This window comes from Amblyomma maculatum, chromosome 2, assembly GCF_055883805.1.
Source record: "Amblyomma maculatum isolate TAMU_Amacu chromosome 2, ASM5588380v1, whole genome shotgun sequence".
Classification (NCBI taxonomy): domain Eukaryota; kingdom Metazoa; phylum Arthropoda; class Arachnida; order Ixodida; family Ixodidae; genus Amblyomma; species Amblyomma maculatum.
This window is the reverse complement of record NC_139345.1, coordinates 85,622,722-86,199,437: the sequence shown is the minus strand read 5'-3', so window position 1 is coordinate 86,199,437 and position 576,716 is coordinate 85,622,722. Positions and strand designations below refer to the sequence as shown.

Genomic DNA, 576,716 nt, shown 5'->3' with positions numbered 1-576,716 from the left:
AGTTAAAATAGGCAATAGGTTTAACTAAATAGGCAAAAAACTAAAATTCGCGCACAGAACCACGGACCAAAGAACAGGACACAATATGACCGTTCATGCTGCGTCCTGTCCTACTGTCTGGTTCTATGCGCGAATTTCGTTTAAGCTGAAAAATAACCACCTAGCCCAACTTCATGTCTTGATCGCGTGCAAGTACATCACAAACCTGCTGCTTATGGACATATGTACAATATTATTAATGGAAGGCCAGGTGGCACAAATATGTTCTCGATAAGCCTTCTTCCTATGCAGCCGTTTCTTTAAAAGCAGAAAGCTGACCTAGGGCCTGACATCTAATTCGATGGTATCAAAGACGCTTCCCCTTCTCCATTCATTTCGCTGTCATCTTAGGCAACCTATAACGAACCCGCTTGTACACAGATATTCCAAGTGAGTGGTGTCTTACTGTGTATCTCCAACAGGCAGAGCATGATTAGGGAGTTGCAACGCGTGGGTACTAATGCGAATAATACTCTTATGTTTACTCGAATTTTATTCCGTTCTTGTTTTGTGCTTACACACTTTGACCCTGCAGGTTTCGCGGTAAAAGCTCAGTGATCGAACTCGTCCGGTACAATGCCAAAAAATTGCAACTCTTCGGTCGCACAGAAAGAAAAACACATCGCAACCGCGTACGGTGCCTTCCGCAGTCAGCGACCTATATGAAGTGCATTACGAAACACGTTTCTGCGTTTCATGATTGAATCTTACCAGAGCCAAGGGCCGCGCAGCTGCTATCTCCTGAAACCACCCGTGGCTTACGATTAAGGAATACGTCGACCCCTCGCAATGAGCGGTGCTTGAGCGGCATTTCGCTCCGGCCGGACAGTGACGCAAACCGCTGCTGTTCAGCGCACTTCGTATCCGAGTCAAGGCCTGGCCTCCTCTGATGACGACAGTGGGGCACGGGAGAGCGCGCCTTGCTTGGGCGTACACGTATACCTACGCTGTTTCGCGATCGCTAACGCATTGTTTGCGCTCGCTACCTGATGAAGATAATGACTGCCCGCGCTCAACTATGTGGCTATGCTTTGCATGCAGATGAGCAAGTGAAGTTTGGGAAGTCAGATAAATATTATTCCCTCATTGGCAATTATGCCAACTGTAGCAGCTGTTGGAGCAGTCGTTGTAGCCCTACCGTTTGTTTATTTCAACACCCGACAGGACCAAGGCTGCAGAAGGAGGAAACGAAATATGCGCTGCATAAAGCGGTGGTGGTGGTGGTGGTGAAAACGTTTATTTCATATTTGAGTTTGACGCAGAGCCTTAAGGGCTTCGGCCTTACAATACTGGGTGGAGACCCTAGTCAGGGACCCCATTGGCGGTTGCCGCCGCCCGCGCACGCTGCGTTAAGGCCCTTTGGGCCTGTAGGTCGCAGCGGCCGATCAGGGTCGCCTCCCAGTCCTCCCGGGAAGGGTTAGGGATGGGGGGAAGGGATGGGTTTTGTTGGCAGGCCCATACCATGTGGTAGGTGTCAGCCACCTCCCCACAGTACTGGCAGTGGCCAGTGAATTGCGTGTCAAAATGTTTAAGTACTGCCGGGCACAGCATCGTGTTAATGAAGAGGCGCAGGAGCAGCCTCTCGTTTGCTTTTCCTAACCCTTTGCAGGGGTTAGGATATTTGCGATGCAAGTTTTGATAAAAAATTACAATATCTTTGAATGTGTAGGCCGAATTGGAGTCTATGTCCTCAGCCGATTCGAGTCCCGAGAAAACTGCCCGGAGAGAAAGCGCGCGGGCGGCTGCGTCAGCTGCCTCGTTCCCTGCAAGACCCTGGTGGCTAGGAGCCCAGACTAGATATCGGCACGCAGGGTCCGTGTCCCGACAGCAATTTTAAAATATTCTATAGGCTAAGGGGGTGGTCCACCCTTGGGCGACGTTCTGACAAGCCCCTCGTGAGTCGGTGATGATATATTTAGAAGTGTGGTCTGAGGCGGCGAGTGCAATGGCTACCTCTTCAGCGTGTGTTATAGATTTGGCCTTGAATGTAAGGCCATCGACTGTGTTCCCGTTGTGAACGACTGCGGCCGTATACCAGCCCCCCCCCCCCCCCCCCCCCCCCGGATGGGGGCCCGAGGCATCCACGTAGAACACACCTGATTTGTTGCTATAATGGCGGGCCAAGGCTTCCGCCCGTGCCAGGCGCCGCCCATTATGGTCTTCTCGTGACATGTTGGCAGGGAGAGGCCGCACTCTGAGGGCGCGTCTCCAGAGTTCTGGGATGCGGAGCCTCTGCTCTGTGAACTGTTTATGTTGAATGTTCAGCCGGGCAAGAAGGCGGCGACCCGACACTGTCTGTGTGACGGGTATATTGGTTCATCAAATGTGCTTCCCGAAGCTCCCTGAAAGTGTTCACCACCCCTAGGGCCATGAGCCGACTGTTACAGGTGGAGATTGGAAGGTCGAGGGCACGTTTCATGATTTTTCGGAGGATAACCTTGAAGGTATCCTCCTCGTGCTTCCGCAAGTGGAGGTAAGGAGTCGAATACAGGATTCGACTGGTCACGAAGGCGTTTGCCAGCCGTAAGGCATCCTTACTTCGACACCCCCCGCGTTTGTTAGACACCCGGCGGACCATACGGCCCACCTGGTCCCCCACCTGGCGGAGCTTGGCTAGTGTTGTGTCAGGGCGTCTTTGGTGATGGATGAAGAGACCAAGTACTCTGATCTCTTTTGATTCATGAATTGGACCGCTCGCAAGCGAGAGCGAGATTTGTGTACTGCATCTGAGAAAGGGGCGGAGATGCACAAACTGTGATTTTGGGGGGGGAACATTGAAGACCACAGCGCCGGGCATAGCGGTCCACTATGCTCGCCGCTGTTTGCAGGCAGGTTTCAATGTCGCCCACACTGCCCTGCGTTGCCCATAGGGTGATCTCGTCGGCGTAGAGCGCGTGCTGCATGCCTTCGACCTCAGCCAGCTGGGCCGGCAGACGCATCATGGCAATGTTAAAAAGCAGCGGGGAGAGAACTGCGCCCTGAGGTGTGCCCCGCGTGCCGAGCATGAATGGTCCATGCTCCTTGTCTTGTATTTTGATGTACGATTGTCGGTCTGTAATGCATTGTCTTATATAATTGAACGTATTGCTGCCCCAGCTTAGATGGGTCAGTATGACTTCGTGTGTGACGTTGTCGAAAGCGCCTTTTAAGTCTAGGTCGAGTACAACCCGGTCATTGTGGGGGCGTTCGAATGGGTTGAGAATTTCTCTGTTAAGTTGGAGAAGGACATCCTGTGCGGATTTGTGTGGGCGAAATCCGAACATGGTGTCCGCGAAAGTGTGCCTGTGTTCAAGATACTCGGATAGCCGATCGCGCACCACAGTCTCCATTAGTTTGCTCACACAGGAGGTGAGTATAAAGCGGCCGCATCATACTGTCATCGCAGAGTAATATGATATAACATGAGCAATAGAAAAATCGAACGTTACATTTACTCGCTGCTATAGTTAGAATCGGCAATAGACTAATCTTTACTATAACAGACGATATTTTCTTTGCAAGCTGCGGCATTAGCTAAAGCCATGAAAAAGGCAAAGTGCCGCTGATTTGCGCCTACTACCTCAAGTAGAGTGCCTTGTTTAAAAAGTATTTCACTCTGTCTGGAACATTATATATTTATGTAACGAACTCCATTAATTCACAGGCAATGAGAAAGAACGCCTTAGCAAGCGAGTGTTGATGGAATAAAATAGGGTTTTTAAGATGAGTCCATTACAAATTATAGTGTTGCCGGAACGATGTAAGTGGTGCGAAAGTACTCGCAACTGTACAAATTAGTGTCTTTCACAAATTATGACAGTTACAATACTCATAAATAGTACAGAAGAAGCTCTATGAGGCGAAGTACATTATTCTGGCAATTAGTGCTGTTATCTCCCCATAATGATTTCGTGGGCTCTGTAGCGATTGGTGATGTCACAGAGAGGTGTTGAGGCAGAACGCGTGCTTATTCGCTCGATATACTGCAGAACCATAAAGCGCTAGTAAATATTGGACGCCTCCTAATGCAAGCCAGTACTCTTGAGCACATAAAACGCAGATATATTGTTACGCCTCGATCAAAAATCTGCGGACAGCCGCTGTATCTTTTCGCAGAACGCACCAGCCGCGGCAGACTGATAACCGAAAACGTAAGGAAAGTTCGTTATTTGAGGGTGACGCTAGATTCACTAACAAAAAGACAAAGAGAAATTGCAATACAGATTACGCAAATACAGGCCACGTGACAAGGAAGTCCCTCGCGCCTATCATATACAGCTTTTTTCCAAAAAGTACGCAGGTAGAAGAAAAAATATTTTGTTTCACGACCTCTCTACACCGTCGTGCTGTGGTCCATGCATACTGACACACTTGACCTCGAATGTAGAAATTTTAACACATTTGCGAGAATAAAATATATTGGCACGTGCTACGCGGTGACTGAGTTGAGAGAAGAGGGAGCTACTGTGTAAATAGAAGAAGCTAAGGAAGCGCGAAAGACGTTGGCCTGTCTGCTTGCTCCGCTTCTTCCCTCCTTCACCAGTGAATAAACGGATTCCACCCGTAACAAGGCCACGTAGCGAGAAGAGGGGATAACCGATGGTCGCTTAGGGTAACAAACTGGATTACAAAGGAAGAAAAGCGTAGCAGGGGGCGGCAGGAAGTTAGGTGGGCGGATGAGGTTAAGAGGTTCGCAGGGGGATGCAGCTAGCACAGGAGCAGGTTAATAGGAGGAATACGGGAGAGGTCTTCGCCCTGCACTGGGTACAGTCGTTATGATGATGGTAACGACGACCCGTAACAATGTCTCCTGATTTTCAAAACAGCCTTTTGGAGGAATTGTCGCTGCGAAATTTTGTGATGTAGCTGCGCTGAGAATATACGCCGTGACAGTATAGGAAGAACACTAAAAACACGAAAACGGCACAAGGGCAGATTAAAATCTGATTTATATGGGAAAAGTGTGATGTGGTTTACTAGGGGGAAAAAAAGCATATTATGTGAAACGACCAATTATCTAGGAGGAAAGTGCTTGAAACGTTCTTCTCTGCCGCCGAGTACCTGCTGCGGGCCAGTCGGTACGCTTTAGTTATTTCACGAGTTGTTGAGCGTACCCTTGTGGGCACTCTCGATATTCTTCCCTGCCTTTGCACGGTATACCCTGATATACTGGCGCTGTTATGGGCACAAGTGTTGCCGGGAAGTAGGGAGTGACCCATATGAGGGTAACCAAATGAGAATTTCGGCTTTTCTATGGGATTCGCAGCACGGGGGTAGTCATTTAGTATTTTATTCGCGCCCTATAGTTTGTCTGTCCCACATGTACCTGGTCGCATGAAAACGATTCGCTATAAACGGCGCGATGCAAGCGAGAAATTATTTTTGTGGTTGACTCATCACGTTCTTCCCCCTTCTGTGTTCGTTTTGTTTCCGGGGTTTCTGCTGTTTGACTTCGGGAAAATTCTGTTTAGCTTTATGGATGCGGATATCTGGACCTTTCTTTACGTCCTTGCTGCTGGCATTCTTCTTGAGGTGGGATATGCCACTAATGCAAGGTGCGACCACAACCGGCTGCAGCTCATATTCGCCTGCACGCAACCAAGCGCAACTAAAACTGCCGCCAAACCCATCAAAGCTCTCGCCCGCCGTTGGAAGCATGTTTTATGGAGATATATCAGAGATTTAATGCTGCCGCACTGGGGTCCAAGTGAGCAGAAAGCCGGGACGTTTCAGTAAATTTATTTATTAGTCGAGAAGTTGATGACGTAACTAGGTTACGTGGTATATGGCCGAGTGCTGATTAGTTGCGGCTTGAGTGACGTCCCGAAGTCACATGGCACTCCTGAAGTGACAAGTACTCCAACAGTTGGCAGGCGGCACGGCCGAGTTTACAAGGGCGCTGGCAGTTGGCAGATGCGCTGGTCACTTCATACGGCCGCGAGCTGTGACGGCCTCGGCGGTAGTTGGCAAATCCCTTCTGCCAGCGCCCCTACCGCTTGACATAGTCTTTGGATACTGTCCGTGCTCTTTAAAACGCGTTTCATGGATTGTAGTCCTAATGTTTTAGTGCAGCGAGCTGAGAGCCTTGATATTTTAAAGCGATATAGCACTGCAATACAGATTCCGCAAAGAAGCCGGCGCCGTCGTGTGACACAAAAATATCTGGATGGGCGAAAGAGGTCACGTGATCTCTTGCGGTCAGACATCCCGCTGACCAATCAGAGCTCAGCCAGATTTGGTGACCTTGTGATGCCATCAACCTTTTGACCAATCAAGGAATTTCGTAACCGAGTTGGTGGGTAACAGTTGACGCGGCCGGACGCTGACTGGTCGACGTGTAGTATGACATCACAAATCCCCGCCACATGACCGCGGCGGCAGATGCTCTGGCAGGTGGTTCTCCACCGCTGTGGCGTCACCACATTGGGTAGCAACGTCATCCAAACACTATTACAAACTGCTTCTGAAGGAGGAAAAGCACATTCGTCGAAAACAAAAAAGGTGATAATCTGGAATCAAAACGCTGCCCTTTGGGTCGGGTGCCAGTTGCACTATTTCTGCACCACTGAGGAGCATTCGTTCAATGCGATGGTTTCGAGGCATTATGCAACAGCCCCTTTGCGTAGACCAGACAGCAGCCAAATATTAATTACTAGCCTCCTAACACAATCCAATCAGCAATCCTAGGGAGCGCAACTACTTGACTCTACTAATGAGCACTACTTATTACCCGCTAAATACGATTATTAGCAACAAAGCAGAACGTCCACACAGCAGTTCTACTGCATCAGATCTTAACGACACTGAAGCTTCCTTAAATTCCCTTTTTTTTTTTATTTCTTTGCCTATTTGTGTGCGCGTGTTGGAAGCTTCATATGCGTCTTCAACCTTGAGACGAGGGTAAGAAACATCGTTCCCTGGTATACCCGCGCTTACATCTGGAAAGGCTACTTTTATTTAGCGTATACCCCCCAAGCAGCACTGGAGTACTACATTGTCAATGAGCAGTGTCAATGAGCAGGGTGTTTTTATTGTCGCTCATACAGTACCTTCAACGGCACCAACGCATTTGTACCTTTGTTTGGTTTCTCGGATGTTGAGACCTTCCTCGTTTGGAAAAAAGGCGCCACCTTAACGAACCTTTGTGGCACTCTAGGTTCATACATCACCCGGTCGCAATTAGAAATTCCAAGTATTATCCTCAAAGGAAATGTGTTAGATCTTTTACTCTGTGCATGCGCCAAAAAAAGAAGAAATGGGCATGGGCAGGGCATGTAGTGCGAAGAGAGGATAGCCGATGGTCGCTTAGGGTAACAAACTGGATTTCAAGGGAAGGAAAGCGTAGCAGGGGGCGGCAAAAGGTTAGGTGGGTGGATGAGGTTAAGAAGTTCGCAGGGGTCAAGTGGATGCAGCTAGCACAGAACCGGGTTAATTGGAGAAATATGGGAGAAGCCTTCGCCCTGCAGTGCGTATAGTCAGCATGATGATGATGATGATGATGCGCCAAAATAACAAAGGGTAGAGATGTCAGAATATCTGATCCAGACCCTAGCAAGGCCTGAAATTTTAAGCATTTAGCCTCAATTTTCGGGAAATTGCAGTGATTATTGTCAGGAAAGCATGGAGAACCTGGAAGGCGAACATGGAGACGAAGAAAAGGCCGAGCATGCGGTCGCACGTTTTCGAAACTATGTATGTTGCGTTGTGTTGCATTTTTTTTTTTTTTTTGCGTTTAAGCAACTCAGGCTATCATGTTTTCAAAACTATACGTCGGAATAATATAGCGTGGAAAAAAACATACGAACAGAGCGATGTTCAAACCATAGACAACAGCTCCTGGGCACATCCGTTTCCCAACGTCCACTCGGCCGTCGCAGCCACCTGTTGAATGGCGTGTACTTGTGTGAGGGACTCGAAACGGCACGGTAGTGGGCATGTCAACAAAGTTGAGTAAAGCAATTCATTCAACCGGCAAAGGAAGTCCATTCACCACGTTTCTCCTAGATTTCATACCAAAAAAGAGAAGTGTTCTCTTTTGTTGACCTACACCAAGCCCATTCAATAACGCATTGATCAACGGGCCTACCGGCACAGCTTCCGCAACTGCTGGCGAAGTGACCTTAAGTGTTAGAGTGTATTCGACTTTTTCATCCAAATAACTTCAGTGTTTACCATTTAGTGCACATTGCCTGGGGCTGTCGGCCGCTCGGGGAAGTGAGAGCGATACGTGGAAAAAGCGCCCCAGAACCAGGTCGGGCGTGTCCCCTTCCTGGTACGCTCGGAAACGTTGCACCGCTTGGGCCGATGACTCATCGCTCATCCGGGGGGCTATCTTTGTCTAGGTTGGCCCAAAAGAGTGCGGCTCATCTCGCCATTCGTAGCGACAAGGAAAGGTGAAACAGTGAACAGATGAGAACAGGAAAGGTCAGCCCCACTTACGCACTCTTTATGGCCGAGAAAACGTCGGCTATTGTGTATGCGTCTTTCTTGTTTGCTACGATGTGGTTGCTTTCTTGATACCTATACCTGACAACCTGAAGATCTTCAACTTGATAAATGTGTGGCGTAAGATACCAGCGAGCACTGCTTCTTTTTCAAACATTTTTAACTGACGTATTTTAGCGACAAGCTTCCTCCCGCCTTCACAACCTTATGTACCAGCTAGGCTTGGCTAGTTGTTTGTGGCTTGCACACATCTCTGCTGTATTTGCGAAGCGATGTAGAAGTCACTGCTATCATTGTCAACATGAAAATTCTCCCATTGCAGGCAACACGTGGTACGAAAGCAGGTCATGAACCTTTTGTTAGACGACACGAAGAACAGAAAGGTTGATGTGTACCACTTCAAAACACCTCACTCAAAGTATTGCCGAGGCTTCAAGCAAGTCATTGCACCGCGAAGCCGCTACAGCTAGAAAACACAGGAGTCACCTGGCGACGGACACACAGAAGAAAGAAATATATATATAATACCATTACGGAAAGACGAAAGTGCAATTGCCTACTAAAGGTAACAAGCAGAGATTAATACTAACACGGCGACAAGTCTTCGAAATCCGCGATCTAATTTTGGAAATCCGTCGTGCTCCCGCGGGCACACAACGGAAGCCATAAAGAAGTTACGTACAGACGCTGAGAATGATTCTACAGATGGTTAATATAACACCTTTAAAACAAGGTACGATCAAACGACGTGGTCTAAATAGAATGCAAACTTTCTACCTCCTCGTCTGGAAGAGTTCTCGCGCAGTCTGTTCTACGTGGGAAGAAAGAGGAAGTTATTTCGTGCGAGTTCAGGTTAATATGGAGGATGATGCAATATTTCGTAGCCTAAGGTGGCCTCGTGTGTCACCGTCACCTGTGCTGAGTAAACCAGTGCATTGTCATGGAGCAGGCAAAAGATTTTTGCAAGCACGCAGCAAGCTTCGTCATGTGCAGGTTGTTGTGAAAAAAAGGTAGGCACTCAGTCTCAACTCACAGTAACGTATTCGGCTATTTATTCGGCAGTTCTCCACTGGCCATCGAGCGTTCTCGTCGCAGTTTCTGGTACACCAGCGAGAGACGGTCAACAACTTCGTTTTTAATTGTTCAGCTTGTTTAACTGATCTGAAATCTTCTGTATTATTTGACCACATTCCCATAGGCTTAATCATTATTTCTATACACCGCCATAAGCTCGGCCTAAATCTTTTTTGAATGGCAGCCCTTCAAATACAGAAGCAGATAACTGGTAGTGTTTCCGATTCCCCAAAGCATGCTCCCAATTTAGGCTTGATTCTTTAGCAGTATTCTGTGGTGCTCTATAAAACAGTTTTTATATTCAGACAAAGGATGAAAGTGGATGAAAGATGTACGTTCATTTTGATGTCTCTCATGTGTGTGCCTTTTTTAAATTTAGGGTGCTGATAAAACCAACTTTATGAACAGCGTCTCTCACAGCCTGAGTCGCTTTAAGACGTCAAACCCCCTAAAACCGAAAACCGAAACTTTATGAACACGCCTCATAAAATTATATTTTCGTAAAACTTCGGGCAAGGTTTCTAACCTCGTAGGGCGGTCCTAAATTGGTATATTTTACGGAAAACTCTCAGGAGTTCGCAGGTATGTTGATTCTTCCTCTTTTCCCACAGCTAGCTGCAAGCTCTCTCTTATTTTTACTCCATCCATGCCTTCAAAAGCATCAGCTGTGTGAAAGCCTTCCTGTGATCTAAACGGCCGTTAAGTTAGCGTCCTATTCCACCTGAAGAAACATCAAGCATTCACTTGATGTTCATGTGGGCAAGAAATCTAGACTCTAAACACGAGAAAGATGTTTGGTGATGGGATTTGTGCGAACTTCACGTCAGGGGCCTTGTAATAGGCATTATTGTCACGGGTTGGAGGATATTCGAGAAGAAAGCGACAATTCAGCTTTAGATTTAACCAAATGACAATGTGTATTTTCCACATGCAGTTCAGATGGCTGAAGACGCGTGCCGTAATGAATAAATGGGGTGGAAGAGTAAAGAAAAGAAACGCCAATCAGGACACTGCTCTTCTCGATCAAATTCAGCCGTACCTTTCGACTGTGAATGGTGCAACAGGTGGGTAGTTACCAGAAAGAGGTAGTCCACCCATACAGGTACAATTTGGTACTGTCCTAAGCTCCTTACTTTGAGCGTATACGGTGTCCATAACCAAAATGTTAAAGAATGCTGTTCGCTCCGAGAAACTCGGGAAGGAAAAGTGAAGAAAGACTAGGGATACGAAAACGTTGTGACGGTTGAAGAGCAGGAGAGAACGAAATGTTATGCTAGGATTCGCAAGGGCATGTCCAACGTTACAAATGCTTGTCAGAACTCGCTACCCAGAAAATATCTGCCAAGGACCGAATGATTGCACAAGTTCATCGACAGCCTCATGACAAGAACCCAGGGGCGGCCGACTCACACTGAAATAGTTTGAAGTCCACAGACGGGGGCTTCTCCTGCACCATACTGCATCTCGGGCAGAGAAAGATGTGCGGATTTTAAATATAAACAAAAAGGTCAATCCGGACAATATGTTTTCTGAATAGAAATTATTAAAATAAAGTGGGGAGTTCCACTACAGCGACCCACAGCCGGGGAGAGAGACCGAAGACACTCTCCTAATCTCCCTTGGGAAGTAGTGGATGGGAAGGAGGACAAAGGAAAAGGGATTGGGTTGAAAGGAATGGTTTATGGGAGTTAGGAGGGAATGGAGACAGCGTGGAATTTGTCAAATGATCCTTCTGAATAAGTCGAGCTCTCTTTCGGGCCTCCTTAGAGCGAGAGAGCATTCGCTTTAGCCGAATATGCAGCCCTTGGCCTCCAAGCGCATTCCACCACCGTAAGGCGCTTGAGGGTCTCCGACCTCTGAGACAGGTCCCCTGACGTGAGGCCGCTTCTGGAGTCCCCGTCCCCCAAGCCAGATTCCCCCACCACTCGAGATACTAGAGGGGTTGATTTAGCCGTCGTGAGAAGTTTTCATTCCTACTCCATAGTACTATAGGTAAGTGGTCAGGTGTTGGACTCTCACGCACACCGATGGATACTCTTCCCTGGTTTTCGCCCGACATAGTATACGGGATGGTATATCGTCCAGGGTGAACAATCCTGAAGTCCCATCCTTGCTATGCCGTTATGTCCGCTGTTCGTGATTAAGCTGACATCCTAAAGAGGATGTACCCCCCTCCTGGGTATGCTACACATGGCGAGTTGTTCGTCGGGCTACTAACCGCTTCCAGGGTCGGTGCTTACGCGCCGCGTTCCCGCACTTCTACTTGTGCCGGTCGCGTTCGGAGCCGTACCAGGTGCCTTACCGCTCCTCCTAGCTCCTACTACCTCCCGGCACCCTTTCGGAGTGGTACTCAATGCTTCAGCACATTTCCGTAATGGGTGCTTCCACACCTGTATGCCAACAGTCTGTTCCCAAGTTTCGGTTTTACTAACTTCTCACTTGGCTACTTTGCAACCGACTTTTTATCTCTTTCAAGCATAAAGGCGAGCTCCCCAGAACCCAGGCTTGTTTCACCCCAGCCGACAGGCCTCCGCCAGGACCTGTTTCCTTCGGCGACGAAAACCAACGCGTTTGCGGCTGGGTAATTCTTCTTTGACACGAGGGGAACTTTAGATGCAGCATCCAGAACCGGAGAGCTGCGGTTCCTCTCGTACTACGCAGCAGTGCCGCCATTCCCTTGGCAGCGGGCAGTGCTTTCCCTCGTCCTCCACTACCGACTCAGACACCGGCTTGACATTTCTTTTTACCGCATTCGAAGCGCTCCGCCCAGACCCACTCTGGACCTGCCGCCGCGCCGGCAGGGGACTAACGTGGGCATGGCATGCTCACAGTGCCAAGAGAGCATGCTGACAACTCCTCGGGGATTTGCCACCCCTCAGTAGGGGTCCCGGCTGCACCTGTACTGACCGCTGACTGTAGCGATTGAGCGAACCCTTGCAACCGTAACCACCTTGTCCTACTCAACCGGCGGGGGGACTACGTGCAAGTCACAAGAACTTCTTGGCGTGACCGTGAGCCACAGCGTGCGTTTCTGTGAGCAGACCGGTAGCTCCCGACAGAACTGCAGCTCTCGCATATAATTTGGACCATGACTTGAACGGGCCGTTTGAAAATTTTAACAGTAAGGTCTGGCGAAATGTTTCCGAGACGTGCGTGTCGTTCGAAATATAATTTACGTTCCATTAACCACTTTCCGATCGAGAATGACGCAATTCTTACGAAATGTGTGTACAAGTCATGGAAGCTGATGAGGGCTGCTCGCTTAGTGATTATCTTAAAGATGTGAAACCTTGCTACCTTATGGGACTGCCTGCACTCGGTCCTAGACTGAAAATGTCGGTCGCCAATGTGGCATTTGATACGAAATTTAAAGGTATGTTCCAATTTGCACATGCATGTGAGAGGAGAAGCGACGTACTTTAACAAATCGTCATTCTAACTGCTTCTGAACGTACTAGGAGGCACAAAAGGGAATATCTATCCTGTTTTAGTAAAAAATAAAAAAAATAATAAAACGAGGAGAGTAGGCCCATGCGGACTTTTGGCCTACACTGGCAGCCTTTTATATACTTTCGTTTTTCTCTTTTCCGAAACGTGACAAGGACGATTCTTGTGACCGTGCTCGTCACGATTGGCCAAGGCTCAATTTGTCTTTCGCAAGCATACAAGAGTCTTGTCGAGCGTGACTCCCGTGACACTCCGTAACAGATGCCAGCTCGTTTATCCGATTGTCACGGAGTCGGCCTGGTCTCCGGGGGTTCCCGTCGCTCTGTCCTCACGTAGGTTGCCCTCTGTGCTACTCTTGAGAATGAGGACACCTTGCATGAGGGCGTAGATACAACCTTAGCAAGCATGACCCTCTCGATACGCTTTGCGCGAGACTGAGGAACACATGTGCAATGGGAACATCAGTTGTTTTACGTACTAGTGTAGACCATACAACAAATTATATGCACAATACCGGTAAATTCAACACCCGCACTGTAATGTTTAGTTGCGGTATACCACGGAGCCGTACAATTTTCGCGGTGTGCGACAGGGCATCCTCAGACACCTTCAGTGAAACATCCTAAACTGACTTCTTGGTGCTATGACCTCCATATTCCTCCGCGTCTGATCCTCTTCCTTACCAATTCTTTGCACGATCTATTGCACCCTGGCTCCTTATTCTTCTCGTCTTCTTTTTTTATCATAGGATAGTACAAGTCCTAATCACTCGGAGAAGGAGCTGCCACACCTGTAGAAGTGGCTCGCAACGACGACGGAGGCTTGCTCTGCGTATGGTACTGAAGCGAGGCAAATACGGTACTTGAAACAATTCTAGTTCTTCCTGGCCTACTAACAGAAACAACGGCGGACCTTGTTAGTTGCGTAACTACGCATGCAATAGCTTTGAGTGCAAGCTCGCTCTTACCCATTAGATGCAGAACAGCAAAGAAAGAAATGTTGATCTGTGCGGGAAGTACAACGTAATTCACTGTAGCATAAAATCTTCTAGCGCGATCATATTCACCGCCGCCCCCTTAATCTTTCCCTGCGTTTGCCTTTTCCTTGAGCCATCACGCAAGTTTTCTCCAGCCTATCCAGTTCTGTTCCCGCCTAGTGTCAGCCCCTCACCTCTTTGACGTACTTTGCATACGTCCAATGTGCTGCCTCGCTTCTAAAAGTCTAAATAGGCAGAGCACGCGTCAGCCAACTTCCGCTGGCGCATCTCATTCTTTACAAGCGTAATCCTATCAGCACCTTTCTCTACCTGCGTGGTCTCTGAACGTTACCGCTGACGTTGCGTTCTCCGGGTCATCAGTGTCGAACCTCTTCCGACCTAAGCAGCCGCACTATCGAGCACTTCTCCAGCAGTGCACCAAAAACCCACTGCACGTGACCAAGCGCTCGGCAAGGATATCGTGGCGCCTCAGCCGAACGTACCCGTAATGATGACGTCAGGAAAGGGCGCCGTGGCGCGAGCCGGTAGGCAGACAGCGAAAGGGAAAGGGTCACCGTTGGCGACGAGGGTGAAGAGAGGCGTGCCGGTGAGCGCTGCCGGTGGCGGAGGTGGTGGGGGAGATTCTGATCTGGGTCAACGAGGAGAGTGATTTTTCGGCCGCCTTTTTTCCGGGACACGCAGTGCACAACCTTTCCAGTCGGGCCCGGATCGGAAGATCGTCGTCGCCCGCGTCCCCTTCAGCACGCGCCGCCGTAGCCGCCGCTCTCGGCGGAAGTTCCGACGTCTAGCTGCCCGCCCGCCCACCTCTCCGCTCCACGCTCCTCATCACGTGGATCGCGCCGCGGCGGTCTTCGCCTCCCGCTTCCGTAGTTCTGCGCGCGAGCGCTCTATCATCAGACGACGGTCAAGAGCACACGGCGCTCGCTGCTTGCCAGCCAGCGTACCTGTTCGTGCCGACAGTTTTAAACATTTCCCCATTTTCGCCCCAGCCAGTCACGTATAAAAGATAGTCCACAAGTCTTGTATTCTTAAACTACGAAATCAGAGCCGGTGAAGTAGTCTTTGGTGAGAACCAAACGTAGTAATCGCCATAGTGCAATCAATACACTTTCGAGCGGAAACACGGGTCGGATCGCCACGCGTCAGTTTGGGAAGCAAGTGTCTCAAGGGTGCCATCGTCGTCTTGCATCTGCGTGCAAACAGTGACGACTTCTGGATTTTCGTTTTCACCTGTCCACACCCACTGGAAAACAGACGCTCCCCCTTGGCAACCCGGCCCATCTTTGAAAGAATCGAAGGTAAGTGAAACTGCGCTTTCACTCTTGATGTTGAGTCTGAAATACGAATCTAGGTTCGACAATTCTAATGATCAACTTGGAGCAAACAACAGTCTAAAGGCTTTCGGCAGGCGTAAAATAAAAAGTAATCCGTTAGGAACGTTCCGCCTCAGTGCGTATATTCTTCCTTGGTTAACAGTTTTCGTCACGTATCTACTAGCTATACGTAATAGTTACATCCCTATTACCACAGTGACATCTCCATGTAGAGGCCCTCAAAGCTAAAGTTCCATCTTAGCGATCAATTCTGCCTCCTGCCTGAACTGAAAGAGTAGCAAAGCCTGAACAAAAAAATTCTGGTTTGCGGAATAACTGTCGGAATTTGTACTAATCTGCTTTATTATGACAACAAAAGCTCATACAGCCATGAGGTTACAAGCGTAGCTAAAGATTCTAGTTTCTTTCTGTGTGATCATTTTTATCTGTGCTCAAACCTGATGTCAATATGATAGTCAAAATTATAATTTCATTGCTTAAGTGCCAACAGTTATGAACGGCGGGACTTTTTTCATCACACCTCGGCCATTAGCCATAGCGACGCCTTTGAGCGTGTGTTCAGAACAACTAGCGCGGAACGCACATAATTATAGCATCGGTTTTCACGCGTGGAGAATGCCGAGTTCTTTTCTGCACCGTTCCATTCCTCATTTCTCACAGCAGAGTAATGCTTTTTAGGAATCTATGAAGCAAATGCTGTGCCGACAGTGTGCAAATTGCAAGCCTTGTTAGCTCATTTATGTAATTACCTACATGCTAGTGAAATAGCGATAGCTTAAACCAGTAATCGTACCATTTAAAATGCTTTTGTGGCATACAGTTAAGAAAAATTTCGGGCCTGTGCAAACAGCCTTGCTGTGTCGCCTCATGCTACAAATTCGATTCTTGGTGTTGGCAACGACAATCCCTGAAAGAAGAAAAAAACAGTTCCAGGAACATGAGGTGAGCTGAAAGCAATTCAAATGTGTATTTCAATTGTATTGTGGGGACATGCGTTCGTACCACACTAACAGTATCAAATAAGAATTCAGTTCAGTTCAGTTCAGTCGTTCAGTCGTGTCCGACTCTTCGTGACCCTATTGACCATGTCACGCCACGCTTTCCGGTCTCTCACTATCTTCCTAACATCACATAACTTCATCTGCAGTGCCTCGAGGATGCCATCTAACCATCGCGTTCGCTGCCTACCCCTTCTCCGGCAACCCTCAACCTTTCCCAACATCAAATCTTTCTCCAGCGACTCCTCTCTTCTCATCAGATGACCAAAGTAGCTGAGCTTTAACTTTAGAATTTGACCCTCCAATGAGCAGTCAGGGTTTATGGTCGACAATATTGACTGATTTGATCTTCTGGCAGTCCAAGGAACTCTCAAGAGTCTTCGCCAGCACCACAATTCAAACGCGTCAATTCTTCGGCGGTCAGCCTTTTTCACAGTCCAACTCTCGCATCCATACATCACAACTGGAAAGACCATAGCACGAGTTATACGGATCTTGGTTGGCAGACTAATGTCTCTGCTCTTTACTAGGCGGTCAAGGCTAACCATTGCTCTCTTTCCCAGAAGCAGGCGTCTCCTAATTTCATGGCTGCAGTCTCCTTCCGAGGTAATCTTGGAGCCCAAGAAGAGAAAATCTGTCACTGCTTCCACTTCTTGTCCCTTGATGCTCCAGGACTTGATAGGGCAAGACGCCATGATCTTTGTCTTTTTAATGTTCAGTTTAAGCCCAAACTTCTCACTCTCTTCTTGTACGCGCATCAGAAGTCTCTTGAGTTCCGCTTCACTTTCTGCAATTAAAGTGGTATCATCCGCATATCTAAGGTTGTTGATACGTTTTCCAGCAATCTTCACTCCAGCTGAAGACTCGTCCAGACCGGCCTTCCTCATGATGCACTCTGCATATAGGTTAAATAGGCAGGGCGACAGTATGCAGCCTTGCCTCACTCCTTTCTCAATCGGAAACCAATCAGTAAGACCATGCCCAGTTCTGACTGTGGCCTCTTGCCCTTCATACAGGTTCCTGAGGAGACAGATGAGGTGAATTGGAACTCCCATCTCTTGGAGAGCTTGCCACAATCTGCTGTGATCTACGCAGTCAAACGCTTTCGCATAATCAATAAAGCAGAAGTAGATGGGTTTCTGGAACTCTCTTGCTTTTTCCATGATCCAGCGAAGGTTGGCAACTTGGTCTCTAGTTCCTCTGCCCTTGCGAAACCCAGCTTGCACGTCCGGAAGCTCCCGATCCACATACTGCTGCAGCCTACCTTGGAGGATTTTCAACATCACCTTGCTAGCATGCGAAATAAGCGCGATCGTGCGGTAGTTGGAACAATCCTTGGCACTGCCTTTCTTTGGAATGGGGATGTAAACTGACCTCCTCCAATCCTGTGGCCACTGCAGGGTTGTCCAAATCTTCTGACATAATGTATGCAGAATGTTAACAGCGTCATGGTTGAGGTTTTGAAGCAACTCAGCTGGAATGCTATCAATTCCGCTAGCTTTGTTCTTAGCAAGGCTGGCTAAGGCCCATTCAACTTCACTCTTCAGGATGCCCGGCTCAAGATCAGTTATCACAACCGTCTTATGTTGGGTTTGCACATTCGAGTCCTTCTTGTACAGTTCTTCTGTGTATTCCTGCCACCTCTTCTTTATCTCTGCGGCTTCAGTGAGGTCCTTGCCTCGTTTGTCCTTTATCACGCCCATCTTAGCACAGAAGTTTCCTTTGATATCTTTGATTGTCTTATACAGAGCTCTTGTGTTCCTTAATTGGCTGTTGTCCTCAACTGCTTGGCACTGTATGTTCAAGAAGGCATTCTTATCTCTCCTTGCTATTTTCTGAAAATCCGCATTGAGAACCTTGTATCTTTCTTTTTCCCCCATAACTTTTGCCATCCTCCTTTCCTCAGCTATTTGCAAAGCCTCTTCAGATAACCAGTTTGCTTTCTTGCATTTCTTTTGCTTTGGAACTACCTTAGTAGCAACTTCTTGTATTATATCACGAACATCAGACCACATCTCTTCGGGCTCTTTGTCTTCTAGATCTAATTCTTGAAATCGATTCCTCACTTCCACAGCATATTCTAATGGAACTTGATCCAGATTATACCTGAAAGGCCTTCTAGTTTCCTGCGTTTTCCTCAATCGAAGCTTAATCTTGGCAACAAGAAGCTGATGATCGGTGCCACAATCGGCCCCAGGCCTTGTTTTTACTGCTTGTATAGCGCTTCTCCATCTCTGCCGGCAAATAATATAATCGATCTGATTCCTGTACAGACCGTCCGGTGAAGTCCATGTGTACAGGCGCCTCTTGTGCTGTTGAAAATGAGTATTCGCTATGGTCAGGTTGTTTTCTTGACAAAACTCTACTAGCCTCTGCCCAGCTTCATTTGGCTCACCAAGACCGAACTTGCCTGTAATTCCGGATATTTCTTCACTCCCTACCTTGGCATTCCAATCTCCTATGAGAAAAACGACGTCTGATGATGGGGTGCGGTCTAAAAGGCATTGTAGGTCCGCATAAAATCTCTCAACGTCAGCTTCTTCAGCAGTAGTGGTCGGTGCATAGACTTGGATAACTGTTATGTTGAAAGGGTGACCTTGGATCCGAAGTGAAATCATTCGGTCGTTTTTGGGGTTGTACCCTAGCACTGCTTTGCCCATTCTTCTGTTTACTATGAGAGCGACCCCATTCCTTCTCTTGGATTCGTGCCCACAATAAAAGACATAATGGTCGCCGGAGTTAAATTCTCCCATTCCGGTCCACTTGAGCTCGCTGATACCCAAGATATCAATGTTCAATCTGTCCATTTCTCGCTTGACGATATCCAGTTTACCTTGCGTCATAGATCTTACATTCCATGTTGCTATGTGATACATCTCCTTGCAACATCGGACTTTCCGGTCGCTTCCCGACACATCCACAACTGAGCGTCCTTTTGGCTTTAGCCCAGCCGCTTCATTCGTCCTGGAGCTACTAGGAATCGCCCTTTGTTCATCCCCAGTAACATGTGGGACGCCTTCCAACCTGGGGGGCTCATCTTCCGGCGCCATATCATTAATGGTATTGTGACTGGCCATAGGGTTTTCTTGGCAGGAAATACTGGAGTGGGTTGCCATTACCTTCTCCAGTGAATCACATTTTGTCAGAACTCTCTGCCGTGACCTGTCTATCTTGGGTGGCCCTACACAGCAGAGCTCACGACTTCATCGAGTTTCGCAAGCCCCTCCGCCACGACAAGGCAGTGATCCATGAAGGGGATCAAATAAGAATAGCTGCCTGCCAATTCAATGAGTGGCCTATACGCAATGTCACGGGGCACATAAATGGGTTATGCAAATGCCCCCAGCGGCTGGGCTATGTACAATAACGTCGAGTTTCAAGATAGTGTGAGAGATATTGCAAGTGACCCTGATTAATTGTCAAGACAGGTAAAACCTGTGACACCACGCTCAAACTCATTTACGCTATGTGACGCAAGCACCAGGCGTGTATAAACATCTAATACGCAAGCCATCAGAAGGTAGCTGTGTAGATTCGTTTCTCTTGGCCAGTAAAAGAGAAAGAGGGGGTTAACCTCATGATTGAACAACTATAGATCACAGTGCCTTAAGTAAGGTCCACGAAGGCCTGGGGGGGTTCCTTCTTCTGGCTACATAAAATCGAATTATATCAGCTGGAGAGCCTATTAAGTGGCGCGGCAAGTAACACATACATAACTTCCCCGTTTATGTTAAATCTACTGTTGACGTGCCATCTCCCACGTGTCACTTTGTTTAAAGGAAAATTATGAATGACAAATGCTTAGAAGTGATCTATATTATCCGGCTGGCATGTCCATGCGAAAAATTTGTGTCTATTACGCGGTTGATAGGGCAAACGAAGTTAATAGGCATAGAGAGGACTCAGCCAACGTTGCGGTTGAAATTGCAACGCAGCTACGAAGATGAACTGCATATATTTGTGACGTGGGTAGAAACAACCTTCATTTTAGTTTCGTTTTATTCGAGTCACTACTGAAGCTCAACTTTCAGGGCAGCGAGAGATTGCTGCCCCGAAGCTTTTGGATACGAGACATCTCTACGGAAAATGCAAGTGGGAGGAACTTGGTAACACGTATAGAAAATAATGCAAGAGGGCATTGGACAAGCATTTTCTGAGATGAAGTGAAATTGCGATGTAATTATTTCTTCTACTAATTATTTCAAATAGTATAAGTGCTGCAAGAAAGAGCACAAGGGAAGTGCAGAATAAGGCCGAAAGCAAAAGAAAACTGCGACAGTTATCAGGGTTCACGGTTCTTATTACCTACTTTCGATCGAGCATTTCAGTTAATATGTCACACGTCCTAGTTGCGAACCACTTATGTTTTGTTTTGTTCTCCTTTTTTATTTTTTTTTCGTGGGGGGGGGGGGGGGGGATGGGAGTTAAAAAAAGGAGGACCGCGCTGTCTCTCATAACATTACATACCACGATTAAATGATACAGTCTTTGTATCCGTGCCCATTCTAACTTGCACTCAAATAGATGCAGATGAAGTGCCGACGAGTAGCATCGCGTACTACCCTCCCCTCCCTCTCCCTCCCCCTCCCCCCTTCCGTACCCCTCCTTCTTTTTCCTATTTGACAGATAGTGCAATGTATTTAAAGGCGGATGCGGCAGAAATTGCGGGTATTACGACTGAAAATGACCATCGTCACAGCATGGCGACGAACTAGAGACACACAAACAAAGAAACGAAAAACGGGAAGAAACGACAATCGAGAGAAGTAATCCGTGAACGCGTATATTAAAAGCAAGTACTATCAAGCAAGTAATAACGACTATAACTGCCAGAAATAAGCGACCAGCTGGAAAGCGGCACTAAAGGCAAGTCTATGCTGAGCACTCGTTGGCTCCCTGTGCTTCAAAAACTCCGCTAAGTGTAGAGTTTTGTACTGCCTACTTCGTATATTCGGTGTCCGACTTTCCGGTAATTTTAGTTGAGACGTTTCAAACTCTGTGAAGCAACTAGGCTCCAATAGCGCACGACAAAAGCATTGTCGTAGACAGAAAGGAGTGCGTGGGGGTTTCCCAGCACGCTGATGGCGAACGCCGTCTCACTCCTACTGCGAAGTTCGTCTTTTTCTCTCATTTTTTTTTTTTCGTTTGCTTTTCGGCAAGGGCCTCGCCACTACAAGCTATTTATAGTGACCCGACGATGGTGAACGCTGGTAATCGACCTCACAGGCCGGAATGGAGCCCAGGAAACGCACAAAAAGCTTCCCAACGACCAGGAAAAAGGCTACGCCTTTTTTTTTTTTTTATTTCCCGTTTCTTCGCGCTACAGAGAAAAGAAACGCGGTCGTAATGCATCTTCTCCCTTGCGCGCGTACACTTCTTGACGCCTACTACGCGAAAACATTTGCGCGTTTTCTCTTCCCGCGTCCACTCTTGTCCAAATGATCTAGCCTACTTCTGAGGCTCTCGTTCTCTACCTGTCCTGACGCGTTGCACCTGGCAACAGTATTTCAAGAAACCAGTATTTATAAGCGTGGTGGTCCAATTCTCGTTCCATATGGGCAATATATATGTACCTGATGTAATGCGGTGACCCAAAGGCTTAAGTGAGAATGACTGCGAGTTACGAGAATGTGACTGCAGCAACTATTTACAGGTGGCTTAACAAAGTAGAAGGACGTCGTACTTTCTACTAGTACTCTTTAACTAGTTTAAATTTTAAACACAATTCTGAGTAAAAATGTACATCGCAGGGGCAATATGAATTAAAACTGCAAGGAAACTACAATGTGTATTCTGGGCAGCTATAGGTGCTTATCTCCACACGTGTTTGCTTCGATTCAATTTAATCGACCCCCTTGTGTGTCAAGTACGACGGTCTATGCAACACACTATAGTGGAACGCAGTGGATTAGCTTAGACTGCGTAGGGCTTCCAACGTCTACCAAAATTGGTCAACGTGTGGCGGCTGAATCCTGGTCTGCAACATCGCGCAAAGTGGCAGAATGTCACACTAAGCAGTGCGACGGGTACGTGTTATGGGGCTTCTTTTTAAACGGACACTTTTTGTGTGTTTCTACTGATTCAAATATTTTACGGATTGCTTTTCTTTGATAACTATTGGCATATACCAAATGCTTGCTATGTTTTCTGTCGACGAAGACGATCAATATTACATTTCTTTAGCTTCATTGTTGCGAAGCGTAGAACTTCTCTTTAATTCTTCAGAAACTAATTTGTTCGCGCCGCTTGCAAGTAACCAAGGGAGTCAAAGAGAGAATTCAAAACTTGTCTCAAATAATGACCCAAGTAAAAAATTGCGACACAGCTCGGTCCACAAAGGTTCAACGGAAACATCTGAAAAATAACTAAAACATTCAGATGAAAAAGTGAAAGGATGGCAAGCACATTCAACATTGTTTGGTGCTAAACTCCGACGTTATTGTTACACTACAGCACTCATTTCTTTTCTGATCCCAACCAATGCTTTCTGCCAGAATCGTGTTGTCATAGCAGATGAATTAGGAATGGCTCTTGGAGGGGAAAAAAATGACGCGTTCAGGAAATGTTGGTGGGGCGGTCATATTTTCGCAATGAAATCTGTGGAGTTGCTTGGTCAAAATTTTTATGGTTTTCCGTATAAAATTTATCCCAGCAAACGAACCGTCAACACTATCCTCTCCTTGCCCCCTATTCAAATCTGCCCCAGCATTTTCATGCCTCGCTGACGGAAGAAGACAAACTACAATTATTCCCGCCCTCCAATTCTCAGCGAGCAGGTCCCATCGCATTGGCCCTCAATTAACGCCCGCCGATTCACCGCCTCTGAAAGCTTCAAGTAAGGCTGGCTGCCCAGAAAAGGTCAGAGTCTGAAATCCGATTAGCTTGCAAGCGAAAGAGCAGTAATCTGTGCTTGTCGTGGTCGATGCTGTGCGGGCTATCACACACGCAATCACCGCCAACGTGAGCGTCACCGCTTCTTGTCCTCTTTCGCCAGAACAGAATCTTAGCATTCGCAGTATTCTCACTCGTTCTCCAAAAATAGGAGCTCACTCGATCCCGCGTCACTGCTAGTTACAAATACAAGGCAACGTACAGTGTAGAACAGAGGAGCATCGCCACCAGGTGGAAAAAAATTGAACTTTCTGCAGCCGCCAAGGCCTACGTCGTGGTGATTGCAGCTACTTTTGCGGCCGCAAGAAGTAGCTGCAATCATCACGACGTAGGCCTTGGAACGAGCACCCCTTCCGAAAAGAGCAACCACTTCGCCGATGACGTATCGCTACTCCTACTGTCACAGACACACAAAAAGAGCTTCAAACCGAAGAAAAGGGCGCCTCGCTCGAAGAACAAAAGAAGATAACGAAGAATGGCCAGAGAAGAAGGACGAAAGAGCGAAAAGGGCTACGAGGAGGATCAACGGGGGGGATCTGCGCGCTCTAGCAGACAGGATCCGTTTCTCCCTCGTCCGTGTTGACCTGCGAGCCAAACTCTCTACACCGCCGCCTTTCGACATCTACAGCAGGGGCGGCCTCCGAACCCCCCTTGGAGAAGTGTGACCCACTTGCTGCGAAAGGCGAGGTGGCCAAGGAGGAGTCGCACCGCGAGAGAGGCACTCAGCGGCGAAAACGAGACGGGTGACTGCTGTGGGCGACGCGCCGTCATTATTGAACGCTGTAAAGACGAAAGACCGCAGCCTTAGGACACCACTCCCGTTGCCCTTTCCCCATTGTGGCTGCCGCTAGGAAGAGAAGACAATGCAAACAAAAATGACAGGAATGAACTTGAGTGGGAGTAAAAAGAAGAGAAGGAGTATAGAGGTGGAGAGACGTCGTTGCGGTGGACAGATATAGATCCCCGCCGTAAGGAGGCCTCAACGTGCACACCCGCACGGCCAGCGTGTGTTTTTCTCATCTGAGCAGCGCGCATATGCAGAGGACTCTAAGACCAGACAACCCTCTCCCTCCGTCCGTAATTTCCTGAAATAAAGCAACGTGTGCCCACACATTAGCGCCACCTGCGCGAAAGTTAAATATAGTGACAGCTCGTGGGCAGACTTGAAGGTATGTAACCACTCGTTAGTGTCTGACGTTGCTACGCACGCACGATCCCTGGACGGAGAATGCGGACACGAAAGCGTCGCAGCAGTGCTCATCAGTCGGCTACCCTAGACCGTGCAGTGCACCACACAACCGAAGCACACGTGGCGCCTCCCTCATTAGAAACCCGGCTGCATTACGCGCACAAGTACAAAATAAGAAACGGATTGAGCCGAGTTCTTTGCAAACGCTAGAAGTAAAAAGAAGGGATGTTACATTTGCTGGGACATTCCCTTGACATGTGAAGACAGTTCACCCTGAATTCCCATTTTAAAGCATGTAATTTACAGCTCAAGCAAAAATGAAACTGTCACACAATCGAAGACAATGACTGATGTTTCATTGTGTTAAACATGATCTGTTGCTATAAACGAGGCGTTCCGGCCGAGCGGAGAAAGGCGCCCCGCAGAGCGCGAACCAAAACACTTCCAACGATGATCCTGTTTTGTTTTTCTTCACTTTTAAATGCTACTTCTCTACCAGAAGTCGCTTTGTGCGGCGCACCTCTTCACGTTGCCGGTAGGCAAACATAGACGAAGTTATAGATAGGCGTGCAGGCGACTCGCGTGCGGTTATTTTTATCGGCGACTCCTTCCAGATCACTGGCTTCCTGTCGAAGAACGGTGTCTCGACCACTGTGGAATTGCTAGTTGGAACAAAGACCCTTCCGCCAAGTCAGCCCGATCCTTATTGAAACGGTTACGTAAAGAAAAGACACAACCACCTCTATGCCAGGCCGCGGAAAGGCTTCGGCGCACGAGTGGGCGTGGACGACCAAAAATAGTAACAGCACCGGCGGAGTATTACGCATACGTGTCCAGCGGACGCTGTAGTAAGGCTACCTGCTGCTCACGCTTGCTGGAAGTGAGCCAGAGACGCAATGTTGCTGAAAATCCACGGACAAACGCTGTGTACATACCGGTATTTCCTACTATTCGGTGGATTCTTTTTTGTTTTAATGTATCAAATGTCATAACAGCTGAATATCACTACGTTTGGTCGGTTTTTCAGGAAAGTGAATTTCTTAGTCGTAACTACTGTAATATTAACTGTTCAACAATGTAACGTGTTCTATATTATGTCGCTCCTTTAGACCAAACCTGCATCGCTCGGAAACGAAGCGGGCCTCATAATGACCACAACACAAGCGCGTTATGCATGGACGTCCCACGAACCATTCGTCAACTTAGACCCCTCCACTTTCCTTCCTGCTTCGATGTCCTTAAAGTGGCACTGGTGACCACTCAAATGCAATTTTAGGTTAACAAAATTTGATAATATGGGGATTCATAATTTTGTTGCCGCTTTTCCAGCACCATTCAGTTCAGTTCAGTCGTTCAGTCGTGTCCGACTCTTCCTGACCCTATGGACCATGTCACGTCACGCTTTCCGGTCTCTCACTATCTTCCTAACATCACATAACTTCATCTGCAGTGCCTCGAGGATGCCATCTAACCATCGCGTTCGCTGCCTACCCCTTCTCCGGCGACCCTCAACCTTTACCAACATCAAATCTTTCTCCAGCGACTCCTCTCTTCTCATCAGATGACCAAAGTAGCTGAGCTTTAACTTTAGAATTTGACCCTCCAATGAGCAGTCAGGATCTATGGTCGACAATATCGCCTGATTTGATCTTCTGGCAGTCCAAGGAACTCTCACGAGTCTTCGCCAGCCATAAAACACTGTAATTCATTCAGCTTTGCCCTATGATGCCATAGGGGGGAAATGACAAAAAACCATGGCGTAAACACGGACCCTGTGATTGAAACCGAGACATACTGAAACGAATCTGGCCGCCTGTGGCACCGCTAAGCGCAGGTAGTTTTTTTTTTTTTTTTCCTTCCAACATCTAGACTGCGCGATAAAAGTGCGCAAGCAGTTGCGAAGCATAACTTACTTCAGAATTTAAACACGTAACCATATAGTGCACATTTGCCGGCCTCAGATATCCCTCGCCGGTCATAATACTTGCATTCGCGAGAATGGGTTGTGGCGGTAATACCTTTATTCCTGTTTTGGCTCTTTTCTACCTCATAAGAAATTTATTTTCAAAGTTGTAATTGTGCGATTATAGGACCTACAGATATCGTAACGATAAAAGCCAACTTCATTTTATCTGCAGTGCCGCTCTAATTTTCCACAAATGTTGCATGGTCGATGTCTACCTCTAGAGTAAAATTATTAATTGCAGTAAAAGCATCACCCCAGTCATCGAGAGCAAATCCAACTGCTTTTATCGAATTTTCGCATTATATCATCCCGTAATTTTAACTCGACAGCCCTTGTCCTCCGGAAAATCCAGCGTCGGCGACGAGCATGGCTGTGGCAGGCGGCAGGTGACATGCACTGACTGGGTCGTCGGATTGTGTGACGCCATAAGAGCACACGACATGGCCGAATTGGCACCCGCTGCCAATACTCGGGCTTCACAGGCGTACGATAGACTTGAGCTACGAGTCAGTGCTTGTTTTGTCTCGTTTTGATGTCCGTACCTTTCGCCCTGGTAGATTCACTATGAGAATCGGAATTCAGCCTTCCAAGCGCTTGGATCCCGAGTTCAACAAGCCGCCCCTAGTCCCTCGTACGGCTCGGCTAATGCGGGGATTTATATCTGTGTCGTGTGATATTTCACTTAATGGGGTATCTTATGACTGTATGTTAAAATGTGCAGCAGAGGCACGAAATAAAAAATTGGTGATTAGGCGAGTAGCAACGAGCGTACACAAGAAGCACCGGCAAACGGGAACAATTAACGCTATCACGTCATACCTTTAAAGGCGGAGCTTAAGTGTTCCCATCTCATGTCTTCATCGATATTTTCTTTTCTTTTTTTTTAATTTTATACTTTACGCCATTCACAAAGCACCGAATGCGGTTGTTATATCTTCCCTGCGATAAAGTACTTCCTTTCCTTAAATCCTCTTTTGCTTCTTCTTCTTCTTCTATTCTCGGTTACGTAATCCGTCAATAATAAATGAGGCGATAAGGGGACGGAGGGAGTAGAAATCGGGAAAGGACAAGAACTCAAGGCACGCGCTCAGGAAGCAAGAGGAGAGATGAAGTAACACGCGCCGCAGGGATGGCAACAAAAGGAGAAGGAGAGTGTTGAGAGAGACAGCGAATGCCGAGAGCGACGGCGTAATAGGAAGCGGTCAGCGATAATTTCCACTCACGCTGCCGTGCTTTCCCAGGAAGCGGGCACAGTGGTGGCGAGTACGCACGCGCTCTGCTGCGCACCGCGCGCTTGTCTTTCCTGGTTCCTCTTGCGAGGCTCCCCGAACACGCGGAAAGCCGCAGCGGCGTTTCTCTGCGAACGTGGACTAAGTGTTTCAGTGTTTCTTTCGGCTTTAGCTCTAGCTATATGAGGATAACGCAGTGAAATAATATGCACGTCGAAGCTCGTTCCTTCGTGGTCAGAGTTCGAACCTGACTCTGCTTCCGGAACGTTAATAAGCTTTCAACACGCTGGCTTCCCCTGCACTGTCGATGTCCGGGGAATCCTTATATTGTCTGCCCAAACAGGTCACTTGAATTCTTCTCCCGTGTACGCTGCTGTGGAGGAATCTGGAGCCACGGTGAACAACCCTCCATTTGATCAAAATACCTAGAATAACGGACAATTGGCGTATTTTGATTCCGTTCTTATCGAAATAGATGCAGCCAAGGTGGCTTCTATATCGCTAACGAAGCCGCAACCTTCTGCTCTTCAACAGGACGCCACCGCTCCAATGCCACAGAAGAGGGTGAAAGGCTCCGTCCGAGTAAACAACGGATGCTGTATCATACGTTACGTTTTACTTGTATTCTACCAAGGTCTGCAATGCTAAACCGCAGCCTTGGCGCTACGATAAGGAAAAGGACTTCAGCCACAAATGCATTGGCATTTGGGTAACATGCTGCGTCATCCGGCAGCACACTCGAATAAATACAACCCCGCTGTTCCATCCCTAAGCCATTTGACCGATCATATCTGGAACATTACAGAAAACGCCGCCAAGCCTCACAACGTGCACTTATCACAATAATCTTCGGCAGCATTGCGCTCCTCAAGACAGCGCGCCGGACCATGACGCGCAATAGGTGTCAATAGTCAATACTACGTCACAACACGAGGACAGCGACAGAACAATACAGACAAGACGCCATTATATAAGCACGGCGAGAGTCGCAGAAGAACGATCGTTTTTTGGCGCTGCAGCCTTTATAAAACCTCAACAATGGTCGGCCGCAAACAAAAAGCACCCGGTGAGAGCGAACGACAAAAGGACGAAGAAAATAGAAAGATCATCATTCTCTTCGGAAGAGAGTACGAAAGAAGAGAAAAGGGTCAGCGTATAAGCAGGAAACGGGCGCCATCGTTATATAAAAGCGGTTGGGCTCGAATCCAATGTCGCTCGCGGAAGTCGGAAGCCCGCCATTTCCGGACACGGCGGGGATTTCTCTAGCGCGCTGAGAGAATGCCGGGCGAAAGCAAGCGTTCACGCTCGCGGACCCACTACAGCCTCGGCACGTACACAGGATAGACCCGTTCCGGGGGGAAAGGCGCATTTGGCGGGTAGCCCCGAGCCTGTTGCTGCTGCGAATACACGGTCGCTTCCTGCTACAGGATCGGGAGGAAAGAAATAGCTATACAGCTGGTGGAGAGCACATTCATGGCAATGGCTTCAGCGGTGGTGGCGATAAGATCCGATGTGTGCGGCACGTATACGAGCAACACATTTTTCCTTTCCTTCCTTCTAAACGAAACGCATATTATGTATTTGGTGTGCGTGGTCGAAAAGCCGGCGAGAGGCTGCCGGTATTGCGAAATATTGCGCAATGAAGGGGGAAATGCGGCAGAAGCTAAACAGGAAGGTCGCCCCATTGCGCAACTAGAACTGAAGCCACGTCTCTTTTGCAGTGCGGAGGATACACCCACTATCATGAATTCCGCACTGCCTTGCAAGCTGCGCGGATACCATACTGCAGTCCTGTAGGGGAAGCTTTTTGGTTCGATAAGGGTATACACTTAAAGGCGCATTGCCTGTGTCTTGTTCAAACGGCACTGAGGTGACAACGAGATTCTTAATAGCAGCAAAGGCGGTGGTTAGTAGCTGTCGTCATTAACCATTTGTGTTCGTAATGATAAGTAAACAGAAACAACTTTCAAGTGGATGTTTTCGCCTTCGATGCAACCTGGGACGGCGCGTGCAGCGTCCAAGAAGGCGGCACCTATATCGAGCGTGCGTGGTTTTCGTTTCCTTTAGTTCTAAACGGAAATTCGCTAAGTACTACTCTCTCCTTCTGGAACTCTGCAAAGCAATACCATTCATTTTGCACAGCAGCGATATTATTCAAGAAAAGCTGCGATGTGGGCTGGTTGTTCCATGCCTCAAACTAAAAAATAAAGCACTTCGATTAGGGACGTCGAGCGAAGAGGACTGCACCCTTTTTATTATCGCTGCGCAACACGCTTGCGCCGTTTTTCATTGCTGCTCTTCTTCATAGATTGGCGAAAAGCATGACTATAGATTTTCCACACTATAAGAAGTAATCAGTCCTTCAGAATTCTCGGAACGTTATAGTCTCAGCAGTCATTCGTCTTCAGTGAGCATGTGCCGCCTTGCCTGCGTTAGGTCGGTTTGTTGGTATGGTTCTCATTTACTTATTCATTTACGGAATTATTAATCATAGGAGCCCTCTCACAACTCTCACTCGAGTTCTGGGGTTCTAACTAAATATCCAACATGTCATATATGTTATGTCATATATGTACTCGTAGAAATAATAAGAATTGATTGATTGATTAATTGATTGAATGATTGATTAATTGATTGATTGATTGATTGATTGATCGATTGATTGATTGATTGATTGATTGATTGATTGATTGATTGATTGATTGATTGATTGATTGATTGATTGATTGATTGATTGATTGATTATTTGATATGGTTAAAACTGCAATAATAGGCCTCCAAAACAGAAATATTTCGCCCAGTTTTAACCGCTTTTTGACGCCACAAATTGAAGGGCATAATGTAAGGTTGTTTCGTTAGACATCGTCATAGCAGCCCTGTGAATTCGTCTCCAGGGTGCCGAGGGACTTTGGTCAGACTCATAAGGAAGCCACAAGGTTGACCTTTGTGAATGTCACATGACTGGGCGGCCCTGTTCCAAGCGCACTTTCAGTTATGGAAGTTTCCTGGCGAGGAAGGACGATAGAGGTAAAGCTAGCGTGGCTGGTCGACACGTGTTTAGGATATCAGGTCCCTAGACGGCAGTCGTCCGTATACCAGAAGGAAATATTTCGCCCAGTTTTAACCGCTTTTTGACGCCACAAATTGAAGGGCGTAATGTAAGGTTGTTTCGTTAGACATCGTCATAGCAGCCCTGTGAATTCGTCTCCAGGGTGCCGAGGGACTTTGGTCAGACTCATAAGGAAGCCACAAGGTTGACCTTTGTGAATGTCACATGACTGGGCGGCCCTGTTCCAAGCGCACTTTCAGTTATGGAAGTTTCCTGGCGAGGAAGGACGATAGAGGTAAAGCTAGCGTGGCTGGTCGACACGTGTTTAGGATATCAGGTCCCTAGACGGCAGTCGTCCGTATACCAGAAGGAAGCTGCACCTCCTGAGGTAGAGAGCGATCGTGGCTAGGAAACAAAACAAGGAAGCGAGTTGCCGCGAAACAAACGCTGCTCGTGAGTGTTAAATAGGCCGAATACCCTCTAAACAACGGGCTCCTGGAGAAGCGTGCACTGAATCAGGCATACGGCAAGGCAGCATACAGGCGCAGATACGTCAGCTGTACTTCGGACAAAATGATCCAGTTGTAATTTGCAAGTGGTTCTGCGGTGCAATGCGTAGGTTAGCGCTTGCTACCTGCAAAAAAATAAAAAATAAGAAAAAAAAGGAGAAGTCGCTCGGGAGGACGAGGAGCCAATAGAATTTGGTGAGGCCGCGCAATGTATAATTATGATTTATAACAGTGGAAGCAACCCGTCCGCTTGCAGTGCGCCCGTCACACACACTTCCAATACAACGCCAGCAGAAATGACTACAACATGTCAAAAACATCACTCGACAACATTTCACCCGCGGGACTAAAACGTTTTCGCGTTCATACACATAAGCAGTCTTAAGTGTCTCTGCCAAATATTTTTGCTTATGTTATCGAGCGTCCACGCACAAGGGGCACTCCGTGATTTGTGAGCCCTGCAGTCACCACTTCTTGCTTGTCTCACCTTTTTTTTTTCTCGTGAAATGGAGGCGGGCGGCTAGGGGATCAGTAAAGCTGGCGCTTTTATGCTCCGTTTTGCAAGCTGCTTGCAGCAAATGAAAAGGCCAACCTGGGCCATTGAGAGTCGAGTATGCTATACTGACTGTGCTCATATTTTACCGTTCCGCCATCAATGATAGGTGCATATAGGAACAAAAGCATGTAGAGTGCGCTACGGTGATTGGCCCAGATCATCCTTACTTTTCACATGCTGCAAACAGCTTGTGAAACGGAGTGTAGTTATTTGCCCTTGCCCGGAACGAAAGCGAAACAGTGAAGTTTATTGCACTGCTTCGTTCCCTGTCAGCGGCATGCGGACCAATGTGCCAAGTGCCGACGGCTGGGACGCGATGTGTAGCACAGAAACAAGCATCCGTGTCACGCGAAAAACCTCTTTTTGCTGCTACGTGACACCACGTATTTGGGAGGCACGCGGGACACCAGAATGCAGGGAGAGCGAGGGTAGCGCGGTGTAGAAAGACGAATACGCATCTTGTGGCATGTCTACGGCCGGGCCAGGCGGCAGTGGTTAAAAAAGCTGCAAAGATTCCGAGGCGCTGCAGAGCGAGTGTTCCCTCGGGCGAAGACGTGCACACTGGTGAGCGCGGTGCATTAACTGCTTCGTTTTGCGTGCCGACGTAGACGGAGTTGTGTTTCAGATGTGTGACGGATTTCGCGCTACTGATGTCAACCTGTGAGTCGCGGCTCTGTGCACTGTGTTGCTGTTCTATCATCCGAGGAGAGTGCGCTGTCTGTGGCTCCTTGGTTCAGTGCGTCTCGCTCCACACCGAAGGGTTGTATCGCAACGCGCTCAACCAAAAACGAGGATGGATTACTCTCAAACTACGAGCACTCCCTTCCTACTGAACTCCTGCTTGGATTCTCAGGGGTAAGACTCTCAGATGACACAAAAAATTTCAGCATTTGAGCATGATGGAACCGGAGACACTGAAATGTTCATCGGACTTACCAATATATTATGTGCGTTATTTAGTTCTCTATAGGACAGTCAACGTATAAAGATGCCTGTAACTTTTTTTGCAACGCTGCACTCCGCTTTGAGCATAACACCAACCTCAAAAACGTTCTTAATACAGTTTTTCTGTCACTGCTGGTCCTCATGTGTATCCCGTGCCACGAAAGAGCATTCGTGTTGCAAATGGCGACAGCAAAATTAGACGCCTCTACAACGCCGCCCACAGTGTAACTTGAGACAAGCGGTACAGCCCTTACGTGGAGCGTGTTAGCAGGCATATTAAGAACGGATTCTTCCATTAGCGATGTGCACGCAGCGCCCATTCGTTCGTGTCACGGCCACGTATCTTCTTTGCGCTCCGTCGGGTCATTAAGTACGCCTGTACTTAATGACCCAAGGTGAATGTAGCGAGACAAGATAAGAAATTGTCGCGACAACTCCCTCCGAGTTCTTCGACAATAGGGCAAGGTCGACGAATACGGAGAAGTCATCGTCCGTGGCGCGTTACATAACCTGCAGAGTCGAGGTAATCGCATCTTTCAGCACACTTGTATGCCAAGGTGTAAACACGCTACCACCGGCTACTTAGCGTTTTTGTTTTGGGCTGGAGGTGAAGTGGAAGTGCATTCTGTTTGTATTTAGCGCTAATAGCAATTGTCGGTGCGTAAGCGCATTCAGTTCAAGGCGACCGTAAAGCGCAGACGGGGCTTAATGAAGCGGCACGCCGCACAGACATCTTTCTTACGGCACGGCTCCGCCCACACTGACGACCCTACCGTATACGTAGCTAAAACATTTTGAAACAAATGAATGCCTTTGCTCTCCCGTTATCTGCGCCACTGCGTCTCTCAAGGTTTCTTTCTTACGGTTATGCCTGACGAAATCCCTAGAGCTAAGTTATATAACGGATTACAAACGTCCAGAGTCTAATAACCCCAGCAGCGTTAATTTATGCTAATTCATTGATGCTGTCGGTGTACTATCATTGTAACCTCTCCTTTCTGTCATAGTAATAGCTGCATCTGAGACTTTCTGTGCATTAAACACTGTCGTTGTCGATGTCGTGACCTAATATAATAGGAGTACAGCGCCCACCCCACCGAGAGCTTATTAAAAAATCACATTCTTGGCCTCAACCTCGCATTTTTCGCGATTGTGTCTGGAACACCTGAGCTCGCCCATTGGTTCGTTACTGTTAGGATGCCTCCATACAAGCCCGTCTAGTGTCAGCTGGGGTGATGCAATTGCAGTCTCCAGAAACAGTTTCATGAAGCCGTAGTCTTGCAGCAGGTGGCAGCAGTTTTGGACATGTACTTCGGGAGCAAAAGAACCAGGCCACCCCTCTTCCCCTCCACTTCAGGTCTGAACCGTGCCGCTCTCGCCGCTCCTCATGCGGGCGCCATCTGGCGATGCACTCCTGCAGGTGTCGTGACAGGCGCACTGCGCAGATGTCGACTAGGCTGCTAGGCGAGGAAGTATAGTCGACGTCACCCTTGTGTAGGGCGCTCGGCAGACACACGTCCCTGTAAATAAGGCCAGATATCGCCGCAGCTGGTAGGTTCTTGCGGCAACGCTCGAGTGAAAGTGGTGTCACAGATAGCCGCAACCAAGGTGGACATCAGCACCTAGCCCAGAAGTCTGGAGCTGGAGTCTATTTTCGGCTTTTGTAGCCCGATAAGTCTTGCTCGAGCGCTCTACACAAGGGTGACGTCGACTGTACTTGTTAAGAGAAAGATTTAGAAACTCCGTGTCCCCATCTGCAGTGTGGGGCTCCGGCGCGCCGGGCACGCGTCCCCACGGTAACGTGGCACCCTGTGGAAAGCAGCGATTGCCTCGGACGTCGTTCGTGCAACTTTCGTTGAAATCGGGTGCGACGCACAGTTCCACGCACGGGTGCTTCGAAATGCACCTTGGATGCTCTGTGCGCGTCTGTGTGTCTGCGTGCGTGCGAGCGGAGGGGGTTGGATGGAGGTTTGATGGAAGGATAGTAAAAAAAAAAAAAAAAAAAAAAAAAAAAAAAAAAAAAAAAAAAAAAAAAAGCGTTTAGTAAGTGTAGTTGGGCAGAGATTAAAAACGAAAGACGGTCACTCTTGTTTCACAAAATACCATCGCACTGGGGTCAGTGGCTTCAGCTCAGCGATTGACGGTCGTCTTTTTCCTTCACTCCTGTTGATAGTTTTTCATTGCTTTTTATAAATGACGCGAGAAAACATAACAAGCTGCAATCGCATACGTTTGTGTCCGCAGCGCCACATATGGAAGGTCACATATGTTTACCATGTCTCAACGCGTAAGATCTTCGACCAGATTCAGTTTTAAGGTGAATTACAAAATTCAAGACAAGGATTAAGAATGCCAGAGTTGATACCTGTCATAATTACTGTCGCTACTCCATCTTCTGCTTTTTAAGGCATACTTCATTAGCGAAACCGACATTTTCGCACTGCGAAGCCGGAAAACAGACTGGAACGCATGCTCGATATGAAGGAAAAAACAGCGCAAAGACGCGGGCATAAAAGAGAGAGACACGCCACAACGCTCTTTCTGTCGTGTCTTCTTCTTTTCGCACTGATTTTACGATTTATTTCAGCTGGAATTCGCAAGAAGTATAGTGCTTGCAGGTTAACCAGTCAGGAAAGTACGCTCTCTTTATTCGCCTGCAGTTGGATGGCAACGACCGAAAAACGCTGAAAGCTGCTCTGCGCGTTGAGGCGCCCACGCAGAAAGCTCTTCTCCCTATCGACCCCGATCGAGCTGGCGCGGGGGCGTTCGGCAAACGCTGCCGGCAACCTGTTCGTGCCGAAGGAGTATATGCGAATCGACTACGTATACTTCTTTACGCCTTCGTGGCAGGCAGTGTTTACTCCTACCGCTATAGAGGTGCTTTTGATATTTTTACTTTATTCCCTTCAGCACTTCTTTATTCTTTCATCAATACACCAGCTGCGGCAAGGCGCATTTCATATACAGCGACACTCAGGCACTCAGGAACCGCAGTTTATTTCAGAAGCACTGGGCTCTGACTGCGCGCTAATGAACATCCGCGATCAAGCGTGCCGTTGCACCGAAGGAGGGGTTACGGTTAAGTTTCACGCGGTGGCTGCCACATGACGCCGCATGTACATCAGAAACTGCAGCGCATCAGCTCCATAGCCACAGAAAACCACGTACTTCCACCGTTTCGAGGAAAACAATTGTAAGCTTACGTGATGTCATCATAAGAAGATAATGAATAGCCGGTCCATCGAGCTTACGTCTTGTGGAAACGTTAATCAGGGGAGTAAAAACAGCAATTACACCGAGTTTAAACAAGCAAGACGAAAAATTAAAAAAGAAAGCCCGCGCTTCCGCTCAATAATTGGTTTAACAGAGATAACACGTACCTGCCAATTTTTGACCAGCTGGGGCTCTTTAATGTACACTGATGTAGATTCTGCATGTATAACCGCTCTGAAGCAGGAAGTTAGAGTAATTTTATTATAAAAATATATTACTCCTCGTTAATTACTATCTGCGGCCTTTTTCGCCAGGTTCTCAATTTTAGTTGAGAACCTGGCGAAAATAGCGGTGGCGTAATGTGGAGGCGACCCATCCACCACGTCGCCTCCACATTACGCCACCGCTATTAGGAAACCAATGGCTCCTTGGTATGAGGCAAGAGTTATTTAATAACTTTGTCATTTTGTTATATTATAGGGCCACATGACCGATTTCTGCAACTTCTCCTTTTGTGTAGTCATTCTCACCAGTCGCACGGATATTTCGCTATGATATCACCACTTTGCAGAGTTCATATGTCTCAAGTGCGTATTAAAGCGCGGCTATAGAACTGTAACCTGTCAGTACAAAGACGCGCACGACTGCGCACACCCATTTATCAGCATGTGTACATTCCCTCGCCAATTCGTGTGTGAGCCGAGCACGACCCCACGTATTTCATGTTTAGCTCCACGCGTACAGCATACACTGTTGCGTGCTGCGTAACAAACAAGGAAAACAGGACCGGTTTCTCCTCGTGCTCAAAGCGCCCGACGGCCGGGCGTGTATCATGGTATCATTCCGAGCATGCCTCTACGATAGTATAAACACAAAAATAAAATGGCAGGGCACACCGGAAGTATGCCCAAGTATTGCAGCACTGAGATCGCGCTAAGTGCTCCCATGGCAGCAAAAGCGCTAGGCAAAATAATTGGCTGTGATAGGTGGGAGCTGCCCAGCGCCGTTCAATTCCCCCGCCCTATATTGCGTGATCATGGTGCAAGCGCCCGTTGAACTGGATGGCTTCTAAATATGCCTGTACGCGCCTCAAATTCTACCTGAATGTTGAGGTGGAGGGAGAATTTAGTACGGACCATGATAAGAATAAAACAAAATTGTGGGTGCATACAGGCTATTTGTAAGAACTAACCACTGAGGAAATAGCAGGCAGGATCAGGCAAAGCATACAAAAAAAAAAAAAAAAAGCCGTAGTTATTTCAGTACAAGACTATACAGGGTGTCCAAGCTAACTTTAGTTAAGGGTTAAAAAAATAGAACATTTGAGGTAGGCCAGAGAAACCACTCGTATACAGCTTCCAGCCATTTGGCGCGCCACAGGCAATTTCTTATTTTGCAATTAAATAATTAGTAATTAGGTTAGTTTTTGTAATTCACTAAGTTTTGCCTTTGGACGATAAATGTGATTTGCAAAGTTGGAGAGCACCTTCTGAAACCCCCATTCCATTTATTTCGGATAAAAAAACATCACGTGTATCTTTTTTTCCAAGCTCTGAACAAAGGCCGCGAAATACAAAAAAAAATATCACCTGACTAACGCATTCGCGGGCCACGATTGTGGTGCTCTCGATCGCCGTTTGAGACACGCAGCTTAGATCTTAAACAGGCTACAGAGATGACGCAGTCGTCCAAGGCAGTGGCGCAGCGAAGCTGATCTCCTTGAATCGATCTGGGTTCGAAACCCACTTGCGACGAGTTTTAACGCGACAGCTTTAACGGACCACAATACAGTGTAGAATGTTGAGCTAGATGGTCTGCGCACGCGATGATAAACGCAGCTGAACAGGCGACAATGCACACACACACATACACACACGCGCGCGCGCGCGTATAGACAAGGACGATGCAGCAGTGTCGCCCTTGTCTATGTGTGTGTCTCTCTCTCTTCTGTGCATTGTCACCTGTTCAGCTGCTTTTTTCATCCTGTGAGCTTTAACGGCCCCGCTGTCCGGACAATGCGGCGTTGGCGTTGCGGGCGAAAAAATCACGGGCATGATCTGACATGTCGCGTATGGCAGATGAATCGCCACTGAGTGAATCGGCGTGAACTGATGATCTGGTTGAGTGTCATCACGATACTACACGGCATGGCCGAGATGGCAGGAACTGCCAGCTCGGGCTTCGCCTTTGTGGCAGGGTGAGATCGTAAGTCAGCCCTCTGGGACCTTCGGATCCCGAGTCAGACACGAGGCCAAGCAGGCAACTTAGCGCGGCCATAGTCCTTCTGGTGCGGCTTATCTAAAGCGGGGTATTGTATGTCGGGTGATCTTTCATATAATGTGGTATCTTAGACTGTATGCTAACTAGTAAGTGTGCGATAATGGAGGCACGACCTAAAAGGTTACTGAACAGGCGAGTAGCAAAGTACGCGGACGCGAACAAGCATCAGCAAGAGCAGCCGGACAAGGCATTAAAGCTGGAGCAATTAACTTTCTAACACCTCACCTTTAAATGTGGAGCTTATGTCCTTAAGTGCCCCCCTCTCCCATCCCATTTTCAGAGCATTAGCTCCCCTGCGCTCGTTTCCGAGTTCATCGCTGTTCCTGGACCGTATTCGTTCCACCGGATGGCGCCACGTATTCGTGCGCCGCATGTTGTCTTATCTAACGCTGAGCAGTAAACATCGTCACCTTCATCACGTTCCATCGGCAACACGTTCTCGCGCTGCGCAGTGAACATCATCGTCTTCAGGACGTTCCATCTGTTCCGCTCAATCATTTAACCTAGTTAAATACCCCATACAAATATACCATCTCGCTGAAGACAGAGACCGCAGCTATGCGTGACAGGCTGCGGAAACCATCGAATGGAGAGAAGCCAAACTAGCCCGTCGCCAAGAAACTTACCAAGAGCGGAAGCGAGCCAAGATCGAAGCAGCAGCAGCAGCGAAGTCTGCGGTTGCGGCCGATAGCTAACGCTCATGAAACTTGGTCCAGGTATAGTTGAACCGCTACATAGCGAAAATGCATGTGCACCGCGTGACTTCGGATATACCTAACACGCAACCTCGGTTATAACGAAGATGGATGTATGCCACGTCACTTCGGATATAACGAACACGTAACCTCGGTTATAACGAAAATACATGCATATTCGTCATAACCGAGGTCAACTAACGATGAGCAGTTCGACGCTGGCGAACATGGATATCGAGCGTTAGTTGACCTCGATGATAACGAAGATGCGTGCACCTTCGTCATAACCGAGGTCGACTAACGCTAGATATCCAGGTTCGCTAGCGTCGAACTGCTCTTTTTTTCAAGCGGTTGCTTTGAAGAAGGCTTCCCGGACACCACGGCGAAATCCATGAATGCAGGTAGCAATGCTTATGTATAAAAACAAAAATTGCACAGGTTCGTTTCCGGTGTCCTCTTAAAAAGGCACTAAGCAACCACCGTGCCACGGTGGGCGTGACCAGGCTAAACATAGCGCGGTGCTGAAGGAAGGCAAGAACAATCAAGCGAGAACTGACCGCTTCCTGCGCTTTTACGCTCCCCTCGGTAAGCTCGTCTCCTCGCCTTTCGGCAAACATGTGAGCTTCGTGTCTAGATGTCCGTGAAAAGGTGACGCGCCGCGGCGGCGTTATCGGCCGTGCACGTAAGACGTGCCGTAACTCCGGCCGTCCGTGGCCGCGCGTCTGTACCCCTTGTTTTTCCTGACACCGATGAGAATGGGAGCGTGAGCGTTTTTTTCGAGCGGGCTTCTCGTCGCGAGCGCTTTCCTCCGGCGTGGATGCCTTGCTGGGCGCTTCCCTTTTTTTGTTTGCTTCTCTACCTATTGTTTACGCGCAGGAAATGCTCGCACTTATATACCATCATTACTGGACAACCGACTTTCTCGTTGGCGATGCAACGCAGCTAATTAGGAAAGGGTTCTCTCATCTGTGACGCCTGGTGGATGGCAGCGTATGGTAATGCAATGCGAGGGCGGTGAGGGTTATGCATCGGATATGCAGAGATGCCGCTCCTATGCGTTAGAGCCATCACGGCCCACACTGTGGTAATGCTGTGCTCCTGGATCATGGCACCTTGCCCGCTTGATAACAGTAATCAGTGCGGCAGTAGCTGCAAAGCACTTCCTTCGCTGTTCAGATCGACTTATAGCTGACCGTACTGCAGAGTTTCTGTTCCTTTAGCCTTGTTTGCGTATTGCGAGACCTAAAGTTGGGTTAAGCTTTCTTGTTTCCCTATATAGCTGAGTGTTGTCGATGTTTTTCTTTTTTGTTTTTACGTGTGCAGCGATTTGGAAGTAATCCGCGGCGATAAGTGGCAAGCTTGTGGATTGGTTGCAGCTGCAGCCTTTCCTGCGGCTACGTAATATAGACCCCGTGCAATGATCTTTCAAATTTTCCATTCACAGCGTTTCTAAGCTATTGTATGTCCTATTTGACCACAATGTAGCAATTCGACGGGGAAGAAATGCAAAAACACTCGGACATTGAAATTAGGCGGTGCTTAATTCCTTTCTTGTTTGTATACCCTCCTTCACCTTCCTTGCCGAATGGTATCCAGCCTTTACTCGCCTTTGGTTAACGTAGTTCGCATGCTCCCCACCTTACCTGTGGTAGCGCTGCTTACCTGTACTCGTAACCTTAAGCATTTTTGCTCTTCACCTTTACATTTGCCTCTGACTACCAAAACACCAAGAGTGGCTTCACTCATCATCTTCCGATAACTTTGCGCCTGGAGAAATGCGTATTTCAGGGAGTGAATGCTTGTGATGTGGCTGATCGGGCTAGTTGATGATTCATATTGCTTTTAAAAACAAAAACAAAACATAGCGCTGCGCCGTCTCGTCTTCCTTCGCCCTTGTGTGTTTGTTGGGCCATCTTTTGTATCGAATGCTTGCAGTCATGCACCGGAGCATTACTTTGCTCATTTTCGTGTGAAATAGATGCATGAAGTTATGGCAGTTAATTTACTCGGGGGGCCTTACCATTACATACACAGGGCGCAAAACGATACGGCAGTGGAAAGAGAGAGGGAAAGGGGATGGTATGGACGTTCACACGCGTAACAAAATCAATGAGTTGCGTTAACAGTCACTCGCTACTCCTTGCAAAAGATCTAAAAGACTCGCTCGTCCCTAAGCCAGCAACAACTATACTCGCGATTTTTGAAAGCATTTGGTGCATTAACTCGCATGCTATAATGAAAAGCGAGACCATTCTCATAATTTCGAAAGACTGCGCTACAGACCGACAAAAATCTATGCGACGCCACAAAATTCCTGTGGAACTCAACAAGCTTCACGATTACCAATGCACCGCGAAATACGGTTTGCTGCAGTCATGCACGGGTCGTCTAAAAGAACATTGTTTTATCGGCCGCTGTTTTCCACCGTAGTGAATGCAATCAGCGTACCTCGACAAAAATGGGAAGGGACAGACATTAGACAGCGCAATGGTGTAAAAGAGAACTCATGCGGAAACGAGAAGACCATACTTCCCATTGAACAGAGTCGATTAATTACTTCTCAATGACGCTAGCGGTCACAAGCATCGCATAGAAAACGTTTGCAGTGCTCATGGCGACGAGCGCATGCAAATCAGTCGGTGTCTATAGCAGTCCTGTCACATTTCTATGGGCAGGAAGAACTAAAGTCAAATTTCGCTCTGCCTCAAGGGCCTCACGCAAATGTAGCCTACCGGTATCCTATTCCATGTATCCTAGCATGTATCCTATTCCGTCGTGAAGGGCATTAGACCTCGTGAACTGCGACGTCTGGCAGTTGCGATGCCTACGGCTTACAGGTTTTCGGACACCACATATGATAAGGCAGAGAACACGAGAATACAGACGGCTCAAAAATCAGGTTGCACCCGCGCAATGCGGTGCACATGTCAAGGGGCGATAAGCGTGAATGCGGACCTCAGACTACGGGCACTGCTCTAAGGCTGCTAATTGTTAGAAACTTTTTTTTTTTAATTTTTCTTTTCTTTTATTTTTTTTTATTTTTTTTTTATTTATTTATCGATTTATTTATTTTTCCTTTTTTTTTTTTCTTTGGCTGCAAGCAAAGGCCATGCTCTTCCTTTGAGAGCGGTCAAAAGGCCGTCTGGCTCAACTTGGTTTAGGGATATACCGTCTTCAGCTCGGCGCGCAGATGAGGACTTTTATCCTCCTCCTATTCACTGTGATAAACATGCCTAACCGTGTTTAACGTCTTCCTTGGTTTCTCCTTTAGTGCAAAATTTATGCAGCGCCTGAAATTTACTCCAGTGTTAAACAATCAACCAAGTCGAACACAAACTATGCCTAATGCAGGGACTATGCAGAAATCTTTTCTAGGCTGCAAAGCTTGACTCTGAACACGAAGGGGTGCCACTTCTTAATGACTGCTGTAAACAAAGTTGGAGCTTGGGTGGGTTTGTTCAGCATTATTCTCACAGCGCAAAGACGAGGAAGAGCACAGAGACAGGAACACAGAGAGCCCCCTGTGCCTTTCCCGACAGTGCGAGGTGTGCCTGACAAATTTCAGGTGTAGGATTCCTCCCCTCAACTTTTATCTTCATATAGATTGGGTTGTTCTCCAATGAACCTGAGACAATGGAGCATTTTTCCCTGGCCTGTCGCCGTTTCGCCTCTCTTCGAAAACTCTTCCTTGAAATTCCTTGCATTTTTTGCAAAAATATATCTATATCCTTGACTATTCCAAAATGACTTTCGTTTGGCGCTACTCAGCTGGGCTTCAGCAGCGGGACAGTTCGCTCAGCGGTACACAAATTCGTTAACGCCTCTGGTCGGATTCCTTGCTAGGTGTGCCGATTCCGCTGCTTCTCCCATTCGGGTTTTTATTGAGTTGAAATCATTCCTCTGTTTTCTGGTCAGTAGGGCCTTCTTTTGTCGTATTGCGTATTTGAATGTATTAGTTTTTTTTTTTTTTCATATCTAACTCCATAATTCCCTTACTACTGGTTTCACGTGTGGCCAATCCCCCATTATCTGAGTGCACAACAACTCAACAGCCCCTGTATGTGTCCCTCAAGTTCCTCCTCCTCGTCTTTCCGCTGACAAACTAATGGTTGCTGTAAATGTTAGCCTGGTATTGTACCTCGCAGGGTGTTTCATATGGGACGCATGCATGATGAGAATGAAGTGCACACACTCACGCAAAGTGAGGCGCGTCCCCACACACAAACAAGATTTTCCCAGGATGCATATAATTTCTACGCGTCCCTAAGGAATCTCAAAAGTGTTCGAGCTAAGACCGCTCAACACAAAGATCAAAAAACATTTTTCGGGTTGGGACCCTGTGTCCCCGTAAAATCTTTTTTCTATCTGATGTTTTCCGCTAGAGTACTAAGGGATATGTTCGTCACATTCACTGAGACCTCGTGTCCAGCCATGAACAGGGTCTGAAGCGTCAATTAATTGCGGAAAAACAGGCAGCGAGTCTAAAATAACAGGGCCCAGAACTTCTTTTTTTTTTTTTTTAAGCCTGGTAGTTTTGGGGATCGATTTGCAGAGCGTCTCTCATGGCTCGCGCTTTGGCAGGAAGGGTTCGTTGTCGCATCCAGAGTAAAACCCGCTGGTGACCGGTGAGCCCCTGGAGAGTAGAGTACACGCCGTTCTGAGTTGGTGACCCGTTCTGCGTTGGAATTTCGTTGCATTAGACCCGAGCCTCCTTCGGAACTGGCTACGCAAATCGCTATTGAAATTTTGTCGAGATCTCGACGGTCGAAATGTCAAACTACTCGAGATTCTTAAGTTTACACTTTTTATACCGGCAGCTGGCTGGTCCTTGTTCTTCCCCCTTCCTCTCAAGTCTCGCGAGGTTTGTGGTTAGCTCAACTTTCTTCCCTATCTCGTCGGCGCGACGAGGCCATATAAGGTGATGATCGACTGGTTCTTCCTCGACCACGGGATGTCTTAGCGCTTGACCACATGACGTACCATCGGTTTCGCTCGCTCTCTCACCGGTCACGCGCCTGATCTGGCATGACGAAATAGGGGATACCGGAGGCATCCTGTGATCTCGTAAAGTTGAGACAGCGAGGATTGAGGTGGTGAATCCGCCGTGAAGGCTAGCGCCTGAGGAAGTAATGTGGACGTCACGTATGCGAGGGTGACAGTTCTCAATTGAACGACAGACGTTGCAGTTCTTTGGGAGGATACAAACTATCCGAGCCACAGGGCTGATGCTTCTTACGCCATCCTCATTCCTCAAACTAAACTGACTCCTCCATCGACCATCATCGGCGCATAGCAACGGACCGCGACCGCGCTAGCGCGTCACCCTCGTCAGCAGCCACCCCGCGCCGCATGGTCTCTTGACTCCAGCGCCAAGGAATCCGAAACATTTCGCCGGCGCACCTTTCCACCACTTCCGCATTATTATCATTAGGGTGAGCGCGCGGGTTGCAGCAGTGCGCGGTCAAGCGCATGCGTGCTGCCGCCGACAACGCCGCCTCGAGGGAAGCTCACTTCCCGGTCGTCGCCGTCGTCTACGCTGCCTCCGTACCCCCCGTTTCCTTCCTTCCTCATCACTTCCTTCGGAAGCAGCCGCGCCAGCCTGCGCCCCTTTCCTTCCGAGCGAGCACCGCTGGCCTGTCGAAAGTAAGGCAGAGACAAAAGAAGCGGCCCCCAAAAACAAGTGGATCGGCCGGCCAAACGACAGCAGTCTAACCCCTCCCCCAGTTCCTCTTCCACCGCTCTCAGCAAGACGCGCGCTCTATGTATTGTGCGGCCGGTAGTGGTACGAACGTACGTTCTGGGCAGCACGCGGAGCGGACAGAGGAATGGAGTCAGCGGATGAAAATAGCCGAACGGCCAAACACGCTAGCGTTTTCCTACCGACTTTTCTTCTACTTATTTTTTGCCATATCCGCAAAACTTGGCTGCTTTTTTCGCGAGAAAGAAAAAGCCCTCAAAGGGTAAAAAAAAAAAAAAAAAAAAAAAATGAACAAATCAGAAACTGAGAAACAAAAGCAGTGAGAGAGGCAGGCAGCGAGAGTATACAGAGAGCGAGCGAGGGGTGCGTGAAATGCGCCCATTTAGGTAACGAACACAAGTCTTGGTGTAAAGACCGTGGAAACGCGTGCGCATTTATTTATAGAAGCGGAGTCATCGCGAGAAAATGAATGGGTACGTAGCTCGTTCGTGCCCCTACAGCTGTTGCAGAGACAACTATAATAATTGCATGCGGTCGAGCAGGGGAAGCGCTTCAGCGACCAACGAAAATCGCCGTGGACTCGCGGAGTGCCCCTTTTTGATGAGGTTCTGCATCCGCTGGGCACGGACAGCCTATATGTGGCAGAGAGTGACGATAATTGCGGGTTCTGCTTCTGCGCATGAGCTTATCGGGGATACGTGAGTGACGGAAACGGTACAGCGCGCTTTTCCATATTCGCGCGCGCTCCCAGCGATCACCCGTTTGTGTATACGTTTAGCGCGCGTCGGTTACACTTAGCCACCCCTGTAAGCAGCAGCGGGGTCATGTACACGAGCGGGGCAGGAACGGTGTACGAATCAAGGAAAACAGCCTACTCCAGGCTTCCCGCATGCACACAGACATCTCTCGATTGCTATAAGTACACGCTCCCGCATACGTAAACGGCATGTATCGCAGTTTGATAGCCTGAATTTAGCTATGATGAAGCGTAGCATGCTGGGCCACCTTGATGTATATTTGCTTCAGAAAAAAAAAAAAAAAGGAGAACAGGAACGCGTACGCAAGGAATACACTGCTACTCTTTGTGTCGTCCTGTTCTTGTTCATGCGCTCCTTTTCTTTTCCTGTAATGTGTATGGCTTTCTGAATCGTGAAAGATAACGAATGATTGATACCAAAGTTCACTGCGATAACTATACTGCCTTGAACCGTTCAGGGCAACCTTAAAAGCCCACATACTCCTTGGTGTCCATCAGCATTGTTCAGACAAGTGTTTAAGGCACTGTAATTATTATCATGCACGACAGCAGGACAAACTGACCTCTCCCGCATGTCTCTAATTAACTCAATAGTGCGCTAACTATACGCCACCTTATCCCGACAACTTCCTATTATCATCTTCCCACCACTTGCAATGTTTAGCTCCCTGTTGTAAATTTGTTCCCTGCTAAGACAGTTCAATTTGGAGAACTATGCGAGTTGCTTATTCCAAGGCATCTGGTGCAACAACAAAGAGAGTAAATATGACGACAGTGTCAAGAAATTGCGTCGAAAAGCCAAATCAAGAAAATCCCAAAGTAGATAGACCATTTCAGATTTCATAGGAATGTTCAAATATACTGAGCTTCGATGCAAATGATATGGCAAGCCGTTATGAAGGGCGGCAACTTTGCTGGCACGAGCTTCTCTGCACTGACTTTCCATGCCTCCTCAGTACTGGCAGTGATCAGGATTCTTTGCTTGCTAAGGCTGTCGGTTAGCGCAATGAAATGCCATTCCTCTTTCACGATGTCAAGGGAGCGATAAAGCGAGAGAAGGCGTTCTAACCGGCATGAACAAATAATCATAGTTATCTCATAAACCAAATCTGCACATAACAAAGTCGAGAGAATTCGTAGAAAGCCAAACGCTTCGTCTTAAATCAGCGGAAGCAACGAGGCGCAAGTCCAGTCAACCACTGTACCTCAAGCCACGAACAAACGACGCGTCCGTCCATTGATGAGGTGCAAAAGATAGTTCTGCTGGCCGAACTACACACTGCGCGGCTACTCTCCAGGAGCGGCTGCAGTGAATAATTATGACATTTTCCTGAAGTACATATTATTACAGCGTGATTTATCTACATAGCACGAACAGAAACTTAGAGATATGAATTTATTAAACCACCTCGAAACCATGAGTACTGACCCCAGCCAACGCATGTGCTGTACGTAAGAAGTATATAAGCTGAATATTTTGTAACTTCGAAAGGTTAACATTTAAACCATAGAACTTAAGGAAAAGTGTTCAAAATAAGAGCCTTTATAATAAAGCACGAAGCGAATAACAAAATATTATTAAAAGACAGTGCCAAATATATATATATATATATATATTGTGAGGCAGAAGAACGCACCAGCAAATTCACCTTTTTACTTCAGGTAGGCCGAAGCAGCAGCTACCGACTAGCCACAGCTTAGCAACACTTCGTCTTCTTCGCACGACCCGATGACCGATGATGATTACGCTGAGATGAAGATGAAGGTCACTCACAGTGCTTACAACATTCCCCCTCCCGAACGAAAGCGACCATCCTGGTCGCAAATTAAATCTTAAGGTCGGCGGTTAAAGGGTTTCAAGCGCGACACGTGCACAATCTCGGTGCCGCGACACCGACGATCGCGAACAGGCGATGCAGGTGTGATGAGATAGTTTACAGGGGAAGTTTGTTCCAGAACCGTGTACGGGCCAATAAAACGGCTCAGAAACTTTTCACACAGGCCGGGGATGCGAGTAGGTGTCCAGAGTAGCACTTCGTCTCCAGGGCGGAAAGACACTGAGCGATGAGTCGCATCATACGTGCTTTTCCTGGAAGCTTGAGTGGCTTCAGTTTGAAGGCGGGCACGATCACGGCAGTGGGCGATACGAGACACGAACTGTTCGTGGGAAGGCGCGGCAGAAGGAGTAGAAGCTGTGAAGAAAGATGCTTCGAGGGAGAAGGTAGGATGGCGGGCATAAACAAGAAAAAACGGAGAGTAGGTGGTGGTGCGTTGAACGGCAGTGTTGTAGGCGAAGGTTACAAAGGGGAGTAAAGAGTCCCAGTTGTTGTGCTGAGGGTGAATGTAGGTGGATAGCATATCAGAAAGGGTGCGATGAAAGCGTTCTGTGAGGCCATTGGTCTGAGGGTGGTAAGGAGATGTAGTTTTATGCACCGTGCCTGAAGCATTAAGCACTGCGGCGAGGACGGTGGAGAGGAACGACTTGCCACGATCGCTAAGGAGGAGGCGAGGGGCGCCGTGGCGAAGAAGTATGGTGTGGAGGAAGAAGTTGGCGATTTCGGAAGCGGAGCCGGAAGGAAGTGCTGCGGTTTCAGCGTATCGGGTGAGGTGGTCAACGGCAGTAACGACCCAGCGGTTGCCAGCTGGAGTCAAGGGCAGGGGTCCATACAAGTCGATTCCGACGACTTCGAAAGGTGTGGAAGGACATGGGAGAGGTTGCAAGAGACCGGCAGGAGGCGACGTAGACCGCTTGCGTCGTTGACAAGGGATGCAAGACGCTACGTATTTTAATACTGAGGTTGAAAGGCCAGGCCAGAAGAAACGACGTTTGATGCGGTCGTAGGTTTTGTGGTACCCAAGGTGACCTGCGGTGGGGTCGTCGTGAAAGGCTTGTAGAACTTGAGGACGCAGGGAAGAAGGAATTACGGGAACCCATGTGTCGCCCAGTGGGCTGTAGTTGTGCCAAAATAATGTGCCATCCTGTAACTTGAAATTTTTGAGCCGACGACGGAGACGGGCATTTGGAGGTCTAATAACACCGCTGAGACTATCAATCAGCTTTTGACAGTAAGGGTCAGCACTCTGGTGGTGAGCAAGATTGCAGTGTATATCTGGCATGGGAGCAATAGAGGCGGCGCTCAAAGACTGCATAACTGTAGGGTTTAAATGGCTTGACTCCGTTGGGACAGGAGAGGAATGCGAGGACATGGGTTGCGACGGCAAAGCAATAGGGCAACGAGAGAGAGCGTCGGCGTCCTTGTGCTTCTTGCCCGATTTGTAAGTGACAGTAAAGTCGTACTCTTGAAGGCGGAGGATCCACCGCCCGAGACGACCGGACAGATTTTTCAAAGTGGATAACCAGCATAGGGCGTGGTGGTCAGTGACGACTGTGAAGTGACGGCCGTACAGGTAAGGACGAAACTTCTGAACAGCCCAGACGACGGCGAGACATTCTTGTTCGGTAATAGTGTAGTTTTGTTCCGCAGAAGTCAGAGTTCGGCTCGCATAGGCAACAACATTTTCTGTAGAGGTGTTTTGGCGTTGCAGAAGGACAGCGCCAATGCCATGGCTACTGGCGTCGGTGTGCAAAATTGTCGGTGCTTTATCATCAAAATGGCAGAGGACGGGACCCGAAGTCAGAGCACGCTTCAGAGTTTCAAATGCTTCTTCGCAAGCAGGAGACCAGATGAAAGGCGTGTCGTTGTGAAGAAGCGCATGTAAAGGTGAGGCAATAGAGGCGAAATTGCGGATGAATCTGCGGAAGTATGATGCCAAGCCGAGGAAACTGCGGAGATCTTTGACCCGAGTTGGACGGGGAAAGTGCAGCGCAGCAGCGATTTTTTCAGGGTCAGGCTTAATTCCTTCGCTGCTTACGAGATGGCCAAGAACTTTAATGGATTTTGATGCAAAACGGCATTTCTTCGTGTTTAGCTGTAGGCCAGCGCTGGAAAGTGCTGTCAAAACTTCATCGAGACGAGTAAGGTGATCAGGAAATGACGAAGAAAAAATGACGATGTCATCTAAGTAACAGAGACATGTTTTCCATTTGAGGCCGCGGAGAACTGTGTCAATCATACGCTCGAATGTAGCAGGAGCGTTGCAGAGTCCAAAAGGCATTACATTGAATTCGTATAAACCGTCCGGTGTTGCAAAGGCGGTCTTCTCTTTATCATCTTCATTCATGGGGATCTGCCAGTAGCCTGATCTTAAGTCAAGGCTGGAGAAAAATTGGGCACCTTGCAAACAATCGAGGGCGTCGTCAATTCGAGGGAGGGGATACACATCCTTACGAGTTATTCTGTTTAGAGCACGGTAATCTACACAAAAACGAACCGAACCGTCTTTTTTTTGCACTAGCACAACAGGCGATGACCAGGAACTAGACGATGGGCGTATGATGTTGCGTGCAAGCATGTCAGCAACATTTTCCTGAATAACTTTGCGCTCGGTTGGAGAAACACGATAAGGCCGGCGTCTAACTATGCTTGATCCGTCGGTGAGTATGCGATGCGTTGCTGCAGCGGTTTGACCCAGTGTGCCGGAATTGACGTCGAACGAGTCTGCGTGCTTGTTCAATACAGCGAGCAATGCGTCTGTCTGGTCTGTTGTCAGGTCGGTGCTGATCGTGTGGCGAAGTGCTGCACTGAGCGAGGCAGGGGATGAATCAGAGCGATCGGAGGTGGAAATGGGAAGAAGTGTGACAGGCTGGGCGGAAGCAATTGATGCAACAGTAGAGTCGCGTCGCAGAAGAATGGGCTCTGATGTGGTGTTGAATGCGGCGAGAAGAGAAGAACCGCTGGAGAAGCGAAGAAGGGATACGATGATGATAATACCTCTTGACAGGAGACGAGGGCTGGGTGTAACCAGGACGTCGCCATCGGTGACGGCGTCAGAAGTCACAGATAGAATATCTTCGTTGCCCGGATAGAGGACGTGATCGGCAAGCATAACTACACGGGAAGAAAGTGGTTCTCTATCGGCAAGAATGTTGCATTCAGTGACTTCAATAGTGGGAGGGGAACACGTAATGACTGCTGAAGCGTTTTGGAGGAAATCCCAGCCGAAGATGAGTTGATGGACACAGGAGGATAGGACAGCAAACTCAATGAAGTGCAAGATGCCATCAATGGTGACTCGGGCTGTACACGCTCCACAAGGGTTAATATTCTGTCCATTTGCAGCACGTAAAGGAGGACCGGTATAAGGTGTGCGCACTTTTCGCAGTTTTAAACACAAGTCAAGTTTCATAATAGAAATAGCGGCGCCGGTATCAATTAAAGCTTCCAGTTCATGTCCCTCAAGGAATACAGTCAACATGTTTGATGGGAGCAGAGGAGGAATTGGAGCGACGACAGGCGGTGCAGTTTTACCTCCGGAAACTGCACAGGTTAGTTTTCCGTTTGGCGGGCAGAAGCTGAAGATGGAGGGCGAAGGGGCGACGAAGTCCGGCGAAAGGGTGACGGGGAGCGACGACGCGATGGCCGTGCTGTCCTAGACCGGTCAGGAGAAGTCGACGGGGAGGAAGAGGGACGGAGGTCATTATCGGTGTAGTACTGGCGAGGAGGAAGCTGGTAGGCGTCGTCACGTCGAACGTACCCATAGCTCGCACGCTCATCTCGCAGTCGTCGGCGACAAACGCGTGTTACATGGCCGCGGATTCCGCAGTAGAAACATACTGGACGAGGTGGGAGAGGCCGCCAATTACCATACACCGGTGGTCGCGGGGACAGGGCGGCGAGGCTGGGTGGGACAGGCGCGTGATGGACAGGAGGACAAGGAGGAGGAGCCGCAGTGACTTCAGCATACGTCGGAACGTAGGGAGGGGCTGGTGGTTCTGTAGCCATGGGACGATTGAGTGAAGTAAGCTCCTCCTTGATAATGCCACGCAACCCAGTAGATTGAGCAGGTGGGCGTGAGAAGGCAGGAACCGACGAAATATCATTGTGGAGCTCTTCCCGTATTATAGATCGTATGATGGTGCGCAGATCAGTTTCGGGAATTTGGCTCGGATCCCAGGTGTTGTTGAGGCGGCGCGACTGTAGATAGTCAAGTCGCTGGCAAGTGGCACGAATGTCTGCCACCGTGACGGGATTTTGGGCAGCTAGAGCTGCGTAGGCAAAAGAGCCAATTCCTTTTAAAATATGTCCGACACGTTCAGCCTCGACCATGCCATTGTTAACTCGCCGGCAAAGGGCGAGTACGTCCTCAATGTAGGATGTGTATGTCTCTCCTGGAAGCTGCACACGGGTCTCTAGCTTCTTTTGAAAAGAGGCCGGACCAGCACCAACAGTTCCAAATATCTGGCGGATCTGTGTCGTGAATTGAGGCCAGTCAGGAATGGCGTCCTCATGGTTGAGGAACCACGTCTTTGCCACGTCACTCAGGTAGAATGAGACGTTGAGTAGCTTCATAGAAGCGTCCCAACCGTTAAAAGCGCTCACCCGATCGTACTGTTGTAGCCAGTCTTCGACGTCGTCACCGCGGAGACCGGCGAAAACCGGAGGGTCGCGCTGACGTGAGGTAACTGACCAAGTTGGGTGGGTCAAATGGTGCTGAGCAAGTGCACCTTGGGACGTCAGTGGTGCAGAGGTGGCATGGGCAGCCGTGGGATGCCCATCGGTAGCTACAGGCGCCGGAACGGTGAGAGCAGTGGGATGTGACTGCGCCATGGCGGTTGATGTGCCGCCAAGAACACGACCGGAACGGAGCTCCAGGGGGTGCCGCGTTGAGGACGCTGGGATCAGGAGGCACCTCCACCACTTGTGAGGCAGAAGAACGCACCAGCAAATTCACCTTTTTACTTCAGGTAGGCCGAAGCAGCAGCTACCGACTAGCCACAGCTTAGCAACACTTCGTCTTCTTCGCACGACCCGATGACCGATGATGATTACGCTGAGATGAAGATGAAGGTCACTCACAGTGCTTACAATATATATATATATATATATACATATATATATATATATATATATATATATATATATATATATATATATATATATATATATATATATATATATATATTTTTTTTTTGTCCACGGGTTGAGTCAGGTGTGAGATATTACATAAAAGCCCGGTATTGCGGCTAGAGCACTGCACGGGCCTAAACCTGAGACACAAGTTCGGCCCAAGCCCCAGGCACAAAGCCAGAAACCGGCTCACGCCGGGCCCTTCAGGCCCGGACACAGCTTCGGCCAGGGCCTACTAAATTATCGCTCTACTGAGATGAGTTGACCCGGCCCACAAAGCAATCCCAGCCGAGCCCGGGCTAGGCACCCCGTTCGCAAGCCCGTTGTCAGAGTAATGAAACAGGTTAATCACTCACTGTGAAGTATAGGCTCATAGTACGCAAATAAAGAACTGACCGACAAAGAAGCTTAAATCGCTGTAACGCTTGAATCCATTTGTCTGTTTTCTTTTTTTGTTTTATTTTCATTTTTCAGCACAAATCGAAATGACGAGGAGACATGTTCGCCTGGTCGGCTTTTTGAATAGTGATCTTCTAGGTTCGCCGAGAAAACATATGGGAACTCTTCATACAGTGTAACAAACTATTCTGTGTTTCCTCAAGTTCGTGTTAGTCACATTTTACGGCCCGTAGTGTCTAAAGCGTTATAGCAGCTAGTGGAATGACATTGTTTAGCGAACATGATTACACGGGCTGACTTTATGGCATAACTGGTCGCCGTTAAAAAGAGAGAGAAAGCAAGATTGCTTGCGTACGTCCTAAGGCAGTTCAGATATGAGGGAAGCCGCTGTAGAGGGTTGCGGATCATTTCAGTCACAGTATACGGGTGCCATGCTTTTCGTCTCCCTAGAAACGCGGCCGCCACGTCCAGGATAGAACTCTGCAACCCCGACACAGTAGTCGGGCGCCTTAATCACTCAGTCAGCGCAGCGGGGCACAAGTAAATAAATAAATAAATAAATAAGTCAATAGACAATATTATTCTTAGCGCTCGCCATGGCTTTATTACATCCGTGTCGCTGATATAACGCCCCGAGTGCACTTCACTCCAGAATAGTGAACCAAAAGCCGGACACCGACCGTCTCTGTACGGGCCCAAGCCCAGCCTTTGCTGCAACTTCAGGCCTGGGCCCGGCCCAGTCCTGGCGAAATAACTAATGCACAAGCCCGGCACATGGGCCGGGCAGGCTCCGGGCCGTCCCGAGCCTGTGCAATGCTTTGATTATAACCTCGACGGTTGCTATACGGCAAAGCGGTAGGCAGTAAATGTGCGCTGCCCGGTATATAATGCTCATATGAGACGCTACTCAGTTCAATTTCAATACACGCATTATTTTTAAAGTTATAATCAGTACGCTGCGATCAATACCTTTACGGGAGAAACGTTAGCGCAAAGCAGATGAACACAAGACAGGTAGACAGGACAACGCGCTGTCTTGTGTTCGCCTGTTTTGCGCTAACGTTTCTCCCGTGCAATCATGAACCAATTAGCCCGACAATAAGTTTTACTTCAGTATCAATAGGCTTGTTTAAAACAAAAAAGAGAGAGATTTTTTTTTTTTCGAGTTGCGTGAGATTACTTGCGTATCTTCGTTTGAAACAAGTTATAGTACATTTAATTTCCCCTTTATTATTTGCTAAGTTTTCAGTAAACCCAAAAGAGCACGACATGACCTCAACAAGGCATCTTCAGTATGAATTTTGAAGAATGGGTCACTTGTTTTTCCAAAATGCCATCTATCAGTAATATCGATGTCGCTGCCGCATATATATATATATATATATATATATATATATATATATATATATATATATATATATATATATATATATATATATATATATATACTTTTTTCTGCACGCACGTGGACAGGCGGGCAAGCAGCGAATACCCTGTTGGTTTCAAGCAATGGTATTAGTTAGGGAGACATTTTTGTGTGTTTGACACCTATCATCAAAAAAGCAGCAGAAAATGATGATTGTTCTAGATTCGATGGTGGTTGTGACGCTGTGTCGAAAACCATTTTCCATTTCGCTGACAACGCGGCAGGAGACGGGATTTTTTTAACCGCTTAAGACAGTTAACAATGTCACAAACCGAAATTTCCCGATTAGTCAATGCTGACCTTGACGACGGCATTTAATGCGATCCTTCGATGTAATTGGAGGCTTCCGAAAAAAAAAATGGATGCCAGCCTTTAAGCTGAATCCGGGTTCGCCATGATGGCTGTAAAGCAAGAATCGGCAGTCCTCCATGCTTCTCATACATCTCAAAAATACATGCAAATGTGTGCGTCTATCAGCGGTGCTGGATACAGTGACAGCCCCGAGCTATTCTCAGCTCAATCTGCGCACATTTTTCCGTCGTCATTAAGGATTCATCACACGCACAAGCACGCAAAAAAATAAAAGGAAAATGACGGTGGGAAAACGAAGAGTTAGGCGAAGCGTGGTTAGAAGTTCTGCTTGGATGTAACTGTCTTGGTAACGCGAGCGCCACAGGGGTATCATGAAGCCGCATTTATAGCCTCGTAGGCACCCGCCAGGAATGTCTGACGCGGTCTACGACGAAAAATTGCAGAAAAGTTGCAGAAAAAAATCCGTTTTACCGAAGCAAAACATTCATGGCACTTAGGAGTTCAACTCTACATTTAACGCTGCAGCCACGAAGTTTTAGTTCAGCCTCTATTTAACCGTATGTCTACTATAAATTGAGACGAGTGGTTTGTAAACAGTGGAAGAAAAACGTTAATGGGGAATGCCTTAGTGATCCCCGTTTCATTTATTGCTATGCTTTGCTATGTAACCCAGAGGTTGAATCGCAAAGCATATGAATAAATCGAATTTAATGTTGACTAGTCTCGGAAGGGCACAACAGTTTGCGCTAGGCAGTTAAGCATTAGAAGTTGTCTGGGAATACATCTACTTAGGGCCTCGCCGCGGTGACTCAGTGATTCGGGTGCTCGACTAAAGACGTGGAATCAAATCTCGATCGCGGCGGCCGCTTGTCTATATAGGTTAAAGCGAGCCACCCGTGTGCTGTGCGATTTCAGTACGCGTTAAAGAAAACCAAGTGGCCGAAATTCCCGGAGCCCTCCACTATACGGCTGCCCTCATATCCTGAGTATCTCTGGGACATTAAACCCTATAACAAAATTAAACCAACGACTGCTTGGGGCAGGCAGCAACCGCAGAACTGGACCACGCGAATGAAATAACTGGGCGAATAAGGATTAGCAGGTGTACAATAGATACAGACTCTCGGGTTATGAATACCACCTTACTAGTGGTCCATACATTAGGGGGACTCCTCCAAAGTGGAGACGGTTTCGAAAAATATTCATTAGCATCCGCCCAAGCGCAGCCATACGGCTACAAGCCGAGCTATACAATTTCCTCAAAACCTTTTTAGCAGGAAGGGAATTCGTCCTGCTTCAGTTTTCTATCCCGAAACAAGGATCATCACTACACTGGGGCAGCCGATCTACCAAATGTGGTAACAAGATGGCTTTCTAATGGTGATAAGGTAGAACACCGTTCCCACTTGGAGTTGTCGATCGATTCGCTTTCACCCAAGACAATCTTCTCTGCAAATACGGAGTCTGAAGAAGCTGCTCAGGTTTCCTTTTGAAAGAGTAGTCGTAATGGTTGTGCTTGGAACGTGGATACTAACAAGTAATTACTCTCTTGGCACCTTGCCCTCCATCACACAAAAAAGAAGTACACAACAGCGGTATCTTGCCAGTACTCGTGCGGTACTGGGGAGGCAGCAAGTCCAGCCTTCCTCGACATATGTTTGAACTGTAAACCAACACTGGAGATACTATTATGGAAATATTGAAGGAAATGTTCCGATTTCCAGACGCCCAGCACAATCTTACTTTTGAAATTTGTCTTTTGCTCGCATCGAATAATTATATTGTCACAAAAAAAAAAAAAAAAAAAAAAACGATGTGGAACGCTTTTGACCATAGCAAGAAGGTTAATAGCGTAGAGCTACCACACTCCCGAGAGGGATATATTGATTGTTACACTAGAATCTTACGATATGTAAAACATGGGTTCGTGAAATGGTGGGTTCCACAGTATTCTACTTGAAGTCAAGAAGAAATCGACTTGGGAAGGACATGCAATGCGAAGGCAATGAACAGATGGGGTTTTTGCTAAGAGGAGGAATTCCAAAAGACGAGAATCGTAGAAGAGGGCGGCAGAGAAGTACGTGGACTAATCTGATTAGATCAGGACGTTTGCAAAGATTACGCGCAGCTAGCTCGGGGCCGTGCTAATTTGGAGGTATATAGGAGAAGCTTTTACCTGCAGTGGCTGTAGCCTGGTTGGTGACGGCGATTTCTATAACATCGCATGAAACGATCCCCTGTTTTCACATTAAGTGAAAACGCGCAATTCTTTTTCGAGCAAATGTGTCTATGGTCTCCTACGAAAAGGGGCTCCTCGCTCTCCCCGTCTCGGCCCTACACTGAACCGGCCAGAAAGGGATGGTAAGAATGATTTGGTCATCTGTTGTGGAGCGAACCACCTCTCCCAAACACAGTAAGGTAACAGCGAACAATATGCAATGATGAAACGAGATATAGTGGGGACATACCGCGCAAGTTACGATTGAGCACTGGAAAATAAGGGCACGTCGACGCAAGGCTCCCGCAGTAATTGTCGACCCAATGAAACAACATGGACTGAGATTGAAGCAGCTAAGGATAATTTCAAGCACTCTCCATAGCCTTGACACTCGCTGCATCATCGTAACAAAAAGTTTTAAATTCCGTCGGCTGTAGCCAGGAAATGGCCCTGCAGTCGTAAATTGTGGAGTTCAAATTCCCTGGCGTGACGCATGGATTTTTATGCACTAATCACACGCATTATCAACGCGATATCTTTTAAAGTGCCATTTTGCAGAAAATCCGACGTTGCGAGCGAGACACCCCGGTCATGGCTCTGGCAGATGGTAACTGGCAGCTGAAAATACCGAGAACTGGTTTGTCGATGGGTCGTGTGACGTAACGCCACATGCTGCGCAAAATTGAGAGGAGCTGCGAAGTTGGCCTGCTCATGTGAGGATTGGTTTGGTGTATGGCATTTAATATCTCAAGTCGACTCAGGCTATGAGGTAGCAGGGGTGAATACGAATCAAACTTACAGGGCTCTAAAATGTCGAATCACGCACGCTAAATGCCCCCCATAATATTACATTTTGCCAGCGTCATATTACGGCCATTTTGAACAGGCTCGAGCCCATGATTTGGGATAAGAAGCCAGACGTCAAAGCCACAGAGCCATCGCGGCGGGTAGGCTCTTTCATTTTTAATAAAGTTTTGAAATAAGCATTATTATCAAAGCATAACAGCTGAACAACTCATCAAATAAATTGCGAAGGCGATAGCGGCATGATGTTCGCTCAGGACATAACACTTGTGGCCATCGTTCTGAAACTTATGGCGAATGTTTATCGCAATTTTTATCGCTAATCCGGAACGCTCCCAGAACTCGAAGCAAAATGTCTAGCGAATCTAGTAACCGCACCGTCGGGATTCAATTAGGACTCTGGATCTTAATCCAAATCGCCCATCGAAACAGTACTCAAGTTTCGAGAAGCTAGAAAATTTGCATTGGTATCCTCGATTGGAATTTGCCATTATTCACTGAAATTCCGCGAGCTCGCGAGCATAGCATCCGGGGCCACGGGGTGACACCAGCGGAATCACTGCAGCGAAACGCACTCCGAGGTCAGACACCGTTTCATCCGGCAAAGCACCTCACTTACCAAATCGCGCGCTGATATTATACAGCGCGCGCCGCCGTGCAGCACGCATGTATACATAACGGCGTTTCCTCAAAAGCGCCACGTACGCATCACTTGTACGTGCGTGAAAACCGACGTGCTTCACTCACGCAAATACGATGCAACCGTTTGGCAGGAGGGGGAAAAGATAAGGAAAAACTAAACTAAAAAAGTGCGGAAGGGGGAGGGGGGAATGTACTCGGGCGATGCGCAACGCTTCCTGGAAGAGGATGCACGCACAGACGATTTCCTAACGAGTATCTCTGCAAATAGTCGCGAGTGCCTGCGCAGAAATGAGAGGAAAGCGGGCCGCGGAAACGAGTGCCCGCGTGCACGAAAGCATGTCCACCGAAGGGGCCAAGAAAAAAAAAACAGTTCCGTAAAATGAAATGACAAAATCGTCATCATATACGCCAGCGACAGCGCAGGAAGCAAGTGCTTTTACCAATCCGCTCCGCCCGCGTGCTTCCTTGCCGCGAATCATTTCGCGTACTTGCAGGAAGAGAGTATATGTCGCTGAGCTGCGAGCCGTATATCCTTTCACTGCATGTCGTGGCTTTCGATGTGTTTGTCACGGTATACTCAAGGTGTTCGCAATGTTCGTAAAATATTCGATGGCACACGAGCGGGAGCAGCTAGCAATGTACGCACTACAGGACGCCGCGGGCATTAAGACAACACGCGGAAAGACTGCCATAGCCGGCCCGCCATCGCAGATGGACCACGGTAGAAGTTCCACAACCGGGAAAGACAAAAGCCGCGCGCTACTCCGTAACTAACGATTATGCACGGTATCTTTCACGTGTTCACGCACGACGGAAAAGCGCGCACGTGTACGAACCCTGTTTTTTTTTTCCTAGCGGAGGTAGCGGAGGAGTGCCCAAACTTGCCATATGTTCGCGTCTGGACTAGTTGCAGGTTAATGTATCTGCCGCATGGATAACAGAACACACTGTTGTTGGAAGCTGGATGTGGCCGAAGAATAAGCGAGTAAGGGTTCAGAGAGAAAGGTCACTTCATTTTCTTCTGAGCACCACCGCCAGTTATATGTCGACTAATTAGAGACATCGTATTTTCAAACAGCTTCGCAGTCGCATCTTGTTGATAGTCTGTCAGCTACTCGTTTTGGAAATATTGACTTCCTGTAAATAAATTAAGAAAAAAAAAATCTAGGGCTTACTTTGGATCACTGAATTGCTATGAGGCGAAAGCCTCCATCGCGCGGTGGTCCGAAGCCCTCCACTACGGCACCTCTTTCTCTCTGTTTCCACTCCCCACTTCGCGATGACGCGATAGCGTAAGCTACCAGCCAACATATAAAGTCCCGCTTTAACCAAGCCGTATGAACATGCCGGCATCGTGGCCTAGGGGTGATGCGAATGCTAGGGTCCTGGCAGGCTGATTCTGATATCAACCTCCCATATGAAAGAAGAGACCCGAGTTGCCAAACGTTATGTCAGGAAGCCCTACGTTCCAGTTAGTGCTCTGCCATGTAAGCTGCCAGCTACTGCCTCCCACGTAACGAAAGCGTTACGGACGGACGGACACGATCCACAAGCATGAGCCACTAAAGGCTATCGCCTTAAAAGGGTAGCAAAGAGCACTGGCTGCACAGTCTTATAAACTGTATAACAAGGAGCGAAGACGCCAAGAAACTCTTCGCCAAGGCAGACAAACTCTATGGCAAAACAAATCAAAACCCTGTGATACACTTCTAGGCGACTTTTTCGTGTGTAATCACCTCGACTCGTAAATGGCAGTCATTGCGGATATTGGTAAGAAGGCCAAATATCCTGCTGGCTCGTGCACCTCACTTCCCGCTGGAGAAGCGAGTGGACGTTCGGGTTCCGTGTGTAACTAACCGTATGTTCCGCGACTCTCCAAACAGAGAGGTCACTGCAGTTTTTTGTGGCTCACTTAAAGAACCGAGTTACGTGTCTGATATCAGTCGCCCTTATGAAGTCCAGTTTGTCATGCACACGTCATCTGCAATGAGAACACATTGCCATCAATGTTCCCCTTCACTTTTAAGCCCTCTGCGCTACGCGCATCCGTGAACTGACCGACGTCACGCAGGGGACATGGTGTGACAGGCCGTGAAGAAACGCAAATTCACCGAGAGCGACCCGCATTGGCGGCGAGTGTGACGAAAAAGTGAAAGGCACTCCTGCGGTCGCCAGTGGAAAGATGCTAAGCTCAAAAGGCGAAAGAAAAGGAGAAGAGAGAAACACACACACACACATACACACGCAAGAACTCGCTAGCGAAAAAGCAGGTCGTAGCGCACATGCAAGCGGTACCTCCGCGTGCGTCATCTCCGCGTGCTCCAGAGGCCGAAGCGCGGATCGCTCGCTCGCTTCCTGGAGCCGGTGCAAGAACGCGTGCGCGCATAGTGGGTGCACCGTGGCCGCCCGCGTCATCAGGGTCGAACAAAGCGAAAACTGACCAGGCCAAGCAGATGGCGAGATTCACGACCGCGTGACCGATGGAACACTGGCCCTGAGGCCGTCGCGGATGCAGGAGGCACTGCGCGCATCGGCGAACAGCGGTGAATGAGCGTTGGGGAGAGAGAGGAAGACACGTGAGTCTGAATAACGATGTTCTATACGCCGCGAGATCGACCTAGAGGTGGCGCCACCATCACACCGGTAGTGTGGATCGGCAGCCGGCGACGCTCGCAGAAACGCACGCCGCGTAGGTCTGCTTCCGAGTTTACGGCGGGTTTGTTGGCGATGAAAACGTGTCTTCTGCAGTATTTCTGCAATATTGCAGAAAAAATCCAAGGATTTCGCCAATGCAGCAGAAGAAGAGCGGACTTAGGAAAACAAAGCACGCAACCACGTCTTCTAGATTTACTTTGCACGTTTCTTGCGCTGTACCGCGCTCACACGCCTAATGTTTGAGCCTGCCTAATGACAGCTTTGTTTTTCTTATCGACTTTTAAACAGTTTACGCGTGTCTCATGCGAGTGAGACCGGAGAATTTAGTGGCAAGCCGCAGATACAAGGTTCGTTCTCTGACCTGCAGTACTTTAGATTGAATCGAGAAAGCCTGGCTCATTAATCGTACTTGACTCGAGGATTAAGCAGGTTTAAATGTAGCATTGGCAGCGCACTGCATGGCGAGTTGCTTTAGTCTGAGTGCGCATCAACTCTGGCCCAGACAACCACGCACAAGTATTCCCCAAAAATGAGATCACGCCGACACTATATAGGAAACGTCGGTGCGCAGGAAAGCTGATTGTTCACGTGTACAGCGCTGAGTGGTGTCGTGACGCTGGGGCTATGGCGACCCGGCCTTCACTTGGTAGCGTGCAGAGACTCGGGGTTGAAGAAGGACTGAATCTTCGAAGTTGGCGAAATATGTACAAGCAGGTTTACTGGCACTTTGAGAAAACGTATTTACAAGAATATTTACATGAAAAAGAAGGGTACATCAGCAAAATGACAAGCGTTAAGAGTTCATAGCGAGAAGCGACTGGATGAGCCGTTTACCCAGGGCCCAGAGCGACATTTCGTGCTCTGCAGCGTCCTTAAAACCCCCTATGTCCAGCCCCTCTCTGAAGATGCTGACCAACCAAATCCAGGGCACGCCCCTCAGGTATCGGCATCCAATCGAACACATCACTGCACTGATGGTCTGAAGCACTGACTGGTCCGGCATTCATTCGTTGGGCGTGATCACTTGTTGGCGGGAAAAGCTTGGGAACGGCGAGGAGAGGAGGTACATTTCTATTCTTCAGCAAAGAAACCACAGGCTGGTTCTGACAAGGGGTTTTACTTCTCAGAAACCCGAGTGCACGTGGCGCCGCGTAGGGCTCCCAACATGGTCCCTTTTCGACAATTGCAAATCTTTCCTGCATTCCCGGGAAATCACTTAATGGCCGTATGAGTCATGCTCCTTTCTTGTCCTGCACGTCAGCGGACATGTCACTCTGTCGTCTCCTTTGGATAGGAGGCATTCATCACTGGAGGATAGCACTTCTCGACTGGAAGGGTGAACAAAAGAAAGAAAGCACTTCCTGCTATTTCCCGCAGGGGGACGTTTCTTTGTGTTTTTCCAGACGTTCTCTTGACAGGGCCAATTTGGCATTTGCAGGTTGTCCACAAAGCAAAACATGCTTACAAAACAGGATTCCTGGAAACAGGCTCACTTAGAGCCATTGGACCATCACCACATTTCCAAAGCACTTATTCATGCCCACAGGCGAACAATAGAGCGCGCAAATGCGGATGCTTGGTCGTAACAGCCTCCTCCCCCGCCAGAAGAGACTCGGAGGGCAGCAGTCCCAGCTGCTGCATGAAGAGACGACTTAATGGCCTGCACGTGAACGCTTGAAGCTCGCTGTTGCTTGTCGCGTTGTCTTGATTGTTGTAGGCCAAATTGCTCGAGCTGTCTGAAACTCAACCACATGTCGAAGCAAGCACTCGGCTCCCGTCTGAAGAGACCAGGTTAAAAGAAAACTGCCATTGTTGTTCGAGAAAAGCCCACTCTCAAGACGTTCAGGACCCACGTATTCCTAGAAAACCAAACGTGCAGCTTTACATAGCCACACATATACAAGCGCACGAAAAAAAAAAAAAAAAAAACCTGATTATCAATTTGGATACATGGTGAGGAACATCTCGGACCGCTTAGAAAGAGCGGCTAAGCGCGTCCGCATTCCCATTTAACTTCCCCTTTTTGTATCTTATTTCAAAATTGTACTGCTGTAAAATCAAGCTCCACCTAAGAAGGCGACTGTTCTTCGATGTCGCAGTTTGCAGCCAAGCCAGGGGACAATGGTCCGTCTCTACGGTGAATTTGGCCCCTCCAAGATAGCACTGCAATTTTTGAATGGCCCATACAATGCAAGCGCACTCTTTCTCTGACGCGCAATAAGCCCTCTCTCTAGAACTCAGCTTTCTGCTCAAGTAGAGCACGGGGTGCTCATTACCGTCGTCATCTCTCTGGCAGAGAACAGCACCTAACCCTCGATCACTGGCATCACACTGGACCGTGAATTCTCGGCCATAGTCTGGAGCTCGCAATACCGGACGGCTAATCAGCACAGCCTTCAGGTTTACGAAGGAGGCTTCCTTTTGTTCGTCCCAGACTACATTTGTCGGTTCTGTCTTGCGGAGAGCGTCGGTCAGAGGGCTAGCCAAAGCTGAATAGTTAGGGATGTAGTGATTGTAGTACCCAGTCAGACCTAGGAATGCTCGAATTTCCGTCTTCGTGCTCGGCCGCGGATAGTCTGCTACCGCAGAAATCTTAATCTCGCTGGGTTTCCTGAAACCCTGACCTACATTGTGACCCAAGTAGTCCACGGTCGCCCTTGCCAGGCAACATTTCTCGGCCTTTACGGTTAGTCCAGCTTGACGCAAAAGGCTCAGTACAGCTCTTAGATGTACCATATGGTCCGCCCATGAGTCGGAAAAAACCGCAATGTCATCTAAATAAGGCACCGCGAATGTTTCACACCCCTTTAAAACCCTATCCATAAGTCGGGAAAAACAAAATGGAGCATTTTTGAGCCCGAAACTCATCATTGTTGGCTGGTAGCTGCCCGTCGGAGTGACGAAAGCCGCGTATCTGCTGGCGCGTTCAGTGAGCGGTACTTGCCAGTATCCTCGAGTAAGGTCCAGCGTAGTCACATATGCCGCTCTACTGACCTGTTCTACTCTCTCCTCAATATTCGGAATAGGATACACTTGATCCCTGGTGAGAGAATTTAGCTTTCGGTAGTCTACAACAGGCCTAGGGTCTTTACCTGGAGCTTCTACTAAGATCATAGGCGAAGCATAATCGCTTTCCGAGGGTTTTATTACTCCCAATTCCAGCATGCGAGTTACTTCCCTATCCAGAATTTCTCTTTGCCTTGGAGAGAATCGGTAGCACCTTGATCGCACTGGCACGTCTGAAGTCAGCTCATTATCGTACTCAGTCAAATCAGTCCTGCCTGGCCTGTCCACGAAACAGGCCTCAAACTCTGTTATTATTTCGCCCAGATCGGACAGCTGGGATTTCTTTAGTTCTCCTCTCTGCTCCGTCTTTCTGAGAAGCTCCTGAGCGTTGCTCCTTTTTCCGCTGAGGCAAATCAAGTTGTCCCCCATCTCCTCGGGAAGGTTTAACGTTAGATTTACCACTGCTTGCTCCATAGCTAGGTCCCCTCGGGTTCCACTTAAAAGTCTCGTGAGATTACTAGACACTGGCGGCAAGAGGTTACTCCCAAGGACGTCCTCATTCCGCGTCTCATCAAGCTCACTTTCAAGTTGACTTATTTGAGATGCCTTGCTCTCAAAGTTTTCTGACCCACTGTCTTCCGCATCGACCACTGTTTTAGCTGTCGTTTCCTCCGCGGTGGATTTTTCTGGAATTAGCAGTGTAGCTAGTTCTCGCGCCTTTGAACGTGTTAAGGCTGGCACAACTCTGTCTCCGAAAAGGATGCCCCTCTTTCGCAGTAGCATATCCGATTTGTTGGAGAACAAATACGGATAGCACTTAGGAAGCTTTCCTGAAACGGCAGCCTCGGTTGTCAACTTGCCGAAAGGGCCCTCGATGACCACGTTCGCGATTGGCAAGCACACACTCTGTTCCTCCACTACCTGGCGGATCCACGCACACTGTCCTGTATAGTCGGAAGGCGACACATACACCGGATGGACAACATCCATCGTTGCGGCCGAATCGCGCAGTACCTTGCAAGGCTTCCCGTTGACTACTAGGTCATGCATGTAAGGTTCCAAAAGCTGCATATTTTCATCGCAGTCACTGACATACGAGAAAACAAACTTTTCTTTCCGGCAGTTGACGGCAATGTGACCCTGCTCATTACACCTAAAGCATGTGAGCGGCTTCCTAGCCCCAAGCTTGTTCTTTGTGTTCTGCGCGTTGGTCACTTCCCCACTTTTCTCACTGCCGTCCTTTCTAGGGCGTTTGCCTGAAGAAGCCTTCCTTTCTTCGTTTGCAAATCTAGCAAAGTGCCTTTTCTGACGGTTATTTACACTCAACTTGGGATTGCGGAGCCTATCCACTGCTGGGTTGCTGAATTGTCGGCGCGAAGCGTACTCCTCAATGACTTCGGCAGCTTCAGTTGCCGACTTAATGTCGCCTCGGTCCTGTAACCAATTTCTTTCTTTTTCTGGGAGGCAGCTATAAAACTGCTCCAAAAGAATTCGCTCGACTACAGCGTCCCTATCACTGTAGGAATCTGTGCTCTTTAGCCACTCGCCCAAATTTACTCTTAAATTGTACAGGAATTCAGGGTAACTCTCGTCCCTGGACTTAGTAGCGTTCCGAAAACGTTGTCTGAACGCCTCGGCGCTAAGCCTATACTTTCTCAGAAGGCAAGTTTTGACCTTCTCGTAGTTGTCCGCGTCCTCCTTGCTCAGCCGCGCGACAACCTCCGCTGCCTCGCAGGGCAGAACCGTCAATAATCTCTGAGACCAAGTGTCTCGCTGGAAGGACAGTTTTTCGCAGGTTCGCTCAAAGTTAACCAGATACAGACCGATATCCCCTGATATCACATATGGCTGCATGTACTTTGACATCTTGAAACCTGCCTCCTTGTTGAGAAGAGGTACCGCTAGCTGGGGACAATTGCCCGACCTCTTGCTCAACTCTAGTTCTAATTTCCGGAGCTCAATTTCTTGGTCCAGCTTTTTTGCTTCTCTTTCACGCTTCTTTTCCTCTTTTTCCCACTCAAGTTCACGCGCCTTTTCCTCTTTTTCCCGCTCTTTCTGCTGTCTGAGCTGCTCCTCCTTTTTTTGGGCGATGAGGTTCCATGCTTCACTGAGCTCCTCATCATCGGCTCCCAAATCTGTGATTGCCTTTATAATCAAAGGTTTTCGTGCCAAACCTCTTGTATCAATTCCCAATTCCTCACATAATTGCAACAGTTCCGGTTTCTGCAGCTTTTGTAGGTCCATGATCGCTCCGAGTGTCGGCTACTTCCAAAACAACAGTGCAAACTACCAAACCTAAAGGCGTTTCAACACTTTTTACCAGTTCTAAAATCTAACCCTGTTCTAGAACCTGGTCCACATCAGAAGAAAAGCCAAGCACTCACCCACACATGCGATCGATGTTCCGAGCTGCTTTCTTGTTGGCCGATTGTTGCTCCTGCTTGTTGCTTGAGATGCCACCTCCGATCACTAGATGTTGTGGCTTGTAGCTTCAGATCCACCTCCAATCACCAGATGTTGTGGCTTGTAGATTCAGATCCCACCTCCAGTCATCAGATGTTGTGGCTTGTAGATTCAGATCCCAACGCTGGTCACCAGTCGTTGTGCTTGTAGATTCAGATCCCACCGCTGCCACCAGTTGTCGTGACGCTGGGGCTATGGCGACCCGGCCTTCACTTGGTAGCGTGCAGAGACTCGGGGTTGAAGAAGGACTGAATCTTCGAAGTTGGCGAAATATGTACAAGCAGGTTTACTGGCACTTTGAGAAAACGTATTTACAAGAATATTTACATGAAAAAGAAGGGTACATCAGCAAAATGACAAGCGTTAAGAGTTCATAGCGAGAAGCGACTGGATGAGCCGTTTACCCAGGGCCCAGAGCGACATTTCGTGCTCTGCAGCGTCCTTAAAACCCCCTATGTCCAGCCCCTCTCTGAAGATGCTGACCAACCAAATCCAGGGCACGCCCCTCAGGTATCGGCATCCAATCGAACACATCACTGCACTGATGGTCTGAAGCACTGACTGGTCCGGCATTCATTCGTTGGGCGTGATCACTTGTTGGCGGGAAAAGCTTGGGAACGGCGAGGAGAGGAGGTACATTTCTATTCTTCAGCAAAGAAACCACAGGCTGGTTCTGACAAGGGGTTTTACTTCTCAGAAACCCGAGTGCACGTGGCGCCGCGTAGGGCTCCCAACATGGTCCCTTTTCGACAATTGCAAATCTTTCCTGCATTCCCGGGAAATCACTTAATGGCCGTATGAGTCATGCTCCTTTCTTGTCCTGCACGTCAGCGGACATGTCACTCTGTCGTCTCCTTTGGATAGGAGGCATTCATCACTGGAGGATAGCACTTCTCGACTGGAAGGGTGAACAAAAGAAAGAAAGCACTTCCTGCTATTTCCCGCAGGGGGACGTTTCTTTGTGTTTTTCCAGACGTTCTCTTGACAGGGCCAATTTGGCATTTGCAGGTTGTCCACAAAGCAAAACATGCTTACAAAACAGGATTCCTGGAAACAGGCTCACTTAGAGCCATTGGACCATCACCACATTTCCAAAGCACTTATTCATGCCCACAGGCGAACAATAGAGCGCGCAAATGCGGATGCTTGGTCGTAACAGTGGATTGAATTTGCCGAGATGCTTTTTGCGGTCACTGTCATAGAATGTGATAGTGTATTACTGCATGCGCCACTAACTGTAAACGATTTCCTGGAACCGAGAAAAGTATAAGGGATTTATCATGTGTGTGATGTTAATATATAACGGTAAATTAGTAGTGTAATTATTTTGTTTTGCAATGCGAATAAGTTTCACCGTGTGAGAGAACTTTTACACACTTGACAGAATTTACAATAATCAGCGATTAATTTTCAGTAACGTTAAAGTGCAAGCTACGAATTACTCGCTGCGAAGACATCGTTATAAACTGCGCATGGGCACTGTCATGTTCTGGGAAGCAATTTTACAGGCTGAAAATTTTTTATCACTAACTATTTAGCAGCGACTAAATCTTATGCGAAGTAAAATATTAGGGTTGCTTCCAAAACAGATGCCGGATATAAAACTATTCCGAAAGAAATGGAGGTCATCTTATCATGCGACTATAAAAATGTATTTATTCTCGAACTAAACACTGATATTTAAGCCCGCATGAAGCTGTTTTGCTCCCCTTGTCAGAAATGACGAGTTTGCTCGGAAGACAGCACTTGGACGAAAAGGGATTATAATGATTATAACAGGCTACCAGTAAAGTACATTGATCTAGGTGTATTATATAATACATAGGGTAACAATTAGGTGCAGGGAATATGTTTCCCAAACATTCGAGCATTTCTCTAAAGCAAAATGTGCTCACTAAAACTTTTACGGGTGCACAGAAGCCTTCAACAACAAAAAATAAAAAGAAAAGAAATGCAGATTGGCCCGGGTTTAACACATGAGAGTGGCATCGGCTATGACGGATGATTACAGAGGCTGGTTTTGGTGTCGTTTTTTTTTTTTTTTTTTCATTATTAACAACACATTTACCGCGTGGGATTGTTGTGCAGTCAAATACCACAGCAGAGGAACGCCTTTCGAAACGGTTGTGATTGAATCCCCCGTTCTCGAAATCAGCAGTCGAGCGTCCTTACCCTTTGAGACACCGCGACAGAGGTTTAAAAGCAAAAAAAAAAAAAAAAAAAAAAAATTACTCACACAACTCTATCGCGCATACAGACGGCATAGTAGGCATAGAGTGGTCTGTTCGAACTGCATTCTGCTATATGAAGCAGTCTGCGGTGGTATATCTTTTAGTAGCTGCGGTATTCCAAACAGAAACGGGAATATGCGATTTCTGAGCGTTTGCATTAACTTTTATTGACGGCAGCGACCTGTTTTGCTTTGACACGGCGGTAACGACAGTACCACTTCGTTTGAGACATTGCATGTCAGAGGATCTCAAGCGCCGAAGAACGCGATGGACGATGTCCTTATCCAAGTATGACATGCTCGATACGGACAAGTATATAATTTTTTTAATGAAACGTGGGGTTTATAGACTGTTCATATTCATTTTGCAAGAGGCATATAGGTAAGCAAAAGCTCGCAGGAACCGCGAAACAAATAAAAACACTCCTGTACACGCCGCATGCGCGCGCGTAAATCACTGCGGGCTAGCACGCGACGCGAAAACGCATCCACACTGAGTAGGTTTCGCCGCTGAGTCGCAAGGTGGCGACTCTGCTCGATCTCGAGGCCAATACGCCACTCACTCAGTGTCTCGCCTCATACTGTGTTCCTCTGGGCTCCACTGCAGTGTTGTGCAGTGCGCCCCGAGTACAGCCTGTTGGGGTATGTAGTTAAGAGAGAGGGGGGGGGGGGGGGGGGGGGGCGTTGCTACTGAAGCAGCCCAGCACCCCAATATGGCAGCGCCCTTCACCCTTCCGTAAAATCGTCTATAGGCTTTGGGGTGCCACTGAAAGCCATCTATCGGCGGCGGTAGTGAGCGCGAACGGGGCAAATTCTGGCTGAACACTGCTGCAGCAAGCATGGCAGAAGTTCGCACAAGTACTCTGTCGTTTTTGCGGGTGCGTGGCGATTATTTCTACGGTGACAGCGTCCGAAAGGGAAGAGAACTGGTCGAAATTGCACATGCATTTAATGTCACAGCTGTGTGGTATACAGCCCAATCCGCATTCGTGCGAAGTGCTTGCCGCAGACAAGTGTCACCAAGCCCAGCTACGCCGTGCAGCTTACCATCAGCGTACATATTCCCTCTTCTTGTGCTTTGAAAACGATGCCTACATTTACGCAATTTGTTTGAAGAAGACCTCACAAGTCCAGTTTGTTTTCCTGGAGTGCAACAGCTTCGCGCGCCCGATCAAGCTCTATTGAGAGTGGCGCTCGTGACAGATGCTTTGGCGACACGCTTGTAAGCAGAAAAATGCGCTGAGCTCTGGTCGGCAATAATTTGCACCATCTTATTTAAATTCGATAAGGTCGCAAGCCGTCGCTGAAGTAGTGAGAGAGCATCGTTTGTAGCTACAGGCAGGACTCTGAAGTAGACCTAATTTTTTGTTGCAGCCCCTCCCGAGCGCCCTTCCGAACGCAGTATGAGAGACGCTGTAGTGGAGAGTTTCGCAGAAGTGGCCCGCCAGCGCGGAAGGCGAAAATAGCACGCGGCGTAATGGTTGTGGGAATATCCGCACAACTTTTGAATGTAAATTTATGAAGATGGTGCAATAACCAGTTGTCTGCGTAAGAGGTAGCTACTTGCGTTGTCATGAACGCTGTTCACTCTGCTTTTTCACGAGACTCACTAGTTTATTACTTACATATCGCTAGCAGCACTTGGTAAGACTAAGTGCTTGGTAAGACCGAGAACTTCAAGGCACCCGGACATTGTTATTGACCTGCTCAACTTGCTTGTTAAATTTTACACTTCGCAGTTTTATTTTGTGTAAAAGGCTGTCATCACAGCATTTTTTTTTCCTCATCTTTCAACGGTCCAGAATACTTCTTTCAAACCTTTGTGCCAGGAAATTACCTGACTTACATTTTCCAGGCTGAAATGAAACGCAGGAACTCAAAAAAAAAAAAAAATACTTTGATGCTTCTCAGAAGTTGTGACGTGCCGGAAGTAGTGGGACATAATATGAGTAGGTATGCTGGGCACCTCTCGTCCTTTGATTTCCCGCCATTAACAATGTGACGGGTACAGAGTCTGCTGTTTGTATATTTGTTTGTTTGTTTTTTGTTATTTTCCAAAGACAGCCACTTTGTAAGATAGCAATGCAAGCGTGTGTCAGCAAAACATTAGGCTGCATGAATTTAGTTACGAAATGAGTCTAGGTGAATTTAACATTAGAACTTTAAAATAACTTTCTAACCAGGTGCTTGTCAATTACGTACACGGTAAGGTGACCTTAATTAATAGAAGCAGTCGGGAGAGATGTTCCACGTTAGCACCAAACCATCGCAAAGCTGTTGCACGGGTATCCCTACTCCAACTTCATGGTTGCTAGAAACTATATTATTTTCAAGAATAAGGGAGCTACGGCATGCCCATTTAACAAATACACACAACGAATAATATTCAGCAATTGACTCAAAACTGGAGACCAAGCTGTGTGAAATCTAGAACTAGTAGCACACACTAGCAACTCTTCACGACTCGCTCATCGCCTATGTAAACACACGGGTGCACAAATAGTTCACAAGCTGTCCAAAGACATGCGTGAAACATGATACCATTCATGTCCGACAAATTAGCACTTCGCAAAAGAAGCCCATATCTTACCTGTGATGAGTAAAATAATTATCCAACTTTCCTTCGCATACAACGATGAAATCAATACCCACAATGCATTGATTATACACATGACGGGTGCATAAACCGTGGCTATTAATTATTATTACACAGCACCACCGCAAAGTGATGCAATAAACATTACGAAATTAGGTAGACGCGTGTAGCTTACGCTTTTTTTTCTCCGAATGAAGGCACTGTTCTCGTCATTCGCGTTCGCAAAAGCGGACAGGAGAGTTGTAGAAACAGGTTCCGGAGGAGCTTTTATAGCTGTTCGAATGCCTCACTACGCAACAGTTGTTTCTGCTTTTTTTTTTTTTTTTCTGTCCCAAGCCTTACGTAACGAAAAAAATTAGCAATGGTTTAACCCCGCTAAACCTAAGTAACCAAAACGAAAGCCTGAAAGTTAAGCCTGGTAAAGCTTGACTAGACTTGGTTGTTGCTTGAAGGTAAACGTTGGTAATCACTGACGTTTCTGTGCGCTGACCTTCCGCACTCAAGCTCATATCTGTGCGACAGCCTCTCAGCGAGGTACGTCCACTGAATGACCGGATTCGGAAGCGCCCAACCCCGGCTTTGGTGCTAATGGGTCATATAATAATATTTTCACATTAAAAATAAGTAGAAAAGGGGCCCCCAGTCGAAAAAAAACTACAGAACCATGTCAAAAATACAACAGGATATTCTGTAGTTCTGTTGTAAATGTAAGATTTCCTGTGGTTCTGCAGTAGTTTTTTTGTAGTTTTGTAGTTGTTTTCTGTTGTCAGTAGTTCGGTGGTATTCTTCTGTTGTAACTACAGAAAACTCTGATGTTACTACAGAAAGTTCTGTTGTCCCAACAGGTTTTCTGTCAAAAGCAGCACAGAAATTCTGTCGTAACGACAGAAATCTTTCTGTAGTTTTTTCCGACTGGGGGACAAATTATGAACTTGTGTAAAATACAGTGTTGTACCATGGTGAAAGTTAATTTATTCAGTTCAAGCATCACGACGAACTGCTGTATAGAAATGTTTAAGGGGCGGAAAATAGACTAATTTAGCCTCCGTCTGTGCACGCAATCTGCAACAAATATATTATGCAGCCCAATTTTAAAGTGCGAATTTTACACCCATATCATGAAACTTCAAACAATGCGTACTGGATGCGAAGGAATATAAAATAGTTTTGCCACTGGCGCAATCCGTCAAATTCGGAGGGGAGGTGTATCTAGGCCCACATTAGCTAACAAGTTTTTTCAGCAAGAATTGGACCACATTTTACCACTGCCCGTCCTTAAAACAGAGCGTACGCTGCGCGAAGATTGTGCGTGTTCGAGGAACCCAGGAACGCTCGAGGAACCCGGTACAGAAACTGCAAAGGAAGAGTTCAGCTCTCGAGAGCAGCCTATAAGAGCTTTCAAGAGCGATCATGAAAGATCAGTCCTGGCCGGTCATGCATTGTTCTGGAGATTAATCGTGGGCAGGTTATTTTAATCCACAGAGCACCTCCGCCTCAACCCTTTAGCCTCAAGGGTGACCTAGGTAGCAGCCCTATAGCCGCCGCAGATTGGGCTACACTGCACGAAAATAACGCATTGTCCACTTGCGTGCCCCAAACCGGCATGAAGACCTTCTTGGCAGAAAAGAAGCCAGCCAGGTTCGGAAAACATTTGGGACCACCGCTGGCTTTTCACCGGGCAAAGGTTCACGCAGGAAAGGTCTGGGGCGTGGTGGTCGCTCGTGTACAGCCCGGATTGCAGGTTCCGCGTGAGTCCCCCATATCTCGGCGAGCGACTATTTCTGTCGGCCACAGCACGCCAGGGGGCGCCTGCGGAGGCTGCTGGCCCCGAGAAAAGCGGGGGGAAACGGAGCAAGCGGAAGGCTGGCCGTTTTATGCGGCGGCATCAAAGAGGGGGTGATAACGGCTGACAATACAGTAATGGCGGGCGCTGCCTCCGCACTCTTCCTTATTATAATGGCTTTCTCACCATTGTTCTTTCCGTTTCCAGCACCGTCCACGCATATAGGGAGCGTTTCTTACTGTTTTGTTTACTTTGTAGAATTCATCATAGACCGGAGCTGAAGGCGAGCAATTTTTTCTTTTATTCACGAGGCCTTAATTAAGAAATGAACTCCATAAGTGCAGCGTCGCCCAACAGGCGGCTGTGAGCCTATTTAGTACAAGACAAATCCAGCTGGCATAGTCACGCTCGCTATTTTCGGCTCGCTGATCAGGCCAGAGTGCGCATATCTCGTAGTGTCGCGTCCTTTCCGCGCATGCTCTAGTGGGCCGAGCGAAGAAAACTAACATTAGCTGCAAAATGTATTATCATTTTTATAACGATTCTTGTTTAAAAACAACACGAAAAAAATTGCCATTTAGAACAACTTATGGACAGCTCGATCAGATGTTGCCGCAAGTGGCTGGCAACTTTGTGAGTAGCGTATACTTCGATAAATATAAGGACTTCCTTGATATGAATGCGCAGAAACCTTCAACATTCCTCTCGAGCGGAGTTTCACCGCATGATGCATAATGAGTATGCCATTGTAGGCGTCTGATGAAAGCTTTCGAAGTGTCCGTACACTCTACACACATGCCGAACCCTCTCCGAATTTGAAATGTAAAGTCAGAGAAAGAAGTGCATGCTTGTAAGGCTAACATAACTGCTTACAAAGGCTTCTTACAGCACTCCTCATCATACCCAACGTACCAGCAGGTAACAATAGCACACGCTTGTAATAGCATCAGTGTGTATTTTTTTAATGTGGTTTAATTCATGGCCCAGTGTTATACACCCTGACATGTAGTGGAAGGCTCCGCAATGACTTTGCGCATTGATTCCTTTCGCAGGGGCGGCGCCGTTGGCCGAGGCACCACCAGCATGCAAAACAATGTGAGCCCAACAGAGTCGGCGGAGGAGGCCCGCCGTCGGGCCAAGAAGGACAAGCAGCTCATCAAGAAGTTCGAGAAGGAGAAGGAGCGCATGCGCAAGCAGCTGGCCCTGGAGGACGAGTACGCGGACCCCATCAAGGAATTCCTGCAGCCCGAGGAGGAGGAGAACGATGATCTCCGCATGAAGGCCATCCAGGCACTGAGGGAGTGGGTGGAGCAGCAACCACACTTCGTCAACTGCAGGACAGGTATACGCAAATGGGCTCCGGCCTGCGTCACAACTCCGAGCTCACGGGCGCACGCGCACATCATCAACAATCTGCTGGAGGCGAACGCGAGAATTGTGATGCCTTCGGTGGACATATATGTCAGGCATTTCGCGTACCAGCGGGTACCAATTGTGAACAATAATGGCGATTCTATAACAGCAAGGCTTAATTATTATGAAGAGAAGTAAGGCGAATGCTAGTTAGGACACCGTGACGCTATGTGTCCAGCCGAGGGCACTAACCTCCCCGGACCCATACACGCGAAGCCCAGTATTTGCATAGGCCCACTGGGTTTATGTGACGTTACTTAGACAATGCCCGAATTTGTAGCCTAAAGCGACTAAACAATACGACCTTGTCTCATAGCATCCCAGGCAAGGGCAGGCATTTGTCCCAGCCCATAAGCGACAATGTCCTCATCGGCTCCGTCAGCGGCTCCAATGTATCTCAGAGGGGTAGATGTAGATTAATGGGACGAAATAAATTTTACATGAGTAACTCTTTTTGAAATCAGGAAAAGGGAAAGGCGGACTGGAAGAGTCAGCTCGAAACGCAACAGAACAATGCAGAATGCAACGACTTTTTTCTTGAGTTGGCCTACATTTTTGTCTACAGCCTTCCTGGATGGCGCAGTCGTCTTCCTGCGTAAGAGGGAGGCACACGTTCTAACTGCATTTCGCCGGCCTTGTGGTAGCGCTTACCAAATAACACAAACGCCAAATTGACAACATGCGCTCTAACATCTTCCCGCAGCGCCGTTGTTGTTGTTCCCTCAGATAATGGCACATACCCACGAGGGGGATTGGCCACACATGAATCCAGTACAAAGGAAGTTATGCTGTTAGATATGAGATTCAAAAAAAAAAAAAAAAAAAACTAATACATAAATGTGCAATACGATAGAAAAAGATCCTACTAATCAGAAAACAAAAAGGAATAATTTCAGCTCAATACGAACCTGAAGAAGAGAAGCAGCGGGATCGGCACACCTAGCAAGGAATCCGACCAGAGACGTTTACAAATTTGTCAGATGCCGCATCCCCTTCGTCTGCTTCAGTTTCCTCCGGCGGCGAAAAAATTCGTTCAGCGTGTCGTTAACGGAAATGTTTGAATGTGTACCGTGCTACATCTATACTTTTTGTTGTTGTTGTTGTTATTGTTAACGCTGACGACTAAAGTTTACTGCGCAGATTCGCGTATGTCAGACTATATATACTTTAGGATCCAAGTAGAACGAGGGGAAGATGGGTACACGGTATCAAAAAGAGCACTGAACAAGGGTAGAGGGGAGAAGCCTCAGTTCGCAGTTCGAGCCAACGTTTCAAAACGGGGACTAGTCTTCATCTGAAGGCGAAGACAAATCTTCAGTGCTCTTTGATATATACTATATACTTGATTATTTGACCATTTTTAAGCATGCGCACCTAATATATTAATTAATGGCCTCAAGAAACTTGGAATCAGCGGCCACTTAGCGCCTGCACACTAACGTTAAGTCGCCAGTTCCTGCACTAAGACACTCAAAGCAGATTGCTAGCTCTGGGCTAGCACAACAAGCGTTACCTAAGAGATGTTTGGTCACATCAGGGGAACCTTTCCGCGCGCACGTTTACGTGCATCCCCTGCGACATCCGGATTGTGACGACCTGCCTTTTCCGTGGCGGTAATTTTTATCCGCAGCTGTGAATAGCCTCAGCTACGATTTCCTGGTAAATACGAGCTTCTTGTATTCAGTAGAAGGAAATGCCATAAACCAGCCTTTCTTCTTCTTGTTTACAAGATTGCTGTCTTCCGTTGGACATCACCTTCCCGAACAGACGAGCTCAAAACGCGTTCCCACTGCTTAATGAACGGCCATCACCTTTCTGCTTTCGCTTGCTTTCTAGCAAGCGAATCAAAGAAGTTCAATTCCTTTGTTCTGAACACCTGTATCAGGTCCACTGCACCCTTTAGAAAGACACAGCGCCTCTACCGCTTAGAATCTCCGGAGGTTGATCAGAGCCAACTTCTTCACTGCTGTGGAGATCTCAGCTTTCAGGAATATACGTAGTGATACAGTTCAGCAGCGAACGCGTCAAGTCACCCATGTTAGGCAGAAGCAATACTTCTCGACCACGTCTTCCAAGAGGACGCGAGAGGATTATCACTGCACAAAGCACGTATCGCCTGCCAACCCTCGGTGAAAGGATCTGCCTGCTTCCTTGCCGTGCTCTTGTTCTGTTTCGTTCAAAGGGGTATGAAACGGGCCACGAGGAATATGAGAGAGGTGTCCCCAAGGCGACAGCACTCTTTCTCAAACAGGGGAACTTCTATAATGTTCTGAAAGTCTACTTCCTCGTCGCTCAAGCTAGAAGTGCTGGAGAAAGAGCAGTCTTGAGTCGGAACAATATTGTTACGCGATGCGCGCACGGCACACGCATTGACGCCGCGCGCGCTTGCAGGCTAAGATCATCCACTTCTTCGCGATTATACGCCGGTTCGACATGCTAGCACCATCTTCCCAGCGGAGGTCATTGCCCCGATTTCCCCAGCTGCTATAGCACGCCTTTGCTTTCAAGCAGAACAAATTTTGATCTGTTTCTTTGTTGCTCGAACCGGAAGAGAGAGCGCACGTATGAATGGCCATTTAAGTAATACATCCACGCAGGATATTTTCCTTCCAACTAGAAAATTCGAATAATTCCATGTAGCATAAGCGGCATAAGTGCGGGATAATAGTTGTTCTTTCTTCTTATTTCCAGTCTTTAACTTCCTTTCCTTTCTTCTTTATTTCTCTCACGTGTATAGTGTCTTTTTTTTCTGACTCATGTTTGGCTGTATATATATTTTTTTTTTTATGTGCACACTTCCTTTCCGACCGGATGTTGTCTACGAAATAATCATGGCGCGCAGCTATGCGGCACCATTTCCTGTAGTCTTCGGCGGCTTTATGCATCCTTGCGTTCCAGTTTAAAACGAAGCGCCTTCAAGTCTGACCCCATTCGTCCGTTTTGTCTCGCTCGTTAACCCTTCAGACGCAGTATCTCAGGTTACACAACTGCAACACATCGTGCACGCCGTTGCTGCAATACGCAAGCAAGACTCGCTTTCGCAACTGTCCCTCCTCTACGACGTGACCGTTATAAGCCCGATAAACAAGCGGTATACTCGTTTTTCGCCCCTCGGGGACTCGCTCAGCCCCTTCGGAAAGAGGCTACACAGGCGCGGAAGATTCCGCCGTACTTCCGGCAGTGACGTGGCGCCAGAAATGGTTTTGTTTTCGTTTGTCCCGCAAGATCTTTGATCTCGAAGCGGGAACGCTCAATGCATTCGCAAGGCGTATGGGCCGAGACCCACATTCGGTGACGGGCTGCTTGTCATACCAAGTGAACGACGTGCTGAGAGGTGGACGAATCTTGGTGTCAGTGGAGTTGTGTATAGTTGGAGCGTAAACCACTCCGAGTTAGGAAATGGTCACGGTCATCGAGGTAAATAGGCAGCTTTGGTAGCCCTTTCTCGCTGACAGAACTCTAAAATACTTTACTTAGTCCTCAAAAACCTTTTCTTTCGGTAGTTCCTCCGCCGCACGACTAATTTAAACTGCCTCCCCTCACCACGCTTTTACTTTTTTGTGGCCTACAATTCAACACGGTGCTCACGTTGCACCCAGCTACTTGACAGTAATTTATTGACAGTCGTGCAACGCACTAGTTTATTCCTCGATCAATATACAAGTCTCCAGCTTGTAAACTGGTGTCCATGATCCGCTTGCCACATGTCGTTACATAACAGCTAAAACTGGCCGCACAGTTACTCGTACGTAGAAAGTAAAAGTGAACAGCAAACTAGACCAGCTATTATAAACAGCAAAAGTAATCAATACTTCTTTCCAAATGTTTCCTTCATCATATTCTAGGCACTATGGCTCGCGTTTTTTGCCTCCTTTCAATGCCAAACTTCCCGTCGCATACGCAGTCCCACAATGAAGACATACGCACGCACAAAGAGAGAGAATAGAGCATAAGTTTCTATGTTTGGCCGTGCAGACTTCTCCGAGCCTTAGACGTTACGTACAGACTTGTCGACAATGCCAGCGGAAAAAAAAATCCCACGCTCAAGCCATCCGGTATGTTACAATCTATTGAACCACCCCTCACAACTTTCGAGCAAGTGGGCATAGACCTTTTAGGCCCATTTCCTTTATCCTCGAACGGACACAAGTGGATCGTAGTCGCCACAGACTACTTAACACGCTACGCTGAAACGAAGGCCCTTGCCCGAGGTACTGCCGGCGAAGTTGCTCGATTCTTTATGAACGACATTGTGCTCAGACACGAATACTTCGGAAAGCAGTCAAGCTCTGTTCCGCTTTCAAGGCCTCTATTCAGATAGTACATAATCATGGCACACATAAAAAAACCTTCTTAGAAAAAAAATATCAGAAAAATGATCCATACAGCTAAAATTCTTTGGAAAGCAGTTTGTGCGCACTCGCAAGCTCTGTTCCCGGTCGCAACAAAACGGTCCCGGTGGCGGCGCGAAAACGCGGAGCTGATAAATAAACATCGCTATTACTATTTCGGTATTCCTTCGCGTTCGAGGTACGTGGGCGCGTGCGCAGAAAGCAAAATGGCGTCGTTACTTTTTCCCCGAGTTTCACGGTCTCGCATTTGCTGAAGCCGCGCCCCATCCCAGCAAACGAGCTCAGAGGCGCCCGGCGGATTCGCATAATTACGCGGCTTCAGAGTGCTGGCCATATACAAGAACTTTTACAGCGGCCGTGCCCTTTTGCCAAGTCTGCCGCTTTTGGTGCTGGCGTCTGCTAATCGTGCTGGACCGTAAGCTGCACTCGTGCATACTTGCTTCTAGGGCAGCTATTCAGTTGTAGTGACCATCAGGGTCAAGTGTACACCGGCGTGAAATGTGAGGGTCACGGTGGAGGAAGCCTCTTTACTGGGCTGCTCATTGTCCACCGAAACCGCGACTCGGATATAGAAATCACGACGAGCCATATGTGTCGTTGGGCCCGCCCTGGCGGTAACCTCGTGTAGGAAGCCTTCCTCATTGTGCGGGAAGGTTCAGTTTGTTTGTTTTCTTTTCTTTCTTTTCACTTACTCAAAGCAAGGAAGGCGACGCATCCTTTCCTGCAGAATAGTTATGTGCGCGCAAAAGACCCACGCGCATGTGCCACGTCAAACACATTGCTCGCTATAGTTAAGTTTAGTATCCTTGAAATAGGACACATTATTAGGGGCTAGCCCTGCGACTTTTTTCAGTGTAGTGGACATTGTGGGAAACTGAAGCCATCGAGTGTTCTCGGGAAGCATTATCCAAGCTGGTGCTGTAAAAGAGAACAGAACCTTCCACATGAGCAGAAGTCATGCGCATACCGTGAAAATGGAGGTGAAGTTTTACCCACTAACGCATTTTCGCTTTTTTACAATGAAATATAACAAACGGTAAAAACATTGATTCACATTTCCTTTATCGCACATGAATTGCATGACACTATCAGTTCTTCTACACTGTAAACTTTGTCAGTGTGCCTTCGGCTGTACTAAATTGACGATGCTGTCCTCGCAACCTCTGATCACCTGAATGCATGAGATAGAGAAAAGTAGCGTCATATAATGGACGATGGGGCAATAACATGCAGTAAGAAGGGTACATGTCGCAAGTAGTGCAATCTTTTTTTTCTTGGCGATTTCTTTTGCCATATATGTAATTCATGCTCACATACCACTCCTTTGCGGAAAACACTTAACTACATGTTTTAACCAGTGGCGAAAAAAATTACATGATTCATATCTACGACAGAACAAAAAAAAAACACCTCTGCTCCTAACAATTTTTTGTTTTGGAAATGTGTCCTTTCATAGAAAAAGAAATTCGTTTTGCGTACACAGGGCGTTTTGTGAAACAAAAATTTTGTAGCATAGAGCGTGCGTTTGACATGAATAAAGTGTCATAATCTCTAACTGACATTTTAAGGAACCTCCATGTATGCTCTCGAAAGCAAATTATTTCAGGGCAATCAAAAATGTTTTTGTTCGAGCAGTCCAACTTTTAGTTATAAGAAACGAAAATTTAAGAAAAAAGGCTGCTGAAACGTAATCATGATTTGCAGACGTTGCACAGACTCCATGTCATGATGACAGAGCAGTTAAATGGCTGCATCAAGTTTCGCACACATATCTAATGAATTATGCACGAACCACTTCAACACAAGTTCACCCAGGTTCAAAGCTTCACGACCCTGAAGCTGCGTCCATTGAACAAAAGGTACAGGATCACAAAACACTTGAAAATACATGTAGAAATTCACCCGCGTGAGCACCTGCACTTTTTTTTTCTTTCAAGTAAATGTGTCGCTAGCTGTCGGCCTACAATATTTTTAAAATGTGCTTAAAGTTTTGCCGTCTATTTCTTGCATAGCGACTCTAATTTCATAATAAGCTGTTTAAGAAACGAAAAGGCTGCCGAAACTATTCTGTCTTTGTCCTCAAGTGTACCGCATGTGGCAACAAGAAATGAGTTGACTGATTGTGTTTTCCTCTTTCTTGTTTGTGTGAAAGTTTGAAGAGAGCACTTTATCTGCGCTCAAGGAAAAAAAAAAAAAAACGAAACAAAATGTTTTTTAATTATACTTACATTTCTATACGGTGGCATATATGACCGCACAAATCACTCTGACGGCGCTGTGCAAGTTATTGTTTCTTCATATTGAGAAGCATCTGATTTATAACAATGAGCCCCACACAGTTTAATATTGGGTCAGTTCGGTGCATGGTGCAAGAGGTGTCTGAGTGTTTCAGCGGTCAATAAGTTATTCGTCAAAGCCCATTGTTTTCAGATAACAACTACAAGGAATAGAATTAAAATACAAGAGTAATTACTCATAATTAGCTATAAACAAAGGACCGCCCCACTGCTCCCTTTTTATGAGAGCTGTATAGAATTCCTTTGAGTTTTGTGGCTGTGCTTTAGCAGGTGCTTATGGCTAATTACTTCCTTGTTACAAGTTGTGTCTGAAACCAAGCGCGCGGCTACTCCGTTTCGTAAAAGAAAAAACGAAAATTTTCCGACGCAGGGATTTCCATGCGCGAACAAGCAAAAGCCCGCGAAAAGCAAAAAAAAAAAAAAAAACTGCTTTCTAGACTACGGAAGGTATAGCCGAAGACATGTAGCGTATTGCAATGGTTGTGGATGTCCTAGCTTCAGTAACAATGCTGGTACACAAAGCGGCACTGTACTTTCAGACACTGAAATTTAGCAATCCCACGCCTTTCCAGAATGTCTCTGCTCTCGACATATATTTTGTGGCATCTGCTTACTGAGAAGTCCATAGTTCCGCGTGCCCAAATCTAATAGTCAAGTCTGCTCAGGTGCGGGTCACCGGCAGCTTTATTGCGTCACACACTTGAAGAGTTCTTGAACAATGCATTTGTACTACACCACTGTATGAAGTCTCTGTCCGTCACAAACAAGCTCCTCTGAATTACAGAGATTGTGTTCGCACTTACGGCACCTATCTGGTGAAATATAATTATCTGTTCACTTCGCTGTACCGTTTTGGCCGATCGTTTGCGCCTGCTATCAGCCAACCAAATCGTTTCGCTTCTTGTTCTCCTTCTTTCTATTGCAGATGACAAATTCCTGCTCAGGTTCTTGCGCGCTCGCAAGTACTGCATGAGCTCTGCTCAAGAGACTCTGGACAAGTACCTGACCGTCAGAACGTCGTACCCCATCTTCTTCAAATGCCCGGACATCTACGACGAGTCGCTGCGTGATCTTTTGGCTAAGGGGTGAGCCCTCTAGCAGCAAGCAGTACCCTTCAGAGACTGGTGCTGACAAGTACTTTGGATTCGCGTGTTATAAGCATCCGACATTTCATCACTAGGCGAATAAACCCCACACGTCCGCAGTCCGATGTTTATGGAGCGCAATATTTGCAAAAAAAAAAAAAAAAAAAAAAAAACTAATTTCATCTTTGTCTTCGGACGCAGGCTGCTATGGGTATACCCCCATCTAAATGCAATGAAGCTTTTGAAAAGACGCTGTGTACTAGCCCTTTATTCTGTCTCTAAGGGAAAAAAAACTAGGCGCACGCCAAAACAAACAACAAAAATAAAATTTCGGTAGCGCAACGATCGACGTCGTTCTTTTAAGCACCGGGCTGTGAACGTGCGGCGCTTTGGTGAATTTAGCGAGCACCATAAAATCACTAGGTCTCGAAGTTCGTGAACTGACATGCAACTAAAAGGATTCACTATCTTTAAACTCGTGTACAGCCGAATGAACGTGCGATAGAAGTTACGTCGGGTACATCATGAATGTTCTCATGTTTGTTTGACCACTTAGCACTCGACATCGCCATCTTGTTAAGCACTTTTGCTAGCTTTTGATTTGGAAAGAGCGCATTCTTAACATTCTCAGCTGCGTGATCATTTTAGGTTTTAGTGAAAGAAATAAAACGATGTATTTTTCTACAGCGCGGAATTAACACTTCGCCATTTGTTCTTTCAGGTACTTCTTCCCGCTATTTGAGAAAGACAGCCAGGGACGCACAGTCGTGTTTGGATTAGCAGGTGCGTCTGCTCTGTACAAGTGAAAAAAAAACAACAAAAGCAAGAAGCGTTACCGCGTCTTTGCATCGCTGTTTTAGGAGAAAGAAGCTAATATCGTTTGATTTCTTGTTGTACAGGTGTGCAGCTGCGCATGAAAGTTTACTAAGCCCTTTGCTACGATCTAACCGTACTTACTCGCAACTCGCAACACTGGCTGGCTCAACGTGCTCATGTGCAAGCGTTGCAATATTACGCTCGCGCATGCGCAAAACAGCTCTCTCAAGCTGCCCAAAGTCACGTGCCAGGCCAAATAACTATTATAACGTTTTTTTGTTGTTTTTTCACGTCCTATTTAGACTACACGTTGCAGTTTTCAAAATACTACGTTTGCGTTCGTCAGTACGCCTAATATGAAAACCGTAAATGGCAGAGAAAGAGCAGGGAGGCGGGTTTCTCGACAACACAAAGCAAGACGTAGAAAAGTTGAAGGGGGACCTCGGTCCGCTAGCTAACTAAGGCAAGTCCTCTTATCGAACCGGTGGCTAAGAAACTAAACCCCCCACCCTTGTTCGTTTTGTTTCGTGTTATAAAAGCCGCATAGCGTGTTTGATGCGTATCTCATTCCTCCGTATCGACAAACACGGATCAATTCTAACACTTAATAAACCATTGCCCTAATGGAACCCCTCAAAAAGCGGCAGAAGCTTCAAATCGCATAAGCCTACGAGAAAACTGTCCTCAGCTGGAACAGTTTCTCAGTTGTCATCGTGATTATACAGGCGAATTGCATGTTCGTCGTTGTTACCCTCTGACAAGTGCGAACCGCGAGTGACACAGTAATGCCACATGATGCACCGAAAAAAAAACAAACTAGGAATTAATTCAGGGCTCACTTGGTGCAAATCCAATTACAGAGGGCACGTGATTTAAGCGCCGAGTGGCCAATAAATGGCCAGATTTTCCTTATTCCTGCGCAAACTCAATAAAAAAAGAAATCACTTCGCTCTGTAGTACATGCCATCAAAAACATTTCAGCTGAATAATTCGTAAGGCGTGAAATCAAATGTCTACCAGTGCACAAATCTATGATCCTGGTGCCGCGGTAGTTCCGCGGTTTCCGGGGAACAATTCTCGCTTAACGCATACGTGGCTACGTACTGCACTGTTTAGCCTAGCAGCGCAGACGAAATAACTAAGCATCTATCGTTGACCAAAGGGAGGTGCTGACGCAGGTGCCCTGGAGCCTCGCATCCACAAGACCATCGACATCTACCGAGCGTTCTCCATGAGCTTCGAGGCGCTGCTGGAAGACGAGGAGAACCAGAAGAACGGCGTCACTTACATACTCGACGAAAGCGGATTCAGGCTAAGTCACTTGGCGCACGTCAACCTTAGAGACGTCCAGCGAGTCATGATCAACGGAGAGGCAAGTGCTCCCCTCGTCTCTCGCTTCGCCACGAATTCGCAAACTTGGGTCCATATATGACTGTGCGAGAAAGCGCTATATATTCAGTGATGCAAGAAAGATTATAATAGACTATTGTTTTCACAAGGTGAGAACCAGACGTAATGCCGACAAGGCATCACCAAATGATAATATGCAGTGCACGCATGTAACGGCTGGACATAAAAAAACTTCTGATATAGCTTATGCTTCGTACAGCCTGGGGAATGTCCTCAGCTGCATGGACAATTCTACGCGATATCGAAGTAGATATTTGATCAGCGCACATCTGTTTTATCATATTGCATTGCATGGGCAGATGATCGTACAGCGCGAAAGTGAACTTTGTTTCGTAAGACGCGTGAATATTGTCATCAGAAAAAAAAAAAAAAGAAAAGAAAAACGTCTTTCATGCAGTCGTTTCTCACCAATCATTCCAGGTGACCTTCTGTAAGGCGCTTAGCTTTAATCGTCATATACCAGGAACCCTAACTGTGTTTCGTCCACTACGCGAGCTTTAAGGTTTCTTTTTTTATATATACGTTTAGTTCGGCACGATATCACACCGGTTCATCAGCTCAGGTTGGGTGCCGCGCGAACTAAAGCAGCACGTTTTCAGTACCACTCGCTCATTAAAAATCTGCACGTTTTGAATTAATTCCAATAAGACTGAATAATGCTGTAAGGAGAACGTGGACGATGAACTGTCCGTAAAGCTCAGGATTCGATTATCAAACTAAATCAATCATTAGATCTAACAAGAAACACGAAAGGGGCTGGAACACGAATGGCTGGGCTTTTAAAGGGACCCTAAAAAAATATTTATGGTCATATTTTAATGAAGCAAATCTGTATAGGTTGCCTAGGCGAGAATTCGGGTCAAATTTGAAACCTCTGCATGGGCAAATAATTAGTGAATAATTTTTAAAGATTTCTCCTCGCATCTGCTCGTAAATGAATAGAGTGACATTTTCCCGTGCATTCTCAGCCACTCTTGCCTGCCGACGTAAAGGAAGCCGTTTGGATGAGCACTCAAAGTCGCGGGCGGGATGGGGACCGATGTCGAACAGTTGCGACCTGTTAACTTTATTATTTTCTTTTTGCTTGTGCACCGGCGTGTGTTGGGTTGAAGCATCATTTTTGATAGCCGATATTTTCACTCTTAATGAATCTAGCTTAAAATAATTTGTGCTGTGGAGACGAGCATAGAATACGATCGTTTGAAAGCGTTCTCGAATCTCAGTATGACTTTTCATGGTCCCTTTAATAATTGCCCGTTTATTCAAGAAAGTTTCAGATTCAATCTTAAACACAACGCTCAATTTTATGTCATGCTCCTCGAGGACTCAAATTTTAATTTTCTTTGTCTTTATATGCGAAGTCTAGCGGAGCGAGAAAGCATGAACGTAGGGCTTTCTTACGTTCAAATTACCTCTATTCTCTACGCTAAATGTTATCTGTGCCCAACACAACATTTAATATCTTCTTAGAAACAATATTGTCCTACATGATTTCCACTTTTAATGTTCTATTGGCGCTGCTTGAAGACAGTAGCTTTAAAATAGCTGTACAATTTTAAGAAAGAAATGGAGGACTGTACAACCCTAAATCGGTTCTTCGGTGAAGTGGCCTTTCTTTGGCACGATATACTGTTCAAGAAATCGCAAATACTTATCATTCTTGACAAATTGCAAACGACAGCACAGTTGTTTTACACCTACCACTATACTGGCGCTCTGCATTAACAAACTCTGTGTCTTACGCACAGTACAGTATATTCAGTATTTGAGAACAATGTGCAATATTTAATTCATTCATAAAATGTCTAGAACACAATTAGACAACCTTCCATTAGGTCTCCTTCCAGCTCCCAAAAATTCATTGGTCACAGTTGTACTTCGCTGCAAAAGAATAAAAGAGGATGAGCATCTCGTAAATTATTCGCACACTTACGAAACAAACGTTCACCTCGCTGCATTCAATAATTGCTCATATTGAATATTAATTAAAGGAATCATTGACGAGAAATTTATAGATCTGTTGCACTTCCACAGAATAAATCACCTTTTACATAGCTTAGCATCAAAAGGCAACCCGAGACATCATTTCGTTGACGCTACCGTTAGTTTATACATGGGACTTAACCATTTCTCCTCAGCATTCATATAGCATGCTGGAATGTTTAGAAGCACGTCCGGTAAAGCACGTGGAAACCTCTCTATGCTTGGCTAACCATACGTCGTCATGTTTGTTTTTCTTCGTTTTGAAATTTACCAGCGCTGCAAGTGGAGCAAAGCACACAAGAATTACGCACGAAGAAAACGATACATACCTGTTGTTCTTTTCTTTGTGCCTTATCGCTATGTCCGTGTCTTTGTTCGCGCACTTTTGAATTCAAACAACGTACTATTTGCCCCTGAATCGGAGTGTCTCTTCAGTATTTACTAAATGTTTATTAATTAACTTCCGATGCCTCTCGTAAGGAAGGAAACGACTGAAAGTGAGATTTAATTTTTCAGAAGCAATAGAACGAAAAAAATGGTAAAACGTTGACAGCAAAGCACAGAGGAGAGGAACTCATCAATTACTTGGTTTTTCCTCAGTGCTGCTGTTTATTTTCACCACTCTTGTGCGTGCTCTAGCTATGAGCAATAAAACCTAACAAAAAAGGGCCCACAACTAACAAAATACTTCGATACAGAAGAGCATTGCACCAACATAATTTCTTCACTTTTTCACTCAGCCCCTTAGCGGCCTGTAATGTGTTTCAAATGCGTTCCAAATAGACGTTAAAAGTACAACTTTTTTTCACTTCTAAAGCCACCTCCCTTTCCGCTATCATATTCCTTCTTCTGACGCGAAACTTGAGGTTGGTGGTAAACAACGTTACCTTGGCAGGTCAACAGCATCGTATAAACCATTAATATACTCACATTAACACCCTGAAATGCTTAAACAACGTGACAACCCATGTGTCGGTGGCGGATAACATACAATACCTGTTTAGCATCAATTGTTGATGAGCCAGCGCTTTGATTAGGGCTGGTGGCAATGTTTGCGACAAGGGACACATACTTGAGATTTTTTGCAGAAGGGACATCTCTTTAAATACGGAGCTGAAGAATGGATGGATGAAAAGAAAAGGAGGTTGTAAGTACTACACACCGCTGAAGGACCGACACCCTGGGTACTCGCGCAACTCGAAACCCAAAAAGTAATCATTTCGTCCTCAAACGACCGCGGCTGCCGTAAGTGCTGGTGACGAGAGTGCAGGCAATTCATTTGGCAACAAGCTCGGGCTATTGAACTAGTCGGACATCACGTCACTCTAGGGCTAAATTTATTAATGTGAAGAACCAGAGTGCAGCTGCCTGCCACCCTGAAATATTTAAACAAAAAAAAAGTAAAACAAAAATCAGATACAATAGTTTGTAGCCAATTTTTCTAAACATTTACGCACCAAGAATACTGCGCCACTTAAAGACTTTCACCCAAATGATCCTAACGCTGTTGATTGTTTTCAACAATCAACAGCAGCCGTGGCCTAATTGCAACCTCGCCGCCACACTGCACGTAAGCGCTCCTGAAGACAAACAGAGCCTCCAAAATTGACGCTCAAGCTGTCTTGCACTGACCGCGGAAAGATGTTCGGGACGAAATAGTGATCACTGACTATCATGACTATTATGGCACGCTACAGGCCAATACATCGTGTAGCGATTCGCGCTGTACAACCATAGGTGATATGATGGTACAAATGCATAGAACTGTAGGTAGCTGCGCGCCATGTAACACATTAAACGACTAGACATGATATGGAACATTCATGCTTTGCTGTGTGGTGTCGTAGAAGCTGCTAGCAATACTGAAACAAGTAAATACCATCAAATATTCATACGATCCAGTTTAAAGTTGAAGGAACAGGCATAAAAAAAGCATGTGAGTTAAGTCCTCAGCGTGCAAAGATGTGCATTGCAACCAGTTCGTTACGCACTCTAACCAGAATGGCGTGTTTAACCAGAACAGCATAATATGAACGGTTAGCTGATAGTGCTTTTTGTGACAGGTTCCATTAAATCAAATATAAAACTGTATATGTTTGCTAGTGAGGACTGACGATATCTGCTGTGCTGCCTCCCAACATTTCTCCCCTACAGAAAGGATGGCCCATGCGCCACAAAAACATCCACTGGGTGAACGTGCCGAGGTACATCTCGGCCATCTACGAGCTGGCGCTAAGCATGTTCAGCCGGAAGCTGCAGAGCAGGGTATGAACTGCGCTCTGCGACACTCCCGTCCAACGCTGAGGCGTCCCCCGAGTTCCAACTCATCACCCGACTCTCTTTCAGATGTTCGTCCACTTCGAGGTGTCCAGCCTGCACGAGCACATAGCGCCTGAGATCCTGCCCCTGGAGTTTGGCGGGAGCATCCCCATCAAAGAGATGGCAGGTGTGAAACTCAGCATACTATCACAATTGCCGGCCGCTAATGTCTGTAGCAGAGAACAAATTAGTTTACGCACGCAGCTGCTTCGTAGGAAGTGGCGAGGAACGAAGAAAAAGACCCACAGCAGATATCTGCATTATATTGATCTGAGATGTTAGACTGATTAAAGATTGTCTTGTAACAGTTTATAGCTTGACTGAGACGTCTGCAAGATGTATACGAAGTATCATTTGGATTGCAAATTGTAACCTATAACCGATACATATGATGCCATATGGTCACTCTAGAAATTCACGAAACGTCCTCAGTGTCTGAATTGTTGCGCTCTATGAATAAGGCATATATTTACGGTTCGATGGCTGAAACCAAAAATGAACGGTCGTTTCCACTTCGCTGTGACATATCGGCCTCGTATCTATTCATTTTCCTCTCAGGAGTAATAATGTTGGCAGCAGTACACAGTATGTTGTCCCTGTTCTAGAACTGAACGTCTGCAGCACATGTCTGGACGAGTGAAACGACTTTTCATGAGACTAGTTGTTGGCTCGCACAGCGGTCTGTTTCTGTCAATAATACAGCACGTAAACTTATGTAAAGCGCAACAGACACCACAATCAGACAAGAGAGACAGGACAGGGCGCTGTGTTGCGCTTTACATAAGTTTACGAGCATGAACCAACTAGCCCCGCAACGCATTTTACTGGAATAATACGGCACTTTTAATTCTTGACGTAAGCTTGTGCCCCCGTAATTAATTTCGTGATTATTAAGCATCCCCGCAATAGCAATTATTTTAGGTTCCACGAATGCGCCAGCTATATATTCTGCACAACACTCCAAGCTCGCGGAGTCTACCACCTACCATTTTCCCCTTCCTGTGCTCTGAAACTTAAAGCATCGCATACTTAGAAGCACTTAGATGTAGAATGATGAAGCGTCGCATGTTTAGACATTACGTCTTTTATTATGCTTATGAACGGCCTTTTCCTGCAGTATACAGCAGAGTATACCATGCAGTTTGACTTGTCCATTCCCATTCCCAGCACATTTCAGTCAGAAGTCCACAAAGAGCTCGGAAGATTTAGGTTTTTTTTTTTTTTTTTGCATTCAGTGACGAGAGTGCAAGGTGTTTTTTTCTTTCAGCAGTTTGCAGTGCTTTCCAAACAGCTCAACTTTGCAGAAGATCACAAAACCAAAACAAAATGTCCCTCTTCAATAATGCGTACAATCTACTACACTGCAGTTATTCGACTGCACATACATATGCGTACACAGAAAATGTCCGATCATGGCAACACCGGAAATATAGGTCGGCCCTGAAGCGCGTAATGTTGGGAAAACAGGTTACTTGGTAAAGACTGCCGTCCTGACCAAGTAAGTGCAACCTTCTTTCCCCTCAAGTGCTCTATACTTGGGGACAGCTTTCTGTAGCTATGCAATCAAGACTAATGGGGGAGAAGCTTTCTTTAGAGTACTACTGCGCCAAGTATGTTCACACATATCCGGCCTCAGTGACGGTTTCAGTTCCGCCTTGACGTGAAAATGACAGACTTCGAGCAGACAAATTCAAATGCGCAAAAATGTATTCCTTTGCACAAGCGAAGGCATGTGCGAAAGTAAATTTCGCGACTAATCTATAGTCCGCACGACTTACGTTGACAAAACAAGCACTGTTGCAAAAGCACAGAGATACCGACTGGGAGACGGGGCATGGCGAGGCTTGGCGGGATGGCCGACAGGCGGCGCAGTTATCGACATGCGCACAGCGTGTTGTGCTCAAGCTGTGTGGGCTAGAACTGCAGCAAAATCATGATACAATAACAACGTTGGTAATATAGTATTCCCGAGGAAGGTCCGCGAAATTTCTGGAGGGACTATATATTGCTGCGGAGTGATTTGATGCGTTTCGGCTTTGTAACTCTCGCCTCATTGCCACAGAAAGTTGTGCCCGGGTATAAGCAAAGTGTGGATCCTAACGCTAACGCTGCCGCTCTCTGCTCCCAAGCCGCCTGGATCAAGACACTCGAGGAGAAGCGGGACCTGCTGATGTCTCACGACTTGATGGGCATCGACGAGAGCAAGCGGCCCAAGAAAGAAAAACGCCAGGGCTACGGGCTCATGAGGCTATGGAACAGCATCACGCGGTTAGAGGTCTACTGATCGCCAACCTTCCCCCCACCCCTGGACTGACTTGATGCCGACAACATGCGCCGCCACACCTGTGCTATAGAAACGTGGAGACCCGCGTCCATGCTGTTGTTTTTTCTCATGCACACCCTCTTTTTTCGCGTTTTTGTTATGCCTTAGCGATACTCTCGCGTCACTGCGGGACAGCCACTCAACCAACGCAAGAAAAAATATATACCTTGTTAATTATACAAATAATAAACGCACATATCTTTTTTTCACTCCGTACAACTTGGAGGATACCGCCTTTCGTCGGTCTGTAACGGGCTCTCTGAATCGGAAACGTGGTAAGTACTACGCGCAACGTAGAGGAGGCAGCAGACATCGACACAGGTACTGTGCTTACGAATGAGGACAAAACTAGAAGGTGAACGAAAAAGATTGAAATGAAATAAAGAAACTTGAAGCGAGCTTTCGAAAACGAGAAACATAGAGGGTTGCGTGGATTGAAAGGCAAGCGCGAGCTAATGGTATCCAAACTGAATTAAAGGTAAACAAATAAACTTCGCTAGGAGCTACAATTATGGAAGACAGATAACCTAAACAGAATCACGGCCTTTGCCTTGCAATGTACGCTGTAACGAAAACTACAGTATGGTTAATAGTTTAATTATTTACCTAACTCTATTAGGCTATTACGTTCTCGGTACGAATCATCACCCAGACCAACGCTGCGAGAGTTCTGCTTTAGAAGTGCGCGTACACTGACGTCATTTGTGTACCAACATAGCATCACGAGGTCAAGCAGAGAATACAAACCTCTACGCTCCCCACATCCAAATTGGGTACACTATTCACGTCTTAAATTGCACTTTTGAATGGTTCTCCTGCATGTACTAGCGGTGAGTCACCGGTCAGCGGAAAATTCCTTGTAGCAAAAAAGTTTGTGATCACAGACAGCATAGTTGATTCCGGTCAGACTACACGTTCACTTGCTCTGAAATATTCCACTACAGCTTCAATAGGCGTAATTTACAAGATTTATTCATTTATTTGTGCTTTACGGGCCTTGAAAGGATGTGAATGAGGGGGCAGAAAAAAAGAGAAATGTACAGAAATCAAAAGAACACACTGGCGGTACAACAGATGTGGTACAAAGCAAATGCGCAAAAAAACCACAAGATGAGCTAAAGGAGGAGTAAAAAACATTTAGAACCAGAACCTTAAAGTACGAACAAACATAAAAAAAATTAAAAAAAAAAAAACAAATGTGAAGATGCAAAAAGGGAGTAGTAAAAATGAAAGTTTTGCGATAGGAAAAAAAAATAAAATAAATAATACAGAAATGCGTTTGGAACACTTCACGGTAAGGAGAAAAGATTTCTGATTCATGAATACAATTCCAAATTAACTGCTTGATATGATATTTCGTGTTTTGTAACTAAAGGCTGGGATATGTTGGTGTTGCCAAAGAAATCGCAGCTGGTCTTGTATCAGACAACAAACGGTCCTGCAGACTATTACAATTATTTGTAGGTTGTAAACACCCCCACAGCATCGCGAGGCAGCGCTAGAGATATTATATCGGCTTTGCCTATATAGTAACTCTAACTGTTCTTGACAGGGATCGCCATCTATGCAGAAAAAATAGAAACTTAGGAGGGGAGTGAGGCGGGGTACCAATGCGCTTGTTCTTACGTAGGATAGAGGTCTGCGGAAGCAGATAGCCAGACTCAGTAAGGAGATTGAACAATACGCGCTGGAGCTTACGCGCCAGAATTGGCACAGTGTGTGCGATAATTTAGAGCGCAACATGGGGACTGCGCGAACCTGGCAGCTATTTAACCACTTGATAGACCCAGACAACAGCAAAGCGGCGGCAAAACAGCAGCTTTAGAAAGAAAGCGATACATAGCTACTCGATCGGGAACGACCAACTACTGGACGAGGTTCAGGCAAGGTATATTGACTCGACAGATGCGACCCAGCTCCCAGAATACCGTGGACGGGTAAACGAGACGCTATAGATGTGCCAATCCCTAGCTGAAGCCGGGGCGGAAATTAATAGGTTAAAAACGAAGTCGGAAACTGGCCCGGATCGGATCAGCAACAAAATGTTTCGAAATATAGATGATAGGTCGATAAGTAACCTAGCAGCGTACATATAGAACTGTTGGGGAAAAGGCACAATCCCACATGAATGGAAGTTAGCTAACGTAGTCTTTATACCCAAACCTGGGAAGAAATTGGGGTTAGCAAATTTAAAGCCCATTTCGCTCCCATCATGCGTGGGCAAGCTCATGGAGCACGTGGTGCAAACTAGGCTTAAAAGATTTCTAGAAGAGAACGATGATAGGATTTCGATCGAGACTCTCTGTAACCGCCGTCATGCAGCAGCTGAAATATCAGATAATAGAGACACAAACAAGAGACGAGAATAGTGGTAAGCCTCGATGTGGCGAAGACCTTTGATAACGTCCACCACGACACTATCCTAGACAACCTCAGTGCGCTAGGGGTAGGAAGCTGAACCTAAAGTTATATTACATATTTTCTAACGGACAGAGCAGTTGACGTCAACATTGGAAATTGTTGACGGAAAAGGGTTCGACTCGAAGACCGTAGGACCCCACAGGAATCGGTGCTCTCACCCATCCTTTTTAACATAGCTATGACGACTCACCAGGCAAGCTGGCAGAGATAAAGGGACTACATCATAGTATCTATGCAGACGACATCACGCTCTGGACCAACCACGGAAGCAGTGGCTTTATAGAGAAAGCTTTACAGACGGCGGTGCATTGATAGAATATTGGCAGTGCAAGGGACTTCGGTGTTCCGCTGGAAAATGAGAACTTACGATGACGGCACAAGCGCAGAAAAAGAAGGAAAAGCCGAGCATCACTTTCAGGGTAGATCGACCGACAATCCCACAGGTGGACTGCATGCGCATAATGGGGCTACACGTGCAGTCCATAAGATGTAACTCCCGTGCGTTGAAAAGAATCCAACGGAGCGCGCAGCACACTAGCAGGCTGATTTGACGTGTCGCCAGCAAGCAAGCAGGCTTAAAGGGAAACTGCACTGGTTGCAGATTTTGATGAGTGTCGAGGAATCGAATGATTACAGCTTCCAGGTTAAGCATGCGAGATATATTCGCGCTAGCATTTCAAACAATGGCGCAAATAGCGATTTAAACCGCTTCGGTTATCAGGCTTCTCAGCACCACACAGCGACGCGTGGGGGGCGGATGATGACGTCACTGACGGTACCGGTACGTTTCCCCGCATAGAACGGCTTGGTTGGACGAAGTAAAAACAAGGCTACCAAAATTGAAGGCCCAGAAACATTGTTCGGTGGCATCAGAAAAGGCACCGCAGGATGTGGGCGAAGGTAACGAAAAGAAGAAATAGTACCGTCCGTGACGTCATCATCGGGCTTCTACGCACTCCTTCGGTGCGGTGAGGAGAAGCTCGAATTTTAATCGTTGATTACTTCATCAGTTTTATTGATAACACAAAAACAGTTTGCAAGCATTACTGACAGCTTATGGACATTCAAATTCTTGAATATCGCAGAATTCTTGAAAAGTGATGCAGCTGTGCTTTAAAGGAGGCAAATCTGCTTAGGCTATACTACAAGCCTTTGTAATCAGGAGGATCGCGTTTGCTATTCCATATATCCGACCGTAAGCGCTTAGAGTTGATCATAAGAAAAAGTGTCAAGATAGCTCTGGGGCTACAGCAGTGGGCATCGACTAAAAAGCTTGTGGGTGGCCTTAGGAGTATCGAACCTCATAGAAGCAGCGCTCACTGCGCAGTTTAATCGATTAACGACCAAGAGGACGGGTAGATATATATATCTTTAACTTTGACATGCTTTATAACCACAGTTTGTAATCGACCAAAGTTGCGGCATTTTCGGTGCGACATATCCGCAAGCTGTTGCAATCTAACTGAGGAATGTCTTTAAGGAGTTCATAGCTGAGAAACCCACGTGTTCCTGTGCCACAGGGGCCTCGGAGGAATGGGAGGACGTTAGCGTCGTGTTCATTCATTTCATTCAAGCCATCAATTGGAGTGAGAGCAAAGGCTCCCCGCTCTTCATACGAGCCGCCGGTCGCCGCGATTTCTGTGACACGCTTGTTGCAGCTAACTGGTTGATAGGAATCAGCAGCGAAACAGATGTTCGAGCCTATACGGTATACGCTCTTTCCGAAAATAACATAAAGATATCTATGGCGAAGGGGCATCGCGCTCAGTTTTAAATAAACGTGATTTCGGTGAGATTCCGCCTTGCGCATGATAGTGCCTCTTAACAGCACATTGCACTGAGCTAGTACGATAATTTGCTCGCGACAAATGCTGGCAATTGCCATTCTCGGCGTCAATTTCATTTCACAAGTGCCTTGAGCTTGCGCTTTATGACAGAAACGTCGACTGTGGTCTGTCTGTACCAGGCCCGTATACGCGTCTCAAGAACGCGAGCGTGATGCGTGGTACTCCCAAAACGACGCGTGCCGCTTTCTCTTGTGTATACAGTGCATCCCGGTTATCGGATACCGGAAACTCGATCTCTATAGAGTTTTTGTTCTTGCAGGCAGTCTGCAAGAACCTCACCTGTAAACACGGTGTATTCGAAGAAGACTCGACTTTAAAGTTCGAGAACATACTTCCAACCCAATGCAAACCAGCAGATTTGAGCCAAAAGAAGCGCGAAGAAGCAAAAGCTAAAAGCAAACAGCTAAACACCAGCTAAACGATCCAGAAAGGTGGCTGGTTGCATGCACAGATATGTAGCGGTCCGTCGACATAACCCCGATATAAAACTGTGCACCGACCTCGTCAGGGCCAATCAGCCTATGCGCGAGGTGGTGGCTGCGGCATGCACTATGCTAAAAGTATCTATTTACAGTTATTTATTTTATGTTTTACCATTCGTTACGGCTCACGTAAGCAAAATGCTGACGCGTTCCAGGCGCTGAGAAGGAAGCAGACGTGGTGCCTCTCGACAAAGCTGCGGCTCCGGCTCCTGCCTGCAACGCTGAGAGCTGTCAGCGTGTCTTCGCCGCTCGCTCGGCGATGAGCCGCGCTGCGCTTGTTACCATTTTCGACTTCAGCATGCGGGCGACTTCCGTTGCTTTTAATGAGCAATAGCGACTCGTACAACCATGCTCTTTAGGTTCTAGCAAATAGAACAAAAGAACACTATCATGGCCTTCTCACCGATATGACAAAATGAGTCAATTTCTAATTATTAACATTCTTGTAGTGATTGCACCTTTATGAATACAGACGGGGGCGGCAGAAAGTTAGATGGGCGGATGAGGTTAAGTTCACAGGGGTCAAGTGGATGAAGCTAGTACATTACCGGGTAAATTGGAGGAATATTCAATTATACTCGATTCTTTTATTTCAATTTGAGAGGAGGAGACTGGACTAAAAGCTGTGAGAACGGCTTGATGCTCTCATGGGAGAGACTTTCGCCCTGTAATGGGTATAGTGCGGCTGATGATGATGATGATGATGATGATGATGATGATTACAGGAACTAATGCAGCCTACAATACCGGTCAATGATCTACTGTAAACTGAGCAACCAGGCTCAAGATTGCATTTTTGATATATAAATGTTAAAGTTAGTCATTAAAATTCACATAATTTGGGTAATACGCCGGGTGTTGAGAATCACACCGGCACGGAGGTACCAAGCAGGACAGTGTTTATTCATGGGTGGCCTGTATGCATGGCCGGATGAATCACGTGACAGGTGCCACTAATGAGTATGGTAATGAGATGGCGACTGTATCACTATCCCGTTCTAAACAAGAATAACTTAGAGGCCACTGCAAAAACTGCATTGGGGGAATGAGAAAGAAACAAGCGTTGGAGTGACGACGGTTGTCGATGCCTTCTACATCTGCTTAACCACATGGCATGAGGCATGACTCAACGCTTTTATTGGTTCATGACCCATAACTCGTGCCTTACGGCGCTCACATAACTCGACACTTTCATGTCATATGACTCGTTGATGATGCAGCACTTCGTTATACCATGACTTACAACTCTCATCTGGTCATTGACTGATCATGTCACGAGGGAACCAACTGCCGGCGGCACAGTTTGCGGACATTTCCATCACCAACATATACTTTCGCATTAATAACAGAAAATCACCTCGAACTACACGGAAGTATACTGTCCCGCACGAAATGTCCTATGTCCCCCTTTCACAAGTTCTCTCTTGACCGGTTTCGCAGTCCATTTGGAGTGGCGCAAAACCGTATTTGGAGCACTGTTGAAAAGGTGCACGCTGAAGGCTGGGAGAGAGGGGGGGGGGGGGGGGGGGGGGGGGGGGGGGCTGTTTTCGGCGGTCTACCGCTGAGACCTGTACGCTGACTGGAGGGGTCCGGGACTTCAATGTGGCTCCTCGTCTACGGGGCCTGGACCTGAGGAGACACTTCAAGAACAGTCTGAAGTAACGTGGCCCTACAACTATTGAAGTTTTGTCCGACGACGCATCTGATCGCGGTGGCGTCCCACGAGTCCTTACGGTGTGTCTATGGTATGGTGGCCATCATACGACACCCAGCTGCTTTTTGACAGCACCTGGAGACTACCGGGCTCCTTGGCCGATGCTCCGCACTCAAACGGGGTCTCCATCTAGGACTTAGTGTTGAGTAGGTGTTAAAACCAGCTGGCGATTGTGATCGACACCTATCGATGCTCACGTCCACGCGCAAACGAATCTGAATATGTTTCTGAATGTTTTCCCCGAATCTGAATGTTTCCCCCGCTTACAGGTATTTGCGACTGACTGTCCAAGTCGCCGACTCCCATACCGTGATCGCGCGCTCTGGCGAGCGCACGCCGACAGCTGCTCTTGGAAACAAAGGAGTAGCACGTGCTGACAACAAACTGGCATTTTAAGGGGAAAGCCTTTCTAGGCTATGGAACGAAATCCTATGCGCGAGAGTTGTGCGCGGGATTTGTGCGTCGGATCTGTGCGCTGATGTGTCACTTGTCAATCACCCTGATGACGTCATCAACCAAATAAAAATTCTGTCTCCACCGGGAATCGAACATCAATCCCTCGGATCCCTGTGGTACGCCCGCTCTTTTCTTTTTTTAGTTTTAATAAACCGCATTAGACAAAGGTAGGCTAGTGATTTTTTATGCCTGTATGTACTTTGTTGACTGGCAAGAAAGTGTCACGCCCGTGATCCTGAAACGCACATCATAGTTCTCCTTGTCTACAGTGGGGATGATAGCGATGACAATGATGCTGAAATTAGTGATAATGACAATGATGACAATAGCAATGGTAATGACAGTGCATTCAGATGATAATCATGCTGACAGCAAATGTGATGCACCGTGCGCAGCAGCAACGCTCCGGCTTTCACATTTATACAGTGTAGATTCCACAGTGCTCTCGCAATTTATTGCTGCAATAACAACAACGCCAGCTAGCAATAAAACACGCCAACAGCAAACTACGGCAAATGTTTGCCCACGTTAGGGCAGGGGACATCTCCGAGGCTAGATGGGACGGGCAAGCGGGCCTCGCCATTCCGGCAGGAGCGGGGCCCGCATGGATGCGTCCGCACGCGACCTGATCCCAATGTCGAAGACGTGGCTTCCTCACCCCCCCCCCCCTCCCCCCTCCCTGCCTGTGCAGTGAAGATGCCTTCGGTGGCTCTCGTGCTGCCTCGACGCTGGCGCAATCTCTCGGTAGTTCTATTTCTTTTGTCGAAATTTCCCGGTGCGCCCCAAAAGTTTGCCAGCTGTTAATTTAGAGCACGTACGACGAACTCAATAGCATGCTTCAGGTATCTGGCTTTTCAGCATACAGTCTTCCAAGCGTGCCGTTCTCTGAAATCAGCATATATATTCTCTATGGAATTGGAACGAACTGCGGCAGTTACAACAGACATATTTGTAAGGGCAGACGTAGAGCGAGGTCGAACTTCTGAACAATTTTCTTTTCTGGAAAGATTTTAATAATATAGGTATCACCTATTTTATTGAAATACCTATATTATTTATTAAAACTTGTCAGCTAGCAATTGGTTGGAGTGTCATATTTATAACACGTAGGATGGGCCTCTTCATTTGCCTTCCTAACTGGAATAAAATGCTTGCTCCCAATTCCCGACTGACGTTTGGGGAAGAAATTTAGATCGATGGTGCATGCAGCTGCATTTATAGCATACATCCTCCGGTAACCGACAAGAGCTGCATCGCTGCCTGAGGCAACGTTTGCCGCCAAACAACCGCAATCAAATGACTATAGCGTAAGCAATAAAACATGATTCACGGGGAAATATATATTTTCATGCCTGCGAAATCGACAACGCAACGTTTATGCTTAAAATCAGCTGCCTTTGCTAACTGAGAATGCAGCAGCATCCTCGTCGCAGTCGGAATGCAGCCGTTTCCTCACGCGCGGCGGCGAGCGTATCCTGCAGCAAGTACGCTCCTCGCCGCGAGAGGCGCTCCCGTCGGCGAGCTATCCCTCTAAATCTGAACAAGTGGAATAACGCCAAAACTGCGCACTGACCAAGGAGGTTATCTAGAACTTCGCACTGACAGCAGCCAACACCAAAAAGGAGCATGCCACAAACATTTTTATGAAAGCAATACAGATCATGGTCAAAACTTCAAGCTCATACAGCTGGTGAAAGCTCACAGATCCCATGCACAGATCCTGTGCACAACTTTTTGTTGCCTGAGCCTAGAAAGGCTTAGCCTTAAAAGTTTGGCTTTCAGAAATTGTCCATAACTCGGGGCGTCCATATTACCGGGTGTTATGTTAATGGGGCATGATTGTATGTCAACACAGTTTTTCTAATTTTCTTTTATTGTATAGTGGATTGGTATCGTTTCTTCACTTGAATGCACTATATTCTCATATGTGAAACCCACTCTTGTTAATGGATGTGTTCAGAAGGACATTAACTGAGGTGCCATGACCATTTCTTGTAATGAAATTTAAACAGTTAGCAAATGCGGCAACACAAAGGTATGAACCTTAGTTTTGCAAGATAACCTCTACTTTTCTAGGAAAAGAAAAATGAAGCGCCGCTTTTTGCCATGTTGTAGGTTTGCAGCAAGCTAATATTTACTCATTAAATCTGCGTAACTTGCATTCTTAGACACTAAAAAAAAATTTTAAAAATATTATGTGGCGTTCTCTGGAAAATATCACAAACTTTTCTCCGGAAGTTATGTGCTGAAAGAAGCCCTACCTTCTGGCAAGACGCATTGAGGTCTTGTCACCGAATCCCCGCCCCCCCCCCCCCCCTTTTTTTTAGTAGAACCCCGCTATACTAAACTTGGATATAGTAAAAAAATTTTAATGGCTTCACTACCAAGCTTAACAGCACTCAGAAGAAGCCAACTTTACGTAGGTCTTGGAGCTGTGAGGGAAAGCATACAGCGTGAGGCCAAGCCACGTTGCCTCAAGCTTATGAGACGTAAACAAAAAAAATCTTACAACTCAAAAATAAAATGGCACGAAGAGACGATAAGAGTTAAAAAATGTATTTTAGTTGTTTTTTTTTGTAAGGAACAAGTCATGTGCAAGTCATGTTCAGTCATGTTCACCCGTTGAATTACCAGACAGCATCTTCAGAACCATGAATCATCACCAACAACTGATATAGTAGTAAAGACCCGATACAATAAAGGTTTTTGCCGGTCCCAATGACTTTACTATAAAAGGATTCTACTGTATTCTGGAACTCATTGTCTTCTTACAGAAAGGGAGCAGAGCAGGCAACAAAACAGAAGAAGCACGCACAGACACAAGGACAATGCTGCCCTAACAATTATATTGACCTGAACCCGCACATCTTCTCCCTTCACTTTACCTCTGCTGCTAACTTCTTCCTTAACTTTAACATCCTGCTGGTAAGCGTAAAAAATCTATTCCCTTTTTCAACAGTACCTCCGAAGGCGTACTAACGCATTGGTCTCCCGCATTAGTCTTGCCTTTTTGCGAGATGTTCGACCTACTAGCTCAACGTTCCCCTCTATCATTGTCTTCATTTCAGGAAAAGTTGGGTAGTTTGCAATAAGCGAGTTCTTTCCCAACAAGACTTGAAAATCTGACCAGATTCAATAACGTCGAAAAATAGGCAACTTTGATTTGAACTTAAAGAAGCTATCTTCAACTTTTATTAGATCTCCCACAACAATAATCCTCAGTGCTTTATAACTATAAGGCATCAAAAAAAGTTAATTATATTGCTTAAAATTATAAAAATATATACACAACTCATTTTACGTTTGCATATTTTAGAATTGATTAGGGTTGCCTCTCAGAAGAAACTGTCAGAAGTGGTTGTGGTTAAATTTTAGATACTATTTAGAATTTTAGAAATATTTGCAATTTTTAAGCTCATTTTTTATAACCACATGATATTTAGAGCTCATATATACTCCCTTTGTGTACAAGTCTAACACCTATATCGCTCGCAACCAATTCCAGCAATCAAAATATCGACTATGTCTGTTATTCAATTCGTATTCGAAAATTACCGAGTGAGTTTCACCACACTATGTGCTTCAGTGCAATCTGGTTCACCATGTGCAGTGAAGCATCCCAAAAACGCGATGGGCCATTTTGTGAAGAAGGACTTTCCCTTCTGTGAAGAGGACCTTGCCGACAATGTGCGTAAAGCGAAGCACTTGAAGAACATGGGAAAAAATGTTCTCGGATGAATTTCATCTCAAATGCAGACAATCATCGTGCAAGCGTTCATCATACAAAACTACTATGATGCAAACATTTGTTGGCAGTTTACTCAGGCTCATTGAATAATTAAAGCTTTTGATTAATTCTGACATTTTTTCTGGTTCTTTGAAAACTTAAGAAGCTTACTGTATCCAACAGCACTATGGCAGATCCACTTGGTTTCATGCAGGTCCTCCCTGTGGGAAAAGCAGTGAAGTCAAAACTCAATTTAACGAAACCAGATTTAATGAAAGTCCCAATTTGACGAAGATATTCCAGTTCCCCCTCAGACACTCATATGGTCCAATGCTTTGAATAACTCGAAATAATGAAACTAATTTCGCTATCTGTCCCAATTTAACCAACCTTTTGCTGAAAAATGAAGGCGAAAAAGTCTATTTTCGGTCTATATTATACAAAACGCTAAAGGATGTATTGACTGCGAGCCAATGGTAACATCGTGAAGCAACTACGTCCCGCTTTTGCCAAACTGTGCAGTACGAAATGGGAGTTATATTGATGTTAATTCACGAGATTTCGCCAGCAGTACAAAGCCGGCCCATCGACTCGGTGTCGGCAGCGGTGCCGCATGCAAACACCGGGACAAATTATGGTTGCCCTTAATCTGCTGCGACAGTTTGCCGGAACACATGAGAAAAAATGCACAAAAAGTCCCAGCAAATGTTGCTTACAAACTGCAAGCAAGCAAAGATCAGCTATGTCTTTGCTGGGAAAGACATTTAGTCCCCTGGCACCCTTCTTGCCGAGGTAATATTTTCGTTGCTTCTTTTTTGGAAAATAAATAAAATGCAAAGTCTCATTTCACAAATTTATTTTGCAACTCAAAATTGAATGAAGAACTATATATTTCCATCAATACTCCACTATTGCAAAGCATTTTCAGGAAAGGATGATGATTTGTTGCTTGTAAGGGGCAAATTTGTAAAGGATGACATGGGGGCTTTATGGCAATATTTGCTGAAGTAGAAGCAAAATGATATCGTGATGCAACCAACACCCTCTTGTCCCCTATCCTCACAATTTTCTCAAGCAGACTGCCTGAATAGCAGTCGAGGTCTTCATTTGTGTTTAAAACAACACCATAGTGCATAGATTTTGCCATTTTGGTGTCCGATACATGCAGAGCAAGCAGCAACTGTTCGAATGGATGACACCCAAACATGGCTGGAATTTCTAATGGTATTGGCATTGACAAGAAAATTTACCAAGTTCTTGTGCCAGCAGTACAAAATCAGTAAAGGTGCCTCAAATATTGACGACAACCATACTTTGATTATATTAAAATGATGGCTTAATATGCTGTGCACTCTGGGAGGTATTTTCAGGAAGAACTGTTATTTGGGCTAGTTGGTGCATTCTTGAATAAAAAAAATATGATGCAACGTCCTTATCTGTCCATATTGAGCGAAATCCTTGTCGAAGTCCTTGCTGTTAGTCCTGTCATCTGCGTGTGCCTTCTACGTCCTTGTCTGTCGTGCCATATTATTATTGAATCTGAGAGCTTTTCAGGAGTGTGTAAGGTTAAGTACACCTTTGTATTGCTGTCGCCTTTCAGTGTTTCCTCTTTCGGCATAGAGACCCAGTAAAGGCTCTGAGCACACTCAATTGAGTCACAGACTATTTCCTTCATGTATTTCTGTGGCAACAAGGCAGCCTTGAGAGTCTGCTATGTTGGCCAAAATTTCTCTGCGCTGAAACATAATCCTTCAGTATATGAACAGGGAACATGGAATGTTTGCTTTGCAGCTTTTGAGTGGCTGCTGTGAAAGTGAAGATAATACTGTTTATCTGTAAGCTTTTTACATAGGGTAGTCAACAGGGAGTTGCGATCTACTGATATCTCCACATAGAGAAAATTAATCCTTGAGTCACAGATACTGTGGGTAAACATGATTGATGGATGCAGGGAATTAAAAGTCCAAAATGAAGTCTAACAGGCTTGCTATATCACAGTCCCATAAGTTAACGATTGTCTTAGTTCTTTCTTTGCTCCCACGTATGAAATCCTTTCCTATTCCAGTCCAGACATCTGCACTTTGGCATGGAGCATCAGCAAGAGTAGGTGGGCCAAAATAGGTTTTGCAGCAACTCTTGAAGCAGAAAAAGAAAAGCTTTTTGAAGCAAATTTATAGCAGGAAATATGCGTTCTGGAGTACTTTTGGCACAGAAATATATAACTATTCTAGAGCAGTATTATTAGCATTTGGAAGCAAATTACATGCACATATGAATGGCTAGGAGTAGCTAAGTGGCTGAAGTTCAGCCCCAGAGAACCTATTGAGGAACTGGCATAACAGGATGCTGAAGAAATGCTGGGCACATTTAATTTATTGCCAAATAAAGTGCTTGTGCCTCCTCTCTTAGCTGGATACAATATAATGCAGTTTTGCAAAGAAAATACAAGCTTCGACAAGAAAATGTTCATTACAGAATTGGGATGAAATAAAACATGAGCAAGGAAGCTGATGTCGCGCATTAGCGGCCACGTGAGTTTATTTGGAAAAAATGCATTATTTGCAGAAATGGGGAACATAACATACATTAATGTGAATTCATTATTAAGGAACAAATTGCATATCAAGGCTGAAGCGACACAGCAATCGAAATGCTACTGCTCTAGCTTTTTGCTTTCCTCCTTAGGAGTCAAGCTCATGAAGCAAGCAAAGTGCTTTATCCAGATTAGCGTTTGCTTTTACAAGTAGAGAGTGTACATGCAGTACTTTCTCCACGTCGGCAGTTTTGAAGCTCAAGTGACTTACTTCTTCCGCACCTTGAAGCAATACCTTGCAAGCTACCACTCTCCAGGATGGGGTTGCTTAGTATCGTTTTGAATTGATACCTTTCACTTTGCTTCTTCGGCACTCGTTCTTTCTTCATAATTTCTTCGTGACTGCTTGAAACTTTTGATGAAGGATATAGTTTGATCAACTTTGGTACAATTACCTCCATGACATTGCAGATGGCTCTTAATGCATTCCGTTAATGCTCAATATACTTAAAGAACTTGGTCCATCAAGCAGATTTTTACTTTCCCTGCACCCACGTTTGAAAATCTGCGCTACCATGGGGCAGTGACAAGAGTGCCTTAAACAGTCTATCTTTCTTTGCCATTTGCGGCCTTGAAGGAAAATATTTTTGCCCAACAGAGGTCAATCCTTCCGTCAAAGCCCACAGACCAGCTGCCCTCATCGCACTGTAGCAGATGGCACCCATTTATAAGTGATAACACCTGGTCATTGAGCAACACTTGAGGAAGTTACGCTGCAAGTTAATGCAAAGATCACAGTTCAACGATGCAATGCAATTTACCCTTGTTGGTGCCCTGGCAAAGGATGTACCCATCGTCATAGTCACAGATGAAGTGCAATCTGTGGATATGTTGGTCGGGAAGACATTTACTGAACAGACATGAACACACAGGTCTCGTTCGTTTGAAGCGAATGTTCATCTTAACTGGGGCCGCTACACGTGGGCTCGACCGTAGTAGATGCAACGCAGGTTTACACATTGACAGTGTTTTGCAAATGATGCACCGTAATAGTCTCAGACGAAGCAATCTGTGGATACGTTGGTTGGGAGGACGTTTCCTAAATTGCCTTACATGGCAGGTGAAGGAGTGGGAAGCTGTCTGCGATTTTGATATCAAAATGACTGTCATTTTGCTCACCTGGAGTAGTATGAAAACAACCAGAGTTCACTTGAATGCTAGAGAGGAGAGCATACTTTGAAGGGACACTGTGAACTGGATTAACTTAACTGCGGAGCAATGACTCACAACTACCATTGTACACAGACACAGCAGTCAGGGTTTTCTGCCTGACATGACACATGGTGACACATGCTGATGCTGCCATACAAAAGAGCCAGCCGCTTGGTCGAGAAACACCAGTAGATGTACTAGCAGTCACTGAGAAGCGAAAGAGAATGACAAAAAAGGTGCGAATAATAACTGACCAATAGCCAATATGGCACTCCGAAGTGACCAATTCACAATTCACAGCATTAATAGCTGGTGGGTGCTTCGAACAAATTTTGAGAGCGTTTCGTAATAACCACAGGAAAGCCTACTTTGGAGGGACACCGTGAACTGGATTAACTTAACTGCGGAGCAGTGACTCACAACTACCATTGTACACAGACACAGCAGCTTGGGCTGCACGACAGTATTAGAGATGGGCATCGTTGAAGTTCCGAGTAGCACCCGTTTCATTGCATTAACATAGAATGAACACTGAAGGGCAGGAAACCATTCAAAGAATTGTTAAGCAATGGAAGGACCTTGGTATGGTAACTGAGATGAATTCCAATTATGCCAGCTCTGTGCTCGCAACAGATGAGAAAAACAGCCCTGGTTGTCAACTGTCACAGGCTAAGATGCGCAAACTGTGAAGGAGAACTTCCAAACACTGACAACTGGTTTGAAGGTCTAGCAGGCACTACCTTCTACACAGTTCAGGATTTGGCTCACGGCTACTTGTAAGTGCCCCTAGTAGAAGAAGCAAAAAAGAAAACAGCATTCATCACTACGAATAACATTGGCAATTTCAAACGCATTATATATTTAGACCTACAAATGAATCCAGTTTTCCAGCAACTGAACACAGAGCATTCTCTTCCAAACACTGACAACTGGTTTGAAGGTCTAGCAGGCACTACCTTCTACACAGTTCAGGATTTGGCTCACGGCTACTTGTAAGTGCCCCTAGTAGAAGAAGCAAAAAAGAAAACAGCATTCATCACTACGAATAACATTGGCAATTTCAAACGCATTATATATTTAGACCTACAAATGAATCCAGTTTTCCAGCAACTGAACACAGAGCAGGAGCGCTAAGAGTAGATGCTGAACTTCAACTTGTACACATACAGTAAAAGAACAAAAAATTGTGCTCAAAGACGGCGAGCAAAGACAGTGTCCTCAAAGACACCAACATAGGCAGCGAGCAGTATGTGTCACACTGCAGGACACTGTTTTCTATTGCTTTACATTCATTCTCTGTTCACTCCTATGCTCTCACTATTCCCTTGTCCCCTCCTTTTGTTTAAGCCAACACCTTCTGTGAGAGCGTGGTCTGCTATAGGGTCCCTTGCCCGAATTCTCAGGCAGACTGTGGGAGCAGGGATCCTATCACCTCGCTCATTCTGCAAGATGATATTCATGAAATTGCATCACTGTAAAGGTGCCCTGGCAAAGATATCCTAATTATTGCCAAAACAACTAAATAAACTGTAAAAACTAACAGTTGCAATTGTGGTCACATTCCAGTTTCTTTAGTAAACTAGCCCTATAACTTCCTGTGTGTGCGTACACACACACACACACCAGGTGTTCTAACTTCAGCGAAATGCTAAAATATAAGGCATTGTAGGGAGAAAATTAGGTAAACTGTAAAGTTGGCTTCTCCAATATGGTGAGCCTAGAAGTGAAGCCAACATAAAGGGGCCCATGAATGGCTACTTGCAGTCAAATTCTAATGCAAAAAATCTACAGAGGTGGTCTTTCCAATTATTCTATTCAAACTTTAAAGCTTTGCGTGGAGCCTATAATTTACAAATAGCTTTTAAAATGTGCTCCTGGCCAACGTTTGCAGCTAATTTGGGCAACACATGCACGCGTGCAAAATCCGTGCTGTCTTAGATGCAGCTGGGCGCACTCGTTCAGGACACTGCCAAGTTACGCGGGTGGGTGCTGTCCCGACTTTTCTTTTTTTTCTTGCATGCTGGTGTGGGCCGAGTTGAGCGGGAGAGGAGGAGCATCATTTTCGATCACCCATATGTTCGGCACTGATGAAGGTAGCTTAAAAATAGCTTTTCACGAGCTCTGTAAACTGCATTTATTGTTTCTTGAATTCCTCCCCTTTCAACTTTTGCCGTGCGATTACGCCGGTCTGTTGCCAAGGGATGCCGTAGACTGTGTGTTTGCTGCCAAGCCATCATTCCATGGGAAGTATGTTCCAGGCCAGGTGCTCTTCACTATAAGGGGAAAATAAAATTTACAGTCTATGGAAGGTGAAAATTAACTGTAGTTTACTATACTATACCAAAAATGTTATTACTAAAAACAAGTTCACTATGACAAGTTTCTAAGGGCAAAATACAAGAGGCAAGTAAAACATTCAATCATTCATCATACCATCAGCGCTGATCAAGGGCAGTTTACAGGTTAGCACAAGACACAAAAAGCATCAAAAAACAAACTTTGAAACCAACACTAAATTTCATACAGATAGTGTTTTCCATTTTAACAAAAATGAAAAATGCCAAGATACTGTAACATGATGCACGCCACCTAGGAGTAGTAAAGAAAATTCAAAAGTGGCAAATGCCCCCTAGGAATTGTTGAAGAAAATAAAGGAACGCGCTTGCTGCTCAGCTCGACAGAGGGGGGCAAGGACAGTCGCCAGGGAAGGAGAAAGTATAGAAAAGATACGCAAGGAAGCAGCGTCCCTCGCGATATGGGGAGCACCCCTCCCCATGTCCTCGGTATTGAAGATCGGCGCCTGAGGCTTGAGAAGACGAAAAGGAAGAAGAAGCACGAGAGCATGAGGCTTGAGCAAGTGTGCTGGTGTGCCTTCCTTCTTTTACAATTTATGGTGCCGAAACCCGGGAGGCTATCATGAGCTCCACCATCGATCCTTCCCGGAGGTTACCAGGAACAACGCATCGACCCTCCGGGAAGGCTACTAGGAGCGCTTCCAGCGAACCTCTAAGAGATGAAGAGCACCCATCTGACACCAGCCGCCTTTCTGACTCCAGATGGAGCGAGTCAAAGCCAAGGGTACCGCCCAGCGTGTCTTATAACCCTTGTTACAAGGGAGTTTTCAATGGCAGTTCAGTTGGCAGTCAGTTGAACTGAATGGCAGTTAGCGATGTTACATGGCAGCGCCAACTGCAGTTGAAATCTCAACTGCACTTCAGTTCAACTGAGGTCGGCGGTCACAGTCGAACCAGTCAACTGACAACATGTCTGTCAGCGGACACGCTGCATCGGCCGAGTTGGCGGCATTTCCAACCACTGCGTGTTCTAAAATCACATGGAAGGTTGTTGCCCTAGCTAGCGCAATTCCCAGCCTGCAACTTTAACTACTCAAACAGGTGTAAAAACACAAGCGTGTGAAGCGGCATCAAAAATATTACCATCAAGCAGCAAAGCCAGATGTGCTTCAACTGGATTGACTTGGCTCTGTGTCGAGTTCAGTTGTCGCGTACTCGAAAGAGAAAATGTGCAGAAAATGCGCAATTAAAAAATATGCGTGCAAATGTTCTGCAAAGTAATTTATAATGAAAAATAAAACAATTTTTCAGTAAAAAATTGTTTGCACGTGGCGGGATCACGTGATTCTGAGGGACTACTGAGTTTTGTGATATGTTCCCTGGTACTGCAGTCGACTGCCGTTCAGTTCAACGTCAGTTGAAAAGCTAAACTGCAATTTAAATGAATGGCAGTTGAAACTGCCCGTGTAACATGGGTATTACATACCCGTCTGAGGAATGAAGTGGCTCAACTCATCGAATCGGGCACTCGCACTCTGCTCGCCTTCAGACAGTTTCAGGAGCGCCTCAGAGTATGCAACGAGGACCTGTGATCTCACAACGAACAGCTAGAGGCATATCTTTCGGACGAGGAGGTCGAAGAATTTTCATCAGTTTTACAGTATGAAGACTCAGCCGCAGACATTTTGGCTCTACTTCGTCACCATATCAAGGTTCGTAAGCGCCACCTTCTGCTGTGCATGCTCCTAGTCATACTAGCAATAAATTGCAGTAATACGGAAAGTTGAGCTAGTTGGTACATGATTGCAGTGTAGTCATACTACCGACAGTGCAAGTGAGATACCGACGGCCGACAGTGAACCAACTGCGATGGCTGCTGCTGAACGCTGCTGAACGACCAGACCTGGTTGGGTCTCGCTTGCCAAAGCTCGACTTGCCCCGCTTTGACGGCAACGTGTCCCACTGGCCAGCCTTTTGGGACATGTACAACATAACGTGGAAATTTATTGCCGAGAGAGCTCCTTGGTGGCGAGCGTTTTGGGAAAGATTGATAAGAAGCATAAAGATGTGCCTGTGGAAAACATTTGGGAAAGGATATTTTGACACGCAGCAGCTGGGCACAATAATATCTGAAACTGAGGCTGTTATTAATTCAAGACCGATTACATTCATTTACTCCAGTCCTAATGGGCCAGGTGTGTTAACTCCGTCACATTTCTTGCTGGGATGCCGTCATTTGTCTACACCAGGAAGTAGTGATGAATCTAAGCCAACAGATGTTCTAAATCTGTGGGTTCACAGGCAGCGAGTGATGATTCATCTCTGGAAACGGTGGCACCACGAATACCTTTTTGCTCTTCGCAGTATGCATGCTCGCCAATTGCACAACAATCACAACCTCAATGCTGATGTTATAATCGTTCATGAGGTCAATGCGCCAAAACTGTTTTGGGAGACTGGTGTTATTGTAGAATGTGTAATGGGCAAGGACGGTATAGTGCGTACATGCCAAAATCGATTACTGCAAGGGTTGGAACTAGTTAGGCCAGTTCAACGTCTGTATCCATTAGAGGCTGTAACCTCGGAGCCCGGAGTGTATTGAAAATCGGCGCCTGTGGCTTGAGAAAACGAAAAGGAAATAGAAGCGCGAGAGTGTGAGGCTCGAGCAAGTGAAGCGCCATGTTGGGACCTCAGTAAAGAACGGCTGTCATCGGCTGGTGTGCCTTTCTTCTACACTTGGCTGCTCTGCCCTGGAAGCAGGGAGAATAAGGACACGCCCAGCTCTCTGGTGTATTCGCACTCTGAAAGTTATTGTTAAAAAAATGGTTCGTTTTCTCAGTACTCTTCCAGCCTCAGCGCTCATCCCGCCTCAGCGCAGAAACGTAATCTCTGTCACGATTCTGAACATCTCGGCAAATTGTTCATTGATGCTTCGGGGCATTTGCTCTGAATCTTCATCACACCATTTTTGGTCGGATCTATGCATCCGTCGGTTTGTACATTAGCGCGCACGCGTTGAGCGCGATGTTTCTGCCTGGCAGATAGGCTGTCATCCATCAGTACATAGGTTCGGCTACCACACAACCTCCACCTTTTATCTCGAGTATGCGTACCCGTGGAGGTGTTTTCTATAGGGAGTCAAACAGAACTCCGTCTTGTTGTTTTAAAATAGAGCTAGAAGTCTGCTTTGCTAGGTTCAAGCAGTGTTCCGGCACGTCTGAGACTTCTGTAGCAGTTGCTGGCTTTGTTCAAGAATGCCTAACTCTAGGAGCTGCGTTTGATCCAGCTGTACCAGCTTAAGTTCTGAGAATGATTTGTAGTGCTTTCATCAATATTCAGGCTCTGTGAAATACTCCTTCTGGAGTCGGCTGCTGTCAGTACCTGTAAATGCATTTCCTTTGCACACAGTATGTTTTGGCGCTTTTCCACTGGTTCAGTTTTTCAACGTTTAATCTGTCATTGAAAAACTTTTTCATATTTTCCGTAAAGTGATATGCATTACATCTGCTAACATACTAGCAAATCCTAGGAAATGTTTACACACACACTTATACCTAACTTCTGTAGTATCAATCTTCATAACTGCCTGTGGAGCTTCGTTTAAAGTTAGAATGTCCAGGTTTAGCTGTCTGAAACTGAAATCAGTTGGTACGAAGTTCGACTTCAACCAATGCTGTGCAGTGGATCTAGTTGGTCATGGGATATCGTACATTTCTCATAACCTTTTAACAAACATTTCGTACCGCCTGCACACCTGTACCCTTACATATTCTTGCCAATGCTCACAAATGAACTTTGTCAGTGTTGCAAGTGTCAGTGTCATCTTTATTTTCTTTAAATTTAGCTAGACTGATTAAAAGGTCATTTCATGAGTAAAAATTAATTTTTGGAGTGACTCCCCATCCTACTGCTTGTATTTATTCCCTAAACTGTGCACACTACGTTTGTAGGCATGAACCCATATACTATTGTAGCTGCGGCAGTATTATAATAATATTCAGGAAGTGTTTTTGTCATCTCCCGGTGCTGTTTTTAAGTTCAACAGTTCTTTTTCGTATATATCAACATTTGGGGCAAGAACTAATTTTTTAGTTATGCTCCCTACACTACCGTTGTCCAAGGATTCCAAATTGTGCTGCAGAATTGTACTGTTGAAACACTTAAAGCATGCATACAAATATTACAGCAAGATTTTGCACTGAGGCAGAATTATAATAACTATGTTAATTTTCCTGAAACATCGCTTTCTTGCTTGACAACTGCATTTTATCTGTAGAATAGTACATAGGAATAATTTTAGTTTCAGTGGTCTTCAGCTAGTACATGAATGCATAACATATATGCCTGCCATGACTTGTTCCATCCTCACAAAGCACAGAGTGTAACACTTTGAGAGTCCACTCTTCCGTTCGCCCACTCGAGGCGGCAACAAACTGCCTCTCAAGAGTCTGCCATGGCTCACTGTGAACACTACCTCGCCAATCTCCTTCAATGTGACCAGAGAAAGAGGCCCCTGCGTCCACTAGTGGCATCCCTTTCCTTTTCCCCTCTTGCATTCGCTGGCCACATATGCAGTGCAAGCTGTCAGTCAGTTTGGAGAAATGCTGGTGCAAACAGAAGGAGCCATGCAAACAATGACTGTTTTCCATTTGTCTATGCTGTTTGACGCAAAATAAACATAGGAAAAGCCTTCACGCTCTCCTACAGGGCGTCAAGCATTTCAGCCATTACGGCCAGTGCTATTAATGTGTCATGCCTCAGTTGTTCCCCAGTTACACTCGAGTGTAGCGGGGCCTCTCGCACCTTTGTTATTGATCTGATAGGAATGGCGAAGCTATTACAAAGCCTGGGAGCAGGTGCAGTGGTGTGGTCGCCACGGCATGTTGAGCCACAGCACCTACATGTGTTAATGTTAACCGCCACGAGTGCTACAGAAACTCAGCTAGGATTTCAAGGTTTGATAGGGCCACCATCATCTCTGGCCGCAAGCCTCATAGCAGGCAGCGCACATTTTCCCAAGTCTGTCATGGTGGTACCGGCCCGAGTAGGGACCGCTTTTATTAGGGCAAGAGTTGACTGAACAGAGAAGTATGCAAATTCAGACCACTGTGGAGGTAGAAAACCAGTCCCTGCACTGTGTGGGAGCATACCATGACACATCGCTGCGGGCCTGTCTCGTCGTGTAGCAGCGGTGTAGGGCATTGGGAAGCCCCTCGATGACCTGGGAGAGGGGCAAACCATAGACAGCATTCTTTTTGTGCTACCTCTTGAATTACCGCCACCAAACACGCTCAATTCAAATTCAAAATTTTGAAGATTTGCACACTCCACACATGCACAAAAACACACCTACACATGCACGTGCACATACACACACCAAGGTAACCAATGTCAATGAAACGAAGGAAAGCTTTCCTTGCTTTTGCTGCCTGTTTCCTTGCTTGATATGTACGATGTAACGAGCCCCTCATTTCCCTACATTTGTCTGATATTCATCATGAAAGCCCTGAACAAGAAGTAGAAAATTACAATTGCAGCTGTCCGCTTTCAAAGTTAATTTTGCAGACAGTTTCGGGAATGGCTTTCCCTTTATCAGGTGGCGTTACAATTACGTAGTTAGTTGATCTGAGCTCAGAGAACAAGTGAGGAGGTATGATTCTCACCCAGGAACCCACTTGAGAGTGAGGGCAAGGAACCATATAGCCAATTGCACTCTAGTGGTGATGTCCACTGGTCACCCTATGTAAGTTGTGCATATTCCCCTGGTCATCTGAAGCAACTCTTTTCGCAGCGGAACACTCTGGCTTGGTCTGCTGACCAGGGTCCGATACTCGCCGAAACTCTAGTCAGTGATGTCACTTTCGGAGGTTGTGGAATCGTTTTGGTTCTTTTTAGCATTTTCAGAAATGTCGACCAAGGACTAGTGAATCATCGCCATTTTATTCACATGCAATATCAAAGTGGGCTTATCGATGTTGTCGGCACTAACAGTGTGCGAATTATATTACCTCTGGGGACACGGAAATGGCGAAAGTAGAGGCTCAAGAGAACAGATATGAAGAGTGACAAAAAAAAAGAAAAGGGGAGGGGGAACAAAATTAGCGTTGGGAGCAGCTCTTGGAGCACTCCCAAGAAGACTGCCGATACTGAGTGGGTGGCTCATATCAGGTGCTTGCGTGAAGCACGTATGAGCTACAACCAGCACACTTTTAGAAGCCGTGAATTTTTGCCCCATGCAACAATACCTGCAAAACTTTGCTGAATATACCTGCTGAAGCAAGCCAGAGCAAACGACAAGAAGGTAAAAAGGAGAGGAAAAAGGTAAAAGGGAAAAAAAGAACAGAAAAACTGAACTAATTTTACTACAGAAATCATGGCCCCAAACAAAATGAAGGTTCACAGTGTTTAGAGCAGGCTTGGCGCAGTACGCAATGTGTTTAGACCGGCATGGTGCAGTTAATGTTTGGTTTGATTTGTGGGGTTTAACGTCCCAAAGCGACTCAGGCTACGAGAGACGTCATAGTGGAGGACTCCGGAAATTTCAACCCCCTGGGGTTCTTTAACGTGAACTGACATCACACAGCACACGGGCGCCTTGCCTTTCATCACCAACAGAAAGCGGCCGCCAAGGCCGGGATTCGATCCCACAACCTTGGACACAGTAGCCGAGCGCCACAACTACTGCGCCACACAAGAATGCTGAATTGGGCGAGTTGGTGCATTCGCATTTTAGGAAACGTAGCGCAAAGAAGACAAGGACAAAAAAAGGAAGGATACACACACGAGCGCTCGTGTGTGCAAAAAGAATTAAATAGGTAACAATGCAGACTACAATATGAAAATCACAAAACGAAAAGTTTTATAAACACAGTGTTGCCAATTCAAAAATAGAAAACCCAAGAAAGAAAGAAAGAAAATTAGCTAAGAACCGCTGACTTCAATATTTACATCAAAAAGGTAACTTTCACACATGTTATTTTGTTATCTGGTCCGTCAAAATGCAACTGATATTTTAAATATATCAGAAAATATTTTTTTCTTTTTTGGCAAGAAACTTTGGACTACAAGTTCATTCTTGGGAATATGTGGCCTGCCTTTCGTAGGTTTATATAAAGGTTGCAAGAGAACCTCTTTCCAGACTACAAACTGCTGTTTGTAGGCACTTTTAGCTGCAAAAAGATGTGGTCTGCTTTATCTTGGTTTGCCGAGCACTCTACGCACTATGTCCGCTCATACCCCCGGCTCTAGGTGAAGACGTACACACTCATATTGTGCCAATCTCTCGGATTCAGTTCATAGTTTGACCAGCACTAGAACTTTGATTTGTCCAACAGAGTGACTATCCTGCACTTCAGGGGTTAGACCCCGAAGTCCGGTAGTTCTTGGACCCCGGTGGCATCTTCGACCAGTCGAACAGTTTCTCATTGGGCTCCCGGGTCTGAGATTCGCAGGAAGGTCTCCCAGGCATCTTATGTTTTTAGCCCTACCTGGTGACTTCGCACATTCCTATATTATGTGATCTAGTGATCCCCTTTCATTACATGAGTATTGGTCTTATCTTATTTCCAGCCATATATGGTTGACAGCAACTGGATTTGGGTATGCATTTGTCTGTAGCTTTCTCCACGCTACTGCTTCTTCTTGGTAGGGTCTGATGGTGGTTTTTGTGTGCCACCTCATCCTATTTGTGTGCCACCTCATCACCAGGCATGCCTGTGTGGACTGGCGTCCAAACAAGGGTGAAGTCTCTTTTAATTGCCTTATCGAGGATTGTACCTGCGGTCGTCACTATGACTCCAGTGGTGTAGTTCCTGATTGCATTTTGCTGTCACTGACTATGTATATTGCATCTGTCTGAGCAAGACTCATTACTATTGCAGCCTCTTCCACTGTCTGTGTCGATCTGGTTTTTATGGACCACTACTGCTGTCATCATTTCTCGCTTGCATTTACTCTGCCTTCGAAGTGCTGCTCAAGCACTTAAATTGAGACTAGTCATTTCTGTTCCCGTCAGATTCCTTGTTTACATGTGTTAATGTTTAGGTGACTGAATGTGCGTCCAACTTTTGGTTTCTACTAAAGCAGCATCAGCATGGAACAATCAAATTGGGCCAGAGTGAAAAAGGGACTTTTCTCAGAAGTATCCCTACACTAGTTCACTTCATCTCGGAATTCAGCTGTGCTCCAATGATTTCCATTAGGGGCACGACAACACTCTAACACGAATAGCATTCATTTGCATTTTAAACTTGCAGTACCTGGTCTCAAAACTTGGGATCCTGCAACCACCGACAGGTCCCAGTTCCCTGGACCGCACGCCCGCCAACAGTACACTTCTTGCCTGCATTAAAAATGCCGAATAAATCAATTTAGGCACATTGGGCATGTTTCAATATTCGCTACCGTGACATCTCAGCGACGTCATGCGTTATGCGATGTTCTCTTGCAGAAATGAATGCACAGTAAAACCTCGTTAATCCAGGTCTCAAAAGACCGGCAAAAATGTCCGAGTTAACCAAATTCCAGATTATCGAATTTACAATGAAAACATAAAAAATGTACTGGCCATATACATACCTTTATTTCGTGAAAACTGCATTATTTTTGTTAGTTTCTTCACCGGAATTTGCGCGATAACGATTTTCTTCAGTCCCATCAAGTGGTGGTGCGCACACTGACTGCCACGTGACCTGACGCGAAATTTCTCCAGTACAGCAAGGGCCTCAGCGGCCTCTTAGCGGCCTCTTGCCCAGTGCAACAGTGGCTGCTCATAAATTTCATTGTCGGAACAATTTCCGCCTTCACCAAGAACTTCCGAATAATATGTCGTCGTCGGTCAGCATGCCAGCAACAGCAATATCGTCGTCATGGAGCTGGACATCACTAGGGAGGAGAAATTCCATACATCTGACCTATTCATCCTCCATCTTTTCAACGGGCTACGGGTGTCTTCAAGAATGGCTTGGTGGGGTCGATCACAGCCGTAGGGGCAAAAGAGTCCACTGTAGCTGAAAAACTTCACTATCACGTCTGCCAGCATGTCACTCCAAACGTGTGATAAAATATGAATAGCGCTGAGGAGGTTGAGGTCATAACCTTGACCTACCTCCTTGCACAGCAGCATCCGCTGCAGCATATGCTTTCGGTATCTGCTTTTCACGTGCTGGATTATTCCTTGGCCCAGCAGTTGCAGAGCCGCTGCCGTGTTTGGAGGCAGAAATACTAGCTGTATGCATTCCAACCCCGTCACATGGTATGCATGATGCAGTTGTAAACTACAAGCAACTTTTTAGCAGAAAAAGCGATTAAACTACCGCAGCCAAGTTTGTAAGATATCGGAGGTCATCCAGGCTTTCTAATTAGCTCTGTACTTTACAGGCAACTGGTTAATGTTCCCTAAGACATCCTGGGTGGCTTTCCTCCCAATGACAAGGGATGGTAGGCTCACTGTGCCCAACATTTTTTATGCGAGCACGGTGATACGCCCCTTGCTCCCCTTGCTTCAAATACACGGGTCACTCTTAAATTTGACTGTTTTGTCTAGCAAGGCTTTGAAAAAAATATCAGTCTCATTCACACTGAACACGTCAGCCGGTTCATAGGCAAGACAACTTCGGCCAGGGGTCGCTTTGTCGCTCTGTGCGCCAGCGCCCTGTGGAGACTCCGACAAAATCTGCATGCAGCGAAGCTGCATCTGCTCCGTGCTGCATGCTAGTGCGTTTATTGTGCACACGCAGTTGTGGCTCTTCTCCTTTTGCCAAGTTCTGGCTGCCAGCACAGTCTAGAAAAATGAAAAATCTACAATGATTAAATTGTGGCACACTTTTTCGTACAACTTGTGTGATAAACGATACTGATGGGCGGTTGTCAGTGCTTTTGTAAAAGTGGCTTTATGGCCACTCTCCTCACCACAATATTGACGCGAACCATTAAAATTTTTATTTTTTATTTTTCGACAGCCATCAGCACACGGCCTTATCGGCGAGATTCCAGCGCACGAATCGATTCTGTACTCTTTGTTTGTTCATGCTCTTTGTCACGAGACTCAGCCTTATCATTTTCTTTGCGGCGCAAGAAGCGCCGAGATCTCGAAGATTCTAGCCACTCGCTTGTGTTTCTACAATGTTCTAGTTTACGCTAGTCACAGTTTGCAGCTTTATCTAGATGTTTCTTCACCGCCTTTAAATTTAGCGCTGAAGGGTGCGACGGCCTTCTCTGATCAACGACCAGCGAGCTTGTTTGTTATCACCACCACCAAACCGCTTAGTTCTTTTGCGAGCACAAGTCAGCCCAATAAAGAGTTGCACTGCCAGACTCATAATTTGTTGCCATCGGCTTTGTCAGCACCGTGTGACATCTGGTGGAGGTGCTCCTTCGTGCTCTGGTTTACCCCTTCAAGCCAAGACCACAGCCCTGTTTCTGTCACCCAGGGGGTTCAGCCAACAAGCCACCGAACCATCCACCGACTTCAAGAACTCTGACCTGAACACTGTCTGCTGCCACACTTTCGACCCCGGAAGGTGTCAACATTGACAATGGCCAACTCTACAGTACCGGTTGTCTTCGTGTAGCCCCGGGAGCTCCCCATCTTCCATGGTCTGCCTACTGAAGATACAGAAGACTGGATCGATCTCTTCGACAGCGTCACAGAATTCAATGACTGGAACGACAGTGCGAAAATCGGGCAAGTCCACTTTGCTCTTCAAGGACCTACCCAAATCTGGTTCGAAAATCTAGAGACTTTTTTGAAGGATTGGGAGACATTCAAAGCAGTTTTTGACGGCCTTTTCAAGTTCTGTACGAAAAGAAAAAGCCCCGGCCCTCATCCAATTAAGAATTCAGCTCCCAAGTAAGCCTGCCCTGGCTTACGTTGAGGTGAAGCATCTCTTCTGCAGCGCCGATCGCGGCATGGCAGAGGAGAGCAAGGTGAATCTGTTGATGCACGGTGTGAAAAATCAGCTATTTGTGGGTCTTCTTTGCCAGCCACCAAAGACTGTGGCGGAGTTCTGCCAGGAAGCTGCGAATATTGAAAGGACCTTAGAAGCATGGATGTGCCTCTACAACCGGCCTGTTCAAATGCTGTCTGCAAACCACTGCGACATCATAGCTACAAGTGGAGATAACTTCCGAGAGACCATCCGTGAAGTCGTACGAGAAAAATTGCGCCCACTCATGCCATCGCAAATGCAGCCTCAGGTTGCGTCGCTTGCAGATGTCAGTCGTGAGGAAGTCCAGCAGGCCTTGGACGCTCCTCAAGTGACGTCTCCGACTGCTGCAACGCAAGAACCCACAGCGATGAAGAATGCTGCTGCGTTACACTGTCCTGCGTATTGACAAACCACGCAAAGCTCACCTCATCATGAGCAAGCCGCTCCTGAACGATGCGCCTTGGCCACCGCCCGCCAAGCCTACGTACGACCGCCAAGCCTCAGGAAATGCGACGCCTGGAGGACATCAAACAACCGGTCAATCTGTTTCCACTGCGATGAGGCTGGAGACATCCTTCGCAACTACCCGAGTTTCGCAATTGACGCCCCACGACCCCACCACGGTCAACAACCACAACAAATCGAGAACTATCGGCCCAGTGGAGAGTTCGTGCCATTAAGCGGTCGGTCAGGTCTCCATGGACGTACAGGGCCTGCTTTGCATCGCCAGACCGCAACTATGATGACAATATGCGAGAAAGGTCCCCTCGGCCCCATAGGGAAAGAAAAAGGCAACAACGACGGCGGGGCCAAACGCCAAGCTGACACCACCGCCGATTCTTTACCTTTTTGGAGTTAAATTGGTGACCAACTACAAAAGGTGGGTCATCCCTATCACAAACAAAGATTGCAGTGTGCGAAGCTGTCATGTGGTCCATGTGATCTAGAGTAGATGCCTATTGGATGACAAGTGTCCAGCTTAGAAAGAACATGGACGGTGACCTGAGGATGGATGCAGGAAGCTATTAGAAAAAAAAATACAGCTATACAGGCGGCATCCATAAAACAGTTTCAGGGCGTGGCTGAAGCTGTTAATGACGGTACTCACATTTTTAGAGTCAATAGCAGATGAGATTCTCTAAGCTTCTTCCTTTAAGCAGAAGTTTCAAACTGTGAATGAAGCATAATTCCCTTTGTTCTCAGCAATAGGCAGGTTTCTAAAGAAAATTTTGGTTCGAGGGAGGGGGAAGGGAGGGAGGGCAGTGGCAGTATAAACCGAATAGCGACACATAGCAGATGCCTTAAAAAAAATATAGAACAGCACAGATGGCTGTGCAGCTCTTCTTATTGAATACAGCAAAATCTTGATCATTTGACCCTCGGGATTTAGAGGTATCAAACATCAGTTTCTACTGAAAGATGTACCTGGCAAGGACACATGGCCGGCCATATACTGAATCTAAAGGATCTATAGGATCTAAAACCCTACTTACATAGCTAGCTTAACCATGTTTACACCTGTCCGAGGTTACTGAACATAACCATGCTTAACCACCAATCGCACAACTGTGGTTAACTCTGCCCCGCACGCTTGTGCATGACACAAAATGCAAGCAGGTGCATTAGCGGCACATGCTAGCCGGAAGCTTGTGCACTGCCATCTCAGGCACAAGCTGAAAGTGGCACACTGGTTTACAACAATCACAGGATGGACCACATCGGCTTAGCAGTTGCCGGGACGAATGTGAGCCGCTCTCTCATCATGGCTTGAAAAATCTCTGAACAAGCATGTATACATGAGAAGGGGAGTGCGAACCAGCAAGAGGCACGTCGAGGTGTGTGCCCCTCCTTTTTCGATGCCTGGGGTGGCGTTGGACAGCCAAGTGCAGAGTGCATATGCCTTTCGGGGAGACCGCGAAATGCAGTATAGTATAAATGCTTTCAGTGAGTTTCTCACACTTGAATTCCAATAGAACTTTGCTGATACATTCCCGCTTCATATACTCAAACTTGCGGGCAGTAAAATTGTCCCACAGAATCCCACTGTAGGGACCCTGGTGTGGCAAGAAGCATTATCCACAAACAGAAGCACATCACAATTCTGGGCTTCCATCTTCTCATCAAATTTTAGCAGCCAGGAACTGAAAATGCTAGATGTCATCCATGCATTCTGGTTTGCTTCATAAGTGACAAGAACATGATGCAAGAGACTGAAACAACGGGGTCGTCTTGACTTCCCAATCACAAGGAGAGCTCCTTCTCAGTTCCTGACATATTGCAACAAAAAAGGACGCTGATGAGCTCCTTTGACCACTTCCAGCCATGGCATGCACCGGAACGACAGCGTCTTTCCTGGCCTCATTTTGTAGAACAAACTGCTCTCGCCCACATTGAACACATTGTCAGAACTGTAACCGTAAAGTAACTGAGGAAGTTGACGATCTTTCCATGGGGACACGCAGTTTGTGTCAACTGCACCACTTTCTCTAAAGATGCACTTGAATGAGATGCCGTTCCGCGCTTTAAAGCGATCTAACCACCCTTCACTGCACTCGAAGTCGGCACAATTGAGAAGCACTGCTAGCTCTTCAGCACGTTTGCGGAGCAACACACCATTCACTGGAATATTCTTTACAAGTGCGTCTCGCAACCACAACATTACAGCTTTTTCCATCTTTGTATAGTTCGCCCCACCTGAAGTCTAATTGGCTTTGCCGTAAGCCTGCTGTCCAGCTGTTGTTTAATGATTGCATCACAGTTTTTCATGATGGTGTTGACAGTCTTTCAGGAAAGCCCAAACTTGTCCGTAATTGTCATTTGCTTCTGTCCAGAGTCCCCATCACTGATGATTTGAAGCTTATCCAGAAGAAAGATCTGCTCTCGTTTCGTTGACATCGCTCGCCACATGCGCCTCAGGTCACATTCAAAGAATGTTGTCGCGAAATGGCAGCCGTACATACTACCCAGGTAGTACCCACCATACTCACGTACCCACGACATGGGGGTGGGGCACATGAGAAAAGATGCTGGCAATGCTAGCTTTTGCTTGTGTGGAGTTTTGGCGATGATGGTGATAGTTATGAGCAAATGCGGCACATGGAGGTTGCAGCACACATATTATTGATTGAGCTTTAGATCCGATATAAACGTAATAACTATTGCGGACGGTTTTTTTTTTGCCTTAACTAAATTTTTTGCTCACTGCAACGTGACTTCTAGACATTTTGAGTTTGTGTCTGATGCAAAACTACAGTGGATGAATCGTCAATAATTGTAAGCATGTCGGTAACTCCGGATTCCGATCCCTGCGACTACCGACGCACGAAGTGACCGGCACCGCGGAAGCTGGGACGGAAATCCAACCCAATGTAAATTGAGCCCAACAGACAGTGCAGGAGCACGGCTGCAATTATAGAAGCAGAATGGCTGAAATTTCGGTGCAGTGAGACGATAGTGGCAACCGTGCGAGGTATGACATCCAGCTGCGGATTGTAACGGAATGGAGCGAAAGGGATAAAAAGAGCAGCGCACACGATTTGGTACGACGCCAGTCGCGCTGCATGAACGTTTTGGATTGTCTCTCTTCGAAATAGTGAAGAATTCTCTCTAGGGACCTAAGAAGTTGTCCTTAGTGACCGAGTGTCTCTTGTAACCATATCTCTTGTATGCGATGTTGTTAACATGGTGAACATAGAAAAACCAACCAAACCATTTTCAAATAAATGTCTGTTATAACTGAGTGTCTCTTGTAACGAAATTTAACTTAAATGAAAAATTTCGGCAAAATGTGGTCATATAGCATGTTTAGCAAATAGCCGCGCATGTGCTATCGTACATACAAACAGACTGAGCCTGGGGGTGCACAATATGACTAACCGAGAAGCAGTGATGCTCACCCATAATGAAGGCTTCTCTGCAGTGCCTGAGAGCCAAGGGGCAAAGCATCAAATAACGACATGGTAACATAGGGACCGGACAGCTGGACGGTTGGCGCCGCCTCTCGGCGCTCCGCTCATTGCTAGAATGTGCCAGCTGGCGCCGGCGCATTGGAGTGCGCAGTCTGTCATTGGCTTGTTTATGATTACCTCGGTGCTTCTAATGTTTAGGTGACGTGCGTGAATATGTGCGGTGAAACGAAGTCTAGACAAACATGCCACGTTGTTGGCTGCACTGGCAGCTACGCAAACTCATCGGACGCTTTTAAGTCAATTCATTTCTACCAGTTTGCACACAAGCATGAGCGTCGGGAGTGACCTGGCCATGCTTCGTTTATAGACGGAAAACTGCACCTACTGATTTGGTTACTGCGTGGTCGAGGAAGGTGCGGAACATTTTTAAATCTTCTTCCAACCAAAAGCTTTGTGCCTTCTGCTCCCCTGAAGTGACGGCATGGGAGACTTGGAGCCGAAGCCGCACTCCAGCACCTATAGTCATTTGATCGGCAATTGGAAATCGGAAGAATCCAACAGCCTAAGTTACAACGCCAGAATTTTTCCGCCTGTGAACAAGAAAAGGCCGGCACGGAAAAGGAAAAGGCCACCCTTCAGTGATGGGAAGAAATAATGTTAGCACGCCTACTTTCGCAGGCAAAGTTATAGCGTATTTACTTTTAACTCTATAGAAATAGCAGACAGGAAACATGAACGACTGCTATTCTACAAACTTTCTGTCCTCTTTCGTCAACCAATGCCATTGTGCTGATAAGCAAGTCTGCGTTTGACTCTTCAAATTTGTTCAGATTTGTGGCACGCCCTTCTCACTCAATAAAAACACTCACGAGCTCATTCAATACCACATGGCCACAAAAGCTGCTATTGGCTTCGTAATGAAAACGAAATTTTAGTTGATGAATATACAAGCATAAACTTGTTCTTTTTTTGTTTTGTTTTTTCGAAGGCAGGAGATCAACGTTCAGAATGTTTATATGTCCTGCGTACATTTCTTCTCGAGTAGCAAATATTTCTCAGTTGTTTATTTGGCATTGGCGTTGCGCGTACTTGACATCGGTTTACATAATTTCTCAGCTGCGCCCATTTCCTGGCCCGCCTAAGCACGATGTTTCTGACTGGCCTTTTAGTGAACGCTAGATTTCCAGATTAGAACCTAGCAACACAAGGCCTTCTTACCTCGAAGAAATTACAAATATGACATGCTGTAAAACAGTTGACTGCACTCCAACAAGCCGCAGTTTGCATGGTACATGCAAATTCATGGAACACAGAGAAAGCAGAACACCTTAGCCAACGGCCCGTCACGGCGAGTAATTTAACAATAGAATGCCCTCTTAACTTTTGGTGGCTTATCCAACAACACATCACGCTCTCTGTTTTTATTCGATTATAGTTTACAGTTCTGGCAGTACTGGAATAGTGCCTTCAAATTCTCTAACAGGTGCCGTCAATCGCAATGAACTTCCTGCGCTGAAGAAAGCCAAGAATAACAAAAAAAAATAATTCCTAGGACCGCATCAATCACAGCAGGTATCTGAAAAGTATTGCCGCTCAGAGCAGTAAAATTACCTTTTCTTTTTTCAAACCTCCGCAGCATGTGGAGAGAAACGTATCCATATTATAGCATTTCCGAAGTTTGTTATCTGCAGCAACTCCGAAATGTTCAACCAGAGCATCGTTGTATCTGTAAAGATGATGCACCACTTCGTTTATATGATGATTAAGTTGGGTAGTCTCAAGGCCGGGTTTGAGTCATGGTAGCGCAACTGCGCAGGGAATCACTGAAGTTCGTTCCTTTGCTTTTCCTGCCAAAAAGGTAATCCTACTTATGCCTCGTTCATTCATTTTTCTATTTTTCCAGCTCTCGTTGCAAGGCTGAAGCTGCAAAATCACCGGCTATCGCTCTCTCCCGAATCATTTGAGCATATTTTCTTTTTCGTTTTTATTGGACTAGCTCCAGACCATTGCGACTACCACTGCTACTGTTTCATCACTTCACGGCCTGGTGGTACTTGATCTTCTGGTGGATTTCGTAAATAACAAAAAAAAAAAAAAGATTGCCACGCAGTGCGGGCGCAGGTTATGTCACCGAAGTCGGCTTCAAAGGAGTTTCTAGCGCATGGCAAAATCGCCCGTGCGTCATATCAGAGTGTATGAGAAAAATACCATGCGCAGTGTAGTTCCAATAATTTTAACTCCCAACCGAGGATTACCTCTCTTTTTGAAGAATATTCTGGTCGAAAAAACTCTGTGCGATTAATTAAGCTTTGAAAGCCACACCACAGAACAACGGGTACAGACATGCTCGTGTACACTTTGCCGAACAGAACCGGCTGCACCGCTCCGCTGCCTCGACATTCCGCTGGCCCGCGTCTTCCCGCAAGCAGCACTGTTCTGCCGAGGCAACGGTGGCGCCATACGACGGGCGCCCGGACCCTCTAGCAGGAGCCCGTTCCAGCGGAGACACACAGACACACAGGAGAAATGCAGCGGCTTTGCAGTGCTTGTGAGCATGGCGACACAGTATCTGTAAACTACAACTATCCAAGTGCTTACATACAAGCTACTGACCTCTGGGAAAAGTAGCATGAAAACCAAGAAAGCGGCAACGGTCAGCCATTGTAACGACTTCTCCAGAGTACACTAGTATAAGAGAGTGAAGCATCCGGAAACACTAGGGAAGCGAACCCAGCTCTCCTTTGCCATCCAACGAAATCAAAGACAATGCAAACACATTCGAACTGAATTCTGCGAGCACCAGAAAGGCAGGTGTTCCCATCTTACGCCATGAAATACTAATCAACATTTCCGCGATGTGAAAGTGTCAATAAATTTAGACATACAGACTTGTCTTAGAAGCCAAGTTTACGAACCCTGTGTAGTTTGCTGTGATGCCAGGCTTTAAGTCTTCTGCCACTGCCCTGCGTACTATTGTTCTGCATCTAAGAACATATACCAAAAAGACATACTTGTAATACTAAATCACTGTACAACAGAATATGCAAAGATGTACAATAGAGGAGGTAGATACCACTACTGACCAGTCATGCAATCACCCGCGCGGTAGAACTTACATGAAAGGACACTTATCCGAGGCTGTGCCCTGGAGGAAATATCTTGGGACCAAGACTGGACAAGCCAATGGCACTGACAAGTTGGAGCAGCAGGCTGCAGAGCTGACTGGACATTAACAGCAACTGGAAAGACAGGCCACCCGTAGACAGTGGTTGTCTGGCAGAGGCAGGTGGGCTGCTATCCTTCCTGCACGAAACAACCAATACTAGCATTGTTATTGAACTCTCAGCCATTGTCACACGAATGCGATAGTGAACAAAAATATATGAATAAAAACACAATTAGGTGACACCTCAGAGAAACAGACATATTCTCAGTCAAATGGTACCAATGTCAAAAAGTTCGAGCTATCGGTGACATCTATGCAACCATTTCTAGCAAACATATGTTGGCGACCTTTTAAAGCGAGTTTTGAAGTTGGCATTAAACCTTGTAATGTTCATTTATTTGTGCCCAATAAAGTATCGCTCAGTTTGTGACGCAGGGTGCAACCAGATTTATCTGGAATGATTGCAGCTGTGCGTAACTGGTTCAGCGTTATTACAGACTGCAGTAGCTGGCTTCTACGCCTCATCGCAACAGTTCTTTACCTGCTTCACAATGAGTGCCGCCAAGAGCGGGTAGGATTCTGCTATTCGACTATTGCCGAGCACACTTTGTGTTACCACCGCGGCCGAGTTCGATTTTTTGTGATTACAAATCAGGCCAATGTAGAGTTCATTGCTATGCCGTGTCAATCTACGGAGAGCGAAGGAATGTGCACCTGGATGGTGGTTGCAAGAGAAAGATCCATAAGGAGACTACAGTAGTGCAAGGAGGAGGTCACGGCGAGAGCAGAGAAATGCAGACCCGGAAGATGGACACTAAGGGATCAACTTGGAGAGTGGTTACCATGGAGGGAGGAGGTTTCAACAGTATGTCAAACAGAAGCACAGGTTGACTGTGACTGTTATAAGCAAATTTTCCAAAGAATTCATGGTAGAGTTTCACCGCAGTCCTAGGCAAGTCCGGATTCACCTTCGATCTGATTTTTCATGGAAAAAAAGAATGCGTCTTTGAAAAATGCTTTGCTGTCGTTAATGCTCGCACATTCACATTGTGCACACATATTTGTCCTGTGACTTTCCTTGCTCGAAAGGCACTGATGAGTGGAAAGGTACTTCCACGTTTGAACCGAACTATGTTGCTATATGCTCATAACTCCTACAAGTCTCAATTCATTATCCTCACAAAAGCAGCCTATAAGTGACAGCCCTATCACTTCGATAGCGCAGATTGGCAGGCAGTGGTGCTGCAGAAACATACACCAGGTAAAGTCGCCAGGTAAGGTCACCATGTAAGCCGCTAAGCGATAACTCAGAATTCACTTCTGCTCTAATTATTCCCAAGTATACAGCTGCCTCCCCATGCTCCTGGTTTCCTTAATCTAGTCATTTTCTCCTTTGTCTGAGTTTAACTTCACTCAGTGACCAACTAGCTAAATGTGTATGTTGAAGACCTTTTAGAGTTAAACCGAATTTTGAAAATGATTTCAGCATATATTTAAGCGTTTTATTCTTTTTTTTTTTGAGTCTGTGAGTGTGAAGTCCAAATGCAAGTCACGGCCCACATGAAGCATTGGCATACTGAACCCCACATAACGCAAAAACAAAAAAAAAAAGCTACAGCAGTGACTCACTAAATGTTAGAAAGCGTACAATAATTCACAGCTGTGCAGAATGCATGTCAGGGCATGACTTGGACATGTCACACATGCCCAAATCAGCAAGCAAGCTAAAATTGACAAGCACAGGACCCACGTGGCTGGTATTCCAGAATTATCACCTGGGAGAGATTGCATCAATGATCAAAAACAGTGTCAGCCTGCATAGCCAGAACTTGGAAGCATTGCTCAGAATCTGCAACTGGGAGTCTGCCACAAGTACTATAAACAAAACTTAACTTAACAGCTATACCTTCTTCAATAACATTAAACGTTCAAGAAACATAGCAAGAAATAAAGCATTACAATCTTCGAAAACCCCTATTATTTTCTGCTGCGTGGAAAAGCAAAGGCTCACTCTATGTGTGTCTGCTGCATCACAGCTACAGTTTAAGCCTTCCTGAGAGCCAGAAAGGTTTGCTTTATTTGCATCCCACGTACATCAAGACACCAAACACCTTCTCACAAACTCATGTATAAAAAAGCACTGGCTGACTTCAGTAACACTTAGTGAAAAATAATGTTACTGCAATGTACTACATCTGCTTAGCAGTATGCTATATTGTATATTTTTTATTCACAGCTTCTCAATTCAGACTATTGTTTGTACAAAGATGGGTCAAGATAATATACGTACGTATAACTAATGAACTTGTCCATTGAATAACCCTGCAAAGAAGAAATATCATACAGAGAGATAATGAATCTTCCCTTCGCTAGCTTGTATTACGTTACATGTTTATTTTACCATGACTACGCGTGACATCATTGAATATACATAGTGTCTGGGAGGAAACAAAATCGTTTCTAACTTTTTATGCCTGCCGACTTTCCTTACATTCGTTACTGGGTCACCAGTGACAGCAAAGCATAGTACCGCTAACATTTCATGGCAACCACCCACTGATTGATTCATTGATGCTCATAATATAGAAGAGGCTCGGTGCTTGCTTTGCATACACAATGTCAGCACTGTTTTGAGCCAGAACTCGCTGTTTGTCGAATCGTTGAAGCAGTCTAAAAAAAAAAAAAAAAAAAAAAAATGGGGAAGGAGGCGAAGGAACCATGCAATCAAAAAGGCTGTCTTGCCGAGAACGATAGCGAAATTGGTCCGTGGTTATAATGTGCAGGAAGAACTCCAAATACCTTTTAGCACAGCATGACAAGATGCCAATTCTTCCGCCAGTAAGCTGCCAACAGCAAAACAGACACCAAGGCTCCAAGCGAGTTCCCGCCACCAAAATGGAAACAAGTGAAACCACGTGATTGAAACCCTCTAGAGCGTCTAGGCTTGACTTCACTCTGGGCATTAGAACAGGCAACTGACACTGCGGTGTTGTCAGTTTTAAAAATAAAATAAAATGAAACAAAATAGTTTTTTTAATTAAGAAAGGAATTAAAAGTAAAATACATGCATATATGTTCCTACAGCCGATTAGGTCGTTAAAACCTTCTATATTTTAACTAGGAAAAAAACTTTTTGATATTAAACAGGCAAGTTTACCAAAACATCTTTCAAGAAATTTTATTAGTAAATCTGTGCTCTTAAAAGCTTCGGTGACTGAAAATTAAAAATGTTCCATCAGTGTCGTCTGCTACTGCAGATTGAAACCCATTTTCGTGCCACGGCCGCTCAGTGTGATGCACTCAATGGAAGCGCACTTGGTGCGGCTGTAGTGCGGCCGTGTTCGTGCCATGAGAAACTCGTTTGTGCATTACGAGTACCGTTATAGTGCTATAGCCGAGTTTCAACAAGTCCTGGTGCTGCGTGCATATATTTTGCCAAGAAAAGCCGTGATAATCCACTGATTCCAACTCTGTCCCAGAAGTTTCTTTTTTGTTTGTTTTGTTTTGTTTTGCTTTGCACAGTCCCAACTCTCTTGGTACAGTGGCCTTCTTGTTTTCTACCTTCCTGAGATATCACATTCAAGAGCTGAAGTAAGTTTACACAAAAAAAAAAAAAATGAGGACACTCAATCGGGGCCTACGATAAAATAAATGTTCATTCTCCTAAAATAAATGTTCATTCTCCTACCGCACCTCTCTTTCCACTTTCATTCCCACCTTCCTCCCTTCCCTTACGGCGCGGTTCGGGTGTCCACAGAGCAAGTGTGACAGTTACTGCGCCTTTCCCTTCCTGTGAACCAATTATTTTATTTATTTACCGCACCACGCAGACCTGCCTCCAATAAGAGCATAATTATAGCTTCAAACGTAGCTCAGCAAGCAGATACAAGAGGAACAACAACTACATGAAAAATAGAATTCTACTCACATTCAAACTAAAGCACCGGCTCAACTTATATATATGGCAGATCTGTGTATACCAGATCTGTCAGGGAGTAATAAATGAGCAAAACTTTCTCATCAAAATATCGGACTCTTAATGCAATTAATAGAAGAGAAACTCCGGCAGATTTAGCTTAGAGTGAGAGTAGAATAGAAAGGCAGGGAGGTTAACTACGCGATGCCCTGAGGTTAACCCTACACATGGAGAGGGGAACAAATTTGCGAGGAAAAGGAAAGAGCGGCGAGGAAAAGATCGTCTGTCACATGTCCAGAGATATACAGTGAAAGCGGGTAAAGAGCGCCTAGAACTCCACCCCGAGTCCTTTAAAAACAGCGCCTTCACAGCTTTCCGTTCGCGTATGCAGAACTACAAGGAGTTACTGCCACTGTGTCGGAGTAACCGGGTTCGAACCCGACCTCGGCGGCTGCGTTTAGATTATAGTGAACTAGAATACTATAGTTTCGATGGAGGTGGAACGAAGAGGCGTCCGTGTGCTGTGCGATGTCAGCGCACGTTAAAGATCCCCAGGTGGTCGAAATTACTCCGCAGCCCTCCACTACGGCTCCTCCTTCTCTCTTTCCACTTTCACTCCCACCTTCCTTCCTTCCCTTAAGGCGCGGTTGAGGTGTCCACAGAAAACAAGTGAGACAGTTACCGCGCCTTTCTATAATTTAATCAGTTTTAGACTGAGCCATCCGTATAGACGTGAGTGGTCCAGTAGTCACTGTGTAGCATGAACAGTGCCAGTTGCATGCTGAAGGGCTGGCGTTGATAAATTCGATTTCTTCGATATCCCCGGAATAGCAAGGTGCCCACAGTGCAGCCGTTGACACCACAGGGACCATAACACCACAGTGGCGACGGAAATCGTGCTGCCGGAGTGAACTGTTTTGGGATGGATGACTGGTGCGTTTCTAATATTAAGGCGAAAGCCTTTAATGCCTCATTTGTCTACAGAAGGTTGTTAGCAGAGGTGTCACGCTTTCGAGAGCGTAAACCTTTTCTCCACCGGCAATAGAACATCCATCCCAATTGGATCTCCGGCCCAGCGCTTTACCAACTGCGCCACGCCCAGCAACGTGAAACGCTCTTCATAACTCCCTTTGTCTACCGTGAGGATGATAGCGGTATTCCGCGAGTGATAGACACTGCACCTTTCTTTTCCTGTAAACGAATTATAGAACGCCAATGAACTTTAATGCCTTCAATGAAATACTGGTTGTATTCGACAAGGGGCGCGCGATATGTACCGTCACGACAGGTCATATGGCGTCACCAAGCGATTCATGCATATAGACGTAGCCCCCGCCGGGCGTCCGATCCAGGCGTCCATGCGGCGCCTTTCATTTGCCGCTTCCTCGAACGCCGCACCACACAGCAAACAGAAGCAGACCCAGATGTCTAGGAGGCGTTAATACAGCAGGCATCAACGGCGTTTAAAATTGATTTACAGAATAAAAAAATTGGTCTGACTTAGCTTATGGTTAAGCCTAGGATGCGAAGCATACTAGCCTAAAAAATTAAACATTACCTGGCTATACCATGGTTAGCCATTTCATAGACAAGAACAACTCATGTGTTACTCTGCTTCTTCCTTTATTTTTCTCAAACCAATAAATACACTATTATGATCAGTCTTCAGCACGCATTTTCCGTTTGGTAGCATTTCGCCGCTCAAACCGAGTAGTACTCGAAGCTTCATCCTTCACCTCGGCATCGGTTGTCGAACGCTGCCGTCTAGCTGCATACTGTGCACGTCGCTTGGCAAGCCGTACTGGCCGTACTTCTCGTTCTTCTCCCGTTTCCGTGGCTGTTTGCAACTTGCGCTTTGCGGTCTGGCGAGCCGCCCTCTCACTGGCCGACATCTCGCTGCTCAACTGACTCAACGAGTGCGTCGCATTTTATACAATTGCGTGACGTCAGTATCTCCTAGCGGTAGGAGCGGGAGTTAGGCCGCCGGCGGAGGCTGCGCGTCCGCAAGCGAGGGCACGAGTTGAGCCCCAGCTTTCACAGCTGTTGTGACGTCATATCACGTGGTGCGCCGATGTAGGTCAAGTGGTAGCTACGCGGCCGCGCGCGGCGCAGCAAGAAAGAGCTCGGTTGTGCGGCTAGTATGCTTCGCATAAAAGGCGCTGTATCTGTTACAATTATCCGCGGACACATATATGTACCAGGCCGTAAAGGAAGGGAGGTGCCGTAGTGGAAGGCTTCGGTCCACTGCGTTATATAATGGCTTTCGCCTCGTCACACTTCAGTGGTCCAAAGTGCCTTCTAGAATGTTTTTAGCTTAAAATGGATAAAAATTGAAGAACCTCATTTCCATGAAAACCATGCAAAAAAATTCTCCAAATTTACTGAAAAAGTTCTTAGCTGGAACCAGCAGGTCCCAGTTCAGAACCAGCAAGCCACTATGGGAGCAGATGCCTCTGCTGGAACCAGTTGGCCCAGCACAAAAGAAGCAAGTCCTGCTTCTGGGACCAGTTGGCCCAGCGGAAAACCAGCAAGATGTGTTGCTGGAACTGACTGACCCAGCAGCAAACCAGCAAAATTCCTGTTGGGACCAAGTGAGAGCAGCACAGACCAGTAATTCCCCAGATTAAAATTTTCACCTGGGGCAGTACTATCCGGGAAGTGTGGTGTACCATACTGCAGCTGCCAGCGGGGGTTGGTATAAAAATGCTGATCACTGATATTCAGATTAAATAAGTAATCTGCAGGGAGATTTATGAGGCGGTGCTTTTAAACTTCGCACGAAACCTTCCAACAGGGAACATTAGTAACTTTGTCATCTAAGGTATCCCAAGATGACATATCCTCGTCTCGCCCTACCCTGCTCGGCAATAACAGCATTGTTGCGATTTCGCAGAGTCCTCACTTAGCTTTGTATGCGCAAGCAACTCCTTTATTTTGCAAAAAGATAGACTAAACAGCTGTCAGCCTATGACCTGTTTTCGTTATTGCCGAAGAGATTGATTTCTGAGCTTATCTGAAGGTACTAGGAGTGGCTCTAAACGATTAGGTGCCACCAACAAGTGCAGCCGTGTGCGCAGTATACGTCTGCCAGCCTGTGATCGACAAGCTCAAAACATTGCGCGCGAGCTTTTCTTTCTGGTCGGATTATGTTTTCTATGAATGATTAATTACTAGATTCTTCATGCTAAGTTCAACTACCGTCTTCTTGCATAGTGATGCACATAACGTAATTTCTATCTTTCTATTCTTAAATTTTTTGACCGGATATGTAATCTTCTAAACTTTCTTAAGTCACTCAAAATTAGCCAAACATTGCATATATGTTCTCAGAAAAGCAGCGCAAAAAAGGCGCGGACAAGGACGAGACGACAGCGCCCGTCCTTGTCGTCTCGTCCTTGTCCGCGTCTTTTTTGAGCTGCATTTCTGAGAACTATGTACCAACAAAACACGTCCAACTTGCCACATTAACTAAATTGCATATCTGGTTTTCTTCGGAATTAGAATGTATTGTTTTGTTGTCGTTTATTTTTTTCATTTAAGAAAATAATTATATGCAGATGCTACACTTTTTTTTTTTTACATATGGGTGAGAAATATTTTTGTTGACCATCCTGAAATTTCCCATTTCTACACAGGGAGGGAAGAGCTTGACCAGAAAGCTACACCTGTTGGTACTCTTACGCTTGCGAGGAGGAGGAAGCGGAAAAATTGGCAGACGATTGCCATACTCGGTAACGCGAAATTTTGGAACATTCTTTACGTGTTTGGTAACGCGATATGATGAGAACTTGGTGGCTGCCATGAGAACAGTGTCACCAGCCGGCGCCGCCTGCATGCCTCGTCGACCTCGATCGTCTCGCCTGGTCAACGCAGGTTTTTCCTAGTGTGTGCGATCATTTAACTCGATCCCGTTAAGGAGCTTTTTGTTGCACTGAGTCACCGAATTGACGCGACAGGTTAAAGAACACTGCGTTACACTTGACACCAATCAATGGAACAAAATTTGTAACACCATTAACGGCACACTAAATCAAAAAAGAACCTGGCATTTACTCAGAGAACTACTCGGGCCTCAACCGGCGCCTGTTCCCACTCTCGAGAAGCACTATTCTCAACTAGGCGGCGGATGCCTTAACAGCCCAACTCCGCGATCTCTACATTCCTCCTCCCCTACCCAGCCTTTATACTCCGTACACTGGTGCTTCCAATGTAGAACTCGATCAGCCGTTTACCCTCTGGGATCTCGACTGGGCGCTAGAACAGCTAAAGCGGAAGTCAGTCCCAGGTGAAGACCAGATTACATACTCACTCATTCGAAATCTCTCTGACAAGGACAAAGAACATTTTCTGAGCGTTATAAACTTACATTGGGAAGAAAGCACACTCCCAGCATCTTGGAAACAATCACTTATAACCCTACTTCCAAAGCTGCAGGCAAAAAACCTGCGCTTCAAAACCTCCGCCCAGTTTCAACATCATGCCTGGGAAGAACCATGGAGCGTATGGTGCTCAATCGGCTCGAGACTCATCTTGAATCCATAGATTTCTTTCCCCTTCAACAAATTGGCTTCCGAAAAGGTGTGTCTACTCAGGACCTATTTTTTCTCCTCATGCACGAATTTGACCCTCCGCCCACTTCCCAGATCCAAGCCATAGTGGCCCTTGATGTGCGAAAAGCTTTTGATAACCTTGCCCACGATCCTCTATTAAACATCCTTGCCTCTACTGGCTGTGGTCCAAAGATGTATGGCTACCTCACAGCATTTCTCCGCGACCGTACGGCCAAGTTCCGTCTCCCCGATTCGATATCTGATCCTTTCCCCCTCACACGTGGTACTCTTCAGGGCGCTATTCTGTCACCCACCCTTTTTAACCTTGCAATGGCTCCCCTATCTCGTACTTTAGCGTCTATCACAAACCTAAAACACACATTCTATGCAGACGACCTTACTCTCTGGTGCACTTCTGGGTCTCCTGGAGCAGTAGAGGAGACCCTACAGCAAGGTATCGATGCAGTCGTTAGTTACCTTGATAAAGTAGGGCTATCTCCCGCACCTGAAAAATCCGAATTGCTGCTGATTGCAAAAACTCGCTATCAGCGCCAACATAACCAGCTGATCAATCTCACAATGGCAGGTCACCCCGTCCCTCGTGTATCATCCAGCCGGATCCTCGGACTTCATATCCATGAGTCAACCAATCAGGCCAATGTATCTACAACCGTTAAAGTTTGCAATCAGCTTACGCATCTAGTTCGCCGCATAGTCAATAAGCACGAAACACAAAAAGAGCTAATTGACATCTAGAATATGTCTAGGCCAAGAAATGGGCACTTCTAAAAGAAGACTCAATTGAGACGTTCTGTAGACCCAAGAGCTACAAGCCTTCCTATAGCTCCGATTTAGCTCTGCTAACGCTACGCCAGTAGAAGTCTTGAAAACTTCTCGCCTAGAAAATTTTTATACTTGTTCTAGACATTGCTTCTAGCTTAGTAGACATCTTTAAACCCTCTTGGTTAGAACGTTTCTATTCTTGTTCTAGATGTATAACGATTTGCAGTTTGTGCTCATTGTCCTCAATTCTGCATGTGAGGTCACAGTGCTCTGCTTTGAGAGCATTTTTTTTTCTAAATTTAATGAAATGACACAGTTAACTGGGGAGAAGGCGAATTGATGAAGGCTTGCACTTTGTACAACACAATAAGACACAGCTAGAGATGGCGCAAAATCAGTTGGGCTGAAGTGAATTAAATTTTTTTATAGAATTTTCAATTTTACTCCTTTACCACCCCACCGATTATGTGCCATCTCTAGCTGTTTCTTATAGTGCTGTAGAAAATGCAAGCCTTCAACAATTCACCCTCTCCCCATTTAACTGTAATTTAAAATTTAGAAAAAAAATGCTCTCAAAGCAGACTATTGTGTGATCTCACGTGCAGAATTGCGGACAATGAGCACAAACTACAAGTCGCTACACTCAATAGTGAATGCACATGCTGAAAGTATGAAGAACACATGCTTCTCCAGTCCGAATTTTTATTGCACTCCATCTACAAAAGTAAAAGCAATCAGCAAATAAACTTGTTGACAATATGGATTTGAGAAGCCTTTTTTGAAGGTTCTTCTGCAAAAGTAAATACCAAACAACCTGCACTGGCAAAAAACAGTTAAGTTACAGGCATGCATGCAGATGCACTGGTGTAAACTCACTGGAACCATCCGCCCAGAAGGTTCTGCATAAAAATATTTTTTTTATAACTTGCATAGATATATAAAATCGTAATGCACACTGAAGGCATTGGCTGATGAGCTAAATTCGATGGCTTATCGTAAGCTCCAGGTTCTGCCTTTTCCAGGGGTCTTTAAGACAGACAAGATTCCAGCAACCTGCAAAGACACAAAAAAAGCTCAAAATAATCAAACGAGCCAAAGGCAGTGGCAGTTGAGCTACGTGCCTGAGTTTTGAGGGGTTTTTAAGAGAAGAAAAATATGCACGGAGAAAGGAAACACCAAAATACGGTGATACCACTAGCATCTATTCAAAATGCCCGGACCTACCATGAACGCCATTGAAATCATTCACCTAGTAGGCCATGCATGAAAAAAAAAAAAAATCCCTTATAGCTCGCACCACAAACCGAGGTCGAGGCAGTGGCCTTATGCTTCGGGCATTGACCTACCGTGAACTTAAAGAACAATCTTTTCTAGTGTGTTTTAAGATAAGAAAGTTTTATTCACCCTGTACATACACAGAAAACATAGTGAGCTGAGGTTACTGATTTTGAAAACGCTACGGTGCAAAGATGACAACAAAAACGAATAGGACACCATATGCGTACAACTACCAACTATTTATTGGAAGAAAACACGAATATTCTACACCTGATGCAAGTGAAGTGCCGGAATGTTTTCAAACATACTCGTATAATTCCACATCTTCAACACGACCATTAGCAACAAAATAGCTCCTCAAGATATATTACTTCAGTTCTACATTTGCTACCGCACATACTTAGCACGCATCAGTGAAGTTGACAAAGCCAATACAATACAGCTAAGTTGCTTGTTGGGCGAGTTGGTTGGACAGTACGTTGAAACAGCGCTAGAAACATGGACAGATAAAAAGACAAACACGCATTGCTATCTACCCGTGTTTCTAGCGCGCTAGTCAGACGCATCTGCGGTTCAACTTCGGCGCGCTGCATTCACCATACAAGAGAAGTGGAAAGTTACTTACTGTTGAGAAATATGAGCTCCATATCACAGCACAGTAGTAGTTGTAAAATACAGCGCGGGAAAGCTGCAAAATCAGCGTAAATGTCCAAGCGCGGGAAACAGACAGCACACCGAACACACACCATCGAGAGCACGTTGAGCAACCGTTGAGCATGTCGAAAGACGAGAAAAGATGAGTTGAACGATCAGTGCGCGCGGGTAGCAAGCAGTCGCTAGCGACTGCAATGCCAAAATGCTAATAAAGCAATGACTGCCTACAAAACCATAGAGTTAATACAAAGACTTTGTATTAACTCTATGTACAAAACCCAACTATTACAAAAACAATTATGAGTTTATTTTATTTTGTTTTTCAATTTAACCTTCTTCTTTGCAAAGAAACAAGAAAAAAAACCTGAAATAATAAAGCAATGTTGACAAATCGTAAATTGCATCGGCATCGAGCAGATCACCACCACGCAGCAGGTTTCAGCGTGCGGAACGATATTTGAGCGTACGATCGGCTCTCCTGCTGACTGTTCTCTTGCGCAAGCAACAAACATTATTGATTGATTGAATGTCCTTTATTGAATGGGAAGGCTCATGGCCATGGATGGGGATAAAGGGGAGTAGACATAATCTTCATTGTTTATTTAGGTCGTCACTCGAATCACATTGCTCTAACCAGGCCACTAAGCGAGCCATACTTGGCAAATATCATCTGTGTGTTTGCATCAGTTTCTAGAAGGGAACGGTAGTTCAGGCGGTAGGGTTCGATCTCGGGGCGTCCAGTAGAAAAAGCAGGGCATTCCCAAAGTAAATGAGATATGCCGCCGCAGGTTAGAGTCGTACAGTGGGGGCACGTAATCATTTTCTCTTTATACTGACGCCAGCGGGCCATAATACGTGGCGTGTAAGCCGCATGGGCGATGAGCTTATTCAAAAAGACTTCTTGACTTCGGGTGAGGTGGGTTCTTCTCGTAAAAGGTGGGTCTGGTGTGGCCACCTGCATGCGATGCTGACTGAGGCTACGAAGACTGGTCCGAGTATAGTGCATAAGGGCAAGAGAAGGGGTGAGTTGCCCGCCCAAGGTCGAATAAGGATGAAGCAAGGGGGGTGGGGAAGTAAATGTGGACATCCCACCTGCCAAGGCAGCCGCGGCGTGTGCCGCCGCATTGCCCCCTGATTCGTCCGAGTGACCTGGGGTCCAGTGAATAGCGACAGTTCTGGTCGCGAGTTGGTGGCGTTTAAGGAGGCGCTGTATAGCCGTAGCTGTTGCATCTTGTGAACCCGGAGTAGCGATTTCCTTGTAAGCTTCAAAGGAATCAGTAAGAATACGTAGTGACCCAGTTCCGGTGCAAGGCACTCCTGACAAGGCTCCCCAAATCGCGAGGAGTTCAGCGTGAAGAGGGGTACCCTGAGGTAGATGGCAGGCATAAGCGCCTGAAAGGGAAGGGTTGTCATCGCATACCCAGGCCATAGATGCGAATTCGCTTGTAATGGATGCGTCGGTGTATATGTCAGTCGTATCGGGGATTCGCTCTTGTCGGTGATGGGCAGCTAGGAGCTCCCGGGGAATGACAAAATCGCGGTTTATAGGTCGGCGATGGACGCGTGTGACTACTGGCATCTCCCAAGGGGGAAGTGATGCATATAGGGCTGGTGTTTTGTCGTTACGCTGTTCATCCCAGGCCAGCAGGCGACGCCCCTGGACAGTGTTCTCTAGACGTATTCGATGACGCGTCTGTGACTCGGTAACGATGGTAGTGAGCGGTGGAAGAGCGGCCAAACGCTCCCGTATCAAGCTGCAACAGCCCCCAGAAATGGGTTCGTCAGTTACAACGCCTTTGGCCAGCACTGCTACATACTATTCGTCGCCTGTCCAACCGGCACGGCGGTGCGCGGCAGCAAACAAACATTATTTGCTGTGCATTTTCCGGCAGTGCGGTGGTTTTCTCGTGGTCCCAAGCAAGCCGGAGTAGAAGCATGTCATTCGCGTGCCTCCCGTCTTCTTTCAGGACCCGTATGCTACCCCAGTGCGGCCTTACGAGCGGCAATACGGTGGTTTTCTGGTGTTGGGCAAGCAAGCTGGAATGAAGAGGCATTTGTAGCATAAAAAAGTGTTGCCATTCGCGTGCCTCCCCTCGTCTTTCAGGACCGGTGTGCTACCCAGTGCAGCCTTACGAGCGGTAGGTTAGCTGGACCGTAAATGACGGGGCTTTGGTTCTCGCTAGAACGAACCGCAGTTTTAAAGTTCGAAGTTATTTTAAAGCGGTCTCTTACCTTCTGTTCCTGATTATCAAATAATCAAGTTGAGACATTGGAGTAATGCAAAGCTGTCTAACAATTTATGTGCCGTAATTATAGCTTAATTCCGTGGCTGCAATAAACCATGCGTAGAAAATGTTCGCTGTGATTCGTGAACATTCTTTGAATAGGGATTCAACATTCTGAACAGGGGAAACATGGAGTATTTTTTTGTGGACTTTTAGAAGTTAGTAAACCCATTCTACAATAGTATTTGTGAAACGTTTCTGAATAAACATCGCTGAGGGGTCTTTGGAAAAGTATCTAATTGATATCTCCAAAAAACATATCTGAGACGTCTTTGAAAAGGCATCTTAGTATAGACGTGCTAACGAAGTTTTCCAGGAAACTTCTTTCCGTTGACGTCTGTGAGAGGTTTTGTTCTAGAACAAGATGTTTGTAGCCTTCCAGAGCTGTTTAAAGACGTTTATTAGACGTTATGTGTTTCGTGGGACGCCGGGCTGCGAGAGGGTCAAGTCAGGCAGCTTGTCCACGCATTAGCACTTAGCAAAATTTTATATACGATTCCTTACCTTACACTAACTTGTCGCCAAAGACATCAGATTGAGGTTGCGCTTCACATATTGTACAAGGCCGCCCTTAACGTCCCTGTACATACGTCCACGGAGCGCCTATACTCTACGGGGCTGTTCTTGCCCCTGGGAGACCTCATACAACAACATCGCGACCGGCAAATGGCACGTCTTTCTAGCACCAAACAAGGACATTGGATACTACAGCAGGTTGCACTCAAACCTATAGACCTCTATAATTACCCTTCCTTCTTCGCTTCCGGATAACCTCAGAATAATCCCCATTCCAAAAAACGTTGCACCCGACACTAACACAGGCAGACGTTCCGCTCGCGTTTCCAACCATGTTCACCCGACAGATTCCACGATCATCTACACAGATGCATCACGAACTAACGTCGGAGCGGCTGTTTACTCAATTCAGAGCTGTAGCGATGTAGTGACGCATACCCTCGGTCCTTACATAGATCCTCCTCCTACAGCGACTCTCGAGACCCTACCAATAGTTACCAGTATTCAAGACCTCGCACAAGCACCCCCTAACCCTTCAGGATATACCATATACACTGATTCAATACAAGCTATACGCGCCATTCACACGGGTCGCATTCCTGAAGAACTACACGATGATCTACACAGAGCCCTTACCAAACTACGTCCCCACACTGTAACACTGAGGTGGATTCCATGGTCACGCTGGAATCCCAGGCAATGAGGTAGTGATCGCCCGCGAACTTCAACACCGGGCGCCTGGGATTCCCTGGCCTTATCCACCAACGTGGGACACTACTCTTCACTACAAAAAAGAAATCAACGTTCACTACGACAACATTAGAGAAACACTCCGTACACTTCCTCTTCCTGATAAATCTCTCACTACCACGCAAATCCGCATTCTTAGACGCATACAACTAAATATCAAATCAAATCAAATCAAATTTTATTTTCCTTTGCACAAAGTACAAGGATGGAGCAGCCGCAAAAAGCTACTGCTACCAGCAGCTTGACGAGGCGACTACCCCCACTCATGACAGCAGCAGAGGCATAATATGGAACAATCCACTATCAAAATAACAAAATCAGAGTTACAAATGTACTGTATTACGAGACAATATATACAGTGTCACAAAAAAAGGAAAAATAATAAGGAAAAAAATCTCACTATCAGAATAACGGAGCGTTACAAGTTACAAATATACTGTCATACAAGCTAACATAGTGTTTCATAGTGTTTCACAAGAAGGGAACATGGGAATGACGGATCAAGAGGAAAATCACGCTGAGTTCATATTTCACATTGTTGGATTATTATACCCCAAGAACAAATGTTTCAAACGTCTTTTATACATTGTAGTTATATCGATGGACTGATGAGCATAACTGTTGAGGAGAACTGGCAGAGTAAAGGTTAATGACTGTTGGGCATAGTTGTTTGGCGGGGTTGGTATATAGTACACATCTGGGTGACGTGTGTTGTATTTCTGAACAGTTGGCTTCAGTGTGGCGATGTTGTTGTAAAAAAGGTTATTCTTTTTTACAGCTGTGGTGTACGATACGGTAAGACGGTAGCTATAATATTCACAAACCTTAATAACTGCAAATCGCTTAAAAAGTTCTTCTGTGTGGGAATCATACTTTATGTCAGCTATAATTCTTATTACTTTCTTTTGTAACAACAATAATTTGTTTAAGTTCGTTTTGGTAGTCGTTCCCCATACCAAATGGGCATACGTCATTTGCGGCAGAATTAGAGAATTATAAAGCAACAGCTTAATCTTCTGAGGTAACACATGCCTACATTTGTTTATTGTACCAATAGCTCTGCAAACTTTCTTGTAGGTGCCATCAACATGTTGATCCCAAGTTAGGTTACTGGAAAAATGAACACCCAGAACCTTCATACTCTCTACAATTTCAATCGGAGTGTTATCAAGCGCTATTTTAGGTGTGGAAACACATTTGTTTTTGGGTCGGAATAGGACTGCCTTAGTTTTTTCTGTTTTACATACAGTGAATTATGCTTCGTCCATGCTGCAAACAGCCGTAGTGACTCATTACTGACTGTTTCTATGTCCTGGGTTGTTTTTCCGGTAATTAATAAACTTGTATCATCAGCATAACAGATCAAAGAAACCCGTGAGTTTGGAAACAAGCAATACAAATCATTGACATACAAGGAGAATAAAAGTGGCCCTAGAATACTTCCCGGAAGATCTCCTGTGTTTATGTATTTAATGTCTGAAACAAAATTGCCAATTGATACAAACTGCTTACGCTGACTTAATTAAGATGATAGTAACTGATGCGAAACACCACGAACACCGTATGATCTTAGCTTAAGAAGGAGGTTTTCATGTCGCAAGGAATCGAAAGCTTTAGAGAGGTCTATGTATATTCCAAGTGTTAAATTATTTTCCTAAAAGCTTTTTAATATTATTTCCTTTTGCTTCAGTAGCGCTGTCTCGGTAGAGCGATACTTGCGAAAACCGTGCTGGAAATCGTGAAGCACTGAATGTTTAGTGAAGTAGCTAGATAATCTTGAGTGTATAAGCTTCTCCAATGCCTTGGAAAAGATAGGCAAAATAGAGATAGGCCTGTAGTTTTTTATTATGTTTCTATCCCCACCTTTAAAGACCAGAGTCACTTTAGCAGTTTGCATTGCCTTAGGAAAAACACCGGTAGACAGGACTAAATTGAAAACATGCGTTAATGGAGCTTTTATAATTCCAACCACGTACTTAAAGGGCTTTACTTGTAAATTGTCAGCGTCGCACACGTTGCTGTTATTTAAATTCATCATTGTGGAAGCGACTTCGTCTTCATCTGTAGGACACAAAAACATGGTACTTTCGCTTGGCGAAATATCTGGTAGTGCAGGATCTGTTTCTGCTAAAGAAATACTTGAAGTTGAAAACTGGCTTATGAAGAAGTCATTAAAAAGGTTTACTCCTGCTTACTGCTTACTCCTGCCCGATCTTTTCTATACAGAATCATACATTCCCCTGCATGCCCAAATTGCCCAGAACACTATGCAAACTTGGAGCATTGCATCTGTTCATGCCCTGTCGCCCTCCAATCTCCTCACTTTCCACACCCTCCTCCCCCAACGTGGCGGGCTTGGTTAGCCTCTGACCAGCTGCAAGATCAGTTGGCCTTGGTGACCCTGGCCCAGGACATTCTTAACGCTTAATGCAATGCGTTTAATAAAGTTGTTTCCTCCTCCTCCTTGTTGCACTGAAAACCAGACGTGGTCGCTGGTGGCGTCCTTCGTAAATAATAAGTCGGAAAATGAAAATGGAAATAATTCATCGAAAAAAATTCTAGGGGGCACTTCGGACCATTAGTGCGATGAGGCAAAAGCTTCTTGTGCGGTGGTCCGAAGCCCCCCACTACGGCACCTCTTTTTTTACTTCCACCTTTTTCTTACGGTTCGATTAAGGTGTCCGCGGAGAATTGTGACAGTTACCGCGCCAATTCTCTTTCCCGTAAACCAATGGTACAGTGGTAAGACGCCCAACTACTGTGCCGGAGTTCTCGGTGGTGGTTGGTGGTGGTAGAAATATTTACTGCCAATATTAGAAAGGTGGGGGCGTAGCCCCCTACATGGCATTTGAAAGCCCCCTCCATGTACGGAGGGCCATTTTAAAAAGCAAATTAAGGAAAGCTCTTGGAGGGCTATCCGAGGGAGAGCGCCAGTAATGATGTTGCTGGTTTGGTTTGTGGGGCTTAACGTCCGAAAGCAACTCATGCTACGAGAGACGCCGTAGTGGAGGACTCCGGAAATTTCGACCACCTGGGGTTCTTTAACGTGCACTGACATCGCACAGCACACGGGCGCCTTGCTTTTCGCCTCCATCGAAAAGCTGCCGCCGAGGCCGGGATTCGATCCCGAGTCCTTGGGAACAGTGGTCGAGCGCCGTATCCACTGCGCCATGGCGGGGTAGTAATGATCTTGCGCTGGTCCTTATAGGAGGTACTGGTGAGTAGTCTCTCCTAGTAATCTAGGGCCACCTTTTGTGAAGGAGGATGAGGGAATGAGGGGCGGGTGAGTAAGTGTGTAGAAAGTCACCAGGTTTGCCACATATATAGCTTGCAGGAAGACGAAAACTGGTCAGGAAAGCGGGTGTGGAGAAGGATGGGGTATGGGGCTTGTTACGTTTGGGGCGTCGCGAGTGCCGGGGTAGCGTACCGCTGCGGCGCGCGGCCTCTCGGTAGCGTTGGCCTGGCGGCTCCGTGGACGGCGGACGGCATGAACGGTCCCAGCAAAGACGAGGCGTCTTTTAACGAAACAACCTTTACTGTAACATCAGGAAGAAACGGTCAGTGAAGCTGACCCGGAGAGATTACAGACACTCTCACACAGCTGGTGTCTAGCGTCGTGCCAACGGCGCGTCAAAGTAGTCTCTGTCTCAGCGGAGTCGGCCGCTGCTTTTTATAGTTTTTCCAGTTCACAGAGAAAGGGTAAACCCTCACAGGAAAGGGAGAGCCAAACATGTTGGTTCACGACGAATGACTCAATCGCAGGTGTTCCGACCTCATCTCCTCCACCTCCTGCAGACAGGCGAGGGCGGCGCCCTCTCTCACGAGCTCCAGGCTTGGCCGGCGTTTGCACACACACACGCACGCACACACATTTGGCGCGTGGCAGGAACACGTCGAGTCTTGCCCGCGGGAGGAAGCGTTGCGCGGCCGATGAACGGCGTCGAAATGGCCGATCCGCTCGCGGTTCTGCCTGTTGCTATGCGGTGGCCGCGTCAGCTGTCCCACTTCTCGGTGGAGAAACGTAACAGACTGCCCCGCCGGGGAAGGGAGATCCCGAAGGGCAGGGGACTGCATCCGCTGTCCGGAGGGATCGGGATGTTGCTGCTAGCCGGGTTCATCCGACTCTGTTTCTCTTTAGCCAGTCAGCCTGAAGAATTCCTTGGCAAGTCCGGGTTTCCAAGGCACTCTGCAACTTGTCTTCAGGAGAGATTTCTGACAACCTACAGCATCACAACCACGCTAAAAACTCAACCGGTCAGCCAGCAAGCACGGCACAAACTTCACTAAGTTTTGCCAGACTATTTCCCTCTTATGCCCCCATCTACATTAAAGGGCAGCTTAGCAGCACTTGGAACGCGTCCACAAATTTGAAAATCGCATTTTCAAAACAGCATTTCAAACAAAGATAATACAATACAAAGGTTCAAAATCCTATGCCAGGAAGAAAAACACCAAGAAGTGAAAACTGAGGCTTCTTCTCACGTTATGGGCTTCGACTTAAGCCATCGGCGTTACCATTGAGATCACCCTTTTCACTAAAGCTTCGGTTGTCCGTTTCACGGAACCGTACCTTCCTGTTTCTGTGCGAAGAAACACATGAGCAAGAATCACTCACATTTCGGAACAACCTATCCCTCTCCTTACGTGTTGCGCACCAGTCACGCATTTTCTGGGCACGGGCGCATTTGTGCCTTTGGGATAGTCGCTTTCTCTTTCGCGATAGCTTCAACTTTCTCGCTTCTTTCTCGCGCCTGCCTTTCCGTTTTTTTCTACGGCAGCACTGAAACACAGGCGTTTTGCTTTCTTTTCGCAATCGTTTGAGTGTCCTCTCCTTACGATGGCAGCATTCTTTATCGCGCCTGCCCTTTCGCGTTTTTCGTCGGCAGCACGGGAATACTAGCCTTCCGCTTTCTTTCTGCAATCGTTTGCTCTCCTTACGATGGCAGCATTCTTTCTCGCGTCTGCCTTTCCGCGTTTTTCGGTGGCAGCACTTGAATACTCTAGTTCCACTTTCTTTCGGCGCGAGCTCTGGCAAGCTAGCGGTAACCGGAGCTAGTAGGACACCGGTGTCGTCGAAGCGGTCAAAGTGCGGTGCAGCGTCTGCATCGCAGCCAGCAGCGCATGACTCACTTTCCGTCAAGTCCGAACGACAACTGCTCACGCCAGCCCTCAAGCTAGGCATTTCCTCTGGCGGCGCCGCGGCTGCATCGCATGACTCACTTTCAGTCAAATCCGAACAACCGCTTATGCCAGCCCTCAAGCTAGGCATTTCCTCTGGCTCGCCACTCACGTTACACGGGTCCTCCGATGAGCCGCATCGCTCAGCGCTAACCGGCGCACGATCAAGCTCATTCGACAGCTGGGGCGCTTCGGATAGCGTGAGGGTCATGTGTGCTACGTCCGCGTTCGCACTGGGGTTGCCTTCGCGAATACAACCTAGCGTGGTTTCGGAGCACGAACTATTTTGACTCTGCTCTGGTCGTTCGCTGTCGCCTTCGCAAGTCTCGCTCTCTACAGCGGACGCGCACTCCTCGTCGGTCTGCCCTGGCTGATCACAACTCGCGGGTTGTGCAGCTTCCCTGATTGGCAATTCGCTTTTCTGCGCGCCCTGCTCTACAACACAGTCGATTTCGGAGACTGAAAGTTTCTCCTCTCCTAGCTCGTTTCCAGCTCCGTCGCGCTCTACACAAGCTTCTGCTTTCGACTCGAGAGGCGGTTCAGTTATTGCCAGTTCCCCACTCTCATTTGATGGAACTGTATCTCCTGCAGCTACTTGGGTCGGCATGCACTTCACCTCGCTTAACGGCGTCACTTCGGACTTCTCGCCGATTAAGCATGTGCTAACAGTCTCAGCTAGTGGCTCGACCAAGGTAACAGGATACTCTTTTGTTCGAGGCTCGGTCGGCTCGCTACTGCGGTCACCTTGCTCGGCCGCTTCCCCAAGCTGTTTCTCACACTCCGGTGCAAGTTCGATTAGCTCCGGAACTTCCGCACTGTCTAGCCATTCACTTACAGCGTCTTGCAACTGATACGCCAAATCAAAGTACGACTTGTAACACTTTTTCTCGCTCTCATATCTTTTCCGAAGATCATGAGGCGTTATCTGATATCGTATCAGCAATGACTCTTTTAGTTCATCGTAATTTTGCAACCGGTCGCCAACTAATCGCTTCATTTCTTCCGACGCTTCAGCGGAGAGAAGAGCTACCAACATCTGCGCCCAACTATCTCGCTCGAAACGTTTACTTCTGCAGACACTTTCGAAGTCTGCCAAATACTTTGCCATATCCTCGGCGATGAGGAACGGTGGCGGACCGTCTCGCGGTATTGAACTGTTACAATGAATGGCATTAAAAGCTTTAATCTTTTCCACGCTCATTCCATGTGCTGAAATCTCCAGCTGTATCAGTTTGCTTACGCGGGCGTCCTCTTTCTCGTAACGTTCCCTACATTCACGATCCTCTTTCTCGCGACGTTCACGTTCCTCTTTCTCATGACGTTCACGTTCCTCTTTCTCATGACGTTCGTCAATGATCTCAAGGCATTCCAAAAGCTCGTCATCTTCAGCTTCCAACGCAAGAATAGCCTTTAATACTTCTGGTTTTCTGAGTTTGTCTGACAATTCCAGACCCAACTCCTCCGCAAGCTCCAGCAATTTCGGTTTGCGCAACGACTTCAAATCCAAACCCATGGCTGTTCCGAGTGCTGCCTTCTCTACTGCCCACTAATGTCTTGCTGCAATTAACCCAGCAACAACGACAACACAATTACCAGCTCTGTTCTCTACTTAACAAAAGCCTGGCAAAACTCAGTAGAAGAAAGTCCCGCACTCACCAAACCTCGCAGCCAAGAATCCAACGCAGTCGTTCCGCTGCAGGCAACCAGTCATCACACAGGGCTCGTTGCACTGCTCCCGCCTTTTCCGCTGAGCTGCTTTGATCACGAGTCATGCCTCGGACATCTCCGCTCTTCCCACCAGATGTTGCACCTCGGTCAGGCCTGGCTCGTTTCACCGACCACGGTCACTGCTTGGTCGTCCTCGTCTCTCCGCTGTTCACGTTGGACGACGGTATCGCCTGGCTCCTCCGACCACGGTTACGGCTTGGTCGTCGTCATCCCACCGCTGTTCACCAATTGTTACGTTTGGGGCGTCGCGAGTGCCGGGGTAGCGTACCGCTGCGGCGCGCGGCCTCTCGGTAGCGTTGGCCTGGCGGCTCCGTGGACGGCGGACGGCATGAACGGTCCCAGCAAAGACGAGGCGTCTTTTAACGAAACAACCTTTACTGTAACATCAGGAAGAAACGGTCAGTGAAGCTGACCCGGAGAGATTACAGACACTCTCACACAGCTGGTGTCTAGCGTCGTGCCAACGGCGCGTCAAAGTAGTCTCTGTCTCAGCGGAGTCGGCCGCTGCTTTTTATAGTTTTTCCAGTTCACAGAGAAAGGGTAAACCCTCACAGGAAAGGGAGAGCCAAACATGTTGGTTCACGACGAATGACTCAATCGCAGGTGTTCCGACCTCATCTCCTCCACCTCCTGCAGACAGGCGAGGGCGGCGCCCTCTCTCACGAGCTCCAGGCTTGGCCGGCGTTTGCACACACACACGCACGCACACACATTTGGCGCGTGGCAGGAACACGTCGAGTCTTGCCCGCGGGAGGAAGCGTTGCGCGGCCGATGAACGGCGTCGAAATGGCCGATCCGCTCGCGGTTCTGCCTGTTGCTATGCGGTGGCCGCGTCAGCTGTCCCACTTCTCGGTGGAGAAACGTAACAGGCTGTGCGCGTTTGTAGCTTATTGCGCCAATGGACAGCTTGTGTTATTGTCAGAATCGGGACAGTGGGTGCGTAATTCCTATTTTCGCGGTAGTAGGTTAAGGATGCCACGAAAGAACAGCAGGCACTCCTTGGCATCTGAGGAGGGCCGTTCCTCCCCAGCTTGGAAATTGAGACCTCGGGCCATGGAGTGAGCCTCCTCATTACCTTGGGAAGGCCCGCATGCGCGGGTGTCCAAATAAGGGTGACAGATAATTGTCGGGGTTGCCAAAAACGCAAAAGGCGGTGGATGTTGGGGACACTGAACCATTGGCAAAGTTAAGGATAGCCGTTTTAGAGTCCGAAATTATTTTCGTGGCGGGTGTGGATGTCATATGGCTAGCGCAATGGCTGCCTCCTTCGCCTCTGTTGTACAATCGGTGAGAATTGAGCAAGCAGAGAGTTTTTCATGATTGTTTATAACATGGTATACATTACGTAGGGTGCTTAAGTGGCTGCATCCTACATATTCTACCAACGTTACTAGATTATTGGGGTCTTCTCTGTGTAAGGCTTGCGCCCTGGCTGTTCTGCGTTTCCCGTCCCGTTCTGGTTCATGTTTTTAGGCAGGGAGGGGGGTTACCAAAGTTTTGGAGCAAATTGCAGGAGGTAATGGGGTGCCTCCAGATGGGAGTCCTATTGGGGGTACGTGTAGAGAAGAGAGCAGTGCGCGACCTGCTAGTGTACGCGAAAGGCTTTGGGTTCGATTCCAACCGCCGGCGGCTGCGTTTCGATGGAGGTGCGAAACGGAGAGGCGTCCGTGTGCTATGCGATATCAATGCACGTTAAAGATCCCCAGGTGGTCGAAATTTACTCTGAAGCACTCCACTACGGCTCCTCTTCCTCTATTTACACTTTCACACCCTCCCTTACTTTACAGCGCGGTTCAGGTGTACACAGCACAGGTGTGACAAATATTGCGCCTTTCCTTACCTATGAACCAATTATTATTAAACGCCGCTGATGTCAACTGTACTGCGACTGCTTCTGTGGCATTCGAGGAAGCGCCAAATGAAAGGCGCCGCACGGACTCCTGGATCCGAAGCCCGGCGGGGTCAGTTCGTATGCGTGAATCGCCTGGTGCCGTCATGACCGCATGTGGCGTCATCGTGACGTCGATCAGTTCCGGTTATTAGACATTGCCGGATTCTACGTCACATCCGGTCTTCACGTCACAGTCATCTCTGTCATCAATTACTGACTCATTAACTAATTACCAATAATTAACTACTTACTCTCCATGGCAACCACGCTGACATGACTCTAGACAAGGAGAACTGCCCGGCGTGGCTGTCAGTATATTGTGGGGCAGGTCAGGACACTGGACGCCGCATGAGCCGCAAGGCTCCTTGAAGTTGGAAAAGGTAACATCTGTTAAATCCATTATAGTGCAAAAGCACTGGTTTTGCACTTCGTATAAATGCTGTTTTTACGCGATACTTACTTGATACAAACTTTCTGTAGCTTTTTCTGTAGGGTTGTTAGTAATGGCAGGGACTGTGCGCTGGTTGTTTTCCCCTTCTTGCTCCCGTGAGGCAACCGTGCCGGCAAGTAGGCTGGTCGTGAACCACAGCCGCGTCGATGCCCCTGCGATCATCCGAATCCTGAAACTGACTGGCGAGAGCTGCTTTACTATCCATTTAGGAGTCAACCTACGGGCCAGTCCTGGAAAATTTACCTGCACACACTAATACACGGTCTCCCATCCTAAGTGGAGCCGCCATAGCCCTGGTGTCGTACTGCATTTTCCTCCTGTCGGCTGCTTCCCGTAATGCTTCCTTGATTTTTGTCAATCCCAAGAAGCCGATAGACATATCTATCGATATAGACATATTGTCCGACCATAGGAACCATAGAGGAAGGAAAAAAAATAGGAGGGAGCGTGACGTCACACGGCCAACATTCGCAAGCCAAGCGCCGAGAAAGCCGTTCCCTCCCCCGTTTTTTCGCTTTCCCAGTCTGTCCCTATGTTTTGATGTGCCCCGCCGGGGTGGTGCAGTGGTAAGACGCCCGACTACTGTGCCGGAGTACCAGGGCTCGAACCCGACCTCGGCGGCTGCGCTTCGATGGAGGCGAAGCGAAGAGCTGTGCTGTCCGTGTGCTGTGCGATGTCAGCGCACGTTAAAGATCCCCAGGTGGTCGAAATTACTCCGTAGCCCTCCAGTACGGCTCCTCTTTCTCTCTTTCCACTTTCACTCCCACCTTCCTTCCTTCCCTTACGGCGCGGTTAAGGTGTCCACGGAAAACAAGTGAGACAGTTACCGCGCTTTTCCCTTCCTATAAATCAATGTTTTTTTTTATGTTTTGATGTCGGTATGTTTTAATGCGCGCGTCTGGCCTTGGCGCGGGCGCGCGGCTGTCTGCTGTGGCGAGCATGTATTATCGCGCCGATTCCCCGGTGCTACGGTACCGGTACTGCGCGCGCGGAAAACCCCGGGCGGCGCAGATGCATGCGTGATGCGCAGTGGTAGTAGATATCACCGCATGCTATCACGTGGGGACCGACTCACTCCCTTTTAGTTTTAGAGCGCAGCTCGTTCCTGGGTTTCGCGTCGGCCTGCGCTCGTTCCTGAGTTTCGCGTCGGCGTCGGCCTCGTATTCACACGACGGACCGAATAGCGAAGCGATCGGTCACGTGACCTCTGATCCGAGGTCCGTCCGTCCGCGGCGAGCATTCACACGGTGGGAGAGAATAGCAGACGACAGAGCGGACTTACTCTTTCTCCCAGGCACTGCGCGAGAGGAGAGCCTTGTTCTGGCGCGCTGTTATCGAGGGTAGCCTACCATGGACGATGCATGGACGGTGGGTGAATGCGCGGGTTGCGGCGGCCTACAGCTACTGCTGCTGCGCCGTTTTGCCAAAGTATTGTGGTGACTGTTTCGCTCGATGTGGTATACTACGCAGGCAGTTCTCTGCAGTGCAAACGATCGCGCTTACTCTATGAGAGCTGCATGAAAATACTGCTTTCAACCCTTGGAAGACGACCATTCGGACTGCCCCTATGCTCCCGGTACGTGCCAAATGCCAAAACGCTTGAGGAAAGCGATGAATACATTCAAGCGACTGCTCTGTGCAGTCACAAAACTCACGCATTCGGTATCGCGCAGTGCAAGAGCCTGTCACTGTAAATTCTGTGAAAACCATGTACTGCGAATGAAGGCAAAAACAGGCTAGTTCGACTCCAAAATAGAAACGACTGCCGTCAGTCGTCAGAAGCCGCTTCTCGCTTTCCTACAGCGTTTTAGTGCAATGTATGTTATGTTGTCTATGCTTGGGCACCGGGAGCATAGCTGAAAAGCGTTCCGCGAGAGAAATAAATAAGTAAAAAAATGTCTTGTCCGTGAAGGATCCGAATTGTGAAAAGGACTCTCGACCTTGTCGCGAATTGCTGCTCGCGGACTGAAGCGAAGCAGCGGAAATCACTGACGTAGGGCCACGTCACAGCGAATCGTGAGAGCGATTCGCGATTTGGTCCGCCGTGTGAATCCACCTTAAACCTTAACCAGCGCCTCCCCACTTTCATCCCCCCAGTTCGAGCCGGCGCTTGGCAACCGAAGCCTCGCAGGAAGCGCGGAGCAGCCGGAGAACACAAGGAAAGGAAGGGGGTTTGGGGGGGGGGGGGGAGGGGTCGCCGGAGGAAGCGCTAGCAGCGACTGTCTGATGCCGCTGCCGCCGCTAGCGAGTCAAGACAACGTGACCGCGTAGATAATAATAATTGGTTCACAGGAAGGGAAAGGCGCAGTATCTGTCACACTAGTTTGTGGACACCTGAACCGCGCCGTAAGGGAAGGGAGGAAGGTGGGAGTTAAAGTGTAAAGAGAGAAAGAGGAGCCGTAGTGGAGGGCTACGGAGTAATTTCGACCACTTGGGGATCTTTAACGTGCGCTGACATCGCACAGCACACGGACGCCTCTTCGTTTCGCCTCCATCGAAACGCAGCCGCCGAGGTCGGGTTCGAACCCGGGTATTCCGGACAGTAGTCGGACGTCTTACCGCTGTACCACCCCGGCGGGGCATGACCGCGTAGAAAAACTGATTTATTTTTTATAGGAATAGAAAGGCGCGGTAACTGTCTCACTTGTTTTCTGTGGACACCGCAAGCAAGCCGTAAGGGAAGGGAGGAAGGCGAGAGTGAAAGTGGAAAGAGATAAAGAGGAGTCGTAGTGGAGGGCTACGGGTGGTGGTTAAAACATTTATAAATAATTAAATGGTTACAGAGGTGTTTGGGTTAGAGACGTATCGGTCTCCCCCTCACAATACTAGGTGGAGCCCCTATTCCGGGGCCCCATTGGCAACCAACGCCGCCCGCGTCTGTTGAACGAAGGCCTTTTGAGCCTTGAGGTCTTGACAGCCGAGCAGGACCGCCTCCCAGTCCTCTCTAGTTCTACTGGGGTTGGGGGGAATGGATGGGTTTGACTGGCACGCCCAGACCATGTGAAAGGTGTCAGCCACCTTCCCACAGTACTGGCACGCACCATCAAAGGACGGGTTGAAATGTTTAAGCACCGCCGGGCACAGTACTGTATTGGTAAAAATTTTGATGAGGAGGCGCTCGTCAGCGCGATCCAGTCCCTTACAAGGGGCCGGGTAGCGCCTGTGCTCCTCCTTGTAGTAATCGGTGATGTCTTTGAATGTAAGGGCCAGATTGTCTGATTGGGAGTAGGCTTCCAAGGACAAGGAGATAGCCCGGGGAGAGAGTGCGCGGGCGGCCTGATCGGCCTGTTCGTTTCCCCTGAGTCCCTGGTGACCGGGTGCCCAAATGAGATTATGCGGAGTTGGGTCTATGTATCGGCAGCTAGATTGCAATATACGCCGGGCAAGCGTGGGAGCCCATCCCAGCCTATAATTTCGACAGGCCCCTCGCGAGTCGGTGATGATGTGTTTCGAATTGGGAATACTGAGAGCCAGAGCGATAGCAATCTCCTCCGCGTGAGTTGTGCTGTAGGCTTTGAAAGTTAGCCCGTTAACCGTGTTTGTGTTGTGTACGACTGCAGCCGTATACCACCCCCTATGGTAAGGGCCGGCAACATCCACATAATACACGTGTTGCTGGTGACCATAGTATCGCCCCAACGCTTCCGCGCGCGCCTGGCGACGACCGTTATGGTCTTCTTTGGACATGTTGCGGGGAAGGGGCCGGACCTGGAGGCGCGTCTCCAGAGTTCTGGCACTCTCACCCTTTCCTCAATGTGGTAATCGTGTTTGATGTGTAGCCGGTCCAAGAGGCGGCGACCGGACGTGGTCTGTGTAAGACGCGTGTATTGGCTTAGTAAGTGGGCTTCTCGTAGCTCCCGGAACGTGTTCACCACGCCCAGAGCCAGAAGTCTCTGGTTGAACATGCTGACCGGAAGGTCGAGAGTCCGCTTGATGACTTTCCGGTGGATGGCCTCCAATTGATCTTCATCGTGTTTACGCAGGTACAAGTAGGGTGTCGAGTAGAGGATTCTGCTCGTTACAAAAGCATGGTCAAGCCGCAGTGCATCCTTGCTTCGTAATCCGCCCCGCTTGTTGGAGACCCGGCGGACCATACGGCCCACCTGGTCTCCCACCATGCGAAGTTTGGCCAGAGTGGTGTCAACTCTACGTTGATGGTGTATGAAGAGGCCAAGGACGCGGATCTCTTTGGCCTCCCGGATTGGTCCCGAGGGGAGACTGATGCGAAGCTGAGTTGTGTCTCGAGGGGATGGACGTACGTGCACAAATTCAGATTTAGCTGGGGCGCACTGGAGTCCGCAGTAGGTCGCGTAGTCGTCGACTACGGTCGCCGCTGCCTGCAGGCAGGACTCCATGTGGCCCAGGTTACCTTGCGTGGCCCAGATTGTGATATCATCCGCGTAAAGTGCGTGATGTATCCCGGGAAGAGAAGCCAATTTGGAGGGAAGATGAAGCATGGCGAAATTGAAGAGGAGGGGAGACAAGACAGCGCTTTGAGGTGTTCCCCTCGAGCCGATGGTGTATGGCCCGTGTTCCGCATCTTGTATGCGTATGTAGGCTTGGCGGTCTGTAAGGAATTGTTTTATGTAATTGAAAGTTTTGTTACTACAGTTGGTGTGACTGAGGTGATCGAGGATTACTTCGTGCTTCACATTGTCAAATGCGCCTTTAAGGTCCAAGGCCAGGACCACCTTGTCACTCCTTCAGCTCCACCACGACATATTCGTTCCTGTCGGAGGGCGTCGCATTAATTTCGACCACCTGGGGATCTTTAACGTGCGCTGACATTGCACAGCACACGGACGCCTCTTCGTATCCCGTTCCTCTCTCTCGTAACGCGTCCCACGGCTGTGACAACCTCGCGAGGCACTTGTATAGATCTCGTCTTTGAGAATCAAGCATTGGTGTACCAAGTCGAACATATATCAGTCTATTTCTCCGACCACAAAGCTTCCTTCATGACTGTCAAGAACTGTTAGTGGAGTCTTTGTTAAAGGAACACGTGTGAAAAATTAAAAAAAAAAATTCTGTGATAGCGCATACATGTGTTGCTCGATTTCTTTGCCTCAATCTATCGAAAATGTTAAACAGCTTATTTGCTGCGCTCAAATTTCGCATTAGGAAGTAATGTAATCATCGGTAACTTTTTGACTAGGCTTCAAGAGTACTGCCGCGCGCTCCCTCCTAGTTTTTCCTTCCTCCATATATGATAGGAACTCGGTGTTGAGCCAAAACCGCGCCCCCACATATCTCTGAGCGAGGTGGCACTGTTTCTCTTGTCTGAACACTAACTCCCGGGTTATTTGGCGAGTCTTCTGCGTGCTGCTCCGCATAGTCCACTCGTGCAATAACATATACTCAGCCTCTCGATTTTCCAATGGTATCAGACGCCCGCGGCAGGAAAGACACATCTGGCTTAGTATGAGATCGATGCCATGTTGCCGCAGCATGTCCTGACCCACGAGACCTGCTATCTCATCTGGTAGCGACACAGCTGCGTCGGAACAAATGCAGCTGGGATGGTCAAAGCTCTCGTTTCCGAAAAAAAGTACAGGCCTCCAGTGCACAGATCCGTTCCTGTGATCCCCACAAACCTTACATTAGAATATTGTCAGGCTTCATGCACCTGCCTATCTCCCTTCCTCGATCGTCAGCAGTTAGTTGCCAACGAAGGTGAAGGGGTCTCTGGCGGTAGGCACGCATTTGATATTAAGCAGCCAACAAGATTTTTCGCCTGCTGCAGCTTGCGGAGAACATCACACATTTCACTTCACCTATACCAAAGCAGATGGTATCCCCATGCATTCAATGGAAAAATGACCGTGGCAGGTCAATGAACAAGCTTGCGAACGGATTGAATGCAGCTTCGAGTGATGAGCTAGGACCATCATTTTAAGCCATTTTCTTGCACGTTTGCGCTTCAGTCAAATCTATGTTGTGGTCCAGTGCACTTGCAGACATTTGGCGTGAGTTTCCGTTAGCCCCATCACTTGTTGCTGCCGGTTTCTTGCTGGTTACAGTCAACTGACGAAGTACCTCGTTTTTTCGACTGCAACAAAGCTGTCTTTCTGCGGGCCACCTTCTTGCTTTTAGAGATTTTGACAGACAAGGCAGGAAGTCAGGAAACCTTGTTGGAATAGCATCGCTCGCCAGTGGTGCCTTTCGTGTAGCACTTACCAAGCCCACTGTATTACGCTGTCCAGATCTTCGACACAAGATAAGGCTCGGAAGTGTTTTTTGCAAACATAATCACTCACTCGAAGGACACCTTGGTATAGCTCTACGCCACAAGTTGAAGTGTTGTACCTCTTTTGGAGCAGAAGAGAGAGAGAGTTCCTTGATGCAGCTTTTGTAACACGTCGTGCAGTGTGGAACAAAACACTTCTTACCCACTGCACTCGCATATGCATGTCTGTCAAGAAAGCAATGTGCATACAACACACGGAAGAGAAGTGTCCGAAGGTGCTGCAGCAAGTGCCGGCAGCACTGGGTCCCACTTGCCGTCACATCATCTATGGACGAGCGGCCAAGGCACGAAAGAGTGGCGCGACATGGCCGCTCCACGTATAGCGGCCGCCGTTCCGAAACCTAGTTTATTCTTGCATGGTTATACAGGCCAAGGCGGCAAATTTTCTATAGAGGCAAAAAGCAAGGCGCTCGTGTACTGCGCAATGTGAGTGCATATTAAAGAAATCGAGGTGACTGAAATTTTCAAAGCCCTCCACTACGTCCATTTGACAGAAACTGATCTACGTATACTAAAAATAACCTAACAATTGGCATTTTATGCTAGAAAACTAAATGGCTTCCTTTAGGCATGGATATAGCGCTTATGCTAAGAAATGTTTGTTCTGGATCGAGACGATAATTAGCAACTCAAAGGGTTCAATCTTGATGGTAGAACTGGGCATGGAAAGAGTGCTAAAGGTGTTTTCCCAGTACAAAAACATTTTAATTTCTATACTGTTATGGGGTTGTTAGGGGCCGAGCCCGAAAGACGTCTTTGCCGGGTCACCAACGTGCCCTGAGAAGGGCGCGGGATGAGGCGCCCAGAAAGGAGACTGTACACATTGCTAGCGGGAGACAAACTGACCCTCCTCGCTGTACGCGGGGAGAGCGTTTATTCACTCTTTCCCTTCCCGCTTCTTCCCCCACGCAGACCGGTTCGGCTGCCGTAGAGGAGACGCTCTGGCGGGGACACATGGGAGGGATCGTCACACTCCTCCCTCTCTTATGAAGCCTGCAGCTCAGCACAAGCGCACAACAATGTCTTGTTTGTCTTCTAAAGTCCGTAGTAATCCACAGGCTTCCGAACCCGCGAAGACCGTCGAAGCTGGCGTTCCGAGGGGATGCCGCTTGACCGTTGAAAGCGCGCCGATGCTTTTGTCGGCGGCTCGGTACTCGAGCAGGGATACGGGGAAGACGGGGGCGGCGGATCGTTGACCGCTGTCGCGGCTGATGCCGGAAAATAATCCTCGTCGTCGTAGGTAATGGCAGGCGTCGTTTGCGGTCGCACATGGTCCGCGTGTCTATTCCACAGCGTTCCGTCTTCAAGCTCTACCTGAATAGACGAAGAACTTGTGGGACAATTGACGGTACCGGAAAACCAAGATGGGCCTGGTCGGAAGTTCCGAACAAAGACGCGCTCTCCTGCTGGAGGCAAAGTGCTTCTCCGTGCGTTTCTGTCGGAGCGCACCTTTTGCCCTAACTGCTTGAATTCCATGCGTGCTCTCATGTCGGGATGCACTCGTTGAATGGGAGTTTGCAGCTGCCTGCCCATAAGAAGCTGTGCAGGAGGGGATCCTGTAAACGCGTGTGGCGTGGTTCTGTATGAAAGTAGGATCCTGTCAATGTTGGTCTGGAAGTCTCCCGGAGCCGCTTTTTTCAATTTCCCCTTAATTGTTTGTACAACACGTTCCGCTGCACCGTTGGACGCTGGATGGTATGGTGGGATCAGGATACGTCGAATGCCGTTCTTGCTTAAGAAGTCAGCGTATTTCTCGCTGGTGAATGCGGTGCCGTTGTCAGAGACAATGATGTCTGGAAGTCCATGAGTTGCAAATATGTTTCTCAGGCATCGGATCGTGGCGTCCGCTGAAGGCGTACGAACAGGAACCACCTCTACCCATTTAGAGTAGGCGTCGACTAAGACGAAGAAGTAGTGGCCTTGAAATGGACCACCGAAGTCCACATGCAGTCTCGACCATGGTTTCTTCGGAAATGGCCAAGGATTCGACTGTGCTTTCCGTCCCATTCTCTGATGTTCTTGACAGGTTTTGCAGAGTTGCACCTTCTTTGTGATGCTGCTGTCGAGTCCATCCCACCAGACATGGCTTCTTGCAACTGCTTTCATTTTCTCCACGCCTGGGTGGGTTTCATGAAGTAGGTCGAGAACTTCTGCTTGTAGTTGCTTGGGAACGACGACGCGTGTTCCTCGTAGAATGCAGTTTTCGTGCACGCTAAACTCTGTGCGGTTCTTCTGAAATATCGCCCACTCACTTCCTTTTGGCAGCTCATCCCCAGTAAGTAGCGCACGACGTAAATTTGATAACACAGGATCACGATCTGTGGCTTTGGCAATGGCGGATGGCGAAAGAAGTCGTGGATACGCATTTTCAAGCATGAAAATCTCAGCAGGCTTGGGCACTGCGCCGGGCTCCGTAGGAAGCGGTAAACGGCTCAGCGCGTCGGCGTTGCTGATGCAGGTGCCAGGGCGGTACACAAGCTTGTACTTGTACGCTGACAGAGTAATTGCCCAGCGTATCATTCTGGGTGATGATCTATCAGGAATAGGCTTGTCTTGCCCAAGGAGTCCCAGAAGAGGCTTGTGATCCGTTATCACTTCGAAATCTTGACCCCATAAGTACTGATGGAATTTCATGACACCGAAAATCATGGCAAGGGCTTCTTTGTCCAGTTGACTATAATTCTTCTCTGCTGGAAGAAGGCTTCTCGATGCAAATGCAATGGGATGTTCCCCAGTTTCATCTCGATGTGCGAGGACTGCTCCAATTCCGTACGGTGAGGCGTCGCAACTGAGAACAATTTGTCTTGAGGAATCAAAGTGTTGTAGTACCTGCGCAGAGGTCAGTAGTTCTTTACTTTTTCTGAATGCTTGTTCCTCTACGCTTGTCCACTTCCATGCAGTTTCTTTTTTAAGCAGGAGGTTCAAAGGGTGAAGCACTGTCGAGAGGTTAGGCAGAAAACGCCTGTAAAAATTAATTAGTCCGAGGTAGCTTTGAAGTTGCTTGATGTCCTTCGGACTCGGAGCATTAACGACAGCTTCTACTTTCTTTGGTGTCGGCCTTAGACCATTTGCATTTATGACATGGCCAAGATACTCAACTTCTTGAGCTAAGAATGAACACTTTGCAAGCTTGAGTTTGAGACCTGCTTCTTGTAGGCGCTGTAGCACACTGGCAACGTTCTTTAAGTGATCTGCCTTGTCTAGACCCGTTACTAAGATATCGTCAAAGTACACAGTGACGTGCCGCATGCCCTGTAACAAATTTTCCATTTCTCTCTGGAAAATGGCTGGCGCTGAAGCTACTCCGAAAGGCAGTCTAGTGTATTGAAAAAGGCCTTGAGGTGTGTTGATTGTCACAAGCCTCTGTGAGTCGATATCAAGCTCTACCTGCTGGTAAGCATCTTTCAAATCTAGCCTTGTGAACTGTTGGCCTCCTGAAAGCTTCGCCCACAGGTCCTCGACTCTCGGCACAGGGTACTTTTCCAGCACTGTTGCAGAATTGATTGTTACTTTGAAATCGCCACATATGCGCACGCGGCCGTCTTGCTTGAGCACAGGAACAATAGGGGCTGCCCAATCTGACGTCCTGACGGGCGTAATGACTCCCTCTCGTTGCATTCTTTGCAACTCTTCTGCGACTTTATCTTGAAGCGCGAAAGGAATTGTTCGCGGCTTGAAAAACTTGGGGACTGCATCTGCCTTGACAACAATTTTCGCTTTCACGCCTTTCATTGTTCCAAGTCCCTCTGAAAATACCTCTTTGTATCGAGCGAGGAGCTTATCAATATTTGTAAGGGATTCCACAGCTCTGACGTCATTTAAGTCAAGTTGTAGCGCGCTGATCCAATTTCTCCCGAGAAGAGTCGGACAGTGATCAGGAGCTATAAACAATGGCAATGTAGCCTCTCTCCGTCCGAATTGGACTGGCACGATGACCTTGCCCCTAACGGGTGTAAGTCTTCCGCAGTAACTTTTTAGTATCACGTCTGAAGGCTCTACTGGGAGATCGGGAAATCGCTCTTGAAATGCAGTTTCACCCATTACGGAAACGCTGGCCCCTGTGTCCAGCTCCATCCGGAGAGACCTGCTTGCAACTTGTAAAACTGCAATGAAGGGTGGAATTGTTTGCTCGCCGTTCATTTGCCACGTCTCGTAGACCTGCGGCTTGGGGGCAGAAACATTCTCATTGCTTCCAAGACTATGCACGGGCTGCTTTTGTTGCCTTTGTTTGCCGTACTTATTCGACACGTTCTTCGGCGTCGTGTCTCTAGTCTTCGTAGAGCGGCATACTCTTGCTAAGTGCCCTATCTTGCTGCAAGCGTTGCACCTGGATTTGGCATGCTGGCATGCTGTCGCGTAATGTGGTTCTCCACAGCGATAGCAGCTTATTGTCTGCTTCATCTGAGCTCGCATTGCAGTGTGAACTGTTTGAGCTTCGGCCCTCTCCTGCGCTTGCATCAGCATGCTTGAGTCAGTTTTGGCAGTCTCCATTGCAACAAGGATTTGTACTGCTGACTCGAACGTCAGGTTTGGCTCTTCAAGCAGGCGCCGCTGCATTGGCGCATCGTTAATGCCGCAAACGAGTTTGTCCCGCAGCATGTCGGAAAGGAAGGTGCCGTACTCACAGTTCGCCGACAGCTTTTTTAGTGATGCCGTGTAGTCGTTGACGGACTCATCTGGCTGGCGTTGGCGACTGTTGAACTTGAAGCGGCACACCACCACTGAAGGCTTTGGAATGAAGTGGCTGGAGAGTACGCTGAATATCTCGTCGATGGAGACTTGGTCGGGCGTCTTGGGCGTCACTAGGCTCCGCAGCAAGGAGTATGTGTTGGGTCCGCAGCACGTCAGGAACACAGACCTTTGCTTTTCCCCGGGAACGCTGTTGGCGTCGAAAAACAGCTTCACACGCTCCAGGTACTCGGTCCAGGCTGCTCCTTCCCCATGAAACGGCTCCAAAACTCCGTAGGTAGGCATGGTTGCAGAAATTGTAATGCAATGCCTTAAGAACTTTTACCTCGTCGCCAGAATTGTTATGGGGTTGTTAGGGGCCGAGCCCGAAAGACGTCTTTGCCGGGTCACCAACGTGCCCTGAGAAGGGCGCGGGATGAGGCGCCCAGAAAGGAGACTGTACACATTGCTAGCGGGAGACAAACTGACCCTCCTCGCTGTACGCGGGGAGAGCGTTTATTCACTCTTTCCCTTCCCGCTTCTTCCCCCACGCAGACCGGTTCGGCTGCCGTAGAGGAGACGCTCTGGCGGGGACACATGGGAGGGATCGTCACATATACCAACAGTGCAAGATCAAACTGCATGCAGATCGCTTTTAACAAAATTAGGAGGCCACTTAAGCTCTGCTGTTAATGGTTGTGATGCAATAGCATTTAAGACACATTTTTTACCCTTTTATTTTCCCATTTTCACTTACAATTTTTTTTTCTACACCAATACTTGGCATCAGCAAACATCGACTTTCCATTCTCAGCATTTTGACACCGTTAAAACCCTCCCCTTGAATTTTTCAATCTCTAATTCATCAATTACAATTATTTCATTAACACGTCACCTATCACACATCAATCAATTATCAATCACTAGACCATAAATTACCAAGATTTTTTTTTTAATGCAGGCCACCAGATTATTTTCGACACACGGTGTTTACTACTATACGCCGACGGCTTTTCGATCAAATAAGCTGCATATCACTTAAAATGGCTCGTGGTGGCAAAGTGAAGCAGTAGATGCCATTGGAGTACTGCAGTCTTCAGCTAAGCCTGCAGACCAAAGCCAGAGCTCCAATCGCATCAAATATGCACTAAGTTAAACTATGCACATGAACGGCCTTGCTCAACACCGAGACAGCTTCATGCAGTTTCATGTTAAGCTGGATGGCATTGGTAGGGTGAAGTCAAGTATGAAGCCTTGCAGCAACAAAATGAAGGAGGGAAAAGGCATATTCTATGAAAACAGCTTGTGACATAAAATGAGACTGTTGGAGGACATTTGCAACGAATCTGTTGAGTGATAAATTCCAACACTCATATGGCATCATTTCAAGTAAGATAAAAAGAAAGCAATATTTAAACAGAAAGCAATATTTTATTCCTTTCTCCTTATTATAAATTCACAAAAAAATAAAACTTTGATAAAGGAAAACAGACTGCTTGTACAATTTGTTCAGACTGACTTAGTAGCATAAAAGCAGCCATCGACCTAGTCGAAGGCCCTGGCACTTGCAGAGCACAGGAAGTTGGTACATACCGCACAGCCCCAAGTGGCGCTTGGAGACAAAGTGGTTGGAATAAAAATATTTATTGGGTAATGGCTATAGGAAACCCAACTGCCATCAAGGTGCAACAAAAAACTGGAAAACAATAGGAAGAAAGCGTAACATTTCTTCCTTCCTTACTTCTGACTAGATATGTGACAGCTGCGAGCTGCAGCCTCTCCTTCCAACAGGGCTGGAGGCTACTGTGAAGCCTCCAGCCTGCATCATAAATGCAAGGGTCACAGTAGACTCTAGTCCTAAGCCGGGCTAGAGGCTATTCTGAACCCTGCATTCAACCACAATGGCAGTAGCAGTGGGTTGCTGCATAAAAAAAAGAAGCATAGGCAATAACAACATAGAAACTCGCCTTCTAGGCTAGCTGCGAACAAAGTGGCCCCCCCCCCCCCCCCCATGCTATCGCAAAAATAAAAGCCAGTATTCTGCAAAACACACAGACATTGCTCAGAGAGGAAAGGCACCCATGCCTCACTGCAACAGGATGCAAACATGGTTTGAAATCAGGCAGTTGTTCGTTTAGTAGTCTCTATTAGGAGCTTCATGATGGCAGCAACTCACAAAGGTGGCTACTCATTGAAGCACGGCAATTGTGGGCGCTCAGTCTCTATGGGCAAAGCGTCCCGTTTAAGTCCAATGAGCCGCTGCTTTTGCCGCACGAACTCAGCTTTGTCAAAATGCCGAAAGCAGATGCGTGGACTTCGGGGCCAGTTGCGCTCATAGTTGATCGGCAGCCGCTCATTCCACACAGACATGAGCTGCTCGTTCTCGGGCATGGCGAAGAGCCACAGGCCCTCCTTGTTGCTTGCGTTACCGGACAAGCAGCCCTCAACACAGCAGTAGTAGTTCTCTCTGCCGAGTGTCCGACTGAAAGAAATAGCAAGCACGTTTCAAAGCTCATTACAGACAATCCTCACTTCCAGAGTGACGAAAGGGCTGTAACACTTGTGAGATGCGTAGACAAAACCCGTTGCTCACATAGGCAGTTACTAGACATGCTGGTAAGAAGGATTTTCGCCAGAAAATTTAGAGAAGTGGACTTTAAAGAACCGGGGGAAGGGGGAAGCGGTGGTATAAGTGAATAACGAAAACACAGCAGATAGTATCTCAAAATGAGAGAGAAAAAAAGAAAAGTAGCACAAATTTCTGCGCAGGTTTTCCTTTCGGATCCATTTCCAGCATATGGCACTACTCCAAGTTGTTTGTTGGCTTTGTTTATGCGTCGATGCCTTGCTAGCGCTAGCGTTTGCTTCGTTTACGCTGGCCTTGCCTAGACGTTCAATAGCCCTAGGTCAGGTTGCAAATGGAACATTCTGAAAACGTAAATGTGCTGCATAAATATGCGCTGTGCTATTAGTAGTACTGCATGAAAAGGAAAATGCAGCTTTTCAGAAGCAAACAATAATGAAATAAAGGAAAAGAAGAAAGCGGTGACCCCATTGCAAAATGCAGCAGGTAGGAAAAAAAACAAGGAAAAAGAAAGTTTTTTCCCCTAAAAATATTGAAAAATTTGTCAATTATTTATGTTAATCAAGATGTACAGCTGCACTGAATCAGCAAACAGTCCTTTTTCCTAGCTGTTTCTATCTAGTGCATATGTTGCACCACATTTATATATTTGTAAAAGCACATACATAAATGACACCTTTCATGGTTCTAGACAGTTCCTGTTGAATCCTCCACTGCCACATGTCAGAGTTGGGCTCAAAGGGCACAGAGTAATGGAGCTCTTCTTCATCCATTCTTATCTTACAGCTTAAAGTTGCTAGTTTGATGAGCAGCGATGGAAATGACAGCAACAGAAATTTGCAGCTCTGGCTTTGTATATAAGCCCCCCCCCCCCCCCCCCCCCCCCTTTTTTTTCAACTCTTTTTCAACTCTTTTTCCAGGTGCGATTTGTTTTTTCTAGCAAAATGGTATGTGCAGTTGAAACTACCGTAATTTCCAGACTTCGCACCCACTGTATATTCCAGAAGGATGAATTTCAGTTGAATCAAGTTTTTTTTAGATTGTGAGCAAGCTGTATGCAAGCATTTCATTGTTAAGAAAAAAAAAAACTGCACATTTTATTATATCGCATTGATTTCAGTACTAGAAGTCATCAAAATTACTTTTCAGGGGGCTGAATGCTGCGGAGAAGGCTAGTCTTTTCAGAGCCGTTGCAACCATTCTGACTCTAGTGTTACATTTATATTTATGTGTCCCCGAATTTATTATTTATCGCTATTCATTGGGCGCATGTGCTCACAAGTACAAGCAGTGGAAAGCAGCCACTCTTCGCCAACTCGACAGCATTTGTTTGCATATCAGAGTTGATTCTATATCACGGGTGATTTTGCTATGTTATTTAGCATGGTAACGTGTCATATTATGGTTCCTAGAAAGACTTGCTTGTGTTCCGTTCCACTTTCCTCCCTATGGGGAGGGGTGTCCGCTCTCGTAATGCATGCGGCGATGGCACTGCAGCTGCATGCAGTCGGTCACCTCGTCGTTGTAGCGTTTCTCCGCGCCGGCAATGTAGCTGGTGGTCGACGTTGCCGCTGCTGTGTGCCTTTTACTTTTCGCAACGAGAATGCTTTAAACCATGCTTGCTATGCGTGTTTTCTCAAGCTGCGCTACCGCCGATAACAAAGTCAACGTTGAATGCATAGCCCTTCCCGCAGCCAGCCCCGCAGAATGCTTTCCGCAGAAAAAAAAGTTCTTTCACGTACAAACAGCGCAGCAGTGCGTCGTCAGCTCTGAATGGTAAACAGCTGCCTTGGAAAATTAAAACCACACCTTACGACATGAATGGCGAATGAATGAATGAATGAATGGAAAAAAAGATAACCGTCGGCACGTGTATTTGGTGCTGAAAGTTAACAAGAATGTTGAACAAGTGGGAGCTGGGGGACCGGGAAAGAAACCTGTCTCCAGGTAGAAAAGAAACTCTAAGAGAAGACAGGGGCTCAGAGCTGTGGGTTTAAAAAAAAAAAACTGCAGCAAAGTTGCACAAAAGGATTACAAGAATGGGAAAAATGAAATAAATAAAGCAAAAAAAAAAGGAAAGAGGGTCAAAGAAGCGCAGCTGAGAAAATTGTTTTTGAAAAGCACTAACGCAGAGGTATAAAGTGCATACCGAATTTAAAAAAAAAAAATGCAGCCAGTTAGGGGACAAATTGGAGTCACAAATTTTAGATATTTCGGTTTTGGAGAGGTCAATTTACAAATAGACCACCAACACAAGAGCTCGGTTTTCTACAGTTAGAAAGCTTCAAGGATATGGCCAGCCAAGCAGTTCTAGCAATCCTTAGTTAATATTCGGTATATACTCATTATTGAAACATGTATGCATGCACCTTGCATAAAACGTATTGTGGCGCTAGATTCCTCCGCAGTGGTGCCTAAAATTCAGGTTTCTTTTTTTTTTTTATGTGTGTGCTGATGCTTTCATTCGTACACACGCCAGTTCGAATATTAGTTATGCCATTTAGCCGTATTATTGTGGTGTTCAAACGGCACTGGTAATATTCAATCCCAGTGCTCTAAAAGAACTTGATTCGTTATTACAATTACCTTTACAAGGACTGCTATGACAATTTGAGCTGAAAAAGGCCTATAGCTCTTTGTACATATGCCTGTTTCGCAGGTTTCTGAGGTTATGAGACACAAGTATTCAATATTTTATTTCTACTCCCGACTCTTTCTTAATTCACTGTTTCTGCAAATATAAGAGGGACCTGTCTAATCAGTCCGCATGAAACTTTGAGCTTTCTTAGAGCTTGATGGTACCAGGCATTGATTCGGAATAATTCTCCAATTTCTTCAGATAACTTTGAAACGACTGTATCAGAAATGAACAAAATCCTTTCTTGAGGAAGGCGTGCACCTCCAGTAAATGCAGCGTGATCTTAAAGGGAAAGAACTACATCTTAAAAACAAAACACGAATGCTGCTTACTGGAATTTTTCAGCCGCCACGCTTGGAGGCAGAATGAAGAATGCAATTATTCCCACCCTTTCATTTAAGGTGGCTCTTTTTTTTTTTTCAGCTTGAATTGATCAGTCGTATACATGCCAGAACATGCCGCATGTACGCGTCATGCCCGAACACGCGTAATGAAAATAGTGTTCTGCAGTACGCGCTGCAATTTCATGTAGTGGCAGATTATAGGTAGACTAGATTATATGTTGCTGAGGCACGAGAAAATACAAATGACGATTTTTGGTATACTGCTTGCACAGATGTGAGGGGTTCGGGCAGAGTTAAGGACGTGAGAATGCTGATCAGTGAAATTGCACAGGTCAATGCTAATGTTCCTTAAACAGGTATTCACAGGAGACAAGACTTGTGCAAGAATGTATAAAAAAAAAAAGGTTTTGATTGTGCTTTCGCTAATATAAATAACCGCCTTCTATACATTTTTGTACATACAACAAGGTTGTGATTATGCTTCCGCTAATATAAATAACTGCCTTCTATACGTTTTTGTACATACAACAAGGTTGTGATTGTGCTTCCGCTAATATAAATAACTGCCTTCTATGTGTTTTTGTACATACTTGTATGTATTACTGTTGCAATCATTTTGCCTGGTGCCCATATGTTGCAGAAGTACTATTGTTGGAATAGTAGTAAGGGTGGCAGTTTAACAAATAAGAGAGGAAGCAAAATGTAGGTGCATGTCGTGATAGCTGCCATATATTCCTAGGATATCTGATCGGTAGCCGTAAGAAGTAAAAGGATATGAAAGCAAGATAGGAGGTATAATAAAAGACAGTGGAGAGAAATGTATTCGCAGATATAAGTTGTAATCACACGTGCACGGCATCTACATCACGATGATAATGCGAAAAGAACTGCTGGTGCACATATATCTTTCAGTATGCGAGAGCAAATAATTGCGCTGAAATGCTTTTAATATTAAGAACGCTTAGGCGGTGAATTTGTAGTGAACAGCAATGTCCAACTGCAACCTTTTCCGGTGATCTAAAACGCTATTCATGTGCAAAAATTATTGAGAAACACAGAGGCTGGCGAAAGCGCACAGTTGAAAGCGAGCCCAGCCGTACGCGGCTGGGGGCTCATCCGCATGCCACCGCTGCATGCATTACAAGAGTGACCCTTCAGCAGGTGCAAGATGGAAGACTAGCAAGTTTTTCCAGGGACCATAGTCATATGTGCCCACTCGAGGCATGTTTCTTTTTACAACGTGCCTAAATTGTTTTATTTTTGTTCACCCAGTCATGTGCAAATAAGGTCTGCCCACAGCTTTGTGTTTTCTTCTGCCTGGTTTGTTGTAGTCATTTTACATTTCCATTCAATTGTGCTTTTTTATATTCAAGTGTGTTCTCTTGTACTGTTTGAGGTTCACTCCATTTTTCCAAACATCAATGACATGACCAAATGTACAGTTTACATTTCCTGAGTTCCTATTGTGTTTTTATCCATTGTTATTCTTACTTGCGTCTTTTTTAAAGACATTTTAATGCGGAGCTCAAAGTTTACACATTTCCCTTCAAATCAAGCATGCAGAAATAAGTATTGGACATATTTCAGCATTCTTAAGCTATATTCTAGCCATTTGATGCTAATGGTTCCTTTTCATTACTTGGTGAAATCTTGGTAGTTCAAAGTGTATCACTTTTTCTCGAGTAAGCTGATGGAAAAAATGCAAGTACTTTTTCCGTATGTTTTCCTTCTTTCTTTGTTCTACTCAATATGTGTAAACTGTCAGTTATGTTCATCACATTTTTTTATTAAACCAAAGACATGGCTAGGAGTATTGGCAATGCCTCTATGTTCGTTTCCTCCTAGAATATTGTAGATGGTGAGTTTCAGTTCCTTTTTTATCCCATTCATTTTGTATGCATTCAAAATTTACATTGTTTCTTGACGGTGCTGGGACACCAAATTTCGAAACTATGGCAGGCATGTTACAGAATTCTTCTGTAGGTAAGGTCACCCATGGCCAAGTACTGCACACAACAAACTCTTGACACATATTTTAGATCAATTCCAAGCAGTCGTTAAATGCTCTTTCTCCCGATCAAGACCCATGCTGGCACCATAATTAATGCATATCAAGCTGGGAATATCAGGGAGTACTAGTGATGTCATGACACCGTAGCCACTGCATCAGCAGGCTGATCGCAGGCAGCACCGCTGATGCATTGTCAACGGCACCCGAACGAAACCTTGCCGATGAGACTACCAATACAAGACTTACACTTCATATGTTCACACTTCGACACTTGGGCTTTGGAAAACACTCAGTAGAAGAGAGAGAGAGAGAAAAAAGACAGCATTTTAGTACACTGGAATCTTTCCGTAGATTAAGTATTTATCACTAAGCTTCTCACCTAAGCCTAAATTGTGCAATCAAAAGCAAATAACAGCAAAATAATCTAGTGTTCTGCAATATTTTTAGTGTTCTATTTACAAGCAGCCATCTATCAATGTTAAGGAGAAGCACAAATTTTCAGGTTTCTTGGAGGCATCATAACATATACGGGTTTTCTGTTTGCCATGCCACACACACAAAAAAAGGAAAATTGTTTTTTTTTTTTTCTTTTCCAATTTACACCACATTAATCTTATTTGATGAACATCCAGAAAATGGCTGTCATTGAGACAAAAGCTAAGTGACAACGATTTTTCGTGGATTCATCAACTGCTTTGTTTTGCACGCACTGTCAAAGAATTGCCCCAAAACTGCAAGTTCCACCGCAGCCCTTTCGCAGTGCAACAAAGTAGCAGCTGTGCCTCGCTACAAACGGCCCCGTTGAGTTTTGAAGATTTTTCACCGCACGGCCTGTAAGCCATGTGGTGAAGCATCCTCAAACCGCAATGATTCCACTGAACTTTGCGTACTCAAAGACTAGAGGAAGGATATGGGATGCAAGAGAGAAAAATACAAGCAGGTGTTATTATGGCTTGACGACATCCCGAAATAAGATTAAAAAGGTCTGTGATGCATGCTGCAGTGTCTGAAACCACAACACTGGTCACATCGTAGCGACAGAAAGTTGTTGCCAAGTTTATCAAACTAGAAGCCTGAGAGGTGGGCAACGAAGCCGCTGCTGCCCATTGTGGGGAGAACGCTACTGGTAGATGAGAATCTGATTCCAGGCATGGCAAACAAACCTATGTGACCAAGGAACCCGTATGGGTTCCGAAACATATGTTTTCATGTTGACTTGGTCAGTGACCGTAATTCTTTTTACCAAACCTGTGTTTGTTCACAAGTTTTTGTTTTTTTTTCGCTTTCTTTTATTATTATTATTGAGCAGTTAATTTATGCTTCTTCTTGAGTATATGTACAGAGGTTGTATATTCTTTTCAAATGTTGTCTGTGTCAAAAGATTTTCTGTTTGTTTTTTCCACTGCTTGCAGTGCCTTAAAATATTTTGTAAAGCGGAGATCTGCGCTACAGTTTCGCATATATAAGTGACATATGTGTTGGACTGCCCTGTCCGCCTACAAGCATGCATACTTACGCGGACAGGCAATGAATGTGAAATGCTATTTGCTTATAAAAAAAAATGAAAAAAAAAAAAAAAAAAAACAGTCTGAACTCTACATTGCACGTCTGATGAAACTGGTCACAAAAATCTTCACCGTCAGATTCCCCAAGTCACTGTGAAAGCTATGCACAGAAAAAGTTTCCTTGGTTGCATCTTAGTGGTAAGGTTTGCATCTTAGCTTTGGGCTTCCCCTTCACAGTGAAGAGGAGGAAAACAAAAGCAGAAAAGCAAAAAGGGGGTATTGGAGAGGCCCTAAAGAGATGGTATTCTATGCTACCACAAGAAAAGACAGATAACGCCTTCTTAAGTTACACAGAAAGCAGACAGCAGAAGGGGCAGTTGCAGAGCACCCCCTGGAAAGGATGTTCACTTACACTGGCGGGATGACTTCAGTATCTCTGTCCCACACTGCATATCCATCCTGAACAGTCACCATTGGTGGAGTTAGTGATGGCACATTGTAAGGAACACACCATGGAGAAACCCTCTTAGGGTTGGCCCTCAGTCCTCTCGCTGCCCTGTCATTGGGACTTGAAGGCAGTGCAGGGGATGGCTCAGCTGCATTGCTTCCGGGTGTATTTCCAAGGGTCGTGGTCGTTGGCACATTGCGCAAAGGGTTGGCTTTTTCTCTTTCCACTGGCCTGTACTTCAGCAGTGATTCGGCAGTCGCTTTGCTTCCAGGCGCTGGAGTAGAAGGAGAGGTCAATGCGGGAACCTGAGAATGCTTGCTAGCAGGGATAATGGTCCCTGGCACGCTGCAAACCGGGTTTGCTCTTTCTTCTACCACTGGCGTGTACTTCGGCAGTGATTTGGCGGTCGCTTTGCTTTCAAGCGCTGGGGTTGCACGGGAGGTCGATGCGGGAGCCTGAGAACGCTTGCCAGCACACCTTATTGTCTTGGCCTCTTTACTCCCAGGAAACTTTCCCACTGCTTTCCTCCTTCTTGTCACCTTCTTCTGTGGCAGACATACATCTGGTTCATCAACTTCTTCAGACGATGGTGATGACACCAACAAGCCTTTCATGAACTTTTCACCGTCATAGTCTGGGTCATTATCTGAGCATTCTGTGTCGCTGTCACACATCTCCCTCATCATTTCTGCAGCCATACTTCCAGCTGCAAAAAAAAAAAAAAATTTAATGCAAAAACATTGAAAGTGGGCAAACAGTCACCGCCAGCTGTGAAACCACACCTAGGCACATCATAGACAGGGCAGAAAAGAGGGTTAATATTAACTGACTCCATTTAATTTTTGAATTTTGCACCCTTCTCCATTGGCTGAAAGGGAGCTACACGTCCTGGGCTTGAGCCAGTAACGACGAGCAAACAAAAGCATGGTGGCACTCCAGCCTAAGTGGGGTGCAATCGATTCCAGTTTCTATATTGCAACGACCGGAATGATTACAAAATCATGCACCACTAATAGGACACCAATTATTTGGAGAACATGGATGGCGGGGTTGAGGAACGAACATTTTTAGTTACCTAGCGCCTCGATATTATGCAATCTCTTCAATTAGCTAATATCAGAACAGCACTGCCCCAAGCAGATTTGGATCTAGTGCACTTGATGCACTGAAGAGATGTTAGCCTTATGCTAGAACTTGGCTTTGCAGCGAAAACTGCAATTTGTGAGACTGCTTTGCAGACAGTGTGGTACGCAAGTATGTTCTGTGAAAGAAGCCCTTCGCTCATTGAGAACACACACTCTTCATCGACAGACAGGAACTCATATCGCATTTCAGTCATTCATGGAAGACCATACTTCACTCAACCTCCTAGTAAAGCAGATAACAGGCATACGACACAATCACCAGGGGAGGCACCAGGTGCTCTACTTTTCAGAGAGAGTCCTGGTGGCTATATTATATTATTTAGTGCACTTGTACACTTATTCTTCACACGTTCTTGACAATATTATCACAGAGATATGAATAAATGAGCTCTGCTCCTGGCACCATTATTTCCCCAGATTTTATTGCGAAATTCTGAGTGCACATGTCGTAACAACTCCTCCAGGCAATGCATCCGCAAGTGTGCAAGCTACCTGAGCACACCTAAATCCTCAAATCCTCGCATACAAGGCATCACATCTATAAAGAAAGACAAACAACAGCCACAGTGAATATTATCGAGACTAATAGCTCCATATATTTCAATACCCTTAGAATGAAATAGAGGGACACTTAAGCTCTGCCATTGAGGGTTAGACGCGATGGCGTTTCACACACACCAAAATTGTTTTCTCCAGTTCTTTATTTTTTATATATTTTCTCTTATGGCCTGCTGAGCGATGACTTCAGCAGTAAGCTCGAACGCTGCTTCTTAAAACTTGATGCGTCCAAGTGCGCGTTCAGCAGAACATGCTTTTTGTATTCAATGCAAAGCCAGGGTGACTACACCGTTAAGTACGCAATAGTGTTTCACACACACGGAGGATGTTTTTATCTTTTTATTCTTTCGTTCACTGTGGATTTTCACGTTACAACGGTCAACGCCGACACCGTCTTTTCTGCGATACGGGCCCTTACGCTCTTGCATAAAATGTTATAATTTGCAAACAAGAGCATTTTGAAAGGCCTCGAATGAGCCGATGAGCGAATGAGCCCACTTGCAGATACTTCAAAACATTTACATACAACTGCTAGAGCTCTTCATGTTAGGAAAATCACATGCTTGATTTCCCAGTATTGATTCTTGCATTATATGGATGAAATGGAAGTACTAAAACAAATGATTTGTTTTTACGGCACCTCTTCAAACCTCCAGAAGCTTCATAACATGACGCCCTCGCAATTGCTTCCGATCAATGTAGAGAAAAGTTTGTAGCCATTTTGCTGTTGTGTATTTTATGCTCAGAGCCTGAGTTTTTATTTTATTTCAGCTTTACTGAAGAATGCATCTGTATGATATATGTTGCTTTGTTTGCACTGCTCGCTGTATATGTTCAGAGTGCATGTATACAATATGTTCCATCTTAGTAAATGGCTGAAAACCTCCCCTAATGCGTGTCGATGACCTGGAGCAACTAGCTATTCCTAGCCCCGGCGGGGAAGCGGGGGAGGGGCATAGCTAATACAGCAGCATGAGAGGCTTTATCCACTAGTCACGCCTTTGGTGCATACAAGAGAACGCCATTTGTAGACAAAAATAACCAAGCAGGTGGTGTGTGAGATACTTCAAACCATACACATACAACTGCTAGAGCTCTTCATGTAAGAAAAATGCTATGCTTGATTTCCCAGTATTGATTCTTGCATTATGTAGAAGAAAGTACTAAAGCAAATGATTTGTTTCTACGCCACCTCTTGAAACCCCCAGAAGCTTGATAACATAAAACCCTCGCAATTGCTTCTGATCAATGTAGAGAAAAGCCTGCAGCCATTTTGCTGTTGTGTATTTCGTGCTTGGAGCCTGGGTAAACAAGAACCAGCATAATACAGAAATGTGGAAAATGTATAACTTGTGCATTGCATGCAGTGTGTTCAAGGTAAAACAGTTACCTATGGGCAGCTAGGCAAAATATGAACTTGTCTTGTGGATCTTCCTAATTAAAACCTGAAATTAAAGGAAGGTACATTATAAAGCTTTCTGCACGGCTTTGCGACAGACGCCACTAGAGAAACAAGGTGAAAAAACAAAGTAACTTTTGACACAGGCACCTTCATTATACAACTGTGATAGAGGAAAGTTTCTCAGCTGTTAATTATAAATCCAACCCTTCTTGTAGTGTGGGCAATAACACCTGATATAACCTTTTCCTTGCAAAATTTTTGCAATATGTACATTTTCCACAGCACGTAATAAATTAGTTCAAAGCAGACATGTGAGGGGGAAATAGTAAACTGCTACAAAATGCATGGTACAGCATACAGAAATTAAAGAGCTTAAACAGACCTGCGACCAAGAAATACTAAACTGCGACAAAGGCAGTGTGTACAGAAATCCTGCTTCGGCTTTTGCAGCACACACAGCAGCTCGATCCAGGTTAGTTTCAGCATATGCTTGTAGCAAAATGTTGAACCATCTAGTAGCCCAGTTTTAATTTTGGCATTCAGCTTGAATACCCTTATGAACTTTGGTAATCTATTTCCGAGACATTTGTGGTTACAAAAAGTCTGGAATATATGTGAACACAGTGTTTTCCTAGGTTTTAAAGCTAGCAGTTTTATAGCATTACCAGCTACTACTGATCATCATGAGCCCGACGCTACACCAACCGCACGCCTATCTTGTGGCGTGTTGCAGTTCTGAAAAAATATCTAATCACTGTCTCAGTGATAATTTAGATCACAACATGTCTTTGGACCTTGTTACACTTATTTCTAAAACATGTTGCCTTGCTTGTGAAGGGACATGTGATGTATCTCAAACACAACACGTAGAAGGCAGGCCATGCTTACTGGCAATTGGTTTCCAGCCACTCTGAATCCCCTGCACAATACCTCTGACACAAGAAACAGTGACACACAAACCTAATGTATGCAATATTGTGAAAACATTGAGTGCAACACTATGCAATTAATCATTAATCATATGTAAGCTATATACATAGATGCAGACATTCACTTTTCCTGCGCATGTTCAGCTGCTCGGCTGCAGTTAATAAACACAGCTTTGCTACACAGCAATAATTTGTTTTTTTTTTTTACTATTTGTCTCATTTGTCACTTTTCCTATTTGCTGTACATTAAAAGATGAAAAAGTGCTGGACATGTTTTTGTTTTTTGTGTTATCTGGAGCCTTTTAGCCTGACTGATTCCGAGCATTAAAAATGCTGGTAAATAATTCTTATTCCTTCCCAATCTGATCACCTTGCCACTAATCCTCTCTCTTCGCACACAGGACATGAATAAACCTGCGGCTCCGCACAAACAGGAAACTTTATCGTAACATATATCCCTTTGTAATTTCTGAACACTTGCAGCGTGCTCAAACTGACTGCTATGGTAGTGAAACATTTTTTTTTTTCATTATTGGGTAAATAAATATTTCACATAACAATGTATAAACCTTGCAAGCGCTTATAAAACAAATTCGTTGACACCGCGGCCTGCAGTCACGCAACGAGATCTTCGATCGGCAGCTAATATGATAGCATCTCAAATAGACTTTGATTCGAGGAGCCCGCATATGTAGCACAAATGTCAGACGAAAATTTCTCTCACTGCTTATAACGCCTTATCACACTGTACTGATGGTCGAATACACCCGTGTATGTAGTACGCTTCCGCCGCTCCAGCGCGTAGACGTTCGATGTTGACCGAGCGACAACATTGTCTATCGAACGAAAGAAAACAACCTACTCTACCCAATTCGCTAGCCTTCACAAAAATGTAAAACACTTACCATTAATTAGGTAGAACGAAAGGTTGAAGATGGTTTGCACGGTATGAAGAAGAACTGAACAAGGGTAAATGGGGTACGCATCTGCGAACTGAGGCGTACCCCATTTACCCTTGTTCAGTTCTTCTTTCGAGGCAAAGCTCAGCCCGTGGACCTGGCCGTCGGCAGTCTGCAAGCGGATCGCAACGGCCGGCCTACTGTTTCTGCCGCTCTTTAATCGAGGGCATTCAGAACATCCTGTATCCCATACCAAAGGAGTTATTGCAGTTCGAGGCAGCGCACTACACCGTTTCTCCATCTATGTGAGCGCCGTTATTGACCAAATACAGGTTGAAAACGCACACCGGCAAGCAATGGCTGCCCAAACAAAACCACAGAAACGAACCGGAAGCTGGAATTCACGTGACAAAGCTTCGTCGTGACGCATGTCCGCCGCCGTTTGACCATTTGGCCACCACCTATTTCCCCCATATATTGGGCTATAATTGACACCGGAAAAGAATACCGCTTTATTAGTTCATATATATAGCATTAGTCACGGTATGCGCCGCGCCCTCAGCATAGCGATGCGGTGCTGTGTGCTGCTCCGTGCACATATAACGCATCCGGTATTTCTGCACAATTTTTGTGTCCTTATAGCTATAGTGCCTAGAACCGTGTAGGCACTATACCATAGCATTCATCTTATGGTAATCCCTAATAATAATAACTGGTCCACAGGAAGGGAAAGGCGCAGTATCTGTCACACTTGCTCTGTGGGCAATAGAACCGCGCCGTAAGGGAAGGGATGAGGGTGGGAGCGAAACTGGAAAGAGAGAAAGGGGAGCCGTAGTGGAGGGCTACGGAGTAATTTCGACCTCCTGGAGATCTTTAACGTGCGCTGACATCTCGTGTTCCCGTTACGTTGTTGGCGCTGTTAACCTACGTCGCACAGCACACAGACGCCACTTCGTTTCGCCTCCATCGAAACGCAGCCGATTTGGTCGGGTTCGAGCCCGGGAACTCCGGACGGTAGTCGGGCGTCTTACCGCTGCACCACCCCGGCGGGGCGATAATCCCTAATAAAATTTGGGAATTTGAGAGCACTCAAACAATGAGAAAGTGCCACTAGCAACCGACGCAGAGCTCATGCCCCCTTTTTTAAGGCTAGCTATAATTGACGCCGGGAAGGAATAGCGCTTTATTAGTCAAGGTGTGCGCCGCGCCCCCAGCCTACGCGATGCGGCGCTGTTTGCTGTTCCGTGCACATAGCGCATCCGGTATTTCTGCGCAATTTTTGCTTCCATACATATAGCATTCATCCTATGATAATCCCTAATAAAAATTTAAGAATATGAGAGCACTCAAACAATGAGAAATGCCACTAGCAAGCGACGCTGAGCTCGTGCCCCCTTTTTTAAGGCGAAAGCCTTTCTAGGCTCATGGAACGAAATCCCGTACGCGAGAGTTGTGCGCGAGATCTGTCATATTCCGTGAGATTTCGCGAGATGCGTTCTTGTCTAGCGTTCCTGCCATCTACAGGGTCTTGAATATTTGGGGGCTGTGATTTTAAAAATTTCTATGCAAAATCTACTACCCCATTCGAGCTGAAATAACGTTCACAAAGTAGCAAAATATCGTCTACGTTAACTGATAAGTGATTCAACATCGCTACATGCCTAGATTTTCTGAAATCGAGAAAAAACTGCTCTCGGCGGCGTGCACAATTTTCGCAGAAGAGAGTCGAAAAGCTATTTTGACATGATGCGTCATCTGTCGGGCAGCGAGGCAAGCGCGCCAACGGCCGGGATGAAGCTTTTCTCAATCCCACACTTGAACGCGCGCCAAGGAACGCCACACGACAGGAGCGATCGCTGGCGTCCGAACTCTCACTAGCCGGAGGAAGTTAACAGATACTGCGCCTTTCCTTTCCTGCAAACCAATTATAATTATAGGTAGCAACGAACGCCGGTAAGAGGCAAACGATAGGAACAGGGCTTTCACCATTCTCCTCTTAAGACATCTAAGAGACTAATTTTTTTTTTATTGTTTCTGTTTGCCTCGTAACACACACTCGCTCGGTTACATATCGCCAACGGCACACGGCTCAAACGCGGAACGGGCGCGTAAGCTGTACTCCAAAAACTGCTGTGTCAAACGATGCAACAGTGAAAAACTTCATTCCGGAACAAATGTGACAGCTGCGCAATTACGTTAAGTAAAGAGCTGCGCAAGGGGCATTTCCATCTTGTGTCTGGCGCTATATTGTTTCCTGTCTCGGGTAAACAGCGAGGTAAACCTGATAGTCGCAACAAGGTTCTACGAATTACATTTCTAACTATTCTATGACGCTGCTGACATGATGACATTATATGAGCACAGTCGAAGTCGATTCTCAGTTCGTCTTGCTGTTTCCTTTCATTGAAGTCCGTCATCTGTAGTTGCAAAATCAAGCCAAGCAATAATGACAAAAACATGAGCAAAGATGGAACTATCACACCCTCTGATGAACAAAACAAAAAGAAAGAACAACTAGTTAGTTTGCAATTTGCTGCCATACCTCGACGCCGGGGAGGCCTCGATGCCAACTTCTCGGGCGCCACTGTTGGCGATGGAAGGATCTCTGTCATTTTTTCTTCTTCCTTGTTCGCCTCTCGAGGAAAACAAAACGCAGCTCCTTCCATGTTCACCTCTTGGGGAAAACAAAACGCAGCTGACATCACAAATTTGCGCTCGCGGAAACAGCCAACGGTCACCACCAACGTTCACCAGCACCGCTGCACACGATGATGATGATGATGCTACTAGCAGTCACTTTGCATCGGGAGATCAATGGTGCGAGCCCGCTCATTGCCATTTAAAAAGAAGAAAAAACAACACGAAACAACTTGAGCTCTCAAACAGGATGTGCTAAGTGTGTCCGTCGCGTGTATTCGTTGTTTCGACTGCCGTCCACTGCGGTGGCTCGTCGAGTCGGCGGAAACCAAGTGCCATCGTTAGTACTAGTACTCCGATAGGTGCGCTATGGCGGTGTATGGCGGAGGCAGTGATTTGAATGTGCTTCCCCTCTAGGCCTAATGTCATCCTCATAAATAAAGGTTTTTGAATGAATGAATGAATTCGCGTCTTTTTCGTTTATGGCGACGTGATGTTTCGTGACTCCTAGATATTTCGGTGGTTTCTCTTTCTTTTTTCTTTAAGTGTCTAGCACTCGACGTGGGATTGATTTTTCTCCGACTGCAGCCGGTGCGGTGCACCGGCAGTGTTGGAATCCAAAAAAAAAAAAAAAAAAAAAAAAAAAAAGAACTGTTAACATGGGCAGGACGTAATCCAATACATCGAGAGCAAAAGACGAGGGTGCAGAAGATGAGGTAGGGGTAGAGTGTGCAGGATGCGGCGAGTGGGTTGACTTGTGCTATACCCCTTTCGCATCCGTGCAAAAGACCAGAGCGGCCGCAAGGTACGACCGCAAGCATTGCGTCAAGCTGAGTGTGGTACAGATCGAGGTATCAGATAGCAGACACCCGGGCTGGTAAACATAGTTTCCTTCCTTTTGGATATATAATAAAATAACCACACAACTCCAGGATTCCTGCCCATGCGCCTCGGAAAACCAGTCGCGCTGCTCGCGACGGCCGGCGACGCGACGAGGCGTAAATGAATGGCCATGAAAAATCAAACATTAATATCGTGTCACACATTAACAGTTACCGGAAAGCTTTCAAGTACGCAGGTTCAAAACCACTTAAACTTTACTTTAGTAAAGTGTAATTAGTGTAGCTTGAATTGTGGTGCTGGCGAAGACTCTTGAGAATTCCTTGGACTGCCAGAAGATCAAATCGGTCAATATTGTCGACCATAAACCCTGACTGCTCATTGGAGGGTCAAATTCTAAAGTTAAAGCTCAGTACTTTGGTCATCTGATGAGAAGAGAGGAGTCGCTGGAGAAAGATTTGATGTTGGGAAAGGTTGAGGGTCGCCGGAGAAGGGGTAGGCACCGAACGCGATGGTTAGATGGCATCCTTGAGGCACTGCAGATGAAGTTATGTGATGTTAGGAAGATAGTGAGAGACCGGAAAGCGTGGAGTGACATGGTCCATAGGGTCACGAAGAGTCGGACACGACTGAACGACTGAACTGAACTGAATTAGTGTAGCTTAAATATTCTGTATTCTCTGGGCAGCAAAATGATAAGATGGAGTCTATGCAAAACACCCTACCTGACCTTAGTTATCACTCAACGCTCCTCTAATTTACAGTATATCCGCAAGCTTTCGGAGTTTTTGGTTCCGTAATGTTCTAGCTTTAAGAAAATGTAAATTATTTTACATTTGAGCGGTGCAAAAAGTTTCCTGCGCTGTTTTTCTATTAAACATGTATTCTCTGCATCAGCAAGCAATGTGTAGTGCCCTCTCTCGATGTGTTTCACCAGGTGCAGTTCAGCGCATTGGTTGGTTCATTTGGAGAGGCTGAGTTGACTGTATGAAAACGCACTTCTATTAAAAGTGACCCCATGAGAGCGCGACTACAACCACGGGCTGCTACAAGAAAGCGCGCACCCATTATATGAGGTGTACAGAGGAGATTGTAAGGAGACTGTTCTTGAAGGGGACATTCAGTACTACACACGCTTACACGTAATGAGTGCATGGGCATGTGTGATAGGGGAATAGCGTGCAATGCACATTAGCCATCAGAGCAATCGAGGTTCCAGGTAGTAAGTAGGAAAATGCTAACCTCTCGAATGCTCATAAGCCATCACAACGATGCTTATGGTTGTTGCACAGTGCATTGTGGATAATGTCGTATATAATTCGTATATATATATATATATATATATATATATATATATATATATATATATATATATATATATATATATATATATATATATATATATAACAGCATTATAACGCGTATGTTATTAGCCTCAATATCAGTTAGCTCTGCAAATGTTTCGGCGATGTGAAAATGCACCACGGACACGTTGACGTGAATGCTGTGTTGCAGTATTGTAGGCGTCAAGTATAGTGCTGCCTTTTCTGCTCGGTGCACTAGATGAATGGGCGCAATAGTTAATGCCTCGAATGTAAAACTTCGTAATTCACGGCATTTCCCAGCCTGTTATTTGCCTCCGATAATCGTTCACCGCCAATAAGGGCAGTTTGCCTAATCACAGGTAATTTCGGCAATCATGTGCAAAATGTATAGAATAAGAAGCGATAAAGAAGACTTCATTGGACGGCATGTTTTGAACTGTTCTGACAGATTTGCCAAGTTTTCTGCAGAAAGCTACGCCTTTACCCAAAGTTGTATTGGAATACTGAGTTATATCAGGGTTAAATGGTGCCGATTACGTATGATTTCAGTTTATAAGAGAAATGAAGACCAAAAATTATGTTCTTGTAGGTAGTAACACGCTGAAAAATCTGGCTCAATTTCTTCAAGTTTGAGATTGGGCGCTCCACCTTGGCTGCTTGTGCGTGTGTCGCACTTGTGATATATTGACAACATGATGCTAAGTGCGCATGGTCTTGAATATACAGTCAACTTCCATGTATTATATGGGAAACCAGTTTCAGGTACTCGCGCGCGAATGGTGGAAACTTATTACATTTTGTATTTTTTAAATACTGTTCAAAGCTCACCTCGACTTTTAGCCCTCTCTTTTTCATTATGTTCTTTTTTCCATTTTGACATTTCGTTTTGTGTTTTTGTCAGCAAACCCCTGCAAATATTTTTTAAGGTGTGTCCGTATGTGGGGAATGTTTTTTTTTTGTTTGTTTGTTTGTTTTCGAAGACTTGCCATGTGGCATAGAATGGGGAGGCTTTTTTAAAACCACATATGGTTAACCGCCGGATCACGAAACACAAGCTGAGGGTGCAACAAGAGAGAGCGATCCCAAGGAAAGATTAACATTCAAACAGGAGCTTCCCACGCAGGCTTTGATCTGTCTTCAGCATAATGGTTCTGCCGAAGTCAGTCCTGTTGTCACACGCCTAGAACAGCTCGACCACCGCGCTTCCTTTTCTCATCTCGCCTTTTATTTTATTTTTACTTTTATTTATAATGATGGGTGTTTGGGTTGGTGAAAGTGTCCGAAAATGGTGGCTGACTTCTGTTTAGCTTGCATCGCTTCCTTTTCGAGAATACTGGCCAGCTTTTCACTGGAGTCTTTTGCATACAGGTTGTATTGTTAACAGCTACGGTACGGTGCTTAAGGGGAAGTGGAGAGAAAATGGCAGTAATGGAGGGGGGTGGAGTCATCCTCCTGTAAATTTGCCCGCTGCCTTTCTTCACTGCCCTTTTTCTTCTCCTTGAGGCGTAAAACACAGACAGTGGGTGCTTTTTAAGTAACTGCTGGATTCGGGAATCAGCTGCCCGGCTACATCTGTGCGTCATCTGTGGCATGACGTTTGCCAGCGACAAGCACGCAGCGTGGTGACGGACAAGTGGCCTCTCTATGCATCCCATGCACTCGCTCAAAAATTCTCTTCCCTTTTTTCAGCGTTCTGAATGACAGAAGAACAATGAATCTGGCGCTTCTGCCAGACTGGTCGGGAAAGCTCTCTTGTGTTACTTGTGTGAACGTCCTTGTCGCCAGTATCTCGAACTATTTTAACCTACCCTATTCTATAATCCTGTGGCTCACCTCCTTGATTTCCTTTACCGCTTCCTTACTATCCCTTTAATTCTGCTGCCCCATTTCAGGTGCTTCAGACATTAGAAATCAGATACCAGGGCTGGCAAACATCTTTTCCTTTCGTTTTTCTTTTATATCTAATAAATAACCACTTACCACTAGAACCGCGAATATGTCAGTCTTGGCGAAGGTATAACTATAGTGCACTAGCATAACTAATTAAATACACACAAAATAACCTCACAGCTTTTTAATGGGATCAGTTCTCTGACACTCTCGTTCCACAGGACTTCCACCAGCTTCGTGAAAAACACGCGCAGGGCAAGGCACAGGCAAAATAATGGCCCACAAAATTACAATGATTTAGCGTGGTAACGTCAAATGAGTATTGTAGTGTTGAGCAAAAAGATATAATATGTTTGTGTACCATTTAAAGTATTTTGAAAATAAACAACCAGTGTGCTACTTCTGAATGTGTATAGGTGCAGAATTGTCCCTTTCATCAGCCAAGACTTGGCCGGGACGGAGTTGCCACATTTCGGGTATTTTTTTTTTATGTTTTATTTTTGTCTTCTCATGGGTTGTTACCATCTAGCTTATTATTTGTCTCTTCTAAATTATTATTAACTTGTTTTCACTTTCAAATGATGTGGTTTGCGAGTACATAGATGACTGCACATTTTTATAAGCAGTGGGCTGACCGTAGAGACACAACGACTTTTCGAATGGTAATCCTCAGCGGCCACATCAGAGCAACGCCGTGGTTTTGCAAGGATGGGATAAAGTACCGGAGCAGGTTTAATCCTTCAGTCTGCATCGGGATCGTCCAGATCGACAAAGTTGTCCAAATAGACTTTGTTCCCTCAAGCTGAGAAAACTGTGGCTCTATGTCACAGGTATTCACGAAGGTATTTCCCTAGTATCAAAATCTACAGCGGTCCAGTGGACCGTGAAACGTTGTTTGTCAAGTGCTGAGCTGAACGACTGGTGCGAAGTTCAATGCCCGCACGCGTGTAAAAAAAAAAAAAAAGAAAATCGGGACGTCTGGTGTGGGAACGTTGCAAATGAAAACTAGGAATTTTATTGAAAAAATAGAGGCTATGACCGTATAGAAACAATAATCTGTTTTTTACTTTCATAAGGTTTCATTATAGTGTCGCAAATGTACTTCATGTGAACATCAACTTTCGAGCCTAAACCATGCACGGAGTGAACGTTGCGCCACGGGCCTTTTTTTATGTAATTGGTCTTCTTCGCCAAATCAAGGTATGCTGATCAAAAAAGCTTTTCAGAATGACCTTTGGAAAGATTATGGTTTTAGAGGCACGCATCTATCTGGCTTTGGATATGAGTTTAAATAGAATGACGACACGAAGCCCTCTTCCCCCCTTCTGAGAAATTGTTAGGAGAAGGGCAGAGTGGACCTCATGAGGTGCTCAAACTGACCTGCTCAGATTATTTGATTTGAAAATATTGGCATAGGCTGGGCGTGTCTTCCGAGAGACAGTGTAAAGCCAGCAGCGCTGGGTGGAATTAGGACGAAGCGCTAAACTATGGGCAAACATATAGTATAGGCACTCATTGACATCTTCAATGAGTGTCTACTCATTGTCAAGTAGTCATGAACGAAAAAGTCTTGATAGCGACGCATTGAGGACGCGGAGTTTTAGAATCGGGTTGCTTGCCTGACTTCGAAAGAACCATAGTGAATGGGGAACACGGCAATAAGCTGACACGTGCGATTATAGAAGCTGCCAGCATACTCCACTCGAATGATCAGTGTGTCAGCACGCCTTCAGTTTCTTTGACCCTAAGAATTGGCCTTTCAAACACGAGATTTTAATTTCAACAACACTGTTTAAGTTGCTTGTTGTTTTTCGCGTCAACGTTTTTAACGTCGTTTAGCAATTTGGCTTTCTTTTTCTTGCTGTGTAAGTTCGCCTTTCTATTGTTTGTACATTAATTTTACCTCCTTTTCTAGCTTTTCATGGTTTGCTGTTTTAGTTCTTAGCCGGTTCATTGTTCATCAGTTTTTTTTTTTTCTCGTAGCGCTTACTGTCCTGTTTTTAGCGATCTTTTATTTTCTCCTTCATGGCGGCTTTATGTTCGTTTTTAGTGTTTTGGTCTACCTTCTTGCCATATACCTTTAGGTCTCAATATTTTACCAGAGTTAGTTTTGGGACGTATGAAGATATTTTGCCATTTTGTGCCTGGTCCCGAATCTGTGTTTACTCTAACGTACTGAAACAGCGAAATACATAGCAACATAAGAATTAAGTACACGGGACAACGCTGTACTAACAACTGAGGTTTACTCGCACCAACTATATAATCCTAATGGTCACCATGCATGTGTTGACTCTCTTTAGACACGTGCGTTATTGCCCTCACTTCATCGTACCTGATGTTTGTCATATTCAGTTCGGTCCATGAAGATTCACATTTATGATTTCCGTGGTCACGCGGACTGATAGTTCACCTCTTATGAATAATGGTTCGACTCGATTTTGAAATAAAAGTTGTTTTTTCAGCGCTTCGATCGTCCTGTCGTCCATCTTGTTCTTGTGCTTAATCTTTGTGCGCTGCTGAGTCTTGCAAGCATGGAATCAAGCCAACTAGCCCAACAAGAAGTATCGCGCGTACGTGGCGTATGGCATAGCCTTTTTGTCCGCTGAAAAAAAAAAATGTTTGCTAAGACTATACGAAGGTATGAAATGCCGTAAATTATCCGTATGTACTGCTGCATGTATCCAGTCGCCACACGGCATCAGCAAGTGCTACATGTACACATATCACTGCAGACTCCTTGATCAAATAGAGAAAGAAGGAAAGTGTAAACAAATCCGCAATGCTAGGTTCGCACTATGCTTATAAGGCCGATAGTTGTGTCATCCACTACACGATGGGAGCATCTATTTTGTTAAACAGACGGCCCTTTCTCAATATCTTACGGTGTTCATGCCGTCTTTGGGCTTTACATCCATGACATGTTTTTGGTTAGCGACAATGGCCATAGCTGCTCCTAAAACTCTCTGACTCTGCAGACATTAATTGCCGATAGAAGTAATTTTGTGCCCCGCCGGGGTGGCGCAGTGGTTACGGCCGGCGCTCGACTACTGTTCCCAAAAACGCGGGATCGAATCCCGGCCTCGGCTGCCACTTTTCGATGGAGGCGAAAAGAAAGGCGCTCGTGTGCTGTGCGATGTCAGTGCACGTTAAAGAACCCCAGGTGGTCAAAATTTCCGGAGTCCTCCACTACGGCGTCTCTCATAGCCTGAGTCGCTTGGGGACGTTAAACCCAACCAACCAACCAACCAACCAACCCAACCAACCAACCAACCAACCAACCAACCAACCAACCAACCAACCAACCAACCAACCAACCAACCAACCAACCAACCAACCAACCAACCAACCAACCAACCAACCAGCCAACCAACCAACCGGCCAACCAACCAACCGGCCAACCAACCAACCAACTAGCCAGCCAGCCAGCCAGCCAACCAACCAACCAACCAACCAACCAACCAACCAACCAACCAACCAACCAACCAACCAACCAACCAACCGACCGACCGACCGACCAACCAACCAACCAACGAACCAACCAACCAACCAACCCAACCAACCAACCAACCAACCCAACCCAACCAACCAACCAACCCAACCAACCAACCAACCCAACCAACCAACCAACCCAACCAACCCAACCAACCAACCAACCAACCAACCCAACCAACCAACCAACCAACCCAACCAACCAAACAACCCACCAACCCAACCAACCAACCAACCAACCCAACCAACCAAACAACCCACCAACCCAACCAACCAACCAACCAACCAACCAACCAACCAACCAACCAACCAACCAACCAACCAACCAACCAACCAACCAACCAACCAACCAACCAACCAACCAACCGACCGACCGACCAACCAACCAACCAACCAACCAACCCAACCAACCAACCAACCAACCCAACCCAACCAACCAACCAACCCAACCAACCAACCAACCAACCCAACCAACCAACCAACCAACCAACCAACCAACCCAACCAACCAACCAACCCAACCAACCAACCAACCAACCAACCCAACCAACCAAACAACCCACCAACCCAACCAACCAACCAACCAACCAACCCAACCAACCAACCAACCAACCAGCCAACCAACCAACCAACCCAACCAACCCAACCAACCAACCAACCAACCAACCAACCAACCAACCAATCAACCAGCCAACCAGCCAACCAGCCAGCCAGCCAGCCAACCAACCAGCCAGCCAGCCAGCCAACCAACCAACCAACCAACCAACCAACCAATCAACCGACCAACCAACCAATCAACCGACCGACCGACCGACCGACCGACCGACCGACCGACCGACCGACCGACCGACCGACCGACCGACCGACCGACCGACCGACCGACCGACCGACCAACCAACCAACCAACCAACCAACCAACCAACCAACCCAACCCAACCCAACCCAACCCAAACCAAACCAAACCAACCAACCAACCAACCCAACCCAACCCAACCCAAACCAAACCAAACCAAACCAACCAACCAACCAACCAACCAACCAACCAACCAACCAACCCAACCCAACCCAACCCAAACCAAATCAAACCAAACCAAACCAAACCAACCAACCAACCAACCAACCAACCAACCAACCAACCAACCAACCAACCCAACCAACCAACCAACCAACCAGCCAACCAACCAACCAACCAACCAACCCAACCAACCAACCAACCAACCAACCAATCAACCAGCCAACCAGCCAACCAGCCAGCCAGCCAGCCAGCCAACCAACCAGCCAGCCAGCCAGCCAACCAACCAACCAACCAACCAACCAACCAACCAACCAACCAACCAACCAACCAACCAATCAACCGACCAACCAACCAATCAACCGACCGACCGACCGACCGACCGACCGACCGACCGACCGACCGACCGACCGACCGACCGACCGACCGACCGACCGACCGACCGACCGACCAACCAACCAACCAACCAACCAACCAACCCAACCCAACCCAACCCAACCCAACCCAAACCAAACCAAACCAACCAACCAACCAACCCAACCCAACCCAACCCAACCCAAACCAAACCAAACCAACCAACCAACCAACCAACCAACCAACCAACCAACCAACCAACCAACCAACCAACCAACCAACCAACCAACCAACCAACCAACCAACCAACCAACCAACCAACCAACCAACCAACCAACCAACCAACCAACCAGAAATTATTTTGTGGCTTGATTAACTTTTGTAAATAAAAAGATCGCTCCTGCTATGTACACGAGTACTAAGCGCAAAGAAATGGCCCTAATTATAAAGGGTTGTCACAAGCTGCCTCACCTATACAGCGGAAGTTGCGGGACTTTCTACTTCAGAGATAGAGCGAAACTCATGGGACCTCGCTGCTCCTCTGAGCAGGATTCGATAAGCCGATGGGGCAGCGACCGCGCGTCCTTTACGCGGGCGCTGCGTAGACAGCCGAAAGCATAAAAACGCATACAGCAACACGCCCGCGCCAGTGTGCTCTGGGAAGGTTCAGACTTCCGGGCCACTCCCGCGGCCGCTCCGGGAAAGCGTATTGTATTTCCTCGGACTCGCGATCGACGCATCGTTCTCCTCACCTGTACGGCCACCGCTACCGATCAACTCAGCCTTCGACGTCTCAACATACAAAAAAGCCGTGCGAATTCCTTTTGCCACAAACTGTTTAATCGAACATTATTTTCGCTTTTGTTACTTGGTAATATTTTCTGCTGTGTTTTCTATGTGATTTTTGCCCATACTTGCTATATCTGGGATACTTTCTTTATTATCCTTATAGTCTTCTTTCTATAGCAGCGTTTTGCTCGTTGTCGGGTTTTTCCTCTTCTCATTTAATTAGTCGTCTCTATATCAATATCTTGTCGTGGCGTTTTATTTTTTTTATTGTACTCTATTATTATGCAGTGGAATTTGGACTACTATTCATAAACATTCAGTTGTATCTAAAAGTAAGTAACCTATTTGAATTTGTTCCTCAATCACGGGTAACCGTAAAGGGGATCCCGCGCCTCTGTTGACCGTAAAGGCGGGGATTTGTGGCAAGGGTGTTTACGCTGTATTGGTTTTCTAAGACTCAAAGTAATGTACGTGTTTGGCGTGTATGTCAAATTTTTTAAAGGGGCCGTCCAATACTTCTCCGCTACGTTTTAGATTAATTATTTGTGTCACGCAGATACCGAATCAAAAAGAATTACAGGAACCAGTGCACTATAACGGGTGTTATTAAGAAATTAATGTTCAAAATAAAACCAAACTAGAAACTGCTTTCAACTCAATTTTCCCTGTCTTTTGCTTTGGCATTTCACTCGCCCAATGACTACACGCTACAGGACCAATTGAAACAACCTACATGAGCACGTCACTACAACGTCGCGGGAGATGGCTTCTCGTGGTTGTAGCTGTGACATGTTTTTGCTGAAGTTGACCTATCTTCCATCGCTAAGACCGCGTGGGTGCTTCTTAGAAATGGAATAAGGAACAAAGAGACCGAGAGCCGGCAGGGGAAGAAACATTCCTTTGTCACCATGCACCCACAGCTATGGCGCTTTTCTCGTGAGGTGTCTCCTTGACCGGTCATTTCTCCCTATCCACAGGCATCCTGCATTAGCGAGGTGCTACTGGCGAGGTCGTTCAATTATCCTGCCCAACTTTGGCTGCATAGCCACAGGTGTATAGCTCGGGAAAGTCTTTGATGCAGAGTAGTAATCAGCGCCTCTGTTGGTGCTCTTTGTGCCACTTGGTTTGCAGTGCCTTTGTGTAAAGCAAATATTGGATAACGCAAAATACAACATCTTAATATAAAATACAACGACGTGACACAACATATTTTTCCTAATGGACGCAATTCGTAGTGCATTTTCTATTTATTGAATCGTCCAACGCTCGCCAGCCATCTCATATCATGTGCAAATAACCACCACACTGTGCCACACTGTCAGTACCATGATTTTGGTTCTCGAGAAAATTAAAATAATACCGAATATGCGTGTTATGATAGGTGGTAAAGCATCACTGTTACTCAAAAATTTTTGCAAACAAGCACAACAATGGACTCAAATTATATTGCAGTACCCCTGTAAGCTCCATTTTTCTTTCGATATGTTCTCAGCTTAACAGCTGTACAGGCACTTGACTGTTTGTGATGCAGCTTCTCCAGTCCTGTGTATTGGCATTTTCGGCATTCTTCAGATTTCAAGGAAAAAATCGACTATTTTCTTAATGATAACAACTGCTAAGTATTAAGGTGGCCACTCTCTGGTTATCACAGCAACAAGGTTGTGTGCTGCACGACTTTTGGGATGTTCAGTATTTCCTTGAGCAGCATGCAGACTAGCAAAAAGATTTAGCAGGTCGCCGCAAAGTCCGGAGAAGACAGCGCGCGTACGTTGTGGGTCCGGCTTCTTTCCTTTTCTTATACCCCATCAAAAAACGGGTTGAGTAAGGGAGCACCAAGTAGGCTTGCCTCGGACACTGGGTAAAAAAAAAAGAACAAAAATTTCAAACGGGCCTCGAAAGGCTGGCGTGTTGCGAGAAAGCACAAAGCACGAAGATTGCAGGCGTTTCTCTTCCCAACCAAGGAGAAGGATTGCAAGAGGAGAAGGAGGAGCTCAAGTTCATGGGACACGTGGTGGTGGTTTTCTTTACTACTGGCATTTGGGCCAGAATCCTGGCCATGATGCTATTACTACTACAGGCCGAGATCTCCGCGCGCGCCCAGAAAGACAGGGAAGAGTGAGCATTGCAGGCCCAAACGTTATCGGCGAGATTGGCGAAAACGGAAGAAACCAGCAGGACAACGTTGGCAGCAGTTAAGTCTCAACTGCAACAAGAAGTCTAAAAGCGGGAGAGCCTTGAGGCGCAAGTGAGAGAGCTGCAAGCGCTGGTGGCCCGTTTGCACGGAGAGGCGAGTCAGAAATGCGTCTGCAGTCAGCAGGAAAAACAGCTCGGCATGGATGAGCGAAGGAAAACAGTGGAGAGGGCCGAGCAAGATGCTGGCGTAGACCAACTCGGAACGCGCGACATGGCAGCATACCCTCAACGGAATATCGGGTCGTACAACGAGGCGTTCAGGCAGGAAACCGCAAACCCGGCGCTGAGCCCCACACAAGACAGTGAAGCACAGGCCTGGCAGGAGGGTATCGCGGCTCTACCTACTTCGTTGTATGCGTCACCGGCCGCTTATAACAGCGGTGCGGAATCTAAACAGGATCTAAGAGGGCATTGAAGGCATAACCGAGCCAATGTAACATAAAGTTCCTCGATAATTATCAAGGGACTTTATTGTAACAGAGCCCCAAGCGACATTGACGAGAGCTCGATGCCGCCTAAACAAGACAGAAGAACATCACAAACCCAACGCCGCGTGCTGGTAATAGGTGCTGGCAATGCATAGAAGCTGAAGCCTAATATTCTCGCAATGGTCAACAGGGACAGTCGTGTGGAGTTTCAAACTAAACCACAGGCTACGCTACGGGAGTCAATGGACAGAGCCGATGCCATGCTCCAAATTTGCAGAAAAAAAGAGCACCTCATTGTGCTGCACGCTAACCAGGCCGACACGCACAGAAGTTCCGAACCCCAGATGGAAGCGGAGTACATGCGGAATAAGATCAGTCAATGAACCAATCTTTGTCCAAGGGCCGATGTAGTCGTTTAAGCAGCCGCAACATCTGCTGAAAATGAGGGAGCTAAGTATAAAGTCCAGCAGTGGGACGATGTTATGCCAAAATTTTTGCCAAGGCATTGCACCACAGGTAGAATTCCTACGGGTGGCACAGCACAGCGAAGCGTACTGCATGGATGGTCTTTATTCTGAAGGGATGGCACGGCGAATGGGAAGGAAGCCTGGCGGACGGGTACGTGCTTTTTAGGACTAATCCATCACAACCGCAGCCCGTCGAACCTACCCAGTTGATTTCAAAAGAAGCAGTCATGGGGCGAACAGAATATGATGGAGGCCCCGGGCAGGATGTTTTTGCGAATGAGCTCGCAAGGCGGGTTCCACCGCAGTAGAAGACACTAGAAGCGCCCTTGAGCAGCAGATCGCCGCTGCCTTTGTTGATGGCGGTACCGATACAAAAACAAAGAAGATTGGATGTGCAGGCAATCAGGGACAGAAGGAAGCATCACAGGGGGAATAAGCAGCAGGATAAGGTTACACTGGCTATTCTCAATATGCAAGGCGGAAGGCGAGATATGAAGTGGCTGGAACTGGCAAAGCAAATGCGTGACGACAGCATAGATATATTTGCAGTGACAGAGAACCACCTCAGAGATCAAGGGACCCCACCAAAACAGCCAGGCCGGATATGGGAAGTTTGTAACAGAGAGCAAAGAGCGCAAAGTAGATATGAAGGGATGAGGGTGGAAGAAAGGGATGTTAAACAGAAATGCCTCCGGTTGGCTACCCTACACTGGGTAAAAGGGAGAAAGGGATTGAAGACGGGAAGAGAAAGGGGATGCGGAGGGCAGTCAGTTTGTCATTCAAGCCGGTGGTGTTAGATAACTAAACAGTGCCCTGTATGCCTTGAAGGCAGTCGATTGCCGTGTCCGTGGATCAAGGATCTTATCCGCCGTTAAATGGCGAGGAATGAGGCGGTCCAGTGGACAACGCAGCTCATGTCTTTCTCTCACAAATGTAGGGCATTCACATAAGAGGTGTTCGATTGCCTCTTCACAGCCGCAATTTTTACAAGCAGGACTTGCGGCAATTCTAATCTTGAAAGCATACTTGTTGGTGGTGAACGCAACATCGAGCCATAAACGGCACAGCATCATTGCTTCTGGACGCGCTATCTTATGGGGAAGGTGGAGGTGCAGTTCAGGATCCAGTTCTCTGGGGCGGCGGTTGCAAAACTCCAATGTGTTCCACGTTCAAAGTGTGATCTCCAGGGCCAAAGGGCGAAGCGCACATGCGGTGTCAACCCTCGATATTAGGGTTTTGACTAGAACGCCGTCGCTGTGGGCAGAACGGGCAGCCTCATCCGCCTGGTGGTTTCCATTGATACCGCAGTGTTCTGGCAGCCACTGAAAAATAATATTGTGACCTTTCAATACTGCTTCATGGTACAGCGGGCGGATCTCTCCAACGAGTTGTTCATGTGACCGGCGGCTTAGTTCTTGCAGGCCTTTAAGGGCTGCTTTAGAATCTGTGAACACTGTCCAATAAGTGGACGTTCTTCGCAAATGAATTAAACTGCCGCATGTAGGGCAGCTAGGTCAGCGCCAGATGAAGAAGTCAGATATGACGTTTTAACGTTTATCAGGATTGATTTGGCCGGTCACAGCATAGATACCTTTGCAGTGACAGAGACCCTCCTCAGAGATCAAGGGACCCCACCAAATCAGCCAGGCCTGATATGGGAAGGTTGTAACAGAGAGCAAAGAGCGCAAAGAAGATTGATATGTAGGGATGAGGGTGGAAGGAAGGGATGTTAACCAGAAATGCCTCCGGTTGGCTGCACAACACTGGGGAAAAGGGGCAAGGGGATTAAAGGCGGTAAGAGAAAGGGGATGTGGAGCGCAGTCAGAGCTTGTCACTCAAGCCGGTGGCTGTTAGATAACTAAACAGTGCCCTGTATGCCTTGAAGGCGGTCGATTGCCGTGTCCATGGATCAAGGATCTTATCCGCCATTAAAGGGCGAGGATCGAGGCAGTCCAGTGGACAACGCAGCTCATGTCTTTCTCTCACAAATGTAGGGCATTTACATAAGAGGTGCTCGATTGCCTCTTCACAGCCGCAATTTTTACAAGCAGGACTTGCGGCCATTCTAATCTAGAAAGCATACTTGTAGGTGAACGCAACATCGAGCCATAAACGGCACAGCATCATTGCTTCTCGACGCGCTATCTTATGGGGAAGGCGGAGGCGCAGTTCAGGATCCAGTTCTCTGGGGCGGCGGTTGCAAAACTCCAATGTGTTCCACGTTCAAAGTGTGATCTCCAGGGCCAAAGGGCGAAGCGCACATGCGGTGTCAACCCTCGATATTAGGGTTTTGACTAGAACGCCGTCGCTGTGGGCAGAACGGGCAGCCTCATCCGCCTGGTGGTTTCCATTGATACCGCAGTGTTCTGGCAGCCACTGAAAAATAATATTGTGTCCTTTCAATATTGTGTCCTTTCAATACTGCGTCGTGGTACAGCGGGCGAATCTCTCCAACGAGTTGTTCATGGGACCGGCGGCTTAGTTCTTCTTGCAGGCCTTGAAGGGCTGCTTTAGAATCTGTGAACACTGTCAAATAAGTGGACGTTCTTCGCAAATGAATTCAACTGCCGCGTTTAGGGCAGCTAGTTCAGCACCAGATGAAGAATTCAGATATGACGTTTTAATGTTTAATGTTTAATGTTTATCAATTTTTGCTCAGAGGTAAAAGAACCATGATCTGAAGGGATCGAGTGAGTAATAGGCACAAGTCGCTAATTAAATCCCAGTGGACTCGAATTGCCTGTGTAATTCTAATAATGAATAAGCTTCTTCATGATCTGATGATGTAGAGCAATTTCCTTGTTTTTTTGTTACGTAATTATTTTGACTGTGGCGATTATTGCAGGTTATTCGAACATTTGCTCTCGTTGGCGTGTTGTATTTAGGTGGCTATATAGTTCTTCGTTTCCTGTTTATTTACTTCGGAATATCTCGCAAAAAATTTCACGTGTTAGCCGCTCAATGGTGCACAGCGATGCGAACGAGCCAGGCTAGCCATGCATAGCTAATAATATCAGGCTAAGTTCAAAGAGACCATTGTGTAACCACAATTGTAATGCTCTTTCTTATTGCGAAAGAAGTCACAGGCTCACAACCACAGACCAAGAACCTTGTCCAATATATCTTTTTGTGTGCCATTGCTCTAATTGGGCAGGCTGTTTGAGGAGCTCACAAATACGTGGCTACGTACGTGGGTAATTTAAACGCATTCCGGTATAGCTGAAATTTTTCTTCAGTAGATTTGGTCCAAAACCTGTCCAACATATTTCGCCTACGGCTACCAGGATGGTGATCTCCAGGGCCGCCTTATATTTTGCCCACCCACCGCCGAAATTTGGCCTCGACTGATTTGGGCAAAACTCTGTCCAATATAATATGACTAAGGCGAAGAAGATGGTGACCTCCAAATTTGACCACGCCCACCCTCAAATTTGGTCCCCTCACCCCAGTAGATTGACCTGAACCGATTTCGGACCAAAATGAAAGGACAACATAATTCGATTACGGCGAACACTATGGTGACCTCCAAATTTTAGTTTGGGTCACACACGGTTTACCAACCCTCGAAATTTGATGTTGGCGAATTTATATCAAAAGCGAGCAGTTCCTAATTGCATTGACCATCCTCGACACTGTGGTTACCTATAATTGGGCATGACCATTTCCAGAATTTGGCTCAGGCCGCCTTCGAAGTTTCACCTTTATAATTGGTACCCAACCATTATTGACTGTGCCCGACAAGACGGCAACCACCAAATCGGCCATAGCTATATCAAAAATTTGGTCCGTGCTATAGCTAAAAAGACCTAGCTTTCGTACTATAATCCGCTTAAAAGAGATCATCATCATCATCATCAGCCTGATTATACCCACTGCAGGGGGAAGGCCTCTCCCATATTTCTCCACTTAACCCGGTTCTGTGCTAGCTGCATCCACTTGACCCCAGCGAGCTTCTTAATCTCATCCGCCCACCTAACTTTCTGCCGCCCCCTGCTACGCTTTCCTTCCCTTGGAATCTAGTTTGTTACCCTCAGCGACCATCGGTTATCCTTTCTTCGCACTACATGTCCTGCCCACGTCCATTTCTTCTTCTTAATTTCTACTAGAATGTCGGTAACTTGAGTTATTTCTCTGACCCATTCTGCACGCTTTCTATCTCTTAAGAAACGCCAGAGTATGAAAGCTTCCAATCCAACAGACCAGATCCAATTGGCCGAGATATCAAAGCTAATCAATAAGCGCAAGGTGGCCGATATAAGGAAGTTTAACATGGAGAAAACTGAGCATGCTGTAAAGAACGGGGGAAGCCTTAAAGCGGTAAAGAAAAATTGGGCATAGGCAAAAACCAGATGTATGCGATAAGGGACAAGGCGGGCAACGTCATCACTAATATGGAAAAGATAGTCAAAGTAGCCGAGGAGTTCTATACAGATCTCTACAGTAGCCAAAGTAGTCACGACCGTAATGAGATTGGCGGTAGGGAAAAACAGTCAGACGTTCCACCAGTGACGAAGGACGAGGTCAAGAAAGCACTAGAAACTATGAAAAGGGGGAAATCAGCTGGAGAGGATCAGATAACTACAGATTTGCTGAAGGACGGGGGGGATATCGTGCTAGAAAAACTGGCCACTCTGTATACGCAGTGCCTGGCGTCATCGACGGTACCAGAACCATGGAAGAATGCAAACATTATCCTCATTCACAAGAAAGGGGACTCTAAGGACCTTACAAATTACAGACCAATCAGCTTACTGTCTGTTACGTATAAGGTATTTACTAAGGTAATCGCTAATAGAATCAGGACAACCTTAGACTGCAATCAAGCAAAGGATCAAGCAGGGTTCCGGAAACGGTACTCTACTATCGATCATATCCATACCATCAATCAGGTGATAGAAAAATGCTCGGAATATAACCAGCCCTTATACATAGCATTCATTGATTACGAAAAAGCATTTGACTCAGTTGAAACCTCGGCGGTGATGAAGGCATTGCGAAATCAGGGGGTAGACGAGCCGTACGTGAAAGTGCTGGAAGATATATATATAGTGGCTGCACAGCAATCATAGTTCTGCATAAAGAAAGTAACAAAATTCCCATAAAGAAAGGTGTTAGGCAAGGAGACACAATCTCCCCAGTACTATTCACAGCTTGTTTAGAGGAAGTATTCAAATGGGAGCAGTTAGGGATAAGGGTAGATGGAGAATACCTCAGTAATCTGCGATTTGCTGATGACATTGCCTTGCTAAGCAACTCGGGGGATGAACTGCAAATAATGATTGATGACCTAGACAGGAAAAGTAGAAAGGTAGGCTTGAAAATCAATATGCAGAAGACTAAGGTAATGTTCAACAGCCTCGGGAAGGAACAGCAGTTTACATTAGGTAGCGAAATACTGGAAGTAGTTGGCGAATATGCTTACTTAGGACAGGTAGTAACCGCAGATCCGGACCACGAAAAGGAAATAACAAGAAGAATACGATTGGGATGGAGCGCATTTGGCAAGCACTCGCAGATTATGACTAGCAGCTTACCGGTATCGCTCAAGAGGAAAGTATACAACAGTTGCATTTTGCCTGTACTCACCTATGGGGCTGAAACGTGGAGGCTAACCAAGAGAGTTATACTTAAGTTGAGGACAACCCAGAGGGCTATGGAACGAAAAATGGTAGGGGTAACATTAAGAGATTAAAAGAGATAATCCCTGCTATATTTTTTCTTTTCCTGTAACCTTTCAACTTATTTATAACTGAAGGAAACAGTCTAATCATGTAATGTTACACATGTTTTTCTATTTATTTCCCGTGTTTTTCTTTGCACTGCCTCGCGCCTACCTATACAAGCTTTAGGACCGTCCCTCAGTGCTTATCGAGAGTGGAAATGAGTGAGTCTATGATGAGTGAGTCCCGATGAGTCGAAATGAGTGAGCTTAAATGGGTCGTGAGTTGAAATGAGTGAGTCCAGATGAGTCTGAGCTCAAATGAATCGGAGTTCAGATGAGTCGTGACTCGAAGTGAGTGAGCGCAGATGAGTCGTGAGTCAAATATGAGTGAGTCGAGATGAGTGAGTCCATGATGAGTCTGAGTTCAGATGAGTCGTGAGTCGAAGTGAGTGAGTGCAGATGAGTCGCGAGTCAAAAATGAGTGAGTCGAGACGAGTGAGTGTGCCCAGTATAGTTATGAGTCTGAGTGAGCCCGAGTGAATCATCATGCGTGAGTTTGAGTTCATAAGTCTGAGTGAGCCTGAGTGAGTCGCCAGCTTGCGCGAGTTTGAGTACATGAGTGTCAGTGAGTCCATGCCTTGTGAGTCTGAGTGAGAGTGAGCCCGCAGATGGACCAAGCTTTTCTGAGTGAGCCTGAGTGAGCACACGTGATTTTGCCGACCTATGCCTCAGAGGCCAAAGGACCCCATCAAATCAGCCAGGCCTGATATGGGAAGTTTGTAACAGAGAGCAAATAGCGCAAAGAAGATAGATATGTAGGGATAAAGGTGGAAGGAAGGGATGTTAACCAGAAATGCCTCCGATTGGCTACCCTATACTGGGGGAAAGGTACAAGGGGATTAAAGACGGGAAGAGAAAGGGGATGTGGAGCGCAGTCAGAGTTTGTCACTCAAGCCGGTGGCTGTTAGATAACTAAACAGTGCCCTGTATGCGTTGAAGGCAGTCGATTGCCGTGTCCATGGATCAAGGACCTTATCCGCCGTTAAAGGGCGAGGATCGAGGCGGTCCAGTGGACAACACAGCTCATGTCTTTCTCTCACAAATGTAGGGCATTTACATAGGAGATGTTCAATTGCCTCTTCACAGCCGCAATTTTTACACGCAGGACTTGAGGAGACAGTTACGGCCTCTACCAAGCGTGACGGCGCCAGGGCCTGACTGCACCAACCGACCGTCAGCAGCAAAGGTTTGCGGCCATGTGCAGCAGTTTGAGACAGCGCAGTGGGCAGAGGCGGCCAGGCAAAAATTGACACTGGCGCTGTACATCGAGGCGAAGCAGTCCATAGATAAAATGAAATGTTTCGACAACTACAGGGGAAGCGGTCTATTGGCGGAAGCACGGTATGGGGCGCTCAGGACATGAGTGTGGCGGACGCGATTCACTGCGGATTTGCAGACGGAGTGTCCTCTGTGTGGTGTGGTGGAAGAGACGCTGCAACATGTAGTGTAGTGGTGCACCGGGTTCCAGCCTGATGCCATCACCGATTCCCTACCAGTGCACTTAGATTCGGGCAGACTTGTGATCGGAGGTCGCTGATCGAAACGACTAAACGCCACCTGAAACATTGGTAGCGCTCTAACTGCTCTAACGCGTCGAGGAAATAGCCAAAGTTAATTTTTTAAAAGTAAGCAACACCGCAGGTAGTTTTTTTCTTGGCTTGTTCGCGCGGTAGAATCCGCGATCTACGGGCTGCAAAGAATACAGCCAACGTCGACATCAACATACGAAGTCGCCGACGCCATCGCTGGCTCTGGTTGGGGGTTGTGGCGTTGTGGAGTGCGCGTCTTGGGACCGCAAGGTGTCAGTCCGTATGCAACTAGAACCGGAGGGTGTCAGTCAGGCGCACTCCATTACGATGTGTCTGATGGTCTCGTTGGCCACTCCTTAAAGTTGGCACGTTGTGTTCATTCCCTTCGTGAACTTCGCCCGGAGGAGACGAGTTCGGAGCACTCCGCTCCTATAGCTTCGCACAGTAGACCATTGCCCCTTTTCCTATGGCTATCTTTTCCTACGGCGATCGTGCCGCGACGGTACTCTTCCCGGGCTGGTTTCTCGCAAGCTTTTCGTCACCAGATCAGCTGTTCCGTGAGACGCACCTGATCCCGGATGTTTTGCTTCCCATTGGGCGGAGGTGACCAAGTGAGTGTGGCGGCTCTGACGCCGTACCTATCTGATAGGGACTTCTTTCGCTGACTCCACTTGGTGCTAACGCTCCTAAGATGCAAGTACTTGAGCACCTCATGCGCATATCGCCCCTCTGCATCTGACTGAGGCGGCGTTCATATGATAGCTTCGCTATAGCCTCCTGGCACTCAAAGGATAACCAGGCCATGTCCCCCTGTACTGCCTCGTTCGGGACACTGTGGTGGGGGCCGAGTGTGTGTGTGTGTGCGTGTGCGTGTGCGTGTGCGTGTGCGTGTGTGTGTGCGTGTGTGCGTGTGTGTGTGTGTGTGTGTGTGTGTGTGTGTGTGTGTGTGTGTGTGTGTGTGTGTGTGTGTGTGTGTGTGTGTGTGTGTGTGTGTGTGTGTGTGTGTGTGTGTGTGTGTGTGTGTGTGTGTGTGTGTGTGTGTGTGTGTGTGTGTGTGTGTGTGTGTGTGTGTGTGTGTGTGTGTGTGTGTGTGTGTGTGTGTGTGTGTGTGTGTGTGTGTGTGTGTGTGTGTGTGTGTGTGTGTGTGTGTGTGTGTGTGTGTGTGTGTGTGTGTGTGTGTGTGTGTGTGTGTGTGTGTGTGTGTGTGTGTGTGTGTGTGTGTGTGTGTGTGTGTGTGTGTGTGTGTGTGTGTGTGTGTGTGTGTGTGTGTGTGTGTGTGTGTGTGTGTGTGTGTGTGTGTGTGTGTGTGTGTGTGTGTGTGTGTGTGTGTGTGTGTGTGTGTGTGTGTGTGTGTGTGTGTGTGTGTGTGTGTGTGTGTGTGTGTGTGTGTGTGTGTGTGTGTGTGTGTGTGTGTGTGTGTGTGTGTGTGTGTGTGTGTGTGTGTGTGTGTGTGTGTGTGTGTGTGTGTGTGTGTGTGTGTGTGTGTGTGTGTGTGTGTGTGTGTGTGTGTGTGTGTGTGTGTGTGTGTGTGTGTGTGTGTGTGTGTGTGTGTGTGTGTGTGTGTGTGTGTGTGTGTGTGTGTGTGTGTGTGTGTGTGTGTGTGTGTGTGTGTGTGTGTGTGTGTGTGTGTGTGTGTGTGTGTGTGTGTGTGTGTGTGTGTGTGTGTGTGTGTGTGTGTGTGTGTGTGTGTGTGTGTGTGTGTGTGTGTGTGTGTGTGTGTGTGTGTGTGTGTGTGTGTGTGTGTGTGTGTGTGTGTGTGTGTGTGTGTGTGTGTGTGTGTGTGTGTGTGTGTGTGTGTGTGTGTGTGTGTGTGTGTGTGTGTGTGTGTGTGTGTGTGTGTGTGTGTGTGTGTGTGTGTGTGTGTGTGTGTGTGTGTGTGTGTGTGTGTGTGTGTGTGTGTGTGTGTGTGTGTGTGTGTGTGTGTGTGTGTGTGTGTGTGTGTGTGTGTGTGTGTGTGTGTGTGTGTGTGTGTGTGTGTGTGTGTGTGTGTGTGTGTGTGTGTGTGTGTGTGTGTGTGTGTGTGTGTGTGTGTGTGTGTGTGTGTGTGTGTGTGTGTGTGTGTGTGTGTGTGTGTGTGTGTGTGTGTGTGTGTGTGTGTGTGTGTGTGTGTGTGTGTGTGTGTGTGTGTGTGTGTGTGTGTGTGTGTGTGTGTGTGTGTGTGTGTGTGTGTGTGTGTGTGTGTGTGAATGAGTCCCAGAACCATATGCAAGTGCACTGAAGTTCGCTTAAAAGGTTTTGTTTGCGATGAGGCCACCCTCCTGAACCACAGACTAGATCCATCTAGCACTGTCATCTTGAAATACCTTCTATACACAAATGGAAAGACAGATCAGACCGTAAAGAGACTTCGCAGGAGTTTTCGGCTGAAACGCATAAAGAAACTGGCAGAAAACTGATCGTGCTTGAGCCGAGGGGGATCCTCAGGGGCCACTTATATTTTTAACCATTGTATTTCGCCCTTTGTCACACAACTTGGCACAAGCTATCACGAAATGAGATGGCGTCTTTTTTTTAAAAAAAAAAAAAAAAAAACCTCGACCAAAAGTAGGAAGGCGAAACATTGTATTCCCAGGTTTGACTGCCTTCAACGTTAAAAAAAAAATGATATTAATTCGAATGTAGAAAATACTTTGAGGCACATGCTACTCGAAGTTTTGGGGATCTATCCAAAAACGCAGAACACTACTTAGACCACAGATGTAGCTTGGACAAAGAAAAATGATTTAGTGTTAGCAAATTGTGTCTCATGCTGAACTTATAGTGCAACTGACACATGACGATTGGAACGCGTAGACAAGAAATAGACAGTGTTCTGTCTGTATTCTCCCTTCATCCTGTCTCAGTTGCATTAAACATTTCCCTGTCCAACATGTACTAACTAGCTCAACAAAGTATTTTTTTTTTTTGCACTCAGCACTGCAACAAGAAGTAGACTGAGGCTGACATTGTTGTTGGGCATTGGTAGTAGTGTTTCCCAGTGCTGTCAATGTAATACTGTAGAATACATAACGGCTCCTACGCTGAAAGGGTGAGGCACACTGAATTCGCCAAATTTGAAATTCACTCTGAGCTATGACAAGGATTTTAATGACTCATTAATCACTTCATGCTCTCAGCGTTTTTAAATTCTGTTGAGCTCGCAGCGACCCATGGCTCGTCGGCAGGCCGGCACCAAAACACTAGTATGCCCATGAACGCCGTAAGACTGAGGCTGAGGTTACAGCATGCTGATGTTTAACTGCCATCGGCCATTCGTACGCCCAATTATTCCAATTATGTTACGAATGGAGTGGCAGCAGCGACAATTATTTTTACCTCCTCGTGTTACGAAACTTACTTTTGCTAAAGCTACCGCGGCCAGCACATCAGTAAAGAAAGCTAATGGGGACTGTAAGATGACTGGGCTGCTTAATTTAAAGGTGTTTCCCTATGCGTGCGAACGTGCATTACACTGACGAACCACGAAAAAAAAAAACACGGTTCGTTGTCATGAACAACTTGTCAAAAGGGCCCCGTAGTCGTCCTGCCCCCTCGGCCTGACCTGAAAAGAATGAGGAACGGACATTGGCACTCTTACCTTCACCGCAGGTGCTAGTTGCAGACGCCCTGCAGCTTGTCTTCGTGAAATATATGAAGAACGTAGCGCCGTTTGTCGGGGTTGGGCACACGTCCTAGGCGGCGGAAACGCATTTCCATTTTTCTTCGCGCACACACTATCAGCGCGAAAAAGAAGGCTAAATGGCAGGTCTGAAACGAACTTCACGTGAGGCACCCGGTTTGTTCATAGGGTGGGCTGCAATCGATCACCAGAGCATAGCCGTGGCAGCCGTAGCGTGAGCCAAAGACACAGCGTTACTGGGTCATGCGAGCCAAGCACGAACACCTGGACTTTGCTTGTTTTCCTATTGACAAATAAACAATGAGGCAGGCAAGCAGTACGAGTGTAGGCGCCAAGAACTCGATGAAACATTTAAAATGTCCTTGGTTAGAAATTTGTGAGTCGCAACATCAGTTGTGTTTGGTGCAAGAACATGAACATCCGGTACGAACATGACAGGGGAAGATATAACTGAACGGTGCTGTTCCCAGGCATACATCTAGCGAAACTCCTTATCGCAGGCGTACGCTATCAGAACTAATTGTTTCTCCTCTTCGTGGAGCAAGTTCGAGTGGCCGAAGATGCCGCTGGGTCCAAGAACTACCGGCCTGCAACTAAGGCGACTGTTCCACCTTCCGGGCCTAACGCCCGAAGCGCGGGATAGTCACTCTGTTGGATAAATACAAGTTCTCTCTCTCTCTCTCTCTCTCTCTCTCTCTCTCTCTCTCTCTCTCTCTATATATATATATATATATATATATATATATATATATATATATATATATATATATATATATATATATATATATATATATATATATATATATATATAATGTATGCTGTACCAATCGTCAATACCTGCAGTGACTCCAACTGTGACTCCTTGTTTAGCACGATAAAAAACAACAACAAAGTTTCCACTAAACCTGAAGCACCGTACAGAACAAGTCAAATTGTTAATGTGCATGTGTTTTGTTATATCATTTACTCAGGAAAGTATAGTTGTAGACTGCAGGCTGGTTGGTAGCCCATAATAGAGGCGAAAATATCAAAATACATGGGATGCAGACAGTGGAAACGACAATGTTGTACTGACAGCAGAACTTTCACTGAAACAGCACAGTAACTTTTTCGAAGCAAGCGCATTAGCATTCCAAGGAACAATCACAAGGCGAGGGCGACAACGCTTAATGACCATTAAGAGTTTTTCATTCATTCATTCATTCATTCATTCATTCATTCATTCATTCATTCATTCATTCATTCATTCATTCATTCATTCATTCATTCATTCAAGCGGTAGGGAACACATAAGAGCATGTATACATTTATTTCACCAGGATTCAAGCTTTCATCCTCGCCATGATTGTTTTTTTGAAGCCCACGTGTGTTTGAGCTATAAAATCCCGTCTTGTTTTAATAAATCTTCGGTTGCTGGTAGCGCCTTGTGCTGCTGCCTGGCTCCGTCTCGAATCTTCTGTAGTTTTTCGTGCCCTTACTGTTTGCCATTTCAGCTTTATTGCAGCCGGGCTAGCCATGCGTCTACTGGGCTCGCCTTGCAATGTAAAGAGAGATAATGCTCTCGTGTTTCAAGCCTTATCGATTTCGCCGCAGTACAAACCGGCATTCCAGAGTCCGTGCATTCGAGAACGTAAGTTAAAAGCGTCTAAACATTCTGTGCGCTCACTGACCCGTGTAGCCTGCACTGCTATAGTGCGTCTTATCTTTCCAGGCATTTCCATCTTGCCTTGGCTTACTTTCTGTGCATGGTCGGGGTGTGGTGGCACCGTGCCGCGAGGGCGAGTTATCTGGCGCTCTTGCGGCAGTTTAGCACAGGCACAGAAAGAAAAGCGGTTAGACTGAGGAAAAACACAGGTACATTAGGTTTCACTTAGGGGGCTGCTTTGTTTGTGTAATGTGAGAGTTGTCATTAGTCTTGCTATCACTATCTCATTTCAAGCTCGGGGTCAAATGTGGATCACATATTAATCTAGTAAGGATATAAACAGGTCCATCTTAATATTATTTTATTAAAGTCAATGTGTCCGATCAAGTCGTGCAGAAATATAATAAGTACAACCTAATCTTTGCGAGAAAAAAAACATCATCTACTGTCATTTGTTCTTGTTTTCTTTCAGTTTTTACCAAACATCGAGAGTGAAGCTTTTTTTTTTTTTTCTTCAGCACTACACTCCGGCGTCTTTGTTTAGATTTATATGATGGCTTCCACCTGCTACAGCTTATTGCTTTTTTATTTTCGTTTCTCCTAATATCAGGTTTTGAGCTGCAACTTTCGTTGCCCCCCTTCCTTTTTTTAATCCAGCACTGTATGAATGCTTTAAGAGAAATTACTTCAGAATGGCTTTCAATTGCTAATATATGAAAACTATACTTCTCCAGAGCAAATTATTGAAAGCCATTCCGAAGTAATTTCTCTTAAAGCATTCATGCAGTGCTGGATTAAAAAAAGGAAGGGGGCCAACGGAAGTTGCAGCACAAAGCCTGATCTCCTATAGTGTGGGAAAAAGAGGCTGATTTATTCAAACATGCTTAATAACATTGAACAGCTGGAAACACTAGAACAGAGAGATGGGGCTCCACTTAAAGTAATTTTGTTTAGGGTGCGCAGAGCGAGAGAGGGGAGCGGGTTGCTTCTCCTGTGAGGCGATGCGCGCCTGCTTAAAGACAGGGGAAGAATTTTTCGTGGTTTTCCGTCAACCCGTCCGTTCAGGGGCATCGGGAACGAATTGCGTTGTCAAAGAAGACGTAAAGGTGGGTGGGTGGGAGGGCAACATGTTAAGAATATAATTGTGACATCATGTGAAAGTAATAAAATCTTCCTTTTTCGCCGCCACCACCACAGTCACCCTCCACCTACAAAATAATTTAATCACTGAATTCATCCCGCTTCTGGAGAGGGAAATAGCTACAAGGGACTTGCCCCAATTCCTCCCCAAAGAAGTTCCCCGTTATCTCCTTGTCTGAGCACTAATGGTTGCGTTTGCGTTCTGTGAAATTAAAGTCAATACATTACAATGCATTACAGTCTGGCCGGATTTCGTCCATTAATAAATTTAGTGCACTTAAGATGAAATTGGTGGCGTATTTCATTAGTGTAGTGCGTAGGTGGAACGGAAGCGAGAAGGGAAGTGAGGCGAGCGGACTACACCAATTTTAGCCTGCAGGGCGACCATTTTTCTTATTCCGGCCCTGCATTTATGGGAACAAAAGACACGCTCCGACAGTGTTTCCCTCGCCCCAAACAATTCAAAGCAAATTTGGACGACGAATGAGTTGGCTAACCAGCGTCTGTCTTTTTATAGGTGCCAGGCTTCGGACGTTTAGCGTACCAACACGCAGTGATGCGTGGTTGTCGGAAACCATGGCAAATGGAAACGTTATCTTTTACCACGGAACAACGACCGCACATACTAAACACATTAAACAACTTCTACACACCTGCACGTGCTGGTGGGTGTACCTGTCAAACTCTTCACTTGTCTCCATGGCGAAGGAAAAAAAATCAGGGAGAACGACTCCTCACCTCCGGTAAACAAGCTGCCGCATCACAGCGACCGTAATCACGAGGGCGGTAATTAAGTTCGGCTTGGAGGAAGTGCGCTTAGAGGGAGTCGCCTTGGAGGGTGGTTCTTGAGCTGGTGTTGTCGCCCGCTTGCTCTCAGACACCAGAGCATGCGCAAGTTTGACAGTCGCTCCGCTGGGTTGTCGGCCGGAGACGCCCATGCCTTCGTAGTCATCGACCTGGCCGTCTTCCGTAGCAGTGATGCTCGCATGGCCAGAGGCAGGTGCTGCTGCACTTTCCATTGAGGAGTCAATTTTGTTTGTCTCGCACACCCCACCGCCCTGCTCACAAACACCACTGATCTGGACAGGCTCCAGCAAAGGACTGCAATCACCTGGACGTCATTGATAATACCATTAGCAGCTACTTCTTCGGCATCCGCCGCGTCCACCATGTATTGTGCGATGTCCACGCCATTTGTCTGATCAGTGACGCTCGCATATGTTCTGGCACACTGATTGTCATCGTGCCCGTACCATCAGCAAAGCCCGCAGCGCAGCATGCGACCCTCGCGCCTGATGTGCCTTGTTCTCTGGATTCTTATAAGGACAGGAGACCATGTTGGGGAACTACTATATCCGCCTGCGACCCGCAACTGGTGCGGGATGACCTCGATGCTTACCCCAGTTTTTAGGAGCAGGCTAATTTTGCCTGCCAAAGAACCTGTGTGGGCAATCCCTTGGACGCGCCAGCGCTTCCTTGTCGCCTCCTTTGCCTTTCCGAACGGCGCATGAACGTCATCGTCCTGCACATTGTGCAGAAGCCAAAAACGTTTTTTCCGGACGTCTCGGTTTGCGGGGTCAATTACGAGGCGCCATGCTATCCTTGACGCGCACTTCGCTAAATTCGAGCATCTTCTTTACTACTTTGGCGTTGCTGAAAGCCACCGCCCATAAGTGATTAATCTGGAACGCCACCAGAACTAACACGTCAGGGAACTCCAGATCAACCAGGGCGCGATGAAAATTTTCATTGAAAGGCCTTAATTTGACGTCCCCGTGAAGAAATGCGGTGTTCAAAACAGACGAACCTGTTGACAGTCGGGACAGGATAACTTTGTATTCTTGGCTGTCTTCGGCAAAATGCCTGTCACAGCGGCCCTGTTGCGCCGCTGACACCTCTCCAACAGAGCGCTGTTCGCACGTCCTATTGCTACGACGTGCGAGAATGGAATCACTGGCGCAATCAGGACGGCTAGCAGATCTGATAGCATAGTATATTATAGATTCCCTAACATAGTATATCAGAGTACATTACAATGTATCACAGTACAGTGCACTATAGGAGCGTATACGATGCAGTAGAGGATCCTTAGAGTGTGTTGGGTGTGCGAGCTGCATGAGCATGGCTCAGGCCTGAGCACGTGCAGCCATTTGCGGCAGATGAGCTCTGTATTCCTTCTGTGCTGAAATATTCTTTACGTTGCGCCGAGTTGATAGTGGCGAAGCGTTGAACTCGACAGCATTATTTATTGTCCCCAAACTTGCACAGAACGGGCAGTGACGTGCTATTCACGGTACCAGAATAAGCCTGAAACGAGGCCGAACCAGCGTTTAAACGAAACTCGTAGTATCATTCAATGTTGCACGTTCGAAAAGGTGTTCGCAGGCCGTTATAGCCATTTGGCCGGGTACAGGTTTCGGGGGACACGAAAGTTATTTAAATATTTTGAAAGAGTATTCCGAGATAGCATCGTCTGTTTGTGGCACGGTTCCGTGCCCCAACTTTTTCAAGTCGCGCACTCGCAAAAATACTCCTGCTTTGTGACAATAAATTTATTGTGATTTTCTTGCATTGAAAAACATAGAGCATAAAGGGAAATAAAGCAGAAACAAGAACGCTAACAAAAACTTACAAGCAACAATAAAAGCACGAAGCAGAGCATAAAGTGGCAAGATACCGCCAGAAGTCAGGCACATCGTTCCGCATCCACGCCTTCTATAAATATGAATGATTTTCATAAACTAAAAACAGGGACGTGCAGTCTTAGAATAAGGCACATGTGAAGCAAAGGAGCTCAAAGAAATCGAATTGAGTTTTGGGAAATCAATGTGGAAAAAGCACTCAGAAACAAAGTACATATATATTTTAAAAGAAGGCTCGAATAACAGCTAGAACCGCAGATTTTATAGTTAGTAAAGGATAAAAAATATAACAAGTTTCACGCCTGACAAACATAAGAAAGAAGCAAATAAAATGTGAATGATTGCCATTAAGTAAACAACTTTAAATAACACTGAGACACAACAATTTTTCTTAGTCCCGTTCTTCAACGAACAAAGTGTAGTAGAATTCAACACGCTGCCTCATATTGCTGTCTCTTTATTTCAAATGGAAATTAGCTAAGAAATTAGACGCCAGATTTTTCTTTTTTTTTTTTTTTCACGGACGTGAGTGGTGCAGTTCGTTATACTGAAGAATGAACGCCTGCGCGCTGAATCCTGCTTGTTGCAAAGCTTCCAGACACAACTCAAACACACGGTAAAGGCGTTCGCCGTTCGCACTGTATAAAAGTTTGCCTTTGTACTGAGTAAACGTTTGGTCATCTTCAAAACATCTCCCGCTGACGACTCTAATCAAGATCTGCTTTAAGAACACACTAAGTTGTAACGCCAGCCAGCAACAGCGAGTCTTTTTTATGACCCTTATAACACACGGCACATACTTGTATATAGAATAGATATAGAACAGGAGTATAAAATTTGTGTCGCGTACTTTGTACATGTGTGCAGTAAGAGAGTTTAAAGATTGGTGATAAAGAACTACCTGAAGCACTGCTAATGATGTTCGTGATGCAGGGAAAAAAATGAAGCATTTGCACTGGACAAAAACATTCCAAAACCATCGCCGCTCATTTAGCAGGGTATGGTAGCCCGTGAAATAATCTTACCGTAAACCACAAACAGTTGTAATAAAACCGACGTCACAGCTACAGCAGCTCGGAAGCGTCTTTCCTTTGCGTAAGTTGGAAGGAAGTATAACCTAGAAATGAGGATGTCAAACACGCAAATTTTCCGCCAGCACAATAGTCGGGAACAGTACACAAAATTTTTGCTATAATGATGTAGATGCGAAATTCGAGCACCAAATAAACGTTCTTATCTATTTTGCATTTGTGCAGCAGTTGATTCAACCGCAGTTGTTCGGACTCTTCGCAAGTGAAACGAATTCAGCGTAAAACTATGTGCAGCGGCTTGATGCAGGCTTTTGTTTTGGTTGCAAACCCTTATAAGGAAACGTGGCTACATAAGCTGCCAGTCTTCTAGCCATGACACTGAGTTGCACATACCTGGTTGTTACAGCGCAAGAATTTCTCTTTTTTTTTCTTTTTCTTTTTTTTGCCGTTGCTGATGACGGAGTCGGACGTCATAGCTTTGACGCCACAAAAGAAAGCTCTTCTTCCATCAAACGCTCAGACAGAAATTTTGTTTCACCATTTCCATTCCGAAAAGGAAAAACTGCAGTGACAGACCCTCTTTATATATTCTCAGTGCCACTGAGTGGAACTGCGCGGCCTTACACTCTCCCAGAAGTGCGCAGTGAATGCGATTGTTTAAACAGGTACATTTGGCCTTCTTTAGATTCTCAGGAGAGTCTAGGCTATTACAGCAGCATAATGTTTTTTACTGCTGCGTCGAGCCTGAACAGTCTTACTAACCTCGCTGTAGCTGTGACCTCAGGGGAAGTATAGAATAGGCCTCTTTGTGACCTTCCATCCGTTTGTATCCATTTCAGTAAATCAAACTTACTGCAGCCGTTCATAGAACTTTCAATATTCTTTTTGGCATTGTGGCGCAATATAAATTATGCACTAAAGCCATTGAATACATATGGCGTAATCGAAAAACGCTAAACATTGTCCACTCCTTGCTGTGCCGTACATTGCTATTCACTCAACGCTACTAACATGCGCGTATTTGTGTTCGGCAGTTTTCGCACTTTACAGTAACAGGCCTTACCCAGCACGATACAGTAATCCCACTAGGTGAGGCGTCTGCTCTGCCCTGTCTCACATTTTGTTTGGTATGAAGTGGAGGCTATTCCGTAACTATCATCACGACTTGTGCAGTAGCGTGTGTGATTCAGTCACAGAAGATCGTTACGTGTGGTGCAGTTTGATAGTTCGATCCCCTACTCGCAACCAAAAGTTACCAGTTCGAACAAATTGCGAGACAGGGCGTAAATGATTGACAGAAGCCGCCATACCTGTACACTTCGAATGTGCTATGCGAAGTATGTACGAGAATCAAAACTATGCAACATTCAACACTGGCAGAAATACCTAGGAAGATGTTAAATACAGTTTGCCGCTCTGGAATGCAACGCACTTCCTCACACCAATCTTTCTTAAGACGTGTGGAGAAAGTGGGCATTGCGAACTACGTCAAGAGAACGGTCATGTCAAGTTTGCTAGGCTTGGTGCAAGTTCGTGTCGGCATATCTAAGCTGCTTAGAACCAGCGTAACGGTTCGTAAGCCTTGGTAATTTACTATGGAACTTGCTCATTTATGGACTTGGGTGCAGCGGCTACCACATTTAACAAGGAATTTCTGTGGCACTGAACATGATCCCGCAAACACGTAAGACCGTCTTCCCTAGAAGTATGGCAAGTTCTCGCTTAAGAAGGCAAGTTTAACCTTCTTGATTGAGTTTCTCTCACACTTTTAGCGCCCTGTCCATTGGTTCCTGAAACTCTCGGCAAATTCAAGCTTCTACACATCGACCTGCTCAACAGGTTAAAGAATTTAACAGCCCAGCTCGAGCTGTTCTCGTAAATCGAGCAGGTAGATGCTGAGTAGCCTCAACCTTATGCTAAAGGGTCAGCCAGCGCACGCAAGCTGGGGGACCGACATTCAATATCCTCACTGGCGACTTCTCGAGACGTACGGGGAAATAATTTAGAGGTGACGCGCTTAGTCCTTGTAGACGGGCACTTCGACGGTTCTCACGCCGCCATTCTTGGTGACTTGAACGACGCGGACCCGAGGGCCGGACGGCTTGGGGCGGGGCTTGTTGATGATGGACTTCTTGAAGAACTCAGCAGGCTTGCGACGGCGCACCTTCTTCACGGTGCGAGCTGAGCCACCGGCTGCTGCACCGCTGCCGCCGGCGCTGCCTGCGCTTCTGGCGATGGGGCCTCCGCCGCTTCCACTGGCGCGGGCACCTCCGTAGTCAATGCTGACTGGCGCTGTCCGCTGCGCTGCCACCACTGGAGTTACGATGGGCACGACTGCAGCTGCAGGCCTTGCAGCCTGGCGGCGGAATGAGGGCTTTCGGAGCACTGGGACCTGCGAATTTCAGTGATGTGCTGAGGGATTGCGCTAGCTTCATTGGTGGCCTCTCCAGAATAGGACAAAGGTCAAATTAGGATTTTGCTAGCCACCGCGCCACACGGACACATACATAATGCTGCTTCACTGCTATAATTGAACTCCATAAAATCAACTAACTATAACTGCGCAAGCTCTAATCTTGCGGCTACTACCCCGAAAAAGTTTTTGTCTTGCTTGTGGAGCAGTTGTGATTGTTCAACAGCTGCATGGTAACGCTGTGCAGCAGCATTATAGTGCTCTAGAATAGCAGCATTGAAACGCATTGTCGAGGCAATGGCAAGTACCGCAGAATGGCGCTGCAGTCGCATAGCCATAAGTAAACGCTCCTTAATTAGTGAAAAATGTACGTGTCATTCCAGCCAGCTACACAAAGCTTAGGCAACAGTAAAGCAACACCTGTTGAAAATCGCTTTCGCAGAATATAACTATTGCCAACATTCTCTGCATTTTTTACCTTTGATGGATTTAAAGCTGTCATGTTACGTCATCGAGCGTTATGTCGCAGGTGCTGGCAAAACTAAAAGACCCCCCCCCCCCCCAGAAACTTTGCTTGTGCTTAAAGAGCTTTTTGCTCGCTTGAAGACGTGAAAGTGACACAAAGGGACACTTATAACATTGCGTGCAGTTAAGTGAGCTGCGCTCAACTTAAGCGCCAATGGCGAGGATTAATCGAATTTAAGACGTGATGGCCCCTTTTCTGGATACATCTACTACACATAGTACCTTCTAAAGTTATAAACAGAAACAGCAATGTTATTTTTTTTTTTATTTAGATTGACATTCTGGCCGCTGTCTTTCGGACAGCGCATCAAAGTTTGAGAAGAATGCACGCAAAGCATCGAAAGCACGTTTCACCTTTTACCAACTGCTTCGAGAAGTAGTGGCTGTTTCTCTTTTGGATTGTGCGGCGTATATATTTCCGTACCTGCTGTGAGTAGGCTTGCTCGATGGGGCCGTGCCTTGCGGATATTCCTCCAATCGGGTAGAGCGAGTGGTGCACCGGCACCTTCCTCAACGGAGTGGCCACCAGTGCAGGCGTTGCCGCCACTGTGGCTAGGTGGTGCACCTGAGAAGGGACACAAGCTGCATTACTATACACCCGTTAAAAATATACAACACTTAAAGATCCGTTTCAATTTGAACGGCAGACATGTCAGCGTTCAACCGTAGCGTTCACATGGCAAAATATCTGTCATGTGAACGCCATACTATATGATTGTAATACTGGCTTGAATGCACTGCCCGTGTTTTGGGGGCACTACTCGTCATAGGTGAGAGAATGCACCCACCGGCTGTGGCTGCGGTGCCACCAGACGGTAGTGGTGCGGGGCGGCGGCAGCGGCGCTGGCGATTTGCGCGGCGTGTGGTTGCTGTGACTCGATGCGCGCCGAGGCGGGCGCCGAGTCTTGCGTGCCCGGTTCGTTGGTCTTGACCCAGGCGCGGAATCCCCGGTGGTCGGCCACGTACTGCACCTGCCGGAACAAGCCGTGCGCGTCCCGGAAGCCGTACATGCCAGTCTTGACCCCGTTGCCGGCGTCCTGCTCATGGCGGGATTGCCGGTTGCCGTACTCGTCCTGCGTCTCGTAGCCGAACTGGTACGGCTGCGGAGCGTACACCTGAGCAAGGGAAGCGACGAAAACACTGTAGTCGGAAACAACTCAAGTCTGCAGTAAACATTACGCGCAATTCTTCCGTGGCAGAAAGTAGTTCGCTGTTAAAGCGCTTCCGGTTGCCTATAACAAAAACCTGAGCATCAGACCGGATTACCAGCTCAAAAATTTCAATGGATCTGTCTTTATTGGTATAGTCAAATTTCAAAAACAATTATTTTTGTTTACTCTTTAGCGGAGTAATATACATGCCGTTTACCATAGCCCATAGTTAGCAACTGCTTCTTTTTGAGTTGGATATTACTATGTGCCTATGCAAGTATGCTGCACGTTCAATGCACGTCTGTCCCCTATATTCTTCATAGAGATGTCGCAGAACTCTCGCACTGTCGCGCCCAGAAAGTGCCGTCACAGCTCATAAGATGACAAAACAAATAGAATCCATAAGCCCCTGGTGCAGCCAAGAAATGGACCTTCACATTTTCTGCTACACTGAACTTTTTATCCTCGTCCATCATGGCGCTTCTCACTGGCGTTTTCTCAGCGGGGGGAACGTCGCTTTGGTGCGTATACAACAGACGCACCGGTCAACAGAGGATGCAATCCTAGCTGCTTGCAGGGCACGGGTTGCGATATGCAAATAAATTTTCATTCGATGCTTGTTCTTATGAGAGACAGTAAGTTCAAGGTCTTGCCTCGTTTTTAGCTTCAAAGTAGTGTCAGTTCTCTTTTCATGTTCAACAGGACGCGTCGCTGGGCGATTTTGTTGATATGAGTTTACATATATGCGCTAGCACTGCTTGAGTAAGTACATTTGCCTCCAACAAACCTCCATTGTAAGTATGCTCTAATACCGCCTTGCACCTTTTGTGTAGGCCTGTTTTGCGCAACCCATTTCCATGTGTCCTCGTTTTATGTATGAGACTAATATCAGCGGATCTGCTTAAGTCGTCGACAGAGTGAGCCACGTAGATCCGCAGGCAGGGAGAGGTTTCCTCTTCCTTGTTCTGGTAATTAGTCGATAGTAAGAGAAAAGTTGCAACGTGCGTGGAGTACTCAAGTAGGGCAGATAGTCTGTAACCAATGCGAGAACAAAGTCGACGAGTTTGACCCGGGGCAGACTAAATGTAACCTTATACGCTCCCCCCTAAGTCTAAGAAGGCGGAAAAAATGGTTGTAATGCGTTACAATTAGAAAAAATAAAGGCTGTGACCAAGTCCGTTACGCAAGCGACTAGCGAACATATTCATAGCCGAGGAAACAGACAGCATCCTTCGTAATAAAGCAAGCCAGTTCCGGACGTGGCTCGGTAATGACACACGTACATTAGGAGCAGAGACGAAGGCTACGATCAGGTGAATCAGCGAGCCTGCACAAATAACAGTCGCGAGAGTCTATATGCAGGACAAGACACATGCATCGTGACGTAAATACGACGCTAAACCCTAACTCGCGTTAAATACTAGTGTTGCCGTACCAGCAGTAGCTATAGCCTTAACGGCGCGTTCCGGTCAAGCCCATTGAGGTAACTATGGCGATAGGTAGGTCGCGCAGAAACTCCCCAGCGGCATTGTCTGCCGCCTGTGACTGCGCCGTCGGGTAAGTAGTGAAAGTTATATTTGCTCGCGACGAGCGTGTGCAAGTTATTTGCCCGCGATCTCAGCCTCGTTGAAAGCTGCGAGTGCTTTAAGTCAGCACAGAACAAACCGCCGTGCCATTAGAGAAGGAGGAGGTATTCCGGGAGCGGCCTCCAAATTACAGTACTTCGCGCAGATCACAACTTTTCGAGCAACGCGATTCACCTTGAAGCTCCGCCCGATCATATGTATGCATTCTGGCAACGCAGCGTGTTCGCTTGTTACGAAACTCTGCCGGCACCGCTTGCTTGCGCCGCAGTGACTGTACTACTCCCCATGCGCTGGCTGTCCCGATCGGAGCAGAGAGAGATTGTTATAAAGCGCTTGACCCAACTTTCATAGGAAAGGAAGGAGAAGAGGTTGCGCGCACGTCCAAGCCGACCGTCACGCAGGGCAGTGCAGCAGCCGCAGCGCGACCGCGCATGCCAAAGAAGGCCCACCAGTATACGTGTCCTCGCGTATACACGCAGCCCACGCCACGCGGGGCTCAGTACACGCAAACAACAAAGGGGCGGCGGCGTGCGGGCCTTGCATACGCAAATTCATGCGGAGCTACCGCTGACGGACCGACGTATAAGGCACACACAGTGCGCGCAACCAGACACGTCATGAGTGCGCCGCGGTCTCTTCGAAAACAATGGGAATTCACGAGACTCGCCCTGTGTATACTTTGCAGTGGCACGTATAGCCTTGCAGGTGTCACGTCGAGACGAGCATGTGAGTCGTCGCCACTCACGAACAGCGTGTACTATACGTCCTCTCAAAGAGTGCGTGAGTGTTGTCAATTCTTTTCCGTACAATACACGCGTGTGCGCGAGCACAAAGGCAGCCGCGATGAATCCGGGTAATTTAAAGTCCTCGAGTGGATTGATTTGCGGCATCGAATCGTTAAACCATGCACGCGTCTCGATGACTTGATATTTTCTCTGGCTTAGAAATGTGGTGGCGCGCGCTTGGCCAGTAATTTCTGGAACATAATCTCTGCCCGACTGCGCCGTCTCGCTCGTGGGGGTGACATTGGTATAAACGAGTTTTGCGCAATTAGATATGCACGCGGGGCGAGCACGCGTTGGGGACAATTCAGCGCCGGCCGTCGGAGCGGACACACGGAACTGACCCTGTTACGACGCCTATCGATGCCGATAAAGAACTATCTCTGCCAAAGGGCTGTGCACGCGCGCTCGTCGTCCGCTGGCTTTAAAGCGGGCTAATCACGGCAGACCAAGCCTTAGAATGAGAATCTGGCGCAAGATTTTCCTTGGATTTTATATCAAATAATATTTCCACTCGCTAAACTCAGCTGTTGTGATATTGCAGAAGGCCTGAAAAAAAGAAAAAAATATCTCGCTCTCACAACGATAGTGTCAAGCCCGCCTAGACGATATAAAAAGAAAAGCTGCTATCGAGTTTCGCGCAAATGCTCTACCAGTGCACTGCACACGTCTATACAGCCGATTGCTTTCGCACTACCTGCCCAACCGGATCTCTCTTCACACATGCTGAAACCTCTCGCCGAGTTCGAGGATCTGGCGGTCGTAAATTTGATAAAAAGCCGGCGTTGGGCTGAGCTGAGCGCTCCCTCCGCTATTGTGATTCAGGCGTTGATTCTACCCCCCGCGGTACTTGCCTCTCAAGCCCCGTAACATCGCGCCTGGTCGCGTTTCATCGTGTCTTGCCTTACGCTGAACGGCTTACTAAAGATAAGGAGATAACAACTAGTCGGAATGACAGTATAAAGGCTGACATCTGCGACTAACGCAGCAGATAGGAAGCGAGAATCCAGGTGAAGGCGTCTATTTCTTCTTCAGCGCCCCATCCACAATAAAGGCATTAAAGCCTCGCTCCTGATACGATTAGTCAAACACTAGCCACAACAACAGCGCTAGTAATTTTTGTTCTTGAGATGCGTGCGACTAAGAACAACGTGCCTGATGCATCTGTGCATAATGTACAAATGTAACGAAGATTGCGTTTACGTTCGCGTTAACGACCTCGGAGAGACGCCTGGTTCGCTGGAATAAAACAACCCTAAGTTACGGCGGCATCGTAAGTGCGCATACGTGCACTGCACAATTCCAGAAAAAAAGAACACTGCTGTCATTCCGCTTTCGTTTTGCTCTGGCCGTATCGCGCTCAAAGTAAAGCGACCTTATTTCATATTTCCATTTTTTTTTTTTTTTTTTTCCGTGGTGGACGGGTACGGTGCAAGGTGCACGACTACTGTGAGGTACTGACGGCAAATATTACCAATAAGAAAAAAAAAAGCATTCCTGAGCGCAATCCAGAGCCCCAAATATTTTGTCATTTCTTCTCCTTCGTCTTCCCCGTCCTTGACAGTTCAACTTCACAGCACGCGACGTCCCACTTCGCGCGAAGGCGCGATGTGGATTCGCGCCGCGTCGCCCGTGCGTGTGCGACTGTTCGGAGCATATTTTGTGCGCTTTTTCTTTACGCCGACGGCTGACAATCAAAGTTTATAGCGAGTTGAGCGCGCAAGCGCGCGCCCATTAGATTGTCAGCGCCGGCACGAAGGGTGGGAAATGGCATTCGTAATAATTACGCTCGGCCGCTCTCGGTCAGCAAAACGCTTGCCAGAATCCTCTCTCCCTCTCAGGCCCAACTCGATCGCGCGAATGCCGTGGGCTCGATACGGATACGAGAGGACCGAGCAGTGCGAGACCTTCGCGCCAGAACCTCATATATTAGCGCGTACGTATTTACGCTGACTGCGTCGAAGCCGCGCGCTTTCGGCTATATTTCATTTGTTCCCGCGGAACGGATGGGCGTGGTTCTCTGAACCTGCTAGCGAGTTTGTGGACCTGCCACGTAATGCACAGCTGCGAGGTTCACTTTTATTTTTCTTGCCTGGCCATTCCTATTTGGGAAAGGGCGAAGCAGCGAGAAAGCTCACATGAGCGCCGAGTTATTCGCGCAGTGAGTGGAGAAGGTGTGGTAAGGCAACAGTTGGATACAGCTTTAATCTGCCGTTTACACACAACTTCTCCGCGGCAGAAAGTAGTCCGAAGTTGTGTTTTTTTTTTTTTGAATAATTAAAAAAAAAAACGTTGAACATTAGAGTAAGTAGAAAGCTCAAAAATTTCGATCCATCCAGCTTTTTTTGGTATAGTAAAATATTAAAAAAAAAAGCTGGCTCTGTTTATTGTTAAGCTGAATATAGTGTACACGCAGCGTGCGGCTGCCCATACTCACCAATCGCTTTTTTGCTTTAAGTTTGTATCCTACTATAGTTAACGGGACGCACTATCACGCCTCCTTGTGGCATATTCTTCGTTTATTTTCTTGGTGCATTGGTGTACAAACTACACTGAGCAGCTGCGGCTGACCATTGGGATAGGAATTCTGTGAGAGACAAAGCGCGAGGCTGCGCTTTATACGTCAGAGCCTGCTCTTATGTTGCGCTGCCAAAGCGGGTCATTTGTAACGTGTGACAGTGTGTGAGAGCACAACATGAAAGACATTAACCAATTGTGTTTTCATTACCGTGCGCAATTTAACAGCGTAATCAAACGGGGATGTAGAAAAGAAAAGACAAAACAAGATGTATATCTCCTGTGCCAATTCTTTTCTTCTGAAGGTAAAGTATTCATATGGAGTCACTTGCAAACGGGCGCCTCTCTCTATGTTTATTTGCTTAAAAACGCTATATTCACGAATCCGCATCACCAAATAGTGCACCCAGAGCTTGGTATTTGATGCGCGATGTCGTTTGTCGTATCTGTCACAGGTTTTAGAGCTAATTGTGTACCGCCAACCAGACCATGCAGACTGGTATTCTACTGACTGTTTATGATGTCTGGAGGTCTAACGTCTGACTGAACACCGTCTTGTCAGGGCAAAGCGTTATTAAGAAAATGAAGATGCAGTCACTGACCAAGTCATAAACAGAAGTAACTTTGCTGGTTCCATAAAATACTTCCTGAAAGCAAAAGGTAAGCTCCCAAGGTAACTTCACCTAATAAAACCACTTAAAATATAAATAACCCTAAAAATGCTGTTTGGTTGGCAATGGCGGCAGCTTTTTCCACGAGTGATCGTGTATAGTATGCAAGCCTGAGTATCAGCCGGAAACGTAATGGGCGCGAATTTCATAACTCTTCAGTTACTACATGCTTCAAAGTGTGGTTGCACACATTTTATCACTTCTAGACGTGCAATATAAACCTGCCAACTTCTAAATTTGAATTGCGCTCAAACAATAATTTCCCCGATAAACCTGCCATGCTATTCCTGCATTGCACGAGCCGGAAACGAAGAAATGCGAACTTCGCACCCTTTAGACAATATTTTCATTGGTTGGCCACTACCGCAGGCTCCAGATCAACTCATGCATGACCCGCCATGCAAGCGTTGAAACTCGCAACCGACTCTCGTTCAATGCTGCATCAGTTTCGCTGCCACAGAGCAATCATGCAGTTGCCTGTGCCTACAGCTGGGTGCCGAAGTTGAGCTACAGAGCCATTTACGAGAGGCTCGCAGTGCGCAAGTAGGTTTGGTTTGGTTTGTGGGGTTCAACGTCCCAAAGCAACTCAGGCTATGAGAGACGCCGTAGTGGAGGACTCCGGAAATTTCGACCACCTGGGGTTCTTTAACGTGCGCTGCCATCGCACAGCGCACGGGCGCCTTGTTTTTCGCCCTCCATCGAAAAGCGGCCGCCGAGGCCGGAATTCGATCCCGCGTCCTTGGGAACAGTAGTCGAGCGCCTTAACCACTGCGCCACCCCAACGGGCCGTCGCACCCAAGTAGGAAAGAACACCGTCGGCCGCACCTCCAACGTTAGAAATACCACTCTTTTTTTCACAGGGATAAATCAGACCGATTTGGAAAGCGCGGAAGTAGGCTGCCGTGAACGGAAGTAAGAATGCGCGTAAATAAAAAATGCGCATGAATGTGCACACGTTTAAATGGGGCGGGCACTCAATTCTATACCAGGACTGCAGCAGTCAACCACACCTTTGGCACGGTTTTTCACCGAAACAGAAAAAAAAATCGGAAGACTCTTAATCTCCGCCTTTATAGGATGTGACGCGATAGCGTAAGTGCCTCCTTTCAGCTGCCTGGGCTCCACTCTGAATATTACTTCACAGACACGGGCATTGCCTTTTACTATTATTTTTGTATTAATTTTATTTACGGCAAGACTCACAAGGCTTACCTTGGATCGAGGCAAACGAACGTGCTTCTGTGAAGTAGGGTAGTTTGTCCGACTATAGCAGGTTCGATGTCCATCTCGGCCCAAATTTTTTTCAGTGCAATTAATTTACGTTATCTTTTTGCATGACACAGTGGCATTTGATTCATGCTGCGACCAGATTTTGTATGCTGTTTAATCAATTTCTATTCCGTGTGACGTCACGCCCTCTCAACCAATCCGAATTTTTCCGTCACGTCGGTGTCGCTGTGTTCACCGCCGAACAGGACATTCAACGAAGTTCGCACTGATAGACATTTTTAACATAGCGCTAACGCTTACCGCTATCGTCTACCGCCACCGCGCGTCGCCAGCGGCGCGCACGTTGATCAAGGCGATCTGCGCATGCGTACTGACGGCGGTAGCGGTAGATGGCAGCAGTAAGCGGTGTAGCACTATGCTAAAAGCCAGTAATATATGCGACCAAAAACGTCTAGGGACTGCGACCTGCAACCTTCTTTCAGCAAGTGTCCTGCTTGTTGTGCTTCCAAGGCACAGAATTGGGGAACGTAACACGAGACCATGGCTCCCGCGTGTCTTGTTGGGTTCTAACAAGGACTAGCAAAAAATGAAACATTTTGTATCTGTTCGGCCTACTTTGCGATGCTGATAGCGATCGGAACCTGCGAGCTTTCAGGCTCCTGCTCTAAACAGCATAGCGATGAATACAAACAAATGAACAGCAAAGGCGTTGCCTTTGCTGTCGCCTTCGCCGGTATGTTCACGGCAATGCACACAGACTCTCGCAAACAAAGCGAGGCAAAAGCAAAACAAAGGATCAAATCTTGGACACTGCCTGCAGCTATACGCCCCAATATACATGCACTGTTTCCGCGCACTGCCCTGATTAGGGCCGTGCCCAGCGGAAAAAAAAAAGTGCGGAAAAAATTGATCGCAGCAATCAGCAACTGAAACGGACTCTTAGCCAACTCGGTGCAGCGGGCGGGCGTGTTCGTGCATATGAGCAATGCGCATACGCACACACTCTTTTACTGGCCGCGATGACCCGGCCGATACGCTCGCGGCAAGGTCTTTCTGTGTTTCAAGAACGGGCCGACGGCGAGCGCTTTCCAAGCCCCTCGGGAAAAAGGGCACCGTGTGTGTGTGTGGGTTCTCTGCGGCGCGACCTAATAAGCGACAATTAAATCGCCAAAGTCGCCCATTGTCCGCGGATCTCGTTAGCCGGCTATGCGAGCCTGGCTGAGTGCTAGAAGGCGCCGCAGGGGGCGTGTGCACAGTGTGCACGCGCTTGTATATTTATGCATACACGCGCAAGTGAGACATCGTAGAGATCGGAAACCCCACCAGGCGTTAGACACACAACAAAGACAACAGGGGAGCGTGAACGACCCTGTGAACTGTTCACGCTCGGAACTAAGTGAAGCAGGAGACAAGGTCGGTGTTCTATAGCAAGCAAGATTAATGGTGGCGGCTAAGTGCGTCGCACAAGTCGCATTCGTCTACGCCTCTACGCCATTCTTTGCGCTAAATCGATTAAAGCGCCGGCTCTTGAGAGTTTACGCCTCGGTGCTTGAACTCCGTAAGCGTAAGCTTTTCATTGTATTTCAAGTGCCAAAATCCGAATGGGTGATAATAGGGCGTTACGTTTAGACAAAGCCCTATTTATCGCAGGTACAGGGTATGCTGAGCTGCTTGGTGGAGGTGGAATCCCAAATAAGGTAGGAACAAGACCGCATTAAAACGCCCCGACCAACGCACAGCTCGCTTGCCTATGATAGCTGCCTAGAGCCATATACAATGCGATTTTATTTTATTGCATAATTTGTTTCTTTTCGCAATGCCTGCATCACCGCCGAGGTTTCAACTAAGTCAAATGCCTTTTCGTAATCAATGAATGCTATGTATAAGGGCTGGTTATATTCCGAGAATTTTTCTATCACCTGATTGATGGTATGGATATGATCGATAGTAGAGTACCGTTTCCGAAACCCTGCTTGATCCTTTGCTTGATTGAAGTCTAAGGTTGCCCTGATTCTATTAGCAATTACCTTAGTAAATACCTTATACGTAACAGACAGTAAGCTGATTGGTCTGTAATTTTTAAGGTCCTTAGAGTCCCTTTTCTTATGAATGAGGATAATTGCGAAATCAGGGGGTAGACGAGCCGTACGTGAAAGTGCTGGAAGATATATATAGTGGCTGCACAGCAACCATAGTTCTGCATAAAGAAAGTAACAAAATTCCCATAAAGAAAGGTGTTAGACAAGGAGACACAATCTCCCCAGTACTATTCACGGCTTGCTTAGAGGAAGTATTCAGAGACGAATGGGAGCAGTTAGGGATAACGGTAGATGGAGAATACTTCAGTAATCTGCGATTTGCTGATGACATTGCCTTACTAAGCAACTCGGGGGATGAACTGCAAATAATGATTGATGACCTAGACAGGAAAATTAGAAAGGTAGGCTTGAAAATCAATATGCAGAAGATTAAGGTAATGTTCAACAGCCTCGGGAAGCAACAGCAGTTTACATTAGGTAGCGAAATACTGGAAGTAGTAGGCGAATATGTCTACTTAGGACAGGTAGTAAGCGCAGATCCGGACCGTGAAAAGGAAATAACAAGAAGAATAAGGTTGGGATGGAGCGCATTTGGCAAGCACTCGGAGATTATGACTAGCAGCTTACCGGTATCGCTCAAGAGGAAAGTATACAACAGTTGCATCTTGCCTGTACTCACCTATGGCGCTGAAACGTGGAGGCTAACCAAGAGAGTTCTACTTAAGTTGAGGACAACCCAGAGGGCTATGGAACGAAAAATGGTAGGGGTAACATTAAGAGATAGAAAGCGTGCAGAGTGGGTCAGAGAAATAACTCAAGTTACCGACATTCTAGTAGAAATTAAGAAGAAGAAATGGACATGGGCAGGACATGTAGTGCGAAGAGAGGATAACCGATGGTCGCTTAGGGTAATAAACTGGATTCCAAGGGAAGGGAAGCGTAGCAGGGGGCGGCAGAAAGTTAGGTGGGCGGATGACATTAAGAAGTTCGCAGGGGTCAAGTGGATGCATCTAGCACAGAACCGGGTTAAGTGGAGAAATATGGGAGAGGCTTTCGCCCTGCAGTGGGTGATGATGATGATGATGATGATGATGATGATGATGTTTCTTTTCCTACTGTCACTGAGATTGCTCTTTGGTCGATTAAAGCATTGGGAGACCACTGCGTAACCGCCATCGAGAAGCCGAAATGGAAAGGGATTGTGACCTGAGTCATTCGACAGCCACAGGCATACAATGCGCAACTGAAATTCACTGTGTTTTTAACGAAGGCTGTTCACAGGGTCGAGGATTATGCCAGAGAAAAGCGTGTCAGTACAAGTATTCGCTCACTGGGCAGCTTCTATGGGAGGTAAACAGCGATGTGCGAGGGAAAGGAAAGAGAACTGCGGAAAGACATAGCGCCAAAAAAGGTTCTCTGCCTGGATGGGTGAAATGAATTATGGAAGACACAGCACAGTTAAACTAAAAAGTACTGGCCGTTGTGAAAGTAGGCAGCGTGTACGAACCGAAGGAATACATGAATAAACATACAAGTGTGAATCTGTAAAACCTGATTGATGGCTTTCTACTCAAAAAAATAAATAAATAAATAAAATGAAAGATGGGCCGATCGCAAGCATTTTATTTAAGATATACTACTTATCTCGCATAATTTGCTTAGGGAATTACTGTGTCCTCTACCGCACAGTTACTAACGCATCTGATCAGAGCTCTTCAAAATGACTTAACCTGTGTACAAGATGGGTGCAGCCAATGGCTCATGGAACTAAATCCAGCTAAATGCTGCGCAACCCCGTTTTTTTTTTTTTCCTACTTAATCTCAGTCATCGAAGTAGAACTAACCAAATCTGCGTAACCCTCTGAAAAGATGTAACCTGTAATGAGCATGTCCCCAACATCTTATTGTCAGCTAACAGAACGCTTGGTTCCCTAAAACGGCATTTCCTCCACGCACCAGCAGATATAAAACGTCTTTCATATACAAATCACTGGTACGAACAAAACTAGAATATACACACCCTATCTGGAGCCCAAACAAAATCTGTTTGATAATAGCAGCGCAGCACCAACAGGTATGAGACGAGAAGGACGCAAACCCAAGCGCTCGTCCCTGTTACTGCTGCGCTGCAATTTCCAGAATGCAAAACCAACTAGCCAGTCACTATTTTCTGTCTAATAACTTTACTTAAATCCCTACAGAATCGAGCCGCTAGATTCATTCATTCCTACTATTCATACGATGCCAGTATTTTGTCTTTAAAAGAGAAATCCGGTCTAACAAATCTTGCTTGTCGTCGTCGAATCGCCAGCATGCGTTTGTTGTTTCTTTCCAGCTCACTTCGAATTCTGTCCTACATCAGCCGTCCGGCACGCATTTCGACTCCCATTGGTCGCCCCTGCAAATTGCCCGTTCATAATCTCATACTACAACATTTGCAGCATCATTCTTTCCGCTCTCAGCCGTAGACTGGAATAGCCTTCCACACGACATTGCCGCAATCGCCTGGCCATCCACTTTTTGTAATTTTATAACCGCCATATTTAACCAATAATATGTTTATTTCGTACATAGTACGTTTAGACCTGTACAGTCTTTGTCAAAAGTGTAGAGCCCAGGCAGTCTGCTTTTGACAGCTGCTTCGTGTGCCTTGTAATGCATTTCCAGTGCTCCAAACTACTCGATGGACATATAACATTTTGTATTCTTCCCTCTCCAATGGGAAAGACCTCCACTAATGCTAAATCAGTGCCACTGCATGGATCAGAAACAGACCCTTTGGGCTGTACACTTCTAACAAAGGCTGTACCTACCCTTTATGTAATACACCCTAACTGGAGCTCTTTAATGTAATAATGTGAAGTGAAGAGAATATGAATCACCATTGCATTGGGCGCAAATTTGTCCACTCATTTTTTTTTTTTTTTTGCGTCCCTTGCTTTTGGCGCGTTTGCCAATTCCATGCAAAATACGTCTTACTTCTGGTAAATATAAATGAATAATATTTATATACATTGTTATAGAAATGCTCACATCTAAAACTATCTTGAAAAAGAATGGCACCGCGTTAACACAAATTTAGGTGATCCAGCAGTTTGACAAACAAAGGTCACTGAAATCAATGAAAAGTACTGAAACCGAATGCGTTTCTAAGCATCTCCATTCAGCGACTGAGACCTAAGAAAAAAAAAAAAAAAAAAGCTGAGAAAATTCCCGTCGATGTGGTAATTCTCTTAGCAAGACTCGATCTTCACCCACATCGTAGATTGTATCCCGCCTGCATCTGTGGACTATATAGTACACACATTCTGCATTCTTCGTTGTTAAAGGTGGTCAACTTTCCTAAAAGGGCGCAGGTTCAATGCAGGAGCGCCGTTCTTAATGGCAAGGCGCCGAAAAGAAAACCGAAAAGGTTCTAACCATCACACGTACAAATAAACAATGACACTGAAATTACTGCACAGCTGAAAAAAGAAAAAAAAAAGTGGTCAGGTTGGAAGTCGGAAAATTGACTGTGGCAAACACACGCGTGCTGTGCCCTCGCAGCTGCCATAGCTCGAGCAGTGGCGAATATAAATGGAGGTGACGAAACAACCCGCACGGGGTCGCGTTGGTTTGAAAACTTCATCTCGGGAGACGTTCCTTCATGTCTGTGCACCCCGCGGCCGCCTGACACGTTAGTTAATTAGGTCCTGACGGGAGCGGTAGATGATGACTACAGCAGAACATTGTGTGAGGTTGCTTTATTACAGCTGTTGAGATGGAACCATCAGACTTAACGTGCTCCGTACTCGGAAGGTCCTCGAGTTGAGCACCTGTGTGCTCTACACACTGTCGGATACTAACCAGGAATGATAGGCGAGCTCCAACGCTTTTTTTTGTCATTACTAGCGTTACAATGTATCCGTATGTGACCAAGCGCGCAGCAGTGACGAAAAATAAACCCCATACGCAAGGCTCGAGCAGACCCGACATTGGCTGCTGCTACGGTAACATGTGCCTTGCACTGGGACACCTCCTCTGCACGTATACAAGGCTACAGTTATCATCGCCGCTGCTCAAGCTATTACTGCCGTGAGAGTGCACCACGTGTATCCATCGAGGTCAGTGTTCCTGCTCGCCCTTCAAAAGCTTTTACAGCACACGAGGCCGTTATTTCCGTATCAACTTTCATTTTCCCAATGGGCGAGAAATGTTTTTGTCACCCCATATAAGCAACCAGAAAACGTTACGGTGGTGACGCGCCTCAAAGAATATGCGGGATTACTCTGTTTTTTATAGAGGTATGCGCGCAGTCGATCAGGCCGTGTGAAAAGCGGTGTTATTACCTCTTGGTCCTCGAAGCCTGCTCTAGCTGATGCGACCAGCGCAGACGCCAGAAGAGCCACCTGCAAGGCAAGAGAACATGTATAAGTTTATTGCAAGAGACACGAACTCGATTTCTTTTTACCAAGTAAAACCAAGGTGCATTGCCACTGATTTTCAGTAAAAGCGAGATTAAATGAAATAAAATGTTAATGAAAAAGATGCTGTTCGATCCTTACTTTTTATTTAGCACTGCTACAATTTAGCTCTGTAAAATAAACATCTATTACCTAATCGTGGTTACCTAACCTCCAAGTGATTCGATGCTCTATGCTTGGCGAGGTGTTGCATTTAAGGGACATATATAATTTGACACATTAGTTGGTATCGTACCTGGAGAGAGAAGGCAGGGATATGAGAACCTCGCCAGCACCACACAAAACTAACGAGGATCGAGGAGAACCCTCATTCTACCAGCCAACGTTTCGACAAGAGCACTTGTCTTCGTCCCTTGATATATTAGGGCAGCATGAGCCTTAAATGGCTCATACTGTAGGCGGTCGTTCGCCCGGTCACACTATAACTGTCAATCATCCTAGCTTAGCCACGCCGGACACATGAGAAAGGTATCTTAGTTCTCTTTGTCGAGCGTCATGCCAGCGCGGTTGTCATGGAGACCGCTGTCGCTAGTTAGTGGCAGATAGTGACCGATAATGATAGTGAGTGGTCGTTAGTGACAGTGATGATGATGATGACAAAGATGACTGTGACAATGACGTCACCAGACGATTCACGCCTATACGAAGCTGACCCCGCCGGGCGTCCGATCCAGATGTCCGTGCAGCGCCTTTCGATTTGGCGCTTCCTCGAAAGCCGCACCACACAGCATACAGAACCAAACGCAGTACAGCAGGCATCAGCGACATTTGAAATTGGGTTTACAAGAAAGAAAAGGCGCTGTATCTGTCGCAGTTCGCCGCGAATACCTTAATCAAGCTGTAAGGAAAAGGAGGAAGCTTGTAGGAGGGAAAGGAGAAAGAGGTGCCTTAGTGGAGGGCTTAGGACCACCGCGGAATTAAGGCTTTCGCGTCATTGCACTTCAGTGGTCCGAAGTTCCCCTAGAATTTAATTGTTAGCATCCAAAACGAAAGTGACACATGGACTGCGAGGTAGCAAATCCTCCTTAGTCAAATAGTACTCAATAAGTTCAACGCTGTTTATTAAAATGAAAAAATCATGGCTTTATAGAAAATTCCCGGCTTAGAAAAGTGAAGAAAATTTGTCTTTAGAACCGCGCACTAGATAAAGTGTACTGGTCGAAAGGCAGGCACATCCAATCTCAGGCTCACGCAAACTGCGCCGGGAAAAAAAATGGCAGCAGTACAAAGCCCATAAGAAGAAGGAAAGAAACGAACGAAGTAATAATTAACCGATACTGCGGATGCCAGTCACGCTACTGAAAAGCTTCAGCCATGAGCTCACGTCCGCACGCACAACGCCCTTTTCCAATTCGATATACGAAGTGTCCTGGAACGGAAAAACTCTATTGTTCACGGGCGTGTCCATCGCCACCCCGCAGTGTGGAACGAGGCAACCGGGCAAAGTGGATTTGCTGCGCAGTAGGGCGCGTTCTCCAATATACTAAACAACAACACACGTGTGTGTGCACGGGTGAACGAGCCTTTCGATACTCGTTCGATGGCTGTCGGCCGTAGCCGTCAATTGCGAAAGATTGACGCTTGTCCGGCTCGACAGGTCACGAATTGCCGTGCATGGCTGCTGCATGTCAAATGATTTGCTCGTGACATTCATGACACACGTTACCTGGTGGAGTCGTACATTCACTTTCGTAGAATGTGTTTGTTTGTTTGTTCGTTCGTTCGTTTGTTAATTTGAAAAAAAGCTACTAGAGCAGCATGTCCGCTACGGGCAGGACACTCTTCCTCGTGGGGCGGTTACGTCTCTAATAATCAATAAACTCTACTTGATCACCGATGCGTGTGAATTATTCAAGGATTTTACGAGATTTGGCGCCTTTACGGCTTACACACGACGCGCTACTTTATGGACACCTGTACATGTCGGTAAAAAGTACCGCAATTCGAATTCGTTCTCTCTTTCCACTTTTACTCCCACCTTCCTCCCTTCCCTTACAGCACGGTTCAGGTGTCCACGGAGCAAGTGTGACAGACACTGCGCCTTTCCCTTCCTGTGAACCAATTATTATTATTACTATTATGCACAAACATTGCCCAGATCCTCCCAATCACTGCAAATCTATTTTCCTTCCCCGTCAGCGGCCAGGTGCGTTCGACACCCTGCATACATTAAGTTCGGAGGGTCCCTTAGATGGAGGTCACGTCCTGATGACACAAGGAGCGCGTGGCAGTGCCGTTCGTTTAAATGTACGTGTCGTACTCTTGGCCTTCGCGAGTTCGCACTTATATTCCAAGTCCAGAAAGGGCGGCTACCGACGCGGTCAGCAGACACCATACAACTCCCAGCACTACTGGGGATGTTATTGTCGCGCTGTCGAATCAGCGACCCTCCATTGCATATGACCTGTCACGGCTCGGTTAGTGCAGGTAGCAGCACCACGAAGCACGCGCGCCAGGTACGTGGGCCACTGTCACGCGCGCTGACATGGGCGCGCGTAGCAGCACGACGCGGTGGACACAACACGCGCGCACAATGTGTTCTGCAAGAAGGCCGCGCAGTCTATTTCGGCGTCCGGGGCGGTGAATGGCAGCTTCGACAGCTCAGCGTGACGGGAGCAGCAAGCGCAAACACGTGGTCGCGTTCGAGCAAACGCCCGCGATGCCATATTTAGAAGAGCTGCCTGGTGGTGAACAAAAAACATCCGTATTGGCCGGCGCGGTGGTGACAGTTGCCTTGGCATTTTCTTCTCAACTTAATTCGAACATTTACGGAGTCACGCCTGTTTCGCCTTCACCACTTTAGACCAATCAGTGTGTTTGAAGTTGTCGACACATGACTCTCCGAGCGCAGGCCTTTAACATATTTGTTTCTGCCGTGCGACCGTTAAGTGATTAAAACGGTCGAACTGTAATCCAGGAAAAAAAAAAAAAAAAAGAAGGCCTGTTAAACATTCCCACGCCTTCATTCTCATCAAAATTAATGTACGCCACCGTGGAAACATTTCGTGGACTATGCAGTGTATTCTTATGAAGCGAAATCAAAATGCAGCGCCTTCTATTCACAGTATTACCAAGCTGCTGTAGTTCAAATAATAAGCGAAAAGTAAGCAGTCGCAAAGAGAGTGATCGTTGCGAAAACAGCATATTCGCCTGCTTGTATTGTCTCAGTTTTAGTCCTCACAATTTCGTTACTTTTTATGACGTGTCATGCTACCTTAGCTACGCCGGCACTTCTTGTTAACAAAACTGCATACATTCAGTGGAATAAAATAAGTAACAATAAAGAAAAAAATGTTTTCCGCGTAATTTAGGTCGAATGCAAATGACTAGAGATTAAAAAAAAATGAAAGAAGTGAGGGTAAGATACCCTGTTGCACGTTGAGAAGTCACAAGGACGCGGTGCACAAATTAAATGCGCTACCTGCATACACGTACTCTGTCATTACAGCGCGATAGCACTGCCAGCGCCTTCTAATCTGCGCTTTAGCGATCCATCCGACGAAACTGCCGGATAGCGCGAGGTCCGTGCGTTGCGTCATAAAATTCAAGGCCGGAATGCAAGTTTGCTCCGCTGCTAACGGGCATTTACTACTCCTATTAAATACGTCCCACACTGCTGTTGGTTAAGGTGGGGGTGTACGAGCGGCGCGGCCATACGAGCATGCACACATTTGCTTGTTTGTAGCGGAAAGCAACCCCTTGTGCAACAGTTCAGGCTTCACCATCAAGGTTAGCCTCAAATTAGACTTGTGCTTTTATTTATGTTGCATCGTGTGGTTTACTGCCAAATATTAGTAAACAATATACTTCGAAAAGAAAATTCACTGGACTGTCTCACAGCAGGATAATGCAGAATCCGATAAAATGCTATATTATTTACGGACCCTATACTCTCTACGTTGTTGTGTACAAGCTTCCTCGGACTTATTGAGGCGTTTGGAAGGGGCTTTGCGGGAAAAAAACACAGTAAGTGGAATTTTCGCATACTTCGAAGCCAGCAGTTAGTTTGATAAGAAAGGAAATGAAGCTAAAATGCACGGCAAGACGGCTAGATACACGAAAAAAATAAAGAAACTGGAAATGTCTTGTCAGAAGTTTCGTGTCTGTGCTTGAATCACTATGAGCCCACCTAGCTGCGTTAAGAACATTTTAAGCATCACCTTCACGCGCAGTGCAGATGCCATGAGCCAACTCTGAAGTCCTATAACACTTTGGTTGGCCTGAGAAGTTTGCGTAGGTCAACCAAGGTATTGCTGCTAGGAAACATTACACGTTCAACACTTTATAGGGGTACAGACACCGAAGGAACTTTAACGCCGAAATGTGAACCCTGTAAGGATAGCAAGTTTAGGCACGAAGATTCAATAGGCAGGTTGATGTGATGCACCCAGCAACGCAGCGCAGGCGACGACACAAGAAGGTTAGTGCTTACGACCTCAACAAAGCAGCTCGGAAAAATATTCTCACCGAGCTTTGCATAAGAGCCAAAAATGCGTAAAGAGAAGCTTACACATATATTCAGGTGTATGCAGTGACAGTCACCTAATGTCCGTACTCATTCACTGCTGAGCCAGACACAGAGAAAAGCCGGTGATAAAACTACCGCCCTACTCAATCGGGACCGAAAAAAACAAAAAGAAAAGGAAAGTATAGCTTTAGGTCAGCCAGGCTACGGATGTATTGATGTAAAGGGTGCCCACAAGCCTCTCTTGGCGACAGAGTTAAGCTGTTGGTACTGTCTGTGATTAAACGGTATACCTTTAAATTATTTCGACTAACGAAGAGGCCCAGAAATCTGCTGTACCTCCAATCAGACGGTTCCCGTGCCAAATCGCTTCCTTTAAATATTATACTCATTGGCGATCCATGGAAAAAGTGCTGTGAATTAAGTAGATACAAACAAAATGTCCTGACTGGTATACGAATCTCCTTACCAAGATGGAAAATGACAAATGCGACCCAAAACTGCGTTGATTTAACGGCAGCTCTCCTCGGGCAAGCTGCTTAACAATAACTGAACTTGGGAAATATGGCATGTTTTTGACGGGGTTCAATCGGCTTCGACTGCACCTACTCCTTTGTAAACATCGGGATTCAGACATTCAGAAAAAAACAACAAAAAACGTTCTACAAAAAGAAATGCAGCCATGTGTTCTGTTTCTTTCTTCTCCTGCCCTCATAGAGTTTCTTACTCTTACCTAGAGGGAAAGCTGTGCTGCCGTCTATGGGAGTTTACATGGAGTTTCCAGACGGCCAGTTCAGCCACCATGGGCGCTCAAAGCATCATGTGCCGGAGAGCTACCGAGTGCAGAACTACAACTTTTGGCCGAAACTAATGCAAAGATAAACGTTGTTCTACCATAAATAATGTCCTAAGAGTGAATATTGTGACTATAAATTGCAAAAAGAGAGAGAAACAGAATGCCAGTGTGAGATTTATCCAATATAAGCGATGACTCTTTCTCCTATTGGCTTAGTTTTGAGCAGCACAAATACCAATATTTCGCACTTATAGGCAAACTTTGGAATAAAAAAAAAACGTTATGAGAATATTTATGGCTGTACAATCACTTAAGAAAGTTTTTAGTGGAATTTCGGGAAACAGAAACCATTTATTGACGACGTCTGCTTTAGCACCTTCGCTACTATGGCTTTCGCGGTCTATGTACGCATCTTCAGATGATGATGATGACAAGAAAGAAACATCGCAGTAACGCCACTCCACGTACCCGAGAAAAACCGACTGTCCCGCAACAAGTAGCACACCGGCCCATGATTCTTAGCGCGCCCATGGTGGCTGAAGTGCAGCGCCCTCAGCTTTCCCTCTAGGTAGTGTAAGGAACTCTATGCCTGCCCTAGTCTTTAATAGCTTGTGGATTGACTTGACTGTTCTGAAATTTTTGAAATTGTTTTTTTGCGATGCTCTTCAGAACTATTAATTTAATGAGACGTAACCTGCTCCGGGCGGGCAGTTTGCAACTTTCTACCACTATTCCTATCAATTCCCGGGTTTGCGCTTATTTGCCTCCTAATTTTTCACTTTTAGATTCTTTAAATCTAGGTACTGTAGAGGAGGAGCAGACGCTACAATGTAATATTCATGAACTACACCTCCTCCCACTCTGCTTAGAGCAACCTCAAAACTTGTTCTCATCCCCACGTAGACGCCTAGATTAATACAGTGCAACGATTTTTTCGTAATACACATCTCGTTTCCCTCATTCTAACCATAACGCCGACCGGTTATGTTATGAAAAGGGGCGCTCGCCGCACGATATAAGCGGCCGAAACGGCGTCGGCGGGAGCAGCCAAGCACGTAATGGATGTGCGTACTTTACCAGCGCGACACGACAGCGCCGTAGGGCACCGCTGGGTCCCTTCCGCGTCTGGAGAGAAATAACTCGCCCAGACTGCTGGTTGCAGCGGAAGGAGCACTCTATTAACCCAGTCGGGAGTAGTCGAGGAACGAGTTACTATTCCTGACAGCCGGCGGGCAGTTTCGCGATCGCCGTAATGGCAGCACTTGTGTGTGTGGCTGCGTTTGGTATGGTCTGGTCTGGATATAGAGCACCTCGGCGATTCTTAGAACGGGCGAGCCGATACCTCCCAATAGCTCAATGCCTACTTCACGGCTCGTTTGGCTTTCGGTCATGCAAACAGTACACTCGGTTTTACTTCCCCTGGCGAGAAAGGAGCACTTCCAGTGCAGCTTGTTCTTGTTCTCTCTCTCTCTCTCTTTCTTTTTTATCGAGAACGATCGTTCATGGACTTTTCTCTGATTTTGTTCAGCGCCTTTCTGGCTGTACGCAAAGAAGAACAAACACGGCTGTCGTAACACGCCTGCTTGGGATAGCAGGTTATGAGGGAGTGATTAGCAGCTGGTTGGCGCCTATAAGTAAATCCCTGCAGTATGCTGCTGAAGGCATGTCGTTGACATGATCGAGTGCATGACACCGTTGCGCACGCCCGACGATGAGTTCCAAGGACTCGCTGACAACAACGATGGGGCTGTCGCTCACTTGTGAGAGCGCCCGTTTTTAGAAGACTTCGCGGTAGATATATGCTACTATATATGAACATTAGTTTCAGGTAACCTCTTGAGTAACGTGCAGGCTTTTTCTCCACTTGTGGAATCGCTTCGTTACTGATAAATAGAACAGTTCAGCAAACGCTGCTAACAACTTTACCTGCTTAACTGGTTTCCTGGCAACTCGTACGGGTGTATATACAAGAAGAAAATGCGGAAAAAGATCGATGAAGATAAATTTACGAGGCTTCGCGATGGCAGAACGCTTTAATACCTTATTTACTCCTCTTTTATTTCAAATGTACCTGCTACATGCTCGGAACCGCCAAAGAAGGCTTTAGACATTGCACCAATGGCTAAAGCAGTTCGGGCACGTTCTCACTCCGAGCAAGCACCATATGGTTGCTGCTTGACTACAGTGACGAACTTGTTGCAGCGTTAAACCCCACAAATCAAACAAAACCATTTGGTCTTCCGCAGTTGCAAACAGAACTGCTCTTTGTGTTTATTCCCAATATACTATCAGACATATTAATGAGACAGAAGAAAATGTAATAATGCTCACTGAAACGCGAGTTTATAAGTACATTATCGGGATATTGGGCTTATGTTAGTAAGAGAGGTCGTTGCCTTGCTTTCGACGTAACGTGCCCGATGACATTTATGATGACCCGCCATGGTGGCTCAATGGTTAGAGCACCCGAGGGACGATCTCGAAGGCTCGGGCTCTAACCACGACGGAGGAGAAACGTGAGGCGACCGTGTACTATGCAATATCTGTGCGCGTTAAAAGCCTCCCCGGCTGTCGGAATTACCTGAAATCTATAGTAAGCGTTCCTCAAAGCCTGAGTCTCTTTGGGTCGTCAAACCCTATAAGCATAAACCTCAACCATGTTTACGATGGCAACGACAACAACGACCGTGTTCTCGAGCAAGCATTTCGAAGTCACGCTTTCAATGTCAATGCCGCATCATACTGGGTCAGCGAAGTCAGATTACAGGAAGGTGTTCCTATTTCGGCTTTTCCGCTACGAGCGTGTCTTCTTACCGACCGCGGCAAGAAAACAGCTTAAACTTTTTCAGTATGCTGAGAAATAACTGAAGTACGGTGCCCAAAGTATACGCAACCTGAATGCAAAAGTACAGCGCTGTAAACTGCAGCGAGCAGTCAAGCAAACTAAGTGGTTCCCTGCACTTCATCTGAACAAGGACCCCCAGGCGCTTGATGCGCGATACACGGCTTATGTAGCCATTATATACAATTGCTGCCACAATCTCTCTTACAACCTTGAGCCGACCATTTTGTCTCACAAGGGTAAACGCCTCGCCTGCTCTACTACTTTCTTATTTCTTTTAGTCCACTAAAATAAGACGAACAGTAGAAGTACACCGAAATTTTTTCTCTCGCCGGCGATTTAGCTGCCAATGAGTGTCTTTCTAATAAATAAACTAGTCAATAACGATGGATATGTTCGTTCATATCGCTTGTGCTTTGACGCACGAAATGTCTTGGGGTGGTACTTCCTCTAGACAATAAGCGTCACAACTCGTTGTTAGCGTCACGCACGGTGTTATATCGGGTCTTGAATATTTGGGGGCTGGGATTTAAAAAATTCCTATGCAAAATCTACTACCCCATTCGAGCTGAAATAACGTTCACAAAGTAGCAAAAGATAGTCTACGTTATCTGATAAGTGATTCAACATCGGTACTTGCCTAGATTTCTCGAAATCGAGAAAAAACTGCTCTCGGTGGCGTGCACAATTTTCGCAGAAGACAGTCGAAAAGCTATTTTAACATGATGCGCCATCTGTCGAGCAGTGAGACAAGCTCCATCCCGGCCGTTGGCGCGCTTGCCTCGCTGCCCGACAGATGACGCACCATGTTAAAATAGCTTTTCGACTCTCTTCTGCGAAAATTGTGCACGCCGCCGAGAGCAGTTTTTTCTCGATTTCGGAAAATCTAGGCAAGTACCGATGTTGAATCACTTATCAGATAACGTAGACGATATTTTGCTACTTTGTGAACGTTATTTCAGCTCGAATGGTGTAGTAGATTTTGCATAGGAATGTTTTAAATCCCAGCCCCCAAATATTCAAAACCCTGTAGACATCCTGATTTGAGGGATGCGAATGTTCGGCTTTATGAAGTTTTTTGCATACTATATGTTATCCATGGTAAGCTATATTTAGGATATGGCAAAGGTATGAACGTCATTTAATTGCTATTAAAAAAAAAGCTATACATTTAAGCTTGGGGTGCCTCGGGTAAGCTCTGGCGCATGCATTTTAGTGTCGGACTAGTTGCATTAATCAGTTAAATAGTGCCGGTCTAACTAGTGCCGAACGCGCTTATAGTGACGCACGGTCACGGTCAAGGCCACCTAGACTAATCTAGGTGGCGTGATCACGGCTCGCTACGCTTCTTACAGAGCATAATCGCTTTCCTCAATAGGTCAGTAATCACATGTGAGCGCGCAGACGACATAGACATGACTTCGGCGAACGTGTCATACCTAGAATTAGATGTAAACGGCCTTAATTCGGTATTTCTCTGTTTATCCCCTTATTTAATTTAAATCAACATAGAGATGCAGAAAAATGCAATAGTTAATGTTGTATAAGTATTTGCCATAGGCGCACTGCTCACCGCCGTCTTAGACCTCCTCGGAATTCCGTACAAAAAAAAAAAATAATAATAATTACGAGACTACTGTGCTGCCCGCGTAGAGGATGTTATCTAGGTATGTAACTGAAAGAGCTATAGTACCGGAAAAGAATGGATCGAAAGATGCTAGCCTTCATCACTGCAGCAGCTATTCACTTTCCCGGCTCGTTTTCTAGAAGGGGACTAAGGTAGATATATAGATAGACAGGCTTCATAGATTTAAAAGAACAAGCGGCGCACGCACGCACGCACGCACGCACGCACGCACACACACACACACACACACACACACACACACACACACACACACACACACACACACACACACACACACACACACACACACACACACACACACACACACACACACACACACACACACACACACACACACGCACGCACACACACACACACACACACACACACACACACACACACACACACACACACACACACACACACACACACACACACACACACACACACACACACACACACACACACACACACACACACACACACATGCACTTTCATTTGTAACTATCTCTCGGTCGTTACTATAGCACCCATTGGCCCAGCCATTCAGCCTAGATTTATTTTACAAAGCTCTGGAGCAAGCTACCACGAAAAGCGTTTTACGGCGTTTACCGGCTACCGTGACAGAGTAGACTCGGTACGCGGTGCCTGACATGTTTGCTTTGCGCGTACAGCGCACGGACGCAGCTTTTATCTCGTCAACCCAGATGTCCAGCGGAGACGCCACCTTGCCTTTGCTGCCCACTCGCTTCACGCGCGTCCTTGCGGTGGTACTGGTTGACCGCCGAAGCGTGCGCAACGCCGACCTTCCTATGCGGGTCCGAACAGCCTCAATAAAATATCAGTCGAGCATTTCATTGGAAAGATTGGCGAGGAGTGCGGGTATTTATAGCTCGCGAAATCGCTCAGCGACCGTCTCGCGTGGCGCGTGAACCAGCGGAGACTGCAAAAGATGGGATGCAGTATACGTCCGATAAAGAGCAGGAAGAAGTGGAAGATGCTCTGGACGTTTTAAACGGCCTAAAGTGTCCTGAAATATTGCGCAAAAAAAAGATATTGCGGAGTGAATTAGGAAGTACATAGTTAGCATGATAGCGGAAATAAGGGAAGTTATGTTAGCCTGCCATATAAGCAGCTTATCCCCTAAGAGAACTCTAGTATTGAGTCCCGAAACCGTCATATGCGGTCTACTTTGCATGGAGGCGAAACGCTCTTTTCAGTGGTTCTTACTGCTGCTGAGTTGCAAAAATATTATATACCAGATTAGTTCAGAGCCAATTAATATGCCAAAATGGAGGCGAAAATCAAGGCGCCCGTGTGCTGTGCGATGTCAGTGCACGTTAAGGAACCCCAGGTGGTCGAAATTTCCGGAGTCCTCCACTACGGCGTCTCTCATAGCCTGAGTTGCTTTGTGACGTTAAATACCACAAACCAAACCGAACCAAACCAAAATGTCCATGCACGGTGTCGGCAAAAAAATTTACGTGCAATAAGAAACGTAAGCGTAGGGGCGCCATCTAGTTAAAGGAATGCAAAGTAAAAAGTGGTAAACAGATACGTTCCTTTAGATGACATGCAATGCTGAAAATACTTTTGTAAATTAGCTTACCATATTTAATTTTTGAATACTCAAAACACGGTCACAAAGCTCCAAACCCAATTTTTACGTATAAGCAAGTAGCGCGCGGGCATCGATGTATAAATCCGCTGCGTTTTAGTCTTGCTTTCTGAGACCTCTTTGATGATTTATTCATCCTTCATCTCATAACCTACTGATGCCCTGAGGCAATAAATATCGACAAAAAAAAATAGAAAGAAAGTAGGAGAAGGCATAAAAACGCTCGCGGTATCTGAACATTCGAACAACGAATATAATCGCTTTGTCAGTGTAGTCCGGAGTTTAGCAATATTTATTTCTCCCGTTGATTCAGCCGACTTTACATTTCTCTGCATGGCACTAATGGGGAACTATATATTCTCGTTCGAAATAATTTTGTAGCTCGAACGTGGTCAGCGCGAAAAGGTCTATAGCCTTAGAATGCGAAATATCAGTCCCTTAAGTAACCTCGGGATTCTCGACATGTCAGCATGTGCAACGAACAGATGAAGGGCGACGTAAATTGTTGAGGACGGGATTTTTCTGTGTTCACGCATGTGTGTGCTATTTTCTTCCGTCCTACCTGTTAGCGCTGGTTAGCCGTTTCCATCGACATGCACCTGCGAGCCCAACTAAGCCATCTTGAATTTACTGCTTGTAGCATATCAGTGGAAACTAAGGCAACTTTTGAAGTTCGAACACATGTGGCGAGCTGAAGCACCTGCACTATTGCGCACTACAACTATGCCTCTCTTGCTATTCGCAGAATCAAACTTTTTTTTTCTTGAAGAATTCTAATGGATTGCTTTGAGGGCTGTGTGGTAGCGTTGATTGTTTGTATTGCTTTGAATTTAGGTGTTGAGTTTTGTGATTATTACTTCTTTTTTGACCTCAGTTTTGCTGTTGGTGTTTGACCCTGACTTGGTTTCATTCGTAGGAAATAGCTTTGGGTGACAGATTTTTATAGATTTCTTTTTATTTTGATTTACAAGTTTTTTGCAAGATGCTGATGTGCTTGCGTGTGAAGGAAGAAGTTTGGCTCCTTGTTCTCATATTGACAGTTGGTAGTGTGCGCTTGTGTCGTGTCTCTGTTTTTACACTGTCGTTGTTGCACCGTTGTTCCTGGGTATATAGTCCCTACTTTTTCTTTACACTTTTATTGGTTTGTAAGATGTAACGCCCCAAAGCGACGACGGTTATGAGGGACGCCACAGAGGAAGGCTCTGGAAATTTCTATCATTTGAAGTTTTTTTTTTTAATCCGCAGGGACATCGCACTGTACACGGGCGCATTAACGTTTCTCCTTTATCGAAAAACGGATGACGCGGCAGGGATCGAACCCGCGTCCTCGGGATTAGCAGTTGAGCGCCCTAAACAATGGCGATGAGCTACCGCGGCGGAGCGCTTTTTCTGTTACGTCACCTACCGGAACAACTCACGCATATCCGCCGCTACAAAGGCCCATATAGCATCATCATCATCCCCATCATCATCACCATCACCATCACCACCACCACCACCACCACCACTATGGAAGTACTACAACTCCTTCTTACGGGGACACTGTAAAATTAAAGCCACGGAAAAGACAGGACGGGGGCATGGAGACAACACAGGGCGGTGTCCCTCCCACCAGCTGGCCTACAGCTATGCTCTTTTTAACTTACAAAGACAAGCTTTAGGAGGTTCGGGCAGAGCCCGCGATACTTAGCTGCCACGTGAAACCTCGCACGAGAATACTGGCACCGTAATACACTAAAGCCGCCAAAATACGATGAATCTCATTTCGCTCAGCACCTGTTTAACCCGATGGCTGCCGCAACTCCACGTTACAGGCGTCTTCTGACATCGTTGTATCTTCTGATTAAAAATGTGCGAACCCATTCAGACGTGTACCAGGTATCGTATAACTCTGCGTGCAGTTCCTGCTAACGAATCGGTGAAAGTTATTTTACTAATATTCGTCCTTACGTTACGTAGCTTCGTATTTCTCACAAGCATTCGAATGCAATTGCACAGCTCACCAGGATATCTTGGATTAGCACCGCATTTATTTCACTGAAACATTACAGGCAAAGCATAAAGAAAAAAAAAAACGACATTTGTTCTCTTGGCCTTCGTGATCGCAGTCTTATGAGTTATCTCTGCGTCGACGTTGTCGTCTGGCGGATATTTGTTTTACTTGTTTGGTGTCGGTTTACTGGGCTCATTTGAACGTAAGAGCGAAAGCTATTACTTACTCAAGGAGGGCGACTAAAGAAACGTGAGGGTCTTTGTTTCAAGAAGTGGGCGTTGTTTTCAGCGAGTATACTGGACGGCGCCAAGAAACAAAAACGCTCTTGAGGCAGATTGGGGCGTCGTACGAAAGACAATTGTTCTCGCCTCCATTGCTCTTTGAGCCGAATAATATGCGTAGCAGCCTTCCACTCCATGCTTGTTATATTATCCCCACCCGAGACTCAGGGCACGTCGTAGACATTAACTGTAAGCGTTTAGTTTAAATCACAGCCTACACTAAACGGCGCTACTGCGCCATGGTGTAATAACGTTTACCCCTCTGGTCAGCGCAGCCACCTTTGAGAGCAGGTTTCGTCGTAAGGTCAAGTGCGGGGAAAATTCACTACTCACTTCTCCTTGACCATCTGACAGCAAAGCAAAAAGTGCAAGTCGCAGCCTTTATATGACCGAAGACCCAGACGCTCTTTTCGCAGTCAGTGTGTTTCCATCATTAGCTCCTTAAAGTTCACCATACTGTTAGTGACGCTCTGAAAGCTTACACAACACAATGCGTTGGCGAGAGGGTAATATATTCTAGTCTCGTTGCCGTCATTGACGTAACTGCCACTATAAGCTAACGTCCGCTTCATTACAGCAGTAGCACTTATGAAGTGATTATGTGCGTGTGAAAGTTAACTTTTCTTAAGGACACAGGGTTGATCAATACCCTTTAAAACTCATCTGTGTGTGATTATGTGCGTGTGAAAGTGTGCGACACCGATTCTCTTTTTTTCTCATTTATTTCCCCTTCCCCTCCCACACTCTGTCACCCTCATCCCTCAACCCTCATCAGGAGTAGCATGCTAGGCTTAACACCAAGCAGACATCTCCTGTTGCCATTAAAATATCTCTCTTTCTCTCTCTCTCTCTCTTATGAATCTACGTTGTGGCGAAATTAAACTGAACGCGATTGGCACTATGGGTCGACGATGACGCAATCAGATCAGTAGGATCACTAAAGACACGCGGCAAAGCTGCCCTAGTTCGCGCGTCAATTTCGTGTTTCGGTGTAACCGTAAAAGCAAGGGACAGGGTAATCAAACATTTTTGCCCGAGATCAAAAAAAAAAAGGGGGCCGGCCCACCATTTATATATCTCTGCACCCATTTTCCACTGTAAAGGCGTGCCTTCGACTCATTATCAGCGAAATGGACCGGTAGCGCAGAGTCCTGACACCTCTGACCTGCGCGGAACGTAGCACGTGCTCTCGTGCCCGGCTGTCGGCGGCGAATTTCACTGACACTTCGGGCGCGAAGCGCTGTCCGTTTCGTCGCTGTGTGTTAGGAAACGCCACCCATCCAATGAGGCAAGACCACGCGAAGCTGCAATTCACGAAATTACCAACGCTTGTGCGCGTTTTTGTATTGAAACATGCGTAAAGGCGCGAGCGACGTTGCCGCCAACGCTATAGAGACCGTGAGGAAAAGTAGAGAGCAAACAAGATGGCGCGGGCGATGGCAAGGCGCGGGCCATATAGCGTGGAGCACAAACGTCCGCGTTTGTCAATCACTCGGCGGTGGCGGCCCGCGAGCACCGCAGGCGAGCGGAGACGAGGAAGGTCGCGCTTCGCTTTCGTTCCAGGAATCTAGGCCGTCGCGAGGCTCCGAATACCGCCATAGCACGCCTTACAGCCTCAGGTATTACATCTTGACGGAGGCACTGCTTGCTCTGCCCGTCTGCGGTGCATTAGACCCGCCACGCCATGCATATAGCTGCGGCTGTCATCGGGCATTCATGTATGCTAACTGGAAATTTACTTCTTTCGCTCTCCTTCCAACGTTTACATAAACGAACGCGTGTAGCTCGCTTATGTGACGCTTTAATGGAGAAGCACGAGAGAGATCCCGCGCTTTGCGTTATAATTTGTTCCGCATGATCCTCGCGCTGAGTTGAAAGTCAGGGCATTGTCGAACGTCCGCGACTGGGATTGTGAGGTTTGTTTCTCATGTGTCGCACAAGATGCGTGCTTCACGAGCCATCAACGGATGAAATGCATTACACACGAGCTGTTGTTGGTCGAGCTGTGTTTCACTAATGTGTGACGCTCTGTTGTAGACCTATAGAATCGAAGATGAACGGTCGGAAGAGATGGCGGTATAATGTTAGCAGCGGTCCATCTTATTATTGCGAAAGCAATACTACTCTAGGTTTCAAGCCTTCAGCGTAGCGCAGCCGGTAGCCACGTCTTACCCACGTGACATGGTGACGTCACACCCCACGTGACATGGTGACGTCACACCCCACGTGACACTAGAGTGAGAGCTGGGCTGGGCTACCAACTCAAGCTGCAGCTTGAGACTGGCAGGAGCTGCCAACTTGAGTTTCTCGTTTCATATGGGAGGGTTATGTCAGAATCAGCCTGCTAGGACCCTGGAATTCACGTTACCCCTGTAGGCCACTAAGGTACGTTCATATGGGTTGGTTAAGGCGGGGCTTTATATGTGGGCCGAGGAAGAAGAAAAGAAGAAAAAGAACGCTCGGTCACCCGCAGCTGATGCTTTCGCTCATTATTTGGTTCAGCAGCGTTGAACCCTTGTAACTTTTTTACGTGACGGGATCGAAGGAAAAGTAGGCCAAGATTGCTGAAATGCGAACCACAACCGTGTTATCGTCACTTGTCGAGGTGGAGAAAAAAAAAAAAGAAAAGAATGAGGACGGAAGGACGAGGCTTTCGGAAAAACCGTTCGCCATTCGTTACCATCCCATGCGTGAAGCTTGCGTGTTACACAGTTGCAAGCGCCAGTGATGCGCAAGCGACCAAAGATGTTGTTTTCGTGCGTGTTTTTTTTTTCCCTTCGTTGTTTTAAAACTATTCGTGTCCGATTCCGGGAATGGTGCGATCGTGCGCGACTGCTCGGATGCGGCCGTCGATGCGGAAGCGCGCTTTCTCCATCTCCGCGGATCACGCTTCGCGATGCTGCTGCAAGCATGCGGGTCCACGAACGAGGAATTCGCGCCGGCGTTTCTTGACGAGCGGTCAGTCGTTCCCCGTGAAACCGCTCGGCTTCCGCTTGTCCAGTCGTTCAGGAAACGCAGTGCGCTGTCGCTTTTTTTACGGCTCTTTATATTCGTGCTTTTTTCTCTCTCTTGCGTCTGTAATGCAGCGAAAAAATCTCCGTTATACGCCGACAGCGCATTTATATCCTGACGGAGGAATCCTTAAGCTGTCACGAAGTAGGTTGAACTAATGTTCCGGTGTACAATATTGTGAAGTCCGCAATTTTTTTTTTTATTTTTCTTTTTTCGTGTGCGTGTGTTTGCGTCTGGAACATGCGGAAATCTGTGCGCTCGCTTTCCTTGCTTGCCTTGGTGTGAGTGGCGTAAAACACAGTACGAAGGACGTATACGGACGCGCTGACAACAAACCCGTTTAGCTTGCCTCACTTCCCGCAGAATAACTGGTTGAGTCGGATTAAGTACGATTAGTGGCTCTGGCTGGACTCGAGCGAGAGTAAAACAGAACTCCATCGAGCCCGTTCAAGGTCTCTCGCCTCAGCCTCGTCTATAGAAAAGGACAGTGCATTTGATAACAAAACGAGTGATACTTTATACACTGGCCATCTAATAACGAAATAAGACCATTTCAATAAACTCACGGAAGAAAAACGGCATTGGCTGCAACAAAGAAGTGATGCATTGTTGTTGTTGTGGCTGTAGGAAGAAGGAAAAGAAAATGCACGGGCCTGCTACTGGCTCTGTAGCTGAGCCACCTCCGCTGCCTCGTGAAGACAGAAGAGAAAACAGAGAAGAAAGAAAAGGAAGAGGGCGAGAAAGACGCGCGCCGCAACAACAGCCTTCGTCCACCACCGAAACGGTGGCGGGTGCAATGACGGCCTACAACAGATAAAAATTCTGTGGCAGACTAGCCCCCGCCGCAAGCGGCGGTGACCTACCTGTCCCAGCTCCATCAGGGGAGTACCAGGACCCTATTGAGGGAAATGATGCGTTGAGAACAACTTGTGTCTCTACGCATTGTCGTGACGCTGGGGCTACGTCGACCCGGCCTTCACTTGGTAGCGTGCAGAGACTCGGGGTTGAAGAAGGACTGAATCTTCGAAGTTGGTAAAATATGTACAAGCAGGTTTACTGGCACTTTGAGAAAACGTATTTACAAGAATATTTACATGAAAAAGAAGGGTACATCAGCAAAATGGCAAGCGTTAAGAGTTCATAGCGAGAAGCGACTGGATGAGCCGTTTACCCAGGGCCCAGAGCGACATTTCGTGCTCTGCAGCGTCCTTAAAAACCCCCTATGTCCAGCCCCTCTCTGAAGATGCTGACCAACCAAATCCAGGGCACGCCCCTCAGGTATCGGCATCCAACCGAACACATCACTGCACTGATGGTCTGAAGCACTGACTGGTCCGGCATTCATTCGTTGGGCGTAATAACTTGTTGGCGGGAAAAGCTTGGGAACGGCGAGGAGAGGAGGTACATTTCTATTCTTCAACAAAGAAACCACAGGCTGGTTCTGAAAAGGGGTTTTACTTCTCAGAAACCCGAGTGCACGTGGCGCCGCATAGGGCTCCCAACATTGTCCCTTTTCGACAATTGCAAATCTTTTCGACAATTGCAAATCTTTTCGACAATTGCAAATCTTTCCTGCATTCCCGGGAAATCACTTAATGGCCGTATGAGTCATGCTCCTTTCTTGTCCTGCACGTCAGCGGACATGTCACTCTGTCGTCTCCTTTGGATAGGAGGCATTCATCACTGGAGGATAGCCCTTCTCGACTGGAAGGGTGAACAAAAGAAAGCACTTCCTGCTATTTCCCGCAGGGGGACGTTTCTTTGTGTTTTTCCAGACGTTCTCTTGACAGGGTCAGTTTGGCATTTGCAGGTTGTCCACAAAGCAAAACATGCTTACAAAACAGGATTCCTGGAAACAGGCTCACTTAGAGCCAATGGACCATCACCACATATTCACAAAACTTTTCCATGCCCACAGGCGAACAATAGAGCGCGCAAATGCGGATGCTTGGTCGTAACAGCCTCCTCCCCCGCCAGAAGAGACTCGGAGGGCAGCAGCCGCAGCTGCTGCATGAAGAGACGACTTAATGGCCTGCACGTGAACGCTTGAAGCTCGCTGTTGCATGTCGCGTTGTCTTGATTGTTGTAGGCCAAATTGCTTGAGCTATCTGAAACTCAACCACATGTCGAAGCAAGCACTCGGCTCCCGTCTGAAGAGACCAGGTCAAAAGAAAACTGCCATTGTTGTTCGAGAAAAGCCCACTCTCAAGACGTTCAGGACCCACGTATGCCTCGAAAACCAAACGTGCTGCTTTACATAGTCATCTATATTCAAGCGCACGAAAAAAAAAAAAAAAAAAAACTTGATTATCAATTTCGATACATGGTGAGGAACATCTCGGACCGCTTAGAAAGAGCGGCTAAGCGCGTCCGCATTCCCATTTAACTTCCCCTTTTTGTATCTTATTTCAAAATTGTACTGCTGTAAAATCAAGCTCCACCTAAGAAGGCGACTGTTCTTCGATGTCGCAGTTTGCAGCCAAGCCAGGGGACAATGGTCCGTCTCTACGGTGAATTTGGCCCCTCCAAGATAGCACTGCAATTTTTGAATGGCCCATACAATGCAAGCGCACTCTTTCTCTGACGCGCAATAAGCCCTCTCTCTAGAACTCAGTTTTCTGCTCAAGTAGAGCACGGGGTGCTCATTACCGTCGTCATCTCTCTGGCAGAGAACAGCACCTAACCCTCGATCACTGGCATCACCCTGGACCGTGAATTCTCGGGCATAGTCTGGAGCTCGCAATACCGGACGGCTAATCAGCACAGCCTTCAGGTTTACGAAGGAGGCTTCCTTTTGTTCGTCCCAGACTACATTTGTCGGTTCTGTCTTGCGGAGAGCGTCGGTCAGAGGGCTAGCCAAAGCTGAATAGTTAGGGATGTAGTGATTGTAGTACCCAGTCAGACCCAGGAATGCTCGAATTTCCGCCTTCGTGCTCGGCCGCGGGTAGTCTGCTACCGCAGAGATCTTAATCTCGCTGGGTTTCCTGAAACCTTGACCTACATTGTGACCCAAGTAGTCCACGGTCGCCCTTGCCAGGCAACATTTCTCGGCCTTTACGGTTAGTCCAGCTTGACGCAAAAGGCTCAGTACAGCTCTTAGATGTACCATATGGTCCGCCCATGAGTCGGAAAAAACCGCAATGTCGTCTAAATAAGGCACCGCGAATGTTTCACACCCCTTTAAAACCCTATCCATGAGTCGGGAAAAACAAAATGGAGCATTTTTGAGCCCGAAACTCATCATTGTTGGCTGGTAGCTGCCCGTCGGAGTGACGAAAGCCGCGTATCTGCTGGCGCGTTCAGTGAGCGGTACTTGCCAGTATCCTCGAGTAAGGTCCAGCGTAGTCACATATGCCGCTCTACTGACCTGTTCTACTCTCTCCTCAATATTCGGAATAGGATACACTTGATCCCTGGTGAGAGAATTTAGCTTTCGGTAGTCTACCACAGGCCTAGGGTCTTTACCTGGAGCTTCTACTAAGATCATAGGCGAAGCATAATCGCTTTCCGAGGGTTTTATTACTCCCAATTCCAGCATGCGAGTTACTTCCCTATCCAGAATTTCTCTTTGCCTTGGAGAAAATCGGTAGCACCTTGATCGCACTGGCACGTCTGAAGTCAGCTCAATATCGTGCTCAGTCAAATCAGTTCTGCCTGGCCTGTCCACGAAGCAGGCCTCAAACTCTGTTATTATCTCGCCCAGATCGGACAGCTGGGATTTCTTTAGTTCTCCTCTCTGCTCCGTCTTTTTGAGAAGCTCCTGAGCGTTGCTTCCTTTTCCGCTGAGGCAAATCAAGTTGTCCCCCATCTCCTCGGGAAGGTTTAACGTTAGATTTACCACGGCTTCCCTCTGCACATAAGGCTTCATAAGATTGCAATGATAAATGCGCACTTCTTTACGCCTACCGGGAATTTTCACTGCGTAGTTAGTGTCAGAAAGCTTTGCAACGACTTCAGCAGGTCCTTCCCACTGTACTTCGAGCTTATTCTTGGGATCATTGGCTTGCTCCATAGCTAAGTCCTCTCGGGTTCCACTTAAAAGTCTCGTGAGATTACTAGACACTGGCGGCAAGAGGTTACTTTCAAGAACGTCCTCATTCCGTGTCTTATCAAGCTCACTTTTATGTTGACTTATCTGAGATGCCTCGCTCTCAAAGTTTTCTGGCCCGCTATTTTCCGCATTTACCACTGTTTTAACTGCCGTTTCCTCCGCTGTTGATTTTTCTGAAATGAGCAGTGTAGCTAGTTCTCGCGCCTTTGAACGTGTTAAGGCCTGCACATCTCTGTCTCCGAAAATCAGAAGGCAAGCTTTGACCTTCTCGTAGTTGTCCGCGTCCTCCTTGTTTAGCCGCGCGACAACCTCCGCTGCCTCGCAGGGCAGAACCGTCAATAATCTCTGAGACCACGTGTCTCGCTGGAAGGACAGTTCTTCGCAAGTTCGCTCAAAGTTACCCAGATACAGACCGATATCCCCTGATATCACATATGGCTGCATGTACTTTGACATCTTGAAATCTGCCTCCTTGTTGAGAAGAGGTACCGCTAGCTGGGGACAATTGCCCGACCTCTTGCTCAACTCTACTTCTAATTTCCGGAGCTCAATTTCTAGCTCCCGCTTTTTTGCTTCTCTCTCAAGCTTCTCACGTTCGTGCTCCCTTTCCTCTTTTTCCCTCTCAAGTTCACGCTCCCTTTCCTCTTTTTCCCTCTGACGTTCGCGCTCCCTTTCCTCTTTTTCCCTCGTACGTTCGCGCTCCCTTTCCTCTTTTTTTTGGGCGATGAGGTTCCATGCTTCACTGAGCTCCTCATCATCGGCTCCCAAATCTGTGATTGCCTTTATAATCAAAGGTTTTCGTGCCAAACCACTTGTATCAATTCCCAGTTCCTCACACAATTGCAACAGTTCCGGTTTCTGCAGCTTTTGTAGGTCCATGATCGCTTCGAGTGTCGGCTACTTCCAAAACAACAGTGCAAACTACCAAACCTAAAGGCGTTTCAACACTTTTTACCAGTTCTAAAATCTAACCCTGTTCTAGAACCTGGTCCACATCAGAAGAAAAGCCAAGCACTCACCCACACATGCGATCGATGTTCCGAGCTGCTTTCTTGTTGGCCGATTGTTGCGCCTGCTTGTTGCTTGAGATGCCACCTCCGATCACTAGATGTTGTGGCTTGCAGATTCTGATCCACCTCCAATCACCAGATGTTGTGGCTTGTAGATTCAGATCCCACCTCCAGTCATCAGATGTTGTGGCTTGTAGATTCAGATCCTACCGCTGATCACCAGTCGTTGTGCTTGCAGATTCAGACCCCACCGCTGCCACCAGTTGTCGTGACGCTGGGGCTACGTCGACCCGGCCTTCACTTGGTAGCGTGCAGAGACTCGGGGTTGAAGAAGGACTGAATCTTCGAAGTTGGTAAAATATGTACAAGCAGGTTTACTGGCACTTTGAGAAAACGTATTTACAAGAATATTTACATGAAAAAGAAGGGTACATCAGCAAAATGGCAAGCGTTAAGAGTTCATAGCGAGAAGCGACTGGATGAGCCGTTTACCCAGGGCCCAGAGCGACATTTCGTGCTCTGCAGCGTCCTTAAAAACCCCCTATGTCCAGCCCCTCTCTGAAGATGCTGACCAACCAAATCCAGGGCACGCCCCTCAGGTATCGGCATCCAACCGAACACATCACTGCACTGATGGTCTGAAGCACTGACTGGTCCGGCATTCATTCGTTGGGCGTAATAACTTGTTGGCGGGAAAAGCTTGGGAACGGCGAGGAGAGGAGGTACATTTCTATTCTTCAACAAAGAAACCACAGGCTGGTTCTGAAAAGGGGTTTTACTTCTCAGAAACCCGAGTGCACGTGGCGCCGCATAGGGCTCCCAACATTGTCCCTTTTCGACAATTGCAAATCTTTTCGACAATTGCAAATCTTTTCGACAATTGCAAATCTTTCCTGCATTCCCGGGAAATCACTTAATGGCCGTATGAGTCATGCTCCTTTCTTGTCCTGCACGTCAGCGGACATGTCACTCTGTCGTCTCCTTTGGATAGGAGGCATTCATCACTGGAGGATAGCCCTTCTCGACTGGAAGGGTGAACAAAAGAAAGCACTTCCTGCTATTTCCCGCAGGGGGACGTTTCTTTGTGTTTTTCCAGACGTTCTCTTGACAGGGTCAGTTTGGCATTTGCAGGTTGTCCACAAAGCAAAACATGCTTACAAAACAGGATTCCTGGAAACAGGCTCACTTAGAGCCAATGGACCATCACCACATATTCACAAAACTTTTCCATGCCCACAGGCGAACAATAGAGCGCGCAAATGCGGATGCTTGGTCGTAACAGCATTATCATCTCAGATTTTCTGCGTGAAAATATCACCTTACGGCTTAAGAAATTCTTACGTTCTATGTCACTTATCCATAATGTTCAGTCTTGGTCGTAAGTTATCACTACAAAGGGTTAATACACCCCAGCCGCACAATGCAAACTACCTTTTGCAGTCGGACTCCGACACCTCACCGCATTTGCGCAGGTCTCTGAAGGGGTCGCGGCATCTGCGTCTCACATATTCTCAAAGCGCATTACTGGCACAGAAAGCGCACGCAAGCGACAAAATGAGGAAATTTCTTTTCTATGGTCACGACCTAGTGACTCCAAGGAACATATTGCGCCCATGGCCTTGGCGATCGAAGCAGCAAAAATCTTAGAAGACTTCCCGCTTCCTTACCTGCAAGCTATTCGCTCTCTTACAATGCAAACCTCGCCTGTGAGCGCACTCGCAATGCGTTCACAATGCGGGCTTCGATTCTCCAAGTATGGTGTTTTCTTTTCGGATTTATGTTTGAGTTACTACGCGGGATAACGCTCTTTTCTCAGCGACGGCAAAGGCAACGGCGTTAGTAAGTCGTTGCCGAATACTTTACCGTTCCCCTGCTACCCTGTGGATGCCGAAGATCTTATAGTGTGCCGTAGCCTACTGTAACCAACTGAGAGCTGTTGAGAGTCGCAAATCATTATCCGCGGTATTTTTATTTCACAAACTTACATTAAATAGTAGATATTAATTAACAAACTTTTAATTAGTCTTGGACAGCAAAACTGTCAGCTATAAAGTTGTCGATCCTCTCGAAAAACGGTTTAGATACAGCATTCACATCAGTCTATGATTTACGTAGCTTTATTATTATTAATATTATTGGCTTAAAGTAATACTGTCACTGTCACGTGACGAGCGGCTAGCTTTATTCACTCGCCCAGTGCGCACACGAAGCTTCATTGGAGAGTGCGCTCCAGAGAAAAGCAGAGTTTGTTATCTGATGCGCGTTTCAGTATTTTCAAGTGGCGCGTCGCTGTCACGCGGAAGCTTTTATTGCGCAAGTTATCGCGTTTGCGGCCGGCAGAAAAAGTATACTTTGAGTAAACGAACATAGCGTGTTTTTCGAGACATTCTACAACTTTTGCATTGACAACACGTTCCTCGAGCCAATAATTAAAAAGTTAGCAAATCTACTAAATATTAAACTTCGACGAACGAAAAAAAAAAAAAAAACGCACTCTAGGGTTGGCTACTTTCAACAAATATTCAGTTAGTTTTACTGGACCTGGGCCACACCATATTTTTCAAACCTTAGTTATATTTAGCTAGGACGCTCTGTATATATTCTTAACTATATGGCGTCCAGTTTGGGCAGCAGGAAAACGCAGCTACGTTACAACGGTCTGCAGTATGGCGTACATCACTTCCCCTTACAGCTATGTATTCATTAGGGGAAGGGTAACCCAAAAGAAAAATAAAACAAACTACCCTGCCCTCGCAACTTATAGCACAGCGGGTTTTCACAGTTCTTCATTCAGTAGTTTAGGGCTGTCACGAAGAAAAAAAAATATCCCGCTGCCTGCAGTCTAAAACAATTTACAGCTTGAAGTTTTAAAGCCAGCCACTAAATACATTTCTCGCGTTGGGAAAATGAATGGCTTCTGCGTACAAAAGAAGCTCCCAGGCCTAAGCCGCTGAAAGGGTACGTGAGGCGTCTTCCCATCCGGCAGCAACGCGTTTAAATAGCACGCGCTCGCAAGCAAAGTGCTGGCAGTGCGCTCTCGCGTTCTCGATGCGCCTCGCGTACGCGCGCTTTCGACCGGTGGTGCGCGCGCGTGGGCGTTCTCGTGTACGTCCGTCGTTCCAGTTGCGTTGCTCCCCGTGAGCAGCAGTGGGTGGGACCGATCGCTCCATCTCGATCGCTCCGTTCGGCGTGAGGTCAAGCACACGTCCCCCGCACCACTACAGCCTCCACTAGTACTACGCAACTCAGTCTAGCCAGTTCTGTGCAGTGCTGCCAAAAGCTGAGCAGCCCCCTGTCAGCCAAAGCCCTACAAACGATATATTCCTCTGAGTTCGTCGATGAGTTTTGCGCACTGCACGAATCTCGCTCGTGTGAGAGCGAGTTAGAAATCGCCTTTTTAATGCAGCGCGAATACGAAGCTTGCGCACTGTCAAGCGATAGAGTTGGACCCTGCTGTTGGCGAGATAGCTTCCGACTATTGTACTGCACGGAACTGAGAGGACGACCGCGCATTGAAGGACGGCGAATGTGGGTCCCACGCGACAGTGTGCGAGGGTTCGTCCAGTCGACTCGACTGTGTGTACACGAAGGGGATTTAACAAAGACGCGAACGGGGCCCGAGTGCTGAAGGTGATGTTACATGGCCGACATTTAGGGACGACAGGGACACAAAAGACGTGAAGAGCCTCGCTCTCCGCTGACGGAGAAAAATAAACCCTGATAGGGATCTTACGTGTTCGCAACACTGGGAGTACAAAGCACGCAGTCAGTCTGCTATATAGATGCGTATCTACTTGAGTGTCCGGCTCTCTTGATTACTTTTTATGCCCTCTGGAAAACCCCGCTGGGAACTGCCGAGCCGCTAGTCCAAAAGTATGGCCTTTTGAAAGGGAGAGTAATGACTGCCTCAATCGAAAGCCATTCAGGAGACAGTGCTTTTTTTTTTCTTTGCATTGTTTTCAATTTCGTCGTAAATATCTGAACCAACACTTCGCTTCACTCAACAATACCTTTTGTCTTTTGAAGTGAAATTCAGAAGGGCGGTTTCACATGCGCGACCAGCAGGGGTTGAAAAAAAAAAAACGTTTTGTAGCCAAGGCTCCTATTGTTTTCATTGACAGGACCGAATTATTTGCAAAAGCAAAGATCACCGTGATGTGAGGCATGGAGAAGAAAGCAATATTAAAGGAGGATGATTAGTAGTAAGAAAAAAAAAATGAAACTTTTGTGTTCGTATACCACACAGCAGTGAGTTGGTCTGGAATCTTTCATAAATGAGAACGATGTGGGACTACGTTCAACTGGCATCACCGGTTAGGACTTGAAAGCTTCTGTGTACCAAAGCCCTGCCAGAAGTGATGCCGGTTCAGCAAAGAATGACGTACGACCTTCGATGGGAACATATAGTATACACTTAAACTACGTTCTGACTGTAAAAAGAAACATTAGGATGAAAAAGCGCAGCCATTTGCACTCAGTGCGGATGTGAGAGGGAAAAGGGGCTAAACCGCAGTGAAGTAATCGTACGCCGCCTACGCGTACGTGTAGAGAGGTACTTCTAAATTTTAGTCTGCGTAATGTGTACGCCTTACTCATATGCCAAATCTACGCGAGAGCTTGGCAGAAGCTGTCACGCTCAACATTTGCTTGAAGCCAGAGGAACAAACAACACACAAAATGGTATGTCCTGGTAATATAAATTGTATTGAACAAGCTTGCCTGTCCATCGCCTTCGCAGTGAGGTTCGTGGGTCCAGTGCATGAAAAGGCTTCTATGTCTTCACCTTGTCAGCACAGTGCACTCCTTGAACTGTCAGGTCCTATGAAACATTGGCGGCCCCTGACTAATAGCGTATATCCGCCCTACTCGTGTGCTGAGTCGGGAAAGATGTCGAGTTAAGCCGCTCGCCTTGGCGTCATGATGCAACATTTTTGCCTTTCTTTAGTAAGGGGAAAGTATATACAATACGATACAATACAAGCCAGGTAGTCATCTGCTGATGACTACCTGGCCCTAGGCCAGCGGAAGTCTCGATGTAACATAAAGCTCCCAGGCCTACCCATGATTAAGACATGATAGCATAATTACGTGCCTATAAGGTGTCGGTGAGTATGGAGTCAATCGGCAATTTACAGAACACATTCACGCAGTTTTTGTTTGCGTTGCACGAACGCACCTTGGATAGAATTCATTTCTTATTGTGTAGTATCGGCAGAGCCTGTGGTTACGTTTAGAAAGCCCTCGTTAGTTGCCTTTAGATCTCTAGCGATCGCCTGGTACGTTACTCAGTAAGCCTTCCCCCCCCCCCCCCCCCCTCCTGATCTCTTGGCGTTGTCAAAAAAAGGCTGCAGCTATTGACAGCTTCTCTTAAATGCACGAACGCAATTTTTTTTTCTAAAAAAAACATATACCGCGGATTGAGAGAGATCTTGCTTTTCGTATTTCTTCCTGTTGGAAAAATTCAGTTGATGCAAAGCCCCCCCCCCCCCCCCCCCTCCACAATGGAAACTCACTGGTCGCAACAAGAAACCAAATTGAAATGACGTAGAAATTTACGCTTGACGTGTTTTGCTGGCTGCAGCCGGCATCACAGTTATAGACTCCATGCGCAAGCAAGCATTGCCAAGATTACGAATTATGTCCATTAGCCTGTTGCTACAGAGATCGCCTGCGCGGAAGATCCGGACGGTTGAGTTCAGTCCAGCCGCGTATTACTCCAGGAGACCGCCGGAGATTATACTATCGACATGACTCAAGCAATGTGCCGGCTGCGCACAGAATACAATGACGCCGGCCACAAAATATCGCATCGATCGATCGATCAGAACGCCCCCCTCTCGGTGCGGGGCACAGGGCTTTTTGTTAAATGCGCGCGCAGTCAATCATGTCGTGTGTGCATCGCCGCTGCATCGCCGCGCGCTGTTCTTGCGTCCCGCGCCCTCGCTGAGTGCAGTAGGCTGCTCCGAGTCAGGCATGCAACAATAATCGGCGCAGCGAAGTTCACTCACTGGTCGTATACGCGGCCGTTACGGTGCGGTCGTAGCAGTGGCGGTGGCGCAATCACCACGGAAGGCAGGCGCGACCGACACCACCGACATTAAGAAGCCTACAAGTTGCGCCGCTAACCGACATCGACGAGGAGTGCCCCGTTAGAGCTTTGCTATGGTTGCTCATTACGGAGCACGCGCTTAAACGTCCGTGCACAAACAAGACGACAGAGTACAGCACGCGTTTAGGGCGGGCCGCTTTTATGAGGCGGTGGACTTTTCTTCGATGGCGGTCTCGAGATTCGCTTTCGATCAATTTTGTGCGTCATTGCTAGAGGCTATCGTATAGAAACACCGGTCTATATAGCCGCAATTACACGCTACACCATTTAATATCGCATCTGGACGACCTGAAAAAAGTATTTTCCCTACAAATCCGTCGGAAATTCACGCACCTGCCGAACTGGAATGCCGCGTTCCTGTGCAAAGTAGCGTGCACCGAATAGCGTCTACCGAAATACAATAATATTCCGCACACGGCTACCGCAGATCATGATGCAGTGTTTTGGGGTCCTATAATTTCGCAGCCCAGATTGGATCGGTCACGGTAGCGCCCCCGCCCTGATCCCCCTTCAGCCAATGCGCCGTTGTACAAAACTACATAGGAAGGAGGAGCATTGTGGATAGATCAAGCGGATAGATAAACGCGAGGTGTTGCTTGTCGACTGACGATCGCGCGCGACCGGCTTCCTACTTAGGCTGTATGAGCTGCCCATAAGCTGTGTGTATCGGAAGAGCTGGCAGGGGTTTCCTTTCTTTTTCATCATGAAGCGCGTTACAGTGGCCCTGTTTGGCTCGCAGCTCGGTGCGATTGGTATAAGGTGTACATAAACACACACTCACATCGAGGAGATCTCAAACAAAAGACTGCGGCGCCGCATGTGTGTTTCGCGGTCAACGCACAAAGGAGCGGCTTCATCTCGTTTTTTTCGCCGGGCCACCGTTGAGTCGAGCTGATTTGTTGAGTAGAATGTGTGCAGACTTTCTAGAGAGGAGTGAGAAGGCTGAGAGAGGGAAGTGAGGAAACTAAGAAGGGGTGGGGGAGGGGGCTATTCCGCGCTACTCTTCGAAGTTGAGATGAAAGAAACTTGCGTGTGCTGAAGCTGTTGCCCACAACCTACCACGCGCGCACGCACACAGCGAAACAAGGATTCCGGTGCAAACAACACCGCGCGCCCCGTGTGTACACGCGAGGAAAACTTTCACCCGGCGTCGCCTCGAGTGTCACGATAGAGGTCAGAGGCAACTCCGCCGGCGGGTCCTTGATAAGAGACGGGTACTGAGACAAGCGTGGCGAAAGATTGGGCTTCGTGGAATGATGCGTAACTGCTGTACTTGTTTGATTAGCTCACAGGCGAAGTATATAGCGTAGCCTCGCGTGTGTTCTAATTAAAAACGGCGAAGAAAAAAAAACAGAACAGGACCGCTGGCCCTTACGGGTTGTCTAAATAGGCTCCGCAGTAAATTGTTTGCTCTGAGTGGAGAAACGCGGTCACTAAGGTAAACAGCCGACAAGATAAATATATACTGCAATCACTCCGAGCTGTGGCGATTCCGTGTTTTCTCAACGGTTCACTACACAAGTTTTCGCATTGTCCACGGAATGTTTTCGTACGCTGGGCACCCTATATAACCGCCGCGAGTGCGGACATTAGTAAACAGAGCACGCTTTTCCGTTCAAATTGAAATCACGCTTTCTGCTCTGGAGATAAGAAAACAATATTTGTCGAAGTGAAAGGGCACTGACGTCTTCTACCGGTTCGCACATACCACGACTGCCACTTTCAATTATGCAACGCGTGAAAAATTTTAGAAGCAAATAGCGTGCTCCATTTACTTTTGTCCGTGGGGGTACATCCGCCGTGGAGCCGTGATTGAGAATACACATGTTCATGCCACACTCACCTGGTCTCTGCTCTAAATCTAAACTGAAACCATTCTATTTCATGAGTGAATTGTAACATTACATCGTCTACAGCTTCTCCGCACCTACCGCTATATTTTTTTCCCTGTCTCACCAGCTAGTATTTGCGTTCCGGAGGTTCACGAGACGAACAGAGTATGTATGATGCGGAATCATAATCAGCCTCTTTGGAGTCGAGGAAGTACACAGGCTCACTAGGCGATGTCGACACGAGACTCTTGTTTGACCGACTAAATAAATACTGTGGGGAAAGCAAAAGAAGCGGAAAACGAGGCAGATATAGCCAGTAGTACTCGAATGTAGCTTCGGAATGAGCCAGAGAAAAGTTATTATTTCGCTCAGAGAACACAACCAGCACGGAGAACAGAAAATGTACATCATGTCAAGAAGGGGAAAACACGGCATCAAGTAGAGCGTTGAAGCGTGGAGAATACTTTAGGAATGCTGCTGGCCCTCGTCTATGTGGCTGAAGACGCGCGGAGAGACTGTGGCGGAGGCGATGCTGAGAGCGCAGCTGGATACACCGTATAGGCTCGCGCGCAAAGCGTCACGCAACACGTGTAGTGCCTTTTGGTGTATGAGGGATGGGTACGCGAGGAAATACGGAGGCGCTTACGAGCCTGAAGCAGTAGCAATGTTCGAGTTCGCGTACGCGGGTGTGTGCTCACCTAAGCGAGGCGCAAATGGATCTGCAGCCACGCGTGGGCGTACGCGATACGCATGTAGTTGCTGTTCTGCTCCACTCTCCTCGGAGTTCGCGTCGTGCTTCAGTTCTTTGAAGCGATTGCGATGATCGCGCGCCCACCGTGAAGGAACGCGCTCCTCACAGCAGAAATAAGTAGCAGCTGAAAAAAAAAAAAAAAAAAGAAAGCGGCAGCGGCCTTTCATCTTACGTGAGCGATACATACATCTCCGCAATTTTACGGTCTTGAGCAAAGTGTGACAGGTTCTCCCTGTCACCTTGACCCTGGGTTAGTATATGTTTACTTCTTTTTTTTTTCCCCTCTCGGTCAAGCGAAGCGTGAAAAGAGCAGCAAGTTCGCTACCAACTCTCACTTGGCGAGGAACGGGGGCAGATCCCGCCTCGTTTAAACAACGACGCTTTTTGCTCGGGGTGCCTTCTCGCGATACTTATTCCAGCGTGAAACGCGTAAGCTGCAAAGGCGGCGAATTGGCAGAAATATGGGCTACATGGCGTCACAGGGGATTGCGTCGTGTGTTTACATATGGACGAAGTGCATCGGGATTTCCTCCGCGACCGATCCGAGGTGCTGACGCTGATCATATACGTAATAGAGGCGACGGAAGGTCACTGACCCAGCACTGACAGCTTCGATGGCGTCGACTGAAACGGTGTGCTTAAAGATGGAATCACCGCCCTCTACAGATATTGAAGCCTGCGTGAGGTACCTAGATTTTGAAAGAACACGTAATTTTCTTATAGAATGAATCACGCCATCTTTTAAATCACACGTTGAGCTTAATTCTCTGCCGAAGTTCTCTACCGAAAGGCTGCGCAAGTTATTTGACCAGCTATACTTTGTTGTTTCAGATCAAGAACATCCCGCCCTACCGTTATCTTAACACTGATATTTACGGTCGTGGTTTAATAAACTTACGCGAGCTTGTGATACAGATGACGCCGCCAGCTAAAAGTATATAGATGCGCCCATTTTCACGCGTGCCACAGGCCTTTACGTGATTATATCAGCGCTGTTCAAACAAAAAACAGCCGGTTATACAGATCAATAAACGTATTTCATATCTAATAAGCGACTTACTGATTTTCAGATACCGCCTATGTTATATGTTAATCATCATCGTCAATTTTGGTGCATCTTCGTTTGTATAGTTTAGTTTGATCGTATGTGGCCGGCGCCTAGCTCCGCCTAGTTTTCGTGGACTCTGGTGAAAAAAAAAAAAAAACAAACAAAAATCTTGCATTATTACGCAACGACCGTGACTCGTGCGTCATAATACAGAAAAAAAAATTGAGAGAAGCGTAATGTAAAAGTTACGTGGTAGGTTTCAAGAGCGGTTATGGTCAAGCCAAAGTACAGAGCGGTTGGATATGCGTGGAATAAACAGCAGTAGTTACGGTACACCTAACGTGCGCAGGAAGCGCAAAACATGAGCGAAGGCGCCGTGTCACGAAGTATACGACGTATGAAAAGCCGCCTCACACAACCTATTCAAATCCACACCGAGACGCCCTGCTAGAGCTGGAAACTCCGTGGCTGGTGGTCTGCCGGTTTCTGTAAGGTCCTCATTTTTGTTGCTTTGTTCTCGTCGACCCCTTTGAGAAAAAACAGGAAGGTGAACGGAGGCACGATTCCGAATGTAGGTGAGAAGTTGGTGCATTCCGTCTAAGAAGCAACCAGTTAGGCAACTCCGCTATGTGGCGGAGACGAGAGAGAATTTATTTCTGGAACACTGGGATCGAATGGGCAAGCTCTCCGTGTGAGGCCTCAGCCCAGCTAGCCGCACTCTCAAAACAGCGGCCGAAGAAACCTGCGTCATTTAGTAAAGCTCTCTCACATAATTACACGTGTGGAACTTCGCTGAAGGCGTGACAATATCGCTACACCTTTGGGCTGGCTGGACGTGTGCCTTATATAGGACAAGTTTCTACACCTTTGGCACGCCTCGTGCTCTAAGATAGAGGAGTTTCGGGGGTATGACGAAACATGCGCGTCATTTCAAAGCTGTTTTTTTTTTTTTTCTGTCACTCGTTTTAAAGTTTATGTGAGATAGTCTTTAAAATTTGCCTCGGATCGAAGAAATCAGTGAAATGCATGCCAAGTTGCCAACCTTGCACACATTAGCTATTCGGAGAAAAATCAAGGAGAATTCAACCCAGTAAAACCGTAACAAATTTGCGTCGTATTCTGATTAATGTCCTGCCGTATTGGGAGCGCAATCTCGCTTTCGTTAGCTGGCTAGCGGCAAATTAAGAAGCAGTTCGAAAGAATACCCTGGCGCCAAGAGGAAGTCAGCCAATCCAAGGGTATTGAACGCTTGCCAGAACGAAGAGCACCGGGCAGCTACTGTGAGTGCATGGGACGAAGGCGTCGATCATGAGAAGATAGGAAATGCGCGTTGTTAAACCGCCGGTAGCAGTAATAAGCAATGACTTGAAAATAAAACAAAGAGCCATCACGTTTATTTCAATGGTATCGATCTAACTATACCGTCAACAAGAACAGACACGCCTGGGGAAGCATTGTAGCGTCGTCATTTAATACCAAAGAAAGAGGGATAGTAAAAGCTAACTGAAAATGATCACGCCTTTATAGATGGAAAATAGTGAGAGCAGCAAAAGGAAATACAAGAATAAAGGAATAGGATTAACTGACAAAATACAACGCGGTGATGAGAAAATTAGGTCAAAAGGATACTACGCCTTTTCTTTCCTATAAACCGCTTTGCAATTACTTTCTTTTTTTTTTTTTTCAATCAGAGGAAGATTCTATTCGTTTAGTAGAGGTGACATAATGGTACGATTGGTCTCTGGTTACGAAATGGGATGGTTACTTTCCGAAAGGACGAAATAACTGTACCAGTTTTCAAACTTAGCAGCCCAGCCACCTTGGTTTCTTTAGTCTCATTCGCATGCTGTTCCGCTCATCCTTTACTTGCCCAGTTCAGTATAGCATACCGAAGGCATTTAGCGTAACTCGTTAAGCTATAGGCTACGTGTTGCGTATGACTACGCCCACTGGTGAGGCCTAAATATCAGCAATGAACAAAAACAAAATAACAAAACAACAGAAGACTCCATGAAAGGCGCTATTTAACGTGACGCCTCCCCAGATCCATCGATGCCACTCGCACAAAGGCACGCAGTTGACGTCTTTCTAGGTCGCGTCACAGCCGCGTCATCCGTCATAGCGCAACACCATTCCTGCTCGAGAAAACCCGCCGCCTTTTCATCCATGCAGTTCAGAAACCTTTTCCGCGTTGGCGAGTTACGGCGAAAGAGCGTCCCCGCTGAGCGCGGCAAATGCGGAAAACTGCCTCAGTCAGGGTCAACTGAATAAAGCACGGTGATTTGTTGTTTCGACTCAAACTGTGTGACCCTCTTTTATTTTTTTTTTTTTTCGCGGCTGCGACACTGAGTAGTTTAGTTGGAATCTCGGTGGGCTCGGAGCAGGTGGTGAGCCAATGGAATAGACTCAGTGCGTGCAGTGTATGCTGGCCAGGCTTCTCATCCACGCTTAGCGTATATAACCCGGACAAAAACGAGGGTAAACGACCACAAAATGTGTGTCACTTTGCAGGAATACTAACCGCATGCCCTGTTTACCGTTATCTCAATCTCTCTAAATACAGAGCAAAGAAGAAAAAAAAAATGAAAGAAAATTTATACGAGCAAGTTTTTCAGCAGAGACTGAAGATGCGGTGCTGTTTAAGGAGCCAACGAGTTTCGCCGCTTGAAGCGCATAGAACAGGATGCAGCACAGTGTATTTTCGCTGTGTTTCCGGTTAAGGAACTACTCGTAGAGCCCTCAGTAAAGATGCATGCAAAACAAGCTGTAAACTTCATTATTTGAGCTGGCCCATCTGCGTTATGCACACACTTTCTTCGCAATTCATATCATAAATGTGTAACAAAAGCATTTGGTCGCGATCCCAACTATTAAGTTGTGACGATAATTTGCATTATTAAGGACGTTTTTTCTAAATTTTACCAAACACGATTTCTGTCTGTGTAAGACACGCATATCCACATCGTTTTCTATTTATCTACCTTATCGGAAAATTCGTCTCCCATCGTCAGCGCTCGCACAGATGCACTTATTGGTCTGTTCTGTGGAACAATATTTAAATTAAGAAAAAAAAAAAAGACAGCGCAGATAAATATTCAGAGACGAAAGAAAAGGCGGATGCCCCTCTGTTGTAGCTCAGTAGTTATATGCTTGACTACTTATTCACGGGATCCGAGTTCGATCCCGATTGCGGCGGCTGCGCTCCGGTAAACGCAAGACCCCAGCTGGCTGCTAGTCGAAATTACCCGGGGCCCTACACTACGGAGTGCCTCACAGCCTCAATCGCTTTGGGATGTTAAGCCCCTCAGTCGATAAACTGTAAATAAAACCATAAAATACAGACGCTACCACAACTGTGGCCAGTGCTTGCCGTCTGCACCCCCCCCCCCCCCCCCCCCCTTTTCCAGAGTACATTGTTCGCTGTTGTGTATCAAGTTTCTTGAGCCTACTAACAATACATGTTCGACTGTGTTTATACTCTTATCCTTTGTGGTTCAGAACCTCCCGATTATCAGCATTTGATACCGACATAAAGGAGAGAAAATTTCGCTTTCTTAATTCTCTCTTCGCAGCGCGCGAAGTGGTACAAACATCGCCGCTTTCTTTTTTCTTTTTTTTTTATCTCTTTCATGCCTCCCTTCCAAATCCCCCTCGGTGTTAAATACCTTCCCTTTAAAAACCGAGTGGCCCGCACTTCCTTATCGACTCCCCGGTCTATCGGACGACGCGAGCGCCGTATGTCATTCTCGGACAAGTCGAAGCGGCAGGAGCTGAGATAAGGGAGCGACTGAAAAACAAACAACGGGCTCGCGGGAGGGGGTGCTGGCATGTCGGCTCCCACAAAGGCGTATACGTACTACGCGCGGGCACACTCGCACATTCTGGCCAAGATTTCGCGGCTCGATCGACCACCGACCAAGTGCGAGGACGTAAGAAAGGCGGGCACCACTCGCAACACGAGTCCCCACTCACTCTCCCACTCTTTTGCTCAAGCGCCGCCTCGACCTATTTCGGACGCTTCAATTTCCATCGACTTCTTCTCTTATCTTGTACTGAAGAAAGCCCCGCACTTCTCCGGCCTTTGGGATCCAAGAGCCGTATCCCGGTTACCTGCCCGCCGTGGACCTTCTGTTTCGGCGTGGCTAGCCTATTGCTGTTGTTCCCTATCCGATTTCACAACGTGACGCTCTTTGGACCGCGAAACAATTTTTGAATGATTACACAAGCGTGAAGCGCTGCGAGTGCCTGTGGGCCTGTTCCACGACGCCAGAGACAGACTGCGAGGACTGGTCACTATCCCGCATTCAAGCACGTGCCCCTACGTACGGCCTCCTCGGATCGCGGAGCCGCGAGTAGGTCAGATGTATGGCGAGTCCAAAATTATCATTCATTTTTATAGTCCTGGTCCTTTTAAAAACCTTAAGTTATGGATATAAAGGAATCGGCAGATTCCTATCTGCTGTCTAGCAGTAGGGAAGTGAATGTGCAATAAGTGAGCACCTTGCATACAATTACGGACAGAATGCTTGGACTACGCTTCGACATTCCAATTTTTCCCTCGCTTTGTGTGAGGGAAATAGAGCTGTTTCCTCTATGCCTACGAGTCAATCGAATTTACTTGCATAAATACTAAAGGTTTGGTATCTTTAAAGCATTTCAAGAGTTTTTATTGAACTGATGGAAACAAAGTTTTGATATATATATCTCTCTCTCTTCCTTTCTCTCTCTCTCTTCGCTGGGTGAGATGCAAGAAGAGTTTGAACCCCGAAGCGTGCTTCATGACACGACACGGCAGAGTTGACGGCTCCTGCCTGCCTGCTCCATATGCGGATCCTTGTTCGTGGACTTTGCTGCCCGCTTAGTTACTAGTCCCCTAATTTGCTCCCCTAATACACACATGCTCTTTAGCACGCAATCGTATGTGAGAGGCCACCCCATATAGATATAATAAACAAACGCGCTTGTCCAAGCCATATGAACGTCCTGGAAGGTTCCATTGCATTTGCCCTCCCATCTGAAAGTTGAGACCTGAGTTGGCAGCTCACGCCAAATGAGCCATATTATGGGGTCGCACGACCTACGGCAAGCCTTCGACGACCAACCATGCCAGCCACCAGCTTCCACCTCCAGAGCAATGCACGTGATTTTCAGCTCACCATGCCGATGCCGAATTTTCGGGAGAAGAGAGCCTTTAACGCCACCTCGATTGATGTATACGCCCACTCGCTGAGTTGTGTAGTGCATATCAAACAAGCATTTTAACTCCTGCCGACGGGATACAAGGAGCAAATGGGTCGCCCCTATGAAAGTCAGGGGCCATATTTCGAACTTTTGGTCATCGCTCATTGGTAAAAATCAGAGGCCGTATTCCAAACGTTTGGCCATCGCTCGTCGGTATCATATTCTACGGCATACGTGACCGAAAAGCCGCGACTAATGACATTGGGACGAAAACAAAAAAAGTTACAAAAAGACACTTCCAGGTATTCGGAATGCCAATGTCAGGGTCACGGCGCCCCAAGTGGCTGCGCTGGCCATTTTTTTTATTTCGCGGCGAAGGCACTACCTCGAGACGAAAGCTTCAATTCCCGAGTCGGGTGTGTGTCTCGTCAGCCCACCATATCACCAGCATAGCAACCGGGAAAAGAAAATAGAAACAAGAACATTGCATCGGATTCGAACTCAGGCATCCCTCGTGGGAAGCGAGTACGAACCACGTAGATACGTATCTTTTTTTTTTTTTTTTTTTTTTTTACATAGCGTTTGTTACAAAGATGCAATGTTCTATACATATGAACCTCGCGCAAACGCTGCATATTTTACTGACACACACTTGCTCTGTGCATTACATCTCGTCGTCTACTTTTATCCGTGCGTAACGAACCCAAACACACCGCTGTAGCATTCCTCTCTCAAGGTGCGGCATTAAAAGTGAGACGGGGTTTGACTAACATACTTGGTTTATCTCCGAAATTTGGGTGGACAACCTCCAAATATGACTTTGCAGGTTTCGAAAATTGAAATACCAATATTGAGTCGACACACGTTCAGAACCGACTTGGCCGGACACCTAAAAAGAGTTGGCCCACCCACGAAATTTGGGTGGCCCACCACCCAAAAAGCCTAGCCATGGTGGTGCAGTGGTTAGGGCGCTCGGCTACTGTGCCCAAGAATGCGGGATCAAATACCGGCCGCGGCGGCCGCTTTTCGATGGAGGCTAAAAGCAAGGCGTCCGTGTGCTGTGCGATGTCAGTGCACGTTAATGAACTCTAGGTGATCGAAATTTCCGAAGTCCTCCGCTACGGCGTCCATTGTAGCCTGAGTCGCTTTGAGACGTTAAAACTAAATCAACCGTCGTCCAAACTATAGGCCAGAAAGACTTAAAATGTGGATAGACAGTCGAGATTTGGACACTTTCCCACGACACTAAGTTGCTTGGCGGAGTCAAACTATCTGTCGCAGTTGTTTCTTTTCTTTTTTTTTTTTTTTTACACAAAGCAGTCGAACCTTTCTGCACAGGGAGCACAGTCAGGTTCGCACGTTGGGCGCATGCTGGTCGTAAATTTTTGCTCAAATTTGCCGGCCAGGTGGAACAATCGTAAGCAGAACAAATGTGCACTTCTCACTGATGCCATGCCGATGCATGTCTTGGCATTCTGTCATCACGTGTTAGTTGTTCGAATAAAAGGAATGCATCCTTCGGGACCATAGGCAATATCCTCGTGCAACTACCAAAAATGCACCTTTTTTCTCTGTGGCATCTGTAAACAATTTTAGCTATTAATCCCGTAGCTCGGTCATCGGTGACGGCCTCCAATCGGCACTTTCTAATGCCGCTAATGGCGTCTACATGATCGCAGGGCTGTTCACTTGTGCTTGTCTTTACCACCTATTCAAAGGTTGTTTTGATCGGCTGTTTGTATCACTTAGTATAAGGCTGTAACTAAGATCTTGGTTTAAGGTTAAATCGAATATATATGTCACCGTCACTGGTCGCAAGTCCGTTTAGGCCGATATGCGAAGGCCACGAGAAATCTACTCAGAGGCCTGACTGAAATATAGAATCACCAGTTTTATCCGCATCCCCGGCGCTTTTTCGAGCAACGGCCTTGTCGATCAGAAAATGTTCGCGCACGACATTAGCAAATCGTCGCCTGCGCTCACGATAAGAAGCGAATTAAGGTTAAGCCAATTAACGAGTTATCTATAAGCTGTGACACAGACGAGAGTGGAACAGGAAAGAGAACGAAATGTGTTCTTTTCCATTTTAACGATTCAGCCTCTCCCTCTCAGGGTGGTTTTTTTCCACGGTTCGCCCTTGCTTCGCTTTTGCTTCTTGAACGTTTCAGCGTTGTAGTGAGCACTCGCCAAATGAGAAGAAAATAGCACAAAGCCCAATCGGCCCGACGTCTTCGTGTATATATCGCGCCGGCCAGCCAAGGCTGCCTGGGCAACCGCGCCCGCCGTGGGCCACGCCAGCAGGCTGCGGCCTTGGCTGGCGTCGTGTCCGCTGAGTGAGATTCTGACCATGGCCTCAGGGGATGCACATTCCTATGAGGCCTGCTAGTACACCCTAGATTCGCAACAAGTGGTGCTTATTGGCGAAGTACAGAACCCGGATGTCGCAATGAACTTTTATTCTTTTCTTTTAATTTTCCAGGAAGTTGGTGATTGCGAAATGGCTCTATCTAAATTAGAACCAGGACATAAAAATGTTCGCTCCTCTATATTTAAATAAGATCACAGTTTTTAATACGAAATCACTTGAGGCTGTACGAAGGCTAAAAAAAAAAGAAAGAAATACCTGCGTCGAACCATCCTTTCAGCGTAATTTTAGGTACCCGCCGACAACTTAACACCAACAAAAAAGGACAAGTGCTTTTAAATGTATATACTAAAATGATTGGCTCAGCTTTTGCCGGCAGGCCTAATCTGTGCCACAATGGGGAAACATGAAGCTCAACCTGCACGCACATTTAAGACAATATTGTTCCAGCGAACCTGCGCCTGGAAACAAGTCGCGGTTAGATTCCGGGGCCGAAGCTGCCTCCCATAGAGAAAACGGCAGAAACTGTCTTTAAGCATCTTCATCACCCGCCGAGGCGGCTCAGGGATTGAGACCCTCGGCTACTGATCGGAAACCTGGGTTCAGACCCGACCCCGGCGGCCTTCATCGAAAGGCAAAAGGCAGTGCAAGTTAAAGATCTCCCGGTGCATGGTCAGTGCACGTTAATGCCCTCCACGACCGGCACCTCTTTCTCTCTCCTTTCACTCCTGCCTTACACCTTTCTCTTACGGTGTGGCTCATATGTTCGCCGAGAAGCGTTACATATACTCCGCCTTTTCTTTCCTCAAGAACCAACCAACCCATCAAACCTCATCCTTGAGTTATACTTTCCGTTTGCTCGGTGAATCGTCAACTGTATCGGAGAACTTAAACATGCATAAGCCAGAACAACGAAGTGTGCTCTATATCGAAGAGGTTTGTGCAGCGGAGTCAGAATTACGGGTAGCGAGGATCTAGTCAAAAGAATTGAGTCAACACACCAAGGCGCCCCCGAGAAACAATGCGACTGTTCACCTGACTATCCTCTCTTCTAAACCATGATCCATGCGCAGCGCTGTATGGGTTGCAGACTTACTCCTAGCCGACCAATATGAGAACAACAGCTGAGTTAGATATTCTGCATGGCCTCGTTGACTCGTAGTTGACTCGTAGTTGACTCGGAAATAGTCGATTATAAGTAGTATAGGATCGAAATTTAGCGCACACGTGCAACATGGGCAAGAAAGCGAACACGCAAAGGCGTTGAGGTGCCGGCTAGTTGGTGCCGGCTAGGCGCATGTGTGTGTCCCTTTCTTGCCCATGTCTATTGTGTGCGCAAAATTTACTATTATGAACAATCAACTCGTATAAAACACAAATATGCCCTAAGTACTAGTAGAGGGCTGCTTACGATAAGATTCAAAATACCCGCCTTACTCTCCCGACCGGATGTCGGCTCGCGCATTGCTGCGCGCATAAGGACCGCTTGCTTACTACAAGCGATAACCTTGAATTTTACGACGTACTCGATACAGCGACGCCCGTGCACATTACCTGCACGGCGATCCGCTTAACGCTGTACGACGAGCTAAAAAAGAAAAAAAGAAAAGAAAAACTATACGCACTGCACCCGAGAAAAAAAAGAAAAAGCAATATGTCCGCGAAGCAAGCGCAACTACAAGCATGTAAGCATGTATAAGCATATATTTCGAAGCACTTTTTTTTTAATTCCTCTGTACTGCACGTTGCTTCCGCAGTCTTTCGCAGAGCTGATGCCGAACAGCTTTTCATTTGCGCCATAGCAGAGTGAGGTACGTGCGTGGGAATGCGGTTACGACGGCGAATGAGGCTTCACATCATCCGTCATTTCTTAGGGTATTGACACTGTGTACAAGCCAAGCGCAATCAACCAAAGATACGCTTTATGATTGTTTTCAGGCCACAGAAATGGAAATGAACTGCGAAAAACCATTGCGTGTCACTGATTGAGTACTCATCCGAGAACCTCAAGGACGTCCGCCGAAAGGCCGACGCAAGCGTTTATAAATGCAGTGGGAAGAGGGGGAAGGGAGAGGAGACTCCATAACTCAGGGAATCGCGACCAAACAAAAAGAACAAAGCACATCCTGCAAATCCAGAGTGTCAACCCACATATCAGCCTGCCCAGCAACTCTCTTCCCTTCTTGTTCGATAACCGTTTGTTTTCGCGACATGCTGGAATTGAAGCCTTTCGCAACCTCACAGCACACGATTATTCAATGTCGTCACACTGCGTTGGTAATAAGTCTAATTTCGGTCGGTGCTGTCCAGATTTGTTCAGTTGCACCGATAGCGACCAAGTGACGCTTTTTCTTGCTGACGTGCGTATGCTCTGTGCTATGTCAGCGCACATTAAAGAAGACCCAGCGGTTGTAATCAACCCGTGCGCTTCCCTACGAGACCTTATTCTCTATTCATCCTCCCACTGCCTCCCTCATCATATCCCTCACTGCAGCCCTATTCAGGCATCCATTCAAAACTGAGACAACCTGCGACTCAGTGTACTAGATAAATGACACTGACACTAGAAAGAGCAGTGATGGCTGCGGAACAAATCAGATTTGGTTATATCTGATATCAAGAAGAGGACATTGATATGGGAAGGACATGTAATGCGAAGGGAACAATGGCAGAGTGGATCCCATGAGAAGGAAAGAGTGCAGGAAGCGCCTGAGAGTCAGGTGTGGCCGAGAAGATAAAAAGGTTTGTGAAGATATATTGGTCGAACTGGCGCAGAGACTGTTAATCTGCAACAAGTGGAAGAGCCCTCGCGTTGCGCTAAATGTAGATAGGCTGATGACGATAATAACGTCCTGGTACCGTTTGTTGTCGACTACGTCTTTCGTGCAAGTGTTGCCATCGCAGGTGTACCATGCACTCACACGCGCACGCACATGCAGGCACGCATGCATGAGCACTGTATTACACGAAAGCTTCGCCATTCCGGGACCTCTGGACACGAGCTTCGGGTCCCGAGTACAATAGCCTCGTTCAGGGGAGAGGAACGATCTTTCACGACTGGTCACGAAATGAACTTCCCTCCGTATGCCAGTCGTGCATGGCGCATATACTCAGTGCTGTCGTAACAAAGGGTCGCTGCCGTGATCAATAACGTGATTCGAAAACGTCTCACTTATAAAGCAGAAACGAGCTTGTTCGCCGTGACAGATTGGTCGTGAGGTTATCATCGCTAATTAGTGGACTGTGTATGCGCAAGGAGAAGGTAAGTAGAGAGCGGATGCATTACACCATGAGCGCCGTTTCGGTCGGTTGTTGATGTTGTAGAGGTTGCACAATATCAATATCCGCTTTCATAGCGCGCTGTTTCAGTGCTCCGCAGAGTGAGAGTATAGCCTGCGACTGCCGTAAGCGACTTGTTCACAAGCAGTGCCCAAAGAGTCCAGATGAAGGCCAGTTTTAGTGAAACTCATCACCAACTCTGCTATTCATTCCTTAGTAAAAATTTGTAAAGGCGCATTTCTCAGTGCCATCAAAAATGAAGGACTGCAACAAGTGCAACAAGTTCAAGTTGTGAACTTCGCGTCGCGAGCGTCCTCAGTACATTGCGTGGATAGTCAAATACTCTCCGTGGCCGCCGTTTTTGGTGGCACATAGTTTCTGTTCGTGTACTCGTCACCAACTCAGCGCCTAGCTCACTCCTCATTAATTCGTCTTCTGATGCCCATTATTTTGAGTTGAGTCATTGCATAATATTATGTTTCTTCTTTCTCGCGGGATTATATATCCCGAGCAATTTCGCGTACTGTCTGCGCAGGTCACGTGTGCTACCTTCATATTACTTTCGGTATTCCTGACTTCCAGAAATGCGCCTTCTCTTAGGAACGCGCCCTTTCTTTAGACCTCAATAAGCAGATCTTGCAGCTTCCTGTCTAACGCTGGAAGTCATAATACCCAACGTTATTGGCCACGCAAGTGGCGTAGTAGAATCGTCACTGACCCTTTTTCGCCTTCCCGGCTGTCAAGAATGAGACAGGTATTTTCCTCATTTCTTTTTTAATGACGTTGAAGATTACCATAACTGTTACCGCAAAGGTTATAAGCCTCTTCCTCTTCCTGCTCGTCCCGGTTTCCCCAGGGAGCGGCTGCGGCGTTCCTCGAATAGCGACAGTCCAGGCACGTCGTCCACACCGGCACTGTTGCCACGACAAAGCAACGAACCGAGGCGCACCGGCATGCAGCCTTCGGAGACAAAAGGCCGTCGCTTTCAATGTGTGCGTCCCCGTGCGAGCAGCACGCCTTCCGCTATACCAATTTGGCGTCCGCAGACAACACAGATCCGAGGCTCCGCTACCGCCCGCGAAGAATGCGCGGCTGGAGCCGTCCAGCCGTCGCGTTCACATATACGGCAAGAAGCGAACGCCACGTCGCAGCGACGAAAGTAAGGCAAGGTCCCCGAGTAAGCAGCCAGTCACTAATCAAATAGAACAAAAAAACAACGGAGTCAGCCGGCGCAGACAGTCCGTCCACGCATTCGGCCGACTACTTTACGGAACAGTGAGAAAAAAGAAAACCCTCATCGTCCCCAGCTTCCCACGCTCTGCATTCTTCCGCGCCGGCTCCGTTTTCTTACTCGCTCTATCTTTTCCTCTTTCTTCTTCCTTCGACAGTCGGCGCGCACTGCATTGACTGCCGCGCAGCGTGCACCGCAGCCACCTCACGTATACGCACTCCCGGCACATGCCGTGACGCGAAGCGCGGAGACAATTGTCCTTGCTGTCGACGAATTTGCGCAATCGGCGCTGTTCTGCCAGCGGCGCATTCCTCCGAATGCGTGGAAGGCTAACAAGCCGCTATCGCGCCTCATCTCAGATCGCGGGCGCGCGCACGCGCGCGCGCGTATATGGGATCCAAAGAGAGCGCGCATGAGCGAGCTGAAAGAACGCGCTCGCGCGTGCGCAAGCACGCCTGAGTATTGAGATAAGTGCAGCAGCGCAGTCAGATTGGTGCTCGAAAATCATCTGGGTCGGTCAGCACGCGCTATTTGCCACTCTATACCGCGCTAGCTGCGGTTTCGATGTCGCCGCCGGCCGCTTTCACCGTTTCTATATACACGCGGCGACGGAGAGAACCGGAGGAACGACGTACGGCTCATGGCTTGCCCCATTATGCATCAACCACGACTGCCTGCGGGTTGCGTGCAAAAGCGCGAGCAAGATTGTACAGGGGCGCTTTAGTTTGGAGCGAGCTACTTAGGCGTTGTCCGGTGGCTGCGCTAAAATACCGAAAATGAGAGAGAGAGAGAGAGAGAGAGAGAGAGAGAGAGAGAGAGAGAGAGAGAGAGAGAGAGAGAGAGAGAGAGAGAGAGCAGAAAAGTACAAGCCGAGAAACGTATCTGTTTCCACGCTGGAAAGTGGTTGGCTCCGCAGGCAAGTTTGCACACCTGATTACTGCGTTCCTACCACAGAAAGAAAAATAGATAATAAATCACTGGAAATATGCATTTTTACCCTTATTGTTTCTACGCTAGACGTTTCGCTTGTACTACCCTGCCTTACGCTGTATTGCGTGTATGCCGCGTTATGCCGTCCGAGTGCATGTGGGACGGGACTGCAGATGCGGAGCAAAAACTACAAATGCGGCGACATGTGAGCCGAACGAGAGAAATGCCGGCGATATTAGGCAAGGAATACGAAGGAAAGAAAGGATTCAGACAGGGAAGGAAGCCGATTTCTCATGTCGCCTATTGGAAAACTCGCTTAGTAATTGCTCTTGGTGGGCCGCATGCAGGAACCCGTAAGCGGAATCGCGCAATGACGCCGAGGACGGATAATTATGGCGGGTAATTGGGCTGCCCCGCAATCATTTCGCACCGCAGCCGATGTCGATAAGGTTTTTTGCAAGATGGAGGCCGCGCACTGGACGACAACGCCAACGAAGGAAAGGTGGAAAAATAAACCTGACACCTACCTTTCAGCACCTGCTGCTTATATCCTCAATATTGCTATATATGTGACGAATTACGTGCTCGGTAAGATGCTCACGACGTTAGGCGTGGCTTGTTTCGATCGATACCTCGAGCGGCGGGATGGGTCACTTCCGGGGCCACTCAAGTGATACCCGGAAGGTTCCGCAACGGGATCTTATTAACACGTTATATTTTTAACTTGTTTGTCTTGCCGTACATTTCCGACAAAGTGATTTAAAGTCATCTATCTGTACCCCTACACGTTTCCTGTTGCCTCGGTGCAGTGATCTGTTTCTAACACTGTGTTCATTGTTCAGGCCTCGAAAGAAAGGAGATAGGGATATCCATCTCATAATAATGCAGGACATGGTTAACCAAGGCCACGTTTTAGCTCGGGTTATTGCCGACATGTATAATCATTGCGAGTATGCATGGTGAAATGAAGTTTGCTCCACAGGCGTATACAAAAGACCGAGTATTTAACGCGGTTAGGTCAAATGAGAATTCCATAGGCTAGCGCTTCGGTTTCAGTTTCAAGGCCAAGCAGGCTTTAGACAAAGATCGGCTGAGTTTGTGAATAGGGATGTTAAGTGGTAATGCACTAAAATATGGCAAGACACATCGCGAGAGGGTGGCGGTTACCACGTGGAATTTTCGGCTGCCGCGATGGTGTACTCGTCTAGTGCAATGACCAGCGAAGCTGCTCTATCTATCTATTCTTTCTGCAGCGGGTTCGCAACCCACTGGAGGCCACATAATCTTCTGCTTTAGCTTCGTTTTTATTATTATTTTCATCTAGTGCTTACCAACTACCCCTCACCAGAGGCCGAGGCTCTCACAAACGTTGTCGCGAATGCGTATTGAAAGAAGGCGCAGACAGTCGCGCAGTCGTGAAACTTGCATGTCCCCGCTCTCTGACTACAAATGCATGTGAAAGACCAAACTCTACTCAACTGCGCAAGTAAAAGCATTCGAGGGGCTGGGAGGCTTTTCGGCGAGGTAGGAAGAATTGTTTTTTTTTTCTTTCTTTCTGCGGATTTTCTGCGAGTGTCCGTTCCCTGCAGGATATGATAGCACCATTAAACCCAAGCATTCTTTTTACTATATAAGCAATACTGGTGTCGTAGTGCGAAAATGGCCGGCGTCGGTCATCAGTCTGCAGCCTCGTCAGAGCTGCCCAGCAAAGCACCACCACCCTTGTTCCACCTGACCTCAACACCTCACCCCAACAACACTCCACCTTCCTCAAGGCATTTACCCAGGCACGCAGCAGAATGAAAAACCGATGGTGAAATGGAATGCAAAGATGCAGCGGGGAAAAAAACCTGCACTGCTGAAGCACCATTCGCCAACTCAACGTCACCCCCCTGCTTATAGGCAGCCCACCCAGCCAAAGCCCCAGTCTTCCTACCGCCACCGGCGCATCTGTCCAAAAGAGCCTCCCGCTATGCATCACTCATGCATCTATCAAACTTAATCCACCTTCACCCTCCAGAGAAATTGTTTGACTCGGCTTGGAGTAAAAACATTCATTGGAGTAAAAGAAATAAAAAAATACCGATAAGTCCAACTGCATTCGCCAAATTGTAGCATCAGATGTCTGATCATCCCGTAAATGCACTAGTGATGCTGCGTCGCCCGTCAGACTGCCTTTATCTCCAGGATGTCTTACAGCTACAGTGCGCGATTGATGAGAAACCTTGTAGTGCTTGTTCGTATATTTAAACCCTCTAGCAAGCTGCTTTAATTGCCGCTTTGTTGCGATGAATGCAAGATGAAACCAGAAACCAGCGAGTGGCTTCGAGACAAGCCATGCGCCGCGCGGAGCTCCAAGTGTTGCTGAGATCATATCTGACATTTTGACATCTTGTTTTATTTTCCCGTTTTTTTTTTATCAGCGCGCGTGAAAGTTGTGCACTCAGTATGCGCGCCTGAAATAGTGAACTTAGGTCCGGTTTTCATTTTCAACGACATACAATAGGGCAGCGCTCCTCACATATTAAATCCTACTTGAACACACAGTCCACTACAATGCACGCCAAATGTGACCGACTGCTATGTGCACGAAAAGATTCCTCGTCTCTTTTCCTATCGCCACCGGCACACGCTCTGAGTTGGAAGAAACAAATGATATATTTCTAGCTTAACCACTTGACATCTGCACCCGTCTCCGAGTCCTTCCTGCTTTCATACTGGATCACGCAAGATTCCAGTGTTTATGTTTCCGTGACTGACCTGGCGAGTCCGGAGCAACAAAGGTGTTTGCCGCTGAGTTCGAACACTGTCTCCTCGGCCTTCGAGACTGGGACGGAGCCTAGTCCTTTTCTGTTGCACTACACAATCATCTGTTCCCATCTCGGTCAAGACATGCGTCTCTTTACCTGTGCACGAACGCCCAAACGGCACCTGCTGCTGCGTCTGGGTATTCGGTCGCGTGCGCAGACCGTTAGTCCGCAGCCCATTGCTCTCGATAGCCACATTCGATGCGAGGCAGTCCTTGTCCCACTGATGCGACGATTCACGCTCGCCGCGCAACCTTCGTTAGCAAAATAGAAGTTTCGTGACCCGCTTAATAGAAAACGTGGAAGCCACCATGCGTCTGTATACACTCTCTCTCTCTAGCCCACGCCCTTTGAGGGCCGGCTTGCTCACAAACCGGAAACAAAGAGCGTCGTTTTTGCCAGCAGGAGTTCGTTATCTGTGCGACCGTGCGTTCTCAAAGTAAATTTTCGTTTTTAACCGGGAAAGCAAATCGTTTTTTCATATTACAGGAGGCTAGCGGGCCCTGACATACAAAAAAGAAATGCCCCAGAGCTGCATATAAAGAGTTCTTTAATAAAGGGCCCTTACCGACGAGAAGTTACACATTGTGAAGCAGGAGGGAGGGAGGGCAAAGCCAACGGTCCCGTTGCTGACTGCCACGATCGTTGGAAAAATTGCTCCAACAATATGCTGAAGAACACCATGGTGTTGTAACCCACTGAGACAAATGCAGCGTTGCTCTCCCAACGCCCCCCCCCCCCCCCTTCCCTTTTCCTCCTATCTCTATTGGTTTCCACTTGGCTTGTCTTTGTTCATCACCATCATCATCATCAGCCTGATTATACCCACTGCAGGGCGAAGGCCTCTCCCATATTTCTCCACTTAACCCGGTTCTGTGCTAGCTGCATCCACTTGACCCCTGCGAACTTCTTAATCTCATCCGCCCACCTAACTTTCTGCCGCCCCCTGCTACGCTTTCCTTCCCTTGGAATCCAGTTTGTTACCCTCAGCGACCATCGGTTATCCTCTCTTCGCCCTACATGTCCTGCCCATGTCCATTTCTTCTTCTTAATTTCCACTAGAATGTCGGTAACTTGAGTTATTTCTCTGACCCACTCTGCACGCTTTCTATCTCTTAATGTTACCCCTACCATTTTTCGTTCCATAGCCCTCTGGGTTGTCCTCAACTTAAGTAGAACTCTCTTGGTTAGCCTCCACGTTTCAGCCCCATAGGTGAGTACAGGCAAGATGCAACTGTTGTATACTTTCCTCTTGAGCGATACCGGTAAGCTGCTAGTCATAATCTGCGAGTGCTTGCCAAATGCGCACCATCCCAATCTTATTCTTCTTGTTATTTCCTTTTCATGGTCCAGATCTGCGGTTACTACCTGTCCTAAGTAGACATATTCGCCTACTACTTCCAGTATTTCGCTACCTAATGTAAACTGCTGTTCCTTCCCGAGGCTGTTGAACATTACCTTAGTCTTCTGCATATTGATTTTCAAGCCTACCTTTCTACCTTTCTTCTTGTCTTTGTTAGCTAAGGAAAAAAAAAAAAAAAAGGTTATTATAACGCCATTTTAGACGCTCCGAGTCAACTACTGACGAAGGTTGAAAAATGTTTTTTTTTTCTTTTTTTTTTCTTTTTGCAGTCAGGAACATCGTGAAGTCATTTAAAAAAAGAGTTCCAAGGACATCATAACCTCAAGGAAAAAAAATCCAAGTTCCTGAATTTTTTTATTGTCTTGTATGAAATCTCTCACTGCCTAGCGAATGCAACACAACTTAGCCTTTTCGGTTTGTTGCGACATCTTTGAATATTGTATTGATGGCCATATTGCATATTCCTCTCCCTTCCTAATCAACTGCGTTACCGATGCCTAGAGGTCCAGGAAAGCCGACTTGCGTCGCCTCGGTCAGCGACCTTGTCGTGAACTTCGTGGCAGCCTGCTTAGAAAAACGTGTGTCCTCCGCCCTTGCAACGGTGACGGTAAAATGAGCGTTGAACGGTAACTGTTGCCAGGCGAGTGTGTCGTGGCAGTTGATTCTCTCGGAGAAGGCTTTCAGTGACCCAGCTGCTTAGCGTAAGGAGGTGGAAGGTCACAGCGTGATGGGAGGAAGCTTGAAACAAATGGGCAGGAGACTCGCTCTGGGTGCTCAAGGTATCAAAGCGCTGCTGCATCTTGGAGTTGTTAACGAGCGCTGCGCTGCCGTATAGATTTCTCGTAAGCTCTGAATACGCTGGCGTGCCGAGCTCGAAGACATCTGCACCCACTATATATATATATATATATATATATATATATATATATATAGTGGGTTGAACGTGTGCACTAGACCATGCGTGATCCGCCTGTCTTTCCCCTCACCGTTTTTCTCCTCTCCATTCTGCCCCCACGGTAAGGTTCAACTGTGCGCCCAGAGTGAGCTGCTTGATGTGCTTTTCATTTCCTCATACCCTTACCAAGATTAAAGTTGTAATGAACACATAAAGGAGAGATAAATCCGATTAGCAGGGGGAGAGGGGTTGGAGAGGAGGAGGAGGCAGTGGGGAGAACGGCATGGTAATGAAAGACTGACTTCTAAAAAAGTTTCCACATTTTAATGTGGAGACTATAACTGCGTTATGCATGTGGCTCCCCGCCGGGGTGGTGCAGTAGTAAGACGACCGATTACTGTGCCGGAGCACCCTGGTTCGATCCCGACCGCGGCGGCTGCGTTTCGATGGAGCCGAAACGAAGAGGCCTCCGTGTGCTGTACGATGTCAGCGCACGCTAAAGATCCTCAGGTGGTCGAAATAACTCCCTCCACTACGGCTCCTCTTTCTCTCTATCCACTTTCACTCCCACCCTCCTCTCTTCCCTAGCGTAGTTTTTTGGGCTTGTTGGTACATGATTCCAATACACTATAGCGCAGCAAAAGACGAGGACACAAGAGCGCTCGTGGTGTTCGTCTCTCGCTCTTGTGTCCTCGTCTTTTGCTGCGCTATAGTGTATTGGACTCCCTTCCCTTACGGCGCGGTTCAGGTATCCACAGAAACAAGTGTGACAGATATTGCGCCTTTCCCTTCCTGTGAACCAATTATATTTAAAGTGGCTACGGCGCAGTACAAAATTTGCACGATTGTTCCCCTGACTGAAAAATGTAACCGGTCAGGGCAACACGAAAATCGACTCGTGCAGTTGCCAAACCAGCCGTCGAAATATCATGGCACCCCAGTTATTGTCGTGAAGGATAATTACGACATCGGCCAAGAAAATAACTGCCGAGGAAACCTAGAGCAGACAAATGACACGACCCAGCTTTTAACGTGTAACTAAGCTTTGGCATATATTACGAACCAGTCCAATTAATGCAGTCCGCGAAATAAGAAGCAACGTAAACCGGAAGGCCGGTGCTCGAAAAGTTGTTGCGAGCTAAAGTAAAACAAAAATTACCCCGTTACAAAGGGCCTATCACCGAGCACCTGCAGGGAGGTCTCCTCTTAACTCCTCCGAGCTCATTTGCGCTGTGGCTAATGAAATAACTCGCTGGAGCGATGAAGCCTCCTCCGCCCCACGGCCCACGGCCTCGTGATGCTAACTACACATGCTACGTCATCCGTCCTCTCCCCTTATATTTCTCTCTCCTCACGCAAAAGCTGTAGAAGCCTGCAGTGAGCACAAAAACACCCACTTCCCGAAGATAAAAGAATGACCACCCCTTGTGCGAAGAACTGCCGAAGCACGACGCGCTCCCGTAACGAAGCCTCACGCACGCTGACCACCAATTATCGGCGCCGACGCACTTCTCCCGTCCGCCTGTCAGGTTTAATGAAGATAAAGAGCAGCTAGCCGGCGTGGGCGAAGTTCTCGGGCTCCTCCTGTTTCCGGGTTACGGGGACAAAACACCACACGTGGTAGCACTACAACGCGCATACCTCCTGCCCCAGAATGTGCTCCACAGTATGCTAAAGCATTAAGCAATACCTTGAGCGTGTAGTATACCCATTGCAATAGCGCCGGCGAACAACAGCGCTTTGCCTGTTTCGCCCGTTTCTGTTAGTCGCTAGCGCGAAACGCTGCAAGGGCGGCTCTCCTTTTATCTGCCTGATTGAAGACTGTCCTTACGATTGCAATCAGGACACACACGAGCACATACGCTCCTGTCCGTTCTATTTCGCGTTCTTCTCGGCCGATTATATGCCACGCCCTTAAGCGAGGTTTCCTCGTTTCCGTGCCGAACCGTCTGGCCGCCATTACACGGCTAGGAAGACGTGAGAAAACTACGACCAGCAGAGAGAGAAAGAGAGAGTTTGTGACAGGCGTACTGTGCCTCGACGTTGTTCCTTCACGAACAACGAATGCCAAGCTAAAACCTTATTTACGCATGTTCGTGCGGGCCAAGCCTCTTTAAAACGCTACAAGTTGCGCGGGGTTCGCTGCAGACAGCACTGCGGACAATTCCTTGGCGTGAAGGCAATAATAAAAGTCATATCAATAGCGGACGAAGGCCACGACGTTGCGTGGAAGCGAAGCCAGCTTTTACCCTTAGTTGGGCTACGATCTCGTGCAATGCGGTGTAAGTGTAATGAATAAGAGCCAATATGAGCGGCGGCGCACTGCTTTTATCCTTGAAAGCGGATAATGGCGCGATTTCGCGGAGCCGGTGAAAAGCCTTCCGTGCATGCTTCATTCATCGAGGGTCGCGCCAACTTCCTATTTCGTCGGTCTAATGTTATACCGTGCTCCATTTGGAAAACCCTCTAACATCACACCTTTCCTCCCCTTACCCTCACCTCTTTTTGTCTCAGCTCCATTCGCGTCTTTGTCCCCAAGCACGCGGCCGCGCGAGCCGAAAAAAGATGTTTCCTTTTCGGGTTGCGCAAAGTATTCCGCCACGCAGGGTTAGACCGTGTTAAGAAGCAAAAGATTGGCGAGAAAGGGGGGGGGGGGGGGGGGGGGGGGGGGGATGAGGTGCCGAGCACCCCCGCCCCCGCATCAGACTATTCGCGAAGAGGGGTGTTGGTCGGCTTCAGCTTTCTGACATCGCTGGAGGTAGCGGACAATGGGCGCTCGGACCGATCATTGACGGGCGAAAGCGATCTCGTGGCGGCACTCCCTCGCGCGTGCCTACACCGCATACGCCTCACGGAGGTGGAGCGCTAGTGCCTGGTCGCCGCACAGAGAGTACGGAACTCTAGTTGCCTCTTTTGGCAGCCAGGCAAGTGCGCTCGCCTACCGCGTTTCCAGGACACAGCAACGGTGGTGGCTGTTGTGGCAGTGGTAGAGGCAGCAACCACGTGCTGCTTGTTATACACATATACGAGTCTGTGAGAGACCTTGGCGTTCGCCTCGGGTGTCTGCAGTCCACAGCCGCCGTCCTTCGGAGGTCGTCGATGGCGAGCCGTGATCAACTTCCGCGCAGCGCGATAGAGGAAAGGGGACCACTGCTTCTCCTGTTGCCGTTGCAGGCGTTGCCGCCGCTTCGGCTGCCCGCTGAGCAGCTGCTTTAATTGCTCGCCTCTTGCGTTCTGAGGCGCGCGCGGTCTCTGGAACGCGCCCCGTTGCTGCTGTTCTGGCGACGAGGGAGAGAGAGAGAGAACGCGAGGATAACGGGAAAACTCTTGTAGCGGTCGGCGCAAACAAGCGATCAGCGATGTTGAAAAGCTACATCGACATACAAAAGACACTCGATGTTAAAGCAAGAACAGGAGTAATTAGCGTTTATGGCAGATCACTTTCCTATGTGGTGGACACTTTTCCAGAATAAAGAAATCGAGCTACGTCTGGAATATTTCCTGCACAGTGGTAACATAGTCTCTCCAGCGTTAATATATATAACACGACCCTGGCTTGATTGCGCTAATCTTATTTCCTCTCAGCCGCGATGTTCGACAGGGTCGAACACTGTGCAAATTCAAGGACAGCAGGTACGGTGACGTCACTACCGCACTGCACAAGCAAAGCTGTGAACCTTTGTCCACACTTCCATCAGAGGCGTAACAACGTTGGCGAAAGGCATGCATTGGCAATGAAACAGCCGACATGACGGGTGTTGAATGCACATATCCTGCTCCGGCTCGTGATTAGTTACCATGCGATAAAGAACCTTGCGCAAGAATGCAAAGCGGCGATAAAAAGTAGCTTGACCGCACAGAGAGAGTGTTGTACTCCGTGCGTACTGCTTTTCAAGTGACTAAAGCAACTGCTGGCAACGGCACAGCTTCATCAAAAATTCAAACCCTATCGCGGCGTCGCACCTTATTCTGGCATCTGAAGAAAGCATGCAAATAACTTCACTGCGGGTTCCCGTTGTAAGAGGTGGATGCAATTAAGCTTGTTGTCGAGCGAGTGTTGTAGGCTTCCGGGGCGGGTTTGTTTGATAAAAGAAAAAAAAAAGTAGTAACGAAGCCCTAGTGTGGTTGATCTCTGCGCCGAGGGCTTAGCTGTCTGGCGTGGAAAGCTCAAAATGACTCAATAGTGTCATCCAGTGAGATATATAGTACAAATAAAGGCGCCAAAGAAGGAGGCCTTGGTAGACATGTTAAAACGGCTACGCAGTTATATCGTACGAGCATTTGTGACGGGTAGGTAGAAATCAACAGATAATGAAATGATGCAAAAGAAATAGCTATTTGACAGTACACATTTTCTTTGAAAACATGGTCTGCACATCGATCCAGTGCAGCATCTTCCTTGTCTTTGTGAGCGTGTCTTTCTTCTGCGTAACGTTGTCTATCCTGCAGCTGCGTTTATCATCATGTGTCACGTAAAGTTCCAGTCAAAAATTTTAGCTAGATGCAGCAGCACGAAAAAAAACAACAACAACAAAACAATTACGGTAGGGCGTTGCAAAACACGTCAGTAAAAATGTACCGAAGTCAAGCAAGGTTTTATGCATGAATGCTCGTCACTAGTGAGTGTTTTATGCTTAAATGGTTAAATAGTACGAAAAATATCCAAACACAAAGTCAAGTTGGACGCTATCCACCCTTCTTCTTTTTGCATCTTCTTTTTGCATCTTCTTTTTGCATGCATTCTTTTTGCATCGTTCTTCTGCCATGACTGTTTTTATAATGTTTAACGCCTTTTTCTACCATGAAGTAGTACACAGCCAACCAATACGAGCGTGAAGTTTGGTTAGGAGTTCCATGCTTAGAAATTCGTCGCAGGGTTTCGGTGGTTGGGGCGCTCGACTACTGAGCCAGGGCACCCGGGTTCGATCCCGGCAGCAGCAGGCGCGTTTAGATAGAGGAGAAATACAAAGCGACTGTGAGCTGTGAGATGTAAGAGCACGTTAAAGAACCCCAAGAAGTCATCGAAATTATCCGCGCGCAACCCACAATGGCAGCGTTCTTCACAGCCAGAGTAGCTTTGGGACGTTAAGCATCGTACGCCATAATGCCGTGCATAAAGAAGACTCGAGAAGAGATTCGATCAGGCAAAACGGAAGAGAAAATTGAGACGACAAGCCTTATCCTTAAGTGGTTAACTCAATTTCAAGAAATTGCGAAACGGCCCACTGATGGGCGCCAGGGCTGGTATGTGATACGTCTGCGCCCGCCCCGTGTAGCCTTTCAAGAGAAGAAATTCTCGAAAACAGCGCACGATCTCTCGGAGGTGTTAGCAAGTAGATTCCGCCTCACCTCCGAGCCTTTTCATTCCTTTCAGCTTCTCTTTCTTGGGCCGCGTATCTCACATACTAATAGGGTGGCCTGCTCTCGGAAACTTTTTACAAGGGCACAGAGATGACACGGTTTGGCCTGTGCGATCCTTATGTTGCCAGATCAACTGCCCCTGTTCCTTTAGCCCTCACCAACGAATGTATGTTCAGATTAGAGCAAACTGCGGGACCATTGTGTCGTGAACCGAATCATTGGACACGGCGTGATGCTCAAAAGTAAATCAATGTTCATGAACTCGCGGGGTCGCAAAGTGCTGCCCCCTGTCCTATTTCATCGTGTGACATAGATTAGAGCTAAAAACTGGAAAATCGAACTGATTTTTTTTTCCACACCGATTCTAGATATTTAGACGGAGATGCACGTATTGCCCCAGAATACCCTAAGCAAAGTTCCACCTAAAATGAAAAAAAAAAAAAGCATCCGCTTTTGATACAGACCTTTAGGATATGTGGGACAGTGTTCCAGATAAATATGCAGGGTCGTTTCAAATATTTCAAAGTATGACACACGTGAAACATGGCTCCTCAGACCTGTATCTGAAATACCGTTCTGCCTATACTCTGAAGGATGTCATGTGGAAGCGCGTCCCACATACATAATAATAAGATCTGGCAGTGTCGGCAAAGTAAAACCACACATACAATGCGGAGCAAAAGCGCACAAAGGAGACTTTAGCCTTCGAAAGAAACCAGAATAGCTGTGCAGGTACTTCACGCGGCAAGCAGACTAATTGGCCAGCTTGTAAGACACGCCATCTCTTTCCTCATCGATCCAATTTCACGAACACGTCGAATCCATTTCACTCTCCACTATACGATGCCTGTCTTTTTGATCGTCGCGAGATTCCGCCCTCTACGGAGCAATGCACTTGTATGCGTTTAGCTTACTCCCTGCCCCAGAAAAAGTCGACGACGTACTAAACGAGACACGCGAGCGCATCAAAGGCGTTCCAGATACCGCTCACGCGACGAGCCCGGCTTTTCCATGCATCTTGAAGGTAGGCACGCCGCCGCTTCCGTATAGTGAATGCGTAGACTGCCGCACTCTGTTTAACTATTATCCTCTCCTTTCTCTATCTCCACTGCGCTTGATTTTTTCTTTCTGCCGCAGGCCGGGCAGAGACGCAGGGACGCCCGATTTGAACGCCGCCGTCACACATGTCTGGCCGCGTCGGCTATCCGGATCACACGGGTGAAAGCTTATGCGTCGCGCTGTTTTCCATAATGGTTACCGCTTTTCTCTGTTCTTGCTTCAGGTAGTGCGTTTAGAAAGATTCAGGGCACTGCTTTGCGTATTCGAAGCGTCAAAATCTGGAGGAACGAAAGCGAAATTCGTTCCCACCAGCTCAGGTTTGGCCGATGGAAGGTGTTTACGCCGAAAAAGCACCAGCGAACAACAAGAATAATTCGCGCGTCCTAGCTGTCCTTACGTGGCCGACGCACTTGTCGCGAACTTCGCGAAAAACATGCTCTTTCTTTACTTTGCGTTGATTTCATTCTGTATGCGCACCAACGTTTCGCTTTTCAGCTACATTAAACGCGCCGTAATGAGCTGCCGAGGAGATTAGGACCGCCTGATACGACGTGTAAGAGAGAAAACGCGATGGGAGGAGGGAACAGGAGCACTCCCCAAGCAAGTTCGCGTAAATCGGAAAGCGCCAGGAGAAAGTGATCTCATTGCTTTTTGTTTTTTAATTATTCAAAGCACGAAAAGAGGGCAGGCAGGAAACACGCGACGTGAAGGAAGGTAGGAAATAAAAATCAAAGAGAATTCGGTCATTAAGGCTCGGAAGCTGAGTTTGTGGGCCACTTTTCGGAGCAGAAATCGTCTCGTGTCGTGTGAATGAAGGTGGGAGAACCCGGAGTGGTTTGAAAAGTGCGGCACACTTTAATCATTACCCCGCCCGCATGCCTTTCATCATTTCGAGAACATGACGTCATATTAGGAGCTGAGAGGCACGCGTTTCGAGTGAGATATTTAAACGACTCGATGCCACACGTATTGATCCGTACTCTGCCAAGTAGTTATCATCTCGTAGCCAACCACAGTCACGCAGCGGGGACTCAGTTGTTGGGGCGCTCGACTACTGAGCCGGGGGAGGTGGCCGCTGAGGCCGCAGTTAGGTGAAAACAAAAAAACTCAAGGCAACCATTTACTGTGTGATGTCAGTGCACATTAAAGAACTCCCTCATAGACTGAATTTGGGGCGTTAAACACGAGATAGATAGATGGGTTTATTGATAGGAAAGGCAGAAAGGCCGGAATGATTAAAATCTGGCGTGCTACTCTCCACTGGGGAAGGGGAGAAGAAAGAGGATCATGATGGGCGACGAGGTGGGAGAAGGCATATGAAAATATATACAGGCCCTGCAACTTGCGTTACAAGCGCGAGTGAAGTCCGGATCGCACAAGAACGGCAAAAATCTCGCATGCCTGGAAACCATTCTCCTTGTCCTGCCAATTGCACCCAGCAACAACTCCTCCGACAGAGGCATGTTGTTCAAACGCTCCAGGAAATGGCTAGCACTTTTAGTTCATGCTAACACCATAAAACCATAACACGATAAAACCATACAGTCAACAGCAATTTTTCTCCCTTTAAACTCATGTCTGCTTGGTAAAATTACTGGTAAATATAAATCAAATATAATATTAATGTTTCTGATATGCCAACACCATTAAATCTCCGATCGCATAATTTTTCATGGTTCTCTGTTGAAACTTGAAAGACGGCTGTACGCCTGTACAAGAAATGCAGTCCTCATCGCTAATGACGAAGACCGCATTTAGTAGCACAATGAACGCATTTTTCTCCAGAACAAACTAATAAATATTGTATGGGTGCGTCTATTATGTGAGGTAAAATATTCATTGAAATATTGAAATGGAATATGGGACAAAAGTTAGCCAGCGGTTTAGCACACCTAAGCGGGCAATACTGTAATGTGGCACCACTTTCCCTGGTTTTGCACTGCTTTGCTCTGCTGAGTGACGACCTTACGACCTGATGTGTCCCACTGTCGCCGTCGTCTTGCGCCCTGCTATTCTCGTCGTCTAGCCCAGTGATACTGTGAGTCAGACAATGCGGACGACCCCGGTTTCGAATACATAATAACTCGGGAAAACATACACAGCCTGTTCGCATAGGTATACCCGCTCTATGACACAAGTTGCTCCAAACAATCAATGAACCATGAAAATCAGGTGTACGCGGTATACCCGCTCTATGACGCAGGTTTTTCCAAACAAACTATCAATGGATCATGTAAATCAGGCGTTCGCAGAACAAACTAGTTCTTCAAACTCCAATGTCGTCCTCTCCGTGCGCCACCTGGAGTCCGGCCATGTGTCAAAATACAGCATCATATTCAAATGAGTACTACCGATTCTTGTCTTTAGTGCAACTTTGTCAGAGTAGATGAAGACGGCGAAGCCAAAGACATCCAAAGTGTAGCCCGAAAGATTGTCACCAAACCCTGAAAAATCCCCCGCTGTGGGTATGTGCCATATTTTGGGTGGCAAAAAAAGGGGTGGTAGTTTATCAGGCGAAAAAACTGGCTACCGGAATGACGCAGTATAGCTATCCCATCCTATATACATCTCTCTTTAAGAAAATTGCCGACAAAAGTTTTGACTGAGACGTTATTCCCTGTACCAAGCCTTCCAGTGAAGCGAGTATTAAATCGGTTGAAATAAACTGCGCAGGTCTATCATACCCGTCAACACGTGGTCTCGTGCTAAAAGGAGTTTTTGCTGTGGCCAGTGGACTGATGCTTGTGTCAGAAGCCATGGACTATATCTATCATTTCTTTGTGTCTTGCCGTGATATCTTATTTTTTTACCAGATATTCTTTCTTCCACTGGCTCTAAAATAACCATTGAGATCATGCCCTATTTTAAATTTGTGCTTATAGAATAGATTGTTCTAAGGCTTGATGTGATCCTTTTGGGCTCATGGCACAGCATAGTCTACTGAAGAGCCGCATGATACACCGCCACGCGGAGTCGCCACGTTCATCGAAATCTCTGTTCAGAGAGCAGTACGTATTGGTGCGGGAGTACATATATGCTGCACAAGATCGACCTCCTTTCTAGCTGCCTTTGCTCGATGCATGCATAACCGGAATTTTGATTTGCGGACAAAGTAATTGCAGAATTCTGGCGTATGCATGATGCGCTTTCGAAATGCGGCGCCTGGTATTTAATGTCATCAGGAGCAGACTGCGTGTCAAAAGGGAATGGAGCGTTCATTAAGCGAGTATAAACGATACAGCTTGCATTGTAGTCAAAGGCATTTGGTATCAGATGCTACGTGCAATAAATGCCAGTCTATACCGGGCGAGAAAAACTCCCTTTGACAAGCTCAAGTGTTAGGAGTAAGTTTGTGACGAAAAAAGAAAAAAAAAAAGAAAGAAACGTTCACATTCATAAGTGTATGTCACGGGCCGTGTGGTTTTACAACTAATTTACAACAAGTTTTACATGCAAGAACAATATAGACGTTCCACGCAACTTGGAAAAATTAAATTATTATTAATCATAAGCAATTGGTGAATTCCCCATTTACGAATATCGTGCTGATCTAAAGAGTTGTCTAGGCAGATAAGAAGCACTTGAATACATGGCGGAGTATTTCTAGGAGAGATTACTCTGAAATGCTCGTTTCCTGTGAGCGTCAGCTAAAGTGGACTAATTACGAAAAAAAAAACACGATTCTTTGCAGTTAAAAGCACAGGCAGCATTGTTCGATGCTTGAGTTAAAAAACATGCGGAGAGTACTTAAGACTGCTTGCGTGCCGCGAAGCCGAAAGCATGAATATGTCTCATCATCAGTTTATATGTCGTCGGTTGGAGCTAGTCTATAACTTGACTGACCTCTGTATGACATGTGCAACGAATAATCGAATGACAATACCGTAAAGCTGAACGACAAACGGTGGCGTCCCAATATTTTAAGTCGAGGAAATGCGTAGCTTTAAACATACATATGCCGCTGGTTGAAATCCCTGTCACGAGCTAGCCTGTAACTAGACAAAGAGACGTATTACGCTATGTGCAACGCGATATATCGTGCAACGTTACTCAGAACGCTGTACAACGAACGGTTGCGTCTCAAGGTTGATAAGAACGCGTGCTGTATGACAAATGGGGCCTTCACAGTTGGAAGTATGCTACATATAGCATCGGTTCAAACCCCTGTCGCAAACTTGCCTCCAACTTCACTAGGCGATGGATGCTAAATGGAAAGCGAAATGGTGTGACGTCATCCTGAACAATGCACGAAGAACGGTTGCGTCACAACTTTGGTACGAAATCACGTGATATTTGATTCAATTCCTGCTCACGACACTCACGCATCTAGTAAGACTTTAATGGCCAGTAACGACGCCCGCAGGTTGGGTGCGAACACACGTCAGCCCGTTTTTAAAGTTCAGGCATCCAATGATCGGCGTCATGTTCGTGTGGTTCCAAATGTACTAAGCTTACTTAAAATTGCGACAAAAACACGGCACTGCCTGCAGGCAGCTCTAAAGGGCTATAGCCGTTTATCTGACTTCTACCGATAGTCGTGAGCAAGACCTCGCGAACCTATATAATAGTTGCATTCTGCACATACAGTAGTTTCAGCGTTTCGCAATAAACCCCAAACTACGAACACACACTGTGTCAAAGCGACTTTAAGGGATTTTGTTATTATTAAAATTGCATTCGTTTAAATTTAAACTTTTCTTTTGTGGAACACAGCGGCAAAATGGGAGTGGAAATTATTCAAAACGCAGGAGGGCTTAATTTAACAATACTTTATACTTGTGCCAACACAAAGTAAACCCATAGTGCACGAACCTGCCTTAGCCATCACGTAGACTTATTGCCCTTCTATTATTATTCGCTGACCAGGAATTCACTCTTTCCTTGGCAGCTGCTGCTCTGTGATTGCAGTCCCGAACAGACAAAATTTATACACGTGTCCTTTCTCTATACAATTGCGCAAACAGGTATGCAACCAGCCTTTCAATCTAACAATGCTTCGGTGAATATTCGGCAGGAATTTGTTAATAAACGAATTCCATTCTGATCATTCTAGCAATATTCAGTACTGCATGGTTTTGAGGACTGACAATATAACAAGAACATTTTCAATGTTTAGAACTAGCTGCCAGCTTGGCATCCTTAATACTTCGAAAGATAAGAACTGGTTCGAACGAAACACTACAACCCATTTTAAAGCAAACAGGTCACAAGCAAACACTTCTCACAAAATGTCCCAGTCGTTGCTGGCCGAAACTAAGTCATGGGTCACTGTCAACAAACAATACACCTAGAAATACTGTCTACACGTATCAAAGGGAGGGGGCTCGTATATAACTTCTCAGCATCCAAGATTGCGCAGTTGATTAAAACAGATATTCTGTATTGATGGAAACGAATCGGAAGCTAGCAGAAAGGTACATGGTCCTTGTATGTGTAGCGTATGCAGCACACGCCTGATGCAGGACACTAAATTCGGTAAAGTATTTCGTTTAGTTACTTTCATCACGGGAAATTCACATCATCCAGTGCACATTCACTACATTTTATGGGTCTTGAGGTTAACTTCTTTGCAAAGGGGAGAACTATCTGGCAGTAACCTCCTTAACTAGGTGGACACCAAAAGCATGCCGTCGGGAAAAGGACGAAAAAGAGGAAGAAAGCAGAGAGAAAGAGCGAAGAGGAAAGAACAGAAAGTACTGCCTTGAGTAAGGCCGTTCGTGCTTCTGGGGCTGTTAACGCGACGGATGACGCCACCTTCGATGTAGTAATTAAAACCCTGATGGAAAATTTTTGTGTCGCCTGCTTGAATGGACTTAGTGATTTACGCTTAGTTTATGGCTTGAGATGCCTTGTCCCATACAACACATAGAAGCAGTCAAGCCGTTGGCGAACAGCTCCCCATATCCACTCTAGGTTTGTGCATCGCGCTTGCATTTGCGCACACTGGTTTATCGCACAGACGACAGGTCATGATAACCACGCTTGTTTAAAATCGAGCCATATAACAAATTTTGATAGAGGTGTTGGGGAACGTCACGGTGGATACAGAAGGTCTTCTAGTTGTTGTATGAACATTACCATTAACTCGCGATTTCTCTGTAGCTGAAAATTAAAACGACGAGGCTCCTCGGTCTTGATCGGTGATGTCTGTAGTATGCCGGCCATATATGGGATGTGCGGGAGGGTTGATTTGGTTTTTTTTTTTATGGGATTTAACGTTCCAAAGCGACTCATGCTAAGAAAGAAGTCGTAGTGGAGGGCTCCGGAAATTTAGACCTCCTGGTATTCTCTAACGTGCAGGAGGGTTGCTTTGTTTTCACAGTTGTCTTTCATAAGGTGATTCAAGCACAGTTAAACATGCATATAGGAGCCGTACAGCATCGTGTGTCGAGGCAGCAATGACCCTGTATAACTGTAACCTCTCGGAACAGTCAATGGTGACAAGGCCGTCGTGTAAGGCATTGCGTAGCTCCATTACGTTCCCTGCAATTGTCACACGGCACACAATGCTCACAAAGCAGCAGCAGGATCATAGCGATTACTGAGCTGAATGTTTCTGGTACGTGGTATATTGCTGAAAAAGAATACCTGTGCTGTATGAACAAGTGACTGTCGGCAGATTTACTGTTGAACACTTAACCTATACCGGTATGTTTTTGCCGACAATATTACGAATCCGTTTATGGTGCCCCACACTAAATGCGCTACTTTTGACAGCGACTTATGGGTACGTAGACAGCCAGTTTAAAGTGGCAGGTGAGCCATTTTAGTCCGAGCAGCATTATAAACAACAGCATTTTTCACCGTTTCCTGTTCAGGTGTATTTGATATGACCTCTAAACATTATTTCTTCCCGTTGGCAACAAGCGAATGGAATTGCCTGCCCTCATCTGTTACTAACGCTAATTCATTTTCAAGTTTTTGTTCCAAACTACAGGCCACGGTGTGAGCTGATATTATTCGGTTACAAATTTTGCTTCCTTTTTTTTCGTTCACTTGTTTAACGCAGTCGACAGCCTGTTATCCCATTGTTTCGTTTTTGAACCTGTATGCGTTCTTTATATTTGTGAGCTGTTTGCGCGATTTTGATAACACATTTTCAGTTTTTTGTGCTTTAAGAATTGCCTAATACTGCATTTTTGTAGAGCTGCTTTAATTCTTGTCATCATCATTTTGTCGATATTATGAATGTAATGCCCACCTGCTATGGTCTCAACTAGAGACTGGCGGTACTGCAAATAAAATAAATAAATAAATAAATAACTTTCCAGTCCATGCTAGAATGATACAGGTTTCTAGTAGATCAGGCTGTCTATTATCTGAGCAAGTTATCATTGCTGTGCGCCTGTTCTGTGGACTGCGAAAATATTAGAGTTCCACTCCTAGTATACGGCATGCGTGTTTCCTTAGTAAGTATTAATTAGCATTTTTTGAGGTGTTCAGGCTAGGTTCAGGGATGATGTTTGTTGTCTCTCTAATACTGCTCCTCAATGCCCTGCCTCCTGGAACAAAGTACAGCTAACAGGACCATTCACATGCTTGGAAAGTTCTTGAAAAGCTTGCTTGTAACGGTTCGTCATTGCTGGAATTGAACATCATCAAAACTGGCACCGAATCACAGAATCCTTCGTGTGCGTAAGTTGTGATGCTTACGCCTGCTCTCCGGTTCTCGCCCGTGATGGCATACGAGTGTTAAGTACTTATTTTCATAAAAACACCGCCGCGGTGGTGGAGTGATTAGGGCGCTCGACTTCTGTACCCAAGGATGCGAGATTGCACCCTGGCGCAGGCAGCCGCTTTTCGATTGAGGCGAAAAGCAAGGCGTCCGTGTGTTGTGCGATGTCAGTGCACGTTAAAGAACCTTAGGTGGTTGAAATTTTCGGAGCCCTTCACTACGGTGTCTCTCATAGCCTGAGTCGCTTTGGGACGTTAAACTCCATAAAACAAATCAAACCAAACTAAACTTGCATAAGATATGAAAAGCTGCAAGCCCAGCAACGTTTTCTGGGACAAATATTCAGAATGAATGAAAATAATTAAGATTGGCGCGTACGGCACATGCCGCGGGAGAATGAGTAGCCACTGATGTTAAGGCAGAGTGCTCGCAAACTGAAATTTAAGCAGAGAGCAATGAAAAAGGCGTCCATGCTTACCTGTAGCAGCCCCATTCTGGCAGTTTTCACTCTCTCTTCAAGGAGACGCTAACCAAACCACTGCAGCAAGCGTCTGCAGGGACGATCACACACTCGATACACTCTCCGATAGGCGGTTGCGCCGAACGGCGCTTGGATAAATCTCCGAGAGAGCGAGGTCCAACACGGTCGGCACGAGCGAATCACTTCGCTCTAACCCAAGCGAGTCGGCGGTGGTCGAGTCGTGTCGTGTCGCTTCGAGAAGCACCTTCAAGAGTCGTCGTTCGAGGTCCGAACGGATTCGCTGCTACGCCAGACAACTGCGGCAGCGACTCTGACCGAGAAGAGCTTTTTGTCGTCGCCACTGGCGTCTGGCGGGAAAGAGTTCTCGCCCTTTTGCTTTTACGGGGCAGAACGCGCTCTTGCCCGAACGAGGCCGCACACTCTCACCCCGCCTCGCGCGCTCACGCTCACCTCGTGTTATACCTCGTGCATTCGGGAGCCGAGAAGCCATGCGGTGGCTTTCTCTGCAAGGGTTGCCTTCTCCGCCAAGCTCTGCTTCTCTCTCTCTCTCTCGCGTCGAACACTGCCCGGCCTGGCCCGGCGCGACGAGCAACTATTTCCCCCGTCGGTTGCCTGTACCTCCTCTCCCAACTTTCGCCGTCGCAAAATGCATCCGTGCGAACGAATAGGCGGCGTTCTCCGCAAGTCCTTCGTGTTTGACGGTGTGGCCCCACACCTCCGGGTCGCATTCCGCAATCCGCGCCTGTAAACGCAGCCGAGCAGTACAATATGGGAGACGATTAATAAACACGTGGGATACTGATGACGAGCACGATCTCGAACCTCTCACTCACGCAGGTAGCATCTTTCACCTCGTCTTCCTTTTTTTTTTTTTCGTCTTTAGCGAGCCTTTGTATTGAAATGATTATCCGCGGTCGCTTAAGAAAGAGTACAAGGAGACAGAGAACTATGGAAGATAATTTGTGGAGGGAGGGCTTAATTTTATGCCGTGAGCATTGAGTCTCAAAGACGGAGCGCTTCTGACGTCTTAATGACAGCGGGTGCACGACGCGGTTCATTACGCGTCGCTTAATATTCCGCGATTGGTTATTCTTCCGTACGCTTTGTGTTCAGTAGAAAGAAGTAGCACTCGTAAAGACCTCCCACGATGATGAGGCTTCATTGTAAAGGACTACAGCGAAGCTTTGTAGCCTCGTGGCCTACAAATTTTGTTCTCGGGAATGTCTCGAGATATACGGTAAATGTGCATCGGAGAAGAGGATTACGTTGATGGGCCGGGTAGTGAATGCAGTGTTTTATGTTGTTTCATTCTTCGAGTTTCCGTCCTTAAGTAAGCATTCACCGTCGTTTACTTACATAATGTAATTTCTGAACATGTGACTATAAACTTGATACAGGCGGAGCACTAAAGAGCGCAACCTTGACATAAAACCCGGAAGAAAATAAAAATCCTGAATATCTGCATGCATTAACAAAAGGGTGAAATAAACTGCCGCGTTCAATATTTTCTGGATATTTTTCTTTCAGCCAGGATAGCTTTCTGCAAAATGTAATTACTTCTACTTAAGACACGCACTTTGTATTGAATTTTGTCCTTAATAGTAGGGGCACCAGGCAAGAAGGTTTTATCGAACTCAGTACTTTTTTTTCTTTTTTTTTTAATGAAGGGTGGTCACAAGGCTACGTAATCTCTGGAGAACTCAAGTCTAGGGATCTGGGACAGGTTTTAATTGCGCGTGTTCGGCATCTACGGGATATTGTAAAATGCTGGTAAGTACGCGTTTGTGGGAACGGACTAAGCTTCAGGTGCACGGGGAAGATTCGCTTTTAGAGTTCTTGCTGCGCTTATAAAGTAATTACGATTGCCATATAATATTGTTGTGGTGCTTTTATAAACCATTGTGTGTCATGCGTGGAATGTTGTAGGGTACTTATATGATCATATTAATGAAATGGCGTGAACTTCCGATGCATAGCGAAATTTTGCTTTCGCTATGCATCGATTGTTATCGTTATTGTTGCTGTTATACAATATGCCCCAAAATTACGTTCTGTAACCCTTGTCCAAAAAGTGTAAACAATCTCTGGACGTATTACGACCTAATAGAAGTCACCTCTTATCCGCCTTTAAGTGCGAGATTAGTAAAGTCAGTAAAAGTTGGTTAAAAGGCAGTAAGGCCATTTTTTTTAGAAAAAAAAAAAAAAACTCAACAAATAGGTAAAACAGACCCCCTCCCAGCTGAGCCTTCCAGCCGCCCCCTTCAAGAGTGACTCAGAAATTTTTAATGCTTCGTTTTACTTTTTTGCCGACTGAACTTTAACTTTGCAGGTATAGGACCACGACATCTCACATTGGGCGTGGGATCTCGCCAATGGGATGCACGGCTTTACGATATGCACTTTCCCATCTAGGCAGGTCTCTACACATTTTTTTTTTTTTTTTTTGCAAGTTAATATTTCTACAGTTCATAACCCGGCGTCGCTCCCTCGTCACTTCTAATCGCTGTTGTTGAAGCTCCGGCAAAAAAAAAAAAAAAAAAAAAAAAAAAAAAAAGTTTTTCTGCTCACAATTTTTATTACGTTATAGGCTTCTTAACGTCGACATCAAAAGCTTAAGTAAAAAATGCTCCTGTTCTAATTTGCTTACGTTTGCAGTTAATATACAGCGCTAGACTGGCTTACCTTGTGTTGTTAAACTTTACATTAGCAAATATTTTGGCTTCAACTTGCTACAGTAACACAAAACTTTTTTTCTCCCAAATTCTCGGTGGCTGTCAGAAATAATATAAATATGACTCTGTTACGCTCTTTCGATTGTTTTCTTTTGAATTTCAGGCACATAAGTGTGAGAGGCCTTCTGGGTAGCAGATGGTGCTGCTCTCCAAATCAATCCTGCTACGTTCTTTCTCACCACTTTGCAAAGCCACATGTCAATATGGGCGCAATATTTGCTGTCCTAGTTGTTTTTGTTTCTTTTTTGCTATAATGAAATGATTCCTGACTTGATAATTCTCAAAGCTTTATTGTTAAAGCATTGCTGCATTGTAAAATGTTCTTATTTGTGTGTGAGTGTGTTTTGGCGATGTTTGACTGCCTACAATGGTTCTTTTCATTTCTTGTTTTTCTTTTGTTTGCCATAGTGCAAGGGTTTTCTTGGTTTTTCGGAGTACGTTGTACATCGTATCACTGTACATTCCCATCGCATCGCATCAACTTATTCTGTACTATATGTCTGTTTTTATTTATGCTGTTTCCCCGCTACAATAATGCCCCAGTGAGGGCATTATCGCTGTAGGTACCCTGTATAAATAAATAAGTAAGTAAAGAAAGAAAGAAAGAAAGAAAGAAAGAAAGAAAGAAAGAAAGAAAGAAGAAAGAAAGAAAGAAAGAAAGAAAGAAGAAAGAAAGAAAGAAAGAAAGAAAGAAAGAAAGAAAGAAAGAAAGAAAGAAAGAAAGAAAGAAAGAAAGAAAGAAAGAAAGAAAGAAAGAAAGAAAGAAAGAAAGAAAGAAAAATTTGTATCTCACGAACGAAAATTCGTGCATTGTGCTGTAAAGCCAAGAAAAGGGCTGCTCAGCTCGGTCGAAGATTCTTGCTGTAAGGGAAACAGTTGTGCGTAATTGATTACATTTTTTCAGTTATACATTGTAATCAATTGGTGACTTTTCTCAAACATTAACGTTTCGGGTAATTCAGTTAGTTTTTCGGTAATTGATTACCAGTTATCAATTACTTATATGCAGAAAAGCTTACAGGGGCGAAGCGTCTGTGACGATGTGATTACCCCAAACTTCGGCCGTGCGATGGTGCGCATGGCTGCCTGTCATATTGCGCTCTTCGCGGTCTTCCTTCTTGGTGTAGCTTCTGCTTGCATATGCTGCAATTCCTCGATTTAAGGCCAAAGGGGTGTCTAGTGAAGGATGACGTCAGGAGCTCCACCAGCTTTCGGCCGAAGAATTCAATAATTCAATCGGCCTTGCTATATTTCTACAGGAGAAGCCATATCTGATGTCACAAAGGAAACACCAACACGATTGTTTGAGCTTTTAGCGACCTTACCTGCAGTGACTTTTCACAGCGCCTACAACAAGGCACGGAACTTGTTTAGTTTGGTTTGGTTTGGTTTGGTTTGTAGGCTTTAACGTCGCAAATCAATTCAGGCTACAAGAAACGCTGTAGTGGAGGGCTTCGAAAATTTTGACAATCTCGAGTTGTTTAATGTACATTCATATCGCTCAGTACACCGCCGCTTTGCTTTGAGCCGGCCTCCATCGAAAAGCGGCCGCCGCGGCCGCGGGATTTTACCAGTCGAAATCCCTAATCAATGAGCCACCGCGGCGGGTCATATGGGATATAGAAACAGGCATCGAAGCTTTCGCAACTAAGAATGGGTGAGAAAGGTGTTCGCACAGTATAACCCCACCCTACCATCCAATGCTTACATTTAGAGAGTTGTTAAGTGCAGCGACTGATGTCTTCTTGAGGAAATGCTGCAACAAAATCAGAGACAATTACTTAAAACAACTCCTGTTGAAAGTTAACTGCTTGTGAAAAATGTTCTAGCAAACGAAATTAGAAGGAAATAAAAACAGCGCAAAAATGAAGACGAGACCACACAACACAGGCGCTGTTCTGCTCTAATTTGATGACACATACCCACACAGGGGGATCGGCCAAGAATTGGGGCGCAGAGATATTTGTTTTTGCAGAAATGATTCCTAGAGAATAGAAAAGGAAAGTAAAATATAAAAAACCAAAATAAAAAGGAGAATTCATAACGCACGCAGTAGGAGAACACTGAGATTTGTATTAAAAAATTCAAAGCGTGTTAGCAAGGCAGACGTTTTGATTGTATTAGAAAGTTTTTAATGGCGCTAAAAACAGACCTGGAGCTGTATCCAAGCATGGTGGCACCGAACGATAATAAGATCTGGCTGCTCAAATTAAGTCCCAGCTGTTGCAACGTCTTCTCCAACACAACAGGCGCTGTCTTGTGCCTGTGTTGTGTGGTCTCGTCTTCGTTTTTGCACTGTTTTTATTTCCTTATAACACGCACCAATTAGACCGCCAAAATTCTCTCTTGGAAGCGAAATTAGTTTATAGGCGAGCTTTGTGTCACGGTAAGTTCGAGGAAAAGTAAAGCAGTTGTAGTCGATTACTGTTCTGTAATAATTAGTTACTTATGAGGGGCTGTTTTGACTGCTTCAATAGTTACATTTGAAATGGAGTAATTTTAATTGTAATTATTTATTTTCTGTAACGTTTACCACCGGTGACAAAAGTATGTGGACCACCCAAACTGTAGCCAAAGCGCATAACTTTCGCACCGGCCAGTAGTCTCGGATAATAATTTTCAGGTGGAAGTTGGGCTTTAGTTCTTTAAACAATTGGAGACGGGTACAAAAACTCGGGTTCATACTGAAAACTTCTGGACAAGCTCACGTTTCAAGGTACGTTGTTTGAGAGCGCAATGTTTTTTAGAATATAGTAAAATTCCACTACATCAGCCAACACATCCGCAGATGAGTTGGCTGTTAGAGACAGCAGTAGGATGGACAGTTGGGCGAGTTGGTAGTATTTCATAGCGCAATTTTTTTTAGAATATAGTAAAATTCCACTACATCAGCCAACACGTCCGCAGATGAGTTGGCTGTTAGAGACAGCAGTAGGATGGACAGTTGGGCGAGTTGGTAGTATTTCATAGCGCAATTTTTTTTAGAATATAGTAAAATTCCACTACATCAGCCAACACGTCCGCAGATGAGTTGGCTGTTAGAGACAGCAGTAGGATGGACAGTTGGGCGAGTTGGTAGTATTTCATAGCGCAATTTTTTTTAGAATATAGTAAAATTCCACTACATCAGCCAGCACATCCGCAGATGAGTTGGCTGTTAGAGACAGCAGTAGGATGAACAGTTGGGCGAGTTGGTAATATTTCATAGTGTGTGGTACAGCGCGAAGACACGAAGAAGCACAACAGATGAGCGCTGTCTGTTGTGCTTCTCTTCTTTGTGCTTCGTGTCTTCTCGCTGTACCACCCACTTAGAGACAGCAGTAGTTTTTGCTTGTAACGTTTTCGCGATGGTCAAAAACGCTTCTATTTAAGTTTTTATGGCAATATTAACTACTCGACGCGAGCGAATGATAAACTTTTAAAGGAAAAAAAATAATAATATTCAACAGTTGTCTTGCAAATAAACTTAATGGTCAAGAAAGCTAGACTAGTTCTTACTGCTGCCATGTTTTCGTTCCTACAATAGCCCAAAAATCGGATGTTTTTTTTATTATTATTTTTATGCCTACGAAGTAGACGTTAGTACCTAGTCCGAAGTCGGTTACTGTTTTCCCTCCTTATAGAACGATACCGCGTCGATAGGGCGGGCCTACGCACGCTATATGTGGCTGGAGACGACAGCCTGCAAATCTTGTACCCCGTGTTCCCTCGTCAGAAATAGCTGAATTTGCGCGTGCTTTTCTGCCACAGTGCAGGTCACGAGAGGCGACCCACTCATTTCCGCGCGCACAGTCCGAGAATAAACTATAGGAGAAGAGGGACGCGGAGAAAAACACGAAAGTGGGACATTTTTTCCCACAGTAGCCATTTTATTACGAGCGGCTGATCAAGAAGCGGAGTCCCCTCCTTACGCATTTCCGCACTTTGATTACAGTCAAAATGCAGCGTTGGGGACGCTGTATTTAAGTACACAGCGCACACAGCGCACACAGCTCTGGCCTGAGGTGCGCGAACCTGTTGGATGGTAAGGCAAACCTAGAAGGCGACCGGCACGAAGCAATTAGAAGCAACTAAAGGGAAAGGTTATTTCAGAAATAAGGGCATGCTTCGGCAAGCTTGATGCTAATTATAAATCAAAGAGCGTAGCGCAGGAACAAAGAACGGGGACGATGACAAGACAGGCGCTTGTCCTTTCTTGTCGTCGTGCCTGTTTTTTGTTCCTGCGCTATGCTCTTTGATTTACATTGTCTAGCCAACATGCCCAGTCCTATTCACTTTTGATGCTAATTATTAGTGTAATTAGGCGAGGGTAGTCCATAACACCGAGATTTTCTATGGCGAAATGACGCCCCAGTGCGTACCCATGTATTTTGAAACTATGTCGACTGACTTTCGAGGCAAAGGCAAAGAAATGATTGCAAGAAGTGAGAGACGACACATATGGGAAGCGAAGATGGATGACTTCTTTTCTGGAGGAAACCAAAGTGCATTGCATACGACAAAATAAGCAAAACGAGCTCTGTGTTACCATGTTTTTTTTTATTTTTTATTTTTTTTAAGGAGCCTAAACAACTAGCAAATCATTGCTGCTCTCCTTCAACTCTCTAGCTCTTCAACACTCATTGAATACTGGAACGACCGTACACAGAGCGAGGTCAGAAGTACCGGCAGTATGCCTCGATGCTGACAGGGGAAAGGAAAAGTGCGCAGTTGACCACGCCGTAGGTTTTTTTTTTTTTTTTTTTTTTTTTTTTTTTTTTTTTTTTTTTTTTCATCCCGACTCGATTACATAGCTAGTGAAAATCTATTTGCATAACAGCTTTCTGCATGAAAAGTTTAATGCATGCTGATTCGTATCAAAAGCGTTCACTTACTATCGATGAAGGCCGTTTAATAAATTAAAGTATATATCTCAACCTAACCACCGTTACTACTGCAACAACTTAGAAACTTTTATTGCCTTGAGTTAAGCAGAAACCTTGTGTTCGGCTCTCTTTGGCCGCAGATGCCATTGCACCACACCAAAAAAAAAACTCTCTCCCCCCCCCCCCCCGTCATTACGGACAATGGCAACGAGTGTGCGTGAAAGTATCATAAATTCTGTCAGGGCAATTCGTAAATTTCCTGAAATATTTCAGTAATGAGCCACCCCTGTCACGATTTAGTGTGGTCCTGCTTTTGTTTTAGTACCTTCTTTTTCTCTAAAACTAAAATTTCCCTGCTGTACTCTTTTACCATTTACGATGTAGTTACCTCGTTTTATGACTAAGACCCTTCGCAGACCTTCTTCCTGTCCAATACCTTCTTTCGTATTACGGAAGCTTCGTTTTCTTAGTGAAGGCTACGGACAATTAATTACTTGAATAAATAATTCAATAATGCGTTCATTAAGAACCTTCAAGCACATCGCCGGGCTCAGAAGCACCGTAATTTCTGCCATAATTTCGGTCGTTCAAGGAGCCCTCGTATTACCCGGCCTCCGCGCTAAGCGAGCCATTTGTAATCGCTCCTGAACGTCACGCGTGGTGAGCGCATAGAAACGCGCCAGTCACGCCTTTCCTGCAGGCGACACGACGCTGACCGCGACATCTAATTAAAAAACCAAATCGACCCGCGTGCTTCCTCATAATGAGCGAGAAATGAAAGAAGCAGAGGGAACGATCACGACCATGCTTGGTGAAGTAGATTCCTTCAGAGCGTCGTGTCAGTCTCGAGTGAGAGCAGCAGCGGCAAAAAGGCGTGTGAGCGTAGGGCGGCCGGAGAACCGCATCGGCAAAGCACGCGGGCATAACGTTCGCGCTCTCAGTTTGAGTGGCGTGCGACACGGGCTTGGTGATGGGAGCCCAGCACGCTCGTAGCACATCACCGAGAGCCCTCTTAGTGACGGCAGCTACGGGCGGCGGCCTGAATGTGTTGAGAACGGGCGTAAAATGCCGCACGGTGTGCATCGAGCCACCAACCTTTCAGCGCGGCGTCGGCACCCGTGGGAGCTGAGAGAGATTCGCTCGCTGACGGACGCCGCTGGGTGACCCCGCGGGATGTCACGCTCATTGCGAGCTTTAGCAGCGTAGTTGTCGCTTGCGTGGCGTTAAACGACAGATAGGTCGGGGCCTGGCCTGCTATTGAGCAGGCGAGAGCGCATTTTGACACCTCGTTTCCACATCGCAGGGCCTCACCCAACTGCGGGGCCCGAGGCTCCACATTAGGTTTCTGGGTGTCAGCGGCTGCTTAGCATCGTTCGCCGCGTCGTTACGTGGACGACACTCTTCAAATCGGCTGCCTCCCGCGCTGCGCCATTTTCTACGCTCGTTGGGTGGCGAATTACGCTGCACTGCTGTCAGTAGGAAGGGCGAACTCGAGTGTGGGCTTGACCTTTTTTTTTTTTTTTTTTTTTTCGTTTGTTTTATATTCACCTGAGAACATGCACTGCTCTGGGAGTTTCATGGCGTCGTTCCGTTGGTAGTAGTGGTGTGCACGAAGCTGATCACGAGTGGAAGCGGTCGCGCGACAATAGCAAGACAAATGTGCTGATATATCGGCTGATAAAGGGAAACATCTCCACTTTCTATTGCGGCGCACGCAGTGGTCTCCAGGCGTATTCATATGACGTCTAGTTTCTGCACTAAGCGACAAACGAGCATAAGAAACATGCCGGAGCCCCACATCTAAAATCAGCGAAAAGGCCTGATACAGAAAAGAGGGCGAACAGGGCTTCTCTTCTATGTGAAGTGTCCTTTGGCTGGTTTAAGATGAACGATTACCAACTCACCCAGTCGCCCACCCCAAATCTAAGTGCTACTTCTGTTTAATAATAGACAAATCTGTCATTCGCAGCATTCCGTGAGGTAGACCATGAAAATCCGGATTGATTTGTTTTGTAGGGTTTAACGCTGCCCCAAGGCTATTCAAGATATGAGAGACGCCGTAGTGGAGGACTCCGGAAATTTCGATCACCTGGGTTCTTTAACGTGCACTGACTGACATTGCAGAGTACACGGGCGCCTTGATTTTTGCCTCCATCGAAAAGCCGTCGCCGCGGCCGAGATTTGATCCGACATCTTAGAGTTCAGCAGTCGAATGCCGTAACCAATGAGCCATCCCGGCGCGCCATCAATATCCGGTCACGTGACGATCACATTCCATCACGTTTCCAGTGCAGACTTGAAGAGATGAGTCATTCGCGGTCGTTGTTGTGGTAACTTTGTATGTATTATAGCAAACCACCAGCACGGAGAAAAAGTTAGCCGAATTTGCCTCGTTGCTCAAATGAGAGGACAATACTCAACAACTATTTTAATGCGACAATGTTGAACACTTTGTCGTCGTTGTGAACGAACAATCACGGGCATGGCCTTGGCATGCGATGGTTTGCAGATGACATGGGCGGTGGTCGGAGGCTTCCACTGTCGTCGGAGAGTTGAGTAGCATAACTAGACCGCGTGGCATCGCTTTTCTGGCAGGAGCTGCCAACTCGAGACGCCCCTTTGAAATGGTAGGGCAAGATTGAAATTGAGCCCACCGGGGGGACACTTGGGCCCCAACTTTAACATTCTTCTTCATGCAGGCACGTTCTTGTGGCTTGATCGGGCGTTTATATTTTTGTCGAGTGAGTATAGTCTTTCATAAAATTTGACAGCTTAAGAGTGAATGCTAGTTAGTAAGTGTGAAATAACAACGAAGAAAATTAAGCGATTATAGCAATTAATAAGGGAGTAGAAAAATGCATGTGCTGGAACGACGATCGGCAAGGGGCCCCAAAGACGAGAGCCAACAATACTATAACGTCATACCCATAAAGTCGGAGCTTAATTGTCCGCAACATATTCGTTTGCTGAAAACTCGTTCGCCTGTTCTGTCAAGCTTACTCCTTTTCGATGTTGCGTTCGTTGTGTCCGTAGCTGCACTACTCTTTGTGCCACCCTGAGTCTTGGCGAAGGCGCCAGTTGAACAGGCGCACTCTAAAAGGTGCTCATTTCCTTCGTTTTTTAAGGTCAGTCAGTTACTAGCTCATCACTCATCCGCAAGGCCGCCAGTTTTTAACCACCTCCCTCTTTCACCGACCCAATCACCGCCCCTACCCCCTGCTCGCTCGTGCGACCTTTGATTTACGAAGTCGCAGTGAATGGGCTCGATCAGAAACGCTGACTTCGGCATTCGTGAATCAACCCACCATTTATTCGCCTTTTCTTCGCCACTGAAGATAGTAGGTGGGAAGGGAGAGTGCGTGCGTAAGAGGGCCGTTCACGCTGGACGCACGAGAAGGCATAAGCTTTGGGCAAGGCCGTCTCGTCCCATTTTACGGACAGACGTTTCGACTCGGCCAACGGCTAGCGCGCCGGAGTGCACGCAGGCTCTCACGGCTTGCAAGGTAGGCGCTACGGTCGCCGAAGCAGCGCCTCGAGTGGTGTGCTCGAGACTAATAAACGCCTCGAAGGAATCACAAAAGCGCGCCCACCGCCGTTACAGAAAAGGCGTAATCGCGGTGGCTATCAAGTCGCCATTTCCTGGCACCCCAAAGCGGTCGCGTAATAGGCGTCTAGCTGTAACAGCCCAGGGACGTGTCGGAGAACAGGTTCTGTAATTGGCAAAAAAGAAAAAAGAAGAAAAGAGAGAAATACTTTATCGAGTAAGTGTGCCATATGGAACTAAAGGCTTCTGCTGAGCACCGGCGGATAGCGCAACACGTATCCAAGCACGGTTATTGTAATTTTGATGAAGACGAATCAGAATTAATCGACCGCGGAAAAATAACGCGGACAGTTGTAGAAATAAGAGCAAGCACGTGTGCGGGACCCAATTCGCCTGCTGGGGTGGGCGTGTCACGATGCAGACGACAGGCGTTGTCACGGGGCGCGAGAAGGTCAGCTCACGATCACACCCTTTCGCTACAAAGGCGGATGAGGTAGCTTTTAATTCCTGCTTTGCATTTCGGATGATAAGGCCATGAACGGAAAATGCAACATGAGACACAGATAAGTACACTTCGCTTGTTTCTCGCATAAAAGTCTTGGCAAGAAACATATAGTGGCAAAATGAAAATCGCTTTTTGTAACACTGCACTCTCGAGCTGTCCGCTCCCGTGGCGACGCTCCGCAATTAACACGCCAGGCGATTATGTAAGGGCGCAAGGACCCCATATGAGCCATGTGGTCCCGAATGTAAGTTAAGACCAGAACAACTTGATTAACTCGTCAGTTCCTCTTTTGGTGAAGTTAGCTGTCGTCTGCGTGGGATCTCGTTGCAACGGTCAACGAAAGCTGTATACTCCATAAGCAGATGGAAGACGTCACGCTTGCATAAAGATACGTGAACAAGCTGCAACTCGGCTCAATCTCCATGTTGTGTATTATATTGCAAGAGAGAGAGAGAGAGAAAAGGGGGCAGGGGGGGGGGGGGGTATATGGCTCTAGCTTCACATTCGGCGGCTGCTTGGTTATCATCCTCATGTTAGTATAATTACAACAACGAAGTTCACAGTTTTATGTGTGGCTCGTGAGTACATTTTTCGAATTTTTCGAGGTCATGAGAGGCTTCGCCACGAAGCGACGCATTCCCGCTGAAACCAAGTGTGAAACTATCGCAAAAAAAAAAAAAAATAAAAATAAATAAATAAATAAAAGCTTGGTTTTAGCATTAAAAGTTTCATTTGCGGTAATGCCACGACAACTCGATATTGAAACGAGCTCGTATTGGCTTGCTGCTTTAAATCGAAGTGCAACGTCTTCAGTATATTCCAATCAACGCATCGCGAGGAGGATAAACTTTATTTTTGTCGACAAAAGTAATCCACTGGTGCGGTGAGTATAGCCCCATGAAGTGGCCATGAGCCTGTGGCGCTCGGCTACTTCTAATGACCTTGTCATGGACCGAATCTGTGGGTCGGAGTCAGATCTGAGCAATGCGACTTCACACTGGTATGAATTTAAAAGCTGCAACTGAAAGAGTGGAGTCCTGAGGACAGTCCAAGAGTATTTGGGATGGAGTGTCATGTTAGCCACAGAGTTTACAGAAAGGGGAGTGCACCCCAGGATATTTCGAGCATATATCGCGTGGTTGGGCGAGGAATTCGTTCCTCGGGCATAACTGTGGACTACCTGCTTCCCTGGATGGGATGAGTGTGCAGGGATACATATCAATTGGATCTCGAGAGCGGAGTTGAAGATTGGTGGAGGCGGGGGGAGGGGGGGGGGGGGGGGGGGGGGGGGGCGAGACACGGCCCTTTACACGAAAATAGCAGTAAGCTGCCAGCAATCGCCGTGAAGCGTGTGACTTCTGGAATGTGTTATTCAATCCACTCCCCAGGTATACATTTCAACGGAGCGGCCATCGTGAACCCTACAAGCAATGACAGCAAATACCTCCTCTGTGAAGCCAGCATTATCTTGGGGACACCTCGTTAATAAGCCGTGATAGAGAGGGCTTCACAGAGGAAGCGTATAAGATGCTTACCAGAGTAAAGCAGTTGTAGGTTTGAAGTTATCCAGCAGTGCACAGTTCCTGACCACACAAGTTTCATGCATGTGCCTACCATAAAACGCCTATACGCACCCATCGGTTGTGTTGCTTTGCCCCAGAAAATGGCAGCTGAAGCTGAATTCTCAAAGAGCACGTTAAACGTTCACCTTTGCAATTATCACTTCCTTATTTGGATTTCTTGACGTCATGCTCTTAACGTTTGACAATTGTAATCCGACCGTCGTCGCAGCACCCCTTTCGGCCTTATCAGCTGCGATCGACGAGATCAAAAGCCCAATCCTCACTACGATTCTTGGGACGCCACAGCTCTCGTTTCACAGTAGCCGTCTCGAGGTTCCTTCAACTGTCAAATGTGAACGAACCTCTTCTACAACACCCGCCCTGACATGGCTTCTCCTTCCCCTCCTGCCACCGCACACGTATACCCGTGCCTCGGTGTCAAGGCCTGCCGCCTCCGCAGTACGCGCTCTGAGGCAACGTTCGCGACTGACGACACGGCAGCAGCCGCAACCGCCACAGAGATGATCAGTGGATGCTAAACAGCACCCATTAACTTCTTTTTCTCCTCTTTCCTCTCAAAAAGTGGCCGACGGCGAGGAACGCAAGAAAAAGGAGAAGTCGTTTTCTGGCGTTTCAGAAACAGCGCGGCGTCGAGCACCCAGAAAAACAAAATGCAGACAGCAATCACCCACTCGTTAACAGTCGCAGCCACGAGAGAATAAAAATGAATGGGGAGAATGGCACGCACGGCTGCGCGGTTTCTAAGCCTTCTTTTTAATATACCTCCGTCGCCATTGTTCGACCCTGCGTGATGTCACTCGAAACCGCGGCTGCCGGTGTTCGTTTCGCTCTCATCGCTGCTGCGGAGGTTGCGCAGGCGGCGAGGAAGAGAAGTGGGAAGACTCGAATTACGGCGCAGAGGGCGTTGAACGGAAGGGAGACAAAGAAAAAGGAATAAGAAAGTTACGCGTATCACTTTGGGACTGCCGTCGCTTTGGCTGAGGAAGAACGCCGGTCTTTCGGCGAATGTGGGGACTTTCTCTATCCTGGCGGAGTTCTCTTTTTCTTGCCGCCGTCGTGCGGCAAATGAATCGCCCTCGCGGCGTCACTCATTCATTGCGCGAGGCGCGGCGTAATTGCCTCCGCAACATATGCGAGCGTGGGCCGCACGTATGCTGCCGTTTCTCCGTTGCGACTCCGCTGCTGTACGACAAACCGTCGTTTCATGCAGACCGAGCGCGCGCGCGGGTGTAGTGCAGACAGTTCCTCGTGACACAGATTATAGCGTTTTCCGCAGACACACTCCCGTCTTGACTAATCCCTAATGGCGGATTCCAATCGGCCATCCGAAGCGCTCTCTGAATCCGAGAAGAAGCGAAAAGAATAGGGGGTGCAGGGACCGCACCGCCGCGGTCCAATCAGAGCTCAGGATCTGAATACAAATAGAACATTGAAACAGCTTCTCGGTGTTTTAACTGCAGTATGAAAACTTGCCACGGATCGCCCATTGCATTCGCCATCAGATTTAGAAAGTCTGAACGATCGGATGGATCTAAACAAAATAATAGATTAAACAAAATTCTAACCTGCGACGGTGTTTCATAACAGAAAAATACGCAGAAATACTCTAGTCAATGTTCACACGTCATAAGAGGCTCGCGGTCATTGGTTTTTATGTTTAAGCATGTATTGTAAGGCGAACTCCAATACCGAATTCTCCATGACGCGTGCAGGCCTAAACCACACCGTTGTGTATTTGCAAGCTTTTACTATGTATTTCATTTTTAGCTGACATGGACTGCTCGCTAAATGCAATTAACGGTGACTGCATCCAAACACTTTATTATAATATTTGGAGACGAGCAGCACTGAGTAAGCCCATAAATCTATATGAATATTTTTGTGAGCATCGCAGTGTCTAAATGCACTGCTTAAACTACTTCTTTATATTTATGTTATTTAGTTTTTGTTTTGGCTGTCAGCGGCGACACCATGCAGCACCACCGCTAAAGTAAGGTGATGACGTCGAGATGGCTTCTTAGGGCGTTCACTTTCGCCTAATATCTTATAGGCGAGATGGTTAATGGTCAAGTCTTGTTAATGATGTCTGATGACTGCACGCGTTTATATTGGAATAGTTTATGACAAGTTTCCTCGGCTAGGTGGACAACAATTCCCTTCCTTCAACTGGCTTTGTGTGTCCACATTTGCCTCATCAGTTCTATTCACGCAGCTTCTGATGTAAAACATGCGCTTCCAAACACATTAATGTTTCCTTACGCTCTGGCATAGGCCCTGACTTGCTTTTATTTTATTTATTTATTCACTTATTTATTTATTTGTAGAGAAGCAGCCGGCTGAATATTTTATATTTGTTTTCCTACAGAAGGCCTGAGAACGAAGGCACCGTTTATGTTGGGGCAAGAAACAGCTATAACGATAAATAACAACAGCAACAACTGAAGCGGCAAAACAAATCTCAACTGTCAACCGGGACAACTTTTGCATTAACGAGAAAGTGGCAGCAATGAACTTGAAGAGAATGACACTGTTTCGACACGAACATGCGGCGACAAAGCCGTATGCGTAATGACGTCGCGGCATTTTAACCCCATCCTATCTCCACCTCCCCTTCTTGGCGGCCCCGCCCCCACCGCCTCCACTCGTGCGTTCTCAAACGTCAGAAAATGCGGGGATCGTGGCACGTGCCCCTTGCGTCACAGAGCGGAAGTCCGCCGCCGGCACCGATCTCCGAGAAAACGACCGCGGAGACAGCGTCGCCTGATTGGAATTCTCAGCTCGTTCCGCGATGGAGAGCCGTGGCCGTCTCGACATCGCTATTCCGCAGGTGTCTCGTCACCGCTCTCTAGACGAGTGAAATAAAAAAAGAAAACAAAAGAAAACAAGCTGGAAGCGTCTATCGTTTCACGCGCGCAGCGTCTATAGCGTATTTCGTGCTTGTTCACAAATGTCAGGGGCTACCCTTGAGCTCTGTAATCCGGCGATATTGAATCAGTCAGAAGAGAAGATACAGGTGATATGGATTCTGTGCCAAAAGTATAAACAACGATTCGACTTGTAGCTGTATATCAGTGTTTCCGGATGATGGCAATTTCCTGAGAGAACCACCGAGGACTCGAGTATTTTTCCGCACACAGACTTTACGCTTACGTTTCATTCCAGGCATTTGGTTTCATGCACCGCTATTAATCACTCTTGCATGCTTTGCAGAAAATAAACATTCAATTACAATCACAATTGCTCCCCCTGGAATGTAACTAATTGCAGTGCTCAACTGCAGCTCCTGAAAACTAATTATGACAATTACAAAAAAGTGATCATTTCCATCGTGTTACTTTCCTTCCAACATTTTGCCATGACATAAATTTACTCGGCCTGCGAAAAGATTAAGTGCAGCTTCATTTATATTTTGTTACAGATTTATAATTTTGAACACGCGTTGTATTTCGAAGTTGTCGTCACTCATTTTATTGCGAAAGCAATACTACTCGCACTTTTAAGCCTTCGCGTGACCCGGCCGCAGTTACGTCTTACCCACGCGACGCTGTGACGTCACACCCCACGTGACACACGGGCTGACAGGAGCTGCCAACTTGGGTCTCTCGTTTTACATGGGACTGTTTTGTCAGAATCAGTCTGCTAGGACCCTGGCATTCACGTTACCCCTATAGGCCACTAAGGCACGTTCATATGGGTTGGTTAAAGCGGGGCTTTATATGTGGGCTGAGGAAGAAGAAAAAGAGAAGAAGAAGAACGCTCGGTCACCCGCAGCTGATGATTTCACTCAATATTTGGTTCAACAGCGTTGAACCCTTGTAATTTTTTCCTTGTTTTCGCGAAGCGATAAACAGCTACACTGAGCGCTGCCTCAGTGGATGTGTTGCAGAGAAGTAAGAGCAGTATGATCAATAATCAATCATTTATGAGCACTTTGCGCACCATCTCGAAGCTTCGCAATGAATGCTTCGATACTAGTGCTCTAAATGTTTCAATGCTTTAGGATGCTGCCAGCGTGCACCGAACTGGTGAAGGATCTTGCAGTATTATTGACGTAGTCGCTTCAAATGTGACATTTTGCTCCTGACTTCCACTCTTCAAGCCGACGAGCCAGGTATTAATTAATGCGGACTATATTTATTTCTGGTTCGCAAGTTTCCTCCGATTTTTGAGGCGGACCGGTTGTCTAAAAGGCTATTTTAAGAAGCAGACAGTGGGACAGTAACTGAAACAACCCACACACAAAAGGCCTGCCGAGGGTCGCCCCAAAGAGCGGGGTTTGAAGGTACAGTTTCTTGTAATCTGTGCATCCAAGAAAGCAGAACACCAGTACTAATTTCTAATACAGTTTCCTAATGGCTGCAAGGGTTCTCCCGGCGTGGCGCTCGGCTCTTCTGTGGTCAAATGCATAAAACCAACAACGCTCTTGGTCAACTCTTACTATCAAAATCTATAATGATGTCACCTATTGCCGTGGAACTGATGCACGACCGTGAAGCACACCGTGTTCAGTGATTCTGAAAGACATTCTCCACTTGTTCTGTGAACGCTGGTTCGGTATAACTATGCCTACTAACCACAAGAAAAGTAGATGCCCCGAAGAAAAAAAGAACTCATTTTTTTCCCTACCAACTTTGTATTGCAGTGCAAGTCAAATCTGCCGGTAAACACATCCTTGTTTCGCGGACGGCACTTTCCGTACTCCTGACTTTTGTGTTTTGTCAAGCGCTTCTAAAATAAACTTTAAAAACACCGGGTGTCTAATTTTAATCTACTCAGGCTCGCACAGTGAAAAAAAAAAAAAAGCGCAGGAAAGGCAAGGGAAAAAAGACATACACATCGGATTGTCTGCGCGTTGTGTGTCTTTTCGTCCTCATCTTTGCTGCACTGTTGTTTTTCTCTCTCAGATCACGTCTTGCACACACTTTGCCTTCTGGTACTAGGAAATATATTCTCTGCAACAGTATCGATGGCTTCAATAGCGCACGTTAAAGAAACCCAGGAGGTCGAAATTTCCGGAGTCCTCCACTACGGCGGCTCTCATAGCCTGAGTTGCTTTGGGACGTTAAACCCCTTAAATCAGCCACAAACTAACCAGAATCTTGTTTTGAGTGCCTCCTTGAGCTATATCCGCGCCTTCGTGCTTGGTACGGATGCTGCCGGCTTGGGTGTCGTGATATGCCTCCTGACAGGGATGGGGATGCCCGCAGAGCGGACGCTTAGTATTTATCTTGACTGGAACTAACCTATACGACGCTGAGGTGACTTGGTCAAGAATCAAACATTTATCGCGCGTGATGCCCCGCCACAACCGACAGGTTCGCTGTCGCTTATTTATCAATATATAAGCAATGTTCGCCGTCAGTTCAATTCAGGTTCTGAGAATTCTGCCATTGTTGGTTAATGATCGCTTTTGAAAAAAAAAAAGAAGAAAGTAATTGATTCAGTAATTGATCATAATAGAAGATAACTGAATTGCTCAAAACGTTACCGCAAAAAAAGAATAACTTGCAGGCCATGTAATAGAGGCTTTACAAAAGTTAGCGCCTTCTAGTGAAAGAAACAGAAACTGTGCGCGGCGGCCATGTTTTGTTCAGTCCCCCCGCCCCTCCCATCGAGTGCACTGTCAACGTGCGCCTTCGTAGAATCCGTGCATGCACCAAAAGGTGAATTGGAATGCTCACAAGCGATTGTTTCATTTTTTAACATCACAGCAGTCGCTGTTAGCTGCAAGCTCCATTCGGAATGATGCCAGCATGTTGTTGCGTGCCCTTCTGCAGCCAGCGTACCGTCGTAGACGCGCACGGAATCAAGGTATACGCGTGTATGCGACCGTTCGTTCGCAGTCCTAATTGGCTTTACAAGGGTCACTTGCATCATGTAAAGCATCACTGCACGTCCCTCTGACTGGGAGCTAGCTCACAGAATGTGCTATCACCTAAAACAGCAAGGTTAATTGCTTTGCGCGCTATGGAGCGTTGTAACTTGAAGGATAAACTTATGCTGCGATGGAGGACACGGGAGAAGGAGCAATGCATGTGTAACGAATGCTATTGTGCAAATACGTTCTTTGAAACATTTTGTACGTAGGCTACATTTACCATTGTGTATTTGATTTAAGACACGGGCATGATTACCGAAACTACTTTTTACAGTCGTACGAAATGGTAGTGCTTATAGGCGTTTAAGTAAACAGCAAAGGCGCACAGACAAAAAAATTCTACATTACAGAACTCTGGATACTGTCCCTGGATAGGGATGACGCTGCGGATTGCCGAGGGGGCCATGCACGACTCGTAGAGCAATTTGTAACTGCAATCGCCAGCGCGGCCGGTGGGCCCCGCCACGTCTCGGCTGTCAAAATACGCTTCTAGGCATCGCTAACAGGAACCGCCAGAGACCGAAGAGAGGTCCAAACACAGCACACTAGGTTAAAACGTGAAAAGCGCGAACAGAACGGCGAGCGCTGACAGACCGACACGAAACGAACGGATGGAGCGAACAAAATATGGCGGCCAGCGCGGGATCAGCGTGCCGCTCACTGTTGCCAGACTTACTTTTGTAAATCTTCTATTGACCAGAAGTAAACAATTACTTGTAACGCAGTGCATGCGACTATACTATCAGCACTCGACTATACCCTAGAATTCATCCGAGTTGTTTGGAAACTGCGGACAATAATCTGCATACTTTTCGCTAAAAGCAAACTTAAACTGAGTGTCTCAGAAAGGCAGTCCGCACACAACTACCGCAGTTGTGTTTGCTGAGATGCAAACAAGAACAATTACACTTTGTAAATGTTGACGTCCTTTAAAATTTCACTTGGTTTGTTTTTGTTCCGCAAACCGACTTTCTCCTCGGCCTTTGGGTATACAGTATAGCGAGCGGAACGGAGCGCAGAGTGCTCATTTGGCGTTAGGTGTTGATGCGATAGAGTTAAATGATCCATTTTTCAGAAAAACGGCGTTGGCGTTGGAGTGAAAAATCGGTAATATAAGGGCCATTTTATTAACTATACACCAGCTACACTAGTGTAGCAAAAAAAGATTGGAGGTATTGGAGATTTGCTACACTGGTGTAGGTGGTGTAGGTTAAAAAAATGAGAATGGTTCAACGCTGCTGAACCGAATGTGGAGCGAAGGCATTAGCTGCGGGCGACCGAGCATTCTTCTTGTTCTTGTTCTGTCTTTTTCTTCTTCTTAGTGCTCTTCCTCTTCGTCTTCTTCGTAAGCTTATTCGCGGCTGGTCAAGGTGATTGCTGATTGCGACCACGGACAACGCGACGGGCCGAAACCTGGCGTAATGCTGCTTTCGCAACAAAAATGCCACTATGGATGGCAAGTGACCGGGGATATTGCCGAGTACTGATTAACCGGCGGGTTGTGTGACGTCACGGGACCCCGTGACGTGTTGGAGTTGGCAGGAGCTGGTCCGTTTGTACGGCTCGGTTCAAGCGGCGCTTTATATTGGGACAAGCGGTCCTTGACATAATGCGGTATTTTACGATTGTATGGTAGTGAATATCTGTGAGATAACGGAGTCGCAAATGAAATAATCCTTGATTAGGAGAATAGTAAAGTGCATGTGCGAACGAGAACCCCCTTGTACAGCCTCAGACGGGATTCATTAACGTTGTCGCACCATGCACTGAAATGTGGAGCTCAATTTGAATACATGTAACAAGGCCTTGTGGATTCATTTGGTAATTTGTGCCATGCCAGTGAGTTTTTTGATAGCATATCCCCGAAGGACAGCAACGCTCGTTCGTGCCTTTAATATCCCAAAACGGTAATGTTGCGATGTTCGCAGCTAACATTTATTGCGTTTAAATGCAAGGCGAAATCGACAAAGGCGCACCGAAGGGAGCATTGCCCCGACTCGCGCTCTCGTGTTTCCTGAAAACCGAGACGCAAGCCGGGAATATAGTTGATACTGCCATGACATGCAAATACGCATTCCCGACGCTAAAAGTTGTTAACTTTGTAGATTTATTATGTACTTGCACTTCGAAGCCAATTATAGCAAACATTTAGTATATGATGAAACCAAGCATATATCAACAACCTGCACGCACCATTTGAGCAAACCAAGTTTCTTATCGATGGCGGTATGAATAAGATTTGTTCAATATTACATCTACCTTCTTGCCTGACTCTAGAAGCACGTTTTTCAAAAAAAAAAAAAAAATCAGCGCGAACAAACGGGGACGAAAGAAAGAATACACGGGAACACGCGCTTGTTCCTGTGTATTCTTTCTTTCGTCCCCGTTTGTTCGCGCTGTTTTTTTTTGTTTTTTTTTTTGTTTTTGTTTTTTTTAAATGTATGACCAACTCGCCCGCTTAGCTATCCTAGAAGCACGTGTAGCACCTTCCTATTTACCGCATTTTCAGCAACGATGTAATCTGTATGGCGTGATTGCAAAACCTACTAAAGCAAATATAACTAAAAACAATGTGCGTGTGCGCGTGGTGGCTTAATCCGCCGCGCGCACCCGCACAGTTCGGAGCTTTAACACAATTGTGTTATAGCTCTGAACTAAGCAAAGTTTTCAGAAGAAGCGTTCATCGGCAGGCGTTCAGTGGGAAGTTCAGTAGGAGGGCCAGCTTGATAAGCATCACGCGAGAGAGCTGGGACGGGACAAATTACGGAGAAGCTAGTTATATTCGTTACACACGCGAAGCCTCCGGAAGCCACCTCGCCGCTGTGATAGCGCCGCTTCACAAACAAGGAGCACTTTGTACGTAATTGTCTATCGTTATCGTCAAGTCAATTGCGAGCATGGTGAAATAAAAAGTCCTGTGTAAGTTAGCAGCGCACAATGCAACTTATTAATGCTCTGTAAGATCAAGTACTTGCATGCATGCGGTAAGGTGGCGTGATCCACCCTTGATTTGCCATGTACCGCACAGGAACACAGGGGAAAAAACGAGCTCTTGAAGCAGCCCGCCAGAAACATCCTCATGTTCTAAAGACGCGCATCGTGCACTAGCAACGCCTCATAAACACACACGCAAAGAAATATGCTAATGAAGCACGCACGACAGCGGGAAGACTGGGAGTGGGAAGATTATTTATTTAGTGGAAAGGGTGGGGGGGGGGGGGGGGGAGGGTGCAATCACTTTTTCGCAAAATATAACACTGAGTTTTCTTTTTTATTGTGATGCTGTTTATTCCACTGTACAGTGGTCCCAAGCACGCGACGGCTGCAAGACACCGGCGGAACTGTTCACTTCTGCTCACAAATTCGTTTTCCCGAAACAGCTTTTTGTTCCCACATCTCGCTTCAGATCTAAAACACTGCGAGTGCGCGTTTTATCAGAGCAAACACTAGAACCCTAAAGAATGGAAAGAACGCCGTAAAAAGCGGGTCTAAAGGTGAAGCACACGGCCCCTTCTGTAATCAGCCTTCGAACAATAGAAACGTCACCATAAACTGCGCGTCAAAATAGGTCACCTTACCTATATAATTAATGTAATAGCAAGGTGTGTGCCGCAGTCGCTTCTAAGCCGTGCGAGCACTTGCCAATCGTGGCCTCAGAGCTAAGATGAGTTGCCTGCGACACAGCTGGACACCCCACTTGCCGTCAAAAAGAGAGACAGAGAGAGAGAGAGAGAAACGCGGGTGCATGGGCGAAGCGCTGTGTTCAATAGCTGCACAAATGCATCCCCACCGAATATCCACGCATGCCTCCTTATTTTATCGCGGCCGACCAAATTTACATAAAGTTCGGGCATTACATCGCCTTTTAAGCAGCGCTGATCTCGACGTTGTCTAGACTTATGGTTGTCACCCAAAGCTTCGATATATTACCTTTTCTCTCCTCATCTACACGCATCCTACCTCGGCTTCTTCCGGCCCTCCTCCATCCTCCACAGCCCAGTAGCAGGCCAGAGCACATTAAGATTGGCCTGCCTGCCTTTCCTTGCAAATAAGCAGTTCTCTCTCTTTACCGAGGCTATTTTAATTTGATCGCTATGCTTCTTTCTTTCTTGCAAGCTCACTCTGTTCTTCCCAGCACACTGAGACAGAATGAATAACCTGACATTCTACCTATGCTGCCAGGCAAGCAGCATGCGCTATAATTATTCATGAGCATGCAACATCAGCGGTGCTGCTCACATTTGGACCACCAGGGTGCAGACAACACGTGGCCCTACCGACCACGTGTCATTGGTCACGGGGTAAGGTGCTCTAAGGGGTAATGGGGCAGTGCTGTTCCCTAGTTGGCCAGGAGCTGATCGCATGATTTTGCAGGGAGCCAATCAGTGTATTTGTTTCGACAAACAAGAGCATCTGGGATGCTGGTCACACGGCTGCAGAAAGGACATTGCTGCTAGTTGGTATATGTATTTTGGGTTTGAACGTACCGAATACTTGCAACGTCAATAAGGGGTAATGGGGCAGTGCTGTTCCCCAGTTGGCCAGGAGCTGATCGCAGGATTTTGCAGGGAGCCAATCAGTGCATTTGTTTCGACAAACAAGAGCATGGGGAATGCTGGTCACACGGCTGCAGAGAGGACATGGCTGCTAGTTGGTATATGTATTTTGGGTTTGAACGTACTGAATACTTGCAACGTCAATTTAATAAATAAGTAAAGTAGAACGGGTTGCTAAGCCCACCCGTAACTAAGGCGTAAGCTGTTACGAAATTTTACCCTGAATTAGTCAATGTGAAATCTACTAAGCAATTCATCATCATCATCATCACCAGCCTGACTATACCAATTGCAGGGCGAAGGCCTCTACCATCTTTCTCCAATTAACCCGGTTCTGTGCTAGCTGCATCCACTTGACCACTGCGAACTTCTTAACCTCATCCGCCCACCTAACTTTCTGCCGCCCCCTGCTACGCTTTCCTTCCCTTGGAATCCAGTTTGTTACCCTAAGCGACCATCGGTTATCCTCTCTTCGCACTACGTGTCCTGCCCATGCCCATTTCTTCTTTTTGATTTTCACTAGAATGTCAGTAACTTCAGTTATTCTCTGACCCAATCTGCATGCTTCGTATCTTTTAATGTTATCCCTACCATTTTTCGTTCCGTAGCCCTCTGCGCTGTCCATAACTTGAGTAGAACCTCCTTGGTTAGCCACCACGTTTCAGCCCCACTTAGGCAATCACTAAGCAATTAGTGACGGCTAAAGCTAAGCTATACAGCGGTCTTCAATACTTAGCTGGCACATCGTACAGTGTTGGACTGGGTAGTAATTTCTACCAGCTTTCCAACGCGAAATCTCAGTGCATGGGAGTTTTCGCGTTACGTTAGTCCAAAGGCATAGACCCTCGGGAGCCGCGGATAGGACCCAGTATCCTGGCCCGAAGAACAATTCATAAGGCTTTGAGTAGGCTATACAAAGCTCGCGGCAAGTATACAGAGTCCCACGAATGCCAGTAGCAGCGCCTTGCAGAGCACCTCCGCGACCTCGCAAGCGCCATCGACTGCCTTTTTCCGGGTCGAGCCGTTTTGTCCGCGCCGGGAGGCGCTACTATTCTGGACGCGGCGACCAAATTGAAAGTAAACAAAGGGGGCCGTATGCGTGAATCCCCACTTCATTGTCTCAGGCAGGGAGGCCGGCTCGAACCCAGCCTTGCATTGCCGACCTGCTCCGGCACGGGCGGCAGAAAGCGGCAGCCATCCGTACGCGCTGGCGCCATAGCCCGCACCGTTCATGGGCGGCACATCTGAGAGGGTGCTGTGTCCACGAACAAGGGCCGCGCTGACGACGGCCAGGAGTTATCAGTGTCGGAAGTGACCGAGCGTGCGCGCGTGCGCGCGGCTTGCTCGTCGTCAGGCGCCGGCACGTTCCATATGTATTGAAACGTGCCGACGTTTCGGCGCCTCGGGGTGGCCGCCTAGCCGCGGAAATGAATAGGCTGCCGCCGTATGCTTGCGTGCGTGCGTGCGTGCGTGCGTGCGTGCGTGCGTGCGTGCGTGCATACAGAGAGCAGCATGCTGCCCTTATTATAGAACCGCGCCCGGTAACGAAGTACGGCGGCTGTTTCTTTGTGTGTGTTCCCATGGGGTGCTGCTAGGAGATGCGTGTGTATACGGCGGGAAGGCTCGTGAGCTTTCAGTCATGACGTGCAAGCACCTGTCCGTGCAGTGACCAGTGATTACGAATAAGCTTCCCCACAGTGGCTGTCTCTTCTCCCGAATTGCATTTGCCGGGGCTCCCTCTGGATGTACTCGACTCCTCACACTAACCCGCGCACGGTTCAATTTATGCAATACGCTCTACGTTCAACGTACGTGAAAACAAGCGCAAACCGCAAGCTGCCGAGAAGTCTACGCTACACGTAAATATTTCAAAGTTTTGCCTTCACATGAGGTGAACCAAGTGATTGTAAAATCATGACCTCAATCTTCTCATCACCTGTGACTGCGCCTCTTCAAAGGCGATACGGATCACGTCATCAGAGCTGACAGACTCCCTAGAACACCCACTCCCACGTGGCTCCACGACACCAGGACCAAAGATCCACAGCGATGGCACATGGCACAGTAGTTAGCGTGCTCGGATACTGAGCCGGAATACTCAGGTTCGAGCATGGCTGCTGTGGCCGCGTTTCGATGGAAGAGAAACACAAAAGGCGGCCCCGTGCTATGCGATGTCAGTGCACGCTAAAAAGCCCCAGGTGTTCGACTGATTCCAGAGCCCTCCACTACGGAATGACATTCCTCCGGGCAAGTTGGTTTGATTCATTCTGGGTGAGCCAGCGAAGGGTTCGATTCGTTTTCCTACGTCCTTGTCTCAAAAGATTAAAGCTGGCCCCATCCAAACTTTCTCCACTATGGCGCCTCTTCCTCTCTTTATTTGTTCTGTCCCACCTTCCTCTATTCCCTCAATACGCTGTTGAGGTATCCAACGAGAAGGGAGATTTTCATTGCGTCTTTCGGTTCCTCAAAACCAAGTGATGTGACTGATAAAAAAAAAAAAAAGAAGGGGGGGGGGGGGGGGGGGGAGTCATTTGCGCTATGCATTTTCCTGACATCGTCGAAAGAAGAGGTTGTTTAAATTGTATTCTTGGAAAAAAAATCTTGGCCGTGGAGGCTGCGTTTTGATGCAGGTTAACGGCGAGGCGCTCGCATATTGTGCGACGTCAGTGTACGATAAGGAAGCGCAGCAGGTCGATGTTATGCCGGAGCCTTCATCTACGGCTTCCTTTGTAGCCAATGTTGCTTTCTGCCGTTAGACCCCATATGCCATCTTTTCATTTTCAGGTACTGTTCTGAGTTTCGCAAGCTGTTTGCAGCACAACGAAAGGTAAATGCGATATGAGCCAATCAGGGCCTAACGCTCTACATGATTGTGTTCGTACTCTCCCGTGCTGCCATCGGTAACTTAGGAGCGCTTACCATCCGTAGTGCCGCAAACAACTTCTCAAACCGAGTATAAGTTTCATCATTGCCTGTGAGATCCCAAGCCAATAAATAAACAACATTCTCATGTCATGACCATCGATCTCGCGAACGCATCGCGTGCCGTCTGGCATAGGCTTTTTCTTAACGGTTCCATAGCAATCTTCGCAGAATCACAACGCGTTAAACTAGTTTGTCTCAAGTATTGAAAACATAATTAACCAGGCACTATCTCTACCAGAGCGGACAGTGTTCATTACATATCTCTCTCTACGCGTAAGCGGATGCGCGATTCGCGAAGCTGTCATGACCCGCCGAGGCGTATGGAAATATTTGATGTCCCTCAAGTCTCGAAGTACCGAGTTTCACTTTGCATAACCGGATTGGCGCCACAAAAACAAGGAGTGTCTTGAGTCGAGGTCGGTATCGTGAGGAGATTATCAATTTATCACGGAGAACAACAGCAGCGCATATGAGAGAGAGGAAAATAAAGTCGGTATGTTAACGCGTCTGATCTCCGTAATAAGGAAAACAAAAACAAAAACAAATGGTTGCCTAATGTCGAGGACGGTGTCATCGACAGATTATCAATCACGAACAACAATAGCATCACTCCCAGGGAAGAAGAGAAGAAAATAAGCCATCTGAATACGCAAGAGAAAAACAAAAGGGCCAGGAAAATTTCATTGTCTCAATTCTTGGCCCACGTACCAAGCACTCAATGCAGGGAGCCGGCGAAAATTAGCGGAACACGGTTTACTATACGGGAGGAAACGCATTGCATATATACTATACATACACACGGCTCACATCTTTGCAGCCGTGGCCGTTAGACAAAACGGTTCAGGGCTTACTCTCACAGCGTGAGTAAATAAATGCGCTACGCCACACGCAAGACACGTCGGTGAGAATAGTACAGCCGACCGACGAGCTTATGCAAAGCAGTGAGCGACCCAGACATTGGGAGCACCGATTGCGTTCGTGGAGCGTCGAGTGTGGCCCGAACTGGACCTGCGTGTATATTCACGAATATACACACACCCGTCATTCGCGTTCGTTTCGTGTCCTCCTCTTCTTCGTTCTCTCCCAGAACGTTTCTCGCGCGCTAAATACAAGGCGCCAAGGCCGCGGGCTCAAGGCGCTTTCCCCAAGTGAGTCCAAGGCTACCTGAGCAGCGACGACGCCGTGGACCCAAATGAGCAGTCGTTAGCGCACGTAGCTATGCATATAGGCAGTCTTTCGAATGGGACTATAAATACAATGGAATCGACGGGTTGAATGGTTTGCAGCCTCCGTCTGGACTACGCCGCCAAGGCCTTTCTTTTCTGTGGCGTGCTCACTCGCTTCCTCCCCGATGCTTCATTCAGACGACGATGCTGTAGTGGAAGCGTGTAAATCGTTCGACGACGTTGCTTTAAGGCTAAGTTTATTCGTTTAGGTACCCGCATTCGAAGAGCTGTGTGTACGCAGAGTCGTTGTTCGCGCAAAAAGAACCCAGAATTCGCATGCGTTGCCTTTGAGCGCGTACGCAAGCAATACCTCTCTCTCGTCCCCCTTCCTGCGCGGCTTGCGTCAAAGGAACGCGGTCAGTCGCCTTCGGAAAAAGAAACAACTGTTGACACGACTAACGCGCGACGTGCCGGCGAAAGTTTGTTTAGCTTCGACTACTTTTACCGCCGGAACGCGGCGGCGTAAGACGTTGCCGACAGCTCGCCGGTGTTGTTTACCGAAGAAGGCAGGCTTCGCGAGGACGTTTCTGCAGCCTGTCATTTCTGTCCGAGCCATGCAGTGCGGTGTTGCGTGTAGAAGGCGATTTGCTTGTCCCGCAATCTCTTCGCTATCTTCGCTGGCGTCATAGCGAGGCTCTAGTCTGTGGAAATAATTCAGTAATAAACAATGGGGGAACAAACAAAGTTTGATCGCCACATCCTCCAGCTTTGCTATGCGCACCTTGATTGCAAACCTACCAAGGATGACCCATGAAAAGTTTACGACATTGAGAACAAAGAATGCTTGCGTAGACGTATTTGGTAAGAATGAATGAGAGGACTAACTCTCTGTAGGTTGCCGGCTACAGTTCTCAAAATTTAAGGCTAAAGCATATATAGTGATCCCACTTACCATATAGTCTGTATACCGTAATATATCATTAAAAAAGGCTAGGTACCAGTGTTGATGACACGGGCCGATTTTCCCAAGCTTCCTTTACCAATTCATTATTTTGCTCTTGTTCTTTCGCCCCCACCAAAATTAGTAACAAAGCAGGTATTGTAGTTTGATCACTAAATAAAATATAATATAGAATACAGTTCCAGAAAAAAAAAAGAGTATCTGTCTCTTTCCGCTCGCGGCAATAAGGAGCGACAGTCAAGACGTTCTGTAGCAACGAGTACGCTGACCACAGCCAAGTACAACAGTGAGACAGTGAGACACACTTGGCAGTCAAGTTGCCCGGTGTCACTCGATGCTACCTGCAATGCCGAGTCGTGACAGGGTTCCGCTTTCCTAGACACTGTGGTCTTGGTACGATGATGAGGTTGTGAAGACACGCTAAAACAAACTCATTTTTTTTTCTTCCCATTTGAGAGGTTAGTTTGATGAGGCGAATCAGTGCGGAACTGTTATCATTCCCAGAGTGCTATAACATGCATAATTAGGATGGTTCTTTCTTTCTTTCTTTCTTTCTTTCTTTCTTTCTTTCTTTCTTTCTTTCTTTCTTTCTTTCTTTCTTTCTTTCTTTCTTTCTTTCTTTCTTTCTTTCTTTCTTTCTTTCTTTCTTTCTTTCTTTCTTTCTTTCTTTCTTCTTTATTTATTTATTTATTTATTTATTTATTTATTTATTTATTTATTTATTTATTTATTTATTTATTTTGCACCTACAGCGGCGTATGGATACTACTGACCTAGAGGCCGCCGATTCAGGTCCAGCATTGCAACGCGATCTATAGTTGCCTGCTACTCGCGCACTTAAAACGGCATGTCTATTTTCGACTCGTCGTGATGCCTGCGCAAAGCAGGAAACGAAAAAGCAAACGCAGAAAGCTGAGTTCCATTTTATGTGACCTCTCGCTGGAATGTCCGTACTTTTGTCATTTCCCGAGGGGAGCAGACGACGCAGCCTGGAAAACATCGTGGATATAAAAACAGCACAGGCAAAAAATTACCGCGACCATGACCATTTCGCTTAGGACGACTCCGTCCTTTCCGCTAATCATCACCCTACCTTGTAGACACTGATTCAGCGTCGCATGATAATGTTGCGATCGCGGTCTTGTTTTGAAGGCGTGCCGTCATTAACAATGACAAACTGAACTTGAACGAGTAGATCATAAGCCTAACATATATTTCAGTGTGCTCAAGCGGCTGGCAGTCTCGCACTTAGCATTGTATCATGACGAAGTGGCCGTACGCACAGAACTGAGCTTACATTACATAGAGCAAGTAGGCGATGAACTGATCGAAGATGCAGACGTAGATAATACAACAATAGCGAAATTTTCAGGAGTAATCTGGAAGTTGGTTGTTGCTGCCACCAGAGGCGAGTGGCACGGTATACGTGTTTCTTAAGTTTAAGCGCGTGATAAGAACGAAGTCATGAGGCGCGCACAGTACGTAGGCCATCACGAAAAACAGACACGCCTGGGCCGGTTCAATCCCCTGTGACGACGACGAACACGAAGAGCAACAAGTCTGGCCGGCAGCCGAGGTGTAGGCAGAGGCGTGACACTGCGAGGGCGACACAAAGAAAGAGAACACGCACGCCCGCTGCGAACTGGAACCTTCAATCGGCATGACAGTCTTCGCGGTTCCGAGGAGTTGACTCCGCATCTCTGAGACATTGTGCGAGCAGTACTTGGCTACCGTTGTGTAGCTTGAGGAGGATTGCTGTATGTTATACTGGACCTCAGTCAAACTTTGCACTGTAGTTTATTTTTGAACCACGGGTAACGAACATATATAAATCAGCGGAGGACAGCTCGTGCAGATCAGTGAAGGGCATACCATGACAGTGCAGGGCAGTGCAAGACAGCTGTCTGATGCTATAGAGTGATCTAAATTAGCCTATACGTAGTATACATCAATCCGGCGATCTTCAATGCAGCCCCCCTCATAGCCTGTATGCCGCTTCGAAACGCCAAAGCCCACAGTTTACAATCTACTGTTTCTTTTAAAAGTGAAAAAATAATGGCCACCACGCAATAAAACAGTCACATCAATTCGGGCGAAAAATGATGCCAATCACATTCACATCGCTTGGCAATGTACACATTGGTCCTCAATGAATTCTGCTGATATCATAGTTTATATATCATCTTCAACCCCTGTGCGGCAGGTCTAGGTGAGAGCCCCCAGGTCGGGGCAGGATTCTTGTGATTTTGCGGTACGCATCGACTTCCAGTCACTTTGTTCATCAAAAACGGCCAATGATACACAAGCGAGTACCTGAGGAGTCTGTAACGTTTCCTTGCATGTAATGGCAAGGGGTCAGTGCTCTGCAAAACCATACGATGTCGTGACTATGGCATGCAGTTGTTACTTGGATTGGGATCCGAGTCTCCGGCCGGATACATTTATCAGCCGTCGGCCCCTTTAAGACTTCCACTAGATAGCGAGATATCGATGTGTACCAGACCTCAGCCACATCGACCAAAAGTAATAAATTACAGAAGAGCTTCATTGATCACGCTAACACGTAAGCCCTCTAGCTGTTAAAAAAGTAGAAAACAGAAAGCTGAAGTGTTAGTATCTGAATTCCAGGAAATGAAGGCGTTTCTAAAGAGCAGCCAAGCCGACATCTACTTCTAAATCCACTTTTCTTCGCTGCTCGGGCCAACGGGCCGAACTAGAGGCGTCGGTATGGAAATGCTATGTGACGGAAAGACGTGGAGCGTATAGGGCAAGCTGGCAGACCGCGATACCTCTCCACGCAATCGGGGACGGGGCCCACGAGAGAAAGGGGGCACCGTGAAAGGCGATCTAATGAACAGGCGCACCTCGACCGGCCAGCGAAATGTTGCACTGGCGGAGAGGCTCCTTTGAACCATACGGCGATCTCGCAGAACCGCCAACCTCGTTATCACCTCGACTACATGAAGCGCAGCGTATTTTACTTGCTTTTGCGGGCGATACTCTTCTATCAAGTCTATGGTGCAAAAAAAAATGTAAAAATCTCTTCGGGGCATGCAGGATCTCACAATGTCTAATTACAGGGCTTACAAAGTCGTGCAGCGATGAAATGAGATGGGCGCGAAGCTTGTCGGTAAACGAGACCGCCAGTTTACTTACGAATTTTCTTGTAGTTGGTTGCTGCGCCTCCAATCTACTGGCGCTTTTTCGTAGTATACGAAGCGCGCGCGTGAAGGTATTCGTTGTCGGCGGAGTGTTTCGCTAGTATATGCAGGTATGCGCACCGGCCGTCTTGCGCTCTACCGTTCTTCGCCTCTCGCGCTCTTTGTCGCCGCGAGCACGAAGCGAGTTGGCAGGCGGAAATGCGTGAGTATACGACTGCGGCAGAGACGACGCACCAAGACACAGCTGACCCTCCGTTGATTGAGCAGATCTGGCCGAGATACTCGAGATGTTTTCTGCGCGCAACAAGTCCGCGGGAGCGCCGCGCGACTCGTCTTGTCCTGAGCGCAGGACCTATCTTCTTGACACAATTACACGTGCTCGAATGCTACGGTACATTTGAATCGGCATCTTCATCACTTCTTCTTTATTTGCGCTAGACTCCTTACGTCGTATCAGATTCATTTTATTTATTTTTGTACAAACGAAGTCAAGCAGAAACCAGAGTGAAAGTCGCGTGCATTGGCATTGCATCATCAGTTTTCTTTTTCCGCTTGGCATTGTTAATGATGGGAATATATGTGCGCAAAAAAGACGATAACGAGAGAAGAGGAGACAGGTCCTGTCTCCTCTTCTCTCGTGATCGTCTTCTTTTGCGCTCATACCTTTCATGATCCAAATCGCCCAACAACGTATCCTGTTGGCATTGTTGCTGGTCTTCATGCAGCCTGCCACGGGGAAGACAAGGAGCGAGACAGCCTGTCCCTTGGGATCTGTCTCTTCCTGCAGTGGCTAAAGCCGTACAATTTTCTTTTGGAAATTATTTCCACCGTTTTTGAACAAAAGTGCACAATTTACCTACAGAATTGTAAATGCAATATACACATGGTATACTGTTGCAATGATGTCGATAATTTCTTCGGCATTTCCGCTCAAGAAAAACGTGATTAGGGTGCGTGCTGATAAAAGGGTTTGATAAGTGAAAATAAAGAACATATCAATAGTACGAAAAGAAAGAGCTGTGTTGTAGAAATGCAACCGAGATGAGCTATTTAGATTGCAGAACCGTGGTAATGATCGAGGTAAAGACCCACTGTAACATATAAAGTGATTAATTGCTTGCGTTTCCACAATAGTGCATGAAATTAAGCTTTTTTTTTTTTTTTTGCTTATCAGAACAGACCAAGCAATAATACCTTGGGCTATGCCAACTGGCGAAGAATAAGAAAGCAATGCTGCGCAAGCGAGTAGTGACATATCATTACAGCGATCCTCATTAGCACCCCTGTGAGCGCAACTGCCCAGCTAGAAAATAAATGGTGTTGTAAAAGGGGTTTAACAGTCTCATAGAAACGTCAGGCTCCAGGTAATTTCCACCACATGGAGTTATTTAATGGACGCTGACACCGCACAGTACACGAGTGAATTGTGGCGCCCCCATCGAAAAGCGGCCGCTGCGGCCGAGAGCGAGCCCGCGTACTTCGATGTGAGACGTCGAATACTATTATCCTTGAACCACCGCAACGGGGCCGTATACGAAGAAATGCTAATATAACTTACAGTGGTCTATAATAATTAAGTGATTTCTGTTCTGGGCTCACCCTCCATCTTCATGTTGGTTTTCTCCTTCTTTTAGGACACAAGGCTTTCAGTCAGCTTGGTCGAATTTAATTATTTGCTAGTTATAACGCACTATTTGCCTGTCAAGGTGTTATTGTATTACGTTACGTCCACCACTGCGTTACGTGAAGTCTCATTCTTTCTGTGATAGCATCCTGTCGTCGAACGATGCATGTAGGTCTGCATATAGTAATAGGCGACGAGGAAAATAAAAGACGAAAACAATGTACGCTGCATACCACGAATACTTCTTTAATCAAGAAAGATTTGTTTTTGCCTTTTCTGATAATTACTTCCACTTTATGTCCGAATTATTCCTTGTCACTCACGCGTAATCTTTTCAGAAGCTTTTTTTTTTTTTCTTTTTTTTTTTTTTTTTTTTTTCTCCAGTTATGGAGGTCTCGCCGAACTAGGGACAGTCCTTATTAAAGGTCAACATTGTGTCAACGCAGGCGAATCGGTGATGCATTATTAGGCCAGCAGCGCAAAAGTTGTGAATGAAAGAACAAACGTCCGGCGAGCGCTACCTGACAGCTAAAGAAGTTGTGAGGCAGAGAGAGAGAGAGAAAACTTTTAATGAGCATATAATCATTAAATATTCGCAGGAGCTGGGTGGTCGGTGCCCCTAGTCTAGGGCTCCGCTGGCAGCGGCTGACTTGCGGACTAGCTGGATAATCCAGGCTTGCTGGTCCAGGTTGTCGCTGGTCAGGGCCGCCTCCCACTGCTCGTGTGTCGGGCATGGCACTATTAACGTTGGGTCAGGTTTGTCCTGGCATTCCCAAGAGATGTGAAAGAGTGTGGGGCTTGCACCGTACCAAGGACAGTAACTCGTGTATTTTGTTGGGCTTATCTTATTTAAAATTTGAAGATTAGGGAATGTGTTTGTTTGTATTTTTCTCCAGTCTATAGCGTCCGAGGAAGGAAGGTGTTTGTGTGGTGGTGAGAAAATTCTTCTTTCTAACCGTAGGTGTTCCAGCCTGTCGCCGTAGGGTCCTAGGAGAGGGGTGAGGTAGGGATGGGGATCCGCCCGGTTTGTGAGAGCTAGGGCTAGATCATTCGCTACCTCATTTCCTTCTAGGCCTTCGTGTCCAGGTGTCCATGTAATTGTGTGTGTCTGGGAGATGTAGCGTAATATTGCACACGCTCTTTTGTGAGGTTTTCCGGCCAGGTAGTCCCTGCAGGCTGGTTGGGAGTCCGTCACTACGTGTGATGACTTATTTTGGTTGTCTTGTGTTTTTATGGTGATGGCTATTGCCAGTGATTCCGCTTCCGCAGGACCCTTGGCATAGATCGAAGCCTGAATAATTGGCCTCTTCTTGTGGTCAACTGCAGCTATTGTGAACTTGCCAGGTTCGCCGTAAGCCCCTATGTCCACGTAGACAACTTCCGCGTCTTTAGACAATTGTTTTTCCAATGATTTGACTCTGGCTTTCCTTCGACCCTTTTGTAACTCATGGTGCATGTGCTTGGGTATAGGGTTCACATAGATGTTGTTTCTTGTGGATGTCGGAATTTGTGATTTGATCTTGGAAGTTCTTAGTGCCTGCCATTGCCCTAGTTTTGACAGGATTTCCCTACCCGCCTGCGTTGTTGTTAGGCGTTGTTTCTGACTCTCTAGAACCGCCTCCTTGAGCTCCTCGAAGTTGTTGTGCACTCCGAGTGCCCAAAGACGTTCCGTTGATGTTGTTGGCGGGAGGTTTAGGGCCGTTTTATAGGCAGTGTTTGTCTTGTCTTTCCATTTTTGGTCGCGTCCTTTTGGCTATTTTGTTAACATTATTTATTGAGAGAACGTGCAATATCCGCTGAGGTAAGCTATGCATGCAACACCGTGCATCAATAACAACTGTGCTTTCGGGCTTGTGGCGACCAATATCAGCGAATAAAACTTACCCAGCCAGGCTAATTTCTGAACATCTGTAAAAAAAAAAAAAAAAAAGAAAAAACTTTCACGCACTAACATGGGGACATATAACATAAAATGCACCACTAGCGAAGTTCAGAGCCCTTCCATTGATTCCTGATGTAGGGACACAATGTAGCGGTATGGCCACGCAGGAAGGTTGGTTTTTGTACCGAGTGACCTTGGGGCATAGGTTCAAGATCTTTGTCCGTTGAAATTTGGGCTTTGCATTCGGAAATTCGTTCAGAAATGCAAGTTTGTGCACAGTTCTCTGAGAATATGCTTTTTTTGTCTTTTTTTGCGACTAAACCTAAACATCATAACTGGCATTCGTACAGTCTTCATTGTATGCATAATACGTCATAAATGACAGAGCTAAAGTACGTATCTCCAACGTTTTCCCGCGTGAAACAGCAATGTGAGGCTTTGTTATAGAAGCGCATGTATTTTTCCGTCTTCGTGTAACTGAAAAAATGCAAGGAGGTCATACGGAGCAGTTGACCGCCTGCATATTAGATGTTATGCTAACCAGAAAAGCAATTAGGTTTCAGTCGTCGTGACACGGGTGCGTTAAACGCTAGTCGCACCTCTCGCTTTAATTGCAAGCAATGCAAACGCCTAAACAACGAGTTGTACCGCTATGCTTGATGTTATCGCACGGTTTGTCATGATCATTGCGCTGGTCTCTTGGATGCGCACAATTGAGAGCTGACTGCTGCGACTACTATGCATACTATCCGTGGCCCAAGCTGCTGTCTTGGACGTTACCTCTCACCCCTCACAATGACCCTTACTACACGGTCAAGCATCATTCACTAACAGCCCAGTGCAATCTGGAATGACCACGCTAGGACCGAGGATGACATCTAATCCACCTGCAAAAGGCAAGGGCATCCATCAAGCTGTTCAGCTCGCATGACTCTTGGCAATGCGTCAGAAGAAACTGCCTCGTACCACCACGACCACACAGGACGCCCTTCGCTCCATAGTGACCTTCGATGCCCCATTGCGTGTGAATCGGTGACGAAGACAGTGCGTATGCCATCTACCCTCAAGTCAAGCCGCCACTGTGTTCCCCTCCAAAGAACGTGGGCGAGCAAGCGACGCGGCCATCTTTAATGCACGCTGAACCGCATCCGGAGATGACGGCAAAGGTCACGAGATTGGGAGCACCCACTCGGCAGGCTTCCCCTCTTCTCCGCACCGCCCAGCTTGCACAATGGAGCCGTTCAGGCCTCCTCTCAGCCTCAGCGGTCAACAGCAATGACTTCCTGTTGCATGTACCTGGGGCATCAGGGCCCGAGCTCGACCCTCGCTTATAGCGAGGGCCCCTTCTTCGTCGGCACACGGTCAGTGGCCTTCTCGATAGAAGCTGAGTGAGCGAAGGCGAAAGGGAAAAAGAGAAGTTGTCAGGGAGGAGCAAGCAGATGGGTAGTAAGAAAGATGTGAATTGGAGCACGAAGCCTTTGTTGAACAGCCGCGATTATGTTGTGGGAGCCGAGAACAGAATGGACGAGCCACACGCTGAGAACATCCTCTGCATGCTAATAGAGCCATAGGCACGATCTGATACGGCGTCGGGAAACGGCAGTCAGATCGAGCTATCGCAGCCAAAGCGCGCGCTCTATCTTTCAAAGAATGATCTAAAGAACGAACGCTAACTTCGATTTTCGTTTCGCTTCCGATCAGCTGCAAATGTTGCGATAGCGAAAGAATCGATGTTTATTTCCATCCGCGAGATCGATGTTTCTTTCCAAGTTGGCATTTTATCAAGAAGAGGAGAAGCGACTGAAGGAATAGTGAAAGCTTAGCTCGGAAGCAGAGTTCGAAGTATACGCAATAGGTATGAAAAGAGCAGCGCAAGCTTGGGGGGGGGGGGGGGGGGGGGGGTGAGACGAAAACACTACCAGAAGATATACAGTTATAGTGCCCGATATTGACGACAAAATTAAATAAGTAAAGAAATACACCTAGCAACAATTATGAGAAAGAAGCCGTGGTGGCAGAGATCAGTTCAGTTCAGTCGTTCAGTTGTGTCCGACTCTTCGTGACCCTATGGACCATGTCACGCCACGCTTTCCGGTCTCTCACTATCTTCCTAACATCACATAACTTCATCTGCAGTGCCTCGAGGATGCCATCTAACCATCGCGTTCGCTGCCTATACCCTTCTCCGGCGACCTTCAATCTTTCCCAACATCAAATCTTCCTCCAGCGACTCCTCTCTTTTCATCAGATGACCAAAGTAGCTGAGCTTTAACTTTAGAATTTGACCCTCCAATGAGCAGTCAGGGTTTATGGTCGACAATATCGACTGATTTGATCTTCTGGCAGTCCAAGGAACTCTCAAGAGTCTTCGCCAGCACCACAATTCAAACGCGTCAATTCTTCGGCGGTCAGCCTTTTTCACAGTCCAACTCTCGCATCCATACATCACAACTGGAAAGACCATAGCACGAGTTATACGGATCTTGGTTGGCATACTAATGTCTCTGCTCTTTACTAGGCGGTCAAGGCTAACCATTGCTCTCTTTCCCAGAAGCAGGCGTCTCCTAATTTCATGGCTGCAGTCTCCTTCCGAGGTAATCTTGGAGCCCAAGAACAGAAATTCTGTCACAGCTTCCACTTCTTGTCCATTGATGCTCCAGGTCTTGATAGGGCAAGACGCCATGATCTTCGTCTTTTTAATGTTCAGTGTAAGCCCAAACTTCTCACTCTCTTCTTGTACGCGCATCAGAAGTCTCTTGAGTTCCACTTAACTTTCTGCCATTAATGTGGTATCATCCGCATATCTAAGGTTGTTGATACGTTTTCCAGCAATCTTCACTCCAGCTGAAGACTCGTCCAGACCGGCCTTCCTCATGATGCACTCTGCATATAGGTTAAATAGGCAGGGCGACAGTATGCAGCCTTGCCTCACTCCTTTCTCAATCGGAAACCAATCAGTAAGACCATGCCCAGTTCTGACTGTGGCCTCTCGTCCTTCATACAGGTCCCTGAGGAGACAGATGAGGTGAATTGGAACTCCCATCTCTTGGAGAACTTGCCACAATCTGCTGTGATCTACGCAGTCAAACGCTTTCGCATAATCAATAAAGCAGTAGATGGGTTTCTGGAACTCTCTTGCTTTTTCCATGATCCAGCGAAGGTTGGCAATTTGGTCTCTAGTTCCTCTGCCCTTGCGAAACTCAGCTTGCACGTCCGGAAGCTCCCGATCCACATACTGCTGCAGCCTACCTTGGAGGATTTTCAACATCATCTTGCTAGCATGCGAAATAAGCGTGATCGTGCGGTAGATGGAACAATCTTTGGCACTGCCTTTCTTTGGAATGGGGATGTAAACTGACCTTCTCCAATCCTGTGGCCACTGCAGGGTTGTCCAAATCTTGTGACATAATGTATGCAGAATGTTAACAACGTCATGGTTGAGGTTTTGAAGCAACTCAGCTGGAATGCCATCAATTCCGCTAGCTTTGTTCTTAGCAAGGCTGGCTAAGGCCCATTCAACTTTACTCTTCAGGATGCCCGGCTCGAGATCAGTAATCACAACCGTCTTATGTAGGGTTTGCACATTCGGGTCCTTCTTGTACAGTTCTTCTGTGTATTCCTGCCACCTCTTCTTTATTTCTGAGGCTTCAGTGAGGTCCTTGCCTCGTTTGTCCTTTATCACGCCCAGCTTAGCACAGAAGTTTCCTTTGATATCTTTGACTGTCTTATACAGAACTCTTGTGTTCCTTAACTGGCTGTTGTCCTCAACTGCTTGGCACTGTATGTTCAGGAAGGCATTCTTATCTCTCCTTGCTATTTTCTGAAAATCCGCATTGAGAACCTCGTATCTTTCTCTTTCCCCCATAACTTTTGCCATCCTCCTTTCTCAGCTATTTGCAAAGCCTCTTCAGATAACCAATTTGCTTTCTTGCATTTCTTTTGCTTTGGAACTACCTTAGTAGCAACTTCTTGTATTATATCACGAACATCAGTCCACATCTCTTCGGGCTCTCTGTCTTCTAAATCTATTCTTGAAATCGATTCCTCACTTCCACAGCATATTCTAATGGAATTTGATCCAGATCATACCTGAAAGCCCTTCTAGTTTCTGCGTTTTCCTCAATCGAAGCTTAATCTTGGCAACAAGAAGCTGATGATCGGTGCCACAATCAGCCCCAGGCCTTGTTTTTACTGCTTGTATAGCGCTTCTCCATCGCTGCCGGCAAAGAATATAATCGATCTGATTCCTAAGAAGAAGAAGAAGAAGAAGAAGAAGAAGAAGAAGCTGAAGAAGAAGAAGAAGAAGAAGAAGAAGAAGAAGAAGAAGAAGAGAAGAAGAAGAAGAAGAAGAAGAAGAAGAAGAAGAAGAAGAAGAAGAAGAGAGAGAGGAAGAGGAAGAAGAAGAAGAAGAAGAAGAAGAAGAAGAAGAAGAAGAAGAAGAAGAAGAAGAAGAAGAAGAAGAAGAAGAAGAAGAAGAAGAAGAAGAAGAAGAAGAAGAAGAAGAAGAAGAAGAAGAAGAAGAAGAAGAAGAAGAAGAAGAAGAAGAAGAGAAGAAGAAGAGCGAGGCGAGTGCTAGGACAGAAGGTTCGTTCGAACGTTGTGACGGCGGTATGCCCGGAGTTCGATGTAGAGACGATGTCATACAGCTAGAAGTTTTCTACACCCGAATGAGAAAGGTCAAACACGAGAGGCAAGTGGTGCTCATACGTGAAGTGATTCCCTATGGCATAAATAAAGCTGAAACCATACAGTAAACTACTATGTGCAAAAGTCATGTCTTTACTTTCAAACCGAACCTAAGCGTAGCCATGTTGATTGCTCTCGCGTAACTCCAGGTTTAACCACAAGCTAAACCACAGCTAATTTTTGCCTATAGCGGTCTCACAGTTTTTTACCTAGTGTTCTCGGTGAGGTGCAGGACTTACTCCCCAAGGCATATTCCTGATCCGGACAGATAGGATATATTCTAAGTATCACGTGGCTTATTTTATCAGCGTGTTTTATTGTTGTCGCGCGAATAAAGAATAAAGCAATCACCCCATGACGTACAATGCGCGGCAAGCAACATTACAAAGAGGACACAACTAAGAATGATTGGCTAAGAACAACAGAAAGCCCCTTTGCCTCTTCTTCATAATTTCTAAAAAAAAAAAAAAAATAGTTTTAATTTTGGCTTTGAAAGGGCCATCTACCTATTCACAAAGACAAACAAAGTTGAAAAACGAAGCAAGAAGACAAAGAGCATCGTTAGCAGTTTATTAGATCGGCCAACCTTTTTTCTTTCATTTTCTTTCATTAATTTTTCCCCTTTTTACATAACCTTTTATGCCCTGATGCAATAAACAACATTATAAAAAAAAATAGAACATCGTGGCTGACAATTCATGTACTACGGTTAGAAGTGCGCAGTGTTGCTGATTGCTCCAGGTAAAGGCCAGAGATGTCCATCTCACTGTATACCTGCACAGGATATCTATCGCATGTTTTGCGGGCTTTCATGCGGGACGAAAATAGAGCCTTACGCATAATACAAATTATCGCCCATTACAAATTATTCGTACACCAGCACTGTCGCCGATGCGTTGCAAAGAAGTAAGAACAAAGGATTCCTTCCCAGATCCGCAGGCATAATCACGCAGGAACGTTCACGCGTATTCTCGTGGCAATAAGCAACTGAAGCGGCAGCTTGCGCTAGTAATCAGTTACGCGTTTGTAGTGCAAGGCTAAGCCTTTTTATGCAAATTACTTCGTCGCCTTGCGATAATTTCCTTACAATGAGGGTTGCCCAACCGCGCGGACAGACGCAGCTGCTTGTCAGTGGCGCATAGCTTGGCAACAACTGCTTGCGCATGCGCGCCCACTCGCGACACACGTCTCTGCCCGGCTCGGGCCATTTGGTGCGAGGCGCGAGTATGACCGCCTTTCTACCGGAGGTGCCGCAACGACTTAAACAATGGCTCCTATGTGACCTGACACGTGATTCATCAGGGCGTTGCGCCGTGACACCAGAAAGAAAACGGGAGCTAAGTGCCCAACGTGTGTGCCTTTGCGAGGCTTGGAGAACCACAGCGAGCAAGCAACGCTGCTCTCAGCGACCAGGTGACTCCGGTTACCGCCGCATTCTAAACTCGTCCATATATTCGCAGCATCCTAGCCACGTCAATGTGACCCCGCCACGTCAAGTGGCCCAGTCAATGTGACCCCCACAATTTCGTGCTGAACCGATTCGGACCAAGAAAATCTTTCCCTTGTCCCAGTGCAATTCGTTTTTATAAATAGAAGCTTAATCCCCGGGTCGTGCCCCACGAGAAGGTCAGGAATAAGGGAGAGAATAAAAAAAAAAAAAAAAAAAAAAAAGGAAAGGCACCACCTAGTGTTACGCGCCCCTCATTTTTGCCCACCTGGGGTACGCACGTACGGTGGACAGCGCTCATTTCCGCGAACAACTTAATTGTGCCAGCGACAACAAGCGTATGCTCAGTGGACGGGCGTATGAATGCTTCCCGTTGTTCGTTTTCGCCGCGTCCGCTTTCTATTGTGCGGTGCTACAGAACAGTGGCGGACGTTCAAAGCGTGTGCACGCGGATACGGCTCGTGTCCCCTGCTGTAGAGCACTTACGGGTGTATACGGCAGCGCTTGGTCATTACTAGTTTACAACTGACCGCAGCAGGACGCTCAGTGTTAGATTGTCACAACCGGCAGTTAGGCAGCTAAGCGAACAAGGTTATGAAAAAGGAATGTGCTTTCGGGAATTGCCAGCTGCTCCGTTTCCGGAGTACTACGCTCACGTGACAATCGTTCCTTGCCCCGTGATTTTAGCCTAACGATAATAAAGCCCTAACAGCGTGCCCCCTAATCGTAGAAACAACTATGATAGTTGGCGGAAACAAGCAGTAAGTAATTTACGTCGGCATAATCATAATCGCGTTGCGCCGACTACATGCACCGCAAGATAAAAAGTACGGAAGCGAGAGCCAGAAACAAAATGCGTCCAACAGTTATGTGTTACCCGAGGCTACGCCGGCTACTGAAATGCGCGAAGCGGGACTTATAAGCATTGGCACAAGTATAGCCGCATTCAGGCTGTCACTGAATTCCTGCTTTTAACACATACCTGAATATCGATCGGTTTCTGTCGTCCGTAGATCTACCAGAATGCGGCATGCCTTGCACATCTTCTCCGGTCTTTTCTCCGAACTACCTAGAATGTCATGGCAGCGCCAGGATTAAAACAGAAGTACTAAAAAATATGTATAGCTCTGCTTAAGCCTGCTAGCGTCGTGTGGTGCGCGCGTGATTACAAGATACCTGGCCTAGAAATGTCGCGCCGACGGCCTTATGAGGAATCTCTGTGCGGTCTGCCTTCGCTTCTCTGGAGTCTCCGAAACAGCTGTCGGTACTGCACTTAACATGTACGAAGTGGACGCCACAAAGCAGCGGTGGGCCTTAGCCGCAACGAGGAGCGCACTGTGTTATCAGTAATTAAGTAGGTCGATCCAGGATAAACGTGGACCACCCACCTTGAAGTAAGAAAGCAAAGGGCCGTTGAACTATGTGTTTATTTACAAGCCCATTATGGAGCTGAGTGTCACTCTCCCGAGAGTGCAATACTGCTCGCGAGTTCGTGATTCCTTCGTGCTCACGTAAGCACGAAACGAAAGTAGAGAAGTATGCGGGGTATTTGTTAGTCGGTGCACATCCGAAAGAGTGTCTCCTCCTACTAGCCATGCAGTCGCAACCATAGCTTTAAGAACAGATTTTTTTTTTAAATGAAAATATCGATCAGTGTACATCAATGGTACGTTTGTACAGATTTCATAGCAATAAATGGAACAGCTTTCACTTATGTACTAATTGCATTCACCCACCTGTATATTTGTCCCACTGAGGTCGTTATTACAACCCTGCCATCACCAAGGCAAACAATAGAAGTGTCACGAGCACTTTGTTGTAAAACCAATAATATTCTATTCGTTAAATCACATAGTAGAATAAATCAGTCACAGATGCGATGCCCAGTCTGATGACGCTCTACGTATCGTTTTCAATTCCCTTTCCATCATTCGCTCATGACAGAAATTCCGTCCCAATTAAACATCATTTGCGTAAAGTCACGCAACACTGCACTAAAAGTCTCTGACCTGAGATTCACCTGCGGCAGTGTTGAGCAATCCACTTTTCACTCTAACGCAATTGCACTGACTTAAAAGGAAACGAGGCGCATCTACAGCCCCTCAGTTACAGTGAAATCGAAACGAAACATGGCGGGATTTCGCTATGCAAAAACGCACATGTGAAAGAAACAACAAAAAAAAAAAAATCAGCAACCGGTTCTACAAACGTGATTGCCGTATGCGCAAGTGCACAGTCCCCGCAACCACGCATACCCGAACGCACTACACATACATGGACGCCCCGCAGTGCGACGACACCTTGCTTTCTGAAAGGGTGTGGAGGCCCCTTCAGCAAACGACACAAGCTTTGTCTCCGCCTCCGCGGGTAGTCCGCATAGCGATAAGCCGAAGCGATAATTGCTCGAGACCGATCCCTTCAATATGCGCTGCGCTCCTCAACTGTTTAACGCGTTTTTCTTTTCCTTCGATCTTATTTTCGTTCCTTCTATCCACTCTGTACAAGCGTTGGATGTCTTTGTCCTTCTCCCGCATCCTTCGACGGCGGCGGCGCGTTGCATTCTTTCGTGGTGCCGACGACCCGCGACAACGCACGGCGTCTCAAGATGAGAATCGTCGGCGTTCTGCAATGCAAAAGACGACGATGCCAACGATGCTGAGCCGCTTGTTGTTGCTCCTCACCGCCGCACGAGCGTGCGGTCAGCGTGGTTATACGGACGGCATGCATAATACGGCAGTTATCGCCGCCAGTTATACGTCACGGACGGGTTACGAGGAAGTGCTGGAGCTTGTGCCGTCCTTTAAACGCCGCGGCGCGCGCTGGCGTAATGTTACTAGGCGGCGTTGAGGTGGCTCGACGCTTTGAGCGAAGGAACAATAAGCCACTATGCGAGCGCTGACGCATACCAACCTTTTCGGATTTGGTTTTGGAAACTGCAGAGAAATATGACCGTTTTGCGTGGCAGGTATATTGCCGCAGCTTTGCGTCAGTCACTTTGCGCTCACTTCTAAAACGTCTACGGGAGCGCAAACAACGAAGATCTCATCCTGAATTTTCTGTACTGCACTTATATAGCACTAGGGTACGAGTTTTGCCTTGTTGGTGAGCTTTGAGGACGGGCCACAAGGTGGCAGAGATACAACACAGTTATGAAGAAGAATAACGTTTCTTCTCCTCTATTCGGCTATCCTGTCTGTAGCGCTGTTCAAAAACGGTGAAGTTTATCTTGCACTTTCTCATAATGTTGCCTGTACATGTCGGAGAATTAAATGTCGCCCTAACGTTATGATCTCTCGCTTCCTATTCGGTGCAGCGTAAAGCTGAGAAATAGGCATGGGAATTAAGTATCACATATCCTTATTTGTGCAAATGCGAAACCAATAGATTTAACAACTAATGATTCCATGCACTTTACAGGAATCTGCATCAATGTAAGAAAAAGCGAAACGATATGAGTTTAATGGATGTCTCACTCTAAATACTTGCCTAATGCTCCAATATTTTTTTATTCTTGCTTATTCATTCGCACAATCCTGGACGTTCCCCCAGTACTTTTCTCTAATTCGACCCAAGTTTGTTAATTTTGCACATTGATGTTTTCTGTAATTCGCACAGAAACACAGGCCCCAGCGCTGCGCCTTATGAACGGGGCCCTCTACACGGCCGAGGTGATTGTTCTGTGTGACCATGTGTCGAAGTAGCCCCTGTCAAAGCAGTAATTTTACGCAAATACGCCCGAGGCCATGCGCCCGAAGAGTTTTCCTCCCCCCTCCCCGCCACCTCGACTATGTGGTGTTATAAACGTACCGTCTGTTGCAGAAGTTTGCGGCCCAACGCGCCGGGCGGAGGAGCAGTATCGCTCCCGAGAGGCGGCGCGAGATGAGGGGAAGAGAACAAGCCTCCTCACTCTTTATAGCTACGTCACCAGGCAGCGCCGGCGGGCGCAGCGCCGCCTCTCGGGAGCGATACTGCTCCTCTGCCCGGCGCTATAGTGCCTAGAATATACTGGCTAGTGTGCCGTGCGGAGGGCTCTCTCAATGGGAGGAGGTGTCCGCGCCGGCGATGCCTTCCAACTTTGGCCGCCAGGGGCGCTGCTCATCGTAAAGGTGCCGTCGACGCCGTCGGCCGCCGGCGCGCCCTTGATTTGCCGCAGCTGCGCTGGCCGAGCCATCAGTGGGTGCGAGCGCTTTGGACGCGTCTACGCTGTTCTTTTGTTTTAGTCGTTCTGTTTCTTGCATTCATATGAGATAATTAAATTTGCAACGACTATAGATGCTAAAAATAAAGCATCAGGGCAGGGAAAAGACATGTTTCGTGTCGCTCTGTCGGAGTGGCTACCGCTCAGGACTAGGTTTCTATGTTCAGTGTGCCATCGGACCCTGCGCAGCTTGCGTAGTGGAAGCGGCTGATTAAAAGACAGGACCGCAAGTTGACTTCAACGTGTGTTGTCTGCGAAAAATATTTTGAGGAGAGCTACATCGAAAGAACGTTCAAAGTGACAGTAAACGGCATCGTCAACGAGCTCGCTAGAGATAGACCACAAATTAAGCCCGAAACCGTGTCAACGCTATTCGACCATTATCCGAACCATCTTCTGCCTAAGAAGACATCGAAAAGAAAGTTGAGGAACCTCTGTGACCAACCGGCCGCTAAACGACAAAAACGCAGTGTCATAATGCCAGTGGTGCAGACGACAGCCATGCACGCACCGTCAAGGATGTTTGACAATGCTTGCAAGGAGCTGGCAGCAGAAGAGCCGAGCGAGAACTCATACCCGCAGCAGCAGACGTGCAGCTTTGAGCCTCGGGATCCGTTTGACTCAATTTACATACCTGCAACTTGGACCAAATTAACCGAAGCACCTGCTGGATCTGTAGCCTACGCGCGTTATCGAGCCTATAAAAAAAAAAAAAAAAGAACTTTGTACATAGAAAAAGTGATAACTTATGGAAGCCTGAACTCAGTTCTGTGGACACAATAGTGTATATTCTCGGAAAAGAAAAAACAAGCGCGTACAATACAACAATATCTAAAGCTGAAGATAGAGCTATATAGGTAGAGTGCACTGGAGGGTCTTTGTTCCGAATGTGGCCTGCAACCAGCTGATTCAGGAAGCACATATCATTCATGGGAATATATTTTGCAGAAAAAGTGTCGCTTGACCGTCAACTCTGAAGGGGTTAGCTGCGCTTAATGCAAATACCAGCGGAGGCTTACACAAGATGCGCAGAAAGAAGGAAAAAGCATGCAACTAGCCAAATAAATGCTGCAACATTTCTCGCGCTCTGAGAAGAGCTAAGAGAAAACTGGCATGGAGCGCAGAACAAGTGGCTCTATTGAAAGCGCAAAATGAGGAGCTAATAAGTGAGTCTGTGGTTAAAGCTTTTTTTTTTTTTTTTTTTTTTTTTTAATCCCGCGCGTGACCTAGACAATTGTGACCGTACAACAACCGCTCGGCTGCTGAAACCGCGAAGCCGAAACTGGTGAAGAAAGTAAATTATAAATTACTTAGCGGTGGTAAGCGAGAAACCACGTGGAGAATTATACAGGAATATCTAGCGCATCATTAGCGAGTGAAAAAAAAATACCACCAAAAATTGGTATCAGACTACTTTAAAATTATTGCGGTGTCATATGTGCGGCCTTTCTCCAAAACCTTTAGCGGTGCATTTCTATATTTTTACTTGTTTATTGTTGCTGCGCCTTTTTGCTCAAATTTTACTATATTGTAGACTTTGTAAAAAAAAAGAATCAGTGATACAATCACCACTTTTGTTTCTTGCCTTTCCTTCTGTTACAAAAGAAAGCACACCGCATAATAATAATTTATGTATGAAGCAACAATTAAGTGACTTCCTAATAAAACAAATGAATAAAGAGTAAGAACAAAAACTGAAGTCAGATTCAGACTGCTTGTGTTTATTGTCGCATATGCGATCTTTGAAAACATGCGCGCGTGCAATGTATTTACGAAAAAGCAAGATCGCCCTTCTTTTCTGTAGCATAAATGTGACGCTATAAAACGTCACTAACCTGATATATATCACCTTAGCAATAAGCATGACTGAATTGCAGAAACGTCGACGTAACCTATCCGAAAGCATGAGGCCCGTATACGTATTGACGTTCGTAGCACTTGACTGCGGCATCGCGATATACCATGGACCATAAGAAAAGACCGAAGAGTAAATAAAATTCAAATTTGGATTAATGAACAGTGTAAAATATTAAGGGTATTTTCTGATACCTGTGTCACACGGACAATAACAGTCGTCGTCGATCCGTTCCGGGTTAGATCGCAACTGAGAAAATAGTTCCCATAATTCGGGACAACCACCTGGGCTGACTGAGCGCTCACTCAGAAGGAAGATGCATACGATACCTTACATCCGCAATCGCGATGCGTGGATCGCAATCGAGTGGCTCTAGATCAAATAAAATCGTCATCGGAATATTTCATAGCAATATATTGAATCCGGCCGGACTCGATCGTTTAATCAAATATTAACAAACTATTGTAACCAACGTGTCAACTTTAGGTGGTTTTCTCAAATTTCTTCTCTCGCTGGATATCAGGAAGTCAATATGTGTTCTGCTTAAGACCTTATCCGGTTCAGCTGAATAAATAAAACAGATATATAGCAGACATATGGACCAGACAGTATTTGTTAAACGCTTCCTCGAGCGCTATTTGAGCGTATGATTTTCTCCGCACAGTACTAGGACGGTATGAATATCTTCCACCAAGACTGTTTTTAGACACAAAGTGCGCTTAAACCGTCAAGAGACAGGTTTCGCAGTGAAAAGCGCAGCACGCTATCCGGACCTATATGCCGCCTATGCTGCCGAGGCCGCGAACGCGGAGCGATAGCACCTTAGCTATTGGTAGCGCCGCCCCGCGGTGGCGGCGGGAAGGCATCACCGCGGCGGACACGCCAGCGCGCGCCCTCGGCACACTAGCCAGTATATTCTAGGCACTATACCGGCGCGTTGGGCCGCAAACTTCTGCAACAGACGGTACGTTCATCTACGACCGCCGGCAGTTCCTTTCCTGCACCGGCGTGCCTCCCATTCGCGCCTCCCCAATGTAGGCCGCGCGTAGTAATTGCGCGCTCCTTGCTGCTTTGGCGGACAACGCTTGTCCTCTCGCGAAGGATGCGAAAGTCGTAAGGCGTCGGTTCTGACGCTGCCGTGGCGAAACTCTTATTTCCGTAGCCGCAGGGCACGTGCATGCGCCGATGGCGAGCGTCACAGATATATTTTTCTCCTCCAGAGTTGTAATATTACTCTTCATCTTCTTCGTCTGACAACTTTAGGGTGTCCGGGAGCTCTGTTTGTCGCTTAGGGTGAAGACGGCTACAATAATTTTGAACTGAAAGCGCTTTTTGGGTAGCGCGATACTTATTTGGAAAGGCCATATTTTTGAAGCCGTGCAATACAGCCGCGCACGTAAAAGTGTTCCATAGCTAACCAGAGCGCGAAAAACACAGACATGCACTTCAAAATAAATAAATAAATAACAAAGTGAATAGGGACACAACAGGCGCTCACTTCAACTTCGAATCCTTTAAACTCCAGAAAGGAAAGTACACATAGAAAAACAAAATATAAAGCAAATAAACAAAAACACAAATAAAGCACTTCCACAAAGTAAAATAACAAGAACAAAAATAAAGATGTAACCGAAAACTTTATATCCAAAAACAAACTCGGCTCTCGTGAGTTATGTATTCCTACCAACTTGCCCAGATATCGGCGTCGAAGTGTTATTTTAGGTGAAATTTGAGAATAACATGTTTATACTTTGGGCCCATATCCAAACAGTCTTAAGAAGAAATGGCGCCTCCGGACAAGAACAGTGACAGCAACCTATCTTAACGAAGCCGCCCTGGCATGGACGCGCCTACGGCGGTGTGACTCGTACGCAACATATAGCGCGCTAATCGATTCAACGACGCCGATTCCGGCCAATAGACACAGTCTACAGGATAGCCGCACGCAGTACTTGTAGTCACGTAGACATGCAGTATAGGGTACACACAGTCTACGGGTTAACCGTCTGTACGCCGAAGCCCGTCACTGAGTCGTGAATTTAGTGATTCTTGAATACTGCAAAGCTGGCAATCGAACGTATACTTATACATAGCCCATCGCTCACTGCATCTGCTCTCCCGCCGTGCCCACCCGCTTGGTTCGATCACTGACCTTTCAAGCGTGGAGGCAGGCAGTGGGCACGTGGGCTACAGACTTCACCTACAGTCCCTGCCGGGGGTGTCGCTTTTCCGGTCCATATAGGACGTGCTGATAAGGTAGACCGAAAATTTGCCGCCCACATACAACTGAGTCACCTTCAAAGTTTTGCTATTCGTACACCGGTAAAGGGGTCGTCTTTTATCATAACACCGGCTGAAGGCGTAGGTCACATAATGACATATTTCCGTATAACCTTGTGGAATCCGACGCGCTTTATTCTTCATTTTTTTCTGATGGCCCACCATACCGTAAAACAAACACTCTGTCCAGGCTCTGACCATTTCAGCGTCACGTTTGCGCGTCAGTACGCTTCGAGACCAAAATGTCCACTTACGCATGGCCTCAAGAAACTTAAAATGCGCAGTGTGCTCCAGGTTTTGAGCCCCATTTGATTACTAATGCACTAAGCCCCTGAACTCGACGCCCGCATAATTAAATCGTGCAGCTATATTCCACCTGCCGGATTTGCAAATTCCAGCATTGGTTGCTTTTCAGAACACAATGCCAGCAGACAAACAAATGGAAAGAGTCGCCGAAGAAAATGTGGAAGTTGGATCAAACCGGGTAGACGATTCCTAAAGTTGTTGTTTAAATTTTCTTTGCACACAGTGCTAAATACGAGTCAGTGTTAACGGGCTTGCGCAATGCTGAAACAATGGACAGTTTCGGAATTAATGAATACTGAATCTGGTAGTTACGGTAAACTATGTGCTATGGGACTGAAGCCGAGAATGAAGCACGCGATATAATTAAATAAAATCGCTTCAGAAATAGCTCGACTGGAGTGGAACTTCTCCGCTGGCGTGTAGTCCGCATCTGATGCAGCTCCCACGTACGCATCTCGGCATCCTCCGACGCGCGTGACCCGATCTCGTTAGCGCAAGGGCAACAACGGCCACGGACACGCGCTGCCTACGCTTACAGCCGGCGCATAGCGGACCCGACCGCAATTCGGTGAACAGCCGGGATTCGGCAGTCCCTTTCTGCGGTTCGCGAAAAGTCCTGCAGAACTTTTGAATCGAACGCTTTACGAGGGGCGTAGTTTTCTACACAAAAAAGAACATGAAATGGTAACTGTAGTCATGATGGGACGCTGAATTGTAATTACTCGTGACGACAGCTGCTAGTGCTTGGCTTTCTACCTTTCTACAATCGACACTTGCGGTGAATCTATAAAGGAGGGAGCATACATCAACGACTCATGAGAGGACGTATACGCCTTAGATGTGTAAGAATAAAAACTCAATACTGCAATTATTTGCGCAGAAAGCGGCGCACATGCATATTTATGGTGATTATAACGCCTCTAAGGATATCTCGCATAGTTTTCCTGCCTCATGTTCGCCGAAGAAGCTTCAAAGCAACTCGCCCATCATCCCGTTGACATACTCGTTATATATGTATAAGCAGGAAGGAAAACAAGCACGGCTTCGCCAGAGGCTTGTGACCGCGTGACCGCTGAAAAAGGTCCGCTTCCATCTTTCTTCTTTAACTTGTTGTTCTACACAGATGCGAAACACGTACTACTCAGTTTGCATTGTGGCGCACACGGAAGGCGTCGCAAAACACGAGCAGTACACGGACAGCGACCGTCTTCGAGGTGTTAGATCAAGACCACGAGCACAAGATAGAAACTCACTCGGTGCAGATGCGCATAGCCTCGCATCTGCTTAGGAAAACGTAGTTAGCGTGCCTGAAAGCTTGGCAGACATGTGACTGACGTTGTAAGTTTCTTTCCTTCATGTTTTCCTCTTCACACGTCGCCTTTCATGCCACTAAAGGGGATTTTGAGCCGCTTTCGCTTGCTAACTTTATGGCTGTCTTTGCAATGTTCTTTAATCCAGAACGTAGCGGCGGTAACTTCCCTTTCGGATCCCTCTTAGAATATGAACTAATGTATTACTTCCGCTGCGGTACCATCGTGCCCCAAATTCCGCTGCTGTAGCACCAAGGAATGCACGTTCAATACTCCGCCACATTGAATGCCCCTCGAGTGAACGACAGCACTAATGTGAGCCGGGTGACGATTTGCAACGACCCTACATAGAGCGTCAGTTGGAGCGCTTCGCCATGCCTCAAACTAAGTTTTGCCAATTTTCCGCCTTATATCAGCCGCAATTGCCGCCATAGCTTTATATACCTCGCCGAGCTCTAGCGTCCACTCAGCTAGGCGGACCTCGGACGGTTATTAAAGATTTCTTTCCCGATACATGGAAATAGCTATAGGACGGATGTCTCATTGCCTTAAGCACTAGAACACGAACATCAATGCAAGGTTCGCCTAGCTTTCCCTCTGTGCAAGTTGACCGGAGTGTGCCGCACCATTGCAGCACGCTTACAGGGAGCTTACCCATATCGTGCACAACCACACTCGGGGATAAGAATACAGCCAACACTTACTATTAGTACTACCGGCGCTGCCATCAACCAGGAAGGTTGACGTGCTCCAGAAAAAAAAAAAAAAAAAAAGAAAGAAAAAAAAAAGAAGACGTAGCGACTCTACGTATACGACGTAGCAGAGAAGGCGTAGCTCGAGTGGCTTTTACGAGTAAGGACCAGCAGGGGGCCACATGCGCGACAGAGACACGCTCAGAAACCGGAGAGGTAAAATGGACTTCCTCCAACTGCTAATGCGCGCGCCTGTTCTTCCGGCGGTCGGAATCGTGTACGCTCACTTATCGCGCAAGCGGAAGATGGTCTGCATGTATAACTGCTACGTTACCTGATTGAAAGTCGCTGTCATCTCTTTCCTTTTCTTTTTTACTGACGTTAACCTGGCGACGAACGAGTCATGGGAAATGCACCGTCTTCAGTGTTCGACTACGTTGCTGGTTTACATACATAATGCTTTACTCACCTTTGCAATGAGAGCACTGGCATCATATGTCGTGTGCGTATCATTGTATTTCATTTATTTCACATAAACAACAAGCGCTGTCAGTCGAACCTATGTCCCCTATCTGAAGGCTGGTAGCAAAGTCTGAAAATATACACATCGGCTAATGCCTTGAACAGGAGTAACTGGAAAACATACCCTCAGAACGGAGAAGAAAACGATTGCGGACGATCAGAGATTTATGGGGTGGCATTTGCCGCATAATTAAAGTCTGCCCACCATTTGCGTCTACTGCACACAGCTTCAGCTGCCAGACTACCTATTTTCCTCTTTTAACTTGCTTTCACTGTGGAAATAGTGGTACCGGAAAGTTTCTGGAGAAGTCTGAATAGGTAAGGGTTTGGGCCTTTTTGAAGGCTGGATGCTAGGTGGTTGAGGCCTTTGGAGAGTGGACGTTGGTTGGACGATCATACGTCGGGAAACGCATCTTCCGTGCCTATAGAGGCACGAATGGAGGATTCCCATGCCACCTCTAAAGTCGGACTTTTGCCGCAATGGGCACTTTATAGCTAAATTATTGAAAGGAACAGTTTGACAACGAAATTCACCATTAAAAGATCACCCCTTGGTGGCAAATGCTAGATTAGAAAAGCTCATGCACACCCTCACTCCGCACAGAGCAAAACAAAAAGTAAAATCATGTTAATATTATTTATAATGAAAACGCGGCAGCATCGACAAGGCTATCGAGAAGCTTGCGTGAGCCCTAGATGACGTGCAATCGGAGCGCTCACGAGCTGAGCAGTTCTATACACATAACACATGGCGTTGGCGTGTGCAAGTTTGAATATCATTTGAAAAAAAAAAAAATCGCTATCACTCTTACCAGAGGCCTGAGTGAGACGCACATACAAAATCCAGTGCCTAAAGCTATGAGCCAGTAAAATATCCTCAGCTCAATACTTCAACGAATGTTGAACTATAAAACTAGCGAACGATAACATGTTCAGTTAGTCTGCAGACTGCTGAACATGTCGTTGGCCCCGCCGGGGTGGCGCAGTGGTTACGGCGCTCGACTACTGTTCCCAAGGACGCGGGATCGAATCCCGGCCTCGGCGGCCGCTTTTCGATGTAGGCGAAAAGCAAGGCACCCGTGTGCTGAGCAATGTCAGTGCACGTTAAAGAACCCCAGGTGGTCGAAATTTCCGGAGTCCTCCACTACGGCGTCTCTCATAGCCTGAGTCGCTTTGGGACGTTAAACCCCACAAACCAACCAACCAACCTTTATCAGTTTTCTAGTCGCTAGCAAAATCTGTCGAAGTATTTGCTCTTTTTACTAAGACTCTTGTTCTTGCAGCCAATACATTTCACATCTTTTAACAAACGCGCTCTTTTTTGCATATGACGCCAAAAGGAAACTGGAGACCGTACATGCGCTCACAGCATTAGCGCTACATCGTTGTGAAAGCATAGAGGAAAGCGACGAGGGGAAAGTCATTAAGAGATTCCACAGCTTATCTCAGGAATTCGTCAGAGGAAATATCCGGAGGTGCCTCTCGAGGAAACGAAACGCCGTTCGCGTAATGGGTCACGACGTGCTCGGCTCTCCCTGTGGCTTAAACTCGCTCGGCATCGTCATATATAGCGCCGTTTTATACCGCAGCAGTCTTCTCATTCGAAAGGTAGGTTTTATGCCCTGCCAAACGACTGTGGGGAGTAAATGTACACTCCGAAGAAGGTCTTACCGTCTGAGAAGTGCATCGTTGTCCCAGCATCGAATTCAACGGTGCAGTTTTATTGGGGATGGCATGCTGGAACGTGTTGCTACACATGATGTTATGCAATAAATAACTCCAAGCCAGGCTAAAATTAAAAATTCATGACAAAATATTCCAAGTTGGCCTATCTCGAAGTCAACAGGGTGTTGCCAAAAGACTCCATTTTTCCAGAAAGGGGATGGGAGAGACGGGAGGGGGAAAGGGGTGAATACCACTGCAGCGTTTGCATGAGCACCGTTTCTCAGGCTTATTTGTGTGCGTGTGTGTGTGTGTGTGTGTGTGTGTGTGTGTGTGTGTGTGTGTGTGTGTGTGTGTGTGTGTGTGTGTGTGTGTGTGTGTGTGTGTGTGTGTGTGTGTGTGTGTGTGTGTGTGTGTGTGTGTGTGTGTGTGTGTGTGTGTGTGTGTGTGTGTGTGTGTGTGTGTGTGTGTGTGTGTGTGTGTGTGTGTGTGTGTGTGTGTGTGTGTGTGTGTGTGTGTGTGTGTGTGTGTGTGTGTGTGTGTGTGTGTGTGTGTGTGTGTGTGTGTGTGTGTGTGTGTGTGTGTGTGTGTGTGTGTGTGTGTGTGTGTGTGTGTGTGTGTGTGTGTGTGTGTGTGTGTGTGTGTGTGTGTGTGTGTGTGTGTGTGTGTGTGTGTGTGTGTGTGTGTGTGTGTGTGTGTGTGTGTGTGTGTGTGTGTGTGTGTGTGTGTGTGTGTGTGTGTGTGTGTGTGTGTGTGTGTGTGTGTGTGTGTGTGTGTGTGTGTGTGTGTGTGTGTGTGTGTGTGTGTGTGTGTGTGTGTGTGTGTGTGTGTGTGTGTGTGTGTGTGTGTGTGTGTGTGTGTGTGTGTGTGTGTGTGTGTGTGTGTGTGTGTGTGTGTGTGTGTGTGTGTGTGTGTGTGTGTGTGTGTGTGTGTGTGTGTGTGTGTGTGTGTGTGTGTGTGTGTGTGTGTGTGTGTGTGTGTGTGTGTGTGTGTGTGTGTGTGTGTGTGTGTGTGTGTGTGTGTGTGTGTGTGTGTGTGTGTGTGTGTGTGTGTGTGTGTGTGTGTGTGTGTGTGTGTGTGTGTGTGTGTGTGTGTGTGTGTGTGTGTGTGTGTGTGTGTGTGTGTGTGTGTGTGTGTGTGTGTGTGTGTGTGTGTGTGTGTGTGTGTGTGTGTGTGTGTGTGTGTGTGTGTGTGTGTGTGTGTGTGTGTGTGTGTGTGTGTGTGTGTGTGTGTGTGTGTGTGTGTGTGTGTGTGTGTGTGTGTGTGTGTGTGTGTGTGTGTGTGTGTGTGTGTGTGGCACACTCCTCCTCTAAAAGCACCCTCTCCACTTCTCTGACGGCGCCCGCTACCCTAGATCACGTAGCGCGTTGAGCAGATTAAGGTATACTACTGGAGGCTCAAACAAATGTCGCCGGTTCTAATCCTTGTCGCAAACTAGCCTCCTACCAGACTAGCAAATGCATGCTAAATGAGGAGCGAAATCGCATAATGACACTTGACAACGCCAACAAATGCAACAACGCCAGGCGGGCTTTCAAGTAATCGCAAGACTCACCTCAAACGCTGAGCGGGATTGTGCTATGAGAAACAGATCACAGGGCCGCATAGGAGTGTTGCTTTTGCAGATGGTCGGGAATGAGAAATGATTCCTTAATTCATAACTAAAACCTTAAGAGCTGATATGAACGCAAAGCATGGGAAAAAGTCGAAGCTACAGTTTTGAAGGGTGAAGATGGCGTCATGTTAATCAATCATGTGCACCTAAAGCTATTCTAGCAGGAGCTCATAATTTCAGAGTGATCTTTCAATTTTACGAAACCATCAACGAAAACAAAGAACAGTGATTGAACACAAATATGTTGCTGCAAGATTATATATAGCCTTCCAGCCCACAAGCAAAACGTTCCTCCAGGGATCAGGCTATGGAGCTGACGCGAATAAAAGCATTTTAAATAAATTCCAGTTCCGCATATTCGCTCAGCGGCAACTTGGTTGCGAAAACAGTACATTGAAACGTATTGAAAAGTTGCTGTACTTCGATGCACAATTTCACAATCCACTGCGTTGCCTGAACCAAGGCTTTTAAAGCAATACAAATTAATATCAGGGTAAAATCACCAAGAACGCTCCGTTTGCCAACAAGAGCAACGACAAGAAAACTGGCTGCCCAAATTGGCGCGTTATAGGTGCACGCGAAATAAAGGAAAGGAGAGGGAGGATATGGACTGCTGCACCTTGTGATGTCGGGACAGTGTTCAAGCCTTCGTGGAACAGAGTACTGACTCGACAAGCTACTCTTGTTTCAAGGGCGCTTTTAGTTTTTGTCTTTCAGCAGCTCGCTAACGACTCGAACTTGCGCCATAAAAACACGCAACCAGCGGAAACGTATACAACTCTGATATGCGGCGGTTTTCTGAACTATACGGACAACAGTTCATGAGACAGCCTTTGTCAGCATGCTCGTTGCGAGTATCAGCCCATTTGTATACGTCTGAAGCAATACAACTTCATATACATGGAGGTGGACTGGTCCTACCCCGCCTCCTTTCCTGCGTTCGCCTCAAGTGGTCCGTACTCAGATCCCTGTTCAAACAAATTTTTCTACGCCGTCTCCGTTTCTCGTGAGACCCCGCAAGCCACTCCTGCGCTAGCGGCCCTCCCGCTGGTGGACAGAAACGTTTCATAAGACTCCACGCACTACCAACGGCAAAAGCCACCCCGAATTTGAGTCCGCCTCGTCCTGCTCGAACGCTGCCGGCTCACAAGCCAGCCCGCTTACTCGCAAGCGTCCAGCTCTCATTGCAAAAGGAAGTCCTGCACTCGGTCCCATTGTCTTAAATTTCGCGCCGCTCCGTGCGGAAGAGCGGCTGTGGACCCACGCTGCATGCGTTTGTGTGCGTGCGCTGCAATGGGGGACAACGGGGGACACTGCGACGCTTCTTCTTCTTCTCTACGCATCGTCCGTTTTCTAGCTCGACTTCGTCGGTGTTTTAACGGCCCCGGCGGAGTACGCGAGTGTGGAGGAGCATTGGAATGGTCACGTTTTTCTTTGCGCTTGCTACGTTTGCTTTTCCCCCGCACCCTCCGAAACAAAGAGTTGCGCGGAGAGTGCATGGGTAATTAGTGACCTCCTCTGGCGACTCTTGCGAACGGCGTCCGGGCAGATGGCGCACCAGACGGACTGCCTCTGCTCGAGTTGCATTGCCACCTGCACTTCGGTAGTTGCGACAGACCAACGGCACTCGGCGAACGCGGAAGCCATGACGGGTCCTGACTGAAGACGACGCACTGTTGTTCGCCGCGAGAACTCGGTAGCTTTTATGTTTTCCCCCTTCTTTTCTTTGTTTTCAAGATGGCTAACCCTAACAGAGATATATACTTGCAACCATTGTTGATGAGCACGTGCTGGGGGAAAAGTACAGAGTTGTAATTGAGTCGAATGAAATTATCTTAATTGAACAAACGCTTCTTGCAGTCGTCGCGACACAAGGAAGAAAACCTCCCAGGAGAGAACCTCTCATCATTTAACCGCGCAGCACTGTACCCTGCCAGTGAGAATTGTAACCGCACAGTCGTTCCTGCGATGCGTGTCAGGTTCTTTTTTTTTTTTTTTTTTTGTACTTAAGCTTATCAAGACGTCTCCGTCTTAATGGCAGCGAAGTCCCACCTGAAGCCCTATATTTATTTTTTCTCCGCATGAGTGGTGCTGTGATGGTCCTAGTTGAGAGCTTTCATCACTAGTGGCCTCGCCAAGTTTAGAAACCTTCTTGCTAGGCTCCTTGTTTGATTTTCTAATTTCGACGCTGAAATTGCCTCGCAACCGTGGTTTAATTCAAGCAGCTAAGCTCGCTTCAATTGTGGCGCACAGTATCAACAAGGTTCTTTCTTGAAATAGTCCTACTGAAAGCACAGTACACGGTGTGATTTAGCCAAATGATTAATGATAGGAAGCGGGCAGAGGGTATACTCAGAATTGTCTTCCTTGCATGACGTCAAAAATGGTTAGGAGAGGGGACAGTGCTATAACGGAAAGTAGAACATGGAGAAAAAAAAGATATTTTATTGAACAGGCTTTCAATGCAAATATTTCATGGGACGCTGAAGCTCTTTTAACACTGACTTTTCATCCCGCGAATACTTTCATAACTTCATTTTTGTTTTGTTTCAGATGGTTTTTGGGAAAAGGAAGACGCAGTATCTGTCTCGGCGCCATTGAAGATTCGCCTTTTCATTCCACGAATTATTTTATATTTTTGTTAATAATAATAATTGGTTCAAGGAAAGGAAAGCTGCTGTATTTGTCACGCTTGTTCTGTGGCTTGTCCTCTGGCGTCCTCCCTAAACAAAGTCCGATTTAGAACACTAGATCTGGGGTACAATTTCACCCCAAGGGAAACGGAGAATAGGTTGAAATATACAGGGGTCGGACTACGCTCCAGTCATACCACAAAGACTGTCACATATCTATCACAATCCGATCGACTAGCCCCGCTCCAGTTGGTCGACTCTGACTGGCGGACCTGTCACCAATAGGAGCGAGGGCTTTTTGGCAGGTTTGTGGCAGTTTTTGTGATGTGATCTGAGCGTAATAGGGCCTCGGATAAGGGGAAGCGGAAAGTTGCAGTAATATTTTTTTACGCGAAGCGTATCCTGCTCGTTCGACAGAAAAGCTGTCGCCGTAACCCAAGTTGAGAAAATATTTTCTCAATCCGGCCCCTGTATATTTTTCGATTTCAAGCCGATGGCGTCTGAGTGGCGCCTGAAGATCTCCGTTTTCAACTAAACACGCGAACACTGCAAGACGTAAGCTCTGTAAATGAAAAACGGACATGTAGCTGCAAGTAACTTCTTGAACGTGCCTCACATGCACTTAAACTGCGAAAAGTACGTTCTTTTATACATGAATGCCCGGTGCTGGACGTTCATATGCCATTTTGCATTATACCATGTGAGCACTGTTGACGAACCATGCAGTCGCGTCAAGTAGCAGTATAATGAAATCAATGAATATCAAGAAACTATGCTGCTAACTTACGATTACGTGGCAATGAAGATAGGAGATCCCATGGGTCCCCGTCCTCCTGTCGCAAACCTATACTCGAAGTCACCATAACACGCTGCTTCGGCACGTTCTTGACTCTATTACTAACCGCGATTATATATCCACGGAGACCTCGAGACCCGCGGTCGATCGGTTGTTAGCTCACTTAACAACCCGTCATCAACAGATTGCGGTGTCAGCGGTAGTGCTTATGAGGGTGTTTGCTGTCCTGCAAGCCCTCGGGAACCTCGATACCGACTAGCCCGAAACAAAGGGAGCGGGAACACACGCGGAGAAGGACAATGCTTGCCCAGATTTTGCGCAACCACTCTTACGTCACGCGCTCTACTGCGTGCCTCAGCGGAAGTGTATAGATGGGCGTTTCGAAGTCAGAGCTACTGCTCACTACCTGCGGGACCGAAGACGCATTCATTAGGGAGTGCCTCGCTCCATAAATAAACCACGTGTGCGCGAACACGCTCCCCCTGCTCCGCGCAAGACTGACAATGGCCGCAGATTCGATTCACTCGGAAACCAAGCGTGAACGGGCAAAACGAGAGCGGTTCCGGCCGCGGTCTTCCTCTTCTTTCTGTCTATACATGGTGCTTCCGTTGCGAATTGCGGCCGCTTTGTTGCTTCACTGTCTTACGCTGTGCTTTCGTGAAGTCTCAATTCACTGGACGTCTTTATCTCTGAGGCCGCGGAGCGACCTTTTCCTGATCCATTAATCTTTTGAACACGAAGTGCGTTACACCATGGCAGCGGCAACAGGGCGGCGCATCGCTGGGAGTACAGCAGGTGCGGAGAAAGCCCTGGGAAAAGCACTCCTGCCCGTATATACACGTTGTAGCGCGCAGGCATTGTTTGAAGCTCGGATGCAAGAAGGATTTCTTGATTTTTTTTTAATGCTTTTTAGGCCCCGATTGGTGGTCGATGCTGTGGCCATGTTCTGCCTGTGAACGATTCGTTGAAGTGGGTCGTGCAGATTCCGAACTTGACACGGCCTTCTGTTTTAATGCGCTTAGAGTCATGCGGAAGGCTGACGCGGAGACATGATCTGGCGGTGAACAAGAAAGTTGCATGATGCTGTCCACTGGACACGGCTCCTCATAAAAGAAGAACAGCGGTTTTTGTTACCTGTGACATATTTCCTTTTCCTTTCCTTCTTTTTTCCCCCTAGCTAGCCGCACAAAGCAGCTTGAAGCCTGTCATGCCCTCATGGGTAAGAGTGAGGGTGAGGAGGGCAGATTAACTTCTCACTGCATTTCCAAACAGGCGTATTTGATCGTCAGAAAAAAAAAAACGTTTTTGTGTTTAACGAGAGGGACTGCTTTGATTAACTAAAAGATAGTCAATTCGCTATAAGCGTGCAAAAGAAAATTGATGTTATGGAGCTGAAAGCCTGCTGAGAGCAAGCAACAAGAGGAAACAGTGCTCTTGTGCCAAAAGCAACGTTCTTAGATAAAAGAACGTTGGCCAGAAGTGAGGTTATATCGGTAGCATCCGTTTACTGCTCACGGAAATACGGTCTTTCTTTTCTGTATACAGTTGTAGTGAGAAATAGTCTCAAGCTCTCTGGGTAGGCGTACGTGCGCCTATGCGGCCCAATTGGGCACGCACGCACACTGCGTTCACGCGAACGGTCGCGCCCATTGTCCGGCCGACTTTTGCGTAGCGGCGATGGAGAAAGTAGATCTAAGGCCTTCGATATTTGCGCGCCTCGCGTGCTTGCATACGCGTAGGAACACGATACGAGGCTGGGCGTGCGCCTTGCGTCACTTTGTAAAATATTACTGGCGCGTACCGGGAACAGCCCTGTTCTCCGACGCTGTGCGGGGTATAGACAATCGTTTGCTGAAGGGCGAATAGGCTATACGACGGCAGAAACAGTAATCAGTATTGGTCAGGATGAAAACCGCGCTTTGCTTTCCCCTGAGATTATGACATACCCACCTATACTTTAATGCTGTTAGGAAGTAGATCATTGCTAAAAGCGCATAGTATGTTACGGGTAAGCCCATTTTGAGCCAATTAAGTATAAGGCATCCCAATTCGCTAGGCTGTCCCTCCTCTATTGTGTGCTCTGCGCGTTTCTAATCTTAGCACTTTATTATGCTGCTGTTCGACTTCGTTACTTCGTTACTTCGTTACTTCGTTACTTCGTTACTTCGTTACTTCGTTATTTGCAAGGCAATATTTGGTACTACACACTGCATGCTGTTAAGATGACTTTCTCTGTAGTTCCTCTGCTGCAGCACACAATCGGCATCGTATCGAGTGGTCATAAAATGAGGTTGAAATGAGTGAAACGGCTAGAAAAATTATTTTCTTGCAGTATAGAGAGGTAATGAATGGCACACGCAAAGACGCAGAAGTATATAGCTGCCCTCGTTCTTACTTTCTTCGTTTTTTAACCCGAAATGGAATCACTTGCACTCGGGCAGAAAGCGGCTTTTGCGAGAAAGGAGCTTTTGCGATGAAGCTGAGCTCAGAGGTTGGTGCTCCACTCGAAAACACTGATGCGTCATGCTGGGTGCAGTGCTCGCAGCTGGAAGGCAGCAGCCGTGCGCACAAAGGCGAACCCACCTATAACAAACCGTTCACGACTGTACTTGCAAAGGCGCCTTGCAAGGACACGAAACAAGCAAACCGTGGAACGCCGTTTGCAACAGCGAGGGGGGAGGGGGGGGGGGGGGGGGGTATGCGCGTGTCTGCCAAGCACTGAGTGCCAGTACTGTTCTCAAATCCTGAGTGCTCACTAAGAGCGCAGGTCTTCCGTAGCAAGAAACTACAAGACCACTGCAGTGGCATCTGCAGATAGCGGTCACGAAGGCCGCCTGTTTTCTCGAAGTTGCATGTAATCCGCTCATGTGACGCAATGAGACGCACCAGCCTGCGGCGATGCAGTGCGCACACTTTAAAAGAGACGAACATACAATGCGCCAGGGATAAGTGTGCGGAAAAACCTTTGTAAAGCCGCCACAACCACAACAGCCGTCGCCGCCGGTAAAGAGCAGCAGATCGGCGCTTTAACGCCGCGCACCTCACCGCACGCGCGCCTTGTATGAAAGAAGCAGCGCCAGGAGCCATGAGTGAGAAGCCCCGGCAGCGCTGCCGTAACTAATCACCAGCAACAAAGCATCTTCTCCGCGGCGCCGGCTGCCGCCACCGCTTGATGCTGCCACCGGCTTACGACTGCTGCGGCTGCCAGCGGCGTTCTTTGTCGTTTCTGTCTGCGTACTTGGCGGGCAGCACTCTTCTTAGCGGGTAGCGCTCGCGTAATGGACGGACTGAATGGTGCCGTAAACCCGCCGCCCGACATCCCGGAGAGAAAGCGCCGTTAATCCTCCCCAACCCATGTCAACTATACTGCCGCGTGCGAGCGTTGCAGGCGGGCGTACTTAACCCGTTAAGGGCCTTCCGTTTAGCACTTGCTAGCCCACTTCGAAGGTATACCGCGGGGTGTGGCCGCTCGTACGCTCGGAGAACAATCGAAGAGTCGAGTATAGAGACAACAGAACAATGTTCGGCGCAGCACAGAGGGCGACAGGAATTCTTTATCTTATTAGGAAGTGCAGTTATGCGGACGTGAGTAATAGGTTCTCAGATATGTGGCCCGCTTACACGATTTTATTGCCGACGCAGGTAAAAAGCAGTATGCATACTAAGGTCAGCTGTAACGGCCAACCTATGAGGAAAGAGTTGTAAAGTAGCCGGTCTTGCGTGCTTTGTCCGTTATCCAGCGAATATGTCTTGTGGCCTCTGCCGAGGACCATTTCGTTGACGTGGTGCCCTTCAATTCCGCCTTATGCTTCATGCTGTGGGGATTTAGCTTATACCTGCCGGTAATAATCCAACCACGGCACTGATTTTGTCAAGCAAATAAAACGTTATGTGTAGAAAACGAACGAGAGCATGCGCAGCTTTCCCTGCGCCAGACAAAGGTCACGTGGCATCGAACGTTTTGATGCACTTGACAGAACACTGCTGCGAGTGAATGGCAAGAGCGCAAGCTTCAAGAAATGCATGAACATTCCTACGCATCGCATTGTTGAGAGTGCTTGTTGTTTTATAGGGGATAAAATGTCTGCGAGGTGGACACGAGCGTCGGACTTTCATAGGGCAAAGCACAAAATAAGGGACTTTAAGACAGAGTCTATTGTTCCTCACAAATGGTGAAAAGTTATAGCCGAAGCAGAGGGGAATCCATCGTAGCTTTGATGGTCGATTATCATCTTTGCAAATTACGAGCGCTGCGACGGAGAACAACAACGAGAGAGTAATGACAAGGACAGGCGCTACTATCAGCTGAACGTTTATTCAAAGAACACAGATTAAATACTCGCAGAAGACAACCAAAGGCACATGCGCTTCACAGATTTTTCCTAGGTATTCAGATAAACAATCTCACATTCTTGGATGCTTACAGATGGTGAGCTCACGCACGTGTCACTGTTCTTATGGATGTGATATGACTCTGACAGTTCTCTAGTCATTTGATCTTTGTGTCTAAACTTAATCTTGGTTTTGTTAAAAAGCGGTAGGCATTTCTTCCTACTAGGCACATTTGACCCACTAGGTTTATTCAAATGACAGTCCAATGAAGGGCCAAATTGGATGAGGGGGCACTATTCAAAGAAGTGTTATGCTGGCGCAGACGCGTATTAATACATTTGCCGGTTTGCCCTATATAATTTTTCCCACATTTAAAAGGTACTTGATACACAACCCCTCCTTCACATAAAGTAGAACAAGAAAAGGTGCGTGCCAAGTGGACCATGATTCGCGTTTTGTCGCATGTGAAGAAGGGGTTGTGTATGAAGTACCTTTTAAATGTAGGAAAAATTATATAGGGAAAACCGGCAAATGTATTAATACGCGCCTGCGCCAGCATAACACTTCTTTGAATAGTGCCCCCTCATCCAATTTGGCCCTTCATTGGACTGTCATTTGAATAAACCTAGTGGGTCAAATGTGCCTAGTAGGAAGAAATGCCTACCGCTTTTTAACAAAACCAAGATTAAGTTTAGACACAAAGATCAAATGACTAGAGAACTGTCAGAGTCATATCACATCCATAAGAACAGTGACACGTGCGTGAGCTCACCATCTGTAAGCATCCAAGAATGTGAGTGTTTATCTGAATACCTAGGAAAAATCTGTGAAGCGCATGTGCCTTTGGTTGTCTTCTGCGAGTATATAATCTGTGTTCTTTGAATAAACGTTCAGTAGCGCCTGTCCTTGTCATTACTCTCTCGTTGTTGTTCTCCGTCGCAGCGCTCGTAATTTGCAATCATGTACCAACTAGCTCAACTTTCCGTATTACTGCAATTATCATCTTCTATCGTCACAAAGCATGTATATCGAACGTAAATGATGAAATATACGCAGTTTTCACTAAGCGAAGGTGCTTGCGCAGACTCAAAAGTTCGTTCAGTCTCACAGCGTCTGCGATGTCGGTGCCCGCGGTGAGCGCATGGCGGCACCGGGGATCGAGCTAAAGGCACTTCGAGAGAATGTGTGATAGGCTTCCTTTTTGACGGTCGCTCAAAGGACTGTCATCTGGGATGTATTGAAACACAGCTGTCCTATCACTGATATTTGTAGATTATATCATTCCTGATCCAGCGGGCAGGTTAGTGTGTGTGAAACATCTACTTGCTGCATTGCGAATAATCTTAAAAACTGGCAAACATCACGTCTTCGAGTACTTCTATGCACGGAAGGTTACTGTCAAACTGGTACCTTCTTCCATCTGGTCCCATTGAGAGCAACCAGCTTTACGTCTGCGTCGCTAGCACGTTTGGAAGCTATCATTCGTTCGTCTGCGGAAGAAAACGAATAGGAGAAATGGACTTGTTATTTCATCCATTCTGTTATCCATATCTCAAAGCAATTTGTTTTGAAGGTTCAGCCCGGAGGAACACGCATTCGCTTCCAGTAGCTGACAATCAAACACCTGCCGTCTCAGTTGCGTCAGCACTATGCCCCAGTTTCAAGCAATATCAACTCAAGGCCTCCAACTGCCGGCCATCGGTGGCGACGAAAAAAAAAAAAAAAACAATGCGATCACGCTAGAAACTTGGCACTGAGTAACCGATAATTATAACGTGATTCTTTCATGGGAGGCACTTGCCAGAGCTCAAAAACCGTCTCACCCCCTTTGTCGTTCCCACAGGCACACCTCAGTCATGATTCGATCGCCTACTGCGCAGCCGGGTCTAAATGACAGATGGCAATTCAGTTGGCTGTCACGGACAGGCCCCCGCGCTCAATCCCATCGTCTTCGTCGTCGTCCATATCTCACGCCGCGTAGAGAACAACGAACAGTGCCTAAGTAGAACGGCGGGTCGTGACCTGTTCCGCGCCATCACGTAGCCTCTGTGGCCTTTCCCTTGTTCTCCGCGCTCCCGGTGGGCGCAAATAACACACGTACAACACTCGCACAGACGTGTGGCCTCCACGTCATGAGTGGTCTGCACGAGCGTGTATGGCCCGACTGGTGACCACTTCCCCGCGTCACATGCAGTGCGACCAACGGAGCAGATGCGGGCCGAAGCTGGTCGCATTTGGCTGGTCGTTGCTCGGTGTTCAAGGCCGGACATGATAGTCTATTGTGTCCCTTTCCCCAATAAACTCTGGGGCATCGAGTGTACGCTATTGTTGCCGGTCGGACGATTCCTTTCTGGAGCTCTTTATCTTTCTCGAGCGCATCGATATATGACGGCGGCCGGCTTGAAGCGGATGCAAACGTCGTGAATGCTGCACGAAACCTTGAGTCCTTTCAGAAATGACAATAGTAGGCAAATACGCACGAGTTGCTCGGAGAGAACAGTTCAGCGACATTACCGGGCGTATGCGTAACTTAGAAAGAGCACGAAAGGTTTATTGCCAATCCCTAAAATGTTCTGCCCACCGACGTAGCTCCAGAAAGTGTAATGGTATCCTAGGTGGACACAAAAGGAAAAGGAGAATGAGATGTATGAGAAAAAAGAGAGGCGGAGGACAATAGAACACGGCGTGATTAGGGACTGTCTTGAAGAAGGAAACAAAGAAAATTAACAAAAAGAATCCATTGGGGCGGTCACTCGGTGCCTCGAAGCAATATGCACAAGGTCGGGTACTCGCTGGTCAATCTAGACCGATGAGACGGCAATATATGCGTGTCTACGCTCATCTAACAAATTCACTTCTACATGCCTTTCCCGAGAGGCTCACAAGCACTGAGCATTTAAAAAGCACCAGGACATGTTTTAAACTTTGCTAGCCTAAAGGTTCTAATCTGTGAAGTTTTGTGGGGAAGTACGTGAAGTCTTCTTGCGCTAGCACTACAAATGGTCATGTAATGGTCAATAAAGCAGCCACGGCGTTAAGGCTTCTCTGTAAAGCGATGCAATTCCAAGGCAAGGACGCTTGCTCTGAAGAACCAAGCAAACATTATCGAATGTATAGTTCGATGATCATTTTTTGCATGACGGCATCCGAAAAGGAACAGAAATGGGTAGGCAAACGTTGTTTTACGCTGGTCGACCGCCGAAAAGCAGATTATCACCAGATTATTGAAGGAATCCGCTATTACCGAGACATAGATGTGCACTAATCAACGCAGCTGATTCTAACACAGCGCAAATATATGAACTTGCGAATACAAGTTTGGTTTGATTTGTTTTAAATGGTTCAAAGTCCCAAGGCGACTCAAGCTATGGGGAACGCCGTATAGTGGAGAGCTCCGGAAGTTTCGACCGCCTAGGGTTCTTTAAAGTGCACTGATATCTCGCAGTACACGGGGTCCTTGCTTTTCGCCTCCATCGGTAAGTGGCGTCCACGGCTGGGATCCGATCTTGTGTATATGAGTTAAGCAGACGAGAGCCCTAACCGCCAAACCACCTCGGCATGGCACAAATACACGTATAACATCTGCTTATATATTCGTACCGTAAACTGATTAGTCGCTTAGTAATAAGAAATTCAACTGCAATGCCCCAGATACATAACTATTCGATTTAGAACATTTTCTTTTGCAAAAACGTGGACTAACTTTCTTATCGTAGAAGGCAATCACGAAGCCGTGATCGAGCTTGTTTCATCAAGCAGTGAAAACAACCATTCGACAGAAATACGACCCCTATAGATAAATATCGTGGAAGAGGCGTCTTTAATATCTCTATAGCCGAAAGAAAATGACAGAGGCCTTTGAAAGAACGCTTCTGTATGAAGGCTACCCAGAGGGTCCAAGTACCTTGGCCGCGCGTAAAGGACGTTTGTCTAAGAGATCTTGATGGTCAGAGAGGAACCCTTGCGGTTCGTAATAGCACATGCATTTATTGAGAAGGTGTTCCACGCAAACGTTCGGGGCGTCACAAAGACATAGCAATTTGAACACGTCCTCGCCGAGAACATTTGAAAGGGGGCGAAGAACGGAGGTCAAGTGGGAGCGGCCAAGGTGAGTGGCCATTCCGGCAGCTTCAGAAAATCAAACTGCCTCTGCTTGAACGGTGCAATGAAGCTTTGCTACCGGGTAGCCTGAAGGAGGCTACGAAGAACATACCCAGCCACAATAATCAGCCTTAGTACATTTAGCGCTGTTTCTCACCCATGACAATCAACAAGTAATTAGGTAATTACTAATAATACGATTAGTAATTACTTCCTTGTTTCAACAGTTTTGCCTATGTGCCCATTGAAGCACTAAACGTAAACACGTAGGTTGAATCCTGGAGAAGATAGTATTTGCTTATCGCCATCGCCTATTGTTCTGATGCATGCCTCGTAGTTTTGTAAGGCGCACCGCATTGTCTGCTTACCGGTAAAGATTTGACAAATGCAGTATGGCGTAGGCGAACGTCGAGCCGCGCAAGCGGAGATAAACTCATCCTTGACTGACGACGACAGCTCACTAAATGCTAACGGCATACTGGACAAATGTTTAACTGCATTCGTCCTCATCCCTCCGCGTGTCACGATAGCGTCTATAGGCGTCAAGCGTTTGTAAGCCATACACGCTACGAACCAGCCTGACGCAACAGCGGGCACCACGTATACCTAAGCCCGCTCGACGCCGGAAGGCATCAGTCACACATTTGAATAACAAGAGAACGACGTAATGAACCTTAGCAAAAAAGTAAAGGCAATCCCCCTCAGTTGTGCACCACACAAAGGGCGCCCCCTTTTAGTGATAAGCATCGATCGCTTGTTTACAGACCGCGGATCCACACACGCGCGCCCACAGCCGACGCCAACACCGGGAAGAACCACCTCCGTGACGCCAGTCTTTCGGCTCGTGGGGCGCCGAGTAAGCCAGAGGGGGTGCCTGCACGACGGCTTCGGGCGCCGCATGACGAGCAGTGCCCGCACCCGCGAGCTACGGAACAGCAGCTGCTGCCGCCTCTGGCATTAAAATGAACGCAACGGGTCGCCTTGGAGTTCCACGCTGCCGCTTCACAAACGGGCCAGGCGCGGCACACGCAACTCTGCACGAATAAGCGGCGCGAATGTAATACATATAAGTATGGTAAAAGTCAGCCGAGGAAAGTGGCCGCACCTATGCGGCGCCAGTACCACATCTCTCTTTCACCCCCTCCCACCACTACACTCACTCACACCTTTCTTTATTTCACCTGTGGGAACCATAAGGAAGAGTCTTCGGGGATGTGGGACCCATGTGCGTGCCTGGCTGTCATGCTCGTGGCCGACGGCGATGCATCCCGCAGCTCGCGAAATGTGCTGCGTGTGCCCGCGGACGCGTAAAGAGGATTTGTTCGGTGGGTACGCCTCGTCGTTATTTGTACGCGTCGAAGGCTGGGCGGCAGCAAACATTGTTTGAAATGCGAGCTGCTGTACATTTGTATACTGGTCACACCAGCAATGGCGACACGCGTCGAAAGCGATTAGACGCCAGATTCCATGCTGCCACACTCGCGTATACCTGCAGAGAGTAAATAGAACTCGCGGGACTGCAGAGAATATATAAATAAATAACAGTCGCGCTCTCATCCGAAAGCCTGGTGTTGAGTTACGATTATGAGAATGTGTTCACGGTGTGGAAGGAGATCCGTAGCCGCTGATAGTACATTTGGGTAGATAAATAGACGTCATTACTCATGCACATGGTAGCGGAAATAGATTGCGGATAGATAGTAGCGGAATCCATAACATGGGGGCCTGGAGTCACAAAAACCTGAAGAGATAAAATTGAAGTTTAAAGCATGCGCATAAAAACTCCAAACTAAAAGCGCAGCAGTCGAGACGTTATATTCGTAAGAACGACATATTTTGATGTCCTCCTCTTTCTGGGTTAAAGCTATTACATTCCTTTTCTATAATGTATATTTTGGCCCGCTGCTGTGGTCATCGTTCAACTGAGCCCCAGCACGCGTGTTAAGTCCTAGCTGGGCCAACCACCCACAAAACATTTCCTACGGTCAGCTATAGAACATCCTCTCTATGGTCGGCTATAGATATCTGGCCCAAATATCTATAGCCGTTCCTATGACAATCTATGTTTCGCTATAGTCTGTGCTATAGAGGTATTTAACCAATTCTATTTGGTTGCGTATGTACTGCAGTCTTTGACATTTTTTATGGTCAGGTATAAACTTTTTGTGGTGGTCAGCTATAGAAAATCCTTTGTATGGTCGGCTATAGATATTTTGCCCAAAAAGCTATAGTTGTTCCGATAGCAGTATTTAGCTTTGGACTATGCTATGGAAGTGTTTAACCTATTCTATGGACTTTTGGTGTTCTATGTACGTTAGCATTTTTTACGGTCAGCTATACACTTGTTATGGTCAGCTATAGAAAATTACTCGTGTAGTAGCCTATAAGCATGTGGCCCAAAAAGCCATAGGGCGTTCCTATGGCAGTCGTTAGGTTTGGCTGTAGTCCGTGCTATAGAAGTGTTTAACCTTTCCTATGGACATGTGGTTGCCTATGTGCTGCAGTCATTAACTTTTTCTATGGTCAGCTATAAACTATTTTGGGACGGTTGTATAGCTTGCTTGCGGATCTATACATTCATACAGGAGCATTGCTATACCTATTTCGAAGTTTATTTTCAATTCGATGCACAAATAACTGACAATCAGCGAGTAGTCGGAGGTACTCACCGCAGGCGGACTTCCATGCGGCGAGAGGGTTCACACGAACTGTACCAAAACTAGAAGTAATCTGGTTTTGGCTAGTTGGTTCGCAGCCATGTTTGAAACATAATAACGGTGCGAATGGGACAAGGAAAATAAGGAACGTAAAGCAACAGGACTGGCGCCAACTATCAACTCAGGTTCAGTGTACCATACCCTGCGTTTATACGCAGCACACAGCCAGTGAACTTCAGTGAACTTCGAACTTCACCACATTTGATGAAATTCGTTTTATATTTAATTCCGCAAACCAGTCTTTTGTTTTTTATAGACCTTCCAAACTTCCGAGAATATGCTTCATGGACAAGCAAAATAAAAAAAAAAAAACAAGCGAACTCGCCGAATGTAGATCACGACTGGTTTACCAGATTCCTTTAAGCTGCGGACACGTTTACATAGAGCTAACTGGTCGCTGTTTCAACGAACCCGCCATTAAACACTTGTGGAATGTGCGCAACAAACAGGGAAGTACTTCCTTGCACGTGACTGCAAAGCCTACAAAAGGTGCCGCCGTCCGAAATTAAACGAGACTATGTACCTGAAATCCGGTTGAGATAAGTAGAGCGGGAAATAGTTGAGCCCTATTATATAAAAAAAGCAAGAAGCTTATGCGTCAGCAAGCCGTCCATTTCGATCAGTGACGGTGGGGAGGCTTTTCTTAAAGGGTTCTTTTAGGTGTTATAATCGAGATTCTCGCGTACTTTTTTCTTCTACTCGAATATTTCTGACGTTTAATTTAGAGCAGGCTATATTTCTTTGACTTTGGCATCGATTTGTCTCTTCAAGTTTTTTAGGCCCTTTTGCATCTTTGTTCCGAGTTCCTGTTGGCCATTTTGTTTTCTATTGTCTCTTGTTTTATTTTCCAACCGACGATATACGTACCTTTAAATGTGTGTAGATATTCGCGCATGTATTCTAGAAATTCCTATAAACATTGTGAAGCAACCATTCGTCGCACATCGTTCCGGGTGGTGTGATACGATTTCTCGTTGCATACAGCCCACAACTCTTAGTATATTGGAGGTTAAGTCAGACGGGGTATATTCGAACCGACGATATACGTACATTTAAATGTGCGTCTATGTATGTAGATATTCGTGTATGTCTTCTCGAAATTGCTATCAAAATTGTGAAGCAACCATTGGTCGCACATCATTCCGGGTGGTGTTATACGATTTCTCGTTGCATACAGCACACAGCTCTTAGTATATTGGAGCATACGTCGCACGAGAGATTCGAACTGGCGATATACGTACATTTATATGTGGGCCTATGTATGTAGATATTCGTTTATTTGTTCTCGAAATTGGTATCAAAATTGTGAAGCAACCATTCGTCGCACATCATTCCGGGTGGTGTTATACGATTTCTCGTTGCATACAGCACACAACTCTTAGTATATTGGAGGTTAAGTCAGACGGGGTATTCGAACCGACGATATACGTACATTTCAATGTGTGTCTATGTATGTAGATATTCGTGTATGTCTTGAAATTGCTATCAAAATTGTGAAGCAACCATTTGTCGCACATCATTCCGGGTTGTGTCATACGACTTCTCGTTGCATAGAGCACACAAGTCTCAGTACATTGGAGGCTAAGTCGTACGAGGAATTCGAACCGAGAACATACGTACCTTTAAATGTGTGTCTATGTGTGTACATATTCGTGTATGTCTTCTCGAAATTGCTATCAACATTGTGAAGCAACCATTCGTCGCACATCGTTCCGGGTGGTGTCACACGATTTCTCGTTGCATACAGCACACAACTCTCAGTACATTGGAGGCTAAGTCGTACGAGGAATTCGAACCGAGAATATACGTAAGTTTAAATGTGTGTCTGTGTGTGCATATTCGTGTATGTCTTCTCGAAATTGCTATCAAAATTGTGAAGCAACCATTCGTCGCACATCGTTCCGGGTGGTGTCATACAATTTCTCGTTGCAAACAGCACACAACTCTCAGTGTATTGGATGCTAAATCGTACGAGGAATTCGAACCGACGATACACGTACCTTTAAATGTGTGTATATGCACACAAATCGTACTGCATTGGAGGCTAAGTCATGCGAGGGATTTGATTCAACGATATATGCACCTCCACAAGCAGGCATTCACGGCTTTCTACAGGGTGCTGAAGAAAGGTGTATGACTGCTGGTTTATAGCTTCTGGTATATACAATATTCTATAGCCTGCTGAAACAGTTTATATGGCTTGCAGTCTGTGGATTTAAAGGCATTTCCATCTCTATAGGCGGCTAAATATGGCTGTATTACTACATGTGCATAGCGTCAGGAACACGCAGTTTTCTATAGCTAGCTAAAGCGGTTAATATGGCTTGCAGCCTGTTTCATTAGAGTCATTGATTATCTTTGTAGGCTGTTAATGGTAACTGTAGCTTCAAAACATTTTTGTATAGCTAGCTAAAACTGTACATATAGCCTTCAATCTGTGGCTTTAGAGGAACTCACATCTGTGCAGACGGCTAAATATAACTGCATGACTACTGGGCCCATATTCCGAGTTTGCGTTATTATCGAAGTGTCGCTATATCACGTGACTTCGAGTCATCTGATTGATCGAAACGCCGGAACCTGGTGTTGCCACTACGGAACCGGAAGAGGTGGCGACACCATGTTCCACCATGTTCCAGCGAGGTCATGTGATATAGCGACACACCAATAGCGACGCAAACTCTGAATACGGGCCCTGGTCTATAGCGTTAGTAGCATGCAGCATTCTAAAGCTACATGAAACTGTTTATATGTTTTGGAGTCTGCAACTTTAGAGCTGTTTACATCTCTATAGGCAGATGATGACCACTTTTCTATAGGCGGCTAATATAGCTTGCAATCTATAACATTAGAGGCATTACATTTCTATAGAAAGCTAAATATATCTGTATCACAAGTGGTCTACAGCTTCAGGAACGTAAGTTTTTTTTATAGTTGGCTAAGATTGTTTATATGATTGGCTGTTTTTAGCCTTACAAGCATTTACACTTCTATAGGCAGCTAAAGGTAACTCTATGACGATTGTCCTATAGCTTTAGGAACATACAGTTTTCTAAAGATAGCTAAGATTGATTGTATGGCTCGCAGCCTGTGGCTTTAGAGCCATTTCCATCCCTATAGGTAGCTAGAGATAACTTTATGACTATTGGTCTACAGCTTCAGGAACGTACTCTCCTCTATAATTAGCCAAGGATATTTTTCATGATTCAGAACCTGCAGCCAAAGTGGTATAGAATTTTTTATAGCTGCCCCATAGGCATTCCAATTGCACTTTGTGGCTGACTGTAAACGTCCACAGGTAGACATAGCTGACCTTAAAATTTCCCATTGAAGCCCATAAACATTTTTGTATGGGGACGGTTTGATGGAAGTGAAAATGCAGGAAAAACAAATTGTGGGACAGTTCTGCTCTGCTTTTTAAGGAGACGGCGTTTTTTGCTCCCGTCTGCTGCTCCCCTTGCGGAGGAGGAGAAGGAGGAGGAAAACTTCATTAAACAAAAAGGAGTTGCTTGAACCTATGATCCTCGTTCACGTAGATGGACTTTACGACTTGCCTATTCACTATTACCTCAATTTCGTGCCATGCATTATGTCACACAGTCCGACGACCAATCAATGTCCCTCTATATGTCATCTGCCAGCAACGCCTGCCAACTACCACCTGACCGAAGAATGCCCGCGATTTTCGTTGACAATGCCGACACCGAATTTTCTGGAAAATGATACATTTAACGCTATCGATTTAAAAACTGGTCTCTGTTGAAATTTCAAGATAATTAAAACATTTCTAAATATCTGCAGTCATCCACTCACAGTGATTCACAGCCAACGTGTGTTGCACAGAAAAGTAGGCTGGCATAAAAGTAGATTAGTAGGAGAGCAGTGGTAGATAGTGTAACTACATGTAAGCTAAGTTGTGTCAAGTGCTTGCACGCAGTCATGGAAAGTAGATAACACAGACAGGCATAACGCTTTAAACTGAAGGCAAATTGCGAAATATGTTACTGTTAATCAAAGTGTTAACGTCCTAGAGTGACTCATAAGGGCTATGACGTATGCGTAGTGAGGAGATCCGGATAGATTTGGAGCACTTAGGATACTTTAACATGCGCTAATATCGCTAACATGCGCTGATATCGCACAGCCCGACAGCGTTTCTTTTGTATTTGTGCCTAGCCTCATCGAAACAAAACCTCCGCAAATGGGATCAAACCCACGGACTTCTTCTAACTGTCTTTTCTATCGTCCCTTTGATCTCACCAGTAACATATGTGAGCCATTGTCGGTCTAATGCTTTACAGGGCAAGCATTTTTGAAGCCTTGAATTACCACAGGAGTTATACTGAGCGTCATTTCTATGCCTGCGTTTTGAACAAATTTCATGCTGTATAAGCGCCTTTCATTCAATATGTTGCTCGTAAACTTATGCGATCTGTGCTCAGGAAACTGGCCACAAACGTAAAGTAATATAAGAACGAGTACAGACGAGTACGAAAACGAGGACTCTTTCCCCAGCATAAACTCGACTCACGGAAAAATCTATCACATGTCAATCAAAACGGTGTCTGGACAAGACAAGCAATAAAACGAGACAACAACAGCAGACTTCCCACTGACATTCGCCTTCAACGTCGGCCAACACGACGGCGGTGTCAGGACTCGGCGGTTAACTGGACGGGAGCCAGCCATCGGTATACTATCGAGCTGGCCACCGCAACCAGTTCTACCTTCCCGTGGAGACAGCGTTGACAGCAGCGACCAGGTTATCCGTAACCGGAAATACGCACCGCATTGCGCAACCGGCCAGGCAGCCTGCTAGACGAGCTAAGCGGTGAGCCCTTTTAACTCGCTTCCAGATCTCAGCGCGCTCACTGACAAGCCTCGCCACTTCCCCGTTATTAAAGGCAGGCTCGTTATTTCGCCGTCTCAAGAAGAAGAGCGCTATATATACTTAAGACGCGGCACATTTTCTTCGTTTCTTTTTCTGGCTCCACCGCAAAGTGTGGGAACATACGTACATACACTTCCATGATAGGGAGTGGGGGTGCGTCATTAAACGGACCTGTTCCTAGGAAACCCCTCGGCCTTAGCCCTCGGCCATTGCTCGAAGATGTGTGTGAGCGCCTCCCAGTGCGCGTGTGGCTATAACGTTGACTCCGAGATTACACATTTCACGAACGCAGAGTTGTAGTCAGTGCGGAGTGGAGAATGTGACCAGCCGGGAAATGCCTTGCAGCAGCCAGCCCTTAATTATGGTCGTAGTTATGACTTGGTTTTCGCGCTTGAGAGCAAGGCGAGATGTACCACAGCCTCTGTGTATTTTTTTTTCAGCTGAAATGCAGCCTAAGAAGCAGAAAAATTATAGCAAAAAAGATGGCAGACATTAACCTGTAATGATAACTCGGTTTTCATAGAAAAAAAAATCATCTGTGTTTATAGTCTTAATACCAAGGAAGGATACACGTACGAAAAACTTGATAGTAACACTGGTTTCTGCATATCAGCAAGAGTCATTGTATCATAAAGAGATTAGGGTAGTCGAAACAAGTGGCGCGATTACGTTACTGTGTGTCAAATGACGAAACGTGGAAAACAAATCCACTGCTGTCAGCTTTAGATCACACTATGCAGGGAGCTGATTATTCAAAAGGTTATATCTGTCGTCAAGCGTTTACAGGCCGCTAAGCATCATGGCTGTGATGTGCACAACCTGACTGAGTGCTGAGGCCTAAGGCCGCTCAGTACTGACCTTGGTAGAGTTTTAAACATGCGTCACCGTTTTATTACTTCTAAAATAAAAATAATAATAAAGTAACGAACGCCTAGAGTGATCTCAGCAGGAAGGACATCACTGCGGCCATTTTCTCGCGAGGTGGCGCGTGTTATCATTTGTGTGGAAAGAAAGTGGAAAAGGCAGATCAGGAACGAAGCGTTCTTTGATAACTCAAGAGGCAGTGCCCTACTTTTTGAAGCTAGATCAGGGTGTCTTAGAATACGCAGCTACAAAAAGAAATTTAACATGGAAGATGGCACATTTATATATATACATATATATGTGTGTGTGTGGTACCTCCACAGAAACAATTGGCCATATTATACTCGAATGTAATGGTATTCATCCGGAAGTTAATTGCAGGCGCAGTCACTCTTCCTGAAGCTCTGGGGTTTAGAGATACCAGTGGTCGGGTGAATGAACCTGCGGTGGAAGCTAGCAGAAAACTATTGGAACATTGGTGGCTTAAAAGCAGAAAAGTGACCTAATATTAGTAATGTAGAAACAAATTCAACAAATAGAATGATGGTATATATATATATTGTAGGGGTGTGTTTATTCGGTGAACCCAGGTGATTCCAGCCGCTCAGGGGAGACTCGCAGCGAAGCGTCAGGCGTGGCGAAAGAGCAAGGCAGCGAACAACTTCTTCGTCCTTGAGAGCGGCAGCACGCGACGCATGTCAGTGGTTATATCGATGAAGATTACCACACTACAGTTTCCCCCCGGGCAGAGAAGGAGCCATCCTGGCGACTCATGGTGCCGAAAGGACAGACGGATCGTAGTAGGGCTTGATTCGGTCCACATGAACTATTTCGCGTCCACGGCGACGCAAGTCCGCAGATGGCGTAACCGGCTCAACTACGTAGTTCACAGGAGATGTTTTTTGAAGGACTCGGTATGGACCGTGATACCGAGCAAGAAGCTTCTTTGACAGGCCGGCGGTTGTGGCAGGAACCCAGAGCCACACCAGGGAGTTGGGCGCATATGAAGGCGCCTCACCAGTGTCACGATGGTGTTTTTGTTGCCACTGATTTTCCTTTGTAAGCGAACGAGCGAGCTGACGGCATTCTTCTGCGTACTGGGCGGCGTCCGAGAGTGGCGTCGATTCAGAAACATCAGGGCGGTAGGGAAAAAGCGCGTCCATTGTGCAGGTTGGCTCGCGCCCGTAAAGAAGAAAAAAGGGAGAAAATCCGGTGGTGGTCTGTATCGCAGTGTTGTACGCGTAGGTTACGAAGGGAAGAACGTGGTCCCAGTTGGAATGAGCGTCGTTGACGTACATGGCCAGCATGTCACTCAGAGTACGGTTGAAGCGTTCTGTCAGGCCATTCGTCTGAGGGTGGTAAGAAGTAGCGGTGCGATGAATGATGCGACATTCTTTCAGTAGGGCCTCGAGAGCGTCGCACAAGAAAACGCGTCCGCGGTCACTGAGCAGTTCCTTCGGAGTCCCGTGGCGAAGAATCAAGTTGTTGAGAATGAACAAAGCAACGTCTCTTGCAGAGGCAGAGGGTAACGGTGATGTTTCAGTGTAGCGAGTCAGATGGTCTACTGCCACAATAATCCACCGGTTTCCAGCAGGAGTAGTCGGAAGAGGGCCATAGAGATCTATGCCAACGCGGTCAAACGGACGAGCAGGGCAGGGTAACGGCTGCAACGAAACAGAGGACTTCTGAGGCGTTTTTCGGCGTTGACAAGATTCGCAAGCGCGCGCGAAATGTCTTACGAAGCGGTACATTCCACGCCAGTAAAATCGCAGACGTAGGCGCGTGTAGGTTTTCAATACGCCACCGTGAGCACATTGTGGGTCACCATGGTACGCAGCACAAATGTCGGCACGGAGATGACGCGGGATGACTAGAAGCCACTTCCGTCCATCAAGCAAATAATTGCGGCGATAGAGAAGACCGTCACGAATGGAGAAGTGGTGGGCTTGGCGGACGAGCGCTTTGGATGAATGACCGGGAGTAGGACTTGAGAGAAAGTCCAAAAGTGCATTGATCCAGGGGTCATTCCGCTGCTCGGTAGCCATGTCGATAGTTGTAAGAGTCGACAAATCGTAGGCACAGACGTGGTCAGACGAATTATCTCTAGGCAATGGCGAGCGGGAAAGAGCATCCGCGTCCGTATGCTTTAGGTCTGATCGATAAATGACATGAATGTCAAACTCCTGGAGACGAAGAGCCCAGCGAGCAAGGCGACCGGATGGGTCTTTCAGAGAGGCAAGCCAGCACAAAGCGTGGTGATCGGTCACAACGTAAAACGGTCGACCATACACATAAGGACGAAATTTTCCGATAGCCCAAATAATGGCCAAACATTCCCTTTCTGTGACTGAATAATTAGATTCTGCCTTTGTCAATGTTCGGCTGGCGTATGCCACAACATACTCGCTGTAACCAGGCTTACGTTGGGTAAGGACGGCACCAAGCCAAATACCGCTGGCATCAGTGTGGATCTCCGTAGGCGCAGCCGGATCAAAGTGGCGTAGAATAGGCGGCGAAACCAAAAGGCGGCGTAAAGTGTCGAAGGCTTTATCGCAGGCTGGAGTCCAGGCAGAAAGGTCGGAGCTGCCGGCAAGGAGCTGGGTCAGAGGAGCGATGATAGAGGCGAAGTTCAAGATGAAACGTCGAAAGTAGGAGCAGAGGCCGATAAAGCTCCGAAGCTGCTTCAGGGAGGTTGGCTTCGGGAACTCTGCAACTGCGCGAAGTTTGGTGGGGTCGGGAAGAATGCCGTCCTTAGAAACTACGTGGCCTAAAATTGTGAGTTTTCGGGCGGCAAAGTGGCACTTCTTCAAATTCAACTGAAGCCCAGCGCCGGCGAGACACGTGAGGACATCCTTTAGGCGGAGAAGGTGAGAAGAAAAGTCGGCAGAAAAAACTACGATGTCGTCCAGATAACAAAGACAGGTCTGCCACTTGAGTCCACGAAGAACAGTGTCCATCAGGCGCTCGAAAGTAGCCGGGGCATTGCAGAGGCCAAAGGGCATAACGTTGAACTCGTATAATCCATCCGGTGTTATAAAGGCAGTTTTCGAGCGGTCATTATCAGCCATCGGTACTTGCCAGTAGCCGGAGCGCAAATCCAAAGAGGAGAAATACTCGGCTCCCTGTAAACAGTCCAAGGCGTCGTCGATTCGCGGCAAAGGATAGACATCTTTGCGCGTGATTTTGTTAAGCCTACGGTAATCGACGCAAAACCGGATGGAACCATCTTTCTTGGTGACCAAAACAACCGGAGAAGCCCATGGACTGTTAGATGGCTGTATGACGCCCCGGCGAAGCATGTCGTCCACGTTGTCAGCAATGACTTGGCGCTCAGAGGCCGACACGCGATAAGGACGCTGTCGTAAAGGTGCGTTTGTACCAGTGTCGATTGCGTGCGTAACGACAGACGTGCGACCCAGAGCAGTGTGAGGAAGGTCGAAGGCAGAAGTGAAGTTCTGTAGAAGAGCAGCGAGTTGATCGCGTTGTGCGGGTGGGAGATCTGCGTCAATAGCTTGTTGAAGAACATCGGGTGGTGTCGAAGCGGTCTCTGTATCGCAAGAGCTGAGCACATTAACGTCTAATGAAGTAGGCGTTGCAGGAAGAGTATTTACAAGCTCGGGATCAAGTTCTTCAATACGACCGAGACACTCGCCGCGTAGCAGGACGGACGGGCACGAAAATGGATTTGAGATGTACATTGCACTAAGGCCATCTTCGAACTTGAGGACAGCAAATGGAAGCAGGAGGCAGGGATGGCGTGAAGCGGCGTCGGAAGGTGTGAAGAAGACAGTCGAACTAATAACGCTTTCACAGGAGAGTGGAACGAGGGCAGCAGAAAATGGAGGAATGTCTGTGTCACTGGCGACGAGGAGTTTTGCAGGCCGGGTAGGGACGTCACACAAGACGGTATCACAAAGAGGTAAAAAGGAAACTTCCGCGCGGGCGCAGTCAATAACGGCATGATGAGCGAAAAGGAAATCGTAGCCCAGGATGATGTCGTGTGAGCAGTGAGCCAGTACAATAAACTCGATGGTGTATAAGACGTCTTCGATGAGAACACGGGCCGTGCACGCTGCTGAGGGATGAATGCGCTGGGATGAAGCGGTGCGAAGCGAAAAGTCGGGTAGTGCGGTGGTCACCTTGCGAAGACGACGGCAAAGAGATTCACTGATGACGGATACGGCAGCGCCCGTGTCAACAAGAGCGAGTATTGCGACACCGTCGACGAACACTTGTATTACGTTTGCGGGAGAAGACGGAGGACTTGAAGAGTTCGAACCAAGCGCAGTTCTTGCCCCGGGAACTGCGACTTTTAGTTTCCCTCAACAGCGCCGGTAGAACGTCGGGGAAGCGGTGATGGTGAACGGCGACGAGGGGAAGATGATCGGCGAGAGGTATACGTTTGATTGTCCCGAGGAACGAACTCGGAACCGGGTTGAGTTCTCGGCGAGGGCTGGTCGGCGTCGTACGTGTAGTTCCAGGGGTCAGGGCAAGAAGGTGGAAGGCGTTGGCGGCAAAGACGGGCTACATGGCCCGGCAGCCCACAAGAGTAGCAAATTGGCCGGTTGTCTGCGGTGCGCCAAGGGTTCGTAGGGCGTTGGCGTACCCTTGGAATACGGACATGGAACGCCGACCCAGGCGATGGTGAAGGATGGTTGGAAGGGGCGGCCTGGTAGGAAACAGGTGCGGTTGGCATTAGCGGCCTGGCCGCAACTTGGGCGTACGTTAGTGGTGCCGTTACTTGCGGTGGCACGGGGCTGGTCGGAAGCACTGGGCTGGGCGAGAGCACGGAACTGGGCGAAAGGACATCAGCGATATGGTCTTGCACGGCACGCCGTATGGTAGGGGCCAAAGACGGAGCCATGTCAGGAACAAGGCGACCAGTGTCTTGTAATTGAGGGACCAGGGATAGCTGGCGGGCGACCTCTTCGCGAACGAAGGCTTTTATCTGTTGAATCAAAGGGCTGTCCTCAGATGAAGTAGAACCACCCAGTGCTAGTGTAGAAATGGTGTCGTCTCTAAAACCGGACCGCCGGGTAGAAGCGCGCTGCTTTCGAAGCTCGTCGTAGCTCTAGCAAAGTTTAATCACTTCACTGACGGAGGCAGGATTTTTCAGCCAGAGCATCTGACACGCGTCCTCGGAGATACCTTTCAAGATGTGTCCGATCTTAGCCGCTTCGGACATTACTGGGTCGACACGTTTGCACAGGTCAACGATGTCCTCTATATAACTTGTGAATGACTCGTCGGCATGCTGTGTGCGCTCACGCAAGCGTTGTTCTGCTCGGAGTTTGCGAACTGCAGGACGGCCAAACACTTCCGAAAAATTCTTCTTAAATGCAGACCAAGATGGCAGGTCTGCCTCATGGTTGCGAAACCAGAGGTTCGCCACGTCGGTCAGGTAAAAGATTACGTTACCTAGCTTAATAGTGTCGTCCCATCTGTTATAACTGCTGACACGTTCATACGCCGACAACCAGTCGTCGACGTCTTGGTCAGCCGTGCCACTGAAGAGGCATGGATCACGCTGCCGTAGAACGCCAGAACACAGTACCGTGGTTGGTAGGGGCGCCGATGTCGAGGTGGTCTCGTCTGGCATGGTGGAAGCAGTGGTCAACGTGCGGCTTCTAAGTTCCAGGGTGGATGGGAACGTACCCAGCAGCACCTGCACCAATTGTAGGGGTGTGTTTATTCGGTGAACCCAGGTGATTCCAGCCGCTCAGGGGAGACTCGCAGCGAAGCGTCAGGCGTGGCGAAAGAGCAAGGCAGCGAACAACTTCTTCGTCCTTGAGAGCGGCAGCACGCGACGCATGTCAGTGGTTATATCGATGAAGATTACCACACTACAATATATATATATATATATGTGTGTGTGTGTGTGTGTGTGGTAACTCCACAGAAACAATTGGCCATATTATACTCGAATGTAATGGTATTCAACCGGAAGTTAATTGCAGGCGCAGTCACTCTTCCTGAGGCTCTGGGGTTTAGAGATACCAGTGGTCGGGTGAATGAACCTGCGGTGGAAGCTAGCAGAAAACGATTGGAACATTGGTGGCTTAAAAGCAGAAAAGTGACCTAATATTAGTAATGTAGAAACAAAAATTCAACAAATAGAATGATGGTATATATGTGTGTGTGTGTGTGTGTGTGTGTGTGTGTGTGTGTGTGTGTGTGTGTGTGTGTGTGTGTGTGTGTGTGTGCGTGTGCGTGTGCGTGTGCGTGTGCGTGTGTGTGTGTGTGTGTGTGTGTGTGTGTGTGTGTGTGTGTGTGTGTGTGTGTGTGTGTGTGTGTGTGTGTGTGTGTGTGTGTGTGTGTGTGTGTGTTAACTCCACAGAAACAATTGGCCATATTATACTCGAATGTAATGGTATTCATCCGGAAGTTAATTGCAGGCGCAGTCACTCTTCCTGAAGCTCTGGGGTTTAGAGATACCAGTGGTCGGGTGAATGAACCTGCGGTGGAAGCTAGCAGAAAACGATTGGAACACTGGTGGCTTAAAAGCAGAAAAGTGACATAATATTGGTAATGTAGAAACAAAAATTCAACAAATAGAATGATGGTATAGTTAACCAATCTAAAACAATAATTGAGATATAGGGGGGAAAAATGAGCATGATAGCAACTGCTACCACTCCGTTTCAAAGGGGACGCTCCTATATTCCATCCATCCATCCATCCATCCATCCATCCATCCATCCATCCATCCATCCATCCATCCATCCATCCATCCATCCATCCATCCATCCATCCATCCATCCATCCATCCATCCATCCATCCATCCATCCATCCATATCAAGGAATGCAGGCTTCCAGCAAAGCTGTTGTGAGGACATTGCGAACGCTCAGCGTAAATGCATCGCAGAAACTTTGGAACCGGCACGTTATTCGCTGTATCTGGCTTGTCCTGCTGACATGCAATTGGGTGTTTCCCAGAGTCCAAGGCCGCTGCTCTTGACGAGATTGGTCCGCCGTCAATCACTCGCCTATATAGCAGTAACGCAATGCCTAGTTCTTTCCGCTACACGCAGTATCTCCCCAGAATGTCTGTTAGGTGGAAAGTACGAGAACTATTTTAACGTCATGCACGCGTGGCTGGCTGTAGTGTCTTTCATTCGCTATGAAGACGAGCAAAGGACCATGGTGAGGTAGTGGCCAAAGTGATTAATAACTCACTTTCCATTCTGAACCCGGGGTCCTCTTTGAACCAACTTACAACCGCTCAGAAGTTAAAACGTGGGGTAGCATTTACGCGTATAATTGGCATTAAAAACAACTGCTTAGTAAATTAATATGCCCATGCTTTTTTCTGCTGACTCTGGATAGTCTACCTTGAAAACTCCGTTTATCCCGAAAGTCTCAAGCGCCAACAAAAGATCCCATGTAATGAAATACGGGTAACGTCTCTTCCCTCCGCGCGCGCCAATTATCTTCTTCACCTTCAGTTCTGCAACGCAACACTTTCTTCAGAACCTTCGTCTCATACATGCTGAGTGGCATTCTGTAATAATCCACACTGGACGTCTACCCACTCGCCTTATTGCCGACTCAAAATTCCTGGACCAGCGCATCACCAACACGAGCTTCACGTTCGCCTATACACTCTATAACTCGACCTTCATTTAACCTTTCTACGGTGCATTCGCTAAGCCCTTGACGGCGCCTTGCAAGCCGCGGGTTCTTCACGCATAAAGACAATACTCGGGTTGTGCACATGAAAGGGAAGATATCGTGTGATCGAATCCTAGTCGTCATATTCGATGAACTGAGCCACTCTGTTTTTGAACATTCCAACTAATTGTTCAGTTATGCCGAAAATTTTTGACGAAAACTCAATTTATGTTGTTTTGGTTGCATTGTCATAACAACCTGAACACTTGCTAATCCTTGGGGACAAAACTCATTCAAATTGTATTAATTACCAATCAGCCGGACAGAAGGGACAGGGTGAAGCCGACACTGCACTTTGAACGCTATGTTCTAGAGATGAAAACGAACTTACATGCACCATTGGCTAGGGACCCACTCTCATCTCAGACTACAGTCGTTCCTAGCAAGTGTGTGTGTGTGTGTGTGTGTGTGTGTGTGTGTGTGTGTGTGTGTGTGTGTGTGTGTGTGTGTGTGTGTGTGTGTGTGTGTGTGTGTGTGTGTGTGTGTGTGTGTGTGTGTGTGTGTGTGTGTGTGTGTGTGTGTGTGTGTGTGTGTGTGTGTGTGTGTGTGTGTGTGTGTGTGTGTGTGTGTGTGTGTGTGTGTGTGTGTGTGTGTGTGTGTGTGTGTGTGTGTGTGTGTGTGTGTGTGTGTGTGTGTGTGTGTGTGTGTGTGTGTGTGTGTGTGTGTGTGTGTGTGTGTGTGTGTGTGTGTGTGTGTGTGTGTGTGTGTGTGTGTGTGTGTGTGTGTGTGTGTGTGTGTGTGTGTGTGTGTGTGTGTGTGTGTGTGTGTGTGTGTGTGTGTGTGTGTGTGTGTGTGTGTGTGTGTGTGTGTGTGTGTGTGTGTGTGTGTGTGTGTGTGTGTGTGTGTGTGTGTGTGTGTGTGTGTGTGTGTGTGTGTGTGTGTGTGTGTGTGTGTGTGTGTGTGTGTGTGTGTGTGTGTGTGTGTGTGTGTGTGTGTGTGTGTGTGTGTGTGTGTGTGTGTGTGTGTGTGTGTGTGTGTGTGTGTGTGTGTGTGTGTGTGTGTGTGTGTGTGTGTGTGTGTGTGTGTGTGTGTGTGTGTGTGTGTGTGTGTGTGTGTGTGTGTGTGTGTGTGTGTGTGTGTGTGTGTGTGTGTGTGTGTGTGTGTGTGTGTGTGTGTGTGTGTGTGTGTGTGTGTGTGTGTGTGTGTGTGTGTGTGTGTGTGTGTGTGTGTGTGTGTGTGTGTGTGTGTGTGTGTGTGTGTGTGTGTGTGTGTGTGTGTGTGTGTGTGTGTGTGTGTGTGTGTGTGTGTGTGTGTGTGTGTGTGTGTGTGTGTGTGTGTGTGTGTGTGTGTGTGTGTGTGTGTGTGTGTGTGTGTGTGTGTGTGTGTGTGTGTGTGTGTGTGTGTGAATAAGCTTTTGCAATGTATTAACGGCTTCATATGGAAACTCGCTGTCCGGACTATGGAAATCTAGAGAACGTAGGAAGCCGGTTGAGGCCGATACTTTTGTCGCGTTATTATGGACAGTGATATAAACAATATTTCTACTTCCCCAACCAGGTGTTTCATATCCTGCATTTGGAATGGAGCTTGCTAGATGAATGTAGAGAAAAAGTGCATGATGGCGTTTACTTTTGATGGTTTAATGTATTGTAGTGCAAAGTTGCCAGCACGACGGCCCTTGCCATTTGCAGTATTGATTGAAGGGTCTGAAGAAAACTCTCTTGTAGTTTGTGCCTCCTTGAAAATTTATAATTCAGCAACTGTCAGCCGACTTGGTCGTGAGATGTGAACAGCCGTAGTAAGAGTTCGATGATCTAGCCAATACACGCCATCAAGCGTATCTTACATAGCCAGGTACGTGAAGCTGCACCTTGTTATTTGAAGCGTAATGGCAACCACGATAATGAGCTTGAATCTGCCGAACTTTTGTCTGATTTCGAATTCACTGCCTGTACTGGGCACAGAAACAAGATCTTAATAATGGCATGATATATTTTTTTAATATAGTTTTCTTCGTGATTCGTTATTACGAATGACTCGCTTTAAGGACAAATCTGCTCGGGAACCAAGGCATCCGCATTAACAAAGCACGAATGTGTATATCGCTCCGCCGTGTGTATAAAGGTAGTTTATTCAGGAAACAAGTCATCATAGGCTGGCCTAACATGCTGCAGTAGTATATTCTGCAGCGTACGGATCACTTATATAGATCTCTAACGTATATATAGTTTGCATGAGCCGTGCGCTCGTTAAGCTCTTATTCACTGCAATCAAACCTTTAGCGCCTTCAATCACTAGTTTTAAATTTAGATCGTCTAGCTTTAAAACACACCCTCTGGCCTTGGAAGCTACAATTAGGTCCAATCAAACAGAAAAAAGGAAACAGCTGGCTAGTTTCTTCGTGAGCATTTAGCCGACTAAGGTCGAGTTGATGTCCTTCCCTTTCGATGTGTAGACCACTGTGTATCTCTGCGGCCACAAAAAAAAAGATGTCAGCCATTTTATGACATTAAAATTACATTTAAAACACGGTTTATTTTTTATTGGCAGCCATTATCAGGTGCAATCTTGACTGGATCAGGGAGTTATTACATTAAGTAACGCACAGTTACTACAGTCTAGTTTAACAAGGTTGTTTGCTGACTAGTTGGTATTGCATCATAACTTTTGGAAGTGCACAGGCAGACATACCAGAGAGAAGTGGACAGGACAAAGGCTATTTGAAACTGTGTTTATTTGAAATTTCTGTCCGGAGACCAGTCTTCCTGCGCAGACGCAACAGTATCGACCAGCGCAATGTAATCAACAAAGTTAAAACAACCTTTATCTAATCAAGGGCGAGATGCCTTATGTGCGCGCCTCACACAAGGCCTCTATCATACGACGGAAAGCGTAGCATGGCTGAAGTTGATTCTGAGGGCGGCGCGAAAGGGACGGGGACAAAGACAGAACAAGAAATCAGCAGGACAGGCGCCAACTTTCGACTGAGGTTTACTCGCGTAAAGCTGAAGAACGTGAACAACGGCCAGGAAAACGGCGGGCGCAAGACGCCGCTAAACAAGCGCATAGTGCACCTCTAGACACTTGTACGTCTCGTGATGATCCTGCATGGAGTCTTCAGAATGCCTTGGACAGTGTTGACTCGGCATGAACAACAGGACCAGAATAATCACAGAGTAGCCAAGGACGATGGAATGCAAGCAGACGACAACGACGTGCTCAGGAGACTGCTGAAGAACGAGCGCATCGTGCACCTCTAGACACTTGTACGTCTCGTGATGATCCTGCATGGAGTCTTCAGAATGCCTTGGACAGTGATGACTCGGCATAAACAACAGGACCAGAAGAATCACAGAGTAGCCAAGGACGGTGGAATGCAACCAGGCGACAACGACGTGCTCAGGAGACTGCTGAAGAACGAGCGCATCGTGCACCTCTAGACACTTGTACGTCTCGTGATGATCCTGCATGGAGTCTTCAGAATGCCTTGGACAGTGATGACTCGGCATAAACAACAGGACCAGAAGAATCACAGAGTAGCCAAGGACGGTGGAATGCAACCAGGCGACAACGACGTGCTCAGGAGACTGCTGAAGAACGAGCGCATCGTGCACCTCTAGACACTTGTACGTCTCGTGATGATCCTGCATGGAGTCTTCAGAATGCCTTGGACAGTGATGACTCGGCATAAACAACAGGACCAGAAGAATCACAGAGTAGCCAAGGACGGTGGAATGCAACCAGGCGACAACGACGTGCTCAGGAGACTGCTGAAGAACGAGCGCATCGTGCACCCCTAGACACTTGTACGTCTCGTGATGATCCTGCATGGAATCTTCAGAATGCCTTGGACAGTGATGACTCGGCATAAACAACAGGACCAGAAGAATCACAGAGTAGCCAAGGACGGTGGAATGCAACCAGGCGACAACGACGTGCTCAGGAGACTGCTGAAGAACGAGCGCATCGTGCACCTCTAGACACTTGTACGTCTCGTGATGATCCTGCATGGAGTCTTCAGAATGCCTTGGACAGTGATGACTCGGCATAAACAACAGGACCAGAAGAATCACAGAGTAGCCAAGGACGGTGGAATGCAACCAGGCGACAACGACGTGCTCAGGAGACTGCTGAAGAACGAGCGCATCGTGCACCTCTAGACACTTGTACGTCTTTTGATGATCCTGCATGGAATCTTCAGAATGCCTTGGACAGTGATGACTCGGCATAAACAACAGGACCAGAAGAATCACAGAGTAGCCAAGGACGGTGGAATGCAACCAGGCGACAACGACGTGCTCAGGAGACTGCTGAAGAACGAGCGCATCGTGCACCTCTAGACACTTGTACGTCTCGTGATGATCCTGCATGGAGCCTTCAGAATGCCTTGGACAGTGATGACTCGGCATAAACAACAGGACCAGAAGAATCACAGAGTAGCCAAGGACGGTGGAATGCAACCAGGCGACAACGGCGTGCTCAGGAGACTGCTGAAGAACGAGCGCATCGTGCACCTCTAGACACTTGTACGTCTCGTGATGATCCTGCATGGAATCTTCAGAATGCCTTGGACAGTGATGACTCGGCATAAACAACAGGACCAGAAGAATCACAGAGTAGCCAAGGACGGTGGAATGCAACCAGGCGACAACGACGTGCTCAGGAGACTGCTGAAGAACGAGCGCATCGTGCACCTCTAGACACTTGTACGTCTCGTGATGATCCTGCATGGAGTCTTCAGAATGCCTTGGACAGTGATGACTCGGCATAAACAACAGGACCAGAAGAATCACAGAGTAGCCAAGGACGGTGGAATGCAACCAGGCGACAACGACGTGCTCAGGAGACTGCTGAAGAACGAGCGCATCGTGCACCTCTAGACACTTGTACGTCTCGTGATGATCCTGCATGGAGTCTTCAGAATGCCTTGGACAGTGATGACTCGGCATAAACAACAGGACCAGAAGAATCAGAGTAGCCAAGGACGGTGGAATGCAACCAGGCGACAACGACGTGCTCAGGAGACTGCTGAAGAACGAGCGCATCGTGCACCTCTAGACACTTGTACGTCTCGTGATGATCCTGCATGGAGTCTTCAGAATGCCTTGGACAGTGATGACTCGGCATAAACAACAGGACCAGAAGAATCAGAGTAGCCAAGGACGGTGGAATGCAACCAGGCGACAACGACGTGCTCAGGAGACTGCTGAAGAACGAGCGCATCGTGCACCTCTAGACACTTGTGCGTCTCGTGATGATCCTGCATGGAGTCTTCAGAATGCCTTGGACAGTGATGACTCGGCATAAACAACAGGACCAGAAGAATCACAGAGTAGCCAAGGACGGTGGAATGCAACCAGGCAACAACGACGTGCTCAGGAGACTGCTGAAGAACGAGCGCATCGTGCACCTCTAGACACTTGTACGTCTCGTGATGATCCTGCATGGAGTCTTCAGAATGCCTTGGACAGTGATGACTCGGCATAAACAACAGGACCAGAAGAATCAGAGTAGCCAAGGACGGTGGAATGCAACCAGGCGACAACGACGGGCTCAGGAGACTGCTGAAGAACGAGAGAAAAAGGCTTGTGCAATAACGAGTTCGCGATGCTGCCAGACAGGCAAAATGATGTGAAGAGCGTAAAAGACAACGTGGAGAAGAGGCCGAGGAGATGAGAGCCGCACGTTTGAAGATTTCGCTCCTGCTGATCTGATCGTCCAGACTCGGGACGTGGAAGAGCAAAGACGTTTGGACTATACGCTCGATGGGTCGGTGAATGTGATTCCGCGACGCGGGAGTTTCACCGCCGTTTCACGAATAATCCATTCGGAAGCGTGTGTTCAGTGTGTGATCGCCTAATAATGACCTAACACCTACACTACATGCCGAACCTTAAGCGCAACCATTACATTATTGCTTGCGCAACTTACCAAGTTTAACCAGAGCTAAACCACTGACAATTTTTTTTTAATTTCATTGGGATCAGAGATATAACTATATTTGGTGGGATATGCGGTCATAAGTAGCCATCTGCATTATACAAGCGACGAAAATACAACTATGCTCTGACTCCATTTGCACGCTATGCGTGTGCGTGGGCAGTTCCATCCTGTGCCAAAGAAGGCACTTCCCATCTTGGGCAGTTTAGGTGGACCAAAAAGCTACTAAAGAAAGTATATCTGGCGGTTCACTATTTTTTGAGGCTGTTCTGGTTTTTGGAGTGTAGGTTTCTGTACGCTCGTTAGCGGTAACTTAAAGAAGTAAGTATAAATTAAATATTTCCTTCTCCCCAGTTTGGTTTCTCATGTGGAATTTACTGCCCATTGTTGCATGCGAACTTTGAGAGCTGCCGCAGAGGCATGCTCCAGATCTATTTCAATCACCTACGGCTTCTAAGCCACACTAATATTGCACGGTCACACGGACTTTCCGGCATTTCGCATTTGCAAGAACGCGAGCTCTACGGCCAGGGTTCGACCTCAACAGTCTACACCACTTAGCCCACTCAAAAGCCCTTTTTAGCGCTGGATTTTCTTCGAAGCACACAGCTTTATTCATTAAGCTAACGTTTCCTCTTTTTTAGTAGGGATGCTCAGTATTTGGAGAGAGCGCAGCGTTGCCATGCACGCCATTTTTCACGTATATAAAAAGGGAACAATTATCGGTTGGCACCTATCACAACGCAGCCAAACGGCGACAAAGGGCAGCAGTAAAACTTCCACAGTAACTTCGTAGTTGAAAAAAAATTCTTCTTCTTCCGGAATTCGAACCCGGGGCCACAGCTAACCCTGTCTACTAGCGTATACGGTAGAACAACGAAGAAAGAACAATTCGAAGTGGTAATGGTGTAGGTCATTAACATATTGACCAATTCTTTTAAATATTGTTACGGGATGAAGAAGAAGCGGGCGCTGGCGTGGGCAGGCGCGCTCGCGCTAGGTCAGCCACCTTTCATTAAACGTCATCTACCATTGCCATCGGTCATGTTCCGTCTTCTTTCTTCATCGGCTTGCCGCCCCGTAACATTTTAGTTGGAGGCGCGGGATCATCACTCATCATTTTGGCCCCGGAGCTTCGGCGCCCTGTGCGTTCTTGCGCCGTCGGCAGCGGGTTCTTGGGACGACGCATCACCTGGCGGTTCCTCAGTCAGCTGGACCCGACGCGGCATCGCCGTTCTTCACCTCCCACCCAGTCCCCCGCCCTGACCACAAGACACGAAGAATGACAAGTAGCCCGACGTTCACGAACACTCGAGAACGCATCAAAAGACACAGCTCACAACAGACCTGAAAAAAGGACCCGACCGACCCGAGACGCCGACCAGATGACCAACCCACTAACCCAGTACAACACTACACGTGAAGACATCACCCCCGCCTGTGCCGTTTGATGCGCGCCTGGGACCCAGCCATCAAATCCCGACGATCATTGCTGCAAAAGCTTCCTTGGCCAGGCATCATCGGTCATCATGCGTGGCAGCAAGCCGTTACCTTCTTCCTCTTCTGTCTTCACCGATCCACACATCATCGTCATGTAATAAATGTGATCGGCTTTGACTTCGTCCACCCATCGGGATGATCGCCGGTGGACCCGAGTAGTGTTACGGGCGATTATGAAGAAGCGGGCACTGGCTTGGGCAGGCATGCTCGCTCTAGGTCAGCCAACTTTCATTAAACGCCATCTACCATCGCCATCGGTCATATTCCATCTCCTTTCTTCATCGGCTTGCCGCCCCGGGGCGTAGCAATATTCTTGAAGAGGCAAAAAAAAATTAAAACTGGCTTAAATTTTGCGCAACAGATTAAGCACCTATAGGAGATTTTAAAGTGCTGGATGAAAAACATGTTGCAATTTACAATGCCGCTGTGCAGATCGTTCACTAGATTACATATTTTAATGGTTCTAATATATACATTAATTAAGGTTCTCTAGAATGCACCCGAGTCAGTGCACAAATGTTCTTAGCTTCGACTCGATCGGAGTGCGGCCTCGACATGAGAAATAATGCTGGTAGACTTCGTTCTTAACGTCGTTCAGGAACGCGCCTTCGCTTACATAAACCGTAAACTACCACTTACAGCCCACAAAGGCAATATCTTGTTAGTTTTCTTCGTGGCCTGCCTCTCGGGCAAAACAGTTCATTAGTCCAAGTCAATGCATCACACTGTTACACACCGGTAATAAAATGCGCTTGTTGTGGAATCCTATAAAAAGCACTGCTTCACAGATTAGCCTCTAAGCAATATTGCAAAAATGTAGATTTATCAAAAGTAGGCCGTCAAATTTAGGAATTACAACAAGTTCTGTGAGCTGACGCTCATAGACCGCTGTTGTCTAAACATCATCATCATCATCATCATCATCATCATCATCATCATCATCATCATCATCATCAGCCTGATTATACCCACTGCAGGGCGAAGGCCTCTCCCATATTTCTCCACTTAACCCGGTTCTGTGCTAGCTGCATCCACTTGACCCCTGCGAACTTCTTATCTAACTATTTATGTCTAAACACATAGTTCCTGTTGAAAGCGGGGGGGGGGGGGGGGGGGGGGGGGGGGGGGGGGGGGGGGGGGGGGGCATTTGTCCCTTGGTTATATTATCCACCTTAAAAATAAAAGCATTAAAGTTGTGCAGTAAATTTTAGTGAGGAAAAGCTCACCTCTTGAAGCAGTTTTTCCTTATTAAACATTTTTTATATCTAATTTGTGTAAAAATAAATTAGAAGGGTTCAATGCTGCTGAAGCGAATTTGGAGCGAAAGCATTAGCTTCGGGTGACCGAGCATTCTTCTTCCTCTTCGACTTCTTTGTCTTCTTCTTCTTCGTAGTCTTCTTCTTTGTCTTCTTGTTCTTCTCCTGCTCCTCCTTCTTCTTCGTCTTTTCCTTCCTCTTCTTCTTCGTCTTCTTGTCTTAGCTACGCCTCATCACGACGTAGCTGCGGCCATCCGAGGTTTTGTAAACCTACCGCAGTGTAGCTTTCGCTACAAAACTTTCTCGTAACAAGCTACATAGAAGTACAAAATCCGAAACGTAGTCGCATATCTGTCGCCTAATTGTCAGCGCGTCATGCCTGCCAACGTTTTAACAAGACAAATTCTGGTCTTACAGGCTATCTTTTATCAAGTGTGTTTCTCTATTGGATAAATTGCGAGCAGACCATGAAGATTCGTATAAGAGGTGCTCGGTTCGGAAGGAGTTTAAAGTCCCAAAGCGGCTCAGGCTATGAGAGACGCCGCAGTGGAGGGCTCCAGAAATTTCGACCACTCAGTGTTCACTGACGTGCACAGTAATCACACAGCACACGGGCGCCTCGCTTTTCACCTCCACCGAAATGTTGCCGCCGCAGCCGGGATTCGATCCCGCATCCTGAGGTGCAGCAGTGGGGCGACCTGAGCACCGCACTACAGCGGTTCTTTTTTTTTTTTTCTTTATTGCCAACTTCAAAACTTCATTTTACACGCACAAATTAATGCGCGACAAACATAGAATACGGGTTAAAAAACCTTACACCATCAATTCAGGCTGGGTGATTCAATAAAATTCGCGCATATGTGTAACAGAGCTTCCATTCTCGGAACCCACTCAGGCACTGTGACTTGAAGCCGTCAATAATCCTGCTAACTAATTGGTGAAAGTAATGTCTTATTGCTTTCGTATCAATGTCTGCATGTCTGAAAGTCATGCTGAATCTCCAATACTGTGCAGGCCCAATACCATGATCATGTCCAGCTGTAGCCCATTATCATTTCCAATGTGTAGAAATCTAATTCCGAAAGCATCCACAGGTAGATCTTTCTTCATCGTTATTGTAGAATGTCCCAAAAGAAAAAAACGCTTCACAGAAGTTTAAGAAAACGGGTCGATAGTTTCCGGCTCGCAGCCACTGTGGCGGAGAATATAAGAGGTGTGTCAGGGTGAGTTGTGTCCCTCGAAAGTCGATATGACTCTGCGGCAACGTAAAAACTTTAGTAAGATACAACATAAAAAAAAAAATAGAAAGAAAGAAGGAACAGTTGCTAACTAACTACGAGTCATGACACCCGGCGTGTGTATAGCACTGCACCAAACAAGCCAAGGGCACCTCAATTCGCGAGCTAATAATTTGTTCTGATGGCTACCTTGTTATTTTGGTAACGAAAAGCTATAAGAACCACCGTTCTGGACGTACCTTTCCTGCGCTGAAGTGGGCCTGTCCGAAAGAGCCACAACTGTCTAAGCAATCTCCCGATCACCTTCAATAACGCGCAGCCCAAACAAGTCGGTGCTCAGTAGCGGTGTCATGAAATTCTTCAAGAAAGGCCGGCACTTCTAACAAATGTAGTTTGACCGCTTTGTCACATGCTTCTTTGCATTAACTATAACGGTCAACAGCAATCAGACCTAAACTTGCGTGCAGCGGACAAATTTCATTCAGCTTCCGCATACCCTCATCTGCCTTCGGCGATGCAACGCAGAACGCATTGCATTATTCCGGTTTCGTTCATTATTACTTGCAGCGCGTGCGCGCTCATCAGCGGCACGTGTCAAGCGCTCGTCCGCATCTCCTGGCCTTGCTATGCAAATAGCAGAAATGAGAACGCCGCTTTTCCATTGTGTGCGTAGCAGTGCAAGAGCATTTAACCTTTGCACTGTCGCAAACATGGAATGCACTGTCGGAGATAATCAGAAAGTTTGCTAAGCCACGCGCAGAACGCTGTCCAGCGTCAACTGACAGCACAAAATTCAAAGACAAACACGGCAGGTGGCTTTTTTCTGCGCGAATATGGTTCGGTTTATGAGGTTAAGGTCCCAAAACGACTCAAATTTTGAGAGACGCCGCAGTGGAGGACTCGGGAAATTTCGACCACCTGAGGTTCTTTAACGTGAAGTGACATTGCACAGCAAACGGGCGCCTATCTTTTCGCCTCCATCGAAAAACGGCTGCCGAGGCCGGGATTCGATCCCGCATCCTTGGACACAGTAGTCGAGCGCCCTGATCTCTGAGCCACCCCGGCGGGCCTTTCTGCCCGAGTGCGTATCTTTAACTCATGCATCTTTCGTTAGCCATTTCAGGCATAAAGTCTAGATAGTGAAACAAGAATTTCTTGTCTTTTTTTCATGCAACGACAAGAAGAAAGCCTGTTGCAGAAAGATATGTAGCTTCCTTATAACATCGAGCTGCGCTATATCGAAGTCTAAATACAGAGTCCCGAATGAATGCTGCCCTGAGGTTGCGTAAACCTGATCATTTCTCTTCTACATTGGGGTTGCTAGAGCAAATGGCATAATTCACAGAACGGATTCTTTTTTTTTTTTTTTGCTGTACTTCGATTGCATTAAAGTTACAAATTTTATCACCATCGTCATCATCATCAGCAGCAAGCCACCTTATGGCCATAGACAGAAGAGAGTCCTCTCCCACCGCCTCGTCAAGTTGCTAGAAGCAGTAGCCATTTGCGGCTGCTTCATCCTTGTACTTTGTGCAAAGGAAAGTAAAATTTGATTTGACTTAATCTCTCCAATCAACCGTGCCCTGTGTCAGCTGTGATCACATAATCCCCACCTAAGCTTTGTGCCGCCCATGCACGCTTGTCTCCTATTGGAATCTAGTTCAGTTACCCTTACCTTCCCATTAATGCCTTGCCTCAGTCAGTTTCTTACTGAGTTTCACTAGATATCATTAACTCGCGTTTGCTCTCTAAACAACTCGCTTCGTTTCCGGTCTCAACTTTAATTGTCATTATCATCATCCCCAGGACTATGCCCACTCCAGGGTGAAGGCCTCTCCCATATTCCTCCAATTATCCCCGTCCTGTGCCAGCTGCATCAACTTGACCACTGCAAACTTCCTAATCTTATTCTCCCACCAAAACTTCCTGCCGCCCTATGCTACGCTTTCCTTCCCTTGGAATGCTATTGGCTACTCTTAGCGACTATCGTTTATCCTCTATTCTAGCTGCATGTCCTGCCTATGCCCATTTCTTCTTGATTTCCATTAAAATATCATAAACCAACGTTATTTATTTGATCCACTCTGCACGCTTCTTATTTCTTAACGCTGCACCTACCATTTTTTGTTACGCATCTTCTTTGTCCTCAACTTAAGTACAACCCTTTTCGTTAGCCTCCACATTTCAGCCCCATATGTGAGCATCGGTAAGATACAACTGTTATATTTCCTCTTGAGCGAAACTGGTAAGCTGCATAATCTGAGTGCATTGCCAAATGCGCTCCATCCAAATCTCATTCCCCTAGTTCGTCGACCACTAACTGCTGTTCTTTTACAAATCTGCTGAATATTACCTTAGTATCCTGCATATTAATTTTTACTCCTACCTTCCTAGTTTTTCTATCTAGGTCAAACATCAATCCCTTGACCTTACACCTATAGTTTTTCGTTTTATAGCTCTCTACTTTGTGCTCAGTTTTAGTCGAATGTTAGCCTGCATGTTCCTTCCCCATAGGTCATCGCTGGTAAGACGCAAGTTTCCATTCATAATTTCAGAGCGCTTGCTAGACGGACTCCATCCCACCCCTGTTTATTCTAGTAATCTAGATTCCGTGCGTGGTTCATATATCTGCGGTCGGTATACTTGCCTTAGGTAGACGTATTCCCTTAGTTTGGTTTGGCTTGTTGGATTTAATGTCCCAAAGCGACTATGGCTATAAGAGCGCAGTGGAGGACTCAAATATTTTGACCACATGGGGTTCTCTAACGTGCAATGACATTGCACAGCACACAAGCCCACAGCTTCTCGCCTCCATCGAAAAAGAGGCCGCGGAGGCTGGGATTCGATACCGCATCCTTGGCACAGTAGTCGGGCGTCCTACGACTGCACCACCCCGGCAGGGATTGCCTTAGTAATTCCAGCGCCTTGTTTCCTATTGTGACGTGGTGGTGACTATAGTAAACTGCTGTTCCTCTGCAAAACTGTCTAAAGTTACTTCAGCTTTCTGCATACTAACTTTCAACTTCAGGGCTCTTTCTATTCTTCGTCAACACTTAACCCCATCTCTTCCCAACCCACGTCTCTGTACGCCTCCTGTAGACCCGTGGGGAATAGCACTGCAGAGGTAGTGCCTTCCTGTCCGACCCACCTACGTCTTGAGGTTTTAACGTGATAGTGTTGAAGGCCCCGTCCATAAAATCCGGCGTCGGTGGCCGGCGGCCTGGCGCTGGCAAGCGGTAGCCGGCAGCTGAACTGACCGAGTACTGAATGGACGTAGGCCTTCCTCCAACTCGGGTCTCTCCTTTCATATGGGAGGGTGATATGAGAATCAGCCTGCCATAACCCTTGCATCCACGCTGCCCCTAGGACACGCAGGCACATTCATACGGCTTGGTTAAAGCAGGGTTGTCCTGTCATGCGGGCTGGTAGCCTACGCTATCGCGTGCTATACCCTTAAATGCGGAGTTTGAATGTCCCAAAACTTTTTTGAAATGTGGCTTTTCTAGACCATGACTATGTAATCTCTGCATGACTGCTGAGGTTTCGACTAAGGTATATGCTTTAACGCGATAGCATTACAGGCCCCGTTTTACAGAAAACCAGTTGTCGGTATTGTCGCACGCTGGAAAATAAGTAGAACATTAGTTATATGCGGTTTTATGGCACATAAGCAACAGTGGCTATCATGCGCCAAACACAAAGTTAGATGATCTGCCAGATGTTTAGGGTTATGATACTTATATTCTATTTAAAACATTGGCTTTCTTCAGAAATGCACAAACAATAGAAAAATTGACGAGTGCTTGTTCTCCTGAAAGTAATGCAGGGTGAAATAGAATGGGTTTCTTGTAAAATGCAGTAAAATATTTTTTCCTGTGTCCTTCGAGTTGTGAGCATGAGATTAAACTATGATTAACTGCAAGCTCCTGTCCACACATTTCACACACAGGTTTGTCTTTCTTTGTTGGTAGGAAGTTATGGGTGATGTGTGTGTGTGAGCTATGCGTAGGCGACGTAAAATTATCTCGATGAATCGTTTCTGATGATGACATGATTGCCATTTTCCTAAAATGGGCTTGTTTTCTGTTTCACTTTCCCACTTTCACTTTTTGATGTTCTCATCCAATATTTTCTCCACGGCAACGCAAACAGCGCAGCGGCCGTAAAATTGGATGCACACTGGGGCAGTCGTATTATTTTCTGTTTTATCTCGTACTATTGCACTACCAACATATATTTAGTTTTTGAGCCGTCTATATAAAATGCGATGCAATTTTTAAATTTTTCTTTTAAAGCTAGGTATTCTTGTAATATATGCTCATGTGGTGTGCGTGTTTTCTGAAACTGCGTTAGTGTGAGGTCAAAAATTGCTAAGAGGGTTTACCATGGTGGGAGTGGTTTATTTCTTGGGGCAATTGGAAATTCACTAATGTCAAAATCCTGGCACATTTGTTCGAAACGCACGGCTTAATCAGCCGGGGCTTGTTGTTGAAGACTGTCCTAGAGGGACATTCCGTGACTACTGAATGACATAGATGTTTTGGTTGAGAACGAATTTTCACGATGTATGCACATGATAGGGCGCATCGTCTATCTTTTAATGCAGGTTCATCTGTTTCTACGTAGAGGCTGGTTATTGGAGATGTTCTGTACGCGCCAGCTGCTAACCGTAATCCAAGGTTGTGTATGGGGTCTAATCGTTTAAAATAGGATGTCCTAGCCGAACCATATACTATACATCCGTACTCTAACTTGGAGCTTACCACGGAGCGGTAGATATACAGAAGGTATGCTCGGTCGTACCTCCACAGTTTCCGCGAGAGTACCTTTAGGACATTAAGTGCTTGGGCAGCTTTCTTTTTCAGATTGTTTATATGGGGAAGAAACGAAAGTTTTTTGTTAAATGTGATGCCCAAAAATGTATGTTCTTGTTTCACTGGTAGTATAGTCTGGTTGAGGTATAGCATGGGATCGGTCTGTAAGCCTCGTCTCAAAGAGAACACAACGGCCACTGTTTTTTGAGGAGAAAACTTAAAACCATTGCTGTCTGCCCAGGTAGCTAGTTTATTTAGTGTCAGTGGTAGTTTTCTCTCACAGGTGGATATGTTGGAGGAAGTGCATGCTATTTGCAGGTCATCTACGCCAAAGGAGTACATTATGGACTTTGGGATTACTGGAGCTAACGAGTTCATTTTCACTGTAAAGAGAGTTGTGCTTAGAATGCACCCCTGCGGCACACCGTTTTCTTGTGCGAAAGTCGTGGAGAATACTGTGCATAAACGGACTTGAAATGTACGGTTCTTCAGGAAGTCATTCAGGCAGCTCAGCATCCTGCCACGATCTGCTGGGTCGCGGAGGATACCGAACCTCCACGTGGTGTCGTAGGCCTTCTCCAGGTCGAAGACCCCGACACAGTGCTGCCTGTGGCTGAACGCCTCCCGGATTGTGTTCTCGAGGCGGACAATGTAATCGGTTGTTGATGATGCCTTTTTGAAGCAGCATTGATGTATATCGAGAAGTTGCCAGGATTCTAGGAAAAAGGTTAGTCTTATGTTTACAATGCTTTCAAAGGATTTTGCAATGCAACTGGTTAAGGCTATTGTCCTGTAACTGCTAGGACATGTGGGGGGTTTCCCTGATTTCAAAAAGGGCATTATTATGGCTTTTTTCCAAGCTTCTGGCATCTTGCCAGTCATCCATATTTTGTTAAACAAATTCAGCAATGCTTTTATGGCGGCTTGCGAGAGATGGGCAAGCATTTGATAGTGTACATTGTTAGGCCCCGGTGCTGTCCTTTTTTTCCAGAAGATAAGATAATTCATGTATTGTTATAAGTTATATGATCAGTCATCATCAGTTATATCATCATTTATATCATATATCATCAGTTATATCATATATCATATATATAATATATATAATATATATATATATATATATATATATATATATATATATATATATATATATATATATATATATATATATATATATATATATATATATATATATATATATATATCATATATCATATATCATCAGTTATATCATCAGTTATATCATATGATCAGTTATATCATCAGTCATCATTCATACCTGTCCAAAGGGGAAGCTTTTGTTTTTCTGCTATAGTTCTATGCTTTTGAAATGTGCGAGTATTGTTGGATGAGCTTGAAACGTTGGCAAAGTGCTCGCCTAAAATGTTCGCTTGTTCTTCTAATGTTGTTTGTGTTCCGGGTGGTGTCAGCATAGGACATGTATAAGGGGTAAAATCTCCAGTGAATTTTTGTACCTGTTCCCACTTTTTCTTGGAGGGCAAGGAGCTGTTTATAGAGGACACATATTTTTGCCATGAAGTTTTCTCCGAGTTTCTCCGCACATACCGCGCTATGGCTCTATCTTTCTTGAAGTTAATCAGGTTCTCAGGTGTCGGATATCTGCGGAGGATGCCCCACGCTTTACTTTGGTTTTTTTTTTTGTTTTTTTGCTAGTTTACATGCCTCCGTCCACCATACTTTGTGCTTTTTTTCTTGCGTGTCGTGGTGTTTGCGGGATGGCTAATAAAGCTGCTGAAATTATGCACGTGGTAAACCTTTCATTTATTTCTTCTACGGTCAAATCTTCAGCATATACTTTTTCTAATGCAGCATTTGTTCTAAAAACTGACCAATCGTCGAGGTAGAGTTTCCAGCGCCGTGCCCTCGATGAAATGATGGGTGTGGAGCATGATAGCTGTAAAATGGCGGACAAGTGATCGCTCCCCCTGGGGTCTTCTAAAACATCCCAATTAAAATCATTGAAAATGGATGGTGATGCTAAAGCAAGGTCCATGCAGCTCATGTTGCCCGAGCTGGGGCAGCAATACGCCTGCTTTCCTGTGTTAAATAGACATATATTGTTTGATAAAATAAAATCTTCTATGATTTGTCCTCTCGCGTCTGTTCGTTCACTACCCCAAAAAGAAGAGTGCCCGTTAAAATCCCCAACTACCACGTATGGCTCTGGCAATTGTTGGATAAGGTTTTCTAAGTCACAGACTGTGATCTTTAAGTGTGGTGGTAAGTATAATGAACAGACTGTGATTGTTTTGTGGCTGACTATGTTGACTGCAACTAGTCGCACCACTATGGAGACGTGTACCTCTGCCGATTCCGTCAGCGCGCTAATAATCCACAAAGAGTGGGACGACCGGCACGCAGATGATTTCGTGGCGTGGCCATCAAAGACTGCTTGGCTAAGCGAAGCAGACAATTTCTCCGGTAATGAAAACTTGCAAACCGGCTCGTGATGAAATTTCTCGTTTGTAACGCGCCATCCCACCATACCTGTAATCTATAAATACCGTACCGTTTATTGATAAATAATATATATGGTGGGATGGCGCTTTACAAACGACAGAATAATTACCATACCGTTTAGCCTCGCCGCGGTGGTGCAGTGGTTAAGACGCCCGATTACTGTACCGGAGTACCCGGGTTCGATCCCGACCGCCTGCGAGTGCGTTTCGGTGGAAGCGAAATGAAGTGGGCGGCCTTGTGCTGTGCGATGTCAGTGCACATTAAAGAGCCCCAGGCGGTCGAAATTCCCGGAGTCCTTTTTTTCCGGATCTTGAGCTTCTCTGGGACGCTAAACCCTAAAAACCAAGAACCGACCATACCGTTTATACAAACTCATATTTACACTTATACTCTACAGCGGCTATTAAACAACTCAAGAGTTACAAACATACTAAGCATTACTCAAGAGATACACACTCTAAATAAGAAAGCACGAAACGAAACGAATTCAGGTGCGTTGAATACAATAAGACGTTCAGAATACTGATCATAAGAAAACAGACGCCCTTATACACCAAGCCCCTAACAAGACTACCTCGCCCGCACGATCCCTTTTGATCGCCACTCCTCTCTCCGGTCCTATAGCATCGTCATTAGGAAAAAGTGTGCGTGCCCTCATTCCCCCGTGTTCTTACAACCTCCCTCAATACGTAACGAGAATGGAGGATGTGTGCTTATCAAAGATTAGGGCTAGGGCGGCCCTTACACCGTCGGTGACGTGCCATGGGGCTCTCAAGATGAAGCTGTGCCGAGCACATGCCTCAAGTGTCCAAGGCCAGTCGCCCAAGGCCAGTCGCTGAGGTGGATCTTCGCCCCTTTCACGGACATGCCCGGGGATTCAGACATCAAGAACAAGACAAGAGGTTTGGCTACCGGCTGATCGGGTTTGCAATTTTTCAAGCCATTTACACCCTCTTTCCTATGGAAGAAGATAACGTTCGCTTTCTTCCATGCGCCTGAGGTAATGAGACACTGTGTATACAAGGTGGTCAATTTTTCTTGAGAATCGAAGAGATTACTTTGTGGTAGAACGTCCGCCTCGCATTTGGAAGGTACCAGGTTCGATAACTGGCGCCGCCGCGTAAACGCCGGTTTTCCAATGGATACAAGATTTCTCCCGGCCTGGTGCTCGGCTCTTCCACGGTGAAATAAATGTATGGGAAAAGGGTTCGAACCAAACGTCCCTGCTGCCTCTACCATTTCCCATTATCATTCTAGTTACTTCGGCTACCGTGTAGATCTCTGCAGAATTATCTCGCTACAGTAATTGTCTTATTCATATTGGCAACGCCAGTGCACTTCTTTCTCTACCGCACACTCTATCTAATTTATTTTGATCACTTTTAGGCAGCTTCCGTTCTTTAGAGTGTGCTCGGTTCTCTTCAGTATTATACTTATGTCTGATCCCTTGTGCCTCGGTAAAGCTTTTATAGTTTTACCTAGTTATAGTCGGTCGGTGCGGTTAGAGACATACTTTCATACTTTGGCGTTTGTTAATCAGATATTTCGCCTCTTGAGAGAGTCTACCTGTATCCTGTCTGGCAGTCGTACACCGCCAACTTCTACTGCCCACTCCGCAATGACAGCTGTGAGATTTGCGCCCATTAACTTAACTCTAATGTGGTCAGCCTCGGTTAAAATCAGATATGCGTTCTGCAGCGAGATTCGAAATTCATCTGCATCCCCTTTTACCTCTAACTCGTTGACGGGCTTCTATAGCTTCCTCTGTTCCTTCTTCAAGTATAGACTCATTCGAAACCTTACCGTCTTGTGGTCGCTTCATCGCGCTTCTCTAGTACCTACACATCCTGCACAATGTCAAGTTGAGTGCACAGCGTGAAATCGATTTCATTTTTTATTTTTATCAGGCAGGTGAACGCGTTACTGAAAAGGAGCGGGAGCAAGTCATCAGTGACGGAGAGGACTGATGTACAGTTCTTTGTAAACCATCCGCCTACCAGAAAAGCTTCTCACAAAAAAAAAAAAAAAGAGGGGGGGGGGGGGGGGAGATATCTGAGATTGTGGCAACGTTTTCGTTACTATGTCTGCTGCCTTTGTCCTATTAGCGTAGTCCTGGCTGTTATCGAAAAACACCGACTAGCCCGCAAGAGTGTTCTGCTCTGCCCTCCAGAAGTAGCACCGTCCACTAACACGACCCGCCTCCAAAAAGAGAGAGAGAGAGCGAGCATACTTCCACGCCGCAGCCAAACGAAAGAAATGCATTGGGGAGATCAGCTGCGCTACAGGCACACCATCCACATGCTCCCCATCACCACCTTGTATCCCCATCCACCTTCCGCCTTCCACGAGCCATACCCGTCGCCCATATCTGTCCATAATCATCCACAAGAAAAATTCTGTCGCGTGTGTAAATACTTGGCTTAGAGTAAAAGCATTATTACATAAAAGCATGAATGTTGTCATCGAGAGTAAATATAACTGATCGCATTCTCGAATCAAGTTTTATGATCAGCCTGTCAATTTTTTTATTTATTTTTTACACTCACTGCGCCTCAGGGCAGCCTTCAACTAAATAGCTTTGTCAGGTTTTGTCCAAGGGCCTAACCGGTAAGTGCATGCGCTAAAAGCAGCATTAAGTACCAGTCCGTACATATGCGACCGCCTCAGACACTGCTCAAAATTCATTTCAAGATATTTAAGAGAGTTGCATCAATCTGTGACTTCACTGTATAAACGTCTCAAATAAATATTTTCTAGCTTGAAATCCGGCTTCTATCATAGCCTTCACTTTAGTTCCGCTCGTTTCGCCTTGCCTCCGTAACAAAGACGAAATACGAACTAGTCCAGAAATGCGCGCACCGCACTTCGTTCAAATTGTAATTCGTGCATGTAGAACTCCTTTCTCTCAAAACGATTAGAAACAGAAGCAGGGTGAGATGGTGCGTTACAAATTAGAAATTTCATCACGAGCCTGTTTTTCAAGTTTTCATTACAGGAGAAATTTTCTGCTCAGCTTAGCCAAGCAGCCTATGACGGCCACGCGATGAGATCATTTGCGTCCCGCTCGTCTCCCTCTTTGTGGATCATTGCCGCAGCGCGCTGACGGAAGAGGCGGAGGTACACGTCTCCACAGTGGAACAGCGATTCTTCTATTTACTTTCCCGCGCTGCTATAGCGGCGATTGTCAGAGCGCCCGAGCTCGAAGAGCCAGCGAGATAAACATCATTAGGAGTAATAAAGTGCTCGACGGCGTACGGCGTGAGTTCTCGCAATTCGCGCGACGTCGTGGTGTGTGCGTCATTCTTTAAAGCCCTGTTCTGCGGCGGTGGAACATTTCGCGAACGCGGATGCGGCCGTAGACTGGCGTCCGGGGACCGGCGGCGCTGGCTCTATGTGTGCGTCGTGCCCCGGGCAGAACACAATACGGTTCGCGACCCCGCCGTGATGATGAAGACGGGGCAGCACAGGTCAGCCGTTGCGCTATAGCTGTGCCCTTTTCGAGGATGCAGTGGTCTGCAAGACACCCGGATGGGGCCTCTCCCGACCCGGTGGCGCTGGACAAAGAAGCTCCGTTGGAAAGCATGCGCTGCGCCTTAACAATTCCGGACTGCAATCCGGTACCTCAAAGAGGAACATCCTATACCTCTACGTGGTCTCACTGCAACACGTGTCATCTTTTTTTTTTTTTCGATAAAGTTATTGTTTCAAGGCATAAAGGCAGGTTTTAAGGAAAAAGGGGAGGGAGTGCTAAATCAATGAGGAAAGATTGGCCAATCTAATGATGTCGATTAGAGACCGATGATTGGCCCCCTGCGTCTAAACAATATATGTGAGAATGGGTTCGGGGGCAGACCCGCTGCTGCAAGTGTCGAGTTCTTCTTGGCTTCAGCGCAGGGAAAGCCCAAAAATGGTGAATATCTACCATAGTGGTTTGGGAGTTGCATACAAGACACTCTGGGCGGGGATATATGTGGCGAAATTGAGGTCACGTCCGAGGGACGACAGGAGTGAGGGCAACTCCGATCCGGATCCTCTGAAGCGCGACCTCCTCTGCCGGCTAAAACCGTTGGGGGAGGATTACGCACAGGGAAGTAGGAGATCAAGTGTGCTGCGCCATGGTGATTCTTTCTTATGAGAAAGTGGTAGCATCATCTATGCTGTGCAACCGAAACATTGTGAGACCAGGGTCTCCGAATGAGTTGCAGAATCTGCAGAGCTTTGTGAACTCAGCAGATCACGTGGGACCCGCTCAATTCGGCTGAATTGCTGGATGAAAGCCGACTGAAGGCGCATATTCTGGCACATTTCTGCGCTGTTACTGGCGCTTTAGAGTATAGGAGTGTTGCTTGGAGGGCGTCAGCGCGGAGGACAATGTGGCCTCTAGAAAGCAAGGTACGGTGACTGCAGTTCGAAATGCGTCCAGTTCAGCATAGAAAAAAAGAGGTTCGTGAACAGAAACCTAGACGTCTTATTACCTGCAGGCTTGAAGGAGCAGTAAAGTAAGGTTGCCGTTTAGTAGCCCTGGATTCTGGCATCTACTTAAGCAATGATCGAGCCGCGGAGCAAGTGCGTATCTAGTTCCGTGATCCTCTAGTGAATAGATGGCACCGCATGGGTGGAGATTAGTCGACGAAGATGAATACGTTTGTTGTCGCCCAGCTGGACAAAAATCCATGGTAAAAGAATAGAAGAATAGGTGATGCGCGCGACAGTATGTTGTGTCATGAAGCATAAGCCCGGAGTGCTCGTGGGTGAGTGCAACAGAGTGGCCTTAAGGGTATACGAGTATCACGCCGCTGCTACACCAGCTCATCTAGTGTGTTGAGAAAAAAAAGAAATTAAGGCGACAAATGAGACGCCCAGTGGGACAAACATAGCGCATGTCACTGCAAGGACGCCCTCTTTTTCCGCATACATATATGCGCGAGGCCTACAGGCCTACAGGCTGACGCTGTTGACGACCTACTGACCAATGCTGCGTCACAAGATCGAGAAACGGCCACGCGACCACCTCTGTAGTCTCACCGCGCTGTCGATATGGAACGTACGTGCGAGATTGGAGAGTCGGACGGCAGCAAGCTTTTGTTGCCTTACCGGAGTTTGTGGGAGGGAAAGACGCGAGGCGTTGAGCGTGAGTTAAACGACAAAGAACTGCCGATTGGCGCGGTTGTCCTCGAGTGAATATCGCCACTGCGGGCGCGAATCGCGTTCGCTGTGTAGAGCTCTGTAGCAAGAGCGCGGTTGGAAATGGCAAGGAAGAAAATAAAGAGAACAAAGTCAGTGAGAGAGAAGAAAGAAGATTGAGAAGTGACGATGTAGCGGTCAGCAGCAATGGCAGCAACACCACGCCCTTGAGGAACAAATATCGTCCAGGTGGGGAGTGGGAAGGTCTGAAATGGCCATTACGGAGAGCACGACGAAGGTCATGTATGTGTCTGTGTTCTCACGCACGTGCGAGCGTAGTCGCTAACCTCTCTGTCAGCGTTCACGGCGGGATTTTCCAAAGGTTCTCGCGCTCCTTGGAGATGGAAAAATACAGAAAACAAACAAAATCGACGCCTGTATACACATTCTCGGAGCGTGTGGCCGTTCATTTCCTGACGACAATTACTGAGGAGCAGCGCCGGGCGGCGATGGTGGTATTTAGGCAAAGGGGTCTAGGTCCTATGACCCACGCTGTAGCCAGACTGGCCCACTTTGATCGCCGCCTGACACTATTTATTGAGACGCTGTCAATGCGGCCTCCGGTCCTTTCTGTTTTTGTTTGTTGGTTGACACTCGCACCTGCCCTTGCGGCAGCGGAACGCCAAATTTCATCGCCTCCGTCTGAAACCGCAAAATACTGGTTCCTTGCATATGAGGCAAGGAACCTGTATCTATCGACTCGACCGTATCACAGCAAAAACAAAAATAACAAAAGGGTTTGGGACGGATCATAAAAGAATGTTGTTAATCCGATGACGTGAAGGCTCCTGTTCAGAGGAAAATGGAGTCAGCGTTGGTTGTCGGCGCCACCAGCGAAAATTCGCCGGCATATCCCTGGTAAGAAGTAGTTGATAAGTGACAGGACCGGGCATTAATTGGTCTTGGTTGGTTGGTTGTACAACTTTTAATTCCATCGGAAACGGGGAGTCGTGCGCCCGCGGATTAGAGGCTGGCAGGTAGCCCTTGGCTTCTTGCGGCCTCTTCCGCCAGATGGACGGTGCGGTGCTGGATCGCAGGGTCCGCGCTTCGCAGCAGGGTATCCCAGGCTTCTCTACTTGTAATATTTTGCCCTATCCCTGGAGATTGTGGGCACTCCCAAATTATGCGGTCGAGGGTCCCTCTCGCCCCACAGTGTTTGCAGAGATCATTGTCCCTAAAGTCTGGTAGCGCGTGAAACGCCCAGACCGGGTTCATGAACGTATTAGTTTGTAGCCGCCTCCACGCGACAGCTTCTCTATTATTATACTATTATTAAGTCTAACATCTGGCATTTGTGTGACGTCACAAGACTGCATGCACGACATGGACGAGTTGGCCCGTACTTTTCGGAGGGTGCGATGGGAATCGAATTCGGGGTTTTGAATCTCGAGCGCGACCACGCACGCTTGCTTGTACGTCTTGCTTAGAACGGGGCTTTATATCCATGCCGCGTGGTCTTTAGCACTCTGGCAGCTTACGACTAATAGAGACGCAAATGGGGTGCAGAGTTAAGATAGTAGAAAAATGCTCGTGTGCGCAAAAAAAAAAAAAAAAGAAAAACAATGTCCGCAATGTGAGCCCCAGACGGGAGCCATTAACACTATCACGTCACACCCTTAAAAACGGAGCTTAACTGCCCCCCCCCTCTCTCTCTATATCTCTCTCTCTTTTTAAGCCGTTACCCAACTATTACATGATGGCGTTGTTGTTGTTGTGGCTGTGGGAAGAAGGAAGAGAAAATGCACGGGCCTGCTACTGGCTCTGTAGCTGAGCCACCTCCACTGCCTCGTGCGGACAGAAGAGAAAATAGAGAAGAAACGAAAAATTAGAGGGAGAGAAAGACGCGCGCCGCAACAACAGCCGTCGTCCACCACCAAAGCGGTGGCGGGTGCAATGACGGCCTACAAAAGATAAAAATTTGGTGGCAGGCTAGCCCCCGCCGCAAGCCGCGGTGACCGACCTGTCCCAGCCCCCTCATTAGAGCGAGCTACGTGATGGCGTAGATTTTAATATTCGGGTGGCCCTTCACGAGGCGGAACACTCGCGCAAGTACCTTCCATCGCCCTTTACTTGTCATTAAAAATTTCGAGACAATTAGGACGTCCGCTCACGTGCATGTATGAAGGAGAAACTTAGCTCGCGCAAAGGCGTCCGATTAGAAAAAATGCGCTGCGCTAGATCACGTGGTGTAGTGAAATAATTAGGGCATTCAATCAGAGGGGCATAAGTCAGTTCTAATCCTTATCGCTTAATTAGACTAGCAGACTCGTGTCAATTAGTCAGCTAAACGGTATGACACCATCTGGAACGCCGCACGAAGAACGGTTGCGCCACAATTTTGATACTAGTGAGAGGAAATTTGACAAATCTGGCGTCACATGAGGACCGTTGGTGATGCCCCAAGAGTAAATGGCGCGCCAGGGGCGGAAGGGGGGAAAGAGTCCGGGCACAGGAGTATCTGCTGTGCATGCTATTGTCCAACGTTCTCGCTACTTCGGTGGCTTGACAACGACTGGCGTCACTGTGACACGAGCGGGGAACTCGAAACCGCGACTTTATGCGCGTAAATATGACACATATGGCACATAGTCGTACATTGTTCTCTTTGAGGTGTGCTTGCTTGGTTTTAACTTGGTCTGGCTTGAAGATCAAGAGTACAAAGCGAAGCGAAACTCTAGGTTGTACCTGGGGTAGTAAATCTTAAGCTATAGCTCTAAAGCGACCCGTGGCATCGGCTGATTGTCCCGGTCAGTGGACGGAAATAAAAAGGATGACGTTACGGTGTACATGAGCTAATGTCTTTCTGATTGAGGTTCTATTTCATATTTAGTATTTATTAGGCCCTCTAACGATTGGTAGAGGGTCGATGGGTGCGATGGGTGATCATTTGGGGTATTTGGATGCTAGATCACGGAGTTTCATGTCCTAAGGCCGCTGAGAGCAGGAGGTCAAGGATCGTGGCGCATTGAGACGTGCGGAAGGGCTAATGCGTTTTCTGGTGCCTCGCTCGGCAGGAGCAGTCGGGTCGTCGCATGGCTGGTGGCAAGGCGACGGAAAATAGATATCTACCCAGTCGCGTCAAGTTGGGCAAGTCATGCGGCCGACACAGACCAAAAGCGCTTGGCCGGCAGACATCACAGACCAAAGGTATACTGAACCTCACGAAACTGGTGGTAATGACTGCCAAAGCCTCCGCAAAATGTTACACTATAGGCAGTGACGTGATAACATGAAAGGCAATTATGTCATACTTCCTTGTATATAGTTTCTGTTCCCTGATTAAACAACGTCTAAGCATTGAAGGGGGCAGTTCCCAAGGCTTTTATGGTGAATCCGAAAGAGAATAATGGAACATCTACCTGCTCATATTTCAGATAACTATAGACGAAATTACTCAGAGTAATTTAGCAAGAAAGCTAGCATAAACTTTCTTAATACGATCTTATTTCGTATTTACTATTTATCACATTCCTATAATTTCCATAACCTGATCAATGCCTCCAGTCGTATTATCACTAAGTCAATAACTTCAATTGGCCATCTAATAATTAATATGCACTCCGGATCAAAGGTCGCAATAATCCCGTTGCCGATCATCTCCCAGTCTATGTTTCAAGCGATGGCATCAGTAGACACACATGGGTTAAGGAATATCCACAACAAATTATTAACAACTGCGCCAGCCCATTCTGTCAATAGCTTTGGAATACAGGTTAGCGCATATAAGTTATATGTTGTAATGCAGCACTATAGTCCTAACCCTCATGTTCTGATACAAAAGAGGCATTCTTACAGGTGTATTACATTATTCGCCCACAGTAGAGCAATTTTAACGCAGCGTTCGAATTAACAAAAGTAATTTTGCTAATAAAAAGTCGGAAACGAACAAATTATGCTTCCTACAAAACTTCGCAATATTACATTAATTACATGAACGCCATAATTCTAAATACATGATTTGTCTGCTTTATCATGAGCCTAGCTTGAACACTTCTAAACGTCGTAACACTTTTGAAGTTCCCTAATTACCTCATATTTACCACATTCATTTACTGTTCATAACAGAACTTACGACAAGCAGCGTGTGTCCTACACATAAAGAAAAGTTGGTCGACTTCTGATATTATCAGGCAGTAGATGGCTCGTCGGCACCTTAAAATGCTTACATATTAAGGCTGATGTCTGGACAGAACGATGAGACAATATTTCGTTGAGAAAATATATTGCGCAGCAAAAATATACCTGGCCATGGAGAATGGCTCTCACGCTGTAAAATGGACAGCTTTTCTTACAAATGCTGCTGCGAATAGCAGGAAATATTTTTCAAGAATATTCTTCAAACGCTTCATTGTAAATGCATACGTCAGTGTTGTAGAGCGCTTCTAATTCTTGAAGATTTGTAAATTTTGTTCTCTTTTTGAAAAAAAAAAAAAAGAAATAACGCACCGATTTTTTTTCTGGTAATCTTGAACGTCTTGACCTAACTGAATTGAAATAAGCTTCCCTTTAACGTCTCATTTTACACGAACATATATGTTACTAAGTGACATGAATAAATGAAATAAATAATTAATTAATTAATTAATTGAAGGGATGGCTCTCGACCGCTGTTTAGGTAATTAGAGAATTAGGAGGGATGGGATTATCAGGGAATAAAAATTCCCTGATACGTTATTCACAGCTAAGCTAAAATTATTGCTTAAGCTTCACGAAAGCACAGAACCGCAAGTACATTGGATGGCTATGAAGAACATTTGTGTTTTCTTTTATATCCTGCTCATATGTTCTTCATTATATACATATTCATAAGTGTTATTACATGCTGTATAATATTTCGCCTAAAGATATTTTTACACACATCGACGTTTTAAACAGATTTGGAACGCCTGAAAATTTTAAGTCATTTCTCTTTACCACACAGTGCACGAAGCTATCATTTCCAATTTCGACCTTTCATTTCTTTTTCTTCTTTATTTTTCTTCAGACTTTGCGCAACGATAGCGTTTCGTAAACTTACAGTGGAAGCCTTAATCTCAGCAGAAGTAAAACTTTAACTATACTTTGCACTGTGTTCTGTACAAAAATGCGGCATGTTCCTATAGTGCGGTCGAGTATGAACACAGTAAACTATCATATGTTGTCTGCAGAATGCATGAGAAATTTTTAAACACCAAAGTCTGCTCTGCTGTACGATATGTGTTTAAAGTTACACAATATAGATTTTCTTTTTCATTTTCTCAAAAGCCGCATTTCCAATCATATCCATCCTACTGATTCGACGATCGTCTACGCAGACGCATCACGAATTAGCATTGGAGCGGCTGCTTACTCAGTTGAGAGCGGTAGCGAGGTGGTGACACGCTATTCGTCCTTACACTGATCCTCCTCCTACAGCAACCTTAGAGACCCTACCAATAATCACCAGTATTCAAGACCTCTCGCAAGAACCCCGTAACCCTTGAGGATATACCACATACACTGATTGTATGCAAGCTATACGTGCCATTCATACCGGTCGTATTCCTGCAGAACAACAGGATAATCTACATAAAGCTCTTGCCAAACTACATCTTCACACTGTCACACTCAAGTGGATTCCTGGTCATACTAGAATCCCAGGCAATGAGGTAGTGCATCGTCTCGCCAGCGAACTTCAGCACCGGGCGCCTGCGATTCCCTCCCTTATTCGCTCATGTTGTAAGCTACTCTAACTCTTCATTGAAAAAAAAAAAAAAAAAAAAAAAGTCAATCTTCATTATGGCTGCATTAGAAAATATCTTCGTACACTACCTTTCTAGTCAAATCCCTCACTACCACGCAACTACAAATGATTCGGCGCATGCACCTAAATACACTCCATCTTTTCTCTATCATATCCAAGAAGGTCATATTTCATATACAATATCGTATCAAACGTTTTCCCGCATTCCCGAGTTGTCCTGAACCTTGTACTAAATTAGAACACCTGTAAAGAAGACAAAGAACAGAAAACGCTGCGGCATCGCCATCACCATCGCTTGTCTCCGGCGCCCATCTCGCTCGCGCTGAAGCTGTGCCCTGCGGCTGGTAATTCGATCCCTTGTGCCCAAAGTACTGCCAGCGCTAGACGTTCCAACCAACCATTAAATCCACATTTCACTTGGTGGAGGTCAATCTGAAGTTCCCTGTACCCATCTCGCCCTGGAACTTCGCAGCAGAACATTGACTACCCCAATGACGGAGCCGACTTCATTGCACCTGCCTCCGCCCGTCACCTGCACAGGTGCGCTCCGTCAACGGGACCCGACTACCTTCAGCGGAAGCAGCGATGACGACGTCGACGATTGGCTGACCACTTACGAACGGGTCAGCCGTCACAATAACTGGGACGACAACCGTAAGCTCACCAATGTCATCTTTTACTTGAGCGACGTCGCTAATCTGTGGTTTCGAAACCACGAGTCGGACTTTTCCACCTGGGCGAATTTCAAGACTAAATTTTCTGATGTCTTTGGCCGCCCCGCCGTCCGAAAACTCCGCGCGGAACAGCGTCTTCGATCGCGACTACAGCTGCCCGGTGAAACGTTCACCAGTTATATTGAGGACATTGTTGATTTGTGTCGCCGCGTTGACCCGACCATGACCGAGGCCGTTAAGATACGTCATGTCCTCACAGGAATTGATGCCGGCGCTTTCAACATGCTTATCGCCAAAGGTCCCAATACGGTCAAGGAAATATACGACCTATGTCAAAGCTACGACGAACTCCGCAAGGAGCGTGCTTTGATTCGCCAGCCTGATGCATCACTCGCTGGATTAGCCGCGGAGAGGGAGTCATCTAGCCTCTCTGAAGACATCAAGGCTTTTATACGTCAGGAGGTCGCGCGCCAACTGTCCCTGCAGCCATATCTTAAGGAGTCGTCAACAACTGGCCTTGTTCCGGAGCTTCGCCATGCAATCCAGCAGCATGTCTCTGAAGTCCTCCCTAATCCTGTTCCTCAATCAGCTCCGGTCGCACCCTCAATGCCGTTACTCACGCCCACAGTTTCATCGTCCGGCGTTGCGCCACTGAGCTACGCTCCAGCATTCGCGCCGGCTCCTCCTCAAGTATTGCGTCGCACGTATGCCGAAGTCACTTCAAGTCCACCGCCTGAGCCAGCATATGCCTATGCTTCGCCCCCCATGCGGTCCGCACCAACAGCCTTTGCTCCCCCCTTGCGTCAGACACCATCTCCATGGCGCACTGCGGACAACAGGCCTATTTGCTACCACTGCGGCATCCCCGGACACACTACACGCTACTGCCGGCGCCGAATAAATATGGCCTTTGCTGCACGGCCTGCGCCACCTTATTTGGCCCCCCAGTTCCCAGTCCCATCGGGTCCTCCAACAGCACCCCCTGAACCTCCGGACTTCCGCCCTCGTCGTTCGCCATCACCACGTCGCCGCTCCATTTCGCCAATGCGCCGACGACCCGCTACCCAGCCGGAAAACTGACCGCCGCAGTTCGCGAGGCACGAACTGCGTATCCGACCGAATTTCAAAGTCCTCGTCTTAATCCCGCGAATGTTATTCCTGTCATCGTTGAAGGTGTTCATACTCTTGCGCTCGTCGACACCGGTGCCGCTGTATCAGTTATCAGCCAAAAACTCTGCCGCTCCATCCGAAAGGTGACTACGCCTCTCGAGGGACTATCGCTTCGTACCGCATCCGCTCACAGTATACAGCCGACAGCTATCTGCACTGCTCGCGTCGTCATTGCTGCAGCCTTGTACATCATCGAATTCGTCGTTCTCTCCACATGTTCTCATGACGTCATTCTCGGCTGGGATTTCCTGTCCCAGCATCATGCTATCATTGACTGCGCCAGTCCTCAAGTAGAGCTTATTGAATCGAGTGATGCACCGTCTGATGCCCTGCTCCACGAGCCGTGTCCTCGTTTTGCGACCAAACTCCTCGTAGCACATGACACAACCATCCCACCCGTTAGCGCTGTTCTGGTTCCCCTCACTGCCTCTTTTACCACCGCCGCGACAGTCCTCTTTGTGCCCTCTAACGTTGTCTGCCGCCGCCGCCACTTACCGCTGCCGTTTGCCGTCCTTGACATGAAAAACGGCGCTAGCACACTTCTGGTATCCAATCCTCTTCCCTCTCCCGCTATGTTGATCGAAGGGGAGTGCCTCGGCCGCATCGAGCCCGTGGACCTTCTGTTCACCTTTGATGATGTGTCATTCCCTGTTTGCCAAGTTGACGCCTTGACTCCAACTCGTGTGGCTTCAGATCCGCTACAGCGGGACCTTTTTGACCATTCCGTGGACAGCGCTCTAGAACCGCGCCACCGCGAGCAACTTCTTGACCTTCTACACCAATTCCGCGCCTCCTTCGACATTCCGCAATCTTCCTTGGGCCGCACGACGACCGTTTCCCACCTCATCGACACTGGCGCTCACCCACCTCTCCATCAGCGGCCGTATCGGGTGTCCCCGACTGAGCGCCGTGTTATTGCCCAACAAGTCGATGACATGCTGCAACGCGGAGTAATTAGAGAATCCTGTAGCCCATGGTCGTCTCCTGTGGTTCTAGTTAAAAAGAAGGATGGCTCCATACGATTTTGTGTTGATTATCGCCGCCTCAACAAAATCACTCGTCGTGATGTGTACCCCCTCCCACGAATCGACGATGCCCTAGACTGTTTGCAAGGCGCAGAATTCTTTTCCTCACTCGATTTACGCTCCGGGTATTGGCAGGTGCCCATGGCAGAGGCGGATCGTCCTAAGACCGCCTTTATTACTCCAGACGGACTATACGAATTTAATGTTATGCCATTCGGACTCTGTAACGCCCCAGCCACATTTGAAAGAATGATGGACACTGTACTGCGCGGCCTGAAATGGAACATCTGTTTATGCTACCTCGATGATATCGTCGTCTTTTCAACCGACTTCCCGACCCACCTGACTCGACTTCGCCAGGTCTTCACCTGCCTAACCCGCGCCGGTCTTCAACTCAACCTCAAAAAGTGCCGCTTTGGTGCCCGCCAGCTCACAATACTCGGACATGTTGTGTGTAAAGATGGAGTTCTGCCTGATCCTGAGAAGCTGCGCGCCGTCGCTGACTTTCCGAAACCGACCACTTTGAAACAACTGCGAAGCTTCGTGGGCCTCTGCTCGTACTTTCGTCGTTTTGTTCGGAATTTCGCAACCATCATAGCCCCCCTTACACAGCTCTTGAAAGGCACCCCTAACCTCTCCTCTTGGTCGCCAGCCTGCGATGATGCATTCGCGACACTGCGCAATGTTCTCACGTCACCCCCAATCCTTCGCCATTACGACCCTACTGCACCTACAGAACTTCACACCGATGCCAGTGGTGTTGGCCTCGGCGCCGTCCTCGCCCAGCGCAAGCCTGGCTTCTCCGAATACGTTGTCGCATACGCAAGCCGTGCTCTCACCAAAGCCGAGTCCAACTACTCCGTTACCGAAAAAGAGTGCTTAGCAATCGTGTGGGCTGTAACGAAGTTCCGCCCTTACTTATACGGCCACTCCTTCGAGGTAGTTACAGATCATCACGCTCTCTGCTGGCTCGCGTCTCTCAAGGATCCGTCTGGCCGTCTCGGGCGCTGGGCTCTCAGGCTTCAGGAATACGACATCCGTGTAGTGTACCGCTCTGGCCGCAAGCACTCTGACGCCGACGCTCTTTCTCGGTCACCGGTGCGCTCGCCTAACTCATCGTCCCCTCCTCAAGCATTCTTGTCAGCACTCACCATTGAGGATATGCCTTTCGAGCAACGACAAGATCCTTGGGTTTCTAACCTGCTGGATATCCTTGGCACTACTTCCGCGGCTACGCATCCTCGGGCACTCCGCCGACAGGCCTCCCATTTCGCCATTCGGGACGGCCTTCTCTACCGCAGGAACTACAACTCAGACGGCAGAACGTGGCTTCTTGTCATTCCGCGCCACCTCCGCTCCGAGGTTTGTGCCCACCATCACATTAACCCTCAAAGCGCTCATGCCGGCGTCCTCAAAACCTATGATCGAATTCGTCAGAGGTACTACTGGCGGGGAATGTACAATTTCGTACGGCGCTACATTCGCTCTTGTACCGCCTGTCAACAACGCAAGATTCCTCGCCACCCCGCTGGCCCTCTCCAGCCTTTACCTTGTCCAGCTCGCCCGTTTGATCGCGTGGGAATCGACCTTTATGGTCCGCTACCATGCACGGCCGCTGGTAACCGATGGGTCATCGTCGCAGTCGATCACCTGACCCGTTACGCCGAGACTGCTGCACTTTCCGCGGCGACAGCCCGAGAGGTAGCCCATTTTCTTCTACACCACTTCATTCTTCGACACGGCGCCCCTCGCGAGCTACTGAGTGACAGAGGTCGTGTCTTTCTTTCCGAAGTAGTTCAAGAGCTCCTGTCGTCTTGCAAATCGATACATCGGGCTACAACCGCGTACCACCCACAAACAAACGGCCTCACGGAGCGCTTCAACCGTACGCTTGGGGACATGCTCGCAATGTATGTTACATCTGAATCGGGAAGCTCCAACTGGGACCAGGTACTGCCATTCGTAACGTTCGCGTACAACACAGCCACCCAAGCAACAACTGGGTTTTCGCCCTTCTTTCTCTTATATGGCCGTGAACCATCTTGTACTCTGGACACAATTTTGCCATACCATCCAGATGCCTCTGAGTACAGTGCCTTGTCAGATATTGCACAGAAGGCCGAGGAATGCCGGCAGCTAGCTCGCACGTTTACCTCCAACACTCAAGGCTATCGCAAAGATCAGCATGATACCGATACCCCTGCTCCCACGTTCCTGGCCGACAGCTTCGTTTGGCTATGCGTTCCTGCCACCAACAAACTAGACACCAAATACCACGGACCTTATCGCGTCTTGGAACGCACATCCCCTGTGAACTACGTCATCGAGCCAGTCACCCCTTCTTCCGACCACCGCCGTCGCGGCCGCGAGGTTGTCCACGTTAGCCGCCTCAAGCCATATTACAACCCTCTGGTCGTCTCTTCTCCCTGAGTCGCCAGGATGGCGACTTCTTCACGCGGGGGAAATGTAAAGAAGACAAAGAACAGAAAACGCTGCGGCATCGCCATCACCATCGCTTGTCTCCGGCGCCCATCTCGCTCGCGCTGAAGCTGTGCCCTGCGGCTGGTAATTCGATCCCTTGTGCCCAAAGTACTGCCAGCGCTAGACGTTCCAACCAACCATTAAATCCACATTTCACACCGCATTTTGCCTTGCTCCGTTGCAAATCCGTCCCCTCATTTTCTACACCGTTCTCCCTAACGTGGCGGGCTTGGCTAGCCTCGGACCAGCTGACGGACCGGTTGGCCTTAGTGACCCTGACTCAGGGAATTCTCGACGCTTAATAATGCTTCTTAATAAAGTTTTTTCCCTCTCCTTCTTCTTTCTCAATCGGCGTCCACGCGCAGCTATTCGTTGAGAAATCTGCATATGAAAAATCTGCATTTGATAAGTTGTTTTGCCGCAGTTCACAATAAAATTAGTATTCCTGCACGTGGCATCATCAAGGAAATGACAACCTCTCCTACGTTATAAAGGACAGAAAATGGGTCTGCATTTCATTCAAGCGGTTCCATTATAGCGATGAGTAATGAGGGGAAACTAACTAAAAGAACTTTCAAAAGTTTTTTTTTTTTTTTTTTTTCATGAACTACGATATCAGTTCTGAAATCTTTAAAACCTGGCTCGCCTTCTATTTTGCCTTCAGCTTCACAGTTTAGTCATGCGCCCTGACATCAAAGATAAAAAGTATATTGGATAATTTCATTTCAATAATCATACATTCTGTTACACTCTATAATACACAGAATTTTCTACGTACATTCATCCCCTGAGATTTCTGTGAAGTCTCTTTTCTGTAATAGTCGCCACAAGCCTTCGGTCAGCAAGGCTGGCTTTATCGCACAACTACCAATGCACCGAATTTCGGCTTTCCTGCATGACTTTAGTATCGCGTTGAAAACAATCCGCCAAGCTAGGCACTTTCAGCCTGTCTCGATGTTCACGTACCTTGTCAATCGGTTTTGAGAGCGTTAGCTCTTACTAGCGTTTGTACATTTCGTGTCGGTCCTAGATTCAAGATGGTGGCCGAGTATGGGATCAATTGCCGTAGCATTGCAATCTAGTGTTACGTCATTGCAACCACGTGATTACTCTCCTGAAAGCTAAGGTGGTGACCAATATGTGTCCACCATGGGGGTCAAGATGTCGTGCCATCACAGGTATTACATCATTCACAAGTGACCGTGAGGTCAACCGGATATTTTGACGCCATCATCACCCCACGTAAGACAGAGTATCTCATCATTATGTCTATGACGTCATCACAGAATGACCACTATGGTAGCGCACCACCATAGCTATGATGTCATCACTCCGCGTGACCACCGAGAAAAATCACAAGGTGGTGCGCCACCATAATGATTAAAATGTGACGTCACTGAATGGATGGCACACGCCGCCTAGCCGTGAGTAGTAATATAATTTGTACCTATTCTTGCCCTAATTTCAGCCCGCAATCAGCTAACCGTCGTTGATTTTTTCTACCCATCCAAAGTTCATTTTTCCTCCACTATCCTTAAACCCCGATGCTTTGCCTAAATCTGCCTCGTCGTCTTGAATTATAGGGTGGAGCCCTTTACGGGAAATTATTAAGCGCTCAGCCGTTTCCTCCTCCTCTCCACACGTACCGCACAACGTGCCTATCTCTTGGTACTTGACTCGGATCGTCTCAGTCCACAGTACTCCTTTCCTAGCCTCGAACAATAATGAGCTGCCCATAGAATTATCGTAAATGTTTTCTTTGACTATTTCCTTCTTGAATGCTCTGTACATTTGCAGTGCTGATTTGGTCTGCATCCGTGTTTTCCACAGACTCCTCTCTCTCTCTTTAACATTTTACTTAACCGATAATTCCTGGCTGGTTCCCCTACTGCTGTCAAAATATTTGCTAGCCAATTTTCTTGTCCACCTCCTCCACTTTGTGTCAACATTCATCATGTAGAGGTAACTGAAGACTTTCCTAGCCCATCGCTTTTCCCCCATTTCTCTTAATCGCTCCTCAAACGCTTTCTTGCTGCCAGCTTCCCTGCCCTCGAATGAAGGCTATCCCAGGCCACCCTACACTCCCGGATTTGGTGTATTTCCATGAGCTCCAAAAGCAAGCCTGCCTATCTCAAGCTGCTTAATTTCCAACCGTGCGTGGACCTCTGATCTCATACACAGGACTGCATTGGCAACAGTCCGACTAGAAACCATCACCCCTTTCTCTAAATCCGTCGCACCATTTAGTATCTATTGTATTTCCACAGTGCCCTGTTTTTCATGACGACTGCGTTCCTGCAACCCTTAGCTGCTACACATTTTTCATGCTCCGTTTTCCTGCGCTCCCTAGCAGCGTCTATAGGAAGAAGGCAGAAGTAAGAAAGTGTTAAATAACAGCTCAAGCTAAAGGTGTGAATTTATTCCCCCATTTTTGTTTCGTTGTTGTTCACCAATTTTACCACCGTCAGTGCATGGCTCGGTTCGTGATGTGATAGGAAAATTTTCAATTTTTCATTTCTTCCAAGACCTGTTATATACGTTTTGTTTAATTGCCGCAAGTAATAATTGATGTCAGCAGTCAAACATCCTGATAAATGTGGTATCTGCATAAAACCAAGCGGGCTCCCCTCTAAAAATATCCCCTACCATTACTCAATGGCCCAAACTGACAACCGTTGAGCCGTGATGGCGTCAAAACCGGACATGTCAAAATCGTGTACTAACGAGGTCCCTACATACTCAATAACATTCAAAAAGTGAATACAATGTTAAAAAGGTATTTAGCAAAAGATTTTAAAATATCGGTGTACAATATATAACGACTAATGAGATATCAACTTACCAATTTGCTTTACCATTGTTTCTCTAGTGAAAGGTTCCCTGCTGCGCCTTCTTCCTCCTCACACCGGCCAGCTTAGCACAAATGCGACAGTAGTAACACCGAAAAAAAGGGATCCCGCAGGAACTACGACAGTGATTATCAGTTGTTTTTTGTTTTTTGTTTTTTTTCTGTTCCTGGTGCGCTAGCGGAACATGTTGCTTTTGGGCGGTTTCTCACGTTCCTCAGGTCTGCGTGCCAAAAGCGGGGAGTAGGGGGCATCCTAAATAGGTGGGAAAATAGTTTTAATCAATCGATCAATCCCCCTCGATCACGCACGGCCGCCGGGCCAGCAGTTAGCCCATATGCTGTCGTTCCGCTGTACATAAGTCACCCGGACGGGTGCCGAGATTGGGCCACTTGCATCCACCATTGCTGTCAAAATTGAGGCCCACTCGTTTGGCGCAGAGAGTTCGGAGTCATGCAGGCAATTCGGTACGATATGGAGCACATAATTACTAGCTGAGTTAAGATTAAGCATGTGACAGATTCACACCGACGACATTTGGTCTTCGACACCGTAATTCCTCCGAAACCGACCTTTGGAGGGTCGTGGCGGCCGAAAACCAGTGATCGCAGAGGGACGCCACTTCGTCGCTTCGTGCTGAACACGTTGGCACCCGAATTGGGAACTAAAGCTCTTAAAATTGCAATTATTATCGTTAATAATGTCAAGCATAATTAAAAAAAAAGAACATTGCCAAAAATGAAAAAAAAAAATAATAGTCATTGCTAACGCTCTTCAGTAGAACACCTGCAAAGCTGGTGTAGGCATTTTTACAGCAGCAGCCCTGCCATCCGGTGCCAAGGTTACCCTGCCTTCACGCGCTTCACGCGCGAAAAGCCATCGTGGGGACGCCACTAGAACAAACGCCCCTTGCAGAGGAACAGCGCGGGATTCTATAACATCAATGCTCCGCTAAATTGCGAGTTCGATAAACGCGAAGACCACTCTCATACTTTTGTACGGGGTTTTCAATTAGACATTTTTTTAGAGGTCGATATAAGCAACAATTCGATATATCCGGGTTCGATATATAAGGTATCTACTGTAATTGAAACACCCGACATTTTCGCCGCAGCCGCGCGTAAGTAACTTTCACGCAGGAGTTCTTGCAAGGAATTAATCATAATAAGCGAGCTTGTTTGGTAAGTAGACTTCGCTTCATTTCCCAATGCGTGCGAACAGAATTACATTAACAGTTTTATTCAGATAACGTTTTAATAACGCGGAGGTAGCCGCACGACATTGCGTGTCCTGAAAAAAAAAAAAAAGAAAAGCGAATTACAGAGACACGGCAGTGTTCATGAGTCCGCGCCAAGCCAGCCAAGCCGCTGCCGCTGCAGTCATCGTCACTGCAAGCGGTATATGTAGTGGCGCCACCTTTACGTGGTATTATTAACTGTACACGAAAGCGCGCTTATTTGAATGAGAACGGCACCTGCTTCATATTTATGCAGTCCTTATACATTCCAGTGCGGGACCCCTGTTTAATATTGGTGCTGGGTCTTAGACCCCTCCGAGATCCCCCGCTGTCTGTGAAGCAGCGGGGGATCATAACCGACTTTAAGCCCTGTAAGCAGCACTATTCTCATCAAAAACATCCGTGTCATCTGTCTCAAAAGATGCACCTCCTCCTATCATACTACAGTGGTATGCCCGCAGCATGAAAAACAAAAAGAAAACGAATCTCGCCAAAATGGATGCGCTTCCCATCAAATCAATAACTATTTTAATTGAAGAATGCAATAATCTCTTACTCCGCGGCTATAAGATACTGTGTTAAATGATGCGCGCTGCTTCAAATATGCGCAGAAACGCATTGAAACATTCTGTAGAGTCGGCCTTTCGCTTAACATGCTCCAACTGTGCATCCATGTGGCCTCCATTTACATCCGTATCAACGTACATCCGCGCACATGCTTACTCGACTGGCCATATACGAAGACACAAAGAGATGCTGCTCCTGACCTCGCTTAACACATTGGTTCAGTTCGCACTTCTTCCTGGGACATCTGGTGTGACTGCTACGATGTCCAGTATGCTTAGGAATTGATAACTTTTAAGGATGGACTTTTGTCCCCAATGTTGTTCTTCGGATTTCTGAGGGAACTGCATTCGAGCAATACAGGAGTACCGCACCCACAAGGACATTATTCACTCACTTCGACTCTAATTAGCCAACAATGAAAACAGTTCACGTCACCAGCTACCTCATACGCCAACAGCGTCACGCCACATGTAACTACTGTTTTCCACACCCAACGATGAGAAAAAGAAAATGGCGCATCCTCAGGGCCGTGGAGGGCGAAGAGAAATAAAAAAAAAAGCTGCTGAAACAAAAGTCATTCGATGCCGACTCTCTTCAAGTAAAGTCGCAAATACAAACGGCACTTCGTACTTTACACAGCCCTCCACAAACCCAATCAATATTTTCCATCCTAGTAAAGAACTGCGCTAACTGGATGAGCAATTCACCACGCTCGAGCTCATAACCGCCATACATATTAGCATTCCGAACAAAACACCGGTTCCGGACGGCGTCATCATTAAAGCCTTCCACTTCCAAGCGACCGTATTCATTCGTACTGGGCGCAGGACGATCAACACTCTAGCACGGAAATTAGCCAGTTTTCCCCGTCCCAGAACCACAACAAATTCCTACTACCACCCACCACGTACCTAAGGCCCATCTCTTTGACTTCTAACCTCAAAGAAGTTTGTGAGCGTATGGTGCCGCAAGCCTGAACTGGTCTCTTCAAAACCAACAGCCTCCTGCTTTGGAAGCAAGTTGTTTTCCGGGTGCACAAGAAACCATCTTTACATGAAACATCAATTGCCACCTGAACCAATCGATCCACGGTAGTATATAAACCCTCATAAAGCTTTTTTCTTTTTTTTTTTTTTCAAGATGCATGTACCATCAAGCTGAAAGAACTCAGGAAACTTAATCCTTTGCAACGAATATATGATTTTGTCAAACATGTCTGAAGGATAGCACTTACTCAATCCGGCAACCAAACCACGGCACCCTGATACAACCGCAATCTGTGTACCCCAGGGGACCTCCTTATGGGTATGAACGGCGTGAAACAAGATTGAGACGAAGATGAACACAAGGACGAGCGCTGATTTTCAAACGAAGTTTATTACTTGACCCACGGAAATAAATATGACAAGCTGAACCAACATAATAAAACGTAATGAGAAGCACATACAGGGGGATCCTGCTAACAAGCGTTAGCAGGAGAGAGCATATCACTGAGAGAGCATAGAACTGGAGAGAGCAAATCACAGCGCAGTTGTCCTTAACTTTGGTAGGCGACAGAATTTCCACGGTACAGTTCAAAGAATAATCAAAGCGTTTAGAACTAGAGTTATGCTAGGATATAGCACGTGAATGTTCGTACATAGCGTTCTGTACAGTTCAGATGATCCCATTCCACGGCATGAGAGTGCGAGCTAGTTAGTGATCCGCGAAGAACTGCGTGCGGCGCGACAGATCATATGTATTCAGCTGATTTCGGCTGACTACTTTTGAGCACTAGTACTCCACCGCATCTTTTACTCAATTTCGCTAGAGCCTACCTGAACGCCTTAGAACCCTTGAGCCGTTTTTACAGCAAATTGCGTCATTTTCGCTTGGAAGCCATGCCGTTAATTACCGAAAGATAATATAATACCTGGGCTGTAAGTGTGCGATCATAAGTGCGTGCATGTTCAGTTGTATTATGGTGGCTTCTAGCACCATAGTTGTATAGACCCTATTCGCCATCATGTTTAGCAGGCGCCCGTTGTGGCAACCTTGTATTGCGGAGACGCCATAACGTTGGGCGGTTCGAAACTAAAAGCAAACAAAAAATACTTCCGACGCGTCGGCGCCGGCCTTCCAGCTGTTCCAGCCTCCTCCCTTCTGCGTGCCGCTCATTTGTCGGATACTTGAGACGCCGTTTTGAACGCCGTCCAACCAAAGCTCGGATTTCAACGACGCCGTAACCTGATTCGCCGTAGGCCCTCGCTCTCTTTCTTTCTTTCTCCCTCTCTCATGTTGCGTTGTGCGTTCCATGGTTGCCAGTAAAGCAGCAATGACGTCACGTGAATAAGCTCTATAGACCAACACCATGTTTACAAACAAAAGGGGCGCTCGCGGCGCCGCAGCCGACTGGGGGTGAAAAGTAGGGTTAGTTCCCATAGGAATACATGGAATCGAAATATTCCAAAGCAGTTTTCTCATTTCACGGGGCACCTATGACGTCGTTATTCGGTACAAAGCAGCTTTGAACATCCTAGAATATATCGTGAAAGTATGAAATATCATTACCGAGGCGAAGTATTTTTAAAATACCGCGAAACGTATGGGGGTGCGAGTTGGGAGGGCGACCAGAAACACATTGTAAACACAACTTACCGAAACATTTTTCTCGCTTCGTAGAGCATCAGAAGTGGTGGCCGGTCGTTAAACGTTGACCAGCGCTTTGAAGAAGTGTGTGATGAAGTATGCTGCGTCATTACGGAGGCAGTCTACTTTTAAAACTCTCCGCACAACCTTTGTTATGAATCCGGACACCACCAAAAGGCAAGCTGGGTGTAGCGAATCGCGCAGTTTTGTTTACAGTCTGATATGCTGCCGCATAGGGTAAATAAGCATGATAATATTTTCGCTCCAGTGGTACGTCCTAGACAGAATTACATTTAAAGGACAGTTGTCAAACACCATACGACAATATGGACCGAACGAGAATCGCGTATTGCAGTAGACGACGGCGCAGCTGGCGATATCCACCGTGGCCGCCTCCAGCTCCGGAGCGTCTGCTAGCGACAGCAGGTGGTGCATGGTCGTCTGCACCTGCGCGCGGTCAGTTTATCGTGCTGTGAACAGTCCCGTAAATCGTCAGAATGGCAGTACTTGCAAGGGAATGAATGTAGTGTACACTGCTGCAATGTCGGACTACATGAAAAGCTTGTCCGAATCGGATTAACAGGGCTACAATGAAATGCTGTACATTGACATCGTTGTGCACTCGGACCCATTTGCTACGCTTGAAACACAATGGAAGTCATCCAGACTGACGCGGGCGCTCTGACACTATTGGGAATGGCAAACATTGGGATTGGCAAAGAAAGAAAGAAAGAAAGAAAGAAAGAAAGAAAGAAAGAAAGAAAGAAAGAAAGAAAGAAAGAAAGAAAGAAAGAAAGAAAGAAAGAAAGAAAGAAAGAAAGAAAGAAAGAAAGAAAGAAAGAAAGAAAGAAAGAAAGCCACTTTTGCGTCTCGCCTCCTAGACGTAGGGGTTCGTCTGGAAACGCGCCGCATATATTTATTGATAAATATTTTTTACAGAGATGTTAGACGCGAAATGTTGTTGCATACGTATAATCATGGTCTTAAATTAGTGTACCAGCTCTTAACAAAAGACTGCTTTCGGAGCCGCGAAGTCAGCTTCCTTGCGAACCGTTTTTTACATATAATTTGTTTTGGCCGCGCTACCGCAATGCATTTCTAACTCGGATTCTAGACAACGAGGGGTTTTAAAAGTAGATTGCCTCCACAATGACGCAGCATACTTTGTCACACATTTCTTCAAAGCGCTGGCCGGTCGCTACTGGTGCTCTGCGAAACGAGGAAAATGCTGCGGTAATGTTGTGTTTCCATATGTTTCTATGTGTCGCCCTCCTAATTCGCACCCCCATACGTTTCGGGGGGTTTTAAAATTACTTCGCCTCGGTAATGAGATTTCATACTTTCACGATCTGTTCTAGGATGTTCATGGTTGCTCTGTACCGAATAAAAACATCATAGGTGTCCCGCGAAATTAGAAAACTGCTTTGAAATATTTCGGTTCCATGTATACCTATGGACGCTAAGCCTACTTTTCACCCCCAGTAGGGTCCCTAGAAATATTGCTTGTCTGTCGTCCGCCGGCCGCGATGGAGGCGGCCGCTGAATGATCGCTGCGGTGGCGCTGCGGTGAAGCGGAGTGCCACAGCCGACGGAGCAGACGACGCGCGCGCCTGTGCGCTTCGAAATGCATTCGCTACATGCTCATTGTCAGGTGCCTTGTATATGCGATCCCGCTCTTTAGTCTTTGATTTCAGTTTAGTCGTAATATTGAATTCGCAGCCGAGTTGTTGGCATAACCAAGGATACGATTGTTTTTTTTTTTTTTTTTTTTTTCGTGAGCGAAGTTTTGCGCGCATGCCCCTGAGCCGATGTAGAAACGAAGCTACTTTTTATACCCTATTATCCTGCCGAAGCTACCGCGATGCCGTATTGTAATAAAGGCTTCTGAGGATTTTGTGCAAACAATTGCGCTTGCATGGAGGACTATACTAGACGCACATTCTAAGCTCCAAGGACCATGTGTGCGAGCAACAGAGCGCTGTCGCCGGCGCTTTCATTCAAGCTATAGTTTCATCTTAACTTCTTCGGACGTTTAGCTAAGTTATAGCACGTATGTAGAACTAGAAACTTTCGGATGCATGCACAATTAAAGCACGCAAGATGGGAACCCGAGCCCTTCAAATCGCACCGCGCTTCAGGCAAACTGCTGACAGACATTCTTTGGTGCTTAGGAAGCCTAGTAGGCACTCATCAGAGTATACCATCACTTTTGTTGACTTGCGTTTTGCAACTTCTAAAACATATTTTAACAGCCAGCTGTTAGTTGAAAGGCAGGGCACTAACACTTCTTTCAAACTCTGTCCTTGAAAGGTGTTCATTTTCATTTTACCTAGAGCTTTTACCAGCTTTGCTACCTTGTCCTTCGTACGACAAACTGCTCGAGACATAGAAGTCTGTTTCTTCATTTTTTTTTCTTCTTGACAGGGTGTTCTGTGTTCCCTTTCGCAAGTATTTGCAAGCTATATACATGCTGCATCAGAAATAATGGTACAGTTCGTCGCAAAGTAACGCCCATTGTAGGAGGGAAAGGTCTTGGTAATAGGCTTCAATCCACTGCCAGGACACAAAAGCTGAGTTTCGCAGTGTCCTGAAGAAGATTAATTACCTCTTCTGTCGACTTTATATCTCCTTGACTTTGTTTCCTCGAATGCACACAGCAGCACTCATGGCAGCTTCCTGTATCACTGCGATGGAACAAAACTCGCCGATTTGCGTAGATTGCCTCCGGAGATTCGTCCTCGCTTGAGTGGCACTATGCGAATGTTAATTGCACAACATCAGAAAGATCGAAATTTGTCCCCAGTGGCGGTGGCATGCAGCTTTCTGCATTCCTGGAGCAGGCTCGTGTCACACGATCCACCACCGCTGTATTCTTCAACTGGCTCACTGATGCTTCAGGATCAGTGCGCTTTTTTTCTTTCTCTACAGGTCTCCCTGCTGACTGTTTTTGCTCGTACAAGTTGCGCTCCTTTCTCTTGAGAGGCAGGGGTTTCAACAAGTATTTTGGAGAGTCAGGAAACAGCGTTGAGATGGTATCCTTCGTGAGTTTCGTAACATCCTGGGGAATCTCAATTACCTTTACCTGTCCTAAAACTTCGCTCAATAAAGCAGGGTTTGAAGTGTCGCTCACAAACGTCGACACTAGCTTGTTCGTGTTACAGTAATGTGAGGGCAACCCCGATCCGGATCATCCGATATTTATATCAACGTCCAGGATTTCCTGTCTGCAACTGACAAAATAATGAGGAAGATATTCACCCCTTGTGGGTTTGCTCGCCACTGAAGCCGACAATATCGGCAGGGCCTTATCATCGTTCTCTCTTGAACTTTATTAGAACACAGCCAACCTATTTTCTTTGATTTATTACGCCTTTTAATTTTCGTTTTACATATTCCTCTATGCCCTAGCTTAGGCAATAAACAATGTCATTGCCTTTGCCGCCGCGCTTGATGTCACGCTCCCACTCTTACCTCTTCCTTGCGTCTTTCGGAGTTCTGAAGAGAGAACATTTCACCTTGCACGAGCGCTACCCACTCTTGCACCCGGGCAAGAAACGCGTGCTATCACGCTTACCCCGTTTTCTGGACATGAGGCGATCACACATCCATAAAAAAGGCACACTTGCACACATGCTAGCTAATATTCACCCCGCCGGGGTGGCGCAGTGGTTACGACGCTCGACTACTGTTCCCAAGGACGCGGGATCGAATCCCGGCCTCGGCGGCAGCTTTTCGGTGGAGGCGAAAAGCAAGGCGTCCGTGTGCTGTGCGATGTCAGTGCACGTTAAAGAACCCCAGGTGGTCGAAATTTCCGGAGTCCTCCACTACGGCGTCTCTCATAGCCTGAGTTGCTTCGGGACGTTAAACGACACAAACCAACCAACCAACCAATTTGCGCACATTCCGGCTCGCTGGTGAAAAGAAGTGCACGTGGTGTACGGCACAATCGCCACAGCACGACGTACACAACGCGACCACGCTCCGAATGCGTGCAGCGCCCCCTGCGCTTTCATCCGGGAAGCGGCCAACCGGTTCCGTAGGGAACCCCGCTCGGACGGCAGACTAGCAAGTACCTCTAGGACTCTACTTCTAGGGACTCTACCCCCAGTCGGCCCAGCCTGGCGACAGTAGCGCCACCGCACCGCGCTTACGTCACAGATCGGTGTTGGTCTATGCACTTAGCGCAGTGGTAATGTGGCTCGAAAATTCTGTCTGATCGCGTTTGTCCTTTTGGTTCAATAACAGACACTAGAAAATGATCAGGCTGTGCTGCTTTTATATGGTTTACGCAGCCTGAAAATGAATTATATTTGTTTCACCACGTCATGGCACGCTGAGCTGAAAAGAAAAGCGTGCGCGCGTTTTTTCTAGAGCGTTATTACGCTCCTTACAGGATGGCACAAGCATGTTGGCAACAGCAGACGCACAATGGCGGTGGGATCATATGTGGTCACACATGCATCACATCATGTATTATCCATCATGTATCACATATGTGGTCCTGCATGTATATCATGTACCAATCACGTCAGTGATCGCGTTCATTTAAGCGTCTATACCTCACTACTTTTAAAATACGGGAAAAAAAGAACAGTCGCATTAATGGATACCGTCCATCTGGCGGAAGAGGCCGCAAGAAGCCAAGGGCTACCTGCCAGCCTCTAATCCGCGGGCGCACGACTACCCGTTTCAGATGGAATTAAAAGTTGTACAACCAACCAAGCCTAAAGCTATAGAAATCATCATCCTTAACCCTCTTGCAGTGCTCCCTGAGCATGTCATTTAAACAAGGACTGATTTGCTCAATGTAGCTGTCACCAAGAGGCAGGGGCATTGAATACATCAGGTTATTGTGAGACATTATGATTATAAACCATACACATTCACACTGGCCATAATGAGTACCGCCGACCAAGTATGGTAAAGCGAACTGTGAAGCATAATGTATAAGTGCCTAGGTTTTTGTCACTCTTCTTTCGCAGCGCGTGCAAGGAACCGAGAATTCTTCTGACAGCGTATTTTACGCAAGACGAGATATCAAATTTAGATTCCGTCTGTTGCAACAGGAATTGGCCAAAAGGAATATCCTCTACTTCTAAGCACCATCATCGAAAGGAGTGCGCAAGAATGTTACCTACAAGTTTGTTTCATGGTAATAGTGGTCATCATTGTACCGGTTATGATCACGTGATCTGAAAACAATGATTTTGCCAGATTAGAACGCCTTTAAATTTAGTGAGCAAAAGACACCGCAGGCTATTAGGAGAGGTATACTCGCAAACAGCTGGCGCCACGTCAGAAAAGGTGCATGGACAGGGCGTGCATGGAAAAGTGCAAAAGTATGAAAAGGGCAAGTCGGGTTCAGTGTGGATATGATGGAGGGAGGCCTTTGTCCTGTTAACACGCCGCGGCTGCCTTGGCAGGTGGGATGTCCACATTTACTTCCCCACCCCCCTTGCTTCATCCTTATTCGACCTTGGGCGGGCAACTCACCCCTTCCACTTGCCCTTATGCACTATACTCGGACTAGTCTTCGTAGCCTCAGTCAGCATCGCATGCAGGTGGCCACACCAGACCCACCTTTTACGAGAAGAACCCACCTCACCCGAAGTCAAGAGTCTTTTTGAATAAGCTCATCGCCCATGCGGCTTACACGCCACGTATTATGGCCCGCTGGCGTCTATAAAGAGAAAATGATTACGTGCCCCCACTGTACGACTCTAACCTGCGGCGGCATATCTCATTTACTTTGGGAATGCCCTGCTTTTTCTACTGGACGCCCCGAGATCGAACCCTACCGCCTGAACTACCGTTCCCTTCTAGAAACTGATGCAAACACACAGATGATATTTGCCAAGTATGGCTCGCTTAGTGGCCTGGTTAGAGCAATGTGATTCGAGTGACGACCTAAACAATGAAGATTCTGTCTACTCCCCTTTATCCCCATCCATGGCCATGAGCCTTCCAATTCAATAAAGGACATTCAATCAATCAATCTGCCACATTAGTCACAATGTCACTTTCCTGTCCCTTCATTCAGCTCTTCCTCACTCTCAATATTTTCTGCCTACCTCGGTTCTGGCTGGCCAGTGGCCACTCGGGGTTTCGCCAGACTTCCTCGCGTCGCGGAAGTTTGGCGCAACGCCTCAGCACGAGTGACGAAAAGCAGAGTTTCGGCATGGAACATGCCACGTTGCGGGTGACCGCTGAGAAAGACGTCCACACTCCTCCCACGCTCCTTCCACTGGAAAGTGGACGATCTACATTCCACAGTCATTTGGAATACGGGAGGTGTTGGTCCTGTGTTGGACACCACTTGTCCAATGATGACGAGGCTCTACAATAGAAGCTATTTTAAAGCCGTCATCTGTTATGACGTAACCGCGCCACGGTGGTTTGTCAGTATGCAGTAACGTCAAATATAACTGCAACGCGCCAGGCAGAGAACGATGTTACGACTGACAACAGTCAAGTGCACTCCACCAGATAAAGCAAATATTAAAAATTAGTTGTGGTTTAACTGTGGTTAACCCTAGTTGAATTGCGATAGCAACGGCGGAAGCTTCTTTCGCCTGCTACATTATTCCCCTACCACACCCTATCAGTGTAAGGTGCTACATTATTGGGGTCACTTAAGCTCATCCTTTAAGAGTATGACGCGAGAGCGTAAGTTTCAAGCCTTCTTCTTCTTTTTTTTTTATAACGTTGTTTTTTGCCTCAGTGCATATTGGAATATCTAAAAATAAAGGGGTATTAAATGAAAGAAAAAAGGTTAGCTGTTCGAATAAAGTTCAAGAGAGAGCGATGATAAGGCCCTTGAGTCCATGCAATGTATGAAGATGGGTATGAAGATGAAGAAGAAGAAGACTTGAGTTCATACATTGATGGACTCAAGTCTTCTTCTTCTTCGTCTTCTTCTGCTCCTCCTCCTCATCGGCTATTCAAGGTCAAGCGTGGCCTCCGCCGAGACCACGCGGCAGCTAGAAACCTGGCTCAGTATTGCTATCGCAATAATAACGAATAAAAAGTAGTAAAATCACCACGGCAAGCCGCAGTTGCTGAATCTTGCGTTAGACCAGTGGGTATATGCACTATGTTGTAAATCGTTAGACTTTTCCCGCCACGCGCTCACCCATATTTTCATAATGATCGTGAGAAGACCACGCACCGCTTGCGGAGCAGAGTATCGAACCGCCGACCCCCCGGTCGCGCGTGAATACCTTTCTTCAGTATTCCGCGAGAACATTAGCGTCAGCAGAAGTTCATCCCATTAAAGTCAGAAAAAGACTGTTGTATCTATACGTAGTTAACTCTCTGCACATGGGAAACAGCTTCTCCACAGAAATGGCGTGAACGCACGATCCAACTTTTTTTCATTTCATGTTGAAAACGTGGCCAGAATTCGGAGCGGTGTGGGTCCAGGGAACTAGAAGAAAATGCGGCCAGACAGTTGCGCCAGCCACACATAAGTGCGTCTAGTCTTTTTGCATCTCTTCTGAGTTGCTATTTTCAACACTGACAGCGCCCCAAAAGAACAGCACAGTTTCCCTGTTGCCACGAGCAGTCACTCTCAGCAGAACGTCGCTAAAGCCCAGTCAGAGCAAGTGAGACTCCTAAGCGATCTTCCAACCTATTTATATACACTATCTCAAGGCCCTGCATGCCGATCTGGCCTTGGTAATCTAATGGAACCTTGTACGCTCTGCTCTTTGGCTTTATGCAATTACATCCATTCACAGTGTCACTAAAGACTACAGTAGCGCCCTGCGCAGCGTGTTCAGGTCATCAACACGTTTGTAGCCTACATCGAACTTCCAATGTCACGTAGTTGTCACAAATGGACTCGCAGGTTGACTTTAGTCACCACAGCTTCCAGGTTTAACTTGGTCAGCCGCTGCGAACCGGCTCGCACTGAATGCGCACACCTTGGGCATTGAACTGTGAACGTGTACTGAAGGCATGCGAAACGCTCAGCGATCACGGAACTGCGCGCGTCCCATGCGCACTTTGATCCTGCAAGCTGACTTGCACAACGAGAATTATTGCTCCCGTGTTCTGCGGAAGTCTGAAAAAAGCAAGGCACCCTTTTTCGTAACCGGAAAAACGCGCGGCAATGGACCCCCTTCCTCCGTCCCTTCCCTTCACCTACCTAGGGATGCCATTCCACGTGGAAAGACTGCTCGAGCGAAGTTGCTTCAGACCACTCCTTTACTGCCAACCCGGTCCGCGGTCTGTCGAAACTGCCCAGGTGCAATTGTATATTACATAGCTTCTCTGAGTGTGGGCGGCTAATGTTTGGTATTCTTAAGCACATATCGTAGAAGAAGAAGCTATGTGAGATAACGCGAAGCGGAGGCTCCCTCCGGTGGTTGTTTGCTTGAGAACTCGATGAAAATAGGAAACATAGCGGTCGTTTCTTTGCTTGTGGGTTGCTTGCTTCCAAATGAAGCAAGCTACACAGAAGCGGCGGTGTTTCCCAAGTCGTCGCCGTGTGGTATCCACGCAGTCTCCGCGACCTTTATCCTCCAAGGCGCAGTCAGAGAAACTACGAAACGACGGTGGCACGGGGAGTACCCGAGTAGCGAAAAGAAATAAATATCGCACAGTCACCCGGACGCCCAGAATACACGCGCTCTCGTGACGAACCCTCTTTCGTTTTCTGTCTTCGTTTTCGTGAATTGGACGCCAGCCAGCCTGGAGGGTTCCGACCCGACATGCACTTGACGCTGAACCACGAGCGCGTCGCGACGGACGAGGGTTGCGTAGTTCACCCCTTTCTTTTTGTTGCTGTTGTTAACCTTCGGCGGACTTCCAGCGTGAGGAGCCGGCAGCTCACCGTGCCAGCCCGAGAGGATCGGGCAGACAACAAAGGCTCTGCGAGACACCGCGAGGGCACGATGCGGCGCGCCCACGTCTGGTCGCGCGCGCACGCCCGCAACGTGACGTCACGCATATTGCGTCACGATGCGGTTGCGCACCTCCCGCATATCGTGCAAGTCGCATTCACGGCTTCTTCTTGAGAATAGCTTTGCGGTTAGGAAGGGGCCTGAATTTGAGTTAAAAGGGCGTCGTTTTATTCGGCAGAGTGTCTCTCTATTGCTACACTGCAAGCCTATTCGTCCCTGCGACCTGTGGCCTTTATGATAGATGTAGGCGCCGACGCCCCCTGGATACACAAACGGCGACGCATTCAACAGCGCGATCCTCAATTAAAGAGCGTGACGAGGAACTGGCGCCTTCCTCCCCAGCTGGAGTTAGCCACGGGACACTACGTCGTCAACCGGGGTAAGGACACGTGACCTGGGGTGTCGTTGCGAACGAGCTGCTGTCGGTTGCGCTAATGCAATGACTGGCGCATGTGTTCTCCGCCTCGCAGGAGCCAAAGAACCCACCGGGCCACTTCGAGCGCGCGTCGCTGATCCTTTGTACGGAGTGCTCCGGAGCACTGCGCCGTAGCCTGTTTCCCGGAAACACACTGTGTGGGCGCGAGGATATTTCGAAGCTGTACGCGGAGTTACCTGCGCCGATTGCGATACCTGGAACGAGAAGCTGAACACAGCGACGCCACAATGAATATGAATATAGATCGGATGCGCTTCTGCGTCGGCGGCAGCGTCTTCGCCCATGGACTCTACTGGGTGCTCCGGTGAGTATCGGCTGTCGGTCTTGGCCTATGTGCAACGTACGTGATAGACGAGTGACAGGGAAGGGGGATTCAAATGGAGAGGAGATTAGGAGTAAAGAAAAAGTGATGAGAGAAAGCCGGGGAACCGCGTCCGGTGCCAACTGCAATATACAAAGACATCCGTCGTGGCAGCCACGGCTTCTGGATGGACGAGTGTTGGCTCCTTGCAGAATAAGGTGGGCGAACGTAATGCTAACTCGGCTGTTCTTGAAACGTCCTATTAGCTACACTGTAGATAATGTGAAACAATTATGGCACCAGTGCCGATGCGTTTCCTCTTTTCTTTCCTTTTTTCACGGCACTCCAGCATCTGCCTCGAGTTTTGCATGAGATCTTCACGAATACCGTCGGTGGCACGCAGTCCTCCGCGCGTTATTTTTACGCCCGGACCGGAAGAGCGCCCTAACAATGGATCGCTCCCACCGCGATCCCGAAACGCGTCTCCTCGGGGGTCAAATGATAAAAAGGAGTGCCAGTTCGCGCCAGTGACGTTCGCTTTGTTCGTCTGTTTTCACAACCTGCGCAACGGGAAGCCGAGTGATCTTCTAGCTATTCAATGGCAATCATGGAGGAGAAGCGAAGATGCATCAAAATGGAAAGGAATATATGTGACGCTGTGCTGACGATAGGAATAAGAGACATAAGAAAGAAGCATACGAATGATAATGGGCTTTACACTTGAAACCAGACACGACAACAAACCAAAGGAGCGAAAGTCACAAGGCTTGATATCAGCTGGTATTCGTAAACTGCCGTGGACAACTCAGCACTTGACCATCGCTACCTTTTTGGTTATCGATTCGCTATTTGTGAATTTCTCAAGCAAAGTGAATGCATCATGTGCGCTTTGCCACACGGAATGTGTGAGCATCGTCGTCCTTATATGTTTGCAAAAAAACGTGTATGTTTCAAACGCACCAATCAGGCGCCTTCTGTCCTGGGGCGTGCAGTATCGAGAGCTGTTCTGCGACTGAGAACTATAAACCTGATTCTTGAAAATAAATATTGAAAGAAGCGGTTACAAGCGCAAATAAGGATCGTGATTAGAGTATAGACTGCGTGGTTAAAGTGGTATTCGATATGTGGTGTTTAACGTCCCAAACTTATACAGACTGTACGGGATTGCATAGTGAATGGCTGCGGATGAATTTTGACCACGTGTTGTTAACGTGCATTCGCATCACAAAGCTTACGGACGATTTTGCCTTTCGCCTCCAGCAAAATGCGCCCGGCAATAACGGCTGAAAGCTAAAACCAGTACGACACTGCGGTGCGGTCAATAGTCATAGTGGTCCCACCGGCACAAGAAAATAATAACCAGGTGAAAATATGGCTCTATTTCTTTCAATTCTGCATTCTTGTTCGTGCACATGCTCCGCAGCATAGGCGAGGGCGAGTCTGATACCTGTCCCCATGCATGCGCAAAAAAATAGATGGCATAAACACGTACGTACGACGACTCCGACTCAATCGCCGGAAATTACGCCATGGCGGAAGCATCTGCAGCATCCCTTGTTTTCGCTGTTACCAAACAGTGTGGGTATGCATGAGCCGCGTACCTCCTGCAACGTTCGCGTTCGATCAGTAGCTGGCGGCCAATGGGCCACGGGCGTGTACAGGGTCATCCACTCTATGGGTCTCAACTCGTAGCTCGGATATTTTTTCTTTCTTCATTCTTCAGTAATACCTAGGTTTCTGCGACAAAACAAAGGATATATCGGTGAAGTGACACAGCTACCCAAGCTGCACTTCAAGGAGAACATCTGTCGCAAATTCTTGGTGTTCCTCGACAGTGCGTGTCGTGTGCCTGATCAGGCCGAGGCGCGATGCTAGCAGCACGCTCTCACGTAGCCAGCGATTACCACTCTATCCTGACTACGAATTGTCCTTTTTTGGTTCATGCTGAGTACTTTTCCACTGAATTAATGACACCTACCTCTTCAAATAAATAAACTTGCCTGATCCTGCTGCTTCGTGCAGTCTTAGCGATCATGCATGCGCGTATATTATGAAGGCCGCCTAATCAATGGCCCGCGCGTTACGGCACTGAACCCTTCCTCCTGACCGATACTGATAGCGGCATGATGGTACGCGGCTTTGATAAGGGCAGTGTTTTGGCACATTCATCAAAGAATTAACACGCGCAGCTCGATTATTCTGACCTCGGGCCAATCATTCGAGGAATTGTAGGAACATTGAGAACATATTTCATTCGGTTCGAATAATTTTGAATATACCACGCGTATACACTATTTCATTCGTCCTAATTATCTAATGGAAAAATATTAAATTTATATTATTTTAAATTACCCCCCCCCCCCTCAATGCCTCCTCGAACCTGCCTTCTTCTACAATGTATTTAAAAAAACCACGAAAGCCTTCAAAATTCTGTCGTACACCCCCAAAGAGGCCTGAAATAAAGCCCGTTTTCCACTGCAAGACCAAAAAGACCGCTAAAAGCGGATGTCTTTCCCGCCAAAACTTCTATAATCTATATGATGCCCTAAGGCGGGCATGTAGCGGTATAGAACCCATCTTCTAAAACCATTTTAACCGTATCGTTAGGACAGGTTGAAATCTATAGTGGAACGGAAACTCTACAAAGCGTTTTGTTTTGGTTGAAAATCCGTTTTATCATCTCCCAAATAAGTTTTGAATATCCCACGTGCTACATGAGACTCTAGAGCTTATGGCCGACGAAGTCGCAGCAATATATGAAGGAAGCGCCGAACGCCTGTGGGTCGGACGGCAGTGCGCGAGTAGTAAAAAGAGAGTAAAAGAGTAGACAAGAAGAGCGCGAGTAGTAAAAAGGTAAGTCCGTTTCCCTGTTTTCTCTTGTGATCACGTTGGCATGGCTCAATAGTGACGCTTTGATTTTTTTGTTTTGTTTTTCTCTCTCCTCTCGGCGCCAAACGCTGCGTGTCTCTCGGGAAAACAACGCATAACAAAACGTGTAGTTTTACCTATAACGTTGCGTTGTCGGCAAAACAAGACAACCCGTCGCTAAGGTATATGCCAGGCAGTGCAAGCCATTATTCATTCCACGACCCAGTTTTCCAGCCAACGTTCTCGTAACGTAACGACGGTGACCAAAGAGTGCACGAAGCTTGTGCTCCAGTTCAGATCCCGAGCGAGGCGTCAATTTAGCGCGTGTGGTCTTCCCTCGATGAGCTGCGGACGAGCACCTCGATCGCTACTGCCTGTCGAACCTGTCATCAATTCGGGCTGGTGCACGATCATTACATGTAGTACGCGCACGGATTGCTGGAAAGGCGAAGCAGAAGAGCATACGTTTCTGGCTTGGTCATCGGCATCACCTGCGAATGTGTGTGCCAATTCCTACAAAATTAATGGTTTGATGGAAAGTACGTCAGTTCACGCATCCAGCCAGTTCAAAAGAACGCGTGAGGAAGCAGGCTACGCGGAATTATCATGTCACAGAAAAACCTTGATTGCAGTAAAGGCAAGTACAAAAATTTTGAAGCGATATAGCTGAAATGTGTCGATTACCGTTAGTTCGATTCAGTAGCTGCATGCATTGCTGGTTGCTTCTTGGAAACTCAAGGGCCCATTTTTGTAGACGCCACCAGGCTTCTATCTTCATCTGCGAAGTCGGAAGTTGGCGCGTTGCCACGAGTAGCAAAAATGTACTCCGTTTCCCTGTTTCCTCTTGTGATCACGCTGACGCTACTCAAAAGGAAGTGCGACCCTTTTTTTTTTTTTTTTTGTTTCGCTTCTCAGTACCAACGCAACATATATGTCTCGCGAAAGCAAAACATTAAGAAATAAGACCTACTACAATATAACGCATAAATAATCTGTTAGCAATAGTTGTTCATAAGCAAGTTGCATCACGCAGCAAAATGCATCGGGCCTAGACTACAATTACGTCTGCTTAAGGAGACAAAGAACTTCGCAATCAGCTACGGCGCGCGGAGGGTATACGAGGGGACACGCGTGACCAACCAATTTTGCTTAAGCGAAACTGATCTATTCTGACGTCTCGTCGTCTTACCCGGTCGAAGTTCTTTCGACAGTGCGCCGACGGCGGGTTTTCCAGAGATCAGCCAGGGATTTACAACACTCTTGTACGCGATTCAGAACGCGGGCCCAAGCCTTCCGGAGAAAGGTGTCTTGTCATCTGCTGTCTATACACGTTGCATAAAGTCGTCCGCCGCTAGAGGAAACGCTTGCGCCACTTATCGCGATGAGCGTATGTCTTATCTGAGCCTACGAGGAAGCAATCGCAGAGATAGCGTTCGCGGCAGTGTTGCCACGGTCCAAGTGAAAGCTGTCTCGTAGTGTCGAGATGAAGGCTTCCACCCACGTCCGTCTCTGTGCGACGTTGTGCCTGTATTCAATCCTTCTGTGGTATGTCTATGTTTTATATTAACGATATTTTCCTTTCGGTAAGCACTGTAGACGAGTGCCCTTTTTGGTCCTGTCATAGTAACATTTCTGAGCAGCATGCGCTTCATTACCCGCTCAATTAGGATTTGTCATTTGTAAGAGGGCATTCGCGGAAAAGTCGTTGTTACTATGTAGCATATATTCTTCAGCGTGCATTTAAGCGTTACTTTTTTTCTTTCTGTCGATTTTAAGTTGCCTTCCGCGGCGCGCGTGCTCGAAGCACGTTTCGTCGGAACATTACCCCCAGAGTTGGACCCCAGCCTCGGATTATGTAGTAGGACCATTTGCGACCGGTGAAAGCAGGGATGGGGTGGGGTCGAGAAAGAAGCGGGGACGGGGTATTTGGTTACCCATAATTAATGCCTCTGAGTCCGCGGCATTTTTTTATGTACATAAATAAAATACGACGTAGAGAAAAGATTTGGGCAATTCTCGGGAAATTTCTCCACCTAATACCCAGTCATTGTTTTTTGCTTTTTTTTTTTTTTTTTTTTTTTTTTTTTTTTTTTTTTTTTGCGCGCGCCCGGCACTTCTTGGCGCCGTCGCTGCATGGAAGGCTCAGTGTCAGGGCAGTTGCCAAAACGAAACCGGACAGACACCCCATTCTTGAGGCACCCTGCATATGCATACAAAGGGAGGAGTGGGCCGGGGGGGGGGGTTCGTTGTTAAAGGCCAGGTTTGTCCCAAATGCAAAAATCTTAGGGCTGAACCAGATGTGTGGAAACAGGGCGATTTATTCAGAATTTTATGGATCGCATTGCAAAACATTTTTTTTTTTAGTCAGAAAAGGCAGCATGCAGATGGTCCGTGCTAGGCGTCTACCAGTCCAGGGCTTACAGCGACCTAACCCAGGTAGCACTGGGCATTAGAATAATGTTATAAAAATGTTATCTAAGTTGCCTGGATGTTGACTAACCTTCTGTCACATAAAAATAACATTAGTAGAACATTCAAAAGAAACATTATACTAATGTTGACTTTGTTGACTTTTGAATATATAATGTTATATAATGTTCACTGTTGCACTGTAAACATTATTTTAATGTTACAAACAAATGTTTCAATATTTCCATCCACACATTAAAGCATATTTGAGTCATAACTATAAAGCAACATAGCATATATATATTTCAAACGGTATAAGTCCCAGCATTTTTGCCCTTTTCTTCCAGTAACCAAGTTTTTTTTAAGACTACTTCTTTGCAACTTGAGCTTTGAGATCATTCCCGCCGTTGAATGCGAGCACATCCCTAATATTTTGTTAGAAAGTTTTGCTAATTATCCATTCGCCACTATATCACACATGGGACACCCGCCGGCGATGGATATGAAAGCTTGACTCTGATATTTGTTCAGAGGTGAGTGTAGGAGTTGTGCTGTATTATGAAGTTGTAGTGTATTATGGTCTTTGCAAAGCGTGCAGGCTGTGTACCATCACGAGCGGTGGGCCTACCTGCTCGTGCAAAGTTGCTCTGCATTTTCACGAATGTTACATGTATGTTGCATACATGTTAGATTATATTGCTTAAATGTTTATGGAAATATATTAACTCCTATACGTAACATTGCTAAAACATTAGAAAAAAAAAAAAGGACATTAGCAACATCAAAATCACGTTCGACTCAAACAAAAATGTAACCTTTCTCTAATATTTCGGTGCTATCTGGGGAGTAGCCCATTCAATGACCCAGGTTTGAACTCCCAGGTCTGAGCTCACCAACACGGCCTCCCATTGCTCGAGAGTAGGAAATTGTATTAGAGATTGCGCCATTAGAAACGAATCTGCGTTCAAAGAGCGCGCTCCAACTCGGAAAAGCAGTCTAAAAATGGCGCGAAACTGCATCGACGTTGTGCTCGACGACGTGCCATATTCCGATCAGTCAGGAAACGGCGCATCCTGTGGCTTAAGAAATATATATGTGCGTATACTTCTGTGGTGCGTACTGCCGTTGGTAGCATTCCAAGTCCGGGGGGCCTCACTGGCCTCACCGCCCCGGGCTTCTGTGCCAGCCTTTCCGCGCTTTCCGCTGTGGTGGCGACACACGCGGTCAGGTGACTCCATCCACGGCCGTTACCGAGGGAGAGCACCTCCATCATATGTTTCGTGACGTCACGGAGCTGAAAGAAAATAAACATGGCTGCCGCGCAGAAGCGGGTGCTCGAGCTGCTCGCTTGGACGAGTGATCTTGTGCGTATTGGATTCGAAAGACAGTTTTCAGCAGTCAATGAGGGCCAAGATGACCGAGATTCTTTGCTTCTGCGTGTGCTTGGACCATTTGAGGCCCATCTGGTCTCACTCCAGAGCCTTCTTATTTGGGAGAGGCCGTACGTGAGCGCCGCTGCCTTTGTCGCAGTCAATTGTCTGTTCTGGTGAGTAGGCTCCTGTGTTAATATCAACGAGTTATCGCTGCTTGCGTGTACACATTCTCAGTGCTAGACGTAAGAATCGTGTGTATTGAACTTGCGTGGGCTCTCAGATTCAGTGGGGCTAGTGGGGCTACCCCACTGCAACGACATGCGCGCCTAGAAATATTAGTTAATTCCAAATTTGGTATTAAAATCGAAGAAAACCCATATGCATTCATACGCATAGATGTTACTAGGAATAGTGCGTTTATTGGTTTAATTTGCGAGTTAAGAGGGCTTGAATAGCTGAACAACGCGTGCCCATTCAAACTCAAAGCATGCTTCCCAACATAACAAAGACGTTTGTCTTTCGAGCGGTAACTTTTTAGGGAGAATAATGCTGAAAAACGCAAGTGTGGACATAGATGCCGATATTATGTGGAAATAATTCTTTGGAGGTTTCCTAGCAAATGATCCAGTCTCTGGTCGTATAAATAATAATTATCGATTATCTTTGGATGTTATTTTTGTGGCAGACAGCCTTGAGTGACACCATGACCTTTGTTCGGTTGCTTCGACCGCGATCGTCTCCGCCGTGTATCAGTAATCCTTTTTATCCGGGCTTCTTGTTTCTTCTCTGTGTCTGTTTAGCTTCGCGCGAAATTTCAGTACCACTTTTGGCGTTTTCAAACACTGTCACTAGTTAGTACTAACCCTTGTCATTTTTGTTAACAATGCGCATTTTAGAGTTCGCATCTACGTTCATCTGACTCGTACATACTGCGGAAATGCGCTGGCTTTGTTTGTCGATTCTGAATCTCAGGCATGCTTATCTTATCTACACTGTGAGGTCTTTCATTTGGTGTTCTCTGAGCTGTGGTCACACTGCAAGGCAGCTATATCTCTGCAAACGCTTCGTTGGATCTGTTTCTGTTCCTGCCACCTTGAATGGCCTGCAGTACGAAACTGCAATAGCAAAAATTGGAAATGTTCGATTATAAATGTGATATGCCATTCAAAATCCGGAAGGCACACTGAAGTCAAAATAAAGTTCGCATTTATCAATTGATTACGGCATTTTGATGACGCAGGCTGCTGTATCATTGGCTAGAAAAAGTGAATAATAAAATATTCATATTTCTGCCACAGTCCAGTTTCACGGACACTGATGACATCAAGGGCTGCTTTGCGTATGGGAGACTACGCCACACTGTCAACCATTTCTATTCAGCAGTCACACCTAATGAATGCAATGTCATATTTGTGAGTGTGACTAAAGTGGTGGGGCCAAATATTGTATGAAGCATCATCCAAGCCACAAAAAATTTAGGTCGAATTTTGCTAAGAATAATAATTGGGTAAAGCCGTCCTCAAGTGTCTCCTGAACTTCATTACTGTGTAGAAGGTACAGTTGCAGGCTGAAGATGCTTTGGCAGTCAAATTTGCCTGACCTTTTGCCTAGCGAATATTGATTTTTGATGCATGTACAGATAATTACTTTTATCCTTGCATAAAGGGCAGCAAGCGTTTCAATTAAGAGTTTGAATGTGGAGGCATGGTCCATAATGTTCTGTTTGCAACTGTACATCTCAATGCTGCATTGTTAGAATTAAGTGTCCGTTTGTTGTGCGGAATCTGACATTTATTATGTAAAGCAATGTTTAATAATTAAAGAAAATTAATTTTCTTAACTGATTAGTTAATTGCAAAGCTGTATGCAACTGGTTTCTCTGGCTTACTCAAGTATTTTATTTTTTAACCTTTTGCTAAAGTTAGCTGGGACATCCAGTATGTTCCTGCTATTTGAGCGTCCACCATATATACACAATGGAGTCAATTATTTAGGCACGCAGTATTGTGTAACTTGGGGGCTCAGTAACTTTATTTCTGGTTCTAGGTTACCTTTTTTATGGTCATGACCGGCACATTAGTTAAGAGGCAAAACAAGGTCCAGTAGCCACTTGGTTAATTTTGCATAGTGTTAATGATATCCATGCTACACTCTGACGTGGCGCTACACATCCATATTTTATGTGATTGTACATAGTTTGGGATTATAATGTTTTTCGCACTGGTAAGTGAACAGTATTCATTGTACAAAAAGCTCATTCTGTTGCCCAGATGTAATATTATGTATTGAGTGAACTGCCACTGTTCTTGGTTGAGTTGAAAAAGCAGTCATTGACTTGCATAGGCATACACAATCTCAGAGTATTAGAAGTGCCGACAGAAACGATGCCATTCATAATGTAAGCCTAGCAGAGCTGTCAATTCTGATTGCGTTACGAATGAAACATTCGCCATATCATAATGTGTTTTTCTATCTAAATTGGCGAGCTTTTCTGCGCAATGCACGGGAGCAAGAGTGCTCGTTCTCAGTCAAATAAATTGTCGTGGACTTGGACGGGTCACAATTTGCAATAAGGCTAATGCCATTAAGTTTGTATGTCTCGCATGGCACGAATGGCATTAAAGGTTAAGGTGGTAAATACTATTCTTTCTCCATGTGGTGCGGGTGTTTAAGGCAGTGAGCAAATGCGGTGGCATATTAAGCTTGCCAACGCCTTAGTAGTACTTCATTAAACAACTCACGTGTAACCTCAAAATGAACACAACTGGCTTCTGTCAGAGTTCTGTCCTCTGCGTGCCCAGTGATTCATGCATGGTCTGGTTCTCCGAACTCTTCTAGGTTGGTGGTGTCCTGCAGTAGGAGGTTCTACTCCTTTGTGGCTGTGGTAGCAGCTGTGGTGTTTATGTACAAGACGTGGGTGGACAGCATTTGGCCAGAGATCCGGGTGCCACCCCCCGAAGGAGAGGACAGCGAACAGTAAGTGCCAAAGTTCACTTCTGGTTCCATGTCATCACATTTGATGCTTCATGTCAAAGGAAATATGATTGCTTTCAAGCACCACTGGAGCTCAGTGGAATTATTTAGGTTTCTAGGTGTAATATGTTTGGGTAGCCATTGTGCAGGTTCGTAGGAGTGTATTGAGAAACTTTAGTTCAACTTTGCTGCTGAACTAAGCACCTGATCACCCCTCTTGCTGCTTCTGTTACATTAACGACAGTTCGAATTGGTAGAATTTAATACTGTTGCATTTGATAAACTTTTGTCAGCAGAAAGTTGGTGCCGGAGGTTTCTTCATAGTATTCTAATGAAGCGAATTGCTCTGTGCACCATTTCATGGTTCTAAGTCACCCGCTGCAAAGCCTATAATTTTTTTCTCCTTCTTTGTGGGGATGCGCCGAACTGGTATTTTTAGTTGCTACCGGTGGCATATTTTTTTCCAGGGAAAAAGGTTGCGAGGGTATCATTTGTAGATCAGATTGCTTGTTGTAGAATTTAATTATGTGCAAGCATGTTGCATACACGGAGCAGTGTATGTAAGAGCATTAGAGCGATCTTGCAAAGCCCACTTTGTGTGCATGTGCCCCCTGCAAGCATCCAAATGTTGCAGTTCCTTACAGTGCTGGCTGCATTACATGGTGCCTTCAATGGCTTTAGATCCGCTCGCAGGAGGTAGAAGGGGAAGGGAGAAAACATAATTCTAGTTTTCGTAATTCTAGAAAACATAAATCCTTCATGTACAGGAATTGTCAATCTTTAAAAGTGAGTCCTCCAGCCATACACTGTAGTAACGGAAACTGAATCTATTTTTACTGAGGTATGGGTGAAGTAGCACTTGATTGTTATAAACTAACATTTCTAATTGGTAGAATTTTAACACTGTTGCATTGAATGAGAGTTGCAGCAGAGAGTTGGAACCAGAGGTCTCTTCGTAGGACACACCAAGCAATGGCATCATCTTCTGTCCAAAATATGTTGAGCCGTTTTTTTTTTTTTCTTTCTTTTTTTTTTTTTTTTTTTTTGTAAGAGACCTTATTTTGCTTTTTAGGGGATTTTTGGGCAGACAGAAGCAACTTTGTGTATGTATGTGTATATATATATATTAGTGCAGATAATTTATGTAGTCGGGCGCCTGCTGTGCAACTGGTTACTTTCCCAGTACTAACCTCAGTATGTTCAGCCCTCACTTCCATCCTGTTTGCAGGCTCCCCTTGCAGTCTCTTGTTCACATACCTGCACTTTTTTATGTGCTTAATTGCTGATATTCTAGTTTGTGCCATAATTTATCCCACATGGTACTCATCAGCATAGTCTTAAGCTACCACATTATATATGGAAGACTACCCGACATAAATTCCTACTGTAACCGAGCCATACCTGCGTAGCCTAGGTACAGTGTGTCCAACACAAGATCCATCAGTCTAGGAGGGCTGGAATAGTTTTTTGCCTACCCGTCTCAAACTCGAAGCGCCTGCCAGCGTGGCTGTGTTGTGGGGTCTCCTGATGTCGTACAACCTGATGACCATTTAGTTCACGGCCATATCACCTATTAACTACTACCTGCCCCGGGCATGCCCGTGACTCTTAGCTCGCAATACGGATGCTGGACTTTATGAAGAAGGGAGTTTTTAATGCTGTCGTGTTAATATCAGATCAGGAATTACAAAATGTTACGGATATATCGTGCACATTTTCTCATTCCATGACACAGCTATCACAGCTATGTCAGTATGAGGTGAGCATAGTGAAATGCGTATCAAGCACTCTCGCCTCATAGAACCCTGAATGTGACATGAAAACCTCGCCCACAGTCCACACCAGACAGAAATCGCACTACAAAGGCGACCTTACCATGCTTTTGATAAGATTTAATTACCTCCAGCAGCATTTGATAACCTGTAAAAGGCACTTTCAGATGTAGTAGCAGTTTGCTTAAGGCCTTGAAAATGTGCTGCAAAGAGCTTCAGCTGCCTTCTCTTCACAGTATTACGCTGTCCTTTAGAGGACTTTTCTTCTTTTAGAGGTAATGTAATATCCAGGGCCTTCTGGTCAGTGCAGCTGATGACGTACATGGTGCTAATTACATAAGCCTCATTTGCTAAAACCAGTGTACATGCAAGCACTGCATGGAGAAATAAACGGAACTGGTTCTCTCTTGTGTGTGCCACACAAACACGGCCATGGGCGAGAGTACCACAACTTTGAGTGGATCATAGTGGCGATGTAGTGCAACTGGTTGGGATCCATCTATAGAGTTTCATGAAGTAATGTACAGCTTGTGTCCGCTATTTTAACAAATAGCATCTTTTTTTAGCGGGGGAAGTAGCCATCTGCAGCTATGACACTTCTTTTAAGGTGGACTCCTGTACACCCACAAGTCTTCAGTGTCCCAGAGCTGAGCCGCTACATCACTGATTGGTCAGAGAGTGTTCGCAAGTGGATTGGGAACGTCATCCTTTTGCGGAGGACAAATCCAGGACTGGTGAGTTGCGCTTTGTTTGTCTCTCTTTACTAAAATATGCATAGCCTTTTTGTGCGGATTTTGGTTGCTGAAACTTCTTGAACGTCCTTCCGCCTTGCTTATGCTGCTGCGATTGTGCTCTCCGACAGGACACACAGACATGCTGCCTCGAACAGTGTAGGGAGCGAGGTTCCTTTGTCTCGTTAGTTTAGGCCCTGGCTAAAAGCAAACTGGCTATTTTGTATGCCATGCATAAAGACATGTTGAAAGAAACTTGTGTTAATTGACATCGGAGCAATCTAGGACCTCTTGAACAATTGAATGGTGCTTAGCTGCCCTGGGCATGAAAAGCTCTGCAGGTGTCTCTCTCTCTCTGTTTTTTTTTTTTTTTTGCCTCTGTATGGTTCAAGTCATGGGATTCTTCTTACTCTTCTAAATATTCACTATATTCAGCTCTCCTTGCCTAAATAGTCTACCACTTTTTTTTCCCTCATGTTTTATTTGTCAATTTGCAGTACGACTTTGAAATTGAAGTCAAATGAAGGAATGAGATATAGACTGCAAACGAAAACTAGGGCACTTGCCTCTTCACTCAGGAAAAAGAATAGCTCATTAGAAGAGCATGGGTGCAGCACGCAGGGGGCCATTTGCTGGTGAAACGCATGATCGACTGACTAGATATGTAGGGTCTGGTTGTAGTGGGTACACCATTTTTGCACCATCATGGGTCAAGAGATCAGTTAGGTCAAAAGGGGGTACAAGAAGTCTGTAGGTTTTTTTTTTATTACTGTACAGTTAATGTAATGAACTCCTCCTCCTCCTCCTCTTTCTGCATGGCAGCGACTACGCAGCACATTGTCTTGACTCGCTAGCGGCGTCAGCGGCATCAGTCAGTCGCTGCTAGCGCTGCCTCCGGCGACCCCCCCCCCCCCCCCCCCCTCTTCCTGCGAGACTTTGGTTGCGGAAGCGCTGGAGTTTGCAGCAACCCTAAAAATACTCATCAGTGAAAGGGTTAAAGTATGCCATGACAATTTTAATAGCTTTTGGGATCCTTAATGCTGTCTCATTAAAATTCGAGCACGTGAAAGCTCATTTTAGTGCTCGACTGCTTAAACTAGGGGAACAGTCATCTTAGCTTCCCTGTAATTAAAGGGATGAAAGGCTTCTGAGAGAATTTCCTCAGGATAAAAAGATTACTATTGCATAGCCTTTAAGTGGAAGCTCTGCGGGATTTCTTGAACATTCTGAGTTTGTAGTCTTATTACATTTGGTAGAGTCCATCTCTCCATTACAAAAACCGTTTTTCAATAGTGTCAGAAACAAGCGAAAATGATGAAACTACAAATGGGTTGCGGTCAACCTCTGTCATGGGTACGGCCGTGAAAACTCGTGCATGCACGCGTTAAATAGTTAAACTGGCTGTTATAAATGGCAGCTAGGATTTACTGTTTGTCTGAAATGACTGAAAGCAAGCTGAAAATAATGTTTGGCAGCATATACAGAGAGAATATACTAGATCGTCATGCACCAAGTTGTTATTCACTCAAGGGTTGCTGATAGAAATTTCCCCGATTGATACCATAAATTGGGAATTTTTTAAAATTCAATTTCACGGCAACAAAACTTTGCAGAGTCACGAAATTTGATACTAAGGACCAGAAAACTCGGGAGGACGTAGTATGAAAATCTCGGTGAAATTCGGGGCGATCTAAAAAAACACAGGAGTTGCTCTTTACAGCATTGTGCATATTTCCTAACAGTGACAGTCAAATGCAGCAAGCATACTTCAAGGTTATGTGGTCGAAAAGCATTTTTCAAAAGTTCAATAAAATATTTTGCTGGGGCTCCCACCTGTCTGGGTGGAGAGGTTTATGACAGTCTTATGAATATTGAAGTCCGTTCATAAAAATGCAGCCGTGGTGGTCATCATGCACTTTAACTTGTTCAAAAGCAGTGGTGTTGCCTAACTTGTGGCAACTGGAATAGTTTCTGGTTGGTATTTCTCTCGCTAAGCCTAAGCATATGTTTGTAAGCCTGAGCTTCTTTTGTTAGTCTTGCATTGGTCTTGCACTTCTGTACAATCTTGCAGCATCCTCTCTTCTGCCACTTGTTCAGTTTGCCAAGATGTGCACCGAGTACAGTAAACTTCAGTGTGTGCATGTAGGGGAAAAAGTTTACAAAAAAGAAACATGTACATCACAATCCCAATGGATGTGCAGTAGCGAACAGCTGGCATGCATATGGAAAGCTCCCTTTATGCAGAACACCAACAGAAATTTCATCTGGGATTGCTGTGGATGCGAGTGCTGCTCGAGAGTATGTGACCCTCAAGTTTAGAAAATACGTCAAGCTCCCATTGTTCTAGGATGATCGTGCAATGCAATACATATCTTGCTACAGGCTATCTTCGGTGATGGCGATGTGACTTGGTTTCGTGGCGCAGATATATTAGTGGTCGTAACTGGCATAATCACTTCGGACAATGCGTTGTTTAAAATATTAATTACTAATTATAAATAGGACAGCAGCTGATCTTGGTTACGCTTTTAGATGTATCTTAAATGCTTTATAAATAGTGCTGTATCTTTCACATAGTGCTTGCAAATTTGTCACAGTAATCTGGCAACATTCTAAAGCAGTCTGGCTGCCTTCAAAGTGTGAGCGAAGTCCATACATCTGTGGCTGTAGTGTGCTACGCAGATTGCAGAACAGTCCTATAGCTTTAACAACTGAAGGCTACTATTCGACCATTTGCTTGGAGGCAGTCAGAATCTCCTTTGAAGACCATGTTCACGACCTGAATTTACAAGTTTTTGTGCCGACAATAGCTGATGTTATTGTACAATCGCAGAAGGTATCCAGCTTTTGCTGACTACCATTGTGAAACCTTGTATTCATGCAAATGCCATTGCTTGGTCTTCCTCCTGCAGTTCTGCATCCTGGCGTCATCGACTTTTGCTATGACGGCTGTCCTAGGAAGGATGGTATCTGGCGTCCTGATACTTTACAGCTTGTGTAAGTTTGTGGGGTCCCTTTAACTGTGTTTACAAAGCCCTCCAATAACCTCTTTTATTTTTTTTTCTCATGCTGTGGGGTATATGTATGTTTCAGTGATGGCGGTGACCCTTGGTCCCGGCATTGTGCTTTACGTCATACCAGCCACGTGGTATGAACAGGCCGACGCACTTCTGAGAATAGCATCTGGGAAGCCACCGAGGAAGAAGCGGCAAAGTGAGTGTATATAGTTTATAGCTCTGTTGTCAAAGTGATTGCTTGAACTCTTTCATCTACACTTCCCAAAAAAAATTCATTTTGATATCCTTTATAAGCTGACATTACTGAATGCAGTAACCTGATTAATTCGGTCTTCAAGGGAGCTGACAAAATGCTTGGAAAACCAAAAGTTCGAATTATAGAATGGGCCTGAAAAAACTGCCGAATAACCGATCACAGTAAATTTTGTTTGACGAACACCTGCATGGCAGTCGTCTGCATTTGAGGTGAAATTCAAGTGAGAACGATGGCTTTTTTCCCAGTTTCTTTAAGTGGTTTTGCGCACACAATCAGAGGTGTTGGTGAATTGTTCCAATGCTGTTAAGGCCTCCGCTACCATTTCTGCAGTGCGACCCAGTAGCACAAAATGGCCCCGTCACGGTTTGAGAATGCTTCACCACACTATCCACGCGATGAAGCATTGAAGTGACAAGCGCACAGCTTCAGTCCGCCGAAGGCAGCATCGAGAGATATATCAGTAGACCGTAGCACAACGAGACACCATACCAAAATAAAAATAAAAGCAGTGACGCGCCAAGCAACGTATGAAACAGCACGACTGGCCGATGCACATGTCCGGTCACAGCGGTGGCATAGCGTGAAGTTGGGGAAAGCAAAATCGAGGCTGTGCGACAGGCCTTTATTTCGTAACTGGGGAACTTTCAACTGTCACCGTGCCTGCCATATTGCGAACGAAGTCCCCATGCATCGCTGTTTCTTGCAATTCAGGTTTGGGGAGGTCTGTTTCGACGATCGCTGATTGTCAGGGTTGTATCTCGACACAGCCTCTTATCCGAATTAACCGGAGATCCAGAGCAAGTTTGTTCTTTGTCCAAATAAAGAAGCGTCCGACAGACTTACATGGACGTTGGCCAGGACCATGCTCCTAGTTTGAATTATCTGAATTTTTGAATTAATGGGGGTCGAATTAAAGAGATTTTACTGCAGTTTGTTACTAATTGATTGCTGTCTTAAAGAGATTTCTTTTTGTTGCTAACTTCGCATAGTAGGACAGGACTAGGACAGCACAACTGGACATAGCTTAGTTTTCTTGAAGGAAACCGTGTGCATACTACTGGCCTCAGATATGTTGAACTGTTGCCTATATTGAAAAACCGAAACATTCCCTTCAAAATTTGATTTGTAGTTATAGCACTGTTGTACACATGCATCGAATGCCTGTTCATTGGAACCTGTGATGTATGGAATTGTGTGCTGCACCTCTACTAGTAGCATTTCTCTTAGTGATGCTGCCATGATCATCATTTGCAACTGCTGCTGATTGAACGTGTGGCCTTATGTATGCTCCATTTGTGGCATGAAGTTTTGTTAGAACTTGGACCTAGCATGAGGGGTATACAAGCACTTGCAGCCATTGGCACGAGGCGACTCTTACCCCGATGTTGGAGAAGCCGACCACGCCTTTGTTTTAATGTGAAATTATTACATTCACAGGGAACTGGCGAAAACATTGTGCTTTTTATGAAAAGTGCTGGCTAGTTCTAAAGCATTGTCCACAGCTGCTTCAGTGCGCGAAGCACCTAGTCTTTGCGTCCAGCAAACAGGATGGTGCCAGTGTGCTGGTTGGTGGCATGCCACTGCTGGCATGGATGCATTATTAATCTGCTTTTGTAGAGAAGACAACTTACCTCTTGGGATGTTTGGCATCCTTGGTGTTGACGTGCAGTTCAGCCTTGCCGGCTGAGTTGAGTGTCAGGGGCAGATACTGTGTGTGGCAGGTATTTGAGAACGAAGTTACCTATATCCAGATGCAAACAGACGCAGATACTGGAGACAGATAGTCTATGACCATTCAATAAAACCGCCGAGAGCAGCTGTCACATTCCACATGCTCTCGAAACCGACTGCAGGCAGTGATGAGGTGTGTCTTCGGAGCATTTTTCATTGCATCGTTAATAGCTCCCTTGAGATCTGTGGTGCTGTTGTGTGGGTGTCCATTGGATACTCTCTAGACCATGGCTCATACTTAATAGTACACTGGCTTGAGATCAGGATAGCAGAATGGCCACATGTTTGGGGGCTGTGTGTAGTAGCGCAGAGTCTTGCTGAAAAACATGAGGTCTACCACATGCTACAGTAGTAATCCAGGGCTTCACATCCTTGTTCAACACCTCAATGTAAGCAACGGAATTGACTCTGTCGTCTTGAAGCTAAAAAACGTGGATGCGCCGCGTCTCCTTCATTTCTTACGACACCCAGGACCATCACTGATGCTGGATATTTTGTGTGCACAACAGTTGGAACATCCTTGGGGCCTCTACACTACCACCAATCACTTTTGCGGTTTCGCTTCTTGTCCTGGACAAAGTGTTTTTTTTTTATCAGAGGAAAGTCACAACTTTCCAGGCTCCTCTGGGTGTTTCAGTTTTTGTTCATGAGGCACTTGGCCCTGGTCAGGCATTTCTCCTTGGTTTTCTCAGACAAAAAGTGTCCTCTGCAGATAGCCTGACTTGTGGTGGAGGTCGTTATAAACTACACATCTGACAGTGGCTTCATCAACCTCCACCTTCTTGTCGAGGACTCTTACCGACTTGCTAGGTCATCAATGATGATTCCTTTGATGCGGCTGATGAATACTGGCATCCTAAGGGCGTCAGGACGTGGGCAGTGTTGTTTCCTTTGTGGAACTACGTCCGCATCACCCTGGCAGCCTCCAGTTCTTCCCGAACATTGAACACGAATGATCAAATAACCTTGACGAATGTTGCAACCTTTGGGGTGTCCCGCAGCCATAACTGCATGCCTCTTCATTTTTTAGTTTGCTAAAGTTTTGGCCTGATTACCTACAGCAAAAAAAAAAAAAAAAAAAAAAAAAAAAAAAAAAAAAAAAGTAGCTTGTAGATTTTGTAGCTATTGTGTAGAAGGGGAGGAGTCACCTATAAGTTATTCTAAAATACATGCCGCACCTTTTACATTCATTTGAGTGGACAATAAAATATTGTGGTGGTTTAAGGATGGCTTGGACCTAGTGATAGAGCGAAAGCTGTGAGTGTTGCAGCGATAGCCTCTGCTACACCACCTTTCAATCCGCAGTTTTTGTTTTTTTTTAAGTTAGGTTTTGGACAAAGGAAGACTCCTTATACTTTTAGGTGGTCACCTGGACCAGACCAGGTCATATTGTCATATATCTTCTTGTAACTTGTAAATTGGCTTATAAGAAAAAGGCGCAGTATCTGCCAGACTTGAGAGGCTGAAGATGGGAGCGGAAGTGGAGAGAAAGAGGTCCCGTAGTGGAAGGTTACGGAGTAATTTCGGCCACCTATGGAGGCCTTTAACGGGCGTTGACGTTGCACAACACAGGGCTGCCTCTCCATTCTTATAAGTTATACTTTGGGAAAAGGAAGGTGCAGTACACTTTTGGGTGGACAGCACTGAATCATGGACATCCACACTTAATTAGGTCAGGGCACTTGAAGGTGAAACTTAGTGGCACGCAAAGACTGGCTGTCCTAGCTTGGTAAAGCTTTCACTTCAATACATTGGTTTATAAGAAAGGAAATGTGCAGTATCTGTCAAGATCATTTGAAGCTTAAACTCAGGCTTGCGCGAGGACTACTTTGCCAAGCGTAGTGAAGCTTTCGCTTCAGGAATGATGCACCCTTCCCGCACTGTCTCGTGCACAACAGGCTAAGTAAAAGAGACGAGTGGAGAATAAGGAAGCACAGTCTAGCTAAACCAAGTGAATAGCAAAAACTTTTGGTGACTGCATTAGCATTTTTCAGCTTTCTGTACATGGCCTTCTTGCCATATTTTCAACTCCACAGGTACGAGAAATGCGCTCATTTTTCATGTTGTAAATTCTGCGATGAGGCATTTTTGCACTAAACAAGGGAAGTTATTTCCATATGACGTTCTTGATCCTGAGCCTATGTCCTCCTCTTCAAGAATGCATGCGTAGAAGCATGTAGGTGACAAGTAGCAAGCTTTCCTAACATGTTAGTCTAGCCCTTTGCATGTAACTTTGCCTAACCAGTGCCCTAACCAGAACCACTGGAAGAGCTCAACAAGCTGTTTCCAACATGCAGCCTTTCCATGCTAACCGAAAGGTGGTGAAGAAACTGCAAGTTTCTGGCAAGGGTGCGCTTTGTGCTAGTATAGAAAGGTCTTCCTTCATGTGCTTCAGGAGCATTTGCCAGTGATTTGCAAAGGAGCTTGCCTTTAGTTTTCCCAGGTCTAATGCAACTTCAGATCTGTGTGTCTCACACTGGTGTTTCCTTTGCACACTTTTGTTTCACTTTAGGTGATGGCGGAGGGGAAGGTTTTAACCCCACCAACAGTGGTGAAGAGCCGGACGAGCTGGAGGAATTTCTGCCCAAGATGGATGAAAAGCTCCTGGCGAAGCAGCTCAGCCTCTCGCTGGACTCTGACTCAAAGTCGAGCTCACACAGCGAAACATCACTTCTGCCTCGAGAACTTGCCACTGCACCGCTTCTAGATTCCCTGGGTTGGTGTGCTTCACCCTCTTCTTCTTCCTCCAGCTATCTCTCCATTCAGGCAGCCACAGGAAACCTTGGTCAGAGTCCTTCAGTGCCACTAGTGATCATGAAATTCATGCTTCAAGTTTGTTTGAAGACGAAAGTGGCCACGAGGTGGCACTTCTGATCAGGGAGCCCCTAGCAGGGGAACATGCTGGCAGCGTATGGAATTGTTGCTGCAGGAAGTCTTGCTTGTGTGCACTTTCTGCAAAACTGAATTGAGGCTCTCTGACGGGCTAGTTGGTACGTTTGAAGTGAAAGATAAAGGCTGTTCAAAGAAGACTGGATGGAAGGCACATACACAAGCCTGTGCCTTGTCTCTGCTTGCCTTTCGTCCCATCTTCTTTGCACAGTTTTACTAATTTCCTGAAAAATTGATGCAGGGATTGTGAACATGCTGCGGTTCTGTAATCCTAGCCTGCTTGTCACGCATGTGGAGAAAGTGATGGTGGCAGTGTCATGGTTGGCCCTTTACCAAATGGCTTTACGCAAAAGCCATTGTCTGGCTTTTGCTTTTGAAAAGAACGGGTGATTCTCTGCATGAAAACACCTCTCCACTTGCAATTACAGTAGAACCATTTTATACTAAAGTCACTGACTGGCAAAAATATTTACGATACTATAAGGGTCTTTACTATACCAGTGGTTGATACTGTCCTGAAGGTGCTGTCATTTAATTAAATGGCTACTTACAGAACACGTCATCATGTTGCCTCATGAAAACAACTCTAAGATACCTTTCATCTCTCTTATCATCTCGTCATGCCATTTTCTTTTCTCAGCTATAAGATTTTCTTGTTTACATCTTGTGGAAGTACCTCGGAAACATGAGTGCAGCGTGGCTACAAATACAAGTTTGATTTCAAATCTTGCATGAACACAGCATCATCTTCCACTTATTCTGTCCTTTAAAAGGCAATAGATTAGAAATGCGCGCTGCAGTCAAGCGCTGCGAAACTGCACGCGCTGCGCCTCCCGTTCTTGCCACCGGCACCACTGCTCCCTCGTGCTGTACAGTGCTGCGAATGTTCGGAAATTTCTTCCCGACCTTATTTCTCATGACACATTTACTCACTTTTACTTTCTGAACATACCGCGCTGCCTTCTTTCCATGTTTGTAGACAGCTTTACTTGTTTTTCCTACGCATTGTATGCTTTCCCTCACGGCTCCAAGCCTATGTAATGTTGGCTTCTCCCGAGTGCTGCTAAGCCTGGTGACAGAGCCATTAAAAAAAATTACTCTCTGTTGCTATATATTCTCAAAAAAATATATATATATTGTTATTTCGGGGGAAATTGTCGCCGCGGCCATACAGATTTTACCACAATCGATTTCTGTCAAATATATTTTTACTATAAAGGGGCGAAAATATACAGTCTATGGAAGATGAACTGGGACTTCAATTTCACTTACTATATCAGAGTTTACTATACCGGAGTTCTACTGTTTTTGTTCACACATTCGTGAGTGTTGCTATTCCACCCGTTTATAGGGTGCACATTACTACCCCTTAATGAGGTAGTAATGTGCAGCCTATAATGTGCGCACTCACTGCTAACAGCGACAAGCGAAGGCCATCGCATTACTCTTCTATTTCTATTTCATCTTGCTTTAAGTTGCATTATACCGCAGTACATTCGGCAATGCTTGGGTTGGGATTTTAATGGAAAGGTTCGCATTGCGACATTAGCAGATGGAGTCAAAACAGTGCGGATGCTGTTGCCATGTGTGCTACCATAGCGTTCATCTTTCGGAAACGCAGCACATTCGATTTCGTTCGCACTACTTGAGCATAAGAAAGTGCCTTCATTTCTTTTCTCCTTTTTTTTTTTTTCCCAGCTTGTAAATGCTGCATCTGGGTGGGCATAGCTTTGTCATTTTGCAAGCAGGGTGGTACTATTGGGAAAGTAACAATGCTACATCACTGCGTTGCTAAGTGCCCCGAACATTATCGAATAGCAGTGCTGATTTGTGTACAGCATTGCAGCACTGTTGTGGCCTTCTTTCATATTCTAATGCAACTTATTTTCGCATCTTACCCATCACCATCTGCACCAGTTTGTATGCACAAAGCGAAAAAGCGCATGTTTCTTACAGAACACAAAATTTGTTTGCATACACTATGAAGAGCCAGAAAAGAAGCTTCAATGCAGCAGCTGTTAATGGGGCTCTACTTCTTCCATCTGCTGGCCAGGAATTTTGCGTGTATGGTCACAATGCTGTGGCTTATGTCTGCAGCATCGGATCGCAAAAAGGTTTAGTTTTTTGCAGGCTTTGTCTCAGGTGGAATGTGCTCTTATTTCTGCATTGAAAAGAAACAATGAGAATAGCCTGAATCGCATTGGGCTATTAAACCAGATAAGCCAAACCAAACCGAAAACATGGTTGCATTGAGCTCCCAAGACGCAGAAAATAACTTCACTGATTACAAGGAAGTCTTTTGAATGTGTCCGAGGGTGATTCTAAGCCCCTTTCTTTAATGTGATTGCATCCCCTTACTGTGATAATTCATTTCTCTGTACGCCTTGGTACATATATATTATGCTGAGGCATGCAAAACGAAAGAAAAATAAAGAGCCTCTGCCCGTGCCACAAAGTATAACTGACTTACGCCTTGGTACAGTGGAAATGATGTAGACTGGGTTATGATACTAAGTAATTTCAATAGGTTAGTGTTGTTTAATTGGAATTGACTAAATTGGCAGGTGCATTTGGGCCACATCCAGGTTACGTGCATTTTGACGGTAAAGGTTCCAGTCATTGAAGCTCTAAAAGCGTAAGCTGATGAGAATTAAACTGCTAGTAGCTCCGGCAAAAGTAATGGTAACTTGATTTTGGCCACCATACTTGCTACACACAGCAAGATCTTAGTGACAGGAATCTCACGGGGTGGAGACATATTCTTATCAAAAATGAACAAAAAGTGAATGAAGTAAGCGGAAGCACGCAAAATGCTCCGTGCAGATATAGCCGTGCAGCACGGTTCACTGCTCACAATGTATACCGCACAGTTTGCGGCCATGCATTGCCGACACGCGGCAGGCAGCACTTGGTGCATGTCTGTTCTGAGAATGGTAAAGGGGCACAGCCACATTTCCACAGTTACAAACATGAGGCAACATTAAAATCTGCATTCCCATTCACCTTCCCAGTTTATTTATTTTTTTTTAATTTGACTTTCTTTAAGAAAATTACAAGCTCAGGTGAAATTCCATGCTCTCATCATATCTGGATGTTACATGGTGGGCACGTGTATGATTCCATAAGACCCATATTTAAAATTGAAGGCCACTAGCATTACTTTGTATAGCTTAAAGATGTATTCGCCCTCTCTTGAGCATGGATTGGCAGGATTACACTAAAAAGCATTTTCTTTCCTGGAGTAATTGTGTATTTTTATCAGAATGCACACAAGACTGCATTTTTCCCACATCTGACTGTTGGGTTAACTTAATGTGGTCTTGGCTAAATTCCTGTAGTACTCTTTCTCCCGGTGGCATCCAGCTAATTCAGTCTTATGCATTTGATGTGAACACCTCGGCAATTTTGATGGCCATTGCCATAGTCAGTATAATTGCAGTTAAATCAGTGAAGAGCTCTGAAAATATATTGCTTTTCAATAAATTTTGCAATTGACAGTGACAAGCATTTCCTGTTTAGCATCACTGGCATACCACTTCTGTCCACATTACATGCCACATACCTTGTGTTATGCTGTAGTTTAAATAATGCAAAATAAAATATAATGAAGATATCAACGAGTAGTTACAAATGGAATGCTTTGTTCCAGTGTTATGTGCTGTCCTAACTGGGTTTTCAAGACCTTGTATTTTAGAAAGTGTAATGCATCCTGACAGTATTTGCATCTTTTGTGGCTCTTCTTTCTTGCAGATGAAGAGACTCAGTTCTATGAAGGCATGGGCAGCATGCCCGACTATGATGAAGAAACAGATTTGGACAGCTTCCTTCCAGACATGACCACTATGCCCTCGCTCAGCGAGGTGTGCGACTCCGAAGACGTTCCCCTTACAGCTGCAACCGCCGCTGTGTCACCACCAGCACCCATGCATTTCGCATCCTCTCACTTCAGGCAGGAGAGCTCGGATTCAGACGCTGACGAGGCACTCATCAGAGGCCTGGTGGCGTCTCGCCGGCCTGCGCGGCAGCCCGAAGCATCCAAGTCGCGCCCACTCGCTGTGGGACCGCGCACCTCCCGACACAGCTCCCAAGGTAGTGACATTGACATCGACGAATATGAGGTGGTGGATAAGCGGGAGCTTCCTTCGTGATAACAAAACCCACTACTGTGCGTGTGTGCGTGTTTGTGCACCCTTGTGATGACACCCTGCTGTGCACGCCCTGGGGGATTTCTCTCTCTCAGCCACCGTTCTTACTCGTTTGTACAATACATACTGGTCTTTCTTTTCACCACTCTGTATTTCTTTGCCTATTATTACTCTTTGGAAGAACACACAATTGCACTGTACTTGTGAACAAATGCATGTGGTGCCATAAGTACGTAGGCATCTCAACTGCATGTCGACAGAAGCAGCACCGCGGCACAGATTAATGAATTTGAAACAGGAAGAGACGGTAACCTGTGCATACGTGCTGTTGCTGGCAGTGGACCTGGCTTTGTAATGTGTAGCCCCCGATAAACAAAGGGGCTGTAAACCTTAATGTAAAGCTTTCTTTTAGATGTGCAGTTCAGTGCTCCGGTAGTACTTTTTGATGTAAGCTGACACGTGTGAGGCACCGATTGGCAGCTTTTAAACGTTTTCTTTCCGCCTGTATCCATTTTGTATGGTCTTTCTTGTTCAAGCACGAATAGCTTACCATTCTTTTCTGTATCACTTTTTCTGGCAGTAGGTTGAAGTTCACTTTGTGAAAGGTTGTTTAGTGAGTTAAATTTTGCACCTGATTGACCAGCTGTTCTGGAGAGGGTGTTTATAGTACCTGCCTATGTAATCAAAAACCACTAGATTCCATTAGTATATGAAAACTTGTGTATTTGGAATAGGCGACACATATTGACAGGTCATTTCTAAACATTTTATTCTTCTGCAAAATCTGTTCTAGTGTATTGCAGATTCCTTGTGGTCAATCTGAAATTGTCCCATAGCATTTTCTTTATTCACCGCTTTTGACTGCTGTTTCCTGGAGCAGACACCACAATCGGACAGCCAGAGAAGATGTTGGAATTGAAGGGGCCTCTGGCCTGCCTTGACTATTTTAATTCTTGCATTAGTTGACTGTAATTGTCTTCACAAATCATTAGAGCCATTTTCACCACTAAAAGTGGCAAACAATGGAAATCAAAGCCCACATGCAATCTATTTCATGTAGCCAGTCTTCTTCATGCCGGTGGAAGCACTTAATTTGTAGATACCCCTCCACATTTCATTGTGAAGAACAACTTACATTTGTGTTGCTGGGAAGGCACTGCATTCTTTCTCCTCGTCTTATTTTCAGTGACTTTTATTGTCCCTCACTGCAGCACTGTCTCTGGATCAGGTGGTAGCGTAGTGTGGCAGGCTAGTTAGTTATTTGCACCTTACTGCCATTTACAACCAAACAGCTGTTCAACAAAATTCGTGCTTTGCAATCTTGTGTCCCGCTGTGTCCAGGTGACTAGTTGGAAGCATGCGACTGATGTTGCACATCATTTATGATGTGTTGCTGAGACTCTCTTCAGCCCTTTCCTAGAAAGGAGAAACCTTTATGGAAGCTAGTTGCCTGACACGCAAGGACCTCGGGAAAAGAGCACACTTGAGAGAAGTGTGACTGAATCCATTCACTGAGATGGCTGTAAGTTTGCAAATGTCCCTATATGTAAAAAAAATTTTTGCACGATGTTCTCTAGGCCACGCCTTACACGTTTCACATCATTCGTCAGAATATAACTGATTAGAAAAAGGAAGTTTGGCGGCCAGTATGAATGCTATGCAGAAAGCTGTAGTTTGCATTTGCTAGTAGCATTTTTATCCGAGTCGTGCAGTCAGTCAATTTAAAGACTATAAGGCGCTGCTTAAGCTTGCACTGAAAAGTACAGATTCTGCACACTTGACATTTCACGCATAAGTGGTCATGACTGTCATCAGAGTCAGTGTGCATTCCACATACATAAAAAAAAGTGGCGTACATTCTTTTGGTCTGTAAATGTTTATTGCTGGCTATGCTTGGTGATAGTATCCAAAATAACTAGCAGGGTGCAGTGAAGAAATTATGGAATGTGGTTGTGAACTAAGGTGTTGACTACAATGTGTGTCTTATGGCGTCACTTGCACTGTCATGCACACTTCATTGTATTCAGTAGCGTGAATGTTGGCAGCCTTGTGGTGCATGTTAACTGCACTAACAATATTATGAGACGTACCTTTTTTTTTTTTTTTTTTGCCTTGTTGACAAACTGATGCATGATTCACACCTTGCATGTCATCAGTGCCTTTTGTAGCTTGTTATTTTGTTATCAAGTTAAATAGGAGACATTAGTTTATAAATGTGCCCTATACAGAGCCCTTAGCATTTTGTTGTTTTTTCTCTTTACACCCATTTTGAGATTAAGATCAACATGTTGTGTTACTGTGTTCGACCACACGTCTGTGGAATTCCTTTACCTGTGGGGCTTTCCTCCACTTTTACTTCAGTATTCATGGTGGAGACATATTGTTCTCTTACACCACTTGCAAAGCTTGTCTCCTTGAAACATTGCTGCAACTGTTACCTCTAAAGAAAGAGATGCCCGTATTAACAGGCTTATCACTAGCACAGTCGAAAATCTGACTACTGATGGGTCTACATTTCTGTGTTCATTGCCGACTGAGCTGCAAGCTAGAGAAGGAGCTGTATTAGCAGAGTATATAGGAAAATGTGTCTGCTTAAGTCTCGCTTTGAGCGGTTAAGCAAGCCTCCCTTGCATAGCATATTCGAACAGCAGAAGACAGCGTGTAGACATTAGTGTTACGCAAGAATGCTGTTCTGGCTTTGGTACACATTTTACGCATAGCCGAGATTAGGAATGGATGGGGCTTGCAAGTGCCGTAACAGAGTATGTTGCCCAGCATAGTATTTAATGACTTAGGGCTGCTTTTATTTTTGTTCAATGCAGTTTTCTTGTTATTTAGTGGGGAAACAACTGTGATTACATATAGTTGCAATTTCAGTACAAGAGGCACACAGATGCATGGCATTTGTTACTGTGCCGACAGCTGGAAAGCAGCTTGCATAGCATGATTTAAGGATTTATTTTCTTCTAGATGCCGTGATAGCACTACTACTTTTGTTTTATTGGACGTGTATTTGCAGGTTATACCCATTTGCAAGTCTTTGTTGTACAATTTGCATCGATCAAGCCTTGCCTTTGTTAGTAAACATATAAAAGAGGCATGGCACAGTGAACAAAACACTGTGTGGGCAAAATAGTTTTTTTTTTTTTTGCGTAAAGCCCACAGGTTGCACTACAGAAAGGCAACATCGTAAAGACGTTTTCACAGACGAACTTTTTTTTAGCCATTGACACTGTTAGAAGTACCTGGGATTGTCAGCAAGCTTTTATCTACTATACTACAGCAGGACTAATGGAAAGTGTTTGCCTGCAGTCACATTCCCCTTTTTTTTTTAAATCTAGATAAAGTAGAAGACAAGCACTGCTTTAGACAATACAGTTCAGTGGTTTAGATTAGATCTTATAGTTTTATCAAGTCTGTGTAGATATATGTAAGCATTTTAAAATGCATTTTGCAAAGGGCCACTTTAACAGCACGTGACCTGCGATTTTTGCACAGATTTTTCAGTGTAGGGACGTAGAGAGTGCGTGAGGTCATGCATGTTGCGAGTGAACGTGTCACTTTTAAAGATGCATTTTGTACTGGTGTTGTGGCACGGCAGTTGGTTACTTGGTGTGTAGCTGTAATGTGGCCTTTGTATTCTGCTGTCTTTTTCAAAGTGTCACAAAATGAAAGCGTTCCGTCATGCACGAGAACTGGCGCTGTGCGGGACCTTCAATAACCCAAAGAAACAGATTGTGAGTTACCTTGATACCTTTTTTTTGCAACATTTTTTTCGGTTATCGATTGTTTGCATGTAGAGCTCTGCTGCACTTGTTTTTAGTGTTGATGCATTCTTTTTTACGTGATTGTTACTTGCACTTGTTGTGATGAGTTTTCAGACCTCAAGCCTGCACAATTGTCCCCCTTCTCTAATTTAAATTTTTTGTCACATCTTTGTGCTAGTCGCAGCTTGGGCATGCGTGTGCACTTATTTGCACATGATAAAGCGTCACATCAGTCCTGCCATGTTCACCTTTGGACTTCCACAAAAGAGTGAACACTGTTGCAAAGACAGTGTTCCATCAAGAATCTCATTTGACTCTTTTGTGCACTAGCTCCCAACATACCTGGTCAAAGGCGTAGCGGCCCCACGTTACCTGCGGGATTCTCGGACAAATGGCAGGCATCCAGCAATTACTGTGGTGGTATTTGGTTGCGGTTTTCGACGATACATCGATGTTCAGGATTACAACCAGGCATCTTAGTGATACCTGCACAGACCTATTTTTGAGTGCCTTGTACATAAATTGACAATAAAAGGAAAAGTTTCAGTTGTTTTTATGTTGCTTCCTAGAAAGCTTGCTGTGCCAATTGCATGGTAAAGCTTGAGGTCGGAGCATGTGCAGTTATTGTAAAGAAATTTCACTTAAATTAAGCAAAGCAGAGTTAAAGTAGCAGTTCTTCAAAGAACTCTGGGTAGTTACAATTAAATCTACAGCACTCCTCCAGTCTTTTCACTGCAATGTTCAACTTGAGGTGATGAACACCACATACTATCACTAACCAAACACTGCTTACCTAGTCTAGTTTTGTTTAAATGCAAGAAGCCTCAAAAACCATTATACACTCAAATATAGTGTATAAGCTATTAAGTAAACTATATGCAAAAGCAGCATTCCTCTCTTAAATTATTTAAAAATCTTCCTGCTACTGATTGTGTGGGATAGGAACCGCGACTTCAACAGGACGAAGGACAGGTTGCCACCAATTTGAAGTGAATGGGCATTGCAGCGTAGCTTGTAGTATCTACGCCAAACATTTGATGTCACATATATTTCATCTTGCTTTGTTCCTTGGTTTATTCTAGCTTGTAAATCTTTCTTTCGGTGAGAGTGGCTTCTTTATTATTACACATTATGCATTGTTGCTAAATAATGGCCTTAATTAGTTGCTAATTTGCAGCCCTCATTATTAGTGCTAATGTGTATTACTAAGTAGCATTGCTACTTTGGAGGGCTGCTTTGTAGCGCAAATTATGGTGTTTGTCTGTGGGATTTTACATTCCAAAGTGATTGGTATGAGAGACGCCGTAGTGGAGGACTCCGAAAATTTCGACCACCTGAGGTTCTTTAACGTGCACCAACATCGCACAGCACACGGACGTCACTCTGTTTTGCCTCCATCGAAACGCAGCCACAGAGGCCAGGATTCGATCTTGCTTCCTTGGGCACAGTAGTCAAGCGCCGTAACTGCTGCGCCACCCCGGCGGGGCTCGCAGTGCAAATTAGTGGTTTTGATTTTAACGGTGTTGCTGTTGTGTAAAGTGTGGCCGCTACCTATACAAGATGAGGCAGTCAATGCTATTCAGTTGTGTAGAGGTAGTGCACTAAGCTTGGGCCCAATAAGGCAGCACTTTCAGTTCTGTTTGACCACCTTTTTTCTTTTCAGTGAACATGCCTTTCTTTGTTCACAGGCTCTTCATAATGCTGTTTGGCTGACGTTGCGACACTACAGATGACATCACAACGCTGCAAAACCCCGCCATGTCATCTGCCAAACTCTGCTATGAAATTCTCTGATTGGTCGATAGATTGATAACGTCGTAAAGCCATGTGACCAGTTCCGGGCGCTGGTCGGTCTGCGGGGTGTATGGACAAAATCATATCACTTCTCTCGACAAAATCGGGAGATTTTCGAGACGCGTCACTGGCTTTCCTCACAGTGTGGACTGTAGTGCCGCTGCATTGATATTTGCTGAATTTCCATGCTGTCACAGTTGCATTTCTTGTACCCATCACAGGGAAGCCTTGTTTTAAATTGAAAGGTCACTTTTTCCCTGCATATTTCTCAGCTATGCAAAAGCCCATTTTCTAGATGATACAGTCCACACTAAATTTATCCATACCCAATAAGCAAAAGTTTATGGGATGCGTGTGCTTGGGCATGCTACTCCAGTTTGTTCCCTCACCAATTTTGGCATGTTAGGCAACTGCTGGCATGATGGCAGCAAACTAACTTTCTGTAGACCTGGATCTCAGTACCTTTACTCCTAACTGTACTTCTATACAGAATGGCAATTTGTAGAACTGTATTCTTCTGGGCTAGTTAGTGCAGTTCAATTTGTGGGACGTGCTTGAACTTTGCATCTCCCTAGCTTGCGTCTCCCTACTTTCCAAGGGCTAGTCTGCCACAGAACTAGATGATGCCCTACACTCCCTAGCTCCATCCTCAATTGCCATATGGTGAATCCGTGGCCATACTGGGGTCAAAGGAAATGAGTTTGCTCATCTTGCCTGTCAAGCCTACACAATCTCTCTAACCTAACCTAAGCCTAACCCTCTAACATGGGACGATAAGTTGGCCTAAAAACGCACAATTAACCTTTTGTGGGACAGCAGAAATAATGAAATTTGTTATTGCATGCGTAAATAAGAGCATAGAAATGGATGTGGTCTTGACCAATGTGCCGAGTTTTATCCAACAAGCCAATCATTTGGCCATTTCATTTTAGCCAGCATTTTTTTTTCGATGGTACTGAATGCTTGCTCACCGATGAGTCGACGCCTAAGAACAAACTCTACATAACATACTTGCAAATTACCAAATTACCAATAGACAGCACAGTTTTCAGTTCCGTGCTCCATGGTCGACCTGTACTTTGGAACGTTTGCTAGTCGCAGACATTCGAAATTCACATCTCTTTCAATCTGCCTGTGGCTAGGCATGAGCAACCTTCACAAACACATTTGCTTGCTCAATGTGCCTTGTCACTCTAGGTCTCTTCGATTTGGCTGCACCAGTTTAAGTAGTGCTGCACAGTCATCCTCGTTTTGCCGGCGCCGCGCGTGCTATCTGCACTTCTCTCGTATTATCAAGATGCAGGATTAGTTCTGCACAAGTTCTCGCCCATTGTCAACTCGCTCCAGAGGAGGTGCAAAAAGTGTAGCATGGCGTCCGCGCCGCTCGGTCAAGAGCAGACGACGCTGCGCCTCGTTCTGCAGAGCTTTTAACGCCAGTCTCCTTCAGAACCCGGGCAGTTCGTTGCTAAAAGATCCGCAAATGGTTGCGTATACAGAGTAGTTGGGCTGCATGCTGGTGACTAGCATTTTGTTGGTGGAGGAGCGGTATTATATGCAGTTGTGGCTACACATGGTACATGGCCGCGATACTGCACCTTCGCGCGCATTGTCCTATGTACCATATTTTTTTTGTGTTGTGTGGCACCGGTCTTGACCTAAGATGACTGGTAGCTGTGAACAGAAATCAGTTGCGATCGATCTAGTTTCTGTCGTGCCAAGTGCGCGTAGAGACCTGAACCACACAATAGCATGTGCTACTCTGAGACGTCAAACTTGTCGCCCATGGAGTACGTATACATAAATATGTAGAAGACCGGAATTTCTTGGATTTATACCGCTGAACCACTCAAGTGTCTCGTTAGGCAGTTTTATTTAAACTGATATTCCTGGCAACTGCTTATAAAGTTGTCTCGTACCCAGGGGCATCAATGGCATCTTCACAGACAGATATAAAGATCGTGCAGTCGAGCGTACATTGGTCGCAGTCAACGTCACCGAGTCATTTTCCAATCGAGTGCAGTAGGCCTATGGCAGCTTGCTTAGAAATTGGACGTGAACATGTTAATTATAGCACGCGATACATAAAGTTGGAATGTATACTATGAGCACTTTGGCGGCTGCTAGGCTGCAGTCCTACACTTGCATACTCGTTTTAGCATCTGCTGTCGCACGCCAGTGTCGGAACTGCCCCTGCGCTCACGTGACCACCTGGCACTGCTGCAGCACTTTTCAGAACTAGTGCAGCCAGTGCAAGCCAAATTGAAGAGACCTTATAAATTCAAACCCAGTTTGGGACTGCGATCATCTTTACAGAGCCTTAATGTCTAGGCGCTATTGATGGTACACAACTGTGCGGGAAAAAAGTTTCAGCTTAGTTATGCTGTCAAGTTACCCGAAATATATCGAGGTACAAGATGTGAATTTTTTTTCTGAAAATGTGTCCGGACTCTCATTTCAAACTACTTTCACAAAACTGCAATGAGCAGCTCCACCTTACACAAGTACATGCGAGACCGGTGCATGTCATATGTGGAAATTTGTATTTATATACGAATTTCATTGGAATGGTTGAAGGCCCTGCTCGCGCTAGTCAAAGACTGCAAGACAGTTCTATCACGTATAGGTAAGTCAGCACGATAGCCATTGTTCGTTTTTTTCAAATGCCAAGACTGAGCCACATTTATGCCAATATGCACAATGTCCTTCTTTCCTTCTGAGCATCCATGTAAACCAGAACTTATCAACCTTCCTGCCTTTGTTTCCAATGGCTGGGTTCAGGCACTAGTTAGTCTACCCCTTTAAGCAATTCAAGAGCCAGTGCCACGCGAAATGGGTTTGCAGAACCCATTTTCCTTTTGAGAGAGCCATTAAAAAGGTTATTTTACAGCACATTCCACTCTTCAGACAAACTACAAACAAATGTGTTGCAGGGAACATACGGCAATATATTCGACGAGATTAAAGTACAAGCCAGATGACTTTTGAACCACAAAATTGCTTGCACAGAGACATTATGCGGACGAGTGCTGTAGGTTCTCCAATATGCTCCATTCAGTCATTGTACTTACATACACAGCCTTGTCGCTAATCCTCAAGCAGTGCACATTCAAAGACAGTGAAAAAGCCTGAGCGTAATATAGTTACAACTTTACTCCCACAAGGACGACAAATGTTTTCTTTTATACATTACATTTTCTGCTGCTTAGAAGGTGCACACATTGAAAACCAGTGAGGTATTTGTAGTGTGATTTGCAGCCTCAGTTGTCTTGCAACATTTCCTGCCAACATGCATACTCTTACAAAATCAAAACATGCACATCATGCCCGATCACACCACGGCTCGGAACGAATGCATTTTGGTGCTTTTTGCAGTGTTTATTTACAGACATCCATATTTACTGCTGTCTTGTCTCCCTCAGGCGACGCACAGAACTCCTCACAGTGGCAGCAGCCGTGGTACTGCAAATAAAAAACAAGCAAAAGCCCAAAAAGCGAAAATAAATAGCTTTTATGGCATTGCATAATAAACAAACTGACTTGCATGTACACGTGACTGCACCACTGAATTTGTCGCACATCAATAGCACTGGATAGAGTACCGACAGAGTAAGTATGAAGAAAAAAAAAGCATCCATTGGCACCTCAAAATGCCTTTGGAATATACCATGCTAGGTAGAAAAAAAAAAAAAAAAAAAGAGAAGCATTAGTGGAGCTCGCGAAGCCAGCTGGTTCATGCTGAATGAGGTAAGCATTATATTGCCACGTGCCTAGCGCCACGCGACAGCCGTGCTTGGTGCCGACGCCGACGAAGCGGTTGCTGGACTCTGTGATCGGAACTACAAGCCGACCTTATTCTCGGGTCCTCGGCTACGTGTACCTTCACGGTTCCCTGTGACGAGTCGTGACAATATACTGTAAAAATCCGCATACAAGGTGTAATTTCGGGATAACACATCCGTGTATAATGCGAGCGAGAAAACGATCAGCAAACATTAATTTGTGCTCATCCGCGCAGGCGTGTGGCATCCGCATCCAGGAAGTGTTCTCAGATTCAAGGTTTTCGAGACTGTTGTCAACCGGTACGTGTATCGTCTGCCGAGGGTCCTTTGCTAGAGAAATATTTCTGTAAAAAGCTTTTCTTCGGTATCTATAAACCCGTTCGGTATCCCACGTCTCGAAAGCACGAGTACACGCCAAGCATCTGCAATTCGGCTGTAGGGCATTGCCAGCATGGCTGGAGAAGCCCGTGCAACCAACCGACCGTGCTCGCGAGAACCGCGGGTTTGGTGTGGTGAAATTGAAACAATCGGCCAATGCCACCTCTCGCTGGAAGCCTGATGCTGATAGCACCTATTAATCACAATGCCGGAACTGCGAATTTTGGCTGAAATCTTTAAGGATCCGCATATAATACGAGGCAGAAATCTAACATGATAGAAAGAAAAAAAAAAAAACCCTCGTTTTATACGCAGGTTTTTACGGTATCTCAATTTGCAAAAGTGCCATATCAGCTTACATTATTCCCCTGTCATAACAGAAGCAGTTGTTCAAGTAGCAATTTATATTTGAAAAATGTCTACTTAACACAGTGACACACATCTGCACTGAAACTTTACTCAGTGCACATGCCAACAGCGGAACCTTTCTAGGTGGTGATGAACTGCAAATGCACAGGAAAAACTACAGGCTCCAGACTACCACTAATATTGCCTTTTCACTCAAATAGATGTCCACTACTATGAATGGTTGATATAAAGGGCCAGGAAAGACTTTCTCGGATATACCCTTTGCTTCCAGAACATTGAATTCCGTGTCTCTAAGCCATGCTCGAAACTCATTTAACAGTGTCAAAGGTGGCGTTAAAATGCATGCCTTAGATATGAAGAAAAAATATGAATTGTGTGGCTAAAGTCCTGGAGCAAAACATGGTTTATAAGGAATGATGCAGTGGAAGGCTCCAGGTGAGTTAAACCCTCCAATCTGGCTTCAAACCAGGCTCGTTGGCTCTATAGCCTCAATGAAAAATAAAGCCGATAGTAGCCCTTTCCCAAGCATTTCAAACAAGACAGAACAGCCGGTAAGCATGATGTGCGTGTTGTCAAAAACTCCTCTTCCTTTTCCTACTTCCCAGCGTTGCCAATAGCTTAGATGTAGATTTAAAACTTTGGTTCATCCAGTCGATTGTCTGCTTTTTTTTTTTGGACCTCCGAGACCGCGACGGAATCAGATCGCAGACCAGTTTGCACTGACGTGTCAACATGTGATGCATAGCCCTGCAGACTGACGGTCCCTCATGTGAATCAGCCTATAGAAAACCGGTGCATACCAGACAATGATAACGACTGTACCTAAAAGCCCTCGAATGCAAGGCAGATGCCAATTTCAAGCGGTTGCCTGATGGCGAAAAAGCTCAATGCCATTTCTGCACTAGCATGGAGATCGAAACTAGGAAGATCCTTTTTATTTCCGACACTCTGTGCAAATAAAAGCCGTGCTTTTGCATTACTCCAATGCTGATTCTGCAGGGCTCTAATTTTTCACAAGCGGATGGGTAAGAAGCCTGCCAGCGATGCTGCTAAAAGGCACAAAATGGTGCTTCTACTTGAAGAGGTGTACTGAAGGAACTGTTCCAACAAAGTTCTCAGCAAACATTAAAGGTAAACCACAAGTTAAGCCAAAAATCAACGCAAGTTACCAGCAACGAAAGCCAAATTTCGATGACTGCAAAATGCAGATGCTCATGTACGGAGGCTAGAACACAAGCCCCAAAGCCACTCTGCTGACTTCATTATGCAAAACAAGTTTATTATAAGGTTAAACTAATCCTTTCTATTACATCTAAGCAGCAGTAAAAACAGTCGTTCCATCTGCAACCACATTAGGTGCAGAGTGAATGCTTATGTGGCTGCTAAACATACGTTTTCACAGGTAAACCGTTCACAAACCTTAACCACCACCCCCCGCTGGGGTGGCAGTGGCTATGGCACTTGACTACTGTTCCCAAGGACGCAGGATCGAATCCCGGCCTCGGCGGCCGCTTTTCGGTGGAGGCGAAAAGCAAGCGCCCGTGTGCTGTGCAATGTCGGTGCACGTTAAAGAACCCCAGGTGGTCGAAATTTCCGGAGTCCTCCACTACGGCGTCTCTCATAGCCTGAGTCACTTTGGGACGTTAAACCCCACAAACCAAACCTCAACCACCCACGTAATGTGTGGGTCTTGTGCAAAACAGCACTGTGCTTGCTGCCCGTTGCAGCAGTTGCATGGTAGGCGAAGACAAAGGATACTCGCACGCTGAAGAATGCCTTACCACTTTCAAAGATTTTGCAACATTTAGCTTATGGTAGGTGCCAGAAGTTTACTCGCTGCCCTGAACACACCTACATTAAGGTCTTCATGGTCAAAAGTGGCGTTTAATGCATGCCAATCACAACCTCTAATCTGTATTGAGCGTCTATGTACGCTCACACGGATTCATATTAGAATTCGTGGTTTTCAGCTCCTCCCTTTGCCCAGAGCCGCCACTGCAGTTGAGACGCCAAAGACGGCATACAAACATTTTGAAGCAACGGGTAGATGCATACTAAAGACACAAGCTGAAGGTGATGGGAAAACTTCAATCAACGGTTCATAAAGGCAGAGCGATACCCACGGCTCTTGATTATCATGTCGGTGCAAGCCATGTACAGAAGCAGGGCTAGCCAATCGATTTGTGAGATATTTTGTGATTACACTGTTATGTCATTCGGCCCAAGAACACTCAGGCATATGATCAAATAAGCCAGGGTCAAGCAATGCTTTGGAGCAGCTTACAATGACAAGGCAAGGGGTGAACATTACTACTGAATGCTGTGATGAGAATGACAAGGCCTTGAAATGTTTTGTACACAAGCATTACCTGCAAATCGACCGCAGTTTATGGTCCCTGAGAGTCTGCCTGGATTCTAGCGATACTCCCTACGATCGTACTATTTCCAAACCATGTCGAAATTCATGCGTGCTTGCAAACACGATTTCTTGGGATGCGACCTCTAGCCTTAAGGCAGCCGACAACAGCATCATCGACCTCACACGCACATCGAAGCACTGGAGTGTCACAGAAACCGCAGGCAGCGGAGCCGAGCACAAACGCATTGACCAGTACAGCGCCGAAATGCTCACCTGAAAACATAGGCACCGCCAGCAACAGTCTTGCGGCAGGACCGACACTTCCAAATCCCCACGCACGTGCGCTTCATTGTATCCTACAACAAACAATCACCAAGACCGTCAGTGCGACCTATGCACAAGCGGGGATGAACACAAACGCTTTACTGCAGAGATGTTCCGCTCACCTTGCCACAGAATGTACAGGTATACTTGGCGTGCTGGGTTATTTCGATCTTCTTCGCCATTTTACGAAGAGATGCACCATATCTAGTTCCATATTTGCCGACGATTCCGACCTTCTTAGTCCTCTTCGCCTATACAGTCAAAGTATTCGGGTTACTAACCGGCGAAATATTACAACACATATAAAATCACTGGCTTTAGAAACGGGCGTAGACCCTTTTTGCTCCATTTCACACAAATTTCCAACAAAGAAATGATAACGCAATGGATTAATTGCGATTTAATTCGTACATACCATGACAGCCCTTCCTGTGGTAAACGGCACTGACCGAAGAAAAGGCTCGTTGTTGGCAGACGCGAATCGATTTTTGCGTCAAAGGGGTATGTGTAACAGATGCAGCTGTGTCATTTTAAAACATATAAAAATGCAATTTAATAACTAATTTTAGTTTTTTGAATAATAACTCATGTTTATTTAAAGCAACAATATGTTTCAGCATTTTAAGACCAAACAGGTCAAAGTAAGCGTGAGACTCGTTTGCAGCAGCCGAATCGAGGTAAACAGCACTAACAACGTCTGCTGCTATAAAGGACGGAGCCGGTTTGCGATTACCTGAATTTACTTCCTGAAGTTTATTCAGTCTTTGGATTACAAGCGAAGCACCATGAGTCTGGACGAGGTGAGATGCTTAAGCGAAGCATAGTCCAATTAGTTACAAGTGCAATCAAAAGTACCGTCGTAGGATTATTGAGCAGCTTGGCCCGCACCATGTTTCCTACATCACAGGATTACATCTTCGGCGTCCGCACGCAGAAATTATACCAGAATGAATTGTGCCTGTACTTTCTCGCTAAACGTTGATTGATTGATTGATTGATTGATTGATGATCTCTTTGTGCATGTTTATATGCGCTTGCAAATATGCAGTCGTGCGAGGTTCAGAGCGTAGAACCGGAGGTAGAGATTTTCATTAGCCTTTTGGCGTGTGAGTCGAGCGTTGTTCAGTGCTATCAGGAGTCAGCAAGGAGGGCGATCTAGAGTTGGAATCGACGTTTTTATGCTCTCAATTTCTTCTTGTACCTGTAACGAGCCCTCCTAGCAACTGCGTGAAAATTCTTAACATTTCAGAGCACGCACAGCGCATTAAAAAGCGAAATAAGTGTCGAAGTAAGTACAACGTAATTTTAGCTTCTGGGAGTCAACATGCGCGGGAATACGTGCCCACTGGATTTGGAATCGACATTTTTGTGCTCTAAATTTCTTTTGTCTTATCTGACTAGGCCCACTATACAACTACGTGAAAATTGCCCACGTTTCAAAGCGTGCATAGCGAAGTAAAGATCGAAATAAATGTCTGAGTAAGCAGAATGCAATTTTAGCTTCTGGGAGTCGGCAGGCAGGGGATTCCAAATGCCTGCTGAGGCCTAAATCAACATTTTTATTTATTCTCTGGATTTCGTCTGGCATGTCTGCCTAGGCCCGCTAGCAACTGCGTGGAAATTCTCCATATTTCAGAGCACTAATAGCGAAGTAAAAAGTGAAATAAATGTTAACGTAAGTAAGAGCGCCCAGCTTGTAAACCTTCCCGTTCATCGATGACAGCCTGGAGTAGTCGCGAATTGTGCCAAAATTCTGTTTTGCATTTCAGGAGAGCCTTGACGTTGTAAGTGCGAAGAGGTTTCAACTCCTCTGTTTCTACTGGGTGTTCTCATCCCCGCCATTCATACACTCCTTGTCGGCACTTTTGATGTGCGGCACACCTCTGAATTTCTGGTTTTCTGTTTCTGCAAGCTCAATTTTTTTTTCTCTCTCTCTCTTTCATTTTGCCTTGACCTCTCTTTCATTTTGCCCTGACCTCTGGTCCGTGCTATTTAATTCCTTGATGACACTTTCTCATTTTCGTGAGGTGTTGACAGTCTCAGTTCATTTTGGTGCGCGATACTTGGTGATAGATTGGTTGTTCTTAGAAAAAAAAAAAGAATAAATGCAGTAGCAGGAAATAATCTGCTTTCGTACGCACGTCGTAAACACACTTGACCGCCTCTCGGTCTGCATATAGCGCATGAAGGAAGTCTGTATCTTACAGTTCCGACCCCGCCCTTTCGGCGGTGAAAAAGCTGAGCGCTTAATCGAGAGCTGCCCGCTGAGCGTAATGATGCTGCTCATTTGCAGAGGTTCAACAAGGCCGCCGAGGACGTGAAGAACCTCAAGGAGCGCCCGTCTGACGAGGAGCTCCTCGAACTTTACGGCCTCTACAAGCAGGGCTGCATTGGCGACTGCAATATCAGTAAGTCTGAGTCTTGCTGTCTATTTGTATTATCGCTTCGTTTACCTTCGCGCATCTTATTTGTGCTCTTAGGATAATTTGGGGACATGGCACAAGCAGTTGCTGGAGCAGTTACTAATTAAAGTACCTTTATACGTACCTGGTCATCGACCTTTTGCTCAGTAATTTATATGCACGCAGTTTTCTTCGTTTTCTTTTCTTTTTTTTTTTTTCGACCTATGATGTGAGAACTGCCATAACTTCGCGTCACTATGCTACTCAGCATAAGGTTTCTTGCGCTGATTTCTGGTTAATGGATATTGAAATGTCTAGATAAGAGCAATTTTTTTTTTTTGTTAATTTGCCCTTCCCCTCTCCACTCTTTTAATGGCGCATGAATGAACAACGAAAGATAAGCTTGCGCAAAAGCGCTTCCGGTGGTGCCATGCCCACTGTCACTTTCCTTCCAGGCTTGAAAAACTTTGGTTTAGTTTATGGTTGATAGGTTTTAACGTCCCAAAGCGACTCGGGCTATGAGAGACGCCGTAGAGGAGGACTCCGTAAATTTCGACCACCCGGGGTTGTTTAACGTGTCTTGCTTTTCGCCTCCATGGAAAAGCGGCCGGGATTCGGTCACGCATCCTTGGGCACAGCAGTCGAGTGCCCTAACGCACTGCAGAGTTATGGGGTGGGAAGGGGAAAGGAGGGAGGGGGAATGACGGGAAGGAACTGTTTTAGCGGCTGCACAGGACGTAGAAAAAAGAGCGGAAGCTAGGACAGTCCTGCAAATTCTGCCCTTCTTACTTGAATACCTTAGCATAAACGATCGAGTATTTAATTTGCTGCACACCTGAGGCACCAACATACGCGAGTTCTCTTGGCTGCTTCAAATTTTGCAACTGCCAAACTTCTGCCGACAGAGACAGAAAAGTCCAAAGTTGCCTCTCACAATTGACTGGCTGAATGAAAAAGGACTCTTCGGAACGTTCGCGTCACCGTGCGCGTTTCACAAATCGGACTCTTCTGATGGGTTTTTTTTTTTTTTTCCTTCAACTTTTTCTCGTTTTGTTATTCCGAAGACTCAGCGTTATTTACGAGCAAGTTCTCAGACAAGATTGAAACGTGCCGTGAATCGTACAGTCGGCATACTTGCACAGCTGGCTCTGGCTTTGTGTATCCGGCACACAGACGGCGGGACTTGGTACATACTTTCCGTTTCTGTTCCGCTTAGATTTATCCTCCTCGTCGTTTAGTACTACTATTTTTCAGTCTGAGCATTTTTCTGTTCTCCTCTCTGCTTTTTGTTGTCCTTAATTGTTACCTAACGGTCTGATACTCGAAAATATGGCGTCCCTAGTTATGTACCGCGATTTCTTTAGGAGATAGGAGGCCGTTTCTTGTTCTTTATTGCTTTTCAAAATCTACCGTATTGGTTTTGTCCTTTTGCGGTTAATTTTGTTCCAGAGTTCAACATTCACCCGATATAGTGACCTATAATAAACATCGCATCGTAGTATCTGCTGGTTCTGAGCTTTATACCACATGAAAGAACAAGAAAGAAAAAAAAAAAAAAAAAGGAAGGATTCGATGAATTAGGAACTACATATTTAGGTCAATGTCGAACAAAAAATAAGCGCAAATGTCGCACTGGAACGAGGGAGCATTAAGGTTGCGCCCGCACGCGTACTTAGTCAAAGAGAGCATTTAATTGGAACCGTGAGGGAGGACCAATTTTATTCATACTTCTGCACTAAACCTGAGAAGGCAATGAATAGATTGTGCATCCACACGAAAGCTAGTGGCTTGTAAAACAAGTACGTAAAACAAGTATGATTTTAGTTCATCACCGTACGATTCTCCTCATCGGATGGAGAGAGGTATTCCCTCTTGTTCCCCTGTTATTCATGGCCTGACCTTCCCTTGGAATATACTGGAAGCTTCTCATTCATGCTTGAAAAATGGTGGTTGGCTGAGTGTCCTTTGGATGGAGCGACCTGTACCGTCTGGTGCAGCAAGCTGCGATAGATCGGGCTTGAATTACCACCGCCACCAGCTCGCGTGCCTAGGAACACGTGTTCGACGCTGCCTTCCGAGCTCAGCCTCTGATAGCCTGCGGGGCCACCAGGCAAGATTACGTCTTGTGTTCGCTTATCGCCTACACACCATGGGAGGCAGCATCCTCCTCGTTCATGGACCCGGTTGTGAACACTGCTGTAAGACGCCCGCGCTTGCTTCTGTGCAAGCAGGCTAGCCGCTGAGTGCATGTCAAGGTCCAGCCAAAGTACACCCATCCGGGCAGGTTTCGATTGAGGTCTCCGGGGTGGTTTTTTCTCTCTTTGATCCTTTCCCACGTTTTTATTTGTGTGCTTTCTTAGTGGCACAAGCTTTGCCACCCCCCTCCCCCATGCTGGGCTCCAGCCAATGACGAAAAGGGATCTCGGGATGTGGCTTCAAACCAGTCGGGAAAAAAAAAAAAAAGAAAATGGAATTTCTTTAATACGCCGGCTCAATACGCGAGACTACGTATTTATTGTGGCTCTCTCTTTAATCTGGGTGCTAAGTCTTTATAGCGCGTTATTATCTTTTTTTTCCTACAAGACTGACCAATCTATTCCTCATGGTGTTCCCTCTCTCTGCAGGCCAGCCCGGCATGTTCGACCCCAAGGGTCGCGCCAAGTGGACCTTCTGGAACAAGAAGAAAGGTCAGTTCTTTCTCTCCACTCTTTGCTTTATCGCCGCTCTTTGATCCTTCTATCCGGCCATTGGTTATCGTCGGTCTTCATGCGAATGCGCGCTGTTGAGCCGACAGTTGGGCTTTATTTGAGCATCCACTCTGCTTCCGCAGCGCTTTAAGTCTCTCTGTTAATTTTTTTTTATCTTTTTTTTTTCTGCTTAAATTTGTTCCCAGTGAAAATCGGGAATCAGTGTCCCGCCTTTCTGGGTGCAGTACTTACCAGATATTGACAGACTATCCTCAAGCGTTCACAACGCTTTATGAATGTGCAGCTTTATCTTGTGGAGCTTATCGTGTCGATCCACATGTTTGAGTTGCAGGAGTCAGACGTCAGGAAGCGTACTACACCGTGCAATCTAATCGTCGCGCGATGTACTCGTGGGGTTTTCCACTTCCGATCGGGGCTTAGGCGACTCTTGGTGTGCCTGTGCACTAGATGCGGAAATCGGAGGCTGGACGACCTGAGTAATGCAGCACGTTTCGTTAGAAACGACTGAAATAACACTTGTGGTATTGCAGCGTTGCGTAATGATTGTTTAATGTTCAGGGCACCGAGACGTCGCCGTGGACGCGTAAGATTTTGTCGCTGAGGGTGAAAATGTTATGTTATTATTGGGACGGTGGAAAGGCGCGTAAACATTTCCTTTTCTGTTGATAGGACGAGAAAAAGAAACTGAGGTCCGTCGGATGCCGAGCGGAAAGGAAAATGTCCTGTAATGTTACGTCAAAGTTCTGGCGAAGTGAGCTTAGCACCGTGGTAATGGGAAAGGCGCGGCGATGGAGCGTGCATATAGCGCACATATCTGTGCCGTATACGTGCTCTGACCAGCCGGTCTGTAATATCCACCGCACTGATTGCGCGTCAAATGAGGAAGCCGGCCTGTGGACGTACGACTTCGCTGGAGTCTGTTCCCATACATATACAAAATATCGATACGGTTTCCCACGGCGACGCGTTTTTTACAGTACGAATAAGGTCAGACTTTTTTTTGACCCCTGTTTTTCGACCGGCTGCTTTTATCGGCCTTTCGAGTGAGTATACGTTTCAGCCGTCCCGTTTGCTCGACGCCTAAAACAATATCGAGAAGAAAAACGTTCTCAATGGCCAGCATTACCGGAGGGATGGGACACCTCTCTCTTTCAATGTTCTTTCTTTTTTTAGTTTTGACACGCCGTGCAGATGTTAGATTGATTTATAGGAAGGGAAAGGCGTGGTAACTGTCTCACTTGTTTTCTGTGGACAAACCGCGCCTTAAGGGAAAGGAGGAAGGTGGGAGTGAAAGTGGAAAGAGGAGCTGTAGTGGAGGGCTACGGAGTAATTTCGACCACCTGGGGATCTTTAACGTGCACTGACATCGCACAGCACACGGACGCCTCTTCGTTTCGCCTCCATCGAAACGCAGCCGCCGAGGTCGGGTTCGAACCCGGGTACGTGCAGATGTTTAACAGTTATCTCCGCCTAAAATGTAGCTCCGGTATACAGCCTAACTTGAAGGGTTGGCGAATCTTGGATCGTTTCCGTTTACGACGGCAGCTTTGTAAAGGAGGTTTCATGTCGTACAAGCGGCGTCGCCGTTACGTGTTTCGAACGCCAACTCTCCAATTCACGGGCTAGCCAATGAGAGTGTATATAAGTAAGCCCGGACCGATGGAAAGTCACGTTAGGCCGGACTGAGAATGGGCTGCGTCCAGAACACGTTATCTGTGGTCACGTTATCTAAGTGGGCGGTCTCACAAATTGCGTGATACAGCTATAGAATTTGTCGTGTCTTCCCAGCGGGGACCGCGAAAAGGCCTTGCGCATTCGCTATAGCTTTGGATTCAGGCAATCGTCTCGAAGGAGATCTTGTTGCCACACCTGCCCTGGCTATTGGCGGACCATGCAGCATCCCGTCGCTTGCGAGCGATGCCAGTCGACGCAACCGTACACGCCTCGTACGTTCGGGCGGTATATATATATACGATCCTCTCTCTATGGATATAGTGCCTAGAATATACATTCTAGGCACTATACTATGGGTATACTTTATAATGTGTTCTCCGGCCATGCGCGCTGAAGCGCGCATTTTTCCCCCTTCGAAAGGGCTTTGCCCAGTGTGTATTTACCTTGGCAACTCTGTGCACACGCGACGCCAGGCGAAGGTGTGTGCGCGGGTGTCGAACAAACGTTTGACGACGACGCCGTTCTCATGAAGCGGAAACTTTACGCCGTGTGTGCGCATTTTTTCCTCGTAAGCTTGTATACGTATACCTGTGCCAGTGCCTGCCTGATCGCGCACGCCCTTCTTGCTCGCCCTTTCGGTGGTTGTTTCGGCGCAGTCTCTTTTTCGAAGCAGGAAGCGTTTTTGAAATGCGACAATAACGGATTTGCTAAGCGATTTTGTCGCGTTCGTATAGCCGACGTTGAAGGGAGTATAGCGCAGCTGAAACGGACATGAGTAGCGCGCTTTTGCGCGCTTGTGAATTAACGGTCGGTACCTTTTGTCGCGTGCGTAATGCAAATGGCGGAGTGGGTTTTCCGTGCTGAGTTTGACTGAGCCATTCCAAATTTCCCGCACTACGGCGTGGGTGTGGCCTCGGGGGAAAAATGCAGAAGAATAAGAAGAAAGAACCTCCCAGCTCTGTGCCTCTGTGAAACTCTTCACTGGCTACTCGTCGTCTTGATGCCGTTTGCAAGCTGTTACAGGCAGGCATGCACTAGCCTTCATGGCCTCTGCGAACCTGACGGGGTAGCAAATTATGCCACGGCATCGCGAATTCGCGCTCTTTTCCTGCGGAAATTCTGGGGCTTGGCGCTCGCGCGCTTTTTAAAAGCGCGCAACACTCGTTAAATGGAACGGTCGGGCATACGCGCTCGCATAAAACGCATTCGCGGGGCCTGACAGGCAGGCGAGCTCGGATCGTTCTCTTTGAGCGCACAATGCGCTCGTGTAGAGCTTCCTCTGCCTCCACGTAACGGTCGCTCCGTTCCATCCAAGGACCACGACGGCGTGGAGGAGCGGGAGGCGCAGAGGCAGGCACCGTCGCGGGCCTCTTTCTTTCCTCTGACCCAAATAGCGGCAGCCTGTTGACCTCCCCTCCGTTTCCCTTGGCGGCTGCTCGGAGTTCGTTCCTCCAGCATGCCGCCGCCCGAAATACCTATCTCGCTGGACGTCCGTCCGACACGCTTCTCCGACATGTTCCGAACCTGTAGTCACCGATCGTCTCTTCCTAGGAGACTGACAACACATCGATGACAGGGTTCACCTGGTTCCAGAAAATTTGACAGCTCGATGCTTTTTCTTTCTTTTTTTTTTTAGCTGGAAGAGGGATAGTTTTAGCACACTTGCAGCCTGAACGTGTGCACGTAATAGCTAAAAATGCACGTCATGCTAAATGTGTACACGTAATGTAAAAAAAAAAAAAAAAACGAATGGCTGTCTATATTAGTTTTTTTTTTTTTTTTTTTATCGTGCTTATTTTCTTTGTAATGAAAAAACGATGACAATTCAAGAGACAGAAGGCCTTCTGGTGACCTAGGTACTCTGTTACAGATGATGTTTGTACAGCTAGTTCACATATTAAACCATGTTGTGTTCATGAATTATTTCTGAGGTTTTGATGTAATTGACCCCCTATAATATTGCCTTTGGGCGCCATGGGTACATTGAATAAATAAATACCGCAAATATTATATATCGCGCAGCTGTTATTGGGCAAAGTGCGGCAAGGATTACACGCTAATCTGTTTAAACGAATGACACGGCAACAACAAAAACGAACTGGGTAGTTTAGTGCAGATGACATCGTGTGCACACTCGAGGCTTGGCGAGGAAAAAAAAAGAGCGAAATCTAACTTTCATTCTTTTCATCGGCGCTCTGTACAGCACATAGCTTGCCGTCCTTTGCAGCCAGGTGCAAGTGAATAAAATCCCCGTGTTTTAGCTTTTCTCATCAGTCCTCACAGCTTCCGTTTTTATGCTGCATAAAATAATAATAAAATAATCTGGCTATGCGCATGTATTACGCGTGTAAATTTAGCTACGGCTGTCTAAATATACCAGTATTGTTACAGTAAACGTGTATTAAATGGGCACAGTTGTTTGCGGCATGTGAAAGTGTATAGCGATTACTGGAAAATCATTTAGCTGCCGTTTTTAGTCGCCCGCGGTCCGGCGCACTGTATGCCCTTACTAGTATTGCTTAGCTGCGCTGTACAGGGGAGCGTGACGCATGATAATTAGTGTAAGCGAAGCAGCCGGCTGCCTGCCTCACAATCACGGTGCAAGATATATCTTACACCGTGCTCACAACTAAGAGGTACCTCGCGCCGTCCTTTGTGCATACGATTAAGCGAAATTTGCGGAACTCGCTGAACTCGAAACGCACCCGCTTCTAACGTCCTTGTGTTCTGTACTTTTACGGCCAGTGACGCATCCACTGCTGAGAAGGACGCCGGCAACATACAGCAAACGTGAATTCTTGGCTGTGCCGGGAGTTGTATAGGAGTATTAGTCGCGCCTACACCACACTGTGTAGCCGACTCTGAACAGAGGGGATTGTCCCGTGCGAACTCACTCGACCGAGTCGAGGACACGCTTTCGCATGCAAATCTCGCGATCGCCTAGTATTCTTGTCGCCCTATCTTCTTGGCCTGGATTTTCTCCAAAAGTGTCTGGTTTTTTTTTTTTTTTTTTTTTTTTTTTCGGTTTGCGTGCGCGCTACGTGGATGCTGACTAACTAGCAGGGGAAAAAAAAAAAAAAAAAAAAAGGAAAAGCGTGGTCTGCATTTTCCACGAAATTGACTTCCTTGTAGACGGCGGGGACTTTGTCTGTTCTCACGGAATTTCGTCATTTCCACGGTGGCGCGTGAAGGCCATCGGTCGGGGTAGTTGCCTTTTTGCGTGCGGGTTTCTTTGCTATGGGCCCCGCTGTCTGTCTCCTGAAGCAGTCGCAGCATTTACGTAATGCCCGGGCCTCGCCTTGCGTGCTTTTCCGGCAGTTTTAACTCAACGCTCGACTGACCTTTCCGTAAATAGGCAACTGATCGGATGACAGAAAACGGGTCATTGCTTTTTATTTTTATTTTTTTTTTCCTTCATCGCTGTTCCGATAGGTGGCGTTGTTCTGCCTAACGTAAATTCAGTGCACAGGGCACAGAGTTAAACACATATTGCGCACATGGGTGACTCGTTTAAGCGCCGTTCAGTTGCCTCTCTCTCTCCCTCTCTTACAAAAGGGGTTTCATGTGCGGCTGGTTTTTCCACAGGAAGTCTTTTACTCTCGCTTTTGTCGCAATTGGTGGCGAACGGGCCAGACCCTTTTTACCGAAAGTATTACCGCTTCGCATTGCGCTAGGCACGTCGCCCCCTTCTGCTGCTAAGTCCCCCATGGGTACTTTTCCATGTTTCGATCGCCTATCTTTCTTTTTTTTCGGCGCACAAGAAGTCGTCGCTTGCCTCGGGTGACGATGAATACGTCGTCTCCACTTTGAAGAGGCACGGAGGCGATTCCCAATATAACCGGTCCGGCTTGTATAATAATGCATCCCTCCCATAAGCCCTTTAGTGGCTGCGGCGCCAATAAAGTGCGCTGCCTTTCCTCGTCGGGAATTCCTCGTGCGCGTCACACTCTTCGACGTGAACGTTCGATTTTTTCGCGTTTCTTTCCCTCCTGTGTCTTCCTCCTTCGGCCATGACGGCGGCTTCTCTTCGCTGGCTGAGCCTTTGAAAATTCCGGTCATACACACGTAAATCGTTCGTGTACGGGAAGCGACTACGCTGAGATCTGTCAGCCACTAGCTGCAGTGGCGATTGCGAAAGGGGGGGGGGGGGGGGGGGGTATCTATGGGCTAGAGCAGGCGCTACTTTTTTCCTCTTCGCTGGCGCGCGTGAAAACGAGCCGAGGACACGATACGCTGCAGAGAAGCTAAAAACTTGTTCGTTGTACGCTGCTGCATTTGTACGTGGCTTTGGGTAGGGGAAAAGTTGAGTCGAGTGCAGCTCGGGAGCGTCGGGCTCTGTATCGAACAGCAAACGCACCGTTCCCGGCTTCTGGGCCGAGGAGGCTGGGTTAAGCTGGTATTTTGCACAGGTACGCTATTTATGATTATGTGGCCATGTGCAGCTGTCTCATATTAAGGCGGAATCCTTAGTAAGTTATGTTGTGAGGCCAAACAATGGACGAAAAAAGTGAAGCCATGGATGGGGCGTAGTAGTATGACTTACCCTAACGGCGTGGTTTAAGTGTCCATGAGCTTGTTACAGATACTGCGCCTTTCCTCTCCTGTAAGCCAATTACTAGTAGTAACAAGTGGTGATGCTAATTAATAATACTACTACTAATAATAATAATAATATGATGCTGATTAATGATAGCGGTAAATGAAAACAAAATAAAAAGTTAAAAGCAAATGGACATAAAATAAAGAAGTAAAACAACATAAAAGTTGACGTTAAAATTAAAAAAAAAAATGCAAATTACAAAAACGTCGCGGCAGCGCTGATGCTTTCGCATTCTCCCAATGCAGTTTCTGCAGTGACCTCTAATTTTTTGGAAAAATATTTTCTTGCAATAAATGATATCGAGTAATGAAAAATCGTGTACCATGGTCGACTGGCTTGCGAATTCGAGCGGCTGGAATTCCTAACGTTACTGGCGAAGCTAACGTCGCGGTCCAAGACCTGTGCCCCGAAACATATCCCTCCTTCTCCATTTAATTCTTTGATTTGGGTGTTTCACGAAGGATCACGAGGGAGCTTGAGCAATTAAAAAAGAAACTATTTAGTGTATTTCGCAAACGAAAAGTCGAAATGGGAAACACCGTACAGCTTCGTACGAATGAACTTTGTCTAACGGGTTCGAAAACTGAGTCAGTGAAAACGGTGTGTGAAAGAGCTGCGTGGAAACCCGCGATACACCTGCCTTTTTCGTCATTCTCAGAGTCGTCTTCTTCGCCGCTTTCGACCTCAACTGATTAGTGGGCCCCGCCGGGGTGGTGCAGTGGTAAGACGCCCGACTACTGTGCCGGAGTACCCGGGTTCGAACCCGACCGCGGCGGCTGCGTTTCGATGGAGGCGAAACTAAGAGGCGTCCGTGTGCTGTGCGATGTCAGCGCACGCTAAAGATCCCCAGGTGGTCGAAATTACTCCGTGGCCCTCCACTACGGCTCTTCTTTCTCTCTTTTCACTTTCACTCCCACCTTCCTCCCATCCCTTACGGCGTGGTGGAGGTGTCCACAGAGAATAAGTGAGACAGTTACCGCGCCTTTCCCTTCCTATAAATCAATCAACTGATTAGTGGAAGCGCCGGAGCCGGAAGTGGTGGCAACCGAACTGAAATCCGGTTTCGGTGTTTACGCCAATCAGATTGCTCGAGGTGAGGGCGAGAAGGACGCTTTTGTAAACGACGCAAGCTCGAAATACGGACCCTGGCGTTGCTTCGCCGCGGTGGCGCAGTGGTTAAGATGCCTGCAGTACAAGTGGAAGAAAAAGTGGGACAGATACTGCGCCTTTCCTTTCCTGGAAACCAGTTATAATATACCCTGGTGTTGGTTGGATAGGTAATTCCCGCCGTGAATTGACGAACGCGTGCCGCATGTCCGCCTAATTCCTTCTACCCCATTTTGCAGGAACCAGCCAGGACGAGGCCAAGGAAGCCTACATCAAGTACGCCACCGTGCTCATCGGCAAGTACAACAAGTGACCTGGAGGCGACTGTGCGGCGGCTTCGCGCTCGATCCGCGCGTGTTCACCGTGATATCAACGTTCCTCGTATTGGTCCGAGGTCACTCCGTGACAACGCCTCGCCACGCTGCCGTGATCTTCGAGTGCATATCTTCGTCAGTCACGCACATCTAGAAACACGTATTGTCTCTCTGTGTATTTTTTAAACTGTCACTTGTCACCAAGGCAATAACAATGTCCATTTTCCTCAATTATCTGATCTCTCGCCATGTGCACATCATTTCCGGCCCAAATTTTAATGGGACTCGCCTCCTGCGGTGCCCATGAGATGTTTTGTACATACGGAGGGGGTCAAATAAAATTGGACTTTTTTTAAGGACAAACAAGAGTGGTTGTCGTAAACTGCGCGAGAACAGTTGCGTGCATGTGAAAGCAGTAATAAAGTAGCTGGTTGCATGCATGAGCCGTGCCAACTGTTTTTTGCACTACCTGTAATCTCGACACACTGCTGTGGCCTCCAAGAAAATTCACTGGACCGTGAAGCTAACGGGTCAATGATGAACTGCAAGGCCGGGGTAAAGCGGCATCAAAAACAGATGGCTCCGGCTTAATTTTGACGTTGTGGGTTCGTGGACTTCATTGGCGTGCTGTAATATCGCACATCACACGGGCGTTTTTTTTTTCTTCGCCTGCATAGAAATGCGGCTAGGAAAATACTCCGTGGCCTCGTATTAACTGTAGGCTTCCAAGTGGTAGATTTAATGAAGCTAGCCAGCAGGTATACGTCGGTAAATTAACGCCGTCTTTGCTGCAGCCTGCTTTAAAGTATACCGCATGTTTTCTTAGATCAAAGATTTAAAAATTTGTATATACATAGGTAACTGGCTTTAGAATTATTTTCGTCCTGGGGCTATTTAGGAGGCTATGGCGTACGCCATGGATCAGCCAGATTGCTTTAATTAGTTCACTAATTCATCAGCGCGACTATATGTCCACTATATATCCACTGCAGGGCGAAGGCCTCTGCCATTCCTTCAATTAACCCGATCATGTGCTAGCTGTATCAGCTTGACCCCATGCTAATTTCATGACGTCATCCACCCACCAATAATTTTCTGCAGCCCCTGCACGCCTTCCTTCCCTTTGAATCCAATTTGTTGCCCTTAGCGACCATCGGTTATTCTTTCTTCACACTACATGTCCTGCTCATTGCCATTTCTCAATTCTTCTGGAATTCGACTAGAATGGCATTACCTTAATATTTCTCTAACCCACTCTGCACGCTTCCTATATCTCAATATATGTGCCATTTTCCATTCCTTAAGCTCTGTGCGTTGCACTCAACTTAAGGAGAACTCTTTTCTTTAGCCTCCACGTTTCACAAGTCAACCCTTTTTTATTATTTTAGGTGATTTGTTGTACTTGCAGAATTGTAGCTCGTCCTACAATACAATTGCCAAGTAAAAAAAAAAAACATTGTTTAAAGCCGCCGTATGTTTGTTTGGCTCTTAGGTTGACAGTTTAGTTACGAAATGTCTGAGCGGAGCCATCTACATCACACATGTGGGTTTGCACTCTGTTACGGTGTGAAGCCGCCTATCAGATTGACATATGTGGGCCTTTTAATGCGCGCTACACTTTTTAAATAATTTTTCTTTCTCGGCTATACTACTTGGAGGACGAGTTCCAATCTGAAAATTGAAGGCTCCCGCAGCGCACATCGGTGAAACTAAACGCAGGCTGTATTGCGCTCCGCCGGGGTGGTGCAGTGGTAAAACGCCCGACTACTGTGCCGGAGTTCCCGGGTTCGAACCCGACCGTGGCGGCTGCGTTTCGATGGAGGCAAAACGAAGAGGCGTCCGTGTGCTGTGCGATGTCAGCGCACGTTAAAGATCCCCAGGTGGTCGAAATACTCCGTAGCCCTCCACTACGGCTCCCCTTTCTCTCTATCCACTTTCACACCCACCTTCATCCCTTCCCTTACGGCGCGGTTCAGGTGTCCACAGAGCAAGTGTGACAGATACTGCGCCTTTCCCTTCCTATGAACCAACCAACCTAACAACCTGTATTGCTGTTTTGGCTGTAGGAAGCAGGGAAAAAAAAGCAGGGGTCTGCTACTGGCTGTAGCTGAGCCACCTTAAAAAACTGATTTATTTATAAGAAGGGAAAGGCGCGGTAACTGTCTCACTTTAGCTGAGCCACCTTTTTTTTATTTTATAGGAAGGGAAAGGCGCGGTAACTGTCTCACTTGTTTTCTGTGGACACCGCAACCGCGCCGTAAGGGAAGGGAGGAAGGTGGGAGTGAAAGTGGAAAAAGAGAAAGAGGAGCCGTAGTGGAGGGCTACGGAGTAATTTCGACCACCTGGGGATCTTTAACGTGCGCTGACATCGCACAGCACATGGACGCCTCTTCGTTTCGCCTCCATCGAAACACAGCCGCCGAGGTCGGGTTCGAACCCGGGTACTCCGGCACAGTAGTCGGGCGTCTTACCACTGCACCACCCCGGCGGGGCTCCGCTGCCTCGTGCGGACAGAAGAGAGAAAGTAGAGAAGAAAGAAGAGGGAGAGAAAGACGCGCGCCGCAACAACCGTCGTCCATCACCTAAGGGGTGGCGGGTGCAATGACGGCCTACAACAGATAAAAATTTGGTGGATAGCTAGACCCCGCCGCGTATTTGGGTTTGCTCGGTACGGTGGCTGCGCAAGGGACAAAGCAACAGAAGAGACGAAGAAAACGAGCTGTTCCGACTAGCATCTACCGCCCCCAGGAGCCGAGCAGCCTAGCGATTAGCGGGGCATGCTTTTTTAATGGGCGTCCCGTTGGACGCGGCACTAGCTTGAGAGAGCCTATACTACTACTACTACTACTACTACTACTACTACTACTACTACTACTACTACTACTACTACTACTACTAAATATTATTAATAATAATAATTATACACAGTATTATTTATCTGCTTATTATTATTATTATTATTATTATTATTATTATTATTATTATTATTATTATTATTATTATTATTATTATTATTATTATTATTATTATTATTATTATTATCATTAGTACTAGTAGTATAGAGGAAGACTCGTTTCACGAAGTTGGCACTGAATTGTCTAGTTAACGGCCGAATTAACTGGCTAAGTATTATTTAGTAGTAGTAGTAGTAGTAGTAGTAGTAGTAGTAGTAGTAGTAGTAGTAGTAGTATAGGCTCTCTCAAGCTAGTGCCGCGTCCAACGGGACGCCCATTAAAAAAGCATGCCCCGCTAATCGCTAGGCTGCTCGGCTCCTGGGGGCGGTAGATGCTAGTCGGAACAGCCCGCTTTCTTCGTCTCTTCTGTCGTTTTGTCCCTTGCGGAGCCACCGTACCGAGCAAACCCAAATACGCGACCCCGCCGCAATCGGAATTGGCCTACCGTCCCAGCCCCTATAGGGCCAAGAACAGCCATTCTTCACCACCTCTAGGGCTGTATTGTCCTCGGTACACGCATCGTATAGTAAGCGCGCTGGCATGCGGCACTTGAGACCAGGGTTGCAGACCGCTTTAGCGAAGCAACGGCCATAACGAGAACGTAACCGAACCCCTCATAATGCGTTCCAACAAGTGCAGCTATACTGTTTCCCTAAATGTGTCTGTTACTCTGTGTCGGCGTTCGCATCTGCCAGTTATAGCCCACTACACTCATAAATATCTGCATGCTGAGGAATTCAAGCAAGAGAATAGCGGCGTGTATGTGAGAAGTTTGCGCATTCGTATTGTTGGTGATACCGAGGTGAACAGTGCAAGCGAGCAGAACTAGAATCCGTCTATATTCCCCCATAAGGCGGAAGCGGACGTACTTTTCCACACTTCTTTCTGCTACGCCAATACACATCCTTATTCAGCGCCTGGGCGTTGAGGCATTGTTCGACATGTCAATGGATCGCACCTACTGAACCAGCAATACGGAGAACATGCGGCATTTCTTTAGCCTCTCCAAAGATTTCTTGCCTGCCTACTACTCCTTCCTGAGGATACCCATGACCTTTGTACGGCGCTAAGACCCTATTTGACATGTGACAAAACAGAGAAGCTCATTTTCGATATTTATATCCCTGCCCAGGGTGTCCGATATACATATGCGAAAACACTGAATGCCGGACAAGAATCAGGCACCTAACGATAAAGGGTCTTTGGCCGAGCAATCCTGCTGAATATACATTGCCTGGACGCAGGGATCAAATCGTCGTTCACTCCTGGACTTCATGAAATCAGCAAGCCCGTTTCCATTAATTTAATCATTTCTTCATCCTTCATTCACAATGTACCCATCTGATGCCTTGAGGTAATAAATATCGTTCGTAAAAAAAAAAAAAAAAAAAAAAGAAGAAGTCTTTGCAAGCAGAAGCGCTTGCTGTGATTAGTTGATCTCTTGCACCATGAATATGAGTACGGAAATAGGCCTACTTCAACATCCTTTACATGAAACCTTTATGATGGTTCTAGATTTCGGCAAAATGGAGGTGGCCAGCAAAAATCACATATAAACAGAACAACACCTTTATTTTTCTTTCCTTCGCATCTTCTCAAGAGATGCAGCGCCCGGCCTCCTCTCAGCATGGCTTTTATTCCGCTTCAGCTACCGTTGACAGACCTGTTGATGTAAAAATACATGTAATATAATAATATATAATTGATAAGTGGGAGGCTTAGCGCTGAACAGACAAGGACAGGAGAGGCACACAGGACGAGCGCTACCGTCCTGTGTGCCTCTCCTGTCCTTGTCTGTTCCGCGCTAAGCCTCCCACTTATCATGTATTACCAACTAGCCCAGAACTCTACTTTGCTCAAATATATAATTGGTTCACAGGAAGGGAAAGGCGCAGTATCTGTCACACTTGTTTCTGTGGATACCTGAACCACGCCGTAAGGGAAGGGAGAAAGGTGGGTGTGAAAGTGGAAAGAGACAAAGAGGAGCCGTAGTGGAGGCCAACGAAGTTAATTTCGACGACCTGGGGATCTTTAACGTGCGCGTACATCGGGGCGAGACCTGGCTCTACGGGGCTGGGACTGGTATTTCCTTGATGCCGCTGGGACAGGTGGGTCACCGCCACTTGCGGCGGGGGCTAGCCTGCCACAGAATTTTTATCTGTTGTAGGCCGTCATTGCACTCGTTGGTGGACGATGGCTGTTGTTGCTGCGCGCGTCTTTTTCTCTCTTTTCCTTTTATTCTCTATTTTCTCTTCTGTCTGCACGAGGCAGTGGAGGTGGCTCAGCTACAGAGCCAGTAGCAGGCCAACACCCAGGCCCGTGCATTTTCTTTTCCTTCTTCCTACAGCCACAACAACAACAACGCTGACATCGTACAGCACACTCTTCGTTTCGCCTCCATCGAAACGCAGCCGCCGCAGTTGGGATCAAACCCGGGTACTCCGATATAGTAGTCGGGCGTCTTACCTTTCACGGCAAAGACCTCCATATCTCAGCCAATAATTAACTGGTGCATGCGGCAAGAGGCGAAGGCTATCGTCGACGTGGGAACACGCTAGACTGATTTACATGATTGCTGTTTCCTGCTTTCATATGATGGTATACCGTAGCGATGATGTGATGTTTTATAAAGTGGGAATTTGTATGTCCATTTCTAATGAATCTTTATAGATTATGACTCAATTAGGTGTGCTGAAAGATTTGATTTACCAAGTGAAAGTCTCCATGCTGGCACAATGGGCATTAGTTTAGGATACTCCGCTGTATCTGGCATAACACAGTGTCAAACTGCCTGCTGTGTTACACATAAAAACAACAGTGCAAGGAGACACGTTTTAGGACCGTTTGCTTTGCGACTAAATTGGCCATGCATGATTAAGAAGGGCAACACATCCACAGCACATAAACGTTGACGGGACAATCGCAGCACATGTCCAGTCTACGTTCATGTTATGTGTGTTGAGCTGTAGTAATCCATCCTAAACATAATGCCATGACAAACTGAGATTGCAACGACATAGTCACAAGTAAAGCAGTACAAGGAACTCTGCCAGTCTGAGCACTCACTGCTCAGTGGACTATACCTATACAATCGCAACAGTGAATACCCCGACTGTGTAACACATCAGGCAGTTTGACACTAGTTATGCCAGACCATGGCCGGTTTCGGGTCCCATTGAGACCGGCCGTAGCCAGACACAGCGGAGTATCCTTTCAATTGGTAAAGTGAATATTTCAGGTCATATTCTATAAAGGTCCATTTGAAATGGACATCCAAATTCCCGTTTTATTAAGCATCAAGTTATCGCTACGATATATCATCATATGAAAGCAGGAAGGTCCAATCATGTAAATCATAGTCTAGCGTGCTCCCATGTTGACAATAGCCTTCGCCTCTTGCCGCATGCATCAGTTAATCATTGGCTGAGATATGGAACCCTTTGCCGTCAAAGAGTCAATGTTCACCTTCCCACAGACGCTTGGAAGTCGCAACTACGTCATCGAAAATGGGTGAGCAATGCCAGAGGACCAAGCGGATTCGAAATAAAAAAAGTGGATAACGCGTCTTTATAGAATGCTCAAGGTGTATGCGCGCTCAGTGATCATGACGCACTGAGCGAAAATCTGCTGACACTTCTTTCACGAAAGCTGAAACTAACCGTATACGAAAAGAATGTATCGCAACCGCCTTCCGAACAATCTTGGTTTTTTAAAGAGTGTACTCATTTATATGAACGCCGTCGAAAAGTTTAGACATTGCAAACGGAACCAATGTGTTTCCCTCACCATTTCAGCATGTCACGCGAAAACAACGTTATAACATGGTGGCTCAAAATCGACGATCGGAAACATCATCAGTCCTGCGAGCAGTTCTTGGGCGACTATCGTTTCATCCCTTCCCATGACGTTACAAGCTGCTATCAGAGAAAAAAAAAAATGACTCAGGCTATGAGAGATGCCGTAGTGGAGGGTTCCGGAAATTTCGACCTCCTGTGGTTCTTTAATGTGCACTAGCATCGCACAGCACACCAGCGCTTTTCAGAGTTTTTTGGTTCAGAAGTCGCAACTGTCATAATACTTGCACTCAATACACAGCGATATATACACAAAACACACTTGGCTTAGCCTATTGCTACAGATATAAGTACGATTTGATCTCTACCAGGTTTAAATGTGAAAAAAGATAGGCAGTTATTTGTGTGCTGTGTTGCGTTTTATGGTACATAGGCAACTAAGGCCATCATGCGCCAAACTCTAATTCAGAGTTTATCAGTATCCCTTGAGTAGCACACCTCGCGCACTTAAAGATGAGATGGCCTAGAATTGGTGTAATTCCGAAATTAGATCATGAGGAAACCTCACCTTTCGAAATCGACCTTCTCTACAAGAAACGCGCTGATTATATCATACGAAAATTACAGCCGAATTAAACAGCCACATTATCGCGAGCATTATGGTGTAGCATGTTTGGTTTTCTGGCGCAGCAGGTTGCAGTGTCGTTGGTTTCGGTTTTGGTGTAGTGGCTTGTCATTGTGCCTTTGTTGTGTGCATGTACAGTTGGCAGGCTTATGTACCATTCGTCTCGTGATAAGGTTATACATATAAATGACCGTCCTGGTTCCCATACAGCAACAATAGTAGAGGCTAAAGGTGCGGACACATCCGCGACTAGCTCTTCTTCCAGTACAGGTGCAACGCACGACCGCTGGCCCTGACGGAAGCCAAAACTCGTAGCTGCTGTTCCAGGGGTCCTCTTTCCCTGCTCGCATCTCACATCTACGTTCATACCTTGCTTAGCGAGGCTGTCGCCGGAGTGCTTTCCGGGTAGACCGAAGTTCTTTAAGCTGCTCGCTGACTTCCCCTGGGCGTCGCCATCGTCGCCCCCGCCGGTGGACAGCTCGACTGCACTGCTGTCATCTTGCGTTTGGTCATCCTCTTCAAGTTCGAGTAGTGATGAGGCTTCTTGCCAATCACAGTCGATTGGATCTTCTTGCACGCCACAAGCAAACTCGGATTTCATTCGGAGCTCGGGACAAGGAAAGAAGCCCTTGTCAAAGACGTCGCCCGCGGCTTGATTCTGATCGCCTTGCCCGCGTCCGCATGACATTGCTGCTAGCTGTTGCTCGCTGGACTCACAGGAGCTACTGGAAGAGTCCGGGATGTGCTTATTGGTAGACATATCCTGCACCAAAGAACAACAGGCTTCTATGGACCAGCCGCTTCGTTCTAGTTGTACACTCGAGTAATCGTTAGAACGCGGTAAAATGAGGGGAGGAATATAGTGCCCGCCATACAACTCTAACTGATGACCGCAGTGTTCCTACGTCTAGCATTTACTCAGCTAGTTCGAGCCTGTAAACCGCTTCCGGTTTGCAGGAAGTGAAGCAAAATTCGTCGGCCAGCCGACATCGCGTCCTTGTGATTGGGACTTCAACGCTTCCTGCAAGACGCGCTAAGTCCTCATCTCACCGTATCACACAGAAATGAACTTTGTGGGCAAATTTGGTGCGAAACATGACAGATAAGCAGATCGGTTTGGACTAATCACCTGCTCCCGCGCACAAGCTCAAGGTTTCAAGCAGTGTTTACTCAAGAGGCTTTCAAACATGCAGCTCCCATAAAGCGGCCTAATATTGAGCCTAAACATGTAAAATGTATGGACGAAGATGTAGGGAGCTCTTTACTGACGATTAGTACAAGCGTGAGAACCAAAGCGCGACTTACTTCGCGCTGCGGCGTTCCTCGAAGCACCAACCTGAAATGAAGGAACGACCTATCGCTGCCGCGAGCTGGCCGTGCAACGAAGTTCACGCGCCGCAATTAAGCGCTGATGTTGATTGTTGTCAATGTTCACTGTGCCACGTGCGTCTCCCAAACTGTTGGGAATGTTCATAGTGTCACGTGCGTACGTCTCCCCGACGTCACATGGTCAAGAACCGAGAGTTGGACCAAATAAGCGTGTCCAGTCTTGCCTCATCCTTGCACTTGACTATACATGCGACGTCGGGGAAACGCACGTGACACCATGAACATTCACAACAGTTTTGCGAGACGCACGTGGCACAGTGAACATTCACAACAATCAATATCAGCGCTTGTGGCGCGTGAGCTTTGTTGCACGGCCATCTCGCGGTAGCGATAGCTCGTTCCTTCATTTCAGGTCTTGCCTCATCCTTGCACTGGGGGTGAAGGGTGGCTGATCCTGGCCCTGATGGGACTAGCCTGCCACCGAATTTTATGTGTTGCCTTCATTGCACCCGCCAACACCGGTGGTGGACGACGGCTGTTGTTGCTGTGCGCGTCTTTCACTCCCTCTTCTTTGTTTTTTTTTTCTTCTCTATTATGTTGTTGTGGCTGTAGGAAGAAGGAAAAGAAAATGCACGGGCCTGCTACTGGCTCCGTAGACGAGATACTTTGTTGGGCGAGTTGGTACTTATTCATTATTAATATAAACAGCGCGAACACGAAGACAAGGGACAATTGAAACAAGAAAGCCACAGTACATGCGCATGTACTGTGGCTTTCTTGTTTCTTGTCCCTTGTCTTCGTGTTCGCGCTGTTTATATTAATAATGAATCCGTTGTCGAGCCACCTCCGCTGCCTCGTGCAGACAGAAGAGAAAATAGAAAAGAAAAGGAAGAGGAAAAGAAAGACGCGCGCCGCAACAACAGCCGTCGTCCACCACCGAAGCGGTGGTAGGTGCAATGACGGCCTACAACAGATAAAAATTCGGTGGCAGGATAGCCCCCCGCCGCTAGCGGCGGAGACCTACCTGCCCCAGCCCCATCAGGGGAGAACTCTATTCAGGCGATAGCTCATGCTGTCGTGGAAAAAGTGTGTCCCACTTTTGAGGCGTTCTGATTGGCCGAGGCGGGATGCGTCCCTGCCATCTACAATGCTACACTTGAACGCGCGCTCTGTGAAAGGTGGCTGTTCCTGGCCCTACGGGGCTGGGACTGGTAGGTCAACGCCGCTTGCGGCGGGGGCTAGCCTGCCACCGAATTTTGCAAAGGCTGTCGCGTGGCCTTCCTTGGTGCGCGTTCAAATGTTGGATTGCAGATGGCAGGAACGCTAGAGAAGATGAGATTTCTGGAGGAAAGGCGCAGTATCTGTCCCACTTTCTCCGAGAAGTGTGCGTTTTGATGGTACGCCAGCGCTCCTGTCGCGTGGCGTTCCTTGGCGCGCGTTCAAGTGTGGGATTGCAGATGGCAGGAACGCTAGACAAGACGAGACCAGGCTTTCGTCTTTCAATACTTTAGTTGCTAAAGTCCCTCGTAATTTTTTTCTCTCCTGTCCCCATAGAGTTCCTTACACTACCTAGAGGGAAAGCTGAGGGCGCTGCACTTCAGCCACCATGGGCGCGCTAAGAATCATGGGCCGGTGTGCTACTTGTTGCGGGACAGTCGGTTCTTCTCGGGTACGTGGAGTGGCGTTACTGCGATGTTTCTTTTTTGTTATCATCATCATCTGAAGGTGCGTACATAGACCGCGAAAGCCATAGTAGCGAAGGCGCAAAAGCATACGTCGCCAATAAATGGTTTCTGTTTCCCGAAATGCCACTAAAAACTTCCTTAAGGGATTGCACAACCATAAATATGTTCATAACGTTTTTTTATTTCAAAGTTTGGGTATTAGGTGCGAAATATTGGTATTCGTGCTGCTCAAAACTAAGCCAATAGGGGAAAGAGCCATCGCTTATATTGAATAAATCTCGCACTAGCATTCTGTTTCTCCCTCTTTTTGCAATTTATAGTCACAATATTCAATCTTAGGACATTATTCACGGTAGAACAACGTTTATCTTTGCATTAGTTTTGGCCAAAAGTTGTAGTTTTGCACTCGGTAGCTCACCGCCCATGATGCTTTGAGCGCCCATGGTGGCTGAACTGGCCGTCTGGAAACTCCATGTAAACTCCCATAGACGGCAGCACAGCTTTCCCTCTAGGTAAGAGTAAGAAACTCTATGCCTGTCTCCACGAGGTAGCGGAGGTGGAGGGGGGCAGGTGGTGGATTGGGAGGGGGTGAAGGGTGGCTGTTCCTGGCCCTGATGGAGCTGCGACAGGTAGGTCAACGCCGCTTGCGGCGGGGGCTAGCCTGCCACCGAATTATCTGTTGTAGGCTGTCATTGCACCCGCCACCGCTTCGGTGGTGGACGACGGCTGTTGAGGCGAGCGTCTTTCTCTCCCTCTTCTTTTTCTTTCTTTTCCATTTTCTCTTCTGTCCGCAGGAGGCAGCGGAGGTGGCTCAGCTACAGAGCCAGTACCAGGCCCGTGCATTTTCTTTTCCTTCTTCCGACAACCACTACAGACGATGGTCATATCGAATCTTCCTCACTTCCTTCAAGGTACGGCTGAGTAGATTTTGTTTCGTTATTGCAGCATAAAGATACGTTCTAAAAAAAAAGGACAATTATACTTTGGCTGTTATTATATAACTAAAAGCGCTTGAGATTAGCTCACTCGTCTAACATAGAACATCATGATGGTGGCTCTTTTTGAGCCTTGAAATCCTCTCGAACATATATGACACTCTCAATATAGTTAACTCTTACACATCGAATATGAAACATCAGCGTGGTGCACATCCATACGCGTTTTCCACATGTCATGTAAACTCAAGGCCATAAAAACGTTTAAACCGCAATGAAAAGGAGGGAGGTGGGAGGGAAAGCGGAAACAAAGAAAGAGAGAGAGAGAGCTACCGTAAGGCTATGAAGTAGACCACTTTAGGATCTTTACAGTGCGCTGATATCGCATAGCACACGAACGGCTCTCAGTTCCGCCTCCATCCAAACGCAACTGCCAGCGGTCGGATTCGAACTTGGCTACTCTGGTTCAGTATAGTCGAGCGTCTCAACCACTGATCCACCGCGGCAGGGCACGGCTGAGTCGACTGACTAAAACATTATTCAGCGTCTCGACAGCTAGGTTTCCACCGAGATGTGAAACAGTTACTGCATCCTTCGTTTCCTTGAACCAATTTATTTGCAAAATTCACAATGTTTTGAAGGAGAAAGCCTTTATATATGGACCGAAATCCCGTGCGCGAGAGTTGTGGGCGCGATTTGTGCGCGAGATATGTGCGCGAGATCTGTCATATTTCGCGAGATTCCACGAGATTAGTTCTTGTCTAGCGTTCTTTCCATCCAATGCCACACTTGAACGCGCGTCAAGGAAAGCCACGCGACAGGAGCGATGGTTTACCATCCAAACATACTTGCCGGACCTTTGCGCGATCGCTGTTCATTCGCGGTCGTTGGCGCATGGGTCGGTGCCTGGCCCGCCCTTGCTGACAGCTCAGATGACCGCAGAAAGACAGCCATGAGACGCATTTTCTAGTGCTTGTCTTTTCTAGTGCTTGTCAATCGGGGGGGGGGGGGGGGGGTCTTCCCGCCAGCGTGCCTACCTGTCGACCTGTGATGGTCAACAAGTGGAGTGCCCTTTGCATAAGGATGGAAGGCCGACAGCAACGACAGCCCATCTCGGCGACTGCTGTTGTATATATTTTTTCATAAAACAAAGAAAAGCGTAAGAATTGGCAGTGGCTTAGCTCAGGCTAAGCCTGGTGAATTGCGTTAGCAATGACCGCATGGCTACGCTTGTGTGTTCGCTTGTGGCGTAGCTTGTGTGGTTCGACAGTTTGGCTATAGAGTAACACATGATACAGAATGATTATGACTTCTTCCGGCGATTCTTCAGCGCGCTGTTCTCGCTTGGTGGCATTGCGGCGTTCTTGCGCAGTCATGTTTTCATCAGTAGCCGACGAGATGGAAGCACTCGGAGAGCTAGAACGTAGTCACCGAGCTTCATCTCGTGTACGACGCTTAGCACGACGTTGTTCATGTTCTTCCACTGTCTCTTGTGCACGTTGTCGCTTTCTTGCCGCAGCTTGTTGTCGACACCTCTCTTTAGCAGCCTGCATAGAAAAGCAGTCACGGCGAGGCCGAAGCAACAGCGAACCATCTGTTCGGCGCGGCAGCTGCGCCGCTGCAGTACAGTAGCTGCAGCGCGCGGGGCTTTAGCTCGGCGCGCCGACGGTGCCGCCATCTGGCGGAGCTCGGCTGAAGCGGTTGCTCGGCTGTTCAAGGTCAAGCGTGGCGCCCGCCGGGGATACGCGACGCTTCGAAACCTAGTGCAGCATTGCTATCGCAATAAAAAAAAAAAAAAACGATTGAGCCTATTTACGTTGGCAATTTACTTTTCCTCGGGATATATAGCACCTGTATGAAACAGCTTTGGTAACCTTCATGCTCATAACCTCATCACCAGTCATGTTAAAGGTAATAACACTGGGTAACAAGATGAACCAGAAAAGTCGTAGGTCGTTTGGGGATAACAATGAGCGAGATAAATAAAAGAAAATATTGAAGAAAAAAAGGCACCCTAAAATGGTGCCCTGACGTGCAAAGAATGTGGGGATTTTTAAAACATTTAAAAAATGCAGGCCCCGAATAAACGGTGTACCAATCTTTGAGTGAAAAAAAAAGGCGCTAGGTTCGAGTCTATTGGCCGGGCTGCCACATGCCGCCCATTCACAGGTGCGATCCCACTACTGCAGAGCGCGGGAACTTTTGCCTGCTGCGTTTCCGCCCTGGGCCGGTTCGCTCCTCCTTAGGCGACCTGGCCACCACCGAGTTCTCCCGGGGTCACCATATCGACGCCCAGCTTAGCGCGGACACCTGATCAACATGGGTCATCATGGGGCAGGGCTCCCTTCCTCAACCCGTCCTCTAGCGCCGGCCTCCAAGTAGCTGGATTACAGAGGCACGCCACAGGCGGGAGCGGCCTTCGAATTCTGGAGTTTTATCATTACCAAAAACAATGCCATGTTTTTGTTTTCTTTCTTTGCTGGGAATGCTCATCCGAACACACCGATAGGATTATTTTTAATTTCGAAAGTGTGGTCACGATTTCTTGGATATGGCAGCACGAGTGATACGAAAATCCAACACAATGAAGCAGTTGATGGGCGCTCCCTCTGGGGGACATCGCACAAATTTGAAGTTACCACGTGGACACCGAGATCGGCAAAATGATGTGTTATGCACATCTTGGTGGTGACCAACTGAGACTAATAGATCAGCCGCTGAGGGTGCCGTTGCGATGCCGACCATGGTGCATGCGCATTGAAGATGTCAGTGCACGTAAACAAGACTCTATCTCATCATTTACTTGCACCACTGTGGAAGCTAGAAGACCTTTTCATCCAATCAAGAGTTTAGAGTGGTTGGAAAGCTCGCGAGCACCTTTCATTTGTCGCTTCCTCGAAAGCCGCACCACACAGCATACAGAAGCATACGCAGTAAAGTAAAGCAGCAATCAGCGGCATTTCAAATTGGTTTATAGGAAAGAAAAGACGCAGTATCTGTCACACCACGCCGACGACAACAAATAGAAACGACGTGTCTCGGAGTGCAATCGCGGAAAAACTTAGTCGAGCGACACGCAATTAGCATTGCTGTGTCATCGGTCTTACACAAGAGTCAACCTGCCATAATTTGCCATAACCTGCCTCGTGAGGACAGAAGAGAAAATAGAGAAGAACGGAAAAAAGAAGAGTAAGAGAAAGACGCGCGCCGCAACAACAGCCGTCGTCCACCACCGAAGCAGTGGCGGGTGCAATGACGGCCTACAACAGATAAAGTTCGGTGGCTGGCTAGCCCCCGCCGCAAGCGGCGCTAACCTACGTGCCGTCCCAGCCCCGTAGGGCCAGGAACTGCCATTCTTCACCACCTCCCCGCGGGATGCGTCCGTGCCATCTGCAAGGCCACACTTGAACGCGCGCCAAGGAACGCCACACGACAGGAGTGATGGTGTACTGTCCAAACTCACACTTGCCGGAGAAAGTGTGATAGATACCGCGCCCTTCCTTTCCTGTAAACCAATTATAATTATATGTAGCACTGCAACGAATACCGACTGGAGGCTAACGATTGGAACCAAATGATAGGATAAGTAGGGTAGGCTTTCGCCATTCTCCTCTTAATATTTTTTTTCTTTCCTTCATTGTGGATTTTCGCGTTACAACGGACAAGAAAGACACCGGCTTTTCTGCGATGTGGAACCCTTACGCTCTCGCTTAAAATTTCTTCGCAAACGTCGGCCGCAGGATGCCTGTGGGAGTGCCCTCTCTTGGCAGGTCTGTTAAATTGGTTCACAGGAAGGGAAAGGCGCAGTAACTGTCACACTTGCTCTGTGGACACCCGAACCGCGCCGTAAGGGAAGGGAGGAAGGTGGAATGAAAGTGGAAAGAGAGAAAGAGGAGCCGTAGTGGAGGGCTACGGAGTAATTTCGACCACCTGGGGATCTTTAAAGTGCGCTGACATCGCACAGGACACGGACGCCACTTCGTTTCGCCTCCATCGAAACGCAGCCGCCGCGGTCGGGTTCGAACCCGGGAACTCCGGCACAGTAGTCGGGCGTCTTACCACTGCACCACCCCGGTGGGGCCTTGGCAGGTCTGTTGCGCTATAAAATGTACATAACCTCCTGAATATACATGCTTTATAGTCTCTTTTGTAGCGAAAGCTACATTGGCCACGAACTTGTGATTTCGCTGTGGCGGTGCTCTGAGGAGGCACATAATACTGCCGTTTTTTTTTTTTTTTTTAATTTGCACCAGCAACACCAGTGCAGCAAAAATCCATTGTAGGTATAGGAGATTTCCAACACTGGTGTAGCTAGTGTAGGTTAAACAAATGGCCCTAATGACCTTGAGTCGTTGTCTAGCAACCGCCGCAGCTGCCGAACGCCGCGCCGTCTGGCCTGACGTCACACCGTGCGCCTGCCTCTAATTGTGGGTAGCCGTAGTGCCGCCTGATATCGATGGGATGGACGAGAGGTTGCAAACGTATAAGGAAATCTTAGAACACTACAGACTTAGCAGAAGGTCCCTGCCACCACCGGACCGAACGCTAAATAACAAGGAGGCCGTCGCTTGGCGGCGCCTGCAAGCTGGCAATTTCCCAAGTCCCGTCTAGCTTTTCCACACGCAAATGGAGGAAAAGGCGGACGATAAATGCGAAACCTGCGGAGAAAGGGGTACTCAGGATCATATAATCTGGCAATGCCTTGATTCCCCTGGCGCCAAGGAAAACATAAATAGTAGAGAAGCCTAGGAACTGCTACTGCGGAGCGAGCCCCCCGCAACCAGCAGCAAGCTATCCGCCTGGCGGCTGAAGCCGCGAAGAAACACTGTCGCTTCGCCTGTCTTTAGTCGCGGAGGCCCCGTCCTCCGTCCCATAGGCCTGCGTGCAGGGGGCGGGGAGTAGGGGGACTCCTACATTGGTGGAAAAATAAAGTTCTCAACAACGGAGTTCCCGGGTTCGAACCCGACCACGGCGACTGCGTTTCGATGGAGGCAAAACGAAGGGGCGTCCGTGTGCTGTGCGATGTCAGTGCACGTTAAAGATCCCCAGGTGGTCGAAATTACTCCGTAGCCCTCTACTACGGCTCCCCTTTCTCTCTTTCCACTTTCACTCCCACCTTCATCCCTTCCCTTACGGCGCGGTTCAGGTGTCCACATAGCAAGTGTGACAGATACTGCGCCTTTCCCTTCCTGTGAACCAATTATTTATTATTAACAACAACAACAACAGTCACGCAGCCGTTTGGTATGGCGTCACACCGCTTCCCGCATGGAGGAAGGAAAGATTCCTTCCTCCATGGCTTCCCGGAACAACATGAGGAGCGTCTTGCGAAACGCCGCCGCCACGATGCTGCAAGGAGTGAGCGACGAGCAGTACAAATGGCCGTCAGCGCCGCCGCTTTTGCTTCCCCATGCTCCAGCTTTCTCCTCACACTACGTTTAACCACAGCCTTTTCTTTTTGCATGTGCTGTGACTGCAGTAAAATAAGTTACAACTACAAAATTAAAGGAGTACGCCAAACATCGCCTACACTAATACTTGCAAGAATTTCACACTTTTGGCTCAAGATAAGAAAGAAAACACAATTAGTTTTTCTCCAATACATGTGCATACGATTGCTGTATATGTTTAAATTTATTTTATTTGGCAAATTTTCTACACTGTCTATACCTTCATGTACATTGCCATTCAAAATTGTATATAATCATCATCACGAACTGCCCGAATTTTATTCTGTATGTAAATACTGATCTGTGATGTATTTGTTCGTTAGGATGTATTTTATGTACACTTTCCTTTGTCGTTAATCATGTGCAATTCCTATTTTGGTCATTTGTCGCCGCTCATGTGAATGTCTAATCTGAATGTCTTTATGTCTAATAAACTTTTTCTAAACACACAATTGTTCCATTAAACAGATTCCTTTTGAGCGACCACTCATATGACGGGTGTGGGCGTGTGCTAGTGTTCGATCGCTTATTTTCGGCTGTGAGGTTGGGCACTTTGTGCACTTATGCTCCGGCGGACGCCAGCTTTACTAATAACTTCTTTAAAGGTTGGATGAACAGTGTAGTTGGATGTTTACTTTTTAGACGATGCCATGTAATAACAGTGGGCGATTTTAATTGCGTCATTTATACGCACGTGACTCATACGTCGTTACTCATACGTGCATCGTACGTAGATGTTCAAGTCCTGGTCATGGACGACCGACTTGGAATGCACGTGAACTGCAACGCCTGGTTCATCATTTTTCGCTTCTTGATGCGCAGGAACTCAGACATGGGTCGCGTTTCTGCTGAACATGGCGTCGCGGTTCATCTGCGAGCAGGCTAGACCGCACATATGTGCCGCAGTTCCTTTCTACATACGCTCCAGCTATGGATGGTGTGGCCTTGCCTCAGACGCCCATTCATATTTCTGACCACCGGCCAGTAATGCTAGGTTTGGTTTGGTTTATGAGATTTAATGTCCCAAAGCGAATCAGGCTATGAGAGACGCCATAGTGGAGGACTCCAGAAATTTCGACCACCTGGGATTCTTTAAAGGGTCACTGTCCAGGGAACGCCCTTTTAAGAAAAGGAGCCCAGTGTTTCGATCAGGTACCGGAGATAGTCTGTGCAAAATTCTACAGCGACACGCGCGCCGCAAAGCATCGAAAATACAATTCAAAGCTCCCTCATGCTCTCCTTTGAGAAGCCAGCTTCACCGCTTCCTGCGCTGGTCCGACGGGCACCGATAATGACGTACGTACCGGGAACGACGTCCATTGGTCCGTCTCGCTGACTGACGGGAGAAGGATGGGTGTCTACCGCTCGCAGCGCGCTTTTCCCTCGCCACGGCCAGACTGAATCCAGCGGCGCGCGCTCCCTCGACCGTTTTTTTTTTTTTTTTTTTTTCGCGCTCGCGGATAGCCACGCCCCACCTCCCGCCAAACGCGGAGGAGGAAGGGGAATTTGTATTGCGGAGGCTAGACGACCTCGGGCAGGAGAGTGAAAAACATTTGCGAGGGAACGGAAGGAGAGAGGCAGGATAGAATCGGGTGATTGCGGTGGCTGTAACTGCGTTATTAGTTACTCTTTTCAAAAACATTTTGCGGCCTTGCGTTCCAGGGGCGAAGTCTCACAGTCACCGGGGAAGAAAATATTTTCGACCGGAGGGTGGACAGTGGACCTTTAACGTGCACTGACATGGCACCGGTATCGCTAAAGAGGAAAGTATATAACAGTTGCATCTTACCTGTACTTACCTATGGCGCTGAAACGTGGAGGCTAACCAAGAGAGTTCTACTTAAGTTGAGGACAACCCAGAGGGCTATGGAACGAAAAATGGTAGGGGTAACATTAAGGGATAGGAAGCGTGCAGAGTGGGTCAGAGAAATAACTCAAGTTACCGACATTCTAGTGGAAATTAAGAAGAAGAAATGGACATGGGCAGGACATGTAGTGCGAAGAGAGGATAACCGATGGTCGCTTATGGTTACAAACTGGATTCCAATGGAAGGAAAGCGCAGCAGGGGGCGGCAGAAAGTTAGGTGGGCGGATGAGATTAAGAAGTTCGCAGGGGTCAAGTGGATGCAGCTAGCACAGAACCGGGCTAAGTGGAGAAATATGGGAGAGGCCTTCGCCCTGCAGTGGGTATAGTCAGGATGATGATGATGATGATGATGATGATGATGATGATGACATGGCACAGCACACAGGCGCCTTGCTTTTCGCCTCCATCGAAAAGCGGCCTAAATCGCTCCATTCCTAGCGCTGGCGCATTTAGTCCGTGGGTTTAGATGTGCGCGTACTGCCCGATTCACATTCGAGTGAGAGCTTGTCGCGAGTTTTACGTGCCTCGCTTACTGACAGTGGTGAAACTGAACGAGACACACTCAAATCAATTTGTCGCGTGCCCAGTTCGGTAGAGTGTCGGGCACTTATGCCGTCGCATGTCTCAGGAGCTGGTAGACACGGCTGCGAAACACCGCATCGCGCACTGGGCGGGCTGGCATGCATTCCCCTCTGATGCGCGCGTAGTGCGGCGAGTTACATAGCCGATATCAGTGCCTTATTGGAGCCTCGTCCCTTTTTGCGTGGCGTGGGAGACGTAGTCCACTTGCACACCCTGAGGTGCTTCGATATGCGCGGAGAACTTACATCCATAACTCAGAGTTAAGCAAAGCCCCTCCTTTCCGATCACATAGATGAATACCTCCATCATGCTGTTCTTCCAATAGATGCCTCCGTCAGCTGCAGAAAAGCGCCAGTTGGCATCTTTTCGGAGGATTTGGCATGACGCTATTCTGTCCGCATCCCGGATCACATTCCTATATTATTTGCGGAATTTTTGGATTTTGGATTCGCTGTGCACAATATCATCCCCGCAGATATAAGTTTTAGTTTTGCTTGACACTTAGACTCGCTTGAAATGTCACAAAAATATTCATTCAGCTGTTTCCTTCGAAAATTTTATTCTATGCACTTTAAAAGAGGTCCGTTTTGTCTGGGTACCCTGGGAATGCATTCATTCAAACGAGGTGGATGATTTCTTAGCAAGATCAGCTCTTAGGGTGTCAGTGACATATCCCGTCCATAGCTTCAGCCTGTTAACGAGTTTCAGGTTTCAGCGGCTCCAGCACATATCAGCCAGGCTACTTGTCCCTCACTGAATCCCACCGATTATCAGCACTTAGCATATAATCGGAACATCCGCAGTCATGTAAAACCAGGCTGTGTGAGGTGTTAATAACGCTGCTGCGGTGCAGGATTCCCATTTATAATTTGTATCCTTGCAGATGTGGGTGGACAGCGACAAAATCCATGTGAGTCATGCGGCGAAATTGAATTTATAGAGGATGTGTTCTCCTTTCCTGCCGAAAATTCGCACTTCTGAGAAAGATTTACCTGGAGGTCTCTCTCTCCAGGTTAGGCCTCCCCTTGTCTCTTACCAGTCTGACTATCTTTGGGTGCGGGCGCCAAAGTATTTGCATTGGGTTCGATATGCGGGATTCTCCATGATTACATAATTGCAACCTGTAAGTTGAATTGCTGACTCGTTTAAATTTCTTCGACGTCTCCTTTTTCCATCAAAATATTCTGTTTCTTATTTTACTTTAAATACTCTTCTGTCGCTACTCCCAGACTGAAAATTCCAGGTTGGCACTATTGTTTTGTCGTAACCGCCTGTGGAAATTCCTATACATACCACTACACCTTGTCCACTGCACCTATGCGGGTATGTGCCATGTTTCAAAAGGTCAAAAAAGAAGAGGCAGGAGAAAAAGAAAGAGAAACCATCTAAATGCAGAAAAAACAACAGCAAGAAGATTCGGAAGAGTTTCCTTTTTTTTTTTTTTATTGCCGACTTCGATGTTCAACAGAATAAGCAATGCAATAGATAAAACTTGTGAGCTTCACTTCGACTAGGACGGTACTAAAATTTTTTCAACATCGCCAACTGATCCAATACAGATGTCCATCGTGGTGGATCAGGAAGTGCTCGGTATGCGTTTCTTACGTGCACAACACTCTCATTGGAGTGCTCCCTAACTGGGCGAACAGCAATATCGGCGTTTCTAAATTCCATTGTTGGTTTTCACATAGTGCGGAGGCTCAGGACCATGAAAGGTCATATGGCAAGTCTTCCGAGGTATCTACAAGCATAAAACGTGTCAAACCATAGGTTTGCAGCCAGTCCGCTGGCGATTAGAACTCTCGTAGGACCTTGTGAACAATCTGTCTGATAGCTTTCGCTAAGCATAACCGAGTTGAGTCGCCATTTCTTTTCTCTGAATCCACATGAATATAGCTGCCAATAAACACATAAAAAATAAGCAATTTTTATTTATTCAAAGTATTCTTTAAATCAAGGATGGAGGATACTTACGAAAAAACTTAAGCCAAACAGTGTATAGTGACGAAATTCCGACATTGTCCGATCAAAATAAGTAACGTGTATCGTACGAGCATAATATCTCGTCATACCAAACATGCATCATTATATCAACGACAAGGAAAAAAAATAATGCCACGGATCAGAGGATGAATTCCTTCAGCTGAGCCGAAAAAGCGTGGAAAATCGCAATGAAGACTTAACGACGATCAGTTTATCGTGATTGTCGCATGGTGCTGGTAGCGTAATCTGCATCTATTCTACGAGATATCATGAATTTAACTGTCGCATTTGTTTATCCCTTGCTGTTGCCCGATGCTGAACGGGCCAAACAGTGCATTCTAGCACTGACCACGCTTTCAATAACATTTTTTTTTTAATTCGCTTACGTCGCACTAACTTAAAATGCAAAAGAGGGAGCTGCTTTATACTTTTGTCGTCCTGCCACGCATGGGGACATTCGGATTTATTTTTGAACCACGGCTTGAAGAAGTCAGTAGGGCTAGCGTTGCTGTCGTGTCTGGAAGAGTTTCCTTTCACGATGGATGTGGGGCACTCGTCCTCATGATGGTGTCAATTTGTCTCCAGGGTCTAAGGTTGGCCTAAACGAATCTCAAGTTGCACACTGACATTCACATTGTAATTTCATGACCAGGTGGCTGCAGTTTAATATGGTGTCCAAGCATTCAGTCCCAAGATTTGTCTGCTTGCCAGAAAACGATGACAGAAATGTCATTCAGCACTTCCCAAGGTGGCATTGGGTGGAGACTTCTCGTCACTGATCATGATTCCAATCAAGCATATATTGCCAGAAAAAAATATTTGACACATCCTGCTGTTGCCCAGCATCGTATTTTTGATCTGATTTCAAGAAAGATGGTAGGGTCTTTTTCCGCAACTTGCAATATTTAAGCGCCATGTTGTCGCAAGCATGAATATGCCAAGAGTCACGCGCTCTTCAGCGTGCAAATGATGTGCTGAAAGTTTCAAGGAAGAGTTAGTCGGCCTTGACTGTCAAAGCCCGCTCTCTGGCTGCCGTTCCGGACAATGAAACCATCCTCGTTCGCACAAAGCCTTCTCTGACCCATCCTGACGAAGAAGAACTTGGCAGGATCGCAAGTCAGGGCAATTTTCACGTGCGGAGTGGTCACCGACACGCTTCCTGCAGTGGGCGACGTCCACATTATCCTCCTTCCCGAATCACAAGACACCTGGACGTCACCCCAGGGGGTTTGCTTAATTCGGACACCGCCCAGTACCCAAATTTCGTCCCCATTTTGCGTAGTTCTCAGCCTAGCCTGATTGATTACCTTTAAGCACTCGTCGTACAGCTCGAAGCTCGGATTCAGATCAAAGTGGTACACGCTAGAAGCAAGGTCATAGCAGAGATTCGGAAACCTCTCCGTCGTTGACTTGGTTCCGGAGGCATCCACTAGGTATACTAAACTGTGGTTGACGGCCGTGAAGGTGATGCCGCGGCCAGAGATCTTGGCCATCCGTGCTCCCGTGGCCATGGCGACGTGGTCACCCTCCTGGAGCACGCGACCACCAGGGTGGCACACACAAGTTCGATCTCCCGAGCTGCTCATCGCCGTCATGCAGTGGGTGGCGAAGTTTACCACGCGAACGGAGTGGTCCAGGGAGAAGTCGACGCGAACGTGGTGCTTCATGATGACGGACACAGTTGCGTAATCTGTAACGAGCGGTCCGTAGTAGCAATCCAGCAGTGCCCGCCATGGGTTCTCCAATCTTGCAGGCGCTTCCTCGGCGTCGCCGCAGCCCTCAGTGCTCACTGCGTGCGGCGAGGACTCGCTGTTGGCAAGGCTGCCGCGAGGCTCTCCCGTTCCCCTATCCCCTTCCTCTGGGCCATCTGTACTCTGAAGCGCCGAAGCCTGCAGGAGATGGACGTAGTCGAGCTGTCGGACCAGGTTCAACTCATGCTCGTACAGGACAAACTCATCTTGCCGCTCGAAATGATTGCTCTCGGAGTACTCAGTGGAAGAGGACGCATAATCATCGCCCACTCTTCCATAATCTCGAATCGCATACTCTTCGTCTTCGAGAGAAGCGTATGTACCAAAAGGAAACGCTTCATCCGATAATTCAATTGGGGGAAGCGGGATATGAGACGAGGGCTGCCCCAAAGGCAGCCATGGCGCGAACTCTACGTCGAAAGTGTCGTCCGTTCCGTCCGACGCACGGTCGTCTAGTGCCCCGTCCCCGTGGTCGTGTTCGTGTAGTGCCCACTGTTCCGCGAGGCGCTGGTGCGTCACGTGTTGCTGGTAATTACGGTGTCCTCTGTGGCTGGCAGTGGCAGGGTGACGCTGGCGGGTGCCCATTACTGTGCGGTCACCCCACGTCTCCGTCGCCTGCAGCAAGAACAGATTGCACTGAACGATAGAGACAACATAACGTTGCCTCAATAACTAGAAAGAAAAAAAAACTATCGAGATAGATGGCGTTGGTGGCATTGATTCTACGGAGGGATAGACTCCGCCACAGTCAGCTCTTAATTTGGCTAGAACTTGTATTGTCCACCTGTTATGTGAAATTTATCTTTGTGTTGGGCTGGCTAATCTCAAGCGTAATAATGGTTTACGATAATAAGAAGTAAGACACTGACCGCAACTTACTACGAAAACCCATGGGATGAACAGCTACATCTGTTTAAGCTACTGTAATGGCTCAGTAACGGCATGATTTCTGACGAATGTGGATTTCTCTGGACATGAAATCTGAATATGACATGAAAACAAAAGCGCGCTAGTCACTAGTAGTGTCCCGAAGACAATCGCCTCCAATGCCAGGTAATATCATCCGCAACAGCGCCTTTAAAGCTATAGAGAAAATCGGCGCATCGCCTGCAAGTATCTGCTCGTACCCTAACTGAGGACATGAATAGCTTCAATGACTGACGCGAATCGGATGAAAGAAACGTAGGCACATAAGTGCTATACTTACTAGTCACAGCGAAGCTTCATGGAGAAGCCTGAACTGGTAGCAACGGAGCGAGCTATGCGTCCGGCACGAGCTTACCGTGACGTAAAAGAAGTTCGCGAGCCGCCAGCGCAATGCTCAGTGCTACTATTACGTATCACGATTATTTTCTGCTATTCGCGCGTATACACGTCATTTCGCAGCGGTATTTCTTAATCTCTTGTTGGATTTTTAGAGTTTTAAGTCTGCCAGAGAGGAGAACGTATACACAAAAAGAAACGAGTTTTTGTTCGCTAAGGCCACTACAGATTTCCCCTAGCGGAGAACATTGGTCCAGGCTGTCCCTCTAGGAAGAAGAGAACAATCAGCCTTTACGAATGATTGGTGTTTCGGAGGCTAGCCCTATCTCCTTTCGTGTATCTGTATCAGGTGCTATATATTCAAAGAGAAAATTTGCAGGCGGTATATTGCAGAAGCTTCGCAAAAGTTGAAATAAAATCAGCATTGCACTTGTCACATATCAAGTTGTCATTTCGAATTTCTGACGCTGTGATAAGACTCTAAACTAAAGGAATCTTCCGTATTTTGTTCTACTTATCCTGTGGTAACAACCTTTGTTGAGAGAGCGTCTACTGCTGCTATAAGAACGCATTTCCAACCTCTGGCGCTTTTCTCAAAGCCAGCGATAAAGCAAAACTCTGTTGTGGGCATCGAAGCGGAGAAAACTCGGATCTGGCAGCGCTTTACCCACTCATGGTCGAGAAGACGGTCGTGGCGCTGTCGGTCACACGGAGCGTCTGGCCACGTGGTATTTTCTTTAAAACTTCGTGGGCTTGCATTGCTACCGAACAGAAAGGGCTGGGATAAAGCTACCTCTTCTGTATTGTGCCGGCAGTATACGAATGCCAACATCGCACTCTGGTTGACAAGGCGGGAAAAAGCCTGGTTGGTTTTATTATTACAGTATACATAAAGTTCCCTTAGACGCTCATTGTTGGTTGCACAGCTTCAGACTTTGCTAAATCGTCTGAAGCACCTGTGTCGCACCATTTTGCAACATCCAACAACTTTCCGGTTCACACCAAAGCTTTTAGAGCAGTAATTAAAAGGGCAATTAATTATCATCGGCTAGTGCTCAAGTTGGCAGGAAAGAATTCTTGATTTCAGTCGGAAGCGCGCTTAGGCGTTTTTTAGATTATAATTAGTTTATGCGGTTTGATATCACAGAGCAACCAACTCAAGTTAGAAAGTACACCGTAGAGGAGGGCTCCGGAACTTTCGACTGCCTGAGGTATTTTAACATGCCCTGATATCGCATAGTACACGGGCGCCTTGCTTTTCGCCTCCATCGAGAAGCGACCGCCGTTACGGGTTTTGATCCCGCGTCCTTGGGCACAACAGTCGACCACCATAACTACTGAGACACCGCGGCTGGTGCTTAGTTTGGGGCAGTCTGTATACTGATTTCGTTTCAAAGGCGGTAGGTTTCACAAGCTCAATCTTGAATGATATAGTCTTCAACACGATATCCAGTGTATTTATAGGTGTAACGTTAAGAGAAAGGAAGTGAGCACAGTGGATCAAGGAATAAATACGGGTCATATTGGAGACATTCTTGTCGAAATCATGAAGAAAAAATGGGTCTGGGCAGAGCACGCAACACAAATTCCGGATAGCAGATTGTTTTTCAAGGCAACTGACGAGATGATGGAAGGAAGTTTGCAGAGATTAAGTGGCTGCAGCCGCCAAGACGGGAATAATTGGTGAGATATGAGAGAGCAGAGAGCTATGGATTGGAAAATGGTAGGCATAACGTTAATATACAGGAAGCTTGCAGAGTGGGTCAGAGAAATAACCCGAGTTAATGATATTATCGTGGAAACCAAGAAGAAAAAATTGGCACGGGCAGAGCATGTAGTGGGGAGAGAGGATAACCTGTGGTCGAAAAGCGTCCCAAGGGAAGGAAAGCGTTGCAGCAAGTGTTAGAAAACCAGGTGGGCGGATGAGGTTAAGACGTTCGCAGGGTTCAAGTATATATTCAGCTAGCACAGGGCCAGGCTAATTGCAGGAATATGAGAGGCCTTTATCCTGCAGTGGTTATAGTCCGGCTGATGATGATGATGGTGTTGATGGTGGAAGAGATATCTGCCCTATTGTGGGTATTTTTTGGATTGGACTGGTTGTGAGGATTTCCCTAACATGTGGATAATAATAAGTTCTAGCCAAGTATTGACTATGACGAAGTCTGTGCTGCAGTGGTATCAATGCCATTAGCACCACTTTGATATTCTTCTCCAGTTCCCAGTGTGTTGAGGATGATGCTGATGTGGCTCTTCCCCTTTGTACCGGGGGATCACAGCGTACTGGATCAGACCGTTTGAAAGATATACAGAGAAAAAAAGAAGGCGTTAGTCATAACATATATATTAAACCCGCCAACTCAAACAAAAGCATTGATCTGCAAACCACGCTCTATATGTCAGTAATCTACAATTGCTGACACAAGACCAGCGCAATGGCCGATTCCTGAAAGACGACACGCCCCAGTAGTACTAGCCTGTTATAAGAAGTGCCACACACTTTCCATTGTGATGATAGTGTTGGCTAGTTCCTTTGTATCGGGTGAACACAGGTGGTGTCCCGGCCGGAAAAAAACAGCTAGAAAGGAAGACACAGGACACAGGAAGTTCACGCAGAAAGCGGCCCATCCACAACTGCTATCCAGCAAATATGTGCCTACACATGTCCGTCAGCGAACGCACACTGTACGCACCTTATTGGTAGACTCAACAACGAGAACAATCGTTATTTATACCCCGATAACGTTATTTCCCCCTCTTTTTTAATCTTTATACGTTTGTAACGGCCTGATACGGTGTGCTGTGATCCTCCGGTACAAAGAGGAAGGGCCACATCAACATCAACACCTGGCGCGAGGCCCGGCTGCTCTCAAAGAAGAAGCCACACTGCCTGCTACTCCGCCATGATCCCAAAGCGCTACCGCACCGTCCTGACCATTGCCATTATCGGGGCCTTATCAGTCGTGGGCACGGTGCTTTTCTCGCTCACTGTGACCGGCAATAAGCCGCGCTCTTCACCTGCTGGCTGCAACTCGACGTCCTGTCAGGCAGAGGCCAGACGTCTGAACGACACAGGCGCCGTGTGCAATAGCTTCTACGACTTTGTGTGCGCTCGGCACCGCCACCGCCGGCCGCTCCTATACCAGCGGGCAACGCTGGCGCTCTCGTCTCGGCTGAACGCTTCGCTCTCAAGGTTCTCTATGCTCACCGAGGCTTTCCTGCGCGGCTCGTGCCCGGGACACTATGCCCTCCTGGGTGTCGACTTATACCGAACATGTATGGGAAAGGGCGTCGAATTGGGCGAGATGGTCCTGCTCATGGAGCGAGTGGGACTCGCCGGATGGCCGATGCCTCATGGCTCCCAGGTAGACAAGTCCGTCTTGGATATCGCCGGGCTGATAGACTTACGGTTGGGCGTCTTTTCCCTGGCGCGGCTCTCTCTGCGTCGCCACTACGGCCGCGTCGTTATGCAGCTGGACCGCTCTCCATTACCGCTGCGACAGCACCAGCTGTCGGTGCCGTTGCATGATATGAGCAGCTACGTGAACATCGTCGAAAAGACGCTGAGCCTCTTGCAGCCAGGGGCCGAAGGCTACTGGGGTGCCGCGGCAACAGCAATAGTGGAGCTCGAGCAGGCGCTGGAACGTACGCAGCCCCGCGACGCGTTCATCTACGGACCGAGGCTCATTCGCTTCAGTGACTTGCCACGGTCGCGCCACTGGAACTGGGTTGAGTACGTGGCCCTCGTCCGCGACGACTCGTCGCTGCTCGCGCAACCCAACCTCACCATCCTTGTGCACGAGCCCGAACAGCTGGCGTTGACCACCCAGCTCCTGAGCAATTCCAGCTCGGGAACGCTGTTCAACTACTTGGGCTATCGGCTTCTCGTTCACTTGGCGCCATTGCTGCCCGTCGAGACGCACTTTTTACTGCCACTGGCTCCGTGGTCCGACGTGGCGCCGCCGCGCCTAGCTGGCTGCCTGCGGTTGCTAGCTCACGTGCATCCTTTTACGCTGCGCTTTTTCGCCGGCCTGCAGCAAGGAGAGCACTACGTGCCGCACAGTTCAGGAGGTCGTGCCGAGGAGATATTTACCACCGCACAGCGCGCCACGGCAGCGGTGGTCGAGGCTTTGCCCTTTCGAGAAAACGGAGCCGGGATACGTCGCGGCCGCACGCTGATGATGGCGCGCCTGGACCGAGGTCAGAGCTCGCTGGCGGCGCGCCTTCCGCCACCACAGGGCCCGGCTCTGTGGCCGGCGAAACGTGGCTTCCTCGATGCGCTAGTGGACGTGCTGTCGGCGCGGCACAACGCGTTCTGGCTGGCAACTACTCCCGACGACGGTCTCGACTCTCGCCACCAAGTAGAACCGTTCTCAATGCGCGCAGACTACGTCGAGGAGCCGAACGTCGTGTACGTGTCGCCCGCGCTGTCGCTGGCGTTGCAAGAGTTCGAGGCCCTAGGAACTGTCCTGGTGGCCGCGCCGCTGGTGGATGCCCTCTTGCGGGCCGCACTTCCAGGCGAACCTCAGGAGCTGTTGAGAACAACGCCGGTCCAGATGCGGTGTCTGGCGCGGAACCTGGGCACCTCGATGTACGATGGCAACATGCCGGACCAGCTGCGCGAACTACTCAATCCTTCGGCGCTGCTGTTGGTCTTCGAACGGAGCACACCGCCTCCCGAGCTGGGCCGGTTCTCGGCGCGCCAGTTCTTCTTCGTTAACTGGGCCATGACACTGTGCGACGCACCTCAGCTGCAGAAGCGACTGCGCCGCTACAAGATGATCCCCACACGCGTTCGCGTCGACGTCACTATGGCCAATCAGGCGACTTTCCACGCCGCCTGGAGTTGCCCCAGTGGCACACCCATGCATCGCTCCAAAACGTGCCCGCCGCTAACGCACTGAACAGTTTTCAGAGCGGGCAAGTGGCACGCACTCATGGCGCTCTATCGAAACAACGTGAAATCGCCGGCGTTGCGATAACGCAGAAGTGCTGCTGCCTAGAGAAATAAAAAAGGAAGGGTGTGAATGCAACAGCAAACATTGTTTCCTTTCGTGTCTCTTAATAGTTAATTATGCCATGGCTAAATGGGCCTGGATTGGCCGCCGCCAGGAAAGAGCGGAAGCAGCTACTAGCAAAGAAGAGCGCAGCGCAGTTCGCACCGTCTTGACTTTATCAAGGTGAAAGCCATGCGGCTCATGCGGCGTCCGGCGTCGTGTCTCACTATAGTTGTCAATCATCCTGACAATTACGCTGGGCAGTTCTTGTCTAGCCTAATGGCAGAGCGGTTGCCATGAGAATAATTAGTTAAGTAGTTGGATGGTAATTAGTTCATAGATTAATTAATCAACTGGTGTTCAGTAATTAGTTAATTCAGTAATCCTTAATTAGCCATTAGTTGAGTAAACTATAATTAGTGGTGGAGACAGTTATGACTATGACAAGTCATAGAAACACAACTTGTGTCCTTGGAAGACATCTGTTCCTGGGATTATAATGATGAAAATATTTATTGAAGTAAAGATAGAGTATAGGTGGTGTCCTTACACCTGAACTTCGTTAGTATTAGTTTTTGCTCGTTCTAAAGCTGACACTGACTTTCTGTTGTGGCATGCCTACATTTCGAAAGCGTTTTATTATTATTTATTTCAGTGGAAGCTCGACCAACGCAAGAAAGCATAGAGTTGAAGTTTTCTCGCAATTTCGGTTTAGGAAGCAAGCGATCAGCCGCGTCCTTTTTCTCGCTCTGTCTTTCGGGTTGTTTCTCAGAAAGTCAGCGTCAACTTACAGAACGAGAAAAGGGAGCGACTAATGCCAATGAAGTTCCGGTCTAATGACTCCACCCATATCTAACTCTACTTCAATAAATATTTTCACCATCATAATCGCAGAAGCAAATGTCTTTCTAGGACACAAACTGTGGTTAATAACCGTGCATCGGTAAGTCACTTTCAATACTGACTAGCATTTACCTCTTGAGTAAAAATGAAAAACTATCTGCAATGTTCAACGAATCTCTGCAGGCGGGCTTATAGTGTTAGTCAAAACCAAACCTTTGATATTTATTCAAATCGTAATTTTATTCAGACTGAAGACGTTTTTCAATACTCTAACGAATGTTTTGAGAATGACTTCATTCATTTGACCTTCAAAGCTTTTATGCACAGAATGTATCCCGAGACGCACTCGACAGACAAATGTAGAGTCTGCCGAACGGAGACGGCCGGCTTCGCACACATTCTGTGGAATTGCAACAAGTACCAGGAAGAAGCGAAGTCTGGGAGGATCCCGCCGCGACTGGAAGCAGCCGCAGGGAGCTACAATCAAGAGGAACAATTCTGGGCCGTCCAGCAAGTCATCAAGGCGCTGGCCCGGCAGGGAACCAGCGAGCCGGCCACGGCGAGCGGGGACCCAGGCCGCGCGGCCGGTGCCCAGAGGACGATGTAGGCCCCGTCCGGAGCGCGCACGCGCGAGCGCGCGTTCTAGTGCAGGCCACAAATAAACGTTTTACCAATACAATATGCGTTTTTTTTCTTTTCGATGGTGGCGAATTTATAATATGCCATGCTTCCTGATAAAAAATTGTCACTTTGAACTCCTTCGCATTCATTCATTCATTCGTTCGTTCGTTCATTCATTCATTCATTCATTCATTCATTCATTCATTCATTCATTCATTCATTCATTCATTCGCGCAAGCGATACAGCTAAATTTGATCATTTGCATTGGCATAGTTGTTTTCGTCAAATTTTTTACTGCCATTGAAAAAAAAAACGCAAAAAGGCGCCCGAACCTACAGTTCCACTTCTCCAATTGATTCTCTCAGCTATTTTCGTTGCAAAAATCGAAAAAACTTTATTTTTAGCACCCACCTGTGCAGCAGTTTTGAAAATCGGACCATTTTTTCTTCCGCAGCTGTCTTATACACAATAATTTTTTAATAAATTTTGCCGTTCACTGGGACAAATGAACTCCAGTTGCAGAAATTTCAGAAAGAGCCTGCAAGTGTAGCAGCTCCACCCGCAGGCCTCTGGCATCGTGTATCAATGATGCAAGCAAATATGTTGTTAATATTTTCAAGCCAATGTGGACGAAGCAAGCGATATATTTGAAAGCAACGGAGCAGGGTACAGTCGCGCAGGCGGTCCGAATATATAGGGCCGAAGTCACTGCAACATGTTAACGTATACCCCTGCGCAAAAGTGTACAGACCATGCGAAGCACTGCAATTATTATTTTTCTGAATACCTGAATAATTTGTTTAGGCAAGATGGCAAGCATATAGTGATTGTACTCTATGCATATCTTAGAAATATCCGATTCACTGTTAGAAAAAGCTGGCGTGCAGTTTTGTCAAAACGGTTGGTCTCTCCACTTTTGCACCAGGGATGTACAGCTTTTGTCAAAAGTTCAGAGCCCAAAGGGTTTGCTTTTAAGCCGTATATTATGACTTCAGTAACAATCGTGGAAGTTCTAGCCATAGTAAAGGGTAGGACCAAAATTCAGCTGTCGTTTAGCTTGTGGTTAAACCTGCAGTTACGCGAGAGCTATCTGCATGGCTACGCTTAGGTCCGGCTTGAAAGTAGAGACATGTCTTTTGCACGTAGTAGTTCAATCTATGGTTTCAGCTTTATTTGGGGGCACTTTTAACCACTAACGTGCGACGAGGCGAAAGCCTCTATCGCGCGGTGGTCCGAAGCCCTCCACTACGGCACCTCTTTCTCTCTGTTTCCACTCCCACCTTCGCGATGACGCGATAGCATAAGGTATACCAGCCAACATAAAAATCCCCACTTTAACCGATCCGTACGAACGGGCCTGCGTGACCTAGGGATAACGTGAATGCAAGGGTTTTGGCAGGTGTATTGTGATATTACCCTCCCGTATGAAAGGAGACACTGGAGTTGGCAGCTCCTGCCAAACGTAATGTCAGGAAGCCCTACGCCCAGTTAGTGCTCGGCCATGCCAGCTGCCAGCTACCACCTCCCACGAGTTCTTCTTTCTTCGCTCTTAGAACAGGCACGAACAGGCACGGCGAAATGGAGAGGGTGTGGCCAATGTAGCTCTCGCTACAAAATCTTCTTGCCTTCAGCAAGTTTGGAAACCCACATACTATGGCTCAGAAGTAGACCCCTTGGGCTCTAAACTTTTGGCAAAGGGTGTACATTGAGATTCCAGCGGACGTTTCGGTTTTGTGCAGGAAGAAAGCACCTAATTTTCTCGCACGGCAGAACTTGAGAGAACTGGTATTTCTTGGACTCAAAACCAATATATGTGATCGTCTCGTCCACAGCTTCGAACTGCCCCGCCGCGGGCGCCTGACTTCCGCACCCGACGACGCGGAATGGAATCCCGGCTGCGGGATTTGAACAGCTTCGAAGTTCCCGTCGGCACTTATCCCCAAATGAATTACATAAAGGTCAAGTTTGTTTACTGAAAATAATAGAATAATGAAGGAAAATATTTGTAGCAGCTGCGACATCAGCGTCGCTTTTGGGGGCACCTTAGCTGCGATGGCGAAAAAAGGGAGGTAGTAAGGAGGGAGTAAGAGGAAAAAACAAAATTTCAGTTTTTGCTTATTGGCTGCATAACAAACAATTTTTACAGTAAATTACGTCCGCCACAGCGGAGAGCACGTTACTAAAAACAGTTTTCTTTTGTTGCGAGCTCACTATATATATCGAGGAATTTTGGAAGACGCATCATTTCCACCTGCCTGTTGTGGTGCACAGCAAAACTGGCAGTCAGTCAAAACGCTCTGATCCATGGCGGCCGCCGCACCTTTCATTTCAGTGCAACCCGTTTTTTTTTTTTTTTTTTTTTTTTTTTCACTGTACTCAATTGATTCCCCATGATCTCGCTATACTTGCAGTTAAAAGTCTGTTTGGCAATGACCAAAGAGACGCTCGGATTTCATCTGGGTAATAATTACTTACTCGTCGCTATTGAACGTCGCTTTACATGAGTTCGCGCGCTGATTCGACCTGCTGGCTGCGCTACAGGCGAGGTTCACATAAATTTAGCATGCAATGCATCGTACCTTGTCAGCCACCAGTCGCATCGCATCCGTATAGACAAAAGTAATTGGCAAGGCGTATCTCATTAATTCGCCGCAGTGAGAAGTCGGCTTTCAATGTGAGTACAAATGAGGCGCATATTATCATGGGAGAATTCGAGATTCTATGAATACCAGTGTGGGCCCTTTCCTTTTCTCAGTCGCCGATGCGCGAAGCGACGCATGTCAGCAGCTTTCAACGGCGATGAGGCCACCGCGAACTCCACGCGATGGACAGTGGCTTGTATGTAACTGTGCAGACGTTGTCGCACCGCATTAACAGGAAGCGCGAGAACGTGCGAAAATTTTGCATGGCCTCGCATCTGTCGCGTTCATGTAAGCGAAATTTTTGAGTGGGCAGTAACGGCGACAATTAAAGAGTTGAATTAGAGATGATGTTTCCTTCAGCTCTTTTTTCAAGATCTGCACTCCCCATAGCGCCATCTAACTTGGCCGAAAAATTAACTACAAGGTTTACCTGCTTCAAGTGATAGCCAGCCGTTTTAAAGTAGTAGTCCAGGGTGGCCAGATGCCTCTTATTGCATAGAAATAAACAAGCTGCATCTGCAGGCCTGTACCCCTTTTCTTTTCCCGCATCGCAGAAAGATAAAAACCAGCTAGGCCTAGGAGGTCCAGTGCTAATGGACGTTCAGCCAATAACGATAATGACGCTGACCGAACGGGTCTGCTTGCTGGTGGTGGTGGTGGTGAAAACGTTTATTAAAAATAGAGATTTACATAGAGGTTGCTCTGGGGTCAGGCTTAGTGCCCTTCCCCTCACAAACACTAGGTAGAGTCTCTAGTACGGGACCCCAGTGGCTTCCCCTGCCTCCATTGACCGTTTGGCCAACGCCTTTTGGGCTTTCAGGTCGGAGCAAGCGAGTAGGGTAGCCTCCCAGTCCTCCCGGGTGGGGTTTGGGTTAGGTGCAAGGGCAGGGTTGGAGGGGCACGCCCATACCATGTGGAAGAGATCCAAGGACATTTCCCCACAGTGCGGACACTCCCCGGAGCAGGCACTGTCAAAGTGTTTAAGTGACGCCGAGCACATCATGGTGTTCTAAGGAGGCGGCGAAACACGAGTTCTTCCGCCTGACCGGTAAACCTCGACCCCCTCCTTCTCAGAAGAAGAATTCACACCAGCCTGAAAGTGTGAATTCTTCTTCTGAGAAGGAGGGGGACGTGCCTTTTGGCATAAAATCACTACGACAAACGGTAAGCCACTAAATAAAAAGTACCATGCTGTGTATCTTTGATGAAGTGATTTTAGCTGACCATATTTCCTATTTAGCAACGCATTTCCAGCGACCCAAAGCGATGGTTGATCTTTTGCCCTTCTGTTAGACGAATGGAATTCGCTTCCTTTGCTTCAGGCTAACAGGTCGCCTTATTAGAAAAATACGGATGCTGTACTAAGAGGCTGATCCTGTATAATCTACGACAGTTGCGTTTGTGGCAAGCATATTTCTACTGTGTCTGATACCTTTATGATACGAGGCCAGTCTTTTTCCTTAACGCCAATCCACCTTTTTCACAAGGCCGCTCTGCGCGTGCGCGCCTCTCCCCTGGTTGAAAACAAACCACCAGCCCAAGCTGCGCATGCGCAGTTCTTGGCCTCCGCAATCGACGCAGCCGTCGCTGACCTCGGAGGCGATGTGTAGTTAATATTCATGACAGGCGTATGCGATAGATGGCGGTAGCTGTCAAGAATACATAGCCTGTTCGTGCTTACCCAATGCATCGAAATATCTAGAGTGGAAAATAGACCTTTGTATTTGGCCTTCCTGGACATAAACGGGGCGTACGACAACGTAAGCAGGGAACTCCTGTGGAACATATTAAAAGAAGAAGGTATCAGTTATGAGATAATAGAGTTCCTACAGGAAATATACCGGGATAACAAAGTAGAAATTACATGGGAAGGGATAAGAAGTACGGAGAATGTCAAAGTATGCAAAGGATTAAGACAAGGCTGTCCTCTATCACTGGTGCTGTTCATGCTTTATATGATAAACCTGGAACGGAGGATACAAGACAGTAACCTAGGTTTTAACCTGTCATATAGATTAGGTGGAAAGGCGGTAGAGCAGCGCCTCCCGGTTTGATGTATGCAGACGATATTGTGCTGCTAGCTGAGAGTCTGGAAGAATTGCAAACTCTAGTTAAGTATTGCGGAGACGAAGGGGACGCTCTAGGCTTCAGTTTCAGCGCAGTTAAGTCGGGTCTGATGATTTTCAACGGCTCAACTGATCAGGATCTTAAAATACAAGGCCTTGAAATACCTAGAGTAGCAGAATATTAATATCTGGGGGTATGGGTAAACGAAGGATTGGCATACATTGGAAAGCATGAGCAATCACTTAAGGCCAAAGGGCGAAGGAATGCCGGAATAATGAAACATAAGGCATTGTGGGGATATAATAGGTATGAGGTTTTGAGGGGTATTTGGAAAGGAATTATGGTGCCCGGACTTACTTTCGGAAATGCGGTTTTGTGCCTAAAATCAGCGGTACAGTCGACATTAGAAACAAATCAGAGATCCGTTGGACGATTAGCACTAGGTGCCTACGGCAAAACTACAAATGAGGCGGTTCAGGGAGATATGGGCTGGGCACCTTTCGAAGTACGGGAAGCTCAGAGTAAAATATTATACTAGGAACGCCTGAGGAAATTGGACAGTAACAGATGGGCAGCTAAAGTATTTAAATACCTGTACCTAAAAAGCGTTGACTCACAATGGAGGAAAATAACTAGGAAACTAACTAGTAAGTATGCTAGTAACAAGGACGGAGAAATAAAGAGCTTTAAGCAACAGGTGAAAAACACAGAAGGTAAAAATTTGATAAATTCGATGGAAAAGAAACAGAGTGTGGAATTATACCGAAAGAGGAAAATGCAGATCAGGAAGGAAGATTTCTTTGATAACTCAAGAGGCAGTGCCCTACTTTTTGAAGCTAGATCAGGGTGCCTTAGAACACGCAGCTACAAAAAGAAATTTAACAATGGAGATGACGCATGTGCTGTATGTGGAAACTCCAGTGAAACAATTGACCATATTATACTCGAATATAATGGTATCCATCCGGAAGTTGGCGCAGGCGCAATCACTGTTCCTGAAGCTCTGGGGTTTAGAGATAACAGTGGCCGGGTGAATAAACCGGCGGTGGAAACTAGCAAAAAACGACTGGAAGATTGGTGGCTTAAAAGCAGAGAAGTGACATAATGTTAGTAATGTAGGAACAAAATTTAATAAATAGAATGATGGTTTAGTTAATCATTCTAAATCAATAATTAAGATATAGGGAGAAAAATGAGCATGATAGCTACTGCTACCTCCCCGTTTCAAAGGGGACGCTCCTATATTCCATCCATCCATCCACATACCGTCATTTCGCTGGCGGCTGCATCTCTCAGGGGTGTTTTCAACCAGTAGCAGACGAATTTTCAACCACTCCCAGAGGGCGCCGCATTTTGTGAAAAAGGCGGATTAGCAGTCAGTTTTCTCTTTGTCAGGGACATCTCACTGGATCTTTGGAATACATGTCGACGTTGCCATAACACTGCTTTTCTTTAAACAGATGTTCGAGAAGATTGCTCCAATTTTGTAAACACCTTATACCTACATGATCCAAAAATATATCTACAAGGTATAAAAATACTTATCAAAGGCATGAAAATGTACTTGAATCCGTCCCCGCTGGCCGTCCACATTTAGAAAATATTGGAAAGTACTGCTTGTAGTCCTTTAACTTTTATCAGTCAGTCACCAATTTGAAATTGTGTCCATGGCGATTTCCGTGATAGGAGATTGAAATAAAGCGATAAATTGCTAATATTATAAAACTGGCTATACTCGCCGCAGAGAGAAAAGAAAGATGCAGCTTACACGTTGCTTTTGAGCCGAGCACCATAAATAGGTTTTATTGCTGCGTCCTAAACTCGAAACGGTGGTCTCGAGTATGCACGTCTGCGGTTAACTCGGGTTGCCAAACGTCGTCGCAGTGCATGTCTGTCACGATTGTTTTAGAACACTCCGCACAGAATCACACGTCATGTTGGTTCTTCTTTGATCTTGCAGTAAGTTGGTCAAACTTGTCTCGATATCTGGCCTTTGAAAAGTTTTAGCATTGCACGTTGCAGAATGACTTGGATATTTCGATGAAGCATGCTGCGTGCGCTGACACGGTTGAAAAAATAGGTAAGAAATCGTCTATACGAATCATCGCTTTAAGTTCGTACATTTAGAGAGTAGTAGATGACTCCCTCTTTCTGCTCTTGCAGCACCCATCTGTCACCATTTGTTGGAATTTGGGATAACTAAGCCGTGACGCTCGAGAGAGTTCCGCCGGGTTCGGCTAACCTGTGGAACAACGCTCAATTTTAATTTTTTCACACCCTGCCAAATAAAAGTGCGTTGTACGGCATGTTAGAAGAATCATGACAAGATGGCGTGCTTGGTGACTGTGTGCGAATGTAGTGTCATGAACAGCCTCATGGAAGAATTAGCTGGCCACGACTGTCGAAGCCAGCTCTCTGGCTGCCGTTCCTGACGATGAATCCGTCCTCGTTTGCGCAAATTCTTTTTTGACCCATCCTGACGAAAAAGAACTTACTTGGGTCACAGCTCAGGGCAATCTTGATGAGCGAAGTGTTCACTGACATGGTTCCTGCAGTGGGCGAAGTCCAGATTACACGCCTCACTGAGCCGCAAGCCACCTGGACGTCACCCCAAGGTGTTTGCTTGACGCGGATACCACCGACCGTCCAGATTTCATCTCCGTTCCGTGCTGTTTTGTGCCTCGCTTGGATGACCATGCCGAAACACTCGTTGATGGAATCACCGCTCGGCTCCTGGTCAACATCCAGCACACTCAAAGGCAGGTCATAGCCGAGGTTGAGGAATCTTTCTGTAGTTGACTTGGTTCCGGATGCATCTACTAGGTAGACGAGGCCGTGGTTGAGAGCTGTGAAGGTGACGCCACGACTGGATATCTTGGCCAGCCGAACACCCGTAGCCATGTGCACGTCGTCAGCTTCCTGCATCACGCGACCACACGGGTGGCACACACAGCTACGCTCACCCGAATTACCGAGGGCCGCAGTGCAATGCATGGCGAAATTGACCACCCGCACGGCGCGGTCAACAGAGATGTCGACGCGAACACGGTGCTTCATGAGGACGGACACTGTGGAATAGCTGGACACTACGGGCCCGTAGTAGTCGTCCAGCGAGCTCTGCCTCGGGTCCTGGTCTAAGGGAGCCCGTTCAGTGCTGACGTCGCCGCAGCCCATCGTGCTCATCACGTGCGATGGTGAGTCCTCGTCATTGGCGTCCAAGTGGGGCTCCCCTGTGCCACTGTCTTCTTCCTCTAAGTCATCCGTGTAAAGTTCTGGCAGCTCCGGGGTTTCTAGGAACCGAGCATACTGCATGCGCTCAAGCATATCCAAGTCGTAATCGTAGAGGACGAGTTCGTCTTGTGGGTCGAAATCGCTGCTGTCCTCGCGTTCTTCTAGCCTGTACGCAGGGTCGAAGCCTTCATCCTCTTCGTAAGGACCCAGGGGGAGCATATCTTCCGGGAAGTCTGTAGGGGGTTGCGGCCAGAAGTAGAAAGGAGGCACTATAGCCGGCCACGGCAAGATGGCCTCCTCGTGATTGTCGCGGGCCTCGGCCCGGGAATCTTGTTCGTCGTTTGTGGGGTTTTCTTCATGTGGCGTCATTTGATGCGCGCGTCGCCGCTGCGCCTGCTGTTGCCTGCGACGACGCCGGGCATGGCTGACGCTGCCAGATTGACGCTGTCGGGTGGCCATCGCGGTGCGATCGCCACAGGTCGTCAGGGCCTGCCACAGAGATCACAACGAGCCGTAGCGATTAGTTCAAGGCAAGCCAGCGGATGTTTGCTGTGACGAGCTGATTAATTCTATGTACATAATCGAAAATAGCGCAAAATTGGATATCTCCATGCGTTAGCGAATGCGAGAAGCTTAACGGGCTCTTTTCAAAGACACACGGGACCGCTGAATCCAATACTTTATTCTCCGTAAAATTCGACTCAACGGCTCTTCCTGGCTAGGTAACTGCCTTTTCGGCAGTAAAACAAGCATTCCTTGCTTAGAAAAATATATTTCACTCGCCCTCCGTCCTTGAGGTTCGAATTCGTGCAGTGGAGAAGAACGCCTAGAAGTGTATTGTGGTAAGCTTCTTTGCCCCAGGTAACTTGGGGGCAAACCGTAGGTTGATTGCAATAAAATCTGAGAGAGGCGATATCTGTACTTCTTTTTTTTTTCGAGTTTCTGAAATCTTCATTTTCAGAGCAAGATGCCTTTATCACTACAACGCGGCAATCAGTCGATGCAGGCCGTTGTTGTTGTTGTGGCTGCAGGAAGAAGGAAAAGAAAATGCACGGGCCTGCTACTGGCTCTGTAGCTGAGCCACCTCCGCTGCCTCGTACAGACTGATTGATTTATAGGAAAGGAAAGGCGGGGTAACTGTCTCACTAGTGTTCTGTGGACACCGCAACCGCGCCGTAAGGGAAGGGAGGAAGGTGGGGGTGAAAGTGGAAAGAGAAAAAGAGGAGCCGTAGTGGAGGGCTACGGAGTAATTTCGACCACCTGGGGATCTTTAACGTGCACTGACATCGCACAGCACACGGACGCCTCTTCGTTTCGCCTCCATCGAAACGCAGCCGCCGAGGTCGGGTTCGAACCCGGGTACTCCGGCGCAGTAGTCGGGCGTCTTACCACTGCACCACCCCGGCGGGGCCCTCGTACAGACAGAAGAGAAAATAGAAAAGAAAGAGGGAAAGAAAGACGCGCACCGCAACAACAGCCGTCGTCCACCACCGAAGCGGTGGCAGGTGTAATGGCGGCCTACAACAGATAAAAATTCGGCGGCAGGCTAGTCCCCGCCGCAAGCGGCGGTGACCTACCTGTCCCAGCCCTATCAGGGGAGATCACTGCATTCGGTCGTAGGTGTTCGTTTAAAGCACAGAAAAATTTGAGGAGATTGAAGCATAGCTTGAACCCAGTAATAGAGCTAAAGCTGTGAGTGTTGCAACGATAGCCTCTGTAACACTGCCTTTTCAATCCGCGGTCGTTTCAATATTTTTCCTACAATTGGTTCACAGGAAAGTAAAGGGACAGCATTTGTTACACTTGCTCTGCGGACACCTGAACCGCGCCGTAAGGTAAGCAACAAAGGCAAGGAAGGAAGGTGTTTGTGAAAGGGCAAAGAGAGAAAGGGTGACGTAGTGGAGGTCTCCGGAATAGTTCCGACCACCAAGGGACCTTTAACGTGCCCTGACATCGCACCCTAGACGGACGCCTCTTCGTTTCGCCTCCATCGAAACGCAGCAGCCGGAGATCGGAATAGAACCAGGGTAGTCCGGAACAGTAGTCGGGCGTCTTAACACTACATCACCACGGCGGGGCAGGACGTACTTCATAATTGTTTCACAGGATCTTTAACGTGCGATGTCACCGCACGTTAAAGATACCCAGGTGGTCGAAATTACTCCGGAGCCCTCCACAACGGCTCCTCTTTCTCGCTCTCTCCACTTTCACTCCTATCTTCCTCTTTTCCATTACGGCGCGGTTCACGTGTCCACAAACATGTGTGACAGATACAGCGCCTTTCCTTTCCTGTGAAACAAGTACTTCCAGCCCCGCCGCGGTGGTGCAGTGAGTGGTACGACACCCGCCTACTGTGCCGGAGTACCCAGGCTCGATCCCGACCAAGTCCTTCGGAACTTTAGGTTTTGGGGAAAGAAAGGCGTAGTATACTTCGGGTGGACACCATGGAATCGTGGACACCCATACTTCATTAAGTAAAAATCACTTGAAGGTCACATTTAGCACCACGCGAAGACCGGCTCCACCTAGGGTAGTGAACATTTAGCTTCAATTGCAAATTATTTTATAATAAAGGGAAGGCGCAGTATCTGTCAAGGTCGCTTGAACGCGAAAACCTCCGTGACGCTGACGGCTCGAAAAGCTGGCGTAGTGAAGCTTTCGCTTGAAAAAGCACACCGAGAGCTCCTGAAAAACTCGGTCAGGGTCAGGGTCCAGTACATGTAGCAGTAGGAGCTGCAGTATTTGCTTTATAAATGACTCAAGTCAATGGAAGCAACACCGTGACAACTTAAGGCGAATACATATTCGCAAGGGGACAGCGTACATCACATGTAACACCGGAACACTAAAAAGAACATTCCCCCACATACGCAGAATGGGGCCTTTTTCCCTTCCCCGGTAGTAACTCTTAGAAGAAACGCGCAGCGGCATCATGTTTTTAGTACAGACGGATATCCTACTCCACACGTCTAGACACTCTGAAGCTGCACCATGGGCTCACGTATAATCTGGGCACTGTAAAGTTATCACCTGGAAGACAGCACATCATTTCCAAGGGGCTGTAGTCTCCTCCGAGTACTCGAAACATCTGACAGGATGCGATCATAATCTAAGCCTAAGCTACCACGCGTAAGCTGCCGTAACTCCCAGAGCACGAAAACGCCAACACTCTGTGATCTCGGACGCACGTAAACGACACCGAAGACGCAGGGAAACAAGACCGGTACTTACAAGGCGAAGTGGTTTTCCATGGAGAAGCTTGAACTTGCAGCGAGGCACCGGGCTGTGCTTCTGGCGCGAGCTTCCCGCGCAACGAAAGAAGTTCGCGCGCCAATTGTGCATAGGTCGCCAGATCCTAAAATCATTGAGGTTAAAATTCGCTCCTCTTTTCTGGTGAGCGCATGCCTAGATTTCCGTGCTTCAAGTTGTACTACGCACGAAGAAAAGGGGAAAATGTAAATCATGGTTGCGCTCTGATTTGTTTTTAAAAATCTGTAAATATTTTTTACCGAGAAAGATACGACAATGCGGTCTCTAAAGCTCGATTTATCATGGCGAACATGCATCATATCCAGGTCAGCAAAATATTGTAGGCTTACATTAAATGTAACATTATATATATTACGTATCTAAGTGTAATATTTCTCTAATTTGTTTACGCACAATAATGTTACTAGGCGGGTTCCAATGCATTCAAAGTCGAAGCTAAATGCAGAAGCATTACATTGCGGTTCGAACGTTAAATCATGCGCACAGAACGAGCTGGCACCGAATCCATCGAGGGATACACCTCATGCCAATCCAATGCCAAGAGTACGAGTTTTAAAGCCCCGCCTAGAGTTTACTAGAATGGCTCAGTACACTGCGACCTTCTCGAACCCACCCCCTTCCTCCACCAATAAAAACAAAAAAAAGAAAAACAACAAAGCAACGTTCATTGGGTGCCTGGCAGAACGGAAGGATCGTGCGGTTGCCTGTCGGGAGATAACTCAACATTGACAAAATTGCCGCTTAATCAGAACACTATTTTCATTGGGACATTAAATCCCTATATAAGCTTCAAGAAACCGCTTGGAGGAAACTTCAAACTAAAACCTTTCCCAGGAGTTTACGTTCACATATACCCGGCCCTCTATTCATATGCATGAAACTCTGCGATAAACAGGACACATATATGCTATGCTATGCTATGCTATGGACTTGTCCTGAAGATCCTTCTGTTCAGGGGCTGCGCCTCGCTAACGCTCAGCAGTGGGAGGCCGCGTTGTTCAGCTCGGGGCCAGACGACTAAGTAAGTGCTAATATGTACGAGGCATAGCAGTATACCAGAGGCCAAGGCCTCCTGGCCACATAATGTGTCTGGAGAGACCCCAGTTTTTATTTTCGGTCGGTATATAAGGGTTATTTATTAAAGTTTTCCTCCTACTCCTTTCCGTGCCGTCAGAGTGTCACCGGCGACCTGAGGGTAGCGATGCGTGGCGACGCACAGACAGATACATATAACACGCCGGCCCGTTTAAACACAATACACCCCGGGCTCAGCGACCCCAAATGTAAATATTGCGGGCAAAAGGCAGGCCTGCACCACATGGTGTGGACCAGACGACACAATCCACCTGATGACCCCAATACAGTGCCAACAACTACGGGGTTGGAGGCTGCCCTATCCAGCTCTCGACTAGAGGCCCAACGTGCCCTCCTGACGCGCGCGCGGATAGCAGCGGCAGCCGCTGGGGTCCCGGACGCGTATTTGGGTTTGCTCGGTACGGTGGCTCCGCAAGGAACAAAACGACAGAAGAGACGAAGAAAGGGGGCTGTTCCGACTAGCGTCTACCGCCCCCAGGAGCCGAGCAGCCTAGCGATTAACGGCGCATGCTTTTTCAATGGGCGTCATGTTGGACGCGGCCCTAACTTGAGAAAGCCTATACTACTACTACTACTACAACTACTACTACTACTACGACTACTACGACTACTACGACTACTACTACTACTGCTACTACTACAATTATTATGATTATATTTAGTAGTAGTAGTAGTAGTAGTAGTAGTAGTAGTAGTAGTATAGAGGAAGACTCGTTACACGAAGTTGGCACTGAATTGTCTGTAGGTAACGACCGAATTAACTGGCTAAATATTATCTTCACAGTCGTAATTTAGTAAAGAAATATTAATGTGTGTATTATTATTATTATTATTATTATTATTATTATTATTATTATTATTATTATTATTATTATTATTATTATTATTATTATTATTATTATTATTATTATTATTATTATTATTATTATTATTATTATTTAGTAGCAGTAGTAGTAGTAGTATAGTATTATAGGCTCTCTCAAGCTAGTGCCGCGTCCAACATGACGCCCATAGAAAAAGCATGCGCCGCTAATCGCTAGGCTGCTCGGCTCCTGGGGGCTAGACGCTAGTCGGAATAGCCCGCTTTCTTCGTCTCTTTTGTCGTTTTGTCCCTTGCGGAGCCACCGTACCGAGCAAACCCAAATACGCGTCCCGGACTAGGGACCTCACCTACACATCCCCCTCCCTTATCTCTGCTCAATAAAGCTTTCCAGTTAGTCAGTCAGACGCATCTAGCGCAGAACCGAGATGCCAAATGAACGCTGCTGTTTTGTGGAATTAATAATAATTAGTTCACAGGAAAGTAAAAAAGCGCAGTATCTGTCACACTTTCTGTGGACAGCTGAACCACTCCGTAAGCAAAGGGAGGTAGGAAAGAGGAACAGGTGCTGCGCTGGAAGGCTACAGAGTAATTGTGACCGCCTGGGGATCGTTAACGTGCGCTGACATCGCACAGCATACGGACGCCTCTCCACTTCACCTCCATAGAAACGCAACCGCCGGCTATCGGGTAAACTGCAAAACTGCGCGACTGTAGAGGGTGAAAGGCATCAGCGCGGCCGACCTAAAGCGAGAAACTACGCTGGTAACTTTTACTTCCTTCTCAGCTTAGATATCGCAAGGAATGTGAGGGAAGCCCGATGCAGTAGTCATCTGCATGAAAATGTTTAACCCTGCTTAACCGATAAATCGTTGCGAAAGTGTGCAGGTCGAAGGTCAAGGTTGAATCTGCAAATGACATGGTAGACAGTGTCCATTCAATTGAACCTTGGGGGGGGGGGGGGGGTAGATTGTCATGTTTGCATGATTTGGCTTTGGGTGAGCTATTGCTACGTTATTTAACAAAGGACACCCCATATGGGGGTTGTTGCAAAGATTCGTGATCGGGTTTGACCGCGCGAAAGAGTGCCTCTACACTGAAATCATAGTCTATCTCGCCGTCGCGTGCCCCGCCGTGGTGGTGCACTGGTAAAGATGCCCGACTACTGTGCCGGAGTGCTCTGGACTGCCGGCAAGAATGTTTCCGATACGATCTGGAATAATACAGGGGTCTCCATCGGTAGAGATCACTACATCCTCTCTTCCACTTTCTCACTCCCCACTCTTGCTCGCTCGTCTGACCAATGTTGTTGACTGGGACCGCTTCCGCTTCACTCGTTTCTCTACTTCCTTCTGTGCTCCTATTATCGATCCCTCTGCCTGGACTGAGGCTCTTCTGGCGGACGTCCGCACTGCCACATCCACACTTCCTACAGCACCACATACCGCTACTGCAGACAGCCGTCCGCTGTTTATTTGGGAAGCCTATCATGCTGTCCATCGCCGCTGGCAGGCCCAGAGACACAATCGCCGCCTGCGTATCCGTTTTACCCAGCTGGCGTAGGACATGGAGGAGCACTGCTCCTCTCTTCTCCGGCAACAGTGAGGCGGACCTGCGATCGGATGGCCTGCAACCTGGGTCTTCGCGACACGTGGTCGCTTCTCAGGCTGCTAGACCCTATACATACCAAAGGTTCCCAGCGCAAGGATACCTCCCATCTCCTTCACTCGTTCCCGCTCCCCGATACTGAAATCATGGAAGCCCTCCGGGACCGCTACCTTTGCGCCGATCCCCCTACACTACTTCCTTCTTACTCCAGATCCCCTAATCCCGGCCTTGATGTGGATACTTCAATGGGCGAGGTACGTTCGGCGCCATTGACGCTTCGCACATCGACTCCGGGAGGGGACCGCATCACTAACAAGGCACTCTGAAACCTAGATACACCCTCCCTCCAAGCCCTTACTGACCTTCTCAATACACATTGGCAAGCTGGCACTCTTCCCTCCTCCTGAACACATGCACGTGTCTCATTCATCCCCAAACCCAGCAAACCTATTGCCCTAGACACTTCCGCCCATATTTCTCACCTCCTGTCTCGACAAACTGTTTGAGCATGTCATCCTGACCCGCCTCCAAACCTACCTGAATGATCACGACTTACATTCGCACTCCATGTTCGGCTTCCGCCCCAACTGTCAACCCAGGATGTCATGCTGTAGCTTTCCTAGGATGTCCTCCACCCCTCCCACCACAAGAGCACTCGAGCCATCTTTGCGCTAAACCTCACAAAAGCATTCGATAATGTTCACCACACCGCCATTCTGGATGCTCTCTTATCCATGTCGGATCTCGTGTCCATGCGTACATCACCGCTTTCCTCTGCCACCGCACAGCCGAAATCTCATATGGCCCATTTGCTTCCCTTTCCTTTTTTCTTGGCAGCAAAGGTACCCTCATGGTGCTGTCTTCTCTTCGCTTCTTTTCAGCATCACTCTCTTCCCACTGGTACGTGTTCTCTGCACTATCCCAGCTCTGTCGCATGCATTGTTCTCTGCACTATCCCAGCTCTGTCGCATGAATTCTACGCTGATGTCACCCTATGGATGACCACCGGCAATCGTGGGGATATGGAGGCCACTCTCCAGGCAGGTGTGGTTGCGGTGGAGACCCATGCCCGGGAAATCCGATTGATTTGCTCCCCGAACAAATTTTCTTATTCTGCCTCGGGGCGTGCCCCCCCTATCGCCTTCTCCCATCAATGTCTTCCTTAATGGCACACCCATTCCTCTCGTGTCTACTCTCCACATTCTTGGACTCTTTCTTCAGTCTAATGGCAAACATACCACCCTCATCACATCACTCGGCTTGCAAACACTGTACACCAAACCATACGCCTCATACGCCACATTGCAAACCGCCACCATGGCATGCGCGAACACGACCTCCACCGCCGCGTCCAGGCCTTTGTTCTCAGTCGCTACCGCTTCGTATATTCTCTTTTATACCTCTTACCTTTCTCGTACCGTCCTCCTTCGACAGGCATATAAGTATGCTTTGCTCCTTCCCACATCAACCTCAACTCGGCTACTATCTATGAGCATACACAACTACCTTACAGAGCTGACGGAGGCTCATCGCACGGCTCAGCTCATCCGTCTTTTCCGAACACGTCCGGGTCGCGCACTTCTCTCCACCCTGAAGCTCTCCCCTCTTATCTCCCTTCCCATCTCATTGTCAATTCCTTCCCGCATCTCCTCCTTCCTAACCGTTAACCCCCTGCCTAAAAACATGCATCCCGAGCACCATCCCTCCCGAAGCCGAAGAGAAACGCGAGCCTCTGCACTCTAGCGTGAGTACGCGCAACGAACCATGGCTAATGTGGATGCCACCCGTACCGTTACCACCCAGCCTACGCCCTTGCAGTCACTGACAATTCTTTCCGATCCACGCACACATCAGTGTACACTTCAACCTCAGTTGAGACGGAGGAGGCAGGCTGCTATTGCTTTAGCTGTTACGCAAACCTCAGCAGAATACATTTTCAGTGAATCAAATGCTGCGATCAACGTGGTTGAACGGGTGGCACCCACAGCCATCGGTATCTTGGGTTCCGGTTTCGTCCCTTCTCGCCCCATCCAAATCTGGGTGCCCGCACACGTGAACCATCCTGGCAACGAGGCGGCTAATTCCATCGCTCGCGATTCGACTGACCGAGCAAACCCGCCCCCGTCGGGAATGGACACTCGCGATGCGCTCCTCACGTACCACAATATCACCTTGCTCTACCACCTTTCTCGTCTCTCCTTACCATGTACTACCGGGACAAATGAAGGGAACATACATCCCCAGCTCCCTATCTCACCACAGCGCAGGCCGTACACTGGCGAAGCTTGCAGACTCGGACTGCTCCATACCCTACACTTCTACATGCCCAATACGCAGACCAGTTTTCCTCGTCATGCAAACTCTGCGACAAACCAGGAAACTTCTACACATCCTTCTTACATGTCCCACCTGTCCTCATCCCCCATCACCTAACGTCGCAGAGTACTGGGATTTTCTTATGAAGAGCACTTCAAGACCAACGGTAGATTATTTCCAGTACTATGAGGAGTTCTCCAAGGACTTTATTTCGCCTTATAAGGGTGTCTCCCATGTAGTAATGGAGAACCTAAGTGCCATGCAGGAGGCTTCGCCCCCACTATTAATTCCAATGGCAATGTTTCTACCAACATCCACTGTAAACAGTTTTATACTGGCGCAGAAAATCCATCCCATGCGAATTTCCTTGGCGGCTTTTGTCGTTTTATGTAGCACACCAAAAAATGCGTTTGTGTCCGCTGTAGCCGCTTAGTGCCACAAAACCAAACAATACGACACATTCTTAGCTACTCTGAATGCCCTCTTCGCCACATTACGTACGATGGTCTAGTGGCTGCGCAACTAAACCTGACAACCGAAACAAACAAAAAAAGAAACGATCTCCTTTCCTCTGCCAGCTTCCGTGTTCAGTGAATGAGCCACAAAGCCGAATCAGTAAACGTTTATTTTACGATGAAGGACCAGCAATAATTTGTGGTTCAGTACGACCTCAGTATGTGTCTCGAGACAAATAAAAACCGAGCATATGATGATGACTGCCACCAGCGGTCCGTAGTAGAAGTCTTGCTACCTTCGCTGTAGGTCAAGGTCGTGTGGCACACGCCACTTGCGTGTCTCCGAAGGCCAGCCGTCGGCACATTCGGTCGCATAGGCAGGACCGAAGCCTTCGTCCGCTATATACCAACCGAGACGAGTAACGGCACTGACTACAAGAAGACTGCGTGGAAAAGAACCAGGCAAAGAGCGCCATTACCCTTGCCGCTCCTGCATCGTGGACACGTCCGTGTAATAAAAGCCCACGTTGCGATTTGTCGCACATAGTACCGGCGACGCAGTCGAATGAAGGTACAAAGAGGAAAAGGCAGAGGCTGCAGCCACCGCAGGCAGCTGTGGTGTGGACTGTCGACAGCTCCGGCCCAGCCTTCACCATCAGTGTTCCTCCGCACGTGCGGTTCCCTTTGGCCCACATGCGTCTGCCGTGTCCAGTGATCCTTCTGGAGGTGCCTGCCTTGCCTACTCTTGAGTGACCCCGGTGGGAGGTCATCGCACTGTGGTCATCAAAAGCTGATCACCTGCAGGAAGAACAGAGAGTCGTGCTATTAAGGCGAAAGAATTGCTTGGCTATGTTTGGTTGGTTGGTTGGTTGGTTGGTTTGTGGGGTTTTAAGTCCCAAAACGACTCAGGCTATGAGAGACGCCGTAGTGGAGGACTCTGGAAATTTCGACCACCTAGGGTTACGTGCACTGACATCGCACAGCACACAGGCACCTCGCTTTTCGCCTCCATCGAAAAGCGGCCGCCGAGGCCGGGATTCGGTCCCACTTGGCCATGTTTGCGAAAACGTGTCCGCAAAACGTGGAAGCAAAAATGGAAGCAAGGCATGGACGCAAAATGTTGTTGTTGTTGTTACGAACTTTATTTTTCCACCGATGTAGGAGGCCCCCTACTCCCCGCCCCCGGCACGCAGGCCTATGGGACGGAGGCCGGAGCCTCCGCGACTAAAGACAGGCGAAGTGACAGTGTTTCTTCGCGGCTTCAGCCGCCAGGCGGACAGCTTGCTGCTGGTTGGCGGGGGACTCGCTCCGCAGTAGCAGTTCCCAGGCTTCTCTACTGTTTATGTTTTCCTTGGCGCCAGGGGAATCAAGGCATTGCCAGATTATGTGATCAAGAGTACCCCTTTCTCCGCAGGTTTCGCATCTATCGTCCGCCTTTTCCTCCACTTACGTGTGGAAAAGCCAGACGGGACTTGGGAAATTCCCAGCTTGCAGGCGCCGCCAAGCGACGGCCTCCTTGTTAGTTAGCGTTCGGTCCGGTGGTGGCAGGGACCTTCTGCTAAGTCTGTAGTGTTCTAAAATTTCCTTATAAGTTTGCAGCCTCTCGTCCATCCCATCGCAATCAGGCGGCTCTACGGCTGCCCGGAAGTAGAGAGCTCGGGCTAGCTCGTGCGCCGCCTCGTTGCCGGGGACGGACTCGTGCGCGGGGGTCCAAATAATTCGAATCTTTCTTTCAAGTTTTCTTTTCTCTAAAATTTTGGCTGCCTCCGTCGAGACCCTCCCTTTTCCAAAGTTCCAGACAGCTGTTTTGCTGTCACTAATAACTATGCTGGCTTCCGTTCCAACGCAAGCGAGCGCTATTGCAACTTCTTCAGCCGTGTCTACATTTCGGCTTCTAACGGACGCGGCGGCGGCGGGCACGCCGCGGCCGTTGACGACCACAGCCACCGCCGCCCCCGACTTCCCGCTAGCCGCGTCCACGTAGGCGACCTCCCCCGGCTTCATTTTCCCCGCTTTCTTTGCGAGCGTCTCGGCCCTCTTTTGTCTCCTCTCCTTGTTGTACGTAGGGTGCATGTTTTTAGGTAGGGGGGGCACTGTTATATATTCGCGACACTCTCGTGGAATGTCTACTTTGTGGCTTGTTCCTCTATCTGACTGCAGTCCCACCCAGCCGAGGATGGTTCTGCCCGTGGTGGTTCTGCTTAATCTTTCTAGTTGCGCCATGCGCACAGCCTCCGCTAGTTCCGTCCAGTTGTTGTGCACCCCCATTTCGAGGAGGCGTTCAGTCGAGGTCGAGATGGGTAGTCCCAGAGCCCTCTTCGCGCATCGTCTGATGAGTGCGTCTATTCTCTGCCTTTCGTCTGATCTAATGTTTAGGAATGGTGTGGCGTAACATATGCGGCTAGTGATGTAAGCCTGCATTAGTTTCAGGAGGCTTCGTTCCTTAAGGCCCCGACCCTTTAGTGCGATTCTCCTGAACAGACCCGTGACTTGCGTGGCGTACGCGTTCAGTTTCTTTACCGTTGTATCGTTGTACCCATCTGCTTGTAGAAACAGCCCCAAGATCCTAATTTGTTCGACTTTTGGCACTATTTGGCCGTCTACTGTTACGCTGATGTTTATCTGGCGTTTACACCTGAGCGCCTTCGGGTTGTATATAAACAGTTCCGATTTTTGTGGAGAGCACGAGAGGCCCCTTTCGGCCGCGTAGGACACGACGGTGTCCGCCGCCGCTTGCAAGCGCTCCTCGATGCTCGCGTCACTCCCCTGGGTAGCCCACAGGTTGACGTCGTCCGCGTACATACTGAATTTCAAGTTTTCCACTTTCCTCAGTTCTGCCGGGAGGTTTCGCATGGCAACATTGAAGAGGAACGGGGACAGCACCGAACCCTGTGGCGTACCCCTGCTTCCTAGTTTGACGGTGGAGGATTCAATGTCCTGAAACTTTATCTTTATCGTTCTACCCGACAGGAAGTCTTTTACGTAGTCGTACGTTTTCTTTCCGATCCCCAATTCTTGGAGACCAGAAAGAATTGCCGCGTGTTTTACGTTATCGAACGCCTTTGTCAGGTCTAGACCTAGTAGTACCCTCGCGTCCCTGGTTTCGCTTTCTATGATATCGTGTCTCAAGCGGAGCATTACGTCCTGTGTGCACAGGCCGGGCCGGAACCCAACCATTTCGTGTGACCACAGGTCGTTAAGCTCCATGAAACGCGTTAGTCGCGTTTGGACTACCCGCTCCATCAATTTCCCTATACAGGATGTTAGAGAGATTGGTCGTAAGTTCTCTAGTTTAGGGGGTTTGCCTGGCTTCGGTATCAAAATTACGTTTGCCGTCTTCCACTGTTGTGGGAGGCGGCCTCTGTCCCATACGATTCTCATGTACTTGGTGAGCGCGCGGATGGAATTATCGTCCAAATTTCGGAGAACCTTGTTTGTGATTCCGTCTGGGCCGGGAGCCGATTTTGTTTTTAGGCCTAATATTTCGGCGCGAACCTCCGCCTCCGTGATCGGCGCGTCTAGGGCCTCGTTTAAGGGTCCTTCGTAATCCGGCAGGGGTAAGGTTTGCGTGTCGCCTACGTACATGTTAATTAGTTTCGCCATGAGTTCCCCGTCCGTGCCCTCGAACGCGTGTCTGGCTTTCGTCAGTCTTATGCCCGATTGAGTTTTCGAATTGTCAGGATCAAGTAGGTGTCTGAGTAGGCTCCACGTATTAGCAAGGCTCATGTTCCCTTCCATCTCGTCACACCTACTACACCAGTTTTGTTCGCAAAGTTTTACTGCGTAATCTTCAATCTCTTTGTTATATCTTGCTATCCTTCGCCTAAGGTTCCTGTTCCATCTTTGCGACCGGAGACGCCTCTCCATGCCGCATTTTGCTTCCCACATATGAAGGAGTTTGCTGTCAACCGTCACCGGCGCATCGTCCTCCCGTAGGGTCGTGGTTGCTTTCTCTACTTGTTTCTTAAGCGTCTCTGCCCATTGCTCTATGTTTTGGATTTCATCTCCCGATTCGCAGTTTTCTCTGATTTGCCTAAACCTGTCCCAATCGGTGATTTTGGGTTTTTTGAGGCGACGCGTTTTGACGCCCTTGCTGAGGGTGAGAGCCAGAACAAAGTGGTCGCTGCCAAAATTTTGAGCTGTGTTTTTCCAGACTGCGTCTCCCGTGTTTTTTCCTAAGGTAAGGTCCGGGGTGGTGTCTGCACAGACGCTGTTTCCCATCCTGGACGGACAGCTAGGGTCCGTCAGCAGGGTGAGGCCGAGCTCATGTATGTCCTCCCACAGTTGCCTACCCTTGGGGTCGTGTCTATTGTAGCCCCATTCTTGGTGGGCGGCATTGAAGTCTCCTAGAATTATAAGAGTATTGCTTCCTGCTGTTTTGATCGCTTTGCGGAAGAGGGCGCGGAAACGTACCTTTCTCTGCTGGGGGGTGCTGTACAGATTTAAGATGAAGAGACTAGCCTCTTCCTTGCGACCAGTGATAATTTCTATTAATACAGCTTCGATGTCTCGTGAGTTGACCTCATGCTCGACTACCGCTATGTGTCTTTTAACTAGCGTGGAGACGCGGGATTTTTCTCCCCGATTACCGTGGAACGCCTGATATCCCGATAATTTTGGTAGACCTTTTCCTGTTTCCTGAAGGGCTATAGCTAAAGGTTTTTCTGCGCTCTGCTCTAAGTGCTGTTGCAAGAGCGCTCGCTTTCGTTGGAAGCCGCGGCCGTTCCACTGCCACACCAGAGAGTCTTCATTTTTACTGCGCCTGTCCATTTTGTTGAATTGGGGTCACAGTCTTTTCTAATGTAGTTAGCCTCTCGGTGAAGGCGTTCTGCATCGCGGTGAATTTCGTCTGCATTTGATTTACCGCACCCATTAATTGGGTGAGGAGGGTCTCGATTCTTTCAAATCTTGCTTCGTATTTAGCGTCCAGTCTCCTTTCTAATGCCACCAGCGGATCCGTCTCGTTCCCTTTACGTTTTTGCGGGGGTGGCCTGATTGTTTCAGTAATCATTTTCTCCTCTTCATTATCCTTCTGCTCAGGGCGCGCGACTACGACCTTTGTAGACGGGGAAGAGGGCATCTGTTTCTGTACCTGTTTTTGAGGTACCAGTTGGTTCCTCGGTGGAGGAGGGGGGGTACTCTTTTCCATTCTTAAATTTTGAATCTCTGTAGTGAGCATGCTGAGCATGCTCTTGAGCTCTCGATTCTCTTTTTCTAGTTTTTTAGTTCTCTCGTCTGCCTCCCTATTTACCTGGGAACTGCTAACCGTGAAGCTTACCGTTTTTCGATCTTCGCTCGGACTGCGTCTGCGTGCAGGTGGTCCCCACGACGTCTTGGGGTCCCGTGTAAAGCACCCGGAGCTGCTGGCAGTGGATGAGTCGGCCAAGGTCCTCGAACTGGAGCGGCTTCGTCCAGAGCTGGAACGGTCCCTGGTACCGGAGCTCGAGCGGCGTCGCGTAGAGTTGGCGGTGGCTCCTTCCTCCAGCCTTGGGAAGTCCCCCTCTTTGGCTGTGAAGTGGTGGCAGTCCTTGCTGTTTGATCTCGATCTCCTTCTTAGTAGCCGGGGGTCCTCTTCACCATTTCTGGTTCTTGAGCGTCCCGCTCGCTCGCAGTTTTGCGTTGCATCAGCCAGTTGTTCCTGCTGACCCAGTTTTTTCTCCCAACGTCTTTTTTTGGTGATGTATGGGGTTCTATATATCTCCCGGCATCGCTTATCGCCGAGGAGGTGATTCTTTCCGCATAGCTGGCACCTGGGTTCGCACAGATGACCTTCTTTCGGGTTTTCCATGCCGCATCCGCGGCACTTTTTATTCGTCGGATCCGGACAGACGTCGTCTCGGTGTCCCATGCGCCCGCACGCGTGGCAAACTTCATATTTCTTCTTGTACAAGACGCATCTTTGCGCGAAAGGAGATAGGTACACCCAGCGCGGAACCTTCTGATCTTCGAAGAGGATTAGTATTGTTTTGGAGGTTGCTCCCAGTCTGCGAACACCGAGCACTGAAGGGTTCTCCTTTCTCCTGCGTATTCGCTCCAATAGCTCTTCGTTGGAATAGCGTAGGGGGACGTCGTGCACGACTCCCTTGCCACAATCTTCAGGCATAGCGGGATAGGCCTTTACTTCTATATTCTCGCTGCCGCAAAGAACTGCGCGCAAAGCCGCGTACCTTCTTCCACGCTCTTCGCTAGTAGTGGCGATTAGTATGGACTGTTGCTTTATATTTGCCGAGAAGATGTCGTTCTCGGCGTCCCTGAGCTCGATGCCGGCGGCGCGGGCGATCGATTCAGCCAGTTCAATCATTCCACCTTCTATTAGACGGCTGACTCCGCCCCGGGGGCGTATTATTATTTTTTCGGCGTCCTTCGGTATCTGCACGGACTGCTTCTCTACCGATTTTGCCGCTAGCTTTCTTCCGATGGCGGCCTTGTGACCTGTAGTCCGCCGCTCTTCATCTTTGGTCGCGGTTCGCGTTTCCTCTTCGAGGGGCACTACGCGGCCTTTCTTTTTCGTAATAAACCAAGTACCCTTAGTTAGCTCCGCGGGGTCGATAGTCTCTCCCTCCACCAGCTCCATTGCGTTGCTCATGCTCTTCTGTGGCTCCCGCCGCCGAGAGCGTCTTTCTTCTGCTAGGCCTATGGGTAGGCCTAGCGGTCCCGCGTGGGCCACCGAAAAATAGGCAAATTAGTGTGCCTACCTCCGAACTTGCGGTCTCCTCGGACTCCACTTCACGTGTGTAGTCGAATCCAGCGGTATAATGCACGCCGTAGGTCGAAACTTGGACTTGAACGGCTGCGTTCGACGGAGCTCATCGAACGCGCGGCCGCTCACTCCGGCTGCCTCAAAGATCCCCTGTTTTTGCCGACGCAAAATGTTACGTGTGATATGACGTCACATTAAAATGAGATTGGTAGTATGAAAGTATGTAATGACAAGTGGCATATTAACGTGTCGTTCTAGTCATGTCATGCGCATGTGAGTCATAGTTTAGTCACTTATCACGAGTCAGATCGGAGGTCAAATGTGCATGACTATGGAGTCCATGACTTGTGTAGGTCACTCAGTCATGACCTTGACTAGTGTCTAGTTTAGTCATGACTCAAGAGTTCTGGGTCGTGACACACAAAAGTGGTAAATCATGACACTCGAAAATGCTGAGTCATGACATTCGGAAGTGCCGAGTCATGACACTCAAGACTACTGATTCAGGACTCAAACGTGCTGTGTGTGAAACGAAAGCTTTGGCTGTGGGCGACCGAGCATTCCATCGAACGCAGCGTTCCCTTGAGCGCACCGCCCCACACCCCTACTAATGTATTATGCTTTACATATAGACTGTTCGCCCTCCGTTCCGAAACACACCATTACGTTCGAACTCCATGATCATCTCGATGAAGCCACTGCATAGTCAACAATTATAACCCAGCCATCCAGGGATTGTCAGAAACGAACCGTTTCATCAGGTTTCACGCGATCTCCACAACGGCTTGCGCAATCTGCTTGGCAGCCCACCGACACGTCACGAGGTGATTATTTACAGGCGTGACTTGAGGCGCTACTACCGGAAACTTTAGGATAATCTCGCACGCCTTGCTGCACCGATATTTCCCTCTATGACCTCACGTCATTAACAGAGACATTTAACTAAGCGGAGACGTATATACTAGCACAAACATACTGATTTATTGGACGCCCACTGCGCATGCGAATCATGTCTCCGCAAAGTGAAAACAATGTTACACCCTCCCGGCGCGTCTCTCATTACTAATGCCGTCTAGATCCACCTATCCCAACTGTTCCTCCAGTTATAATGCTAACCTGGAGCACTGCCTACTGCTTTGCCTCCTGACCTGTCCTTCCGTCCTGACCTTCCCCTTGTCGTTTTAAGATGAAAGCTTTTAATGGCTTATACAAGCGACCATGACCCTGTCCGTCGGCCCGGAGAAGCGACACACTTCGCAAGATTAAGCGCGATACCGCGAGATTGTAACGTCATCTACTGGTGACATCATCGGCCATGACGCCAGAGATTGTGAAACGCACATCATACTTCTCCTTGTCTACCGCGCCCGGGATTATGAAACGCAGATCATAATTCTTGTTTACCGTGAGCATGATAGTAGCGAGATTTCGCGAGTGATACTGCTCCTTTCCTTTCCTGTAGACCAATTATATAACGGTGGTGAAATCTGACGCGTTCAACGGAACGCTGGTTCTGTTCGACAAGAGGCGCCCGATGTACCGTCACGACTGATCACGACGTGATCAGGCAATTCAATCATATACGAAGCTGACCCCGCCGGGCGTCCGATCCAGGCGTCCGTAAGGTGCCTTTCTTATGGCGCTTCCTTGAACGCCGCACCACACAGCAAACGGAAGCGGACCCAGCCCAGCAGGCATAGCGGCGTTTCAAACTGGTTTGCAGAAAAAGAAAAGGCGCAGCGTCACGCTCCTCTGCGGACACCTAATCCACGTCGTAAGAGGGAGATAGAAGTGCCGTAGTGGAGGGCTACAATACACCGCGCTATAATGGCTTTCGCCTCGTCGCATTCGCCTCATCGCACTTTAGTGGTCCACAGTGCCCTCTAGTATTTTCCTCACGGTAGACTGACCGATGACGTCACTCAGAATCTCTCGGTATCTCGCGGAATCTCGCGAAGTGTGGCACTTCTCGTTGCCGGACAGACAGCGTCATGGCCGCAAGTAGAGTCATTAAAGGCTTTCGCCTTTAAGGCGCACTATCTGTCACACTTCTCCACGGACACCTGAACCGCACCGTAAAATAAGGAAGGTGGAAGTGAAAGAAGAGAGGGAGATGGAGTTGCCATAGTGGAGAGCTACGATCCATCGCGCTATAATGGCTTTCGTCTCGCACTTTAGTGCTCCAAGTGCCTAGATTTTTTGGCGTGTCTGGATTCCTCCTCACAGGAACATCGATTAGCCTTGGTCACGGTGCAAGAATATTTAGGTGGGGACACAGCACGGGCGAGGCACTGGACGCAAGTTTCCAGATAAGGTACCAGCCACCAGCCACGCTCCTCCGAACCGGGCCGCTGATCGCAGCGTCAGCGTCGATGTAGCGGTGAATCTTCGCTGGAAGAAAAAAACACATACATCGACAACGCCGTTGAGATAGCAACCCGCTGATATCGCGCGGCGCGTTTCTCCTGCGTGAGCCGTTTGCGTGGCCCGAACTGTTTCCCCGCCGTCGCCAGAAGCATCACCGTAGCACTTTATTCTTAAGCCGTGCCCACTGTATCAGTGCAGAAGCGAGGTCCAGAATAATTTATTGGATTGTCAATACTATTGACGTAATATATTCCTAACAACGAAGTGAATAAAAGGTTGAAGTTGCACTTTATGTTGAAATATGGGGGAGTGAGTACTACATTACTCAACCATTGAGTGTTATTCAGTTGAAGGCGCCGGGGAAGCAGTTTTGTCACTTTGGATAGCGTAAATAGAGCAGGGAAAGCGAATCCTGCGTTCGGTTGGGCGAATGGGAGAAAAATATAAAAATTCATAGGGTATTCTTAACCACTTAATCAAGGAAATGCAACAGCGCCCCGTACCGCTTCTCTATCGCATAAATCGCTAACGTGCAAACTGAGTTGAAGAATGGGATAAGCGCCCCGCCGGGGTGGCGCAGTGGTTACGGCGCTCGACTACTGTTCCCAAGAATGCGGGATCGAATCCCGGCCTCGGCGGCCGCTTTTCGATGGGGGCGAAAAGCAAGGCGCCCGTGTGCTGTGCGATGTCAGTGCACGTTAAAGAACCCCAGGTGGTCGAAATTTCCGGAGTCCTCCACTACGGCGTCTCTCATAGCCTGAGTCGCTTTGGGACGTTAAACCCCACAAACCAACCAACCAATGGGATAAGCAAGCGAGGAACAGTACGGACGTGTTATGTGTACGAAAAACGTCACAAATGCTGTCGTGATTTAAGGCTTTTTTGCCTCAAGCAAGCTCAACTGTCTTCTATATTTGCACGAATCCCGACTGCACGAACGGCTGCACGATCTATCTATCTATTTATGTTCATCAACTGATTTATATGCGGCTTTGGCGCACCACATCACATTACTATTCGCCAATCTCTAACGTAGATTCAAGAAAGCTGTTAACTGTAATTTTACCTCTATTTTTTTTTTGTATTGAATAAATTATACTTGGTGTTCTTTTTTCATTGTGAAATTCTCTTCCCCTCTGTACTGTACCCTATACCCTGAGGATAAAAGAATAAGGGAAAGGAAAAAAGAAGCTAAGAGAAGTAATGGTATAGAGGAAGTGAGAGGAAGAGGGGAATTCAGTGGGAGCTAGCAGAATCCAGTTAGAGGACCTCTAATGTTTTGAAGGAATAAAGTAAGGAGCAAACTAAGGATGAGCGGGCACACTGATGGGCGAACAAAAGATGTAAAGTCAACGAACAAATGAAACGACTGATGGTTAAGGCTTTGTTGTCAAAGTGCCGCCGCTTATGCGTGCAGCAGGTTCAAATTCCGCGCAAAAATTCATTCGCCTTTTGTGCTTTTATTTAAGCATTCACGAAGCCACAGATTTATAAAACTGCGCTGAATAATGGACCTAGACAAAAACAACGCGAGAAAAATATTTTTCTCTCATCATAGGCCACAGTTTACGAGAAAATGGCTCTCAAAAAGCATGTATTCACCATAGAAAAGCAGTGCCTCCCACAACGTCACAGGCCGCTGAGCGAACTGCCATCTCGTATGGCTTAGACTAACTAGGGGACTTTATCTGGAACCGGCGCGGTACGCTGTGTCCCCACCTATATATCTTGCCCCGTGGCCTTGGTTCGACAGCCCACCGACCTCTTTGGCGCTTGATTATACAGCCAAGTCTACTACTACTATTTCTACTACTACTACTACTACTACTACTACTACTACTACTACTACTACTACTACTACTACTACTACTATGTCCTGGCCGCGTCCCTGCTGGACAACCGTCTATCCATTCCGCATTGAACAGCAAAGCACATTCACTACATGAAAGTGTCGGGTGCAACTTAGTTTTTTAAAAATCCACACAAAAACGAGCGCATTGTGCTGTACAGAGACTTGCATTGATGACGTAAAGAAATTAATGCATACTCCTATTGGTATTGTATGTACCCAGTGCACAGGGACGCCAACCTGCTCGAAAAGGGTTAAGAACTATCCGTCCAAAGCAGTGCTTGCTACAACCTTCTGCTAGTTTGCAAAAGCTTCGAACAGCTCACGAAAATGCGTGAGTACCACAGTAAGTCTAAAAGAATACATCAGCTGTATGCGAGAAGTCGGACGCATCTGCGAACGCGCATTGCTCACGAACTGCCTTTAAGAATGTAGTACGTCACTAAAGATGGAGAATCGCCTACGTTCGGAAGTGGAACACCAACGCATCAAAGACGCGGAATAAAAGACTGACTCAGGCCGACAGAAGCGTAAGCACGGGATGCGAGCATGTGTCACCAATTCCACAACGGGTCAGCCCAGCATTTGCTCAAAACTTTTAAATTGCAGCGACCGCGCAGATGCCCAATAGGCAATCAATATGTTCGACAAAGTTCGACCACTGCGAACGCCATCTTAGGCATAGGTAACCACTGCAGCAGATCTCCTGCTGCTACCCCTTCGTTGAAATACTGGCCAACGGAACTAAGAAGCCATGAATTTTCGTCCCGAAAACTATGCAAAACTGGGCCACTCACTCAGAAAGACGGAATTCCGCTTGGAATACTGTACTATTGTCCGCCCTCACTCCGAAAGACGGCGTTCCAGTCAGGAGACAGTGTCCAACAGTGTCAGCAATCACCTTGTCAGCGCAGTAAGAGCTGTCAGAGTGGCATGGCTTTCCATAAAGACGCTTGCCTAAAAAAAAAAAAAGACGGTGACACGGATTGCAGCGACGCTCGTGGTCACAAACGTAAACTGGGTCGGTATTGCAAACATTTTGGTATGTTTGATAAATGTTCAGTCGGCAAGAAACAAAATCAGATAAAGTTGATGGAGTATCAAAAATTTACATACGTAGCTGTCGAAATTATAAGTGCCAAATAAATCAAGACAAAATGTTTTTCATAAGATAAAGACGGTAATAGGCGATAAACTTGGCTGGCCGCTTCTAGGTGGCGTCATCATCTATCCCTACTTGTTCCTGTTCAGTTCAGTCCAGTTCAGTCGTGTCCGACTCTTCGTGACCCTATGGACCACGTCACGCCACGCTTTCCAGTCTCTCACTATCTTCCTAACATCACATAACTTCATCTGCAATGCCTCGAGGATGCCATCTAACCATCGCGTTCGCTGCCTACCCCTTCTCCGGCGACCCTCAACCTTTCCCAACATCAAATCTTTCTCCAGCGACTCCTCTCTTCTCATCAGATGACCAAAGTAGTTGAGCTCTAACTTTAGAATTTGACCCTCCAATGAGCAGTCAGGGTTTATGGTCGACAATATCGACTGATTTGATCTTCTGGCAGTCCAAGGAACTCTCAAGAGTCTTCGCCAGCACCACAATTCAAAGGCGTCAATTCTTCGGCGGTCCGCCTTTTTCACAGTCCAACTCTCGCATCCATACATCACAACTGGAAAGACCATAGCACGAGTTATACGGATCTTGGTTGGCAGACTAATGTCCCTGCTCTTTACTAGGCGGTCAAGGCTAACCATTGCTCTCTTTCCCAGAAGCAGGCGTCTCCTAATTGCATGGCTGCAGTCTCCTTCCGAGGTAATCTTGGAGCCCAAGAAGAGAAAATCTGTCACAGCTTCCACTTCTTGTCCATTGATGCTCCAGGACTTGATAGGGCAAGACGCCATGATCTTTGTGTTTTTAATGTTCAATTTAAGCCCAACTGACGAACCAAGTCAGGGGGTCCGAGTCTGAATTCTTGGTTCGTCAGAGCTCGGGCTAAACGATCTGCACCCTCGTTCCCCAGATTCTTTGAGCTGGGACACATACCAGTTTGATTAAATGTTGTGGAGTGCAGCCCTGCAAGATGCGTGCTGCCGCCTTACCTATCGCGCCTTTACAAAAATGTGTAATGGCCCCCTTGTAGTCACTTAAAAACTCCTGCCCCGGTCACTGCACATACCGTAAATTTTTGGTAGATTTGCTTAGCTTCATCTATACATACTGCTGGGGGGTTGCAGTCATGCTTGACTTTCAACGCATCAGCTAGCGCTGTTCGTCTCCCATCGTGTCTGCCTCGAAGCATACTCTTAGGTATCGATTTGATGATTAATTGATGTCGAAAGGCGTCCGGAAGTGTCGTTCGGTCTTCTGATTCCGTTATAGGAGAAATAAATTGCGGGACCCTACCATTAAGAAAACGGAATTACGCCGTTCATTCATTCATTCATAAACCGTTATTCATGAGGATGACCTGAGGCCTAGAGGGGAACGTCGATATCCAAGTTAACTTATTCAACGTAGTAAAGATAGAGCGACGGACGCAACCGATGTATTAAGCTCTGTACTGTAATTTTAATCCACAAGACTCTTTTGTTAATAGTGAATTTTAATTTGCGAACTGGGCTGTATGCTCGAACAAAATGTAAGGCTTTATTGACTTGCTTTTTGTTGCGTTTTATTTTTGTATTGACCTACCCGGCACTTCCGTTGCTGGAGTTTCGGGGAACGGCAATACACGCCCCTGCATTTATCGTTCTAAGTGATACCTTATCCGATCTAGTTAATTATGATGGAGAGGAAAGTACACAGGGGAATGAGGGCACGTTAGAGTTTCTCTTAAAAAAATGCTTTTATGGAGAGAGCGAAGTGGGCATCAATGGAAGGCCTGATAAAGGATGAATTAGTGTTTATAACCTTATGCATCAGCTTGTCTAATTTTCTCTGGTCAGCGTTCTCAGCCTCATCTTGTGGCCAGTGTATCAGGATGAGTTTATTTGTTTAGGGAGTGCACGGATCTTTTGAGTTACATATAGCACCTGTCGCATTTTTCTGATGTTCTATGCCCGCTAAAGAATCTGTATAGACATGGGCTTCTCTTGGACTTATTTACGACCTGCATAGCATAGCGGGTTGCGTAGAGCTCCACGACAAGCGGGTCTGGGTGGTTTGGCACCTATTTATTATGTACGTTAAGCTCTGTGCGTGTCGTGCTGGTAGTTCCTGCCCTGTTGTCCTTTTCTACAATCGACGAGTCTAACAAAATGATCAAGAAGTGGCCAAATAAAAAAAAAGTTAATGAAACAGGTGAGCGAGGAGTGCAGGAAGCCACTAAGCCCCTGCAAGTGAGACTCAACAGCTGTAGCACAGCTGCTTATACTAAAAAAAAAAAAAAAAAAAAAAAAACCCAGGTCATTCTGTCGTTGTTCTGTCGAGGGAATATCAGCCGTTATTCGTTCGATTGACTTTTGTGCCTTGAAGCTCTTTCTTTTTTTTGAGATCGAACGCAGACAGAAAAATATTGTTCAGAGGTGCAACGATTTTTCTGTGTTGTGCGTTCCTATCATCCACGTTTGTTTTTTTTCATGGACCAACTGGCCCAGACAAAGCCATTAAACTAGTTTTGAAACGATTATATTAATAATATAGTTAAAAGCCACAGATGTCGCTCACAAATTACACACTTCATCAACTGACGCCTTATATGCCCGCATGCTGCTTTTTTTCTCTACCGCTCATGGTGTAAATAGGCGATTTATTCATCTTTCAGAAGGCGTGACGCTGGATTGAACAGTCTCGAGTTCATTGGGGTTCATTTTCCTGCTCACGCCACTTGTGCAAGTCAGGTGCGCCTGATATGCTATACATTGTAATTTCGCTTTGAGGCTAGAACTTGGTCTTCCAGCAGAGCAGCAAATGCTTCACGTGGGCTTAGAAAACCCTCAGCATATAAACCACTCATACTGCACAGTTCTGGCTCAGCAGGTCACACACGTTGGACCCAGGACGCATTAATTTCAAAACGGCCACAAACCAGTGATGGCGTCCTACATCACAGTTTCAAAATACAGGATTCGTAGAACTGGCTTGCTCCTGCTTTTGGCTTTACACCACTGCCTTTAAAATTTTGGCAACTCAGACAATGGGTCGTCCCATAGTCTTTGTAGTTGGGCTTCGCCTACTCGCGCTTAAGCGCACAGAACAATTTTGTACATCTTGCTGATATATATGTTTGAAACACTGCTAGCATGACGAGGTATTTTTTTCTCGTTTGCTGCGTGCACGCCAGCCGAGTACAGACTTAGGGCAGAGTTAGCCGGCCACGTCTGTCGAACCCTGCTCTCTGGCTGCCGTTTCTGACGATGAATCCTTCAGAGTTGGCACAAATCCTCTTTGTACCCGTCCTGACGAAGAAGAATTTGCGCGGGTCGGAGCTTAGCGCAATCTTCACGAGTGGAGTAGTCACGGACACGCTCCCTGCTGTTGGCGAGGTCCAGATGACACGCCTGCCTGAATCGCGAGCCACTTGGACGTCGCCCCAAGGAGTCTGCTTGATACGGACGCCACCCAAATTCCAGACTTCGTCCCCGTTTCGGGCAACTCTGCGCCGTGCTTGGCTGACAATCTCGAAACACTCGTTAAAAGAATCCATGTCCGTCTCTTCTTCTAGATTGAGCATGCTCAACGGCAGATCATATTCAAGGTCGTTGAACCTCTCTGTCGTCGACTTGGTCCCCGACGCGTCCACAAGGTACACGAGCCCGTGGTTGGCAGCCGTGAATGTGATACCCCGGTTGGAGATCTTTCCAACGCGGTTTCCCGTGGACAAATGCACGTCGCTGCCTTCTTGAAGCACACGACCGCAGGGGTGGCATGCACAGCATCGGGTACCCGAGCTGCTGAAGGCTGCGGTGCAGTGCATGGCGAAATTGACGACCCGTACCGCCCGGTCAACCGAGATGTCGACGCGTACATTTTGTCTCAGGAATACGGACACCGTACCGTAGCTTGACACCATTGGACCGTAGTAAGGACCATGCAGGCCTTCCCAAGGGTTCTGCTCGTATGACGCGCCCTCGCGTTCCTCGGTCCTCAACCCCTGCGGTGGCCAGTCATCGACATCATCGTCGGCGTACAGCCCTCTAAAGCTTCTCCCGTCATCATCTCGCTCGGGAATGTAGGCTCCTCGAAACACCGAAGGCTCCGGTAACCTGGCATACCTCATGTCCTGGAGGAACTCTGAGTCGTAACTATAATATCCGGATTGTTCTTGCGGCTCGAAATCGCTTCTATCGTCAGGCTCGATCGAAGGCTCTCGGTCCAATTCTTCGCCCTGTTCGGAGGCACCGTACAGGCCGAGCGGAAACATCAAGTCCTCAAAGCCTGGCGGAGGTGGAGGAACGTAGAAGAAGGGCGGCACTATGGCCGGCCATGGCACCATGCCGGCATCGATGGGGGGCTCGGTCTCGTCGAGGTTATTTTGTTCGCCGTCCCCACGTCCGTCTCTGCGCGGTGCACCTGGTTCAGCGCGTTGCTGCGGCGCCTGCTGGTATTGCTGGCGTTGTCTACCAGGCCCTACAGTGGCAGTGTGGCGCTGACGGGTCGCCATTGCAGTTCGTTCACCACACGTCCCCGTCGCCTGTAGCCGAAACAAGTTTTACAATTTAAGAAATAATAAAGCAAATTTGGGAGCAGCTGACAAATCGCTGAAATCGCACTTAAGCTTTAGATATTACGCGCAGGTAGTGATATATTATTTTTTTGAATTTTTGCACGGATTGCTTTATTATGTTTATTATTTGAGAGCGCAGCTGGGGGCCTGCAGCAGCAAAGCTCGCGTTGAACGGGATGCCCGAGGGGAAATGTGTACATCCTGCCATGCATACAGCTTAAAGCTCATGAGCTTGGTATATTTCATGAATATCGCACAAGCCATGTACCAACACTCAAATAGCGAAAGTGACAGAGTATGGCTACTATGTGACTGTTAAACATACATTTTCGAAGGGTAAATGCAGGAGTTGCTTAACGCAGCTTTACACTGGCGTCGTCGCCTCCGCACACAAAGCGAGCGCCGGCGCTGTGCTCTGTGGTAATTAATTGCACAGCATACGTCGAAACTGAAAGTGGTACTTTCATTTGCGACGCCGTGCAGAAAGAGTAAGAAATTAGGAGGACGCTTAACCTTCTCCCTAACAGTAGACGTGACAGCGCCTTAACACCGCCTTTTCATTCCGCTAATGTTTGGCATTGAGAGAGTGGCACAGAGTTCAGCCAGGAGTTAAACGCCTTCAGTTGGTTTGGTTTTTGGGCAAAGGAAGGCGCGGTATAGAATTGTTGTTGTCGCGGTGACCGAGTCATCTGAATGGTGGAAACACCGGAACCGGAGGTCCGTTCGGTTTCCTCCACTTCTTGATCTTTCTCTTGCGCTAATCAGATGAGAGCAAACACCACACTTCCTTAAACGGCGCAAGAATACGGACCTACCTTTGCCACACAATAAAAAAGAAGCTTGTGGAGAGGGAAGGGGGGGGGGGGGCTGTTACTTAGTGTAAACCTGCACTCGCTAGGGACGACTTCTGCAAAAGGAACCTAACAAAGGAGGCTGCTAGTATCGCGTCACTTTGTAAATTATAATCAATCTTATGTGAACACGTCATAGCTACCATGTCCAGTCCAAAGCTCTATTTTTGATGGCACGACTGTGTGATATTGTCGGATATTGTGAAATACTGTTATGCACATATTGATGAGAATAGTTAAGACTTCCACTGCGTAGTAAAAAAAAATTGCTCTTTTAAGTATTTCTTACGCTCGCGCCATGTATTTAAAATTACCATAAAGGACCTACTGATTGCGTTTTTGAAAATAATTGTGAGGCGATTGGGGAAAATTGTATGATAATATATATTGAACACATTGACAGGAATGGAGTAAACGTCCGATGCGTGTCACATTGTTGTGTGCTCACTGCAAGTAATTAAGGTTGTTGTGGAAGACCAATGAGGGACGTTCCTGAAAATAAATAGCAAATAACTAAAGGCCTGCCGAGAGAGCAGCTATGGATATAATTAATGCTAAGGCGCAATTTCACAATAAATAAAAAATAATTTAGTGAATATTTTTCATTAATTGTCCAGAAATTAGAGGTATCAAACGGAAAGCGGAATAATGGGGCACGGAAGAAAGAGGGATATCAACTCTTGAGTTAAATGTCAAGAGTTGGCATTCTACTTTCTTTAATTAGTGAGTAATTACTCATGATATTCCAGGAGGCTACAAAAGAAAACTATAAAGCTTTTTGAGACACGTCATAGCTGAAGAATAATTCATCCTGTTTCCTGACTTGAACTCGAGACAGCTGCTTCTCCGAGAAAGTCGATCTACCAACTGAGGTAACCAGAACGGCTAGCAGTGATCTGGTTAAGGCGAGAGCGAATTGGTAACCCCGAAGGGGCTGGTGTTGGTGCCACGTTTATGGCCAGGACGAATCTTTCTTCAGCAACAAAGTTTTTGAGAAAGCTGTACAGCTTTCCTTTGTATCCGCATGGCTGCTCTTTGGTAGATGCTAATTAGTAATTACTTCAATACTGCAAAAATACTCCAACTTAACAGTTTGTTGGAGTATACTCCAACAAACTGAGTTTGGTTTGTTTTGTTTTGGTTTGTGGAGTTTGACGTCCCAAAGCGACTCAGGCTATGAGAGACGCTGTAGTGGAGGACTCCGGAGATTTCGACCACCTGGGGTTCTTCAACGTGCACTGATACCGCACAGCACACGGGCGCCTTGCATTTCGCCTCCATCGAAAAGGGGCCGCCGAGGCTGGGTTTCGATCCTACATACAAGCTTGGCACAGCAGTCGAGCGCCGTAACCACTGCGCCCTCCCCCCCCCCCCTTGCCCTTCGGCGGGGCCAAACTGAGTTCTCCTTTTTCACAGTATAGTTCAGGCGCTTAATTCCTCCAGCAGGTTTCCTTGAGGTTATCATTCAGGATATATTTGCATTTACGAAACAAATTATCACTTTTCGTAAAGGAATGGCACAATGTGCATTTCTCCCAGCGAGTGCTAGTTCGATAGTTAGGCTCATAGTGCCCTTTGTCACGCTCTAATGTGCTTAAGTTTGTACACGGAATATGTAGAGTTAACTGCTAGGCGGTAATTGACAGACGAGCTTGGCATCGGCCCACATCAACTAAAGCACGCTTCACAAACAGCAATGGAGATTTTCACGTGCGATCAGAGGCGCCCGCACACTCCTTAGACAGCGGAGAGAAAGGATATTAAGCATGGTTTAATTAAAATGATCTACTGTTGCATAATTAAATTTGCGGTACTGGATGAAACTTGCATAAAATCAATAACATGAGCAAGTGTGACAGTTACTGCGCCTTTCCCTTCCTGTGAACCAATTTAGTCATGTGCATTCGTGCGCCTTCCTCATTGGTGAGTCCGCTCTGGCTATAGATGTACGCTTCCCGATATTTCCGAGCCAACAGGCACACAAAAACGCACGCGCGATTTTTTTTTTTCTTTTTTTTTTTCTTTTGCGATGAACTAAGGACCAACAACGATTTTGTATTTAGATTAGAGCAAACATCGTCAGCGAAATCCTTTATGCGCCCAGTAGTCTTCGGAGTTGTTTCCCCTGTCGAGCCCACAGATTTTCCTCGACTGTTACACTAAATGGAAACGTCAATTGCGTGCTGTGCGCACAAGGTAAAGTAGTTCACATTTGAAAATTACACCGAATTCACGGCTGCGGGAATTGCTTTCGAAACTAAATTACATTCAACCAGGAGGTAACCAATAGGAATAAGCAAACGAAAAAAAAAAAAAGCTCGAGATTAAAGCAATAACGTGACGGATAGCACAAACTATGGCGTCTCCCATATCGCTGGTCTTAGTCATACGCTAGGTGACTGCGAGGATTTTGTGCCACTGAATCCTAGGATTGCCGGTACAAACAAAATAAGCAGGAAAGCGTTTTGCTTTTAGCAAAATAAGACAAAAAGGAGAAGAAGCAATGGTATGTTTAAATCATTCAAGAGCCCAATCATTTTTCAGGACAGGGAATTTGAGCGTGGAAACACATCACAATGCGCGGCGAAGTGCAACTACTTATGCGGCTTTTCAAGTCCTACTTTGTCAATTAAAAAGCAGCCGCCGCAGCAGTGACGTCATGCGTCAGATATGGCGACTTAGTGCACAGTCGAGGAAGTTCAAACATCTGCTGTTATTAAAAGTAGCATTAAAAATGACGTTCGGTAGGTAGTAAACTGGCTCGCGCAGAATAAAAGCGGTGAGCATAGCATGCTCCTATCTAAAGAAATATGCTAAGTTACAAAGATGAATATCCCGAGGGAGTTCAAGCCCTTAGAGCCCACAGCATCGATGCAGGCCTAGCTGGAGTCAGCGTCGTAGTCCTAATACGCATGGAGTCGCACCCGTCTAAACTAGCCAGACTCCGGTTCAGAAATTATTCTGCGGCAAGAGTAGACAAAGTAACTGCAAATAAAGGAAGCCCACTTACTAGGCAAAGCAGGGGTCCGCGGAGAAGCCTGAACCGGCAGCAACGGAGCGAGCTATACTTCTGGCAGGAGCTTCTCGCGCGGCGAAAGAGGTTCACGCGCCATCGCTTCTCGGTTCGAACGTGATCGGGCCCAATACAATGCTGTTATGCTTTTGAATCATATATCAACAGTGCTTATCAATAGGGAGCCTAATTTAGTGAGCCTCGAGTTTTAACAGGCATCGAGAAAGCTGAAGCCAGTAAAAGCATTTATTGTGTAACGTTTTCATTTTTCCTCTTGCTCGTCGAGACCGTAGGTGAAGAAAGCAATAAAGATGGAGTTTAAATTTGGATCAGGCAGATTCCTCGTTATAATAAAAATTCGTTGCTTTTTTTTTTTTTCCTTTTGAGTTTTTTTTTTTAATTCTGGTTTAAGACTCATGATTACACAAATATCTCACTTCTTGTTGACGATTCTTTTGTATAGAATGCACCATGGTCTATCCCCCGCCGTAGGTACGTGCCATTACGACTGAAGGCATTATCATCATCATTATCATGCCCCATCTTTACCTGGCAAGAACAACAGAATGGCGCACAGCAAGCAGTAGAGGGAGAAGAAGCATTGCAAAAGTTCGAAAATGAACACAAAATGGGCTTTTGACGTGTGCTGCCGTAGGAGGCAGCTGTGACTCCGGATGTCGTGGCCGCCTACTGCCGGTCCACTGCAGAAAAAGAAATATCCCGCTAGCATTAGTATTCGCCGCCAAGCACTGGTTCTCCAAGCTGCACTGTTGGCTATAACTATAGTGAACTAGAAAACATAGCTATAACTTTTATAGAAAAAAGTAGCTCATTGTCAGTAATCGATTACAGATAACCTGAAACGTATACGTCCGAAGAATGTTATCAATAATTCACTTAATGTCCGGAAGATAATTTGTTGCAAGACGCCAATCTCTAATAACGCGTTACACACAACTCTGTGGAAGCTTGACTTGTGGGCAATTGTACCTGACGGAACTCCGACCTTGACAGTATACAGAAGCGACGACCGTAATGGCTTCTTTTTTTTTTTTTTTTTTTTCCGAGTCCAGCAAGTAACCACGTTCAAATGGCTTGTGAGTGCCGGGAAGTAAAGTGGGGGGAGTATTGTTCAAGCAAATTGCTCGTTTTGGTTCGTAGATGCCCAAAACTGAAGCAGAGCTCTGCACATCTAGCTACTGGCTTCGTAGATGACTCTATAGCAGGTGTCTCAAACGCGCGAACCGTGGAGCTGTGTCACGCGGCCCGCCAGCTCAAAACATGCCAACCTTTTTTCCGAAAGGCCATGCCATCTTCAAGAGTCGATTTGCCATCAGGCCAGTTACCAACGAAAACCAATTACAAGGCCTCGTTCCCAAATGTTTCATGTTCTTAAGGCACTGACCTCTTAGTCAGCGTCAACCTCGGAATGATGCAAGGCTGCCTTTAGAAGCAAGGCGCCGGAAAACCCGCCTTCTTTTGCATCTACATGTTTAATTACCTTTTTGTTTTTGGGTATAAGTGATGGTGGTATATATTAACCTCTGTACCTTTTCAGTAGCTCTAAATGGCGGTGTATAGGCAGAATCAAGCGTGGGCCACTTTTCTTTTCGACAATGGGAGGGTGTACTCTGAAAGCAAGACATTTTGGTTTGTTTTTACTTATTTCATTGTTATTTCTTTGTTTTTCTTTTCAAATGCTCTTATTTATTTTCGTTATTTATTTATTTATTTATTTATTTATTTATTTATTTATTTATTTATTTATTTATTTATTTATTTATTTATTTATTTATATTTTCGACTGACTGCCCACAAGCGACATTTTCTCAGTACGGTACGGACAGCATAGCACGCAATACGAGCTTGAGACCCCACTGATGGCCTTATAACATCACCATTCTACCGCTTGATAGTGGAAAGAAGCTTTTTAATTTATGTTTCAGGAGAATTACCGGCCTTGTTTCTTGTAAGACGACAAGCAAGGATGTTTCTGGCTTTTGGCTGAAACAGGTTGTAAGAAGCCTTCCTTCCAGATATATAATCTTCTATCGGTCCAAATTACACGCGAAATCCGATGTTTGATTACTTGGAATGAGTATTCTTGGGACTTAACTCATCCTTTCTGACCATATCTTTCAACTTTTTTCTTCATTTAGCTCTCACTGCTCCCCCAAACGTGATCTCCTAACAGGCCGAGAAATACGACGACTAGCCGGTAGACTTATTACGACTCGCTCATTGCATAGTATTATTATTCCGTTGCTACTCCTATATTGCGTTAGTTCTCCTGTGTCACTTTACTAATCCGGTGGACCTATAACACATACGGCATTTTTAAACATTTACAGTGAGCATAAAGTCAATCCATGAGATTCTGGTCGCCTCTTGCTTGACGGCCGCTTCGAAAAAAGAAGATAATGAAAAAAAAAAAAAAGAAAAAAAAAACCTTGGTTCGCGGTAATAGCTGATCTGTTAAAATATTGGCGCGGAGTAGTTACGTATTTATCTGAAAAATTAAGGCAGGTCAAAAATAGAGGTCATCGAAAACACGTACACGTAAACAATGCGATTACCATTGTTCCCTAATTAGCGTAGTGTGATATCGCTTTAGAATATTTCAGATATTACCACTCTATCACTTGAACATTCTTCTTATAGAGTTGTCTTCGACATAATGCCCCCAAGGATGTGTATTTTTTCATTTGGTGTCCAACGCGCCGTACAAAATCTTCATTTTTCACATTAAGCATCTTTGATCGCATCATATTACGGGAACAATATTCATTCTTTCAAATTTCTGGTGTAGGATGTTCATATGCTTCAGTGATGGTTCCCACGCTTGTTTTTTCTCCTGAATTATAAGGAATGACTTGCGTTTACGCTTTTCGGACTTTCTGCTTAATGGCCAGCATCACTGACAACGATCAGATAGAGACTAAGCGTTCATTATTATCTCTAAGTACGACCCCCGCCACCTTTTGATCAGAATTCATAAGAAGATATAAACACAGAGGAAGAAAAATAAGAGCAGGACAACGGGATAACACTTAAGTCATCATAAAGTTGTGAACAAATGCATGGCGAATATTTGCTCGAGCTGATTTTATTGTTCTGAGCACACGTGCAAATTTGTGCTTATGTATCAGAGAAACAATGTATACCAGACCATGTTGTGACCTAACTATACTGAAACTCACGTTTATAGCGAAATTCTAGAAGCTTGGCATCATCCCCTACAACAACGGTATGAATATTCGCAATTTGACCAGTTCACCAGCATCGGCTTTATGGAGGCTTCAATGTTGTCATTCTTCTTGATCATTTGTGTGAAAAAACATCGGCAACATGTGTTGAGTCTTTAAACCGGAGTGGAATCATCATCATCAGCAGCTGCAGTAGCCTGACTATACCCACTGCAGGGCGAAGGTCTCTCCCATATTCCTCCAAATAATCCGGTCCTGTGCTAGCTGCATCCACTTGACCCCCTGCGAAAGTCTTAACCTCATCCGCCCACCTCACTTTCTGGCGCCGCCTGCTACGCTTTCCTTCCCTTGGAAACCAGTTTGTTACCCCAAGGGGCCATCGGTTATATCTCCTCTACGCACTACATCTCCTGCCCATGCCCATTTATTTTTCTTGATTTCAACTAGAATTTTCCACTAGAAACCGAAGTGGAAAGGCAACGCAAAATATTTATTTCCTCATCTTCAGAATGTAGCACACATTCAATGTGTCAAGGCAGCTGAGACGTCGCAATTTTTTTCAATTTTCTGCGAAAAATAAGCTTTATAAAATTGTCCCCGCGGCAGGTTAGCGGCAACAGAAGTGATGCTTTATTTTTGTGGAAAAAAAAAAAAGTAACAAGGCCAGGTGGCACAATTAAGCAATAAGATTTCGTCTAGCGCTTTATTTTTGCTCAAGCTTGCAGAAGCAGTTTAACTGGCAAATCAGAAGCTATAAGATTATTGAGAGCTGTTTCTCTAGAGCAACTGATAAGTCCAAGCGAAACAAACGCTTTGTCGCGTATGTCCCGCATCGGGTAATGACATGAGTCTGGTCTGACGGACCCGCGCACCACTCTTTTTTTTTTTTTTTTTTTTTTTTTTTATAAGCTGCTTTAACAGAGTCTCCCAGTCTTTAGGATAGACAATTCGGCAGGTTGGCTCGTTACAATGTCCCGCTTTCTACAGGCCTGTTCTCGTTTCGTCGGACACGAATCGACGAGTTTCTTTCTTTAAAGACAAGAGAAAATGCAATTGATACATGCGGTATTGTTTGCCCACGCAGGCGCAAACTTCCTTCGATTACGCGAGCAGTGTGTACCTGCCCCCATAGGAAGGAAGGAATACGTTCCCTGCCAACACAGCGACGTGCACGTTTACCTGTAAGCCGTTTCCTTGCTCGGGCAGTGCGCAACTTTCCGCCGCGGCACCTTTTGGCTGCCGTGCGTGAAGAAGGAAGAAGCGCTGCCTGCCGCAGAGACGCTCGAGGAAGAAACGCTCTGTGGGCCGCAATAATGGAAGAGAGTGACTTCTGGACCATGACGTGTGGCGCGGCGGCGGAGGATACTGCAAGAATTCCACTCGACGGCTCAGCTGGCACTGTTGTGGTGCCGGTGCGGACCACTTTTGGGGAACAGGGATGCAGCTCTATAGTGCATGGCTCACGCCCTGTTTTACGAGTACTGGAAGATATCCTCCCGCAATGGGCATTTTCCCCTTCTCACAAGTTGTCCTGAGCTCGTGCCTTATCTTTTTGTACTAGTCTTATTCCTATTAAATATTAATAAAGATGTGTGGCTCCTACTGCTGTAATGCAACCGCTACCATGGCATCCCGACCCATTATCTCGACACTTTCACCAATGCTACCGCTACCACCATTGGTATCACCCTTCATCACCTTGACACTTCCACCAGTGCTACTACTGCTACTGCGTAATGTATAATATTGCTACAGCTACTAATGCCGCACTACTACATATGGGTATATAGTATGGTGAGGCTGCCCAAAAATAATAAAAAATAATTAGCCTCTGCCGATGCCACTAGGTATAACGGGCTTAAACCAATAAGGAAAAAAAAAAAGAATAGGGATTGCTCCAAAAAAGCATTCCGCATTGAAGAAAGAAGAGAGAAAAAAAAAAGGGGGGGGGGGATATAATAAAAATAAATAAAAGGGGGAGGGGGAAGAGAATATAATAAAAATAAATAAATAAACAATATTCTACTATCCAGACCAACCGCCGCCATCGGAATGGACCAGCTGATAGCGGTTTTTAGTTTGTTTTCTCTTTTTTTATGTCGCATGTGGTGATTTAACATCTTTTTCTTGCTGCTAGCATTTTTTTTTTTTTTAGGTAGTTGATTTCCGAAGTTGTAGAGCTCAGGGTGGAGGGGAGGACGTGCATACGGATGGGGGTGGTTAGGGTTCTTGTTGGGCTTTGAAAACGGCAGTTTTTTTTTTTTTTTTTTTTTTAAATTTCCTGGATTTGGTGGCTTGTTGTTTGCTTTGGAGATCCGAAAAATATTAAGTTGAGATTGAAAGCACCGCCCCCCCCCCCCCCCCCCCCCCCCCTTTGAAAAAAAACATTTTTTTTGTTTCGAGTTGTGCTAGGTGTTTGTATATTCCTCCCTACCCCTCCATGTAGTTTCGGTTAACGAATTTGTCTTTTTATTTTTGTCGTCTGTAATTTCCACCTTTAGCACCGACGCTTCCACTCCGCCAGCCCACAAACGAGGAATCACCACAGCCCGACTCTACACACAATTGAAATCCATGGAATAAAGGCATGCAGTTCTTCCTGTCATGCCTGTCCATCTCCATCGGATTGGGCAACGTGTGGAGGTTCCCCACGCTTGCCCACCAGAACAGAGGAGGTAAACAGCACTTGTTTACGCTGCTATGATTGAACCAGGGTGGCGAGGACGCCGGCGCTGAGGCGAGATGAGGACGGCGCCGATGGAGTAGATAACCAGAGATTAACGAATGTGTATAATAGGGAAGAATGACAGTCAGGTGGAAACGAAAGAGAAAAAGTGATAGAACAAAAGGGGGGAAAAAATAAGATTGAGGGGAGAGGTAGTTAAAGTTGGGTAATTCCAGAAGAAGCTGTGATTAAGTAGAGCTTGAATAACTATACACGTTGGAAGCAAAATTAGGAGTTAGGTAATGTTTGGGGAAAGGTGTGCTAGTAGCTTAAAGAGTTACAGAGGTGGGTATCAACTAGAAGTGTTATCTAAACTAGTTTTATGTTGTGTCTGTTGTAATTATGCGTGTTGTAATCATGCGTGTGATAGCAAAATAAGTAGTATAACGATAAAATGGTATTTCCCTTTGCTTTCATAAAAGGCCATGCATTTGACATCTCCCTTTTCCGACACACAATAATGCAACAACATAACGAACCTCACCAGCGAATCCCATTGATTATTACCCTCTGAGTGTGTCGATTTGAGATGGTGTCCAACACATGTTTAGCTATTTGATACGGCAAACTTAAATCACAGCACATAGCTTCCTTCCTCTACCTAGCGTCGCTCATAACGCGCAGAAAACGGCCTACTTTAGCGTGGCTTGACACAGACGCTCCCTACTTCGCCGAAAATTGGGTATGCACATTGCTGAACGATGTCACGCATGACCCGCTGTGACATCTTGATCCCCGACGAAGTTAACAAGATCATTATTGTTCCCCCGCTTTCCGGCCGCTTTCTAAAAACAAGATGCACGAGCCTATAGAGGGCAAATACGCCAGGTGAGAACCACTGCGAGTATTTCTCTCCTAGCTCCATGAAATTTTGTTTCTGTTCTCGTAACATGCTCGCATGAAAATTGTATATGATATAGTTCCCTTTGTGGACTTGGTATTGACGTCTCGAACGCGGGCGAAGACTAACGCGCAAAATTTTGGCGGACCAGAATGAGCCATTATCAAATCCTTCAGCATAACGTTTGCATTCTCCAAACGACAATTCTGTCACGCAAAGAAGTGGTGCGGTCCGCGTGCTCGTGAGCTGTGCAGCGAAGCCAACAAAAACGTGTACTCGTCAAAAATTCGTCACCGCGCGCCCTCTCTTCTTCAGCACTCACAAAACGAAGCTTAATATTCTGGGTAGGTCTAAACGTTTTCCCCTACGACGTTATTCCTACAATAGCCGTCTTTTAGCCCATGTTCTTCGTGGCAGCAACTGGCGTGCGTTGGGAAGGCATGACATTTCCGATTGATGTATACGCATATTCCGCAGCGTGGTGCACACTAGCTGCTCGCGTTGGAGCCTCCTTCAACATAAATAGGCGAAACACTAAACACCATTCGTGTTCGCATGCAACAGTTGCAGCATATGTGTACCGTTTTAACGAACTAACGGCAATAACGACAAAATTTCGAACCATTCGCGGGTCCATTCGAGGTTTTCGAAACCAAGCACTCACCACCCCTCACCCCCTCCCCAAACTAAACCAAAATTCACTGCTCTAGTCGCAAGATGCAATCGCTAAGCTAGAAATGCTGTTCTTTCAGCTGAGAGATCGAGCAAGGCGCAACCAATGAGTTGGTCGCTATGGCCAGCCGGTCGAGTTGCACGGCATCTTGGCCCCAAGATATCACAATATATCAAACTATGCAGTGCAGCCACGTGCACTTACGATGCGTGTCAGAGAACTCTGATTTTTGTTACTTGTGCGATCACGTGGACAGCTATATGTCTGCCTGCTCTACAAAACGTTATTCATGCTCTCGGCCAGTAAGTGTGAGTCATTATATATTATTCGCGGTTCAGATTTAACCTCCCCATTTGTCCTGCTCCTTTCCCTTATATTTCTTCTTTAATTGAATTCCTTGCGTTTCACTTTAGGTTTTGAACTTTACCCTCGCTTCTCAATTTTATTGTATATTGCAGCGCTTAAGTGGGCGAAAATAATTGCCAAACTATAGAACTGCATGATTGCGGGTGGTTCGTTGGTTCCATACAACAACATATGTTCCTAAAGGGTTGGGGAGGGGGAGGGGGAGGGGGGGGGGGGGGGGGGCGTTATGAACTAATAGACACGGACGACGTAGAAACCACAAGAGGATATACGGTACCATTTTGCAACGTTAATGACAGTGTGAGTCAGTTGCACTATCATAAATGTTATAGTCATCTGTTTCCTGCTATGTTCCAGCAGCTATTTGTCCGTGCCTAATAAGTAGATATCATCTTCGCTCTCCATCCCCGAATAAGGCAATTTCTAAATCGCAACATAAACATCAACGCCAGCACAAGCATTTAATCAATCTCACAATGGAAGGTCACCCCATCCCCCCATATCGTCCTTCCAGATCATTGGACTTCATATCCGTGAGTCAACTAATCAGGCCAATGTTTTCACAACCCCTAACGTTTGCAATCAGCTTACGCATCTAGTTCGCCACATCGTCAATAAGCATGCCGGGCTACGCCAGGGTCAAGTCAGGAAGCTTGTCCGCGCATTAGCACTCAGCAAAATACCTTGCCCTAACCTCTCACCAAACACATCAGATTGAGATTGCGTTTCATATATTGCACATGGTTGCTCTTAACGTCCCTATGTTATTGCCCTTGGGAGACCTCATATAGTAACATCGAGACCGGCAAATGGCACGTCTTTCTAGAACCAAACAAGGACATTGGATACTTCCGCAAGTTGCACTCAAACCTATCGACTTCTCTATCGTTAATACTCCTTTCCCGTTCTCAGATAACTTCGGAGTAAACCCCATTCCGAAAAACGTTGCCCCCGATATTAACCCAGGCAGACGTCCCGTCCCGCTCGTGTTTCCAGTCATGTTCATTTCATTTCATTTATAAACCTTAAAGACTCCTTTCGGGGTATTACATAAGGGGTGGGGAAGATAATCATCAAATGCTACACTTCTTTCACAGGTTTTCATACTGCCACGATGGTCTACATAGATGAATCACGAACTAACGTCGGAACTGCTGCTTACTCAATTGAGAGCTGCAGCGAGACAGTGACTCATACCTTCGGTCCTTACATAGATCCTCCTCCTACAGCGACTCTCGAGACACTGCCAATAGCAGCCAGTATACAAAGCCTCTCACAAGCACCTCCTAAACCTTCAGGATATAGCATATACACTAATTCAATACAGGCTATACGCACCATTCATACGGGTCGCATTCCTGAAGAACTACAGGGCGAACTATACAGAGCTCTTACCAAACTGCGTCCCCACTCTGCCACACTGAGGTGGATCATCTGGTCACGCTGGAATCCCAGGCAATGAGTAGTGCATCGCCTCTCCCGCGAAATTCAGCACCAGGCGTCTGGGGTTCCCTGGCCTTATCCACCCACGTGGGAAGCTACAATTCACAACAAAAAAGAAATCAGTCTTCACTATGACAAAACTCTTCGTACACTTCCTCTTCAGGATAAGTCCCTCACTACCACACAAATAAGCATTCTTCGACGCATGCATCTAAATACACTCCTTACTCCTTCCCGATCGTTTCCATAAGCATCAAACATTCTCCCGCGTGCCCTAATTGTCCGGCACCCTATGCAAACTTAGAAAACTGCATGTTTTCCTGTCCTATTGCAATTCAGACACATCACTTTCACACCCAGCTCCCCTAACGTGGCGGGCTTGGTTAGCCTCTGACCAGCTGAAACACCAGTTGGCCTTGGTGGCCCTGGCCCAGAACGTTCTCGACGCTTAATAGTGCGTTACATTAAAGTTGTTTCCGCCTCCTCCTCCACGAAATCGCACCGATTTAACCGCTTAGTGTGCTTAGATTGGCCGCTGCCGAAGAGCGCTTCTCTCGCGGCTTCGAGCCCGCATTCCTCGCATATGACATGAAGCGTCCACAGATAAGGGTAGCGGCACGCTGAGCGCTCTAACGTGCGCGGCAGCAGCTGTGCCTTGGAGGTCACTTTCGTTATGCTTTGATGGATAAGGCAGAGCGAAATAAAAATAACCATGTGAATGGCAGATCTCTAGAGACCAGCCTGCATTCATGTGGGCAGTGCAGCGAATCATGTCCTGGGGGTGCCGGCGTGCATTCCTGAAACGACGTCACGCTCTTACACGCTCTCATTCTCACCGCCTCACGCGTCGTGGACCCTTTTTCTGGAAAGCGGGCAGGGTCGGTCAAATGACGAGTTGGCGATGCCTTGCCGCGCTCCGTTCCCAACTGCTTCTAGGCAGGGCAACGGTTTGAAACGCGCCTGTGCGTGTGTGTGTGTGTGTGTGTGTGTGTGTGTGTGTGTGTGTGTGTGTGTGTGTGTGTGTGTGTGTGTGTGTGTGTGTGTGTGTGTGTGTGTGTGTGTGTGTGTGTGTGTGTGTGTGTGTGTGTGTGTGTGTGTGTGTGTGTGTGTGTGTGTGCGCGCGTGTGTGCGTGTGTGCGCGTGTGCGTGTGCGTGTGTGTGTGTGTGTGTGTGTGTGTGTGTGTGTGTGTGTGTGTGTGTGTGTGTGTGTGTGTGTGTGTGTGTGTGTGTGTGTGTGTGTGTGTGTGTGTGTGTGTGTGTGTGTGTGTGTGTGTGTGTGTGTGTGTGTTTTGCACTATGAGATAAATGCAGTCAAATCATCAATCAGACCTACAACCAACTCCTCTGCTGTAAATGGCATCCACAGTTTTCGTCCACAACAGCAACCACGAAGGGTGTATGATTAGGGCACACTTCATTTCAGTATAGGTTTTAAGCGGGTACCCCAAGACCCGACATTTTAAATCATTCCATGTCCCACTTTCTCACTCTGAGATTTGCAACATATTGATTGGGCATCGGACTCGTATATACCGTGCCTCCACGTCTTCTTGTCTATAATTATTGCTCATCCCAGCGGCCTTCGTTCTAGCTCGAAGAGAGTCGGGTCGTTACAGTCTCTGTAGGACAAGGAAATTCGAATCACGTCGTTTCTTTTGAAGGCCGTTACTCATTCTGTCTATTTTGTGCAGCAAGCTTGAAATCCCTTGCCGGATCGATCTGTCTCCGCTGATGGCAATGAAGATTGGCGAGCGGGAACTGTTTTTTTTTTTCCTCTGCTTGAGGTTTTCCCGGCAACTAAAAAAAAACCGTGAATTTCACTATAACCCTTAAACAGGATGTATAATGCATACCTGTATACCGTAGCTCTTTTTGAATGGCGAAATGCTTCATCGATTAGTATGTTTCATCCAGATAGCATGCATTGAGTAGCTGTTGTCGCTAAAACATACGATTTTGATAGTAAGAGCTGTAAAGGCAGGCTTTATATGGAACACTCAATCCTTGGAATAATGACTTGTGGATTTTTTTTTTTATGTCGCACTCAGTGCAGGTGTTCTTCCAAGACTCCCCTTCAGTATATACAAGCACTAACAACTCTCGCACGTTAAAATTAGTGTATAGTTTACATGTATTAAACGTGTTTGCATTCTGGCACAACCCTAAAAATGCTTCGCGTAGTCGGAGCCTAGACTGATGCAGCACACAACAACGTTTCAGCGCCGCCCTTCAGCACAGGCCAAGAAAATTGCTCAGTCCACCAAGCCTCGTCGACGTGACGTCACCTTGGCCCGAGGCAAAACGATAACGAAAGGGGACGGGCCAGCCGCGCCCCCAACAGCCACTGATTAGAAAGTACGTGGCCAACGTCTCGTTCTGGCGGCCGTGAACTAACGGTCTGTCCGCGAAGGAGGCCTTAGTTTTCCCGTCACGTCCTGCATGGCGCGTACTCGAGGGGAAAAAACTTAGTGGACAGACCCGGCGTGTTCACTTTTCACGCAGGCATCTGCCTCCCCGGGAAGGGCAACGTAGGTGCAAGATATATGAAATCAAATGTTAAGTGTAAAAGTATAGCTACGTGAACAGGCCTCCAGTTTTTAGAGCTGCAGTGACTCACGAACAGCACTTCCAATTTCACAATCGCTCGTACGCGCTTAATGAATGTCACAGCTGTACAAGGACACGGTGACACTTTCTGGGGCAGGCGAGCAGCAAACGTGCGACGGGGGTGCATGTACTCCAATATTTGTGACACATTGTCACGACCGTGTCGCATTGCACCGAGTTTCCTTTTACTTGCACCTGTACAGCGTGACGCTGCTAATGCCCCAGACCAGCTCCTCCTGCCATCGGCCAAAGGTTTCCGATCTACCTGCTGCAAGAGCTCTTGCAGATGGTTAAGGCTGCATGATATCTTTTATATGCTACGCTGCCTTTCGTAATGTTTACGCATGTTTACTTAGTAAAATGAAGGGGTCACGACGCGACTAGCTGCGTCATGTCAAATATAGTACAGGTAAATGAACCGTGCGTGCCGTTTTCATTAGCCGCAACCGCACCTCACAGGCCAGAACTGTACCTGTTGCAAGTTGCAAAAATTTTCTTTAGTTCGGAAAAGTACAGATATGTACCCGCGTGCGCGCGACTTCTTTTTCATTTAAACGCAGAATCTGGGCAAAAAAAAAAAGTTAATTTCACATCCACTCACAGCAGCTGAATAATCCCCCACCAGATGTCTGGAGCATCATGCCAATCGCATCAGGATCCTGATGACTCAGAATTATCGCATCAGACGCTACGCACTCGAATATGACGTCGAGCATTTTCAGAGTTACTTAACTGACACACCTTGTGCATACCTCACTTGCATGAATAATTTCCGTTGAGATAGGGACGCCTGAAGGTATAAGTGCGATTCTCAATGCCTAAGCTGACGATTGAGTGGCCTCTCACCAACATTATAACCATCGCCTGGTTTAGATATCGTAGCGGCTGGTTTGCATTTAGTATCCAAAGCCTTCCGAAAATTAAGCGACGAGATTTCCTGTACGCAATCACAGACTACAACCTAGAACCTCAACAAAAACGAGTAAAATTAGGCGCCGAATGACGCATGGTATGACGGTTTCCTCTTGCGCACCTTCTTTCCGCTTCTTCGACTCCATCTACACGAGGAAAACGAAATATTAACGGCACGTAATGGGCACACCACGACGAGCCCTTAACCATCCCCGACCACTGATACTGTTGCCCATATTTATAGGCTTCAAAGTTACCCAAATCAAGTCACGAACAAACGCTTTTTAAGCAGGAGCTTTATCAAGAGCATAGCTCCTGATATTATGTTCATTTTGTGGTTTCAGTTACTCGTCTTTCTTTTCTTTCATATCAAGCGTATGCACAGCCGCATGTAATTTATATATTTTTTTTTTCCTTACGGGCAAGTGATTTTGTAACTCTCGAGGCTTTAAGACAAAGAATAAATATGCAGGAAAAAAAAAAGGATTATAGAAAAATCAAATTGATGTTCCGCGCTTTAAGTTTTTTCTTTTTTTACTCTGTCGGGTACGTCTGAGTCAGTGCCTGTAGACTCGAACTTTGCTCCGCGCACCTATTCATTGCTGCCACCGCGCAAAGCGAGAAGGGGGCCGTGAGAAAGTGGCCTTTCCTCAACGAGCGGTCGAGCGCGGTCACACCATAGTGACGCCATCCAAAGAGCCGGGATATCGCGTGCATAGATGCTTTTAACAATAACGACCTCCTTCCCCACTCTTTATTTTATCTGGGACGGTTCCTGGACGGATCGGGATAAAAATAAGCAGCAGTGTTTTATCCTTTCACTTTTTCCCCCTTTTTTTTAGTCACGCGGTTACTGTGCTCAAGGAAGAGCCAAATAGAATGACACGCCCACGTAACACGCCCCCTGTATATTCGGACTGGATGCGGAAATTCCCTTCATAACAGCAAGCTTGGGCTTCGTCAGTGGAAAAAAGAACTTCAGCCAGGTTTTTATATCGCTCTTTTCTTTTTTCTTTTTTGGTTGTTGTTGTTGTTGTTCTCTTTCCCTCCTTCGTTTTTCGGAGTACAGAAATAGACACAGAATAAAGGGAAGCAGCACTCACGACATCTGTAGCACACCGGTGGAGAGAAGTAGAGACAAGAAAAGCTACGAAAAACTATGAACATCCGAACAAGATACGTAAGGTATTTTGCAGGCCATGATGGGGGGAGGGGCGTTCATTATAGAGAAGATTGAAGGGGCCGGGGGGGGGGGGGGGGGGGGGAGAGACGATAGGCCACCACAAAAATAAAATCGGTTTCATTTGCCTAGGAACAAAATAACCATGTCATACTACCTCATTATTGTTGAAAGGCTCGAAAAATAAGAATACCTCTGGCCCCTTGATAATTCCACTGCAATACAAACTTGCACAAACTTTTCCGGCGAAGGATCATGTTTGTGATCATGAGGCTTGAGGAGCGAGGCGGCCGAAATTCGGTCACGGGCAGTTGCAAGGAGGGCAGGTATGCACGGAGAAGCGACATCACTAGGAGGATAGGAGTTGGGGGTTACACTCTTTATACCAATCGTAGCGCCTAATATTTTCTTCCAAAAGTCAGCTTCTCCCACTAAAACTGTATACATACCCTTGAAGTCAGAAGAAGAAAACGTCAATCTTTTCTCTCACAACCGTTCGCTATCTTCGATAGCCAGCGAAGTCACTCTTTGTTTCGCTGCAGTGACATATGACCGGTAAGATTAGTTATACAGTGTGTAACGTGCATAGCTGGCTTCCTGAAGGGCGTTTCGTATGTATATGGCAGGTTTAAATGTGGTGATGAAGTCGCGTATCTTTTCGCTGATGCTTTGAAATGTGTGCATTATCTGAAATTCTGCGGTTACCCTTCCTCCCCCCCCCCCCTCGTGTTATTTGCTGTTACACATGTGGTACAGCATTCAATGTCTTCTCTTGGCCTTAGAATTAATGCGAAGTTTTATGTGTAGCGATGTAGATAAACGAATTAACTGTCACGGTAAACCGTGCCTTTAACTAGTTGCTTCAATAAGCCATTTCTACATGGGAGCCTAGAGAACAAACCGGACAGAAATATAATTTTCTTCCAGAAAAGCAAGCTGCTTACACACGCCCGTCGTTGCACAGACACTTTGTAAATGTGCTTATTTATTTTTCCTTCACGCGAATCTGTGATAACTTAGCTGATTTGAGCGGCGTTGTATATACACTAAGGCTCATGATGAAAATCTCGCGTGCGCAATATCTGTTCGCGAGATTCCGCGAGATGTCCATCTCCATGGCAACGTAGGGGACGCTGCGACGAGCGACGCCGTACCGCCAATCCCACACTTGAAAGAGCATGCAACAAAAGCGCGCATAGGAACGCCACGCGACGGGAGTGAGTGTGTACCGTCCAATCCCACACTTGCAGGAGCACTGCAGCGAACGCTTGTCAAGGAAAGGAAATTTCCACTGTGCGGCACGAGCCCTGGCCTTGCTAGCTATACAAGGGTCGCGCAATATTGTACCGTGTGGAGCAGCAACGCTCAGGCTGTAGTATTTCTCCAGTGTAGGTTCTGCAGGGCTCTTAAGTTTTTGTTTTTGTTTTTGTTTTTCTTGATTTTTTTTTTTTTAATTTCGCTTAAAAACGAAATCTTCGAACTCTTTTTACTCCAAACTTTTCAAACGAATGTAAGCGCCTGAACGATAAGTTTGTGTTAGCGTCAATGAAGGAGACAGTGAAGTGATGATACTAGAGCATGGCATTAGTTAAATGATATCATATATAGCATTGCGTTTTATCCAGAAACAAAAGGATCCGGAAACCAGAAATTCCTTTTGCCATATAAACCGTATACAAAATCAGTACTTTTTTTTTTTTTGTCGGGTCATTCACTAAAACACTGAGTACACGTCTGTCGCTCCCTTTGAAGCCCTCTCTTGGGAACCATAAAAGGGCATCAAAAAAGATATCCGATGCTCAAGAAGTGCTGTATATATCATACGAGAACACGGGGAGTTTTGGGACGAGGTTAATTTAATCTTTACTACATGGCAATTAATACAGCGGCAACACATCTTGTGTATCGTCGAGTTCTATAAAATGGCAAGCCATTGTTTTTCAGGCAAGTCAATGGGCGCTATCAAGGATGAATAAAAAGAACGAGATGTCTATGGTGTAGAGTTGCTCGGGACATCATCATCATCATCAGCCTGACTACACTCACTTCAGGGTAAATGCATTTCCCATGCATGTTCTTCCAATTAACTCGGTCCATTGCTAGCTACATCCACTCCGAACATCGAGCTTCTAAACCTAAGTATAATTTCCAAGCATCAGACGAAAATGGGGCGAGTGGCTTGGTTAATAGTAAGTAATTTGCCCTTATCAGATAGATATTACACGAGAAAAGCCTTCCTACTTCAAGATGCTATTTTGAGGTGCTCTATAACCCTTTCTATTTCTTCTGTCTCAAAAGGAGACGCGGTGCCAAACGCGTTCCAAGAATTCTTAGTGCTCGCTGAATGTAAAACCCTTGGGAAACGCCAAAACCTTCTTTTCTCAAAATTTCCATTTGCGTCATTCAATGACGTGTCTTTTGCGCTTTTAAAAGCCCCAGCTTCCATTGCGGCACGCGAATCTTTTTTTTTTTTTTTTTTTTTCCGGTGAAATTACCCTACATTTCAACTGTTATGTCTTTTAAGCAGAAAAACCTGGCGTCCGAGAAGAGAAAAATGGGTGAAGGAAAATATTACCGCGTGACCATCTCCCTTATGTGAAAAATAACAAACGAATTGATGAAAATTGCCCTGCAAGTTGCCTACATGTATTCGTAACAAAAAAAAAAAAAAAAAAAAGTTTGGCATGGAGTGACAGCTTTCCGAAAGGCAGGGCGAAAATTCGTGAGTGATTATTTCCAACAAAATTACTTGCTTTGGGTACAGTGAACTAGAATATTGTTCACTGTACTTTGGGCGATGAGGGGGGAGGGGGATAAAGTGTGCGATAGCTGCCACACTTGAGCCTAACAATCGTTCATTTATGCTGAAGTAAAATATGCTTTGCAGCTACAGTTAAAATGAGAGTTCCGATATCCAAGCAGGTATGCAATCGCATTATACTGTAGTCATCCGAATCAATAAAATACATTTTGTTTTTTAAAGCATGCATAGATATAAACTGCAAATACGCGGCAAGACGCCGCAGACGGCTCCCAATGGTGAACTGAATTTTCATACATCAGAAAACGGACGAACAAAAGACAAAGCTATATAGAAATAATAAATAGGAAAACAGACACTTATATGCCGACGTTTGAAGCCCCAATTACGAGCTAGCGAGCGCACGCTCCGTGAAGCCTGCTTTCGCATCTACAAACGACTCTGCATGCAGGACACGAATTAATGTAAACAAAGCAGTAACATGGGATGTGAATTGGGTGCAAACGTCCAATTAATTCTCGGAGCGCCGTCATCTGGTCAGTTGTCTTCATTTTTTTTTAATGTTCTTTTTTTTTTTTCTTGTTATAAGAAAGCGGTGACTAGAACAAGCTCCCAGCATGAGCAGTAAGGACTGCAGGGTCGTGAAGTGTTTCCACCGTTGATTTTCGATATTTCTAAAAAGTGGTGCTGTTTGGTTGTCATTTAAACACACTGATCTGCGTTTCGCTGGATTGCTTTTCATTCTTTTGATTTCTTATGGTATCGTACAAGGTTGTACGGAACCACCGACGTATTGTTGCCATGTGAGTTGTTCGCACTGTGTTGTTTCCTTCCGTTTTTCTTTAATTAGGCGTTATATGAATCCGCTGGTGTTTTTTGCTCGATGTTTCGTATGTACTATATTTCAGTGTGTTGTTTTCTTCCTGTTTTCATACCTCTATTGGGCTGATAGTGTCTCTATATAAATAAATAAATGAATGTGAGATGCCGCCACAGCCATAATCGAACTCTGCGACATTGATAAGAAATATTTTCCCAGTGGCACAAATATAGTCATTCTAAAAGAAGGTGCGATAAACAGGCGAACAGAGGACTGCACTGCTTCACGCTGCAGTTTATTAGTGAAATAAAGAGCGCTTTAACAACATGAACGACAGCCAGCACTGGATTATCTTTGGCGTCCTATGCAAGGCAAATAGGTGTATAAACGCCTTGATTTTGGTTGATTGGATACCATCAATGATATCTTCCTTTTGCAGGGCTTCGTTAGCTCTGACACCATCTCCAGAATCTACGCATATTCTTATTCGCTTATTTCACAATCGCATTGTCAGTCGGACGAACGCCAGGAGTCGCAGACGCTGACCCGGCCGCGCCCTCTTCCGCGCAACAAGCAAATGGAGAAAAATTGTCTCGCTCGCACGAAGTTGAAAGCAGGAAAAATATCGCTGCGATCACTTCACAAAGTCAGAGTACAACCAGAAGAGACAGCCATACAGAGCCTCGCACGTGGACCATGCGTTCTTGTCGGAGAGATGGAAGAAATGCTCCGCTCGTGATTGAGGACCTGATATGTCGTAACGGTTCTGGCGCGAGCCTCATCGAGGACATGCAGTGCACTCGAGCTGTGCCCCTCTGTGAGTTTTTTATCTCCAACTTGTGGTGCATCAGCCAGAGAGAGCTGCTTAGGGCCTGCAGACTATCTTGCAAAACATCTCCACGGCACACAAATTTGTCGGCGGGCATACATCGCAATCGTATACGATCGCTTGGCATTGACATGGAAACCAAGCAAGCTCGGCAATCGGTCGGACGTGGTTTGGGTCGGCGGCCGTGAGCGCGTAATGAGTCACCGTGCGTTTGTGCATGTGTTCAAGTGAGCGTCGCGATATTGCATTTGCGGTGTCGATGTCCGACGTAAGGTATACAATCGATATATGTTGAAGGGCGCAGCTCCCGGCTAGCGGGTTCTGAGGCTGCAAGAGCGTCATTTACGTCGACTATTACGACAGATATGTCACATTTGCACAGGTATGTAGTTTACTAGTAAACGAGCGCTGGTAGTACCTGGCGCAGCCTTAACGGCAGGATAGCGCAGTCATGACAGCCTACAGGTGGAACATTGTGATCGCCAATCAGGGTCGAAGGATGGGTAAGATATATAGCACGCGGTATACGGCGTGGGCACAGTGATTGAAGGATTTTGCCGAGAGAATGACATGTCGCATAGTAATTAATGGAATGGACCACGGCACCCACCCGCATGAAGCAGCCAGTGGCTGTTCCGTCCACGGGGAACACTAATGCCGAAAGAAAAACTTCGGCGCCTTTTCGACCTCCTCGAATTTTACTGGAACTTTCAGAGTTCACGTTCTGCTCATAGTGCTGGTCATTTGTGCCAAATTTCTTAACTGCTCGATATTTTATTGCAGCGCAAATGATATTTAAATTTTTTTGCTACGTGGCCTCAATCAGGGAGATTTCTATTAGCAGCATTGAGCACGTGTCGTCACTCAAAGCACGGCCGACAATATTTGCTGTGTTGGCTGCAGGATAAAAGTATGAGCTTCCTTTAGATATTTCAGACAACTAGTTACTCCGGCTGTGCCTTATAAATATACAGTCAACAGTTAATCTAATCAATGCATGCATATTAGGATTTGTGGTCATATCTGGATGTCCTCTATTGATTGGCAGTGATGTATATATATATATATAACGGCAGTAGCTGGGAAACTCCGGAAATACTTTCGAATGAGTTTACGTATTTTTGTGTTGTACCTTCAGTGTGGGGAATTACAGATATGAAAACCGGTAGCTGGGTACATACTCGAGCAATGTTTGCAGCGCTTTTTTTGTGTGTGTGCTTTTCTCGTTTAAGCACATTTCTTTTTTTTTTTTCGGCTTGGAGCCCGGCGAAATGAAGAATGCCGCCAAAGGTGAGCCGAGCAGAAAGTATGGAGAGTACTGTGTGAGTTCCGAGAATAGACCGATCATTTCAGTTTCCCTGAACTGAGTGATGCTGTCACTGCCTCTTCGACATCATTTTAACGAGAGAGAAAATTGTACCCCCATGTCAAGAAAAAAAAAAAAAAAAGCTATGTATCCGTCATTGTCGACGGCATGGACCGTATGAATCCTCAATGCCTTGAAAAATCACCACCATGCATCTGGCAGCGGTAACTGGCATAAGACACTGCACACATCGCGTCTTTACTTTTTTTTAGCATGGTATTTACTACACTGAAAATATGCCCTATGCACATGGACTATGTACAAATACGAAAATGTACACGACACGCAAGAGGATATATCAAGTCAACAAAACTCTAAACCAGAGGCAATGTAGAGCACATCACTAAGACCGAGTGCCACTCCGGTTCAAAGTCAGTCTGTGCATACAATTCCCTTAAATGGACAATCATCCTACATAAGTGGTCTTTTGTAGAAACAACAGGTTCACAATTTCTGTCCATCATGCGCGTTTTCCAGAGGCTGTGTAACCCAATTAGAAAGAACATATCTATAGGCTTATTATTAACAAATGGCAATGCAGTGAGATATCATAGAGAATGCGGTTTCAAATCAGGTCTTTTTTTCAGTGTCCGTCACAAAATATCCCAGAATAATATTGCATCTTCACAATCGATGAAGCAGTGCTCAATGATTTCCGGAGAATCACAAAGGCGGCAATTTGCTGTAGATACAAAAATGTCCCTTTTCCCTAACCACGTTCTAACAGGCGTAACTCTCAGTGTGTAACTTATAAAAGAATGTCTCTGCCGGAATTTTTCTTTGTCTCTGTCGGCTTTTGAGACGAAGCATTATGGCAAGGTTGCTAAAGTTTCCTGATAATTTCATCCTAGTGCACTCTACCTCATGAATTAGTGTTATGAACGCTGACACATGACTGAACCAGGCAACGGAACTGAACTTTTCATCCCACGTACTCACGCTGATCGCTGCAGACTACACGGCATCGATGTGAGCCCTGTTTTTGGAACATTCGCAGCACAAACATGTTGCAAGCCTCATTCCAACCTTTATTCGAATAAGTCCTAAATATGCTCTTTTATTATTTCCAATACGAGAATAATCGGTTCGTTATTCCTGCATTTCGAATATTCGAACACCCCTATTGTGTCCAAACATGAAGATCATTCTAAGGGCCCGCCAATTCCCTTCATCTTTATTGCTTCGACTGTGCCGCCATCGCTCGCGACAAGGACAAACTTGTACACGGCAGCATAGCCTCCGAGATATCCGAGACCACCCCGCGCGCGCGTTTCTCGGAACAACACGAGCGCAAAAGCTCTCAGCGATGATTCTTTATATAAAGTTATATTTTTTATTACGAAATTATTCAGAAGTAAATATTCTACTGTAAAAATGTTTCGACTCGTAAATAAGACCATGATGGCAAAAACCAAAAACAACTTTCTGAAGGTAGCCAGATGGCCAGATAGTGTCTCCGTGTCTCCATCTAACGACTAATGCGTGAAGCTCTTTTACAATCTCCGTGATGGTTGCAGGTGCATTTGAATTATAGTGCCTAGAATATACTGGCTAGTGTGCCGACCGCGGCCTCCTGGGTGGCGCCGCCAGCGATGAATGCCGGCGGCCGCCGCCAGGGGCGCTGCAAACTGGGTGGGTATAAAACCCCTTGATACTTTGAAAGTTACGCCAACGATTGAACTTTGCCGCCGCCGCGCTGCCTCCTCGCCTCCTCCTCGCCCCTTGCGCGCCCCTTCGCTGAAGGCCGGCTCTCCGCCCGATTTCCTGAGCGACGATTGGTCTCCCTGCCGTTGCCATTGGAAACCGACGCGCGTTCGGCGTTTTCCTTGTGTTTTCTTTTTCCTTCGCGCCATTTTTCCCCCAGTCTCTGCGAGCGAATGCCCCGCCGGGGTGGTGCAGTGGTAAGACGCCCGACTACTGTGCCGGAGTTCCCGGGATCGAATCCCGGCCTCGGCGGCTGCGTTTCGATGGAGGCGAAACGAAGTGGCGTCCGTGTGCTGTGCGATGTCAGCGCACGTTAAAGATCCCCAGGTGGTCGAAATTACTCCGTAGCCCTCCACTACGGCTCCTCTTTCTCTCCTTCCACTTTCATTCCCACCTTCCTCCCTTCCCTTACGGCGCGGTTCGGGTGTCCACAGAGCAAGTGTGACAGTTACTGCGCCTTTCCCTTCCTGTGAACCAATTTACAATTTTTTACTGCGAGCGAATATTGCGCGCTATGCTTTTATTGCAGCGTGCAAGCTCTATGCCGTGCTGTTGCGCGTACAACTGCAGCAAGCGACCTGAAGATGGTTATGCGGTATTCATGATATCTCAAGGCAAGCGTGACGGCTTGCGCACGAGTCAATGGATTCACAAGATTAGTCGAAAGACGTTTATTCCTAGAAACAACAGAGTTGTTTACGACGTCGAGTGCCTTTCTCACTCCCCGTAATAACGCGTCACCTGACGCTGCGTTTTTTATTCCTGCTTGCTGCTCAATATTTTTGCGGCGGCAGCATGCTGAATATTCTGCGAGGCTCCAAGGCTCCATCATTTAACACGCTTCGACTTCTGTACAGTGAGAAACAGGGCGCTATAATCTGCTTTTTGCTGTCAGAAATAACTGGAAAATTACAGTCTCTCGATTGCATTTGTCGCGATTATGCTAGGATCCCTGGCCTCCTTCACTAAAAATCAAAATTCGGGTTTGTAGAGGAGCTAGCCTTTCCAGCTTTTACTTGTAGTGTGCGTCGGTTACTCGGGAGCATTGAATGCTGGCCCTGAAAAACTGTTTGGCAAGTAAACCCGAGGTATTGCGGGTAATCTGCACTAGTTAGGTCGTATGGCATTTTTTTTTTTTTTTTTTCAATTCTTGAATGTGTCTTGCCGTGCTTCGACGCACGCGTGGGTTAAAAAATATGCGTTCGTTTTATCAGGGATACGGCCAATGTGCAGGAGGTGTTCATATGATCACACACGCTTCACTTTGACCATGACTACAAGGCGTTGGCAGGTTACCTTCGCTTTGAAAGCTGGAGCTCTAAAAGCGCGATTCCGCGTATTCATTTATTGCGAGAAAAGTTATCCCATCGATGTCAAATCAGCCAGAATCATTGCATCAATTTTCTGTATTTACGAAACTTAAACAATCAATGATGATTATAGTTATTATGTAAAAATAGGGGAACATTTTGCGAGCAACAATTCCTAACACTGTAACATATTACTCATTTCAATTGTATGCAAGATTTTTTTTTTTTTTTCACCTAGCCTGAGTAATTATCTCATCGCTCTATGTTCTAGCTACATTTCACTGAAGACCAGTTTGAGCCGCCAGTGTTACACGAACTCGAAAAAAAAAACAGACCAAATGCAGTTCCATCAATTTTCTCTCACCGACCTGTCCTGAAGTAAAGGAAGCCTCCTCGACAGAGACATGAACCTCGCGCTGATAGTAGTCAGTTATTTCTGTGGCTTGCTCTTTTCTCACCTCCATTTATGAGAAAACAAGAAAGTATAAGAAATAAAAGTCAATGTATAGTTGTCTCGTCAGATATTATGAGATAATAGAGATATGACTGACAACGTAAGTCAATGAAAATTGAAGTATATCAATGGGTCATGGGACGGCATCAGATTAAATAGTGATGGTTATGAATAGTGATAGGTAATGATGGTGACTGTTATGGATAATAATAGTAAATTATAGTAATAGGCCCGGATAGTGAGGTGATAGTGTTCGTTACGGATAGTGACAGTTACGATAGGTCTCTGGCATTAGTAGATATAGTGATAGATAGGATAGCGATAGTTAATGAAGTTAACGTTGTTAATGATAATGATTTAATGATAGTTAACGTTGAAGACCTATGTGCACCTTGTAACTTTTTTATTTGATTGCTGCGTTCAATGAAATCAAGCTCTTTTACACAGCGCATGAGACCACAGCATGCTTGCCCCAGAACTTCAGTGTATCGGCAATAGGGCCCACCACTTCTCCCAGTGTACCCTGCTGTCTTTTAACCACACGCGAAGTCAGTGAGGGGCCACGTACTCATAAAATTATTTAATTCCTCCATCAGCATCATATCAAGACTGCCGTGGCAAAACTGTTCCTTGCCTCGAAGCAGCAAGGAACAGCTCAAAATTTGATTTTATACAAAATTAACTAATGAACGCAGATTATCGCGGATCGCTAACTAGCACAGTGCCATTACACTTGGCCTAAGCTTTCCAACGGTATACGGTTCGGTGCTGCAGCTAAAATTTAGATTTTAATTGCAATTTACTAACTATCAATTATTTTGGCCCAGTAATTGATTGAAATACATGTACAATTAACCAATAATCCAATCTCATGGTTGATCACGTGATATATACTATGCTTAGAGAGATAGCTTGACAGTAGCGAAGTAGACTAAGTCCTGCTTTAACCTTCTCTAATCTTGAAGCTCAAAGCACCAGCCCGGATCGTTTTCTGAAGTTTTACCGCGGTGACAGATTTCACGCTCTAAAAAAAACAAACATAAAGTCAGAGGCAGTACTAGATTAAGTGCACAAAGTAAAACCTTATCATGAGACTTAAAAAGTGTCTGTAGCACAGAACTCGCCTGAAAGCTTTGTTTATCAGCATTCCCCATTCAAACAGTTCTAAGAAGAAAGCAATCAATTCATGAACTTTACTATAGGCATTCTCAATGCTTTTCTCGCAATTTTTCAAAAATTTTGTGCACTCCTGGAGCGCAGACCTGGCCCAAAAGCTCGCGCTTCACTCACTGCTGCGGCCGGCCGGCGGGCGTCAGGGGGAAAAAGCGTGTCGTGCGCAGCGCTCGCCGCCGCCGCGCGAGGAGAATCGAGGAGGAAAGCGCGGCGCGGAGGAGAGTGTCGCTACTTTCAAATTATCAAGGGACTTTAGGTGGGTTTATTAGGGGAGCGGCTAAAACTCGCCATGAATAATGCCAGTGTTGCCTGGATTTTTGCTGGACAGTCGCCCTGAATCCCTAGCAATCCCTAGGTCGGATTGTCCCTAGTTGGGGGCACGGCGTGCCGACGGGCTACCGCTCATCGCCCGCCACCCACCCTGCTTGGGGATGCCGCCGGTGCCGCGGCGGCGGTTTGGTGCCGTGGCTTTTGTTGTAGTAAACGCGACTGTGCCTGTTCCACGGACGGGTGCGATCGAACTGACTGGTGTGCGCGCCGTGAACAACCCTGGCACATCTGTTGCGGCTTCGGTACAGAAAGGTTAGTGCCCGTTCTGTGAAAAGATTTGTTTAGTTGTGGACAAAGCATGCCAATGAAGGTGCCGCCATGTTCAAATTTTAGCTGCCCCTTTTGCGTGCAATGTTCGTGGTTATATGCTGTCCGCTTACCGTTCTTATTTGTCACATACTGCAGGGATTTGTGCCAAGGTATGCACTTACAGCACGCGCCAATTTAGCACGGTTGAAGGCGAGCACTGCACTGTCTTATGATGCTGCTGACTGGCGCTTGATGCTTTGTCTTTTATCAACCAGATACTCACGGCACTCGTCAGTGATTAGCTGCTTAGGGCGACGAAGCTCATTTTATGCTTTTTTCGTTCTTGGCCCCGATTCTCCATACGCTGTTCGTTTTGATCACATCCGGGTGAAGTACTTGCCTATGATATCGCTCGAGCATCACTACGAGCACCCTCATTTCCCCTTAATTGATCTGCTTGTAGCTTGAAACTAGTGATACATATTGAGCACCAAAAGCTCGAAACTAGCACTGAACCTTTTACAGCCAAAAGCGGCAGCTATATGGATGATATTCTGCGTACCCTTGATGAAATTTTACCTAGTTTGCGTCGGGTACGACAAAAGGATAAGCTCTGTTGAGACAACAGAAATGATAACGTAAATACCGTTTAGACAACTCCATTGTAGCACGGAGACCACGTAGCGGTGCTTCGAAGTAATGAACTCGCTACTGAACTCCCCTTATGTGTGTGTGATTTTTCTTTCCTGTATGTACCTTTAGTTTCTTACACTCCTTACTAGAGCCCTGCACGGGTTGGATTTTCCAGCCCCTTCCCTGGCCCACGTTTGAAGACTATCCCGGGCCCATGGTACCAAGCTGATCGGCAATGATTACATGGCCGTGGACCCGGCCTGCGCTTCCACGACAGGGCCCGTGCCAAACCTGCAAAGTAAGTCTGAGCAGACGCCTTAAAAATGTATTGCTTAACTAGCACATAACAATAAATCAAGATGAGAGACAAACCTTGCAAAATATTCTTGGTAGAGAAGGGCACAGTTAAAGCACCGACAGAAGCAAAGGCTCGGTGAAGAATATTTTGAGAAGACATTTTATGTAAAGCTATCTAGCACAATGTACATTTAAAAGGTATGGATTACGGGCATTTTAACTATGACCCCTTATAAGCAATTGGCTCTTGGTGCAAGTTCTTTGCTTAATCACCTACAAAAAGACTGCCCCTGGCAACTTTGCCCCAGGAACATGAGTGGGCTAGGGCAGAAAAAACCAAAATTTACATATTCATTGAAGAAATCACAGCCACATTGCCACATCTCTGTGGAGACGAAAAGCGGTAGTGTCTGTTCATTGTGCATGTATATGTTATTGGATATGTAAAGATTCCTAAAGCAATAAGCTCTTATCCTACAGCATTTATTGTAGCGTAGAGACATTTTTTGGAGGGGGGGGGGGGGGGCAAAGCAGACAGTCAGAATTTTTATAAACAGATGGCTGCCTGCCGAGCAGTCAATTGAAGGTCCTTGTCCATGGGCTGTTATGAGGCTTCAAATGTCCAGCCGTTAGCAGTAACACAAAGGTTAGAAGCTACCCTCTTGCTCACTGATTGCTGAGAAATCCTAAGCTGATGGCGTTGAGTACTTCAGTAGGCACGTGCTTATGCAAACGGGCTGTGTCATGCATGACAGGTTACAGCACTTCATAACACCTCCATTGTAGTACAGTTCGCTATCGAGTTTTGAGCCTTTCCTTTTTAACTTTTTTCACTTGTGTCATTGAATGTAGCCCGGCATGTTCGTACTAAATTACTTGGACAAAGTACCGAGTGGCACTGATTAAACTCTGTTTACAAATGAGCTTTCTCTCATTCTCTGTCAACATATGTACTAGTAGTGGTTCATTCATAAACCACTGGAATGATTTTAGTGCTCGAATTCCATCTCCAAAAGAAGCCATACACAGCTTTACCCAGCCTGGCCTGGTTCCGCCACTGCAAGCTGCAAGCCCAGGCCTGTATGTCAAGCCCGAGCCAGGTCCAGACCAATAAAAATGGCAATTTTCCAGCCCGGCCCAGGTTTTCGGGCTGCCCGAATTCATGCTCTGCTCCATACACTGTTGAAATTATTTGCCGAGAATAAGTTCTCAGCAGGAAGTACTTTGGTAATCTTTGTTAGGGAGAAATTACATGCCATAATTTTTTTGCCCTAGAAACTTGGGCGATATCTGGCTTACACGACTACCTCAAAAATATCACCCAGATGTGTCCCTTGCCTGCAGTCGCTTGCTGTACAAACAGCATTGCAATTTATTTGCTGACACTATGGCGCATGTAGTGCGAAACAAAAGCAGGTCATTATTTGCTAAGTGATGATTGTGAAAGTATGAAAAATTTTAGTCACTGCTATTTTCATGGGAAAATGTCGCATGGCCTTGTATAGCCAATTAGGGCCAATTGATGAGAAATTTTTGCTCAAGATTTCTGCCAGCAGAGTAGGCACTGCTGTCATTTCTAATAGCTATTTCGTTCATTCATTTGCAGCGGCAGCAACATGTTCTGTTGTCTGTGTTTTGTGCACCCATATTCTGTTCGTTGCTTTAAAACATTTCTGGGTAAGTGCAGTCGAGACCGCGAGCATAGTGTTGGGCGAATTCACCAGGCGGCATGACAAAAGGAGGCAGTGTGGTGTAGAGGAATCCACTTGTGCCAGACAGACTGCAACCATGCCAGACAGGTTGCCAAGACATCGAACGAGAAGCCAGACTAGCCTATTGCCAAGAAGCTTACCAAATGCGGAATCAAGCCAAGACTGAAGCGGCAGCTACAAATGCGGCACCGGCCGATGGCTAATGCTCTTGACTTGGTTCAAAGAGAGCTGAACCTCTACAATTTTTAATATTTCATAACAAAGGCTTCAAGGATTTGCCTCAAGTGATTCCAGGTAGCCCTGCATGCACAAACCTTTTTCACGGATACACCTGCAAGAAACAAATAGTGGCGCGTAATTGCTCCAAGCGATGTTCTCTTTGTTTTCCTTTTTAAAAGCACCCTGTGTGGCAGCACCTGCTGACTTGGTCATGTCATGTGGCCTTGTGATGTCACGCAACCTGACGGACAGTCATTGCAGTGCTGCGTCACCTTCCTGCCACTTGCCAGATACATGCCCTAATTTTTCATGGATGCCAGATTTTCTGCAGTATGGGACCCATCACAATATTTTTTGTTGCTAGAATCTAATAGTGCAGTGTTTCGTGACTTTTTTGTCGCTTGTCCGGCAGCAAGACACATTTATTGCTGAGATATTTCGATTTGAAGTTGAAGAGGTCTGCTTTCCTTCCAAGGGATTTAGACTTGCGAAAATGACGCAAACGATGGTGTAAACATAGACTCCGTGATTCTTGATGCATAGCGAGCAGTGCAATCTAGCAGCAGCTGAAATTAAAGCTACAGTTCGCCAAAGCCGTCTATTTGTTTGCACCAGGCATAGATCCTGAGCTTGACTGCAAAGTTCTCGCAGTGAATCTTGACCTTGGCACCCACAGAGCATGCGGTGCTTTTTAGAGTTGAGGTCACTTGACTAACAGGATAGAATGTACGAGCGCTGACGTGGCGGCAAAGTTTGTAGCTAGCGAAGCTATGGATGCGGCCACTGACATTGCCGAGCTACCATCACGAGTGACGAGTAAAGACTGCTACAGATGGTCTTTTTTGAATAGCAGCAAGGGGTGAACAATGCATTGTGGCAGAAAGTTAAAAGAAAAAAGGGGTACACAGGGCCTGTTTTGTTCAATTTATTTCGTTTCCTTCACTATTGTATTTCTTAATATGAACCAACTGAGCTCCCTTTCGTTCAATGCTTCCTTGGGTGTCTACACCTTATGTGGTGTACTCTAGCGTCGCTGCCCTGCAGATGGCAAACTGATGTGCCAGTAAGGTCTGTGCATGCACGCTGGGACAGCAGACAATAGAGAAATAGAGATATTTTGGCAAAATCCTATGCTTATCATAGATATGACACATCGGTGACACTATTAACAGCCAGCAAAAGCATTCAGCACACTTGGGATGCAATTGTTTAGGGGTGAGTGAAAAATATGTAAAAAATGCAAGTGCACTACACAAGTAATGTAATGCGAGAGGTCTCAGCTGTTCGTGTGGCGCAATGGCTAAGACATTCAGTTAAAGCTCCAAAGGACTTAGGATTAAATCCCTTTCGAGGTGTTTTTTATAAGCATCCATACCATTTTAAATCTTACTTTTTCCAGCCTTTCTTTTCTTTCCCAGCTCCACTCGGGTCTGTGGGGGTTTATTCTGCCCAGTAAGTTATAACTTAATCCTGTGTGCATTTCATACCAGATTTTTCAATAGAGAAGCGCTTACTGAGGCATGAACTTCATCAGAGGAAAACTCTGCTGCTCCGCACTTGTAAACCAAAGCATGTATATCAAAAATGAAACCATGTGGTGATGCCAAATGCATAGCTGTGACTTCAAAGAACCAAAACATACCAAAACGAAACTGACTGCCTGTGGCACTGCCAAGCGCAAATTTATTTTTGGCTTCCAATATTTAGCCTGTCTTTTTGCCATTTTTGGAACAAAAGTTAACAATTCAAACATGCAACCATAATACATGTTAGGCAGCCTCCGGGATCCCTTGCATGTCATTGTGCATGCATTTGCGATTTCTGTATTTCTGCAATGCCTGCATTTCTGTTCTCTTTTTTCTACCTTATAAGAGTTTTGTTTTCAGTGAAAGTGGTGTTTTTGTGATTAGGAGCCAGTATACCATCGCTGCAAGCCTACTTTTTCTTTGAGTGTTCCTTTAGCACTACTTGCAGGTCTACTGCAGGTCTTTCATATTGCACTCTGAACAACTTTTTACCCATGCTTTTCATTAAGGTTTTCGAAGCATGATGGGTTGCAGCGAATAGATTTGATTGCACCTGAAAACTTCAAACACAAATTGAGAGCCTGTAATTTCTTTTTTTTTTTTTTTTTTTGCTCACTGCGTGTTCTTTGCGAATGATGAATTTGACCACTTACTTCACGAGGGAAGGCTCGAGGATGTTGAAGCTACTTCGATTGCCCGTCACTAGGCACAGTTATAGCAGTCTCGTAGCTCACTGGTGCATGAGGTATTTGAGGTTACTACTCCTTATCGCCATAGACACCAGCAGGCTCAGCATATGTATCTAGGCATGCGGCTTCTTGTTGGTTGACCCCTTATCATTTATACTGCGCAGTTTGTTGAATAATGGAAGCGTACAAGTTGACGCAGGAAATGAAACGCCATGCAGTCCTCGTCGCACTGGCCGCGCGCCATAGCGACTTGGAAATTGCCAACTTTCTGAATGTAGCGAGGTCTTTTGTTAACAAGAGGCGAACAGAACTGATGTGCTGTGACGGTGACGTGGCATCTGTGGCGAAAAGGAAAAAACACAATCAGCGGTCAGACGTCGTCAGAACACCTGATTTTCTTCAGAGGCTGCAAGTCATCGTGAGTGACAACCCAGAGAAGTCAATGCGGGCCATTGCAAAGGAGCTCGATGTCGCAGAGTCAGCTGTCAGGCTTGCTGTGCACGAGGACGTGCGGTACCATTTCTGTGTCATGAGGAGGGCGCAATTCTTTTGTGGTAAAGCTTGGGAGAATTGTCTGCTCTGGTCCAAGCGCTTGCTAGGCAAGCTGAAGAGCCTGGAATGCTCTTTTTTTTTTTTCTTTCAGATGAAAAGAACTTCGATCAAGACCAAAAAGCTAATTGCCATAATGAAAGATGGCTTTACGGAAGCGCTAATGAGGTGCCGACAGCATTGCACACAAAATTTGTGTGTGATGGTGTCAGCAGCCGTCAGCAACAAGGGCGATGTCATGCTGCCACACTGTTTTGCAGAAGGACTCCGCATTAATACTGCCGAGTACGCAGAGGTGCTTGCCACCGTTGTGAAGCTCTGGACCGATACTGTTTCGAAAGAAAGGAAAACCTTGTGTCTTTCAGCAACATTCGGCTCTCGCCCACACCGCCCGCGTCACCCACGAGTGGCTGGCCAACAACTTCCAATAACCACATCACTCCCAACTTGTGGCGTCCTAGTTGTCCAGATTTGAATCCACTCAGCGTCGTTGAGAGAGAAGCCGACAAAAGACCACATAATACAAAAAACTCTCCGCCTTGACTGGTGGGGTAAACCTTCTTTTCCTTCCTCATTTCTTTTTTCTGGACTTTTGACCAATGCACAGCAGTTGGTATAGTTTTGGTTCTTTTTCTACTCCTTTATTTATTGGCCTAATGAAGAACTCTGTGATCCCTCGCTACAAAGGGGAGTGGCCGCATCAGCATCATGCAGACAAGGAGAATTTTGATGTGTGTTTTAACTCATCCTCACGATAGACAAGGCAGTGGTTACGGCGCTCGACTACTGTTCCCAAGAATGCGGGATCGTAACCGGGCTTCGGCGGCCGCTTTTCGATGGAGACGAAAGCAAGGCCGCCTGTGTTCTATGCGATGCGAAAGAACCCCAGGTGGTCAAAATTTCCGGAGTCCTCCACTACGGCATCTATCATAGCCTGAGTCGGTTTGGGATGTTAAATCCCGCAAACCAAACCAAACCACTGTAGACAAGATTTATGTGCAGTTCACGATCCCGGGCGTGGCGCAGTTGGTTAAAGCTTAGGCTGGCGATGCGAGGGATGCAGGATTTTTATTTTTCCGATGACATTAGTTTCGGTTTCAGGTGATGTAATTTGATTGAAAGCTATATTGTGACCGAACGAACGCCGACAGTATGAGCCATTAAAGCGCAGCTGCCTCACTTTTCGAGAATTCTGCGACATTCAGGAATTTGACTCTCCATAAGCTGTCGGTAATGCTTTGTGTTTGTGTGCTATCTTTAAAACTGATGAAGTAATCAACGATTACAATTCGAGCTTCTCCTCACAGCACTGAAGGACTGCGTAGAAGCTCTATGATGACATCAAGGACGGTAATATTTTTTTCTTTTCGTTACCTTCGCCCACATCATGCGGTCCTTTTTTTGTCAGTGGACACGGCAACCCCGTCGTGACAATGTCAACTGATGTGCCACTATTTGTGCAGGTACTTACCGGATTCTTTTCCACCGCCTTGGGCAGTGCAGTAAGCCCAGACAGCGGCTTCAATCGTCACCCAGCTTCTGCCGATGCCTATCGACTGCCGTGCGCGGGGGGCGTACATTTTTTACACTGCGAGCTGCTGTCGTGGCACGTGGATACTGCCTTCTGCGCACCCTCTTCGAGCACAGCGACGTCATCCACACTTCCAGCCCGGATTTTGCCTATAAAAGGGACGTCTGCGCCTTCCATCAGCAGTGGACACGGCAACCCCGTCGTGACAATGTCAACTGATGTGCCACTATTTGTGCAGGTTGGTGGACGAAAATATTGCTGCCGTAGCAACTGCCTTTTTTTGATCGTGTTGCCGTGTCCACGCACATTGCTGGTTTGCTTTAGTGATTGTATCTCAATTGTAGGCCTGTTGCTGAAGTTATCCGGTGATGTTGAGGAAAATCCTGGCCCGGATACAATGGAAATGATTCAACAAGTAATTGCTTCTCAAACTGAAATCCTCAGCAAATTAAGCGAAATACAGGAAAACCAAACATCGTCTGAAGCAAGAATTCTGGACATGCAATCCAGGCTGTCTGCTATAGAACAAAAGCTACAAACCTTTGACGAGTCTCGGGATAGGCTTTCGAAACTAGAAACTTTTGCTGAAAGATGTGAAATAGAAATGACTACAGTTTCGAGAAAACTTGATGAGTTGGAAAACCGCTCGCGGCGCAATAACTTGATTGTACGCGGAGTCAAGGAGGAGGAATCAGAGAGTGAAGAGGACCTACTACAGAAAGTAAACAATGACATCTTTGATAAAATTCTGAAACAAAGGGTGGACACTATTGAAAGGATTCACCGACTTGGAAAGAGGGAACCAGGTAGAGACCGTCCGATTATTGTTAAACTTACTGACTTTAGGGATAAGATGAAAATAATGAGTAGCTGTTTCAACCTAAAAGGCACTCAATTTAGTGTAAATGAAGATTTTTCTAAAAGGGTTGTGGAAATACGAAAAAACCTTTGGAACTCCTGTGCCGATGAACGGAAGAACGGTGTGAAAGCTAAGTTAATTTTTGATAAGTTAAAAGTCAAGAATACCTTATACGCATGGAACGAGGAGACCAAGCAGCGGTTCAAATGCCAGGTTGCCACTAGCACTAGCAATGAGTGACTAAACAATCATAAGACGGTCTGCTTTAAAATTATAAATGTGAACGCTAGGAGCATGCTTAACAAGGTTGACGCCATAGAAAGTATATGCCTTGAACATGAACCCGATATTATGGTAATCACAGAGACATGGCTACATAAAGATATTAGAGACCGTGAAGTTGCTCCCCCAAACTACTCCATAGTACGAAAAGACCGTGAAAGGAGGGGTGGCGGTGTTGCAATTCTGGTTAAGAGTAATATAGTATTCTCAGTTATAGAAGGGTTTGATGATTTAGAAACTGCATGGATTAAAACCAGACTGAATGGTCATACTGTCTTAGTGGGTGCTTTCTACAGAGCTCCCAATTCAACCATAGACGTGCTTGATAACCTAAAAAGGTTTCTGGACAAAAATGTACACTTTGGTGACAACATTATTCTGACAGGTGATTTTAATTTGCCAGGAATTGATTGGATGTCGCTTTCTCCCGGCAGAGTTGATACAGCTAGCAGTGAACATCTGATCGAACTCGCCTACTGCTATGGTTTGACTCAGATTGTTGAAAAGAGTACGAGAGTATGTATGACAACATCCTCGATACTAGACCTTGTCTTTTTGTCATCTGGTCTACTAGAGTTTTTGCTGAGTTGTGATGTTGAAGAAGGATTGTCTGACCATAAAATGGTGATTATGTCGCTCAATATGACTCGCGAAATTTGTCACAAATCTTGCAGAAAGACTGTTTTGAATTTTGCGGCTGCTGATGATGTCGGATTACTGGACTACCTTGAAATCTCGTTTGATGAATTCATGTGTTTATATCAAGACGGACTTGGCACAGATAAGTTGTGGGATTTTTTTGCAAACATGATAGCCAAAGCAATTGAGATGTTCATTCCTAAAACCACGAAAATAACAAAAAGGAAGCATCCTTGGATTAATAGAGACATTATTCACAAAAAACGACAGCTCAAAAGGAAACGAAAAAGATGCTCACAATACCCAAGCCCTGAATTAAAAACCTCCATATGTCGTATGAGCCAAGAGTTAAAGCGACTCATCAAAGAAAGTAAAAATACCTTTTACAGTCAGACTCTCACCAGATTTCTTACTGAAGCGCCCAGTAAGTTCTGGCGATATATAAATGGCGGCGGTAAATCTCACCATTCTAATGAAGAAGAGAGCCCCCAGAGGGCTGAAAGTTTTAATTCATTTTTTGCATCTGTTTTCACTGAAGATGACGGCGAATCACCGTTTTTTGAGCCTCCAGGTTGCCCTCCTATTCCCGATTTAGAAATAAGTGAAGAAGGAGTTCTGAAACTCCTTTTGAATATCAACACAAAAAAGAACTCAGGACCGGACGGTATCCCGAATGAATTCTTATATAGATATGCAGAGTGGAATTCTAAATTTCTTACCAAAATCTTTCAATCATCTATCGACAGTAGTTGTGTTCCCGTTGCCTGGAAATGTGCGAAAATAGTGCCTGTGCATAAAAATGGTCCCACTTCTAACGTTGAAAATTATAGACCCATTTCCCTCATTAGCACGTGTTCCAAGTTACTCGAACATATTATGTACGCTCACTTATCAACTTGTCTTGAGAGTAACAATCTCCTATTTGTAAACCAGCATGGCTTCCGCAAGGGGCTTTCTACCATCACTCAACTCACGGAAACAGTACATGATCTTTCCCAGTCCATTAATTCCCGCATGCAAACTGACATCGTAATTTTGGACTTTGCAAAGGCGTTTGATAAGGTTTCGCATCCTAAACTATTACTAAAAATCAGTGCCATATTTAAAAATGAAACTATAA

At 46.8% G+C, this 576,716-nt stretch overlaps 12 protein-coding genes, 1 non-coding gene and 1 pseudogene across 26 annotated transcripts in view; 4 read left to right on the top strand and 10 right to left on the bottom strand.

Annotated features, from left to right (window-relative positions):
• Positions 1-14,307: 14,307 nt before the first annotated feature.
• LOC146199207 (clavesin-2-like) lies at positions 14,308-91,103 on the top strand. Its single transcript, XM_084594684.1, has 8 exons — positions 14,308-15,279; positions 73,845-74,134; positions 81,780-81,939; positions 82,661-82,722; positions 83,934-84,127; positions 88,303-88,413; positions 88,495-88,594; positions 90,597-91,103. Exons 2-8 carry the CDS (start codon positions 73,876-73,878, stop codon positions 90,749-90,751), a joined length of 1,041 nt encoding a protein of 346 aa, XP_084450810.1. The 5' UTR covers positions 14,308-15,279; positions 73,845-73,875; the 3' UTR covers positions 90,752-91,103.
• A 12,598-nt stretch (positions 91,104-103,701) lies between these two features.
• On the bottom strand, positions 103,702-128,441 carry LOC146199206 (uncharacterized). 10 transcript variants are annotated; one of them, XR_014705051.1, is made up of 8 exons: positions 128,278-128,441; positions 127,970-128,148; positions 125,429-125,470; positions 118,830-118,920; positions 118,629-118,748; positions 115,735-115,817; positions 112,627-112,697; positions 103,702-107,455 (listed from the first exon to the last, which is right to left on the bottom strand). XR_014705051.1 is itself a non-coding variant. In XM_084594682.1 (7 exons), the coding sequence occupies exons 3-7, from the start codon at positions 118,835-118,837 to the stop codon at positions 107,453-107,455; spliced, it is 318 nt and encodes a 105-aa protein (XP_084450808.1). In that variant the 5' UTR covers positions 118,838-118,920; positions 125,429-125,615; positions 128,278-128,441; the 3' UTR covers positions 103,702-107,452. The 10 variants fall into 10 exon arrangements, 4 of the variants coding, with proteins under 4 accessions (XP_084450808.1, XP_084450809.1, XP_084450807.1 ...); XR_014705050.1 differs by lacking the exon at positions 127,970-128,148 and having other exon boundaries at positions 118,647-118,781; positions 125,429-125,615; XM_084594682.1 differs by lacking the exon at positions 127,970-128,148 and having other exon boundaries at positions 118,629-118,781; positions 125,429-125,615.
• A 28,299-nt stretch (positions 128,442-156,740) lies between these two features.
• LOC146199205 (uncharacterized) lies at positions 156,741-160,679 on the bottom strand. The gene is made up of 2 exons (XM_084592071.1): positions 159,750-160,679; positions 156,741-157,019 (listed from the first exon to the last, which is right to left on the bottom strand). Exons 1-2 carry the CDS (start codon positions 160,677-160,679, stop codon positions 156,741-156,743), a joined length of 1,209 nt encoding a protein of 402 aa, XP_084448197.1.
• Positions 160,680-162,375: 1,696 nt separating this feature from the next.
• On the bottom strand, positions 162,376-177,582 carry LOC146199204 (uncharacterized). The gene is made up of 3 exons (XM_084594679.1): positions 177,379-177,582; positions 169,868-170,609; positions 162,376-162,855 (listed from the first exon to the last, which is right to left on the bottom strand). Exons 1-3 carry the CDS (start codon positions 177,536-177,538, stop codon positions 162,558-162,560), a joined length of 1,200 nt encoding a protein of 399 aa, XP_084450805.1. The 5' UTR covers positions 177,539-177,582; the 3' UTR covers positions 162,376-162,557.
• Positions 177,583-207,056: 29,474 nt separating this feature from the next.
• On the bottom strand, positions 207,057-427,572 carry LOC146199202 (uncharacterized). Of its 2 annotated transcripts, none has more exons than XM_084594678.1 (5): positions 427,397-427,572; positions 224,833-224,892; positions 211,317-211,643; positions 210,953-211,093; positions 207,057-209,982 (listed from the first exon to the last, which is right to left on the bottom strand). In XM_084594678.1, the coding sequence occupies exons 3-5, from the start codon at positions 211,536-211,538 to the stop codon at positions 209,608-209,610; spliced, it is 738 nt and encodes a 245-aa protein (XP_084450804.1). In that variant the 5' UTR covers positions 211,539-211,643; positions 224,833-224,892; positions 427,397-427,572; the 3' UTR covers positions 207,057-209,607. The 2 variants fall into 2 exon arrangements, with proteins under 2 accessions (XP_084450804.1, XP_084450803.1); XM_084594677.1 differs by lacking the exon at positions 427,397-427,572 and adding an exon at positions 289,027-289,363.
• Positions 407,898-409,276, bottom strand: LOC146199203 (uncharacterized; annotated as a pseudogene).
• LOC146199201 (reticulophagy regulator 3) lies at positions 423,078-451,816 on the top strand. Of its 4 annotated transcripts, XM_084594672.1 has the most exons (9): positions 429,912-430,162; positions 432,828-432,965; positions 435,342-435,468; positions 438,378-438,462; positions 438,559-438,678; positions 442,982-443,185; positions 447,109-447,447; positions 451,163-451,240; positions 451,601-451,816. In XM_084594672.1, the coding sequence occupies exons 1-8, from the start codon at positions 429,927-429,929 to the stop codon at positions 451,222-451,224; spliced, it is 1,311 nt and encodes a 436-aa protein (XP_084450798.1). In that variant the 5' UTR covers positions 429,912-429,926; the 3' UTR covers positions 451,225-451,240; positions 451,601-451,816. The 4 variants fall into 4 exon arrangements, with proteins under 4 accessions (XP_084450799.1, XP_084450800.1, XP_084450798.1 ...); XM_084594673.1 differs by lacking the exon at positions 429,912-430,162 and adding an exon at positions 423,078-423,342 and having other exon boundaries at positions 451,163-451,816; XM_084594674.1 differs by lacking the exon at positions 429,912-430,162 and adding an exon at positions 427,608-427,752 and having other exon boundaries at positions 451,163-451,816.
• A 4,602-nt stretch (positions 451,817-456,418) lies between these two features.
• On the bottom strand, positions 456,419-460,805 carry RpL37A (ribosomal protein L37A). Its single transcript, XM_084594670.1, has 4 exons — positions 460,689-460,805; positions 460,396-460,524; positions 460,223-460,305; positions 456,419-456,523 (listed from the first exon to the last, which is right to left on the bottom strand). The coding sequence occupies exons 1-4, from the start codon at positions 460,689-460,691 to the stop codon at positions 456,460-456,462; spliced, it is 279 nt and encodes a 92-aa protein (XP_084450796.1). The 5' UTR covers positions 460,692-460,805; the 3' UTR covers positions 456,419-456,459.
• Positions 460,806-460,944: 139 nt separating this feature from the next.
• Positions 460,945-473,444, top strand: LOC146199199 (acyl-CoA-binding domain-containing protein 7-like). The gene is made up of 4 exons (XM_084594669.1): positions 460,945-461,073; positions 462,567-462,681; positions 465,300-465,362; positions 473,004-473,444. The coding sequence occupies exons 1-4, from the start codon at positions 461,059-461,061 to the stop codon at positions 473,075-473,077; spliced, it is 267 nt and encodes an 88-aa protein (XP_084450795.1). The 5' UTR covers positions 460,945-461,058; the 3' UTR covers positions 473,078-473,444.
• A 13,071-nt stretch (positions 473,445-486,515) lies between these two features.
• LOC146199198 (signal recognition particle RNA) lies at positions 486,516-486,808 on the bottom strand. Its single transcript, XR_014705388.1, has one exon.
• Positions 486,809-495,265: 8,457 nt separating this feature from the next.
• On the bottom strand, positions 495,266-496,618 carry LOC146199197 (uncharacterized). Its single transcript, XM_084592070.1, has one exon. It carries the CDS (start codon positions 496,616-496,618, stop codon positions 495,266-495,268), a length of 1,353 nt encoding a protein of 450 aa, XP_084448196.1.
• A 14,222-nt stretch (positions 496,619-510,840) lies between these two features.
• On the bottom strand, positions 510,841-512,157 carry LOC146199196 (uncharacterized). Its single transcript, XM_084592068.1, has one exon. It carries the CDS (start codon positions 512,155-512,157, stop codon positions 510,841-510,843), a length of 1,317 nt encoding a protein of 438 aa, XP_084448194.1.
• A 24,319-nt stretch (positions 512,158-536,476) lies between these two features.
• LOC146199195 (uncharacterized) lies at positions 536,477-537,784 on the bottom strand. Its single transcript, XM_084592067.1, has one exon. The coding sequence runs from the start codon at positions 537,782-537,784 to the stop codon at positions 536,477-536,479; it is 1,308 nt and encodes a 435-aa protein (XP_084448193.1).
• Positions 537,785-573,705: 35,921 nt separating this feature from the next.
• Positions 573,706-576,716, top strand: part of LOC146199194 (uncharacterized) — a 6,894-nt gene continuing 3,883 nt past the window's right edge. Inside the window, exon 1 of the mRNA XM_084594668.1 lies at positions 573,706-574,054. Coding sequence (XP_084450794.1) covers positions 573,719-574,054 — 336 coding nt within the window. The 5' untranslated portion in view covers positions 573,706-573,718. The remainder of the gene's footprint in view (positions 574,055-576,716) is intronic.

Coding starts and splice junctions, on each gene's coding strand:
- LOC146199197 (XM_084592070.1), bottom strand. CDS start 496,618: ATGGGCACCCGCCAGCGTCACCCTGCCACTGCCAGCCACAGAGGACAC.
- LOC146199201 (XM_084594672.1), top strand. CDS start 429,927: ATGGCTGCCGCGCAGAAGCGGGTGCTCGAGCTGCTCGCTTGGACGAGT. Junction 435,469..438,377: donor GGAGGACAAATCCAGGACTG/GTGAGTTGCGCT, acceptor TTCCTCCTGCAG/TTCTGCATCCTGGCGTCATC. Junction 443,186..447,108: donor ACCGCTTCTAGATTCCCTGG/GTTGGTGTGCTT, acceptor TCTTTCTTGCAG/ATGAAGAGACTCAGTTCTAT.
- LOC146199206 (XM_084594680.1), bottom strand. Junction 115,818..118,628: donor GAGTGGGCGCAATTTTTCTC/GTACGACTTCAC, acceptor TTTTTAATGCAG/GCAAGAAGTGTACTGTTGGC. Junction 112,698..115,734: donor ATCCCAAGTTTTGAGACCAG/GTACTGCAAGTT, acceptor CCCCTCTCCCAG/GTCATCGAGGGGCTTCCCAA.
- LOC146199207 (XM_084594684.1), top strand. CDS start 73,876: ATGCAAAACAATGTGAGCCCAACAGAGTCGGCGGAGGAGGCCCGCCGT. Junction 82,723..83,933: donor AGTCGTGTTTGGATTAGCAG/GTGCGTCTGCTC, acceptor GTGCTGACGCAG/GTGCCCTGGAGCCTCGCATC. Junction 84,128..88,302: donor GAGTCATGATCAACGGAGAG/GCAAGTGCTCCC, acceptor TCTCCCCTACAG/AAAGGATGGCCCATGCGCCA.
- LOC146199196 (XM_084592068.1), bottom strand. CDS start 512,157: ATGGCCACCCGACAGCGTCAATCTGGCAGCGTCAGCCATGCCCGGCGT.
- RpL37A (XM_084594670.1), bottom strand. Junction 460,306..460,395: donor CCTGTACATTCTGTGGCAAG/GTGAGCGGAACA, acceptor TGTTTGTTGTAG/GATACAATGAAGCGCACGTG. Junction 456,524..460,222: donor GGCGGTGCCTATGTTTTCAG/GTGAGCATTTCG, acceptor TTTTATTTGCAG/TACCACGGCTGCTGCCACTG.
- LOC146199204 (XM_084594679.1), bottom strand. CDS start 177,538: ATGTCAGCTGCGTTTTGTTTTCCCCAAGAGGTGAACATGGAAGGAGCT. Junction 170,610..177,378: donor GAGGCCTCCCCGGCGTCGAG/GTATGGCAGCAA, acceptor TTTTTTTTGCAG/CTGGAAGTATGGCTGCAGAA. Junction 162,856..169,867: donor ACTGAAGTCATCCCGCCAGT/GTAAGTGAACAT, acceptor TATTTCTTTCAG/TCGGACACTCGGCAGAGAGA.
- LOC146199199 (XM_084594669.1), top strand. Junction 462,682..465,299: donor CATTGGCGACTGCAATATCA/GTAAGTCTGAGT, acceptor CTCTCTCTGCAG/GCCAGCCCGGCATGTTCGAC. Junction 465,363..473,003: donor CTTCTGGAACAAGAAGAAAG/GTCAGTTCTTTC, acceptor CCCATTTTGCAG/GAACCAGCCAGGACGAGGCC.
- LOC146199205 (XM_084592071.1), bottom strand. CDS start 160,679: ATGCCTACCTACGGAGTTTTGGAGCCGTTTCATGGGGAAGGAGCAGCC. Junction 157,020..159,749: donor ACACAGGGGCCAGCGTTTCC/GTAATGGGTGAA, acceptor TCGTCTATTCAG/GTAGAGCTTGAAGACGGAAC.
- LOC146199195 (XM_084592067.1), bottom strand. CDS start 537,784: ATGGCGACCCGTCAGCGCCACACTGCCACTGTAGGGCCTGGTAGACAA.
- LOC146199202 (XM_084594677.1), bottom strand. Junction 211,644..224,832: donor CAGGCTTCGAGGACCAAGAG/GTAATAACACCG, acceptor TCCCTTGCTCAG/GTGTACGCTCCGCAGCCGTA. Junction 211,094..211,316: donor TGGCACCGCAGCCACAGCCG/GTGGGTGCATTC, acceptor GTCCCTTCTCAG/GTGCACCACCTAGCCACAGT.